General features: G+C 45.3%; 5 protein-coding genes and 3 long non-coding RNA genes across 11 annotated transcripts; 4 read left to right on the top strand and 4 right to left on the bottom strand.

Annotated features, from left to right (window-relative positions):
• The first annotated feature begins 53,749 nt into the window (after positions 1-53,749).
• Positions 53,750-55,648, top strand: LOC135973082 (mediator of RNA polymerase II transcription subunit 15-like). Its single transcript, XM_065554523.1, has 2 exons — positions 53,750-54,431; positions 55,027-55,648. The coding sequence occupies exons 1-2, from the start codon at positions 53,891-53,893 to the stop codon at positions 55,527-55,529; spliced, it is 1,044 nt and encodes a 347-aa protein (XP_065410595.1). The 5' UTR covers positions 53,750-53,890; the 3' UTR covers positions 55,530-55,648.
• Positions 55,649-63,031: 7,383 nt separating this feature from the next.
• Positions 63,032-315,170, top strand: XPR1 (xenotropic and polytropic retrovirus receptor 1). Of its 3 annotated transcripts, XM_005290759.5 has the most exons (15): positions 63,202-63,515; positions 73,587-73,638; positions 224,203-224,304; positions 251,629-251,852; positions 256,513-256,662; positions 257,018-257,101; positions 257,699-257,780; positions 272,144-272,331; positions 274,823-275,002; positions 281,019-281,184; positions 283,214-283,408; positions 302,238-302,404; positions 304,697-304,836; positions 305,798-306,019; positions 308,246-315,170. In XM_005290759.5, exons 1-15 carry the CDS (start codon positions 63,447-63,449, stop codon positions 308,304-308,306), a joined length of 2,082 nt encoding a protein of 693 aa, XP_005290816.1. In that variant the 5' UTR covers positions 63,202-63,446; the 3' UTR covers positions 308,307-315,170. The 3 variants fall into 3 exon arrangements, with proteins under 3 accessions (XP_065410591.1, XP_005290816.1, XP_065410592.1); XM_065554520.1 differs by lacking the exons at positions 63,202-63,515; positions 73,587-73,638 and adding an exon at positions 105,839-105,929; XM_065554519.1 differs by lacking the exons at positions 224,203-224,304; positions 251,629-251,852; positions 256,513-256,662; ... (8 more) ...; positions 305,798-306,019; positions 308,246-315,170 and adding an exon at positions 169,232-185,535 and having other exon boundaries at positions 63,032-63,515.
• Positions 83,960-85,076, bottom strand: LOC135973081 (uncharacterized). Its single transcript, XR_010589785.1, has 2 exons — positions 84,934-85,076; positions 83,960-84,281 (listed from the first exon to the last, which is right to left on the bottom strand). It is a non-coding gene; the product is annotated as an uncharacterized LOC135973081 (long non-coding RNA).
• Positions 186,050-188,555, bottom strand: LOC135973079 (uncharacterized). Its single transcript, XM_065554521.1, has 2 exons — positions 187,614-188,555; positions 186,050-186,619 (listed from the first exon to the last, which is right to left on the bottom strand). The coding sequence occupies exons 1-2, from the start codon at positions 188,188-188,190 to the stop codon at positions 186,144-186,146; spliced, it is 1,053 nt and encodes a 350-aa protein (XP_065410593.1). The 5' UTR covers positions 188,191-188,555; the 3' UTR covers positions 186,050-186,143.
• A 23,714-nt stretch (positions 315,171-338,884) lies between the features above and the next one.
• On the bottom strand, positions 338,885-347,465 carry LOC135973080 (uncharacterized). 2 transcript variants are annotated; one of them, XR_010589784.1, is made up of 4 exons: positions 347,326-347,465; positions 346,696-346,891; positions 341,212-345,680; positions 338,885-339,961 (listed from the first exon to the last, which is right to left on the bottom strand). It is a non-coding gene; the product is annotated as an uncharacterized LOC135973080 (long non-coding RNA). The 2 variants fall into 2 exon arrangements; XR_010589783.1 differs by having other exon boundaries at positions 341,212-346,891.
• Positions 347,466-348,227: 762 nt separating this feature from the next.
• Positions 348,228-382,520, top strand: KIAA1614 (KIAA1614 ortholog). Its single transcript, XM_024103807.3, is given in 11 exon segments — positions 348,228-348,263; positions 348,265-348,331; positions 352,513-353,532; positions 355,039-355,102; positions 364,419-364,562; positions 367,041-368,776; positions 369,577-369,745; positions 373,863-374,130; positions 376,381-376,505; positions 378,252-378,436; positions 381,250-382,520. Coding segments are annotated over 11 exon segments (4,008 nt in total). The 3' UTR covers positions 381,444-382,520.
• Positions 382,521-391,815: 9,295 nt separating this feature from the next.
• Positions 391,816-416,974, bottom strand: STX6 (syntaxin 6). The gene is made up of 8 exons (XM_008166583.4): positions 416,673-416,974; positions 412,351-412,520; positions 411,570-411,664; positions 408,299-408,361; positions 405,752-405,874; positions 403,081-403,187; positions 401,541-401,635; positions 391,816-398,814 (listed from the first exon to the last, which is right to left on the bottom strand). The coding sequence occupies exons 1-8, from the start codon at positions 416,705-416,707 to the stop codon at positions 398,738-398,740; spliced, it is 765 nt and encodes a 254-aa protein (XP_008164805.1). The 5' UTR covers positions 416,708-416,974; the 3' UTR covers positions 391,816-398,737.
• Positions 416,975-416,998: 24 nt separating this feature from the next.
• Positions 416,999-431,065, top strand: LOC101940904 (uncharacterized). The gene is made up of 3 exons (XR_255553.5): positions 416,999-417,320; positions 420,791-420,947; positions 424,559-431,065. It is a non-coding gene; the product is annotated as an uncharacterized LOC101940904 (long non-coding RNA).
• The last annotated feature ends 1,822 nt before the right edge of the window (positions 431,066-432,887 follow it).

Here is a 432,887-nt window from a genome sequence, read left to right as displayed (position 1 = left end):
ATCTCAAAGCGGTGCAAGGAGACGGACACGTCTCAAATCAAGCACACTAACAGAAACAGTTTTTCTTCTTTTATACATTTTGCAGTTAAACCTCATCCCGCCTTTCCCCCTCTAGCCCTCCCTTTCTCCCCCTCATTCCTCCCTCTACCCCTCCCGTCCCTGGTAATAGTTACTAAGCAAATAATGATTACATTTAAGCAGTTAAGTCATTCTTGGCAGCTATAAGCCTAGCTTGTTAGTAACTTCTTTAAACCGTTATCTTGTCCTTTTTCCCTTCAGCCAGAAACATGCAGGCCTCATTATTACCGCTTGATACCAGTGTGAGCAGGGGGTTGCACACAGATAACTGGTTGCTTACATATTCCAATTGCACCTGGCTTTTGAGGTCGATTAGAGTTTAAACATGGAAGGAGTTTGGTTCATTTAGGCCTAGTGCAGGAAGGCTTCATTGACACTTGTGATTTTCCACCCTCCCGAGTTACCTAGGGTGATGGTGATGCCTAGTGACGTCAACAGCGGGGTTCGTTGCCCGGTGTGCTTCGCGCCAGTGAACACACCAGGGTGGAGAAGCAGACAAAGTTTATTCAAGAGCTCTGAATAGGCACTAGGAGACCAGCATGATCTCAAATCAAGCGCGCTGATACAAGCAGTTTTTCCCTTTTTATTCTTTTCTTCCTTCCCTACCTCCCCCCCCCCCGCCCTTCCTCACCCTGTAGTAGTTACATTAAACGACCTTGGCTGTGTAGCTTGTTCGCAGTGTTCCCTTCTGCAAGTTATTTTGTCCTTCAGCTAGAAGCATGTAGGTTCCCCTTATCACTACCGCTTTCCAGCTGCTGGCCTGTGAGGTTAGTAAAGTTTAACATGGAGGGGCTTTGGTTCCCTTTGGCCTAGAGCGGGGGGGCTTCATCGACTGTCGTGGTCTTCCACCCCCTGAGTTACCTAGGGTGATGCCTAGTGACACCAACAAGAGCATGGATCAGAAATACAATTGTGAAATAAATTGGTGGCTTCCTAGTGCACATGTACCTACATAACCACAACCACCCATTAGCACAGCTGGTACTCTTGAGACTTCAATATCCTCTTGGCCCTTGAGGTGACACCTCCAGTACATGACTATTCACGAAGGTTTTTCTAGAACATTCCGTGCTAATTTTTCCATCACAAATACACGAAAAAGGAAGAATCTGCCAAAACATTCTAGTCAACTATTTCATGTGATACTGCAATCTAGAAATGCTATGTGATGCAATCTAGGGTGCACTGAGATTTTAGGGTGCACCAAGAGCCCAATTACTACTTAAGGACTGACTGTAAGAAGCCACTTTACACAAACAGGTGGCTTCTCACACAAAAGTGGTACTATTTCTAGAAATGCTGAGCTCGTCAATTTAAAGAAGATTTAGGGATTTATCATGAGATGCTTTTCCTTAAAAACCTAGATAAATAAATAGGGCTCTACATTGAGTTAATCTGACACTGTTGATAATATTTGACAAACACTCATGCATGTTTGAGTGGGACAAGAAGCAGTCCAGTGTATAATCTCTAGAGAGCCTTGAGGAGAGAGGATGTGATTATTAGTAATGCCAAACCCAAGCTTACACAGCTGCCATTTAAATATAAATCATAGATGCCTTTGAGTTCAACGCCCTCTGCAGTTTGGTATAGTTATGAATACAGTATGGTCTCATATTCTCACTATTAACACCGCATGGAAAGCCTTTAGTCCTGCATATGGTGCCAGACTTGTTTTGAAATTGGAAAAGAAAAACCTTCTTTATGGTTGTATATATCAAAAAAAGACACCCTCAAGCAGCTTCTCCTTTTCATTCAGGTTTTGTTTTGAGAACAATGTTTTACACAACTTAATACAAGTAGAAACATTTGCACAACATTTTTTAAATTTCATTACTTTTTTTTTAATTATCTTTTTTGTAATTTAAACTTTCCCCAGGAGCTCTAGTCATCTAGAATTGGAATGCAACAGCATCCTTCTAGGGCAGGAGAAGGAGAAACTGACCAAAAAAAGGTGAAACTTGCCAAGCTAGTTTCACTGTCCCCTTCAGGAGAGGCCAACATCCAGCTAGGGGCACACTGCTTGGGGAAGCTCTTCTGCTTCTCCCACAGGATAGCAAGTTTGCTCTTCTCAATGAGGAGGATGTTCAAGTTTTGGATCATGCTCCAGGATACAGCCCTTCCAGGTCCCATTGTTGTTGAGACTGATAACACCATTATCCTTCAAGCCAATTTGGCACCAGATAAGAAACTCCAGGAGATCTCCTCTGTCAGTTAACTCAACAGATGAGGAGAGACAGAAATGGGTCATGGTTCAGAACTATTCAAATGGCATCTGAGCTGGGTCCTGATTTCATCTGCATCTTTTTACTGTGCTTATTTAATGCAAAGTAACTAATGGTTAGAGCAGGGGATTAGGTCTCAAAGGATACCAGGTTCTAATCTGCTGCTGCTACAGACTTTGCTGTGAAACCTTGGGCAAGGCACTTCAGCTCATACTTTCAAACTTAGATCCATATTTAGGCCTCAAAATGGAAAAAGAAAGGGCCTGAAGTCAAGGGGAGCCACATGTGCCTCTGAAAATCAGGCCACTTCTCTTTAGGGGCCTAAATATGAATTTAGATGCTTAACACAGATACACCTATGTTTGAACATTTGGGGCAAAGACAGTGAGATACACAGGTCCATCCAAATGAATGCAAATTAACCTTTATTTTGTTCCACACCATTAAGGTTTCTGTAAACGCCACATATGTTTTTTTAAAAAGAATGTTGAAAATATTTTGAAGATGTTCTAAAAATTGTCATTGGGACTATATTTTGCATCCTTCCACCTGGAAAGCCATCTGCCTTATTTATCTTGGCCTCAACTGTGCAGAGCACAGAGGGAGAAAAAAATTATAACCAACATATTAAAAAATGACCTATATTGTAGAGCTGGTTAGAAAGCCAAAATTTGTCCCATGAGAAATTTTAAACAAAAAAAATGTGTTAGAAAATGTTTGGTCAAAAAATGCTGGTGGCCTCAGGGGAAGATTTGAACTGATTCAAAATAACAATTTTCATTTCAACTCGACATTTTGACTTAAAATCGGATTTTATTTTTTTTAAACTGAAAAAGTGAAAAAAAACAACATTTTAAATTAAAATGAAAATGGCAAAATAAGAAATGGAAATTTGAAAGGAAAATTTTTATTTTGAAATTTCCCACAGGAAAACTAAACTTTTTTGGCCAGATTGATATTTTCCCATGAAAATTTTTATTTTTGAGGAAAGTTTATTTTTTGGTGGGAAAACTTTCTACATGAAAATTTTCACCAGTTCTAATAACTAACACATATATATCTATCACGACTTTGTACTGATATGTTGGGACCTACTGGGACTAGACATGGGGTTCTCAAACTTTTGTATTGGTGACTCCTTTCACACAGCAAGCCTCTGAGTGCGACCCCCCCCTTATAAATTAAAAACACTTTTAAATAATATTTCACAGTATTGTAAATGCTGGAGTCTGGGGTGGAGGCTGACAGCTCGCGACCCCCCATGTAATAACCTCACGACCCCCAGTTTGAGAACCTCTGGGCTAGAAGGACATGCTGTGTGTTCCACTCGAACACCGGGGACCTCCCTTTTCCAATGCTCTACAGCTTCAGTTCTAATCTAAGCAGGGTGTGAGATATTAGACCTTAAACATCTCACTAGAGGAAGACTGAATATTGCCATTCCATGCCCAAGAAAATTCCACCTGTGGAGGAAAAGGAAATATTTTTGTGTCAGGTTGATTTTTAAAAGGTAGCCATTTGAAGCAGAACTAAGAGGTTTGAAATGTTAAAAGTAGTCCTACCAGAGACAGATCATCATACAAAGAGCATCTGAGGAGCATGATAACTATAATTGATTACAGGTCTCTGCAGTGTCACTTGCCCTCACCATCACATATGTAGTATAGCTATTGTTTCTCTTTATCCTTTACTACACTATTCTGTATGTAGAGCGAATAGCAAAACCTGTAATTAAGGTAACAACACTTTTTTTGGCAGGGGGAGTGGAGTTAGACTAGTAGGGGATGCTGTGGCAGGACTGGGTGACACTGGAATGGTTTTGTGTTTTAAATGAGGCATAACTGGAATATCAGGGGATCCTGCAGCTCTCATATGGGTTGAACCACTCATACCTTTCCCAAGACTTTCCTCAAACTGTCCCCTGACAAACTTCCAGCTCTGGGTGACCCTTAGCATCCAGAAACCCAACGAGGAGGAGAAAATCAGCAGGATTGGGGTAAATCCTCTCTCAGAGAGGCTGTCAGGCTTAGCTCAGGGCAGTGTAGTTAGTCCCTTGGATAGGTTGTCCCACTGTCCTGTTACCTGGTTGCCTGGGAAACCCTCAGCCCCTTTGTGATGCCAAGTGGTTAATGGTTCTGGAGCTGGGGCCAGCTGAGCCGGGGTAGGGGGAAAGAGGAGAGGAGGAAGGGCTGGGTACTGCCTGGCTCTTCCCACATTTTTAAAAATTAGGTGACACCACATTTAAAAATTGTTCTTTGTAGATCAGGGCACCGATCCCTGTGAAGTGGCCAGAAGAGAGTGACAGTAGCAGATGGAGAGAGGATGGACAGACGCATGAACAGGATACAAGGTAAGGGAGAGCTTTTTCAGCTCCAAGGCATGTTGAAGGGGAAATGAACAGATATTACCGATCAAATACTAAGAGCATTGGTACTCTGGAGGGAGTAGAAATAGGGATTGTTATTAGAAGAAATTCAGACAAGTGGGGAAGAGCAGGGAATGTAATTATGAGCAAAAATTTAAATATAAAAACATTGATGGTAATTGGGAAATTGAACTTTTGGAAAAAAACATTCTTAATAAAATAACATCGCAGTCATGAAAGAAGGCTTGTTTGGTTAATCAACCATCCTGCTTAAGAGGGTGGGTAAAAGCAGTAATAAAAAAATATAACTATAGTATATAACAAATGGAAAGATAGAGAAGCTTATAGAAATGAATACAAATTGGCAGTTCGGAAATGCAGACAATTGTTAAGGGAAGCTAAATGTATCAATGAAAAAAATTATGGCCTGTAGGATTAAGGACAACAAGAAGGAATTATTTAAATATATCAGGAACACACAAAACGGGAATCTAAGCAACAATATAGGTATGATAGTAGACAAGTTAATAAACATTTACATTATGGTAGCACCCTGTAGCGAGCGGGGCAGTTACCCCGCTCCTGGGAGAAAAGGTATAGAGGGTTGGGGGTTCCCCTGGGTGGGGAAACCCAAAGTGTAGGGTACAGCTGGGGCATAACCCGGAGGTAAAGGGCACTGGGGTCCGGGAGGGACACAGGGGCCTGAGGCAGGTGAGACACCGGCCAGCAGAGGGCGCTCCAGAGCTGGAATTGAGCTAATTCCCAAGGCAACCGGCAGGAGGCGTCGCACCGGGAGTGCTTGACTTGCTACATGTGGTGGAGAATGTGGGCATAGATGGTGACCCCTGATACAAGGGGCAGGGACAGGACTGGGACTATTGCTGGGCAGAGGGACAATGGATCCCGGCTACACTGGGGCTTTCTTTGCGGGTGAATGCTCGACTTGCTACACCCCCAAAGGCACACGGCCCTGTCAAGGCTGTATCCCCACTTTGAACTTTAGGGTACAAATGTGGGGGCCTGCATGAAGACTTCTAAGCTTAACTACCAGCTTAGTTCTGGTCCGCTGCCACCATTCTCAAAAACTAATTCCCTTCCCTGGGTAGCCTTGAGAAACCTTTCACCAATTCCCTGCTGAATGCAGATCCAAACCCCTTGGATCTTAAAACAAGGAGAAATTAACCATTCCCCTCCTTCCTCCCACCAGCTCCGGGTGAATACAGATCCAACCCCCTTGGATCTAAAAACAAGGAAAAATCAGGTTCTTAAAAAGAAGGCTTTTAATTAAAGAAAAAGGTAAAAATCATCTCTGTAAAATCAGTATGGAAATTAACCTTACAGGGTAATCAAACTTAAAGAGCTCAGAGGACTCCCCTCTAGTCTTAGGTTCAAAGTACAGCAAACAAAGATAAACACGCTAGTAAAAGGTACATTTACATGTTGAGAAAACAAAGTAAAACTAAGACGCCTTGCCTGGCTATTTACTTACAAGTTTGAAATAGGAGAGACTTGTTTAGAAAGATGTGGAGAACCTGGATTGATGTCTGGTCCCTCTCAGTCCCAAGAGCGAATGCACTCCCAAACAAAGAGCACAAACAAAAGCCTTCCCCCCCCCCCCAAGATTTGAAAGTATCTTGTCCCCTTATTGGTCCTTTGGGTTAGATGCAGACAGGTTACCTGAGCTTCTTAACCCTTTACAGGTAAAAGGATTTTGGAGTCTCTGGCCAGGAGGGATTTTATAGTACTGTACACAGGACAGCTGTTACCCTTCCCTTTATAGTTATGACAGGCCCCATTCTGCTGAGTGCTGTACAAAGAGGTATCTCCTCTCCCAGTCCCCATTTCACACTTCCCTGCAACAAGCAATAGTCACATGTAAAAACAACTGTAAAGGCGCTGTTAAGGAGAAAATCAAGTCATTTAATTCAATGTTGCAACTTGGTTATACCCTTGTCATGGAGTGTCCACCCCACACAAGGCCTGAAGGGGTAAATTAGGCCAGTTAGGCTTACGCTGCACTGGGTGGAAACCCAGGGAATGCTAGGGCCTAATTGCTGATGAAGTCCAGCTTGGGGAGGAGCTGTGCAGGATCTTTAGAGAGAGGAAGTTGGTAGGCTGCACGGGGGATGCCTTCAGTCAGTCATTCTCCCGGATGCTAGGGGGAAGATCAGGAAGCTGTAAGGACAGAGTAGGAAGCAGTCCAGGGAAAAAGCAGTGAGGGTTGGGAAAGTAAAAGCCCAGAGCTGCTAAGCTATGAAGAAGAAAACGCTGCAGTTCCCAGTGCATGAGGGGGGGCCCCCAGGCCATGGAGGGAGGGAGTGAGTGGAACGACACACTGAGTAACCACACGAAGAGGTGGCAGAGATAATTCCCCAGATAAGCCACAAGGAGGCACTGCTGAATGGTGAATAAAGTAAGCCATCTCACAATCCCCCCATTGTATATTTGCAGCAGAGCTGACTGGAAAATCTCTTATTCTTGAACAAAAAAGTTGCAGTAAAAACATTGACATTTTTCTTTAAAAGTCTTTTGGTTTTCATTAAAAACAAACAAAAAAAACCCAAAACGTTTTCAATTTCAAACTAGAACATTTCAGGAGGTTGTAGTTTTTTTACGAAGGACTAAAAAGCCATTTTTCACTGGAAAAAACATTTCAAATGAAAATCTCTAATCTGCATGGCTTGTTTCTTCTCCCTGAGCACAGGACTTCATATGATTATTTCTCCTCCTCTTGTTGCCTGCAGCTCCTAGTGCTGTATTCTTTCCAGGCCGCCTTGTTTGCTTGCTGCCCCTCCTGCTCTGGTGTCAAGTTTGACCACAGCTGAATTCATTTCAGAGAAGCAAAGGAACACAGAAGCAGAGTTCAGGGAGGAGGAGCTTGGGTTTTGAGATCAGTTGATCCAAAAAGCTTCTAGAACTCCAAAGAGTCTGGGACCAGGTGACAGCTTCCAAGCTAAGGTGCTTCATTGTTGTCAGAGCAACTGCTCCTGACACTGTCAGGTACAGCAGCTCAATGTACTCACCTGCACCAGCACACTGGCCTCAACTTCCTGTGCCTGTTCACTAGGACAGTCACTGAGTGCACTGCAGTCCATAGTCTGTATAGTGAAGTCACTGGCTGTACGTGTGGCATATTCCCGTGGCAGCACATATGTGTATAACCCATCTGTATGCCAGTGTCACAGCAGTGCCATAATGGAAAGCACAGTGTGAGGGAGAGGAATTGATCTCCAACCCATCCGTTCCACAAGAAGGAAACGTGGAACAAATTCCTCTCCAGTGGCCTGCGTACCCCCTTGGAACAGTGTTCTGCTGGTTCTCTTACAATCCCCTGAGAAGAGCTACCAGGCAGGAAAGTGGCTCCAGCCCGTGGTCATGTGGGTGATAACATTACACTTGTGTGAGACGCACAGATATGTACCTCTAACTGTCTATGAGGAAGTAAAGCTCCAGGGAACAACTGGCCTCTCCCACAGATCGCACAGCACCGAGCCTGCACCCAGTGGATCTCTCCAAAGGGTCCTGCTGGCTGATTCCCAACAGACAGCCCCTAAGGAAGCGCTGGACAGCTCCCCAGGGGCCATCACCAAGGAGCTAAAGGATTTTCCTTCCCACCCCCCCCCCCCAACATACTTCCAGATTGCCCAATGGGCTGTTCCCAACAGACTGAGGGAGGCAGCTTTTAATGAAATTTAAAAGCATTAAAAAAAACCTCTAGGCTTGGGGGTAGGGAGGCCTCTGCTCGGGCCTGAGGTATCTGGTCCTGGCCTGTGTGCCAGCTGAGAGCAGGAGACAGCACTCTACACGGTTCTCTGGGGCTAGAGGAGGCCAAGTGCAGAGTGAGAACAGAGCCGATGAATATATTATAGGGCCGCCGTGAGATGGCTGGTGCTTTATAATGTATTTATGAGGGTTCCCAGGCAGTCTCTTTCTGCAGGCATAAAGTGCCTTCGTTCCCTGGTTGATGATACAGAGGACAGCTCCTTGCATCCCCCAGGCAGTTCATTAGAGTACTTCCTAGTGATCAGAGGTGACAACTGGGATCCCTTATGAATACATAACAGAGGGTAGCAAATTACAATATTTTTCTTCTGTTACCTCTTCTGACTCCCCACTGCTGTCTGGGTCTGTGCTCCTTGGCTGAGCTTTCACTTTCCTTCTCCAGTGCTGATCCACTCTCCATCCCACCTCACTGCCAGCTTTGTATCCTTGCCTATTGCTTCCAGCCAGCTCAGCCAGCACTGGGGTCCAGTCATATTCATTGGTGGCAGCCTGCAACGGAGTTCAGTCATTGCTGGGGTGCCTCCTTGTGACTGTGGATTAGCTCCTTTCAGCTCAGATGCCCCCTTCCAATGGCTGCTCACATCGTAGTCCCTCCTCACTCTCCTCCCTCTCCGTGATTCAGCACTCTGGCCAGGTTACTATACAGTCCTCCTCTTCTGGGATTTAAAGTCACTCTGGATCAGCTGTCCACATGCTGTTCCAGATAGTCTTCCACTCCACGGCCAGGTCCTGTGCCACTTTCCCAGCAGATGGTAGGGAAACCCAGGCCTGCCCACTACTCTGGCTTCCAGCCCAGCAACCCTATATCTAGAAGCAACTACAGTTTGCTTGCCACCAGTCAGACCCTGTTGTTATTTCCCAGGACTCCTTCCTACTTCCCTTTTCTGTCTTCTTGCCCTCCCCCCAGGTTTAATGGCTCAAATCCCCTCCTCCCAGGGATAACTGTAGATATATCCACTCTGACTTCTTGCCAGGCTCTGTAGCCCCCCAAGAAACTTTCCTTCTCCCAGGGGGTGACTGCAGACTACTTCCCTTATAACCCCTGCTCCTCAGCTTCATCCCTTTATACAAGCCCAACCTGCTCTTTCCCAGCTGAACTTCATCTTCCATTAGGCTGTATTGGTCCCTGGCTCTCCTCCAGGTGCAGCATATAAGGTTGATTGACCTAATTTAACCTGCTCTGGCTTGTGTGGGGTGGATACCCCATCACACAGCCACAACGACTTATTTGACTATTTGCTTTTCAGGAGTTAAATTTGACCAAAGGGGCATATACCAGACAAGACATTTTTGTTGCAGAGGGCACTGATCCTCCTGCTGGTTTAGCTGTAATTGCAGAGCCTCCTTCCTAAAACAATCGTGTTGGTGGTTTGTAATATGCTAACCTGAAGGGATAAAATGAATCCAGCATTTTAACCAGTTGCTATTTTGTTTGTCAATAGAAAATGCAGCTTCCAAAGTATTATTCCACCAAAAGATAGTTGCACACCCTCATGAAATATGTGCCACTTTTGCTGCTTATTATAAGAACCTCTATATCTCAGATACTATAAGCTCTGAAGTTATTCAAAAATAAGTGAAGGGGCAGGGCTTGCCAAAGAACAACTTAGAAACTTCAGACAGAAAAACACAGAAGAAGAAATTTTAGTGGCAGTAGCAAGTATGAAAAGTTGTAAAACTCCAGGACCTCTTAGCTTTCCAGCGGAATGTTACAAGGTATTTAACAAGGGACTAGTGGGCCCATAGGGGAGGTACTAGCAATGCTATTCTATTGTGGGAGGAACTTCCACAACCTGTGAAAGCAGCTACTGTTGTTCTCCCAGAAGTTGGAAAAGACCTTAACTTATGCAGCTCTTATAGACCCGTGTCACTGCTGAACCATGACAAAGATTTTAGCAAAAATACTAGCTGGCTGGTTGCAGTCTGTGCTCTCATTTTCTACAAACCCAGATCAAACTGGATTCATTAAGGATAAACGAGTGTCAGACAATATTCAGAGAGTACTTGGAATCGCCCATAATATCAGATTTTTAAAAAATCTATTAATTTTGTTATCACTAGCTTCAGAGAAAGCCGCTGATAGAATAGAGTGGAACGTTCTGTTTTAAGCTCTGTCCCATATGAACATTGGCTCCTTGTTCCTTAAATGGATAACCGCTCTTTGCGCCAGTCCAAAAGCAGCCGTGCGAGTTAATGGGGTTAAATGGGCTCTTCAATCTGGTAGTGAAAGCTATAACAGGATCCAATGGCTGGAAGCTGAAGCTAGACAAATTCAGACTGGAAATAAGGCGTAAATTTTAAACTGTGAGTAATGAAGCATTGGAACAATTTACCCAGGGTCGTGGTGGATTCTCCATCACTAGCAATTTCTAAATCAAGATTGGATGTTTTTCTAAAAGAGATGGGGTAGGAATTACCTTGGGGTACTATGGCCCGTTTTATTTAGGAAGTCGGACTACATGATCACAATGGTTCCTTCTGGCCTTGGAATCAATGAATCTCCCCTGTAGAAGTACCCAGAAGGACTAGGCAGGCAGGAAAGTCCATTGTCTCCTTTCCTTTTTGCACTGGCCATGAATTCTTTTGCACAGAGGACAAGGAAAAATCGATCACAAGAATAAAGCTAGCAGGACCACATCAGAACCTAGCTTTATACGCAGACGATGTAACATTATTGTTATCTAAACCAAACATTTCCTAAAAATTAGTTTCTAAAAAAAATCCATAACTTTTGGAAAGCATCTTGATTTAAAGTCAATTATGTCAAATCCAAAATGTCCACTATAAATTTGTCAGACTCTGAGGAGTCACTCCTCCAGAAAATATTTGGGTGCAGATGGGCAACAAATTCTGTCACACACCTGGGAATTCAGATCTCAAACAACCTAGAAGAGCTCTATGATTTAAATATCAAGCCACTGCCTCAGTAAATGAAAAAAGATCGGGCGCTGGGGGAAGGATGTAATTTCTTGCGTGGGAAGAACAGCCTCAGTCACAATGAATGTTTTGCCAAGGAGATCTTTCCTGTTTCAAAACCTTTTTGTGATCATCCCAGATCAAACCCTAGCAGGAATACAGAGGACGTTGTTAGAATGTATATGGAATAAGAAAAGACCAAGAGTTAGTGCAGACTGATCCATTAAACAGGGTGGACTAGCTCAGCGTTTCTCAAATGCAGCCACCAGGGGCTTTTCTTGTGGTCACAGCCTCCTGGGCTGTTATGGGGGATGGGGGAGTAGAGGCCTCTCCCTGTTGCTCCTGGATGCACCGCCTTGGTGTTGGTTGCTGGGGCCGTCAGCAGTGGTTGGGCCCTGCTCCCCCGTGGCGACACCTGGGGCACAATGCTGGAGGACCAGGCAGCCGGTGAGTTCCCCACCTTCCCAGTGGTGATGGGGTTCAAGCTTTAGGCTTCAGCCCTGGGGTGGTGGGGCAGAGGGGCGGCAGGCTCTGGCCACAGGGCTTCGGGCTCCAGTCCCACCCACCCCCCTCCCCCCCTCCCCCCCTTTGCCCCTGTGTCTGCAAGAAAAGCCCCTGGTGGCCGTATTTGAGAAACAGTGACCTAGAGGCTCCAACTGAGATCAGGGCCCCATTGTGCCGAATGCTGTACAGACCGATGGTAAGAGACATTCCCTGCCCTGAAGAACTTACACTTTAATAGACGAGACAAACAAAAGTGAAACAGAGCCACAGAGATTCACCCAAGGGTGGGGCAGAGCCAGGAATTAGAACCCAGCTCTTCTCCCAGGTCCCAGTTCAGTGCTCTATGCACTAGGCCATGCTCCCTCTCTTTAATGATACAGATCATCAACATCAAGCACTGGTTGATTGAGCAGAAGCCACCTCAATGTTTCCTTAAGGACAGCTAGCATTCTATCATCCCTAAGGGAGGCACTGACAGGCTCAGTCTCTGACAATAGAGGCAACCCTTCCCCACTGGCCTTAACCAGCCAGGAAGGAAATGGGTCCACATCCTGAGTTCTCTCAACTCCTCTTGTGCCTCCCTGAGCAAAGCCAGCCAACACTCAACTAGAGAAGACTGGGCATTTGTTTCCTCAACCTATCGGTCTGTTCCAACAGACCCAGATAGCTCAGCATGAATCAGAGTAATTGCATCTGCTGAATGACAAGACATTTCCTCATAGCAGGAGGGACTCAGGTAAGCCACCAGGTGGCAGCAATGAGGCATAACCAAGCTATCTGCCACCAGGCCCCATCTCAGCTTTTGTGCAGGCTGCAGTGTAAGTAAGCAAAGGGATTTTTCTTTGCCTTCCACACAGTTCTGGCCCAAGAGCTTAAGGAATCTTTGTGTCACCCCAGTCACCTCTGGCATGAAACTTCTCGCACTGGCACTCAAGCTGTCCACCCTCCCGCTTCATTTGTTGCAAGCCTGGGTAGGTTGGCTGCAATGGGATTGCAATTAGGTGCCAGTACGGCCTGAGCAATAAGATCCCAGCTCTGTTAGCGCAAAGCCAGGAGCAGACACCCAACCCTGGGGGGTGCTGCCACACAAGCTCCTGGGATGAGCAAACAATCTTTCAGTATTTGACTTTCAATTCCAGACTTAAAATTCTTCACAGAGACAAGGTCAAGAACAAGGTGGGGGAGGTGATCTCTTTTATTGAGAGAGAAGCTTTTGCATTTACACAGGGCTCTTCTTTGGCAGGTAAAATGGTGCAAAGAAACCTGTGCAACCTGCAGCAGTCCTAGCTCTCTATGAACTGGGTCGTTGTATAATCGTGTAGCTTTCCTGAGCAGATTGCCACAGGATGGCAGCCTAAGTCTGACTGTCTCCTGTAGTCATTCAGATCCTTGTTACACGTCACTCCTACTATCTCAGCTTCTTTAAAAGTCCTGTCAAGGTGCAGGCTGTTGGCTCACCTTCCCTTTTACAGCTGTATGTTACGGTAAGAAATAGATTTCTTGTTCCTCTTTAGTGGGGCGTGTGCAACTTTTCAGTGATAGCTCACGTAATAAAGCTGAATCAATTAGAATTAACGAAAGTAAAAGAGAGAATATTAGGCATAGGTCATTGGGGTGATTTGCTAGCCACCCCTCAGAACACACGTTTTCAGAGAGGGGCTATTTCTTACAGTAATTACCAGTGCTGCCAACTCACTCACACAACATTATTGTAGGTCTTACAACAATTGATGTTTTTCGGCTCCTGGGAATGTGCTTCGGTGAGAATCTCAGCTTTCATTTTTTGAGAAAGGAAGTTTCTAGCCCACACTGTTGCTGAGAAAAACTTGAAAATATGAACCTCATTGCTTAGAAGCAAGAAGGCAAATGAAAATAACCCAGCATTTGTAATTTTTAAAATCTCCTTATTTTGAAGTTTATCTTCTGATCTTTGCGGCCTCACTCATGATTTCTGAATGCTTGAACTTGGCAATGCTGCGATTTTAAAAGCACGTTACGCTCAGGGACTGAACAACTTATGCAAAATTCTGCCATCAGTTACACTAGTGTAAACGCCTTGAAGCCAATGGAATTATTTCTCATTTACGTCAGCGTGAGAGCAGAAATAGGTCCCATGAATAATCCACTAATAGGAGACAGTCAAATGTAAATCATCCGTATTGGTATTCTCCTCTAATGTGTTACTAAGTACCAGTGAGAGCTTGGCTTTGCTATTATCTTGCTGGCCCGTCTCTCTGGCCCAGTTTCAAAGCTGGGCATGCTGACCTGTAATTTCTGGACAGGGTTTCCCTTCCAGAGCTGCATTTCCAGTCGCATTAAGTTGTAGAAAATAAGCAGCGATACAGGATTGCACAAGACCTCAAAACAGGGGACCACAGCAGACTGAGGAAGGAGGAAAAGAGCCCACAGGAGGAAGCTGGAGGGAGGGCGGGGTGGCTTTCTGGAATGAAAGCCAAATATCGGAAGTTGCCACAAATCTTTCCTGCTTCCCCCTAACCAGCCAATGATGCTTCGCTGGTGCTAGTTCCTTGTCTCCTTTGCCAAATGATTAAACTGACAGCACTGAGAGGGAGAGTGCAGACATTGTTCGCCCCCAGATAGCAGGAATGCTCACCGGAAGGTTCCCCCAGCTCCATCTCAAATTCTTAAGGGAGGTCCTAGCCAAATGTGGACCAAAAGTTGGTTTATATTTAGCATGGTATGTATTTAATATGGAACGCTTTCCCTCAGCACAGCTGTTGATTCAATCTCCCTCTCTACCCCCGACCCTCAGCAAATGGCAGAACACCTCCAGCTGCAATAGCTAAAGAGATCATGGCCGGCCCTTAGAATGAGTGTTTTAAATGCTCTAGGAGTCCCAGTAAAATTCCCTTTTCTTACTGTACCTCTCAGTAATAGTACTTAGCACTTACCTACTAGAACTTGGCAAACATTCCCACATGCAGCCTCACAACACCTCTAGGAACATGTAGCGTGATATTCCCATCTTACAGGTGAGGAATCTGAGGCACAGACTTTCAGTAACTTGCCCAAGACTGAGGGTTAGTCTACACAGGGATTTTTGTACTGGTGTAGCCATAGGACTTCAAACCAAGGCAAGCTGCACTGATGCAAGTGACTTTTTACACTACTGCAGCATGTCCATAACCCACTGGTTAGTGTGTGTTACAGGTTCCCACTGTGCTCGATCTGCTGATCATGGGTCTCTTACAGCTCTCAGCTGGAGAAGCTGGTTCTTTAGCACAAGCTGTAGACTTGTGCTTTTCACTCTTGAGGTCCCCAGTTCACTCCCTGGTGGTGGCCAAGATGATGGTGTGACATTGCAGTCTATATGGTTTTATAAAAATATGCTAATGAGTGAATATAATGTAACTGGAATATGCTTCATGCAAAAGGTCTCTTGTAAGGTATCATTACAAAGCTTATAGTCTACTGAGTGTGATCATCCTATTTGTATAAATGTACCACTCTTATAACTGAAACTAAAAATATGAAATATAACTCTGAGGGCCTATTGTAATTATGCAAAGTGTGGGCCATTAATGGTGGTTTGGAATCTTGATGACTCCCATTAACCAGGACCATTGTCTGCAGATGGCTGTGTTTTACCTGTAAGTCTTCCTGTATACCTGTGTGCTGGCAAGTGAGCAATGAAGTCTTGCAGTGACATGTGATCATGTCACCTGAACTGGAATCCATCTTTAACCTGGTGTCTTTCCATTGAGAAGGAGGGGGTGGGAACCCAGAGAGGGACAAAGGATTCCCGCCTTATGCAAAAGATATATAAAGGGGTGGAACAGAACAAAGGGGGAGGAGCCATCATGAAGAATCCCCTAACTACCACCTGAGCTGGAACAAGAGCTGTACCAGGGGAAAGAATTGTGCCCAGGCCTGGAAGGTGTCCAGTCTGAGGAAAAAACTTACTGAAGCATCTCTGAGGGTGAGATTACACTGGTCTACAATTGAGAAGTCGTCTGCTTCAGAGATAAAATGTGCTATTTATTATGTATTTTGATGTGCTGAATTCAAATATGACAATTAAAACAACTGATTGGCTACTGTTTCTAAGATAGTTAAGTTTTTACATTTTATGTCTCTGTATATTGTGTAGATAGTAGAGTTTTAATCATAAATTGTAAACCTAGGTCTTTTCATGTGTTTATGGTTGCTTTACATGATAATATTTCACCTGTCCTGTTTATGTAACACTTTAAAAATCAGCAAAAAGGTTATATAAATAAAATGTATTATGAAACAAAAGGCAAAAAACTATTATGTACATAGTTTAGTCCTATTCGGTGTCTACTCGGCGCTTCTTGGCTTGTCTCTTGTATTCATTAAATGGAGCATCTCTTGTCACTGTCCAGCAATAGTCTGCAAGCATTGATGGGCTCCATTTGCCCCGATAGCGTTTCTCCATTGTTGCAATGTCCTGGTGAAATCGCTCGCCGTGCTCGTCATTCACTGCTCCGCAGTTCGGTGGAAAAAAATCTAGATGAGAGTGCAAAAAATGTATCTTTAGTGACATGTTGCAACCAAGGCTTTTGTATGCCTTGAGGAGGTTTTCCACCAACAACCTGTAGTTGTCTGCCTTGTTGTTTTCGAGAAAATTTATTGCCACTAACTGGAAGGTTTTCCATGCCGTCTTTTCCTTGCCACGCAGTGCATGGTCAAATGCATCATCTCGAAGAAGTTCACGAATCTGAGGACCAACAAAGACACCTTCCTTTATCTTAGCTTCACTTAACCTTGGAAATTTTCCACGGAGGTACTTGAAAGCTGCTTGTGTTTTGTCAATGGCCTTGACTAAGTTCTTCATCAGACCCAGCTTGATGTGTAAGGGTGATAACAAAATCTTCCTTGATTCAACAAGTGGTGGATGCTGAACACTTTTCCTCCCAGGCTCCAATGACTGTTGGAGTGGCCAATCTTTCTTGATGTAGTGGGAATCTCTTGCACGACTATCCCATTCGCAGAGAAAACAGCAGTACTTTGTGTATCCAGTCTGCAAACCAAGCAAGAGAGCAACAACCTTCAAATCGCCACAAAGCTGCCACTGATTTTGGTCATAGTTTATGCACCTCAAAAGTTGTTTCATGTTGTCATAGGTTTCCTTCATATGGACTGCATGACCAACTGGAATTGATGGCAAAACATTGCCATTGTGCAGTAAAACAGCTTTAAGACTCGTCTTCGATGAATCAATGAACAGTCTCCACTCATCTGGATCGTGAACGATGTTGAGGGCTGCCATCACACCATCGATGTTGTTGCAGGCTACAAGATCACCTTCCATGAAGAAGAATGGGACAAGATCCTTTTGACGGTCACGGAACATGGAAACCCTAACATCACCTGCCAGGAGATTCCACTGCTGTAGTCTGGAGCCCAACAGCTCTGCCTTACTCTTGGGTAGTTCCAAATCCCTGACAAGGTCATTCAGTTCACCTTGTGTTATGAGGTGTGGTTCAGAGGAGGAGGATGGGAGAAAATGTGGGTCCTGTGACATTGATGGTTCAGGACCAGAAGTTTCATCCTCTTCCTCGTCTGACTCAAGTGAGAATGATTCCGGCAGTCCTCCGTGGGGTACTGGGCGTATAGCTGATGGAATGTTTGGATAATGCACAGTCCACTTTTTCTTCTTTGACACACCTTTCCCAACTGGAGGCACCATGCAGAAGTAACAATTGCTGGTATGATCTGTTGGCTCTCCAAATCATTGGCACTGCAAAAGGCATAGATTTCCTTTTCCTGTTCAACCACTGGCGAAGATTTGTTGCACAAGTGTTGCAGCATATGTGTGGGGCCCACCTCTTGTCCTGATCTCCAATTTTGCAGCCAAAATAAAGGGGATAGGCTTTCTTAACCAGAGTGGTTATACTGCGCTTTTGTGATGCAAAAGTCACTTCACCACAAACATAGCAGAAGTTATCTGCACTGTTCACACAAGTACGAGACATCTCTGCTCACTTTGGCTAAACAGAAATGTGTCCCTTTGCAAAATCAAACACTGACAAATAAGAGAGCACGACACTGTATGATTTCTAGAGCTGATATAGGGCACTTTGTTCAGCAGAGTGATGTAAGCTTCGTTATGATTGCATCATCCATGACTTCTAGGAATAACATGATGCAATTCATATAATGTATGATGCAATACCAGCTTCAGATTGCATCATTCATTGTTTTGCCTAAAAAGCAAGTACTGTCCAAACCCAGTCATAGATTTATTCATAGATCCAGTCAAAGATATATTTTAGTCATTTCTGGTTTAAATTGAGATCCCTTCCCTTTATAACTCACTTATCCTCCGCCATTCCCAAGTCAAGGGTCGTATATACTGACCCAATAGCATAGGGTTACCATTCGTCCGGATTCCCCCGGATATGTCCGGCTTTTTCGGGTTAAAAATAGCGTCCGGGGGGAATTTGTCAATGTCCGGACTTCCCCTCCTCCCCCCCCCCATGCAGAGCGTGCGCGCGGCTTACAAAGCAGCCGGGGCTCCGACAGCCAGAGCCAGAGCCCTTCCCTCACTTCCCCACTCCTCTCTCCTGAAACTTGACACCACTCCCCTCCTCTCCCTCCCTCCCCCTCCCTCCCTGCATTCACAGATCGCCGGCTGTTCGTCTGGAGCTCCGAGCCTGCTGCCCTCCCCCGCTGTCGAGCGCGCTGCTCTGCAGCACGGTACGGGGGCCGGGGGCCAGAGAAGCGGCAGGGAGGTTCGGGGGGGCGGGTAGTCAAGAGACAGGGAGCAGGGGGGAGGGTTGGATGGGTCAGGGAGTTTGGGGGGGGCTGTCTGGGGGTTGGGGGTGTAAGGTTTTGGGCAGTCAGGGTACAGGTGGGGGGGGTCTCAGGAGGGGGCAGTTAGGGGACAAGAAACAGGGAGGCTTAGGTAGGGGGTGGGGTTCTGGAGGGCAGTTAGGAGCAGGGGTCCCAGGAGGGGGCAGTCAGGGGACAAGGAGCGGGGTGGGGGGTCGGGAGTTCGGGGCGGGCTTTCTGGGGGAGGGTGGATAAGGTTTTGGGCAGTCAGGGTACAGGTAGGAGGTAGGGTCCTGGGGGGCAGTTGGGGGGGTCTTAGGAAGGGGCAGTTAGGGGATAAGGAACAGGGAGGCTTAGGTAGGGGGTGGGGTTCTGGAGGGCAGTTAGGAGCAGGGGTCCCAGGAGGGGGCAGTCAGGGGACAGGGAGCAGAGGGGTTTAGATGGGTCAGGAGTTCTGGGTGGGGCTGTCAGGGGGTGGGGGTGTGGATAAGGGTTGGGGCAGTCAGGGGACAGGTAGGGGGTAGGGTCCTAGGGGGCCAGTTAGGATGTGGGGAAGGTCTCAGGAGGAGGCAGTCAGGGGACAAGAGGCAGGGAGGCTTAGGGAGGGGGTGGAGTCCTGGGGGGCAGTCAGGGGACAAGGAGTGGGAGGGAGGGTTGGGGGTTCTGAGGGGGCAGGAAGTGGGAGGGAGTGGAAGGGGCAGGGGCGGGGCTAGGACGGGGCGGGGCTAGGACAGGGGCGGGGCTAGGGCGGGGCTCCTCCCGTCCTCTTTTTTGATTGTTGAAATATGGTAACCCTACAATAGCATATCTTGAAAACTAGAGCCAATCAACAATTTTAAGCATCATTTTCGTTCTCAGTGACCCAGAATTAGTAAAGTTTGACTACATTTATTTCAGAAGCATTTTGGCTGTAGAGCAGTGTTATCTGTATTCAGTTTGATTAGACATAGATTTGCGCATTTTATTTTATTTTGCATGGTGACTTACTTTATTCTGTCTGTTACTACTTGGAACCACTTAAATCCTACTTTCTGTATTTAATAAAATCATATTTTACTTATTAATTATTATTACTTATTAATCAGAGTATGTATTAATACCTGGGGGAGCAAACAACTGTGCATATCTCTTGATCAGTGTTATAGAGGGCAAGCAATTTATGAGTTTACCTTGGATAAGCTTTATACAGGGTAAAACAGATTTATTTGGGTTTAGACCCCATTGGGAGTTGGGCATCTGAGTGTTAAAGACAGGAACACTTCTGTTAGCTGCTTTCAGGTAAACCTGTGACTTTGGAGCAAGAAATTCAGACCCTGGGTCTTTGTTGGAGCAGATGGGAGTGTCTGGCTCAGCAAGACAGGGTGCTGGGGCCCCGAGCTGGCAGGGAAGGCAGGGGTAGAAGTAGTCTGGGCACATCAGGTGGCAGCTCCCAGGGGGTTTCTGTGATCCAACCTATCACAGATGGCTTGTCATATGTCTCATTGTTTCCTTGTACTCCCGTCAGTCTGTCTGTATCAAATTTGTCACTTGTCTTATACTTACATTGTAAGCTCCTTGGGACAGGGCCTGTCTTTTTGTTCTGTGTCTGTGCAGTGCCTGGCACGTTGGGGTCCTGGTCCATGACTGGGGCTCCTAGGCACTAAGGTAATACAAATAATAAAGAACACCACATCTACATTGAGGGTATGGAGCAGTGCAGCTTTGCTGCTGCAAAGCCCGGAGTATGCCAGTATAGTGTCAAAGCCAGGAACAGACTGGGGGCTCCTGGCTCTACATCTCATGCTCAGTTTAGTCAGCTCACACCCACCCACCATGCATGGGAAACATTCTATATGCAGGACAAAGCACAGGTGTAGAGTGCTTGCAAAGAATCCACCCCAATCAAAACATGACAGAGGGCTCGATGTCATCACCTGGTGCACAAGGAGAGGGAAGAGAGCCTGCTGAGAGTCTCCTAGCCATGCAAGCAGCAAGGGTTGATCCCTCCCTAGTGGGCCAGCCTTCCCACCACATCCCCAAGGGCACATGGACTAGGCAGTATGGCCCGACCCCAAATCAACTAGCACATATGCCGATCCAACGCCAAGTGCTGGCTGACAATGGCACACATTACTACTTCTAGGAGGAGTGACGCCGTGCATCCCATAGTGCTGTGCAAGGTAGTGCCTTGGTATTCTCCATGGGCAGCGGGTATAATAGGCCAGCAGAAGCTAAGCCTCCCCTAAGCCAAGCCCTGACCCCGTCCATGCTTTGTCCTCTCCCCCAAGCTGGTGGGACCTCAGCTCTGGCCAGAGGCCAATGGCCCAGCACTGGGGCCAATGCTGGGGGGTGACCGGCAGGCCGATGCTGGTGGGTGGCCGGCAGCCTGGTGCGAGTGCCAGCCAGCAGCCCGGGGCTCCTCCACTGGGGGGGAGGGGCTCTCAGGGCTCAGGTGGAAGGGGCGGGGCCATGTGGCTAGCCTCCCCAAAGGGGGGGTTCATGTGCCGCCCTGCTATTCTCCCTCATCAGGAAGGCAGAGGATATAAATTACTGTGTCTGCACTTTCCATTAGAGCTTTGAACACCATATAACCTATGTATTAAAATAGTAGTGGCTCCGGCTGTGCTTGAGAACTACCCACAGCATCAGCTCCCTAGATATGTGGGGGAAAGGGTTCCACCAGACATGGGGAGCAGAGAGGATGAAATAAAGAATACAGAGCATTATATCAGCTAGGTGTTTGGATGGAGGTGAGGATTGGGGATTGCTGGGATTGTCAGTGCCTGCCTGCCACTCTGAAATGCCTCTGTCACTTCAGGGCTGCATTCTCAAGGCCATAAGGTCAACCTGTCTGCACCACTCCTGTGCTGATTATAAACTTGTGCGAAAAGCACATGCTGCAGTGTAAGTACATAGTCTCCTTGCTTTCCTTTTAAATCCATTCCTATTCTGGCAGATGCAGTCAGTCGAAATTACACTGCAGATAGCTATGCAGATAGCTGCTTTGTTTTTAAACGCATGAAACAAATGTGGTTTGCAGGTACTGTGTATTTGCTGAAATGCTGAACTGGAAAGGGACTTGCCCATGTGTTTAATGACTAGTCACCAGGCCAATTCATGAGCCCCGGAGATGCTTGGAAACCCAGATTTTATATTGAGGTTGGGGCTGGGATAGAGTTACAGCCTGTATGGGAAGGGCAAATATGGAGAGAGCAGTTTCTGTCCTGCCCTAGGAGTGGAGGTGGAGGTAACTGGGTCTCTGACCTCAGTTGGGGGAGTGGGAAGGAGCAGAGGTTGTCTCTGCCCTATTTATGAAGTACATGAAGATGAAGCTCCTTTGGAGAGGCAGTGGAGGTCTGTGCTGAGCCATGAGGCGTGTTAAGTGCTCTGTCTCTCTCTAAGCAGGTTTCAGTTCTGTTTAACTGACTGACTGAGGCTCCCAGTCCTGTGGCAGGTCCTGCATCATCCTGTATCAGGAGAGCAGAGAATCGCTGGCTTATTGGGAAGGTGGGTGTGATTAGGTAGATCTCCGCCCCATATCACGAATGGTGGTGTCTAGCTCACATGGAGAATGGGGGAGGGATAGCTCAGTGGTTTGAGCATTGGCCTACTAAACCCAGGGTTGTGAATTTAATCCTTGAGGGGGTCACTTAGGGATCTGGGGGCAAAAATTAGTACTTGGTCCTGCTAGTGAAGGCAGGGGGCTGGACTCAATAACCTTTCAGGGTCCCTTCCAGTTCTATGAGATAGGTATATCTCCATATATTTATTATTTATAAGCTAGATAGGAGCAGGGAGCCTTTAGCCTATATTGGAAGGGAGGACGAGGCTAGGAGAGGTCTTTGTTCAGTACTGGGAGGGTGGGTGGGACAGGAGTGAAACAAATACAGGGGACAGAATGAAGGCTTGTGCTGGCACCTCTCCTGAGAATGCCCTGCCTGCACGCAGGTGTGTATGTTGTTATGTATTATAGCCACAAAGACTGAAAACATGGTGCCGACCCCATGCGATCCTGGAATAAAATCAGCCTGTCCACCCTCCCTGTTCAAAGGAGGAAGCCATTCTCGGACTCAGAATGGGGAAAAGCCTGCTTTGGCTCAGCCACTTACACACATAAAATAATAGCTCCTCCAAGTGCACGGTTAATACCCAACCCATAAACAGGCAGTAATGTGTACAGTGTTCCTGTGCTGAAACTCTATGAGAAATTCATTTACTCCCTCCAGCTGGCAGCGTCCACCCTTTGTCTCAGTGTTGCACTGAGGTCAGTGGAGCCCAATTCTGTGGGGTGCTGAGTTCCTTCCACTCCCACTGATCTCAGTAGAGAGATGAGTGCTCAGCAGGACCCTCACAGAATCAGGTTCTTAAGCGACACAGGTGGGACTTGCAGAAGCAGACAGCAACCCCCAACCCCCTCCTCCCACATTGACATTAATGGGAGCAGAATTAAACCAGTATTCAGCGCCTTTGAAAAATCACCCAGGAAGCCTTAGAAAAGCATCCTTCCTCCCCCCCGCGCCTCCCCCAGCAAACTCCCTGACAGTTAAAACTCCTGACTGGTCAGAGGAACTGCTCTTTGGGGTTGTGTGCAGAGGGAGTGCAGGATCAGATTCTCTGAACAGCTTGAAAACTGCTAGCAGCATATTAACTGAAGTGCGCAGCCTTTGCACAAGTGCTGTCTCATCTCCATGGTGAAAGCGCCTTTGTTTCCTATCTGTATTTCTTTGCTAAATCATTTATAGTTAACACCAGCTTTCTGTCTTCTTTAAAAAACTGTGCTAAAGGCCTGATCCTTTCTTCCACTGAAATCCGTGGGCGGGCGTCTTGCCGTGGATTGCAACAGGAGTGGGAGCAGATCCTATACAAGCTGACAGTGAAGTCTATGGGAGTTTTGCCTGAGTAAGGATGTCGATACCGGGCTTTGAAATAACTGTATACTGGTACACAGCTGCCTTGTAAAGAGAAGGGCAAAGGTACAGGATTAGTCCTGAACCTGCCCCGCCCTGCTGCCTCATATGCAGCCAGCCAGTGGCAGCTGTAAATCATAATAAAAGGCTTGATACAGCCTCTCTCTCTCTCAGAGAATCCTGTGCTGTACAGTTGAAAGCAATGCAGATTAAGAATCACATTCTGTTTTCAGTTTTGGTGGTATAAATCTGGATTAACTCCACTGACTTTAAGGAAAAAGCTATGTTAACATCAGGGTCAATGAGTGCAGAATTTGGCCCCAAGCTATAAAGTACGCAAGATTAGAGCAATTATGTATGAGCATTAAATAAAATCAATGTCTCTTGCCAAGAGGCACTCAGGAAGCTGTTTAATCCCGCTAATTCTGTGATTGCCCTCAAGGCAAAAGAGAGGGCACGGTCCAGCCCTGGGGCCCCAGAGGCAAAAATAGAGACATCACTCACCCATCCTGGTTCCCTCAATCCCCAGGTTCCAACAGCCTTGCACTTCAGACCTTAAAGGGCCAGATGCCCCATGATAGCTGTGATCCATTGAGTTGAGGCCTTAAAACAAGGGGGCAAAGCTCTCATTTGGGGGTTCTGAACGACTGGGTCTGGAAGAGGAAGAACTCTCCCATATGTCTCTCACCTCAGAAATCCTTCAGGTTAAAAATCTCTGCGATCGACTCTCCTATACTGCAAAATCAGGGCTAGCTAGTAGAAACCTTTTCAGGGAGAACTCCCACTGACCTCAATGCAAGTCTTGCCTGTGGGGTCAAGATTTCCAGCACTAGGATCTTATCAGGGCTACAAGGATGTGTGATGAGCAGAAAGGAACAAAGTACCTTGGTATAATTAAATGCCATAGTAGTCATCCTGGAGACCTATCATTGCCCATTTCCAAAAGGGAGTGGAGACCTTTTTCATCTGAAACCCAGGGCGGTCTGGAAGAAAAGCTGAAGGGGTTTCCAGGATCCAAACTATTATTATATTTTTTCCCCACAAACAAAAGAAGAGATTGGTAGGAGCTCAGGGTTGTTTTGTTTCAACCCCTGTTTGTTTTGCTGCGTGGGCTATGTCATATATGGAGAAACGTTGGTTCTGGAATTTGAAATTCATTCATGTTCACAAGTGCGAGTGTGGAGAGCAGGAGCCTGCGGGAAATAGCTCAAGCACAGGGAACAGAAATTCTTACACTTGCATTCACACTTATCAACCAGAGATTTTAACCAGGGTTAAAAAATATTGAAAAGTCCTTGACTCACCATCTGAAATTTGATTGCTTGTAGATTTGCTGCTCAGGTTTAGAAATGCCCTTCTACTGACTGCTCTATTATCCAGCAACCATTGTGGCTCCTATTCTCCGGCTATGCTATGATGTCTCTCTCTTGCTCTCCTTCCCTAATCTTCTTTCCCTTCCCTCTTTCTTGGCTCTCTAGTTCTTTCCCCTGCCTGTCTTGCTTGTCACTTATCTCTCCTGTCTCTTCCACATTGCCCTCTGCCTTTCCCTAAATTCCTCAAACGCTGGGGAAGTTTGGATGCAGATCGGAAATTCACAAGAACCCCACCGAGAGCTGTTGAATTCTGCAGGACGGGACTTGCAGTGGAACTGACTTCGTTGGAGTAGAATGGGCTGCTGCCAATCAGGGTAGTGCAGTCTCCACTGGACTGGCGCAGACAGGTGAAGGAGGGCTTCCCTCTGAAGCACCTGGCATTGGCTAATGTCGGAAGACAGGATACTGGGCTAGACGGACCTTTGGTCTGACCCAGTATGGTCGTTCTTATGTTCACATAACTGCCTGGGAGTTCATTGGAATTTCATTGTGAGGTTTTCGGGGTGTGGACTGGCCTGTGAATAAGAGGTCCAGGCGTCAACAAACCAGGCAATTACTATTCTTATCTATTATTCCCAGAATTCCAGAGTGCTTGAAAGTTGGGAAGAAATATCTGTGGCCCAGGGAGTTAAATCTTATGGGCGAAATCCGGGCCCCACTGAAGTCAATAATAAAGCTCTCATTGTCTTCAGTGGGGCCAGGATTTCACCCTGCATTTCTAAAAGCTGGGAGAGGAGGCGGCTTTAGGGTGGGAGTGTAAATCAGACACATTATTGAACTCAGCCCTGCTATTGATTGGCTTTAGGCTTTGTCACTCAGCAGCTCACAGGGCTCTACAGTAAAGTCAAAGACTTTATTGACAGCACACTGGCAAAAATATTGGCCTTGAAGGCCGTTTCTTGGCTAGCGATGAAAACGTACCAAGTTCCCTGTGAGAATTGCTTTTGACTTGTGGGCTCTCACCAGTTGGATATAATTACCCAGCTTGAATTCGAATGCTTGAGGGGTTAATTTAGGCATTGTCAAGTAGTTTAGATTTAAAAGTAACATGCATTAAAACTTCTACAATGTGCTGAAGAATGTAGTGTGGATTTTAAAGAAGGGCCCAATTTATAATCTCAGATCTGAATGCCCATGAACTGTGGGACTGGCGTAAATTGAACCTGCATCCCGATCACAGTTTTGCACATGGCCTTTTCTATAGAGTGGGGTAAACCAAAACCTCAGGTAAGAACACTCTGAACTATGAAGGGGGCAGGGGGCAGTTCAGCTCTGTTGAGTTCAAGGCCACTATTCTGAAATTCAAATTTTTTGAAAACCCTCATCTCTGAGTTTTATAATGGACAGAATGTTCCACGTCCATCTCGGAAGTCAGGTTAGCAAAAAGAGGAGTCTGCCCAATGGCCTCTGGGACCGAATGCACCCCTGTATTCACACCTTACACATCACTGTAATAATATCTGTACAAAATACGCTTTGTGAGGTATCATTTGAAAACAAGTAATTCATTGGTCAATAATATCATGCTGAAATGTGTGTAGCCATATTCTATGTAAAGTTATTAACATAAACTTAAGTTATGACTGAAATATGTTTATCAGACAAGCCTGGGAGTGGGTAAACCAGTTCCTTGAAGACAAAGGACAAGCTGATGCTACTAACCAGGTGGCATCAAAGTTTATTGACAATCATCGGTCAAGTGGCCATTCTTGCCGAAAATGGGGGCTGGAATAGATCAATTTTCATTGTAACAAACAATATGGAACCTCTTTCACTATGAGATCCCATATTTCCCTCCTCACAGCTGGAAGGAACTTTATCTAGGGGTAACACAGTGCTGTCTGCACTGGCGCTTAGGTCAGTAGAACTAGGGATGTGTATTTTTCCCACCCCTGAGTGACATAGTTATACCAAAGTAATTCTGTAGGCAGGGTAGATCTGCTCTTAGGAACCAGAGAGTGTGTCTACACTGCAATCAGGAGGTGTGATTGCATCATGGGTAGGCATACCTAAACTAACTTTGATCTAGTTAGATCAAAGCTAGCTCAAGTAACAATAGCAGTGAAGCTGCAACAGCATGGACTTCCTGTTGAAAGTAATGGGGGTGGGGTGGGGAGAGGAAGGTAGACTTCTGAGTGCCTAAGGCCGTGCCTGCACTACGAAATCATGTCAACCTAATTTACGTCAGCATAAAGCCACTGCAGCTATTAATTTGCTTGTGTGTGTGCACACTTGGCTCCTTGTGTCAGCGGAGTGCGTCCTCATCAGGAACACTTGTGTCGATTTTTTTGTCAGTGTGGAGCACTATGGACTGCTCTTGAAAGCCAGTAACAGTTGATGTAAGCAATGCAGTGTCTACACCAACACTGCATCGACCATGACTTTGGCTCAGCGGGAGCCAAATTTAAGCAAAAACACTTCCACAGGTAAGTAGATGCAAAGCAGCTTATGTTGACCTAACCCTGTAGCTGTTATGCTATACAAAGCACATGGGATCTTTTATAGGAGAAGGCAAAAACACTGCATTTATTGAAAATACAACAGTTAGCATATGCTTTTTAGTCACACACACACCCACACAGAGTCCTGCCAGTTGATGTTTATAGTTACCAGTCTGTTGTAGCTCGAGTCAATCTAATGGCCAGTTAGATTGAGCACGAGTGTGGAGCTGGGCTCTTGTCGGTCACGATCCGATGCTCCAAGGCTTTGCAGGACTGAACCTAGACTTCCATGGCAAAACACCCCAGCTTTATAGTTGTAAATTCACATTTGAGTCCATGCATTTTGCAATGTCATCCTGTAATCATTAGTCCTTAAGTGGTGTTATCATTTGATGGTTATTGTCGGGCTTCCCATCGTTATCTCCTATTTGTTGTCTCGCCTTCGGGGATGCCTGCCTCACCTTTGAGGTAGTCAATGCTGCTAACATATTTAGCATCAGATACAATGGATTTTTCTGATTGTCTCCTGGTCTTTCCAAGTCTCTCACTTTTTCTTGACCATCTGGACATTTGTGATGGCTTTCACACCTTATCTTTTCCTGATGCATGCATTCCTCATTCACACAAACAATTTCTTACAGAAACCTTCAAAGGTATACAGACAGCATTTTATATTCAGCAGAATACATTGTAAATCAAGCCTTGCTAAATCTTATAACTAAAATAATTCACATTGGGGCTTCAGGCCCTCAACGTTCCTCTAATCTCCTTAACATAGACACAATACAAGATCCTGTCTCTTACTTACTAAAACCTTAAAACAAAGAAATGTATATTTAACTAGAGTGCCTAATTTGTAATACATATAGGAAACCATAGTAGACATTATAATGTATCCTAAAACAAAAGGGTGACCATAATCAGTCATAAGGATTGTTCTGGTCTGTTATTCCTTTCTGCTATTCAAAAAGCGTGGCTGACAGGATGAAATCAAATCATACATTAATTCTCATAGGACATTATAAAATCCTGCTCCTACATAGCGCAGACCAGGCCTACATCCCTTTTTAAAATGTTATCCTGGATCTGAACTTCAGCTGGACCCATCTCAACAGTGTGCCAATTCACAAGCTGACATCCAAACACCCCCAAACCTTGGGAACGTTCAAATCTGAATCTGCTGCTTATCTCATTTCTGCAGTCAGCAGCCTACCCATCATTCCTTCACTTTACTACCAAATCCCTTTCGCTCTGAAAACTTGGGGGCATTGTGATGGTTAGTGCAAATGTGACAGGTGCCATCTTGGCCGTAAGCTGGGACTGAACCTTCAGAGCTAAAAGACAGAGCTTTTCCTTGTAGCCAAGAGCACACATGCCCTGGGGATCAGGCACAGAGAGAATGCATGACACACTTATTGGAGGGGATCTACAGAACTCTGCAGATCCTTTGGCTGGAGGAAGCTTTCTGCCACAAGATATCAGAATTGGGAAGTGATTAGTTATTCCTTTTCTCTCTTACAAAATGCTTTGTCGGCAGAATGAGCCTGAGAACCACGGCTCTTGCTGAACCACCATCAGCAAAACGGATGTGGGCCATTGATGTCGGGGAGGAGAGGGGGGCCTCTTGCTGACAGAATAGTTCTCACACTTCCATTCTGCAGCTGACTTACATATTTTTCCAGCAGTGGTGCAGATGCACCATTTCCACTAATGGTGGGAGCAGTAGTGAAGGTAGGGCCCAGACAGTTTTTAATCACAATGTCAGACATCTAGTCCTGCTCAGCACAGGATTTCTTTGCATGATGGTGAACTCCTGAGCCCTATCTCTACTGCAGCACCCCCACTGATAGCAATGGTATAGTTGCACCTTGCTGGAAAATGGGCACAAACTTTCCAAATGTCGACTAGGTCCTAGTTTATCTTACTGGCTTTGGCCTTCAACTAGGCACTGCAAAAGCAGAACTGTCTCCAGCAGGATTTATGAAACTGTGTGCAAAATTGTAGCTTAAACCCTATTCCAGCAGCTCACCTTCCTCCCAATCCAAACAATTAAGAGTGAAATCCTGTCCCCTGGGCTGAGCTCAAGTAACTGGGTTTGGTGCAGAGGGGTTCCATGGGGATAAGAGGGAAGGAATTCTCCTCCCAGATTGCAGAGTGCCAGCAGAGCTGCCCCGTTTCTGCTACAGCCTCTGCCACTCCTGGACCTGTGTACTGGATCTACTAGCACGCCTCCCTGCCCTTCCATCCAGCTTCTATTCCACACCCAAATCCATATGAATACACAGGGAGTCTCCAAGATTTTGGTTCTGTGGCACACAGAGGCCCAGACCTGCTGTGGGAAATCCCCAAATTCTGCCCACATGCAGCAGAGCTGCACTGATTCTGCTTTCGCCTGAGGCCTTCCACAGGGGCAGGCTTTGCCTTGAAAGAAATAAAGCCTACTAATCCAGCCTCCATAATACAGAGACTTCAGAGCAGCCCCTAGCTTAATCACACACAGCAGAGAATCAGAGAGCAAATAGGTAGCATTCTGCAGCAGCATCTAAGCCCTGTACTGGGACTGTGTATTTATGGCTGGTCGAGAGGTAAGAATGTCTGATAATCACACTACTGATACTTACGGGAATCACAATTCATAACAAGCTAAGCTATTGTTCGATTTAGAGTGCCACATTGATGCTGAAACACATGTAGCGAACAGATGCTCAGAAGCGACTGTCTATCACCACCAGGCTTGTTAGTCTAGGACAGGTCTGTGTGTGCTTGCCTCTCTCTGATTTGCATTTGGAATTTTGCTACGCATATAGTTGTGCCCATAAGTACTCCATCTCCCCGTGTCTGTCACAGCAGTACACATCTAATGCTTGCCATGTTGGCTTTGTAACAAAGGTGGGGGGGGGGGTTCTGAGTGGTTCCACTCTATTCTACGCATTCACAATTTTAGCGGAGAAAATAATGTGCACATTTTCCCTAAGTGTCTGGCATCCATTAGCATTGCAGACAAATGTACTTACTATCATCTGTTAAATATTCTGGAATAGGATCAATGCTTTAGCAGTTAAATGCCCTTGCTGCTGATCAGGAAATTTGTTTTCAATATCTGAGAGTGGATCTGGATAAACTGTGTTTTTTCCTGAGCAGTAGAGAATGTATCCACAACCTACCTTGCCCTGCAATCTCATATGTGACAAGGAAAATCATTTCCATGAATTATAATCAAGTCACATACGATGGAAAACGGCAGCTAGAAAAATCCAGTGTTGGCTGGAGAAAACCTAAACAAAACCACTGAAGAAGGTCAAAAACAGAGTCATCTGAAAAGTCCTGTAGCCAGGTGGGGTTGTTGTCCGCAGTCCTTTCCTGCAGCTGAAAATGGATTTCAAAGCTGCTTTTCCCTTTAGAGAATGGCAGGTTTTCAGAGAAGGTGTTCTCCCAAGGGGCAGCTGTAATGATTTTTGTGAATAGATTCCAGTTGGCTCTGTATTACATTTTTAGACCTGCATGGGAAAATGATTTGCTGTGGTTAATACGTACTGTGCACTTGGCTGTTTTAAAATGGCAAACATTTTTGTAACGGCTGTGCCTTGTAGTGCCTGAGTTCACTTTGTGCAGAGGAAAATCTGTGTGGGGGCAGGGAGGCGTCATGGGCCAGTGGAGACAGGCACTCCCCACTCTTCTTGTAGAAATTGGAGATCCTTGTACAGCAGGTCCCTCCATGCACAGCTTGATGTGGACCCATCAAGGCCCTGGCCAAGGAATGTGTCTTTATAAAGCTCTGTGTAAATTTACCATGCTATCAAAATATGTTGTAATAGCAATAACAGGCCAAATTCTGCCTGATTCTCAGGTGGCTGTGCATTGGGAGTGGAGGGGAATGCACAAAGAGCGTTCTTTGCCTGTGTGAGAGCCAGGCAGAACTGGAGTGCTACATACGTCCCAGAATAAGCACGGAGCCCCAGCAGTGGAATGACTCACCAAGCTGGGCCTCCGTGCCTATTCTGGGATGGCCATAGCGCTCCGGCTGAGGTCCAGAAAAAGCAGGGGAGACCTTTTCCTGGATATGCACAAACACATGAATAGGGACTCAGACCACGTGGACCAGCACAAAATGAGGGCTACTTCTAAAAGACGGGACTAGTCCGGGAGAACTGGCATCAGACTATTTCTGGAGTGAGTGGGAAATGAGACTGGTGGACAGAAAACTCCAGCCATTTTCAACCCATACACTGGGGTTTGGAAGACTGTTGCACAGGTGACAATATTCTTTGACTCCCTCACCTTCAACCCCTTTATTGGAGCAGAGCAAGGAAAACTGGAATCCCAAGGAGATGTACTGTATTACTCTGCAGGTGTATATGTCACCTGGGTTTGCTATCGCAGCTGAGCTGCATGTTTGTGTATAATAAAGTAGGACCCGGAAAAAAAGTGTATATTAGCACATCAATCATTTTTTTAAAATATCAACTCACTCCAACCATTAACTTCCTCACCACAATGAACACAAAGCACCATGATGCATCTGATGAAGTGGGTATTCACCCACGAAAGCTTATGGTCCAATACTTCTGTTAGTCTATAAGGTGCCACAGGACTCTTTGTCACTTTTTACAGATCCAGACTAACACAGCTACCCCTCTGATACTTGACAAAGCACCAGCCACACAGAAAGAGCAATGCAGAACCCATCCAAAGTATATAAATCCAATATCATTCAATCTCTCCTGAAATAACAATGGTAAAGCTCATCTCCCAGTTACCAAGTACCACCCTGAACGTGTGTGCACACAATATGTCTGACTTGGGCAGTAAGCCAACTCCAGGCGGGGCTAATGTAAGTAATAACCTCAGTTGCAACATCCTGTCTGTCCACCTGGGCAAAGATTGCCGCACATTCTGCTGCCTCCACGCTCCTCTAGGCAGGAAGAGCCTCCCGCTTGCTTTCATACATTTATGCAGCAGTAGGGTGACCAGACAGCAAGTGTAAAAAATTGGGACAGGGGTGGGAGGTAATAGGAGCCTATATAAGAAAAAAACCAAATATCAGGACTGTCCCTATAAAATCGGGACATCTGGTCACCCTATGCAGCAGACAGATACTAATAATGACTATGCTAGTCACTGCATTGTCATTGCAGGTCAACAGGCATCCCTCCTCTTGCTTTCAGTCTCCCCAAAGCACATTCCAACACCTCCGTGCACCTGCTGAGGTGCACCCGAATCGGTGTCGCTCTGGATTTGTGTTAGCTGGGAATGGTTTTAGGAGCCCTGGCAAAAGTCACACAGACACATGATTTCCATCAATAGCTCCTGAATCCCGCAATGACCTCTGACACATTGACCGCCTTGACCACACGTTTCTGCAACACACTGTGGATGGCCGAACACATCTCCACAATAGCACCCTAGGGACCTCTCAGCCCCAAATTAGTGCCTCACTGATAATCATCTGGGGTAGTCAGCTTTCACAGGACAATCACCGGTCATTTCCATGAAGAGCATCTCATCCTGATGGTCTGCTACTGCAATGCTTAGGCCAGCTCCCCACCAGAGTACAGGATAGTCAGTCTCCCCTCTCTTATTCTGAAGTTTTACAAGAACAGCTGTTCATCTAGGGTTACCATATTTTGTGCCTCCAAATGGAGGACACTCCCCGGGGGCCCGGCCCCGCCCCCAGCCCCGCCCACGCCCCCGCCCCAACTCCGCCCCCTCCCAAAGTCTCCGCCCCCTCCCCTGCTTCCCGCGAACATTTAATTCGCGGGAAGCCTGAAGCAGGTAAGGGGGGGGGGGAGGAGGCGCGGCCCAGGCTGGTCCCCCCACGGCTCCAGCCTGGGTCGGCTCGGGCCCTGGGGTGCCGGCCCCGACCGACCACCCCCCGGCTCCCAGCCCCGCGGGCCTGGCGCACCCCCTGGCTCCCCGACCCCGGCTCCCGGCCCGGCGCACCCCCCGGCTCCCCGACCCCGGCTCCCGGACCCCAGCGCACTCCCCAGCTCCCCGACCCTGGCGCACTCCCCGGCTCCCCGACCCTGGCGCACTCCCCGGCTCCCGGCCCCGGCTCCCCGACCCCGGCGCACTCCCCAGCTCCCCGACCCCGGCTCCCAGACCCTGGCGCACTCCCCGGCTCCCGGCCCCGGCTCCCCGACCCCGGCGCACTCCCCGGCTCCCCGACCCCGGCGCACTCCCCGGCTCCCCGACCCCGGCTCCCAGCCCGGCTCCCCGACCCCGGCTCCCCGACCCCGGCGCACTCCCCGGCTCCCGGCCCCGGCTCCCAGCCCGGCTCCCCGACCCCGGCGCACTCCCCGGCTCCCCGAGCCCGGCGCACTCCCCGGCTCCCCGACCCCGGCTCCCCGACCCCGGCGCACTCCCCGGCTCCCGGCCCTGGCTCCCCAACCCCAGCGCACGCCCCGGCTCCCCGACCCCGGCGCACGCCCCGGCTCCCCGACCCCGGCTCCCAGCCCGGCTCCCCGACCCCGGCTCCCAGCCCGGCTCCCCGACCCCGGCGCACTCCCCGGCTCCCCAACCCCGGCGCACTCCCCGGCTCCCCGACCCCGGCTCCCCGACCCGGGCTCCCGGCCCGGCGCACCCCCCGGCTCCCAGCCCCGCGGGCCCGGCGCACACCCCGACCCCGGCCCGGCTCCCGGCTCCGCGGGCCCGGCCCGGCTCCCCGACCCGGCTCCGCAGGCCCGGACCGGCACCGCGCCCCCCGGCTCCCGGCCCCGCGCCCAGCCCGGCCCCCTGCACCATGCCCCCGGCCCCGGACAAAGAGGCCCCGGCCGAGCCTCCCGATTTTCCCGGACATGCCCGGCTTTTGGGGATTTCCCCCCGGACGGGGATTTGAGCCCCCAAAAGCCGGACATGTCCGGAAAAATCTGGACGTATGGTAACCCTAGTTCATCCCATGTCTCAAGAAAAAGTCAGTCCAATGAATAAACATCCTCCTCAAGTACTGCATGTAGCCGGCTACTTCAGGTGTGCAGGTTCACAACCAACCATTCCTGGTTTCTTCTTCTCTCAAACGTGACTAGAGCAATTGAGCCTGACTTTGCCTTCCCCCTAGCAGGAGAAAAAGAAAACTAGTGATTATAATTGCAACTGTCTGCAGTAACAATTACATAGTTGCTGATATAAATTGCTCTCTCTTGAGTTTTACTTACAGAGGCAGAACAAGTTCAGCTGACAAAATACTGCAAGTCTAAAAAGAAGCATTCATCTTTCAACTCCATGGAAGAAGATTAGTAGAGTATGTGTCAGCATAACCCATGTTATGCTATATGCAGGGACATTATAGTGAACTATTCACACTTCTGTATTTCCTGGAACATCTAGGTACTGTTGGGGCAGGATGGCTCAGGAAATTGGTAATGGGATACTGAGCCTTTCATCTCCACATTACCGAGCAGGAATGGATTGGAACAAGTAATGAATGAGCGTCATTACCATCTGATGACTGTTCAGTGACCTATGTGAAATGAGCATCTGGTCTGAGTCTAATTCTGAGTGGACATGGATCCAGATCATATAAATCACCATGACAACTGGCACCCTTGATGCAACACTCAGCAAAGAGGCCGTGGCTTCTGACTGCTAGTGTTGATCCCTCCAGAACCTGCTATAATCAAGCCATTTTCAATCAATAATCTTTCCTCATGCATGTGATTTTCAGTGCGGAAAGTAGTTTTTATAGAGTAGGAATTTCATTTTGTAATGGGCAAGCTAAGAATCTCACATGGTTTTCTATATAATTGGATCAAAGTAAATGTAAACGCGGCTACACAGATATATTATGACTGTCACTTCCTATTAGGGTGGGTCTAGGAAATCCAGCTGGGAAGCAGTCTATTGATATCCCTGGGCCTAAGAGGATCTCAGCAAAAACACCTGTAGGGCTCTTAATTTGCTGTGCATCTTACTTTAAATGATTAGCTTAAACCTGCTGTACCTAGTCCACTCCCACCAAGATTTTCAAAAATAGAAGACTGACATTAGGCTCCTAAATCCATATGTAGGCACCTAAATAACACTCAATCCTGTTGCATGTGGTCAGATAATGGAGCCCACACATAGTGCCACTAAAGTCAATAAGAATCCATATGGGAATAGCAGTCTGAGAGCAGGAAGTTGGGCCTACATTTTTCAAAGAGTGCGGCCCAGCAGAAATCTTCAAACGAATTTGAAATGAATCAAAGGCCCCACTTCTGAAAACACTTAAGCACATGCTTAACTTTACACTCAAGTAGTTGCATTGATTTTAAGCATCAGGGAGCAGATGGTTGGCTTGAATGGAACTACATAAAGTTATAAACACGTCCATCAATGTTTGGAGCTCAAGTGACAAGGCCAGAGTGAATTCTTGCAGTACTTTTTTATTGTTTTGGCGTTCCTAACACAAACCTCAGAACATAAGACTATAAATGGCTTTTATGCCATCATTTGTGATGTGACTATCTTTATTGATCAGAATACATTAAAAATACAGGTTTCAGAGTAGCAGCCGTGTTAGTCTGTATCCGCAAAAAGAAGAACAGGAGTACTTGTGGCACCTTAGAGACTAACAAATTTATTAGAGCATAAGCTTTCGTGGACTACAGCCCACTTCTTCGGATGCATATAGAATAGAACATATATTGAGGAGATATATATACACACATACAGAGAGCATAAACAGGTGGGAGAACATGTAAAAATACAGAACATCCAAACTCAGATCTCTACTGCCTTGTCAAAGATATAGGGTGAGATTTACAAAGCTAACCAGGGGATTTGGCACCCAAATCCTTTAGGCAGCTTTGAAGATTTCAGCCATAATTACTAAAGACTTAGGGCTTGTCTACACTTAAAACACTACAGTAGCACAGCTGTGCCAGTGTAACACTTCAGTATAGACACTACCTATGCCAACGGGAGGAGTTCTCCTGTTGGCATAGGTAATCCACCGCCCCAAGAGGCAGTAACAAGGTCAATGGAAGAATTCTTCTGATGACCTAGCACTGTCTACACAGGGACTTAGGCTGGCTTAAGTATGCCACTCGGAGGGTAGGTTTTTCCATACCACTGACTGACATAGTTAAACCAACCTAATTTTCTAGTGTAGACCAGGTTTTAGGCCTAGTCTACATTTAAAAATTTTACCACTATATCAATGTCATTTAGGAGTGTGATATTTTACCAAAATAATTGTAACAGCACAACCCATAGCGTGGATGCAGTTATACTGGCATAAAGATGCTTCATACCAGGTTAGCTTATTCCCCTTCCCATACTGGAACAGCTATACCAAATAAAGCACCTTTATACTGGTATAACTGCACCCACACTATGGGGGGCTGTACTGCTATAACTAGAGCAGAATAGGTCTTCCCCTAAGTTCCACTGTGACATACCAGGGTACAATCCAGACTAATGGGAGACTGTTACCAATGTCCTGAAACTCAGGGTGCCCTTTACAATGCCTTGTTGCTGTAGCCACCAACCTGGACTGCTCACAAAGCCTCCAGCATGTAAGTCACTCCCAGCTATGTCTGCATGTGAGTTGTAGCCAATCAGCCACACCTTGGTTCTCACCAGCCTCAGTTATAGTGCAGGGTGACCCCCAACACATCCCCCATCCTGGATCTTCCCCCAGCAATGTATGTTCTGTACTGCCCAGCCTTTCCTGGCCAGTCCAAATATATGAAGTCCATTATTCCTTTTCGGGAATAATATGCCATTTTATTATTTTAAATTGTTATCCAGAAACTTCAACTTAAACACAGTGGATTAGCTAAAACAATAAAACAAGTTTATTAACTACAAATAAATAGATTTTAAGAGAGTATAAGTAAGGATGCATAAGGATCAGAAATGGTTACAAGAAAAATAAAGATAAAATGCTTACTAATGCCTAACTTAACAAACTTTATTAGATTCAAGCAAAGTTTTTCACCACATGCTTCAGCAGATTACTGACCAAACTCTAAGGTCAGGACCCTTCTGCCAAAGTCCAACAGCTACTTCCTTTGTCTTTTCACTTGGGGTGTCTACCCTTTCTTTTAATAGTCCTGCCCCCCCTTTGAAAAGTATTTCCAGCTGGGAGCAAGGCAAAAGCCAGTCTGTGTGGAAGGAACTTCATGCTGTTTCTTTGTCAAGATGTAGGATTTTGCCCCAACCCCCTTTCCTGCCAAAGAATGGCCACTTAGCAGGTAATGGTCGATTAGCCTTGTTTACACCTGGCTGAGGCATCAGCTTGCCCGTTGTCTCTGAGAAACTGGTTTGGCCACTCCCCAGATTTATCTAGAAAACTTGACCAGACACACCAAACAGGAGCTGGTTCCTCCCTGCTAGTTATAGCCACCTTGTACTTGTTACGACACTTAGTAGTTTACCTCTCTCTAAGCACTTTTCTTATCATTGTTCTTGGAAAATAAAGCTAAATGACATTTTTAGGACTAATGGCATTAGACTTTGCTATTTTAATTGTACCTATTGCTGCTTAATGACTGAAATATCTAAACCACTTTTGATAAACTGGGCTAGTTGTATTGATTTCTGTTGTTTTCTTAATGATCTGCAAAATGATTCACAGGTCATTTAAGCCCTGACAAAATGTGGGTTAGGTGTCCTAGCTCTGCAGGAGCTGGCTATGGAAGGTACAATTACATAGGTGCTTCCTCTGGTAGGTTCCATGAGCTCCCAGAACTCTGCACCTGTGCATCCTGACCTTCATTCAGAAGAGAAAATATATCCCCTTTCTAGATGCTGATTACCTGTGCTTCCACTTTACTCCTTCCTCTCTAAAATGCAGGGTGTGGACCCACCCTCTATGGAAGATGGCTAAATTAGGATGTCAATGAGGACTCCACTGAGCATGCCTAAAAAGTAAACTAAAAGATTTCAAAAGTAACTGATGAGGAGGGGAGTGGGGAAGTCCCTCAAAGCTGACTGGCACCAAGCCACCTGATAATCTGCAGAAAATGTATTAAAAGACAATAAGACAAATTGTGCCGATACGTTCACTGAAAGAAAGGAGAATCCAGCTGGGCTGGGAATTGCAGGATGAAACGCAAAAAACAGTTTGAATGGACAGACAGCAGTGACGGAACATTTAGCTGTTAGCTCCTAGTAAGTCATGTTGCGGCGGTGATGGCCAATTTAGGTGCTTCTTCCTCAGGCAGAAAGGCGGGAGGGTGAGAATGTAAGAAGCCTGTTTAGCATGAGGTTTTACCTTTGTCCACTCTCAGGGAGGTGGAGCTGCTCCTGGAACAAATTTAAATTGTTTTGTGACTCAGGGAAGGTGACAACGTGTTCCTGTTTCTTTGCTAACTTTAGAATTCTTTGCCTCTCTTTAGCTTTTAAAAGTGTGTTTTACCTTACTGAGTAATTTATATTCTTCTCACACAAGACAATTTTGCATTTTACTTTACATAGATTAAAAACAGGATTTTTTTTGTTTTTTAAATCCCATTCTTCACACTAGTGAAGAAAGGGCAAAACCAAGTTCAATACCTATTGTAAGAAACATGGTCAACCCCTGATACAGCCATGCTGTAATTCACCACCAGTACAGCTCAAAAAATAGTAGCAATGGTGGCAGGTGAGCTGTATTATACCCGGAGCTCAGGTAACTTGTCATTGTGTTGTCTAGTCCTGCTTGGAGCAAAGTTAGGTGACACAATTGTAATAACACCTGCACTTTTTACACTACAGCATCCATCATCGCTACTACTCTTAGTGAATTATGGGTCCTGATTTTCCTAGCATAGACAAGGCCCATAGAATTTGCCCATGCTTGGCTGCAACAGGTTTGAACTCAGTTGGCTCTGTCTTCAGCTGGATGACTTTTTCCAACACCATTTGGGTGGTGGTGAAGAAAACTGTGTCTGACACTTGATGTCAAACATGGCTCCATTTCCTAGACCAGGCCCTATAGGTTGGGGAAAAGGAAGTCAGTCACTTCATGTTATGAGATGGGGGTGGGTAGTGACACCTCTAGGAGCTCCAAATAGAGGGAAGGAGGGTCAGACCTGATGAATGATTGAACTAGGGGGATTATAGATTTATGGAAAGTCAGCTGAGGAGATGTGTGCAGAGAAGGAAAGAAACTTGTTCACGATAACTTACTTGCTGAAATGAGTGATCTGAGTGTCTTCAAGTACAACTTCCCTACTTTGTCAACTAACTTTTTCTGATCAATAATTGCTCCACAGTTGGATTTCCAGACAAAATGCCCATGTGACCTGAGACAGACATAGGGAAAGAATGTGAGTAATGAGGAGATGATGAGTGTTGTGACCTTGTGTCTGTGGCTGTGCATATGCTTGTCATGAGTCACCCCCTGCTAAAGACCAGCCTGTTCATTGTCATAATCTCAAGATTAGAGGCAGACACACTTTCCTAAAAGATAAACTGCAGGGGAACATTGCAAGGAATACTGGGGATGCTGTTATTTTTGGTCTACATGTACATGTCTGTCTTGAGTGTTGAATAATAATGCTTCGACATAGGGTGCGTGGCTTGTGTTTTGTGGGATACTTAATTGCCTGACCCTATAGCCCAGGGGTGCAGCTCTCCCTGCACCTCCCAACTGTTTGCTGTGGCCTCTCCCCACGGCTGGCTGTAGCTCCCAGCTTTCCAGCTCCAGCAGCTGCTGTGCAGGGAGGGGATCTTGCAGCACCATGTAACGGTGAAAGGCCTGCAAACTCTGGCCAAAATCCAGGGGGTGTGGGGCACGTGACTCTACATGCCCCCCACCCCCCACTTGTCACCTCTGGCTTCTGCCCAGCGGGGATGAGGGTCTCGAGGCTCCAGCCCCATGGGGTGCACCTGCCAGAGCTCAGGGTAATGGAGGAAGAGGAGAAGAGATGGTTCCCAGGGCATCTTCTGCTGCTAGAATCCTACAGGCCAGGAGGGTCTAGGGCTCTCCGCACAGGGCCACACTTCATGACTGCAGAAGGCACCCCCATGGAATGCATGGACTGCAGTACATGTATTAGCAAATATGGGGATGGAAATGCCTCAGACACTAGGCGATGCCCTTGAGGGCTGTAATGTGTGGGCCACAGTGATACCTAGTGCCTTTTCCTAATGCTGTGTTGAACACTAAGTAGAGGTTCTACCCCGCTACTTGTAGAAGGAGGAGGGCATGCCTTTGCTCTCTGTCGCACTAGTATACATGCCCAGCAGAGAGAAGTAAATATGTACTGAATACATATATCTCTGTATCTATTTGGGTTCACAAATTCATAGATTTTAAAGCCGGAAGGGACCATTATGCTTATCAAGTCCAATCTCCTGCATTAACACACGCCAGCCATTTTCACCCAGTGACTCCTACATTCCCATGTTCCTATACTGTGCCCATCACCGGGACATCTGAGCACACGTATGTACATAGATGGCACCTTGCACAGTGGTACTGTCAAGGCTGCTTCCCCACTTTGAACTTTAGGGTACAAATGTGGGGGCCTGCATGAAAACTTCTAAGCTTAACTACCAGCTTAGGTCTGGTCCGCTGCCACCATCCCAAAGCTAATTCCCTTCCCTGGGTAGCCTTGAGAGACCTTCACCAATTCCCTGGTGAATACAGATCCAAACCCCTTGGATCTTAAAACAAGGAGAAATTAACCATCCCCCCTCCTTCCTCCCAACAACTCCTGGTGGATCAAGATCCAAACCCCTTGGATCTTAAAACAAGGAGAAATTAATCAGGTTCTTAAAAAGAAGGCTTTTAATTAAAGAAAAAGGTAAAAATCATCTCTGTAAAATCAGGATGGAAAATAACTTTACAGGGTAATCAAACTTAAAGAGCTCAGAGGACCCCCCCTCTAGCCTTAGGTTCAAAGTACAGCAAACAGAGATAAACACTCTAGTAAAAGGTACATTTACAAGTTGAGAAAACAAAGATAAACTAACATGCCTTGCCTGGCTGTTTACTTACAAGTTTGAAATATGAGAGACTTGTTCAGAAAGATTTGGAGAACCTGGATTGATGTCTGGTCCCTCTCAGTCCCAAGAGCGAACGACTTCCCAAACAAAGAGCACAAACAAAAGCCTTCCCCCCAGCAAGATTTGAAAGTATCTTGTCCCCTTATTGATCCTTTGGGTCAGATGCCAGCCAGGTTACCTGAGCTTCTTAACCCTTTACAGGGAAAAGGATTTTGGAGTCTCTGGCCAGGAGGAATTTTATAGTACCGTACACAGGAGAGCTGTTACACCCTTCCCTTTACAGTTATGACAGGTACTGAGAAGTTACTTACGCAGCTGCAGCATCTGATTGCTACCTCTGCTGGTTACTTCTCAACGTGAAGTTGCTGGGACTCTACCTGTGCCTCACCTACATCTCCCCCAATGCCAGTCGTTCTGAGAGAGTGTGAGACTTGCCTCGGGGGCATTAGTTTCTTCTGACCCTCTTCCTGGCAAGGAGCTCCTACGCTCCCTCACAACCTCCTTCATGTTACTTCCATCCCTCAGTCCACCCACAGCTCTGCTCCGGCCCCGCCCCCAGCCTCGGCTGCAGCTCTGCATCTGACTGTGGTCCTGGATGCTGGTCCCCACTGCGGCCCGGCTCTGGCTCCACTCCCAGCCCCAGCCCCACCCCCAACCTTGGCCCTAGCTCTGCTCCCAGCTCCAGCTCCATTCCCAGCCCCAGACTGGCCCCCAGCTGCGGCCCCCTTACCCCTGCCTGCTTCTACCTCCCTCCCCCAGAGCCGCAGCCCCGGCTCTGGGGGAGGGGCGGTGCACAGACAGGGATAAGGGGGGCTGTGATTGTGAAAAGTTGGGGACCACTGCCCTAGAACATGCTTTCTCTCCCTCTCCATATACTGGTATTCTATAGATGACAGGTACATCTAGTTTCTAGTCCATGCAAGAAGTACCCTAGCCTTTGAGGGTGTCATATTAATGATCCAGAAAGCTAACATTCTCCACTTTTCTATACTAGGGGTTCTCAAATTGTGGGTTGCAACCCCATTTTAATGGGGTCACCAAGCCTGGTGTTAGACTTGCTGGGGCCTAGGGCCGAGGCTGAAGCCAAAGTTCAAGCCCCACCACCTAGGGCTGAAACCCCAGGACTTCAGCCCTCAAAAGGGGGCTAGGGTTACATGCTTTCTGCCCATGGCAGAAGCCCTTGGGCTTCAGCTTTGCCCCCCAGCCTGGGGAAGTGGGGCTGGGATGGGCTCGGGCTTCAGTCCCCCACTCCTGGGGTCATGTAGTAATTTTTGTTGTCAGAAGAGGGGTCATAGTACAATGAAGTTTGAGAACCGTTGTTCTATACTATCACTTATACTGTTATGAGCTTCATTATACTTTAGCTCTGCAGAAGTGTGGGGATTTAAAATGAGCGGTGCTGTCATTATCATAAGCCTGGGTGGCCAACCTGTGGCTCCGGAGACACATAAGGATCTTCAGAAGTTAATATGCGGCTCCTTGAATAGGCACCGACTCCAGGGCTGGAGCTACAGGCGCCAACTTTCCAATGTGCTGGGGGTGCTCACTGCTCAACCCCTGGCTCTGCCCCAGACCCCGCCCCCACTCCACCCCTTCCTGCCCCCTCCCCAGAGCCTGCCATGCCCTAGCTCCTCCCCTGCCTAGAGCCTCCTGCATGCCATGAAACAGCTGATCGGGAGGTGCGGGAAGGGAAAGGGAGGAGGAGGTGCTGATCGGCGGGGCTGCCGGTCGGTGGGAGGCACTGGGAGCTGCGGGGGGGGTGTGCTAATGGGGGGCTGCTGATGTATTACTGTGGCTCTTTGGAAATTTATATTGGTAAATTCTTGCTCCTTCTCAGGCTCAGGTTGGCTACCCCTGTCATAAGCCAAGACTTCTCATTATTACTTGTAGGCATTGCCAACCAAGTGGGTCTACACATGAGATCCTAGTGAAAATTCAAAGAGCAGATATGGGAACAGGGCTGCAAAGAAAGGATTTATTTCTCGGTCCTCCAGCCCTGCCTATGATGCTCCTTGCTACCTGCCAGTCATGGGAGTAGCCCCCAGGAGCTCTTGAGTTCTAAACCTGGCTCTGCAACTAGCTTGCTGCGTGACATAGTGCAAGGCACTCATACTCTGTTGGTCAAATGCCGACTTACACTAGATCAGAATTTGGCCCTCCGTGTCTGTTCCCCACCCCCCTCCACAAATGGAGATAATGACATTCACTTACCTAGCTCAGAGTAATACTGTGCAGTTTGTGACAGATACGGCAATTTCCTGCAATATCCTGGAGGTGGCCTGTCAGATATTCTCTATTCTTTGCTTTTGGGAATGGTTTTGAAAGCAGAAGGGATGAATCACACCCCTAGACTGTGTTAGCTAAAATGCAAATGAGGTAGCTAACAGGAAGGAGGGGGTGGAGCTCCCCTGCCAGTATCCAAGAGGAGTGAAGGAGTGGGGAATGACAAGGCCAACTGACTGAAGTGGAGTTCTCCCGAAGCCCAAATCAGGGAAATAAGTTCTCTGCTTACCTTTCCCAGGGACCCAGAGGCAGTTCAGAGCGTGGTGTTGGCAGTGTCTCCAGCCAAAAGAAGGGACACTGAGGCAGCTAGGATGCACTGCCAAATCTATATGACCCCCCCACCCCAGGGTGGAAAATGCTCAAATAAAGTGTGGGACAGCTGCTTGGGAGATGACAAAGGTAACTACAGTGAGGAAGGCATGGAGACTTCATCCCACAATCTGTGACAGCCTGAGGGTCTGTGAAAATGTAAAGGACCTTGAGCCCAGTGGGAGAGGGAATTCTCCTCATCTTGAGTCAGTGGGGTGGAGGATCAGTACTTCTCCCAGAGAAGTTGAGGTTAGGCTGCCCGAGTCCCTGGGGCCCTGACGTAAAGGTGGGGAAGAGAAAGGAATTTAGCTGTGTGGGAGATTTGAAGAATCTCCTTTGCCTAACCCCTCTGCTGTTAAAAGCAGTGAGAGGTTGAGAGTCACTTTACCAGGAGGTGGCCCTACGTTATTTCTCCCTTTGGTCCAAAGAATGGCTGCTTGTGATCACTTCAGGGAGTAGGAAACCTCAACTCATTGTTGGGGCAGCTAGCCCCTTGGGGGACAAAGGTACACCCTGCTCACTCCTTAGAAATTGGATCAGAGATGGGAGTTGGAGGACCAGGTCTGAAGTTTACACCCAAAGGTTTTGGGGTAACAAGGATAAGAAAGGGCATGTGAGGGCTCAGACCCAAAAGTTCTACAGGATGGTTGTCAAATGGCTGTATAGATTTTAGAAGGATGTATGCTGGCTTGCTAGCAGAATGTCTATTATATGCATAACTGAAATATGAAATTATGAAAGGTAATGGCAGAAACTCCATCCAGGGAATAAACCTGTCCAGGAAATAAATTAATGGTTATCCCTGTGGTGATGATTAAGCACCCTAATTATACACATTTGGCTGGGGGCATATGAGACACGTGGTAATTTCTCAGAAAAACCTCAGTGCAATTAAGTTATGTATTTTAGGAGTCCATTGTATTAAAAATGCAAATATTTATGTACCATTGTGGGATTGTATGTAATGTCTCTAGGGGAGAGACATAACTAATGTAAATCCTGGGAAGCGTTATGAGCACATTTGAAACAATGTGCTGGACAGGAATTAACTTTTCACATTATGGGTTTCCTAGGAAATCTCTAGGGAGAGGGGTATGCAAATGTACCCCCTCCAGTTGTGCAAGAACTCAGCCTTTTGAAGCTTCACCCTGAGGAGGAGACGACTTTTGTCTGATGATCCCGTTACATGCAGACAAGAGTAGAGGCCCAGATGGTACAAAGGAGTGACTTACAGATTCATGGGTGTGCTTGTTCTGATCCAAGGCAGTTATGAACTAGTAAGCACAGAAAAAAAGCTTGGTGGAGTTTGAAGGACTGACTCCTTGTTGGAATTGGGATGATATTTGGGAATCTTATTAGCATGCGTGTACTTTCTTTTATTGGTTTTAGTATTTTTTTTCTGTAATCCTTTCGCTTCAAGAATAAAGGTGCTTGCTTAGATATAGCTGCATTCTAACTTGCAACAATTGCACTTGTTTATACAGTAGTCTCTGAGGACTGCTTAGGTAATCTGACTTGCTGGGGAATTCACAGAGTAGAGGGGGACCGGTACAGTCTGGAAATACCCCACTCAAGAGAGGGAGAGACTCATGTCTCTACTCAGGAGAGGTGATGGCTGAGGAGCCAGAATCCTGAGTGGGCATCCTTGGTGGATCACACAGGGGAATAGAGGTACAGAAGCCCTGAACTGTGACATAGTCACTGTTTGCAAAGTGTTTTGAAGATATAGGACTCCTCTTGATGTCCATGGATGTTGGATCAGACCCATAAAGTGCATTATTATTTCCCAGTAGCCACTGCTATTGACTTACTCTGACCCAAACAGATGCTGTAGGGTAGCCTGCCTGAGCATATACACATCATAACAATTTCCAGATAATTGGGTTAGGACATTCCTGATCTGACATTGTGCGCTGCCTGTGTACTGGGGAATAAAAGGCCCTCCTGTTTATGATGTTCCCCATCACACCCTCAGCAGGTGCCCAAGGGGGAGGAGGAGTGCACATTAAATCAATAAGCTCCATTTCTCTCTGTCAGAGGATTTGTGCATTTTGTGCTGCTGGCCATAGGAAATCTAGTATATAGATCACATTTCTTCAGAATAATATCGACAAAGTGTATAATGGCTTGGCTAGCAGCTGACTGGGTAATGCCAGGAGTGTCCCTTATAGCAGTCTACATAGCCTCTGTAGTAGGAAGCCTAAAGCTGCTGTCATATTGATCATTGCAGGCAGGACAAAGCCTCATGTTATGATTTGCTAAATCCTCTTGTAATTCCTGGCCAAGATCAATAATGACCTGTTTTTATTATTATTTCCCCCCCTTCCAATGTGTATCTCTTGAACACCTGCTCCTTACTTCAAATGATTGTCTCAGCAGGTAAAGTCTTTCTGGGGATGTAGAGAATAGTTACTTCTCCTTCTCTGATCCCTCTATCACTTCCTCCAAAACGCCTCTGTATATCTTTCCAGGACCAAGAGCTACATGGGAGGCCGCACGCATGCAGCTTTATAAATTGGTGGGTAATTACTTAGGAATACCTTTCATTTGACTCAGGCTGTGGTTGTGCTGTCTCGACTCCTTCACTAGGAATAGCAGGTGTTCAAAATCTCTCCGGATCAGGCCTTTAAAAAAACCTTAATTAACCACTCATATTTTGTTGGGGGAGAAGAAGAGGTTGTACCCTAGGATTCTGACACATAGGAGAATTAAAAGGGTTTTTGAGGAATGGTCTGTATAGCTTTGATGTCTTCACTTCCTTGCACTCTGGTTGTGAGGCATGGGGATCAGGAGACAAGTATTTGTGCATCTAAAATTACCTGTCCTTTATATATCTAGGTGTCTTAGGCCAGGTCCATATGGCAGGGGTGCATTACCTATTTAATTAGAAGGCCCCAAAGATAGGTTTCTGTGGGTGTGTCCCATTGTTCCTCCCTTTTGAAAATCAGCCCCTTAATGGGTTTATGAATTCTGCAGAGGCAGGAAAGCAAACATTTCTCTTCAAAGATGTTTCTAAAACAGCTCTTTTGAAAAGTGTTTCCTCCTGAGCCATGCAGAATCTTTCCAAGTGTAATTATTTTAAAACCCCAGTCTATTTATAAATTATTCTATATGCTCTGGACAAAAGCAAGTGCCAGACTGCACTGGCAGAAAGCCTACGCCTGCCTTTTCCTTGTTCGGTTTTAAAACATATGATTTTTTTTTTTTAAATAGAGTATGACTGAAAATTACACTGGAAACCTTTTATTGGAAAAAGAAATGGAATAAGAAAAGTGCAAGGGCAAGATTCTACAGAGGCCCCTTCAAGCCACTCAGGCAAAATGAAAGGGGCTTCAAATGGACAGAAATGCCCCCTTGACAAAAATTTCCCCCTGGAGGGAGCCTTCCTGGCTGATGGGGGCATGATAGGAATGTACTGCACTATGGCTGGTAGGGGCTGGGCTCAGAGGGGACCATGGGATTCAGAGTATAGGTAACAATAGCCCCGAGGCTGCTCTAACTTACAAGAGGGGCTAGGCAGGCCCCTCTACAGCCACAGAATACAAAGAGCACAAAGGTAGTTTAAAGCTATTTTTGACCCACCTCCCAGCCTATCTGCACAAGTGCAAGAATGGAGTCACTGAGAATCAGGATCCTCCTGTATAAATACAGGAAACCTTGTGAGGTGGGCCAAGCTGCAATGTCTAGAATCAGATCTGAGCTTTCCCAAAGTTCAGAATGTTTGGGGCTCATTGCTTAATTTTATATATAGCATAAAATTAAACCATTTGACCCCAGTAACCTGCTAAGAAAACACAGGCCTGGAAACTGTAGGTACAGCTAAACTTTCCACTTCCCCTTTGTATTCCCCTACCATATTGGCCTGACAGGTCAGTCAGACCGCTACAGAGCTCCCCACACTCCAGAGAACCCACAAGGCCCATAAGATTTGGTTCTTAAACCTTCCTTTAATATTGCCCTCTCTTTCCCATATTCATTAGGGGTGTGGGATTGAGTGAAAATTGTGAAGTATTTTGTAGTGTGCTGCAAAGCCTCAGTATGGCTCAACGTTATTATTAAAGTCATGCCAGGGGAAAAATGGAATTGATGTGGGAGTCAGTTTTTTGGATGATTGGACATTTGTCCCCATGAGTTATTGCATATTTTAATAGTATAAGTAGTAAGAGTTCAATTCTATTGCATCTGGTGTAGTTATCTACACTATAAATGTGTATATCATAGCATTTGACACCCACATTGCACTCGAGTACATGGCTACACAAGGTTCAGGGCAATGGAAAATCAGGCCCTAATTATTTTCAGTACCATGAAATACACAAGATATGATGAGAAGTGACAAATTTATGAAAAGCATCAATTTACATGATAGATTTCATGTAATGCAGATAGCAAATTAGAAGAAATGATTTATCTCAAACAGATCATTATCTCTATGTTCAGTTGCACGTTGTTTCCAAGCTCCGTGTTGTAGCCAAAGGATTGAAACTGCAGCAGTGTATCACCAGGGCATGCTCCCATCCAACTCATTGCTGCTGACCTCCGTTGGAGCAGAATCAGGTCCTAGATTATTTTATCTGGTATAAGTTTATATTTGCAAAGGTAATATATTAAAACCCTGTGATCCATTAAATGTACGTCTAGCTGTGGTAAGTGTTTAGGTCTTTTTAAGGTCAGCGCTGCTTGGATTGTTGAGTCTGAAGTTCCTACTGAAGGGCACTAAATCTCTGTTCATTAAATGGTTTTCTCCCAAGATAATTAAGAGATGGTATCAGTGAGCTAGAATGTTGTCACCAAATGATCTGCTGTTGCTGCTGGGTAAGTCTCAATGCAGAGATGTATTTTCACAAGTCAGGACACTGATCCTGGGACAGCGTTCTGCTAAATCACATCAAATGAGTTCTGCCGATTTAAGCTCTGGTGTTGTTCACATTGAAATCAATAGGAATTTTGCTATTGACTTCAATGGGAGCAGGACTGGCCTCTAAATAAGTGTCCACCACAGTTTGGAATACAGCCACAGTTTAAATGGCCCCTGAGCCTCCAACCAACCCCTATAATTATCTCCTAACCACTGCAGCATTCCATTTATGATTTAATCCTGAATCTCACATTATTTGGCATTTTACTTAAAGCCTCAGTACCTGGAATCACATTACATGAGAATCTCAGCTTTCATTAAAAAGGACTGCAAGTTTCTAGCCCTCACAATTGCCAAGAATTTTTTTTGAGAACACAACCCAAGCATAGGTGCTGAAACTAGGGGTACTGAAATATCCCCTGGCTTGAAGTAGTAATTACAACTCAACTACATGGTTTCCATTGTCAGCAATCCCACTATAAAAATTGTTCCAGCACCACTGGACCCAAGGGCATCCTAAATGCTCAGTAGCCTGAAAGCAAAGCAAAATAATGTAAAGTTGTTCAAAACATCACAGGATTGTTAAACCAATCTCATGATTGGGGGGTGGGGCAGGCTTGGTTAGTGACTTTTGAATGCTTGGGGTTGGTAGTACTGCAAACGTACATCAGTATAACACTGGGGGAAAGGGGATGGTGAATTAAGGCAATCCAGGGCACTAAGTAAAGCATGACATGCGGCTCCATCCTTGTGGAACTGCCCCCTCCCTGCTTAGGACAAGGCCAGCTTCTCCTCCATTAGTAGTGGCAGTAGCATCTCCCACTCCCCCAGAACAGCAGGGATGGCAACAAGGTCCCCTTCCTCACCAGAAAGGGGCAGGGGTGGGGTAGGAGCAGGAGGGTCCCCTAATACTGACTCTCCAGCACTAAGGGTGTAAGCACACATCCTCACCTCTCAGGCCCCCATCAGGTCTCAGCACATCCTTGCAGGGGACTTGACCTATTGCACCCTCCTTAGTAGCCACTTCCTTGGCCCCACAATGGCCAGTCCTAGCTGGCATCTTCTCCCTCTCTGGGTTTTCTGTAGCTCATCCCTCCAGCCAAGTCCCAGAACAGTTCACTGCCCTTCTGGGGTAACTAACAGTCCAACTTAGAGTTCACAAACAGCATCCAGACTTATAATTCTTCTGTCCCTCTCAGGTTCAACTGAAATCCTCCACGTCCAGGCCCCTAGAGAGATCCCTTGAACTGCTTTTCTCCCACTGCTTCCCTTTGCGAGGAACGCCAGCAGTGTACCTCAGAGGATCTCCCAGCCCCCTGTAGGCCCTATCTCTGGGCTCCCCCACAAGAGCCTACTCTATTCCCTGTAGGCCTCTTTCTCCTGTTGTAGGCTCTAACTCAGGGGTTAGATTCTTCCTCACCCACCCCATGAGTTCCTCAGGCACCTCTCTCCAAACTAGTGCTTTCGCTATGTCACCACCACAGCTGGGAGCAGTCTGTCTAATTAAGCCCCATGACATCCAGCGGCAGTCACTCATTAGCCCTTACATCACCAGCTCATCAGTGAGGCTGAGGGATAGCTGCGGAGTCATGGGCAAGGCAGAACCAAGCTTGTCTCAAAGGGCCAGCCTGCCCATGACATAGGGTTTATCTGCAAGGGTTGGGCCAGGGTCCTCCTCTCCTATTACACAGAGAGTTCTCTCTGTGCTAGAGTGGTGTTGGCAAGGGGCCCCTAGAGCAGTGGGTCTTGGATTTAACACCCCACTGGTGCAGTTCACACCTTTCAGAGTTATTGTTTCAGGCTGTCTGCAGAGTCAGCCTGGTGGTCTCCATTGGATACACTCTGCTCACCTTGGCAATAAAGCTGGTGATAAAATGGTAAAAATCTTTGTGAAGGAACCTCCCCCCTCCCTTCATTCTACTGATTTCAAAAAGGAACATTTTTTTATCTGTTCAATTTTTTTCATATTTTTTATTAGAAATGTTTTCTCACCCTCCCTCCTCCTCCACCTGCACTTCTTTTTTCCCCTTTCCAAACCTTTTTCTATTTTGCCACTGGAAATGAGGGGGAAGGAAAGGAGAAAATGGAAACTGAACATTTTTTATTTTTGGGCTGTGTTGAAAAATGGGACATTTGAAAACACAAAATGTTTTCCCATCAACATTTTTATTTTTGAAAAAAGGCAAATTTTTCATATTTTTTTTTTTGACCAGCTCTAGTTTTCAAGCATTTCTGCACACCAGGGCTAGAAACTTTCTTCTTCATTTGTTTTAACAAAAACTACTCCTGGGCAGTGTTCCCTCTAATTTTTCCCCACACGTGGGTGGAATGAATTTTGTTATGTACACCAATATGGAGGTGATGTGTGACACATCACCTCCATATTGGTGTACATAACAAAATTCATGTGGGGTGGGGCTGCCACAAGGGTCATACGACCCTTCCCAGCAGTATGTTTCAGGTGCCCAGGGAAGCTGGCAGAGAGGGAAATCACTGTGGGGCAGGGAGCAAGATTGAGAAAGACCTGGCTGTGGCTCCTTCCCTACACTGGGCTCAGCTGCTAGACCCAACTGGGCTGGAGAGGACAGGACTTCCTCTTCCTCTGCATGGCATCTGGGGCTGGGTCAGACCCACCCCCAGATTTCTTCCCCAGCTGCAGGAAGCTCTGCAAACTGCCCCCCGTGCTTCCTGCACCCATCACTCCTCAACTGCAGAGGGAGGGACCACTGTACAGGGAGCTGCTCCCCCATCCGCCCAACCCCCATGCATCCAGACCCCTCATACCCAGACCCGCCTGCCGGGCCTCACCCCCCCCTTGCACCCAGAAACCTCCCCGACAAGCTCCAATAAGCCACCTGCACCTGGATCCCCACCCTACTGAGCCCCAACCAGCTGCACCTGGATCCCCACTCCTCTGAGCCCCACTCCCCCAGCATCTAGACCCCCCCCACTGAGCTCCCAACACCCAGATCCCCCCATTGAGCTCTATTCCCCCACACCCTACCCCCCCCCCGATGCTGAGGCCCAACCACCTTCACCTGGACCCCCCTGCAGAGTCCCATTACCATTGCACCAGAACCCCACAACAAGCCCCTGTGCATCTAGATCCCCCACTGAGCCACCTGCACCCAGATTGCCCCACACAGAACCCTCTCTACTCACACCTGGATCCCCCCACACTAAACCCCTCCACACTTGGATCCTGCCTTGCTGAACCTGCCTGCCCATACCTGGTGCACCTGGCACGGAGGAGCAGGGCCCTGGGGTGTTTGTGGGGCAGGCCTGGTCCTTACGCTGTGTTAGGGTTGGGTGCAACCTCACTGCAGAGTCCCCCCGGGAGGGGGGAGCTGCACAATGATCTCCCACCTCTGTGCAGCCAGGGCTTATTTAGCCCTTGGTACAACTTAGAGCAGCTTCAGAGCTGCTGTAAATTACACCAGCGATGACAGTCCCAATGACTGGTCCGCTGGCCCAAGAGAGCTGGTGCACCATACTCCAACCATATACCTCTCAATGCTTGGTCTGCCCCGATATGCACCCTCTGCTGAAGTTAGAGAGCGGGGAGCAGGTGGCACTGAGCTGCTACACTGGTATTATACCACCCAGGGATTCCCTTATGCAAGCAGCTCAGGCTAGTTACTCCACTTAGGGCTGTTTTCTGGCTGCTCTGTGCTACCTGAGCAGTGCAAAACGACTAGATGGGGAGGGTGGGACTGAGGGTCTGGACCTCAGTGTTTTAATGCATCCCTTACTCTGGGCTTCATAGTCTCTGAATATTTGTATTTTACAGGCCACCAGTGCCTTTGTACACATAAGGGTTGCTCTCGCTTGGACTTTGGGCCTTCCTTGTGATCTTCTCTTTGGTCAGGAGAGATCAAAAGGCTGTTTCCCATATCCTCTCCATTCTAAGAGCAGGACCGAGTTATTCTTTGACCGGCTGACAACACAGTGACACTTTTTCCCCTATAGGCCTTCCACTACCCTGACACACTTGATCCTGCCTGAATCAACTGCCATCCTGCTCCTCTCAAGTCCTAATAATTTTTCTCCAAATGCCAGATGGGCAGGCAGAAGCGGCCCAGACAGTGTCTTTGGCATGGTTGTCAAACAAGTAGCAGAATTCCCTTCAATTTACCAGAGCTCTTTGTGCACAATCTGTGTAATTACTATCACATTCCAGGGTGCAAGCCAGACCACTGAGGGGCTGTGTCGCTATCTGCCCTGTAACCTTGGGGGGGGGGAGGGGGCTCACAATGCTTTGCTGCTAGAGCTCCCAAACTGGGCTTCCCACAAACAGCTTGCAAGCATGCAAGTCACACCCTGAGTGTCTATGTATAGCTGCAGCCCTGGTCCAACAACTCTGACCCCATCAGCCTGTCAGCCACACACTAGCCCCACTCTGGCTTTGGCAGACTTGGTTACTACATGCAGGGAGACCCCAGCATATTCCCAGTCCCATTTTTTCCCCAAAACATGTGTGCTGTACTGTCCAGCCCTCTCCTGGACAGTTCAAATATTAGAGTCCATTGCCCCTGTAAGGGATCAGTGTACAACAGTTTGCTACTTTAATTGGAGTTACCAAACAATTCAGTGTAAACTCAGCACTGGATTTGATTAAAGAATAAAACAATTTTATTTAAGTTTTAAGTGAGTACAAGTATAAGGCATTAAAGTCAGAAATGAGTACAAGGGAAATAAAGATAAAAATAAGGTGAAATTCTTACTTCTTGTTTGGAGCAACAGGGCTGACCAAATTCTCAGGTCAGGACCCCTCCTGAAGTCCAAAGGCTGGTTCCTTTGTCTTCTGAGGCCTGGTCTACACTACGGGTTTAGGTCGACTTTAGCAGCGTTAAACCGAATTAAGCCTGGACACGTCCACACAACGAAGCCCTTTCTTTCGACTTAAAGGGTCCTTTAAACCGGTTTCTTTACACCACCTCTGACGAGGGGATTAGCGATAAAACCGGTCTTTGCGGGTCGGAATTGGGGTAGTGTGGACGGAATTCGACGTTATTGGCCTCCGGGAGCTATCCCACAGTGCTTCATTGTGACCGCTCTGGACAGCGCTCTCAACTCAGATGCACTGACCAGGTAGACAGGAAAAGACCCGCGAAGGTTTGAATTTCATTTCCTGTTTGCCCAGCGTGGAGAGCACAGGTGACCCCGCAGAGCTCATCAGCACAGGTAACCGTGATGGAGTCCTCCCAGGATCGCAAAAGAGCTCCAGCATGGACCGAACGGGAGGTACGAGATCTGCTCGCCATATGGGGAGATGAAGCAGTGATAGCTGAACTCCGTAGCAGTAAAAGAAATGGAAAAGTATTAGAAAAGATCTCCAAGGCCATGAAGGACCGAGGCCATAACAGGGACACACAGCAGTGCCGCGTGAAAATTAAGGAGCTACGGCAAGCTTACCACAAAGCCAGAGAAGCAAACGGAAGGTCCGGGGCAGAGCCGCAAACTTGCCGCTACTACGCGGAGCTGCATGCGATCCTAGGGGGTGCAGCCACCACTACCCCAACCGTGTGCTATGACTCTCTCACTGGAGAAACACACAGGGAAGACGGTTCGGGGAACGAGGAAGATGACGATGGAGGTACTGTAGGTAGCTCACAGCAGCAAGGAAGCGGAGAAACCGGTTTCCCCAACAGCCAGGATATGTTTGTGACCCTGGACCTGGAACCAGTAACCCCCGAACTCACCCAAGACCCTCAGGGCACACAGGAGACCTCTGGTGAGTGTAACTTTGTAACTATTTGTAAACATTACAAAAAAAAAGCAAGCGTGTTTAATGATTACTTTGCCCTGGCAATCGCGGCCAGTACATCTACTGGAAAAGTCTGTTAACGTGTATGGGGATGGAGCGGAAATCCTCCAGGGACATCTCCAGAAAGCTCTCCTGGTTGAAATGGGGTGATTTTATTAAGGGCACATTCAGAGGCGCCCGTTCCTGCTCTTCTGACCAGAAATGTTCCCCGCTGTTAACCACGCGGTGGGGGGAGGGGTGAAGTGATCATCCCAGAGAATCGTGTGTGTGTGTGTGTGGGGGGGTTTACTTGTGTTTGTGCCGCATGTTAACCGGGAAACCGCAGCCCCCTCCTTTTACATTGAAACCCCATTTTAAATGGACAACCCAATTCATCCTTGATATGGGAAATGCGCTGCTGTTTGCAACCTTTCCCGCATGTTAAGAAGGTTAAAAAAGCCAAAACACTGTGGCCTACGATGGCTGCCTGCAAGCCGAAATATGCGACCTTGTAATGAAAGAGTGTACCCATTGTTCTCTAAAATGTGTCTTTTTTAACCACCTCTCCCTTCTCCTCCACCAGTTGCAAATGTTTCTCCTTCGCAGAGGCTCGTGAACATTAGAAAGAGAAAACGTAGGACGAGGGACGAGATGTTCACGGAGCTGCAGATGTCCGCCCAGGCTGATAGAGCACAGCAGAATGCGTGGAGGCAGTCAATGTCGGAGATGAGAAAAGCCCAATATGAACGAGAGGAGAGGTGGCGGGCTGAATCGCGGGAAGAACAGAGCAAGTGGCGGGCTGAAGACGATAGGTGGCGTCAGCTTGCAGACAGACGGCAAGAGGCAATGCTCCGTCTGCTGGAGCATCAAACTGATATGCTCGAGCGTATGGTTGAGTTGCAGGAAAGGCAGCAGGAGCAGAGACCGCCGCTACAGCCCCTGTGTAACCAACAGCCCTCCTCCCCAAGTTCCATAGCCTCCTCACCAAGACGCCCAAGAACACGGTGGGGGGGCCTCCGTCCACCCAGTCACTCCACCCCAGATGATCGCCCAAGCATCAGAAGGCTGGCCTTCAATAAGAGTTAAAGTTTTAAAATGCAGTGTGTCCTTTTCCATCCCTCCTCCCCCACCCATCCCAGGCTACCTTGGCAATTATCCCCCTACCTCTGTAAGGAACTAATAAAGAATGCATGAATGTGAAAAAACAATGACTTTATTGCCTCTGCAAGCGGGAGGGAAGGGTGGGGTGGGGTGGTTGGTTTACAGGGAAGTAGAGTGAACCGGGTCGGGGTGGGGGGGTTCGAGGGTTCATCAAGGAGAAACAAACAGAAGTTTCACACAGTAGCCTGGCCAGTCACAAAACTCGTTTTCAAAGCTTCTCTGATGCGCACCGCGCCCTGCTGTGCTCCTCTAACCGCCCTGGTGTCTGGCTGCGCGTAATCAGCGGCCAGGCGAGTTGCCTCAACCTCCCACCCCGCCATAAATGTCTCCCCCTTACTCTCACAGATATTGTGGAGCGCACAGCAAGCAGCAATAACAATGGGGATATTCTTTTCGCTGAGGTCTGAGCGAGTCAGTAAGCTGCGCCAGCGCGCTTTTAAACGTCCAAATGCACATTCCACCACCATTCGGCACTTGCTCAGCCTGTAGTTGAACAGGTCCTGACTCCTGTCCAGGCTGCCTGTGTACGGCTTCATGAGCCATGGCATTAAGGGGTAGGCTGGGTCCCCAAGGATCACGATAGGCATTTCAACATCCCCAATGGTCACTTTCTGGTCCGGGAAGAAAGTCCCTTCCTCCAGCTTTCGAAACAGAGCAGAGTTCCTGAAGACGCGAGCATCATGTACCTTTCCCGGCCATCCCACGTTGATGTTGGTGAAACGTCCCTTGTGATCCACCAGGGCTTGCAGCAGCATTGAAAAGTACCCCTTGCGGTTTACGTAGTCGGTGGCTTGGTGCTCCGGTGACAAGATAGGGATATGGGTTCCGTCTATGGCCCCGCCACAGTTTGGGAATCCCATTTCAGCAAAACCACCCACTATTGACTGCACGTTTCCCAGAGTCACTACCCTTGCTATCACCAGGTCTTTCATTGCCCTGGCAAATTGGATCACAGCAGCCCCCACCGTAGATTTGCCCACTCCAAATTGATTCCCGACTGACCGGTAGCTGTCTGGCGTTGCAAGCTTCCACAGGGCTATCGCCACTCGCTTCTGAACTGTGAGGGCTGCTCTCATCTTGGTATCCTGGCGTTTCAGGGCAGGGGGAAGCAAGTCACAAAGTTCCATGAAAGTGGCCTTACTCATGCGAAAGTTTCGCAGCCACTGGGAATCGTCCCATACCTGCAGCACGATGCGATCCCACCAGTCTGTGCTTGTTTCCCGGGCCCAGAATCGGCGTTCCACGGCATCAACCTGCCCCAGTGACACCATGATTTCCACATTGCTGGGGCCTGTGCCTTGTGAGAGGTCTATGTCCATGTCAATTTCCTCATCACTCTCGTCGCCGCGCTGCAATCGCCTCCTCGCCTGGTCCGGGTTTCGCCTTGGCATGTTCTGGCTCTGCATATACTCCAGGACAATGCGCGTGGTGTTCATAGTGCTCATAATTGCCGCGGTGATCTGAGCGGGCTCCATGATCCCAGTGCTAGCTATGGCGCCTGGTCAGAAAAAAGGCGCGAAAGTAGTATCTGATGGACCAGGAGAAGGAGGGCGGGAAGGAGGGAGGGAGGGAGGGAGGGCCGAGTGACGACATGGTGTACAGGTACAGGAACAGGGAGAAACACAAACAACTGTCACACAGAATGGTCCCCCCAAAGATTAAACTGGAAACCCTGGGCTTAGCAGGCCGTTGATTTCACGGAGGAAGGGGAAGCAAATGAACACAGAACAAATCTATTTTTTACATCTTAAGGTGGCAGCCGACGGTGCAGCATGAGTGACAGCCATACCAGTATGACGATGATGGATACCAATCATAAAATACCATCATCTGCCAAAAGGCAAGGGGCTGCTGCTGTGTAGCAATGCAGCCCCACGTCTGCCAGCCCCACGTCCGCCAGCACCCAGCATCGCCCTCGGCCTCTTCTGGGTGCTTAGCAGACAATACTGGGCAATTGGCAGAAAATAGTATATTACGACTGGTAGCCATCATCATCGAAACAGTAGCATGTCTGCCCAGGTGGCCATGATTGACAGCCACACCAGTACGACGACGATGGGTACCAGTCATAATATACCATCGCCTGGCAAGGGGCTGGTGCAATGCAGCCCTACGGCTGCCAGCCCCACGACTATCACTCATGCTACACCGTCTACCGCCAAAAGGCAGTTAGCAGCTGCTGCTGTGTAGCAATGCAGTCCCACGTCTGCCGGCACCCAGAGGACATATGGTGACGGTGAGCTCAGCTGAGCTGAGCGGGCTCCATGCTTGCCGTGGTATGTTGTCTGCACAGGTAACCCAGGTAAAAAGGCGCGAATGTATTGTCTGCCGTTGCTGTGACGAGGGGGGAGGGGCCTGACGACATGTACCCAGAACCGCCCGCGACACTGTTTTGCATCATCCGGGCATTGAGATCTCAACCCAGAATTCAAAGAAAAGGCGCGAACCGCTTCTCGGCTCTCTGAGCTGTGGCGCAAACGTAGTATCTGACGGACTAGGGGAAGGAGGGAGGGCGGGCCGAGTGACGACATGGCGTACAGGCACAGGGAATTAAAATAAAGAACGGTGGCTGTGCATCAGGGAGAAACACAAACAACTGTCACACAGAATGGTCCCCACCAAAGATTAAACTGAAAACCCTGGGCTTAGCAGGCCGTTGATTTGACGGAGGGAGGGGGAAGCAAATGAATACAGAGCAAATCTATTTTTTACATCTTAAGACGACGGTGCAGCGTGACTGATAGCCCTCGGCATCTTTCTGGGTGCTTGGCAGCAAATACGGGGCGGCGTATGACGATGGTCTTCAGGCCTATTGCACAATCGGCTGCTCGGGGAAGACTCTGCTAACGTGCGATGACCCGACTTGTAATAGGACAGCTAATAGTCGTAATACACCATTTACTGCCGAAAGGCAAGCCCCACGGCTGCCAGCACCCAGATCGCCGATGAAGGCTACCAGTCTACTGCACCGTCTACCGCCAAAAGGCAGTTAGCAGCTACTGCTGTGTAGCAATGCAGTCCCACGTCTGCCGGCACCCAGAGGACATATGGTGACGGTGAGCTGAGCTGAGCGGGCTCCATGTTGTCTGCACAGGTAACCCAGGTAACCCAGGTAAAAAGGCGCGAATCTATTGTCTGCCGTTGCTGTGACGGGGGAGGGAGGGGCCTGACGACATGTACCCAGAACCGCCCGCGACACTGTTTTGCATCATCCGGGCATTGGGATCTCAACCCAGAATTCCAAGGGGCGGCAGAGACTGTGGGAACTGTGGGATAGCTGTGGGATAGCTACCCATAGTGCAATGCTCTGGAAGTCGACGCTAGCCTTGTACTGTGGACGCGGTCCGCTGACTAGAGCACCTAGAGCATTTTATTGTGTGGACACACACAATCGGCTGTATACAACCGATTTCAATAAAACCGGCTTCTATAAATTCGAACTAATTTCGTAGTGTAGACGTACCCTCAGGTGAAAGAGAGAGGAAGAGAAAGAAAGTGTGAATACCTAGGTTGTTCTTACCCCTCTCTTTTATAGTGCAGTCACCCTTTGAAATGCATTTTCCTGAGGGTTGCCCCTAGATAAAGTTTGCTCTCACTGTGAGGATAGAGACATGGAGTCTTGTGGTGAAAGAGGTTCCATGTTGTTGTTTATTAAAACGCAAATCAGTCTGTTCCTGCCTCCCTCCGTTGCCAAGGAATGGCCACTTGACGGGTGATAGCCGATCGGCTTTGATGACAACTGGCTAGAGGCATCAGTTTGTCCTTTGTCTCTGAGGAACAGATTTACCCCCCTCCCCAGACTTGTCTGGTAAACACATTTCAATCATAATTTCTTTTTATGTTCATAGCTTTACATTATAATGTTGTTACATACATGTCACCATATTATTGACCAGCGAGTTGTTAGTTTTCAAATGATATCGCACAAGGCATATTTTGTACAGAGATTATTACAATAGTGTGTTGCATGTGAATACAGCAGTACATTCGGTCACAATCACATACAAACAGCTTTGGTATATTGAAGGCAGTTGTGGTAGAAGTCTATGAGCTGCACAAGTATTAAGTATTTGTCTATTGTAATGCTTGGGTATTAAATATATTTAATTAACTCACTCTTTCCCTTGCTTTTCTTCCTCCTCCTTTACCATTTCTATTCCTTCACTCCAACTTTCCTTTTCCTCCATTTTTCTGCAGTCTTATCCCTCATTCTAATTTTCCTGCTCCACCATTCTCTTCTATCTTCCTCCTTCCTGCATATTCTTTCCATTCTTCCCATCTGTCGCCTCCCTTATTCTGAATCTGTTTCCTGCCCAAAATCCCCTATACTCCTTTCGCACACTCACACATTGTCCTCCCCATCTCACACACATGCGCTTTCCCTCTCATGCATGCACCCCACCCCTATTGACTCACATTAGTGCTGCATGGATTGGAGGATACCCAGGGAGGCTCTTCATCCCCCTCCCCAGGCTAGAAAGGGCCAGAAGGAAGGTCCTGACCTCACTCCTACAGGCTTTCTTTGATGCAACAGGGGTGGGTGGGAGAATTCACCTAGGGATGACCAGATTTTCAAATTAAAAAGCCAAGACACCTTTCAAATGGGGTAGGAATGATGATACATGGGGGGCAGCACTTTGGGGGGTTATGCCTGGGAGGGAGGGTGAGGGATAAAGGCATGTCTCCTCAGCCCAACAGCCTCTCCTTTCCTGTCACTCTGTGGATTTGTGTGAAGGAAGGCTGCTTCAGCAACTTGTGTGGAGGGGTGGGGAAGGGGGCATTGGAAGGTGAGTGGGGGAGGAGGTGTCAACATGCAACAGGCCTGGGAGGTAGGTTCTTGAAGCTTGTGTGCTCAGCCCACTCGTCATCAATTGCATGAACCCAGTTTACAGGGATCACAAAAACAGAGACAAAAGCTGGATTTTGTAAAAATAAGCAGGGCATTCCCAGCATTCAGAGATACATTGTCCCCCTTTGAACTCACCTCCCTGGACAGGTAGAACAAGGAACAGGAGCTCTGCCCTCACCCCACTTGGTCTCCCACTGTGAGACTGGAACTGGCAAAGTGAAGAGCATCTAGATCTAATCTGCTCAGCACTTGTAGCCTAGCCCTGGGTCCTGCTAAAGCCACCAAATGCTTGCCAAATGCTGGATGGCCTGGGACCCCAATCCATAGGGAGCTACTGCACTCAGAACTTAAGTTATAGCCATCCCAAAGCTGTTGTAACTAACTTTGGGGCTAGGCACACAGCTCCCTGTTCTAAGTGCCAAGCTCAGCTCAGATAGAATGGAGAGAGAGAGAGAGAGAGAGAGAGTGAGCAGCATCTTGCTGTAAAACATGAAAAGAAATCTGAAGATAAAGTACTTTTCTGCTTATCATCATATAAAATTCAGTAATGCTCCAGGATGTGGGTTTGTTACTGTAATATACAGATTACTCAGGTATGTTCAATAATATGCTTATAATTTCTGTATTTACATAGAACTTTTCACTCAAGGCTCTGAAGAACTTTACAGCCGTTAATTAAGTCTCGCAACACCCTATAAAGTTGGTAAGGAAAGGAAAGATTAAATGACTTGCTAGAGATTCCAGAGTGAGTCAGTGTCGAAGTGGAGGAAATAGGCCTAGGAGCAAAGATGGCCGTTAACTATTGCTATACCACAGAACAAACTGGCTCTCCGAAGTATACTGTATTTTTAAAGGAAAAGCTGTTTTATGACTGAAGGTTTCCATGTTAGCAGTGAACTATTAGCTGTTCAGTTAACCAGCAGAGACTATGCAAATATGACCTATACTGCTTCTTCTCTTGATGACAAAAAAGCTCATTAATCGCTGTGCATATAAACTTAGGAGGAGGAAATGTTTGTTTTTATAAACGATTGTAACAAGTTAATATTCTTCAGGTAAAAGAAAACAGCACTCGGATGCAGAAGGTTTGATTTGTCCTTTTTGTCACAGTTCAGGGCAACAGCACCTGTATTCCCCTTTTGTGGTCTCTCGAGGGCACCCATTCTAGGCTCCTCAGTTGCCACCTTTTTTGGTTAGAGACCTGCATCTCTCTCCCTTCTGACCAGGGTTCCCCCCCCAGACTGCACAGTTTCCTTCCTACACTGTGATATTCCCAGCAAGCCAGAACTGGTTAAACAAGTCAGGGTCTGCACTTTCCTTTCTCTTCAATGGCTATGAACAGCTGTAATTGCCAACAGTCACAAGTTACCACACACCTCTTTATAAGCAAGCACATTTATTTTTAAGGTGAAAGCATTACAGAGAAAACATATTAAAAATAAAAGAATGTACAGTCATGCCAATAAGCTTACCAGAGATTAGCCCTAAACTCCAGCAAGGGTTCTGATAGAAGTCACTCCTTCAAACCCCACCAAGGGATTTTTCTATGGTTACAAGTTCAGAATAGCGTAGCTCAGAACTAACAAACTCTGCATAGGTTAGTCTTTCCTTTATACAGCTTGGGCATTGCATCTTGAGACTGTGGGATCAGCTAATCAGCCCTCTTCAGGGCATAGCTTCAAAAGGCTGGGATTTTGCATAACTGAGGGGGTGAGGAATATGTATTTTCCTCCCCTTAGAGATTCCCCAGGCAAACCACTTGATACTAAGCAACAGAGGGTCCTGTGGCACCTTTGAGACTAACAGAAGTACTGGGAGCATAAGCTTTCGTGGGTAAGAACCTCACTTCTTCAGATGCAAGCCTCGCATCTGAAGAAGTGAGGTTCTTACCCACGAAAGCTTATGCTCCCAGTACTTCTGTTAGTCTCAAAGGTGCCACAGGACCCTCTGTTGCTTTTTACAGATTCAGACTAAAACGGCTACCCCTCTGACACTTGATACTGTATGTCCCAAAAGTCCATTCTTGTCTAGCACGTTGTTCAGCATAGTCCTAGGCATAATATACTGGTAGGGAGTTCCCACCTTCTCCATGCACAGACACTATGGCGTAGGTTGCCATCCGTACTATGATGCTGGCCCATCCCATTACCCAAGCCTGCCCTCCACACTGGCTAACAGGGTGATCTTTATTTGCCTCATATTCAGTCCACTATCCCCAGCCCACTCGCACTGGCCAACCCAGGCACTCCTTCTTACATGTAACCCAGTCTGGCGCTAGTTACTAGCCCACGCTGTCCAAAACAGTGCAATCCCTCCTTTCTCAACTGAAGCATCTCACCACCCTTATGTGCTGTGCAATGCCACCCACTGCACTCTTAGAGGAGCTGCCACGATTGGCCCGCAGCAGCATTCTCTGCTTTCTAGCGCCTGCCTGCCTGCCTGCCGTTAGCGTGCCCAGCTGTATGGCCCCGGCGTCCACAGCACCCTCTTGCTATATTACACTGGGGTGGTGCTGGAAAGTGGGCGGAGCGAAGGGAGAAAAGCCCCACCCCCAAAGGCCTCGCCGCACTCCCTGCTTTCAAGCCAAGTTTGTAAGGAAGGGGGCGGGGCTCGTCTCGGCTCCCTGTTACTCCTGCCGCGCCCCCTGGCTCTAGGTCCCGCCCCCGGCCGGTCTCCGCGCTGAGGTGGAGGAGGTGGGCGGCGGTTACCATGGCGATGACGTCCTACCGGCAGGGGGGGGGGCAGGGTGAGCGAAGAGAGAAAGATGGCGGCGGCTGCGGCGGGGCCGCAGTGGGCGGCAGGGCAGCGCTGAGGAGACCCGAGCTGGGCGGGGGGAGGGGACGCAGTGCGGGCGGCGGGAGCGAGGAGCGGGGCCCATGTGCGGCGGCGGGGGCAGCAGCACCGGCCCGCTAGCACCAGCCACCGCAGGGTCCCGAGGAGCCGGCTCCGGGGCAGCCGAGTGAGCGCGGCGGCGGCCGGGTAGGGGCGGCAGGATGAAGTTCGCCGAGCACCTCTCCGCGCACATCACGCCCGAGTGGCGGAAGCAGTACATCCAGTATGAGGTACGCGGGCCGGGCCGGCGCGCTCAGCCCCGAGGGGCGGGCGCCGCGTCCGGTGCGGGGCGCCGGGGACAGCGCTGCCGCGGGAGGGGGGTCTCCAGGCGCCCCGCGGCGGGGAGCCAGGGCCTCGCTGCCGAGCGAGCTGTGAGAAGGAGCTCGGCTCCTTCGGGGCTGGGCTTACCGGCACGGCCCCCAGCTGCGACCCGGCCCCCTCGGCTGCCTGCCTGCTGTGTGATCCCCGGCCGCTGGTGTGCCTGAGGGAGGGTCCCGGTCACCGGGGAGGTGACAGCCCCGGGTTCTCTCCGATCAGCAGCGGCTCCTTATCCCATAGCCTCCCCCCCCTCCCGGGAGCTTTCATCGGAGCAGCCCCCTATCGCCCCACTTCCCCATCCCTTAGGCTGCCGAGGCGTCTCTGTCACCCTGTGCCCTTCTGCCAGGGCTTTCGCAAAAGGAACCCCAAATCCAGCATTTCCTCCCTTTGCGCGGCTCTCCGCTACCATCCCATGTCACGCCCTCTGCTTCTGGGGTTCTCCCAGCCCAGAGGGCTCTCATTTCATCCTATCATCCCCTGTGCCCTGCTGGAAGTGTTTCCTGATCGGACTCCTATCAGTCACCCTGCCCGTGATCAGCCCGAATCTCTTTTTAGCATCTCTCAGGTCATCTCTCTTTCCATCACTCCTGTCCCTGTTCACCCCAGCCCTGATCAGTGAGGTAAATGTCTATCCAGGGGCTCTCTAACTGGATTGAAACTTGACATGAAGATAGCCTAGAAGCATGCTCTGAAAGACTTCTGTTTCCAAATTTATAAAGTAAAATGTTACAATTATACAAAATAATTAAAATGTTTTTACTGGTGTAGTTTTTGTCCATAATTCTGGAACTTGGACTGTAATTTTTTTTGCTTTTTGAGGCTTGGAAGAAACAAATAACTGGCGTGGCCATTTAAATAAATAAGCCATTATATGGCATCAATACTTTAAAAAATAAATATTGCTGTATATATTTTGGTTGCATATATTTAAATGAAAGACTGAAACCCGAAAAATACCCAATGAGCACTAAGGGTTGTATTAAATAAATAATGATAATTTGCCATATAAACACTTGGATCTGAGAGATTTTTGTGTTCAGCAACATTATCTAGCATCCAGCGGTTTCCGTTTATATGCTCATCAGGAACACAGTGCAAAGTCAATATGTTTATACACCTAAGTAGATTTTAAGGTGCTGGAGCTCATGTCATCCATAGAGCTTGGGCAAAAGCAACTTGAAGTAATAGCTGTAACATTAAGATTAACATTGGATTTTTGCATATAACCTCTCTGATAGCAGATGAGCTGGGTTTAGGAGCTTGAAGAATAAATAAATTATTTAAAAACATTTAGTGGGGATTATTAGGAGAAACCAGTGATAATATAAAATATGTGATTGATGGTATGCAAGAGGCTGAGAATTACTTCTCCTTTGTAGTATTTTCTTTTTATGGTAACTTTACATAAATTAGAAATATAGAGGCTGTGGAATTGTAGTATAGCGTTATGTGTAATGCTGTATTGTTTTATGTTCTTTCAGTTCTGGGACCCTGGCAAGAGCCCAGATTACAGTTCTTATTAATTTTGGTGGTGTTTTTACAGCTTCTTGTGAGCAAGTGATTTTCAGCACCACTGTCAGTTCTTCAAATGTGGAGGCTTGGAATATATGACCTCTGTGGCTCAGAGTTGCCTCTCAGTGAAGTATGGCTCCTAAAGATCAGAACTGAAGGGACAGCTATGGTGACTATAAACACCTACCTGAATGGCTGAGAACATTATGTTTTTTATAGCAACAGTTACTTATTTTTTTAAGGTTAGTGAGGCCTTCTGGGGAAATTTGCTTTGCATTTGTCTGCTTCATACCTGATTTTAGGATTAATCCACTTAAGTTGCAGACTCTTAATGTTCATGAACACAATTCACGCAAAATTCTGCTCTATTAATCATTGATTATTTGCAGAAAATAGCTTTTATTTTTTTCAGATTTTATTACATCAATTTATGGTGAGAGAATAAAAAACTTCAGAAGATAGCAATAAAATTATCCTTTGACTAATCCTAAATTGGGGTATAGAATGTTGTTATTTAAAAGAACAAATGGGAAAGTCAATACAGAAAGGTTCAGTATTTAACCTTTATTAAACCTTAAAGGTTTGAGAACATATGAAATAATGCTTTGCAGTATATATAAGTCCTCATGATTTCTTGAAATCTATTTTAACCAAGTAGCAAGAATCCCATAAAATTATTATCCAGCATATTTGCAAAAGAAACAAAAAAAATGGACTAAATTATTCCAGTGGACTTTGTGTGTACAAATACATCTATCAGTTGGATTTCTGCACAGATATTCATGGCAGTATTCGGCATGAAGTCTGAACGCTAACATCCTTTGTTACTCAAAGCTTTGCAGGAATAAATTATTAATGCTTCTGTGCTAATACTGACACTACTGGAAAATCTACTTTTGTTTTTCATATATATTTCAGGTAAGACTGGTAGGCAAGTTAGTGAAGTTACTCTTATGTGCATCTTCTCCAATTTTTGGTAAGACTCTAGAGAGTGAATAAATATTAATATCATAGTATGATATCTTTCCTCATTCAGATACTTGTGTTTTCACACTCAGTGATACTGTAGCCTATTTGCATTCTCATTTGTTAGTACCTTCGGTGATATTTGTTGTTGGAACTTGTATTTTTTTGTGTCAGCACAAACTTTGCATTTTCATTCATTCCAAGTTTAGGGAGGCTCTTTCTTTTACCATCTTCTAGTATTTCATTGTTTTCAAAACAGTTTTGTATTAGCTATCACAACTTTCAAAAGGTCTTCCTGATTAGTTGTTTTGAAATCTGGTTCATGGGATTTGTTGGAAGATTCCATTTTGACCTGATGGAGGTCAAGTCCGTTTTTTTTCAGCTGCATACATGGATAAAATTGGTTTTTAGAGACTTCAGTAACAGTTGCTGCTGCTCATGGTATGTCTGATTCCTCCGCAACTTGAAATATGTGAGAGACACCAGAGAGCTTTAGGAAACCCATGACCAGCAACAACTTCTTCAGAACTGGTAATGGCTCATTTAAAAAAAAAAAAATCTATTCTCTGCTACTTGAGCTTTTGTTTTTTTGTGGGGGACTTCACATCTTAATATTCACAGTAGAAATAAATTGATAAGAGAATTGTTGAAAGGAAAAGAGCTCTAAAATCATGTATTTTTCTTAGTTCGGCTCATAGAAGCTGAAACAACTTGAAGTGGGGTAGCAGAGTAATATTAATGTCTGCTGTTTTGACCAATCCTACCTCTTCTCTTCATTCCCCAGGTCCAAAGGAATTTGAATACCAGTTAACAATCATCTTACTAAAAATGGCTTAAGTTTAGTTTGATGAGAACAAAGTTGCCAGTTCACTGGGTAATTTAGAAAATTATGTAACCAAGTGGTGGCTAAAAATTTCAAGTGGATATTTGTTTTCTAAAAATATCAGTTAATGTTGTATCTTGCCTCTGATAGATATTTTCTAAAAGAGATACTGGAAACAGAAAACAAAAACATATCCTGAATGAGGTTTCCTAGAATCATAGCAATTTAGGGCTAGAAGGTTGCTCAAGGGACCTACTCCAGCCCCCTGCGCTGAGGCAGGACCAAGTAAACCTAGACTATTCCTGGCTGGTGCTTTTCTAACCTGTTCTTAAAAACCTCCAATGATAAGATTCCACAGCCTCCCTTGGAAGTCTATTCCAGTGCTTAAATACCCTTACAGGTAGAAAATTTTTCCTAATGTCTAACCTAAATCTCCCTTGCTGTAGATTAAGCCAATTACTTCTTGTCCTACCTTTTATTGGACATGGAAAACAGTTGATAACTGTCCTCTTTATAACAGTTGATATAACACACATAACATACCAGTGTAACATATTTGAAGACTATCTTTCCCTCCCCTCTCCCCCTCCACCCCCCCGTTGTCTTTTCTCAAGACTAAACGTGCCCAGTTTTTTTGGTCTTTCCTTGTAGGTGAGGTTTTCTACACCTTTTATAATTTTTGCTGCTCTCCTCTGGACGCTCTCCAGTTTGTCCACATCTTTCCTAAAGTGTGGCTCCTAGAACTAGACACAGTACTCTAGTTGGGGTCTCACCAGTTTCAAGTAGAGTGGGACAATAACCTCCCGTCTCTTACACATGACACTCCTGGGACCCCAGGAAGAATTAGCTTTTTCTGCAACCACGTTGTGTCTGACGAAGTGGGTATTCACCCACGAAAGCTTATGCTCCAATACGTCTGTTAGTCTACAAGGTGCCATCCGAAGAAGTGGGCTATAGTCCACGAAAGCTTATGCTCTAATAAATTTGTTAGTCTCTAAGGTGCCACAAGTCCTCCTGTTCTTCTTTTTGCGGATACAGACTAACACGGCTGCTACTCTGAAACAAGACTCTTTGTCACACATTACATTGTTGACTTATATTCAATTTGTGAGCATCTGTAACTCCTAGATTTTTTTTTCAGCTGTGCTATTGTATAACCACATATTCTCCATTTTGTAGTCATGCATTTGATTTTTTTCTTCCTAAGTGTAGTACTTTGCATTTGTCTTTATTGAATTTCATCATGTTGATTTCAGACCAGTTCTCCAATTTATCAAAATCATTTTCAATTTTAATCCTGTCCTTTTGACTGGTAGCAACCCCGCCCAATTTAATGTAATCTGCAAATGTTATAAACATACTCTCCACTACATTGTCCAAGTAATTAATGAAAATATTGAATAGTTCTGGATCAAGACAGACCCCTGGGGGACCCCACTGGACACATCCTCCCAGTTTGACAGTGAACCATTGATAGCTACTCTTTGAGTATGGTCTTTCAACTAGTTATGCTCCCACCTATTAATAATTTACTATAAACATCATTTCCCTAGTTTGCTTATGAGAATGTCAAGTGGGACTGTTGAAAGCCTTACTAAAATCAAGATGTATCGTATCTACTGTTTCCCCCTTATTCACTAGGCCAGTAACCCTGTCAAAGAAGGAAATTAGATTGGTTTGGCATAATTTGTTCATGACAAATCCATGCTGGCTATTACTTATTACCCTATTATCCTCTAGGAGCTTACAGATCTATTGTTTAATCAATTGTTCCAGTATCTTTCCAGATATTGAAGTTAGGCTGACTGATCTATATTTCTCTGGGTTTTCTTTGTTCCCCTTTTTAAAGATAGGTACCTTGTTTGCCTTTCTCTAGTCCTCTGGGACCTCACCAGCCCTCCATGTGTTCTCAAATATAATTGCTAATAGTTCTGAGATTGCTTCAGCTAGGTCCTTAAGTGCCCTTGGATGAATTTCATCAGGCCCACCCTGCTGACTTGGATACACCTAACTTATCTAACTATTATTTAGCCTGTTTTTTTCCTATTTTGGCTTGTGTTCCTTCCCTCTTGTTAATATTAATTGTGTTAATTTATCTGGTCACAGTTAATCTTTTTAATGAAGACAGAATAGGTGTTAAGCACCTTAGCCTTCTTGATATGTTGTTAGTGCTCTTTCCTCACTAAGTCATGGACCTGTACTTTCCTTTGTCTTTCTCTTGCTCCTAATGTATGTATTTATAGAACCTCTTCTTATTGTTGTTGATTCAAAAATTCAGTTTGTGCCTTAGCCTTTCTGATTTTGTCCCTACATGCCCGTGGTATTCTTCTGTACTCCTCCTATGCAGTTTGTCCATGCCTCTGCTTTTTATAGGATTCCTTATTGATTTTCAGGTCATTCAAGAGCTCCTGGTGAAACCATATTGGCCTCTTACTAGTCGTCTTATCTTTCCTTCACAATGGATAATTTGCTATTGTACCTTTCATATTGTTTCTTAGAAAAATTGCCAGCTTTCCTGAATTCCTTTTCCCATTAGATTTCTTCTAATGGAACCTTACTTACCAGTGCTGAATTTGTTAAAATCTGCTTTTTTTGAAGTCTGAATATCTGTCAGTTTTGGCTTTGTAGCCATATTTTTCCTATTTTGTAAAGGATTTTCTTTCCTCTTTGTGTGCGATCCAAATGGGGTAAGCTGACTGCAGATACAAATTACTGTCAGTAACACAAAGCAGGAAAAAAATCTTTGTTCTAATAATTTTAGGTTAGACGTAACAAGGATAAGTTTAAAAAAACACCCCTCAATTGATTAAAAAAAATCCTGTTGGTTGTAATCTTGGCATGGTGTGGCTCAGGTGATTAGTAAAGGTCTTTGAGCCTTTCACTTCTAGATCATCTGTTTAATTATATAGGTCAGGTGAACAGTGACTGAATCCGCTGCTGTGTAGCTTCCTGACTTTACGTATTTCAGTTCAGTTCAGGTGTCCACTGACAACTGGTACCCTCCAGTTTTCAAGGCTGATAATCTAGAATCTTTCACTAGCACTGCATATTTTCTAGAGGTTAATCTTGAAACTATGGATTTAGAAAATATGTACGTTACAGATTTTAAAATTCCTTTAGCACACCAACCTTATCTCACAGATTTTAAAGAAATTCTGCATTTTCCAGCCCCATGCTCTTTGGAGTTTTATAACAGGAGGAACTTGTCCAAGAATTTTGGGCTAAATTATTAATACAAAATCAATTTAACCTTTCACTTCCAAAAATCCCCCTCATACTTAGCAGTGTGAAAGCTAGTTGAGCCCAGATGGGATCCAAGCTAGCTCAAGAAAGGGATTTAGACTTCCTTGAACAAATAAGAATATAAGCACCCTTCATTCTTGGTTCCTCTTATGGACCCAAGGAGCATTTTATTTTTTCCCACTTCACATCTTCCCTTGTAAGGCTTTGCATCATGGACACATGTAGTATGCTAGACATGACTCCCTTTATTCTATTTCTAACAAATCCACTTGAAGTCCAACACTGTGGTTTAATCAACAAGTTTGAGTGACATGAGTTGCTTCCCCTCCAGGGTTACTTTTGATCTGTCAGTGCTTCTCAGCCTGCGGGCCACTTGTGGCCCAATCAGCACACAGCTGCGGACCATGTGACATCCTCAGGGCCATACAGGTAGTAAATATATTGTGTAGATGTGGCTCACATAAAGCTGCATATGTGGTCCATAATGGTAAATAGGTTGAGAACCACTGATTTATGTGAAACAGTACCCTGTAGACTAGGGGTTCTCAAACTGGGGGTCAGCACCCCTCAGGGGGTCACGAGGTTATTACATGGGGGGTTGCGAGCAGTCAGCCTCCACTCCAAACCCAGCTTTGCCTCCAGCATTTATAATGGTGTTAAATATATTAACAAGTGTTTTTAATTTATAATGGGGGGGGTCGCACTCAGAGGCTTGCTGTGTGAAAGGGGTCACCAGTACAATAGTTTGAGAACCATCGCTGTAGACAGAGCCATGCAGAGTAGCACTACAACTGAATAAAGTGAATAAGATTTCACCTTAAAGTGACTGTAAAAAGAATACCTCCTTTAGAGGTTAGTAGTTTTTGGTAGTCACCATCCTTTCCTATCCAACTTAATTTAAATTCTTATCCTGCCGGATCTGGCCAGCCTGGGACCTCAATTTGATATGCTCAAGAAGAAGAAAAGTAGAGATGTCTAGATTTCAGAGGGTTTGTGTCTTTTATTGCGTGAGCTTACATTGGTAAGGAATCAACTCAATCTAAATCGTAATAAGGCACTCAGACAGATTTGAATGTACACAAAACGGGCTTGCACTGGTTTAACTTTACGAACTTCTAAACTGTTTGAATTTTATTGCTACAAGTCTCTTGTGTAGCCAAGGCCTAAGAGAAAAAATACAGTAGGGGTTCTTTTTGTTAATCTGTAATGCTGACACCCCCATTCCCCAACCTGGATTATCAGAGAAGACTTAATATTGCTGTAGCAAGGTTTATTTCGTTTATATTTGTTTCATTACTCATAATCTGCATTGAGTCTCCCATTCATTGCGAATTAATGAGTTTACTGTATTAGTTTGCTTTGGACTGAAGTTGGAGAAGTTTTAAATTATGACTCGGCATGAATCTTTTTAAAAGCTGGTCCTCATTTTTTAGATATTATTTTCAGAGGAGGGAGGTTTATTATCTATTTAAATACTTACACGGCCCCCATTATGGTGATACCAGTGTATCATGTTTTGGAATGGTGGAGAATTTCCTTTCCCTTGACTGTTTATATGCTTCTGAGGAGATTTGGGAAGCAGCTTCCTTCTTATAGAAGGAGATTTCAACTAGCCTTTTTTCTTGTACTTTATATTTCTTAAGGGCTGTGTGAATGTTTTAGTGCATGGAAAAAGTTATAGCTAGGCAAAGATTAACAGGAGGAAAAACAAGAACACTTTTGCCACTTGATAGACTGTGGAACCCAGGTCATATGCAACTAACTAGCAAGTCATGTGGAGAAGCAGATTCAAATGCCAAGTATTTGCTGGAAATGTTTAAAAAAGAAAACAGTGAAGGGGGAAGGTTGACTGGCATGGAGAAGATGAGTAAACAATGTCTTAAGTAGGAAAACACAGTTATGCAAGTGACCCATGCCAAGACCTCTGTGTGGATTCAGGAATCAGACCTTTGGGAGATGGCTGTCTGTTTAACTTGCCATTTGTGGTATCCTGAAATAAAGATGTGTCCTTTAGACCTTGTATTTACTTTGCAAGATTGTGACCACCATGTTGCCACAGTTCTTCTGATTTTCTCTCTAATCAGTTGGCTTTTTTTTCTTTGAGTACTATTTGCTAATTATGCTGCAGTGCCTTGATCTTGGAGAATTGGAGTGGGGCTCAAGGATTGGGGTTTGCATCTTGTTGGTTGCAGGAAATAGGTTTGTAGAACATGTTCTCAGGTTGGATTAGGATAACAGCCAAAAAGGACAGGCTGGACACTTCATATATCCTAAAATGGAACCAGACAATGCAACTCTTGTTAAAACATGATGGTTTAGATGTTGATATGTTCACAAATCTGAACATTCAGTTATGGTTTGCACAGCAACTGTATCTCTACCACTTGCACATTCATCATGAACTCTATATAGTGGGTATTGATTGCCTTAACAATAACATATGCAATGTGGCTGTTTCTTCCGGGCTGTTTCTGGCTCCAGCATGAGAAGTCTAGGCTTTACCATTATATCTTTCAGCAACAGGCCACAATTCATCCTGTTTCTTTCTTATTTGCACTTGTGTAGTAACCAGGAGTGTAGAGTATAAGACCCACTCTTGAATTGTTGGTATTGCTTCAGTAACTAGCTGAAAATCATCATATAAAAAGGATTGCAACTGACACAGTGACTGTGGGCTTGGAACACATGAGTATTTTTGGGATGATTGAATACCACTCTTGAACCCAGGTTGTGCATGTAGCAGTTGAATGGTTTGCCCAAAGTATATCTTTAACTGTGTTACCTTTGCGGTTTGATTTGTGAAACTGCTTCCTGTACTAGAAAACTAGTGTCCTGGATTTCCTGAGCTATTTGATCCCTTGAGTTCTGGAGCGTGAGACACTATGGTTCCGGAGTTCTGGTTAACGAGCCTTATCTGGATTAATGTTTTCCTTTTTTAGTCTCTTCTTCAAAAGAAGACTAAAAGGGAAATGTGCTGATTTCTTTTGTCATGTGGTATTCACTTTTTAAAGAAAAGTGTATATTTTCCAGTACTTCACAATATCGATAAGCAGTCCCTGAGGCTCTTTCTTCCTTTGCCATGACAGATTCCTGTTATGTCACACCGAAGCTCTGGTATTGACAGCTTTCTCTCTAGTAAAATCCTATCCTACCTAATAGGAAATATTTTTCCAAAAGAGCATATTTACACATGCTGTCAGGGTAGTCTTTTAGACAGCAAGGCAACTGGTTTTAGACAAAGCTGTCAGTAAACATGTGGTTTGTGTGTTTCCTTTGTTGTCAGGAATAAGTATAATTCCAGTGTCTTCGCATTCCATAGCTTTATATATCAGTCTTGAGGAATTAAAAAGACTTCAATTGCTACTCATTTTCAAACAGGCTTATCAGAGTGACTTAAGTTTTTTGTGCTGACTGGTTGAATTTTTTCTGTTTCCTGCAGGCTTTCAAGGAGATGCTGTATGCAGCTCAGGACCAGGCCCCTTCTATAGAAGGTAAGCAAGCTGTGACCCTGAATCATACTTGCATTACTGGATGCTGAGTATTGAGCACAGCTTCTCCTTGCCTATTTGCTGAAACTGACAGGCTTAATAGGCCAAAGGGGAAGCAAGAACCTGGCTGCAGAAAATTCTGCTTTTCCAGATCTCTAAAGCCTTTTGTACTGAATCATTAAAACAGTAAAAGGATATTTCTATAGTCTGAGGCTTGTAACAGCTATTTTCTTTTTGTGTATATGGACACTCAATCATTCAGTGGTGGAAGTGACTCCTTCATGAGTTGAGAATAGTACTCTGTTCTGGTATGACAATTCCAATCCCCAAAAGTGGCTAATATGAAGTGCTGGACAGGAATGTATAAAATAGCCATAATGCATCTAATTTCTGCAATGTTGCACTTGGGGAAAATTATTTCCTGATCCCAGCTATTGGTCAGTTTATGCTCTGAAGCATAAGTGAGAGCCGCTAACATTTATCCTGTGTTCAACTGGGATGCCATTCTTATTTGTATAAATGTAGAATTATTTTAATATTTTTCTTACTAAGCCATTTGTATCTGTTCACTGGCATTAAGTTCCCTTGATAATGTTATGTAAAAAATTCTATCAGCTTTAAACTTGTTACATTATATGAGTAGGCTTTGTTAATTGAGTGCTTACCCATAAAACTAACTTTCTTGATAAAACTCATTACATTTATCTTTCCTCTTCTTTCTAAGAGAACTACAAAATAATCCTAATCTTTAAAATGCTCGCTCCAGCCTCTACTTTTGTTACCCTCCTCATAACTTTTTGCCTTTTCTGCAGTTAGGTGTCTAAAACTGAATGCAATATCGAAGGTGAGAATGTATCATTAACTATAGTGGCACTTCTATGTTAATCTCTATTTTAATACAGTTTGTGACTTTATTTACCTTTTTAGGTGTGTGTGTGTGTGTATATATATATATACACACGACAGGAAACACATGCTAACGTGGTCAGCTTTTTCCGGAGCGTCTGGCTGGAGAATCTTGCCCGCATGCTCGGGGTTCAGCTGATCGCCATATTTGGGGTCGGGAAGGAATTTTCCTCCAGGGTAGATTGGCAAAGGCCCTGGAGGTTTTTCGCCTTCCTCCGCAGCATGGGGCAGGGGTCGCTTGCTGGAGGATTCTCTGCGACTTGAAGTCTTTAAATCATGATTTGGGGACTTCAACAGCTGAGTCAAGGGAGAGAATTATTCCAGGAGTGGGTGGGTCAGCTTTTGTGGCCTGCATCATGCGGGAGGTCAGACTAGATGATCATAATGGTCCCTTCTGACCTTAGAGTCTATGAGCTGGTTAATCTTGGTCATGTTTTCTGTAATGGTGTCAAACAGTTCCGTCCCATCTATGCTTTTGGTTAAACTGTTATCGTTACCAGTTGAAAGAAGGGTGGGGCATTGCTAACAACTGGTTGGTCACTTTCCTAGAGTGCATTGGAACTTTAATCACTGCTATGCATTATTAATTATTCTAAGATTAATTTTTCCATTCTCTTCTCTTCCAGAAGACTAAGTATGAGATAAAAATCAGTTAATCTTTGCAGAAGGTCTTTGAATTTTCTGTTTTTCTCTAAAATCAGAGCTCCCAGGTATCTTTCTTATCATTCCACAGTACTAATTTACTTATTCACCTGTTGTGGAAAAGGCAACAATGAAAAATACAAGTGTCAAATGTATTTTTTTCATTTTTTCTCTCTCCACCAGTCTACTCCTACATTCCTGCCCATTAGCTCCATGTATTTCCTTGGTCTTTACCAGGTAGTACACTAAATAGCTGTGAATAGGGAGAGTTTCTAATTATGGGTTTAGTGTAAGTGATGGGGAATTTTAGTCACTTGATTCCTGCAGGTTAAACTAAACTTCCAAGATGTAAATGTACCCGTTCTTCGATTGGTGAGAATAATATTTAAAAGAAGAACATTATTAAATTATCTCTGTGTGTAGTGGGGACAAGTCTTTATTATACTTCTCAAAGGAATAATCAAAGCCAGTAGAAACCTCTGTGGAGTCTCCTGACTGGAGGGAAGTATCCTTGGAGCACTGCCCAGCCGGTATAATTCTTAGACTTACCTTGGCACCTGACTACTTATTTGACCCGGTCTACTAATTTTGTTAAAACAAACGTACTTTTTCTGTAAAGTGCCAGACCCCAGGACTGGACATCCACAGCCAGGTGGCTACAGTCCAGCCACCCAGGTGGAATATATGGATTATTTTGGAAACTGTGTAAATGATTTTACAAAGACATTGAAATTTCCACTCCGTGTCCTATTTTTTTCTAGTGTGCAAAACTGTTTAAAAATGGTCGAAAACACTTTGTAGACTACCTAATCTAGAAAACTGATCTGATGCTGGTTTGGAACAGTGTTGCGTAGTCCATACTGACTACGCACATTACCTTTAATCTGTGTTTTTAAAGATGGTTTCCTGACACTAGTGGAAGTCCAATGTAAGTGGAATGGATGGGGATTAGATGGCTCCTAGGGTTACCTATGACATATTATTTCCTTCCATCTCTAGGTCACTGGCTCACATCTATCCCATGTCCATACAAGCTTGCTATCTGATGGCTGTTCAGTGGCCTGTATTTCAGAGAGGCCAAGAATTGAGTGGTCAGGAAATGTCACCTAGTTTCTGAGACATAGTTCAAGCATATTGATGAGACAGTGTGAGAGAACTTACATTGCTGCTGCCTGTACTGTGTCCCTTTTCTGTGCATAAAGAAGGCTTTAGTTTGCATGGCTGTTAATCCAGCACCTTTCAAATTTATCACAAACTTAATTCTTTTTAAAAAAGTATGAATTGAGACAAGCCAGGTTTTTCCAAGTAAAGGCTGAAACTCCATCCTTAACTCACTCCATTCTGTCTTGGTATTATGTTGTTCTTCAAACGGTAGGTGACTTTATACATTGGTTGTGATACTGAATGAGAGCATAGACTCTCACTTCCTTGTTTTTGTTGTTCCTTAATAGTTTAAAATCTGATTTAAAAAATAACAAGGTAAGGTGTGCAGAGAATATGTCTCAGGAAGCTAGCTCTAATGTGATGATTAAACTTTGAGAGCTGTAACTTTTTTCTTTTGACACTTTTAGCATAGTATCTGGATGTGCTGTCTTTATTTATTTAAAGCACCAATGGAAAAGGAACTGTGTGTGTGTGTATGAGAGTAGATCATCAGATGGTATAATATTTGTATTGTCCCTCTAGTTAGGATATGGGAGAGCTTTAACTTGTGTTTTAGTCTCCTGTGATGTCCTCTAAAGAGCTTGTTAAAGTCCTTCAGTAAAAAGGGGTAAGTGACATCCTGGTATTATTAATGTGAAAAACCAAGCAGGAGAGTTTTTTTTAAATAAAACTGAACCTAATTTTGTATGGCATAAAATAATTTGCTTAGCAATCTATCTCCAGTTAGACAATAGCAACAGCAAATGCCTGCATGCAACCATTTAAGTTAGTGGTTCCACTCTTTTTGTTTTTCTTGTTGCTGAAGTAGTCCTTGTGATGGATTGGTGGGAAGATGTTCCCTTTTGTCCCTCTGCCCCAAGTATCAGCATGGTTGTCACCATATGACCATTCTTTTGCTCAACTCTCTCTCCCTTTTTATCTATTCCTTTTCCATTATCTTCTCCCCCCCTCCTTGTTGCTCTCACTTAAAATCTTTTACTATTCTTTATTTATTTTGCTTCCATGCTTCTGCTGACTTCCCTTTCACCAATATGCTGCTTGAGATGTGGAGGTGGGTGTCTGTGGTCTCATGGACTGCATGTGCTTTTGTGGTTGAGTTGAGTCCTACAGAAGAAGAGGATAAAGATGGGGGGTTATTGCTTGAACCTGCATTCATATACATGTGTGCTGCTTCCTTGGCCAGCTGGATTAGGAGCTGCTGAGACAACAGGGAAGGAAGGCAGGTGACAGTCAAGGAAATGCAGCTTTTGGAGTATGTTTTTAGTAGCAACAGGAGATTTAAGATCAGGTATCTCTCTCTGTGTCCATTGCTCTTATCCTCTTCCCTTATGCCCTCCTGCTATGGCAGTGCTCAAGGTTGAGAAGCGTTGACTTAATTACTAACATTATCTAAGACAGTGGTTCTCAAACTTTTGTACTGGTGACCCCTGTCAAATAGCAAGCCTCTGAGTGTGACCCCCACCCCCTTATAAATTAAAAACACTTTTTTATATATTTAACATCATTATAAATGCTGGATGCAAAGCGGGGTTTGGGGTGGAGGCTGACAGCTCATGACCCCCTATGTAGTAACCTCTCGGCCCCCAGTTTGAGAATGCCTGATCTAATATGTCCGTCTGACATGCTTGGTTGGAGATGAGGTATTTTAACAAACATTGAAAATGTTAGGTCAAATTCTGGAGCTGGGCAAAATAGCTCTTCAAAGGGATGCACATCCCACTGGGATCCAGGAAGTGGGCGGGCGGAAGCCCGCCCACTGCTAAAGGACCTCCCCCCAGCCTAGGGGGAGTATCCACACGTCCGGGATTCCAAGTAATTTCGGGGGACAACTAAAGATATAACAGGAACGGGAGTGAGGTCACAGGGCTAAACGAAGGGAACCGGGAGCGGGGGAGGGAGGATGCACATAGACCCTTCAAAAGCATTGTTATCTGCCTATACTCTTGTTACAAGAGCTCTACACAGCCTGCCCATAGATGCTATTGTCGAACCGGGGGATGGACTGTGGTTTACATGCACAATATGTTCAGAACACCTTTCCAGTTCCTATCATGGATGGTACTGCAACCTCCCCGGATTTTTAAGAGCCAGATCAGCAGTAGTCCATGACCAACTTCTTCTCCCAATAGTGGCTGTTTAATGTTGGTTTTCTGATAGTGCCTATATATGAGAGATGCTATACTTGCCAGAATTGTGCATATTTTCTTTTTCACTATTATTCAAACCTATGTCCAGGATGAACAGTCTACTGAAGGCCTGGTCTAAATGCAGATTGTACTGGTTTAATCAAAATCATTTTTCTGATTTATTTAGTTAAACTGGTGCAGACCTCTGCGTGGACATATCTAATTAGCTTTGATTTGACTTAATATGGAGTGCTAGTTTACTGGTCAAGGCTTTGTCATATCACTTGAGCTAGGAGGAGATTGATTCTGTTTGCTTCCTTAGAGCCTAGGAATTTTTCCTCTTAACTTCCAAGTTTCTCCTGCTCTGTTACAGGTGCAGTGAAGTATTAGCACAGACTCTTTCTTAAACTGCTACAGGCTGCTATATGTATCATTTGGCAAAGGATTGTGTGGTGTGATAGGTGCTTTGGGAGGGATAGCTCAGTGGTTTGAGCATTGGCCTGCTAAACCCAGGGTTGTGAGTTCAATCCTTGAGGGAGCCATTTAGGGATCTGGGGATTGGTCCTGCTTTGAGCAGGGGGTTGGACTAGATGAACTCCTGAGGTCCATTCCAACCCTGATATTCTATGAACCTTCTATGAACCTCCAAAACACTCCCAGTAAATAATAGAGGCAATGAAAAGTCTCAGAGATCTGCACAGGCTAAGCACAGATCAAAAATTAAAAAAAAAATCTAATATAAACTGTTTTCAACAGTCTTGTACTTGGGACTGTCTCTTTGCACAGTTCAGACATGGACAAACAATGTTAACTTCTAAACGGCACTTAAAGAATTTAAATGACTTGTAATCTTACTAGTTTCGAAAAAGTTAAAAAATGGTGGTGGGGAAAAGCCTGAGATCTGAGGAGTGATGGGCAGAGCCCAGGTCAAAGTGGAGATTTTCTACTCTGCTACCTTACTTAGGTGTATAGTGACACTAACTGGCTTTGTGCTCAGCTGACTTTTGCGAGGGTAAATCTGCGTTTCCATTTTAAAGCTATGAACACTGACAATTTGATTTTAAGTAACAAAGCAGGGATGTGGGTGACCAGAATAATGTATTGCAAAAATATGCAAAAACAAACCTCCCCATACCACTACCACACACCTCTGGGGAAAATTCATGCAACTTCCTGTAAATTTTAAGTTATTGCCACAATATTCTCTCGTCCTTGCTGATGTCTTTATAATTCCTTGATTCTTCCTGTATTGAATATTGCATCTGCTTATTTTGGATGGAGGCAATGAGAATGGAAGAAGCGAGGTCATTCAGTGCTTGAACACCCATGCCTTTTGTAGAAGCAGCAGAGTACCAGCATTATGCATTTCTGTACCCTGAATTCTGCATGAATTATACCAGGTGGCCTGCACACACTCTGCCAGAAGAGTTGCTCACGTATACATAGTTTAACTAACTTGTTCAAAGATCCTATTTCTTCCTGTGTCTCATTACTTTTTGTTCCTATAGTTTCCTTTAGGCTTGCATCAGTTCCCTGCATGTTCTTAATATCTTTCTTTGCGGACTTCCCCTTTATCAAAGCAATGCTGTTTATATACCTTCCTCTTATCCAAGCAACTTCTAGTAGTATCCATGTTTGACCATTCTTAAACCACACTTTTACATACAGGACATAAGCCAGTAAAAGCAGACAGATGATATGCAATTGGCTCCCAATCCTAAATGTTATGCAAAGGAAATTGCTTGAACTACCAGGGGATTCTTTGGCATACATATTTGCCTTATTAGTAGAAATTAGCATGTAATATTTTTACAATGAATGGTTCAGACTGGATGAATTGATGCTGTTGTAAAATTGTTCCTTCCTCTGCTTTTCACAGCTCTCAGCCTTGTGAGATTGCATAGTTTCTGGTGGAAAACCTGTACATGAGTGTAACAAGTCAGTAGAAATTGGCACCATGGCTTTGCTGTGAGAGGAAGCACTCAGGAAGCAGCCCCTGGTGGTTTGTGGTGAAAGTCAGGTATCATGTCTTGCTTTTTTTCAGAGGCAAAAAGCACACTATGACAAAGGCATGAAATACTGGCCTCATGTAGGGCAAGTAGTGCTCTGTCTTTCTCCTGTTGTCTCCTGTCAGCTTTGTCCCCTCAGCAAGACAGGTTGCCGGACTGTCGTGGCTTGGACTCCTACTGATTATTCCACTTGGTTAGCAGATGTGTCGGCATCTCCCTGAGCTTCTTAGAATGCAACTCTTCTCAGCAGTAGTGAAGATGAAAGTATGTCTGTAAATTATTCATTCTGATTATCTGCTTGAATGGACAGAGTCCACTCTGAATATTTTTCCCCAGGATCTTTGCTATTCTAAGGGATTTTGAAATTTAACCTGCTTCTAAAATTATTTTACATCTGTTGAAATGAGCTGTTCTTCCCACTTAGTCCATAAACCTATATCTCAGTAGGACATAATTTCATTTCTTTTGCCTTTCTGTGAACAAGGATTGCTACCCATAAGAAGGTTAAATTGTGTACAGGGTTTAGAAAATATTCTAATTTTGCTAGGGGGATGGTGAGTAGTAACACTTCAAAGCTTTTTATATACATATATATTTTACTTAAGATTAAAACTAATGGATGATGTTGCAGCAAAATGGGGCTGGAGGTAGAAAGAAGCAAATATAACAGGGTTTCTCTATAGTATCTTTTTAATATATACATATTTGCTTTGTATATGAAAAGTGACAGGAGTGGGGCTCAAACCATGTGAGAATACCAGTGCTTGAGGGCATGTTGGTTTGATTACGCACACTCATTCTCATATGAGAAGATTTTAATCTTCATTTTAAATATACTGTTGATTAATTTTGGGTTAATGTCGTCAAACCCCTTTGTAAACTGACTTGGATTAAAATAAATGAAGACCTTATAGTATTCCTTAGTCTACTCCATTGTGGTGATAAAAATATTCAGTGCTGAATGTGATAGGACACGGAGCAAATCTAATTCCCTTACCATGTCCCAGACAAATGGTTAAGAGGCTGCAGAAGTAGTGATTTCAATACCTAACCCCTGGGCTGCTCGTGAGGGATGGGTCCTGGGTATAGTCTTTGTGATAGTTTGCTGGTCAACAGGGTGTGATTTCTTAGAAGGCACTGAGGAGTTGGAAAGGTATGAAAGTTCAAAAGACCAAGGGTGTGAGGGTGTGAGGGTGTGAGTGTGTGGGTGCAGGGAATAAGGATTTGTCAGCAGTAAGAAGGAAAAACTATAATTTAGACCTTGTAATTTAGTGACAGAAATCATCCAGGTGGTTGACAAAACTATTTTGTAGGCATGCCCTTTAATAAGGCTTGGATGTTGCTGACTACTGAGACTTAAGTATGCAAAGTGGTACAAGCACAAAGCTCTAAGGCCTTGGCTACACTTCCAGAAGTACAGCGCTGTGAGTTAAACCTGACTTCGTGCAGCTGAGTAGGGAAAGCGCTGCAGTCTGTCCACACTGACAGCTGCCCAGCACACTGTCGTGGCCACGTTTGCGGCAATTGCAGCGCTATTGGGAGTGGTGCATTATGGGCAGCTATCCCACAGAGCACCTTTTCCCATTCTGGCGCCGTGGGTTGTGGGGGCGAGGGTGCGGGGCATTCTGGGTCTTGTCCCAATGCCCCGTGATGCATCGCTTCGCATCCCAGAAATTCCTTTGTTTCTGTTCACCTTTGGCACCATCTTTCAACGGTTTCTGTGCACCGCAATCTGTCTGTGGGAAATGGAGCCCGAACTGCTGAGGCGTGTGCTGACAAGTCTCGCCAGCACGTCACGTTTGGCTGTCGAACTATTCCTTAAGATCCAAAGTGACAGTGAGAGTGAGGGTGAGGAGTCCGACGATGCTATCGAGCTGCGTAACGCGTACGACACGAAATTGCTTGTGGCATTCACGGACATACTCAGCACCGTGGAACGCCGCTTTTGGGCTTGGGAAACAAGCACCGAGTGGTGGGATCACATCGTCATGGAAGTCTGGGATGACGAGCAGTGGCTGCAGAACTTTCGGACGAGAAAAGCCACTTCCATGGGACTGTGTGAGGAGCTCGCCCCCACCCTGCGGTGCAAGGACACAAGATTGAGAGCTGCCCTGCTGGTGGAGAAACGGGTGGCTATTGCGATCTGGAAGCTGGCAACTCCAGACAGCTACCGGTTGGTCGCAAACCAGTTTGGAGTGGGAAAGTCGACCATTGGAATCGTGTTGATGCAAGTTTGCAAGGCCATTAATTGCATCCTACTCAGAAGAACCGTGACTCTGGGTAACGTGCAGGAAATAGTGGATGGCTTTGCACAAATGGGGTTCCCTAACTGTGGAGGGGTGATAGATGGGACACACATTCCTATTCTGGCACCACCCCACCTAGGATCCGAGTACGTTAATCGGAAGGGGTATTTCTCTATGGTTCTCCAGGCGCTTGTGAATCACCGTGGGCGTTTCATTGACATTAACACAGGCTGGTCCGGAAAGGTGCGTGACGCACGCATCTTTCGGAACACTTGGCTGTTCAGGAAGATGCAGGCCGGGACTTTTTTCCCAGAGCGGAAGATCACGGTAGGGGAAGTTGAAATGCCCATTGTGATCCTTGGAGATCCCACTTACCCGTTAATGCCATGACTCATGAAACCTTGCACAGGGAGCCTTGACAGCAGCAAGGAACGGTTCAACTACAGGCTGAGCCGGTGCCAAATGACTGTGGAGTGTGCCTTTGGCCGTTTAAAGGGCTGCTGGCGATCTCTGTATGGGAAGCTGGACTTGGCCGAAAACAGCATCCCCATGGTTATATCCACGTGCTGTACCCTCCATAATATTTGTGAAGGGAAGGGTGAAAGCTTCACTCAGGCATGGACCTCCGAGGTACAACACCTGGAGGCTGAATTTGCACAGCCAGAGAGCAGGGCAGTTACAGGGGCCCAGCGCGGGGCTGCAAGGATTAGGGATGTCTTGAGGGAGCAATTTGAGACTGAAAACCAGCAGTGATATCTGGTGTCCTGCACGGGAGTGAAGTGCAGTAGTTCCGATCTTTAGGAATCAATGTCTGCTAAGCAGACAAAGCAGACTTGCAGTGCCTGTTTATTTCCTGGGCTAAGGAGTCTTTTACTTTATGCAATAATAAAGAATGTTTTCAAAGCCAAAGAATCCATTTATTGAAAAGAAAAAAAAATTATTTATTGAAAAGAAACAAGGGGGTGGAGTGGGGAACGGTACAATCACAGATTCGCGTATGTCCTGTCTGGTGTGATGTGCAGTGAGTGCTGCACTTGAGGATAGCTATACTGCATGGTGATGGGGTTGAGTGCAGAGGGTAAGAGTCGTGGTTTTCAGGGCTGGGTGGTGAAGATACTGGTGTTGGAGGCAGCGGGTGGTGTGAAGAACACGGAAGTTGGGGAAAGTGGGTTGGAGGTGACAGTGGGGCACAACAGAAAGAGTTTTGGGACAAGGGCTGTGGGGGGGGGGGTGGCGTTTGCGTTTGCGGTACTGCTCCTTTTTCTGCATGGCTACGAGCTCCTGGCTAGCGTCTGCTTGTCGCTCCAGGATGCTTATGAGCCGATCCGTGCTTTGCTGCCGGTGCTCTGTGCTTTGCCGCCGGTGTGCTGCGTTTTCCTGGCGGATCCTGCTTTCTCTCTCCCTCCAGTTCTGTGCTTTCTCATTCTCTGTAATAGATTGCCTCATCACTTCTTGCAGCATGTCTTCTTTGCTTTTTCGCGGTCTCTTCCTGAGTCTTTGCAGTCTCTGAGCAGGCGATAAGAGGGACGGCTGAGGTCTCAAGGTTGATGCTGCTGTATAGGCAAAATGCAACATTTAACAGAGGCAGCACTGTTTATACCAGACAGTAATGATTCCCCCCGCACTTAAGGAGTAGAAAACACACAGGGTCTACACAATAGCATAATTTTCCCGTCCGAAACAGAGCACACACATCCCACGGGAGCCTCAAAATGGTGAGTAAGGGGGACTGATTGTTTCAGGGCTGCACTGTCCTCTGGGTTTCTGTGCCTTGGGGAGAGCCAACAGCTTCAGGGGGCACCTACACTGAACACTGTCCCAACATTTTCCACAGGAGTTCGTCCTGGACGATATCTCGCTGCTGAGGGTGACCTGGGAAGCAAGGGAGGGTCTTCTACTGCAATATGGCTTTCGCCCTGGCCCATATGCAGCTTGCCTGTGTGCAGCAATGGTCCCCTCGCGGCACAGTGGCGCGAACACGTTAGCCTGGCTGGGACAAGGACCATGGTGGCTCTCCCGATAAACCTGCGCAAGCGCATTGCACACGTTCTGGATGAGACATTCGAGGAGATTACCGAGGTCGATTACTGCGATGTGATAAACCACATCAATGCACTATTCCGCATCTAGGCATGCATGTCTAACCCTTCTCTCCCAAAGAGCCCGCACCAAAAAAATTCCTTCCAGAAAAAAAAACCCGCTTACCAGGAACCTGCTCTTCTGTTTGTCCTCCACCAAGTACCAGCCGCTGCAACTGGCTACCTTCCTCCTGGCTCTAGAAGAGCTCCTGGATGCATGGCTGCAGGGATTCCGGGGTGTCTCCATCCGGCCCACCACCATCACTCCCGTTTTCCTCCTCGTTCTCCTCCCCCCTCCCCCCCCCCCGGCTCTGAAGTGTCCATGGTGGTGCTCGGAGTGGAGGTGGGGTTAACCCCAAGTATCGCATCCAGGTCTTTGTAGAATTGGCAGGTCGCGGGGGGAGCATCCGATCGGCCGTTTGTGTCGCGGGCTTTGCGGTAGGCAATCCGCAGCTCCTTCACTTTAATCCTGCACTGCAGGGCGTCCCGGTCATGGCCCCTTTCCATCATGTCCTTTGATACCTTCCCGAAGGTATCGTAATTCCTATGGCTGGAGCGCAGATGGGACTGGACAGCTTCCTCCTCCCAAACACTGATGAGGTCCAGCAACTCGCCATTGCTCCATGCTGGGGCTCGCTTGGCACGTGGAGGCATGGTCACCTGGAAAGATTCGCTGATAGCACGCCACGCCACGCCGGGCTGAGCAAACAGGAAGGGGATTTTTAAAATTCCCGGAGAATGTAAAGGGTGGGTCACATGGTTGGTTACCTGAGGCCAGGGCAGTAGAGTTTGAACTGATGACCAGAGTGGCTAGAACAGGCATTGTGGGATACTCCCGAATAATTCTGGAGGCCATTCACAGTGCATTGGGCGGCCACACTGGCGCTGCAGCGGCAGCGCAATACTCGCTATTCCTCTCGGGGAGGTGGAGAACATGCAGCGCTGCAACCACGGAGATACAGCGCTGCAAATGCCTTGCCAGTGTGGACAGGGAGTGAGTTACAGCGCTGGGGGCGGCTTTACAGCGCTGTAACTCGCAAGTGTAGCCAAGGCCTGAAATTGGGGAGGGAGCAGGTTATTGCTTTGGTATGATTCACTTACATCCATTTTCTTCAACTCTCTGGTGTTAATAAATAAGAGCTGTATTTAGTACAATAGGTGGTAGTGAAAGTTGGACATAATAAGATGGCCTGTCCCATTTGAAATGGCAACCAAGAAACTGTCCGCTGGGAGCAGTAGGTTTGAGCTGCTTGCTTATCAGTCCGGTTGCAGAAGTGGTATGGATTATTCATTAATGGTGCTAGATAATACATCAGAAACAGTAAACTGTGCTCTGTTTTTTCCTTCTTTTACCTCCTTGTGTTTTAAAAACAACAGAAAACAAAAGAAAAACAGCAAGGTGCTTCCTTTTCTCTGGTTAAGGGAATTAGTGAAGATTTATAATTTAACAGGTATATGTCAAATTTCATATTAGTGACCAGCATTGAGAATATTCATTTCCCAGTGTAGCTCATTTCACAAAGGTGGATAGTTGGTAACAGTGTTTTGATGAAGGAATGGCTGCCTAACAGGAGCAATTGTGTAAAAAAAAAAAAAAAAAAAAAAAAAAAAAAAAGAAAGAAAACCCAACCCTTTTAGTTTCAGCTATAAAGAAACCATACATGAACATTCACAAAACCAGGTTGGTTTTTGTACCATATGCAATAAAAATTGCATACAGTCACCTTTACCATGAGGTAGCCTCTGGGTTTCCAGTAATTCCTTATATAAAATGCGATGTTTGAACTATTATTATGCAATTAAGACTTAAGAGGAGATCAACTGTCCTCAGTGAATAATGCAATATGAATTGAACTTGATTGGTTTCTTTTGGTTTCAAAATGCATGCGGTGGGCAGGGAAGGAGCAGAATAATTGAAATGTCGTATTCTATCAGATAAGAATTGCTTGTAAGATGCCTTGGAAAAATGGCCAACTCACTTCACTAACACCCCAGGGAATCCTGATGTGTCTGCATAATACAGTGGAGGAACAAAGTATTTCCCCTATGATTATACCTCTGAGGCTGCCCTTTTCAGTTTTGTTACATTAATCTGCTTAAAGGTCACACCGTGTGTTGGTTGTTAACAAAAAGATTGTATGAGAGCATGAGGATGACTTTTTTTAAGATTAAATATTTTTAAAGCAAACAAGGGCAATGTGCAGAGTAAAAGTGAAATCACTTCCAATACTATTCCCTGTCTCCTATATGCTTAAGGATGAGGGATAAAAAGGAGGACCAGGTAATAGTGAATTTAGAATACATTTTAATTCATGTTGAAAACTGCCTTTTTTATTTAGAACATAAAGACTGAATAGAGTCAAAATTTGATTTTTTTTTACTTGAGGTGAATAAGAATTATTTTTAAATTAGGAATTTTATTTACATGTTGCTAGTTCTTTAACTTCTTCCCGTTTTACAATCTTAAATTTCTGAAGTGGCTGTTTTGTACTTTGCTTAATTTTGCACATGCCTAACTTTGAGCACCTTAGTAGTGTCATTGAAATTCATTGGACTTTTCATATAGGTAAAGTTACACATCTGTTTAAATGTTTTGCAGAATCAGGGCTTTCACTTGTAATATTTTGCTTTTTTGCCTATAACAATTTTTTAAAAGTCAAATAAGAGATCCTACCAGTAATAGCATTTTTTAAAAGCATTTATAATCTTAGTTTATTTTTAATCTAAAATTGCAGTAGCGCAGGTTATATTAGTTTTACAAAGCCTCAGTATGACTTCAATCAATTATTCTTTATTTAAAAAATCCAGTGATTTAATAATTGAAATCACCTTAATTTAAATTGCTCCACTATTACTGTTGGACGTGGTAGCCACTTTTATTATCTGGGTTAATATCTAATATGCTGTACAAATCACAGACACTGGAGTAATGGTATTTTGTTATCAGATTTACAAATGCAGCTGAAAAGATCTTTAATCTTAAAGAAATTCCATTGTAATATAACAGATTCTGTAATCATTACATACAGTTTCAAAGAAATAATGTAAAAGCTAGTGACTTGTCAGTCAGGAAAATGTTCCAAAATCCGTATCTGTAGCCAAAAGCCATAGGGTAGGCAGCTTATGTCAGAATGTATGAATTCACTTTGAGTGCAAAGCAGCTTCTGTATTATGGTCTATGATAACATGGCTGGCAAAGTGGTTCTTAAATTCTGCACTGTGATGGGCCATTAGACTTATTTAGAGAATCCTGTGAGCAGCAGCCAGCCATACAAGAATTGCGGGGGCAGGAGGTGGTATCAGTAGTATTGGGGCCCAGTGAGATCATGTGTTTAGTTTCTCATTTTCTCTTTTGTGAAGAGGGTGAAGCATAGTTTATCACCAAGGAGACTGAATGTCAATCTGTGGTTTCTGATGAGAAATTGACTAGCTATGTGACTTTAACAAGAGATGCAATCAGTGGATCGGGAAAAGGAAAATTGCATTTGTATTGGTGTATTATGGCATGCAATTGATTTTCCATGCATTATATAACCCCAGGCATACAGTTTTTTATTAGGGGCTGAATTTTCTGCATTCTAGACTGTAGCACTGTAAGTCCTAAGTAGCTAAATTTGATTTTAGGAGTATGCTGTTAAAGCAATTCTAGGAATAATTCAGAATGTATTTTATAAGTGCTTCCAACTTGTTTGTGGGATTTGAAGCAGGAAAGAGGCTCAATGGGGATGAGATGGTTGACCTTGAATCCATCCTGTCCCATAACTGCAAACTTGCTCTGAGGGCTGTAGCCAAAGCTCAAGACATCTTGAAAGATCACTCCCTGTGCTACTTCACCCATCCCTAAGGCAGCTGTCTAAGACAGCCATCTTATCTGTAGCCTAGCAGTCCAGGCTTCTCTCTTCTGCTGAAGTGGAGTGGATCCATGCCAGCTAGATTGTCCACCTGCCAATCCATTGCTAGGGGGCTTTAAGGAAAGATGGGTACCATTACCATAAAACTTGGAGTCTTCTGTTGCTTAATTAGGATAATCCTAGCAGGCTGCTCAGTGCGCAGACACACAAGAACCATTTGTACAGATATGAATGAAAATGCTTCACAGAATAAAATTTTATTCTGTAATTTTTATTCAGTGTTGTGTGAGGACAAACCATAGTTAGTGGGGCCCTTTTGTGTGATCATAGACCAGTAAACTCAGGTTTGGATTTAAAGTAACGCTAATTCTCTGACGAGTGGTGGTGTCTCCTTTCTATATCTGTGATGCAGTGAGGTGGCGTAGCAAGTAAGTGTTGACTGATGTTCCCTTGTGTAATTTGATTAATGGAATTCCACTAGTGTTTTAGTACCTCTAAAATTACTTTTAATCTTTCATGTTCAGAACTGGAAGTTGGGGAATGGAACTGATTAAATAAATGTGGGGCCTGATCTTGCATTCTTTGTACACCTAAAACTCCTATTGAAATCAACAGGAATTTTAGGTGCCCAAGGAACACAGTCGGGGCCACAGTTCAACTATTCTGTTGAACAATTAAAGTGCAACAAATGCCTTCAAAACGAGGGCAAGTCAGGATTTGGGTCTGCTTTACCTTGGCTAAGAGCAGCTACAGGAAAGAAACCATTTTTGGAAGTTAGCCTAATACTTTGAAAGGACACTACATACTTAAGCCTAAGAATGCGTTCTTAGGGATGATTAAAAACTATTAAAAGTTTGTGTGGTTGTGACTGGATGCCTGAATGGGCCACCCTGAGAATCCTTGCATGTTGCCCTGAGTAAGCAATAGGGCAGACAATCCCCAAAGGGGAAAATAATTAGATTCATTAAATCAGTAACAAGATAGCTTCTGTAATACCACAGTGGTTATCAAAAGTCATAGTTCCCTTTAAGCATTCCAGCTCTTGGCTGTCTAAATGGGGACCAAGTCTAATATAGTGAATGGTTACTGAAAGCCAGATTCACCACTTTAGGTCCACCAGTCCCAAAGGACCGGACACTTATCCTCAGGTTAATGTGAGACTCAGATCTTCCTGAATAATCATGCAGATACCAATCCTTTAGTGACTAAAGGTTTAATAATAAAAAGAAAAAAGAAGAGAGTTACAGTGGTTAAGAGATCAATATACATACAGATATATAAAAAGTCTTTTTCAGTTTCATAGCAGAGATGGTGAAGCTGCTGATTTGTAAACAAACTTTCTGGAATCAGTTCAAAAGGTTATAGTCCAATAAGCAATCCAGTTTATTCTCTTCCATGAGAATTCCAGGTTAAATCCAGAGTAAACCTGGAAACCTCAGTCTTGTGGCTTATACCTTCCCTGTCAAAGTTTAAGCAGACCTGAGATGACAGGATCAGGCCCAGGGCTTTTTCTTTATAGTCTTGTTGCAAGCTGACAAGCTTCGTGACAGCACTTGTCACATCAGGACCTTTCCCGGCTAAAGAATATGCAGTGTATATTGTTGCTTTGACGCTAATCTTCTATTTCCTATGCAGACACAGGTAAACTAGCTTCATCCATTTACATAAATCAGTTAGCCATTCAAATTATCAAGGCAGTTCATCATAGCATAGAAAATTAAGATGAAGACAATGTAAATAATATTATTAGTTTCTGTAGTATCTTACATCTTTGAGTCAATAAGCAGTAATGATTCATTATAAGACAGGAACAGGATTTTAGCATCTACCCGCTAATTAGATCACATTGTTAAACTTGTAACAAGATACAGGTAAACACAAATACACTTAGCATCTACTCTTGATTTCTATTACTACAAATAAATGTTTAATGATCGCTGGTCTAGGACATCTCTTTGAAACTCACATACAAGTAGATTGTCTTGATTACATTTCGGTATCTCTTGATAAGTTGCTATGGGTCACATACAATTTGACCTGTCTATCAATGTCAGTGGTCCTTGGTGATATTTAGATTGTTGTGGACTCAAACAATGTTTATAGTTTATACTGTGTGTGCACGTGGGTGGTCTTCTAGAGTTGCTGTATGAGATTGTGTTTGGGCACAAAAAATCCTTGAGTATCTCTTTTAACAAGCAGATTCTGTTGTAAACCAATGTGAGTTTGGTGAGTTGTGGATCTGGAAATTTCGTGCTTCAGAAGGTAAATTTAATTGTTACAAATACAGGTCTATAACTAAATCGCCTCTTTTGGAGTCCTATATACAGCATTGAAGGATTGACCATATGCTTCCATATGCTTTAGGGAAATGAGGGAGAGGTATGTTATGCCAGCCTCTGAAACCTCATGTGTAGGCTGTTAGAGGCAGGATACCAGATTTTGATGGACCAGTGGTCTGATCTGGTGTGGCAAATGCAAATTATGCTGGCTGTGTGACAATCACTATCACTGTTGAGCACCACTGACCTAGCATGTGTTGTTTATCTGGCATGAACACTAGATATTCATCAGCCATAGGGAGAGCTTGCCACTGTTCCAAAAAGATTTTTCTCAGCAAGTGTCCTTCATGATGATATCTTGGAAAGCCTAAAATCAGAGTGGGATAGTTAAGAGAAAAGGCGAACAAGTTCTTGTCTGCATGCAAATAAATTGTCTGCTAAGAGCTGGGATTATGGCTGAGCCCCACACTCTGGGATGAGTCTTACTACTGAATGGAACTTACTTGACTGGTTTCTATTTCTGGCTCATGTTTCGGAATTCATGTGTACACTGGTGTTCTTTCCCAGCTGGTGTCTTTGACTCTGTGCTCTTAAGATATACCCATCACTTTTTAAAATGGAAGATTTGGTTGCTACTGCAGATGGTAAATGAGTCTTTGGGGGTAGATTTTCAAAGTCACTTTTGGTGCCTAACTCCCAAGGAAAGCCATTTAAGCCTTTGAAAATGTACCACTTTCATTTTTGTAACTCAAACCTAGCCCAGTTAAAAGTGGGCCATAACAATTTCCCTTCCACCTGTGAATTCCTATAGCTCTCAGCCAACTACCAATTTAAATCCTGCTTTTGTGCTTAATTGCTTGAACCTAGGGTGGTGTGCATATATCTCAGTGAAGTGTTCTACTCTGAACAGTTGTGTATCTTCTGTCTGGCTAGCTCAAATGAAACTAAGCATCAGAAGATGTGTGATCTCTGTTCAAGCTTGCCAGAGCACAAATTCCATTAATGAATTAGTCAGACATGGAATTATTTCTCTGGGGCCACAAATGTTGAGATTGATACAACCCAGCTGTCAGTTAGGAGTTGCTGATGCAGGAAACTCTTTGCCAGCTGAGTTTTTCCTTATTTGTTAAAACTTATCTGTTAAGTTCTTCATTTTGGTGCTTCAGTGGTTGATGTAAAATCTTTTGAGTGCTTGAAAGTTCTGGCCTTTTTAGCGATCTTTTGCTAATAGTACGAATAGGTATCAATTCAAGAAGCCTATAGTGTTTAACTGCTATGGAAGGCTATAGGTCTCATTTAGGATATAACCTAGTCAAGGTGTGCCAAATGGGTTGGCTTTTCCACTCAAATTTCAGGATTGATTGACATGTCTATCAAGGCATGGGGTAAGAGATGCAGTAGCTTTATCACCCTTTAATTCTTGGCCACAATTTTCCTCGTCAAATCTTTCCTTTTCTCTACTGTGTTGTGCCATATGGCTCTGTGGTGGCTGGTCTCATTCAATGGTAATATGTTTGTAAACAATTAGGTGTACAGTGGTTGTACAGCACTAGCTTTCTTCACTCCCTCAAAAGGCTGAGAACATAGTCTTCATGTTTCCAGCCGCCACTGCCTTTAGAGCTTAAAATTGAGCTAATAGAGGAGAAATGGAGACATTGCCCTCTTTTACAGACCGGACGATTTCTTTCACCTAATTGGATTGATAGTTGCAGTCCTCAAATACAAGCACAGATGCAATCCTTTGCTGCTTGACGTGGGGAGAAGAGACTAATGTCCCGGGGTGGGCAAACTTTCTAGCCTGAGGCCTGCATCTTGGTATTGTATGGAGGGCCGGCTAGGGCAGGGGTTTGGGGCTCATGGGGGGGGGGGGGGGAGAAGACTGTTCTGGCTGGGGGTGCAGACTCTGGGGTGGGGCTGGGGATGAGGGGTTTGGGGTGAAGGAGGGTGCTCCGGGCTGTGTTTGAAGGGTGATCAGGGCTGCTGCAGAGGGTTGGGGCTCTGCGGGGGCTCAGGGTTGCAGAATCCGGGCAGCGCTTACCTGAAGCAGTTCCCAGCCAATGGGAGGTGCAGAGCCAGCCCTTGGGGCGGGGGCAGCCTGCGGCGCCCCCTGGCTGCATCCGCTTCCAGGAGCGGAGCAAGGCAAGCCCCCAACCCTGCTCCCTGGCTGGAGCTCGAGGGCTGGATTAAAAGGTCTGATGGGCCGGATGCGGGCCGTAGTTTGCCTACCCCAGTCCTATCCTATAAAACCCCCAGCAGCGGCAGCTTACACCTATGCTGATCCTACAGAGATCTTCCTCTGTGGACCCACAGGAGAACTAATGTGAAATTAGCCAAGCTGTCAGTTTAACTTGTCTGTTGCTGTCATTGCTGAGTGAGTACTGTGTGCAAAAGCAACCAAACAAAAGTGATTCTCCACTGTGGGGTGGGGATGTGGCATGAGACACTCAAGTTTCTGTGCAAAACTTAAACTCATGGGCCTTCTTTGTAAGAAACTAAGATTATTCAGATACTGAATGATGCCATGATTTCCCTATTTTAGCACTCAGCTTGGCTTAACTGTGTGGTTTTGTAGGCCAAACACTTGGTTTTATAGTACCTTTGTTTAACTTAATTTTCAAAGTTGTACATTTTTTTCCAGCTAACTTTGTCCTGAAATGTAGCAAGTGGCTAGGATTTATATAAAACTTTAGACTAGTTTTCTAAAGCTGCTTCAAGTATTTGTTCACCCCTCTGAATATATTGCAATTACATTAGTAAAGTTACAATGTACTTTGAAAACAAAGTTATCATGTTAGCATGGCTTCTAGAGCAAAAAGCAGCTGGAGAATTGAAGCAATTGCTTTCTGGTGCCACAATATTGCTGAAGAATCTTGTGTTATACTAAAGGGAAACCAACTTGTAATATAATAATTTTTGGGGAAAAAATAAGTTAAAAGGTGTTTCAGGTACCACACCTGTCCTGGGTCCCCTTGAAAATATTCTTATTTTATATTCACATTTCTCTGTGTTTTTTAAATGTTTCTCTTCCCTGTTGCTATGTGAGTGATCCAACAAACAGGGAAAATGGCCTATACAGGGGAAAAAGAGAAACTCCCTCGATGCAATGTTGTGAAATACACAAAGTAAATAGTACTTATTTTTTATCAGTTTAAGTAATCTTAATTGTTTCTTGTGACTGTTGTAGGTGAAATACCTCTCAAGAACATGCATGTGTGTGCACACAAATATTGAGGTGCCCTTTAAACAGAAGTATGTGAATATTTTGTATTTTCTGGCACTTAAAATGCTCATCAGTCACAACTGTGTGTGTGAAGTATACATTAAAGTACAAAATATAGCATGTTAGGAAGACTCCTGCAAATGTAAATATGTTGAAATAATTTTACTTAGTTTTGCTGATCTTTCACGTGGAGAATTGAAATTGGGATGAGGTGATGTATTTTAGAAAGTATGCAGGTGTACATTTGTCATTGTTATAACAGTTTGATTCCTGTTGTGGCTGCATGATTCTTTAATCACAAGTGGGTTGTACAATTCGAGTTCATGCACAGATTAGCAAAAGTGAGGAAACATTTGAAGCAATCTGCCAGTTATTAGCTTTGGCCTTCCATGGTTTTAGGTTATGTGGTTCAGCTTAAGTTCATATTACGGTTGTGTTGTATAAATAGAATATATGAAACTTACACTGCAGAGTATGACACATTGCAGCAGGATACTGCTTATTTGATTTAAATCCTGTATGAGTGAGTTCAGCTTTTTAAATTCACACTTATGCATGGGTTTGGTCTTGGTTTAATTAGTCTTTCAAGGTTTATATTGACTGACTGAGTTTCTCTATGCTAAATTCCGTTCCAGTTCTTGTTTAGAAATCCGTGACATTTTGGATGATATCTGAGAATTTGTATGCAGCTAGTTGGTACTCTCAGTGGTTTCTGGATTACTATAAAACAAACATCACTTGGTTCTTATAACACTTTGCCTATCTTGGGTTAAAAATTAATTTGTCTAAATATTCAGTTTGCCATATTGAAAGAGTGCAGGAGCATCATATTTGCATGACTATTCAAATTCTCTAATAAAGCTGGGAGAATGCCTTCATTGCAGTCCTATGTATTTATTCTTTATCCCTATCCTATTACCCCCTCAGAAGAGAGAGCTGCTGAGACAAAAGGGAAGGTTCATAGTTCAGGTATAAAAAGCTTTACTATTGCTGAGATGGTCAGCAGATAGAGGAAGCCCATGTTTTCTATCCAGTTATGTAAAATGATACTGAACACAGACCCATGATTTTCCTGGTCCTTGGAGCAGGTGCTTTTAAATATAAAGCACATATCTTTTATTTTTCTTATTTTAATTTTTGTTCTCATTTGGCAAATAATCTGTTTGGACTGTAGTCAAAAGTGGCCTATCTTGAAAAGTGTTCTCTACACACAGACTTAGTTTACAATGCTCTGTGGTTCACACGTTTCACAGAAATCAGCTCTCTTATGACTGCATTTAAAATCTTGCATCTTACCACTCACTTTTTTTCAGGCTTTTGGAAGATATAGACTTCTTTCATGATTTGAGTATTCTGTTGTGAGTCTGTCTGTTGAAACAAAACGTTTGTAGTTGATCAAAGACTGCGAGAATGATGATCCTGCCTTAGAGGTAAACTAGCAAAAAGAAATAAATTCCAGTTCTGAAGCAGGACTAACTGAACAGATATTCTTAAGGGCTGTTGACATGATGATGTGAGTAAAGGTTTTTTAGCAGAGGTATTTTCATTCTCTTGGAATAATATTTACCTTTCTGTGTTAACAGCCAAACTATATACCAAATGACATTTTAATGGAGGGTCATAATTTTAGTATGGATACTTGTGGAGTGGGAAGTTTTATCTCTTCACTTTTAACTGCTATTAAAAGATGTAGGGCATCAGTTATTAGGACACTTCTATATTTTTACAAAAACAATTATTTGTTTGCTTTGTCCACATGAATCAATATTCTGTTTGTGAATCCTGCAGAGATCAGGCTCTTTTGTAAAATGCAAGTGTATTTTTCTTGAAAAGGGTGAAAACCTAGCAATTAAATAGGGGATGAAAGTCTCCTCTTTTGTGCCAGACAGTCATACTGAGCTGTTTCTTTAGATTCAGGTTTTTTAATTACCAGATATTCTTTTCTAAAATCCATTCACCTAGGAAACTCTGTTCAGATGTGGCATTTTGCTTTCTCTAAAATGCTGCTCTTCATCTAACTTTCACCTGAAGCGCAGTAAATCAAATGATTTTCGTAGGGCCACACAGCAAGACTATGATTTAGCCTGATAGACCATTCATTCTGCAGCTGTCTTCTCATTCATAGCTCTAATTCTTAGATGACCCTCCTTATTGTGTAATATGATGTGTAACTATATTAGGTAATACTTTTCAGACGCTGGGAGCTGAGACACATAGCCGGACAAAGGTGCACAGTAATCCATCAGTGATGCGTTGGAACCTGAGCTAAAGACAACAAGCAAAATTCAGATTTAGTGTAAATGGGCATAACTCCATGGAAGTCAGAATTGCGTCTGCATACATAATGTCTGAGTTTAGGCCTGTGTGGTGGTCTCAAGCTAAAAACTATTAAGTCTTTGTACCTCCAAAGGCATTTTGGGGTTTGTAAGTGAGGGCAGGGAAGCTTTTAAAATGCTAAGCATAAAATATTTGACACTGAAATTTGGCATTAACCAAGTCCTCTGAAAAGTGACACCTGGTCCACCAGTAGAATTGGATGCCTATCAGATTACTTGATTTCTGTCTTCATGGGGATGGATTTCTTGCGCATCTGAATAGTAAGTAGCTGTTGCTGGCATGGGTAATTTTCCTAATTAAGAAATCAGCCTTTACAGTAGATGAGCATTGTCACAGTGAGGCATTGGGTCTAGTCCCATCTGTGGTTAATCAGCTGCTTCCCAGCTGAGGCTCAGAGGCCAGGGATCCGGTGATATCTTCAAGATAGATCACCCCCACCGTACCCTCATTTAAAAACCAGCAAGTAGCTCGGTTGAGGAGGAGACTGGGGAGTAGGTAAGCTCCTGCAGGAGACTTTAGGTCAAAGGAAAGAGCCCAGTGTATGGGTGACTGACTGGTTTTCATAGTGGTTTGCAGGCAGCATCTTAGGAAGGAGAAGAGCAGAGGCTCATCTTGACTCCCTGGCAGCTGTGGAGTCTAATCCTGTAGAGAGTAGACAGGCTCACTGCAAAAGACCCCACATCCAAGGGAAAGGACATGGTAGACGTATTGAACTTGCGTTAAATGATTTTACTCTGAAAAAATAAAACCGAGGCCTTAAGAAAAAGGACTGAAGTCCTGTGACTGGATAGAGGGCTTTCAGCCAGTAATAATCCATCAATTTACACATGTTCATTTTTTTTCTGGTTTTGATGATGGTAGAGGTCATTCATGGCAAACTAAGCTCTCTAGAAATTACACTACGTCAATAGTGATGATTGGCAATTGGAAGTGTAGACTGGCATTTAAATCTGGAAATGGTTAAAACTACACCTGCGATTTGTGTCACATGCAGAACAACTTCAGTTTTCAAATTCATTAAAGATGGTCTGAGAACTTTGTGTAACCTTAACGTTTGTCTTGGAGAAGATCCCAGCCTACTTTGTTAAATAGCTTCAGTTCAAAGGTCAAATTTCCTTTCAAAAGACCTGCATGTCTTTTAACATTGGTTTTTTGTTTTGTTTTTGGTATCTTGGAATTTTTTTCCTTTGGTAGGGTTAGAACAGACTGAGTATATGGCCAGTGTTGGTTGGAAAAGCAAATTGGTGATTGGATTATGCTGTTAACAGAGCTTCTTGGCTATTTAAAATACAGTAACTGTTTTCTACAATTTTCTTTCCATAGTGATGCAGCAAGCAACAAAGGAGAATAGAAATATGTGAGTATGCAGAGTTAATCCTGGCCTTCTTTTGGGGCTAACCAATAGGAAAGACCAGGCCAGCTATTCTTCCTTCACCCCACTTGGGTAGAGGGGAGGAATTCCAATTAGATATAATGTGCCATCCACGGTGTCATTAAAAAAAAAAAAAGTAGTATAGCAGTGACTGCCACTATTAAGGTTTCCATTTTAATGTTTTTACTGTCTGAATCAAGGTTAGAGGTATTAATCTGCATCTACACTAGGAAAAAGGTTGTGCTTAGGTCGCATGTTGTTAACCCTGACTTAATCTTGACCTCTTCTAATCTAAATAAAACCCTACCGAAAGTGGGGGGTGGGGGTGGGGGGAAGAGAAGGACCTGCTAAAAGGAGTGATCAGAAGTAGGAGGAGAGGACAAAGGGAACCATGGGAAGACATGATTGGTGCATGTGTTTATGTGAGAGTGACCATGTCAGATGCAGCTAGGAGGTCAAAAGATGAGGATAGAATACAGACCCCTATAATTTAGCATGGAAGAAGTCATTAAAGATCTTGGGGAGGCCAATTATGGAGTGGGTAGAGTTAAAGACAGACTGGCAGAAATCCAGGATGGTGGTGTAAGATGGGTATTTGAGAAAATGTCTTGCAGGCAAGTGGGATAAAATATTTCTTTTAGGTTGGAGAGACTACTAGAGTTTGCTTTTGTTTTGAAGGAAGCAGGCCAAAACAGTGAGAGGTTGGAAGGGGAGGTTAGATGAGTATGAAGAAGTAGAAGGAAGGAATGAGGTAGAGAGCGAGTGAGAGAACTCAGTATTCTATAACAGGAGCTTTGGTGGAGGTCAGAGAAGGATCTCTGACTTTCAGAGAACAGAGAAGGAGCAGTGTTTAGAGAAGGCTATAGTGAGTGTCTGCTTTGGTGAGAGGGAAAGTTAATCCAGGGCTTGAGATCAAACAAGGTGAGGGCAAAGAGGGAGGTGGTAAATGGGACAGATGGGATATTAATGTGGAATTTGAAGTCACCAGTAATGAAATGGGAGGGAGAGCCAGGTACCAGAGGAAGGTGGTTGGGATGAAGTTGGATGGAAATAGTGGCTGAAAGCTGCATAAAGTGGAAGGGAGACTAGAGTTGGATGGCAGATAGCTTGAAGGAGGAGTAGGAAATGGGAGAAGAGAAGGCTGTTTCGAAGTGACAGGAAAAGGAGATGAAAAGTCCAACATCTCTGCATTCCTTTGGGGACTCCTTGAAGCAGGGTGTGTGTAGGAGAATGGTTAGATGCAGTGTTTTAGCCATGTCGGTCCCAAGATATTAGAGACACAGATGGATGAGATAATATCTTTTATTGGACCGACTTCTCTCACCAACAGAACAGTTAGAGTAAGCTAGTGAAGGGATCCAGGTTTCCGTGAGTGCCAGGAGATGGAGGGGAAAGAAGTGAAAGGTTGTGAATGGCAATTAACTTTATAAAGAGATGTTTCTGAAGGAGTGGGGGTAGGGGGATGGGAGGGACGAGGCCTGAGTGGATGTGAAGTTTGAAGGAGAGAGTCCAGAGGGATAGAGGTGGGAATGCAAGGATGGTGAGGGTTGATGCAAGAAGGAAGAAGTGGTAATAAGGGAGAATGTGAAGGTGAGAAGGTACAGCTGTTGGGGAGCAGTAGAAAGGGAGAAAGTAAAAGGGGAGGAAAGAAAGGAGGAGACATAAGATAGTAACAGGAGAAGTATGATGAGTGTCTAGGTGGCAGATAATGACAATGGTTGGTAAAGAACAATCAATAGGTTTGTTGGGAGCAGACCATCAATTAATATAGACAAGAACAATCAAGCAAATTGGGCAAAGAAATCAATTTTGCTAAACAAATAACAATTACCAGAACAGTAGGAGCAAGCCACAGCATGAGCAGTTATCTTAGTTGTGCAGTGAAAAATTATGTACAGAACCTTAATTTTGCCCTCTTTTGAACATATAAATGATGCTATTTTTAAAATACAATAAAATATTACTTTTTCTACAATGTTAAATATGCATTTGTGGCTTGTCCCAGTACTGTGTTCTTTTCTGCATGTCACACAATCCATGAATCATTTTTATGAAAGTACACAGTAAGTAATTCTTTAACAGTACAATTGAAACTGTAAGTGAAAATGTGCTGATATATAGATCACCTAAATTTTCAGTTAACAGCCTCATCTTTTGATCTACATGTAAAGAATCCTATGCTGCTGGTTTGAAAAAAAATTATTGAAATACACAAGTGAAGCAAATGTATGTTAAAATATATCCGAGTAAGATAATGGACCCTTGTGACAAACATTTTACATGCTTGTAACTCAGAATTACAAGATTCCACATTTATCAGATTGCACCTTTTCATCTTGCACCATGGCCTGGTTACGTTTCAAAAGTTTTTGACATGGAGGTTGGCTTACGTAGTACACTTATTTTGAGTTGCCTGAAAGGTTGGTGGATCAGGTGCCTGCAGCGAGCATAGAATGTGATAGTCTGACTATTAGAGGATGGCAGTGGGAGATCTGTTCTCATGCTGCTTCACATTCTTCATTAACTGCCTGTGATGGTGTGGGGCTTTTTTAGTGTTGACATTTCAAGCTCTTTTAGCAAGCTGGGTGCAATGTAAAGTATCTTACCAAGGTTGGCATATCAGAAGTGTGGGGCTTTTGCTCTCAAGAAGTGGCAGAACTGGTAAGTAAATTTTTGCCTTTTGGACTCTGAAGCAGCCCAAAATCTCTTGAATACCCTATTCCTGTACATTCAAAATTCTGCAAGTTTTTGGGCTTTGTAGAAAGGTATTCAGATACTATTATTAAAAAATGATTTTAGAAAGGCATTGTAATAAATTTAAAATATTTGTCAACATCTGGACCTGTTAAAGGTTGTACTTTACACATGTAAAGCCTTAAATGTTGGACTCTGTCATGGCATTTGGTCAGTTGAGTTGAACAGTAGGCTTTATCCAGATGTGAACTTGAGGGAGGAAAGAAGATCTTCCAGGCCCAACCTCCTTTGGAATGCTTTCCTCCCTTCTGGTCACTTTGTGTACTAAAGTATGTTGGTAGCTTTTCCTGGTAATGTCTTCCTCCCCCCCCCCCTTTGAATGTGTATTTTTGTAAGTGATGTGACAAATACTTCAATTTCCTGCAATATCTTTGGGAGATCTTATTGAATTAATAACTTTGGTGTCCATTGTGTTATAAATGCAAAGTTTATGTATTATTGTGGGATTGTATGTAACTTCTCTGTGGGGAGATGTGGCCAGTGTAAACCCCAGGAAGTGTTATGAGCTTCAAAGGACTATCTTAAACAATGTGCCAGACAAGAGAACTTTCTGGGCAAGAAAGTTAAGTAGGTTTCCTAGGAAACACCTGCGGGGAGAGAAATGCAAATTCCCATCTCCGGTCCCAACCTTTTGAGGGTGTGCCCTGAGGAGAGAACTGCTGTTTGACTGATCAGCTGTTCGGGGTCTCTGAATATCAATGACCCAAGCTATATAAAGGAAAGGCTAACCTATGCATATGTGTGTTTGTTCTGAACTCATGTCTGCTATGAACTTATGAACCGAAAATTCCTTGGTTGGATTTGAAAGACTGGTCACCTATCAGAGCCCTTGAGTTGGGGGTGATCTCTGGTAAACTCATTAGCATGTGTGTAGCTTTTTATTGTTTTTAATGTTTTCTGTGTAATACTTTCACTTTAAGAATAAATGTGCTTGCTTAGGAGGGGCTGTGTGGTAACTTATAACTGTGGGCAGTTACACTGTTTATAGCATCTGAGGAGGATAAAATAAAGCAGGTCTACTTAGGCATAAGAACGGCCATACTGTGTCAGACCAAAGGTCCATCTAGCCCAGTATCCTGTCTTTCAACAGTGGCCAATGCCAGGTGCCCCAGGGGGAATGAACGGAGTAGGTAATCAAGTGATCCATCCAGTCACCCATTCCGAGCTTCTGGCAAACAGAAGCTAGGGACAACATCCCTGCCCATCCTGGCTAATAGCTATTGATGGACCTATCCTCCATGAACTTATCTAGTTCTTTTTTGAACCCTGTTATAGGCCTTGTCTACACTACTCCAGCTACGTTATTCATGTAGCTGGAGTTAACATAGCTTAGGTTGACTTACTGTGGTGTCCACACCATGCTGCATCGATGGGAGATGCTGTCCCATCGACTTACCTTAATCTTCTCATTCCGGTGGAGTACCGGAGTCGACCGGAGAGCACTCTGTGGTTGATTTAGCGGGTCTTCACTAGACCTGCTAAATCAGGCCCTGTTGCATTGATCGCAGCAGTGTCAATCCCTGGTAAGTGTAGACATGGCCATAGTCTTGACCTTCACTACATCGTCTGGCAAGGAGTTCATTTATGAATATGTTAAATATGACTGTTCCCAGTACAGACCCCTTGGGGACCCAACTATTTACCTCTGTCCATTCTGAAATCTGACCATTTATTCCTATCCTTTCTTCCCTATCTTTTAACCAGTTACCAATCCATGAGAGGACTTTCCCTCTTATCCCATGACAGCTTACTTGGCTTAAGAGCCTTTGGTGAGGGACCTTGTCAAAGGTCTTCTCAAAATCTAAAGTACACTATATCCACTGGATCCCCCTTGTCCACATGCTTGTTGACCCCTCAAAGAATTCTAGTGGATTGGTGAGGCGTGGTTTCCCTTTACAAAAAACATGTTGACTCTTCCCCAACAAATTATATTCATCTATGTGTCTCACAATTGATCTTTACTATAGTTTCAACCAGTTTGCCCGCTACTGAAGTCAGGTTTACCTGCCTGTAATTGCTGGAATCACCTCTGGAGCCCTTTTTAAAAATTGGTGTCACATTAGCTATCCTCCAGTCATTTGGTATAGAAGCTGATTTAAATGATAGGTTACAAACTACAGTTAGTAGTTATGCAATTTCACATTTGAGTCCCTTCAGAGCTCTTGGGTGAATACTGTCTGGTCCTGGTGATATATTACTATATAATTAATCAATTTGATCCAAAACCTCCTCTAATGGCACCTCAATCTGGGACAGTTCCTCAGATTTGTCACCTAAAAAGAATGGCTCAGGTTTGGGAATCTCCCTCACATCTTCAGCTGTGAAGACTGATGCAAAGAATTCATTTAGTTTCTCCACAATGGCCTTATCGTCCTTGAGTGTTCCTTTAGCATCGTGATTGTCCAGTGGCTCCACTGGTTGTTTAGCAGGCTTTCTGCATCTGATGTACTTAATAAGAAATTTCTATTACTGTTTCCGTGTTTGGCTAACTGTTGTTCAAATTCTTTTTTGGTCTTACTAATTATATTTTTACACTTCATTTGCCAGAGTTTATACTCCTTTCTATTTTCCTCACTAGGATTTAACTTCCACTTTTTAAAGGATGCATTTTTTCATCTCTCACTGCTTTTTACTTTATTTAGCCTCAGCAGCAGTTTTTTGGTTCTCTTACTGTATTTTTTAATTTGGGGTATACATTTAAGTTGAGCCTCTACTATGGTGTCTTTAAAAAGTTTCCATGCAGCTTGGAGGGATTTCACTTTTGGCATTCTAGCTTTTTAATTTCTGTTTAACTAACTTCCTCATTTTTGTGTAGTCCCCCTTTCTGAAATTAAATGCTAAAGTGTTGGGCCACTGTGTTGTTTTCCCTGCCATAGAGATTCTATAATACAGTTTGGTTCATTTAAGATTTTTACTTAATTTGATTCTACGCTTTCTTTCATGTATAGTGTCACTCCCCTCCCAGCACGACCTGTTCTGTCCTTCCGATATATTTTGTACCTTGGTATTACTGTATGCCAGTGATTAGCCTCATTCCACCAATAAATCTTCTGCTAAGGGATGTATCTGTCTGAACCATGTGTTCCTCCGCACCTGTCGGCTTTTCCCCAGCCCTTAGTTTAAAAACTGCTCTAGGACCTTTTTAATTTTAAATGCCAGCAATCTGGTTCCGTTTGGTTTAGGTGGAGCGCCCATCCTTGTTGTGTAGGCTCCCCCTTTCCCAAAAGTTTCCCCAACTCCTAATCCACACGTTGAGACCCTGCAGGCAGTCTGACTTGCTGAGGAACTCCATGTAGGTAGGGAACTGTGCCATCTGACAAAGGTCAGGAGGGTGAGAGATACAGGTTTTCAAGAGAGGTGATAGCTGTGTAGCCAGAAGCCTAAAAATGGCTGCCCTTGCTAGATCATCTATTGGTAAATATAGTTACAGTTGCCCTGAACTGTGACAATTGATTTATTTCATTGATTGATTTGGGGTAGGGATTTATTTTATTTTGGGCTAGAGTCCTGTAGCTTTTCCATGTTTTTTGTTGGTAAATTATGCTATCCAGTAGAAGGTCCAACACCCTTGTCAAGGCTTCCAGGTGAACTGATTTAGCCCCCTTTTAACTCAAGTGCACCCAGGGGTGAAAGTAACTCAAAGGACTTGCCGGTACTCCAGAGTCCCGAGGAGGGGCGTGGCCTCCACTGGAAGAGGCGTGGCCTCCACCGGAAGAGGCAGGGCCTTTAAATCCACAGGCCCTTTAAATCAGGATTTAAAGGGCCCGGGGCTAGGGCTGTGGTAGCAGCAGCTGGGAGCCCCAAGCTCTTTAAATCACCCCCTGAGCTCCCAGCTGCAGAGTGTGGCTGAGAGCCCTGGGGTTCGGGGGCAATTTAAAGGGCCTCTAGCTGCTGCTACCACAGTGGAGCCCCGGGCCCTTTAAATTGCTGACAGAGCCCCGGGGCTCCAGCAGCAGGGCCCGGGACTCCGGCTGCCGCTACCCTCCAGGGCCCTTTAAATGGTCTCTGGAGCCCTGGGGTAGCGTCGGGAGGTCTCCGGTGGCTATTTAAAGGGCCCGGGGTGGTAGAGGCAGCGGGAGCCCTGAACCCTTTCAGTAGCCACCAGAGCCCTGCCGCTGCTACCCCAGGGCTCCAGCAGGCTCCGGGGGCTATTTAAAGGGCCCGGGCTCCCACTGCCTCTACTGTCCCAGGCTCTTTAAATTGTCCCCGGAGCCCTGGGGGTAGCGGCAGTGGGGCTCCAGCGGCGATTTAAAGGGCCTGGGGCAGTAGCGGTGGCAGGAGCCCTGGGCCCTTTAAATCGCCACCCGAGCCCTGCCGCCGCTACCCCGGGGCTCTGGCGGCAATTTAAAGGGCCCTGGGCTCCAGCCCTTTAAATTGCTGCCTCAGGAAGCCGGTCCACCCCGATATGGCACACCAGCTCTTGCCTGCAGGGGCGGCAGGTTTGTAGAAATTTTGGTGGTGCCCAGAACCTGCCCCTACCCAAACTCTGCCTCCCTCAAACTCCACCCCCCACCTGCCCAAGGCTCTGGGAGGGAGTTTGGGTGGGGGGAGGAGGTCTGTGGTGCAGGCCCTGGGCTGGGGCAGGGGACTGGGGTGCAGGAGGGGTGCCCTGGGACTGGAGCCAGAGAGGAGGACTCTCCCCAGCCCTCTCCCTACAGGCAGCAGCGAGCTCTGGGGTAGGGGCCCCCTCCTCCCCCCCGGCAGCACACTCATCCCCCCCACTGCCACTGCATGTGCTCCTTGGGGCCCTCTCAGGTCCAGGAATCCCCCTCACCTCCCCTGTGGTGGGTGCCATGCTGGGGGGCTTGCTATCACATGTGCGCCTCCTCCCCTGCTGCTGCTCCTCACTGTAGCCTCACTGGAGGTGGGGGATGGGGCTGCCCCTTGCCCAGCGTGGGGCAAAAGCAGTGACTGCGGGCAGGGGGGCGGCTGTACTAGTGGAGAGTCCCACCGGAAAATGAAAGGGTCTGAGGGGGAAGGGCAGCCTTCCCTGGCAGTAGTGGAGGAGGGCACTAAGACCCTGCCACGACAGTTAATGCAGGCAGGCTGCATGGAGCTTCAGGGGAGAGACACAGGGAAGCTCTGCTCCAGCCGGATCCAGGGAGGTGCACGGATCCAGGGAGGTGCACGGGGGCAGCAAAGGGGGACCAGGGCACACGCAGGGGACGCGCCGGGGGGGGGGGGGGGCGGGGGCAGCAGGTGGGGCCAGGCGGGAGACCCGGCCCCGAACATTCATGAAGCCGGACCCTCAATATTGCTGGAGCCAGGAGGAGGAGTCAGAGAGGGAGAGAGTGCTCCATTTTCTTGCCGGTACGTTACTGCACCTTTTCTTACCGGTCCTCCCTATCGGCCCGTACCAGCTTACTTTCACCTCTGAGTGCACCCCTTAGATGACATATCTGCCTTCCTGGACTTCACTGTGGGTGAAAGCACATGGTTCAATCACTCTCAGACTGGATCTCTGGTCTCAAGACCCCTGCTCCCAACATGTTAAACACAGGTCCAGCTCTGTTTTGATACATGTAAAAGTTTCCCTTCAGGAGCCTCTGACAACATAAGTTTGTATTGAGAAGACAGAAATGGAGTCTTCAAAACAAAGCATTATGTATTCATTCCTCAAAGGTACAAAGCATGTAGGGCAGAGGGAATAAACAATAAAAGGCCTGCACACATTTCTTAAATCTTCATCCATTCACCTCAATCTAACTAATGCAATCTCTGGTGGGGAGAGAGAGTGAGGTGGAAACTGCAGAGCCTATGTGTTTTGTCTAGGGATGTAAAAGGTTAACTGATAAGCATTAGGCTTAACCTTAACGCTAAAGCCCCACAGCTAGCCATGCTGTGCTGGCCAGAGCACGCCAGGCTGGATCCCGGCCGCCCTGGGCTGGGCAGGCTGGAGTAACCCCGGCCCCAGCCGGCGGGATTCCGGCCCCTGCCACCCCGTGCCGGCTGCTGCTGGAATGACATTGGTTAACAGTTAATTATTAGTCAGTTAACTGGTTAACAGTTGATATTAATTAATCAGTTAACCGGTATATACCGGTATTAAGCGGTTAACCCAGGGGCAGCCCACCTGAGCCTGAGAAGGATCCAGAATTTACCAATGTACATTGCCAAAGAGCCACACTAATATGTCAGTAGCCCCCCCTTAGCTTCCCCACTCCAACCTGCAGCGCCTCCTGCCCGCCGGCAGCCCCACCAATCAGTGCCTCTCACTCCCTCCCCATGCCTCCTACCCGCTGCAATCAGCTGTTATGCAGTGCACAGGAGGCTCTGGTGGGGAGGGGGGAAGAGTGAGGGCATAAGGCTTGGGGGAAGGGGTGGAATGGGGGCAGGGCCTGGGGTGGGGCAGAGCAGGGGGTTTGAGCACTCCCTAGCACATTGGAAAGTTGGCATCTGTAGCTCCAGCCCTGGAGTCAGTGCCTATGCAAGGAGCTGCATATTAACCTATGAAGAGCCGCATGCAGCTCCAGAGCCACAGGTTGACCACCCCTGGATTAACCGGTTAACTTTTTTAACCAATATTTACATCCCTTGTTTTGTCAGCCTGTCAGCTTTTCACTCGCACAGTTGGGCAGCATCTCCCAGTTCACCAAATGCCTTCCCGTTTCTAGGGTCTTTGAGGTTTTTTCTTTTGGCTTAACCTCGGGCAGAGTAAACCATTCTAGAGTAAACTGATGGGGGTCAGTCAGGTAGCTTCTTCCCCACCAATGGCCTAAGTATTGTCTTTGTTGCTTGGAAGGTGTGTATCTGTGGCTGTCTTATCTTTGCTAGTGTTTTGTTTTCTGTATGTTTCCACAGTTACAAATTGTTTTGATTTAACACCATAGCAGGTAAACCCTCATAAACAAATACCATATTAATTAAAAATACTTTCCAATTCATCATAGCCCTTGAGGGCTTAGACTATTAGAAAAATTTCTCAAGGGAAACTCACTCAACACCTTCAAAAGGCAAACCGGGGAACTTAAATTCATAACTCTGGTAGACACCAAAAGCCATGGATTTAACAGGGACACTGGTTTTATGGCTCATTACAACAATTTGTACAACAACACTGCCTGCTACCCTTAATTGCCCATTTCTAATCCTTTGTGTAATAGTCTAACCCGCCAATTGCTTACTTCATTTCAAGTGATCGCCTCCCACATGATAACCCTTCTGTTTAACAATCTGTCCCAACTTGTGTTTAGCTCAGACACTCTGTTTCCTTCCCCAGACCTGAAGAGTTCAGTGTAACTCGAAAGCTTGCATCTTCCACCTACAGAAGTTGGTCCATTTAAAAGATATTACCTACCTATCTTGTGTCTCTCATATCCTGGAACCAACATGGTTACAACAATACTGCAAAGAAAATTTTTTAACTGTTAAATTTGCATACTTTCAAAAAATACATTTTTAAAAGAAAAATGCCAAACAAATGGTGTGCTGGCTTACATCCTTAGATGAGTCTCAACAGATTTTGTGACTACTGATGTTTTATCCTTTTTTGGCTGAAGACCTAATGACAAGATGCAGTATGTGATTACTCCAGGCTGTTCTCTGAATTCAGCCAGTTCTTGTTTGAAGTGCTAAAAGACTGGAGCCAAAACTTTCTCACTCTGGGTGGGTGTCTAAGCAAGTGGTCTGACTTGGAGAGGTGTTGAATCTCTCTTGCTCCTATTGAGATCAATAGCAACTGTGGACACCTGTGAAAATTTGGTCACTTATTTAGGCTTCTAATTTAAAATACAAGTCTGAAAAACTTGTCTAGAGCTACACAGGCCAAAGATCTTGTTAAATCTACTGATTCTGTGAAGGAAAAAGAAGTCAGCAGATGTGTTTCCATCTGATAAGACTGTTTGCGTGGGCTAATGTGAACTGCTTTTAAAATCATTGCTCCAGGCATCTTATTCTAAAACAGACTTCTGGACTATGATTCTGTTTAAATACAATAGACACATTTTGAGAAATTATAGCACGTTAATTTTAACCTCAAGGGTATGTGTTTTCAGTCAGGGAAATGAAAACTATTGCAGTATTTAGAAACTACTTCCAGGTTCTGGTGGCAAAGATGTTCCTGATTTTTGATAAAAGGAGCTTCCCTCTGTGTGGAATAGATCACTTTAGGAAATGTGCCAGTCTACTGTCTACATCAGTGGTTTGTAGATTAATTTGAATTTGCAGTTGTATTTGCATATTCTTTTGAAAATGTATTAAACATTTTTCTGCTACAAAAGAAATATGGTTGACCTATGCTATGCAACTCCAGCTACGTGAATAATGTAGCTGGAGTCAACGTACCTTAGGTCGAGTTGCCGCGGGGCCTACACCGTGGGGGGTTGCTCTCCCATCGACTTACCTTACTCTTCTTATCGGGGGTAGAGTACAGGGGTCAACTGGAGAGCTATCTGCTTTCGATTTTGGGTGGGCCTTCACTAGACCCGCTAAATCGACTGTTGGTGGATCGATCTCAGAGCATCGATCCTGGCTGTAGTGTAGCCTAAATGTTGACCTAATTTACATTGACGTACAGCCACCACAGTAATTGAAATGCTTTTGCATGTCCACGCTATGCTCCTTGTGTTGGTGATGCGCGTCCTCACCAAAAGCGAGTTTGCACCAATTTAAATGTCAGTGTGGGACGGCTTCTGAAAGGTAGCTACAGTTGATATAAGCAATGCAGTGTCTACACTGATAATGCATCGACCTAAGCGCTATGACTCTCACAGAGGTGGAGTTAAGTCAGTGTAGTGGGCGAGTTACATCGGTGGGAGCAACATTTTAGTGTAGATGCTTACAGAGTTAGGTTGATGTAAGCTGCTTTGCGTTAACCTAACTCTGTAGTGTAGACCAGGCCTAACTCCAGTCCTTTCCAGCTGAGCTTTTGTTTGCATTCAGGAGCAGTAAATAGATTGAACAAAGCTATTGCTTCACTGAGGGCTTGTCTGCACTTAAAATGCTATAGCAGCAGGAGATTTTCCAAATGCTAGTCTAAGGCCTCTACCCCCAAATGTTCAGTGGTGAGATCAAATAAAAAGGAAAAGGTGCTGCAAATAAACATTTGATCTTTATTTCAGTCATTTACTAGCATTTATGGGGAACACCTTAATTGTACCTTTTAAAAGTCAAAACATGCTGTGTAATCTAAAAGAAGAGTAAAGTACAAGGTTAGGGTGACTGAAGTGATTAAGATAACACAGATTCCTAGCCAGTACCTTCAGATATTGATGGAAAACTCTGCATGCTTTGCATTATGAAGCTACTTGAAGCTGGAATTTTATGTGGAACTTGGGAATGACAATATTTATACACTTTTACCGTATTCCCTTTGCTACAGTTCAGATATGTGCATCTTGCATATTGATATTTCCTTTTGAATCCTGCAGTGTATTCTTCATCCTGCACTTCAGTTTGTCCTGGAAATGAGTTAGAGGTTACGAATGTCATGATTTCCTTGCAGTTTTCACATTTTCATTACATGAATTGGCCAGGAGACAGTTTAACCATTCTTCTTTACCAGACAGTGTTGTGGGATCTCTTAATGCAACTGTTAAGAAGTTGTTCTATATCTCAGCCTTAGATTAAGGTGCATCACTTCTGTAGAGATCTGCGCACCTCCCACCCCCGCCCCCCCCCCCTTTTTAAATCCCATAGCACATGCAAACTATTTTTTTAAGCAAATGTAATTTAGGGCATAAGGTACTGGTTAAATTCTTCACTTGGAGTCTGTGACAACTCCTGAGTTTCAGTAAGACTATCAATAGCAAATTTGGAAATAGAATTGTACTTTGTGTATATGTGACTGACTGGGCCATACTGATGGGAACAGTGAGAATTGGTGCTGCTGTGCAAAGAAGTCTGACAGAAGCACATAGCATTCTGTTTTCTCTTTAAATCAATAAATAAAATATTCTTTAGGAGGCTTTCCCTCTGCCCCCTCTATTTGCATGCTTCCAGGAAGTTTTTCAAAACTTCTTCCTGAGCCTGGATCAGCTCAGATGGATATTGAATATTTGTTTATCCTCCAACACAAGCCAGCTGTTATCTATTTTGGCAGCCTCCAGTCAGCAGCGTTCAAAGAAGAAATGCTTCTGTCAGTGCTTCCTTTTTTGTGTCAAGATCTTCAAACAAGTTAATTTTGTAGAGTTCATCTACTTGCCCAAGTTGCTTATCTCTGTCTTCCAGGCTTGAGGATTTGCTTAATGATCTAACATTAGGGGATTCGGTGGGGAGAGATGAACAGGGAGGGAGTAAGTGGTCTCACAACTTTAATCTTAGTTGTTCAGTAAGTTTTCCATTCCTTATTTCAGACTTTGTTTATAGGATCAAACAGATGAAAAATACGCAAATTTTCCAATTTGCTGAACTGAGGAAATTGATTTTGTTGCCACACATTGACATTTAATGTTCCTTAACGTTGAAAGTTGGGATTTCTGACAATGAGGTATGATTTAAGTGGGCATGGTAGTTGCGTTCTTTGGACTCTTGCATCTCTGGTCAGGAATAAACTCAAAGGTCCCTTAATCACAATCACATGATTACTTGTGGCACTTAGAGCATAAGCTTTCGTGGACTACAGCCCACTTCTTCGGATGCATACAGAGTGGAATAAATATTGAGGAGATATATATACATGCTCTCTGTATGTGTGTATATATATCTCCTCAATATTTATTCCACTCTGTATGCATCCGAAGAAGTGGGCTGTAGTCCACGAAAGCTTATGCTCTAATAAATTTGTTACTCTAAGGTGCCACAAGTACTCCTGGTCTTTTTGCGGATACAGACTAACACCGCTGCTACTCTGAAACCAATCACATGATTGTACCTTGTTCTCTTTGTCATTCAGAGATTTTAAACTGGAAGTACTTTTCAGAGCCAATATGATGGTTTTGGTTTGAAAGCTGGATCATATTTATTTTAAAATATTTCGTGTGTTTTCCTGAAAGTTTGAGACTGATAGTTCTGTTCTTTAGCGATATGGCTTCATAGAAAGGGCAGCAAACAAGTTTATCTATTTTAGCTTCTTTAAACTGTATAAAGACCCTGATTTTTTTTCCAATTAGTAATAAAACTTTCTCTTACTTTAGGTGTGTTATATACTTTTATTCAAGGAAACCTCCCTTGGAAAACTCAAGGAAACTGATTGGGCACTTTCTTAGCCCTTAATTGAAAGGGCATAGCCGTTTAATACTTTTTTAAAAGTTTCCTTCCACTCATAAATCTATGTAAACAAAAATTTAACTTTGAATAAAAATCACTTGGTATCTGATTTCATAAACCCAATTTAAATCTGTAATACAAAAATAAAAAGGTAAATTTTTTTGAGGTGTGGGGGTGTATGTGTATTTTTCTTTATTCTGTAGAAGTATGAGAGCACAAATACATCTTTCTTTTGTACTTCACCTTTAAACCTGGCCCAGTTCAGAATTCCAGCAATGGTTCTCTGTGCTGATTTGCAGCACTTCCCCTACTCTATTCTGGGTTACCAGAACTTCTGTTGATGCAGAAACTTCACAACCTGCAGCAACTCTGGTCTTTACGCCAGGGTCCTTGTTGATTCTGCTGAAGGCAAATTTAGTGGCTTTGGCACTTAGGCAAATGTCAAAGCACTTGGTTGAGAGCACCAAATTCTTACATTTTTGAACTAAATCTATTGAAAATCTATTTTTCTGCACAGGTTAAATGCTTTCATTTCTACACCAAGAAAAAACTGTGTTCAATATAATAAATATAGCCCGATGAGAATTTCAACCTTGAGAGATGTTGTTGTCCAAATTTAAAAACAAACTTAAATCATGTAATCTTAAATTCTGTGGAGGCTTTTGTTTTTTATTTTGGCCATCTTAGTAAATTGCAGCATACTGCTCTGAACACTTCAGGTGCATCCATACTACAGCATTCTAACCAGATACTGTAGGATTACTAACTAGAGAGTGCTATCACAACAGGAGACTCTAATCCACAAATTTAATTTTGAGTGATCACACTTTTTATTGTAAAAGGGAATGAAAGTGTCTGGAGTAAACTTTTTGGGAGGGTTAATGGGAGGATGTGAGCAGATAAAAATTTTTGCTCATTTAGATGACATTGTCATTCCACAAAGATGGCTAGTGTCACAAATATAAACATGGCCAGTTCCTGGAAACCTTTGTCATAAAGAGCAGTGCTAGTGATATGTACTTGAAATGGTCTCTTTTGTGATTGTTATTCTCTCATTTTATAAGGATGAGTAATATATATTATATTTCTGGACATTATCTGTAGTTTGGTGGCTGTTGTACCCGATACTGAAAGATTGCACAAATAAAAATCCTTGGTCCTGCTAGTGAAGGTAGGGGGCTGGACTCGATCTTTCAGGGTCCCTTCCAGTTCTATGAGATAGGTATATATCCTTATAATAAAAAGACCTTGCAGCTTTAACTGTGCATTGGTTTAATGTGACCAGCTTGCTATTTTATTCTTGATTACTCTAAAATCATTTCATTTTTTAAAATTACTATTCATGTCTAGTAAAATAGCAATACAAATATTTATTTATAGACATTTTTAGGCATATATTGTCCCCTCCATTTATGCTAGTGGAGGAGATTAAAATTTGAGGAAAGTGCCCATTTGCAGGGAAATGTTGGCTTCTGCATTAGGCCCTGCATGGGTGCATTACAGGGTTTGGGTTTTGGGGACCAGGGTGGAGTTGGGAACTGGATTAACTCCTTATCATTGTCCTGGCTCACACTGTGGTTATTTGATAATTAATGCTGCTTCAAACAGCATTAATTCCTCTGAGATCCTCCGCAGCTGCTGTTGTGTGGACATAGAGATATAACCAATGGCACCATGCCTCTTTCTGGAAACAAGTTTTGCGGAGAGAGGGCAGTAGGCTGGTATCTCCTGCCTCTGTCTAGCTGGGAATTCTCTTTCTCACCCATCACCTGGCCATCCATGGCTTAAACTAGAGAATTTCTGGAAAATCGTAAGTTACACCTCATGGCATTTCTGCATCCTTCTGCCCAGTTCCTGTGGATGTCTCTGTGGAAGGACTGCTTTAGCACTTAACTTTCACTTGGTATTTTTTATTTCCACTTACTTTTAAATTACAAAGAGTTCTGTTCGCCTAGTTCTGTCCAGAAAAGCTGCAGGCCAAAAGGGAAGCACAGGCTGAAAGTTTTTCTCCCTATTATGCCCTGACCCCCAAACTGTGGGAAGCTTACTGTATATGCCCTGGAGGTGCTTAAATCCTGGATTGGCTGCCAAAAGATGAGTCTTCTGAAATGGGTTCATGGTCTTTCTTTCAATGCCTACACCCCCAAACCTAGAAATGAGCACTATGTAGACAAGTTTACAGATGTGGTCCTTATAAGAGTAATCTGGTGTGGAGTGCAAGAGAGCATGCTGTCCATAGGACAAATGGATAGAATAATTGTGCATGGTGGTCCTTTCATTGTGAGTGTTAAAGTGCACCTACTTTAAATTCCCATTGCTCATGTGCCAGAAAGTAAAAATATTGCAGTACTAACAAATGAAGTTGAATTAAATGGATCAAATTCAGACCTGATGTAAGCAGGTGCGACTCTAGTTAGTGGAGTGGCAGGTGCTTACACTGGATCTGAATTAGGCTAAATGTGTTTATTTCAGAAGTTGTCCCAGAGCAGGCCTTGAATGTGTATACCCGTTGAAGAACAGTGAAGATACTTGCTCTGTGGGTGGCTCGAACTTTTTGAATGCTGTTACTTTCTCAAATAAATGTATGTTCAAACCTTCTTTTCCTTAGATTATTTTGACTGCAGAACATGCTATTTTAAAATATGAGCTCACCAATAGATGGTGCTGTGGGGGAGGGCAAACATGTAAAATTAATGTGCTTGCTTTGCTAAAATAATTCTGAGTTAACTTTTATTTAATTTAGAACATTTTAAGGAAATTGATATACAATATTGTGAATTTTTAAAATATTTTGGCTTTCTACTAGGGTTTGTGCTACCTTGAGCAAAAGCCCTGGAAAGCGTGATCATAACTATAAACTACCTAAAGGAGAACTTAAATACAAGTATTCTATGTCAGGCCTTTGTAGGCAACAATGCATAAAATTTTTTTGGTATGTTTGGTAAATGTACTTTAAAATTACATTTTGTGGTATGGTTAAATTAGATTAAATTAAATATTTTAGTAGTAGTAAACGGGGTAGATTGATTTAAATTTTAATCACTATTTAAATCAGCAAGCAGGAAACTTTGATTTTAAATAAACTATTTGAATTGTTTTGCTTTTTTACTTTATTTTCCGAAAGCAAGGTTGATTCTTATTGGTTAGTAACAATTAAAACATGTTGATTTGCACCTACATAGAGCCTTGAAACTAAGCTTAGTGGTACATTTTTGACTAACCAGGAGGATACAATATATCTATATACATTTATTTAAGCAGTTGTATAGCTTAATTTGCATTTATTCAGATTCTTAATTTTTGCATTTTTATTATGTTAGAAAATGGTGAATAATGCATTTCTTATTTACCAGATTAATTTTTTTTACTTGGGATTTGTATCAACCTCTGCATGGATGGAAATTCAAATTCAATTAAAAATGCACAAAAACAGTATTTTAAATGAAACAAAACTACTTTAAATGTGCTGGATACATACACTTTTTTCTTATCAAAACATACTTCATGTTTTAAAACTGGCTTATTAAATAGTTTGTGTTTCTAAAGAGTTTATCTGCAGTTAATGAATTGAATTGGTTGTTTCTGGTCACCATGTCTTTTCAAGATTTCCAAACTTGTAGATCCCATATTTTCACACCTAGTTTTTATTCAAAGATTGGAGGAGGAAAACAAGCTTTCCTGCTTTTTCAGCTCCCAGTTGTTTTCTCAACTTTGAATAAACTAGTCATTGAACTGTACTAGTTGAATAAAATGAAATAAAGAAAATATTGTCTGCACCTTCAGAGGAGGCTACTGCTGTCAAAAACTGGTTTAGCACTTCACAGACTCTGGTTCCAGGTGTTTAGCCAGTGGCTTCCAGCAGTTCAGTGCTTTGACTTTCTTAGGGTTGCCATATTTAAAAAAACAAAACAAAAAGAAGACACTCTCCACGGGGCCCCAGCCCCACCCCAACTCCGTCCCTTCCCTGCCCCCAGCCCCATCCCAACTCCGCCCCTTTCCCAAAGTCCCTGACCCAACTTTGCCCCCTCCCCTGAACGCTCCGCCCCCCTGGTCCTCCCCCTCCCCTGCTTCCCACGAATCAAATGTTCGCAGGAAGCCTGAAACAGGCAGGCAGCAGGAAAGCTGGGGCTGAGGCGGTAGTGGTGGAGGACGTGCAGCCCAGTCCAGCCCCCCCGGCCGAGCGGCTCTGGCCCCGGCGTGTGTTCCCACCCGCCCAGCTCGGCTCGGGCCCTGGGGTGTCGGCCCCGGTTCTGGCCGAGCGCGCCGGCCCCGGCCGACCGGCTCCGGCCCACCCCGGCCCCGGCGGCTCCAGCTCGGCTTGGGCCCCGGAGCCCCGGCTGAGCGGCGCCAGCCAGCGGCCGAGCACCCCCAGCCCCGGTCCCAGTGGCTCCAGCCCGGCTCGGGCCCTGGTTCCAGCCGAGCGTCTCCAGCCCAGCCCCGGCCCTGGCCGAGTGGCGCTGGCCGAGCCCCAGCGGCTCCAGCCCGGATCCAAGCCCCCACGACTCCTCCCTATTTTCCCGGACACGTCCGGCTTTTTGGAATTTCCTCCCAGATGGAGATTTGAGGACCAAAAAGCCGGACATGTCCAGGAAAATCCAGACGTATGGTAACCCTAACTTTCTTTAAAACTTGGCAGCAGATATGTACTTCTTAATGTGTTTTGTATTTAATTTAAATTATTTTAATAATGTATAGTATGTTTACGTCTCAACATAAATTGTCCTAATTTCAAATTTAATTTTAAATATTAATTTAAAAAAAAACTATTTAAATAAAGAAAATCCACTTGAAATTAAAAAATCTTATTTTTTTTTTTAAAAATAGCTGTTTTTATCCATACTGGTAAACAATTTGACCATTCTTATAGTTCAGTTCGGTATATAAGTACATTAATAGTTTCTAGTAATTAGTCAATTACTGCATAAAAGCAATACTTAATAATTGGGATAAAATATATTTGAATTGCTAATGATATTACTACAAATGATTTACAGAAGAATCAAATTCTTTTACCATTCTTAATAAATTAAATTAGTCATTTAATTTCTTTGGGTGTGGCAGTATTGGGCTAGGATAGCAACAAAGTATGCTTGAACAAGCTAATTGTGCATTTACCCAGCTGAGTGTTTATATGCAGCACAATGGTTTGACTACTATGACAGGGTCCCTGGTGTGCAACCTGGACTGTGGGACTGCTGAGCCCTCCCAAACCCACCAATTTGGGTTGCCTCTCGCACTGCGGTGCTGATGTCAAGCTACAAACCTCTGATAGGCATTGCACTTACAGACATCCATAGTGACACATCCAACTGTGTTACATGAATGATCTCCCAGCCACTCATGAGCCATCAATAGACTCCAGCCTATTCCCCCCCCCATCTCCCCAGTTTTGCACCCTTGAACTGAACTGTCATGCACTGGTCAGAAGTCTGGCCAGTGTAAGTTCAGTACCTAGTTCTCCACTCCGACAAAAGAGTAATGGACGTTCAACAGCCCTTGTTAACCTGAGCTGAGATTTCCCTACACGTCAACCAAAACATACTGTTTTAGATAAAATATAAAACAGGTTTATTAACTATAGAAAGGCAGATTTTAAGTTGTAAGTAGCAGGTGTAGAGATCAAAATTGGTTACTTAAGAAATAAAAATAAATTTGCTGTCTAAGCTCTACAAACTAAACAGGATTGTTTAGCAAGCAGTGTCTCACCCTGACAGATGGTACAGGCAGGTTACAGTTGGTCAGTACACAGGCTGGGACTTTCTTCCAGCCTGGGACCCTTCTCCAGTTCTGAGTCTTTGTCTTCCAGACATTCTTCCAGGTGTTGAGTTGGGGGGAAAGGGGGGGGGGGGAAAGAGGCCAAGTGATGATGTCACTTCCCCTCGTTTGTATTTTTTTTCCAGCTTGCTGAAAAGATCTTTGCTGTGAAGTGGGGATCAGGCATTCCCCACTGGTCAAGCAGGCTTCATTGTATACAGTCTCTGGGATAGTGGATACTTTCCTTGATGGGTGGTGTTGAGCCATTAACATTGTCTGGCTATCCATGGCTACTCCATTGTTGTACCTGAAAAGCTGGTTGTGGGCATTCCCAACCTCATAACATATTTGAGGGCTTGGCTACACTTGCAGCTGTAGAGTGCTTTGGGTTAAACCAGCTTTCGGAGAGCGCACTAGGGAAAGCTCTCCAGTGTATCCACACTGACAGCTGCAAGTGCACTGGCGTGGCCACATTTGCAGCGACATTGGGAGCGATGGATTATGGACAGCTATCCCAGCGTTCAAGTGGCTGCAAGGTGCTTTTCAAATGACGGGAGTGGGGTTGAGTGTGTTGTTTGTATGTGGGGGGGAGAGTGGGTTTTTGGAGTGCTGAGAGTGTCTCAGCATGCTATCTTGTAAGTTCAGATCCCCCTAGCCCCACTGCCTCTCTCTCACTCACTCAGTAAACGTTTGCTTTGCCCCGTTGCAGATAAGCAGCCGCTGTCTGAAACTGAGCTCTGAAAAGGCACTTCCACATTCCTTAGCTGATTTCACAACAAAGAGAAGAGAGGCCACTTGACTTAAGGATTATGGAACATTTCCGGAGGTCAGTCAGAGCGCTGTAACGTAACGCCTCGTTCACACTGGCCCTGAGGCATCTCAGCCAATATGCAACAGCCGTTAATCCCTCTTGTGGAGGTGGAGTACCAGGAGCGCTCTAGCTAGGGAGTCAGAGCGCTCTACGTGCCTTGCCAGTGTGGACAGGGAGTAAGGTAGAGCGCTCTGGGAGGCTTTATTGCGGTATAAAGTGCCAGTGTAGCCAAGCCCTTAGTAACACATATAGCCATGATTCTCAACCTATTTACCATTGTGGGCCACATATGTAGCTTAGGGTGAGCAGGTGTCTGGTTTTCGACCGAAACACCCAGTTGAAAAGGGATCCTGGCAGCTCTAGTCAGCACCACCGACCAGGCCGTTAAAAGTCCGGTCGGCAGTGCTGCGGAGCTCAGGCAGGCTAGTCCCTACCTGTCTTGACTCTGCACTGTGCCCCAGAAGGGATCATCAGGTCCGGCTCCTAAGGTGGGGGGGGGGTTATGGGGGCGGTGCCTGTGGGCGAGAGCAGCATGCATAGAGCCTGCCTGCTGCACCTCCGCCTAGGAGCCGGACCTGATGGCCGCTTCCTGGGCACAGCACAGTCTGGGGTGGCAGGACAGGCAAGAAACCTGCCTTTAGCCCCCCTGCTGTGCTGCTGACTGGGAGCCACCGGAGGTAAGCCTGCACCGCAACCCTGTTCCCAGCCCTGAAGCCCTCCCAACCCGGAGCTCCCTCCTTCACCCCAAACCCCTCATCCCTGGCCCTACCCCAGAGCCTGCACCCCCAGATGGAGCCCTCACCCCCCGCATCCCTGCCCCAGCCCAGAGCCCCCTCTACACCTTTAACTCCTATGCCCCAACCCTCAGCCTGGAGCCCCCTCCTATACACCAACTCCCTCATCCCCAGCCCCATCCCAGAGCTCTCACCCCCAGCCAGATCCCTCACCCCCCCGCCCACTCCAACCCCCTACCCCAGCCCGGAGTCCCCTTCTGCACCCTGAAACCCTCATTTCTGGCCTCACCCCGGAACCCCCACCCCAGTTAGAGCCCTCATCCCCTCCTGCTCCTCAACGCCCTGCTCCAGCCTTGTGAAAGTGAGTGAGGGTGGGGGAGAGCAAGCCACCGAGGGAGGGGGAATGTAGTGAGCTTGGGGCAGGGCCTCAGGGAAGGGGAGGGGGCAAGGGGCGTGGCCCCAGAGAAGGGTCAGGGCTAGGGTGTTTGGGTTTGTGGGATTATAAAGTAGGCAATCCTAATGCAGCTGTCTGTGTTATGTGGGCTGCACCCACACAATACATATACTACCTGTATGGCCCTGAGAATGTCACATGGGCAGCAGCCAAGTGCTGATTGGGCCGTGGGTTGAGAACCACCGACACACAGCAATGCTTCATAACTTCACATACAGTGATAGCAGAATTCAAGACTTTTAAATGATACCTTGCAAGGTTTACTTTGTACAAAACATATAACCCTGGTGAATATGGGGGTTCCAGTGTGCAACTTTGAAGTACAGAGTGCCATAATAAATCCTGTGAAGATTGGCATAAAATCTAAACTTGAATTGTTTTTGCTCTAGTATTATTTGAAGAGTGACTATAAACTTTTAAATCTGGAAAAGTTGTTTTATCTTGTTTCTCTTTCCAAAATGCACAGTTGAAGGGACTTTGTCAGTCTCTATGGAAAAGTCAACTTTGGTCAGAGATTAAGTATAGAAATTTTCAGTTCAAAATGTGACTTTTCAGAAAGTTGATCATCTGAAAATCCTGATTATTAGGATAGAAGCATATTAATTAGCATTTGGGTCAGTTTCCACTTTCCTAATTACCGTATATACTTGTTCATTAGCCCGTTCGTTTATAAGTCTGCCCCCCAAGCTGAATAGGTAAAAATAGCAAAAACTGTATGACTCTTTCATAAGCTGACCCTATATTTCAGGGGTTGGCAAACTTTGGCTCCTGGCCTGTTAGGGTAAGCGGCTAGCGGGCCTGGATGTTTTGTTTACCTGGAGCATTCACAGGCATGGAGCCCCTCAGCTCCCTGTGGCCGCGGTTCACCGTTCCCAGCCAATGGGAGCTGCGAGAAGTGGCCAGGAGCCCCTCAGCTCCCTGTGGCCACGGTTTGCTGTTCCTAGCCAATGGGAGCTGTGGGGCTCCATGCCTGTGAATGCTCCAGGTAATCAAAACAACAATATATTAGATATTCAATTCAACGATTCCATAGAGTTTAAAATCATCAAATTTTGGTGTAGAGCCGTTTATAAGCTGACCCCTGCTCTTTGATGCATCACTTTTTTACCAAAAATATTAGGCGTATGAATGAGTATATATGGTAGATTATAAAGTGGAGGCACTAAAAGATGGATTTAAAAAAAAATGGAGCCTAGAAACAGATGAACTATTATTGAAACCTATGGGAGTGCTGCTTGTGACTTGGAAAGAAGTGTTATATATAATAGAGGAGGAGAATTTAAAAATATGGAAACGATACATTATGAAATAATCTAATAAAAATGTAGGAGAAATATATCCAAAGAAAACAGGAACAAATGCTTTAAAAATTCTCTCCATAGGACTAGATCAGTGGTGCCCAAACTTTTCCTCTTGCACCGCCCCCCCCCCCTCCCTGTAATAAAATGTATCTGCACCCCCTTCCCACCCTGGCCGGGGACTGGAGCTTGAGCTGCGCCACCAGGGCTGGGTGGCACTCCCTCCCTGTCCCCCAGTGGGGGCTAGTTCGGGCCCTGTTGCGTTCCCTGGACAGTATGGGGACCACTGGACTAGATGCTCTGAATGGTACCTTCTAGCCTTAAAATATTTGAAAAGTGAATGTGTTCTAGAGATGCTAGTCACAATTTCATAGTTCAGGTTGAAAGTTACTTAAGAATTGATCACATTACACACACAACTACATTAAAAGAACGTTAAGGTTGCGGAGTCAAACACTCACAATTTAGGAAATGCCAGAAATAAGGCTGTCTTTGCAACCTTAATTTTGCCCTCTTGTGCATATGCGTTATGATACATGGTCATGTAATTAAAGACTGCACAATTTTTTCTCACTTCACAGAATGGATGGTGCTCACTTAAATGAGCTGCCATTCAATGTTTTGTTTTCTCATAATTTGTTCATTGTGTTGGCTCTTTGCCTTATTTTACTACACACTATTCAAACACTACTCTGAAGATAAAACTACTAATTTTTTCATAGGCTTTTCTGTGGCACTCATCACCACAGTATGAGTGCTTCGTAAACATTAATGAATTTATTTTCACAACAGTCCTGGGAGCTGACTGGGTATTATACCCATTTTACAGATGGTGAAAGAGGAGACAGATTAATCTCAAGTGTCTACTAATTTTGGATGCCCAATTTGAGACAGCAAAGACCTGATTTTTTTACAGTATTTAACATTCTACAACACTTTATATGTTCATAGCCTCAACTTCAGTTGTACCTGTGAGTGCTCAACACTTCTGCAGATCAGACTCCAGTGTTGGGCACACAGAAAATGAGGAACACACAATTAGTGACCACCTGTGAAAAGTTGGGTTTAATTGACTTGCTTAGCGTTGCTTAAGAATTCTAGCAGGGTCAGGGATAAAGGTCAGTTCTCCAGGGTGATATTCAACTGCCTTAACCATGACACTGACCTTTCTTTCCCTGCAATCCCCTGCCTCAGGGCACATCTTCACTGGCAACATTAAAGTGCTGCCGCAGCAGCGCTTTAATGTGGTTTGTGTAGTCGCAGCACAGCGGTGGGAGAGAGCTCTCCCAACGCTCTAGAAAATCCACCTCCATGAGGGGCGAAGCTACCAGCGCTGGGGCACTGTCTATACTGGCACGTTACAGCACTGAAACTTGCAGCGCTCAGGCGTAAGCGTAGCTAGTGGGGTGCAGGGGAAGCAGCTGCTTCCCCTGATCACATTTTTCAAAAGTGGCGCCTGAGCAGGGTCGGCCACGCCTAAAAGGGCCCCGCAGCTGTCCACCCTTCCCCTAGCTCACTTCCCCCTCCTCTCCTCCCCTGAACGCTCTGCCCCCCTGCTCCTCCCCCTCCCCTGCTTCCTGTGAATCAGATGTTCACGGGAAATCTGAAAACAAGTAGGGGCAGGCCGGCAGCAGCAGGTAAGCTGTGTATGTGTGTGGGGGGGGACGCAAGGTGGAGGGCTCCGGGGAGGCGGCCCAGTCCGGCCCTGGCCGAGTGGATCCCTCCAGTCCCGGCCAAGTGGCTCCGGCCCCGGCTGGCCCCAGCGGCGCTGGCTAGGCTTGGGACCTGGGGCGCCGGCCCCGACCCCAACGGTTCTGGCCCGGTCCTGGCGGCTCGGGCCCCGGGGCGTCAGCGCCAGCCCCGGCCCCGGAGGCTTCGGCCGAGCGCATCGGCCCAATCCCGGCCCTGGCAGCGCCGGCCCCGGCCCCAGCAGCTCCAACCGAGCACGCCGGCCCAGTCCCGGCCCTAGCCAAGCGGCGCCAGCCGAGCACCTCCAGCCTGGCTCGGCTTGGGCCCCGGGGCGCCGGCCTGGTCCCGGCCCTGGCTGAGCGGTGCTGGCCGAGCAACCCCAGCTCCAGCCCGGCTCGGGCCCCGGTTCCCGGAATGTGGCCAGAGCCATGCGGCTCTCCCCCCACCTTTGCCATGAGAAGCACTCTGGCCTCCCTGAAGGCTGTGCCTGCTGCTCCGCCGGGGGGAGCCGCCAGCCCCAGCTAGCCCTCGCCACCAGCCCAGCCCCGGCCCCCTCCCCCCGGACTGAGCCCCTCCGAGGGGGGGGCACAGCATGGCCGCAGCGTGGCTGGAGGAGCCAAGGGTGGGGGGGCGCACCACGGCTGGAGGAGCCAGTTGGGGGGGGGCACGGAGGAGGAGCCAAGGGGGGCGTGGCCAGAGGAGCTAAGGGGGGGGCGCCTTTTTTAGGTTTGCTTTCCCTGCACTTAGGACCTGGCTACGCCACTGCGCTCGGGGGTGTTTTTTCACACACTCTGAGTGAGAAAGTTGCAGCGTTGTAAAGTGCCAGTGTAGACAAGCCCTCATTTGCTACACAGCTTCCAGCTACTGCAGCACACGAGGCAGGGGTCATATAGACAACAGCCTCCTTTAGTACTGAACCCTGAGCCATCCTCTAGCAGAATGGAAAAACAATGTAATCATTTAATTAGAGACTCAATGGACTGATGGGTGGGTTGATTTAAATCAAGGTGATTTAAATTACCAAGAAAGCCTTTATTTAAATCAATTTTAATAACTTTTCTATTTCTACTTCAGCTGTTTTGTAAAGAAAGGTGTATTTTCACTGATTGGTATAACTAAATAAAACAGGTTGATTTATAACTAAATAGAGCCTTTACACTAGATTTGGTACAGCTTTTTGCTACCTGGCAGGATACACTATAACTATATTTAATTATAGCTGATATTTTCAGATTCTTATTAATTGTACACCTCTAATATGTTAGAAAATGGTGAATGATATATTGCTTATTTTACTAAGTAATGAACTGTTCATGATTCTTGTCAAGCTGCGTTAGGATGGTAATTGGAATTTAATTAAATAGCATATTTTTATTTAAATATTTTAAGAGATTGTAATAAGTTTAGGTCTTAACCTATTTTGTATTAAATTCTTATTTCATTATAAAATCTTTATTTATAAAAAGAAAAACTTGATATAATTTAAATAACAAAATAAAAAAAATCCAATTTGAATTAAAAAAAAAATCAAATTTTCAAAAAAATCATCAGTTTTTATCCATGTAATGAATGTGCATGAGGGGCTGAATTAAAGTTGTGTTGGCATGAGGATGGAATCTTCTGAGATTTTGATCAGTTGAGCTCTTGCAAATCTCTACCAAGTATGCGCAAACTGTGTTTCCTACCCCTGCTCCCCTTCCCTGTTTACAGTTTGGCCAAATCTGGATGGATTTTCCCTGGGATGGCAAAAGGCACATCCCTAACCCAATAACTGCCCTTTGACAAATTTCAAATCCCTGCTCCAAAGCATTACCAAGAAGAGGTTGCTAGAATTTTTTAACATCGAAAAACCTATTTTTCCCCAGACTCGTTCTCAGAAATAGTTTAATTGTTTTGGCTGAAATGTTCCAAAGTATTCAGCCTGAAGAAGACACCCAACATGGAAAATTTCAGGCCCAACAGTTAGTTTGGTAAAGTCATAAGCAATGGAAAACAAGGCCATATAATGGGAAGTGTTGGGCAAACATAGTAATAAGCAGGATGCCAGCCCTGCCTACAATATGCATTTCTTGCTCTACTAAAATTAGCAAGAGGCTAATGCAACACCTGTGAACTGTACTAATGCCCTTGGGGTTATACTTCCAGCTCTGTCACTTTTAATGATCTGTTATACTTGGAGTAATGTGTGTCCTGGAAAAGACATTGCAGTAAGTTCTTATTCTGTAGTTTCTTGGTGGCTGTCGTTACTCAAAGAGCTTATTGGCTGTGTGATGATGCCAGAAGCTGAGCCTGTTGGAGGTTAATTATCCACACTAGGTGGATAATTCAAAGAATGGGTTCATTTCCAAGATGAATTTTGGTTGTTCAGTTCTGCCGACCATATGCCCAGAGAGGTGAATTCTTATCCTTGGCCAGGTGCATGAGAGCAGGCTCACAGGCTGTTTGTACCGGAGGGGTTTGTGATTGTGACTTTTCTTTATTTGGCCCTGATTCAAGCCCAAGAAGTGTGTCGGTCTCCTAACCCAAATTGGATTCTTAGGTAGGCATTTGTATCTAAGAAGTTAGAAGGCACTCATTATCCAACGTGCATCTTTTTTTAGATGCAGATTTCATGAGATCACTCGTCCCCCTTTCTTTGCTATAATGTGCATTCTACCATATCGTCATAATTAAGTACGAGCCACTTTCTTACTTAGCACATTGTTTTGATCATCTTTTCTTAAGTCATCTTATACTAAAGTAGTTTCATTTAACATGGCAAAGGTTAAATTATTTTTACTGAAAAAATAGAAAGCTTTCTATGTCTTGACCCAATATTTATTCCATTTTTATAGCTGGTAACTTATTTTAGATGGATGATACCTTTAAAGTCTGAAGATTTGGCAGAGCCATTTCTGTGTGAGTAAATCTTACTCTTAACATGACACTACTACTGAACTACTTTTTGATCACCACTTTGTCACTGAGAGTAGCTAGGCGTTAATAGGGATTAGGGAGGAAAGAAGACAATGAAAATTAGCTCAACTATTTATCTGAATAAGGTTAGATTTATTATTTGTATTGTGATAGAGCCTAGAAGCCATGGGCCCCACTGTACCAGATAATGTAAAAACATAAAGAAGATGGCCCCTACCCCCAAAGGTTTACAATTCAAACAGTTATCAGAAGTGAGCGAAGTTGCTATCTAGCTAGGGGCATATTGAGGTGAGTCCTCCCCCTTCTCAAGGAGGGATGTTTTCTGCATCCCTGTCTGGAACCTGTGGGTCTTCATTTCTACACTTTTTCCTTTCCATTCTGGTGACCATTGGTGTAGCCAGCCTTTGTCTGACTAACTAGGACTAGACAGGAATTTATTCAGAGCCTTTTGGTACCACTTGTGAACTCCAATCTTGTGAGGAATGCTTTTGATTCTTTTATCAGGGGTTCATCACAATACTGTAATTCCTACTAGTTTAGGAAGCAAGAGACTCAGGGCAGGAACTGAACCTAGGTCTTTTGCATTACACTGTGTTGGTCAGTGAAAACCCTTTTATCTGTTGACCAGGCTTTGGGTGACCAGATGTCCCGATTTTTTATAGGGACGGTCATAATATTCGGGGCTTTGTCTTATATAGGCGCCTATTACCCCCCCACCCTGTCCCGATTTTTCACACTTGCTGTCTGAGCCAGGCTATAAAAATTGCATTTTGGTGTTCCATTGGCTTATTTTGCTATGATCTGATATTTCTCCTTGCCTACCCTTGCTCATAGCCAAAGTCATGTTTAAATAACTCTGGATTTTAGAGATGAGCTCTATAAACTGACCAATGTTTGGCTCACCGAAAGGCACGGAAGTATGAGATTCTGAGCAAAGAATTTCATGTTTTAAATGACCCTGATAAATCTGTAGGAGACAGATGGCCCATTCTTTCACACCAGCCTTCTGTCAAAGGATCTTGTGTATTTAGGAGTTTTAGTTCACTAATTTTGTATTAGTAATTGCCATTGAGTCAGTGTGGTCCAACCTTTGAAGAATGAAAGCTTATCACTAAACTTTTCAGAGTCAGCATCTATTTCAGGGATTGGAACTCTACAGCTTTTTGCTTCTCTTTCAATTTCCATGAATTTAGTTATCTTGAAGTTTGCATGCCTGTATGTTTCAGTATATCTTATTTACTCATCTCTACACTGCCTCATTAGAACAGGAAAAACAGGAATTGAAACAGCTTGATTAGCAAGGAAACTGTGTTGAAATCACAACTCTTTGAAATGCTAAGTATTTGAACAGCACAGTATTAACAGCTGTTACGTTACTGTATGGGGAATCCAGATAATGAAATAAGATGATGCATTAGTTTGAAACATGCAGGGTGGTTATTACTAATGCACTTTAAAATGTGTTTCAGGTAATGAAATGTGAACATTTGAGACATTTCTACAGAAAACCTGTGTACCTGCATGTGATAGATATTTCAATATATCTGTGCATTTTGAAGCTTAACCATGTTCTTTTGTTTTCATTTATTCTAAATTGTAGTCTCCATTAGAGTTTGAATAACTAAATTTCATAATCAGACCACTCGCTTATTGTTTGAAGTGACAATTGTAGTCATTTCTGCAGTAATTATTGGCAGATGTCAGCCACAGAGCTGAGAAATTTTCAGGGATGCTAATTAGTGCTATCTAAATTTTTTTCACTGAGACTTCTTTATTCATAAAATCCATGGTTATAACCTTACAAGTGTCCTTGCAGTAGGGGAAACACCTTTTCATTATTACATAGGAATGCTTCAGACAAGGAGATGATGTAAAGGAGTGTCAAGCATCATTCTCCAACCCTCAGGTGTACATTGATGATTGGTCAGTATCTGGGTAGAGTAGGTGACTGCAGCACAACCTCCCTTATTATACTATCCATACAGCTGCCTCACTTGTGCTTTTTAAAATAGAAACAGTTGATACTGGGTGTGACATTAGACTCCATATTCTTTATGAAAATATGCTAATGATATGGATATGACATAACTGAGATGTACTTTAGGCAAGATGGCTCATGTAAGATAACATTGTAAGGTTATGATTTACTGAATGTGATTATGCAATGTGTATGCATGTATCATTTCTGTATCTAAAGTTAGGAATATGGACTATGTAACAATTACAACTGGGTGTGTATTGGGAAGGCACCCACCAGACGACAGGCCATCAGATTTGATGGGCCATTAGGAAGAAACAACAAGACTGTGAAAATACTAATCTCGCTCCCTCCTGGGAGGCGTCCTGGGACTTAACTGTGACACTACTAAGACAGGTTGTCTTGTCACCTGGTACTAAACATTATCTTGGACTTCTTGTAACTTTCCACTAACAGGGGAGGGGGATCAAGTATGGGAAACAAAGGATTCCTGCCTTATGTAAACTTTATTTAGGGGTGGGGAGGAAGGCAAACAGGACTCTTCTCCATAGCCTGTCTGCCCAAGAAGAAAGACTGTTCAAGATACCTGAAGAGAAGGCAATGGAAGAGTCCAGACTGAGACAGGTCCGGTTTGAAAAGAAATAGTGCTGGAACTCTAAGCTACAGAAACTTTGCAACCTGCCTAAGATAACATTTAGGGTAAGAAATTACATTTTGTTACCTGTTCCTTAAGTATGTTGAGCTTAGCTTGTGTATTTTGTTTTGTTTGCTTAGTAATCTGCTTTGTTCTGTCTATCTCTTTATATTCAGTTAAAATTCACCTTTTGTAGTTAATAAACTTATTTCTTGTTTATAATATAACTCAGTTTATGCAATTCATGGGGGGTGGGGACGGTGAGAAGAGGCTGTGCATACCTTCCTCCACATTGAGGGAGGAGGCAGATTTCATAATATACCTTTGGGTCTGCACTCCAAGGGAGGTGGACACCTGAGTGATGGGGTAAGGCCCTTAAGCTGAGTCTTCCCAGAGCTGATCAGTGTCTGTGTCTTTCTGCAGTTGGGTGTGGCCCTGCCTGTGTGTGTGCTGGAGGAGGCTTAATGGCCTGGTTCAACAAGACAGGTAAAAAGGATGCCCAGGCTGGCAGAACAGGTGGGCTCAGCAGATCATGTGGCATCTTGAAGGGGGGCAACCCGTTACACTGGGGTTATAGAGCTTTCTGTCCAAAGGTTAGCAAGGTGTTTGTGAGGAGAAATAAAGTTTGGAAAAGAGATTGCCGCCCTTTCTAAAGTACCCAATCTGGACACAGTAGCTCCACCGCTCTGGATTTTTGCAACAAACCCATTGTAAAGTGGAGGAAAAACTGTGTTGCAGTTCTATTTAAAAACAAATCATTAATATTTTTGGTCAGACTTTCCAGTCATATTCCCACTCCCCCCCAGGAATTGGCTTTTAATTCCATCATTACTCCTTAGTAAAGCAATCCATTTAAAGCAGTGGTTCCCAAACTTTAACAACCTGTGAACCCCTTTCACTAAAATGTTAAGTCTCACGAACCCCCTCCTAAAAATGTATGTTTCCAGGGATTTTCTCTTTTACCTGAGTATAAATTATAAAAGCAGTGATCTTGGAAATATAAAATTTGTTCTTATGAAATGCTTATTACAAACTATTTATTATTAATTATTACAGTATTTTTATTACATTATAAAAACATCAACACTCTTCCAAGATATCACTTTCATAGCTTGTAGCACTTTGAATAAACCTGTTATAAGACAAGGCTCCTATGTTTCATCAAGGAGTGTCAGATGTGAAACAGCATGAAGGTATTTAAGAAGCCAACTCAAAGAGTTCCTCCTACACAAGCATTCAGGTCTTGAGCAGTCTTGGCAAACAATACATGATACAACAAAGCTTAAACTTGTTCTTCAAAATAATTTTAAAAACAATACTAGCTGCCTATTTAATTTTGAAAACAGCAAAAAAATATCCACCCCCCTTTCCATTTCTTATAGGGAGTCTTGAAGTTTAAATCTCCTCAATGTGATAGATATGCTTGCTTGATCTGTTTAGCTCTTGGAAGTCCAGGGGCTCTGGGCTGCTGGCCCCGTGTTGCCCGGGGTTCCTAGAGACCGCTCTGTCCACCATTAGGGAATTTTTTCCCAAGAACATTTCCCTGTAACATTTTGTGAACCCCCAGTGGTTCACAACCCCCAGTTTGGGAACCACTGATTTAAGGCAAACATGTATTTGAGGCTAAAGCCTTCTCATTTAATTGGGATTTATGCAAAAAATGTAGATTAATGAAATCTGCCAGAATTGTTCAATAAGGGAAGTAGCTAGTGAGCATGGCACATAGGAAAATGCGTGGTTCATCCTGAACTGTACACAAAATGACAATCTAAGTCCTTAACATCATTGGCATGCAAATATAGTTAGTGATTTGTAATGTAAAATTATGTAGAGTGCTATGGTATAAGGATTGAGAAAATATGTAGCCTAGTTTTGTTTTGTTTTTAGAATAGTGGAGGTCTCAGCCAGCATAAAGTGTTGTCAGTGCAGCTGAACCTGCAGCAGACTGATTGTGGACAATAGTATGGGGCATGGATTAGGGAAGCAAGCTCAATATCAGAAAGTTGTCAAATGGGAACAATCATCAAGCAGTCACACACAAGTTACAGAATTTTAAAACTAAAGTTTAAAACTGTGTTTTGTTTTAAAAGTCTTTTTTGAGGTATCTTTTATTTTATGGTACTTTAGGAAAGGTGATTTAGCCCTTCTCTAATATTTCTGTCACTTTTTCGAAGCTGCAACTCTTTTTCAGGATGTAGCACTTCTCTGTGACCAGCACTATCTCCAATAGATACATTCTTTGTGTTTCCACGCCTGTTTTGTTTCTTTTCCTTGGTAGCTGCCCTCTCCAAATGCCTCTCTGCTGCTTTCCACTCTTCCCACAAACCATTTACCTTCAATTTCCACCATTGTAATCTTTCCCCTGTCCAAGTGTTTCTAGCATTTGTCCACTTGCAGCAACTCTTGTGTCTGATTATAGCTGAGCTCTTATAATTGGGCAGTTTGTATACCATCCCAGGATCTGAATTGTGCAAAGTTGGTCTGGACTTTGATCTGGGCATGCATTTCTCTGATAACCTGATGTGAACTGTAGGCCTAAAACTGCTCCACAGAGCATAGAGCACATGCATATGTTATGATTAAGGCTACGATTTTGTCACGGAAGTAGTAGAAGTCACGGAATCCATGACTTCCAAAGACCTCCTTGACTTCAACCCTGGTGTCTGGGAGCTGCAGGGTCCTGCCGCCTTCCACAGCAGCAGGGAACTTGGAGGTACCCCCACCACCTTAGGCATTGGGCCCCCAAGCTCCCATGATGACATGGATGGGAGTATCCCTGCAGCTCCCAGGCTGCTGTGGCAGGCTGCTGGGAGGACCCTGGAGCACTGAGCCCCCACAGCTGCCCAGCCCCTTACCATTTTATCATGGATATTTTTAGTAAAAGTCAGGGACAGTCATGTGAATTTTTCTTTATTGCCTGTGACCTGTCCGTGACTTTTACTAAAAATATCTGACAAAATCTTAGCCTTAGTTATGGTGACTCATTCTAAAAGATAGAAACACTTAAGCACAGGAGGTAACTTCATATAAGAATCAAAGTTCTGACTAACCAAACAGTCTGTCTTGAGGTTGTTTTCATGAATTTTCTTAGCCTGGATGGCAGCTATTCATTGTATAGGATAGTGAAATTGAGGTGCTAACATAATTGTATGAAATTCTTTTATTACTTTTCTTCCTCATGGCATCTGTGTGGCAGTTGTGATGGGTTGGATCACAGAAACCCCCTTGGGGCTGCCAACTGATGTGCCAAGACTACTTCTGCCCCTGCTTTCCCTGCCAGCTTGGGACTCCAGCACCCTGTCTTGTTGAGCCAGACATGCCAGTCCACTCCAACACAGACCCAGGGTCTGAACCACGTGCCCCAAAGCTGTAGACTTAACTGAAAGCAACTTACAGAAGTGTTCCTGTCCTTAACACTCAGATTACCCTGTATAAAGCTTATACAGGGTAAACTCATAAATTGTTCACCCTCTATAACACTGAAAGAGAGAGATGCACAGCTGTTTGCCCACCCAGGTACAACTCTGGGTTAATTAATAAGTAAAAAGTGATTTTATTAAATACAGAAAGTAGGATTTAAGTGGTTCCAAGTAATAGCAGACAGAACAAAGTGAATTACCAAGCAAAATAAAATAGAACACGCAAGTCTATATCTAAGAAAACTGAATACAGATAAAAACCTCACCCAGTAAGCTTCCTTTTGCAGACTAGTCTCCTTATTGTCTGGGTCCAGCAATCACTCACGCCTCCTGTAGTTACTGTCCTTTGTTCCAGTTTCTTTCAGGTATCCTTGGGGGTGGAGAGGCTATCTCTTGAGCCAGCTGAAGACCAAATGGAGGGGTCCCCCAGGGGTTTAAGTAGACTTTTTCTTGTGGGTGGAGACCCCCTCCTCTCTCCTATGCAACGTCCAGCTCCAAGATGGAGTTTTGGAGTCACATGGGCAAGTCACATGTCCATGCATGATTCAGTTTTTACAGGCAGCAGCCATTGCTTACCTGCTACCTTGAACGTCCTCATGAAGATTTCTTATGTGGATTGGAGCCTCCCAAGAGGCATTGTCCCTTAAGTGCTTCTTGACTGGGCACTTAATTTGCACATTCCTTTCTCAAGAAGCTGACCAAATGCTTTACAGAGGCTACATAAAAATCAAGCCAGTACACAGCCAATATTCATAACTTCGAATACAAAAATGATACATGCATACAAATAGGATGAATAGATTCAGTAGATTATAACCTTTATAGAATGTGTCTCGTGGCATATGTAGCATAAAACATATTCCAGTTATATCATATATATATTATGTCATCTATATATATATATATATATATATATATATAGATGATGCATTCTTAGGAGTGTGTGTGTGTGTGTGTGTGTGTGTGTGTGTGTGTACACACACACACACACACATTCCTAAGAATATTTCCATAAAGCCTTACGGGGTGCACCGTCACAGCAGTTTCTTGCGTGCCTTAAGTGATGGATTCTTGTATTTTTGTGTGTAGCTGGTTTAAGTCCACTATTGCAAATTAACATGTTCTTCTGCAAATACAAGGGAGAAAGTTGAGGGAGGCATTGTACAGATCATTGTGGAGCAAGGCTTACAGTGGAGAGTTACTAATCATAGTGTATAAAAACTACTGAGCCATCTGGCAGAAATGTATACAAGTAAGCCTATAGTTTTCTGTAGTGGCCGCTATTATCCTCAAAACAGATAGAAACCAAGTGTTTTTTTCCTTATAAATTATGAAACTGGTGTTTACTTTTCTCTCATGGACACTGGACATATCAGGATGGATAGAGAAACTAAATTTATAAATTTGATGGCTTCTTGGAAGACCAGTCTAAAGGCGGAAAGAGTAATCATTTAGAGTGAATCAGTCATTAATGCTATGTCTACACTAGAGAGCTTACAGCAGCGCAGCTGTACCAATGCAGCTGTGCCACTGTAAGATCTCTAGTGTAGCTGCTCTATCCCCGTGGGAGAGCTCTCCTGTCAACATAATTAATTCACCTCCTATGAGCGGCAGTAGCTATGTTGGTGGGAGAAGCTCTCCTGCCGACATGGCGCTGTCCACACCGGTACTTATGTCGGTGTAATTTATGTAGCTCCGAGGGGTGGCTTATTCACACCCCTGAATGACCTAAATTACACCGACATAAGTAGGGTTACCATATTTCAACAATCAAAAAGGAGGACACGGGGTGCTGCCCTAGCCCCACCCCAGCCCTGCCCCCTCCCACTTCCTGCCCCCCTCAGAATCCCTCTACCTGCCCCCAGGACCCCACCCCCTATCTAAGTCTCCCTGCTCCCTGTCCCTTGACTGCCCCAACCGCTCTCTACACCCCCCTCTCCTGACAGCCCCCCCAGAACCCCTGACCAATCTAACCCCCCCATTCCCTGTCCCTTGCCTGCCCCCCCCCCCCCCACCAGGCCAAGGGAGAGCTGCGGGCTCCACGTGCAGCCAAACAAATAAGGCGCTGCTCTGCGGGGGAGGAGGGAGCAGGGGAGGGGGAGGGACTCTGGCTGCTAGAGGCCCCGGTGGCTGTGAGTGGCTTTCAATCAGGCACAGCCGTCCAATCAGCCACACCACACTCTGCATGAGGGGAAGGAGGAAATCCCGGACATTTCTACCTTATTAGAAATCCCCCCTGGACGGCCGTTTAAAGCTAAAAAAGCTGGACATGTCCGGGGAAACCCGAACGGATGGTAACCCTAGACATAAGTGGTAGTGTAGACGTAAGCTTAGAGTTTGTCAGAGTGGCAGCATATAGTCTCTTGTCCTGAAAGTTAGTTAATTGCTTCCACTTTTTAAAGACATTTAGCAATCCCAAGTAGTTTTGGAAATACAGTTAAGATTTGCAAAAGTGTCCTAGTAAAATGCATAATAATTAGGTTTGTCAAGCGGTTTAAAAAAAATTAATCATGATTAATCACGCTGTTAAAAATAATAGTATACATTTATTTAAATATTTTTGGATGTTTTCTACATTTTCAAATATATTGATTTTAATTACAACACAGAATACAAAGTGTACAATGCTCACTTTATATTTATTTTTAATACAAATATTTGCACTGTAGAAAACAAAAGAAATAGTATTTTTCAATTCACCTAATACAAGTACTGTAGTGCAATCTCTTTATCATGAAAGTTGAACTTACAAATGTAGAATTATGTTTAAAAAAAAAACCCCGCATTCAAAAACAAAACAATGTAAAACTTTAGAGCCTACAAGTACAATCAGTCCTACTTCTTGTTCAGCCAATGGCTCAGACAAACAAGTTTGTTTACATTTGCAGAATATAATGCTGCCTGCTTCTGGTTTATGTCACCTGAAAGAGAGAACAGGTGTTCTCATGGCACTGTTGTAGCCGGTGTCGCAATATATTTACATGCCAGATGCGTTAAAAGATTCAAATGTCCCTTCATGCTTCAACCACCGTTCCAGAGGACATGCATCCATTCTGATGACTGGTTCTGCTAGATAATGATCTGAAGCAGTACGGACCGATACATGTTCCTTTTCATCATCTGAGTCAGATGCCACCAGCAGAAGGCTGATTTTCTTTTCTGGTGGTTTGGGTTCTGTAGTTTCCAAATCAGAGTGTTGCTCTTTTAAGACTTCTGAAAGCATACTCCCCACCTCCTTCCTCTCAGATTTTGGAAGGCACTTCAAATTTTTAAACCTTGGTCAAGTGCTGTAGCTATCTTTAGAAATTTCACATTGGTATCTTATTTGCATTTTGTTAAATTTGCAATGACAGTGTTCTTAAAACAAACAACATCTGAGACTGCTATAATATGAAATATATGGCAGAATGCAGGTAAAAGAGCAGGAGACATACAATTATCCCCCAAGGAGTTCAGTCACAAATTTAATTAACACAAGTTTTTTAACGAGCATCATCAATATGGAAGTGTCCTCTGGAACGATGGCCGAAACGTGAAGAAGCATATGAATCTTTATTTTTGCCCTAGATCCTTAAGTGGCCCCCTCAAGGATTGAACTCGCAATCCTGGGTTTAGCAGGCCAATGCTCAAACCACTGAGCTGGTGGGGAGGGATATGAATCTTTAGTGTATCTGGCATGTAAATATCTTGCAATGCTGGGTACAACAGTGCCATGCAAATGACTGTTCTGACTTTCAGGTGACATTGTAATTAAGAAGTGGGCAGCATTATCTCCTGTAAATGTAAACAGATTTGTTTTTCTTAGTGATTGGCTGAACAAAGAAGTAGGACTGAGGGACTTGTAAGCGCTAAAGTTTTACATTGTTTTGTTTTTGAGTGCAGTTATGTAACAAAAAACGACATTTGTAAATTGCACTTTCACGACAGATTGCACTCTAGTACTTGTATGTGGTGAATTGAAAAATACTATTTCTTTATAGTTTTTACAGTGCAAATATTTGTAATAAAAATAATATAAAGTGAGCACTGTACACTTTGTATTCTGTGTTGTAATTGATATATTTGAAAATGTAGAAAAAAATCCTAAATATTTAATAAATTTCAATTGGTATTCTATTTAACAGTCCAATTAATTTTTGTAATTGTGATTAATTTTTTTGAGTTAATCGCGTGAGTTAACTGCGATTAATCGACAGTCCTAATAACAGTTATGGATAGCTTTTAGAATTAGCTTGCATAGAATCATGAGTTACCTATAAAAACTTTGGGTGATAAAATTCAGTGATAATGCCATAATTGTTGTGGTGAATGTACTGGAAAATGGAAAAAGATTACTTCCAGTAACAGCATTGGTGTTTAACAGTACCCAGAATCCACAATTTGTTAATACTTTGCTCTCCAACTGAAACACACTGGTTTCATTGTGCTGACTTATTTCATACACCTATCCTATACTATGAGTGCTCTTTATAAAAGGAAAAGGCATACATAATATTAAAATTATATGTGTATTATGGGAGCACCAGTCATGGTTGCATAATTAGGGTTGAGTTGAATTTTGCGTTTAAAGCAGGGATTCAACCTCTTTGTTACATAAGAATGCTTTGTATCCTTCCCAAAATTATAGCATTTGCTTTTGGAGTATAGAATTTTTCAAGAATTTACAAGTAAATCGGTTAATTAATTTTAACTTTGAAAAAATAGGTCCTTTAAAAACTTAACACCCTGAGTCAGAGCACATTTTTTTGTTCCAAGTGGTCTTAAGGGAATAAGACTCTTCAAACTTCTATACAATTAAAAATGGCTGAAATTTCTTGCACTGGCTACATCTGAAATGTTTTTAATAGGATTAATGGCCTTAACTTCTCATTGTTCCCAATGGAAGCAAAGCCAACCTGCCTTCTGAAGATGGTTGCCCTTTTTGCATTGTGTGTACATGTACCATTTTTTTTCTATAAGCATTTCAGTAGGATGGTGTAAGGCCCCACAGGTCTAAAACCCAGGCCTGTAGAGCTAGCAGGCAGCTGACATCTCCAGGCTGCCACCCAGTGGCAGCTGTAACCAACTTGCGCTCCACTTCTCATGACCCATTGTGAACGCAGACCACCAGAAGTTCCATCTCAAGGGTTTGACAGACAGCAGCCCCATGGCTCCTGATTGGATCCCTGCCTTATATAAACCCAAAGGGTGTTCTAGGAAGTGTCCAAACAATAGCGTGGATCTTCTGCAACTGCCGTGACTGTTACTGCTCCTTGCTCTTCAATTCCTGGCTTGACCTCAGCTCAATTTGGACTTTTCCTGCTGACTCTGACTCTGAAACCTGACTTGACTCTGACCCTTGGTATCGACCCTGGCCTGGACTTGACTTCGTACTGCTCTGCTACTTTCTATATCTTAAATCATTTTTGTTGCTCTTCTCTGAACTTTCTCCAGTTTGTCCACATCTTTCCTGAAATGTGGTTATCTAATCTATTTATCTACACACACAGTATAAAGTTTAAACAAACAATTTAATACTGTACACTGCAATGATGATTGTGAAGCTTGGTTGAGGTGGTGGAGTCAGAGAGTGGGATATTTCCCAGGGAATGCCTCACTGCTAAATGATGAACTAGCACTCAGCTAAGCCCTCAAGGGTTAACACGTTGTTAATGTAGCCTCACACTCTACAAGACAGCACTAGTGGAGGGAGGGGACACAATAGATGCATGGCAGTGGCTGCAAACATTCCCTGCGGAAACTGAACATGATGATGAACCCACACTATCCCACTGGAGCGCACCACTCCCCCCACTTTCCAAAGTGCCGGGGAGGGGTGTGTATGTGTGACAGAGCGACGTGCATTGCCCCTTGAAGTATGCTGACCCCACTCTAAGTACACTGCCTTTTTAAATAGGTCAGCAAGCTCCCTCTGTCCTGAGCCCTGTCATGTCTCCACCTGCTTTGTGGAGATGGGGTACTGGAGTGGGGGGTGGAGGCACCCAGACATCAGCACCCTCCCTCCCCCCGCACAGCAAGCAGGAGGCTCCCAGGAGCAGCTCCAAGGCAGAGGGCAGGAGCAGCACACGGCAGTAGGGGCGGGGGGCGGGGAGGGACAACTGAACTGCCTGGCAATTGATAGTCTGCTGGGCGGCTGCTGCACAGGGAACTTAGGGGAACTGATAGGGGGGCTGCCGGCCCACCCTGGTTCCAAGCCCCCACCAGCTAGCTCCAATGGGCTGCTCTTCCTGCAAGCAGTTGACAAAGCAGGCAGCTGCCAAACAACGTTCTAAGGGAGCATTGTGCAACTTTAAATGAGCATGTTCTCTAATAGATCAACGAAACAACGTTAACCGGGATGATGTTAAGTATGAAGTCACTGTACTCCAGCTGACGCCTAATCAGTAAAGCGGAAGAATTACTTTCTCTTTTCTTGCTTACAACACTCCTGCTAATATATCCCAAAATGTTTGCGTTTTTTTGCAATGGTGTTACACTATTGACTCATCTTTAGCTTGTGATGCACTCTGACCCCCATATCTCTTTCTGCAGTACTCCATCCTAGGCAGTCATTTCCCATTTTGTATGTGTGCAGCTTATTGTTCCTTCCTAAGTGGAGTACTTTGTATTTGTCCTTATTGAATTTCATCCTATTTATTTAAGATCATTTCTCCAGTTTGTCCAGATCATTTTGATTTTAATCCTGTCCTCTAATGCATTTGCAACCCCTCCCAGCTTCGTATTGTCTACAGACTTTATAAGTGTACTCTATGCTGTTATCTAAATCATTGATGAAGCTATTGAACAGAACCAGATCCAGGACTGATCCCTGCCAGACCCCACTTGATATGCCCTTCCAGCTTGACTGTGAACCACTGACAACTACTCTGTGAGAATGGTTTTTCAACTAGTTATGCATCCACCTTATAGTAGCTCCATCTAGGTTGCATTTCCCTAGCTTGTTATGAGAAGATTATGCGAGATGGCATCAAAAGCCTTACTAAAGTAAAGATGTATCACATCTACCACTTCCCTCCTATCCACAAGGCTTGTTACCCTGTCAAAGAAAGCTGTTATGTTGCTTTGACATGATTTTGTTTTTGACAAAACCATGCTGTTACTTATCACCTTACTATCTTCTAGGTGTTTGTAAATTGATTGCTTAATTATTTGCTCCATTATCTTTCCAGGTACTGAAGTTAAGATGACTGGTCTATAATTCCCCAGATTGTTTTTATTTCTGTTTTTTTAATACATTGGCACTATATTTTCCCTTTTCTAGTTCTCTGGAATCTCTCCCGTCTTCTATGACTTTTCAAAGCTAATCACTAATATATGGAAATATACCTATCTCATAGGCCTGGAAGGGACCCCGAAAGGTCATCAAGTCCAGCCCCCTGCCTTCACTAGCAGGACCAAGTACTGATTTTGCCCCAGGTCCCTAAGTGGCCTCCTCAAGGATTGAACTCACAACCCTGGGTTTAGCAGGCCAATGCTCAAACCACTGGCTCCCTCCCCCCAATGTCTCAAATATTTCCTCAGTCAGTTCCTTGAATATTCTAGGATGTATTTCATCAGGCCCTGGTGACTAGGGATATAAATATCATTTAAAAAGTTAACTGTTTAAATGATTAATCGGTTAACTGATTAAACGATATAATTTTAAAGGGAAAGGGGCTGGAGTCGCTCCGGCAGGTCTGGGATTGGGATTGAGATTGGCTGGCGCACCTGGGGTCTCTCCAGCCGGCCGGTGCAAAAACACCTGTGATGGGTTGGATCACAGAAACCCCCCTGGGAGCTGCCAACTGATGTGCCAAGACTACCTCTGCTCCTGTTTTCCCTGCCAGCTCAGGACTTCAGCACCCTGCCTTGCTGAGCCAGACACTCCCGTCTGCTCCAACAAAGACCCATGGTCTGAATTACTTGCTCCAAAGATGAAGGTTTATCTGAAAACAGCTCACAGAAGTGTGCTTGTCTTTAGCACTCAAATGCCCAACTCCCAGTGGGGTCTAAACCCAAATAAATTCGTTTTACCCTGTATAAAGCTTATGCAGGGTGAACTCATAAATTGTTCGCCCTCTATAACACTGAGATATGCACAGTTGTTTGCTCCTCTAGGTATTAATACCTACTCTCAGTTAATTAATAAGTAAAATGTGATTTTATTAAATACAGAAAGTAGGATTTAAGTGGTTCCAAGTAGTAACAGACAGAACAAAGTAAGTCACCAAGCAAAATAAAATAAAATGCGCAAATCTATGTCTAATCAAACTGAATACAGATAATCTTACCCTCAGAGATGCTTCAGTAAGTTTTTTCCTCAGACTGGACACCTTCCAGGCCTGGGCACAATTCTTTCCCCTGGTACAGCTCTTGTTCCAGCTCAGGTGATAGCTAGGGGATTCTTCATGATGGCTCTCCTCTTTGTTCTGTTCCACCCCTTTATATATCTTTTGCATAAGGCGGGAATCCTTTGTCCCTCTCTGGGTTCCCACCCCCTCCTTCTCAATGGAAAGACACCAGGTTAAAGATGGATTCCAGTTCATGTCACATGATCACATGTCACTGTAAGACGCCAAGCCTTCATTCCTCCCAGCCTGACTCACAGAAAGGCTTGCTTGCAAACAGAACCCCAGTCAATTGTCCTGGTTGATGTGAGCCATTAAGATTTCAAACCACCATTAAGGGCTCACACTTTGCATAATTACAAAAGGCCCTCAGAGTTATATTTTATATTTCTAGTCCCAGATACAAGAGTGGTACATTTATACAAATAGGATGATCACACTTAGTAGATTATAAGCTTTGTAATGATATCTTACAAGAGATCTTTTGCATGAAGCATATTCCAGTTACATTATATTCACTCATTACCATATTTTTATAAAACCGTATAGACTGCACAACGTCACAACACCTTCATCTGGTTCTGAGAAATTCTAAACTAAGTTAGGCTAGGTCTACACTACGGGCGGGGGGGGGGGTCGACCTAAGATACGCAACTTCAGCTACGTGAATAGTGTAGCTAAAGTTACGTATTTTAGGTCGACTTACCTGGCTGTGAGGACGGCGGCGAGTTGACCGCTGCTGCCCCACCGTCGACTCCTCTTCCTCCTCTTGCCACGGTGGATTTCTGGAGTCGACAGCAGAGCGATCAGGGATCGATTTTATCATGTCTTCACTAGACGTGATAAGTCGATCCCCAATAGATCGATTGCTACCCGCCGATCCAGCCGGTAGTGAAGACGTGCCCTTAGTAAATGCATAGTATACATCTTTGCTGATTTTTACTGTATAGCTGGCTTTTTTCTGGGCTGGGATAGTCCTTAACTTTGCGTATATCACTTACTGCGTTTTGTGTTGTCATGTTCTTCCTGGTGCCAACTTTGAAACTTTAGCTGCCCAGTTTGTCTACCTAATTATCCAACTAGTAATTTTGATGCATTTAATTGTTAGAGCACAGTGATTCTTCTCTATAATTAACTCCTGTTTAATTACAGTAAATATTGTCAGAAATAAAATACTCTGATTACCATGTTATAGGGCTTATTGCAGCAGGCCTCATGTTCTTGCCATGGACAGAACTGTAATCGCTGTAGATATTCTTACTGTAAATGTGAGTGGCATTACGTTTTCGAAGTCCATGCCTCCTTAAATACTGAGATAATGGCCACAAGTTGGCAAAAATGCCTTGGAAATTGACAAATAAATAATCTCAGCGCTTTACCTATACAGTTCCACTGTGAATAGAAAATACAAGAAAAAGAAGATATTCAGGCGTCTAATTGAGCCAGCTCATGGTGGCTTAGAAATCCAATACTATGTTTTTGGCATCCATCTTAGCTAAATATACTTTCCACCAAGATTCTTACTCTTGGGTTTTAGGTTCTTAGGGGTACACCACAGGAATTCCCACAGCTCCCAGAGGATTTTGACACCAGACGGCTGCAGCAGCAGGGTAGAGCCTGAGCAAGGCCTTGGATATTGTGCACCATCATTTGTAAGGATATAAATGTTACCCTCCGATTGTCTTGGCTCCTTATTGTCTGTGGTCAGCAAAGGAGCAGTCAGTTTGTATTGTGTAGCATTTCAGGTCTTTCTATTCTGTATCCTGTTAATTGTCCTACCCTTTCAGTTGTTTCAGTAATGATTGTAAGATTTGTGATGTAGTTGCCACAGTGTTCTGACACATCTTTGGGGCCACTTGTTTTGGTGTTCTGACTTCTGCTTCAGTGTGGAACAGAACTACCAAGAAGGATACTAAATTTTTCAAATATATAATTCATGGAATTACACTTCTAAAATGCAATTGTGCAGGAATTCAAGTCTGTAGAAGTGGCAATGAATGTAGAATATTTAAGCATGGTTGTTGGGATCCACTAATTGTGAAGAGCCCCAAGCACACTACTACTTACAGCCTTCAATTTTGACACAGCTATTACTGTTATTGGCCTCTACCAATTATATAATATAATTTTGTAATAGAGCTGTGGCAGACGGGCTTACCCCCCCATAACCAAAATTAAGGTAAATTATCACTTTGAGATGTCATGATCACACTGTATTTTATTGTTGTAGCTTGTTCATACTTATCTTGTATAATCCAGGCATTGAATGGTATGCATGCTTACAATTTACATTACACTACTGAATGAAAAGGTGGGTGGAGGGACTTTTGGGGTGGTGATAGGTTGCAGCACTAATAAAACAAAACAAACAAAAAAACCCAAAATTCTCAGTTCACAGGAAAAGTCCACAGATCAATTACAATGGGTCTTACTCTTGTTTGCTGTTCCTCTGAGGGCTGGTCCACACTAACCCCCCAGTTCGAATTAAGATACGCAACTTCAGCTATGTGAATAACGTAGCTGAAGTCGAAGTATCTTAGTTCGAACTACAAGGTACTTACCACGGGTCCACACATGGCAGGCAGGCTCCCCCGTCGACTCCGTGTACTCCTCTCGCGGAGCAGGAGTACCGGTGTCGACGGCGAGCACTTCCGGGATCGATTTATCGCGTCTAGACAAGACGCGATAAATCGATCCTAGAAGATGGATTGCTTACCGTCGAACTCGGAGGAAAGTATAGACGTACCCTGAAGAGATGGCAGACCTGCCAATCACATCAGACTTGTTCAAAGCAACGAGAAAACGAGATCCTTTAAATTTTTAATATTTAACTTATTGGATTCTAAGGCCAGAGGCATCGAGAAGCTGGCAGGAAAGGAGACACACATGCCTGGGTTAACTGAACTATTTGTTGTATGGCCATGCCCTGCTTCTTTCTTGCTGTCCTTCAAAGAGCCATCCATACAGCTGATGAATACCAGTCTTTTTCTAAACAAAGAGATTATAGGCTGTAGCTATGGCTGTAGCTATGATCATTCACTTCTTCCTGTGGTCAAAGCATGGCTGTCTTTATGTTAACAGTGCTCTCCAGCACAATTTAAATAGAAAAAGCAGAAGTCACCCAGGTGGCCCCACGTTGTCCAAGGAAGTATTGGTTCTCATATCCAATTCAGGTAACAACCATTGCAATCATATCACCTCTACAAGAAGGATCTGTTCTCAAGGACCAAAATTCCACATACAGAATTAAAGAAATTAAATGTAGCTACATTATATTTGAGATGTATAATTTAAAATAGAATATTGTTTATAATACATTTTTAGTCTTGAAAAAGTATTCCACCAACGGGATCTTCAAGGGCTGGTAAGGCATGGTGCTTGGCTATTTAGCATGATGGAGCCAGTCAAGTCAGAGGCAAAACATTTTTTTTTTTTAAGGCTTTACAGAAAAGTCTTAGTATGGGCCTAGAAACTCAGCCTCTGAAATCCATATGGTAGACTTTCCAGCTCACTAGAGATAGCAAGCAGGTGCAGGATTGTCTTCTCTTCCACACCTAAGATTTTAGAGCTGCCTCGCTTCTCAAGTCTAGTCTAATGAGAACTCCCTCTTGGAACCTAAATCCTGTATCAAATTATCTAAATAAGAATGGTCTTGATCGCTTGTAAGGAATGCCCTTAGAGCTTCTCTTTAAAGGTTGCCATACTGGTTGCAATAATTTCTGCAAGGAGCTTTTTCAGAGGCTAAAGTTTTATCGAGAGAAAGCAGTACTGCATCAGTCATAAAGGCAAAGATGTCGTAAGAGTAAATGAAGCCTTTAAGCCAAAAATATAAGAAATTGTGCGAATGAGTTTTGCGAATAGGTAAGTCACTATTAAAAAGAAGTCTGGCATGCTTGATTTCAGGAGACTTCTACAAATCAACACTGAATGGAGTACCCACTTCAGAAAATCTGTCACTGATGATCTGTAACACCCATCACTAAAAGGGGGAAAAAACCCTGCCAGTGCTTCAGTTAATAGATGGTTAATTGATTAATTTCAGAAGCTTTCTGTCTCATAGAATCGGAAGGGACCTCAAGAGGTCCTCTAGTCCAGTTTTCTGCACTCATCACAGGACTAAGTATTATCTAGACCATCCCTGACAGATGTTTGTCCAACCTGTTCTTAAAAATCCCCAGTGATGGAGATTCCACAACCTCCCCAGGCAATTTATTCCAGTGCTTAACCACTCTGACAGTTAGGAAGTTTTTCCTAATGTCCAACCTAAACCGCCCTTGCTGCAATTTAAACCCATTGCTTCTTGTCCTATCATCAGAGGTTAGGAAGAACAATTTTTCTCCCTCCTCCTTTTAACAACCTTTTATGTACTTGAAAACTGTTATGTCCTCTCTGTCTTCTCTTCTCCAGACTAAACGGACCCAATTTTTTCAATCTCATGCTAATTTATTCAGCCATAGAAATCTCCTGGCTTAAAGGAACATATGTAACATACAAAAAGAGATATAGAGTGGCCACGTGGTCATATCTTCAGACCTTCACTTTACAGTTTAAACATGCAGGCTTCATCAGCCCCTGCCATTGGAGAGAACGTTCTGAATGCTATGTTTAACCAGTAAGTGATATATTGATATACACTGAATATAAAATAAGACCACTAGCTCATTCTTTTGTTTTCCCTCCTGATAGCATACTTACATTGACATTCCTTTATAACAGGGGTGGGCAAACTATGGCCTGCAGGATTGCCACCCCTGTGGCCCCTCCGGCCCCGCACTGCTCCCGGAAGCGGCTGGCACCACGTCCCTGCGGCCCGTGGAGGAAGGGGGCGGGCAGAGGGCTCTGCGCGCTGCCCTCACCTGTGGTTCCACACCTGAAGCTCCCATTGGCTAGGAATGGGGAACCACAGCTAATGGGAGCTTCGGGGGAGGTACCCGCAGGCGAGAGCAGCATGCAGAGCCCTCTGTCCCTCCCACCCCCAGGGGCCGCAGGGACGTGGTACCAGCCAGGGAGCCTGCCCTGGCCCTGGTGCGCGCCACTGCCACCCCGTAGCCACTCTAGGTAAGCAGCACAGGGCCGGAGCCCGCACTCCAACCCTCTGCCCTTAGTCCCCTCCTGCGCCCCACACCCTAACCCCCTGCCCTGAGCCCCCTCATGTACCACAACCCCTGCCCTGAGCCCCCAATCCCCTGCCCTGAGCCCCCTCCCACACTCCGCACCCCTCCTGCATCTCAACCCCTTGCCCTGAGCCCCCTGTTGTACCTTGGCCCCTCCTGCATCCCCAACCCCCTGCCCATAGCCCCTTCCTGCACTTCCTCCTGTACCCCAACCCCCTGAGCCCCCTTGTACACCTGCACCCTTCCTGCGCCCCAACCCCTTGCCCATAGCCCCTTTCTGCACACCTCACTTCCTCCCACACCCCGCACTCCCTCTTGCATCCCAACCCCCTGCCCCAGCCCTACATTCATGGCCATGCATGCAATTTCCCCACCCAGATGTGGCCCTTGGGCCAAAAGGTTTGCACCCCCCCCCCGCTTTATAATGGATCTTCAGATTTTTCCATACAAAGAAGAATAGAAAAATTTATCTGAACTTGCCCCAAAATTTCTTTTCCCACCCCCAGTGGCAAAGTCCTCAGATCCAACCCATGTGGCACAAGGATTATTGTTCTGTGGGAGGCTCTTAAACTGTGTCACCATGTTCTTGTGATATATATATATATATATATATACACACACACACACATCTGTGTGTGTAAATATGTACACACATGCACAATATATGTTCTCTGGTGGTTGAGGTAAAATTTGAATTTGCTCTTCAGTAGGTCTTATTAATTTCTTTTAATAACCTGTGAAATAAAGTTTAAAAGAATTAGGTCTACTGGCGAAAGCTTCAAGGATGCGGTTGCTCTGAGCTTCCTGTGATTGACAGATATCTGTTACCAAGGAGCTTTGAGCAGGAATAAAACCCATTGTAATGGATCTGTGGATTCTCCCACTAAAAGAAGAAAAAATTTTGTGCCAAGTTCAGATAGATTTTCCTATTTTTCTTACTTCTTTGGGTAACTTTGCCAGCACAGAGCAAGCACTGAACTGAGAATGGAAATTTCTGAGCTGAAGTACAAATTTAATTCATGGTTGCTTTGAAGAATGGGAGGGAAGATTTAAAAACAATGTGGCAGAAATATCATGTCCTCATGTTATAATTTTACTAAGGTATCTATAAAAGAAATACTACTTTACTGGTAAATATGATTTGCAAGCTGACAGTTCATCCTTTAAATTTGAGAGGCAAACTTGTTTTCATGTCCTTTAATAAGCATCCAAATTCTTGAACAACTTGTTCATTTTTATCTCACTTTTTAAAAGTTGATTTTGAGGGTAGCAATGCCAGAAGCATTAAAAATCCTCATCAATAAAAATGAAGTCTAGAGAGAATCTATTAATGTCTCTTGGAATTTGAGCCAGCTGAGATGGCGCACAGCCACATGGTCTTGTTTGCTTTGAAGAGTCATGTAGTGTGTCATTATTTCTTCTGTTAATGGTTTCAAACCAGCATGACTGTTTAACACCATTCCAGCAACTCTTTACAATGCAGTAGTTAACAGTTTAATGTAATAAAATGAGAATATTCTAGCTGTGCCTTCAAATCATGTACAGTACTGCAACTAATGAAAATTGTGTGGAAAGGGGAACAGGAAGAATAACTTTTTGTTGTGCAAATACTTAGACTTCTTGATTGATATATGCATGAGTATGTAATTATAGGTTATATCACAGGTCCTTTACCTAGGTATAGTACCAATGGATAGAGCAGCTCCATTATAACCCTATATATAAAAATTAAATGGGCTGATAGGATAGAGTGCTAAATTCATGGCTTATTATGTTGTCCTCCACAGTGATGATGAATTCAAGGAGAAAATCCCATGGCACTAAGAAATCCAAACTGTCTGAAGGATCTTAGCCATGCTTCCAGCAGAGGGCTAGCTGTGTTTTTCTCATAGCCAGTCAACACTGAATTGGCAGAAAAGTTTTTGTCATATGCTCTTCCCAAGGGCCTGTATGCCCCAGTTCCACAGCACTACTTGTTTGGGCGTAAAGAATAGAGTAAATGCCTCTGAGAAATGGTACAAAAGTATTGATCAGATAATTGTAGTTCACTCAGCAGAGTTGTATAAGAATAGTTTTTTATGGTATTATACATTGAATTCCACAAGGCTGAAGAATGTGGTAATGAGATTTGGGTAGATTGGAATGATAATTTTGTGCTTGCATTTTCTCTGTCCTTTAGCTATCTTGCTCTTATCTCCCTGGTGAATTATTGGAGGTAGAGCAGTAGATAAGAAATGGTGTAAGTTCTGTCACAGGAAGTGAAAAACTATTCAATTACAAAGACTGCTCATCCCTGGGGGGGGGCGGGGGGGGGGGGGGGAATGTCCAAGAAATACACTTATTTGCTCTAACCAGTCTCTTTCTAGCAAATATCTTAAGCCATCTGATAAAGAAATTCATTAGGAGAAATTTAAAATGTTTGCTATTGTATTAAGCCAGGGGTTCTCAAACTGGGGGTTGTGAGCTGTCAGCCTTCACCCCAAACCCCGCTTTGCCTCCAGCATTTATAATGGTGTTAAATATATAAACAAGTGTTTTTAATTTATTGGGGGGGGGTCACACTCAGAGGCTTGCTATGTGAAAGGGGTCACCAGTACAATAATAATTTGAGAACCACTGTATTAAGCTTGCAGAGGTTATCACACTGCAGTCTCTTAACTCCAGCCAAACAGTTAATTGATCACTGAATTCTACAGAGCTTCCAGTTTTGTTGAGCATGTGGCTTTTAATCAGCATCTTCCTGAAGTCCTCTTCTTTTCAATAACACCTGCTTCAACTGTTTTAGGTGAAGGATGTGTATGAAAAAAGAAGGCTTAACTGGAACAAGGCATGTGAACAATGTATTGTTTGCCCAGTGCAGGCATGAATGTCTTGTTACAACTGTAATTTTAATGACTTTGAACAGAGTTCTTTCAGGTGTAAGATTTGGAGTGGCTTCAGGAAAGGGTCCTGTTTGTCATTGGTTCACTGTTGTGGGGGAAAGAATGCAGCATTAGAAACCCCTTTTTCCTTTGATCTTCTAAAGATATTGAGGGTTCCAAATGGGTTCTGCATCAGCGCCTTTTTTTTACCTGGATTCATTTAGCTTGTATTACGACATAAATTATGTGACATAAATCGTTCAGCTGAATTTTAGAACCCATCTCGTCCTAGTGAAGGTAGCAATTTGATTGAAATATACTGGCATTTTTCTATGTCAGTACCACAGTTGGTACTGAAGTTACAACTGAGCTCAAGTAATCATCTAACAAATGTCTTGCACGTAGGCATGGCAATTTTGGTAGATCATATCAAAGGTCTCTGAGTGAGACCCTTACCAAGGAACATGTGGTTGCCCACAAAAGACACAGATGTGCAGTCAGAAAGCTAGCATGTATCAGTGTATTACATTAAACAACTTCTGACCCTGCCTGAGAATATTTTAGTACAATCTTATCTAAGGCAAAAACAAAACAGAATAGAGATTTCTGTTCCTTCTGGATAGATTTTCCTACCTATAACCAGGCCCCATGTAATCTGCTGCACAATGGGACCAAATTCCATAGCAAAATCTAAAATCCCTGGCACTATTAATTTATGACATGGAATACCCTTCATTCTCTTCCCTTACTTACACAATCACAATGGCTAATGTCTGAAAATACCCATTGATGTACATTTAATCACTTTTTAAGTTTTTGAGGATAGGATTTTTTACTCTGCTCTCCAAGTGGCTTGGCTGCTTGTGACATTGTCGAAAGTGACCTGGCACAAAGTACCCATGTGTGCCGAAGAAGGAGGGTGCTTCTAAGCCATAGCAGTTTGTTTTCCTGGGCCTTGACTGGTGTGCTGTTCCCTAGGTAGCCCAGTTCACCAATCTGCACGTCTGGCTCCCTGTACATCCTGACTGGAAGCTGGACACTGAGCTCTAGCTCTCTGATACCCTGCAGCTTGGCTTCATGGAACACTGCAGGGGAACATACACAGTAATCTAATTAATTCCCCCTGGTGGGAAAGCCTAGAGTGCAAAGCAGGCAGGTCCCAACAGGACAGAGAGACGGAAAACAAAATGTTCTGTGCCTAAATGATGAATTCTGCAGAGTCCACTAGGCCCTGACTGAGTGGAATGGTGTTTGGGTCATGTCTCTCAGGGACTGTTTCAGGCTCTTAAAAGACTCAGGCAGGCATCACAGAATCGATTAATACTTGGTTCATGTTTTGACGTTTATCTTCAGAACTAAAAGATCTAGAAACTTTTTTTTTTAAATAAAAGTTGACCCTAAATTCTAGAGTACAGTCCTTTGGCACATGCAACAGAACACACAAGGCTTTGCCTATAGCCTGTGTACAATACCTAAACAGCATGGTAATAAGCTTAGAAAATGCCTCAAGGTAAGAGTTGAAGTTTCTCTCAGCATCCAGTTTGTTGTTTTCATTTTTATTTATTTATTTATTTATAACACACACCTCTACCCTGATATAACGCAACCCGATATAACACAAATTCGGATATAACGCAGTAAAGCAGTGCTCCCGGGGGGGCGGGGCTGCGCACGTCGGTGGATCAAAACAAGTTCGATATAACGTGGTTTCACCTATAACATGGTAAGATTTTTTGGCTCCCGAGGACAGCGTTGTATCGAGGTAGAGGGGTGTGTGTGTATGTGTATGTATATATACATACCCATATGATTGAACATACTTCGTGGAGGTAAAACGATAAACTCCTGTGACTACTTGGCTCTTGATTGAACACATACTGTAAATCTCGGCCTGTTTTAGCAGTTTATCCTTAAGGAAATATCCTGTGACTCCACTCTGCTTTTAACTATCTTTGGGTTTTCTATAACATACATAACAGTATCTAATTGCTTCCCAAGTAAATTACCTCTGTTTTGTGATGTCGCTAGAGAACTTGTCTTTTGCCTTCCCTGGAAAGAAGGCTTTGCTTGGAATTTTAATCTTTCATGTTTACTCTCCGCCTTTAATCTTGCTAATTTGTCAAAGAGGAGGAGGGTTTTGAAGCATTCCTTGTAATTGGTTAGACTCTGGATTTAACTTTACCTCCTTTAATAGCGGGTTCCACAGCCAAACCTCTTCTACCAAGGATAGTTTGGTCAAGCTCTTGTCCATTTCATAATAGATGTTTTAGGCTGTACTGTACCGGAGGAACGTAGCTTTTTTGGTGAAACCTGGAGAGGGAGACAATTGCTGATGTAGCTGGGTCCTGATGAAGTTGTTGCCCTTGAAAGTTAGGACTAAGGCCTTGATTAAGCAATGAAAGCAGACTGGAGAACAGGCATTATATTCTCACAGTGGTCCATTCTACTGAGGAGTTGGGTTGCTGCAATATGCATGATCTGAGCCTTGTGTTGTTTTTACTTTGTTTCAGATAATGAGTTACAGTAAACCAGTCTGGGGTAATGAAAACTTGTCACTTTATCCAAGTCCTCATCTTGGTTGAAGGGGTGATGTGTCATAGTAAGTGGGAGGTGGAATAATGTACTCATTATCATGGATGCTGTCTTGTCTTCTAGGTTAAATGCAGAATTGAACAGCACCTGGTTCAGTTCAGTTCTGCTTCACACCATTTAGGTGACAGGAGCGACACCACCTTTGATGGAAGGAGGGGGCAGTGATTCTTCCCTCCATCCAGCAAGCATCTTATTGGTCTTCTCTTGATTGAGGCTGAGCATAGTCTTGTAGGAAACATTTGTGTTGCTGGAAAATTGATTTGGAGCAGGCATTGCACCAACAGTGTTTAGTCCTGGGGGAGGGATAGCTCAGTGGCTTGAGCATTGGCCTGTTAAACCCAGGGTTGTGACTTCAATCCTTGAGGGGGCCACTTAAGGATCTGGGGCAAAAATCAGTACTTGGTCCTGCTAGTGAAGGCAGGGGGCTGAACTCGATGATCTTTCGAGGTCCCTTCCAGTTCTATGAGAGAGGTATATCTCCATATATTATATTATTATATTAGTCCTGTCTTTTGGATACTCTATTCATGCTTCATTTTGTTTCATTTTCTGTATGTGTTGTAAACTTAGATGATTACTAATGCAGTCTCCAGGTGCTGTACGTTTCTTTAATTTGTTAATGCCATTCCCTTGCACATGCTTAAATCTCAGTGTTTTTTTTATACTTGGAAGTAGATGGGTTTAACTGAAGATTTGTTTCTTTAAAAGTCATGGAGTTTATGGGGGGATTACAAGAAATAACTCATCTAAACTGGAGGTGGCATATGTCTTGAATCAAATTGTATATCTTAGAATTCCAATATTTCCTATCACTCCTCTGGCGCTCAGTGCTGCCTCAGTGTGAGCTATATCCTCCCACAACAATGAGTCTTTGGAGCTCCCCAGAGCAGTGACTGTAAACTGAAGGTCTGTTTCAGTATTATAGCTAGACTACAAACTCATTTGGCTTCCATTTGAATTAGAGGACAAAAATATCTGCTTGCTTTCAAAAGACTTCTGTCCCTCTTTTCCCTTCACTCTGGAAACAATTTTGTCTCTCGCTGCTCAGTTGTCTTCAAGACTTATCACCCTTCTGACCAGGACTTAAAATATGTATACATCACCAGAAATAGATACAAATGGGGACATACCAACCAGTGAGATCCAGGGAAAATACCCTGTTGAGAAGCCCTGTTGCTGGAAGTGAGAATGTTCTGGGATTTCATTAAAATGTTAACCCTGGAACGTACTTTGTAGCATTATATTTCATATTAGCTTCTGGCTTAGGCAGCCTATGCCGAAGGCGGCATGCGAGCTGATTTTCAGTGGCACTCACACTGCCTGAGTCCTGGTCACCAGTCCGGGGGGCTCTGCATTTTAATTTAATTTTAAATGAAGCTTCTTAAACATTTTAAAAACCTTATTTACTTTACATACAATAATAGTTTAGTTATATATTATAGAGTTATAGAAAGAGACCTTCTAAAAACGTTAATGTATTACTGGCACGCAAAAATTTAAATTAGAGTGAATAAATGAAGACTCGGCACACCACTTCTGAAAGGTTGCTGACCCCCTGTTCTGGATAGTCCCGTGTCTCATAATCTTGAAATTCTATTTTCCCTTTAGTTGCTGGAAGGGAGGTGCTTTCTGTTTCTTTTGCCTTCTTCAAAGCATGAGTGAATAGGAGGAGCTTCTATCCCTCTTCAGCCTGTTTTTTGCATCGTTCTCTCTGAGTAACTTCATTGCCTGCCTTTTCAATTGACTTGTTAATTTTACAGTGCAGTTGCTTGGAAAAAGCAATGAGCAGCTGCAGAGGCCCTGGAGCTGTCTGCAGACTTGTGAAGATTATGCCAGAACATTCATGTTTGGAATGTCCTTCAAAATCATAAGAGCTAGAAATGAAACTTTAAAAAAATTTCTTAAGTTGTGTAGAAACTGATGGCAAAGGTCACTCAGCAGGTCAAGCTTCCTATTTTTCAGGGCCAAATCAATTTCTCATCCCGTGTTCCAAATTGAGGTCTTTTTTTGTTGTACTGCACAAACATATTTTCAGATGGGATTATGGGTTAACATTTCCTTAACCCTTGAGCTGGAAACTATTGCAAGCAAACAAGATGCTGCTATAGTATCCTTCACTAGCTTTAATCCATTTCTTTCTCCTCTGGAGACCTTGTTTAAAATCCTGCTTTATATTACAAGTGAACATGCATGTCATGTTGGTAGCGTCTGTTTGAGGTGCAACACTGGTGAAGGGTGCTGTAAATCTGTAGTTTAGTTTACACAGAACACATCATCCCTCACTTTCCTGATTACCCAATTCACACTTCGAGATCACAGCTACCCATTGTACTTGCTAACTTGTATCCTTGGTATGCAATACATTGTTTCTTACCCAGATTAAATATGTTTGTGTGTTTTCCATATTGAGTTGGACATTGGTTGTTTCTCTTTAACATGTGCATTTCATTACTTCCTTTTCCTTGTAAATACTATCTAGAGACCAAAGTTCCCTCTAAGGTGCATGCCTGCACGGCTGCACAGGAGGCCACCAAAGGCTAAGCACTTAACTCCCCTAACCCTAGGGTTGTGCTGCAGCAAGGAGACACGCCTTCCTCCTTGCCCCGGAGCTGCTGCAGCAGGGAGAGGCGCCTCTCCCCCAGCCCCAGCCCCAGAGCTGCAGCCGGGGGGGGGGGGGGGGGGGGGGGGAGTCCTCTCTCCCAGGGGCAGCCTGCACCCCAAACCTCTCAACCCTGGCCCCACCCCAGAGCCTGCAACACCCTTCCTCTCCGCCCCCCCCCCCCGAGCCCTCTGCCTCAGTCCTGAGCCCCCTCCCACCACACATCACCTCCATATTGGTGCACATAGCAAAATTAATTGCGCACATGGATGGGAAAAATTAGAGAGAACATTGCTAGAGACCAAATCCAACTATTTCAAAAAATAAATTTTAGTAGCAAGATTTGTAGAATGAATTATTAAAATGTTCCTGGTTCAAAGAAACAGAAGTCAATCATTTTATTACAGCAGCTGGTGAATGAGACACTTTCTACTGTTTCTAAAAGCACAACTCTCCCAACTGACTCCCTAAGCCCCTTCCCATACAAAGAATATTATAAAGGACCAGATTGTTAGTTGGCCACTGTTCCAGCATATTTATCTTACAGTGAGATGTCACTAATGCCTACTTCTGTGAAATAATCTTTGCCTGCCTTGTTTTGTTACTTAAAGGACACTATAAAAGCTGTCAATTAGTGGGTTCAGGAGATGAAAGCTGGAGTTATGTTTTTGGCTATGACTGCTCCAGAAATGCACATGTTTTGCTTCAAAAAGCTGTTTGAATTTGAGATCGATAATTACACATAAGCACAGATGCTCCTGATTGACCTAATCAGGCACCTGCTAAAGAGCTCACAGTAACTAGAGGAGCAGTGGCTGATTTCTGGTAACATTATCTTACTTAGCACTCAGTGATATGATAGGAAGTTATGATTCAGAGAAGCACACACAGATTAATGCAAGCTCATGTCCTCTGCTTAGCTCGTCACAAGCCAGTGTCATGTGTCATGTTGTAATTTGTCAAGATGGCCTCTGGGGAAATAATGCACCTGCTTATAAATTAGGTTGTGTTGTCTTAACTGTTTAAAAGCTCATTAAAGTAGCACTTCCCCCTCTGCAGTCTTTCCTCTCTCGCCTTTGCAAACCATCTAACTGGGCTTCTGTGAAGAGCACCATGAGTGATCATACCAATTAGCCAAGCCCTAGGGAGACTTGGGGATGTTTATTAATGTATGTTTTTACCATATACTACTAACTGGCTTATAGGTTACTGCCAGTGAATGATACTCACTTTCCTTGATGCATTGAGTCGCCTCCCCACTCCTTGAACAATTTGTTAGGCTCCCTTACTATTTAGGTAATGCAGAAGTTATGAAAGTAGTACACCAACTTAACTAAGAACTTGTTTACACTTAAAATATTAACATGGTGCCGCTGCTGCACTTCAGTGTAGACTCTACCTATGCTGATGGCAGGGGTTCCTCTATCCATGTAAGTAATCCTCCTCTCGGGGAGGTGGCAGCTAGGTCAATAGAAGAATTCTTCCATCAACCTTATGCTGTCTACATAGGACTTAGGTCATCTTAACAACGTTGCTCAGGGATATTAATTTTTCACACCCTTGTCTGATGTAGTTAAACCAACCTAATTTTCTAGTGTAGACCAGGCCTAAACAAACAAAGCCAGACAGTTGTGGATTTCATAGTGAGGCGATTGACCTGTTACTAAAAGTATTGCCGGACTGCTTGATTTTAATTCAATTGGATTTTTCCCCTATTCTAAGTGAAAAGTGAAGCAGTGAGTAAGTCCCTGAATGTGGTTTACCATGCTCCTAAAACCTGAATGGTCAAGTCAGTTCGTTGTGTTTTAAAGGAAATATTGTGACTACAGTTATAGCTTTCAGAGCACGATAAGAAAAAGAATTGGCAACAAGTGATAGGAATGGTCTCTGAAAATTACATCCTGATGCTCTAAAATCAGATTCTAAAGACCTTGTGGTATTGAGCCATTTCTCGCAGATATTTAATTCCTTTGTTTAAAACAAAGTTTTCATCAAATGCACTATTTCAGGAGTTGGCGAAAAGCCTGTGGGAGACGCTAATGACCTTGGTCCTTCAGGAGTTTTTATCGGTTATATTTATTTCCACAAATAACTTGTGTCAGAGTAAGCAGTGTATCACCTGGTGAAAATATTTTCTGACAGTGTTTCCTAGAGATCACATGGAAGCCAAAAGAAGCATTTGGTTTCATATTTGAAAATAAAAGCCTTATTCCTAACAGTTTTTTTTTCTGTTTTTGACTTGGCACAAACATTTAAGGTCTTAAGGAGGTGAAGGTCTTCAGTCACCAATAGATCTGTACAGAGGTGCTCTACTGCTTTGGTGTCTTTTAAATATGGTGCTGCTCTCACATGAGATTGGTGATAAAATGAGCAGTTCTTAAAATATGCAAAATGTTATGTCTGTTACTTTTAGCCTCCCACACCCATTTCTACACACTGTTAAGGATCTTCACTTGAAAAAACAGTATCTGAGCAGTCTAAAATAAGCCCTGGAACTTGACTAAAAGAAATTCTGTTCACCCGCAAAAGGAAATATTATTAGCCACTGTGACGTTGCACCCCATAATACTTTATAGAAATATGCTTATGAATGTAAATATGACACAACTGGAATATGTTTTATGCTAGATATACCATGTAACATATCTGTGCAAAGGTTATGTTCTTCTGCATGTATTCATCCTATTTGTATGAATGTATCATTCTTGTATCTGAAACTAGAAATATGAAATAGAACTCTGAGGTCCTGTTATAATTATGCAAAGTATGGGCCATTAATGGTGGTTTGGAATGTTGATGGCTCCCATTAACCAGGACAATTGACTGACTGTAGATTGTTGCTTTTTCCCTCCCCGTTGTCTCCTTTTCCAGATAACATAAAAAAGAGCCAACACAGAGATAACTTGCTGGAAAGTTGTATTCGATGAGAGTGCACAGTAGAGCTGATTGAAACTTGGAATTTCCATTTTGTGGATGTTTCAATATTTCAAAATTTTACTTTCTGAATTGGAATTAAATAATTTTTAAAACTTCCTGCAAAATAGAAATTTCCAACAAAAAAATAATAATTGAGGTCCGTTTTGAAAAAAAGTTGAAATTTCATTTCAAACAATTTTTTTGTTTTGAAATTTATTTGTTGTACATATTACATTTCATGACATGTCAGTGCTAGTGTATAATATGTTGTCATATTATGTAGTGTTATATAACATAGCTAAAATATTTTATTTTATATTTAAAAAACAGTAGGGGCAGCTGCTACTTCAGTACAGATCAAAACATTTTGAGCAGCTGCCCTTTTTTTAAATAAAAATATTTTGACTGTCGTAATCATAGAATCATAGAATATCAGGGTAGGAAGGGACCTCAGGAGGTCATCTAGTCCAATCTCCTGCTCAAAGCAGGACCAGTTCCCAACTAAATCATCCCAGCCAGGGCTTTGTCAAGCCTGACCTTAAAAACCTCTAAGGAAGGAGATTCCACCACCTCCCTAGGTAACCCATTCCAGTGCTTCACCACCCTCCTAGTGAAAAAGTTTTTCCTAATATCCAATCTAAACCTCCCCCACTGCAACTCGAGACCATTACTCCTTGTTCTCTCATCTGATACCACTGAGAACAGTCTAGATCCATCCTCTTTGGAACCCCCTTTCAGGTAGTTGAAAGCAGCTATCAAATCCCCCCTCATTCTTCTCTTCTGCAGACTAAACAATCCCAGTTCCCTCAGCCTCTCCTCATAAGTCACGTGCTCCAGCCTCCTAGTCATTTTTGTTGCCCTCCGCTGGACTCTTTCCAATTTTTCCACATCCTCCTTGTAGTGTGAGGCCCAAAACTGGACACAGTACTCCAGATGAGGCCTCACCAATGTCGAATAGAGGGGAATGATCACGTCCCTCGATCTGCTGGCAATGCCCCTACTTATACAGCCCAAAATGCCATTAGCCTTCTTGGCAACAAGGGCACACTGTTGACTCATATCCAGCTTCTCGTCCATTGTAACCCCTAGGTCCTTTTCTGCAGAACTGCTTCCTAGCCATTCGGTCCCTAGTCTGTAACAGTGAATGGGATTCTTCTGTCCTAAGTGCAGGACTCTGCACTTGTCCTTGTTGAACCTCATCAGATTTCTTTTGGCCCAATCCTCTAATTTGCCTAGGTCCTTCTGTATCCTATCCCTACCCTCCAGCGTATCTACCACTCCTCCCAGTTTAGTATCCTCTGCAAACTTGCTGAGAGTGCAGTCCACGCCATCCTCCAGATCATTAATGAAGATATTGAACAAAACCGTCCCCAGGACTGACCCTTGGGGCACTCCGCTTGAAACCGGCTGCCAACTAGACATGGATCCATTGATCACTACCCGTTGAGCCCGACAATCTAGCCAGCTTTCTATCCACCTTATAGTCCATTCATCCAGCGCATACTTCTTTAATTTGCTGGCAAGAATACTGTGGGAGACCGTATCAAAAGCTTTGCTAAAATCAAGGAATAACACATCCACTGCTTTCCCCTCATCCACAGAGCCAGTTATCTCCTCATAGAAGGCAATTAGGTTAGTCAGGCATGACTTGCCCTTGGTGAATTCATGCTGACTGTCCTGATCACTTTCCTCTCTTCGAAGTGCTTCAGAATTGATTCCTTGAGGACCTGCTCCATGATTTTTCCAGGGACTGAGATGAGGCTGACTGGCCTGTAGTTCCCCGGATCCTCCTTCTTTCCTTTTTTAAAGATAGGCACTACGTTAGCCTTTTTCCAGTCATCCGGGACCTCCCCCGATCGCCATGAGTTTTCAAAGATAATGGTCAACGGCTCTGCAATCACATCCGTCAACTCCTTTAGCACCCTCGGATGCAGCGCATCCAGCCCCATGAACTTGTGCTCGTCCAGTTTTTCTAAATAGTCCCGAACCACTTCTTTCTCCACAGAGGGCTGGTCATCTCCTCCCCATACTGTGCTGCCCAGTGCAGCAGCCTGGGAGCTGACCTTGTTTGTGAAGACAGAGGCAAAAAAAGCATTGAGTACATTAGCTTTTTCCACATAGTCTGTCACAAGGTTGCCTCCCTCATTCAGTAAGGGGCCCACACTTTCCTTGACTTTCTTCTTATTGCTAACATATCTGAAGAAACCTTTCTTGTTTCTCTTAACTTCCCTTGCTAGCTGCAACTCCAGTTGTGTTTTGGCCTTCCTGATTTCACTCCTGCATGCCTGAGCAATATTTTTATACTCATCCCTAGTTATTTGTTCAATCTTCCACTTCTTGTAAGCTTCTTTTTTGTGTTTAAGATCAGCAAGGATTTCACTGTTAAGCCAAGCTGGTCGCCTACCATATTTGCTATTCTTTCTACACATCGAGATGGTTTGTTCCTGCAACCTCAATAAGGATTCTTTCAAATACAGCCAGCTCTCCTGGACTCCTTTCCCCCACATGTTACTCTCCCAGGGGATCCTGCCCATCAGTTCCCTGAGGGAGTCAAGGTCTGCTTTTCTGAAGTCCAGGGTCTGTATTCTACTGCTCTCCTTTCTTCCTTGTTTCAGGATCCTGAACTCAACCATCTCATGGTCACTGCCTCCCAGGTTCCCATCCACTTTTGCTTCCCCTACTAATTCTTCCCGGTTTGTGAGCAGCAGGTCTAGAAGAGCTCTGCCCCTAGTTGGTTCCTCCAGCACCTGCACCAGGAAATTGTCCCTACACTTTCCAAAAACTTACTGGATTTTCTGTGCACCGCTGTATTGCTCTCCCAGCAGATATCAGGGTGATTAAAGTCTCCCATGAAAACCAGGGCCTGTGATCTAGTAACTTTTGCAAGTTGCCAGAAGAAAGCCTTGTCCACCTCATCCCCCTGGTCTGGCGGTCTATAGACAAGACTTGACATGGTGACTTGTCAATAGTAGTGCAGAATGACATGTAATAAAATATAAAAATAAACACAGATTTCAAAACAAAGGATTTTTCATTTTGAAACAATTTTAAACTTTTTCTATTATGGGGGAATTTTTATTTCAGGAAACATTATCAGAATTGTGATCTTGCAGAAAAATTCTGTTTGGTCAAAACAGTATTTTCTGTTGGAAAAATTTTAATTAAAAATTTCCAACCAGCTCTAGCACACAGCTTGATCTCATTGTGTTTTTATGTAACATTAATCTGCTGATCTCCCTGCTTTAGTGAGATGGTTTTGAATTTATATTTATATACTCAACAAATTTATTTATATATAAAAATAGGGCTGTCAAGCAATTAAAAAATTAATCGCACAATTAATTGCGCTGTTAAACAGTAATAGAATACAGTTTATTTAAATATTTTTGATGTTTTCTACATTTTCACATATATGGATTTCAATTATAACCTAGAATACAAAGCGTACAGGGCTCACTTCATATTTATTTTTGATTACAAGTATTTGCACTGTAAAAAAACAAATGAAATAGTATTTTTCAATTCACGTAATACAAGTACTGTAGTGCAATCTCTTTATCATGAAAGTTGAAATTACAAATGTAGAATTATGTACCAAAAACTGCATTCAAAAATAAAACAATGTAAAATTTTAGAGTCTGCAAGTCCACTCAGTCCTATTTCTTGTTCAGCCAATCACTCAGACAAACAAGTTTGTTTACATTTGAAGGAGATAATGCTGTCTGCTTCTTGTTTACATCACCTGAAAGAGAGAACAGGTGTTCTTATGGGACTGTTGTAGCCAACGTCACAAGATATTTATGTGCCAGATGTGCTAAAGATACATATATCCCTTCATGCTTCAACCACCATTCCAGAGGACGTAAGTCTATGCTGATAATGGGTTCTACGCGATAATAATCCAAAGCAGTGTGGACTGACTCATGTTCATTATTTGAGTCAGATGCCACCAGCAGAAGGTTGATTTTAATTTTTGGTGGTTCAGATTCTGTAGTTTCTGCATCAGAGTGATGCTTTTTTAAGACTTCTGAAAGAGTGCACCACACCTCGTCTCTCTCAGATTTTGGAAGGCACTTCAGATTCTTAAATCTTGGGTCGAGTGCTGTAGCTATTTTTAGAAATCTCACATTGGTACCTTCTTTGCATTATTTGAAATCTGCAGTGAAAGTATTCTTAAAATGAACATGTGTTGGGTCATCATCCAAGACTGCTATAACATGAAATATGTGGCAGAATGCAGAGCAGAGCAGGGGACATACAATTCTCCCCCAAGGAGTTCAGTCATTAATTTAATTAATGCATTATTTTTTTCTAATGAGCATCATCAGCATGGAAGCATGTCCTTTGGAATGGTGGCTGAAGCATGAAGGGGCATATGAATGTTTAGCATATCTGGTATGTAAATACCCTGCAGTGCTGGCTCCAAAAGTCCCATGCGAATGCCTGTTCTCACTTTCTGGTGCCATTGTAAATAAGAAGAGGCCAGCATTATCCCCTGTAAATGTAAACAAACTTTTGTCCAAGCAATTGGCTGAACAAGAAGTAGAACTGAGTGGACTTGTAGGCTCTGAAGCTTTTACATTGTTTTGTTTTTGAGTGCAGTTATTTAACAAACAAAATCTACATTTGTAAGTTACACTTTCACGATAGAGATTGCACTACAGTACTTGTATTACGTGAATTGAAAAATACTATTTTTTTACAGTAAAATATTTGTAATAAAAATAATATAAAATGAGCAGTGTACACTTTGTATTCTGTGTTGTAATTGAAATCAATATATTTGAAAATGTAGAAAAACATCCAAAATATTTAATAAATTTCAATTGGTATTCTATTGTTTAACAGTGCGATTAAAACTGCAATTAATCACGATTCATTTTTAAAATCGTGATTAATTTTTTTGAGTTAATCATGTGAGTTAACTGCGATTAATCGACAACTCTAATAAAAAATAAACTTGTGAAACAATAATATATAATCATCCTGTGAATGGGACGTTTCTGTTGAAACCCAAGGCAAGGAATGCAGCTTTCAATATTGTTTAATTTTTCTCTAAGGTTACTCTTAAGGAAGGTGGGGAGTGTTCAGATTTTTCAGGCTGTGTGTACTGATGTTAACCCTTAGCTACATAACTGGAGTTGGCACTTATCCTAGGGTTTGGCTACATGAACAGTTAGTTCGTGGCAAGCTGGGTGGGTGAAACTACCCCGCACTCACCTGCTGTGGACTAACTGTCCAACATATTAATTCAGGTTAACAGTTCAGTAATGCATTTTCATCTACTCCTGTTTGAAATGGGACTAATCAGAGCATGCTAATGAACTGTTAATTCATGTCAGCAGGGTCCTTACAAACAGTTAGTTCACAGTAGGCTAGCACGGGATAGATTAAATGTTCATGTAGACAAGCCTCTAGAGGGCTCTGTCAGCAAAATCTGGTTAAATTTTTTCCTAATTCTGCATCATAAAAGCACCAATCTGTGTGCTGGCATACTCCATATTCCTAAAGCGCATGTAGAACATCACAGAACTATTTTAGCTAGTTGCTTGATGAAATTTGTGTTTATTTATTTTGGTACTCTGCTGACTTTATAACCCTTCCTATATAGTAGTTAAACATTTACAAAACATTCTGTGTACCAGTCAGGAAACTGTGTTCTGTTCCCTCTCACAGGTCAATTTATAATAAACTCTGGGGTGGCCTCGTTACTCGACTACTTAATGCATTTTTTCAGTTTGTTTAATGTAGCAGTAGATATAAACAGTATCTCCACTAGTGGCATCACTTCTTTAGGCAGATGGCCCAATTTGCCTGACTTGACATTTCAAGTTCTCCACCCCCCCTCATCATCTACCCTCTGCTTCAACCAGATGCACAATTATTTCATGCAACACAGCAGACAAGTTGGACAGAAAGGACCCCCACTCCTGTTACCCAGTGGTGCTTTCTCTAGTGGGGCCATCCTAAGATAATGGAAGTCTGATCCCTCCCTTTGACATGTTGCAAAAAAGCCTCCTGCTCCCTTCTTAGTGCACACACTCAGTGCGCCTGCATTCCAGCTTTTCAAATGGAGATTAAAGAAACTCCAATGCCCAGCAAAATTGTCCCAGATGCTCTCTGAAGAACCTGGTGGTGTTGGTAATCTTTAGGCATTCCTCTAGCACACCACCTTTTGGCAGCACTTTGTCTACATGAAATAAGGCCTTTCTTTCCTCTCCCCTTACAGATCAGAAGGTGGTTTCTATTGTCTGGTGTTCTGTAGCCTCACCAGTTAGCAAGAACCTCTTTGTTATCCCTTCTTACTGCCAAGTGGGTAAATAGTTTCTGCTTTACAAGGCCAGAAGCACATCAAACACCACAATTCCTGCTCTGATTCTCCTTGGTCCGGTTCCTCAAGGAAATCGCTGTGGATGTACTTGTAAAGTAGGCCATCAGCAACTTCAGGTTTTTCCTCTCCCTCCCTTACAGCTGTGCTGCTGTAAGCTTGTAAGTGTAGACTTGGCCTTAGATGGATAGTTTGCATCATTGGCCCGGTCTGTTGCTACAGTTGGAGCCATGAAATTAACAAGAAAGCTGGGCAGCTAGAGCCTGGCTGCTCCCTGCTCCCAGCCGGGCTCCTGCCCGGAGACTCCTTGCTCAGGGAGCTGAGAAGTCCGGGTGGCCGGTTCCCACTCCCAGCCGTTAGTGGGGAGGCGAGAAGCCTGGAGAGGCAGCTGGCCTCCCCGGCGGGAAGCTGTGCAGAGCTGTGAGCCCTGGCTCTCAGTCCCCCATGCTGCCCCTCTTCAGTTGGTGGAAGCACTCCTAGTGAGGATGCACACCACTGACAGAAGGAGTGTAGCTTGGACATCAGCTGTAAGTTGACCTAAGGTTAGTCGATTTAAGTCTGTAGTGTAGACATGTCTGTTGTTTGAGGATACAAAGTTTCACTACAAAAGAATTTTGGAGTTTCTTAAACAGGATTGCAAGGCATTTTTCTCTGGTATAAGGGACAATTGGAAGTTATCAAAGCTTGCAAACAGATTCTGTCAGGGAAATGAAAGTGTCTGTTTTCCTTACTGGCTAGCTTAACTGGCAATCTGCTCTTGAGTTATGATGCAGAGGGCACTAGTAGATGTTTTTTTTTTTCTTGAGCATGTCAGACTCCAGTTCTTAGGATCACTACTGTGGGAAGCCTCCGTGTCTATGAACCATGGAGTTGAAGTGTGCAAATGCCTCTACTGGAACTGACTTAATCATGGATTTTTAAATAAAATCTGTAATTAGTTTGGAGTTGGCAATTTGCAAGCAAGTTACAGAAGAGTTGAATCAGATTTGAGGCCAAGAAGCATAGAAGTGATTACAGCAGTTTCTAAGCTCCAAGATCCTCTAGGTTTCACTGTTCCCATGGAGTAAAAGGCACAGGATTAGTCTGCAAGAAGCCAATTTGGCTAGCTTGCATTTCCTGGCATAGATTTTTTTCCCCCATAACTGAAGCCTTCATAGGCCATACAAAATCTATATTCCAAATAAGAAGGTAGTTTAGTAGCCCCTAAGATAGGTGGCAGTGACTTCCAGTGTAACAGACTTGTGAATAATGTGCAGCCTGTTCCATTTGGGTTGATACTTGCTGCAAAAATGCTGGTAACTTTATTATCTAGGGTTCTAATGTGCTTCATAATAGATCTTTATAATCCTGCCAAGAGCATTGAAATGCTCCCAAAACATGTTGGACTGCCAAAGGGGCTAATGACATCTTATGTAGATTACCTAAACCAATATACTGGTCCCATTTCTAGGAGGAGAAAGCAGTCTTCAGAGACCAAATACCCTCTTAGTAAAGGATAGTGTCAGTATCAGCAAGACACAGAAATTGAGCATAAACTGATATAAAGGAAAGTTTATCTGCAGTATAACTGGATAAAAGCATATAAAATTGACATTTACCTTATGAAACTGATTCTTTAATAGAATTGTTTTTATTATTATTTAGAATGAGGTTACACCACAATGGGTGTGTTGAGCTGGGTAAAGACCCCTCTCTGCATCAAAGAATTTATACCTACCCGGGGATTCAATTACATTCATAGCCAAACTTGAGCCATGTGAGTCAGCACCAAGCTGAGACAAGGAGATGATTTTAAGTTTTGAGATATGGACTTTGTCAGGTACGCCTTCCGTGCTCCGTAATGAAAGCTTAAGGCTTGGTTAGCAATGCCTTCCACAATATTGTTTACTTTTAATTTTATGATTTCCTTTTACTTCTGTAACTTGCAATAAGATCTGCTTGTAGCTTAGACAGCTGGACCTAGACCTGGCATATGATTGGGGACAGTCATTGATGCCTACTGCAGAGAGCTGGTTTTGACCTTGAGGGACACAGAATCAGAAGTGAGTAACAGCTGAAGTACAAGTTGATATTACAATCTCCATCACAATGCTGCAAATACACTAATGAAGGTGGTTCTGTGTATGGGGAGGTGAACAGTCCCAAAGTACTGCTTGTAGTTCTGCAGTTGCAGTAGATCACCTCTGACCCAGAAGTCCACTGGACATGGAAATTCAATCCTGACAGGGGCATTGAGACAGCTAGAAGAGGTATTGTAAATTAACTTTCATGCTTCCATTTTGGAATATGTTCTTTGTTTGACCCACAGGGACAGAATATTAAAACTTGCCCCAACAAGAAACTGTACTTTTGAGATTTTTTTGTTTTAATGGAGGATTTATCTCTTCTCTCTCTGCTCTCAAGTGGAAGAAAGAAACTGTTGGTGATAGCTTCAAGGGGAAGGACATCTCTTTTCTATTATTTATTTATATTTTAAAAATAAAGATTAGTGTATTGGTGGCAGAAACCCCAGCTCAGTGGCATAAGTGTGTATGACTTGGCAAAGCAAATACTCTAGGAGAAACCACATCTTGTTCGTTTTCAAGAGAAATGTACTTACCGGTACTGTTCAAGTTTCAAACACTTTCAAAAAGTCATTGGAATAAAAATATTGCATTTTATAAAGTAGCTATACAACAAACCATAAAACAGTCTTCCTCCCAAACTAATTGATTTTATAAAACTCTAGTGTGAAAATCTAGTATTTTAGAGAAGGAGAAAAATCCCCTCATCCAAAAAAAAAAAAAATGATTTATATTCTGGAATAAATGAATTAACAATTGAAAGTAAATCCTTATCTGAAACATCCAAATCCACCCCAAAAGAATTCCTGTTTTTTAAATTGGTCTGATATAGTTTTTGGTAATATCAGTCATAAAATGTTACAAAAGTTCTGCTGGAAGTAATACAAATACAAAACTGGTAAAGATGAAAAGTCCACCTTTAAAATCAAACTTCTTATGATGAGCTTAAGTAGCCACACTATCAGGAAATAACATTTTTCCTTATATTGCCAAATTACAGCTATAGCGCCCTCTGTCTTGAACTGAAGCAAATGTGATACTTACCCAAAGTGTGACAGAACAAGTGATGTCTACACTACGAAATTACTCCGATTTTACAGAAGTCTATTTTTGGGAACAGATTGTATAAAGTTGAGTGCATGCGTCCACACTAAGCACATTAATTCGGCGGTGTGTGTCCATAGTACTGTGGCAAGCGTTGACATTCCAAGTGGTGCACTGTGGTAGCTATCCCACAGTTCCCGCAGTCCCCGCTGCCCATTGGAATTCTGGGTTGAGCTCCCAATGCCTGATGGGGCCAAAAATTTGTTGTGGGTGGTTATGGGTAAATGTCATCAGTCAACCCTCCCTCCGTGAAAGCAATGGCAGACAATCATTTCACGCCCTTTTCCCTGGATTGCCCGAGCAGACGCCATAGCACGGCAAGCATGGAGCCCGTTCAGCTCACTGCAGCAGTTATGAGCATTGTAAAAACCTCACGCGTTATTATGCAGTTTATGCAGAACCAGAAGCTGAAAAATCAGGCGAGGAGGCGACAGCAGTGCAGTGATGAGGACATGGACACAGATTTCTCTCAAAGCGTGGGCCCCGGCAATGTGGACATCATGGTGTTAATGGAGCAGGTTCATGCCATGGAACACCGATTCTGGGACCAGGAAACAGGTCTGGGATGATTCCCAGTAGCTCCGAAACTTTCGCATGTGTAAGGGTACTTTCATGGAACTTTGTGACTTGCTTTCCCCTGCCCTGAACCACAAGAATACCAAGATGAGAACAGCCCTCACAGTTCACAAGCAAGTGGCAATAGCCCTCTGGAAGCTTGCAACGCCAGACAGCTACCGGTCAGTCAGGAATCAATTTGGAGTGGGCAAATCTACTGTGGGGGTTGCTGTCATGCAAGTAGCCAACGCAATCCCTATCTTGGGACCAGACCACCAAGGCAGCCAGTACACAAACCGCAAGGGGTACTTTTTAATGGTGCTGCAAGCACTGGTGGATCACAAGGGACGTTTCACCAACATCAACGTGGGATGGCCGGGAAAGGTTCATGACGCTCACGTCTTCAGGAACTCTGGTCTGTTTTAACAGCTGCAGGAAGAGATTTACTTCCCAGACCAGAAAATAACTGTTGGGGATGTTGAAATGCCTATAGTTATCCTTGGGGACCCAGCCTATCCCTTAATGCCCTGGCTCATGAAGCCGTACACAGGCACCCTGTGCATTTGGACGTTTGAAGGGTCGCTGGTGCAGTTTACTGACTCGCTCAGATCTCAGCGAAACCAATATCCCCATTGTTATTGCTGCTTGCTGTGTGCTCCACAATCTCTGTGAGAGTAAGGGGCATACGTTTATGGCGGGGTGGGAGGTTGAGGCAAATCGCCTGGCCGCTGATTACGCGCAGCCAGACACCAGGGCGATTAGAAGAGCACATCAGGAAGTGCTGCGCATCAGAGAAGCTTTGAAAACTAGTTTCATGACTGGCCAGGGTACCGTGTGACAGCTCTGTTTGTTTCTCCTTGATGATAACCCGCCCCCTTGGTTGACTCTAATTTCCTGTAAGCCAACCGTCCTCCCCCCTTCGATCACAGCTTGGAAATAAAGTCCCTATCGTTTAAAAACCATGTATTCTTTATTAATTGATTATAAAAAAAGGGAGATAACTCACAAGGTAACCCGGGTGGGGTGTGGGAGGAGGGAAGGAAAAGGCCACTTCAATACTTGTTGAATGATAGCCTTCTGTCCACTGAGGTGGAGTGGTTGGGTGCCTGGAGCCTCCCCTCCAACCTCCCCCCGCGTTCTTGGGCATCTGGGTGAGGAGGCGGCTATGGAACTTGGGGAGGAGGGAGGGCGATTAAACGGGCTGCAGCGGCAGTCTCTCCAGCTGATGTTCCCGAACCTCCACCAGACACCGGATCATGTCCGTTTGTTCCAACAGTGACCCCAGCGTTGCATCCTGCCTCCTCTGATCTTCCTGCCGCCACCTCTCCTCACGTTCACTGGCCGCTTTCCTGTCCTGTGCTATTGTGTCCCTCCATGCTTTCTGCTGAGCTCTTTCAGTGCGGGATGCCTGCATGAGCTCAGAGAACATTTCATCGCGTTTGGTTTGTTTGTTTTTTTCTTTTTTTCTGAGATAGCCTTTGGGACAGAGGAGGGAGGCTTGAAACATTCGCAGCTGCGGGAGAAAAAAAAGATCATAGCTGCAATCCTCTTTTTGAATGCTTTTTCCTGGTAAGCAGACAGTTTATCTGCAGACTCAGAGGATAAAAACAGAGGTGAAGAACCGGATAGGTTGATTGCTTCTGTACAATTTCCCTTTTACAGTCATTGGGGCAAATGCAAGTATGCACGGTTTGTCAATGCATTTTTGCAGATCTGAAGATTGAGCCTAAACTGTAATTTAGAAGTTGGTTTTCAGTTGCTGTGTTGAAATTTCTAAAACATATAATGGTAAACTGGATCAAAAGTGCAGCAAGGAGAAAGCATGTTTGCGGAATGAGTTTATTGGCCTCATTAAATTTTCTCCAGCCACCACATCTCCAGCTACTGGAAATGGGGGAGAGAGAATGAAATGGAATTCCTACTAGGGTGCCAAACTGTACCCTGCTCTGGGTTCAGTCTGTTGTACTTGCCCCTGGTTATTGGGTGCATAGTTTCAACGTCCCACTATCTCTGGTCACTGGAAAGAAAAAAGAGCTATTTCATCTTGCCAAAGTGTCGTGACTGGGAGGATTGGGGTTCGTGTCAGTTGCCTTTTTCAGCTATGACTCCTGGATGTGAAAGGGTGCACTCTCCTCTATTCTGCCTAATACTCAGGTTTTATGGGGTCATCCTCAGTTAATAATTCCAGTGTTTTCCTTAACTGCTGTTCATAGCTTTGTCAAGCAGAAGTAAGAAACTGACATGATTTTTGTCAACAGGTTTCTGAGTAGCTTCAGGAAACTCTCAAGAGCCCACCCCCCTTACAGTGCTAATTTTGGGGTTTGGGTAGTTCCCTCCCCTGTGTTACTCTCCACATTCTCCCATGTTCTGAAACCAAACTGTCTGTCATGTGTCTTGCTGATGCAGCCCATCCCTTCAATGATAGCAAATCTGACAAGATTTTATAGTGCTTAGCTGCAGGCTTATCAGTTTCCCCTAGGGATTTCCTTCCCGGAGCCCATGATATCATCATAGGTCAGAGCTGTCACTAGTTTGGCATTTCATTTCTAAAAATTTCCAGACAAGTATTTCAGACTTACTGATAGGATTGCAGTTTGTTAACATGCATGTGGTCTGTGGAAAATATAAGCGAAGAAAGTACATTAATGAGGTAAAGGATGACTTTGTACAACTAAGCTGATGTGCAAAGAAGTAGGAAAGCCTGGGAATTTTGGGTGTCCTTGCAGTCAGAAAATGCAAAGGCCTTTACTTTTTGAAGACTTTTCTTTGGAAAGACCGCTTTAAGTCATGTGAAGTTTTACCTCAGACTTTTTCAGAGGGTCTGTTTCCTTCCTCCCCACTTAATATTTCATTGTTAATCCAGTGAAGTGACAAACAGCTGGCATGTGCGTAGTACTCAAGTCTGTCTTGGACTTGATTAGAATACCATTGAGATTGGAATACTTAGCCTGTTGTGTAAGAAATTTAACGGGTCTTTATATAGTACACATCTGCTGCACTTTCAGTACAATACATATCTGCAACTTCATGTGCCATTTGCTTTCTCTTACTTACCCCTCCCTCAACTCTCATCTCAACTCCTAGCTGCTTTTCTTCTCCATGTATTGTATTCTGCGTATAGCAGGAGGTGAGGGATCAGACTTGTAGAGTGCTGAAAGTCTGAACTCATCTGTCGTATCCGACTCTGGTTGTCAGCTATCAGATAAATTTGAAGCCCATCCCAAGTCCCATTCTCGTTAAATAGCTCCAGCACCTGTTTCTCCTACTGCTTATTGCTTCCCCAATTGACATGATTCTCATGAGTTTTGCTCCTGCCCACAGATTTCTGAATAGCAGCACTGAAAACTGAGAGGGAAACCACAGAAGGAAAAGAAACCTTTGCAGCTTCAGAAAGCTATGAGCAGCTTCAGTGTCATTGAAGGTAGTTGTCTTAATATCTATGGGTATGTCTACACTGCACACCCCTGGCAGTAGTGTGTAAGGTACATGTAGCTACATGCTGCAGTGGAAAGCACCCTGACAGCAGGATTATCTGGCTATGTAGACTCTCTCCTCAGGCCCTACGCTACCAGGACTCCCAGTTATCTTCGAAACACCACTGACTTCCTGAGGAAACTACAATCCCTTGGTGATCTTCTGGAAAACGCCATCCTAGCCTCTATGGATGTAGAAGCCCTCTCCACCAACATTCCACACAAAGATGGACTACAAGCCATCAGGAATAGCATCCCCAATACCATCACGGCAAACCTGGTGGCTGAACTTTGTGACTTTGTCCTCACCCACAACTATTTCACATTTGGGGACAATTTATACCTTCAAGTCTGCGGGACTGCTGTGGGTACCCGCATGGCCCCTCAGTATGCCAATATTTTTATGGCTGACTTAGAACAATGCTTCCTCAGCTCTCGTCCTGTTATGCCCCTACTCTACTTGCGCTACACTGATGACATCTTCATCATCTGGACCCATGGGAAGGAGGCCTTGAGGAATTCCACCAAGATTTCAACGATTTCCACCCTACCATCAACCTCAGCCTGGACCAGTCCACACAAGAGATGCACTTCCTAGACACTACAGTGCTAATAAGTGATGGTCACATAAACACCACCCTATATTGGAAACCTACTAACTGCTATACTTACCTACATGCCTCCAGCTTTCATCCAGACCACATCACACGATCCATTGTCTACAGCCAAGCTCTAAGATACCTCATTTGCTCCGATCCTTCAGACAGAGACAAACACCTACAGAATCTCTATCAAGCGTTCTTAAACTACAATACCCACCTGGTGAAGTGAAGAAACAGATTGACAGAGCCAGAAGGGTCCCGAGAAATCACCTACTACAAGACAGGCCCAACAAAGAAAGTAACAGAACGCTACCAGCTGTCACCTACAGCCCCCAACTAAAACCTCTCTAGTGCATCATCAAGGATCTAAAACCTATCCTAAAGGACAATCCCTCACTCTCACAGACCTTGGGAGACAGGCCAGTCCTTGCCTACAGACAGCCCCCCGACCTGAAGCAAATACTCACCAGCAACTACACACCACACAACAAAAACACCAACCCAGGAACCAAACCCTGGTGCCAACTCTGTCCACATATCTATTCAAGGTACACCATCATAGGACCTAACCACATCAGCCACACCATCCGGGGCTCGTTCACCTGCACATCTACCAATGTGATATATGCCATCATGTGCCAGCAATGCCCCTCTGCCATGTACATTGGCCAAACCGGACAGTCTCTACGCAAAAGAATAAATGAACACAAATCTGATATCAGGAATCATAACATTCAAAAACCAGTAGGAGAACACTTCAGTCTCTCTGATCACTCAATAACAGACCTAAAAGTGGCAATTCTTCAACAAAAAATTTCAAAAACAGACTCCAACGTGAAGCTGCAGAACCGGAATTAATTTGCAAACTGGATATCATCAGATTAGGCCTGAATAAAGACTGGGAGTGGTTGGGTCATTACCAAACCTAAACTTAATTTCCCCAATACTAATTTCTCTCTACTGTTACTCACACCTTCTTGTTAACTGTCCGTAATGGGCCACTCTCTTACCACTTCAAAAGTTATTTTTCCTCCCTTAGTATCCTGCTGTTAATTGATTTATCTCGTTAGACTGACCTCACACTTGGTAAAGCAACCCCCATCCTTTCATGTATTTATACCTGCTCCTGTATTTTTCACTTCATGCATCTGATGAAGTGGGTTCTAGCCCACGAAAGCTTATGCCCAAATAAATTTGTTAGCCTCTAAGATGCCACAAGGACTCCTCGTTGTTTTTGCTGACACAGACTAACATGGCTACCACTCTGAAACCTGTCTCCTCCAAGTTGTGGGCCCTTTATATTTACGTTGTTTCTTTAACTTCTCTGGTGTCTGGAGTTACAGAAATTAAATTACCAGGTAGAATTCATTCAGTAAAGTAGTAGTTAGAAAACCATTTGTTCTCAAATGTCAATTAAAAATCACTTGGCAAATTCCTAGACTCTCCAGAATGTGTATTCGTTAAAAGGTTCATTCAGAAGAGTAACTTGCTGTTGAAACAATAAATACAGTTGCTTCTCTGTTAGCTCAACCCTGACCAATTGGACCAGTCTCCTTAATCTTGTTCTTAAAAAGAAACAGATTGATTTGATGACCCCTGACACTCCAAATCACTGACTTGTCAGTGATACTGTGAGTCTGTGTAGCTATATTTTTGTGCCTTATGGGTATTCTGATGTCCTTCAAAACAATATCCTGTAATCCCCGCTGATAAGTGGGTTTCTGCCTGTTGCTGAAACTCTGCCAACAGAGAATTTTATTCCCCTCCAAGTACTCATAGTCACAAAGCAGCATTAGAGAATCTGGTCTGAGAATCCCAATACTTGATTCCTCAGTGGTGCTAAATGAGACCTGAATTTGACAGGCTCTCTTCTGCAACGATCAGGGGTTAGCCGTGTTAGTCTGTATCCACAAAAACAACAAGGAGTCCGGTGGCACCTTAAAGACTAACAGATTTATTTGGGCATAAGCTTTTTTACTGAAGAAAGCTTATGCCCAAATAAATCTGTTAGTCTTGAAGGTGCCACCGGACTCCTGGTTATTTTTCTGCAAAGATGCAAATGATGTGAAAATCATTTATTGGGTGGGCTTTTTTGATAAATGTAAATTAAATATCCCCTTTAGAAACTTAAAAATATTTTGCCCAACTCTTACCTTTTTCTTTAATAAATTCACATTTACTTTTCCTGTCTTAAGTAGAGCACAGCCATTGTTGTCTAAGTTCCCTGTAAGCTGTGTGGCTGCATGGCAGCCTATTTAGCGCTGTGCAGGCACTCAGGGAAACTGCCGGGCCGGGGGAGGGGTGCCCTGAACCCAGCCCTGGCCCGGATCTGCTGCTGCCGGGGCACCTCTCCTCCGGCCCCAACTCAGTCTCGTACCTGCTGTGGCTGGGGGAGATGCGCCCCTCTCCTGGCCCGAAGCCAGCCCCAGCCCAGACCTGCTGCGGCCAGGGAAAGGGTGCCTCTCCCGCTCAGCCCAGGTGCTTCTGTGAGGGGAGAGAGCTGTGGGGAGTCCTCTCTCCCTGCCATAGCCCCGGAGCACCTTCCTGTACCCCAAACCCCTCATCCCCAGCCCTACCTCAGAGCCCATACCCTCTGCCAGAGCCCTCCCCCACACCCCATCCCTCTGCCACAGCCCTGAGTCCCTCATCCCCAGCCCCACCCCAGAGCCTGCACCCCAACCCTGAGCCCCTCACCTCCGGCTCCATCCCAGAGCCCGCACCTCCAGTTGGAGCCCTCACACCCCTGCACCCCAACCCTCTGCCCCAGCCCTGAGCCCCCTCCCACACTCCTAACCCCTGGGTCCCACCCCCACCACATGAATTTGGTTATGTGCATCAATATGAAGGTGACGTGTCACACATCACCTCCATATTGGTGTACATAACAAAATTCATTCTGTACGTGGGTGGAAAAAAATTAGAGGGAACACTGATTGTGGCCCTGTTTTGTTCACTTCCTTGTGTCAGTGCAGAGTTGGACTTGTGCCTTTACTTGTTCTTCTTCGAGTGATTGTTCACGTCCATTACACATTAGGTGTGCGCGCGCCGCATGCACGGACGTCGGAAACTTTTTCCCTTAGCGGCTCCCGTTGGGTCGGCAGGGTCCCCCCCTCCCGCCTGAGCGGCGCCCCGCTCTAGGATATATATATCCCTGCAGACCCGACCCCTTCAGTTCCTTCTTACCGTCCGTGGCGGCATTGGAACAACTCTGTCTCTCGTCTGAGAGTGTCCCTTAGCATAGTCATTAGTGTTATCTGCAACAGTTATCAGTTCTTTAGTTGTTAGTGTTAAGCTTAGTAGTTAACAGTTCTTTAGAAGTACTTGAAGTTCTTGTTCTAGGTGTTTGGTCAACCCCGGCACCGGCCTTGGGCGGCGGGGCATGCCGCATGCCCAAGGCTTCAAGGCTTGTGCTACGTGCCGTAAGCCTATGCCATTGAGCGACCCTCACGACTCATGTCTCCGTTGCCTGGGGGAAGCTCACCAGAAAGAGCACTGCAAGATCTGTAAGGCCTTTAAGCCCAGGACTAAGAAAGAAAGAGACTTTCGCCTCAAGCAGCTGCTCATGGAGACGGCGTTGCAGCCCTCCACTTCGATGGCACCGTCTGCCTCAGTGCGGAGCGCCCCGGCATCGGTCCGGGACCCGGCGCTGGCGGGTCACCCGAAGCCCACGGCACCGATCCAGCGGGGGCATTTATGGCACCGGTCGTCTTCGCCGGCAAAATCGAAGGGCCAACCCAAGGCCCGAGGACGCTCCCCGCATAAGAGGGCAGCGCCAGCGAAGACCTCGAGTGCGCCTAAGGCCGTTACGGCCCCGGCACAGGTCCCGGTGTCAGTGGCTCTGGCACCGAAAGGCCCGTCGAGCCCCGGGATAGGTGCGTCGAGTGAGGAAGAAGGGCTGGAGGACCTCTTGGAACAGCCCTCCACTCCGGACACTTTTGAGGCAGCAAAAGACCTCATTGAATTGTCCGTTGAGGGCCCTCCACAAACTAAGGATGCTCCGCCGAGACTGCCATCCAGAGGCAAGCCGGTGATGGTGCGCCCATCACGGTCGCCATCTCGGCACCGTTCACGGCACCGGTCCCGGTCCAGTTCCGCCTCGGTGGACTACCGGTTGCCCTCCGCGCAGAAAGCGCCACAGCCGTCGGGCCTCAATAAGCGATTGGCACCGACCCAGCAGCCATACTCGAGTCGTCACCGGGACGTGTCGGTTACAAGTTCCCCGAGACCGGCCACCCGTAGCCGTTCCCGGTCCCGTGGTCACCGGTACCGATCCAGGTCCAGATTGGCGAGATGCTACTCCAGGTCCTGGTCGCGGAGACACTACTCTCCAAACCCGGACTGGCACCGTTCCACGGCACCGCCATGGCCCTCAAGATCACCGTCCGTGGTGTCGGAGACTGACTCGGGCCGGTACGGCAGGTATGCCCACAGGGCACAGGGCAGTAGAGACTACGAAGCCTCTGGTCATCCTCAATGGGGCCAGCCAGGCCAATGGCCATTCTGGACACCCTGGGCCTACCACCAGCAAGGCCCCCCATCTAGGGCCTCGAGATCTGGGCCATCAGGGTACCGGTCCCGCTCTCCGCGGTACCGCCTGCCCTCTCACAAGGAGGCAACGATCTCTAGACCGCAGGAGCGGGAAGGAGTGGACTCGGCACTGAGCACGGTACCGTCTCAGTCCCATGCCATGGGACAGGCCCCAGAGGAGCAACCAATCGATGACGGGTTGCAGGAAGGCGAGGATGGGCGAAAGGCCCAGACCTCTTCCTCCTCGCCGGACGAGGCCATGACGGGCACAACAGTGTCTGGCCCTCCCCCGATTGATCATCGGGCGCATCAGGACCTGCTCCGCCGGGTAGCCCTCAATCTGGGCTTGCAGGCAGAGGAGACTGTAGAGCAGGAGGACCCCATGGTCAACATCCTGAGCCCGGAAGGCCCCTCCAGAATCGCTCTCCCGATTATACGGACGGTCCAGTCTAACTACAAGATGGTATGGCAAACGCCGTCCTCCAGTGCACCAACTGCAAGGGGCGTGGAGAGGAAATACTTCGCCCCATCTAGAGGCTTTGACTTCCTCTTTTTGCACCCGTCTCCTTGTTCGCTGGTAGTCTCTGCGGTCAACGAACGAGAGTGTCATGGCCAGCAAGCCCCTGCGCCCAAGGCCAAGGAGGCGAAACGCTTGGACTTATTCGGGAGGAAGGTCTACTCGTCTGGGGGCCTCCAGCTGAGGATCGCTAATCAGCAGGCGATTCTAAATAGACACAATTTTAATTCTTGGGCATCAGTCTCCAAGTTCAAAGAATCCCTGCCTCCGGACGCACATCCAGAGTTCACGGCCCTAGTGGACGAAGGGATGGCAGTGGCCAAAACTTCGTTGCAGGCCTCCCTTGACTCCGCTGACGCAGCGGTTAGGACAATCGCGTCGGGTAGTGATGAGGCGCTCGGCATGGTTACAGGCTTCAGGCCTTCCGCCAGAGGTGCAGACCACCCTGCAGGACCTTCCGTTTGAAGGGTCAGGCTTGTTTTCAGACCAAACGGACGCCAGGCTACATAGCCTCAAGGACTCGCGAGCGACCCTAAAGTCGTTGGGAATGCATGACATAGCGGAAGCCCTTTAAGCCCCACCCACCACAGAGGCAGTACCGCCCTCGGCACGAACCGTACCGCCGTCGTGGCAGGGATAACAGGCGGAGACGCAACAATACGCCTAACCAAGGCCAAGGTCATGGCCAGGGCAAGCCGCAGCCAGGAAATAAACCAGGCTTTTGAAGTTACGCTCGAGGACAGCGTACCACATCCCGTTCCGGATCCACCTCTATGTTTCAAGGACCGCCTGCCCCATTTCTACCGTGCATGGTCGCGCATAACATCGGACCGCTGGGTCCTGCGCAGTGAAGGCGGGCTATACCCTCCAGTTTTCCTCGCCCCCTCCCTTCCATTCCCCATCCCCGTCCCTCTTCAGGGACCCCTCTCACGAGCAACTTCTCATTCTAGTTTTTTGCTTCTGGAGAGCTTAATTCAAATCTCTTATGACATAAGCCAAGAAAAAAGTTTGGTCTTCTCGTAGAATTAGTTGAAGCCCCTGTACCTGCTCAGATTTGTCCGTTTAGAATAGTGGTTCCCTATTCTCAGGAGAGGCTCAGGACTGAAATAGCAGCAGGTGTTACAAGTCAGGATTTAGATTTATTTGCATAGAAGTTTCACGGTGTAGACATAGCAAGATGTGGTTTATAGTGCATTGGCATAACTGACTGCTAAAGCTTATGTGTACTGACCTGATTTATGTGGCTCTAAGCACCTACAGTAATTGTATCCAAATAAAAATGATTATGTGGTGTGGCAGCCATCAATGTTCTCTTCTCATCTGTCAAACAGGAAAGTGGCAACAAATGAGAGAGCACAGTTTTTTTGCTCCCAGTCACTTTTCTTTTCTAGGCTTCCCATGTTGCATGCCCCCATAAAAATCTGACACCTTGCTTAGGCACTGTTTTCCCCCCTCCCGTTATACACCATTCCTTGATTGAAGCTAAATCTCCTACTGAGAGGAAATAGAGGAATTGCCTAGAATGCAACAATATTTTTCAGTTTTCTGCTGTGGGATAGTTTGTCTTCAGTTGCTGAGTGCAAGGAGCTTTACACATTTTCCTCATGACCTCACCACAAAGATCTCTATTATCTGCTGATGAAATGATTGCAATGTACCATGCACCTGGAGATACCCTTGAAGCCACTCTGACAATATAAAAGCAGCTGCCCACCTGCTTGTTAGAGATTTCTCTGGCATGGAGCATATTACACCTGTGCCACATAGACAGCACTAGCTTCCAATTTTCCTGTATTCTGTTTGTGATATTGGCTTCAATATACAAAACCCTACATGGTTTGGATCCTGGCTTCATTATAGATTAATACCCTCTCCCCTCTCCTACTGCACTATCCTGACTGTCAAAATCTGCCAAGACCATCTTGCTTTGTTTGTATGTTTGATTTTCTCTTGTGCTAAGGTCCGGTCCATTGACCCTTTTCAATAAGCATTTCAGCTTGCTGCTTGGGGGCAGAACCAGACCTGTCAGGCACAGGCAGCAGGGGGATGCCTTGAGTCCTGAAGATCCCTCCAGTTTGTTCTGCCTTCCAAGGGGCCAGCAACTCAGCCAGACCGCCATGCTTCAGGGCTTTCCAGAGGAAAATTCCAAATTTTATTTCAAATGTGTAGACTAAGAATTCAGTTAAATAATTTCTCTCAAGTTCCCAGCCGTGTCCAGGGCTGCATTTGGTTTTTGGGTATAGCCCCCTCAGCTTTGCAACCTCCTTCTGAGACATTTGCAGCAGGTGGTGACATTGCAGGCTACAGGGAACAAGCTAGGCCTAGAAAAGCCAGAGCAAAAGGAAAGGTCTGTGTTTCCTGCTTCACCCCCTTATCGAGAGCTTGGCTGACTATACAGGTGAAGTACAGTTTCCTTCACTCTTGAGCCCCAGGTCAGTGCTTTCCTTAAGAGACCCAGAAGGGACTTTTGTGGGAGAAAAGACAACTAAGACCAGCTTCTTTGAGGACAGGGGGATCACTAGCCAATTGAACTATTTCCAGAGCAGTCTTTGAATCCAATGTTGTTCTGCAGCAGGCTTATGGGGACGAACTCCCAAAGGGGAAATGAATGAATAAAAAAGTCAATGCTGTTTCTTCAGCTCATCTTCATACTACTACAGCTTGGAGGATAATTGTCAATGCCAGGTTCTTCTGCTCACCCTCACAGCATGGCAGATCAGTGTAGAAAAGACGAGGCCAAAGACATGGGTTGATTCCTTTAGCTATGTACGCTCCCTCCCTGCACAAAGGAAATTCTTTTTTGTTAGAGGAGAAAGGCCAACTGTCCAATCAGCGTTAGAGAATCAAATAGTAAGTATATTTTAAAGGAGATTATCAGGCAAGTGTGTGTGGAATATTGTGAAACTCCACTTATGTGTCTGTAGCTGCCCAAGACAAGCTGTATATTACTCCTCATGCACCCTGGAAAGATCTAATAGAGATTTCCTAACACACCGAAAGTCTTGGGCTGTCATCCCCAGTTGCCATTGTGGGTCACCGTGCTGTAACTACTGGGCTGTCATTCCCAACTTCTGTTGCAGGTAGCCATGCTTGGCTACTACTTCCCTCAAGCAAATGGCTATGGAGTGATAAGAGGGACAATAGCCTAGGTGTGGGAAGAACCTGCAGGCAGTGAAGGGCCTTCTTGGCCTACCAATTCTTTGTTTCTACCCCAGCCTCCATTTTATAAGGCCAGAAGATTCCTCAGTATGCATCAGTCAAAATTTAACGATGTCACTGCTGAAGATAAACATGTCTGTTTTCCTCTGTGGTTAGGGACTCAGCATTTCCAAGTGGGTTGATTTTCACTTTACAGTGGCCTCACTATACAGGACTCTTGACAGTCAGCCAAGTCACAGCAGGCATCATCTCAGCCCCTTCCTTGGGGCATGAAAACTCTCGGAAGGCGTCAGGTCAACAAAATAAATGAATATGAACTGTTGCCTGGCACCCTTAGGGTCTCTGCATGTTTTCACAAGCAATGGGTGGATAGTATTGCAAGTATGGTCCCTCTCATCCTAAAGATTGCATGGCATAAAGAAAGGCTTCTGCCTGGAAAGAAAAATTAAGTGGGATTCAGATCTGTTCTGTGCAGGTATATGGGGCTTTGGTCTTTGGAATTTAATGCTCAGACAAATCAATTCCCAGCTACCTTAGTGATACCATGAGAACCTTTATGCAAAGCCATATAGATTCAACACACAAGTCAACTTACAATCCTGACTCCTGCCAGACACTGTATAAAGAAATATAGGAAAATAAACCAGTCTGTGCAGTACAAGAGAAAATACCTGTTTGCAAGTAGTAGTTAGAACAAGTGTAATGTCAGTATCTGTCTTGTATTGCCTCACAGCTACCTGCAGGTCTTTCAACCGCCCTTTCTGGACTTTGACCCCTGATTGATGCCAGGCCCTCTCGATTTGGGAACAAAAAAGCTACCTATAGCTTTGATCAAATGAAGTTAGAGTACATTGTCCAGAGAGGATAACCTGAAATTCTTGCATGGGTCCAGAAGAATAGGTTTGTCTCATTTCCAGTCTCTGCAACCAATGAAAAGGCCTGACATGAATTAAATCAGCCATCTTCTATTTCAGATCAGAGCATTGCAATCTGCTCCCCGTTCTTGGAGAATCGGGAGGAAGCAGACCAGGGTCCTGTCTGAAACATCTGAAGTTCCTGAGGAGGCTTGTCTTCAAAGCATTCCCATTTTATCATCCTTGGACAAATCTTAGATTTTGCACATGGGTGGTGTCTGTTTGGGCCTTCCCCAACCCCACCAACTTTGATCATTACTACAGTATTTGATCTTATGTGTGCTCACAGGGTTGATCTCCTGGATCATGGTAGCAATATTAGTTTTAGGGAAGAAGGAAACTTACTTATCCCTTCCTGGACAATTTATCTGATCATGGTTCTGTACAGAGACATGGCTTGGATTCAGGATAGACCAGTGGTTCCCAAACTTTAACAACCTGTGAACCCCTTTCACTAAAATGTCAAGTCTTGCGAAACCCCTTCTTAAAAATTAATATTTCCAGGGATTTTCTCCTTTACCTGAGTAGAAATTATAAAAGCAGTGATCTTGGAAATATAAAATTTGTTTTTGTGACATGCTTATTATACACTATTTATTATTAATTATTATTTATATTACAGTTTTTTTATTATGTTATGAAAACGGCAACACTCTTCCAAGATCTCACTTTCGTAGCTTGTCTCACTTTGAATAAGTCTGTTATAAGACAAGGCTCCTATGTTTCATCAAGGAGTATCAGATGTGAAACAGCATGAAGGTATTTAAGAAGCCAACTCAGAGTTCCTCCTACACAAGCATTCAGGTCTTGAGCAGTTTAGGCAAACAACTCACGTTACAACAAAGCTTAAACTTGTTCTTCATAATAATTTTAAAAACAATACTAGCTGCCTATTTAATTTTAAAAACAACAAAAAATATTCACCTCCCTTTCCATTTCTTATAAAGAGTCTTGAAGTTTAAATCTCCTCAGTGTGATAGATATGTTTGCTTTTATCTGCTTAGCACTTGGAAATCTAGGGGCTCCAGGCTGCTGGCCCTGTGTTGCCTGGGGTCCCTAGGGAGAGCTCTGTCCGCCATTAGGGAATTTTTTCCCAAGAACCCCCTGTAACATTTCACGAGCCCCAGTTTGGAACCACTGGGATAGACACATGCTGCTTGGGATAGCAGTCAGGCCTGGTCTGAGAATGAATACTATCAAGTACAAGGTCTCAGCTCAGAAGACAGTTAACAGAAGTGGAAGATGGCCATAATGGAACACAAGTGGTATCACAGAAAAATCCAACTCTTATTAGAGCCTGTTGGGAGTTCTGATCTTATAAACAGGCATGCTTCTATGATCCAGAGTTGATGTACCTATTCAGTAATTCTGGGTATCCCCTCCATATCTCTCCCTGTAAAAAGAAGAACAGGAGGACTTGTGGCACCTTAGAGACTAACAAATTTATTAGAGCATAAGCTTTCGTGGACTACAGCCCACTTCTTCGGATGCATATAGAATGGAACATATATTGAGGAGATATATATACACACAGACAGAGAGCATAAACAGGTGGGAGTTGTCTTACCATCTCTGAGAGGCCAATTAATTAAGAGAAAACAAGCTTTTGAAGTGATAATCAAGCTAGCTCAGTACAGACAGTTAGATAACAAGTGTGAGAATACTTACAAGGGGAGATAGATTCAATGTTTGTAATGGCTCAGCCATTCCCAGTCTTTATTCAAACCGGAGTTGATTGTGTCTAGTTTGCATATCAATTCTAGCTCAGCAGTTTCTCGTTGGAGTCTGTTTTTGAAGTTTTTCTGTTGTAATATAGCCACCCGCAGGTCTGTCACTGAATGACCAGACAGGTTAAAGTGTTCTCCCACTGGTTTTTGAGTATTTTGATTCCTGATGTCAGATTTGTGTCCATTAATTCTTTTGCGTAGAGACTGTCCGGTTTGGGTTTGTAACAAACCCCGATGCCAACTCTGTCCACATATCTATTCCAGTGACATCATCATAGGACCTAATCACATCAGCCATACCATCAGGGGCTCGTTCACCTGCACATCTACCAATGTGATATATGCCATCATGTGCCAGCAATGCCCCTCTGCCATGTACATTGGCCAAACCGGACAGTCTCTACGCAAAAGAATTAATGGACACAAATCTGACATCAGGAATCAAAATACTCAAAAACCAGTGGGAGAACACTTTAACCTGTCTGGTCATTCAGTGACAGACCTGCGGGTGGCTATATTACAACAGAAAAACTTCAAAAACAGACTCCAACGAGAAACTGCTGAGCTAGAATTGATATGCAAACTAGACACAATCAACTCCGGTTTGAATAAAGACTGGGAATGGCTGAGCCATTACAAACATTGAATCTATCTCCCCTTGTAAGTATTCTCACACTTGTTATCTAACTGTCTGTACTGAGCTAGCTTGATTATCACTTCAAAAGTTTGTTTTCTCTTAATTAATTGGCCTCTCAGAGGTGGTAAGACAACTCCCACCTGTTTATGCTCTCTGTCTGTGTGTATATATATCTCCTCAATATATGTTCCATTCTATATGCATCCGAAGAAGTGGGCTGTAGTCCACGAAAGCTTATGCTCTAATAAATTTGTTAGTCTCTAAGGTGCCACAAGTCCTCCTGTTCTTCTTTTTGCGGATACAGACTAACACGGCTGCTACTCTAAAAAATCTCTCCCTGTCTCATTCATTGGCAGAGATCTATCTCCAATTGTATATTCTCCACTCCTACAACTGGAAGATCAGATATTTTTGAAGGGGCATCCAACTTTAATTCAGGGAATGGTTTCCAGAAAAAGAGCGAGCTCGGCATCCACCAGCTGGAGCACAAAGCTTCAGGTGAGAGCTTGGAGCACTGCTCCTTCCATAGATGAGAGATTTGTTCTGGTCGCAGCACTCAACATGCCTGATAGGGTTTCATAATAACTGGGAAGAATATAATCAGCTCTACTCCAGAGAGCGTTTCCTGTCCTGCATAGAGCAAAGGGTCCTATCTCTGTGCACAGTGCCCATCAAAGAGATTAATACCAAGACTTGCATGGCAGAAAACAGATTAGCAGAGTGGCTCCTACACCCACAATCTCACTTATAGTAAATAAATTTGGTGGATCTTGTAGCCTGTCTGTGTCAGGCCCCAGGATTTGAGGTGGTGAATGACATCTTGCAAAACTGGGCAGGATTCGTGCTATGTCTTCTCACCTTTTCCACCACTCCCCCAGGAAAATACAAAAGTTAAGAATGGTAGTTGGGCAGCAATACTGTTAATGACTTTCTGGCTGAAGAGGCTATGTTTGTTAGGCTTGTTTACCTAGCTTTGGATCACTGGATGTGTCAATCTCACAGAAGGGGACTGCTATTGCAAGACCAGTCCTCCATCTGGGACCAGATAGGTTTAAAATGAATAGTTGGATGAAGTGATTCCTCTCATGGACCCCTGAAGAGAAGTTAACAAATAGAACTCATTCTTCTGGCTTGTGCAAAGTCCTTAGATAGCCTTGAATAGCTATAAGCATAGTAGGGCTTTATTATGGGTGCATGAGTGTTCAAGAAAAGGAACATATTGGGAACATAATTTTACAGACTTGACCTTTTTGGTGGAAGTTTTGTACACATCCTAATTTTAAATGCTTCCTTAGGGCTTCAGTCTTCCAACTTCTCAATGTCATAGACTATGACCTTGGAACCTCATTCTGTTCCTTACAGCACTACCCAGACTGAATCCCCGTAGAAGGTGTCGGTGTACTTCCTGTCATTTAGAGTAGGCCTCACGATGACTGCTGTTTCCAGCAGATGAATTTTTATTTGAAGTTGGGAGCTTTTTCTAATGAGACCTGGTATGGTACTAATAATTCATAGAGTCATAGACTTTAAGGTCAGAAGGGGCCATTATGATCGTCTAGTCTGACCTCCTGCACAATGCAGGCCACAGAATCTCACCCACCCGCTCCCGCAACAAACCCCTAACCTATATCTGAGCCATTGAAGTCCTCAAATCATGGTTTAAAGACTTCAGGGTGCAGAGAAGCCTCCAGCAAGTGACCCGTGCCCCACGCTGCAGAGAAAGGAGAAAAACCCCCAGGGCCTCTGCCAATCTGCCCTGAAGGAAAATTCCTTCCCAACCCCAAATATGGTGATCAGCTAAACCTTGAGCATGTGGGCAAGACTCACCAGCCAGACACCCAGAAAAGAATTCTCTGTAGTAACTTAGATCCTAGCCCATCTAACATCCCATTACAAGCTATTGGGCATATTTACCGCTAATAGTCAAAGATCAGTTAATTGCCAAAATTAGGCTATCCCATCATACCATCCCCTCCATAAACGTATCAAGCTTCGTCTTGAAGCCAGATATGGCTTTTGCCCCCACTGCTCCCCTTGGAAGGCTGTTCCAGAACTTCACTCCTCTGATGGTTAGAAACCTTAGTTTAATTTCAAGTCTAAACTTCCTGATGGCCAGTTTATATCCATTTGTTCTTGTGTCCACATTGGTACTGATCTTAAATAATTCCTCTCCCTCCCTGGTATTCATCCCTCTGATATATTTATAGAAAGCAAGCATATCTTCCCTCAGCCTTCTTTTGGTTAGGCTAAACAAGCCAAGCTCTTTGGCCTTGTCTACACTACGAGAGTAGTTCGATTTTACTTGCATCGAATTTTTGTAATCGATATTGCAAAGTCGAACGTGTGTGTCCACACTAAGGACAGTAATTCGACTTTGTGCGTCCACACTAACGGTGATAGCGTCGACATTCGAAGCGGTGCACTGTGGTCAGCTATCCCACAGTTCCCGCAGTCCCCTCTGCCCATTGGAATTCTGGGTGTAGCCGGCAATGCCTTCTGGGTAACAAAATGAGTCGAGGGTGCTTTTGGGAAACTGTCGTCATCCGTCCATCACTCCCGCCCTCCCTCCCTGAAAGCGCCGGCGGGAAAACAGTTCGCGCGCTTTTCCAGTCATTGACAGCGCGGACGCCACTGTACTCCGAGCATGGAGCCCGCTGCGACCATCGCTGCAGTTGTGGCCGCTCTCAACGTCTCGCAGCTTATCATAAAGGTTTCCCTGAGGCAGATGCAGAAAAGTCAGGCAAGGAGGCTACGGCACCGCGGTGATGTCCTGAAGTCTGAGAGTAGCACAGACCTGTCAGAAAGCAGGCGACCCAGCGCCGAGGACATCACAGTGGCAATGGGTCATGTTGATGCCGTGGAACGGCGATTCTGGGCACGGGAGACAAGCACTGAGTGGTGGGACCGCATAGTGCTGCAGGTCTGGGATGAATCCCAGTGGCTGCGAAACTTTCGCATGCGGAAGGGAACTTTCCTGGAACTTTGTGAGTTGCTGTCCCCTGCCCTGAAGCGCAGTGACACCCGGTTGCGAGCTGCACTGAGTGTACAGAAGCGAGTGGCCATAGCCCTGTGGAAGCTTGCAACGCCAGACAGCTACCGGTCAGTCGCGAACCAGTTTGGGGTGGGCAAATCTACCGTGGGGGTTGTTGTGATGCAAGTAGCGAAGGCAATCGTTGATGTACTGCTGCCAAAGGTAGTGACCCTGGGAAACGTGGAGGCGATCATAGATGGCTTCGCAGCGATGGGATTCCCAAACTGCGGTGGGGCCATAGATGGAACTCACATCCCTATCCTGGCACCGGACCACCAGGCCACCCAGTACATTAACCGAAAGGGATACTTTTCCATGGTGCTGCAAGCACTGGTGGACCACAGGGGACGTTTTACCAACATCTACGTGGGATGGCCGGGCAAGGTTCATGACGCTCGTGTTTTCAGGAACTCTGGTCTGTTTAGACGGCTGCAACAAGGTATTTACTTCCCGGACCACAAAATAACTGTTGGGGATGTGGAGATGCCTATAGTCATCCTCGGGGACCCAGCCTACCCGCTAATGCCCTGGCTCATGAAGCCCTATACTGGCGCCCTGGACACTGAAAAAGAACTCTTCAACTACCGGCTGAGCAAGTGCAGAATGGTGGTGGAGTGTGCTTTTGGCCGTCTCAAGGGGAGATGGAGAAGCTTACTGACTCGCTGTGATCTCAGCGAAACCAATATCCCCATTGTTATAGCAGCTTGCTGTGTGCTCCACAATCTCTGTGAGAGCAAGGGGGAGACCTTTATGGCGGGGTGGGAGGTTGAGGAAAATAGCCTGGCTGGTGATTACTCACAGCCAGACAGCCGGGCGATTAGAAGAGACCAGCGGGAAGCGCTGTGCATCCGGGAGGCTTTGAAAGCAAAGTTCCTGAGTGAGCAGGGTAACCTGTGATTTTATAGTTTGTGTACTGAGAAGCTAAACCTGCCCCCGTTTCTTTACCCAGGTAATGTTGACTATCCTATCCAGTTACATACCCCCTTCACCCCCCCTCCAACACACGTGTCGAAATAAAAATAGTTCTACTTTGTTAAAGCACACCGTTTTCTTTAATACTGTTTTAGCGGGAATTTTTTAAAACTGGGACGCAGACTGTGGTGCGGGGCGGGTCTAGTGTTGTGATGCGAATGCAGCTTCTAAACTCAAGGATTGACAGGCTCCGCTGCGGTGGGATGCTTGTTTCAACGGAGCCTGTCAACCCTCCTGATCGGGACTGTGTGTATGGGAGGTCTATTTGACTTTGTGGCAGGGGGAGGACGGTTACAGATCCCATGCTGTGTGGCTCTGTGATCCTGTCTAAGGACCGGCGCTTAAGATCTGTAACTGCCCTCCCCCGCCACAAAGTCACAGAGCAACCCACCCACCCCAACATTACATCAAAACAACCTCCCAGACTAACCGGGGCAACTAGTCACTGCATCACTGCACTGTGTATGTGCCCTGCTGCTGTGCCTGCCCCCGACTATGTACCCTGCCAAAGGAGACTGTCCTGTCCAATTTCCAACCCCCTTTCCCCTCCTCCTCCAAAAGAACATGATTGAAACAGTAGTTAACAGAAACGAATTTTTTATTATCAACTACACATGGCATTGGGAGGTGAAACTTGGACGTGGGCTTGTGTCAGGCGGGAAGGAAAGAACTTTTCAAATGTTGGGAAATGAGAGCCTTCTGCTACTAGAGCTCTCTGCAGGGGTGGAGTGAGAGTTAGCAGGGACTCTGCCGCCTCTCCTTCTTTGCACTTTGGGTGAGGTGGGTATGGGACTTGGTGGCGGGGGAGGGCGGTTAGAGATGGACTGCAGCGGGGCTCTGTCCTCCTGCCTCCGTTCCTGCAGAACATCCACAAGGCGCCGGAGCGTGTCCGTTTGCTCCCTCAGTAGTCCAAGCAGCGTTTGAGTCGCCTGCTGGTCTTCCTGCCGCCACCTCTCCTCCCGATCCATGTTGGCTTGGTGCATTCGGGTCAAGTTCTCCCGCCACTGGGTCTGCTGTGCTGCCTGGGCTTGGGAAGAGGCCATAAGCTCAGAGAACATGTCCTCCCGTGTCCTCTTCTTCCTACGCCTAATCCGCGCTAGCCTCTGGGAGTGTGATTCCAGGCTAGGTTGTGAGACAGTCGCAGACGGGGCTGTGGAAATGGGAAAAAGGGAGTGAATTCCTCTGAAAGATAAATGTAGTTGTGAACAAAGAACATAGTCTTTCTCTGTGAACAAGACCATGCACAGCACCTTTCACATGCGCACTCAGCACAAGGTCGAATTCTCGGCCTTCGCATTCAGTGCCTGGGGTCTTGAACAGCACATTTGAGAAGCGAGGCAGCACAACGGAATTTCTGTTGCAGGCAGACATGGTAAGCCGTACACTTGTGGCAGTTTAAAACTTTTATATTACCACTGGCCTCATTTCACATTTAAATCAATGTCAGTCCCTGCTGCCAGCAATCCGGCAAGCGGGAACTCTGCCCCTGTCCCACCCCCTCGCGGCTGTCCCCGGGAATGATCCCTTTCGGCTGCCCCTCTCCCGCCTCCACCGCGTGGCTGCAAACCAGCGGTGACAGTTCTGTAAAGGAACGGGAAAGCAGTCCCAACACTAACATTCCCCTACCTAATTAAAAGCAGGTCACCATGGCCGACATCACCCTGATGAGGATCTCCGAGAGCGACAAAGAGAGAATGCTCCGGGAAAGCCTCCAAAGACCAGGGCCGTATGCCGCCCTGCTGTGCAGAGCAATGATCCCCGAGTACCTGATAATCTCGTGGCGCGGCAACGTGTCGTACTTCGGAGGACCCAATAAGGCCGCTCTCCCCAAGAACCTCATGCAACGGCTTTCAAGTTACCTCCAGGAGAGCTTCATCGAGATGTCCCAGGAGGATTACTGCTCTATCCCCGCACATATAGACCGCATTTTACTGTAGCTGCAGTAGCAGGGAATACACAGTAGAGCGGCTTGTGCAGGACAATCACTGAAAACCGGACATTGCTAGATTTCTTTTCAAAACTTGCACTGCCCCTTACTAAACCGTTAAGCGCCTAGGGCACACTAATCATGAACAACCCATTCTTTTAATTGTTAATATTCCTGTTTTGTTAAAAATAAATGTTTAGATGTTTACAACACTTACTGGCTGATCCTTCACCAGATTCTGTGTCCGGGGTAATGGCTGGGGACGCTTCGTAGGGGATCTCTGTAAGGGTGATGAAGAGATCCTGGCTGTCGGGGAAATCAGCGTTGTGAGAGCTGCCAACTGCCTCGCCCTCCTCATCTCCTTCCTCATCTTCCCCGTCCCCTAACATGTCTGAGGAACCGGCCGTGGACAGTATCCCATCCTCAGAGTCCACGGTCACTGGTGGGGTAGTGGTGGCGGCAGCACCGAGGATGGAATGCAGTGCCTCGTAGAAACGGGATGTCTGGGGATGGGATCCGGAGCGTCCGTTTGCCTCTTTGGTCTTCTGGTAGCCTTGTCTCAGCTCCTTGATTTTCACGCGGCACTGCGTTGCATCCCGGCTGTATCCTCTCTCTGCCATGTCTTTAGAGATCTTCTCGTAGATCTTTGCATTCCTTCTTTTGGATCGCAGCTCGGAAAGCACGGACTCATCGCCCCACACAGCGATGAGATCCAAGACTTCACGATCAGTCCATGCTGGGGCTCTCTTTCTATTCCCAGACTGCACGGCCATCACTGCTGGAGAGCTCTGCATCGTTGCCAGTGCTGCTGTGCTCGCCACGATGTCCAGACAGGAAATGAGATTCAAACTGGCCAGACAGGAAAAGGAATTCAAATTCAAATTTTCCCGGGGCTTTTCCTGTGTGGCTGGTCAGAGCATCCGAGCTCGCACTGCTGTCCAGAGCGTCAACAGAGTGGTGCACTGTGGGATAGCTCCCGGAGCTATTAGCGTCGATTTCCATCCACACCTAGCCTAATTCGACATGGCCATGTCGAATTTAGCGCTACTCCCCTCGTCGGGGAGGAGTACAGAAGTCGAATTAAAGAGACCTCTATGTCAAACTAAATAGCATCGCAGTGTGGACGGGTGCAGGGTTAATTCGATTTAACGGCGCTAACTTCGACATAAACGCCTAGTGTAGACCAGGCCTTTGAGTCTCCTTTCATAAGACAGGTTTTCCATTCCTCGGATCATCCTAGTAGCCCTTCTCTGTACCTGTTCCAGTTTGAATTCATCCTTCTTAAACATGGGAGACCAGAACTGCACACGGTATTCCAGATGAGGTCTCACCATTGCCTTGTATAATGGCAATACTAGTGTATAACTAACACCTCCTTATCTCTACTGGAAATACCTCGCCTAATGCATCCCAAGACCGCATTAGCTTTTTTAACGGCCATATCACATTGGCGGCTCATAGACATCCTGTGATCAACCAATACTCCAAGGTCCTTCTCCTCCTCTGTTACTTCCAACTGATGAGTCCCCGGCTTATAACAAAAATTCTTATTAATCCCTAAATGCATGAACTTGCACTTTTCACTATTAAATTTCATCCTATTACTATTACTCCAGTTTACAAGGTCATCCAGATTTTCCTGTATGATATCCCGGTCCTTTTCTGTATTGGCAATACCTCCCAGCTTTCTGTCATTCACAACTCTATTAGCACACTCCTACTTTTTGTGCCGAGGTCAGTAATAAAAAGATTAAATAAGATTGGTCCCAAAACTGATCCCTGAGGAACTCCACTAGTAACCTTCCTCCAACCTGACAGATCACTTTTCAGTATGACCCGTTGTAGTCTCCCCTTTAACCAGTTCCTTAGCCACATTTCAATTTTCATATTGATCCCCATCTTTTCCAATTTAATAATTCCCCATGTGGAACCTTATCAAATGCCTTACTGAAATCGAGGTAGATTAGATCCACTGCGTTTCCTTTATCTAAAAAATCTGTTACCTTCTCAAAGAAGGAACTCAGGTTGGTTTGGCACGATCTACCTTTTGTGAAACCATGTTGTATTTTGTCCCAATTACCATTGACTTCAATGTCCTTAACTACTTTCTCCTTCAAAAATTTTTCCAAGACCTTGCATATTACAGATGTCAAACTGACAGACCTGTAGTTACCCGGATCACTTTTTTCCCTTTCTTAAAAATAGGAACTATGTTAGCAATTCTCCAGTCATATGGTACATATGGTACAACCCCTGAGTTTACAGAGTCATTAAAAATTCTTGCTAATGGGCTTGCAATTTCATCCTTTAATAATCTTGGATGAAGATTACCTGGGCCCCCCGATTTAGTCCCATTAAGCTGTTTGAGTTTGGCTTCTACCTCGGATGTGGTAATATCTACCTCCTCGTACCCATTTGTCATCCTGCCATTATCCCTAAGCTCCTCATTAAAGACTGAGGCAAAGTATTTGTTTAGATATTGGGCCATGCCTAGATTATCTTTAACCTCCACTCCATCCTCAGTGTTTAGCGGTCCCACTTCTTCTTTCTTTGTTTTCTTCTTATTTATATGGCTGTAGAACCTTTTACTATTGGTTTTAATTCCCTTTGCAAGGTCCAACTCTACATGGCTTTTGGCCTTTCTCACTTTATCCCTACATGTTCTGACCTCAATAAGGTAGCTTTCCTTGCTGATCACTCCCATCTTCCACTCCTTGTTGGCTTTCTGTTTTTTTCTTAATTACCTCTCTGAGATGCTTGCTTATCCAGCTTGGTCTACAACTCCTGCCTGTGAATTTTTTCCCCATTCTTGGGATGCAGGCTTCTGATAGTTTCTGCAACTTTGACTTGAAGTAATTCCAGGCCTCCTCCGCTTTTCGATCCACAAGTTCCTAATTTCCTAAATTTTTTAAAGTTAGCCCTTTTGAAATCAAAAACCCTAGTCACAGATGTATTTTTGTTTATCCTTCCATTTAGTTTAAACCGAATTAGCTCATGATCGCTCGAACCAAGGTTGTCCCCTACAACCATTTCTTCTATGAGGTCTTCACTACTCACCAAAACCAAATCTAAAATGGCATCCCCTCTTCTTCGTTCAGCAGCTACTTGGTGAAGGAATTCATCAGCTATTGCATCCAGGAAACTCTGAGCCCTATTATTATTACTAGCACTTGTCCTTCACTCTATATCTGGGAAGTTAGTCTCCCATGATCACACAATTCAGATAGATACTGTCAGAGCATTCATTTCCTGAGTAATTCAAGAAAGATTCCTCCTTCTGTTAAGCATCAAAGTTCAGTCCTTAGGAGCACTGACAGTTTCTCAGGGCAAAGTTAGTCATGTCTTCTGTTTTGAGATCTGCTAGATAGCCATCAGTTCACCAAATTCTGCACATTGGTCATCCAATCTTAGCCAATGTCATTTCCTTTCTTTTGGCAGAAGTCCTCTCCATGCCTTAGTGGCCGGGGGTAGATGGAAATATTTATAATTAACATTTTGTATGTTCATATTTTAAAGGATGATCCTGCTTGACACACTGCTGTGAAAATCCCATTATGATGAACTTATGGGTGTTAGCATAAAGAAGAATAGGAAAAATTTATCCATGCTTACTTGAACATTTCCTTTCTTAAAATAATAAAGTTAATGTATCTGTTCCACTCTGAAGACAAATGGATCATCCAGAACAGAGAAAGAAATTGACATCCAGGGCTTGGCATTCCCCAACAACCAGTCTGGTACTGTCCCCAAGGTGTAAACAAGCTGAAGTATGCATTGTAATGGATCTGTAGACCTCGTTACTCGAAGAAAGGAAAATTTCAGGTAAACATGGATAAATTTAATCTGTGCATGGAGCACTTTAATTTTTCTCTGTTAACCTCAAATCTTACCTTCAGAACAAGTTACGACACTTGTGCTTTCATTCTAGTGTTTTGCCAGAGGAGGGTAGTTTTGGTGTTGGCAGGCTTTGGAGAGTTTGACATAAGGTTAATTTAGTAGTTTGAATTCATGTAAATTTCTGAGATTCAGATTGCTAATTTTGAGACTGTTCGCTTCAGGAGGTTGAAGTCTATGAGCTTGGAGGTTTAACTTGTTTGACCTTGATTTTAATTTCAATTTCAGTAATTTCATCCTTTTCTGCACCCTTCCTTTCTCTTAAGTCTGTAATAAATTAATGATTTTATGTAAAACTGGTGTTTGATGGACTTGGAAGGTGCACCCTGGGATTAATTGATGCTACTGCACAGGAAGATCTGCTTCATGCTCTTTCTAAAACAGCAGTTATTTTTCTTTTTCCTTTTTTCCTCTTCCCCAATGTTTTCTAAAGCAGCCCTTTATTAGCATTTTAAACACATTTAGAATATTTTTGGGGGGTCAATGATTTCAGTCTTTTTCCTTCTCCTCCCCACTTACCAGTTTAAATAAGAAGAAAAAGCATCCTTTGAGCATTACACACCTGATTGCTATTCAGTTCCCCAGGGAGAGATGCTGAGAGCTGAAATGCATGGAGTGAGGGAGAAGGTTGAAGATCTTTCTGTTGAGATTCAGTGTATGGCACTAATTAGAGCAGAGTAGCTGTTTACATATTTATTCATGTTTTAGAACAGTCAGTGAGTCCAGACAAATGAATTAACTGAGTAGCTTCAGTAATTTATACTCATGTGCATAAATACGCTGCAGTGGGATTTAGACTTCTGTTGGGATTGGTTCTTTGGCGTACATAGAACTATTGCGGCAAAATAGTTAACCGTTTGACTTGTCTGTGGATTTTCTGTTTGGGATCTCCTGAATCTCCCCCACTTAACTTCAGAGGCCTCATACAGGCTGTCCTTGTAATGGAATAGGGCTGGTCCCTTCACCCAAAGATCTCTGAGCACAGGTTAGAAGAGGCTACTTATGTGATATGAGGTGATTCCTCTTTTCTTCCTACCTTCCCACTAAATGGCTAAGACCATTCCCACAGTATCTTCTACCCAGATAGCGGGGGAAAAAATGAACTTGAGACATTAACTCAACCCCCCTGCATAAGAGCATGTGTGCTGCTACATATGTAACACTTTTTGAGCTGAACCACACACAACCCTGACAGGCTGGGTGACCTGCTGAGGCGAGTCAAGGGGTGGAGGTGGTGGTGCCTTCTTGGACCTTGCTGTGCAGAGCTGGGCCAAGCCCTGCCAGCCCCTGCCACCCAAAATAGAAGTGAAACTATGCCTATGCCCGAGGGCCCAGCCCCAGCCTGAAGCTCTGAGTCCTTCCCTCCCCATCCCCTGCTGGGCCCTGGAGTTTTTAGAGCATGTTGAGGGGAGCCTCAGGGGGAGAAAAAAAAAAAAAAGGTTGAGAACTCCTGATCTAGCACTTACAAAGCTGATATTCCATGTTTCCAAAGTATCACATCTATTGCACTGTCTTTAGAAACTGGTTTAATCTGTTCTGGGACCATGAACACTAAAATGCTTTAATTATATGGTGGTTAAATGATATTACAGGATAGATTTGAAATTGAGTGCCCTTGTTATGCATTTCTATATCTTACCATGCTTAAAATTCTTAAGTTTTTAAACTTAACTCTGAATTTCTTGCATTTATAACACTTGGTTTGAGGGATAATTGGAACATTTTAGAATGTATTTTACCCTGAATCACTGATAAGTACTCTGAACTTTAACTCCATCTTAAAGTACTTGTATCTGGGAATGTATCATTTTACTTCCTTTTTGAATTGCTCAAATTTAGAGAGAGATTTTACAATTTGTCCCCATTTGAGTAGCCCCTTCGTGTGGGTAAGACCTCTGACTCTAGTTTTTTACAATTATCAACAATAAGATACAGAACTAATTGAGTATTTGGCTTTGACATTTCAGTGGTGCATGGATTTAGGAAGAGTGAAAATAAGAAATTGAGGTTACTTCAGGAAATGAGGCTACTTTTTCCAATAATGTTTTGTTTAGAATTTGTTTTGGGAAACAAAATGTACCTTTCTTGCTGGCAGGAATACACCATTCAGCTTATGTAGTCCCTTTCTATCAGACTTTTTGTTGTACAAGCAATGAAAATAACTGAATGGATTTCTTGCCTTGTTATTTATAAAGTGCCAGCAGAGTGCTAGGGACTGAGCCTTGCTGCAATGTGCAGTGGGAAAACATGACTCTACTTTAAATCTTTCTTTTCATTGGAGTATAAAGATCCTCTTCAAAGCAGTAATAATATTCAGGTTCCGATTCTGCACAGATGTTCCAGGGACGAGATACCAAACTTCTGTACTTCCTGATTTGGGAATTATGCTGGCTTGGAGAGTAGACCAACAGACAAGCTGAAGCCTCATTCCCACTTCATTTTAAGTTTAAAACTAAAATGACTTCTGTAACAAGGTTTGAACACAATAGCTCAGTTTAAAAGTTGTAGTGGACATAGGCTTTCATAAATCCATCCATTTGACAGGCCATCTCTTAAAGCAAGGACACTTAGACCACATCTTACTACTTCCACAAACTTGAATGACAGCAAAGATTTCACAAATTCAGAGACGAACAAGTAAAACTACTACTTGGGTTTCAAATTGGCCCTTTAGTTCTAGGACTGAAAATACAGTTCCTTGGGGAAATTTGGAAATTCTGTGACATCTCAGCATTAGAGAAGACTCTAACTACCTTGAATGTTTCAGAGTGGTATCTATGTTAGTCCGTATCAGCAAAAACAAGAGGAGTCCTTGTGGCAACTTAGAGACTAACAAATTTATTTGGGCATAAGCTTTTGTGTCACAGTACTGTCACACATACTTTGAGAACTTTCTTTGAAAGGTAGTAGGGTAGGGAAGAGTTCAGTTTTTGAAGACTGGAGAGAGGAAACATAATCTAGTGTAGACTTCGTAATTTTGTGAGGCACTCAAATACCTGGTGAAGGATGCTCTTTGAGATAATTCTCCTACTTAGGTTCTTAAACAGATAAGCAACAGTGGTAATGCTTGTCTGCTGATGTTTGAATTAGGCATGTATCATTTAAATGGAAAAAACTTTATCTTAAATGATGCAGAACAATTAGACAAACATTGTTGTAAATGCCAATGAGGGGTAAAAAGCTTCTACGTTCTCTGCTTGGTGAGAAGTCTAAAAGCTAAACCTGAACGTGATTTGACTGTAAAATTCCAATGAAGTCTTGCACAATGCCATTTGCGGGCTCTGTATTTCACTGTGCTACCTTGGAAACCTGTTTCCCGTCATCTGATAATTGCTTGCTTATTACCTTCTTGCTAACTGTTTTTTCTTAATAGCTGTTAAAATAAAAAAGGAAAAATGAATTTGAATAATGTTCACTCCCTAGAGGGAAATTAAGCCATCAATAACCTGTTTAAAATAGACTTGTCTTTGTACAGTGTGTTCGTTTTCATCCATAAGGGGAGACAATAGTTGGTTCTGCATCATCTATCTTGTCTTTCTGGTTGCCCTCGCTATTAATTGAAGTCTTTCCCAGGAGACAGTGTCTATTAACCTTCCTTTTCCCATCTCCCCTCCCCCCAACATACTTATGTCTGGAGGAGGAATTTTAAAAGCAATCTTTTGCATTGATGGACCTCTAATCAGTAATCTTTAGTTCCCTGGTAGTGATGTTTTCATTTCTGTGCCTTACCTTCAGAGTTGTATGTGCACTGTAATTTGGCAGAAGGCAAGATTGGAAAGATATCATTTCCCATAGCATGGAGCCTGGGTTTTTCAACAGCCTCAATTATTCCATCAGTTTCTTCAGTCAATCTGCCTTACTCCCCCTCACTCCCCTGGGGCATCCTATATGCTAGAGAATCTTTTTTTCCCCCTCTTAGAGAAAACAGTTGAATGCAGCCCCTCTCCAAGTGCTTTGCTACCTTAATTTTCCTCAAAACTTTTGTATAGAACTTAATAGGTTTTTTGAAAAAGTTCTGTTGCTCTTAGAAAGCCACTGAATTTTTTTAATGAAATATAATAAATTATATTTTAGACTTTAACTCAGGAATCTCCAGATCTCAGGTAATTATCCCAACTAAACATTTGCAAAATACCTGTAATTGGGAAAACAAGATAGCATTTGGAAAAATCTAAAGTAAACATATGGCAAAATAATCTAGCAGGCATTGACCCTTCAACTAGTTCAAACATAACCTCTACTTGTTGTGACTAGGAATACATATATAGACATTTTATAGTCCAAACACTAATTACATATCATCTTTCCCTTCCTAACTCTGCTGAGTTTCCAGTTGTCCAAAAGTGTATGCTTGTTAGGAGGTTGGGGGTGGGGAGACAGGCTAAAGAGTTAGTTTACACATCTGACAAACACATGCACAGCACATCCTTTTTGTGTACTTAATAAGTTTAGTCAGAATCTCTGTTGTGCCTGATCACTCACTACCTGACCTTCAAATGCTGATAACATGGCTGCCTGAAAAAAGTAATTTTCCCTGGAACAAAACCTTGTGCTGCTCCTTAGTATACTGCAAATTTTAAAATTCTGTCACCTTTGTGAGGCCTGAGCGAATCGTCACCTGAAACGGGAAGATGAGAAAATGGAACTTGATCCCTTTTGCCTCCTAGTCCTGAACACAGTTCCCTTAGAGAAAGCAGGTGTTTGGGTGGGTAAAGCTGGACAGCTTTTCTGAATATTTCAGAATGTTGTTAATTGAACACATGAGGTTATTTTGCAGACTTATCTACAGAGATTCTCAGGGACTGCCTCCCCTCTCATACACATCATGTTTTGTTATTTTTGAAGCTATGACAATTGCTTAATTAAAGTAATATTAAATATTTTCCTAAAATATAGCTAAAATTTATTAAGGCAGGCTAAAATCTGGATAAACACCAACACCATGCAACCAGCCAACTCTTCACACACCATCAATAAGTGGTCCTTGGAACACAGATGGAGAATTGTTGCAATAGTACTCTCACAACTTGAGTACTGTGGTCCCTTTTAGTTGCCTGATCTCAAAATAAATACAGCAGAGACTGAAAAGGTCTAAAGAAATGACAGATAGTTGGAAACATGGTAGAATTTACATACAAGAATTGGGATTACTTAGTTTGGAAAAGGAATTTATTGTGAAACAGACTAAATTTAACAAACAGAAGGAAATAATTTATGCAGCATATTGTTAGTCTGTAGAATGTAGTGCTGCAGGAAGCCAATGAGACACATTATAGTATTATGTTGTTTTTAAGAAGGACTGGATAATTTTGAGCTCTGTAAACATCTGTGATTATACAAATTTAATATAATCTAAGGGAAATGAAACCATGTGCCTCAGGTAGTAAGGGTTTTTTATTCCCACTCCCTTCATGTCATAACTCTGCACCTCTGATTAGGTGAATTATTTAGTAGTATTGGCCACTGCCGGAAACAGGATGCTTACCTAGATGGGCCAGTCGTTTAATTTGAAATGGCAGTTCCTAACTATGACTCTTCTACAAAGAAGAGAACCAGTGGCAATAACTCCATGAAATACCCCTGTGTTTTGGAGTAGTTTTGACTGCCTGAGATAACAAGCTGGGTGTATACTGCTACAGCTTGCCCACTTCAGGAAGGAGAAGGCATTTGAACTCCTTTGGTGATTTGGACAGAATCATGTTGAGAAATAAATAACGTATGGACAAAGAGGATCTGACCTAGAGGCTCTGCCTGCTTGTGGCAAACACCGTTTAACACACTTGTTTAAACACAATGACTTTGTCTACACTAGCAAAGTTTGTAGTCATAATTCACCATGAATACAGCTCCACTGATGATTACAATGGTGAAAGCTGTAGTATAGACTGGACTTATGCGTCTTTACTGTTGTCATTTAACCCTAGATGTCACAGCCTTAATTCTGACCTCATACGCTTACATGTAGAAATATAATGGATATAACTTGCCAATACATAATAAAGGTCTATGGCATCAATAGCTTTAAACTGAAATTGCTGAAATATTCCAGGCTCCCTCCCTGCCAAATGTGGCAGTACTTCTCCTCTGCCATGCCTTATTTAGTGTTCTCAATTTACAATTTTTTGTCTCAACTTTAGATTTAAACATCTGTCTTCAGTCTGTGAACTGAATTTAATAATTAGCATTTCACTTGTTCAAAGCATTATAAAGATATTAATGTAAACATGCTACAAGCTCATACAAGACACATTAATTTGCCTGTAAATTACATGTTATGGCACAGCCTAGACACACCCTTGAACTGGGTTAGCATAACTGGTTTGTGTGTCAGTATGGCCTTAGTAATACTGAATGTGCAATATCCCATGTCTTGCAGTCCAGTGAGAATTGTCTGCATATAGAGATAAACAGGATTTGTGTTGCTTTAGTTTTCTGAACTGAATTCAGCATCAGGTTGGAGAATTGGAGGGCAATAGTTGAAGCTCACATGTAAAGTGAGATTGAGGCTATAAAACGGGTTTGAAAATTTCTGCTATTGTATTGTTAGATTAAAAATGTATATGAGTTGAATTATAAATGCTGCTTTTTAAAGGCTATTGCTGGTTTGGTGGGGTATGTTTGAATTGTATGAAACTGCTATAGGTCCTGATTCTGCAAACATTGAAGCAGGCACGTAACTTTACTCACTTGAATAGGCCTGTTGATTTCAAAAGAAGGTAAGTTTGTGCATAAGTGTTCTCACCATCAGAAGCTAAAATTGTATTTTTATTAAACTTTTGTCTTCGGGGCATAAAATCTGTCATATTAAAACAAAACTGTGTTTTAGTTTTAACAATGAAAAGTTTTGTAGGCTTTCAATACATTATAAAACCGTTCATAATAACTTTGTTATACATGGGCCAAAATATCAAAAAACAAACAAACAAAAAAATCCCCACACAACAACCCATTCAAAAAAAATCCACAACAAAACCACACTAAAGTTAGGCACATTTAGGCACCTTGGAGGGGGGGTGCTATCTGGGGTATCTTGATTATCACTTCAAAAGGTTTTTTTTTTTTTCACTTACTTAATTGGCCTCTGAGTTGGTAAGACAACTCCCACCTGATCATGCTCTCTGTATGTGTGTGTATATATATCTCCTCGATATATGTTCCATTCTATATGCATCCGAAGAAGTGGGCTGTAGCCCACGAAAGCTTATGCTCTAATAAATTTGTTAGTCTCTAAGGTGCCACAAGTACTCCTGTTCTTTCTAAATGACTTAGGAACAGAAGTCCAATTGACTTCAAACCATGGTGAAATATAGCCTGAACAAAGTAGTCCAGCTTTCTTAACTTGAGGAAGCTCAATATATTGGAAGCGTGTTCGTTGCAAATATAGCACGGTGATTTATTTATCACCTTTTTGTATGAGTTTGTAGTGTTCTTGCAGCAAGGATATTAATGATGCCCTGGACTTGTTTGTTTCCGGATAGATGAGCATTAAGTGCAAAACTTCTTAGGTGAGTTCTCATGTTGTTGCTTGGACAATGTAGAGGCCAGTATAGAAGTGTGAAACTACTTAGAGGAAAAAAGAAATGTTAAAATCTGAGCTTTTTCCAACAATTAGGAAACTAATTAAACAAATACAGAACATCTACTTCAGTATTTGACTGTAAAATGGGAAGAAAGTAAAGAACTCGCAACATGTAAATAAAAATCTGATATGACCTAAAAATATTTTTTAAATCATGATTTTTATCCATTTATCTTCAGATAAATGGTGGGTGGAAGACTCTCTTAAAGATTTGTGCATTGCAGTTAATTCTTCTATGCTGCTCAATTCCTTTTTATGCATAATATTTGTGTACTTAAGGAATTTTTCCTTTAGAAAATGGAAATACTTTTTTACACAAATAAAATTACATTAATCTATCGGGAGAAAAAATATTGATTTCTGTTGCAATTGTTCGAGTCTGTTGGTGTCTGGACTAAGGATGAAATCATTTACAATATAGTAAGAAAGACTTAACATGGACTCAGCCACACAGGCAAATAGAGATGAAGGCACGTACCGTGCTGGAGTACTAAAAGAGAAGCTAGCAGCAGCTTGCTTAGACAGAGGATGAAAGATTGATGTTTTCATCTTGTTTAACCAATAATTAGATTGAGAACTTTAGAAGATACCTTCATGCTAATCATAGGACTGGAAGGGACCTCGAGAGGTCATCTAGTCCAGTCCCCTGCATTCATGGCAGGACTAAGTATTATCTATTCTAGACCATCCCCAATAAGTATTTATCTAACCTTCTCTTAAAAATTTCCAATGATGGAGATTCCACAATCTCCCTAGGCAATTTATTCCAGTGCTTAACCACCCTGACAGTTAAGAAATTTTTCCTAATGTCCAACCTAAATCTCCCTTGCTGCAATTTAAGTCCATTGCTTCTTGTCCTATCCTCAGAGGTTAAGAAGAACAGTTCTTCTCCCTCCTCCTTGTAACAACCTTTTATGAACTTGAAAACTGTTATGTCCCCTCTCAGTCTTCTCTTTTCCAGACTAAACCAACCCAATTTTTACAATCTTCTGCCATAGGTCATTTTCTAGACCCTTAATCATTTTTGTTGCTCTTTTCTGGACTTTCTCCAATTTGTCCAAATCTTTTCCAAAGTGTGGCACCCAGAACTGGACACAATACTCCAGTTGAGGCCTAATTGGTGCGGAGTAGAGCGGAATAATTACTTCTCGTGTCTTGCTTACAACACTCCTGCTAATACATACCAGAATGAACTTTTTTTTGTTTTTGTTTTTTGTTTTGCAACAGTGTTTCACTGTTGAATTGTATTTAGCTTGTGATTCACTGTGACCCCCAGATCCCTTTCCACAATACTCCTTCCTAGGCAGTCATTTCCCATTTTGTATGTGTGCAACTGATTGTTCCTTCCTAAGTGGAGTACTCTGCATTTGTCCTTATTGGAGTTCAGACCGTTTCTCCAGATCATTTTGAATTTTAATCCTATCCTCCAAAGCACCTGCAACCCCTCTCAGCTTAGTATTGTCCGCAAACTTTATATGTGTACTCTCTATGCCATTATCTAAATCACTGATGAAGATGTTAACCAGAACTGATCCCTGCAGGACCCCACTTGTTATACCCTTCCAGCATGACTCTGAACCACAGATAACTACTCTCTGGGAACGGTTTTCCAACTAGTTTTGCACCTGCCTTATAGTAGCTCCATCTATATTGCATTTCCCTAGTTTGGTTATGAGACGGTCATGTGAGACAGTATCAAAAGCTTTACTAAAGTCAAGATATACCACATCTACCACTCCCCCGATCCACCAGGCTTGTTACCCTGTCAAAGAAAGCTAACAGGTTGGTTTGATATGATTTGTTCTTGACAAATCCATGCTGACTGTTACTTATCACCTTATTATTTTCTAGATGTTTGCAAATTGATTGCTTAAATTATTTGCTCCATTATCTTTCCGGGTACTGAAGTTAAGCTGACTGGTCTGTAATTCCCTAGGTTGTCTTTATTTCCCTTTTTATAGATTGGCACTATATTTTCCCTTTTCCAGTCTTCTGGAATCTCTCCTGTCTTCCCTGACTTTTCAAAGATAATCAATAATGGCTCAGATGTCTCCTCAGTCAGCTCCTTGAGTACTCTAGGATGCATTTCATCAGGCCCTGGTGTCTTGAAGACATCTAATTTGTCTAAGTAATTTGTAACTTGTTCTTTTCCTGTTTTAGCCTCTGATTCTACCTCATTTTCACTGGAATTCATTATGTTAGACGTCCAATCACCACCAACCTGCCTGGTGAAAACCGAAACAAATAAGTCATTAAGCACCTCTGCCATTTCCACATTTTCTGTTATTATTTCCCCCCCTCATTGAGTAATGGGCCTACCCAGTCCGTGGTCTTCCTCTTGCTTCTAATGTATTTGCTTCTAATGCTTTAGTCTAGTCTAGTTTTGCTTAACTCTCTTCCCCCTCCCCTCCCCCCACTTATTCTGGGTCAAGTAACCCTTTTCAGGGTAACTTTGTAGTTTAGTCTTTAGCACTTTTGGGGGCCCTGGAAAGAAGAAAACTGACTTAAGACTCTAAAGGGGACACGCCAAGTGTAAGTGTGTGCTGCTTTATTCTGTATAATGAAGGCCTTAAAACCATTTTCTTCTATTTACCTTAAATGTCAGGAATGTAAAGTCTTCCCTGTTTTTGCCAGAGGACTTATTGGGGGATTTGAGTGTGGGTTATGAGCTTTCTCAGCCATTAATTGAAGGAGTGAGTGCTGTTGCTAAGGCCATGTCTACACTAGCACTTATGTCGGCAAAACTTTTGTCACTCAGGGTATGAAAAAACACTCCCCTGAGGGACATAAGTTTTTGCCGGCATAAGTGATCATGTGCACAGCGCTATGTTGGCGGGAGATGTTCTCCCACCAACATAGCTACCGCTGCTCATCGAACTGGTTTTATTATGCCAGTGGGAGAGCTCTCTCCCATCAGCATAACGTGGCTACACGAGCGCTTTTACAGCGGCACAGCTGTACCGATATAAGCTTGTAAGTGTAGATGTGGATCTTTATCAGAGACTTTGGTTCCTGAAACCATCTCAGGCAAACTGAGATAGACGGGCAACCCCATCACTAATTGGTGTACTCTTGATCAAGAGATCAAGCATCTCCACCAATCTTATAGTTTAGATCAGATAAAATAAACCCATTTTAAGACCTCTTCCACATCCTTGATTACTCAATGGCTCTTAGCCAGGATGGGCAGGGATGGTGTCCCTAGCCTCTGTTTGCCAGAAGCTGGGAATAGTTGACAGGGAACGGATCACTTGATGATTTCCTGTTCTCTTAATTCCCTCTGGAGCACCAGGCATTGACCACTGTTGGAAGACAGGATACTAGGCTAGATGGACCTTTGGTCTGACCCAGTATGGCCGTTCTTATGTTATGTTCCTAGGAGTCTTTCCTTAGGATCCTGTTGTCCCAGATCCTTGCTCCCTCTTGCGAGAACTATTACCTTCACCCTTTTATTCAGGTTTGTTTCTAATGAGCAGTAGCTAACTTGCTACTCCCAGGGAATAGCACCTGCTGACAGGATGGTGTGACAAGACAATCTTGGTAGAGTTCATCTGGGACCTCAAAGACCAGAGCTGGCCAAAACTCAACCACCAACAATTCGCTATATCCAGAAGGGGAAAAAAAACTATCCTCACTGAAGCAGCCAATTCAACCTAAATCCAACTGATTTATCTTCAGAGAAATAGTCAGATATTTCTTCCTGCAAGGAATCTGATTTTAGTCACTGGCACTTCAGGTACATTGACTTAGAACTGCTCTGTTGCATGAGATGTTGCCAATATAATAGTGGAAGGGAAAACATCTGTTTCCTCCACAACCATAATACAACACTTTAAAAATAAATAAATACTCTGTGTTAGGATATAGATATTCAGGCCTGTCTGTAAAGGCCTATACTTTAAGAATTTATGTGTATTCTTATCACTTAACTAGTTATAGAGGTATAAAAGAAAGAATCAAAATCACTGTCGGTCTGTGTAAGGGTCTTCTCGTACTGTGACAGTCTGAGGCTCTGTTCTTAGGCTAAGTAAGGCCTTTGGCTAAGCAACAGAGTTTAGCTGAGAAGTGAAGAGTCACATCCTCACATTCCAAACTAGTCACATTAAAATAAGGCAATCTGGGGCTGTTAGGGAGGTGATCCGATCTATCACCTCCAGATAAAGGGAAAGGCCTAGAACAGGGGTCGGCAACCTTTCAGAAGTGGTTTGCCAAGTCTCCATTTATTCACTCTAATTTAAGGTTTTGCATGCCAGTAATACATTTTAATGTTTTTAGAAGGTCTCTTTCTAGAAGTCTATAATATATAACTAAACTATTGTTGGATGTAAAGTAAATAAGGTTTTTAAAATGTTTAAGAAGCTTCATTTAAAATTAAATTAAAATGCAGAGCCCCTCGGACCGGTGACCAGGACCCGGGCAGTGTGAGTGCTACTGAAAATCAGCTCGTGTGCCGCCTTCGGCACAAGTGCCATAGGTTGCCTACCCCTGGCCTAGAACATGTAAAAGGAAATTTAGTTTGATAGTTTTCTGTCTGGTAAGAACTCACTTATCAATAGACACAGCTGGAAAACCCTTATGTCTGTATAGATGTAGTTGTGAAATCCTCATTTCTGTATTGTTTTGTATGTTTATTTGCATGGTCTCTGGTTCTGTAATTGTTTCTGTCTGTTGTATAATTAATTTTGCTGGGTGTAAACTAATTAAGGTGGTGGAATATAATTGGTTAAATAACCATGTTACAGTATGTTAGGATTGGTTAGTTAAATTTCAGTAAAATGATTGGTTAAGGTATAGCTAAGCGGAATTCAAGTTTTACTACATAGTCTGCAGTCAATCAGGAAGTAAGGGGGGGGGGAATTGGAATCATGTTTTGCTAAGGGGGGAATGGGAACAGGGAATGGGAACAGGGATGGCTCTGTGGTGTCAGAGCTGGGAAGGGGGACACTAAGGAAGGAAACTGGAATCATGCTTGCTGGAAATTCTCCCCAATAAACATCGAATTGTTTGCGCCTTTGGACTTCGGTATTGTTGCTCTCTGTTCATGCGAGAAGGACCAGGGAAGTGAGAGAGTGAAGGAATAAGCCCCCTAACACTCTGTTTACCACAATCCCTCTAGATCAAAATGTGATTACCTTTATTGGTTTTCTATCCTGTGTCTCATTTGAACATGCTAGAGATTCGCCGCTTCCGCTAGTAGGGAGCTCTTATTGCTGAATAATAAAACTCTGGAAATAAGATTTTTTTAAAAATGTAAGTCCTGACCAAAGGAGTACAAGTAACAGTTTATTATAAAGCTTAATCTCCTGTCAGAAATATGAAAATAAACTCTTGATTTTATAAAATTGAACCAAGGTTTCATATGCATATTTTGTCAGTATATGTGTATACACATACATACAACTCAAAGCTGCAGTAGGAAAATCATCACTTTGAAAAATTGTTTCTCTTATTTGATTGAATTGTTTCTTTGAAATGTAATCAGTATTAAATGTGCAGAGGTCATAATGCCATAGAGTAAAGCATTTGTTAAAATTCCCTAATAAATGTATGAGGGGTGGAAGAAGAGGGAAAGGAGGAGTACTGTTTGTGACTTTTAAAGTGAGTGACCTCTGTTATATTAAACATCGGAATATTTGAGTTTATTTTAATTATGTTTTGCTGCAGGAGTTCCCAGCATCTATGGTAATTTCTTCAGTCATTGATTAGAAAGACGATCCTAAGGGGATCAGCTACAAGATTGGAATGTCTTTTTTTTTCTTTTGGTTGGTTTTTTTTTTTTTTTTCATTTTTATGGAGCATATATTTACATTTATTTAAATATCACTCTGCTAAAAGGTCAGGAAGCATGGCACCTATTAGGTTATGGTAATTGACACATTATTGGCTTTTATCAAGAGAGGCTTCTGTTGGACTTGCATGCATTTTACCTGATTGAGGGAAAATGGGAGGTAGGGTGAATTTAATGAAGGGACACTTGCAATTTGAACTCTAGTTAGTTTTAAAAAATTGGGTACTATCCTGCCCCAGAGTTTCCCTGCCAATTTTTGTCTGTTTAGTAACACCATTTTCCTATTTTTTTAACGTGTTTTTTCTTTTCCTTGTTATTGTGAGGTTCAAGGGTCAAACAGGGGAGGGGTGGGGAAAGTGGTAGTACTTTTCAAAGCTCTACCTACAAAATCACTGACCATGTCAATTGCCAAAATGAAACACTGCTCAGAGTATGTTGTGTAGATGGTAAAGTATGATCATGCATTCTTACTTGGCTTCCTTTCACTGTGACTTGAATATGTACATTGGCTCTGCTAGGATCATGGGGCTTTGCTCTTTACTCCCCTCTCCCCTCCACCCCCCATTAAAAAGCTTTATCTCCCAAATGTCACTCTCCTGTGGTGCCAAAATGAGACGTCACTCTCAGTAAACTGCAGATCTGTGATCCTCCTCTTTTCTTCCTTAATAAAATGTCAGCACTGTTATTTTATTCCTTATCATCACTGGCCATCTGAATTGATACCTCACTGAAATGAATGGGGCAAGTCACACTTATCCTATCTGTTATTCCATGCTCACACAGCTATCTTTGCATTAGTTGCACTTAGTTCACTTTTTTGAGCTTTTCTTTGCACCTATATCAGCTAATGACTTTAAAAATGAAAGTTGAGGATCTGGTGAACAAGATAGCTTGAGACAGGTCCTGGAGTGCCACGTACCATCCCGTTCTGAGCCTCACAAAGTGGAGAAACTGTCCCCTGTGTTGTTGGTTATTCAATGAAATTAACAACACACAAAGGGTATGTCTATATACCAGAGCTTTTGGTCCTGTTTCAGTTAGAGTTAATTGATTTTTGTTTTAACTTGAGACAAACTCTACTCTAGAAAAACCTAAAGTGCTGACAATTGCACAAAGAAAAACTGAAAAAATAATTTTCTAATCTTTCATTTATGTAAATCATTCTAAGGTGTGTGTTTGTAGTAGCAAATATACAAATTTTTCAGCTGGTTTTCGTTGACTGTGTGTTGTTAACACTTAAAAATTTGATGTCACTAACATCTTCAGTTTAGGTGAGTAGAATGCCTTTAACAAGCGCATAAATCGCCACTTTGAAAAGATATGGAACTCAGAGGCTGGTTTGGGTACTGAAAAAATTTCACTGGGTGACATCATTATATATGTGTTTAGCAGTTTGAGTCCCTGATGCTATTTTAGCATTGCTTTTGATGGTCGTGTGCTGCAAACTTCCAGTACGTGCAACACAAATTCCTAACCATGTTACATTTCTTTCATCTATTTTTCTCCCCCATAAAGTTCCCAAATAATACCTAATAATTAAAATAGTTTTTTTTCTCAACTGTCCCTTGAGTCTTAAGCACCACATGGCCCTCAATTAGTGGCCTGACCAGGACTATTAATATAATAAATAATAATACTTGGAAGGCAATGTTGTGCAGATGTCAAGTATCACATCCGTATAATGGACAGGCACTGAGGATAGAAAATGGAAGTAGAACAATGAAGTTAAATTATAACTGACAATCTGCAGAATTCAAACAACAATTTAATGAAGTTAAAATAAAATGTCAAATCTGGGGCCAGTTAGTCTGGGAGCTGGGGAAGAAAACTCACAGAAGCTTAGAGATGTCGTATCTGCTCTGCAGCAATGGTCAGTCCAGCTATATTTTCACTTCTTTTCATATCTGTTTGATCAGGCAAAGGAGTAGTTTACATCCCCACTCTGCCTCTATTGGGATTGGCAGTGGGCACATTGTGGCTGTCCATTTTGTTCCCTTTTGAGTGCCTGCTTGAATGAGAGAACTGTTTTAATTGAAGATTTTTAATAGAGCCAGCACCAAAGCAACCCATTCTCCTACACACTAGTATGGTTCTTAATTCAGGCAACTGCAGCCAGCTAATACTAACTTTTTAAAGCAGCTTTCAGTGCTAAGCTAATAAGAATTACCTTTTGCTTTCCCTTTTTTAAGGAAGAATTTTAACATTATGAAGCCTGCCTGCTTTCCTTAATCTTTTCTATTTGTCTTTATATTGTAGCAAGTGTGTCAGATATAGCAATTTCCTGCAGTGGTCTTTGGGAGATCTTACTGTATAAAGTATCAGAGTGGTAGACGTGTTAGTCTGTATCCACAAAAACAACGAGGAGTCCGGTGGCACCTTAAAGACTAACATAAACTGGGTTTTTTACCCACGAAAGTTTATGCCCAAATAAATCTGTTGTCTTCAAGGTGCCACCGGACTCCTCGTTGTTTTTACTGTATAAAGTTTGTTTCATTGTGAGGAATTGTATGTTATTCCATGGGGGAAGGGGATCACAGTCCTCCAGGAATGTAGAATAGTTGAGGGATGATTAGGTAAATTCACTCTGGTTGTAACATCTGTTGAGAGGTACCACCCCAGGAAAGGCTTGCATATACTAGTTCAAACTGGAGTCTCTAATACAAGCAGGCAAAGAAAGGACATTAAGATAAATATCTGCTTTCTGACCCAGCAAACAGGACAGGACCTTCTGTCCAAGGGAGGCCCCAATCCTTCCTGGGAAGGGTTTGGAAGAACATGACCTATTCATGGGCATGCTTGTTCTGAGAGAAATGTGTTATCAACCTGTAGCCACAGAAAAAAACCCTGTGTAGAGGACTGAGCACATGCAGTTGCTCTGAATTGTGACACCCACTGTCGTGGTTTCTGAACATCGAGGTATCAGATTTCCCTTCTTATTTAGGACTCACTTTGTTGGTGGCTTCCAGTTATGCACATTTTTATTGTTTTATATTGGCTGTTGAAGAAAAAAATCCAGAATACTTAATGTTGTTTTAGTTAAATAAAACAATTTAAATGTCTGTCTGGTGATGTTCTCCTCCTAATACAGCCTGGCAAGAAAATCCTCCAAATATTAATGATTAACCTGTTGAATTGGAGACAGTTCACCTCCCTGTGACTTCATAAATATCTGCTTCTCTTACCTTTGGTAAATGAAATAACCAAACAATCATTCCTTTTCTGATATAGCTGTAAAACTAATATGAAAAGTTTTCAAAATAAATCACTATTTAAAATGTAGAGTGTGTACCTTCTAAAAATGAAACCTACATCTCTCTCTGAGTTGTGAAGAATATGTATTAAGGTTATAACAATCAACAAGAATGCACTTTTATGTAGAAAACCATGATTAAATCGAGTCTTCCTGACTAGTGATTTACTGTAAATCAAATTCACCCTGTTAGATGAGTGGGTGTTAGAGGAAGTAGTTGCTAACAGACATGATGGCCGGATACAGGAGACAAGTGCTTCACGTTACATTTTGTTTAACCATTACGGATATCCCTAGGTATCAATGGATGTAATAATAGTTACCTGATAATCAGGAAGCTGCCTTTCCCTTCTAGTGTATCTTTTGGGTTGTCTCTCCCATACAGTATGTAACAACAAATAGGTAAATCTATCTTCTAACTTGGAGAGTCAGTCATAACTTCCTAGGCCCTGTGTGACACTGCACCCCATATTCTTCATAGTGATATTATTACAATATGATTATAGCATAATTATGATGCATTTTATGCAAGACGGGTCATGTGAAGTGTCATTGGAAAAGTTATGAATTGCCGAATATGATCTGATTTGTATGCATGTATCATTTTTTAATTTAAAATTAGGAATATTGACTATGGATCTGTATTTCAATTGTGCTTACTCTGGGTGACACCCACAACTAGCCTTTCTGGTACATCTGTGAAGAAGCCAGGCAGTGCTGATGGCCCATCAGCAAAGACAAGGGACCCTGAAAGAACTTAACCTTCCTGTGAACGTTTCAGACAGCCCGTAAGTAATGGCTGCTATGACTCAGCAAGGTATGCAAGGGCATGTAACCAGGCCACATGACTCTGGACTCCATCTTGGGATGTCAGTGTTTTTTCCACAAACTGAATTTGGAACAAAAGGTTCCCGCCATATGCTAATGCTGTATAAGGCAGGAAGTGACATCTGTGATTTTTCACTCCCCCGCACAAGAAGACTCCTGAAAATACCTGAGGAACAAAGACTGAACTGGGGGGAAGTGCTGGACCCAGGCTAACAGAATTTCTACCCTGTGTATGAAAAACCTGGTGATTCCAAGCTGTAAAGCAAGTGCAACTTGTATCTTGAAAATCTGCCAGCCTGCTTGTATCATCAGCCAGCATGAGAATTTGCTAATTCATATGCTGTCTTTCTAGTACCTTAAGCTTAGTTTGCAGTTTTGTTTATTTACTAGGTAATCTGCTTTGATCTGTGTGCTATCACTTATAATCACTTAAACTCTATCTTTTGTAGTTAATAAACTTATTTTATGTTTTAATCTAACCCAGTAAATTTGGAGTGAAGTGCTTGGAAATCTCAGCTTGGTTTAATACAGGCTCGTTGCATTTCCTCCCCACGTTATGCGGGAGGCCAATTGGATAATAAATTCATTCTGGTTGAGGTTTGGACCAGTGCAGGACGTTACAACTCTGGGCTCCTAGGCTGGGAAGCTAGTGGTTATTTTGGCTGTAGCTTCTCTATTGTTGGTTTATGTGGTGGCTGGTAAGAGAGTCTACATGTAACTGCAGCTGGGTGTGTCCCTACCTATGTTAATGCTGGAAGAAGTGTAAAACCAGGAGCAGGTTTGCAGCTTGTCATAGCAGCACAGTGTGAGAGGGAGCCCAGGCTGGTGGGTCAGAGGGCTCAGTGGTACCCCAATTCCAGGTGGTACCCCGGGGGGAACCCATCACACCCTGTCAATACAGTTCCAAAAAATGACTGTTCAGGTTGATTCTTCTGGGGCCCTCTGGGGATAAAATGGCAAATAGCATTTTTGAAATTTGGCTTAAGTTAAATTGTTTTTAGGGTCTTTAAGAGGAGCTTTCTTGTGGTGGTCTGAAGGTATTCAGGGGAAAATAGACGAAGAAAGAACATACACTTGTGAGGTTCCAAACTCTGTCCTTTCCAGCATGTTACATATATAGTGCATTTGAATTTGTTAATGCTGAGACTAAATGAAAAGGTTTATACTGTTATAAATTCCTTGTGTCAACTTAGTGCTTGTGTTGCACCGAGCTAGAATATTTCTTCTGGAGCATGTCTATGCTTTACTTGTTTAGCTTTTCCTGTTTGTTTCTTGTACATTTTTAATATGGTTATCTGTGTGTATTAAAGTAGTGGGTAGAGCTGGCTTAAGTTGTGGACTAAGATGATCTGTGCTGCCCATCAGATTTCACTGCTTTCATCTGTGATCTGGAAAGGCATAGAAAATACCGATAGATACAGCTTTCAGAAAAAATTACCCAGTTTTTATGCTGTGATAGATTTTCATTATGCTTTGTCTTGAATTTGCTTTGTAAACCATATATCGAGAAGTAGCTGTCAGTTTGTGATCATATTGGGAATTAGTAGACCAGTGTTGAGGGATACGCTCTAATTTTTGCCTAAAATTTGAACTTAACTTTCCAGATATGATCTAACAATTTTAAGACCCGCAATCCAGAACTTTCCAGGATATTCTAGTGTTTTTATTCTGGGTTGATATGTACAAGAATGTCATCAAAAGTCTTCCCAAGAGCAGTACCCTCGTTTTTTGTATCCTTTTCAAAACTCATTGTTTTTTCTAACTCGCTATTCGGTTCCCACCTTAAGTGACCTTAATATTTTTCAGCTATTGCTATGATGTCTTGTAGTTACTTTCAGTTGGTATGAAGGGAAGGTTGGTGCATCTTAGTATGAAGGGAAGATGGTTTGATACCTGGTACATCTCTGATTTTGAAATATGGCTAACTGTACAGAGCAAGGCTGCTTCAAAGGCAGCAGCTTTGAGGCTCTCAGGCACTCTTCATTTTGTAGTGTGCTTGGACGTAGAGCTCTGTGTGGGCCTAGTGTACAACCCGGTCCTACTGCAGGGGTCCTGCAGGACCTGCTGCCATAATAGCGGAGTGAGTGGGAGCAGGATTTAAAATAGTCCCATGCAGGGCTCTACTTGGAAACTGAAAGTGCTCTAACACCCCACGCTCATTTGCTAACCAGCCAGTGGTTCTGCAGTGGTGATTAGCATGTTCAAGTCTCATGGTCCGGGCCAGCTCCAGGCACCAGTGCAGGAAGCAGGTGCTTGGGGCGGCCAATGGGAAGGGGCGGCACGTCCAGGTCTTCAGCGGCAATTCGGCAGCGGGTCCCTCAGTCCCTCTCAGGGAGGGAAGGACCAGCCGCCGAAGAATGAAGCAGCGCGGTAGAGCTGCCGCCGAAGTGCCACCAATCGCGGCTTTTTTTTTTTCTTTGCTGCTTGGGGTGGCGAAAAAGCTGGAGCTGGCCTTGCTCATGGTAACTGTGTGCATCATCCCTGTTGCTTTTTACGTTCATTTAAAAGGAAGAATGGGGGGAGATTCCAGTTTGAGTAATTAGCAACTTAAAATGAAAAACATTAATAAATTCTTATAGTAAACCAAAAATCATAAAGTGAAACAAGACTGTGTGGATTCTGCATATTTACTGAGGCAAGGTTGTTACAACATTTTTGCGTTTCAAGCATTAATTAGATGAGTTTTTGCCCTTTGCAACAGATTTGCAGGGCACCACTATTTGGTGTTAGGAGCTAGGGATGTGGGGATTAAAAAAAAAAGGCATTTCAAAACTAGGAGGAAAAAGGGGTTGCTTCTGGTTTGAGGAAGCATTTGTTCTACCCTAGAGACCATTCAGGTTGGGGAAGTGGAGAAAAGTATTCTTTTTTCAGTCTTTGGGACAAACTTTTCTTTGTTCCCTCAGCCATTATCTTTAATGTGTCATGTTATTTTTTTGCATAGATTGCTCTTTGGACCTAACCTGTGTAGAATAATATACAGGAAACTGAGCTTATTAGGCTATGCACATATCAATAGCTTCTGATGACATGGTAACCATAAGCAAAGTTTTAGTGGTTTGCGTCACTTGAATCTTAAGATGGTTATAGTTTTACTTAACATATTGGTGCTAAACAATAATCCTTTTAAGTTTAAAAATATTGCAGAGTGTAAAGTGTGTATCTAATAACCTGGACAAGCATTAAAAGCTTACAAAAATGACTCTTCTGCCCTTCTTTGTGTTGCAAACACCTATTAGAGAAGCAATAGAAATATAGAATACCTTGGAGATGTTTGTGTGTAGCATAGTCATTTTCTTATTGTGCATATACAAAATGTGACAAGTTAATAGGTGCTCTTTATAAATCCAAAAATTCAGAGAGAGTTCAGCCAATTGGGGTATAGCTGACTTGAGATTATCTGCCTCTTGCAATTCTGTTGGCTAAATTGTTCATTTTGCATGTTCTGTTCACTTCTGATGTAGTGTTTCATTGCTGATATTACAGCTGTGGAATGCAAGGTCACAGAACCAAGATATGTAAGTAACAAGACAGATGTGTACCAGGTACCTATATCTCTCAGGTACACTGAAGCTTAGAAATTTTACCTTCTGTCCATCCCAGCTAAATAAAACCAACTGGCTCTTCCACAAATTTGTGAGATTCTGTGTAAGTGGCGTTATACATTTCGGTGTGGGAGATGGAGACCTGTCAGGTAAATGGCTAGGTTTCTTCTGCCTGCAAGCCTCTTCTTTCTTTTTGTAATCTGAAAATATGGACAAAGTGCTATTATGAAACAGTTTATTGTTATTTCCATAGCCACCTGGAGCAGATTTTACTCATCCTGGATTATCTGTTGTGAGGACAGCAAAACGTTGATCAAGTAAAAAATTCACCAAAACATAGCATACTCTTTTGAAACTAATTGCAAAGCATAATACAGAGTATCATTAATGAATAGCTAAACCTCCTATTTGGACGAAAAGATCACTAGTGTTACAGTACGTACTTGTATTTCTGAATTTTGCTAACATCAAAGCATAGAATAATATCTCTGCTAGTGGGTTCCCCTCTTTCTTCCATCCGAAGTGTATAAAATAAATAAGTGTGTGTATGTGTCTTATATAGCTTCAGAATATTTGATTGCTTAAAGAAAAGGATAGATCAATGCTTGTTCAGGAGCCAAAATTAGTATAATGTAAGAGCAGAAAGATATTTGGCTTTTTAAGTTTGCTGTTTCTCTTAACATTTTCTCTCATATATGTTCTCAGGGGGATTGGGGAGTTCAGCAGCTACTTCCTACATTTTTTTCCTATGCAGACATTACCAGGCTCATTTTCCACTAATGCCTATCACCACTAAAGTCTCTTACTTCATTAAATCAAGTAATAATTTAATAGCCAGATGATAATACCTGAGTTGCACTAAAACATTTATTAGGGGTGAATTCAGTGAGGTCTGTCACTAAGACTCTAACCAGGTTCAACAAGGAAGATACGGCCACATGGATTTTTTTAATAATGCAAAGTGTGAAGTCTAATGTTGCTATTCTGTTGATGTTTATTTTGTCTTAGTTCAAGGGTCTTTTGTTTTTGTATGGTGCAGTAGATACCTAAATAGGATGATAATTCTTCATACTTAAACACAGGTACCACATGTGAATTTGAATTTTCCACTTCCAACATGGATTCACTTTGCATTTGGCCTGCTTGTCGAGATTGACCTCACTGACTGATGTTAAGTTGTAAAACAGGCCTGCACAACATGCGGCCCGTGGGGGCTCACTGTGCAGCCCGCGGGGGGATTCTAAACCCTATGCACACATCTGTCTTGCGTCCCAACCGCACATTGGTCGGGACGCCCTTTAACCGCTCGCTCACCATCACCGCCAAAGTCCCGAGGCTGGCGTGGCAGCGCTTCTTGGGGCAGCTCCCGGTGGCGTGCCCGCCCGCCGACAGGAGCCAGTAATGCAGGCGGCGGAGTCCAGTCCAATCAGAGATGCGGGGGCGGGGCTTTCAGGCGCCGCCCCCCCCCACCCGACGCCGGCGCAAGGATATTTTTGCGCCCTCGCGTGCCACCGCCCCCCCCCCCCCCCCCCCGCCCCAAGCGGGACACGGGCATGGAGCCCTCACGCGCTACCGGCGCGCCCCCCCCCCCCCCCAAGCAGGACACTGGCACGGAGTCCTCACGCGCTGCCGGCGCCCCCCCCCCCGCCCCCCACCCCAAGCGGGACACGGAGCGCGCACGCCCCCCAGGTCCCAAGCAGGACACGGAGCCCTCGCAAGCCGCTGCCCCTCCCCCCTGCCCCAAGCGGGACACGGGCATGGAGCCCTCGCGCACTGCCGGCGCGTCCCCCCTCCACCCCCCCCGCCCCAAGCGGGACACGGGCACAGCTCTCGTGCGCCGCTGCTGCCCCCTCCCCCCCCAGCGGGACACGGGCACAGAGCCCTCGCCCCCCCTCAGCAGGACACTGCTCCAGTCCTGAGCGCATTTTGGCCCACCCCCCCCGGGACTCCTGCCCCATCCAACCCCCCGCGTTCCTTGATGCCCCCCCGGGACTCCTGCCCCATCTACCCCCCTTCCCTGTCCCCTGACTGCCCCCCGCCGCCCCATCCAACCCTTCCTCTCATTCCTGATGGCCCCTGGGATCCCTGCCCCATCCAACCACCCCTTCTCCCTGTCCCCTGACCACCCTTGGAACCCCTGCCCCTGACTGCCTCCCACCGCCCCATCCAACCCCTGCTCCTTCCTGACTGCCTCCTGGGACCCTTGCCCCCATTCAATCCCCCTGTTCCCTGCCCTCTGACCGCCCCGACCCCTATCCACCCCCCCCACCCCTCTGAACTCCCCTGCCCTCTATCCAACACCCCCTCCCTTCTCCCTTACCGCGCTGCCTGGAGGTGGCTGGCTGTGTTACAGCCGCGCCGCTCGGCTGGAGCCGGGCCACGCCGCCACCGCACAGTGCCTGGAGCACCAGGTCAGGCTGAGCTTGCAGTCCCCCTGCTTTCCACAAATCAGCTGTTTGCGCAGGAAGCCTGGGAGGGCTGAGAAGCAAGCCGCAGCTTCGCGCTCAGGCCCAGGGAGGCGGAGCGGAGGTGAGCTGGGGCAGGGAGCAGTTCCCCTTTGCGCCCCTCCCCCGGGTTACCTGATGTGGCACGGGCGGCTCCCCTCCACCCCAGCTTACCTCCGCTCCGTCTCCACCTCCCTGGGCTTGAGCACGAAGCTGCCGCTTGCTTCTCTGCCCTCCCAGGCTTCCCGTGCGAACAGCTGATTTGCGGGAAGCGGGGGGAGGGGGGGAGAAGCGGGGGGGAGTGTTCAGAGGCGGAGCGGAGGTGAGCTGGGGTGGGGGGAGCCGCGGGGTGGTGCTGAGGAAGGAGGCGTTGTTTCTGCAGGGCCGGGCGGCGCTGGGGGGGGGGGGGGGTGTTTCCGCGGGGCCGGGGGGTTTCGGCCCTCAGCTGTTTTCTTTGGAGTAATATGGCCCTCGCCGCTTTACGAGTTGTGCAGGCCTGTTGTAAAACATAACTTGAGGAAAAGTAAGTATTTTTTATTTTCAAGATATCTGAAGTAGGAGCATTTCTCACGTTCTTTAAAAAAACAAAAAAAAAATGTGTCTTGCATTGATAAAAGTTGACTTCTCTCATCAAAAAAACCCAAACCGAATTTTAAAAAAACCTTTGCATTGGTGAGAAATGGCCCAGCGAAAAGTGTTTCCATACACATATTTTAAGCAGTTAAAAATGTGAATAGCTTAAACTGTTTCTCACCAAAGGCTGTGCAGCTAGCTAAAATATTCTCATGCTTTTGGGTTCCTGGTGTCTGGAAAATGATGGTACTTTTGTGTTCACCCCTTTATTGGTAACACAGCAAGATGTGGGCTGCGTATGTTATCAGTCATCTTAATATTAGTGAAGTCTTTTGATATGTTGGAGGATCTATAGGTTTTTTAACTTTGACTGTAGAATTACAAAAGGCCTTTGACAAAGTACTGCACAAGACACTACTAAAGAAACTAAGTAATCTTGGTATGAGAAGCCAAGTACAGTCATGGATCAGAAACTCACTAAGACAGAAAAGAGAGTAGAAATCAGTGGTCGGTTTTCAACATGGCAGAAGGTTAACAGTAGAGTGCCACAAGTTTCTGTTCTAAGATGAATGATGTTTAATACATTTTGTAATGATCTGGAAAAGGAGTGGGTAGTGAGGTGGCAATTTACAGATGACAGAACTGTAATTCTGTGCACAAAATGAGGCAGTGGTTTTGTAGGAAAAACTTTGTGATCATGTAATTGAAGGCTATCATAATGAATACACATGAGAACAAATCAAAGTTGTACAGATGACTTTAATTTGTACATTTTCTAATTGAGCGCTTGACTTTTTTTGAACATCTGTCCTGCACCAATGTTGGTGCGCAGGCCTGAAACCAGTCTTCCATTTCTCTCTGTCATTTGTTACTGTTTCCATTTGCTCTGTGGTACTGAGCTTGCCTCCTTGCCCTCCCGGCTAGAGTAGTTCTTAAAGTGTCTCATGGGCTTCTTTATTTCCACACAGCAGCTGGTTTTCACTTGACAACTTCATGTGGGAGTCTGTATGTTGGCACCTGAAGTACATACCCCAATCATGTGCAGCACTTTCCTCTTTCTGCTGGAAATGAGCTCTGGTGATTTCTCAGGTCTCTTCATTGTTGAGGAAATCGTTCCAACCAATGCCCTGAATTTTTCATAGGCACTATTATCAAAGGTGTCTAGTTTCTGTCTAGCATTTTAATAGATCTCCAGCTCTCACAGCTTGACTTTGCAATCTTAATACTCTTTTATTGATTTGTTTGTATATAATTTTAATAATACATTTTATCTAATCATTATTAAGTCCCTGAGAAGTACTTGCAGAAATTTTGTATTGATAAATCATAACTTCATTGTAGAACTGCCAGTGTGGAGTCTGGAGGCTTTGGCAGTTGGGTGGGGCAGTTAGTTTTTGTCACCTCAGGAGAGGATTTGAGACTGTGGAATAGCTAGATGTTTTCATTAAAATGAGCACCAGTTTAAAATTCTTAAATTATGGTGCCTATATTTGTTTGCTGTGTGGTTGTAGCTTTGTTGGTCCCAGGATATGAGACACAAGGTGGATGAGGTAATATCTTTAATTGGACCTGTTTCTGTTGGTGCACCTAAATTGGGTTGAATGGAACAGCATACACCTTTCAGAGCTATTGTAACAGCATTTTGTACCAGCTAATGGCGAAAACATGAAGCAGGTGTGATCTTCATAACCATGAAAACTGACTTTCTTTTTTAAATGGAAGTTTAAATTTTGGTGCACAATTCTGTGGTTAGTAAGCAGAATTTGCAGCAAATGATATGACCATGGAGAACATTGGACCCTGTATGTAATGAATCAGCAAGAGGCTAAGCCCAAGGTACCATTGTTCTTGAATATTTAGCACAACTGATGGAGAAGTGGTGATCTTTAAAGCTTGGCATCATCTGCTGCATTGAGATTTAAAGTGCTAATGTCTAAAGTATGCATGGACAGCGTGTTTGTTTGGACAAATATAGTGATGGTTTTCTGAATCAACTCTTAATTGCCTGAAGAATAATTTGATCTTGATACGGTGGTGAAGCCAAATTGCTCTAAATAGTTTGCCAGTAAGTGTTAGCCAGGTAGCGACTTAAAGGAGTTTTCTAATAGTTACATTTTATATCAAGACCACTGTTGTAGAATGAAGGAAAGCTACACTGTCTCCATTAACATCTCTGAAAGTGACCAAGCAGAGCTGTATGCTTCTCTCACAATTAGTTGCTACAGTGATTACAGTACAGCTGCCAGAACACAAGCCATTAAACTAATTGCTTACAAATGTACTGAAAATATTTTAACTCAGATACTAAATGTCTGTGAAGGGAATTTGTATACTAATATCCATCATGCTTTTTCCATCTCTCAGCTGGTGTCTGAGCTCAAAATGCAACAAACTGAAAAGCGTAGGTGTGTCAGAAGGTGCTTAGGGTTCTCTCTTACTTTTGGTTTTGCAAGTGAGAATGGCTTTTCCCCCTTACTTTCTCTGAATTGGAAACGTGGAAATCCGCACAATTTTTTGTAAAATTACTGTGCTTTGTCCACACCCCTGAAATAGAAAGCTGTGGGATACAATTGAGAGGTTATCACACTGATCAGAATTTCATCTTCAACCAGCTTCATGGCAGCACCATGGGGATGAGAACAAAAAACCCATTAGGGATCTAGAAAAAAGCATAAAGGAAAGTTGCTGCCAGCCTTTTTGGCAGCTATAGCTAGGTGCCTTGTAAAAGCAGCTTCTGTTGTCATGGTGCCTCTTAATCCAAGGTCAGCTTCTGGCATCATGGCTTTCACATGGCAGAAAACCTTGTCCTGTTCAACTTTGAAAAAAATAAATATGGAATAGCCTTGGGCAGAATTAGTCTATTATTGCAGCTAAATAACTGAGCTGCAGTGAGAAACTGAACTGAAAGGAAACCTTTTGTTACCAGAAAAAAAAATCTGATTTTTAAGACTCTGGTATCCACTCCAGTCAGAAGCCTGTAAACTGGAGTTTAAAGGAAGATGTTGAACAATTGGTAAATATTTTTGCAGCATTTGTATAGCTTTCCTTTCACTTGACACGACCATGTTTTGTGTCTAAGGCCTTGGCTACGCTTGCAGCTGTACAGCGCTGTGAGTTAAACCTGTCTTCGTGCAGCTGAGTAGGGAAAGCGCTGCAGTCTGTCCACACTGACAGCTGCCCAGCGCACTGTCGTGGCCACATTTGCTGCGCCATTGGGAGCGGTGCATTAGGGGCAGCTATCCCACAGAGCACCTCTTCCCATTCTGGTGCCGTAGGTTGTGGGAAGGGGGCGTTGGTCCGGAGCATTCTGGGTCCTGTCCCAACGCCCCGTGATGCATCGCTTAGCATCCCAGAAATCCCTTTGTTTCCGTCCACCTTTGGCGCCATCTTTCAACGGTTTCTGTGCAGCGCGATCTGTCTGCGGGAGATGGAGCCCGAACTGCTGAGGCGTATGCTGACGAGTCTCGCCAGCACGTCACGTTTGGCTATCGAACTATTCCTTAAGATCCAAAGTGAGAGTGAGGGTGAGGAGTCCGACGATGCTATTGAGCCGCGTAACGCATACGACACGAAATTGCTTGTGGCATTCATGGACATGCTCACCACCATGGAACGCCGCTTTTGGGCTCAGGAAACAAGCACCGAGTGGTGGGATCACATCATCATGGAAGTCTGGGATGATGAGCAGTGGCTGCAGAACTTTCGGATGAGAAAAGCCCCTTTCATGGGACTGTGTGAGGAGAGCGCCCCCACCCTGCGGCGCAAGGACACGAGATTGAGAGCTGCCCTGCCAGTGGAGAAGCGGGTGGCTATTGCAATCTGGAAGCTGGCAACTCCAGTCAGCTACCGGTCGGTCGCAAACCAGTTTGGAGTGGGAAAGTCAACCGTTGGAATCGTGTTGATGCAAGTTTGCAGGGCCATTAATCGCATGCTACTCAGAAGAACCGTGACTGTGGATAACGTGCAGGAAATAGTGGATGGCTTTGCACAAATGGGGTTCCCTAACTGTGGAGGGGCGATAGATGGGACGCACCTTACTATTCTGGCACCACCCCACCTAGGATCCGAGTACGTTAATCGGAAGGGGTATTTCTCTATGGTTCTCCAGGCGCTTGTGGATCACCGTGGGCGTTTCATTGACATTAACACAGGCTGGCCCGGAAAGGTGCGTGACGCACGCATCTTTCGGAACACTTGGCTGTTCAGGAAGATGCAGGCCGGGACTTTTTTCCCAGAGCAGAAGATCACGTAGGGGAAGTTGAAATGCCCATTGTGATCCTTGGAGATCCCGCTTACCCGTTAATGCTGTGACTCATGAAACCCTGCACAGGGAGCCTTGACAACAGCAAGGAATGGTTCAACCACAGGCTGAGCCGGTGCCGAATGACTGTGGAGTGTGCTTTTGGCCGTTTAAAGGCCCGCTGGCGATCTCTGTATGAGAAGCTGGACTTGGCCGAAAACAGCATCCCCATGGTTATATCCACGTGCTGTACCCTCCATAATATTTGTGAAGGGAAGGGTGAAAGCTTCACTCAGGCATGGACCTCTGAGGTACAACACCTGGAGGTTGAATTTGCACAGCCAGAGAGCAGGGCTGTTACAGGGGCCCAGCGCGGGGCTGCAAGGATTAGGGATGCCTTGAGGGAGCAATTTGAGGCTGAAAACCAGCAGTGATATCTGGTGTCCTGCACGGGAGTGAAGTGCAGTAGTTCCGATCTTTAGGAATCAGTGTTTGCTAAGCAGACAAAGCAGACTTGCAGTGCCTGTTTATTTCCTGGGCTAAGGAGTCTTTTACTTTATGCAATAATAAAGAATGTTTTCAAAGCCAAAGAATCCATTTATTGAAAAGGAAAATAAATTATTTATTGAAAAGAAACAAGGGGGTGGAGTGGGGAACGGTACAATCACAGATTCGCGTATGTCCTGTCTGGTGTGCTGTGCAGTGAGTGCTGCACTTGAGGATAGCTATACTGCATGGTGATGGGGGTTGAGTGCAGAGGGTAAGGGTCGTGGTTTTCAGGGCTTGGTAGTGAAGATACTGGTGTTGGAGGCAGCAGGTGGCGTGAAGAACACGGAAGTTGGGGAAAGTGGGTTGGAGGTGACAGTGGGGCACAACGGAAAGAGTTTTGGGACAAGGGCTGTAGGGGGGGGTGGCATTTGCGTTGCGGTACTGCTCCTCTTTCTGCATGGCTACGAGCTCCTGGATAGCGTCTGCTTGGCGCTCCAGGATGCTTATGAGACGATCTGTGCTTTGCTACCGGTGCGCTGCGTTTTCCCGGCGGATCCTGCTTTCTCTCTCCCTCCAGTTCTGTGCTTTGTCATTCTCTTTAATAGATTGCCACATCACTTCTTGCAGCATGTCTTCTTTGCTTTTTCGCGGTCTCTTCCTGAGTCTTTGCAGTCTCTGAGCAGGCGATAAGAGGGACGGCTGAGGTCTCAAGGTTGATGCAGCTGTATAGGCAAAATGCAACATTTAACAGAGGCAGCATTTTTTATACCAGACAGAGTAATGATTTCCCCCCACACCTAAGGAGTAGAAAACACACAGGGTCTACACAATAGCATAATTTTCCTGTCCGAAACAGAGCACACATATCCCACGGGAGCCTCAAAATGGTGAGTAAGGGGGACTGATTGTTTCAGGGTGCACTGTCCTCTGGGTTTCTGTGTCTTGGGGAGAGCCAACGGCTTCAGGGGGTACTTACACTGAACACTGTCCCAACATTTTCCACAGGAGTTTGTCCTGGACGATATCTCGCTGCTGAGGGTGACCTGGGAAGCAAGGGAGGGTCTTCTACTGCAATGCGGCTTCCGCCCTGGTCCAAATGCAGTTTGCCTGTGTGCAGCAATGGTCCCCCCGCCCCTCGTGGCACAGTGGCGCAGACACTTTAGCCTGGCTGGGACAAGGACCACGGTGGCTCTCCCGATAAACCTGCGCAAGCGCATTGCACACGTTCTGGATGAGACATTCGAGGAGATTACCGAGGCCGATTACCGCGATGTGCTAAACCACATCAATGCACTATTCTGCATCTAGGCATGCATGCCTAACCCTCCTCTCCCAAAGAGCCCGCACCGAAAAAATTCCTTCCCGAAAAAAAACTATCCCTTACCGGGAACCTGCTCTTCTGTTTGTCCTCCACCAAGTACCAGCCGCTGCGACTGGCTACCTTGCTCCTGACTCGAGAAGAGCTCCTGGCTGCATGGCTCCAGGGATTCTGGGGTGTCTCCATCCAGCCCACCACCCTCACTCCCGTTTTCCTCCTCCTCCTCCTCCCACACCAGCTCTGAAGTGTCCATGGTGGTGCTCGGGGTGGAGGTGGGGTTAACCCCAAGTATCGCATCCAGCTCTTTGTAGAATCGGCAGGTCGCGGGGGGAGCACCCGAGCAGCCATTTGCGTCGCGGGCTTTGCGGTAGGCACTCCGCAGCCCCTTCACTTTAATCCTGCACTGCAGGATGTCCTGGTCATGGCCCCTTTCCATCATGTCCTTTGATATCTTCCTGAAGGTATCGTAATTCCTACGGCTGGAGCACAGCTGGGACTGTACAGCTTCCTCCCCCCAAACATTGATGAGGTCCAGCAACTCGCCATTGCTCCATGCTGGGGCTCGCTTGGCACGTGGAGGCATGGTCACCTGGAAAGATTCACTGATAGCACTCCACGCTACGCCGGGCTGAGCAAACAGGAAGGGGATTTTTAAAATTCCCGGAGAATGTAAAGGGTGGGTCACATGGTTGGTTACCTGAGGCCAGGGCAGTGGAGTTTGAACTGATGACCAGAGTGGCTAGAACAGGCATTGTGGGATACTGCTGAATACTTCTGGAGGCCAGTCACAGCGCATTGGGTGGCCACACTGGCGCCGCAGCGCTGCAGCAGCAGCGCAATACACGCTATTCCTCTCAGAGACGTGGAGTACGTGCAGCGCTGCAACCACGGAGATACAGCGCTGCAAATGCCTTGTGGACGGGGAGTGAGTTACAGCACTGGGGGTGGCTTTACAGCACTGTAACTCACAAGTGTAGCCAAGGCCTAAATTCTGACCTGCCTTCATGATTATATGATTTTTAGAATCTCTTAGTACAGCTTTATTTTCAAGGTTTGTTTTCCTCTGCTAGTCCTTAGAAGACAGCAGAGAGACTGAGATGTGACAAAACTGTTCCTTTCTTATTGCTACATGTCAGTACAAAATGTAAAGAGGTTTTATAAACGAGGCCTTAAAATGTCTCCTTTGAAGTTATGCACTGTCGTTTCCATAGCATGGAACGCTTTACCTCAGATTCTGAAATATGAGGCTGGCCACAGTGAATTGTTTTGAAGGATACCACTGAGCTGCCACCTGAAAGTGGGATTGAAAGTGAAACTGAATCTTTGGTTTCAAAATGAAACATTGTGCAAGTTTCATTTGGAAGCCTACTGCTACAGCATAACAGAATGAACCAAAGAAAAAGATCTGGACAGGATGGGAAAAGTTGGGCAACATATTGAGGAGGGAAAATATGAACGGGGAGAGAAGTAGCAAAATACCAGTAGTGTAAAGAAGTGGTCTATGGAAGGCAGGGGGAAGATACAGTACTGCTTTTCCCTGCGTGACTGGAAAATATTTTTAGACAACAGAAGATTTCTGGGTGGTATGAAGGTGGAGGGGGGATTCTAACAGGTATGACGGGGGGGGAGAGGTGACTCTGTTAGAACCCATGAATTCTAACAGAAAATTTAATTTGGCCTTCTACGTAGGAGTCTGAGACTTCTGTTTTAAACACAAATTAGTGTTTTGCAGGCTCAGTATAAATGTAAATGCTCAATTGGGTAATTTATTTTTTTTAAATGGTAAAACCAGCATCTCTTCTGGGCTGAGAACTTGTATATTATTCCAACACAATGCAAATTGAAATTAGATCCCTCAAAAATGGAGGACTGTAATGATAAAACATGGACAGGAATATAGTACTTGAAGTATGAACCACAGAGCATTTATCATACTGCTTCTTTGATTGCTGCGCCTTGGCTTTCAGATGCACTAAACTTGGGAATAACCCCTGTATTCTATTAAACACTTTGGACAAGTTTGTATCAGAAGACTTGTGTCTTATGCAGTGACTGGGGAGCAAACATAGTTTTAGGAAAATATATGTAGGAGTGGAAGTAAAGTAAAATAGAACAGGAATTGTTTACACTAAGATTATTGGGCAATTGGCTCTTTTCTTCTTATCTGCTTGCAAAAGGTCCCATATTTTAGAGCCCCGTTTCTTACTTCACTGTTTATACCAAAGAAATCGGTAATACGTGTTTAAATTGAATTTGCTCCAAATAAAAATTATAAACCAGAATCTTACCAGTCTACCTCTAACTCACCCTTAAATTTATTTCCTCTATGGGCTGACACAAAGGCCAGCCTGAATTCCTAGAGTAAAAGAGCAGTCTTTTCATCTGATCTGTTGCTAGAGGTGCAGCTTCTGTACAGAAAGTTGGTTTAGGGACCAGGAATGAGAGTGCATGAGACCTACAGCAGTGTTTTGGCGGGAGAATGATTAACTAGATAGTGAAATTGAGGGGATATGTCTTTGTGCCCTCAGTAGCTGCACCTTGTGTGTCACTACTCATCTTGATTAATCTTCCTCCTTCCTCTCCCTGCTAGATTTTGGGCATTATTAAACTCCATTGCAGCAAAGATTTGGAATAAGAGAACAAAAAACGTTCCAGTCAAGTGAGGGTTATTTCCCCTCAAGGAGTCCTTTGATTTGATATTTCCTGACATTCTGCCAATTATTACAGGGGAAGATGGCTTGTTCTCTGGAGAAATACTTTCACATTTGCCACTGAGAGAGACCAAAATTAACACTGGCATGTAATTTCATGGCCCTCTTTCCTTATTCTCTTACTATAAAGTTTTTCTTCTTGTTTCACAGTCACAGACGAGGACACGGTGAAGAGGTATTTTGCCAAGTTTGAGGAGAAGTTCTTCCAAACCTGTGAGAAGGAACTTGCCAAAATCAACACTTTTTATTCAGGTAAGCTGCTTATCTACCTCTGATAGAATTAGTGGAAGGTATAGCACACAAAGACCTAAGACTTCCAAACCCACAGAATAACCATAACATTCCTGAAGGTCTACCATCAGATAATTATAGGGTGTGTCTATTTAAGAAAGCTACTTTAACTTAAGGTGTGAATTTAAAATGATATAACTAAATCTGTTCCAAAAAAGCTCTGTGTATGCTCCTGTTTGGTTTGAATGTCATATTTCAGTTTAGCTCTGTTAGAAACAGACTTAAGCCAAACCAGAATATGCCACACTTAAACAAAAATATGAGTGCGTCCAGCAGCCGTTTGTGCCAGTTTAACTATATAGGTTTAAAAAATAGTTTTTTTTAAACCAGTGCAACTTTCTGATGCACCCAACCCTATAGTCAATGGCAAGTAGCTGGCAAATACATTACACAGCAATGTTACCTGTGCTTAAATTTGAACAGAAACAGATTAGAGTTGATGGGACTGAAAAATGAAGAAACCTAGCAAAAACGTTATAATTGCTGTGTTTCTTCTGTGAAAGTTATTCCCATTTTTGTTAGTACAGCATTTTGAAATGTCCACTGGAGTGAAGTTTCTCACAATGTATAAATAAGTTAGAAATAAAGATTAAAACTGATTGATCTGAGTCTGTCATTTGTGTAATAATACTTCTAGAAAAGGCTTTGCAACAGTGGTATTATGTTGTCAGATTTTGGGCCAGTTTCCATCCTGTTTTGGAAATGGGTTTCATATGGGGGGGGAGGGGATTTATATATGAATATGATTTACTCACATTTGCCATAGTTTTTCTTAGCATTTTGTCAGTTACTAAAACTTTATATAACGAAGTTTATGGTGCCTCCTGATAGCCTGTCAGTTGCTCTGATTTAATCGGGAAGTGTATACATAATGTTGAATTTATGGCTCTAAAAATTGTGATAAGCACTTGGGATGACTTCATTGAGGGAAGCACCAGAGGCTGGTCTATGAGGGAAATAACAGTTAATAAAACTCAAATGTCAGTAATTGTTCACTGCTGCTGCCCTCTGCCCAGATTCCATGTAGGGAAGTAGTCTCTTCTTCTCTGTTGGCTCCATGGAGGAAATTCCCTGTCTCATACATAGCTGCTGCTTCTCTCAAGCCTCTCTATGAAGACTCCTTTCATCCTGCTACTGCCACCATCCACCCCCTTCAGACTAGCTCCCTAGCTGGACACTTAAATTGGGAAAGCAGATAACAAAGTGTGTCCCCAGAAAGTGACTGCCACCTTCACTCTCAATGAATCTTAAACATAGCCCTATGCTTCCAAAAAAAACTGCTCACTCACACCCTTCTTAGCCCACTAGGATTCTTGTGCCTGGAGTTACAAAAACTACCTTCATTGCATTGTCAAATTGCACTGCCTTGACTGGTGGAAAAGTCCTGGCTGGGAAGGAGTCAGGGTGGGTGCATACCCCCATTGATGTAAAAGTACCCGTTGGTGGGGTCATTCTGGTTAGAACCCTATTCCACAAGATCATCTATTCATACTAAAACAGCAGCTGTTGCTTTGTTTCCTGCAATGCCTAGGGAAAGACATGCAGTTGAGTTCTCTAGCCCTCAACTCTAGAATAGTGTGCATGAATGTTATATTTTCATGCTAGTGCATGAAAGAAAAGTGAAACTCATGTATCCAGGCACTGTTAAATGCAAAAAAGTAACACTGAAAAAACCTGAAATATTTTTCTTAATTTGTTTTATTTAGTCATCTAAAATGTTTAAAAGTAACAGCAGTAACCAAAACTCCTTCAGACACCATTTTAGACTTGTCACTTTAATTAGGGAATGTTTTATTATTAACCCTTTAATATCAAGTCCCAAAACTTAGCCTATCTCTTATTTTGTTTTAAAACCATGTCATTTCTCTCTACCCCTTCCCCAACAAGTATTTCATATACCGTTAAAATATAACAGCAGCTTAGAGCCTGACTCACTCTACAACCACCACCTATGTGCACAAAATAGAAGAAATAATTAATTGCAGGGTGAAATGTTTTATTCTTCTTAGAGTGCTTGCTCATATCGATTCCAATTAGGTGTGCACGCGCCGCGTGCACGATTGTCGGAGAATTTTCTACCCTAGCAACACCCGGTGGGTCGGCTGGGGAGCCCCCTGGAGTGGCGCCTTCATGGCGCTGGATATATACCCCAGCCGACCCAGCACCCCCTCAGCTCCTTCTTACTGCCCGTGACGGTCATTGGAACTGTGGAGCGCGGCATCGCTGTTCTCCACTCTCCCTAGCTTTACTTGTTAGTTCTTGTAGATAGTTGTTGGCTATATACTTATAGATTAGTAGTTTTGTTGTTAATAGTTTTATAGAGTAGTTATAAATAGTTAGCGAGGGTAAAGGGGGCTTTTATCCCCCCTTTTTTCCCCCAGCGCGCGGCCGGGCTCATGCCCAAGGCTCCTGGCTTTAAGCCGTGCACGACCTGTGCTAAGCCTATGCCAACGGGAGACCCTCACGACTCTTGTCTGAAGTGTCTAGGGGAGTCTCACCAGACGGACAAGTGTAAGATCTGCAAGGCTTTCAGGTCCAGGACCAAAAAGGAGCGGGACTTTAGATTTAAGCAGCTCCTTATGGAGGCGGCACTTAGCCCAGATCCTCCTCCGGCGCTCCAAGTTCCGGCACCGAGCGCCTTGGTGCGCAGCACCCCGGCAGCGCCCTCGGGTACTGCATCACGAAGAGACATGGATAAGGCCCCACGGCACCGTCCTCCGTCGGCACCGCGTCCGCCGCAAGCCCCTCGGCGTCGTTCCCCATCTCCGGACATAAAAGACCCCGTAAGACCCAGGACACTGCCGTACAACAGGCACCGGCTACCCCCGCACTGGTGGTGAAGTCGCATCCGGCTTCGGAGCGCCAGAAGGTGCAGGCATCGTCGATACCATTGGCTCCGGCACCGGTTGTAGGGCCGTCGAGTCCGGTGCGGACTGGCTCACCACCTCGTCCTGTGGTTGAGCCCTGTCTCCCCACCTCGTCCTGTGCAATCCAGGGCTCCGCACGGTGCAATCCAGGGGCAAGCCTGCCCTGATACGCCCTCCATCTCTGAGAGTGGACTCGCGGCACCGCTCCCAGTCTCGGAGCAGGTCCTGACGCCGCTCGCAGTCCCAGCACCTGTCTTCATCTCGGTGCCGGTCGTACTCGCGGCCCAGATCTTCCTCCCGGCACCGGTCCACTTCTCGGCAGCGACCCAAGCATCGGTACTGGTCAGAGTCCAGACGCAGTTCCCGGCACCAGTATGAGCGGCGCTCCCATTCACAAGGCCGCTCCCGGCACCAAGTCTACAGACTGTCTTCGTCTTCGCGATCCAGATCGGGATCCCGGTACCGGCATGGCCATCAGCACCGTTCTCGATCCTGGTTCCGCTCCCCGGCACCGCGCAGAGACTGCTCGCCTGTGGACCGGCAAGGTTCCGGGATGAGCCTCTGCAGTCATGCTCGGCATCACCCAGGCCCTCAAGATCGGCATCTCGTTCGTCAGAAGGGGCCTCCCAATCAGCATACCCTGCTCAGGGTCAGGTTGCGGACGACTTGGGCCATTGGCAGGAGGGGGCAGAGGACCCTAGACAGGACCCTGCACATTGGTCTTTCTGGACCCCATAGGCATATCACCAAGCTCAAGGGGCTCCACCAGCGGCCTCTCGCTCGGCACACTCTGAGCCCAGGGTACCTGAGGCCACCATCACCTGTGCTCCTCCAGGGGGCATGGAGGCTCCTGTGCCAACACTCACGCAGGTCCCAGACCCCGGTGCAGGGGATCCTGCACATCAGGGACCCTTGGAGCCGGACCTACCTCTGGATCCTTTACCCCCTGAGGCGGCGTCCTCATCTTCCCCAGATGAGGCAGTGGTGGGCACAACAACCTCAGGCCCACCTCCAATAGACCTTCGTGCCCACCAAGACCTGTTACGTAGGGTGGCACGGAACATGGACCTACAGGCAGAGGAGATAGTGGAGGTGGAGGACCTGGTGGTAAGCATCCTCTCAGCTGATGCCCCATCACGGGTAGCGTTGCCCATTATTCGCACGATCCAGGCTAACGCTAATGCCATATGGCAAACCCCAGCCTCCATCCCTCCCACTGCCAGAGGTGTAGAGAGGAAGTACTTTGTCCCCTCTAAAGACCATGAGTACCTCTACACACACCCTCTGCCGTGTTCACTAGTAGTCTCCTCAGTGAACGCAAGAGAGCGCCATGGTCAGCAGGCGGCAGCGCCAAAATCGAAGGACGCCAAACGCTTCGATTTGTTTGGACGTAAGGTTTACTCAGCGGGGGGTCTGCAGCTCAGAGCCGCAAACCAACAGGCGCTCTTGAGTCGGTACAATTACAACTCATGGAATTCCATGGGTAAATTTAAAGAGTTGGTCCCCCAGGACTCGAGAGAGGAGTTTGGGGCCCTAGTGGAGGAAGGTAAAAAGGTGGCTAGGACCTCCTTACAGGCCTCCCTGGACATAGCGGACTCTGCCGCCAGGACACTAGCGTCTGGGATAGCCATGAGACGCGTCTCCTGGCTTCAGGTATCGGGGTTACCGCCAGAACTGCAGCAGACCCTGCAAGATCTGCCATTCGAGGGCCAAGGGTTGTTCTCAGACAAGACGGACTCTTGGTTGCAGAGCCTCAAGGACTCCAGAACCATCATGTGCTCCCTGGGGATGCATGTCCCAGGACTCCAGCGCAGGCCCTTTAGGCCCCAGCCACAGAGGTTCTACCCTCCTCCTCCTCGTGCAAGACAGGACTTCCCCAGAAGGCAGGGGCGAGGTGGTAGATGAAGGTTGACTGGCCCCCAACCCGGTCAGAACCAAGGTCCTCCTAGACCACCTTCAGGGCCTAGGCAAAATTTTTGAAGGTGTGCTCGAGGACGGCGTACTAGCCACTACCCAGGATCCATTCCCTTTATTTCGGGATCGCCTCTCCTGTTTCCACCGTGCTTGGTCCCTTATAACCTCGGACTGTTGGGTCCTTCGCACGGTGGAAAGGGGATACGCTTTCCAGTTTTCTTTGTTCCCCTCCTCCCATCCCTCCTCCCCGTCCCTCTTTAGGGATCCTTCTCACGAGCATCTCCTTCCACAGGAGGTTTTTGGGCTCCTTTCTATGGGGGCCATAGAGGAGGTTCCATCAGAGTTAAGGGGCAGGGGATTTTACTCCCGCTACTTCCTGATCCCCAAGGCAAAAGGGGGTCTGCGACCCATTTTAGATTTATGCGGACTCAACAAATTCATAGTAAAGTTGAAGTTCCGCTTGGGGACCATCATCCCTTCCCTGGATCCTGGAGACTGGTACGCCGCCCTCGACATGAAGGACACATATTTTCATATAGCAATCTACCCTCCACACAGGCGCTTCCTTCAATTTGTAGTAAACAACGTGCACTACCAATTTGCCGTCCTTCCCTTCAGCTTGTCCATGGCTCCGAGAGTGTTCACCAAATGTCTGGCTGTCATGGCAGCATACCTTCGTCGACAAAGGATACAGGTGTTCCTGTATCTAGACAACTGGCTGGTGCGCGGCCACACTAGGGAGCAAGTTCAAGCCCATGTCCAGCTAACACTACAAACATTCCACGAGTTAGGCATCTTACTCAACAAAGAAAAATCCACTCTGGAGCCAACCCAGAGAATAGAGTTTATCGGGGCAGTCTTAGACTCCAGACTTGCCCGAGCTCTTCTGCCAAACACTCAGTTTCACACCATCACAAACGTCATCCACGGACTCCAGGTCTTCCCGATTACCACGATAAGGACGTGCCTCAGCCTGTTGGGACACATGGCCTCTTGCACTTACGTAACCAGGCATGCCAGACTTCGGCTTCGCCCACTTCAGGCCTGGGTGTCATCGGTGTACCGTCCTTATTAGGACAACCTGAACATGGTGGTCACGGTTCCGAACTCGGTCTTGACCTCTCTCACCTGTTGGCTGGACCACAAGGCGGTTTGCGCAGGAGTGCCGTTTCACGCCCCACAACCCTCCCTGTACCTGGTCACGGACGCTTCATCTATAGGTTGGGGCGCTCACCTCGGGGAGCACCATACCCAGGGCCTGTGGACCGCACCCCAACTAGCTCTGCACATCAACGTTCGAGAGCTGATGGCGGTGCGCCTAGCCTGTCAGGCATTTCTCGGTCTCCTACATGGCCGTTGCGTGTCAGTCCTCACAGACAACACCATGGCCATGTTCTACATCAACAAGCGAGGAGGAGCCCGGTCGTCTCTCCTATGCCAAAAGGCCATTCGCCTGTGGGAGTTCTGCATTGTCCTCTCGATACATCTCATGGCATCGTTCCTCCCTGGAGTCCAGAACACTCTAGCGGACCGTCTCAGCAGATCCTTCCAGACGCATGAGTGGTCGATTCGCCCGGATATCATCCATTCCTTCTTCAAGAGGTGGGGATTTCCCCAAATCGACCTGTTCACCTCACGCGCCAACAGGAAGTGCCACGTGTTCTGCTCCCTCCAAGGGCAATCTCCGGGCTCCCTGTCGGACGCTTTCCTGCTATCGTGGAAAGACCAGCTGTTCTACGCTTTCCCCCCATTTCCACTGGTCCATAGGGTACTGCTCAAGCTACGCAGAGACAAGGCACGTATGATTCTGGTCGCTCCAGCTTGGCCAGATCGCAATGGTATACCACGCTTCTGGAGCTATCGGTACAGACTCCAATCATGCTTCCATTGTGCCCGGACTTGATCTCTCAGGACCACGGCCAACTCTGTCACCCCGACCTGCAATCGCTCCACCTTACAGCGTGGATGCTCCATGGCTGAATCGGACAGAGCTACGATGCTCACATCCCGTGCAACAGATTCTGCTGGGAAGTAGGAAACCCTCTACACGGACCACTTACTTGGCCAAGTGGAAGTGTTTCTCCTGTTGGTACGAGCAGCGGGCCACGCCCCCCTTGCAGGCGTCAATTCTACTTATACTTGAATATCTCCTATCCCTAAAACAGCAGGGCTTGGCGATATCTTCGGTCAGGGTTCACCTGGCTGCTATATTGGCATTCCACCCAGGAGAACACGCTTCCTCGGTCTTCTCTAACCTGATGGTCATGAGATTCCTCAAGGGCTTAGACCACATGTGTCAAACTCAAGGCCCGCGGGCCACATCCGGCCCGCCATACAATTATATCCGGCCCGCGAAATCGTTTTATATATCTGTTTTTAATGGCCCTGTGATATGACGCCCCAATAACACACACTACAAATCCCATGATGCAGTGCAATTGCCGCCAACGGCAAGCCGCGGTTCAAGTTCGCGGTCTGTTGATGTATACAACGCTAATATCAAATCAAAGCTAGACCCCAACAATGGCCAAGAGAAAAATTGATTCTGAAAACCGAGGCTTTCAAAGCCGGTGGGAGAATGAGTATATGTTTACTGAAATTGCAGGTAAACCAGTGTGTCTCCTTTGCGGGAGTAATATCGCTGTAATGAAGGAGTATAACCTAAGACGGCACTACGAGACGAAACATGAGAACAAATTCAAAAACCTGAGCGCAGGACAGAAGCTACAAAAGGTAGAGGAGTTGAAGAAGAATTTGACATCCCAGCAGACGTTTTTCACCAAAGCAAAATCACAAAGTGAAGCTGCTGTGAAAGCAAGTTTCATTGTGGCCGAAGAGATCGCCAAATCAGGACGGCCGTTTACCGAGAGGGAATTCGTAAAGAATTGTATGATGAAAGTGTGCGACGTCCTTTGTCCAGATAAAACGCGAGCGTTTGCAAATGTAAGCCTCAGCAGAAACACTGTTGCTAATCGGGTTTGTGAGATGGCGACTGATTTGAAAACACAGTTGATTGAAAGAGCAAAAGATTTTGTTGCATACTTCCTTGCCGTGGATGAAACTACTGACGCGACTGACACTGCACAGCTGGCGATATTTATCCGTGGTGTGGATTCCAATTTGTGCGTAACAGAGGAAATACTGGACATTAAATCGATGCACGGGACAACGAAAGGAGAAGACATCTTTGGAAATGTATTTCAAAGTGTAACCGACATGAAACTGCCGTGGGAAAAACTCGTTGGACTTACAACAGATGGCGCACCTGCTATGTGTGGTGAAAAAAATGGACTGGTGGGAAGGATGCGCTCAAAGATGCGGGAGGAGAACTGTGCCGGTGAGTTGACAGTGTATCACTGCATCATACACCAGGAATCGCTGAGTGCTAAAGTCCTAAAAATGGATCATGTGATGAACACTGTAACACAAACCGTCAACTTTATCAGAGCCCACGGTTTAAATCACCGCCAATTCCAGTCTTTTCTGCGGGAAATAGATAGCGAGTTTGGCGATATGCCATATCATACGGAGGTCCGGTGGCTAAGTCGGGGAAAAGTTCTCAAAAGACACTTTGAGCTGCGAGAGGAAATCTGCCAGTTCATGGACAGTAAGGGGAAAGACTGCACAGTTCTGCGGGATGAAAAGTGGAAATGTGAGTTGGCGTTCCTGGCTGACATAACGTCGCATCTTAGCGCTTTAAACCTTCAACTCCAGGGACGGGAGCACATAATAACCGATATGCATGATGCAGTGAAGGCATTTCAAGTGAAGCTGCGCTTATGGGAGACACAAATGCACCAATGCAACTTGTCTCACTTTCCCTGTTGCCAAGTAATACGGAACCAAGAAAGTGCCACAGTTTTCCCAAATGCCACCTTTGCTGAAAAACTCAGCGCGCTGCGCACTGAGTTCGCACGGCGCTTCAGTGACTTTGAGGCACAGAAAAGTAACTTCGAGCTGCTTCGCAACCCATTTGCAGTCGATGTGGAAACCGCACCTGTAGAAATGCAGATGGAGCTGATAGAACTGCAATGTAACGGGACACTGAAGGCAAAGTACGACACTGCGGGGCCAGCACAGTTCACTCGCTTCATTCCTGAAGCGATGCCGCAGCTCCGCCAACATGCGGCTCGAATCCTGTCCATGTTTGGCAGCACATATCTGTGCGAGCAGCTGTTCTCTGTGATGAAAATTAACAAAACGTCACACAGGAGTCGCCTCACTGATGAACACCTGCAATCGATCCTGAGAATCTTCACAACACAGAACCTAACCCCAAACATAAACGAACTTGTTGCAAAGAAAAGACTCCAAGTATCAGGCTCTGACTAAATAGGACAAGAAAATGGAATGTTATGATTTGTTATGATTATACTTTTGCTTTAAATTCAATTTTTTATTTATATTTTCAGATTTTTTAATATTCCAGCATGTACAGATTTTGAATGTATTGTATTGACAGGATATTTTTTTATGAAGAGCAAAATATTTTAAGTTGAAATGTATTTATTTTGGAATGATATCCTGTATTTTGGTTCATATTAATGGTTAAAAAACATAAATATTTAGTCTGTTAAATAAATGGTTATACTGTTCGGCCCGCGAGTTTTGAGTTTTGGCCCCCTGTGCAATTGAGTTTGACACCCCTGGCTTAGACCGTCTGTACCCACAGCTACGTCAACCGGTTCCGGCGTGGGATCTTAACCTGGTTCTCTCCAAGCTCACGGGGCCCCCATTCAAGCCATTGGCTACCTGCTCACTCCTTTACCTATCTTGAAAGACAGCCTTCCTTGTAGCCATCACTTCAGCAAGGCGTGTTTCTGAAATCAGGGCACTCACGTCTGAGCCTCCATACACAATCTTCCGTAAAGACAAGGTGCAGCTTCGCCCCCACCCTGCCTTTCTTCCCAAGGTGGTATCAGCTTTTCATGTGAACCAGGATATATTTCTCCCGGTCTTCCGTCCTAAGCTGCACGCCACGCACCAAGACCAGCATATGCACTCCTTGGACGTACACAGGGCCCTTGCTTTCTATATTGAGCATACGAAGCTGTTTAGGAAGACGACGCAACTCTTCGTTGCAGTGGCCGACTGGATGAAAGGCTTACTGGTCTCCTCGCAACGTCTCTCCTCTTGGATCACATCCTGCATTCATGCTTGCTACGACCTGGCCGGTGCCCCGATGCCGCGCCTCACCGCCCACTCCATGAGGGCCCAAGCCACCTCGACTGCCTTCCTGGCTCACGTCCTGATCCAGGACATTTGTAGAGCGGCGGTTTGGTCAACGGTCCACACCTTCGCCGCTCACTATGCGCTTGTACAGCAGTCTAGAGATGATGCTGCATTTGGATCAGCGGTTCTGCATTCAGCGATGTCTCACTCCGACCCCACCACCTAGGTAAGGCTTGGTAGTCACCTAATTGGAATCGATATGAGCAAGCACTCGAAGAAAAAAACGGTTATTCACCTTTGTAACTGTTGTTCTTCGAGATGTGTTGCTCATATCCATTCCAAACCCGCCCCCCTTCCCTACTGTCGGAGTAGCCGGCAAGAAGGAACTGAGGGGGCACTGGGTCGGCTGGGGTATATATAAAGCGCCATGAAGGTGCCACTCCAGGGGGCTCCACAGCCAACCCACCGGGTGTTGCTAGGGTAGAAAATTCTCCGACGATCGTGCACGCAGCGCGCGCACACCTGATTGGAATGGATATGAGCAACACATCTCGAAGAACAGTTACAAAGGTGAGTAACCATTTTATATTTAAGGTATGTTGATGTGCTGTTAAAGTATTGAAACAGTAAACTTTTTTCTGATTACTGTAAATCTAATTACATTATACTCTTGATGTAAAAAAAAATCCTTTTTGTACTATATTCTTAATGCTTAAAGCTGAAAACTATTATTCAATTTCACTTGAAATTTGAAAGGTTATAACAAATGGGGACGATAGTTAAAATCTTGTCCTCCTTCGCAGAATCAGATTAAACACTTAACTATAAAATGATCAAGAAATCAATTTTCTGTTCGTATTCAACATCCTGGAATCAGCTCTGGATCTGACACTGCATTTCCATAATGAAGATCTGCAAACATCATTTTCCAGCAACTTTTTATTTTCAATGGAATTGCTAGTTAATACATGGTGAGTTTTTCACCTGTTTAAATTTTCAAAAAGATGTGTAGATCAGAATGATTATAATTTTCATTAGAGAAGATGACAATCAGTCTTGTAACAATAGACTTCCTTGTGCCTTAATTATGGAGTGACAATGTGACTTCCCATAATATAAAATCATTTCAAGAGTGCTCCTGTATTTCACCCCAGCAATGGATAACTGCCTGAGGAGCATCACTTGAATTGTTCATGCCAGACCTATGATCCTGTCATACTTCAGGCATGTGTTGATTTGGAGTGTGATCTGATACTTGCCAGTTATTCTAGTCATGTGCATGGTTGAGAGGCATTCTTAGTCTTAGGTGTAGACCACATCTTAACAGAAACTGTCTTATGTACATCTCCCATCCAGATCATCTGTTATCAGGGATCTGTTTTGAGACCGGCTCTGTTCAATATCTTCATTAACGACTTAGATATTGGCATAGAAAGTACGCTTATTAAGTTTGCAGATAATACCAAACTGGGAGGGATTGCAACCGCTTTGGAGGACAGGGTCATAATTCAACATGATCTGGACAAATTGGAGAAATGGTCTGAGGTAAACAGGATGAAGTTTAATAAAGACAAATGCAAAGTGCTACACTTAAGAAGGAAAAATCAGTTTCACACATACAGAATGGGAAGAGACTGTCTAGGAAGGAGTACGTCAGAAAGGGATCTAGGGGTTATAGTGGACCACAAGCTAAATATGAGTCAGCAGTGTGATGCTGTTGCAAAAAAAGCAAACGTGATTCTGGGATGTATTAACAGGTGTGTTGTGAGCAAGACATGAGAAGTCATTCTTCCGCTCTACTCTGCGCTGGTTAGGCCTCAACTGGAGTATTGTGTCCAGTTCTGGGCACCGCATTTCAAGAAAGATGTGGAGAAATTGGAGGGGGTCCAGAGAAGAGCAACAAGAATGATTAAAGGTCTTGAGAACATGACCTATGAAGGAAGGCTGAAAGAATTGGGTTTGTTTAGTTTGAAAAAGAGAAGACTGAGAGGGGACATGATAGCAGTTTTCAGGTATCTAAAAGGGTGTCATAAGGAGGAGGGAGAAAGCTTGTTCACCTTAGTCTCTAAGGATAGAACAAGAAGCAATAGGCTTAAAGTGCAGCAAGGGAGGTTTAGGTTGGACATTAGGAAAAAGTTCCTAACTGTCAGGGTGGTTAAACACTGGAATAAATTGCCTAGGGAGGTTGTGGAATCTCCATCTCTGGAGATATTTAAGAGTAGGTTAGATAAATGTCTATCAGAGATGGTCTAGACAGTATTTCGACCTGCCATGAGGGCAGGGGATTGGACTCGATGACCTCTCGAGGTCCCTTGCAGTCCTAGAATCTATGAATCTATGAAAAAAATCTCCCAGGCCACTTTCCTTCCTGTTGAAAATTGCATAACATCCTTGTAGATAACTACAGGAATTACAAAAAACAACAAGGAGTTTAGTGGCACCTTAAAAACTAACAGATTTATTTGGGTATACGCTTTCGTGGGTAAAAAACCCACTTCTTCAGATGCATACTTTGAGGAGTGTCTTCTCAAGGCACCATCTGGAACCGATGCCCTTAACGCCATACAAATGACAGTGGACTTTTTCTTGAGACTCGGCCTTCACCTAAACCTGGAAAAATCTACGCTAACACTGGGGCAACATCTAGAGTTTATCGGGGCACAGTTGGATGCCATACGAGCAATGTTCCCTCTAATTTTTTTCAGCCACGTGCGGAATGAATTTTATGTGCACCAATATTGAGGTACTGTGTAGATGTGAGCCACCAGTAGAAACAAAAAACCTAGATATAATACATATTTTTAAAAGTTACCAAATGTATGGAAGAAGACGACATCATAAGAGACAACCAAAAATGACGAATTCCAATACAAGTCCATGAGTTAATGGATAATGTGTTAGATATGGTGACAGAATTCTGAAGTTAATCCTAGCTGACAACTTTTTTTTTTTTAATGTTTGAGGTTTTTTGTTTTTAAATATGTCTAATCATTTGTTTCTTGGACCTGCACTTAAAAATCTTAACTGTTAGCAAATGAAGTTTCTTCAAGGACTTGCTCATGTCCATTCCACGTTAGGTGCAAATGCACCGCGTGCACCATTGTCAGAGGTTTTTCTCTCACTGGTATCCACTGGGCCAGCTCTAGTGCCCTCTGGTGCTGCATGCTTATGCGCTGATAAAAGGGGCACTGCCAGACCCGCACCCTCTGAGTTTCTTTTTGCCGTCCATGACGGTTGTTGGAACAACTCTTCTTGCTTTGGCAAGGCATTTTTCAGTGGTTTTCTTCTCTGTATCTTAGGGTATGTCTACACTACGAGAGTAGTTCGATTTTACTTAAATCGAATTAGTGGAACCGATACTACAAAGTCGAATGTGTGTATCCACACTAAGAACAGTAATTCGACTTTGTGAGTCCACACTAACGGGGCAAGCGTTGACACTGGAAGCGGTGCACTGTGGGCAGCTATTCCACAGTTCCCGCAGTCCCCACTGCCCATTGGAATTCTGGGTCGAGCCCCCAATGCCTGCTGGGGCAAAAAATGTGTCGAGGGTGGTTTTGGGTAACTGTCGTCATTCAACCGTCACTCCCGCCTTCCCTCCCTGAAAGCGCTGGCGGGCAATCAGTTTGCGCACTTTTCTGGTGAGTGACAGCGCAGACACCACAGCACTGTGAGCATGGAGCCTGCTGCGACCATCACTGCAGTTATGGCCGTTGTCAACACCTCGCACTTTATCATCCACCTTTTTCAGAGGCAGATGCTGAGAAATCGGGCGAGGAGGCTACGGCAGCACGGTGAGGACATTAAGTCTGAGAGTGGCACAGACCTCTCGCAAAGCACGGGACCCCGCGCCGTGGATATCATGGTGGCAATGGGTCATGTTGATGCTGTGGAACGGCGATTCTGGACCCGGGAAACAAGCACGGACTGATGGGACCGCATAGTGCTGCAGGTCTGGGATCAATCACAGTGGCTGCGAAACTTTCGCATGCGTAAGGGAACTTTCCTGGAACTTTGTGAGTTGCTGTCCCCTGCCCTGAAGTGCAAGGACACCCGGATGCGAGCAGCCCTGACTGTCCAGAAGCGAGTGGCCATAGCCCTCTGTAAGCTTGCAACGCCAGACAGCTACCGGTCAGTCGCGAACCACTTTGGCGTGGGTAAATCCACCATGGGGGTTGCTGTGATGCAAGTAGCCAACGCAATCGTTGAGCTACTGCTCTGAAAGGTAGTGACCCTGGGAAACGTGCAGGTCATCATAGATTGCTTCGCCGCGATGGGATTCCCAAACTGCGGTGGGGCTATAGATGGAACTCACATCCCTATCCTGGGACCAGAGCACCAGGCCAGCCAGTACATTAACAGAAAGGTCTACTTTTCAATGGTGCTGCAAGCACTGGTGGACCATAGGGGACGTTTTACCAACATCAACGTCAGATGGGCTGGCAAGGTTCATGACGCTCGTGTTTTCAGGAACTGTGGTCTGTTTAGACGGCTGCAGGAAGGTATTTACTTCCCGGTCCACAAAATAACTGTTGGGGATGTGGAGATGCCTAAAGTGATCCTCGGGGACCCAGCCTACCCGCTAATGCCCTGGCTCATGAAGCCCTATACAGGGGCCCTGGACAGTGAAAAAGAACTCTTCAACTATCGACTGAGCAAGTGCAGAATGGTGGTGGAGTGTGCTTTTGGACATCTGAAGGGGAGATGGAGAAGCTTACTGACTCGCTCTGATCTCAGCGAAACCAATATCCCCATTGTTATTGCAGCTTGCTGTGTGCTCCACAATCTCTGTGAGAGCAAGGGGGAGATGTTTATGGTGTGGTGGGAGGTTGAGGCAAATCGCCTGGCTACTGATTACGCCCAGCCAGACAGCCGGGCGATTAGAAGAGCCCAGCAGGACGCGCTGTGCATCCGGGAGGCTTTGAAAGCTAGGTTCCACAGTGAGCAGGGTAACCTGTGACTATTAAGTTTGTTTAAAGAGAAGCTGAACCTGCCCCCGTTTCTTTACCCACTTAATGTTCACTATCCTCTCCAGTTACATACCCCCTTCACCCCGTTGCCCCCCTTCCAACACACCTTTAAAAATAAAATTAATGGAACTTTGTTCATTAACACCGTTTTCTTTATTAAGGGTTTCATGGTAAATGGTTGAAACTGGGATGCAGACTGTGGTGGGGAGCGGGTGTAGTGTTGGAAAGGATGCTTCTAAACTCGAGAAATGACAGGCTCCTGCTCCTGGAGCGGTCCACAGTGGTGGACTGGTTGTTTCAACGGAGCCTGCCACCCCTCCTTTTCGGAACTCTATGTGTGGTGGCTCTGTGACTTTGTGGCGGGGGAGGACGGTTACAGATCCCCTGCTGCGTGGCTCTGTCATCCAGGCTAAGGACCGCTGCATAAGATCTGTAACCGCCCTCCCCCACCACAAACTCACATAGCCCCCTCACACACAGAACATGAAAACCACCTCCCAGACTGACCAGGGTGCCTAGTGACTGCAATGTGTGTGTGACCTGCTGCTGAACCTGCCCCCGTGTCTGTACCCAGGTAAAGGTGACTGTCCTCTCCAATTACCAACCCCATTTCCCCCCTTCAAACACACTCTCCTCTAAAAGAACCTGACGGAAATAGTAATGAACAGAAACGTATTTTTTATTAACTACACATGGGATGACACTGGGACGGGGGCTTGGGTGAGGTGCTTTTGGAGTGAAGGAAAGGACTTATCAAAACTTTGAGAATGAGAGCCGTCTGGTACTTGAGCAGTCTGCAGGGGTGGAGTGACTTTTCACGGCCCCTGCCGCCCCTCCTTCTTGGGACTTTGGGTGAGGGGGAGGATGGGACTTTGTGGCGGGGGAGGGCGGTTAGAGATAGACTGCAGCGGGGCTCTGTCCTCCTGCCTCCGGTCCTGCAGAACGTCTACAAGGCGCCAGAGCGTGTCCGTTTGCTCCCTCATTAGTCCAAGGAGCGTTTGAGTCGCCTGCTGGTCTTCCTGCCGCCACCTGTCCTCCCGTTCGCTGTGTGATCGCTGATATTGCGACATGGTCTCCCTCCACTGGGTCTGCTGTGCCACCTCGGCTCGGGAGCAGCCCATAAGTTCGGAGAACATCTCGTCCCGTGTCCTTCTCTTTTGGTGCCTAATCTGCGCCAGCCTCTGGGAGGGGGATGCCGGGGTAGGTTGGGAGACACTCGCAGCTGTGGGATGGGAAAAAGGGAGTGAATTCCTCACAAAGATACATTTTTGTGAACAATGAACATAGTCTTTCTCTGTGAACAAGACCATGCACAGCAGCTATCACATGCGCACTCAGGACAAGGTCGAATTTTCGGCCTTCGCATTCAGTGCCTGGGATCTTGGAGTACAAGTCACACAAACAGGGCAGGACAGCGGAATTCAGCTAGCAGGCGGACATGGTAAGCCGTAGACTTTTGGCTGCTGAAAGCTTAATTTATAGCAGTGCCCTCCTTTCACGTTCAAAGCAGTGCCCCTAGCGTTGGCCAGTTCCTGCTGCCAGCAATCCAGCCAGCATGAACTCTGCCCCTGTCCCACCCCCTCGCGGCTGTCCCGGGGAAAGATCTCTGTATGCTACCCTTGTCCCGCCTCCACCGCATGGCTGTAAACCGCCGGTTACAGTTATGTAAAGGAACAAGCAATCAGTCCCAATACTAACATTCCCCTAATTTAAAGCAGGTCACCATGAGTGATATCACTCTGATGAGGATCTTGGACACAGAGAAAGACCGCATGCTGCGTGAATGCCAGCAAAAACCAGGGCCGTATGCGGCAATGCTGTGCGAGGCACTGATCCCGGAGTACTTGCTGCTAGCCTGGCGCGGAAAAGTTTCCTACCATGGAGGACGCAATAAGGCCGCTCTCCCCAGGAACCTAATGCAAAGGCATAGCTCAATGGTTTGAGCATTGGCTTGCTAAACCCAGAGTTGTGAGTTCAATCCTTGAGGGGGCCACTTGGGGATCTGGGGCAAAATCAGTACTTGGTCCTGCTAGTGAAGGCAGGGGGCTGGACTCAATGACCTTTCAAGGTCCCTTCCAGTTCTAGGAGATGGGATATCTCCATTTAAAAAAAAAAAAAAATTACCTCCAGGAGAGCTTCGTGGAGATGTCCCAGGAGGATTTCTGCTCTATCCCCGGACATATTGACACAATTTTCCAGTAGCTGCACTGGCAAGGACTAAAAAGTAGAGCGCCTAGGGCAAAGTAATCATGAGAAACCCATTGTTAATATTCCATTCCTGTTCTGATCAAAATAAATGTTTACATGTTTAAAACACTTACCGACTGATCCTTCCCCTGATTCAGGGTCAGGGTTAACGCCTTGGGAGGGTTGGTAAGGGATCTCCGTGAGAGTGATGAAGAGATCCTGGCTGTCGGGGAAATCGGCGTTGTATGCGCTGTCGACTGCCTCGTCCTCCTCATCTCCTTCCTCATCTTCCCCGTCCGCGAACATCTCCGAGGAAGCGGCCGTTGACAATACCCCATCGTCAGAGCCCACTGTCATTGGCGGGGTAGTGGTGGCGGCCGCACCTAGAATGGAATGCAGTGCCTCGTAGAAACAGCATGTCTGGGGCTGGGATCCGGAGAGTCCGTTTGCCGCTTTGGTCTTCTGGTAGCCTTGTCTCAGGTCCTTGATTTTCACGCGGCACTGCATTGCATCCTGGCTGTATCCTCTCTCCGTCATGGCTTTGGAGATCTTCTCGTAGATCTTCGCATTCCATTTTTTCGATCGCAGCTCCGAAAGCACGGACTCATCGCCCCACACAGCGATCAGATCCAAGACTTCCCGATCAGTCCATGCTGGGGCCCTCTTTCTATTCAGTGATTGCATGGTCACCTCTGCTGGAGAGCTCTGCATCATTTCCAGTGCTGCTGAGCTCGCCACGATGTCCAAACAGGAAATGAGATTCAAACTGGCCAGACAGGAAAAGGAATTCAAATTTTCCCGGGGCTTTGCCTGTGTGGCTGGTCAGAGCATCCGAGCTCGGACTGCTGTCCAGAGCGTCAACAGAGTGGTGCACTGTGGGATAGCTCCCAGAGCTATTAGCGTCAAATTCCATCCACACCTACCCTAATTTGACATGGCCATGTCAATTTAGCGCTACTCCCCTCGTCGGGGAGGAGTACAGAAATCGATTTAAAGAGACCTCTATGTCGAACTAAATAGCTTCGTTGTGTGGATGGGTGCAGGGTTAATTCGATTTAATGCTGCTAAATTCGACATAACCTCCTAGTGTAGACCAGGCCTTAGTGTATTATTCTTAGTATAGTTGTAGTGTAAATATTGTGAATAGTACTAGTGTAGATAGTTAGATCCCTTCCTTTATCAGAGAGGGGTTCCCTTCTCCCCTGGTGCTGGGCATGGCCCAGGCTTCAAACCTTGTGCTTTCTGTGGCAAGCCTATGCCTGTGAGTGAACCTCACTCCAGTTGTCTGAAGTGTCTGGGAGAGGCTTACGTAAGACTTATGTCAGATTTGTTGGGACTTTAAGCCTCGTATGAAGAAAGACAAAGATGTTAGGCTGAGGGCTATCCTCATGGAAACTGCTTTTAGACAGGCGTCAGAGCCAAGCTGCTCAGATTCGGCACTGAGCACTTCAGCCTCGGTGCAAAGCGCCCCTTTGGCACTGTGCATTTCCTGGCACCATTCTCCATCTCTGGTGCCGAGGAAAAAACATAAAAAGCAATGCTCTGAGAGAGAGTGCTCTCTAATAGTAAAGAAAGGAAAACAAGCGGCAGGCAGTAGAGTGCAACCTGTGTTGGGCCACTCCTCAACCCCTAGTCCCATGGCGGCACCGTCAACTCTGCCCAGAGGGACGTTGAGTCCAGTGCGGGACCCCCTGCCTGCATCAGAATGTCATTGCAGCACCAGTGGAATCACGGTGCCTTCTACCCCAGAGGACTTTGCAGCAACCAGGGACTTAATACTGGTCCCAGTACCACCGACTCTGATGGGACAACCACCAGCTTCAAAGAGCACGAGCAGGAGAGAGCAAGGTGCTCAGAGTTCCTTCCCAGCACTGGGTCCTTCAGTACCTTGCAGGCATAAGCCGACCTTACTTTTATGAGATCATCCCTGTTCCGGCATCAATTCCAAGACCCTCGCCACCAAACAGCAGAAGTGAGGGGTACCGCTCCTATATGGTCACCTCGGGAGGACTCTTTGTCAGATTCTGAAGTGAAGACCTACACCCATCCCAAGGGCTGCCACCGATACCCATATTACATACTATCGGACCCCAGTGTGGGTCCACCTGCTGGTAACTGGCCAGATGGACAGCGGCCTATGCAATGGCCATTCTGGAACTCATGGAGGTTTCCCCTGGTACAGGGTCTGTCATCCCAACAGGCATACTCGGTTGTTTCCGAGAGGTGGGCTCCCGCACCACTTGGCACCGGACTCTGGTACTGATACACAGGATGTGAGCCCCATGGAGGTAACTGAGCCTGAAGAAGAGGAAGAAGCCCCTCCTCTGGTACAGGCTTCCTCCTCCCCGTTGTTTTTGGACTGACTTTCCTACTTCAGCCTGGTGTGATCCCTCATTACACTGGACAGCTGGTTGCTAAATATAATGGTCAATGGTTATACCCTTCAGTTTTCATCCATCTCTGCCTCCCATCTTCCATCCCCGTCCCTCTTCAGGGACCCTTTTCACGAGTAACTCCTAGCCCAGGAGATGCAAACCCTCAAATGGGTTGGGGCTGTGGAAGAGGTGCTTCAAAACTTGAGAGGGAAGGGGTTTTACTCCCTATATTTTCTAATCCCAAAGGCCAAAGGCGGTCTTCGCCTCATCCTGGACCTGCTTCGCCTCAACAGATATCTCAATAAACTGAGGTTCCACGTGGTCTCCCTGGCCTCCATTATCCCCTTCCTGGATCTAGGTGACTAGTACACTGCACTCAACTTGAAGGATGCTTACTTTCATATCTCCATCTTCCATGGCCACAGAAGATTCCTCAGGTTTATAGTAAACCAGACTCATTATCAATTCACCTTTCTCCCTTTTGGCCTGTCCGCAGCCCCCTGGGTTTTTACAAAATGTATGGCGGTGGTAGTGGTGTGCCTCAGAAGACAAGGCATTCAAGTCTACCCATACCTCAATGACTGACTGAGGGTCACTCAGAGGCTCTAGTAAAGAACATCATCACCCTGGTCCAAACCACCTTCCAAGCACTGGGCCTGTTGATAAACGCACAAATGTTTACTCTCATTCCAGTACGGAGAATACAGTTTATCAGGACAGTGCTAGACTCAACGTAGGCCAGAGTCTTTCTTCCAGAGGCTCGATTCCAGACAATGTCGGACCGGATATCCAGGGTCATGGCTCAGCCAATCACAAAAACCCGGATTTGCTGCAAGCTCCTGGGACACTTGGCCATGTGCACTTACATAGTACAGCAATGCAGGGCTGTGCCTCAGACTTGTGCAGACGTGGTTAGCTCACCGAACAGGCACCACTTGGACTTGGTTGCTTAGTGTTCCAGCCCTGGTCCTTGCCTCCCTCGACTGATGGAAGGACCTCCGGTCAGCAATGGGGGTGTCCCCTTTGTAGCCCGTCCCCCCCCCCCCCCCCGCCCAGCTGTCAGTGTCCCCAGTGTCAGACGCTTCAGACCTAGGTTGGGGTGGCCATCTTGATCTCTTCAGGACACGGGGCCTGTGGTCCCAGGAAGAGCTCCTCCTGTACATAAATGACAAGGTGCTCAGAGCGGTGCACTTAGTTTGCCAAAAGCAACAGAGAGTCCTGTGGCACCTTTAAGACTAACAGATGTATTGGAGCATAAGCTTTCGTGGGTGAATGCCCACTTCGTCGGATGCATCCACCCACGAAAAGCTTATGCTCCAGTGGCATTTACCCATGAAAGCCTATGCCCCAATACATGTTAGTCTTAAAGGTGCCACAGGACTCTCTGTTGCTTTTTACAGATCCAGACTAACACGGCTACCCCTCTGATACTTAGTTTGCCAAGTGTTTCTCCCCCAGATCACAGGCAAAGTAGTACAAGTACCGATGGACAACACCGCGGCCATATTCTACATCAGCAAGCAGGGAGGAGCATGCTCCTCTGCTCTGTGTCAGGAGGCCATCCGTCTGGGAATTCTGCATGCAGCACTTCATCCACCTTGAGGCTTCCCATCTTCCGGGAACCTGGAACGCCTTAGCCAATCACTCTGCAGATGTTTCTCCTCTTATTATGAGTGGTCCCTTCACCCAGAGATCACCAGGTTCATCTCCCAGGTAGACCTGTACGCAATCAAGCAGAACAGGAAATGCCATCAGTTTTGCTTGCTGCACTGGCACAGCCTGGATTCACTTTCAGCTGCCTTGCTGCTTCAGTGGACAGAGCTCCTATTCTACGCATTTCCTGCAGTTCTCCTCGTTCACAAGGTCCTTCTGAAAATCAAGTGGGACCAGGCGAGAATTATTCTTATGGCCCCAGCATGGCTGCCCCGGCACAGGTTTGGCACACTGTAGACTTATCAGTAGTACCTCTGCTACTGCTCCCACTCTGCCTGGACCTGATATCACAGGACCAGGGCTGTTTACTCCACCTGAACTTTGGGACCCTTCGCCTGACTGCATGGAAGCTGTCTTCAGAGAATGCTTCTTGATCACTCTCTAGAGGAGGATTTGTTGGCTTGCTCTTTACTGCAGACCTCTTGGCCTGGTTGCTGGCCCCTCTCCCCCCAACCTTCTGTTTGTATAGACTATCTAGTTGCATAGTCAGCGACACACATACAGATGGATAGCAGTCAACCTGTCTTTTTGAGAGCTCTTGTGCCAAGTCAGGAAGTAATGGGTGAGTCTAAGAATGTGATTGATGGAAACAGAATTTGGCAGTTGCCCCAGAAGGTATCACTTTTCTCTCCAACCTTTGCCACTGAGATTTCACTTTGGTTCTGCAGTCAGTGGACACCAGGGCATGTAGTGTGCAGTAAACTCCTGGAGGCTGTTTTCAGTTTCTAAATATGTGTTTTTTCTGACCTCCTGTGTAGCAAATTGTTTAGAAGTCACTAAAAGCAACAAAGTTGAAGTCATACTGTGTGTTGCAAAAAAGAATGCAGTTCCACCAAGGACTTCGGCAAGGCTTACTGCAGGTTAAAAATTGATTTCTTTTGTGCTTTGCATGTGCCTTTTGTGCTTTGCATTCTGATGATTTAAAGAGCAATAGCAACATAATATATTTTGCCTTATTTTCATTCTGTACATGTCAAAGTAATAAAATGGTATTTTAATAAGGTGTAAGATTCATTGCTGGGTTATTTAAATCCCTACAGCCTTTCATGGGCTCCCAGAATAAAAATGCAAAGAGGCTGGATATCATCTTCAATAAAGCAGAATTTTCCAAGCACTATTAAGTGACTTGCAAAGGATTTTTGAGAAATTGGGCTTGTGCTCTTTTTTGTTTCTTTATTACATATATAAAGAAAGAAGGCTTGTCATCTCAGCTCTTCAGGAGGGTTTCCTACTTCTTTTACCTTAAATAGTGTACAATTTGGGAGGACCACTGGGTGATCTAAGGGGTGTGTTAAATTAAGATGTTAGAGCTCATATTAAAAGGGTTTTTTTATATTTAATAAAGGCATTTTTATTCAAAATGGCATTTAGTCATTTAAGTGAAATAGGTGTTAACAAAAATAAACCGCTTTAATAAGAGTCTGACTAAAAATTCCTTCCTCCTAATAGCTCAGCTTTCGCTTTCTTGGCTCTTGTAATGTACCTCAGCTGTCATTGGACTTGTCTTCACTAGTTTTATTTTAACCTGGAGCAAGCATTTTAAGATGTGACATTTTAGATGACATTTAGCCTTTTACAAACTTATAACTACTTTGAGTTAATTGGCAAACAATTAGCTCATGGTAAGAGTGGACATCCAAGAGCTCTGGGAACAGCAGTTTTTTCAGAAAGATAATGCTCAAGTTTCTTTACCCTGACTTTAGCCTTTGCAAAGTCCTAATCACTTACACTGTTCCAAGAGACAGTTGGGTAGATCCAGGATGTCCCCCTTGTATGCTGAATAGAGATTTTTTCATTATATTTTTCATCACTAATAAGATTACTCAAATATGGACAGGGTTGGCGGTTTCTGTGATATGAGTATTTGTAGAGTAACAATCACAGTATTTAGGTGTGAAATACCTAGAATTCAAGGTTGTTATCCAAATTAGGAGTACTTTCTTTGCTCCTCCCTTGGTAAGGTGATATCCCATACCTCATCTTTAGAAAGGTTTATGTAGGGAGGGAAGAAAACTTGCCAGTAGACTGGTCACTGTTTCTGTTGAAGGGAAAGCCTTTCCAAAGAAGTGTCTTGTATTGCATCCTCAAATTGAAAAGACATTTAATTCATCCTGGTCTGCCGCTGTATGAAACAGTGCAAGAAGATGGGAATTTGGACTTCCAATGAAAATTCCTTGCTCCCAAGGGATTCTTCCTAGGTACTTGCAGCTACTGTGCCCTTTCTTGTAGTATTTATGTAGACAGAGATAGTCCAAAGGTATTTTGGACCAGGACTTGATATTAAATCCAGAATTGAATTTGAGGAATAAGTGCTATGTGCAAAAAAGCAGCGTGAAATGCTCTTTTTAAAGCGAGAACCTACTGCATGTTCAATGAGCTGTAATCTCCATTTACCTTCCATGGTCAGTCCTTGGGTTGAGGACATTACTGTAGTCCAGCCAACCAAGGCATGAATCACTGCATCTAAGGAGAGGGAGCTGTCTTCCTTCCCGATGGAGACTGATGTTTCTGACTAGTGTTGCAGTTGAGTATCTAGGCTGTTTACTAATTTTGGTACATTTCAAAGCAGTTTCCCCTTCCTACTAGCTTTGTGTCCATCTCATTGGTCTAAGTTGGAGCAAGGGATTATTGGACCACATGTTTGCTTTGTCTGGATGTTGGGGCAGCAGAGTCTCTGCACTCAATAGCAAAAGGCTGCTTATAGCTGTGACATCAGTACTTTAATAGTTGAGCCTACAGCATCTCATGATATCAGCCAATGATTTAACAGGACTGTAAAAGGAGAAAGGGAAGCATGAAGTCTTACGCATGTGGAAGGTTTTTGGTGAAATTTATAGGTGTTATAGTTCAGATAATGGTCAAAATACCAGTTGACAGACGCTATACAATCTTCCTAGACACCCATCAATTTGCTAATTATCATCTTGTGTCAATCGTCTCCTGCCACGTCATGCAGATGAGTTAACAGTTCCTGATGGCTATCAGACTGTGTTGAAAATAGGTGATACACTAGAATAAACATGGTGGTTGGTCTACTGTTTGTGGCCATAAGGAGAAATCCCACTAGTATGATCACTGATTTTTCCATGTAAGAGTCTAGAGTATTGCCTAAAATTAGATTCTGCTGAAGTACCTTTGTCACCGTCTTAGTAACTTTGCCTAGGAAGGAGACAATTGAGACAAGCTGATAATTAGCAAATTGATGGGCGTCTAGGAAGATTGTATAAGGTCTGTCGACTGGTATTTTGAGCATTATCTGAACTATAACATACTTATAGATTTCACTTGCTGAGGGCTGCATTCCCTCCCTGAGTAGTGGGTAAAGATGTTTCACATTTACCTTCCATAACAAAGGAGTAGTCAATAACATATGTGGCACAGACACCCTTTGTACTTTCAGAATGAGCTCTAATAGGAGACTGATGTAGAAGCTTCAGCCTCGTCTGGTATTGTTTCCTCTAATTTAACATGGTTGTCACAGGTTTTAGTGATCTTTTCAGAAAAGTGTTATGATTTTTCATGGCACATAATTCTGGGCTTTTCAATACTAGAAAGGTGTTTACAAAGGGGAGGCATTTCAAAGGAACTATAAAAGTGAGTGAGAGGGCTAGTGGGATTGAGTGAAGCAAGATTTAGAATAGCTACAATAACGAAACTGACTAAAGGCAGAAATAACACTCCAGAGATTTGAAGATTAATGCAGAGAGAAACTTTGCATGGTACAGGAGGGTATAACATTAATATTAAAGAGAAAATTTAGATTGAATATTAGAAAAAACAGACCGAGAGCTAATGGATTGCGGAATAGCCTCATAGCAGATGCCTAATTGTAAAATCACTAAAGGGCGCACAATTAACATGAAAATAATATTTCCATCTCAAATTTATGTACTTGCTGTTAGAAGTGACCTCTTATATTACTACAGTTGTAAGAGACTACAGGTGAAAATCGTGTTGAAGTTTACTTTGTGCATTTGTCTGCACTTTGTTTGTCATCGATTTCAGTGTTTTGTTGAGGGTACATACCAATCCCCTGGCTCTGCAGTGTTTACCAGCAACAGGTGCAGTAAAGTTGAAACTGAGTGAGTAAGGAAGTAAGTCATTGGTGAGTGGTTGCACAGAAAGGGGGGGAGGGGGAGGCAACTTTATTTAGTGGTGGTGCGTTGAGGCCTGCCAAAAGACTCTTCTAAAAATAGGCCTAGGAGCAGTTTCTACAAGGATTTTTTTTTAAAATTCAGGGCAAACTAAGTACAGGTTGTTTCTTTAGAAAATTAATTTATAAAAAGCGTATTTAAAAAAAATTCAAGTTGACTGTCCCTTTAAAGCTAAACTGGCAAAACACTGAGTAATGTGCTAAAGAGTGTGACCCTGAATTGCAGGGAAGGGAGAACTAGATGACCACATTACTGGGTCCAGTTTCTGATTCGTCCGGTTGTAGACTGTTGGTATTTTTAAACTGTTGCACGTGTTGGTATCATAGCCTCTCATCACAGTAGAAGCCACATTTGTCTGTTGCATGTAACTTGATGAAAGTAAAATTTATCTTCTGAGCGCTTTCATACATCAGATCAATTTAATCCCATTATTTTTTCTTTGATTTCTTTATGACCATGTGAAACATTATGTTTTCCTGTCCAGCAACAAGTGCAAAGAAACCGAAAGTGCCTTACCGACTGTCAGGTTTTATAATATTAGCTAACAAGCTTTTGTTCTTGTTATGAGTGTTGCTTAATGACTTCTTAGGATGTGAGAACCAATAAGCAAAAGCATCTTACTCTGCCACCCTAAGGATGTTTGATGTCACTCTCTTGACAAGAGAAAACCATTGGTATCTTATAAATCAGTTTGGTATTTTATGCGGTATCTTGCTTTTGTACGTTGGGCGTGGTGGCACGCTTCTGCCCAGCTCCTTGGGAGGCTGAGACTGGCAGATTGCTCAGGGGTTCTGGGCTGCAGTACACGGTCAGTTGGGGGTCTGGTGCCACTGACAGCCTAGCCAGTGGGTGGCTGAAGGACTGGCTAGAACAACACAAATGACATGTTGTGACCGGCACACTCTCTGTGTGGGCTGATGAACTGATTGATCAAGGTGATCTTGCTTTGCAGGAAGGATAGGAAGGCAGATTGCTGCCTGCCTCCAGCTACAATGCTGGAATAACACTATGCAGCGCTGACTCCAGGCACCAGCGCAGCAAGCAGGTGCTTGGGGCGGCCCATGGAAAGGGGCGGCACGTCTGGGTCTTCGGCGGCAATTCGGTGGCGGGTCCCTCAGTCCCTCTCGGAGGGAAGGACCGGCCGCCGAATTGCTGTCAAGAATAAAGCAGCACGGTAGAGCAGCCGCCGAAGTGCCGCCGATCGCGGCTTTTTTGGTTTTTTTTCCCTCTTCGCTGCTTGGGACTGCAAAAAAGCTGGAGCCGGCCCTGACACCATGTCAGGAGCTTTGACTGATAGGGGCTATAAATGCACACATTTATGGATAGAGGTCAGGATAGGCTATGCCAGCTAGGATTCCTTTTGTCAGTGGCAAATATTTGTGTTCCTGGAGGGAGCATTGTCTCGAAGTTAAAGCACAGGACCGGAAGTCAGGAGACCTGGGTACCCTTCCTAGTTCTGTTATTGCTGTGATGAATAATCAAGGGAAAGTCATTTAACTTCTCTGTTGGCCCACCTGTAAAAAGTGGATGATATTTTCCAGTTTCTTGGGATTTTTGAATTATAATTGGCTATAAAATACTTGTAAAATCATTGAAAAGAAATGCAACCTTATTTATTTCTATATTTATTGAATTTTAGGGATTAGTGGTGTAAGGGCTACTTCTACACAGCAAGTTACTGTACAACAAGCCAGCGTGTGACTCTACAGAGTGACAAGCCTAGTGCACTGTAGATTCACTCCCTGGCTTGCCATGCAGTAACTTCTCATGTACACAAGCCCTAAGTCACACAGTTAATGCTTCCATTCAGCAGCCTATCCCTACAGAAGCACTTGGCGATATACACAATGCTAGTAAGGTATTTCAGCCTTCATAGACAAGTTGCTACCCACTCCATTTGTGGTATTTGACAGTTCCTTTTCCTTGCTAACAGAAAAGCTTGCAGAAGCTCAGCGCAGGTCCGCTACCCTTCAGAATGAACTACAGTCATCTTTGGATGCACAGAAAGAAACTAATGGTCTTACCACAGTGCGGCAGCGCAGAAAGGCAGTCTTCCACCTGTCCCACGAGGAGCGTGTTCAGCATAGAAACATCAGAGACCTAAAACTGGCCTTCAGCGAGTTCTACCTCAGCCTCATCTTACTGCAGAACTATCAGGTACGAAGAAAAGAAGGGCACAGTTTTCCCATGGGCCGTAAGTGTTCATATCATTCTTGGTGATTGGATTGCTTCATCTCATTGCAATCAGAGGACAGAATGTTGAGACTGAGAATGGGAGAGTAAATAGATCACTACTATAACTTTGAGGCCATGTACTTGTTCATGTTCTGTTCAATGTAAAGCCAGATTTGAGAATCTGGAAAGAAACTGTTATACCTTAAAATTGGAAAGAAGCATGAGGCTGCTTATACATTGTTTCTTCTTTGTGTTACCACAGTAGTGTCATTCACCTCACTGTAGCTGACGCATCAACATTTTCTCTTTTAAAACTCACATTTTCAAGAGTTTCTAACTTTTCTGTTAAATTCTATGGGATGCAACTTGGCATAAAAATTGTTAGCCTGGAGGCAAGTATAAAAGAATTAAATCTTAGACATATTTAGATTTGTAGCACTGAAAAATGGGATTGTAATGGTTATAGAGACTGGTTTGTGTTCCAATAATTTAATTTAATTTAATTTAATTGGTGGGTTTTTTTACTTTACCACTTTACTTCTTAAAGTGTCATATTGTGTGTAATGTGTGTGACACTGAAAATTTCATAACCACTTTTTTTTAGCCTGTGAACTTAACTAGAATGTTCAAACTTGGGTTCCTAAAGGAAAGCACCTACATCCTTGTATAGTCACCTAAATACGGCAGACTTTATGCTAGGGAATTTTACCAAACAGAATCCCACCATTGGGACTTACTTTGTGAAGTTCCATAGTATAGACGAAGCTTTAGTAGTTTGATATTTTTCCTGAGGATTTGCAGCTCCCCTAGACTTAAGTGGGTTTGCTGGTACTCAGCATTTCCCAAAATTAGACAATGTATTTAGATCCCTAAACCTGGATTGAATTGCTTTACTTTAGGTTCCCAGGATGGAAAATCTTGGTCCAACTAGTGTTAAAGCAAGCTGCAGATTGGCCTATAAGCTGATACAGGCTTCTAGTACTACTGGAAGCACTCAGTTACTTACAGCAATAGCAGCTAGTTCACAACCCTGAAGTAGATAGAGTAACCTCAGATCTTTGTTCACTTCCTGGTGAAGCCATGTTGGCCACTTTTTCCTTTTATTTCTTTTTAAAAAAGAATACTAGGCTCTTGGACTTTATTATCAGGAATCACTTCTGTGGCCTGGTAAGATGAGGACAGTGCAAATGATTCCTTAGAAAGGCTTTAGGTACCAGTCATGAAGGAAGGAAGAAGTCACTGATAGTAGAAAGCAACTAGTAAGTGTGTCAAAGATAATTTTACATTCACTAAACATTGGTATAGACTCTGAGCCTGTTTGGATTTGGAAGTCTTCACTTACGCAGACCCATCTGCATCCAAAACTGGCAGGGCATCTTTGAGGGTTTTATACCAGGTTGGAAAGTGAGGGAAAAAAGATGAAATTGTTCTAAACCAAAGGACAAAGAGTACGTGTATGAAAAAGCATCTGAACACAAACGCAGGCAGTGTGGTAAGCACTAGGTGAGTTAATAAGTTATGGCAGTTATCTGCTTAGGCATAAATGAAAACATGTAGGAAGAATCTCATAATTGGAATGTTAACGTAGACTGTATTAATCTGCATAGAAGAAATAGAATGTGAGGTGAAGAAGGGTTGCATTATGTCAAATATATTTACAATTCTCTCTGTTTGTGTAGTGGTGAAGCTTTTTGAGTTGGGTTACAAAGAAGGAAAAAATAAGATGAAACAGTAGGTATCTTTTACAGACTGCAGTAGAACAACAACAACAAAATTCATGCACCAATTCTAACACTACTTAAAACTGCAGGATACATACCCATGGAGTAATTTTAACTGCCCAGTTATGTGTGGGCATCAGCCAAACATTTATCATTAAAGGTTCCTCAATTAAAAAACAAGGTCATGACCCAAATAGTAAAACTACCACTTAGATCTCACTAATAGAGGAATAGATATGAGAATGTGAACATAAAAGGGGAAAGCTTGAAATTAATAGCCACAAACTGTTTGAATTCATCATAGAAAGCAGTGGCTTTACACAGTGCAGCAGCACAAAGATAATGGGTTGCTGAAAAGAGCAAATTGAGAAAATAACCTAGTGAGCAAGATATAGGAGGGCGTATTAAAATCCACTGTTATGGTGGAAGAATGGCAAGGCTAAAAACGTCAATATATCCTAGTTAAACCTACATGTATTTGACCTGCATGTGATCCTGAATTTTCTAATTAACTGATATTTACATACAAGCAAGCACTTTCTCTCTGAGCCCGTTCCCTCATCCTCTGTTGATTTTGCATAATGTAAGTCGGCATTGTGGTTTTGTGGTATTAGTCATTTATATGTTAGCAAACTGATATAAAATTTAGGCTTATGGACTTCACTTTAGTATCTAGTAGTAATAGAAGCTGAGTTTGGAGGAGAGAGCTTCTATTCAAAAACAAGATTATCTTCAGTAGTAAGCAAAATACAGAATTTCAGGCTGAGTAAATTATTTCTCTGAGTTTTTGCTTTTGTATTTGTATCAACTGCAAAAGTCCTTCATAGAAACTACCATTTAGCAGTGTTTAACTTCTTTAGTGCACAGCTTTGGAATCATGGAACTTGTGCTGTCAGAAGAGGAAGCTCCCCTGCAAGAAGAACTCTAGGATACATGATGTAAAAATATTGGGCTGTTCTTCCTGAGATATGCTAATTACTCTCACCAACAAATAACATTAGTCAGTTCAGGGCAACAGTAAAATCTGTGACCAAAATTATCATTTTGTTACATTTTTCCATTTCAACTTTATGAAACAAGGCTCTGCTGTCCCGGGGTGAAACGCTGGATTTTTCCAATAGAAAGTAATTAAAGTCTCTCTTGTCTGCGGTAATGCAAATCATTAATGCATTGGCTTCCTATTCCCATCTCCGAGTCCCTTCCTTACCTACTGCACAATGGGGGTCTGATATTAAATCACTCCAGGCATAATTAGATTGAAAATCATTTCAGCAGATTAGTTGGAGCCGCTCCCAAAGGCATTGAATTCTGCCATTCTCTGTATTTTTCTTTCAAATCTAGTCCATGGGCTAGTTTTTATAAACAAAAAAATATAATTCCTTTCTTGTCTATCTGTATAGCTAATATTAGGCTGAATAAGCTGAGTAGAACATGAAGTGCTGTTGGTGATTTCTTTGCATAGTTAGATACCACAGTATTTCAAATATGCTTGATCATAGCAGTCTTCAGTCTACACCCAGTTGCTATAATGAGCTTTTCCATTACTATGTATTAAAAAATATATAAACTAATGAATCTGGGCTTACACCTATCTCTGTTAACCCTCTTTTTTTTCAACTAATTACTGTGGGCCTGATCTTGAAAAGATCCCGAATACTCTCAGCTCCCTTTGACTTCAAGCTCAGACTTGTTTTCTATTCACATAATGCAAAATCCTTTCTAGGAACACACTTGGCTGGATTTAATTGCCATGACATATAAAATGCTTTCTAATTTTTCTTGACAAGGATATATCTTATTGAGTGTGTTACACTGTACTGCTGTGTATTCTCTAGTATTAATGTGTTCAATCTTGGTTTTAAAATGAAGGAACTAGGAATCAGTAGCCTTCCCTATCCAAAAGAGAGAACAAAAAATCCCCAAAAGACAAGTAAGTGTGATGCCTGGGCAGTGGGTGCCTGGATAAGAGGATGAAGCTAAAAGCAACTTTGTTCTTACAAAATGACCCTCTTTCAACTTTCTGCACGTATAAATTTCGGTTAAGAGCTCATCATAACAACTGTCAGTATATAGACAAACTGTGATATGGTACACAGGACATACTTGAATGAGCTACTGTTACCTGAGACTGTACAAACAGATAATCAGAATCAAAATTACTGTAGGAAAAGTGCTCAGTATAGCCAAAGCTCAGCTATCTACATTGAATTTTCATCCAGAAGGTTGCCCGTTTGGTTAGGGAAGGAGAGGTGGCAGCAACTTCACTTTGCAGAGTAAAAAATTTGTGTTCCACAAGGTTCAGTGTGTTATGTTCATATTCTTCTGTGTCTAGTCCACTTTATGTCATGCTTTTTTTATTATAGTTAATTGTGATCACTTTTCTTCTACAGATTTTCTCTTAATTGTATTCTTGTTTTATATATAAACATCTGTTTCATTTTTAAGCAAAAACAAAGGTGTAATTCTGTGTTTGGGTTAGCACTCTCAGATTATCTACTGCTTTAGAACCTTTGAAACATCTGTGCGAATGAGTATATTGGATGGTATTGACACAACCCTTTTCTCTGAATATACATTGTCTTTTTGATTAACTCTATTTTAATAGCTGCTGGTATTGCATACATTACTATCATGAGACTGAATAAGTATTAGACTTTAGAAGTTCTCTACAAATAATTTCATGTTTTTCATGCCCTCCATCCCACAGTCTTACTATTATTTTTTGAATAAGTATTTTTATTCCTTTATTTAATAGCTCTGTAGACCAAACAACCCTCCTGAAATATTTATCCAAAAGATTCTCTAATTAACAAACCTTATTGGCTGTTCTTTCTCTGCTATCACTGGAATGTTACCAGATTTCAATGTTCTTCATTGTTAGCTGAGACTAAAAAATAATGTTTTATTTTTCTTGTCTCTAGAACCTGAACTTCACAGGATTCCGTAAGATCCTGAAGAAGCATGACAAGATCCTGGAGACACCCCGGGGTGCAGATTGGCGGGTGGCCCATGTGGAGGTGGCACCATTCTATACTTGCAAGAAAATCAACCAGCTCATCTCTGAAACAGAGGTAGAGAATGCTGAACTGTGTATTACTTCCATTTTATGTAGAGAAACAATGCTCTTCTCTCCCTTCACCAGTAATAACCCTGAGCTCCTGTACTGTGTTGTGAATAAATGCTTTAATTGCCAATGCAACTATTAATTGATTTGAAAGAACCACTAATTTCTGGCATTGGTCACTTGTAATTTGTGGGTTTGTGTGTACATTGGCTTCAGCTGTTAACTTTCACTATGTGAAATTACAGTGATGTTAAGAGTAATTCATAATAATGATGTAATTGATGTGTAATGTGTCATCACTCTGCCACTTTTTCTTTCACTGGGTAGACCCTGCATTAAATTCTTGTGATTTATGCCCATAGACAGTGGTGACCAATGAGTTAGAAGATGGAGACAGACAGAAGGCCATGAAGCGTTTACGTGTCCCACCCTTGGGAGCTGCTCAGGTGAGAATTTAAGTTCCATAATTCCTGTTTTCTTCTCAGATTAGCTGATGCATCAAATTACATTTCAACACCCCCCCCCCCCCCCAGCAGAATGTAAAAGTGCAAATATATTGAAATGGGTGTTTATACCTGTCATTAGAGATGACCAGCACCTTAAATTATTTGGTGCTTAGGAAAGGTAACCTGCTTTAGTCTCAGAAGATTTGGAAATGGCATTGCAAGTGCTAATGTATTAAGGCAAGGTAATGGTAGAGAGGTGAATAATATGGGGAAATAAATTTTAGCCTTTCAAACTTACTGTTAGTATAGATAGTTCTGGCCATGCTCTTCAGTGTCGGAATGCTGATGTAAAGACCTGGCAGATTTCTCAGAAGACATTAATACACTTGGGCTCTCTGTTCTGACGTTGCATAATGCTCTTGGCTGGTGCTATGTTGTACTTATAGGATTTAAGAAACTTCATCTTACAGGGGAAGGAGGTATTAGAATGTAAGTTAGAATGCTATATTAATTGGTTTGACATTTATTCTGAAAATTAATGTGCATTGGAGATAAATTAGTATTCTGCCGTTAAGCCAACTGTTGTTCTATTTACAGCCTGCACCAGCATGGACCACTTTCAGGGTTGGCTTGTTCTGTGGCATAGTCATTGTGCTGAACATCACTATCATACTTTCAGGTAGGTATCCTTATCTTGGATCCAAATGACACCCAGAGCCTGATTCTAGGTTTGCTTTTATTACCTTATAAGTGTTGAATGAGTAGTAGTAACAGGGTTGAATTTGTCAGAACATTGCTGGTAAGAAGGCTTGGTAGGTAATGCTTTTATAACATGCTGTAGTTATGATACTGGCTTCTTACATCTATTCTTGGTGGAATCTCATGCAAATTTTACCACTTCTGTGTCCTCTGGACCTTTTGTTGTTGACAGTTGCATCCACTTTATCTCTCCTGGGGTTCTCTTAGGATTCATATTTTGTATATTACTGACTCACTGGAAGAAGGAATTGATATTGCCTGCTGTAAAACTGCAGGTTCACAGACTGAGGGTCCAGTTTCAAGCAGCATTATGTCATGCAATTTCATCCTTTTAAAAAGTTTCTTACTGAAATTTCTGGGGTTTCAGTGCCGGGTCCCTATGGAGCTGACCTAGTGGTATATTGCCTTGTTGGTAAATTATGACAAGCACACAAAATGTCAATCAATCCTCACATCACCTGTGCTTTGTACAGGGGTTCTCAAACTAGGGGTTGGGACCCCTCGGGGGGTGACGAGGTTATTACATGAGGGGTCACGAGCTGTCAGCCTCCACCCCAAACCCCGCTTTGCATCCAGCATTTATAATGGTGTTAAATATATAAAAAAGTGTGTTTAATTTATAAGGGGTGTCGCACTCAGAGGCTTGCTATGTGAAAGGGGTTACCAGTACAAAAGTTTGAGAACTATTGGCTTTGTATTTATTTTGGTTTGCCTCCTCTCATCAAGGTAAAACCCCCTTACTTATTGTGGTACATTACACAGAACCATCAACAGTAGAAATCAAACCAATGTTACTGGTCCAGAGTGGGAATTCTGCTTTGTTGCAAGAAGCTTTTTCAGTTGCATACAAAAAGGCCTGATTTTTGTCTCCAGTGGAGTAGTAGTCTGTTTAAATAATGCAAAAGAAACAGCTAGCAAATCAGTCGATATCTCTTTGCACTAGGGAAAGCCCGTGTATTCAATTTAAAAGAATTTTTAATCAGGTATTTTAAAAATTGAATCCAGTCATCTTCAGGATAAAATGTTTGTTTTGGAAGCTGTTTGCTGAATTGCTTTCCTTATTTTTCTATGATAGATGCAATTTTTTTCTTTGAGTGATGGTCCCTGTATGTATTCCAGATGTGGGTGTGCATGCGCGCCATATGCTGGAAGGTTTTCTTCGCAGTGTCCTTTGTGCTTGCAGCTGAGGGTATAATAGGCTGTACGGGTCGACGCCTTTCCAGTTCCCTCTTACTGTCACTGGCCTGAGTCGGGACCCGCTGTTCCTTCGTGCTCTTAGTTTTTACTAAGAAAGTGATTTCATCTGTTTTTTCTGTACATAGTTATTCTGCTGTTAGATAGTTGTACACCTCTACCTCGATATAACGCTGTCCTCGGGAGCCAAAAAATCTTACCATTTTATAGGTGACGCCGCGTTGTATCGAACTTGCCTTGATCCACCGGCGTGCACAGCGCCCCCCCCGCCCCCGGAGCACTGCTTTACCGCATTATATCCGAATTCGTGTTATATCGGGTCGCGTTATATCGGGGTAGAGGTGTATATAGTAGTGTCAGAGTTAGTATTAGTCACCCGCATTTGGGGATTGTCTCCCCCTTCCCTGGGAACTGTGCCCCGCACCACGGGGGTTCAAGAAGGGTATATCCTGCCCATGCTCCTTCTCTGTGAGCAACAAGCACCAGAGGTGTCTCTTTTGCCTCCTGTTGCCTCATATCGCGGTGCATTGCTCTATCTGCAAGTCGTTCCTGCTTCAAACCCAGGAAGCTCAGGAGCTCTGCCTCCATAACTTTCTGGTGCAGGAGGCAATGTGGCCCCTGCTGGCACCACAGCGCAGCTCCCTGTTCTGCCAATCCCTCCACTGCTGGAACTGTCCTCTGAGTTGGAGGAGTTTTCTGAGCCAGAACCCTTCTTCTCCCTGATGTCTCATTGCAGCTCGGACTGTGCATCCGACTACCTTTCCCACTGGCATATGACCCAGTCGTGAGGGTCTGGTATTGGTACTTGTGGGACCCGCTGCAACCATAGGAACCTTCCCCTTGACCATACTGGGTGCCCTGAGCTCCCTACCTGCCAGTGCTAACCACCCTCCCAAGCGTCCTGTCACTCCACCCACGCTCCTCCACCAGCACCATCAGGCTCCAAGGAAGAGGCGGATGTCAAGCCAACTCCACTGGTCCCCACGGCCGCTTCATCTTCACCAGACAAGGCGCTGATTCCTCCTTCCCTGTCTCCGCTGGACGATCACTGGCAGTATCAAGACCTGCTACAGAGAATGGCAGCGGACCTGGGGATATATTAATAACGATGCACGGCTAGCAGAGTTCTGGGACAAACTGCCACCAGACAACAGCAGCAATTTCAGGTGCTGGTGGATGTGGGGATGCCTAGTTAGCAAGATGGGCCTCTAAGCAGTGGTTGATGTGGCACATCCTCTCATCCCTTGCGATAGGAATAGTCATGCACCGTGACTTGTGGCTACAGTCATCCGGCTTTCCTCAGGAGGTCAAAACTACTATCGAGGACCTCTCCTTTGAAGAGGACAAAATGTTCTATGCAAAGACGGACGAGTCCCTTCGCTCATTGAAGGACTTCAGGGCCATGTTGCAATCCAAAGAGATCTATACCCCAGCTCCATGGAGCAGTCAACAGCGCCAACAGTTCTGTCCCCGCCCACACGTGCCCTACCTGGCCTACTATCAACAATAACAGGATGCCCCATGAAGGCAGCAGGGTCCCAGTGGCAGTGTTTCTGAGTCTCAGCCACAGCCACCTCCTCGACTCTCTCCCACCAATAACCAAAATCCCAGATGTGACGCATTGGTCGAACTGTGAACCTTCCCCATTGCCACCCGTAGCGCCCCGTGTTGTCTTTCAGGGCTGTCTTGACCTGTTGGTCCACAATGGGGGCAAGATCACTGTGGACCATTGGATACTGGAGATCACCCATCATGGATACTCCATAGAACTTCTTGATTTCACCCTGCATCTCCCGGATCACCCCTCCCCCAGGACGCTTTCATGGGACTCTTCCCAACAATGCATTGTCCAACAAGAAGCAGATGCTCTTCTTGCAAAGGGCGCTATAGAGCACGTAGCACCTCCGTACCTGGGGAGAGGCTGGTTGTCCATAAAAAGGAGCTTCCCTCCCCCCTTTCATTTGTCACACACACCCCAAATCACAAATGGTGCTGGCAAGCCTCGTTTAGATTGGGTCCACACCAGCTGGGATTTCTTCCTGGAGGTTTAGGAAACAGGCCAATTTTCGATAGCATTTACTTTAGCCTGTAAGGGGTTGATAGTTCCTTGACCAACCTGGTGTCCAAGGTACGTTACCCTGTTTAGGCCTATTTGACATTTTTTGGCCTTAATGTTTAATCCTGCCTCCCTTATGCTCTGGAAGACAGCTTGGAGGAGTGCCAGGTGTTCTGCCCATGAATCTGAGAATATAGCCACATCGTCAAGGTAGGCGACTGCAAATTCCCCAAATCCAGCCAGAAGGTTATCTTCCAGTATCTGGAAGGTGACAGGTGCATTTCGAAGTCCAAAAGGGAGCACATTAAATTCGTACAGCCCTACATGGGTGATGAAGGCTGGTCTTTCTTTGGCTGGGTCATCTAGCGCACTTGCCAATACCCCTTAGTTTGGGCATGTCCCAGTTGTTCCAGTAGCTCATCTGTGCATGGCATTGGATAGTTCTCTGGGCGAGTTACAGCATTTAGCTTACAGTAGTGCATGCAAAAGCAGATTTCCCCATCTGGTTTGGGAACCAGAACTACTGGAGGGGCCCATGCACTCTCAGAGGGGCGGATTATACCCATCTGTAACATTTCCTTGATCTCTCTTTCTATTGCAGTTTTGGCTTGAGGAGCCATCCAGTAGGGTTGGGCTCTAATTGGGCAAGCATCACCTGTGTCAATGGAGTGGTATGCCCATTCTGTCCATCCTGGGGTGGCTGAAAACATTGGCATGAAGATGGTGCACAGCTCCTGGATTTGCTGTTGCTGCTTATGCCTAAGGGTTATGGAAATGCTTACCTCTTCTACGCCACCGTTGCTTTTCCCTTCATAGTAGACTCCTTCAGGCCACTCAGCGTTCTCTCTCTCCTGGGCTGTAAACTGGAGAACCTTGATTTCTCGGGAATAAAAGAGAATTAACATGGTATACTTTAGGTTTTAGGGTAGGGTCTGGGAATGCTATGAGGTAATTAACAACTCCCAGGCGCTCTCGAACCATAAATGGCCCCTCCCACAACGCTTCCATCTTATCGGCCTGGGGCGCTTTTAGGACCATGACTTGGTCACCTACTCTGAAGGAACACTCTCTGGCATGTTTATCATACCAGGCCTTTTGTTCTTGTTGAGCATCCTGTAGGTTTTCTCAAGCAAGGGCTCAAGAGTCTTTGAGGGTGTTTTGCAGGTTGGTTACAAAGTCCAAAATGTTAGTTCCTGGAGAAGATGTAACCCCCTCCCATTGGTGCTTCACCAGCTGTAATGGCCCCTTAACTTCATGGCCATAAACAAGTTCAAAGGGTGAAAATCCCAAACTGAGATGTGGTATAGCCCTGTAGGCAAAGAGTAACTGCTGCAACACTAGGTTCCAATCACTGGAGTGCTCATTCACGAATTTACATATCATGACCCCCAAAGTCCCATTAAACTTCTCCACTAGGCTCTTTGTTTGATGGTGGTAAGGGATGGCAACCAAGTGGTTCACTCCATGAGCTTCCCAAAGACGTTTCATGGTCCCTGCCAGGAAGTTAGTTCCCGAATCCATAAGGATGTCGGAGGGCCAACCTACCCTGGCAAAAATGTCTGCCAGTGCCTGGCTCACGCTTTTAGCCCTGGTTTTGCTTAGAGCTACTGCTTCCGGCCATCGGGTGGCAAAATCCATGAAGGTCAGTATGTACAGTTTTCCTCTGGGTGTCTTCCTAGGGAAAGGACCCAGAATATCCACAGCTACGCGCTGAAATGGAACCTCAATTAGGGGGAGTGGCTAGAGAGGGGCCTTGACCTGGTCTTGGGGCTTTCCCACCCTCTGGCACACCTCAGAAGACCGGACATAGGTAGAAACGTCCTTGCCCATTCCCTCCCAGTGAAATGACTTCCCCAAACAGTCTTTGGTCCTGTTCACCGCAGCATAGCCACTAGGGTGATCGTGGGCTAAGCTCAAGAGTTTTCCCTATACTTAGTTGGAACTACCAACTGTCTCTGAGGATGCCTTGTGCCCACCAGAAAGGGTTTCCTTGTATAAGAGTCTTCATCCTGCAACAAACCTGGACCTATTGGAAGAGCTGAGAGGCGGTGGGTCGCTCCGTGCCGCCATCCAAGCTCCCTTGAGGCTTTCATCCACTTCCTGCTCTGCCTGGAACTGCTCCATTGATGCTGGAGACATTAGTTCCTCGCTGGGTTGTGAACTTGGGCTTGGTCCCACTGGAAGCAATGCAGATGATATAGGGGTGTCTCCGTCAACTGTGAACTGCTCTCCGCTGGTGCACTAGGTTGTATTTCAGGCTCCAGTTGAGCTTCTTGTGCCGGTTTAGCTGCTGCTGCAGGTGCAGGCTCTGTGGTGCCCTTTGGTGCTGGCTCCCCTGACTCTGGTGGGGTTGCAAGCACAGGCTCTGGTGCTGACTGCTCCGCCAGTTCTAATCCTTGGGCTGGTTCTGGCTGGGTCCCAGGAACTGGATTTACAACTGCTGCCATAGACTCTGGTCTGGGGTCTGGTTTCACCACCTCTGGCTGGGTCCTCGGGCCTATGGTATCAGGGGACACAGACTGGGTTTCTGTAGGAGGTTCAGGAATGGGGTTAGGTGTGGAGGCCTGTTTAGCCTGGCTGTGGGTGACCATCCCCACCCTTTTTGTAGCCTCACATGGTTGGCTACGTCTTCTCCCAGCAGCATGGGAATGGGATAATCATCATAGACTGCAAAAGTCCATATTCCTGACCAGCCCTTGTACTGGACAGGCAACTTGGCTGTAGGCAAGTTAAAAGAGTTGGCCGTAAAGGGTTGCACCATCACTTGGGCCTCTGGGTCGATGAATTTGGGGTCCACCAGGGATTTGTAGATAGCGGACACCTGTGCTCCAGTGTCTGTCCACGCAGTAATCTTCCTCCCACCCACACTCAGTTTTGGGGGGAGGGATAGCTCAGTGGTTTGAGCATTGGGGTTGTGAGTTCAATCCTTGAGGGGGTCATTTAGGGAACTGGGGTAAAAATCTGTCTGGGGATTGGTCCTGCTTTGAGCAGGGGGTTGGACTAAATGACCTCCTGAGGTCCCTTCCAACCCTGATATTCTATGATTCCTTTGCTCTGGGGGTATTTGCAAGGCATCTGGGCCTGAAGGCTCTCGGTGGGGCCCCAGGGTGATGAGTTGCAGTTGTCTGGTGCTCTTGGGGCATTTGGCCTTCATATTCCCCAGCTCATTATATTTAAAGCATCACCCAGCAGACTGTGGGCTGGGGCGAGGTGGGTGGTTGGAGAGTAGGGTGGTAGGATGAGAGGGCATCTGGGGTTTCCCTGGATGTGTGGAGGGCTCCTCCTTGCAAGGTGGGGCCTTGGGCTGACTCCAATGGTGGGGTGTCGTCTCGGGTTGCCCCTTCTGGTATCTGCACCAACTGCTACTAGCTTTCTTCTTCTCCGCCACCTCCACCCATTTGGCTCCGATCTCCCCTGCCTCGGTTACAGTTTTGAGCTTCCCATCTAGGATGTACCTTTCTATTTCCTCAGGAACACCCTCTAAGAACTGCTCCATTTGTATTAGGAGAGACAAATCTTCCAGAGACTTAACATTTGCTCCTGATATCCAGGCATCCAATTTTTTACAATGTGGTAGGCGTGTTGGGAAAATTCCACGTCTGGTTTCCACCTTAGGGCTCTGAACCGCCGATGGGCATGCTCAGGTGTTAGCCCCATTCTAATTCTGGCCTTTTGTTAAAAAGTTCATTCTCATTCGTGTGTTATTTAGGCATTTCAGCTGCCACCTCTGCTAAGGGTCCACTGAGTTGTGGCCTCAGCTCCACCATATACTGGTCTGGAGGGATGCTGTATCCAAGACAGGCACTTTCAAAATTTTCTAAGAAGGCCTCTGTATCATCGCCTACCTTGTATGTGGGGAATTTCTTCGGAATGGGGTGCGGTACCTGGAGAAGGACTGTTAGGGCTACCTGGTTGATCCAGTTTAGCCTTTTCCAGATCTAAGCGCTTCAGCTCTATATCCACCTCCAAGCGCTTCGCCTTCGCTGCCAAGTGCTTTGCCTCTCTCCTTGCTTCCGCCTCCCAGCAGATCTGGGTGTGTCTTCTCCGTGGCGTGCCACTTTGGGAAGACTGGTTGCTCTAGGGTTTCGGTGCCCGACCGCAACCTCATGCACAGGGCTGCCCTACTCTAGCCTAGCTATTTTGTTGCCACACAAAAAAAAACAACAACCTGCTTGTTGGACTCCCTGGCTCGGCAGGCTGAACCCTTTTCGTGCCTGTTCCCCCTCAGGCAGCAAAGAAAAGAAAAAAAAGAAAACTCCCTGACTTTGCAAGCTGCCAAAAGGAAAAATGTGTCCTTTGAAAATCCTGAGGTCTGTGCTTCTGGTTAAAAATGATCCCACCGCTCTGCCACCATGTCAAGGCTAATTCCCCACTCTGGCACTTTGAGTGCAGAAGGTGGGGTCCTGCAAGGATTCTAAAAATTAATACTGGCCACTCCAAGCTTGTATTAAACTCCCAAGGTTACAGTTTTTTTTCTGACCTTGGATGGGTAGATAATGCTACCACCCAAGTGCAAAAACCTCTTTGAGAACCCAGGAAGGCGCACTTGGGAATTCCTTCCTATAGGGTACCCCTCAAGCCCTCTCTCTCTCTCTCTCTCTCTCACGCACAGAAAGAGGTGAGAAAGAAAACAAAGGAAATCAGCTGTTGCCACCAGCTTATTAAACAACATGTGCACAAACCTCTTAGGACACACAATCCAATCCTGTTCTTAAAAAAAGGAAATTTTATTAAAAACAAAGAAAGAAAATACATTTGAAAACTCAGGCTATTACTAGATTTAAAAAATCCACTTACAATAATTAAGCATCAAGAATAACCTTCTTGAGGTCCAGCTTTAAGATTACAAGCAAAACAAAAGCATTTGGGGTTAGCACAGAGGAGTCCACAAGCCATGAAGTAAACAGAAATAAACCTAATCACATCTTCCTAGACATTTCCTGATCTACTTGCATATCTGGGGTTTCAGATAAGTAGTTTATAGGTATGATTTGATGATTTTTCATACCTGGCCCAAGCTCTTACAGCATAGCTGCAGCCCTGTCTCTGCTTCTCCCAGAGAACAACAACAGAACAGAACAAAGGGGAAGTTTTTTCCCAATTTTAAAAAGTTCTAGCCTTCCCATTGGCTCTTTTGGTCAGGTGCCCACTCCCTTCCTTTTACCTACCTTTTAACCTTTTACAGGGAAAGCAAGTAGAGAACAACTCTAAGAGGCTGGGTGTCCATAAAAGGGAGCTCTCTCCCCCCCCCTCTTCATTTAGCATAGTTACTAAGAAATAAAAGGTCAAACACCACTAACACCTAACTTAACAAGCTAGTGAATTCAAGCTCCACGTGACATACCTCCTGGGCACCCAAAATTCCCTGTCCGACGTGCTCAGCAGGATTCTGTACCTCAACCACACGTGAGAATTGCACAGTGCCACGTTCTGAGCTCTCTTCCACAAATGGGGCAACCCACGCTTGGATCTCTTCTCCACCCCCGAGAACCGCAAATTGCCCCTTTATTGTTTCAGGGGAGCCATCAGAGGATTCATAGGGTGATGCTCTTTTCCCCTCCGCTATGCCTCCCCACCCCATTCCCCTCCTCCCACAAGTGCAATGCAAGATCCACCAGGACTGCGCCACCATAATATTCAGTCCCGTTCTGGCCCTGTCAGTTTTGGTTCATAGACCTTCTCAGACTCTCTACCCGCATGCCACTCCATCTTCGTCTCCAAATGGGTCTCTGGGTGCATCTATGAATGCTATCCAAAGTACTGTCGCCTGATGGTGTCACAGCACACTCGGTGCAAGCAGCCACATCAGTCTGCCTAACAGACATCTCTTGGCAAGACATCTGTTGTGCAGCAACATCGTGCTCCATACACACATTCACATCCCACTATGCCATCGCCCAAGGGGCAGCTGTGGATGCTGCAGTGGCCACACCATACTACAGACTGCACTTCCTCTCGCATCCTTGCACTTACCTCCACACTGATCATTGCTTGCTGCTCACCCACCTTTGGAATTCACATAGGGACCATCACTTGAAGAGGAGGAGGTTACTTACATTTGAAATGTGTGGCCCCCTATTTGTATTCCAATACCCATCATCCATCCCCTCTGCTGTGGACTGGACTACTCATTGGAAAGAGGGTCATTGGCGAAGCGTCGATCCACTCGGCCTATTGTACCCTCTCTGCAAGCACGAGGGGATGCACGATGTACATGTGGGTCACGGGATACTGCTAAGAAAATCTTCTGGCTCTGGCACATAGTGCGCATGCGCACTCACGTTTGGAATACAAATAGGGACCACACATTTCAAAGAACCTCCAGTTACAGGTAAGTAACCACCTCTTATTACCACCCTCCATGTGTGTCAGGGGGCCTCTTTTAATGTGTGTGTTTATGCAACTTCATACATTGTCTTCACATTTCTGTCTATAGCTTGCACGTTTGATCTCTGTGAGAGCTGTGAATACCATTAAAGCCAGCTGTCTGTCTGTCTGTATTTATCTCACAATGTGAAATTGGTGTATTTTCAATGTTCAGAATGAAAAAGCATCATAATGGTAGTAATGAATTCATGACCACAATCCTCATCTTCAAACAAATGCACCAATACTGATGTGAATTAGTATGCTTCCATCAGGAGACATGACCTGAAACCTGTAAGCTTCTACAAATATTGGGATAATAAAAGTTGTACTGGTACTTGCAGCTATAAAGTTAATTTAAAAAATTGCTACTTTGCTAACATATTAGTAACCTTTACCAAAGTGTTTTGAGAGTCTGCTTGGTACAAACGAGACGTCAAGGCTATAAATTTGTAATGCCTCAGGGCAGGCGTTAGAACTTGGAGGCTCAATTACAAAACACACCAACTGTACCTTCTGATTTTAAAAAAATTAACATCATCTGGAGATCTGTGTTTTTGAGTAATCTGGAGTCCACAATGGTTGCAGTTATCGCAGTTGGAACCAGAGAGAGCCCTTTTAATAGGGTAGACTGTCCTTCACTAAAGTCTATGGGGGCATGGCCCCTTTCCATGTCACATCTTATTTGCTGCAGTATCTAAATGTTTTATAGCTCCTGAGAGTCTAGATGGCTCTGAAAGTATATTGAAGCAGGGGTATGGTTTGTTACTTATTAACAAGTACAATTTTACACAATGCCTCGTGACTAGCAACTTTTCTCACAATAGCAAGGGTCATCTTCACTTGTAAAAATACAGAATTTGGTAATAGAACAGACTAATGTATTGGGATACCGTGAAATATCCATGTGGTGTTAGCTTTTCTATATTAGCATCTCTCATAAGATGTTAGTGAATATGGAATTGTTAATACATTAGTGAAGTGAAGCTACTAATTCAGAGTTTGTACCATTTTCATAGTACAGGGACAAAGCTAGAGCATTCAAATCATAGCAGGTTCTTGGGGAGGATAAAAACCCTGACTCTAATTACTTCAGTTTTGCAACATACACCTCTACCCCGATATAACGCAGTCCTTGGGAGCCAAAAAATCTTACCACATTATAGGTGAAACCACGTTATATCGAACTTGCTTTGATCCGCCGGAGTGCGCAGCTCTTCTCCCCCTCCCCCCCCCCCCCCCTCCCCCCCCCCCGAGCACTGCTTTACCGCATTATATCTGAATTCGTGTTATTGTTATATCGGGTCGCATTATATTTGGGTAGAGGTGTATTTGAACAGGATTTGTAAGAGAAATCAACATGTCATCCTGGATCTAAATGCAATATCAGAAACTGAATAGAACTGAAACAGGTTTTGACCCTCTTGGGAGCATCAGAACAGAGAAAACCTCTCATCTGTTAACACTCTGAATGCCTCTTGTACCAGAGCTTTAACTTGTCTATCAAGTGTGAGTTGGTGAAGGTGTAACAGCTAAATCCATGTTATTGTTGACTTTAGTAATTGGGCTGACCTGAGGTATTAGAGCTAGGTGAATAGCAGGTTAGTAAGGCAAGCCTTTCAACTCAGTCTTTGACCATAGAAAAATGGGGGTAACAAGTAAACTCTATCATGGTGCTCTTAGCTTAGTCTTCATTTACACACCCCACAAAAGTGCTACATCATCACCATCATGTTCACGTTACACCTCTGGCGTTTAGGGCAGCAACGAAGCTCTTCCACTCCTATCTGCTGTGCCCCAGGTTTTTCAGCTCAGCTTCCACAGCTCTTCTCCATGTTGTTTTTGCTGGCCTTCAGGTGTCCATCTTATTGCTACTCTGGTGATGGAATCAGTTTCTGTCCGAAGCACATGACCAATCCATCTCCAGTGCCTCCTGGCAATGATGGTGCTCAGATCCTCTTGGCTGCACTGCGTCAATAGATCTTGGTTTGAGATTGTTCTGGGCCAAAAAGATACTTTTGTGAGGCAGGTTGTATGGAATGAAGACAGTTTGGACATGTCATACTTTCTCATTCCCCAGCATTCTTCACTATAAAGTAATGTTGAAAGTACGCAGCTCTGATAAATCTTGAGTTTGGTTTTGGTGTTGTATTTTGATGATTTCCAGACTGTATTTAAGCTCTTGAAGGTGTTCCTGGCTTTATTGATTTTTTGTTCTGGAAATCCTGGCTTGTTCCACCATCCTGGCTGATGGTACTGCCCAAGTATATGAATGTTTCTACATTGGTGAGAACATAACCTCTATCTGTACTGGTGCTACATACTTTGCCATAAATGACAGTCTCTTCTCGAGAAGTCAGGACTGCAGTAACAATAGAGTTGCAGGTCAAGGTTAGAGTGCATTGACAGAGCAATATAGGGAAGATTTTACATGTTATCTGCCCACACTACTATCTAGTTCAGGCCAGTCCTAGTAGTGCTTCATTTTCATGAGCAGAATCACCCATAAAACTGGAAATAAAAGAAAATGAAATGGTTGAAAGTGGTTTTTGGTTGCACCTCCAATAAACTGTTCTTGATTGTTGTCAGACTTGTCGTTGTCTCTTCTTCAATACAGGCAGAGTCTGACTCTTAGGCCAACTGAAATTATCTAGAACATAATGGTGAAAACTGATGCATAATTATTTTCACTATTTATACAGTGTTGCAACTTTGCATGGCACTTAGATATTTTTTTTTTTTAAGACTTAACAAATAGACCCCTCAAACTCTCTCCCATCTGTAGTTGTCAGTTGTCTCTCCCACCTGTAGTTGTAGTCTGTCCGAGCTCTGGTACACCTAGTGGGGCAAGATCCCCACTGGTCCTTGCCTTTTACCAAGAATTTATAAGTGGGATTTATTCTCATGATGCTCCATCATCATTCTTCACAGTGTTTCCTGTTCAATACTTTTGGGTCTGCTTTGCCCAGAGTAAACAGGTTGATATCCACCTTCTTTCCCTTCCTATGTATAATTGTTTCCTCCCTTTATTTGCAAGCAGCCCCCTGATCTTGCATGCCCAGGCTCAAAATAAAGTTCAGATGTATATTTTCACTGTCCTATCGTAAACTAACTTAGCTGTCACCCTCTTCAAGACATTTTTGGTGAAATCCTTTTGAATGCTAATTAGACATCTGCTGATTTGGCTCAGTGTTACCTGAAACCTGTTAACATTATCACTCTTGGATATAAATTTAAAGGGACAGTATTTGAATAATTCCTTCTTATCCATAATTTCTTTCTCAGTAATTCCAAGCAATATAAACTATGAATGCCAGCCAGATGAGTGAAAATGATTAGAGACAGTTTCATATGGAGAGACTGAAAAGATTGGAGCTATTTAGTTGAAAGGAATTGAATAAGAGAGGGTGTGGTGGAGGAAAAATTAATTGACACAGAGAAGTTAAATTGGGTGGTCCTGTCCAGCCTTTCTATTTAAATAAATAAATAAATAAAAGATTGGGGGGGGGGGAAACAATTTAACTCACCCGTCAGTAAGAAACCTTGCCTTGGGCAATCAGGAGGGTAAAATTTTACAAGGCTGCCTGAGCTGGACAAAGATAAAGCTTCTAGTTTAAAGAGTTGATTGCCATTTGAGATGCAGTAAAAACACATGGGTCTCCAAAAGCTTGTAGGACTGAACAAAGGAAGCAATATACATTTCACCAACCTCACTACAGTATGTTGAATTTAGTGAATAGACAGATTTATCCCTAGTTTAAATAGTGTGTGTTGTATTTCATTGGCTTGGTCTGAAGCTAAAATATTTGTGCCTCCATTTGCAGAGAAAAAATGAGGCTTTGAGATTTTTTGGCTTAACCACAAACTTCGAAGACTGTTCAGCTTCTTCTAGTTACAATTCCTGCTGGTACCAATGCTCCAGTTTCACATTACTCCTACCAATAAGGGAGTAGGATGTTGCTGGTGGCCTGAGTGGGAGATGGAGGAGAGCTAGTAATCACTGGCATGTTCAGAAGTGGTCGGGGCAGAAGCAAATTGGGGTAAAAGGAGACTTAAAATATAGTGAGGACAGTTTACCAAGGATTGTGGTGGATTCTCCGTCACTGGAAACCTAAGATGGGATGTTTTTTTTTTTCTAAAAGATATGCTCTAGATCAAACAGGAATAAATTCATGGAAGTCCTATGGCCTGTGCTATTCAGTAGGAGTTACATTAGATGATCACAGTGATTTCTTCTGGTTTAATAATCTATGAATCCCTGATGTTTGACAATCTTAAATTTTACTTATGAGGTGAGGCTTGGAAAAACGGGTGTAATGCTTAATACCAAATAAAGTTTAACTTTGATCATTTGGCCAAAAAGAGGAAACTCTGACCACCACATGCAACTTCTCTTGTTTGGCTGAGGTCAAGTGACAGATCTTCTCCCATCCCCAAGAAAAAAGCGAGTCAGAACTTCAATCTGGATTTAGGGCGAAGAGTTCTGGTTCTCCACTGTGTTCTAATAGCTAGAATACGAGGCTCTGGATTAAGAGTACTACCCTTTTCTTGTGGGTATGTATATTAGCTGCTGTTTACCTTAGGATCAGCATAAAGAAGCAGAGAATTGTTTTGGCCTGCAACATGGCATGTATTATATCATTAAGCACTTATTTTCTCTCTGTCAGGTGTGTTTTTTATAAATGGACCAAATGTGTGGCCACTGGTGAGAATCTATCGAGGTGGCTTTCTCCTGATAGAATTCCTCTTCCTCCTGGGCATCAATACGTATGGCTGGAGGCATGCTGGAGTGAATCATGTCCTCATCTTTGAACTCAATCCCCGCAGCAATTTGTCCCATCAGCATCTCTTTGAGGTAAGCAGAACAAGCCTGTGGTATATGAAGAGGGGGAATAGCTCCCTTTGATGGACACCCAGCCAGCCAGTTAGCTGTAAAATCCATCTTGGTCTGTTCTCTGCTTGCTTTACCTGTAAAGGGTTAACAAGCCCACAGGTAAAAGAAAAGGAGTGGGCACTTGACCAAAGGAGCCAATAGGAAGGTAGAACTTCAACCAACCATTCATCGTAACCACAGATGCATCCGAGCATGGTCTGGGAGCAGTTTTAATGCAGGAAGGACCAGATCAACAATTCCATCCTGTTGTGTTTCTCAGCAAAAAACTTTGAGAGGGAAAGACACTGGTCAGTCTCAGAAAAAGAATGTTACGCCGTTGTGTATGCTCTGGAGAAGCTATTTGGGGATATATATATATATACATTTGGGGATGGCGGTTGCATCTCCAGACTGACCATGCTGCACTGAAGTGGCTTCACACAGTCAAAGAGACTAACAAAAAAACTTCTTCGCTGGAGTTTTGCTATTCAAGACTTTGATTTTGAAATACAACACATTTCAGGAGCCGCTAACAAAGTGGCTGATGCACTCTCCCGGGAAGGTTTCCCAGAATCAGCCGGGTAAAAATGTCTCTGCATTCTAAGTCATTGTAGTCCTTGAAATGTAAAAAGTACAATGTAAAAAGAACTGTTTTTAGTTCTTCGTGTAATTATTAGTAAAGTTAGAGGTGCATGTATCTTATTAACTCTGTTTCCTAAACCTCCAGGAAGAAATCCCAGTCGATGTGCACCCGACCTGAACCAGGCTGGCCAGCACCTTCTGTGATTTGAGGGGCATGTGATATATGAAGTGGGGGGGAGTAGCTTCCTTTGACGGACGCCCAACCAGCCAGTGAGCTGTAAAATCCATCTTGGTCTGTTCTCTGCTTGCTTTACCTGTAAAGGGTTAACAAGCCCACAGGTAAAAGGAAAGGAATGGGCACCTGACCAAAAGAGCCAATGGGAAAGTAGAACTTTTTAAAATTGGAAAAGAAACTTTCCTTTTGTCTGTTGTTCTCTGGGCTGCAGGTGATGGAGCAGCAATGCTATAAGCAGAAATGCTGTGTAAGGCTTGAACCAGGTATAAAAATTCATCTTCCATACCTAGAAGAAATTATTTGAATAGGGAATATTTAGTTAGACACAATCGGGTTTATTTCTTATTTTGGCTTGTGGATCTCCTCTGTGCTAACCCCTGATGCTTTTGTTTGCTTATAACCTTTAAGCTGAACCCCCAAGAAAGCTATTTTGGGTGATTGATTTTTGGAATTGCTCTTTTAAAATCTAGCAAAAGCCTAAGTTCCAGATGTATTGTTTTCCTTTTTGTTTTTAATAACAGGATTGGTTTGTGAATGTTGTTTCATTAGCTGGTAGCCACAGCTAATTTCCTTTGTTTTCTTTCTCAGCTCTTCCCGGGGGAAGGGTGAAAGGACTCAAGGGTATCCCGCAGGGAGGAATTCCCAAGTGCTCCTTCCTGGGTCCAAGGGTGTTTTTTTTTTTTTTGCATTTGGGTGGTGGCAGCATTTACCAAGCCAAGATCAGAGAAAAGCTGTAATCTTGGGAGTTTAATACAAGCCTGGAGAGTGGCAAGTATTAATTTTTAGAATCCTTGCGGGCCCCCACTTTCTGCACTCGGAGTGACAGAGTGGGGATTCAGCCTTGACAAAGCCACAGGAGCCACTGTGCATTTTAAGCGTCAGCAGAATAAATCGTCCTGTTTCCTTGGAATGAATTGTAACATAACTATTGAGAAAAGGTTCAGGAAAGGCCAACAAAAACTATTAGAGGTTTGGAGCAGCCTCCATATGAGGAGAGATCAATAAGACTGGGACTTTTCAGCTTGGAAAAGACCCAACTAAAGGGGGATATGAATGAGGTCTACAAAATCATGTCTGGTGTGGAGAAATTAAATAAGGAAGTGTTACTTACACCTTCTCATAACACAGGAACTGGAGTCACCAAATGAAATTAATAAGCAGCAGGTTTCAAACAAACAAAAGGAAGTGTTTCTTCACCCAACGCACAGTCAAGCTGTGGAATTTTTTTGCCAGAGAAGTTGTGAAGGCCAAGACTATAACAGGGTTCAAAAAAGAACTAGATAAATTCATGGAGGATAGGTCCATCAATGGCTATTAACCAGGATGGACAGGGATGATGTGCCTAGCCTCTGTTTGCCAGAAGCTGAAAATGGGCGACGGGATGGATCACTTGATGATTACCTGTTCTATTCATTCCCTCTGGAGCACCTGGCATTGGCCACTGTCAGAAGACAGGATACTGGTCTAGATGAACCTTTGGTCTGACCTTGTAGGCTGTTCTTATGTTCTTAAGTCAAGAAAAGGAGGTTACTTATGTGTTACTGATTTGATTATAGTGATGAAAGCAGCTGTTCCTTGGGTTCTATAGTATGGAATTCAGAATTGTCTTAAGTCATCAGGTGTATAACTTTGTTTCTCTCCTCCATCTTTTATTAGATTGCTGGATTCCTTGGGATGTTGTGGTGCCTGAGCCTGCTGGCATGTATATATGGCAAATTCACCCATGTCCCTATGCAGGTGAATCCACTCATCTTGTATGGATTCATGTTGCTTTTCCTCATCAACCCCACCAAAACCTTGTACTACAAGTCCCGGTTTTGGCTGCTTAAACTTTTGGTAAGTCTGGAACCTGGTACAAACTCAAGAAAAACTGGTGTGGGTAATTGAACTCAAGTAGTTGAAGTGTGTGCAAATACATCACTAATTTTCAGACTTGGGAGTGTATGCCACACAATTTTATGCATGCTTTGATTCATAATACTCAAGCAAGTCCATGCATAAAGAATTAGATGTGTGTATTTGTTGAGCATAGAAGTTACTTTCAGTCTTTGTACTATTTCATACCAAGGGTATGTACACACAAATGTTCACACATGCAAAAATAAGCATATGTGGTGTATGCATGCACATACAAATGCACCATATAGTTTTCCTCATGACTCAGCCATGCTCACTGTATCTCTTCTTTAGCAAAGCAGTTTGTGTAAGATTACAAAGGGCTACAAAGCAAAGCTGACAGAATGCTGTTTGCCCAAACTGAAAATGGGCCAATACTCAAATAGAGTATTCATGGGTAGCAGACTATAGCTGAGGTTACTTTCGTTTTAAAATACTAGTCGCCACTACTTCAACATTTCTTTTCTATACTTGTTCTGAATAAGAAAGATTAATATTTTAATCTTGGCTATTGTTTCCCTGGTAACAAAAGTCAGAAGAAATGAATGGAAACACATGCTAATGAAGTATTCAGATTATAAATGTAAACACCAAAGCAGTAGTTTTCAGCTGTCTTGACCCAGAGATATCTTACCAATTTTTCCCAAAATGCATACACCTGCCGCACCTCCATATGCCCATGCACCCTTTAATTTACATTAATTTTAATCAGATTGATTCCTTCACCTTTTCACTCTTACTGTTACTGCTGTGAAGGCTTGGATTCTGTCTGGGCTTCTTAGAACACCTGAAATTTTCTGGCTAAATAATTTTTTGCTCAATTTTCACTGTAAAAATACTGAGTGATTTGCAGGAGGGAGGATTAAGGCCTTGTAGGTGGGTCCTGGAGTATCCTCCTCTATGGAATTATTTTGCTAACACTTGCTAAATATTTTTTAATTGGTGCAATCTGGAACAATTCAAAGGTAAGACATAAAATTGGTCTTCAGCATGAACATGCATATACATATACAAGTATACATATAAGTGTACACACATTTTATTTATATAAATCTTATTTAATCTTTAAGGGTTCAACTTTCTAATAGTTTTAACATGCTGAGTCTCTGTTCCTTTTGTGTTCCCTTCTTTTCCTTTGCCCTTTCATCATTCAACAAATCACTATCTCTCCTACTCACGGGTGCTTTTTCAGATGCAGTCCTGCTCCTTTCTCCTCCCCTCCTTTCTTCAGCCCCTTGCCTGGCCACCCATATTATTACCACCTTGTCCTGAGGGAAGCCAGGCAAGTTCCCAGCCTCCCTCTACCACACCTCCATCCCATTGGAAACAAATTAGCAGGGAGTTATTGAAGTCCATCCTGGTTCAGTTTCTGCCTTCCATTGAGGAGCAGAAGACATCTCCCGCCTCCAGATGCTCTGCAACATAAACTACTTACATTTCACTCTGACACAAAGGTGGGGTTTTCCAGACCAATATTAATTCTTACGGGGAATACAACACTTTTTTCCTTAAAAGGAACTATAATCCGTTTCATTTCTGTGTGGAGTGATTGTGTGGGCACAATCTCACAATTATAGCATTATTGTGGCACCACTAGCACAGGCACAGCGAAACATATTGGCATGATAGAGCTAGAAAGGAAGCACTCAATGTCTTCACAACAGCAGCAGCTTTGGAAATTCTGCATTTTGCTGCTGGTTATTCATCAAAGTCAAAGGACCCCATACAGTTGTGTCCATAAGGTAGTAAATGAGACTCCCCTCCCCTTCCCCCCGTAGTAGTCCATCACTGAAATAACAAGCTCTGATTCATGCATGGCAGGTTACCTGCACAGCTTATTAGCAGACAGATTGCATATTGTGCTTGACATTAAGCATTACAACTGCTGTGTGTATGTTAATGAGCAAAGACTAGTTGATGGAATACATTGGGAGTGATGGTGGCAGGCAGAGGTAACACAATAATGAAATGAGTTGAGCTTGCAAAACCATTAAAATGTAAAAAAGCAACTTCTGCAATCATTACTGCAATAACTGGAGTTCACAGGTGCAATCTAGTTAATAGTTTTCTTTGTATGAAACCTCGGAGGTTGACACATCTACTTGAATCAGAAAAGCTTTCCCTTGTGAGTAATTTGAATCTGAAGGCCTGTTTCTTGGAAACTTTGGAGAGAAGCCACTTATACAAAAGGTTTTTCGTACACAAATCTCATTGCACTTTCACTACTCTGCCCATTTTGACACTAACAATAGACACGGTTCCCCATTTATTTATCTTGGGTACAAATTCAAAACTATGTATTTCATTAGGTTCATCGAGTATATTCTGTGCCTTTGGACTACTCTCTGGGCTGGTATACACAGCTTTTCTACCGCTTTCACTATATCCGTTTAGAAACAGATTGTGGTATAATCCACTCCTAGTGTGAACAGTGACATTAGTATGGCACTTATATCAGACTAGCTTACTTCTTTATTTCTGTCTAAATTTATAGAAATTAGAATCATAGCACTGGAAGGGACCTTGAGAGGTCATCTAGTCCAGTCCCCTGCACTCAAGGCAGGAATAAGTATTATCTAGACTATCCTTTACCGGTGTTTGTCCAATCTGCTCTTAAAATTCCCCAATGATGGAGATTCCACAACCTCCCTAGGCAATTTATTAGCTATATGTTATAAGCATCTTTATATGGCTATACCTGTATCTATGCTAGAGGTTGCAGTGATTTAATCATCTCTATGTCTAAACTGATATAGTGAAAGAACAAAAACTTTGTGTAGAATAGCATGTTGGCTTTGAACTCAGTAAGGCATAGTGAACTGACAACTGCAGGCTTGAGGTCTCTTAGGGAGAGATGACTCAACAAAATGCAAGGTGACCTTAATGGTGCAAAATAATACAGTACATTTAACTGTATTTAAGGCCAAAAAGCAGACAGACCACATAAAAGAATAGCTGTTAGGGGCAATCTGTGTCCACCCATTTATTATCAAAGTGGGTCTCTGACCCCATAAGAATATTTTATGAGTTATCCAGGAAAGATCCCCCCAGCCATATTAGGGTTCATTCTGCTAGGGCTCGAGCAGCTTACCTGAGATATGTACAGCAGCGATGTGGTGCTCAATCCACCCATTTACCAATCAGTATTCCCTAGCACAGGCCTCCAGATCAGATGCCAATTTTGGTAAGGCTGCTCTGCAGTTAACAGTCAAGAAGGACTCCTTGTACCCAACTCCATGCAAACAGACAGCTGCTTGTTAGTCACTAAGAATGAAATCAGTGTGGGCAATCACTTAAATTACGGTAACTGCGGTTCTTTGAGGTGAGTTGTTTCCACGGATTCCATGATCTGCCCTCCTTCCCTGCTAATGAAGAGTCCTATTCCTATGGGATTCTGTATTGACGAAGGAAGTGAGGAGCAATTAGGCCCACTCTGCTGTTTATGCGCTTGGGTAGGGGGCACAAGGACACTTATGGTGCAGGCGCAGCCCCAACAGAAGCTGCTTGCCAAAAAGAATCAATACTCAACCACAGTGGGGCATAGGTGCTCCAAAGGTAGATGTGTTGCACATGCATTCTTAAAGAATCACAATTACTGAAAGGTAAATAGTCTTTGCTGTTCAGTGCCATGCTGGATAAGCAAGCCCAGGGTGCACCTGGTTTTGCAATGTAGAAATCTAGCAGGAGTTTACAGGTGTATTAAACATCCACTGCTTCAGCACTTATTAAAACTACAGTTGTCAGCTCCAGAATGCCCATATTCACCCCAGTTGGGAAATGGTCCAGTCACAATGGTGACCAAATATTTGAAACTAAAATTCAGGTCTCATTCTTAATATTTTAAGCAAGAAAATATTTCTTAATGTTGTCAGAGACAGGTTTTGTTGGCTCTGGGGTCTGGCTTGGTAAATGTGGCAGAGTTTTGGCAGCTGCGAAGGTGGATTTGGTTGGTGGTACTTGTCACTGGGAACAGCCCACTTGTAACCACACTGTAAACTCTGACCTCTCCCTGTACCTCTGGCACCTTCTCCCAAACCTGATCGTGTACTTGGGACTCCGCTGCTTCCTTCTTAGGCTCCAGTGTGCTCTCTGCATGCCTCGCTATTGAACTGTGTAGGCATTGGTACAGTGGGGTCTGGGCTATTGCACATGAGCAGTATTCCAGACAGAACTGCATACCAAGGTGTGCACTGTTCAGTGGAGTAGCAAAAAGGAAACACATTGGGGTGTGGGAGTAGGATGTAAACAGCACGGAAGCAGTTGGGAACCACAAACAGTTGGGATTTGGCCATCCTCCTAAGGGTGGATTATATTGAAAGTGATGATTCAATTCCCGGTATACATGATTAGAGTACTAGTGCCCTCCTGTAGGTTTAAAATACGTGCCTGGTCACTCTGTCTGCTGTAAACTTTAGATGGAGTATTTTAGTCCATTGTTGTATCTACCTATCTTAGGTTTTTATACTGACATCCATCCCCATAGTATCTGAGCACCTTCCATGTAAAAGCAATAGCAAAGTTCCTAGTGGACTTCATAAAGTCTCTCTCTCTCTTCCCCCTCTTTGGGATAAAAACACTACTTGAGATAAGGGCTTTGATTTTGATTGTTTAGATGTTGTTTGGTTTTTAGGTTGACTTGTTTCAGCAATTTTTTGGTTGGGATTTGTTGTGTAGAAGGTGATGTCAGTGTTGAGTGTCATTTTTATGGTGGAAAGGTCTTTTTGAAGAGAGGTTTTGCAGTGTTCCTTAATTACTGTTAGACTTTAGATTTCCCTGATGTCCTTTGGAAGCTTGTTACATAGCTGAACCCCTCAACTGAGAACATTTTGTCCCTAACTCTCGTGTGCTTCATCTTGGGCTTTGTGATGTGCACTGTCGTAGAGGAACACAGCTGTGTCTCTACATTTCAGTGTGTGAACCAGTCTTTAATGTAGCTGTGGCTTGATCCATGAATTGCTTTTAAGATTAGGACCAAAGTCTTAAACTAGCATCAGAAACTAACTGGGAGCCAATGGAGAGACTTTAGCACAGCCTTGATGTGCTGTGTTCTTATAACTATTTTCTTCTAGTGTCTACCCTGCATATTAATAGTAGAAACCTTCTACTTCTCTACAGATTAGTTTTACCCAATGTTTCCTTAATAGAAAGCTTCATAAATGTCTGAACTGCAGGGCAATGCTGGTGTTATCTTTTAGTTACTATAACTAACCAGTCAGGGCCAGTTGTAATCAAAGGTAATGGAGCATGAACATTGCCTGCTTTGAAAGGAGTGTAACTGCTGTCAAGCCTTGGAGGGAAAGTGGGCTGGGATGGAGAGGGAGTCTGATTAATATTTGACAGTTAAAATTTCCTCTGCTTTTTTAATTTAACCCTTTAAACTCTTGAGGGATTTTGGGGCCCTACATTAAGGTTGAACATTGGAGACACATGGTCTTAGGGGTTGGTGTACAAATCTGAGTCAAGGTCAGATTAGAGGCCAAGATGGTGATCCAGGACCTAATGGGTGTCAGGTGTGGAATGGGGAAGAAGCATGCTAAGATGTGCACGTGGTTATGGTGGAAATGCTGGGGAGGAGAGGTCAGAAGCTATTGTCAATGTCCTAGATTGGGAAAGATTGGTTACATAGCACACTCTTAAGTGAGGATTGTGAGTTTCTTTGGAGAATTTTGGCTCTCGCTTTGAAGTGATTAAAAAACTCAGGCCAGCTAGAAGGGAAAGGCTGTGAATAACTGAACACAAGGGAAGAAATGGAAGTCTGAAAGAGGAAATGTGGTGCTCAGTTCTTGTGAGTGAAGGGGAAGTTCTACTGCCAGGAGGAGTAATGAAATGGCAGATCTTTGGGGGGAGCAGTGTGATATTTCATGTTAATTCAGCACAGTCTCATCTCCCGCCACTATACTGTCAGTCTGCTCTATTAATATCTTTCATGCTAACTCCATGCTGTTTTAATTCCCAGTTCCGGGTGTTCACAGCCCCCTTCCATAAGGTAGGCTTCGCAGATTTCTGGCTGGCCGATCAGCTCAACAGCTTGGCTGTGATACTTATGGACCTGGAATACATGATCTGTTTCTACAGCTTTGAGCTCCAGTGGGACAACAATAACGGACTGTTGGCAAAAACAGGTATAGTAGTGATGAAGATGAGATGGTAACAAATATGTATGAACACTTTGCCCAATAAGTCCAGGAACATTGATACAAACTGAAAATTTCAATAGGCATCTTACTGTCTTTTAGAAAGAATTCTCCCAATAACATAGGAAACTCATCCCATCATAATTGGTGTTCCTTCTAGGCACAGCCCTTGAGATTTTATTCTCCCATCCCTTACTGCCCTATTTACCAATCCATTCGTCTGGTATAACCTGCTGCTGTGACTGGCATGACCTGTGTATTTAAGAACTTGTTTGCCAAGATTTTGAGGTGTTCTTTGGCAGAGGAAAGATGCAGCAATTTTCCAGGCTTGGCTGGCAGTTTTTCAGACTCCTTTCCAACAATGCAATCACACTTAGCCTTTTGTTGCTGCTTAGTGTTAGTGATTCATAGAAGCAGTACAAAGCCGACTACCAAGAATTCAGAGCTTATGGGGAAATATTCTCATGAGGATTTTTTCCTCTAAGGGCTCTTCTCCTGAGGGTCTTCCATATTCCTAATACACTCATGTGGGTTCCTTCCTGTTTTATCTGTGCTTTCCAGGCTATTTCTTCCAGGTCCTATGTTTCAATGTTGTCTTTTCTTCTGGAGGGAATGGCAGGAACTTCCTCAGACCTCATTGGTGCCATTCATTATTCAATTACAGTTGACATTGAGAGAGACAAGTGCTATGCACACTGCCTCCACATCATTTCCAGCTTGGAGAGCAAGAGAGGATATCTGAATTTTAACTCTGGTCTTCCCCATGGCAAAACGTTATCTGATGCCTCAGGACCAGTCCACAGTCATTGTCTTTCCATTTTAACCAGCAACCACTGACAAATCATCTTGTCAATGAGCCTTTAACATGTATTGAGAGAACTTGAAACCTGCTTTCTATGTGCATCAGCATTACTTTCTATTCTTCCAGTCTTGCCTACCTCAGAACCTTCCACCCAGTTGTATTAAGGCTGCATTCTAAGGGTCTGTTCCCTGTAAGCATTAGTTGGAATTAAATTAAACTGTGTATACTAAAATTTTCTGCATCAAACCAAAAAGTAGAATAAGAACACAGTTCCCCTGGAATAAATATTAATTGATCTGAGGGAATGAACAAATTCTGTATATTGATGACCTGATGTTTTTCAGGTGTGCTGAGCACATTTTGGAAATCAAGCCATAAGGGACTAGATATGGACATGTGTAAGAATGTTACAGACTTTGGAATTTACACTAAACTCGTGGCTTTTCCTGCCTTTTCCCTATTACTTATTGGCATAAATCATTGCACCCATAAAAATGGGATTTTCTTATGCTAATTGGTAAGGTGACAATAATAGGAGACAAACTCAAATCGGTTGATGGTTATAATTAAAGGGACACATTCAACTTGAAATCTGGCCATTTAAAAACAAGAGTCAAGTTATTTCAGGTACTGTACATCCCCTTGAGTTCCCCTGCTGAGTTTGGTGGTTTTGTGGGAATGCCTTTCTGTATGTGTCTAAAATTCAGTGTAGCCTTTTTGTAATTTTTTCCTCTCTTTCATATGCTCCTGCATGGAGAGATCCACACAAACAGGAGAAACACTGAAATTGAGTATACACGGTGCTATCAAATGTACAAAGTAAATAAAATAAAACAATATTTTTCCCCCTATGCTTTCATTGATAGTAATCTTAGTTGCTATGTGTAACAATACTAGGTTTTTAAAATTTTCTGACTGGAGTGTGTTGTTTAAGCTGTGTCTCTTTAAAGCCTAGCAGTGATCGCTCCTGTTATTGAAGTAAAGGGGTTTGACTGACACACCTGGTCGTGGGATTGAAAACGTTGAGATGCTAAATATAGATGCAAATGCAAAGCAAATTGTACCATTGCTTAGGATATTACAGTTGCTGCTTCCAAAAGTTTAGTTTCACTCATCTCTTCAAGGAAGGTAGAGGAAGTGAGACATTTGGAAGGGAATGAGAGAAGAATTAAATATTTTGTTTCCATGTCCACTGAAACATCTCTTCTCTTGTAGGTGATCAGATTTGTTCCAGCTACTCCTACGGAGTGCGAGCAGTTGTCCAGTGCATCCCTGCTTGGTTGCGTTTTATCCAGTGCCTGCGCCGTTACCGTGACACCAAACGGGCCTTTCCTCATCTGGTTAATGCTGGCAAATACTCCACCACCTTCTTCATGGTGACATTTGCAGCCCTTTACAGCACTCACAAAGGTATTGGATTTAGTTATTTCACAAAGCTTTGCAGAACCCCCTGCTGTCTTTTGTCAGTCTCTGCTACTCAGTCATCTTTTCTCTCTGTGGACCTTTTAGGTGCTAACGTTTATAGAGAGAAAACAGAATTATGGATAGAGCCCTGCAAATCCGTGGGTATCTGCTTTATATCCATGGACTATTTTTTGCAGATAGCCGCTCAGATGCAGATACAAATTTTGTATCCACACAGGGCTCTGACCATAACAGATTCACCAGAATGGAGCAGCTGTGGCTGTCACCCAGCCCCCAGGCTCCAGCTCAGCTCTCTGAATTGCGCAGCAGCGGGTATAGCCCACTGGGCATTCTCAGAGTTGTAGTCCCCAGCTTGCTTTGACGGAGGAGATAAACTACAACTCCTAGAAGGGAGTGAGCCCAGCGCCATTTTAAAAGAAATAACCTAGCAGGTGGCAAGGGCACATGCTATGAGGGGGAGAGTAGTTATTGATGCTCTCTGTCTGGGCCTGGTCTGCATGTATTACTGCCCCCGCAGCTGCCTAGTGGTGTCTGAGCTTCCCCCCACACCCCCCGGAGGGTGGCGCAGCACACAAGAGTCCAGGAGTGTAGCCTTCCTACCCAGAATGGGGAATGAGGTATGGTGGAGACAGAGCAGGCGGTGGGGCAGGCGGTCTCTGGGAGAAGTGAGGGGTGGTTGGGGGCTTGGTAAAGCCCTACATCACTTCCAAGGGTGCCGGAGCCCTCCCAAAAGGGGGGGGGGGGAGGGCAAGGAGCCTGCCCTCCTGCCCAGTATGGGATGGGATCAAAAGCAGCCCCCTACCTGCCCCCCAGGTCTCCTGCCCAGGGCAGGTGGAGGGACCCAGGCTCCCCACAACTGCCCATGTGGCTCTCCTCGATCTGGCTCCGGCTGGCAGTGGGGGCTTCAGAGCCGCAGCCTGGCCATGATAAGAGCCGGGCGGGCAGCTGTAGGGAGCTGCGGCGGACCCTCCACCTGCCCTGGGTTGGGGGCCCAAGCAGCCCCCGGCTCGTGTCCCCACCCTGGGCAGGTAGAGGGGCTGCAACTCCACGCTGGCTCCGCACAGCTGCCCGCCTGGCTCTACCATCGCTGGGCTGCAGCTCCAAGGCTCCTCCACCCTGGCCGCAGCCGGGTCAAGGAGAGCCGCATGGGGAGCTGTTGCGGAGTTGCAGACCCTCTACCTGCCCATAGCCAGGTGGGGAATCTGGGGGTTGGGGTCCAGGCCGGGGGCTGCTCTCAGCGCCCCCAACCACTACCGCAGGCAGGTCGAGGGTCCATTGTGGCTCCCCACTGCTGCCCAGGTTCCCCAGCTGGGCTCACTCTCTTCTTGGGGGGAAGAAGTGAAGGGGACACGGTCCCTGCTCTGCAGATGCAGATACTGGCAGACAATTTCTGTGTATCATGTGCGGATACATATTTTTGTATCCGCGCAGGGCTATAATTACGGACAGTACAATTTACATTCTTACCTCACCTCTTATTAAAAGAGTGACAGCTATGAAAGGTAAGAGAATACAATAGAATTGAGGCACTATGGATTGAATTACAGCAAATAACATTGTTTTAAAAAATTAATTGATAACTTCGATATCAGTTCATCCCACTTTTGGCATTGATTGGATCTTCCACTGGAACTGCTGACTCCTCAGTGAAATGGGACCAGTCTGTAGCATTGATTCATGTATAGTCATGCAGGCTCAGATAAACTTTCATCAGTTCAGTACATTTTCCTCAATTTTCCTTCATAATAAAGTATAGTTATCTATTTTAAAGTAGTAGGATTTGTCCCCAAGAGTGGGAATTGAGAATTCAGTTTTCTGTTCAAATGAATATGAAATGTTTTCTTTTGGGTGGGGGAATGCAATTTTTTAATCAATAGCACTGTACAACATACTGTCTACGATCGAGAGAGGCATTTCAAAATTTCATTTGAAATTGTTGATCTATTCAGTGTAATTATAATGGGGCTTAAAGATAGTGGAGAATTTTAAGGGGAGGGTCGAAGGTTACTAGTGATAATGAGGCCTTCTCTTTCCCCTTCAGAAAGAAAATACTGAAACTCCTAAGAAATTTCCCATAATTTTTTTCTGTGAATAGAGACTAATTTTAGACTCTCTAGATGTGTAAGGAAATGGGCTGAGCTCCTACTTTACGTAGTAATTACCAGTCCCTTGGTATTCCAGGGCTACTATCAGAGAACAAACTGAACAGGGTTGGTCCATTATTTAGGAAGGTAGGGGAATGTATTGTGTGCTAGGAAAAAGCCCCCTCTGGGTTTCATGTATATTTTTATCCCTTTTCTTTCTCAAGCTGGTGGGGAGTTGTTTCCAACCCATTTAACTGCCGATTGAACTCTTTGATCCCTCAAGTTCCCTATCTCCGTGGCAACCGCAATTATTACTTGATTCTGCTCTTGTTGTGAAGGAAAAAGCTTTTAGCTCCTGCACTTCAGGCAGTCGCCCTGTCTTTCATTGTTCTTTCTCCTCCAAGTCCCATGTCAGTCAAAAGCTTTATTCTTTCCACTGAAATAGATGTCTGCTGTATCTACAGAAATTAGCAACAGTATACACTTGTGAGCCAGTTACTCATCTATGTGTATGGTCAAGGAGATTGATAGAGAAATCAGAAAAATATACAACGCTTCCTTCTAGCTGTCTTAGTAAGATGTTTCCTTCAGGTGGACACCAGGTTTATTAGAAAACCCTGCTGGTTCAAGAGTTGGTGCTAGTTGAAAATGGGTTGGCGTCTGGGAAGTAATACAAATAAAACACAAGCCTTGAGCAATGTAGATGACAGATAACAATGTATTAGTACAAGCTGTTTGAAGACTGAAAGTCAAACAATATTCATGAATGTATTTTGTATCTAAAGGTACATGCATGCTTCTCTACGAGGTGTTTAGTAGCAGACTTTGTCACGGCTGATAGCCCCCATGTTTGACTCCTCTGTCTGTCTCCCACTGTCACCTTCACAAAGACTATTCCCCTAATATTTAAGATATTCCCCTACTGGTTTTTTGTTTGTTTTTTTTGTTTTTTTTTTTTTTTTTACTGCTTTTCCCAGTCTGAGGCTGCAATCTAGTTAAAATCCCTTGCTCTTAAACTGGGCAATCAAACAACAAATCCAAGATGTAAGGCTTGCAATTAATGCTTCTGATGTGAACCTGCCATACCTTCATTCAGGAGGGCTGTTTAAGTTTTTCACCATCAAGGGCATTCCAAAATAGTCACTCTTATGAAGAGGGAGGAAATTGGTTGGGGTCAAGCTTGAAAATACGTGCTTGTAAAATGTGCCTGTTTAATATAAGTTTGACCTCTTCTGAGTCCCCTTGAATTTTGCACCTGTGCCAGTATCACTGACTGCAGGTTTCATTGCTACTGTGTATAACTTTTACATCTCTCTTCAAATCTGACACTTGGTCATAATGAAGTATTTACAAATCATAAAGACAGGGCCTGTTCAGATTGCTAGTTTAAACAAGGGCTACCCTACAACACATCATCTCATCCTAGGCAGAGGGGAGGTGAATTGACAAGGTAATACTGTAATCTTTAGGGTAATTTGATTTTTGAAATACAGAAATGGGCCACCTGTTCCCATGGACGTTACAGCAAGATTTGGACAGTTAAGGGTGGGCAGAAAATGTGCTCACTCCAATTTTCCAATCTCCCCCTCTCCAGCCACATTCCTTCCCTCTTGCCCTGAGGGCTCTTCTCTTCTATGCAACCTGGTGTTCCCCAACCCTTTATCAAAGGGCCTCAGGGCCCAACTGTCTCTGCAAGGCTCTGGTGAATATGCTACTATAGCTTCTGGCCACACCCTGTTAATACCAGACACTTCTGCAAGGAGTGTCCCTATCAGTGCTCTGTATCTGCACCCCTGTGCCTCTAAGCGGAGATTTTAGGTAGCAGTGTCCGTTCAGCCTGCATGTGCGCTCTCCCTCCCTCGTAGTCTACCTCAAGACTATCTAGCACTGGGCAGGCGACCCCCACTCAGTTCCTTCTCAATTGCTTTTGGCTCACAAGGGAGCAAGGAGCGAGCAGTTGTCCTTCCTTATCTGCATCATTAGCATATATAGTAGTTGTTTGTTTGTTTTTGTTCTCCTTAAAAGTTAGTGTTTTCTTTTTACCCGTTGAGATTAAAAAAAAAAAAGAAAGAAAGAAAAAGAAGAGAGAGAACTTTACGTTTCCCATCCTGTCTGGGGGGATTCCCCACCCTCTCCCAGGGGTGTTTAGAGGACACTAAAAGTTCTTTCAAGTTTAAAAAAAAAAAAAGTTTTAAAAATAAATAAATAAATAAATAAATAAAACAAGAAACTCAAAGCCCTACAAAAAGGGGAAACTAGATCAAATTGCTGAGTTGGCCAATCGCACTAAGGAAACTCTCTGGCTGACCAAAGACTCAGTTTGGAGGCTTGGAGCCCTTTTTCTCAAGCCTTTACAAGGGGAATATGCTAGTCTTTTTGGCAACTCTACCCCTTTTGAAGTTGAAGGCTCTGGGGATGATCCAAAGTCAGCACATGAGTACCCTGGAGGCTGAAGTGCCTTCTCCATAAGGGGGAGTTTTAACTTCAGCGCCTGGTTCTTGCGAGATCTCAGCTTTAGTGAGTGGCAGAGGGAGCACTTCTGAGGGATATCTGACTCTCCCAGGCATCAGACACAGTGAGAGTGTATGTCCGTTATAGGAATCGACTCCTTACAGGAGAGGCACTTCTTGAAACCAGGGGAGCTGGGCATGCCCCTCATGTGGGAAGGCTATCACCCTCTAGCAGAAAGGATTGCAAAAGAAAGTTCTTCTTTCCTCCTAGAAGCTGGAAGGGACCTTAGGAGGTCATCTAGTCCAGTCCCTGCACTCAAGGCAGGGCTAAGTATTACTAAACCATCCCTGACAGATGTTTGTCTAACTTGCTGTTTAAAATCTCCAGTGATGGAGATTCCACAACCTCCATAGGCTATTTATTCTAGTGTTTAACTACCCTGACAGGAAGTTTTTCCTAATATCCAACCTAAACCGCCCTTGCTGCAAGTTAAGCCCATTGTTTCTTGTCCTATCCTCAGCAGTTAAAGAGAACAAGCCGGTGCGCAGAATTGCCCTTGTCACCAGGCTGTGTATCACCAGTACCCCAGTTAGTGCAACCCTTACCCAGTGATGAGTCTGACAGTGACGAGGAGGATGTCATCTCCCTGGCCTCGCATAGTGGCTCGCCGTAACAAAACAAGGATCCTCCTCAATTCCATCAAACCGACCCACAGTCATGGGTACCAGCTCCTTTGGGCATCCCCTCTCCATACCCTCCCCCCACCCATGGCCGTATTGGGATCCTTGGGTGACATACACATCCCACGTTTTGCAGCCATCCAGTGTCTCTCAGAGAGAGTCTACCCGATGGTCTCCTACAGCCTCACTGTCCATAGCCCCTGAGCCAGGGGAGGAGGAAGCTTTTGCAGAACAGGAAGAAGGACTAGAAGGGGAGGCTACCCCTCCAGCAAACTTCCCCTCGTCTCCACCAGATGAGGCTGTAATGTTTCCCCACACACACACACCCATCACTAGCTGATGATTTTAAGAACTTTCAGGCTCTTACCAAGAGGGTGGTGGGTGATTTGCAGATTCCCCTATAGGAGGGGGCAGATACACATCACAAGCTGGTGGATATTCTGCACACCTCCTCCTTGTCCAGAATTGCCCTCCCAATTAATGAGGCGATTCTAGATCCTGCCTAAGTCATCTGGCAGACACCAGCCTCCATTGCACCAGCCCGCAACAGAGCCGACAAAAAATACTACATCCCTCCCAAAGAGGTAGACTTCCTGTTTCAACATCTGCAACCCAACTCCATCATCATAGTGGATGCGGTTAATGCACAAGGCAAGCAACATCACACCAAGTCAACCTCATATGATCAAGCTTGGAAAAAGCTAGATCTCTGGGAAGGAAGGCGTATTCATCAGTGACATTGCAGTTTAGAGTCATGAACTACCAAGCTATCATGGCCAAATATGATTTTATTAATTATGGGGAACTTAGTGCATTTCCGGAACATTTACCAGAGATGCAAAAGGAGCAGTTTCAGGCCATTGTCAGAGAGGGTCAGCTAATAGCCAGAACAGCACTACAGATGGCACAGATGCAGCTGATACAGCAGCCCATTCAGTCTCTACAGCAGTGGTAATGAGGTGGGCTTCCTGGCTACACTTTTCCAGGTTGCCCAAAGAGTGCAGGCGACAGTGGAAGATCTCCTGTTTGAAGGGCCCAAGCTCTTTGCAGAGAAAACAAACTCTTCTCTCCACACCTTGAAGGATTACCAGGCCACATTACGCTCCCTGGGAATCTCTGCTGCAGGACAGAAGAGAAGAGAGAGCCCTCAGCCACAGCACAGGTCACGACCTCCTTAATACCCCCTGTCTCAGCACTATTATGAGCTCCAGTGTAGGAGGCTGAGGTTCAAAAGCGGAAGCCGTCAGCATCCCAATCCACAACCTTTCAGACCGCCTCTTCTAAGCACTTTTGACTGGTTGGTCGAGGGCCTGAACAATTATACCTTGCAGCATCAGCTGCCCTCTACACACCTGTCACATCCCTTCGGAAGTTGCCTGGCCTTCTTTCACTGCAATTAGGAAAATATCATCTCTGACGTATGGGTCTTGGAGAGTATTTCGGAGGGTTACGCCATTCAGTTCATGTTTTCCCCCCATTCCCACCCTCCTTCCCCATCCCGCTTTAAGGACCTTTCTCACAAGAACCTACTTCATCAGGAAATAGATCATCTGTTATTCCTAGGGGTCATAGAACCAGTCCTGGTGCAACTCAGGGGCAAGGGGTTTTACTTCCATTATTTCCTGATCCCCCAGGCAAAGGGAGGTTGGAGGCCCGTTCTAGATCTAAGGGCATTAAACAAATACATACAGAACTCCACTGGCCATCACCTACAGTCCTCAGCTTAAACCTCTCCAACACATCATCAGTGATCTACAACCCATCCTGGACAATGATCCCTCACTTTCACAGACCTTGGGAGGCAGGCCAGTCCTCGCCCACAGACAACCCGCCAACCTTAAGCATATTCTCACCAGCAACCACGCACCGCACCATCACAACTCTAACTCAGGAACCAACCCATGCAACAAACCTCGATGCCAACTCTGCCCACATATCTACACCAGCAACACCATCACAGGACCTAATCAGATCAGCTATAACATCACCGGCTCATTCACCTGCACGTCCACCAATGTTATATATGCCATCATATGCCAGCAATGTCCCTCTGCTATGTACATTGGCCAAACTGGACAGTCACTATGCAAGAGGATAAATGGACACAAGTCAGATATCACGAATGGCAATATACAAAAACCTGTAGGAGAACACTTCAACCTCCCTGGCCATATAATAGCAGATGTAAAGGTAGCCATCTTACAGCAAAAAAACTTCAGGACCAGACTCCAAAGAGAAACTGCTGAGCTCCAGTTCATTTGCAAATTTGACACCATCAGATCAGGATTAAACAAAGACTGTGAATGGCTTTCCAACTACAGAAGCAGTTTCTCCTCCCTTGGTGTTCACACCTCAACTGCTAGCAGAGCATCTCATCCTCCCTGATTGAACTAACCTCGTTATCTCCATACTGATTTATACCTACCTCTGGAGATTTCCATTACTTGCATCTGAAGAAGTGAGGTTCTTACCCACGAAAGCTTATGCTCCCAATACTTCTGTTAGTCTTAAAGGTGCCACAGGACCCTCTGTTGCTTTTTACAGATTCAGACTAACACGGCTACTCCTCTGATACTTGAAACAAATACATGAAGATGCAGAAGTTCAAGATGGTCACACTAGTAGCCATTATTCCAGCTCTAGAGCAAGGAGATTGGTTTTCAGCCCTCGACCTACAAGATGCCTACTTCCACATCTCAATATGACCATCGCATAGGAGATTCCTATGGTTTACCTTTGGGCAGGACCATTATCAGTATAGGGTGCTCCCATTTGGCCTCTTGTCTGCACCAGGGTATTTTCCAAGGTTCTCTTCATCGTAGTGGTGCACCTACAAATATCGGGCATTATCTACCTAGACGACTGCCGCCTCAGGGCTTCCTCATTCAAGGATACCTTACGAGCCACCCAGATGACCATGCACACATTTGCGCAGCTGGGCCTACAGCTCAACTTAAAGAAATTGACACTGACCCCAGTACAGTGACCAAAGTTTATCGGTACCAGCCTTGACCCAGTTCTAGTGAGGGTGCTCCTCCCGCTACACAGACTCACCACCCTCACAAGTCTCAGAGACAGGACAGGACAGCCCCCAAACATTGGCCAGGGATTGCCTGCAGCTGCTAGCTTATATGGCAGCATGCACCTTTGTCACCCCAAATGCCTGGATGTTCGAGGTGTTTACAGATGTGGCTTAATTCTGTCTAGTCCCCCGAACAGGGACAGACTAACCAAACTGCTGTCACAGTTCTCTGCAGTAAAGCACTTCCTGGACTGGTGGAAAGACTCATCCAATGTCTGAGCAGGCGTTCCATTCATGCAACTGCCACCAACGCGGACTCTGATGATGGATGCCTCCCTAATAGGCTGGGAGCTCACCTACACGACCACAAAGTTCAGGGGTTGGAACAAACAAACAATCTGCACAGAGTAGAGAAAGTCCAGTTAAAACTGTAGAAAGTTCTGTGAATGTCTGAAGGTCCTTGCTTTGGCTGCTTCTGCATGCGATGGATTCTGAGGTATCCCAAATTGGCATTCTGTAGTTCACAGGAGGTTAGCAAGCCTAATTCAATAAATTTAATGATTGATATCATCGTATTTAATTCAGTCCCTATCCAGGCACAGCAGTATATGGTGGTAGTAGGTTGTGGGAGAAATAGAAGAGCCCATTCATAAGAACATCCATACTGTATCAGACCAGTGGTCCATAGAAGCCAGTATCCTGTCTTCTGACAGTGGCCAGTGGCACATGCTTCAGAGGAGTTATACTTTTCTCCTTTACAACATCCCAGGGCATCCACAGGTTGACTGTGTGTTGTCTGAAGTAGTACTTCCTTTTGTTTGTTTTAAAAGCTGCTGCCTATTAATTTCATTGGGTGACCCATAGTTCTTATGTTAATAACACTTCCCTATGCACTTTCTCCACACCATTCATGATTTTATAGCCCTCTTTTAGATCCCCCCTTAGTCATCTCTTTTTGAAGTTGAACAGTTCCAGTCTTTTTAATCTCTCCTCATATGGAAGCTGTTTCATACCCTTAATAATTTTAGTTGCCCTTCTCTGTAGCTTTTCCAATTCTAACACATCTCTTTTTTGAGATAGGGGCTTATCAGAACTGCACACACAATTCGAGGTGTGGGCGTACCATGGTTTTGTATAATGGCTTTGATATTTTCTGTATTAACTATACAGAGAACCGTTTCTAAAGAAAGCAAGGTGTTCCCCCACACTATAACCGACACCCCCAAACTGAGGATTATTTCATGTATATGTTGCGGGGCTGGGGAGAACTGGCAGGATGCCATTACTAAGAAAAGGATAAAATTATAGAAAATGTGATCTGAAGAGAATGCTTTCTATCCTAGACCATTTTTAATTAAAAAAAAAAACTAAAGTCAACAGCACTTGTGAGATCCTGTTCCTTGACTTGCTGTCCCCCTTAATCCTGTTTTGCAAGGCCTCCCATCTATCTGTCTTGTATCTTTCCCTTCTATTTAGAACTGTTAGTACTCCGATAAATCAGAGGTTGATTTATGTTATCGCTAGTGCCTGATGGAGAAGTTAGTGACCTCTTGGAGTGATAAGATTTACTAACTTCTTTTTTATACTTGTTCCTTTCATCTGGTTCATTGTAGTATAGCATACTTGCAACTCCACCTGGGGAACAAGGGAGGGATAATTTGGAGCCAAAATCCGTAATGTCTGTCACAATAATTGCTGTGAGCAAGGATGAATTTTGTCTGAAACCCAGTTCTCCCATGCCCAGGAGGGCTTAAGTAACGAGTTGTGTTCATTAGCTAGTCTTTCTGATCCTCTCACTCAGAGCAGTGTCAGTGTCATTAGTGGAGAATCTGAGGCATTGCCATAGGGAAATATTGCTGTTGCTAGGTCAAAAGCCATAACAGCTTTGACAATCCTGTCATCGCTAGGACTGTAGACTTGCTAGCATGGCTTCTGAAAACTAAATTGCTAGGTCTCTACCTGTTTGGTCACCATTTCTGGTGACATCCTGCTAAAGAGTCTTTAAGAGTAGATCTGGAGAGGATGAGCAACAAGGCAGCAGGATTTTGTTCAGGCTACTGCAGGATCTTCTAAGTGTTCACATCTGTTCAGGGAGCCTGCAGGTTTCACTTGTCCGCAACATGTACTGTTTAAATGGAAAAGGTGAGATGACTGAGGCTGCAGCATATACTTGGTGGAGAAAACCTCTGCCAGAGACATTCATAAGTAATGTTTCAGGAACTGCCACTGCATCCTGAATGACAGCACAACTTGGAGATGCAAAAAGAAATTTTCCCAAATTTCATTGGTCCTTCAGTGTGATCATATAGGACACTTGACAGTGACAGCACCCAGATGATGGAGAAGAAGATACCTTTGTATCCTCCTATCTGTATTGATTCTTGTTGGTCCTAAAGCTCACCCTCTTAAGGCAGATGAATTTTAATAGCTGTAATTTCAAGAGCAGCCAAATAATACTGTTTATATTGCTTAATGTAGTCTTAAGTTAATGGTGACTGGCTAAGTGAGAGTGTTAATGAAAAAGATGAGAGCAGAAAGGATGATCTGCTGATCTTTCATTTCATGAACAATTAGGGATGGAAAGGTCTAATTTTTATGGAACTCTTTAAGAAGAGCAATTTACTATATCACAAGTAAGCAGTTTTCCTTTCAAATACACAACTGCAGTCTTACATGGTGCTGCAACACTCTAAAAAAAATGCAATGCTGTATTTTAAATAATTTGTATTTGGTTAATTGGATTTGTGGTGTTATTTCTGTGGGACTCTTTATTTTGGGTTCTCAAAGCTCTTCCGAAACTCTGTGGAGTAATTAATTATTGCATCTGCCCACAGTCCTTAAATTTGCATTCCCAGTAGAGGTGGTGGTTCACCACAATGTTTACTTCTAATTAGTAGGACCTGATCATCATTCTGAAAAGTGGATAGACTGGTAAATACGTCCTCCCAAAGGAACAAGCTGAATACCAGTAGATCACACTTCATAGAGGTGCTTGAGAAAAGTCACCAGAAGAGAGATCAAATCAAGTGTGACAGATATTGCACCTTCTTATTCTCTCTTCACTGTAATTAACATAGTTGGAAGAAATGCTCTTTTATAGACATAAGTGGCAAAATAGTTGTGAAGGCTTAAAATAACCTGTCTACTGAAATAACCTACACAAATGTTTGTTCTACCCCACCAAAGATAACCCATACTTACATAGGACTTTTCATCCAAGCATAATAGTGCTTTACGAAGATAGGTTAGGATTATCCCCATTTTACAGAATCTGATGCACAAAGAAGCTAAATGAGTTTCCCAGAATCCTACAGAAAGCCTGTGAGAGAGTTAATAAGAATGATCTCCTGGCAATTGCAATGCATCTTGCTACATTGTAATAGATTGTGCCTTGGGACTGTAGAAAAAGGTTTGCAGGAACTTAGAGAAAATGTGTGCAATGTAAAATGCTTGTATTTTACAGAGCATACCAGTGGGATAAAAAGGAGTACTGCCTATAGGCTACATAGGGATGTTTAGTTTGTGTGCAAAAGCAGCAAAGTCCATTTTTGTGTGGAAGCACTGCCATTGGTCAATGTTGAACAGAGACCGGTATCCCCTCGTGCTGAGCTAGTCCTTTCCTGCCATTTCCTCACCAATATGCTTGCTTATTATGAGATCCATAGAACTGATCTCAGGTAGTTATAAGGATTGACAATAAATGCATTTGTGGGTTACATTAGCTGTCATTCTGACAGTGGTTCTCATGTAGATGAGTCATTTCCGCTTGTCACGTTCACCCCATTGCATTATGGAATAGATAGCTTAATGGAGGCATGTCATTCAGTGGCTAACTAGGCAGTAGTTAACTTAGGATGGATTTTGTATATCCAGTCCCTAGTATATTGCAAATGAGCTTTTTACTTTGGATTGTGACACTACAGTTCTGGTTCTACTCAAATTTACAGGGGAAATCCTAATGATCTACCCTTATGTTACCTGCACAAAATTCTCTGTTACTCACACTCTAGGGCACCCCCTTTACAAGTTCCTAGGGCTCAAGGCATAACCCTCTTAATTTAGGCACTCCCACCCTTTCCCAGTTCTTAAGGCTCCAGGCGAAAGACACCTAACTTTACTCCTGCGTGGGCTCCAGGCTCTTCTACTCTGTGGGCTCTGGGCAAACACCCTTTCCCTGTGGACTCGGGGCTTAATCTTTTGCAGGTTTACGGGGTCTTTTACCAGAGGAAGAGCCCTATACAGTAATATCCTACGTAATCTCTATTTATTAACAATCACCAAAACCAGAATGCACATGCTACATATACAATGCTCACCACTTCCAATAAGATAAATTAACTTTTCTTGATAGCCAGTCAGGATCAGGTCCATCTGGGGGACTCCAGTTTCTGCACGGTGTCATTGGCAGAGTGTTGAGGTGTGGCAGCTCTGTTCTTAGGGCTGTGTCCTGGAGCTGGTTCCCCCAAAGAACTTCCCTTTGGTCCCCAGTTTATATAGTGAAACTTGAGCCCGGCTTAGCTATACCTTAACAAATCATTATACTAAAAATTTTACTAACCAGTCCTGACATTGTAACAAAATTCTATAACCATTCCTACCCCACCACCTTAATTAATTTACACCTGGCAAAATTAATTATGTAACAGACAGAAACAATTAAAGAACCAGACAGAGATTATACAGACAAACAATAGGGAAGTGGGGTCCATAATGACAAAACAATGAAGAAATGAGGATTTCACAACCACAATTATTGATAAGCGATTTCTTGACACACACAATGCGATCAAACTAAGTTTTCTTTAACCACCTTAAGATCTGATTCTTTATCTGGTGATAGTGGTGCCATTAGGACGGGGTCTCCTTCTTAACAGCCTGATATTCCATTGTTCTAGTGTAATTTAGATGGAATGTGAGGATGTGACTTCCTGCTTCTCAGCTAATGGCTGCTGCTCTTTTAACCTAGAGTTACCATCCGTCCGGGTTTCCCTGGACATGTCCGGCTTTTTCAGCTTTAAATGGCCGTCCGGGGGGGATTTCTAATAAAATAGAAATGTCCGGGATTTCCCCCTTCCCCTCATGCAGAGTGCGGCACGGCTGATTGGGCGGCTGGGCCTGATTGAAAGCCGCTCGCAGCCACTGGGACCTCTAGCAGCCAGAGTCGTCCCCCCCCCCCCCTGCTCCCTCCTCCCCCGCAGAGCAGCGCCAGTGTTTGGCTGCACGTGGAGCCCGCAGCTCTCCCTCGGCCTGGGGGGGGGGGGGGCAGGCAAGGGACAGGGAACGGGGGTTAGATTGGTCGGGGGTTCTGGGGGGCTGTCAGGAGAAGGGGGTGTAGAGAACGGTTGGGGCAGTCAGGGGACAGGGAGCAGGGAGACTTAGATAGGGGGTGGGGTCCTGGGGGCAGTTAGGGTGGGGGGAGGTCTCAGGAGAGGGCAGTCAGGGGACAGGTAGGGGGTAGGGGAATTCTGAGGGGGGCGGGAAGTGGGAGGGAGCGGGGCTAGGGCGGCACCCTGTGTCCTCTTTTTTGATTGATGAAATATGGTAACCATATTTAACCTGGCTGCAGATGAAGGCCTTAGGCTTTAGGTTTTGCAATATGTCTACAGAAAAAGGCCTTATCCTTAAACTTTAGCCAGGTCAAGTTTGGCACCACTTGATGATTGAAGGCTTTTAATTCAAGCAAGTGGCAGAAGTCTTACACCTGTCAGTCTTATGCCATGCAGCAGTGCTTACCTTAGATTTAGAAGGTTTTCTGATAATCCCAGACTTCTTGTTGCTTTTATCATAGCTTTCACCATCAGCAGAAACCACACTAGCTGCAGCAGCGAACACACCAGGAATGCTTATCAAGGGCCATTGTACTCCGAGCCAGGTCTTCAATAACCCTTGGCATTGATTTTAGCTGCATTGAATAGAATATAGTTGTTTACATTCTGCAAGATAATTCAGGAGGGTAAACAGATAACATTCACTAAAGCAAAGTCAATATTAACTACATTCACTGTGATATTAATTGTGCGGCTCTGCTGTGGAAAATGGCCCTTTTTTGGGGGGGAGGGGGTCTGTGTTTAGAATGGGTTATAATTTGCAGATACTTTATTATTATCTCAAAATGCTAGTCAGATATTCTGTGTCCCCTGAGGTGCTTTTAGATTTCAGGATATTTTTTTTTTCTGATTTGTGTGTGTGTATTTTTTACATACATTTCCTTAACTTTCCACAACAAAAGGAGGCAGGTAACACAAGTGCTGCTACCCAGCACTGAGAGATTGGGCAACCCTTGGCCTTACAGAAGTTGCAGTTTTGCTAATGTGAAGATCCATAGAAATCAGCATTTCAGTGTTGCAGGCATTATGTGCCTACAGCTTTATATGCTGAAATGCTAAACCGTTTCCTGTGCCATTTTCCTATTCAAGCATGCATATTTGAGCAACATATTGTTGTCATGGGATGCTCTCTGTGTTGTTGCCCTCCAGAGCTTCTAATTCGAAGTATCTCCAGGCTGCCTGACTTTGCTTCTCCAGGTCTCACTTCCCATCTTTGAGCTCTCTTGAAGGTGGTTTCAGTATTTCTGTAGGTGATAAGCAGCAGAAGTTTTGATTTCTAGAAGAAATCATATACAGGGCCTCTCAATTGGTAAAAGCACACTATCCCCCTTTCACATTTAGAGACTGAAAGCCCTTTTGTCCACTCCATCGCAGAAACTTCAAATGCCCCTGTCCTGCAGAGTTCCTGAGATCTGCAGCAAAGGGGATAGGGAGAAGGTTCTGCTACTTCTCTCCAGTGGACCTTAGGGGCGATGCGCGAGCGGAGCTGCCTTTTTGTGTCCCATAGGAGCCAAATTGCACCCAAATTCTACCTGTGTTCCACCAAAAGATGATCACTCCTGGTCTTCGTTTTAAGCTTCCTGCATTAATTTTCTTCTTGCCCCTTGTTTTTAGTCTTTTCCCTACATTGTCTGTGTCCCGTGTTTGAGATATGGCAGATGGAAAGTTATGTCCCTTATGTGTTCCTACCTTGGGCTGATTGAAGGCTGAATCAGGCCAGAAAAGGTCTGCAGTCCCCTAATTATACAGGCAGTCCAAGGGAGATAATGGAATCCATCTTTTCCATACTGTCAGGAGAAGTGAGGAGATGAGAGAGCAGTTTCTAGGGACACTGTCTCTTCCTGAATCTCTGTCTTCCTAACAGCTTTCTGGCAGTTTCCCAGCACTTCATTATGTGAAGAAGTAGCACTGGGTGAAACTGTTTTTGTTTAAATAGACCCTGACATTACTATAAACATACCCAGCATGTATTATTTCTGCTGAAGTGGCAGGCATGTAGTAGATGGAAGCTCTGGGCGGAATATCAATGCCTTGATTTTTTCCAACCTTCCGTGCAGCATTGAGAGGGCCACTAGGACTAGCCAGTGGAGATTGAGATATAATTGCTTGCCTAGATCGGTAATATCTCTCGGTTACACCACCTGAATACCAATGAGAAAGAAGGAGGATGTCAAACAGATTTGTGGGGAAGAGGAAAAATAGGGGTGGAAAGAAAGACAAGTGATTAAGAGAAGAGACCAAAAGGCAGAGTGAGTACAATAGACTGTTTTTGTTTGAAGTCTGTTACTGGGGAATGATTTGTATTTGTAATGAAATTTTCAGGAGCAAAGCACATTACACAATCAATGATTTAGAAAGAAAATGGGGGAGGGGAAAGTATGCAGCTTGACCCAAAGTGCCAGTGAAAAGAATACTCCTAGGGGTGAGGAGAGAAAGGGAACAGAATCCAGGATGAGTAACTGGAAATTAGCACATCCCTTTTAGCTTGATGGATAATGCACCAAGAGTTTTTAATTGAATTCTCTCCTATACTGCCTTTCTCACAATAATTGACCTCAATAACTCTTCTTAAGGCAATTTAGCTTTAAGCAACGTTAAAACTTGACATCACTTTGCTGTGCAATCGGCTACTTAGGTGCAGTTTCATCAGCTCCAGCTTCACTGACTTGCTGCCATTCTATATGTTGTTTCTGAGAAATAGAAATCTACGGCCAGATCATTCCCCTCCATGAGCAGAGTGTTCCAAAGACAGTTTGGGAGTACAGAATATCTGAGGCATTGTCTTCCCTTCCTTGCATCTTATGGATGTAATCCTGCAAGTGCACTGCATGGCTCAAGCTCTGTATATGAAAAGAGGGCTTGTCTGAAGAATGTTTTCTCTATGGCATCTGTAGAATAAATATAAAATTAGAGAATTAAAAGTTAGCTTTAGTTTGGTTAAAGAAAGATGTATTATAAAGAAAGGCCCTAATTAGCAAGTAAAAGAAAGGCCTTGAAAGTAATGAGTTATAAGGCCAGAAGGAATAAAGTAGGGAGGATGTCTGGTTCAAAGAATAGCTAATGAAATAAAGGGAAGTTTCTAAAAAGAAGGCCTCTGACTGATAGGGGTGACTGCAGATGGTTTTAAACAAGACAAAGAGAATCTGTCTTAAAAAGAGCTAACATGGACCTTCCCAACCCACCTACCAATGTTATCTCAAAAATTAGGGTCTACGTGAACCCAGGTGCAACAGAAAAACTGTTGATCAATGAGAAGGAGGGAAAGAATAGAAAGGAAAGGCCTTGGGGAGAAAGGAGGTTATAAATCTTATCTGGATTAAGGCTGGAAATAAGGGTGAACTGTCTCAAATTGTTTTTTAGCTGAAGTCAGTAGTTGGCAGTGACATCACTTTCTTAAAGGGCTAAAAAACTAAACTTGTAAAGGGTTCATTGCTGATACCTGCCTGACCAAGTTGGAGCTGGTCAGTATAGGTCTAAGCATCCCTGAGTTTAGCCCATTTGTAAGTATTTTGATCTAATACTTATCAATGTTTTGTTATGGATGTAGTAAATAGCTTATTTAGGTTTTTAGGTATGTTTATAGCAATACCATTTGGCCTTTGGATTTAATAAAACAATTTATGGTTACATTGGTGACACGGTAAAAACCTGCATAAATAATCATCCCAACAGCATTACTACTTTCAACTCCCCAAAGCTGTGGGGAAGCCTTGCATAGGGCTGTCTCTTGGTATCCAGTTGGGGCGGGGGGACTAAACATAGCTGAGAAACGGTTTGAATGCACAATCTCAGCATATTTGGCCTTGGTCCCTACAGATCTTGGTGTTTTAAGTCACTCTGTCTCATTCTCGAATGATGCAATGGAAACTCCAAGGGGGAGCTTGCAGCCCTTCTGATGTGGACTGTTCCCATGTAAAGGTTGATCGGGGCTCTAGTTCATAACATTCAAAATCTGCACTATAAGCTCACCCATTTGCTGACTCTGAGGTGAATCAAACTTTGGAAGCATGGAGAGGGGAAGGCGGTATATAGCACTAAGATTAGTTGCACCATGGCACTACATCTGCTAGGCTGAGGAATTTTCTATGCATGCCTCCAAGTAGCGGAGCCTGTAGTACATTCTGAAGTGACCATGGTGGTGAGGTGGGGATGTTACCAAACCTGTCCCTTGGTCTCTCCTGGAAAGCCTTATTGGCGGAAGATGAAAAATGCTACACAAATGTTCCTTATTTTACACAAAAGTAAGAAAGCTAGTCTAAGCAAAAGACTGAAGAAAATCACTTTTGCGCTATTAATTTTAGTCTCCACTGCAGATAGGCTTTAATAGGTAAGTTGGGGGGGGAGTGTTGTAAAGAGGATGAGTGTGTATTTGACCTGTATCCTGCACATCATCTCCCAAAAGTCTGAAAGGCATAATGGAATGAATGTACTATTACACTATGCCTCTCATTTTCACCCTTATTAATTTTATGTGTTACCTCACATATATACACATTACATTTCTATCATAATTATTAAAATGAAAAGAAGAAAGAGGACAAATCGAGCTATTGCCATTTTTGTGATCAGGAGGCAGCTCTAGGAATTTTTATTGTTTTAAAGCCACATACCTGGAAAATGCACCACCACAGTTTTATATTATTGTAGAGTCGCTTTTGTATTGGGAAGATTTTTATTGGGTTTGTTAGTAAAGAATCAATTAATAAGCAATTGCAGTCACTGTGCAGAGTGACACCTGATAGCAAGATGAGGCAAAAGGCTCAGCTGTACAATCCAATATAACATGTTTTATTTTTATGAACTCTTTATGGGCCCAAATTTAGGTTCTAATTCAAAAAGAAAATAAACAGTACATTTTTTTTCTTCCCTAAGTATTAAGAGTGTGACAAATATAAAAGGTAAGAGAATACAGCAGGAAGCAATATAGTCAGTCCTATGCTGGAGTGAGAGAAATAACTTGTTTACAAAAATATGCCTACAAACTAGCAAGTTTCCCAAATAAGGCAAATTTAAACAATTATTTCCATATCAAGCACAACATATTGAAGTGAGCTTGAGGAGGAATTAAAACTGTAACTTAAAGGAATCTCTGATAAGACTTTCAGAGAGGTTATTTAGCCTGGTGGGACAGGGAGCTTGGTTAAAAGGGGAACTACCATCGGTCATGCGGCGTTTTGGTGGACAATTTTGGTGCTGCTATAAGAAATGTTTAAAATTATGCAGCGTCATGCTGTTGTTTCTCTCTTGCAGCTCAAAACCACAGTGACACCCAAGTGTTCTTCTACCTGTGGATTGTCTTCTATTTAATCAGCTCCTGCTACACCCTTATTTGGGACCTGAAGATGGACTGGGGTCTCTTTGACAAGAATGCTGGTGAAAATACCTTCCTTCGGGAAGAGATCGTCTACCCACAGAAAGTGAGTACACAGCCTTTTGTCATTTTGGGGAGGGTCTGCCAATGTTTTAACAAAACACTTTGGATTAAAGGTACATTCTGACTGGCACTGGACTGTCTTAAATTCAGTGTGTCAGAAGTTCTGATTGTATAATCTGTCCATTACCAAAGAGAAAGTCCCATCCTTATTATGATTATTGAAAGCCATAGGCGCTGACTCTCTGGGTGCCCCAGGACTGGAGCACTCATGGGGAAAAAAATTAACTGGTGTTTAGCACCCGTTGGCAGCCAGCTTCTCCACTCCCCTGCCCCCCCAGTGCCTCCCGCCCGCCAGCAGCCCCACCGATCAACTTCTCCCCCTTCCTCCCAGCACCTACCGCCCGCCGCAGTCAGCTGTTTCGCGGCATGTTGGAGGCGCCGGGGGGGCATGCTCAGGGGAGGGGGTGGAAATGGGCGGGAAGGGGCAGGGTGGGCACTTGGGAGAAGGAGTGGGGGGCGGGGTCTGGGGCGGAGCAGGGGTGGGAAGAGGTGGAACTGGGTGTGGACTTTGAGGAAGGAGGCAGTTGGGGGCAGGGCCCAGGCCCAGAGGAAGCCCGTGCCTATGTTGAAAGCTGTAAGAGGCGTATACTATATTTTAGTAATACAGATAGCAAAGTAATATCCATTGTGACGGGTTCAGTCAGAAAGACCCCCTTGGGACTGTCACCTGATGTGCTGAAATTACCTCTGAGCCCGTTTTCCCTGCCAGCTTGGGACTTCCAGAGCCCTGTCTTATTGAGGCAGACATGCTAGCCTGCTGCAACACAGACCTAGGGTCTGGTCCACACCCCCAAAGCTGCAGACTTAACTTGAAAACAGCTCAGCAGGTTACCTGTCCCCAGCACCCAGACACCCAGTTCCGAATGGGATCCAAACCCCAAACAAATCTGTTTTACTCTGTATAAAGCTTATACAGGGTAAATTCATAAATTATCCACCCTCAATAAGATAGAGGGCATGCTACACTTCCAGATGTAGAGTGCTGGGAGTTAAACCAGCCTTCGGAGACCGCAGCAGGGAAAACGCTGCCGAGTTTTTACACTGTCAGCTGCAAACGCATTGGCATGGCCACATTAGCAGCTCTTGCAACGCCACAAAGAGCTGTTGATCTTTCACCATGATTCCTGAATATTACAGGTGGTTAGAGCAAAGGGTGATATGCAGGTAATCCCACAAGTAGAATACAGCCGTTATATTAGATACTTGGGTACGTTGAGGATCAAGGCCTGTATGTAATTTGTCTTAAGAACATCTTAAAATATAAAGGAATAAAAGATTTGAAGTGGTTCAGAAAAATTTGTAAACTTCTAATAAAAAAAAAAAATTAAAGCCCTTTCCTTAAATTTTGAAATGAGCACTTTAGGAACTCCCAAAAATCTGTTTTTTAATCTGGTCTTTGTAGGTACTCATGCAGCTATTGCAACCTGATGTAAGAAATTCTGAGGTGTTATATTTGTAAGAAATCTTTTCAGTATTTCTCTGTTCCACTACCTGGTGAATCTGTGGTTGGAAACAGTTTTGTTTTAAATCAAAACAAGTAAAAGTACAATAAAACTAAAAACCTGGTGAAAAACACTCTTAAAAGTCTCTTACACGTAAATAAACAATTGCTATGCAAACGTTAGCTGCAGAAGGAGAACCAGGGTAAAAACAATAAATAACAAGAGAAATAAATATAGGTCTGGTTCTCATATGGGGAAGTTTGCCCTTGTCTAAATCGGTTTAGAAACTGATTTAGTCAAGTCAATGCAACACTTATGTGGATGCTTATTTCAGCTTAAGAATGCTGTAGATTGATTTAAGTTAAATCGGTCAGGAATTGGTGGATAATGTTTCCACACGAGGGCTGAACTGATTTAATTTAAATTAGTTTCAAAACAAATTTAGTTAAATCAGTATAAATCTCTTGTGTAGACAAGCCTTAGGTAACTGGGAGACTTAAATACTGACAGTCATATATATCATACTTAATATGGCCTGTGTCTAGCTCTGGTGATCATCTCTACCTTACTAGAAAAGCTTATTTTAGGGTCCCAGAGTCTTCTGTCTGGAGAAGGAAGATGGAAGAGAGGTTAAACTTGGCACTGTTATATTTTCCCTGCATAAAGCCCATAGCCATCCATGGTTGTATTGAATGGTATTGAAGAATTAATCCCAATAAATGTGAAAGTTAGTGATGGAATTGGCTCTGCTTCTCCTTGGTCATTTGGCAGGTATTCTTGCTCTGTGTTGAACATGTCAGCTGACCTGTCCTATTTTACTCCTTGCTCCTAAGGCCTATTACTATTGTGCCATTGTGGAGGATGTAATCCTGCGCTTTGCCTGGACCATCCAGATCTCCCTCACTTCCATGCAAGTCTTTCCTTATGCCGGGGACGTCATCTCTACTGTCTTTGCACCACTTGAGGTTTTCCGGTAAGGTGGCTCAGCTAAACAGTATTTCAAACTGCTTGTTTATTCCTTTTGTTTTACAAACAATAACACCAGAAAGGTGGGGAAGTCCCTGGCTTTCCATAGGCTCATGGAGCTGTTGTTTGAAAAGCCATAAAGTGATGAAAACACAGAGCGCCAAGACTCAGAATATGCACTAAATCTGAGCAAATTGCTGGCTGAAAGAGTGCTATGGAATCTTTCACTGACCTGTCTGGGATTCAGAGACCCCTGAAAACACACAGGCCTGAGACCTGGGTTCTACCTCACTCTGTTGTATTTGCTAGGGGCCAATGTCTTACCTGAGTTTGTTGGGGGAATTTAGCAAGCTCACATTTTAAGCATTTTCACTGGTAAAAATTATTGAAATGTCACTTCAAGGCTAAATTTACAAAATCTCTTCTGCTTTTGCAAATTGTTAAAAAATGGAATTCTCACTGTGATCAGGCACTTCCAGAGCATTAATGCTGTCTGCAGGTTAGTGTTACATCAGGAATCACATGTCTGCTTGAGATGAGCAAAACAGCTTGCTTTTGAATCTCACTGTGTGTGTGTGGGGGGGGGGAGTTATTTGTATTTATTCCTCCTAACTGATAATCCTTGGGCTACCTTGATACCAGCCATGCTGGGGTAATCCTCACTGTTAAAACTATGAATGATTCCACCAAAACTGTTTGCTTCCCTGGAGAAGTCCATCAATCTACTGCTGTGAAGCAATGTAGCAGGTTGCTCCTTGTTAGTCATTCACCTTCCCAACCATTTACTTCTCTCCAGCCTGTCAATTTACAGGGCCTTGCCCTCCTAGGGTCTGTGTGTAATCCCAGGGAAGTGTACGCAGTAGCATCTTTGGGACTGCATCACGGCTTTGCCAAAAATTGGGGACAGCTGTGAAAGTGGTACGTAGTTTTTATATTATTCCCTTTTCTCCTTCCCGCTCTCCTTCCAGGCGGTTTGTGTGGAATTTCTTCCGTCTGGAGAATGAGCATCTGAACAACTGTGGCGAGTTCCGTGCTGTCCGGGACATCTCAGTGGCACCAATGAATGCTGATGACCAGACACTACTAGAGCAGATGATGGACCAGGAAGATGGCGTCCGAAACCGCCAGAAGAACAGGGTGTGGAAGCGTAGCCTGAGCGTGTCCCTGCGCCGACCTAATCTTTCTTCACAGTATGTATTGCTTTGCCCTCTTGCACAATAAAATTTGAAGGGATTAATTTATTAATAAGTGTTTGAGGTGCCATATTGGAGACATAACTCTAAATAGTTTGAAAAGAGAGGACTGACCCAACTAGTAAATAAATACATTGGCATTTTTACCCTCTCACGCCAAGTCTCTGTAGCATTGATGCAGTGTGCTTTGTTCAGTAAGGTTGACTAACCAAGTGTACTTCCGTCAGGTACGGAGTTCTGTTTAAATAAACACATTTAAGGCACAGTTTATCCCTCAGACATGCAGAGAAGCAAGGTATGTCATGTATGTCATAAGATAAGCTCTGTGTGTGTGTGAAGCACAGTGTCAGATTGAACAAGAAATATGCACAGTAGTATATGTCCACCATCTGAGGGCAGGATTGATTCCCTAAGGCCTTGTCTACACTGCCACTTTACAGCACTGCAACTTTCTCGCTGAGTGCTGCAAGTTACAGCGCAGTAAAGTGGCAGTGTAGACAGTATACCAGTGCTTGGGAGCTACTCTCCTCATGGGAGTGTTTTTTTGGGGGGCGTTTTACAGCGCTGGGAAAGCTTTCTCCTCGCACTGGTGCCGCGACTACACAGCCACATTAAAGTGCTGCTGCAGCAGCGCTTTAACGTTGCTAGTGAAGACACACCCTAAGGAATGTAACTGTATGCAGTGTTTAGTGTGAGTATCTGTATACAATACCTGTAGGAATAGAATTCCTTGTGTAAATGTCATAGGCACTGACTCTGGGTGCTCCGGGGCTCAAGCACCAATGTAAAAAAAAATAGTGGGACTTGAGTGTGGAATGTGATGAGTTCTGTGCTGCTAACAACTTCTGCCCTTGGGGCAGGGAGTTTGTTTATAAACAGAGGCAGGGTGATTAAGATAACAAAAGGCTCATTAAATTAAATTAAGAATTATTAGATGATCCTGAAAGCATTACCAAGCACTCCAGTTAAAAGATAGGAAACAAAGGGTAGGAATCAGTGGTCCATTTTCAGAATGGAGAGAGGTAAATAGTGGTGTCCTGGAGGGGCTTGTCCTGGGACCAGTGCTTTTAAACATATTCATAAATGATATGCAAAAAGGGATAAACAGTGAGGTGGCAAAGTTTGCAGATGATACAAAATTACTCAAGATAGGTAAGTCCAAAGCTGACTGCAAAGAGTTGCAAAGGGATCTCTCAAAACTGGCAACAAAATGGCAGATGAAATTCCACGTTAAATGCAAAGTAATGCACATGGCAAAATATAATCCCAACTATAAATACAAAATGGTGCCTAAATTAGCAGTTACCCATCAAGAAAGAGATCTTGGAGTCATTTGCAGTGGTCTGGAAGCACTATGATTCCAGACTACTGCAAATTTATAAGAATCCTTCTCATTGTGCCTGTATTATCCTGAACTCATTCTCCAGCTTCAGAAGTCTTAAAAATTATCTCCAGTCATCAATGGGACAGACGCAACTAAATAATGTGGCTGTCCTTAATGTGTATCAACACAGTACCAGGCAACTAGATGTGAATAAGATTGCTGACAGTTTCATCCAGAAAGCTACAGTGAGACATAATGTCTTTAAATTGGGATGTTAGTGGAGACAGCTTGTAGGTGATTGCAATGATTTTAATATACTGTAATTCATGATAATGTAATTATGTAGTTCATAACAATTTAATCATTATTAAAGATACCAATGATAGACACATTCAGTAACTAGAATATGAAAAAACATGTATAAATATGCTGAAAATAGCCACCCCCCAAAACTGGCAGAGTGCCCTTCCTCAACACACATATCTCTTCAAAAGCACCCACCAGCAAAAAAACAAAAGTCAGTGCTTATGATAAAGGTTATTCTAGTTTCACTCCCAGCCTCAAAACATTTGTTTACATTTTGTGTCCCTTGTTTGCTGTATTGTAACTAACCAGTAGAGGGCGCTGTTAACCTCCAGAATTTAGCTGTATCAGAAAGATGAGCATTAGAGGCAGAAAGGTATTAGTCATCCCTCTGTATTTTTATAGGGTGATCTTCCCATCCTGGGGGGAGGGGAGAGTATGAATTACCACATGTCTATAGTAGTCTGCTGGCCTAGATATTACCTGTGTAGGGAATATGTTGGACAGAATGTGTTTATCTTATCTATATATTATAGGAATGTCTTCCTTCCCCTCAGTGAGTGAGTATTTTTGTTTGCTTGTTTGTTTTTTCCCAGATCCAAGGCTCGTGACACCAAGATATTGATAGAGGACACAGATGACGAAGCAAACACATGAAATGTCCACAGAGTCTATTTCCACATCCCTTGTTTCCTTGCTCTACTACCCTTTCCCCGACCAATCCAACCTCTGGTACAGTTCCAGCTGAAAACAGGAGAAAACACTGAACACATTTTCCGAGCTCTTCCGGACCGGATCCTATGGACTCCAACAAGCTCACTGTGTTTCTTTTCTTCTGGTTTAATTTTCATTTTCTACTTTTAAAATAAATATTTACTTCGTTTTGCCAATCAGAGGACAGTTAAAGAAAGAAGTATCTAAGAATTGTTTACAATCACAACAAGGACACAAAACCCTATCTGGATGAAGAACGAGCATCATAGGGACTCCCTGATGGGACAGCACCGAGAATACACTCGGCTTCTGCTTGGCCCAGTTTCGACTGGTTGAAACTGGACTTGGGTTTTTAAATTTGTGTTTCGTTTTTTTCTTTCCTTCATATCCAGCGCTGAGGCACTGGCTGCACTTGCAGGGAAAGTGCACTTAGAGCAGTACCTTCATTCACGAAGCTACTTTTTAATTTGATGTAACTTTTCTTATAATTTTTTTGGAAATACGATGTATTTGTTGCATACAGTTTTCACATTATTTATGAAACTTAACAACCATATGAGAATGATTTTTTGAGTCCTGTGCAATGAAGGCGATAACAGTAAAACAAGGCAGGGGGATGTAGATCTGGATCTCTTTTTTTGTGAGGGTTATGCCCTGCAAATACCTCTTTCATGAGATAATTTGCGCCAGTTTGACCCTTTTTCTCTTCAGTTTAGTTTTATTTATAAACCAAAGTTTTTCTTTCTGGTTTTAGTTGCTGCTGCTGTTGCTTCAGAAGCCTGAGCATGTTTCACGTACCAGTTCATGCTCATCTTTCCACGTGGCCGTGCAAAGATAGTGCAAATGATTCTGTTTTAAAGGAGAGTTGTAATAAATCTTGCCACAAGGCGAAACACCCAGGCAAAAAAAGGGGGGTTGGTGTTTAGGTTAAGAACTGTTTTTTCAAAGCCTTAATCTTCATGAGATAAGGTTAGAGTACTGTGCACCCCTGTTAAATAGGGAGCTTTTCCATTGTTCCGCTTCAGCTAACTACAGCAAAAATAAAAGTGGACAAGATGAGGACATGATCTTTTGCATGTGTGGGAGGGGGGTTTGTTACATGTTTTGGTTCATAGGTGGCTACGCTTCAGAGAATTGGCACACCTGACCCAGTTCGCTGTGGGGCAAGGAGGTGGTTGTGTGTTGTCCAGAGGGTAGGGAAGTTGGTAGTAAATTAGAAGTCTTTAATGACATTTTAGTTTATATGTTTTGCCAGGCTTTGGCAAAGCGTTCTCTACCAGTCACTTCCTGAGCACACCTTCAGGTTGCTTTGTTTGTTGCCTGTCTTTTACACCCTCTCCTCAGTGTAGTCTAAAACCAGTTAAGTGGTAGGTCAGCCTTGCACTGGAGTGTGAGTGATCATACTCAGCAGGCTAGGGTTTAAGGACATCGTACTGCTTAGCAATTTCAGTAGAAATGATAAGGCCAGCTTGATAAGCTTTGTATATTTTGATACCACCACCAACCTCTTAGAAGAGAGCAACATGAGTGTTTGAGGGCCATGCCCTACACCACTGCAGGCATTAATGCTTGCAGAAAGCTTCAGTGTTTAATATTAATAAAATCTTATTTGTCCTTGCTCTATTGCATGTAAGGTTAACACCAGGGACTGGGGGAAGCTGCTTCAATTCCCTTTAATCCTGTCCTTACCCCAAGGCTCAACTTTACAGCAGGGATTGTTGAAGACTCTGCATCCTTTTCAGATGGGGCATGGTCACTTTTTCTGCTGCTCTGCGTCCTTGTTTTTAACCACTCTTCCATGTATTCCAAGTACTCTCTTAGTTCTTTGGCAGTGCCAGTAGCTAGCCATATACAGTTATTGTTCAGACTCCAAGTGGCAGAGTCACACCTTCAACTAAGGAGGAGCCATTTTTGACTTCTGTCCCTTGTTTTGAATTTACATTTCTAGCAATCAGATGCTAGGAATCCCTGCTCAGCTGCTGTTAAATAATTTTTCTCTCTTTTGCCAATCATATGGCTTATTACATATGGCTGGTGCACTGCTTTTTCTTAGTTTGCCTATTGTGCCTCTTGCCCAGAGGAACTGAAGAAGGAAACTTAATTGTATTCATGTAGTTTAAATAGGGCAAAATAACTTTATCATACATTGGTAGTAGTGAACTGGTGCCCCTTGACAGAATGAGCATTATCTCAGTTATCAGCACTGTCATATTGCACCCTGAACTTATCAAGAAACTTTGATGACCTGCTAGGAAAGGCCTCAGCACTACCACTGATCTACTGAAGGTGATAGTGTCATTCAAGTGGAATAGATGATTTGTGTATTGTTATTCCTCCACCAATGCGACCAGGGCCAGCTGGTATTTCGGCACCAGCCCACTCTGGTGAGAGGAATCTGAACAATACAGACTAACCCAGAATTCTGTTGTTGCCCCTTTTGGTGCCCAGGAGTCTGATTCCCCTGATCTTGACTCACTGATGCTTCTTGTTCAGACAAGGACAGATGTACCTGTCCAGCAGGAAGTGGAGTTTGAGATGGAAAGCCCTCTAAAGTATTTCAGTCCACTATTTTGCATTTCAGTGATTTTTGCTGTGTTCACAATGTTTGATTTCACACAGAACAGAGAGCTCGTTCTCCTAGGAGGTAACTACAATACTCTGGCTAACAATTGGGATATCATTAGCAACTAAAACTGTCAGAGAATAGTGATGCCATATATGCCAGTGGGCAGTTTAAAAGGAGTAGCAGCCAAACCAAGGGGCACAACCTGAACTAATCGTGTCATTACTTAAGGAAGCATTGCTTTAAAAAGGGGAGGGTGGGGTCTTACTGATAGCACTCCCTTGTCAAAGGAATGGAAAGTATCATTGTGGCAATTAGGGCATCTGAAAAATTTTTACAACTTGGTACAGAGAGATCTTAAAGTATCACGGAACAAGTAGAAACAAATGAAACATTGTGAATGCGTTTCTGAGCTCAGCTAGGAGAATTGAACATGTTCTGGTTAGTCTGCCTCAGACATGAGTGGTACTGCATGAGCTGATTGGCTCAAACTTTAAACTTATGGAAGGATCAAATCAACAAGAACTGAGGTCTTGGTCAGTTTTTTCTGCAACGTATCAAAACTCTAGGGGAAGAGAGACAATTTTGTTCTGTGTTTGTCAATATACTGCTTCCACCTTCTTTCTCTTCCCACCCTGCAGAAGAGCACTGTGTTTCGGGCTATGTTTTCCCTGCCAAAAAAGTTGGGTTGGTTTTTTTTTTAGTGTGAGAGAACTAATTGCTGTTAGTAACTTGGTGTAAAAATGCATGTTTTATGACCATGAAGACAGCCTGTGTAATGAAGGTGTCCGTACACTTGGGTCAGGATGCCTGAGCTCCTAGCATCATGGTCCAAAAGAACCCAGCTTCCAGAATCACTGTACTCCCTGATGCCGCAAGGGCTTGTATTCCATGACTACACAGAGACATTTCTGAGCCATTCGGAATATAGCTCCTCTCAGGAGTTAGTTCTAAAAACCTGTCTGGTTCCATCTGTGAATATACAGTGATATCTAGCCAGTTAAATGAGATATAATCAAGCAGGGCAGCTAGTGAAAGAAATATAACCACCTCTCCTACTGAGTGGTCTGCAAAATGAGAAAGTGAGAAAAGATGTTTCCCCTCTGGTGGTCACACTTCATGAATGACCTTTGCAAATATAACGGAATGGGTGTTTGTGAAAATACTGCTGTAGAAGACTAGCATTACTAAATGCAGAATGCGCGGTGAAAGGAGAACAAGGAACTGGGTCTTTTATCCAGTGGTTTGCCTCAAACTCACAGATGGGATAGCAGGAGAGCCAGGAACCTGCTTCCAACTTCCTTAAGCAAAAGCTGGAAAATGCCCATCATCTTCCTATTTTATAGCACCTATGTTTGCCTTTCCTTTAGATCTCTCTGGGTTCTCTCCTTCCCATCTCTTAAAGGGTGCTCTTCTGCTGGAATTGAGACCTACCCAATGGTTCCGCTTTGTATTCACCTGAGCTTAGAGTGGATGGTATTAGTCTCACCACTGGATATTTTTTTTAAATGGAGATTTCCCCATACCCCTGTAGTTTAGAAGTTCAAGTTGGCCACATTCATTCCCTGTTCAGAGGGGTCTCCATCCCTCCCAGACATCTAAAGTTGCATGGGGATTGTCAGGCAATGTTAATCAGGCAGATCCATTTCCAGGCTGTTGAGATATTGACCACTGTGAATCCACACGGATCTCTAATTCCCTGGATCTTTCCTCCAGCTTCTGACTGTACTATATGAAAATGAGATTTTGATCACTGGCATGTGCTTATCACAAATCATAGATTTTTTTTTCTATACTTTGCTGATAGAAAGGCCGGAATCCCTTTGCTGTGTTCTCTGGGATGAAAGTCATCTATGGGAGGAAGGCAACTGGGTGGGGGGTTGGACAGTGGATTCTCTGCATAGAACTTCACAGAGCAAAGCTTAATGAACTAGGGCAGAAATCCTGGGGGAGAGTATGCCTGTCAGGCTCATTCTCTACTAACTTTACTGCTACCTTTCCCTTCATATTCTCCTGCTTTCTTATGGCTGTATCCTGAATGTCTCAATATATTCATACTTCTGAAATTCAGATACATTTTGGAGGCAAATTTGCTTGCCCTGCCCTCCCCTATCCTACTTCCTCTGTTTCTTCAGTATCACTGTTTATATCAGGGTAGTGTCATGAAGATCAATAGAGAGGAAGTGACAGAAGCTTTAAGCATAGAATTACAGGCAGAAGTTCCCGCTGTGGTGCAGTGAGACTGAGCCATCCTCTGAAAACGGAAGCTCTTCTTGCTACTGTTCTGTCACCTCCTGTTGGCTGCTCTGATTCTTCCAGGTACCCTTTGCTGCTGCTTCCTACGGGCCAAAATGAACAAATTTTTTCCTTCTCCTCCCCTCCATAAGTCTGCCAGCCTTGTCTCTAACAGATGATTCCTTGCATAAGCTGCCTCTAAATTTATCCTTCAGTCTTTGCCTCTGGGCAAAGGGGAGGGGAAGAATGCACTGGGCTTCGTAGTTTTCAGTATTGCCCATATGAGGCTTTTGTATCTAGGATCATACATCTTCACAGCAATGTGTCTGTAGAGGGGGATGGAGGATTCATTATTTTGGGCTGCTGCACTAGTTGTGCCTGTGTAATATCCTGGGGTATTTTTACCATGAATCCTCAAGGAGCGATGGGGATCAGGGCCAAAATTTTCAAACTTGAGTATCCCAAGTGAGGCATCTGAGTCCACGTTTGGGCACCTGAATAAAAGTAGCCTGATTTTCCAAGGTACTGAGCAATTACTGTTGGGTGCTCATTGTTTCTGCAAACCAGGTGACTCTCTTTTAAGTGCCTGATTTTAGGCACCCAAGTTTGAAAATGTCTCGCCCATTTTGGTGATTTAGCAAGGCCTACCTTGAAGAGTTTAGCTGACTTTAGCTATTCAGAGCACAAGATCAACTTGGCTAGGAAGTGGATTGAGTGTCTAACCATGCTGCTTAAGTCAGGGCTTCATGCCCCCCGTCCCCACACACACACACCTTTATCTCTTCCACAGTGGTTCTGAGTCACTCCAAGGGATAGAAAGCTGTTCTGCCTTAAGCATTATTTCTGGAAGGCTATTGATTTATTTTGCTCACTGGAAAAGAGGGGATCAGGACTCCTTGGGGAAGGGTGGAGAATCATTATACTAACTTTAGATGTAATCAGACTCTGAATTGTAGATCGTTAAATCAAATTCCGCCTCTGTAACATCATGACATCTGTGTGACTTGGGTCCTAAAAATGACTCTGCATACTTTGGGGCAAATATGTAGACCTGCCACAACATGGATTTAACCCAGTACTGGATCAAACTGCTACTCTAGTTTACCCATGGAATATCAGTCTCTACCACAACTTAATGGGAAAATCACCAGAGTGACAAAAGAAATGTGGATTTCTCAGGGGAAAGGGGCCTTTAATATTGGTAAATCCTGGGACCAATTCCCTTGTCACTGCAGCCCACACCAGTGTGAGGTTGCTCTGGTCTGTGTGTATCTCACAGCAGCATCAGTGTGTTGGTGGTCAGGGGAGTTATATCTCCAGGATTTCCAATAATAAGGCCATAAAATATAATTCCTTTTGAGTTCTTAAAACCAAATTGAATGAGCCCTTCAGTACAGACAATGAATCTCTTCAGCCTGTAACACTTTGTGGCTGTCAACTTCCTTACTATCTTGTCAATCCTTCTATCAAACAAACAGTATTTGGAAGGGACCTGGGATAGAAATGTATTTGCCGCTTCAGAAATTGTCCCTTGCCTCTCTGCCATCTTTCTGTACACCCCTTGCCCCTGCTGTGTTGATCTAAATGATTATTCTATGAAGCCCTGAGCTGTAGATGTCAAAAGTAACTATGGAATGTGATTAGTCCTCTGTGGGTGCTTTCTTTCTTTCCTCCTTTCTCTTTCGCTATCTCCTTCTCCACTCTTCTTTTGGCTAAGTGGAAAAGGTGAGGACAAAGAATTGCCGCTTGCTTGGACTCATGATGTATCTGTGACTGCGCTATTAGCTGTCTCCTTTTTCCTTCCCAAATGGATATAACATTTTTTAAGTGTGGAATACCCTTCTTGATAAGTAGGTTTTAAAAAAAATGCACAATGTGGTACTGTTTCATAGTTTCTAGGTGGTTGTATAAAACAAAGTCAACTGTGGTTATGTGTTTTTAAAAGGAAAAAAAGTGATTGGTTACTAAATCTGTCCTTTTTTCATTATTACAAGCTCTTTGTTTTCCAATGATTGGATGGCTCCTTTGTCACTGGTGTGTGGTGTGTGTGTGTGTCCTTTTTCCTCTCTGGGTTGATGACCTTTTCATTTCTGAACATTGACACTACCATTACTTGCTTAACTCACCTGTAGACTTTACAAGCCAAACTCTGATGGGGTTGGGTTTCCGGGAAGGATGGCTAGCTTATTTATTGGGGTCTCTTTAAAGAGAAAAGGAGATCTGAAGCTAAAGATTTGCAGGCTGCAAACGTTGGTCCTGGGCAGCTGTATGTTGGACTGTGAATAGCTTGTGACTTACAGAAAAAAAAATACCCTAACATTTACAACTCCAGTGCTTTACATTTTGAAGGCAACAGAAATGGCTAGAAATGTTTGAAAATAATCAGTTAAGATCACATCGACATCTAAAAGGTCCCACAAATCAGAAGGCCTGTGGCTACAAGCTTTGTGGGCGTGAAAGGCTGCCCCTGTGTGAGGGAGAAAGGGGCATCGCAAGTCATACGGATATAAAGGGCTAGTTCAATTTGAGCCTTACACCAATACAGAGCCTTATCTGCCCAGTGTCAAGAATCCTTTCCATAATACTTCTGAAATCAGCTACCCTGGTAGCCAGCTACAATTAAGCTGTTTTCTGCACCACTTCAAGGAGATCTATTGCTAACAACCATTGTCTGTAACAGGTCAGTTCCTACTAAAAAAGTGCCTGGCACTATCCTAGGATTCGGCAAAAAGTGCACCCTGAACAATAAATTGACATTGTGTAGGTGTCCTGTGCACCTGTCAGTAATTGTACACAGACCCCCCCACACACGCTCTTCCGTACAGAACCTGTGGCAGATTGTCACCTTCTGCGTTCTTAGGATCAGAAAACTATATATCACAGTGGTTCTGCCACTCTAGAGAAGGACACACAGTCAAACATCTTGTATCTTCCAACAGACATTAAAGTATGTGCAATCTATATTTTAATGGTCCAGCTAGTGACAATGCTTTTCGTCTCTCTTAAGGATAGAGTATAACAACAAACCAATGCCACCTGGCTTGTATCTTATCCAGAGCCCATTAGGTGATGTCTGTGTGTCAATGGAAACAGTGGTTCTTCTTCGAGAGATGTCCCTGTGGGTGCTCCACTCTAGGTTTGGTGTTGGTGCGTCCCTGCGCCTTCACTCGGAGACTTTTCGTAGCAGTACTCGTACTGGCCACACATGCGCAGAGGCTGCCCCCCGCAGTGAGTCTAGGATAATAGTGTGCATGCGTGGCCAATCTCCTCAGTTCCTTCTCTACCGTCCCCGGCCTGAGACGGACCTCAGCAGACTCGTTAGGAAATCCCTCACTTTGTTACTATTACCTATTCTAGTAGTTAGTTTGTTGTCAGTTCTTGTTAGTGTAGCTCATTAGTTCTTTTATCTGTTAAAAAAAAAAAAAATTTCTCTCAGCCGCAGCCGCTTCTACCATGCCTGGCTCCACAGGCTTTAAGCGCTGCTCTACGTGTAAGGATGCTATTCCGCTCTCTGATGGCCACTCTTATTGTATAAAATGCCTGGGGGAAACACACATTCCCCAAAAATGTGCCCACTGTACCAAACTCAGTTCCAGGGCACGAAAGGACAGGGAGCTTAAACTGAAACTGCTCCTCCTGCAGAAGTCTATCGGGTCAGTTTCAGACCCAGGAGCCGACTCCAGCTCTACTGCCCACCACAGCCCCCCTGCTTCAAAAAAACTGAAGAAAGCTACAAAAAAGGGGCAGCCCTCTCCAGCAAAGAAGTTGGTGAGGCACAAAAGTGCCTCAGGCAGGTCAACAGTTTCCCTGCCTGTGTTTCCTCGCCTCAGCACTTTTGAAGAGCCGGGCTCCTCAGGCACCGCACGAAAGCCGCCTCAGGCTGCGGCGGCGGCGCGAAGCTCCGGTGCCGAGGCTTCAGGCTTTCAGTTGCCTGCCTCGTTTATGGCACCGTTCGGCACCGAGACGAACACGGTGCCGACATTTCCAGCCTTGCATGACCCTGTGCGGGCTGATGTTGTCCCCCCGGCACCTACCACGGCACCGGCAATCGCAGCACAGGCTGACAGGGAGATCAAAGGAAAAACCCCTGCTCAGAGGAATGTTCCCTCAGGGCAACTTCCTCGTCCGCAGCTTTCACCTCATGCAGGAGCCTCACTTTTTCAATTCACTCAGACAGCAGATCTATTGGTCTCACCTATTCTGCAGTCTCCCCTGATAAATGCCTGTTTTTCTCCAATGCTGGATTCAGGATCAGAACAACCTTCCTCCAGTGAGGAGGAAACTGATCCACAGGCAGTTTTTTCTCCTTCTCAAGACTCCCAGACCCAGATCAACAGGGGTTACAAAAAAACTACCTCAGCCTGTCCTCAGTATCCTGCCCCATGGGGAGTGAACCCTTGGATGGCAACACCTATGCCCTACCCACCACCTTGGCAATGTTGGGCACCATGGGTATCGTACCCCCGAGAACACATGCGCTACGGCACTTTGACCAGGCGCAACACCGGTTTAGCACTGCCTCGTGACGGACCTGCCAGTGACATAAGATACCAGGCAGCACCGTCACACTCCCAGGAGCAACTGAGTCCTGCTCCTATTCCAGCAGAGTCCGACGTAACGCTTGAGGAAGCCTTACTTCCCCTTCCTCCAACCCCGTCGGATGACTATGCCAAATTCCAAGACCTCTTTAAAAGAGCTGCAGGTGACTTGAAAATTAACTTAGAGGAAGTCACTGAACAACGGCATGAACTAACAGACATTTTGCAGCCCTCTTCTTCCTCTAGAGTGGCATTACCAATCAACATAGCCCTTTTAGAACCCGCTAAATCCATCTGGCAGAATCCAGCCACTAGCCTACCTACCTGTAAACAAGCGGACAGGAAGTACTTCATTCCTTCAAAGGGCTCTGAATTCCTTTTTACCCATCCAGCGCCAAACTCATTGGTAGTGGACGCAGCAAACCAGAGGGCCAAACAACAGTACGCCCGCTCCACCCCAGCCAACAAGGACAGTAAACGCCTGGACCTCTTCGGCCGTAAAGTATATGCATCCTCGACGCTACAATTTCGCATAGCTAATTATATCGCAGTCCTTGCAAAATATGACCACAAAAACTATAATAAATTCATGGATTTTATTGATCACATCCCAGAACAGAAGAAACAACAATTCACAGCTCTGGTTTCCGAGGGACAAACCATATCACGCACCGCTCTCCAAGCGGCCCTCGATGTAGCTAACACTGCAGCAAGGTCGACCGCCACAGCAGTGGTCATGCGACGAGGTTCATGGCTCTCTTCCTCCTCCTTCCCTCGAGAGGTCCAGAGCAACATTGAAGATCTTCCCTTCGATGGGGAAAAACTTTTTGCCTCCTCCACAAACGACATGCTGCATTCGATGAAGGACGCAAGAGCAACCCTCCGGTCCCTAGGCCTCCAGCCACCTGCAACCAGAGGACGACAATATAGATATCAACCTTATCACCGACCACGCTACCCCACATTTTCACAACACTCCTATAGACCACAGGAACAACAACAGCAACAACGACGCCAAAGACCAAGATTCCAGCGTCGTCGTCCTAATTCTACAGGGGCGCTGCAACCCCCTCCAACTAATAGGCAGATTTGAAGCATTGGTCGAGGGTTTAGAAAACAGCGTTCCCACTTCAGCCGGCACACCTATCTTTGGACACGCCTACGACCATTCTCTCATCAATGGCAGAAAATTACATCCGACAAATGGGTCATAGAGGTAGTTACAATTGGATACGCCATCCCCTTCCTCTCCCTCCCTCCCACCCACCCACCCTCCCCGTCCCTCTTCAGGGACCCATCTCACGAGCAACTACTCTTCCAACAAGTGCAGCATCTCCTTCAACTGGGAGCAGTAGAAACTGTGCCAGAATGACACAGAGGGAAGGGTTTTTACTCCCATTATTTCTTAACAGAGAAGAAAAATGGGGGATGGCGACCAATCCTCGACCTCAGGCGGCTCAACAAATTTGTCAAAAAGCAAAAGTTCAAGATGGTCACTCTCACCACTATAATCCCAGCACTGGAGCAGGGCGACTGGTTTTCAGCCCTCGACCTACAGGATGCCTATTTTCATGTGACTATACACCCATCCCACAGACGATTCCTACGCTTTACTCTCGGCTCCACACATTTCCAATACAGGGTTCTCCCTTTCGGACTGTCCACGGCCCCCCGTGTTTTTTCCAAGATCCTAGCCGTAGTTACAGCCTACCTCAGAAAACAAGGGGTCGTAATATTTCCTTACCTAGACGATTGCCTCCTCAAAGCTTCAATGTTCGACGAAGCTCTCCGATCCATACGGCTTACCATCGATTGTTTCCTTTAGGCCTGCAAGTAAACAAAAACAAATCCACATTATACCCCACCCAACATCTGGAGTTCATAGGGGCATACCTCGACTCCCGGACGGGGTTGGCATCTCTCCCACCAGCTCGCTTCAATTCTATAAGTCAACTAGCCACAAGGATTCGCAACAGTCCCCAGGTGACTGTCCGGGACTGCCTACAAATACTAGGTCACATGGCCTCGTGCACCTCCGTCGTTCAAAATGCACGTCTATATATGAGGTGCTTCCAAGCGTGGTTGGCCACGGTGTACAGACCGAATGTGCACCCTCTAAAGAAGACTCTCTCCATACCTGCCCGAGTCAAAGATTCTCTACAGTGGTGGACAATTCACTCCAACCTCTGCTCTGGAGTCCCCTTTCTTCAGCAGGCTCCATCCCTCATACTGACGACCGATGCATCTCTGACAGGATGGGGTGCACACATGTCTCACCAAACAGCCCAGGGGCTTTGGTCTTCAACCGAGACCTCTCTCCATATAAATGTCCTAGAACTTCGAGCCATTCGCAATGCGTGCCGTCAATTCCTACCACTGATCAAGAACCAACACGTACGCATAATGACAGACAATATTGCATGCATGTTCTACGTGAACAGGCAGGGGGGAGCTCGATCCCAGTCCCTGTGCACAGAGGCTATGAAACTCTGGAACTGGTGCATTGCGAACAACATCCGGGTATCAGCGGCCTACCTTCCTGGAGTGATGAATACCACAGCGGACGAACTAAGCAGACGTTTCCCGTGGGATCACGAATGGGAATTAAACGAGCACATCATTCGAGACATATTCCGCATTTGCGGCTACCCAGTAATAGACCTCTTTGCAACTGCAAAAAACAAGAAATGTCCCAATTTTTGCTCCAGAGCAGGGCTAGGCAAACATTCCCTGGGAGACGCATTCATGATCCCATGGCACCAAAACTTACTGTATGCGTTTCCCCTGATACCGGTTCTGAACAGGGTCCTGATAAAAATACGAACAGATGGAGCCAAAGTGATCCTAATTGCCCCATCATGGCCCAGACAGCCCTGGTTTCCATTTCTCACCAAAATGTGCATTCGACCACCAATCCCCTTGCCTCTCATTCCGAACCTCCTATCACAACAACACGGCCGTTTTCTCCACCCCAACTTATCCATGCTCCACCTCAAAGCATGGTTCCTACATGGTTCTCCCAAAATGAACTAGATTGTTCTGAACAAGTTCAAAGAGTGCTCCTGCATAGCAGAACACAATCTACTCGCACCACCTATCTATGTCAGTGGAAACGATTCACACACTGGTGTTCAACTAAACAACTTAGTCCCACGTCAGCACCTCTTCCGCTCATACTTGACTACCTATTGGACCTTAAGCAATCCGGCCTTTCTTCCAGTTCCATCAGGGTCCATTTAGCTGCTATTACAACTTTTCATGACAAAATTGAGGGTACTTCCGTATTTGCTCATCCTATCACCAAGCGCTTCCTCAAGGGACTCCAAACCCTATACCCAGACATAAAACCACCCACCACCCCGTGGGACCTTCATCTAGTTCTCTCTTGCCTAACCCAACAACCATTTGAACCCCTAGCCACGTGTTCCCTTTTACACCTTTCGATGAAAACAGCATTTTTAGTGGCAATTACCTCCGCCAGGCGGGCAGGAGAAATAGCAGCTCTTATGGCAGACCCACCATATACGATATTTTTCAAAGACAAGGTTACCCTCAGGTTACACCCCAATTTTCTTCCTAAAGTACACTCCTCGTTCCACATTAATGAGCCGATTCACTTACCAACCTTTTTCCCGAAGCCACATGCGAACTCGTTCGAAGCCTCAATGCATACACTAGATGTACGCAGGGCCTTGCCTTCTATTTGGATAGAACCAAACCTTTTAGAAATTCTTCCAGACTTTTTGTTTCCATCGCGGAGCGTTCCAGAGGCACACCTATTTCTATCCAGAGACTTTCGAACTGGATTTCTCAGTGCATCCGGTTGTGCTATCAGATGAAGAAAGTTACACCTCCAGACGGCATCAGAACACACTCCACTAGATCTATGGCTGCCTCTGTAGCATTCTTACGCAAAGTTCCCCTGGCTGATATCTGTAAAGCAGCTACCTGGTCCTCTGAGCACACTTTTGTTAAACACTATGCCCTTACTCAAGGCCCTCTATCTGATATACGTTTGGGCAGGGCTGTACTATCAACGGCGTTCCTATCAGATCCAAAGTCCCTACCTCCTTAAGATACACGGCTTTTAAGTCACCTAGAGTGGAGCACCCACAGGGACATCTCTCGAAGAAGAAGAGGAGGTTACTCACCCTGTGCAGTAACTGACGTTCTTTGAGATGAGTGTCCCTGTGGGTGCTCCACTACCCACCCTCCTCCCCTCTACTTCGGAGTTGGGGTAGCCTCTGTTGTAGAGAAGGAACTGAGGAGATTGGCCACGCATGCGCACTATTATCCTAGACTCACTGCAGGGGGCAGCCTCTGCGCATGTGTGGCCAGTACGAGTACTGCTACGAAAAGTCTCCGAGTGAAGGCGCAGGGACGCACCAACACCAAACCTAGAGTGGAGCACCCACAGGGACACTCATCTCAAAGAACATCAGTTACTGCACAGGGTGAGTAACCTCCTCATTCTTGGATAATCATCAGAGTGAAAAGCCCCCAAGGATGTATGTAGGGAGAAACAACAAAATTATCATAAAATGGATGCAAGTTAGTAACAGTGGTTACATTTTAAGGGCCAGGTCATCTGGGGCTAGCCAACCTTGTTTAATCAGCCTCATAAAAGGGCTGAGAAACTCAGTTTTGAAGAGGAACCACAGGGAACAAGTTGGGCTTTTGTGGAAGGCCCTGAAGTAGGGTCTGGAAAGACTCCAGGGACGTAGCCTGGGAGTCAGTGCTCTATCCCAGAGCAGGGAAGATGGAAAGGTAGCCCAGAGGGGATAAGACTGTGACAGGGACTCTAAGGATGACGACAGCCCTGGAATAAAGGTCTCTCCCACAGCCAGAGAGACTTACTAGTAAGCCAGAAGGGACTGGGACCTCAGCCTGGGGAGTGGGCTGAAGCTGAAGAGAAGCCCAAGCAGGGCAGAAGAACATTTTGTTTGGGACTTTTCTTTGGAGTTTTGTTACCCTGGAAGGAGGGTGAACTTTGACCCAGCCAGAGGGCTGAGCCATGTGGATCCCTGGGACAGACAGGAAACCCTGGTGAGGGGAATAAATTGAGGTAGGGAATACCTGCAGCACTACACTTTGCCAGCAGGGGGTGTTACAAGGCAGTATGCCTTATAACAGTGGAATAAACTATATGAAGAAATGTACTTTTAATAGGGAAGGTGGAGAGAAATAATATGAAGATGGTCATCACAGTGCCCGGTTCGAACTAAGGATTAGATTTTTTTGCTAGGTTGGTTGATTAGGGATTAAGGTCTGAAATGTAGGAAGAATTTGAGCTTATTTTAGAAGAGGGGAGAAAAGTGATCAGTGTTAGTTACTGCAATAAAAAAGTATATACTCAATGATAAAGGGAAAGAGCATCTTTGCACGCTGACTCACTAGCCTAGCAGGAAAGGCTTTCAACTGGGTTCAAAGGGGACAGGTGACAGGGAAAAAAAGACCCAGGCAATGTCATGGTAGGGGTCTGCAGTAGACCATCGAATCAAGAAGAGGAGATGGATGAGGCATTTCTAGAACAAATAACAGAAATATCCAAAACACATGACATGGTAGTAATGGGGGACTTTAACTACCCAGATACCTGTTGTAAAAGTAGTAGGACAAAACACAAAATGTTCAATAAGTTCTTGGAATGTGTTCTTGGACCTGATTCTGACTAACAGGGAGGAATTGGTTGGAAATCTGAAGGTTGAAGGCAATTTGGGTGAAAGTAATCATGAAATGATAGATTTCATGATTCTAAGGAAAGAAAGGAGTAAGAACAGTAGAATAAGGACCATAAAAGCAGACTTTAACAAACTCCAAGAACTGATCGGTAAGGTCGCATGGGAAGATAATCTAAGGGAAAAAGGAGAACGGGCAGTTTCTCAAAGAGACTGTATTAAAAATGCAACAGTGAACTAGCCTGGTGCAAAGAAAAGATAGGAAGAAATGTAAGAAACTAATATGGTTCCATTAGGAGCTCTTCAATGACTTGTAAATCAAAAAGAATCCTACAAAGTGGAAACATCAAGAAATTGCTAGGGAAGAGTACAAAAGAATAGTACAAGCATGTAGGGACAAAATCAGAAAGTCTATGGCACAAAATGAGTTGCACCTAGCAAGGGACATAAAAAGCAACAAGAAGTTGTTCTATTAAGTACATTAGGTACAAGAGAAAGATAAAGGAAAGTGTGGGCCATCTACTTAGTGGAGAAGGAGAGAGAAAAATGGACAACATCAAGAAGGTTGAGGTGTTTAATGCCTACTTTGCTTCAGTCTTCACTAAAAAGGTAAACTGTGACCAGATACTTAAGACAATATTAACAACAGGGGGAAAGAACAGCTTAAAGAATATTTAGAGAAGTTACATATAATTAAGTCAGCAGGACCTGATGAAATTCACCCTAAGGTATGTTGGTAACTAGCTGAAGCAATCTCAGAATGGTTAGCAATTATATTTGAGAATTCATGGAGGATGAAGGTCCCAGAGGACTGGAGAAGGGCAAATGTGTAGTACCTATCTTTAAAAAGGAGAACAAAGAGAATCCAGGGAACTAGAGACCAGTCAGCCAGCCTAGCTTTGATACCTGGAAAGATACTGGGACAAATTAAGCAAGCAATTTGTGAGCACCTACAGTATAAAAGGGTTACAAGTAATAGCCAGCATCAGTTTGGCATGATATGCTCTTGACAAATCCATCTTAATTTCCTTCTTTGACAGGGTTACTAGCCTAATGGATGCGGGGAAGCTGTAGATGTGATATGTCTTGATTTTTAGTAAGGCTTCTGACAGTCCCACATGATATTCTCATAAGCAAACTAGGGAAATGTGGTTTAGCCTAAACTACTTTAAGGTGGGTGCAAAATTGCTTGAAAGACCATACTCAAAGAATAATTATCAATAGTTTGCTGTCAAACTGAGCGAACATGTCTAATAGAGACCCGCAGTGGTCTGTTCTGGGTCTGGTACTAGTCAATATTTTCATGAATGACTTGGATAATGGAGTGGAGAGAATGCTTATGGAATTTACAGATGACACCAAGCTGGGAGGGGCTGCTAGCACTTTGGAGGACAGGCTTAAAATTCAAAACAACCTTGATAAATTGGAGAGTTGGTCTGAAATCAACAAGATAAAATTCAATAAAGACCAGGAAAAATCACATGCACAGCTACAAAATGGGGAATAACTGGTTAGGTGGGAGTACTGCTGAAAAGGAGGGTGATTATGGTGGATCACAAATTGAATGAGTCAATGTGATGCAATTGAGAAAAAGGCGACTATCGTTCTGGGGTGTATTAACAGAAGTGTCGTATGTAAGACACAGGATGTAACTGACCTGCTCTACTCAGGCTGGTCAGGTCTCAGCTGGAGTCTTGCGTCCAGTTCTGGGTGCTACACTTTAAGAAAGATGTGACTAAATTAGAGACAGTCCAGAGGAGAACAACAAAATGATAAACAATGTAGAAAATCTGACCTATGGGGGGAAAGTTAAAAAACTGGGCATGTTTAGTTTTAAGAAAAGAAGTTTGAGAGGAACCTGATAATTCTTCAAATATGGTAAGGGCTGTTATAAGGAGGAGGATGGTTAATTGTTCTATGTGTCCACTGAAGATAGGGCAAAAAGTAATGGGCTTAATCTGCAGCAAAGGAGACTTTAGGTAGATATTAAGAAAAACTTTCTAACTATAAGGATCATGAAGAACTGGAATAGACTTCCAAGGGAGTTTGTGGAATCTTAGTCACTGAAGATTTTTAAGAACCGGTTAGGCAAATGCCACTCCAGGATGGTCTAGGTCAGTGGTTCTCAACCCTTTTTTTTTTTTTCACTGACCACTTGAAAATTGCTGAGGGTCTCGGCAGACCACTTAATGATCTTTCCAAATGTTGTTTGTATCATTAGCTGACTACTGTAAAGCACTTTGGATAAAGGCGCTACATAAAAAAACCTTAGTAATTAACGTTTTTTGGTTCTACAAGTAAAAGCACACAACTCATATTTTAACATCAGTAGTTTTACCTTTCTAATGCAATGGATGTGCCCTCTCTCCCCCCACCGCGGAAGCCACAGAGCTGAAGCTGGGAAGAAGGGCCATCTCTCCCTGGCAGCCACAGTCCTGGAGCTGGGGAAAGTCGCCTCTTTCTCTGGCCGCTGCAGCCTTGCACATCCCAAATTCCTCCCACCCCCTCTTCTCACCCCACTGCCCCCTCCCACCTACCCCCTATTCCCCCCAAGGCCACCACCTCACCTTACATGTGCGTCTTCTCCAGGGTCGCGGCACCTAATTAGTGGAGCCATGCCTGCGCCGCTCCACTAATTAGGTGGGTGGCCCTTCATTCTTTCATGTGAGGCCACCCAGGCACGCACCTTAGAGGGAACTATCCGTGGACCACCTGAATGGATCTCGCAGACCACTGGTGGTCTATGGACCACAGTTTGAGAACCTCTGATTTAGGTTTACTTGGTCTTGTCTCAGCAGCAGTGGCAGGACCAGATGCCCTCTCAAGGTCTTTTCCAGCTCTATATTTCTGTGTTCTATAAAAGGCCAGGATCTAGGTAATGAATTCTGCTTAAAAGAACTAGTGTAATAGTTGGAAGCTATAGAAGGGATGGTTTGGCCCAGATTTGGCCCAGGGAGGACTTCTCTCAGATTTCCTGGAATGTGTAACTGTCTGCCACATGTTGTAGGAGATTCATTTTAAAAAGAGAAAAGTTTGACCAAAATAGAATGAAAATATAGTTGGGTCTATTTGCTAAATATTCTCTTACTAGTTCTATGGGATGTGGTGTGCATAGTGCTTTTCAGACAGATGAGCCCTATACTGAGGAGCAGACAGTCTAAATTGGAAGCTGAGCAATAAGATGCATTTGTCATAAGAAGCAGAAGCAGCTTGTGGAAATCTTCCACTCATGATACACTGCTCTACAGCCAAAATGCTTCTGAAATAAATGTCGTCAAACTTTACTAATTCTGGGTCACTGAGAACGAAAATGATGCTTAAAATTGTTGATTGGCTCTAGTTTTCAAGATATGCTATTGGGTTAGTATATACGACCCGTGACTTGGGAATGGCGGAGGATAAGTGAGTTATAAAGGGAAGGGATCTCAATTTAAACCAGAAATGACTAAAATACATCTTTGACTGGATCTATGAATAAATCTATGACTGGGTTTGGACAGTACTTGCCTTTTAGGCAAAACAATGAATGATGCAATCTGAAGCTGGTATTGCGTCATACATGATATGAATTGCATCATGTTATTCCTAGAAGTCATGGATGATGCAATCATAACGAAGCTTACATCACTCTGCTGAACAAATTGCCCTATATCAGCTCTAGAAATCATACAGTGTCGTGCTCTCTTATTTGTCAGTGTTTGATTTTGCAAAGGGACACATTTCTGGTTAGCCAAAGTGAGCAGAGATGTCTCGTACTTGTGTGAACAGTGCAGATAACTTCTACTATGTTTGTGGTGAAGTGACTTTTACATCACAAAAGCGCAGTATAACCACTATGCTTAAGAAAGCCTATCCCCTTCATTTTGGCTGCAAAATTGGAGATCAGGACAAGAGGTGGGCCCCACACATATGCTGCAACACTTGTGCAACAAATCTTCGCCAGTGGTTGAACAGGAAAAGGAAATCTATGCCTTTTGCAGTGCCAATGATTTGGAGAGAGCCAACAGATCATACCAGCAATTGTTACTTCTGCATGGTGCCTCCAGTTGGGAAAGGTGTGTCAAAGAAGAAAAAGTGGACTGTGCATTATCCAAACATTCCATCAGCTATACGCCCAGTACCCCACGGAGAAGGACTGCCGGTTCCTGATGAACCAGAATCATTCTCACTTGAGTCAGACGAGGAAGAGGATGAAACTTCTGGTCCTGAACCATCAATGTCACAGGACTCACATATTCTCCCATCCTCCTCCTCTGAACCACACCTCATAACACAAGGTGAACTGAATGACCTTGTCAGGGATTTGGAACTACCCAAGAGTAAGGCAGAGCTGTTGGGCTCCAGACTACAGCAGTGGAATCTCCTGGCAGATGATGTTAGGGTTTCCATGTTCCGTGACCGTCAAAAGGATCTTGTCCCATTCTTCTTCATGGAAGGTGATCTTGTAGCCTGCAACAACATCGATGGTGTGATGGCAGCCCTCAACATCGTTCACGATCCAGATGAGTGGAGACTGTTCATTGATTCATCGAAGACGAGTCTTAAAGCTGTTTTACTGCATAATGGCAATGGTTTGCCATCAATTCCAGTTGGTCATGCAGTCCATATGAAGGAAACCTATGATAACATGAAACAACTTTTGGGGTGCATAAACTATGACCAACATCAGTGGCAGCTTTGTGGCGATTTGAAGGTTGTTGCTCTCTTGCTTGGTCTGCAGACTGGATACACAAAGTACTGCTGTTTTCTCTGCGAATGGGATAGTCGTGCAAGAGATTCCCACTACATCAAGAAAGATTGGCCATTCCAACAGTCATTGGAGCCTGGGAGGAAAAGTGTTCAGCATCCACCACTTGTTGAATCAAGCAAGATTTTGTTACCACCCTTACACATCAAGCTGGGTCTGATGAAGAACTTTGTCAGGGCCATTGACAAAACACAAGCAGCTTTCAAGTACCTCCGTGGAAAATTTCCAAGGTTAAGTGAAGCTAAGATAAAGGAAGGTGTCTTTGTTGGTCCTCAGATTCGTGAACTTCTTCGAGATGATGCATTTGACCACGCACTGCATGGCAAGGAAAAGATGGCATGGAAAGCCTTCCAGTTAGTGGCAATAAATTTTCTCAGAAACAACAAGGCAGACAACTACAGGTTGTTGGTGGAAAACCTCCTCAAGGCATACAAAAGCCTTGGTTGCAACATGTCACTAAAGATACATTTTTTGCACTCTCATCTAGATTTTTTTTCCACCGAACTGCGGAGCAGTGAGCGAGGAGCACGGCGAGCGATTTCACCAGGACATTGCAACAATGGAGAAACGCTATCAGGGCAAATGGAGCCCATCAATGCTTGCAGACTATTGCTGGACAGTGACAAGAGATGCTCCATTTAATGAATACAAGCCAAGAAGCACCTAGTAGACACCGAATAGGACTAAACTATGTACATAATAGTTTTTTGCCTTTTGTTTCATAATAAATTTAATTTATATAACCCTTCTGCTGATTTTTAAAGTGTTACATAAACAGGACAGGTGAAATATTATCATGTAAAGCAACCATAAACACATGAAAAGACCTAGGTTTACAATTTATGATTAAAACTCTACTATCTACACAATATACATAGACATAAAATGTAAAAACTTAAATATCTTAGAAACAGTAGCCAATCAGTTGTTTTAATTGTCATATTTGAATTCAGCACATCAAAATACATAATAAATAGCACATTTTATCTCTGAAGCAGACAACGTCTCAAAAATTGTAGACCAGTGATATTTGCTAAAAGTAAAAGGGACTTGGTCACTGGGATAGATGAACTGGTTCAAACTGAAACAAGAACTGAATAGGGCCTTTGTGCCCAAAAGCCTAACGGAACCCAAACCTGATGATCTGAAAGAATTGAAAGTTTGCTCCTTGTTCTAAATACTTGCCTACTTCTGCACTTTCTGGTTTCAGGCAGAAGAAATGAAGTACCATATCACTGGTATTGCAGGTTTCTTGTGGTATTTTTAGCCTAACTGAAACTGGGATGGAGAACCTCATGAGAACCACATCCCAATAGACTTCCAGACCAAAGACGGAAGCTTAAGCTTTTAGTGTCTATCTAAAATAAGTTTAGGAGGCTTGCCCATGACTAATCAGTCTCAGATCAGAGCCATAGAAACAAAAATAACAAGTCATTGAGTGGGTGGACAGGATAATATTAGACTGCAAGCCATTTTAAGAGAAAAAGGTCATCTGGTCCAATACTGGTTTATAATCCCCTCCTACCATATTCCTCAATCAATCAATCTTTTTTCCAGAAGCAAATCCAAGTGTCTTTCTTTAATTTAACCTAAGCTTATTTTGCTTCAGTAGCTTTCTCTGGTAGCTTCTTCTGCATGACCATTACTCTTTGCAAAAAATAGTTCTGTGACTGCGTTAACTTATTGACTTCTGTTCCCAGTGAAATCAATGGGAGTTTTGCCATTGACTTCAAAAGGGGCAGGACTTCATCACAGGTTTTGAATTTTTACCAAGATTAAATGTGTCCAAGATAAAGTATTTCATAGACTCAGAGTTCGACCAGAGGGGAACATTAGATCATCTAGTCTGACCTCCTGTATATTGCAGGCCATGACATGTCACCCAGTTACCCCTGTAGTCAAATACAATAATTTGTGGTTTGAGTAAAGCATAAACTCGCGTTGGGTTAAATCATGTCTTCCAGAAGTGCATCCAGTTCTGATCTGAAGACTCCAAGAAATGGAGAATATGCTATTTACCTTGGTAGTTGGTTCCAATGGTTAATCACCCTCACTGTTTACAAATTGGTGCCTTATTTCTCATTTGAATTTGTGTGGCTTCAGTTTCCAGTCCTTGGTTCTTGCTGTGCCTTTCTCAGTTAGATTAAAGGGCCCTTTGGTATCTGTTATGTTCCCTCCATGAAGGTGCTTAGACACTAATCAAGTCATCCTCACTGCTCCAGTCTATATATCGAAGGATCACATTAGCCCCTTTTGCCACAGCATCACACTAAGAGCTCATGTTGAGTTGCTTGTGCACTATGACCCCCAACTTCTTTTCAGTCATTGCTTCTAGGATACAGTCCCCCGTTCTGTAGGTGTAGCCTGTGTTCCTTGTTCCTAAATGTGCAACTTTGCATTTGGCCGTATTAAAATGCATTTTGTTTGAACAGACCCAGCTTACCCAAGCAATCCACATCATTCTATATGGCTACCCTGTCTTTTTCATCATTTACCACTCCACCAGTCGTTGTCATCCACAAATTTTATCTTCAGTGAGTGTTTACTTCAGGTCGCTGACGAGCATGTTGAATAGCATTGGGCCTAGTAGCAATTCCAGCAGTGACCCACTAGACTTTCCTAAAACTGGAGAAAAGCAAATAATGAGAACTCTTACATTGAAGGCACTTCCGGATAAGAGAGAGAATGAACAGAGGGCCTGGAACTGATCCTGTCGATAACCCACTCCTTTCCTCTTGGAAGATAGCTCTAATTTAAGCCAGTTTTCTATCTGCACCTCATTTTCATTATATTTTCATCTGTTCAGGATGTGGAATCTTGCCTATGCTTTGATGTTCTCAAGTCTCTGATTTGCCTTTGTATATTACATCAGCTTTCCAGATGGCTAATTAAACAACCTTCCCTGCCTGCATCCGTGCGGTTATTTAATCCTCCATGTCCTCTCCTTTAACATAACGTCCAAGCCTTTTCCGTACGAAGTGTAGTGAGCTGTAGCTCCCGGGGTTTGCCTCTGGAAATACAGTACTACAGAGTTGTCAACACTAAACATTTGTGCTATGGACAATTTTCCAAATCAGCCATGGGGCTGCGGTGGGGCCATGAAGCCTCCAGCTGCCAGGGGACTCCTGTACATCTGAGAAGGGTGAAATAGAGAGGAGCCCCGAAGCAAATGCAGACGGCACCACACTGTGCATGCCAGCCATTAGCACCTCCAGCCTGCTGGCTGGTTAGAAAAATTACACCTTTACTAACATGCTTCCCCTGACACAGCCTCGCCCCAATGGCTTCTCTGCCCCTTTCACCCTCCCGTCTCTTCATCCCCGTGGTTTTCTCCCTTGCCCCTGCTGCAGCCCTTCTTCTGCTGGCCTCCTTCCCCAGTGTTTCCCCACATCTTTGTGCTTCAGTCTTTCCTCCCCTCCTCACAGGCCGAGTAGCAAGGGAGCAGCTCCAGCTGCTCCAGGGAGTCTCTGTTGCTGTTGCGGGATAGTCCTTAAAGAGCTGTAACCCCTCTGCCTGCTGGTGCTGCCATTCCCTCCCCCGCGCCTCATGAGCCCACAGCCCCCAAAACTGGCTATGTGTGATTTCCCTCCCCCCCCCCCCCAACCTTCCTCTCTCTCCCCTCCCCCGCCACAAGTGTCATCCAATTGCCACCCTGCTTACTTTCCTCGGTGACCGTCTCTGCTAGTGCAGCCCTGACCCTGGCCAGGAAAGCCAACTGCCCCCTCCCAGTCCAGTGTGCTGACAAGCCTGCCTCACTGGTGAAAGGAGTTGGCAGGTGTCTCTGTCCTCATGCAATCCCTCAGTGGCTGAGCAGAAACAAATGCTGGGAACATCCTTCTGTATCTGTAGAGAGAATAACCAGATACCCACAGCCACCAAAGACAGCTCAACCTGCAGCTGCCCGTCAATCGCATCTGGGGCTAAGAGTGCATTTCCCCGCTATCCTAGTGCCTGACTGAAGCTCAGCAAGACAGAGGTCATGCTAGTAAGAAGAGGGAAACCCTGTCCCTGTGAAGACTCAGGCTGACACCATTTCATCATCTATCAAAGGCATCTGACGCCTTGGGGTCCGTGAGACTCTGGTGACACCAAGGACTCCCGAGAGCTGTTCTCCATCCCGTCTGCAGTTCTGCCAGTCCTCGTGATTCTTTTCTGTGGAGATTAATGGAAGAAGGAGGCACACACCAGGACCCTAGGGGGGCTCTGGGTGATCGCTACTTCCCACCATCCAACACAGATGTAATGAGGTTGAGTAGTGTTCGCAAAAGAGAAAAACTAAACAACTAATTATTCCATAAGAGAGGTTTTTAATGACTTACAACCATAAAGGCAACACAGACAGAATGTGCCTAGTGACTTTACATGTATTGTAACCATTCCCAGCCAACACAAATTTATATGCCATACTGATACATTAATTAACTATAGTTTACTAGGTTTACCCTTCCTATTAACTTGTTTAACAACTTACAAACTTTTACTGGCTTTTTTATGATAAACTGAATGACAACTTATACTGAAGGCAGCCACAGCGACATGCAAAGCAATTATTGTTTACAAACTACTAACTTTACCAGTGCTGTACCCGTTTTCAGCAAGGCACAAAAACATATACAGTTTCTATATATTAACTATTGAGTACTATCATCTCTAAACAACTTAAACAAATTACTAATATAATTAAACTCTAGTATTAATACAGACTTAAGATTAACTAGGTCGAGTACAACCAGATCTTTTCAGTCCAAAAATCTTACCCTGCATTCTTCCAAAGATACGTTGCCTTCAGTCGACCATTTTCCACATTGGCCAAGTACAGATGGTCGGTGAAGCGCAAGTCCCTTTGGTTCAGGGGGTGCATGTGAGCCTGACAAAGAGTGATCTCCTTTAGGTCAAAACAAACAAACAAACAAACAAAGACACACACACGTCTTTGCGCCTTTTTTATATGGTATTTGCTGGCCATGTTTCAAAACAGGTTGACCAATGAAGGTGGCCAAATGTTTCAGTTTGGTATTTGCGGTTGTCTTGATCTTATGAACTGTGCACCTGTGCTCATCTCATCTCTTCTCTATGCGGCTAATTGTGGTAAAAAATGCTTGAGTTAGCTTAAAGAGGTATTTGGTTGCAGAGCATAGTAACCACAAGTCTGTATCTATCTTTACAAAGTTTCCTTTTCAGTCTATGAAGCTTCCTAGATAGTTTATGCTTATGCTTGCAGGATTCAACTGTACCCGCTTCTTACAACTTCCGGAAGGTTGAGGCCTAACAGTACTTGACAAGACTAATGCACATTAATCACATTTTCCTGAGTGACGGGGTTTTGGCAGAGGCTGGAGCCGGCCCATCCATGACATGAGAAGCTCCAGCCCGCTAGCGAGTGTGAGTGAATGGGGCTGCCTGCCCCATTTTCTGCCTCCTAGGGCAGAATAGACAGAGTAGCTGCAGGCAGAGCTCTCTCCCCCTCCCCATGGCAACCCGAAGCCATTCTCACCAGACGGGAGGGGGAAGCTAAAGAGCCCAGCAGCTCAGGGCGCCCTGCTACCTCTCCCGCTCCTCTCCCATGAGCAACCAGGACTGGATGGGGCCTCTGAGGGGTTAGGGGCTGGAAGAGTAAACTGATGAAGGGTGGAGGCTGGGGGGGGGGGGTGCTGATCTGATAGGGGCAAGGTTAATTGCTGGGCAGGGGACAGACAAATGTAGGGTGAATGCTCCTGCAGCAGGGCCAAAATTGCCTTCCTTAATAGGTTTAGGAGAGTGGGCAACACTAAACAATGCACACACATACAATAGAACCCAGTTTAGCCGACCTTTCATTATCCAGCTTTCCGTATTAACCGAATAAACAGTGCACACAGGTCCAGAAGTGGGTGATCTCTCCTGTGGCCGCTAGACGGCGTGGCAGCTTCATACTTTCCCATTCTCCGAATTATCCAAATTTTTGATTATTTGATCTAGCCCAGTCCCAATTACATCAAATAAAGAGGGTTCTGCTGTTCACCCATACAAACGTGAACCCGCATGCACTGGGGATGGGCAGAGGGAGTTCAAAAGGCAACAGTCTAAAAATCACAATAGACTTTTTTTTTTTTTTTTAATCTCTTGATTTGGGGGGGTCTGAGTCAGGATTTTTTCATCTCTTTAGGCTGGCCATACTGTATTGGACAATGACTTACCCACTGGTCACTATGCCTCCTGCCCATGAGTAATGCATCATAATGCACAGAGATAGGTGAAGGGCTTTCATAGAATCATAGGGTTGGAAGGGACCTCAGGAGGTCATCTAGTCCAACCTGCTCAGAGCAGGACCAATCCCCAGACAGAATTTTACCCCAGTTCCCTAAATGGCCCCCTCAAGGATTGAACTCACAAGCCTGGGTTTAGCAGGCCAATGCTCAAACCACTGAGCTATCCCTCTCCCTGGCTTTGGAAATGGTCAGTGAGAAGATCTTTCCAGATACACTCTGAACAGAAATCAGGCCTTTTACATAAAGCATGTGATTGGGGGAGGAATCGCTTGGTCCCCCTTTTCCTCTTGCTGCAGAAAGGGAACCCAGATGTATATTCCCTTTGGTCTCAGCAACTGGTTCACAATGGTATTATGTGCTTTCAGGGCTATCTTTGCAAGGAAAAAGGCAAGAGACTTTGTGTTTTGTTTTGCTTTTAAAGTCAAAAGCCAAGGTTCTCTGTTCTGGGGACCAAGAGCCGGCTCTCTTAACAAAGAGCTTGTGCCAGCCCCATAAAGCTTAGTTCCATACTTAGATTTTAGAGCTCAAACGCAAGTCTGGCATGATTCAGCTCAGTTAGTTAGCACCAGGTCCCCTGTGGATAGAGTCAAGCGCTCTGCTCAGGAGAGGCAAAGGGCTGAGCTAGCTCAGGGAATAAATTCCCTAATGGGCGAGGACAAGGTTTTGTGCTGGAAACAGAATTACAGCTGGGAAACCCAAGACTAAGTGGGCACTGAACAAATTCCTCCTTGTTCCAGGACTCAGTGGTCCCTCTAGGTTCAGCGTGGTGATTAGGAGAAAGGGAATGTGAGGAAGTGTAGCTGGCCTATGGATAAGCCTGATTAAGAATCCCTAAATCCTTTCGGTCCAAAGGCTCAAGAACAATTCAAGCCTCTTGCATAATGAATGGAAGGAGAGATAACTGTGTTTATCTCCATCCAGCGCCCAGTGCAATCAGCACCTTCGCAAACTGCACTGATTTCTCCCTGCTGCTAACAGCATGCGGCACAGCAGGAAACTAAGCTAGGCTCTTGCCTCTCAAATACACCACTGGGCAAACTGTAGCTACAAGAGGCTTTCGCTGTTTGTCCTCGATTTGACTCGACTCTTGAGGCTGACTTCCGCTCTTTTCCAGCGGTGTGCGTCTGACTATGGTGCCAAGGAAGGCGTCCCCCTGTTGCCCAGTACTGCTTGGGGAGGAGTGTGTGAGGATGTCTCCTCTTTCTGTAGCTCCGGAGCAGGGAGCCATGCAGGAGAGGTTGGGGAAGGTTCTAGTGGAAGCTCTGCAGCTTTATAGATAATCAGCATTTTCCTTTATTCTTGTTCAGTGTGAGCAGGAAGTGACTCTTTGCCTCGTCCTCTATGGTGCCATGTTATGGGAATGGGAATCGCTCTCTCCTTTGCAGAAGGTTCTTATCACCTGGTACTGAAGCAGTGAACTAAGTTATGGCCAGCCTATATCCTCAGCTGTTGGAGCCAATGGTGAGTGCTAAGTGGTGTCTGATTATTGCTTTGGGTAAAGGCTTGACCTGTGACCCCAAGCGTGAAGTCTGGGAGGGCTGGGGGAGAGGCGCCTCAAGGGTGCAATGGGGGGCAGAAGTCAGGATTTGGGAGATGCCCGACCATTTGGTCGGCAGGTGGAGCATTGATGCAAGGTCAGTTGACGGTTTGCTGACAGCATCCCAGAGCAGCTCCCTGGCTGGGCCTCTGTCCTGGCCAGGAGGAGGCACTGGCCTTGCCCCAGCTGACTAGCTTTCTGAGAAGTGATAAAGGATAGACGGCATGCAGGTTTCTGCTGCAGCTGGATGGTGGGCATTTTCCTGGACCTGAAGTCAAAGGGAAAGTACAGGAATAAGACAATGCCAGTCTGCAAAGCAGCACAATATTGCGTAACTGTAAAGTGTTAACCAAAGGTTGGGGGCTAGATTATGAACTGCTTGCAAGGGACACCTTTACCCCAGGTGTTGTGGGTTAGATGCAAACTATGTTAGAACCAATATACAAAAGAGCTGAGACCCCACCTTTCAATATTGACCTGTCTGCATATACATAATAAGGTCTTCAAAACTACATACCTAGTCTATAGTTCAACACCTTCTCACACTGTCTGGAGTGGCTCACAACTAGGAGCGTCTATCTCAGGGCAGACTGTCAGAAAACAAGGACAGACACCCTAAACTGGTGGTATGTTCTGTAATTAGATTTCACCAAACCAGTAACAAATGTGAACCCCTGGATCACTATACCAGTCTTATCATGGAGTCACAGACAGTCCCCTTAGCGTCTCCAGTCTATCTTGCCACCCAGAAAAACTGAGCTTTGTGATAAAACGTTATTTAAACCTAACATAACATCACATCACATCATGTTACTCCTAGTCCCAAGAGACCAGTCACTCACCCAGATTAATTGGTACTCCAGACCTTACGCCAAAGACAACACTGGCAGCCAATTCTATAGTAAACTAACTATAGGTTTATTAGCTAAGAAAAAAGAATGAGTTATTGAAAGGTTAAAGCAGGTAAAATATATCTACAGATAAATCACAGTTTGTAACTCCAAATGGTGGCAGTGATGTAATGGACTGCCAGTTTCCCAAAAGTCTTTTCCAGGGCTGCCCAGAATAATTCTGTGGATCTCAGTCTACTCGTTCAGTTATTCTGCTCTGTTAGAATTCAAATAGTCCAGAGATAAAGGATCTTTCTTTGAATCCATATTTATATCTTCTTCTCCCAGAAGACAAGCTGACAGTCTTTCTACCCATGCTGGTTTTTCCTTTAATGACAGCAAGTGAGGAAGGTCCTTTTGACCTCCAGCCATATACATAGTGGCCACTTGCTGTGAAATCAGGGCCGGCTCTAGGTTTTTTGCCGCCCCAAGCAAAAAAAATGTTGGCTGCCCCCTGTCCCAGCCCTGGGCTCCTCGCCGGACTCCCCTGCTCCCCCAGCCCTGGGCTCTTCCCCCCCACCCACACCCTCTGCCACCCCAGCTTTGGGCTCCCTCATTCCCCCCCACCATTGCCCCACACACACACCTCCTGCCGCCCCAGCCCTGAGCTCTCTCCCACCCGACCTGCACCCTCCTTCTGCCGCAGCCCTGGGTCACTGGTAACTCGCTCCCATGGCAGGTCATTCAGCAGGAATTTTAGATGTGCACAGAACACAGACAGGATTGGTTCCCATATTGTTACAGAACTGCAGTAAAGTGGAACAATTTTCAGCTTGTGTGATTGGAGGATATCTGGATGCATATTATAAGACTGTCCTCCATAAATGAGGAAAAGTTGAGGTGCCTTTATTATTCTTTTGTTCCTCTCTTTCTTTCTATGGGGAATTTACCAATGCAATATCACTGTCTTCCTTTTAAACAAACAAACAAACAAACAAAAAAAGCAATGGCTGTTGAAAATAGCAATTCCAGTCCTAATAACCACTGGGAAGCATTTCTTGCTCAATTTTATCCTACTTTTTCTACAGCAAGTTACAGTGGATCAGTATATTTGATTTGGGAGAAATGAAGTAACAGCTGCCCAAACTGAGCTTGAGCACTCCTGAATGTTGAGGTGTTCAAATCTGGAAGGCAGGTGGTGGGGGGAGAGGGCTGTGGCTCTGCGGGGGAACACGGCAGCATATATGCAGCAGTGTGTCTGGCACTGCGTGGAGCCAGACATGCTGGTCTGAGTGGCACGGTAAGGGGGCAGGAGGGTTGGATGGGGCGGAGGTTCGGGGGGGGGGGGCAGTCAGGGGCAGGGAGAAGGGGGCGTTAGATGGGTCAGGGATTGAGGGGGCAGTCAGGGGACAGGCAGCAGTTGGATAGGCATGGGAGTCCCGGGAGTTTGTCAGGGGACAGGTAGGGGGTGGGGGTCCTGGGAGGAAGTTGGGGGGGGTCTCAGGACGGGGCAGTTGGGGACAAGGAGAAGGGAGGCTTAGATAGGGGGTGGGATCCTGGGGGGCAGTTAGGGGCAGGGGTCCCAGAAGGGGGTGATCAGGGGACAGGGAGCAGGAGGGGTTGGATGGGTTGGGGTTTCTGTGGGGGGCAGTTGGAGGGAGTAGATGGGGGGCAGGGTGGGGCTACCCTCCCTCCCGCCCCGTGGAGTGTCCTATTTTTTGAATGTTAAAATATGGTATCCCTACTCACAGTGCAGCTCTCCATTCACTGCAGCATGAGGTCTCAGCTACCTCACTCCCTCCCCCTCTTTCCTGTTGGTAGTGGCCAAGGGAATGCTGGGAAATGTAGTTCTTTCCCTGCTCCAGGGCTGGCTCTATAGGCAGCGAGCTAACCAAGGAACTACAGCTCCCAGAGCCCCCTGTTGGATCTCAGCTCTCATGCTGGATCTCTGCCGCCCCTGCAAATGGGCTGCCCCAAGCACGTGCTTGCTTTGCTGGTGCCTAGAGCCGCCCCTGTGTGAAATTAGCATTTTCTTCTTTGGCATTTCACAAGATTTCTTTGATGGGTAATTTAGTTGCAAGGGTATTTGCCATGTAAATGTTTGCTATTACATTATGACAGGAATAGATAAGTGAAAACAATATAAGTAACCTTCCATTAGTTTTATGAAGTTTAAATATCCCAAATACTTATACATTTACAGTCGCTTTGATCCAATACACAACTGAATTGACCTGAATACACACTAGCATGACCTGGTCAGCCAGCGTCACACGCCTCCTTCCCTCCAAAATGTAACCCCTTCCTATACTGCATTGCAAGTTTAGCCTGCCCTCTTGCTTAAATCCTTTCTGACTTTCTTGCTGTTTGGTCAGCTCTGTTATCAGAGGGGCAGAGAAATCCTGTTCTCTCATGTACTCGTGCACTAGAATGAGTTATTAAATGTTGCCAAATCATAGAAGGGACTATTGTGATCATCTGGTCTGACCTCCTGCATCACACAGGCCAGAGAACTTCCCCAGAAGAATTCCTGTCTGAACGAGGAACAAAGGCAACGTGATGAAGCGTCAGAAGGAGACACCAGGAGGGTGATGTGCAGATTGTAGAGTCCTGGTGGCCAGGCAAGGAGGATTTTGAGGATGTGATAGAAGAGCTACACTGAAGTTCACTCCTGTTCAGATCACTCTGCAAAATCCCTTTCTCCTCTTCGTAGCTACTGGTGATTGACCTCAAGGAGCCCAACGGGGTGTTTTGACTGGCTAACTCCATATGCGACATACAGCTTTCTGCGGGTCTTGGGACCAAGCATTCTGGTGAAGCTCCACTCCCAGCACCTGGGTGAAGGTGGCTCTTGTGCAGCTTGGCCGCAGTAGCAGCTGAGTGTCATTCGGGGTCTCTGGTGCTAGAATCCATGTTTCCATCCAAGGTGACTATTTCTCATGGCTCCTTCCTAGAAGGGAATGACTCCTGTGCAACAACCAACACAGGCCCGGGGTGTCAGACAGAACGTTAACCAGGCAGGCAGCGAGCGAGTGTGCAGGAAAACTGTTTCAGGTCCTGACCGACCGACACCAACTGCTGGCTGGGATGGATGGGAGTTCAGCCTCCATCACAACTGAACTTTGTCAACGTGGTGCTTTCCCACATTTCCCACGGTAACTAACCCTGGCGTGGGTTCGACAGCAGGAGCGGTGTCCTCAGCGGCGAGGGAAGCAGGAGGAGCTGTAAAAGAAGCATAGATTAGTTACATGTGAGGCTCTGCTCTTTGCCTCTCAGTAGCCAGCCCCCCCAACTTAAGTTCCTGAGCCTCTGGCCCCTCGCTAATCTAGGACCTTTCTGAAACCTGGGCCTTTTTCTCCAGTCCTACTTGTTATAGCGTAGAAGCAACACCAACAGTGTTGTCACCAATGTTGTCCAACTGGGCTCACTACAGCTTCAAACGACCCAGTGGTTAAGATGCCAGCAACCTTATGGCTGTTGCTCGCAATGGTGGGCAATGCTAAGGAGAAACGGCTCCTAAACAATGCGTTAGTGTCCAGTCAGTGCTGACCGAGACTCCATCATGGGGCGTTTACTTGGAGCGCAGTAATAATCCCTGTCGGCACCTATCAGTGTATTCTCAATCCAGAAGAGAGCGACTCCAGACTCCGCTGAGGAATCTAACCTGGGTCTTTTCTCCAGCGTGATGAGACTGGCAAATCAGGGTGAGCCGTGGAAATGGAAATGTTTCGCATCTGGGTTGCAGTGAGAGCTGGGAGCTGGCCCCTTCGCTGGCTCCCAGGGGCTGCTTGGAAGGAGCTGACAGCTAGAGCCGTTTTAAGGAGATAAAACTGATTTCTGCGACTTGCGCTGACGGCGGCAGCCATGTATGGGGCAGGGGGGGATTAAAACAATTCTGTAATCCTGGCCATTTCCTTTCGATTGGGATTATGAAACCAATCATGAATATCAAAAGCTGCAGCTTAAATCAGCAGCCTGAGAGCAGCTGCTCTGCAGAGACTGCAGCAGGAAAGGAGTGAGGCAGAACCAGGGCTGGCTTCCATTTCACTCAGAGAGGCCTGCCACCCCCCACCCCCACCCCCCGCTCTCCCCATTCATCCCCGAGCACAGTCAGTAAGGTGATAACTGGTTTGGACTGGGATGGCTGCCTAAGAGCATTCAGGTAAGAATCATACTTAATTAAAGCACGTTGACACTTTGAAACCTACTGGGGCTGCCCCAGGCCTGTTGGAGCTCTTCCCATTCTCTTCTGCCTCTGTTCTTAGGAGCCAAGTGCCATATGTTATAAAGGGGAGACTGATGAACTAAGGCACCTCAAGCCCAAGTGCCCTGCTGGTGTGATGTGCAATGGGACGAGAGTGTGACACGCCACTGCGACTGCCTGAAAAGGTAACACACGGCTGGGCTTGTGGGGGATGGGGAGGTGTCTCCGGGGTACGTACATCCTGCATGGATATAAGTGCCGGCTTTACCCCTCTGCTCTTGTTCTCAGCCACAGTCTCTCTAGTGCCACTGATCCATTCCACTGCACCAGACTCCTGTTCTCCAGGAAAGCAGCCATCTGTCTTCAGTCTGCTTCTGTAAGGCAGGGATAGGCCGTCTGGTGAGAGTGAGCTGGCCAGGCATTTCCTGACCTGGGGCCCTTTAGGAAGGGGGAGGAGCTTCAGCTAAACCTTGGTGCAAGTGAGCCAGGCACATCTGGATGTGGGGTCTCTTAGTAAGAAAGGGGAAGATGAATTTCAGTGCCCTGCTGACAGGTCTCTTTCTGTGCTGTAACTGTTAGCCACTGTTTTTTGGCTGTTTAATGTGATTGTCCTGACTGGGTTACCTTGTTCTTGCAAATTCCCTTTCCAGAAGTAGGGAGCAGTTAACTTTTTGGATGCTTGTTGCAAATTACCTTTGGTGCTCTGTAGTGCATGAGGCAGTTCTGCCCCTGTGCATCCTGGTGAGAGTGTGTCCTGCATCAAGCTTCCCAGAGAAACAAATTTCATTCCCTTAGTGGGAACCGCACTCCAGGAGCTGCACTTGAGGAGTGATGAAAGTAAATCCAAAGCTGTTTTACTAAGGGGTCACTCTTATTTCCCTGAAGAAATCAAGGCAGAATTCAGGTCTATCAACTCAAGTGTGAATTCTTCCTGATAGGCAGATGATCCACAGAATGAACACAAATACCAGGAAGCAAGACATTGTGGAGGAAAACAGCTGTTGCTGTGTATGTGCATGTCTGTGTGCCAGTATGGGTTGGAGCTCCTGTGTGACAACACCCCAGTAGGTTGGGATCTGGGTATGCCAGAATGGAGAAGGTGATCCTAAAACAGCTTCCATCCTGTCGGCATCAAGTACTGTAATTCCAGTTCTCTCTCCCCCTCAGTAAATCCTTTAAATGAAAGATCAGAACAAGGCTGATTCTTCATTGAACTCCATTCAGTTCTAGCACTGGCTGCTGCTGCGTCTGCTGAGAGATGGGTATGCTTGCATGCTGGCCTCATTCTGTTGGGGCCAGCTTGGAGAAGAGCCCAGTAACTTTTCCTCTTGCACAGTTTGCAGTTGCAGCATTGGCTCGGGAAGCCCATGTGCAAAGCTAAAGGCTATTCCCTGCAGAACGGTGCGGAGGACATGGATGGAAGGACGGTCTTTCCTCTCCCATCTCTTTGCTCATTAGCACATCAGTACCCTACAGAAAACTGAGACCATGCAAAATCAAACACCCAGTTTCTGAACCCAAGATGCCCCCAAACTCCCCTTGCTTTGGATTAGCTGGGTATTGCCAACTCGTATGATATTTGGTGTTTCCCTTAAAGCTGCAGCTCCTGGAATCCTATGATCTCATGACAATCTCAGCTTTTGTAATTTTTAATACAAGTAAGTTTCTAGCCCTCATGATTGCAGAGAAAAACTTGAAAACACGACTCCCAAAGTCTCAGAACAAACCCCAGATTTATTATTTCTTGGAATCTTTGGATCTGGGGAAGCCTGACTCCTGATGCTTGAACTTTCAGAGCTGGCAATACTGCTAGCCCACCTTCTACGCATTGCACTCTGAGGCATAGGAGCCTCTTGCTATAAACCACCTGGGGAATTTGCATTCCATGTGGCCAAGCTGTGAGCTGGGCTAAGGCTCCCTGAGGCTTTGCTAACAATATAACCTAGCTCTAGGGCAGGCTGGCTGCATCACTCCCCACCTCCTCCCACATATTGCCAATAACCAGAGTGACACTGGCCCTCTCAAGTGGGAAGAAGCCAATACACTTGTGACTAGTCAGTTGACCCCCAATTAGGCTTGAGAGAGGGCACCTGAGCCCTAGAGGAAGGACTAGGAGACTGGGACAGGTGAGTCAGTCTCTCAAAAGGTAAGAGTCGGACACAGGAAGGGCAGGTGAGAGCTGCTGCTGGAGGAGGGGGGAGAGGGAGGGAAGGGCAGGAGTTGCTTGGGAGATAGCTATGGGAGACTTGGGAGAGAGGTGAATTTGAATGGGAGCTGGGACAGGGCTGCTGGTGAGAATTGACCAAAGCTTAGGGACTCCTGCTGAGCAGAAGGCTCGGGAAGTGGCCCCAGCTAGGCCAGGGGAAGCTGTGCCTGGAAGCAAGAGAGGGTGGTTGTGGGAGGGTAGGTTCCCCTGAGCAGGGATAGGACTCACGGGCAGGGAGGCCTGGAGGAGTGGAAGGCTGCAGGAGGGGGAGCCCTCAGGGTGAAGACCTGAGTGAAGGGCAGTGGGAAGACAGGTCGCTCTCAGGCAGGGAGGTCTGGAGAGCAGGACCCTGGATCAGGGGCAAAAGGAACTGGGAACAAAGTGCTGCTATTGACTGTTGAGTGGGTGAGCAGGAGATGAGGTCCCTGGAGAGGGGGATGGAAGAACTGCTGTATCTTGTATGTTTACTTTGGGAACTGGAGGATTGTTTAATATTACAAGATTTTGGGGGAATTACTGTACTGGTGTATGTGAATAAATTGTGCCCAGAGGTGGACTTTGTATCAGACACTGAGAAACTACATGTGTTACTTTCATGAGTAGAAGAAAGGGGAAACTGAGGCTGGGCGCACTTGTGCTGGGGCCTGGTGCTGGAGGGCACTCAGAGGTGAAGGGCCATCGTGACACCATCCTTGCTTTGTTAGCTTTTCACACCTGGAGGAACAGAATGTGCTCCTGCTCTTTGCTTTGACTTGATTGGGTCACTTTTATATTGGTCTCCAGTCCTACTGAACAGCTTCCTGGGTGTGTAATTGCACGGCAACTCGGTGGTTCAGTCAGTAGGCAGTGTGTCCTTTTACTGACACTAGCGTTCCAGTGGGGAGAAGGGGTGGAGGGAGTGAAAAAGCCACCTGGGGAGTTAGCAGGACAATGTGGGAACATCTACACAGCAATAAAACACCCGCAGGGGGGGAGTCCCCGAGCCTAGACTCAGGCTGTGGGACTAAAAATGGCAGTGTAGACGTTGGGACTCGGGCTGGAGAAATCTCCTTGGGTGGGAGGGTCTCAGAGCCTGGGCTCCAGCCAAAGCCTTGACTACGCTGCTATTTTTAGCCCTGCAGCCCATGCCCAAGTCAGCTGACTCAGTGCCACAGGTCTTGCATTGCTATGTAGAGGTACCCTATGATGTAGAGATGGCATTTTCCCAGCTGCTAAAATGGCGCCCAAGAGAAGCTTGCTCCTTCTATTCAATAGGCGTGGGTGACTGCGCAAGATGGAACTGTAGCCAGGGTTATGCACACGCTCCTGCTAGTGGTCAGTCACTTTTGATGGGTGATTTCTTGGACCTGCAGGTAGTGATAATAGAGACCAGGTCACTGGGGCTAAAGAAAAGGAGGAGTATGGCTGTGGTGTGGGCGGGTGTTTTGTTTGTGAAGGGAGAAGGAAGTTGTAGATCTGAGCTACAAAGGGAGGTGTGACATACATACTGCAATGCCTTTGTTTTCCGTGTACTGCATCTTTAAATCTGCAAGGACACTGCTCTCTGCATTGTCAGCTGGCCACTTGGGAGGCTATGTGGCTGCAGCCTGCTGCAGAGAGGAGATAGATACCTTGCTGGCGTGCTCTCTCTCTCTTTCTCTCTCATGGAGACTCTCTGCTTTTGGTTGTGCTTGTTGTTCTCCTTAATCTGAAATAAGTCAGCCAGAGAGACCTTGTGGTAAGAGCTGTGCTGCTCCTGTGCAGGCCGGGCACCTCCCCAGCAGGGAATGACACCAGCTGCAACTGTACCTGAAACATGTCTGAAGCTTGAGCTGTTCCCAAACACGCCCAGGCCCTGGTTGGCTCATCCCTGAGAGACAGCAGGAGGTTGCTATAGAGTGTCATGGATCCACAGGCTTTGCCTGCCAGATCCCAACAGCTCCTACTCTTCCTTCAGGTAGTCGACACGCCCTCACTGTCTCCAGGACTGAGCCTCTGGGCTTCCGCACTCCTGCCTCACACCCTGAGCTCGGCCCAGCGAAGCCAACGGAGACAGACTCCTGGTTGGAGGTTTTGGCCATTCTTCAGGGACACAGGCACCTCAGTAGGTATTTGCAGGGACACCTGGCAGCCTTTCCAAACCAGAGCAGGGTTTATTAGTCAGCCGGGACACAGCACTGGAATTCCTTAGGACACATGGAGTAATAAAGGGTAAAGCATAGTCCATCTGGCCAAGCCAGAGCAATCCACCAGCCAAGCAGCTGGGGTCGGGGACCGTTCCAGGCTCTGTCTCTGTGCCTTTGTCTGACCCTGGTGAGAGCCATGTCTCTCCAGGGGGCTAACTCTGTTCTCCCCTTCCTGTCACTACTCAGTCCTCTGTTCTTGAGCTGGCCTCTGCTGAGAGGTGGGGGAGGGTGGAACCGCCTTCCTCTTGGCTGTTGATTGCTGGGTGTCAGTGTCCTGGTTAATGGGGTTTCTGTTGTCCACTTGGATTTTTCCATTGGTATGGTTTGGCCTTGGCCAGTCTTTTAATGAGCCATTCAGTCTGCCTCCTGCAACCAGATGACAGGCACACCTCATGTCTCCTGCACTGCCCCAAGAGCAGAATTAACCCATTTGCCCCCACTAGGTAGCAATGCAAAGTACAGAGGGAAACTGAGGCACACATAGGCATCATAAAATATTACAGAAAATTCCCACCTTGTCACATAGGGTCTGATGGTCCCATGGACATGTAGTGCTGGCTTTTACAGTGCACAGCACAAACCCACAGGCAAAATACAGCTAAGTAAGGCACCTGATATGAAGTGGGAATCATTTCCTTGCTAAGGGTATGTTCTGCCAGCCCTCGACAGCTTCCCAGTTATCACAAGTGATTTTGCTGTCAATATTTTACAGCAATGAACCATAAAAGCATCCTCAGATTTGTGCTGGGAAATCGGGTCTTGTGTGTTCGGGATGTCCCTTAGGACAAAGGGCCGGTGAGGGGTATGGTGTGCATTGATTCCCTGGGTTTTGCTCCTCAAATCTTGATGTATGAAAGAATAATATGTTTATAATAATACTATTTCTTTTCAGAAATAGCCTCTAGAGGCCAACATGAAGATCTGGGCCCCAGCTTGCTATGCCCTGTGCAGACTCGTGCTAATGACAGTTCATGCCCCGAAAAACTTAGTTTGTTGAGACCAGAAAGAGACAAGATGGGAGAGAGATGGTATTATTATCCCCCCATTACAGGTAGGAGGCTGAGAGACAGAGATTAAGACCCAAATGCTTAATCGTTTTTTGATTGTCTCAGTTTCTGGGTGCCCAACTTGAGATGCCTGGAAGGTGCCTGACTTTCAGAGCTGGGTGCTCTGGACCTGTCTGACAATCAGGCCCCTTTTAAGTTGTCTGAAGTTGGGGTACCCAAAATCACTGGACACTTCTGAAATTCTTGGCCTAAGTGACTTGCCAAAGGTCACATGTGGAGTCTATAGGCAGGAACTGAACCCAGCCCAATTCCTTCTCTACAAGGTTGGGCTTTCAAAACCCGTCCTTGCTTTCCAAGGCGTGTGAGTGACGTACATGGACCAAGTGAATACACATCTCACATGCCCTAGCTGTGCGCACAGCCAGGCTTGGGACTAGGAGGCTAGGGTGGAGCAAAGGTGGACGGTGAATTTCAGTCTGGTTCTCAGCAGAACGTGGCTTGCGTCTGGTCCATGGTTTGAAGAACATCCAGAATTGACTGGCCCTGGGGGCTGAGTCCCCAGCCTGGGGGCTGATAAAGCAACATGCAGTCAGAGCCTGCCCCTCCCCCCACCTTTGAAAAGCCCACATAACTCCCTCCGCTTGCCAGAGAGGCCGTGCCGCTCTCCTAGGGCCGCTTTACCCGCCCGTGGGTCTCAATTCTATCCAGCCGCCTCCAAAAATGGAGACTAAACAAGGGACATTCCTGACTAGCAGCCAAAGGCGGCCAAGCTTCCACCACCTCCCCTCCCCCTTCCTCCTTCCCGCCCTCCAGCCTCCCTCCAAGTTGGGACTGAGCAGCTCCCCACGGGGTGTAGAATTCCACCCTCCCACCTCAGCTAGCCGGGGCTGCGCAGCCAATGGGGTGGGTTTGTAGCCTCCCCCCCTCACATTCCCACCCCTCCCCTCTGGCCAAGCAAGTGGGTAGCCATGGTGACACTGTGAGCCCCTCCAAACATGTCTTACCTTTTATAGCCAGCGGTTCCTGTGGTTAGCATGTTTTTTTGCTTGGGTGCCCTGGTATGCGCGGGGCCGGCTCCCCAGGCTCTCTCCACTTGCACAGCTGGGTCACTGGAGGGAGTGGGGAGGGGAGAAGGGGGGCGGGGGCACCCCAGCTGCGGAGCGGAGTCACCCAGGCAGTGAACTCGGGCGCTGCTGGCAAAGGTTTTGGTTTGGTTTTTGTTTTCCTGCCTCTCAGTTTCCGGCCCTTGCTCTAGCTGGAGTGCTAGGAAAACTCCACCGCGTTTTAACTCATGGGAGTCGTGGCAGAGAGAGGCCTAGCCGGGGTCCTGCTGTGAGCCCTGTGCTGATTCCCCCCCCCGCCCTTGTCCCCTCCAGCTGGGGTCCTGCTGCGATCCCGTGTGCAGACTTGCCCCCTCACCCCTGCTGGGGTCCTGCTGCGTTTCCCTGCGCTGATTTCCCCCTCCCCCTTGGCTAGGGTCCTGCTGTGATCCCTGTGCTGACCTCCTGTCCCCAGCTGGGGTCCTGCTGTGATTGCCCCCAAAAGAGCTCTCAGGCTGCCTCCCTCATATTTGGTGTATGTCTCTCCTGAGTGTAGTTCTGCTCCCTCTCCGCTGCCTGGTGGTTGTAACGGTGTGGCTATAAAAGGTTAACATCTGGGGGTGGGAGGGGTGCTCTTTTTCCTGCCTCCCTCCCATGATCATCCCAGCAGTGCTGCATAGGAAAGAGAAATGAGTGAAGAGGGCCAGAGAGAGCGGACTAGCCTCTGCCTGGCCCTGCCTTGAGGAGTAGCTCCCGCCTTGCAGATGGGGCCTCCGGGATCCAGTCTCGGGGAGATGGAGCCCGGCCAGCACCGCTGGCAGCTGGTTCGCAGACACTTCTGTCCCGTGGTGTAATCTGGAGCCTGGATGGAGGTTGGGGAGGAGATTCTCCCCACCACTCAGTTGGGGGGAGAGCTCCTGCGTCCCACACAGAAGCAGCACACCGTTCCCAGCTGACTCAGGAAGGCTTGGTGAGTATGAAAGTGGAGAACTGAATAGGATGTGGGGAGGGAGATTCCTCTGTAGTTATCCCATGCCCTCTGTCTGGCTAGGATGGTTGAATCTCAGGCCTCAAAGGAGGTTATATGGGGCTGGGAGTGGGTGTTTGTGGTAGAGGATGCAAGCTGGGGGTGACTGTGATGCATCTCTGTGGAGCCCAGGCTCAGCTGGTGCGGCACATTAGGAGACCCCCAGTATTATCTGAGTGCTCCGCTAATACCCCCAGTGCCACAAGACAGGAAGGGTGCTCGTGGCTTAAGGCACTGAACTGGGACTCAGGAGATCTGGGTCCAGTTCCTGGTTCTGCTACATGCTGACTATGAGCAGATCACTGCATCTCTGCCTTAGTTCCCCCATTGCGAGATGCAGGTAGATAACCCTCCCTTTCCCCTTACTCTGTGTCTCATCTAGTTAGACTGTAAACTCTAGGGGCAGGGGCTGCCTCTCGCTGCGTTTGTACAGCGCCTAGCACAGCAGGGCATGACTGCATTATAAATAATTGATTCGCATCTCAGCTGCGAATGCCCTGACCTCCCTTTGACACCTCCATGTCACTGGACCACACAATACTGTCACAAGTGGACACAGAGCTATACTCACTTAGGCAAGCTGTGATTTTTAGCCTCTTGTCACCTATGGCTTCTGCATAAGATTCTTCCAGTCTGGTGTTTTTTTAAGATACATATTTCTGAATGAGTCACTGGGACTCCAAGGGCTTGTCTACATGGGGAAGTTTTACATTATACTGATATAGTTGTACCAGTACAACTCCCCCACCCACCATGTGAACATTTGGAAGAAGGCCTGTTTTCGGTTTAGTTTATGTTGCTTGGGAAGAGGGTTAAGCTAAATCACAAAAAACTCTTTTATACCAGTATAAGAGTATCTACATGGTGGTGAGAGGGTGACTATATTGGTTTAAATGTACATCTTAGTTTATACCATCTTTTCCCCCTGTAGACAAGCCCTAAGCAGTGAAATATCTGCTGAACTTGGAGGTGATAAACAAGTTTCATCTTCTTTTTTGCTCTTGGAAGATTCCCTGGCTAACATGTTGAAATGCGTCACATCCATTTTTCCCCATCCAGACATGTATAATCTCTTTAACTGCTCCACTGCTGCTTTGTGTGCGAAGTAGGCTGATCAAAGCACATGTGCAGAGCTGCTTGGATAGTCAGTGTAGCACAGCGTTACATTCCAGGCGGGTGTTGGCACATCAGTGGAATACCACAGCAACACACAGGCATTGGACTGCAGGACCATCAGCCTGCAGTGACCTGGGTGGAGGGTAATTCCTTGGCCTCCTGGGTTCTATTCCTGACTCTGCTACTGACTTGCTGTGTGACCTTGGGAAAGTCACTTAGGCCAAGGTTTTCAAAGATAACTAATGATTTTGGGTGCTTCCATTTTTGTTTGCTCACCTTGAGACACCTTAAAGGAACCTGATTTTCCACACTTTCTGAATATCAGAATCTTCACAATGCCTCAGGTTGGACACTCCCGTTACTAGTCATTCTTGAAAGTCTGGGCCTTAGCTTCTCTGACTTCATGGACCTCGTCTGTTAGATGGGGGTGAGAATACCTCCCCTGCCTTCGAGGGATGCCGTGAGGATGGGTTAAAGTATGCAAAGGGCTTTGAGATCCTTAGGTGGAAGGTGCTACAGAAGGGCAAAGTCGTTACCATTTTAAAATGGGATGTGGGGCAGCTCCCAAGTGTTCAGAGCCAGCTACTTGGGTTTAGGGAAGGCATTAAATATGCCTGTTCTCATGGCTCTGTGTAGCCGGGAGGGCTGGGGTTGGCCATTGCTCCTTGACAGCATCCAATCGCTACATCCCAGCCAAGGCCATGTGGAGAGCCATGTGGTAAGTGGAGATGGCAGCGGCACTGTCTCTTCTGAACAGTTTGCTGTGAGGCTCAGGTCTGGAAACAGCTCCAGGGGAAGTATAGTTCTTTTGATCCGGGTTTTCCCCTTCCCTCCCCATACCGCCCTTGTGTTTGAAGTCTCTCTCCCTGTGACTTTCTGGAAAGTCCAGGAGAATGTTTCATGTTACTTGCTGATTTCCCCTCCCACTCCCCAAAGCCAACTGGTCTCCTGGATGGGAAGAATTCTGCTCTGGCCCTCACCCTTGTGCCCACTCTTCTCATGTCCGTCTCAGCCTTAGGCGAATGCCTGAGCCTGCTCACTCTTATCCTCAACCTTGACTTGTGGTGAGGGGAGGGGCCACAGAGGGAGTTTGCCCACTGTCCTAGTGGGAAACCTAGGAGAACATTGGGTGTCAGGATCCATCTAGCCTGGGGTACATCTATGTATTTCTAAAATATCAGTCCCCACAATGCAGCAATACAAAGAGTCACACCTGGATTCACTTAAAAATAGTAATTAAACTTATTTTGTAGTGGAGGGACTCAGCTCTCTACACTGGAGTCCATCTGACCTCACCTGGGGCCCTGACCTTACCAGCTAGGAACTGCACACACAGTCAGCTTGTGATGCCTTGAACGAGGTCTTTGACTCTAGGGAATGATCACGCTGGTGCGGTTGGAATTAACATGGCCTGCTAAACCCAGGGTTGTGAGTTCAATCCTTGAGGGGGCCACTTAGGAATCTGGGGCAAAAAAAATCAGTACTTGGTCCTGCTAGTGAAGGCAGGGGGCTGAACTCGATGACCTTTCAGGGTCCCTTCCAGCTCTATGAGATAGGTATATCTCCAACATGCTCACCCAACCTCTGCTCCAAACCCATGCAGAACTGACCCATGCCTGTCTGGGAATATCTTCTCTTGCTCATTGATTTCCTGCCCTTCTGCCCGGCTCCACGGTTCTGGGAGAGGAGGTGCCAGAATGCCACAAGTAAGGTTCTTCCCCTGGCAGCCAACTGAAGGCAGGACATAACTGAAATCTTGGGAGATTACCAGCCCAGCCTAGCGAACTCAGCATTAGAAACCAGTCTTCTGGAGGCTGATCCACACCTTTAGAAAATCACCAATGTTCCCTCTGATGCTATAGACAGATTTAGGAGTGGAGGAGCCCTTGCTACGTGCCGACAACTAGCAGTAGCGTGAGGCTGGGTGAGCCAAGTTGGGGATGGGTCTTAAACTTCCCCCAAAACTTCATTCAGGCTGGTCACTTTCCTAACTCAGTAGTTCTGAGTCAATAGTGGCTCACTGCCTGAGGAGAGGCAGCATGACCAAGAGGCTAGGCTGGGGACTGCAAGTCAGGACACCAGAGTTCTATCTCAGTGTTGTCACTGATCTGCCTATGTCATGCACTTAGTTGCTCTGTGTCTCAGTTTCCCTATCTCTAAAATTGGGATGATAATACTCACCTGCTTTTACAAAAGCCTTCTGATGGAATGTACGAGATAAATGCAAATAGATATTTTATCTTATAACTGTCAGGAAATGCCCAGTCTGGAGGCCTTTGGTGCTATTCTAAACCATTTATACAGGGAGATGAGACAAAGCAGAGAGAGAATGACTTGTTTAATGTGTCTGAAGACAAGGAAAGTTGAAGTGCCCTTTATCATAGACAGAGTTCAGTTCACAGAACTTGTCATTTCCTCCCTGCTTCAGCCTAGTGCAGTAACCGATCCGAAAGCCGCGCTCCACTCTCACTACATAGAATTGCGATGGAAAGTATAAAATAGTGAAACGGCAATGCCAGGTGAATTCTGCCTGCAATGATGGTTGTACCCAAGAATTGCACACAACTGTGGGGAGGGCCTGTTGGCTAGTAGTGGGAGCAGGGGCCTCAGAGCTGGGATTCCTGACTTCTGGTCCCAGGAATGCTGTGAACTTGGGCAAGTTGCTTGGTCTCTCTCTCTTTGCCCTTCCTTGACACAGGGATAATCAATAAACATCTAAGTTTACTGGAGCAGGGACCATCTTTTTGTTCTGTCTGCACAGCACCTAGCCCAGTGGGGCCCTGGTCCATGACTGGAGCTCCTAGGGGCTGCTGCACTGTAAAGAATTGTATGCAAAGCTTAGAGACCTTTGGCAAGGGCTGTGCGGAGCTGGCCAATGTTAGCGGGGGCGATAGGAAAAGGAGTTCTCTGAGAGGAGGGCGTGTAGACCCATCCAGCTGTGGTGCTGCAGAGCGCTCCCTTTACAGTCCAGCTGAGTTCTGCCTTACTGCTGTTTGTTTTCTCTGAAGGGGCCCCCGGGAGGCAGAAGGCCGGCATGGAGGGGAACTCGCCTATGGAGAAGAGAAGAGCCGTAAAGGGCACGAAGCAGCACGGCAGGAACGCCAGTAGGAGCAACCTCCCTGCTGAGAGCGCCGAGCCCAGCACCGACCAGCCTGTCCGAGCGGCCTTGGAGCCAGCGCGGCTGCAAGGGGAACCGGGCAGGACCGCTCACTCTATTCTGGAGGGCAAGGTGAAGGCTCTGAAGGAGAAGAGGTCAACCATTAAGCAGGGAGGAGTGGTGTCCCAGGAACGGGCATCTCTGAAGAAGCCCAAAGTCAGGAAAGGGAAGCTCGCGCCAGGTCGGGCGGTGGTGGAGGGGGTCCCCCAGGATGCGGTGGTGGAGCCACGGGCTCAGATCCGCACCTACTTGACGGACGTGCTGCTAGACAGCCGTGATGATGTGGACTTTGGGCAGGGGGCCAGGGGGCCTGTGGCTGCAGACCTTTATGCCAACAACGTAGAAGCTCTGAAGGCGCATAGGACAGTGGGAGGAGGCAGTGCCTTGGGCTGCGGTTCAGCTGAGGAACTCTGGAGGCTTCCAAGCCCAGGAAGGAGCATACAGGAGAATGCTGACTACTGTTCAGAAAACAGGGCCCAAAGAGGTTCCCCAAATGGGCTTTGGGGCACCAGATCCACTAGGAATCCTCCCTCAAGCAGCCAGAAATCTTCCCTTGAAGACCATGGCAAACCAGCCCCCTTTGGAGAAGAGCTGGCTCAGGCTAGGGACTCGGAGAGCCTCCCCCTGGCTCAAAAGGACGATCTGTGCGGGGGGTTAGCCCCATCGGGGCGGCTGTGGAGGGCGGACAGCTGGGACAGCCTGGGCAGTGCTGCGAGTGCCGCCAGCGGCCTGTCTCTGGCTGAGCGGGTGGAGAGGAACCGGGCCGTGCTGCAGGAGATGCTGAGCCTGTCGAGGCAGAACCACTCTCCTCTGGAGCCTCATTGCTACGCGAAGGAAACACTCATGCTAGCGAAGGATGGAGCCGCTCAAGGTGGGAATTTGATGTGGGAGCATCTCAAGCGTGTGTGATGGGCAGGGGGAGTGTCACAGCCATTTTAACCCTGCTCTGCCATGCACCTCAGTCCTGCCTTGCAGTACCTACCCCTGCTGTTCACTCTGAATTACACAGTCTCACTCACCATTACTTACAGATGCCCTGCAAAGAAAGCACAACAAACTGGGGTTGTGACCGTTGCCCATTTTTGTTCCTTTATGGTAGGAAAAGAAGGCCTGAAATTTGGGTGGGGGAGGGGCGTTGAGGATTTTTGCATTTTTATTTTTAAATCACAGGCCCTTTCTCCACACACACACAAAAAGAGCTACCACTTCAATTAAATCAGTGCAGGTTCCTTGTGTAGTCACTTAAATTCAGGGCCTTATCAATGTAGCTTAAAAATGAGGAATGGCAAGCCTGGTTGGAGGCTTCGGATGTGGTTTGCAAGTGTTCCCAGCTCAAAATTGAATCTTTAACAAAGACAGCTTTTCTGTTAAGTGTTTCTCTGGTATTTGACTTACATATACATATAATTCCAAGATTTTATAGTGTGAATAAAAATCACCTCTCTCAATCAGGTTTCACTTGAAGAATTAGATCTGAGGTCATAATGCTGCCAGTTCTCCAGTCATCCATAGTGTCTTCCAGGTTAAACAGAAGAGCCAAGGCCTGAATTTCTAATATTTAAAATACAAGCAGAAAAAAAGCCTTTTTCAGGCCACTTTATCCATACAGAAAGTGGTAGAAGCTCAATTTTTCTTTTGGAGATCCACCCTTGAATTACTATGGACAGTAGATCAGCAAACTTGCTACTTGTTCATCTCCAGAAGTCTCTACCCCTACTAGTGCATCGTTAACTCGCTGACTCCCTGTCAGGGTAACCATTTCTTTCCCAAATACAGCCTAGTGCTGTGTGAGCTCTGTCCTTGCCATATTATAAGGGAAAGGCTGAGTGAGGAGAAACAAGACTGTGCTGTAGAAAACTGTAGCGCTAGGTACAGTTGCCCCAAAATCCCTTCTCTGTGGGAATGGGTAGTGCACCATCTGCAGGGGTTGCTGAGTAAGTAGTCAGCCTTCTTTGCGGAAACATGGCTAGGAAGGCAACCGTAACTCTCCTTATCATTATCTCATGAAAGCTGAGACCACCCAACTCAATGGAGTGATCTGAGTCCAAGTAGATTTGTTTTAGAACAAACCCAAGTGAAGTCCATGCCATGCTCTCTTGCCAGTGGTTCTGAGCGCTGTTCTGTACAAAGATATCTTGGTGTCAGACCAGAGGGTATCTCAAAAATCCTCATATTGCAGATTGGAAGCCTTTGAAATACACTGCATTATGGTTACATAATCTAGAAGGAAAGGATTGGCTTTGGAGGAGGAGCCCTGAGGTTGGTTTGCGGGTGAATGGGATCTGTAGTGAACAGAAGAGCAGGGTCCTTTCACACCCTCTGCTTTACCTGTTGCTGAGGTGTGCTACTCAATGTGCATCTCTGTTCTGGGTTGCAGAGCTGCTGGTGAATGACTTGGACTGGGACTCTGGGGTCTCGCTGCAGGACTCAGAAGGGTACAGGTAAGAGCTGAGAACACTGCGGGAAGGTGAAGATTGCCCCTTCTCCCTCCCCTCCCATCCACCCTCACCGCATGTATTTTTAAAACTAGTAGGCAGTCCCTGGTGGGTCTTCGTCTGGTTCCTGAACTTCCCCCTCCCCCTTAGAGGTGTCCTTTCCCCCTCACACACACAAGACCAGAACGAAGGTGCTCTCACAGGCCAGCCTGGGGGAAGCTGGCCCCGCTGCTGCTTGTGTTCAGCCCTCTCTGAGGTTCTATGGAGAGCTCCAGTCTGCAGGGCCATGAGTCAGGCAGCTGTCCCCAGCACCCAGTTCACTCGAAATAGCAATCGCTAAATGCGCAGCGTTCCCTGCCAGCACCCCCTGCCCATGGATGATTGGGAACCTGGCACCACTAAACCAAGGGTGGGAATTGCTTTTGCTGTGCTTTGTTTCCCGGCATACACAGGGAGAGGAGCAGATGGAAATGTACAGAACTCTTGCTGGAAGCTTTTAACATAACACAACTTTATTTCCAGACTTCAGAACAGTAACCCAAAAGCAGAGACAAAACAGGCTGCTCCCTAAGACAAAGAAGCATATTTCATCCCTTACTGCAGGGTGGCTGGCAGCTGATTTACTGCTGCTATGTCTAAATCACACACTTCCCTGTAGCGCCCCCCAGCCTTCAAGCAGGAGTAGGAAACCCCTACGATTTAAAGTGATAGTGTGTAATTGTAACAGTTTGCAATACACCACACACTTGAACAAGAAAAAATAACACACACATCTAAACAGAAGGCTAAAAGGAGTAAAGTCTGGGAGAGCAGTTAATTCTAGGCTCCCATCAGCGCCAGCTTGTATTAGTTCATTATAAGCCCTGGGGCTGTTGCATTATAGGACTTGTTCTTCCCAACTGGAGCCCAGAATAGCCCCAAATACTATATTGCTGCAGAGTCCCATGTGTGTTTTAGAAGGGTCGGGTCCAGCAGTTCATGGAGGACATGTGTTTCCTCTGAGGACAGGGAGCTCTCAGCAGAGCATGGCAGCGTGATCTGTGTGGGGCTGCCATTAAAACTAGCTTTACCTTACGCTGCTGGCTACCGCTCAGGGGGGTTTGCCAGGGAAACCTGACGAGGGGCCAGTGCTGCCCAATTCAGATCTGGATCTCTTTGAGTGACTTTGGCTCTGGATGGCAGCTTAGGCCCAGCTGTTGGGGGAACAATCATTGTCAGCAGGAAGGTTTTTGAGGTTAGGATGTGTGCATGCGCACAGGAGAGGGCGGAGGAGGAAGGGCCTGCTTCATGCCTTACCCATTCCCTTCCAGGGGGGTGTCTTCTGTGCTGCACTTGCTCCCCTCACCTTGTCTATTAGTCTGTGGCATGACTGGAATCCAAGGAAACTCTGCCCTGTGCTCCATCCCTGTTTGCTCAGAGTGCTCCCCTCACCAATTACCCCCTGCTGATGGCACCCACTAGGAAGTCAGGCTGCTACACTCTCAGCAGCTGCAAAGATGGAGTGGGGGGTGTCTCTTCCTACCCCACTGTGAGAGCAGGGCCAGCGATCTGGTCTGATTCCATTGTGGGGAGGAGTGGCAGGACTCCGGGGTGCACCATCTGCATGTCATAGAGCTGTGCTCACCGTATCCCAGCACCTGGAGCTCTTGGATGAGAGAGGAGCAGGGCATGACTGCAGGGATCCCTTGGCCTTCTCCCCCTTACCCACAAGCACAAGAGCCCTTGGGGTTACTGCATGCTTGAGGCTGCAGAGGTTCTGCTGTTGCCCTGTGGATTGGGTGGAAGTATTCCCCTTAACCCCTCCATAGTGAGTTACTCATCTCAACCTCTGCCAATTGCTGTTCTTTCTGGGAGATGCAGACTGGGAGGATGGGTGGACAAATGGATCATTTATTTGTTTCAACCTCCCCCTCCCCCAAATAACAAGTGACTTGCCCAAGGTCACCCAGCAGGCTAGAGGCAAAGCTGGGAACAGAATCCAGGTCTGCTGAGTCCCAGTCCAGTGACAATTAACTGTTTTTAGTGCCTAGCAGAGGTGTCAGACTGACTTCTCTGGAGCCCTCTATCTACGGAACAAGGGTAGCATGAGCTTCCACCAGCTATTGCCCTGCCTCTATGCATCAGCTACCTGGATCAGTTCCCTGGGTGTGAGATTGTCAGCTCAGTCTCCAGGCCCAGCGAGTGCTCGGCCTCTATTCAGTCTGCCAGTGGTGACGGTAGTTTTTGGCTCCTTACAGTTAGCTTAGGAGCCTTTAGGAGGCTTTAGAGTCAGGGTATTCATGGAGTAGATGCATCCTGTGGAATAGGGAGCAAGAGAGACACCTGGGAGCAGTTGTAGATGCTAGACAGAATCTTGCAAATCAGTGTAGATCTGGGTCATAGGGCAAAGCAAATAATGGGCTCTAAACTGTGGGCCTGGGATTTAAGGAGGAGTCAATAGTTCTAGTGTTCCCTGGGGGATTTGTTAGTCCCCTTTTAGACAGTGGGTCAAATATTCAATAAGGCCTCAAGCTGGTCTCTGTCAATCCATCCGTCCTGCTGGCCCTCGTTCCCCATAGTATCTGCACACCTCTCATAGCGCTTTGCAATGATGGAGACACGGGCGGGGCGGGGGGAGGAGAGACTTGCCCTAGGTCACTCAGCAATAGAACCCAGGTCTCTTGTCTCCCAGTGCTGTGCCTTACCCAGGACATTCTGCACCCATGTTCATCTGTGCACATGCAAATCACCGATTGGAGCAATTTTTAAGCACTATCCCTTAGGAGGTCACACTTGTAAGACACCAAGTGCTAGTGCTCAAAATTTGTGTGTACAGGCTTTAAAGTGCATCCGCAGAGGCCACACTTTGGAAATATGGCCCTCAGCTTGCCCAAGATCTGGGCCCAATTGTGGGCTTTGGTCACCAAAGGTGGGAGCTGGTGCGGGATCTGCTGACTGAGTTCGCGGTATGATCTGGGCCTCCAGCTGGTGGGGATGTCGTGGGTGATGAGAGACCTGACAGGTTTCATGGGGCGGGTGAGTGAGCTTGTGGAATGGCTGGCTCAGGGCAGCGTTGGAGGCATCTCGCAGATCAGTGTTGGGAGCAGGGAGGAGTTCGACAAGCACTTAACGAGAGAGAATGTCACATTAGTGGGTGTCTCTGCTAGCTAGGGAAATGGACAAGACCTGATGGTGTCCTGAATCACCCTTCATGCAAAACATTTTATGTAAGTCAAGGGATTCCGCTCTATTGCGTTCTCCAGTTTAACAAAGAATGGAGATAGCTCAGTATTATTCCCCACTTGTAATGGTCTCTCTGCACTCAGGGCAAAGGAGATTTGTTATCCCCCCTTTATGGACGGCAAACAAATGCACATAGCCATGAAGTGACTTGCCGAAAGGTGTCACAGCACATCAGTGACTGAGCTGGGAAGGGAACCTCACTTTTCTCATGATTCTGAAGCTAGTTCTGTAGCCACTGGATCACACAGCCTCCTTAATGGCCTCTGCCTGTTTGCTCTTGAGCTTGCCCTGGTAAGAGTCCTTGTTGTCACCCCTTAAAGACATCTGTCCAGCAATATCCACACACAGATCTTTATTCCGGTGGCTGGCCACAAAGACTTCCTGCACCTACGCTTCTCACTGGATGGCAATGAGATCTAGCATCTCAACATCGCTCCAAGCAGCTGCTCGAGGCATGTTGCAGGGTTTCTGGAGTAATACTGCAGCAAAGCTGATGTATTTGAATCCAGGAGCAAATGGGCAAATATCCTGGCCCTCTGCCAGTTTTTAACTGCAGGAGGGGGACTTCTGGTCAACTTCACACCACAGCAGTGGAGGGCACATGGATAAACAGAGAGGTCAGTAACTGTCCCCCACAAGGCTGCGTGGGATGGCAGTTGGAGGACTGCCATAGCAGCATCGCGTACACATGAACAGTAGATTGAACTAACTCAATTCACACTGAACGTAGCTCACTTTGAAAGAGGATTTCAGAGTTTGCAACAGATGTGCAGTTAGTGTATGCAAGTGTTTTCAAACCGGCTTAACTGGACTTCGTCCGGTTTAGCCCCCGTGTAGACAAGCCCTAATATACTAGGGTATACCAAGCTATAAAGGGCCTCATAAATCCAGTCAGTGCCTTGAATGGCACTGAGAAACAGTCTGGACTCCGCTGCAGAGGGGAGTACAATGTGCTCCCTGCATACGCTAGCTCCGGCTCTGGAGTGGTCTGTGTGGGTAGCCATCCCACTATGGAGGCTGCAAGTGACGGAAAGGAGCCACAGGCAGGATAAATGTACCCGTCAATCAGTAGGAAGCACGATGCGCCCACAGAATGCACGTCTTGCTCTGAAGTGAGTTTGGACACTGTTGTGTTTCACACGCCTGCCTTCCCCTAGAAAACCCTGGGCATGAAAGGGTTAATCTGAGACTCTCTGAAGTGACTGCCTGAGCTGATTACTGTAATCAGGGGGATTATAGCAGCAGCCAGTAGGGAAAGCCTGTGCTCTGGAATAGCCTGTGGATCACATGTGGGGCGGGACAGAGCAGGGGGCAGCTCAGAGACAATGTGAAGTGGAAGAATGGGGAGCGATTTTTCCCCAGGGCAGTGCAATGTACAGGGGAGCAGGGGAGTGGGTGGGGACAGGCATCCTGGGGATTGTCCTGAGCGCAGCAGTTTAACTAGGTAGCAGGAAGGAAAGCTTGGAGCTTACTGCCCCTGAGAGAATGGAATACCGTTCCTTTGGGGGTGAGATTTAACAGGCATATCCTAGTACAGCTGCTGTTGAGACAGTCTAGGGTTATTCCCCAGGGAGCTGGCTGCACTGGAGGGATTGTGTGGTTCCCTATGGGGGAGAAAGGGGAGCTACATTGCAGTGACACAGCCGTGTGGGGAGGGGGCGGCTGCAGACCCTCTTGCAGTGGAGAGGTTGCAGTGCAATCCCTGGCGGGCGGGGCTTCACTACAGATCCAGTAATACTCTGGTTGTGGTTTGAGTGCCCCGGGGACTGGAGCCTATAGCCCCGATTACAGTTGGGAAATTGTTTTCTGATTCCAAGTGGATGTAGGCTGCTGCTTCTAGGCAGAGTCTGCAATGTGACTGAGTGCATTATGTGTGGCTCTTGCTATGCTGGGTGTAGCTGGTGTTCGGGTGTCACTTTTCTTTTCTTCAAAGCTGGTTGATCCCTTTCCATGGTCATGGCCAGGATGTGAGAGAGGGGCCCTGAAGAATTCACCATGGGTCCTACATCCAATGCAGGGCCTTCTGGGAGAGTGTGAGCAGAGGATGCGGCTGGATGCATTCAACAAACCTGCTAGCTCTTGAACATAAAACTGAGTTTAGTGCATTCATTAAAGGCTCTTGCTAGCCTGGGACACAATGAGTGTCTGCTCAGCTAGTTAAAAGTGACATTTGGTGGGGCCCACACAGCTGCTTTTCTTCCATGCCAGCCATGGTTTTGTGCCCCGCTCTGCCTAACTGTATATGCTAGGAGTGTGTTCTGGGCAGCTATCCCAAGGACAATGGCTGTTTTTCAGAGCCCCTTCCGTTTTTGCCGAGGATTCTGGGAATTGTTACACTGTACCCACAGTCACCTCCTACAAGGACAGAGTGGCCATTTGGTGTCATGGGAACCTTCCTGGCATGGTAGGCGCCGGCTGTTGAGTGACAGCGTTTGAGGCAGAGCAGGGCAGAAATGGGAACAGCGCCCAGAGCACTCTCAGGTGTTCCCTGCTGTCCCTCTACACTGTTTTAGTGAACTGGGAGGAGGCAGCCTCTGGACGAGGCCAGTCTCTCCCGTTGGTGGGACAGTGTAATTCTGCTCTTTTAGCACATGGCACTAAGCAGCCTGACTCTGTCCTCCCTCCCTTTCATGCTGGTGTCTTCTCACCATGGCACTCCAGGCCATATTTGCCTGTAGGTCCGTGAGTTCTTGGCCTGGGGGCAGTGATTTTGGGGACACCATCTGAAGCCAAAAGCGAATGGAAGGAAACGTTAGCGGTGTCAGTCCCAGAGCACTAACTGGCTAGGTGAGCTGAGAACATCTCATGTCTGTACAGCACCTGGGTAATGACCATTCAACCCTAACTATGGGCCATCATTGCTAGCAGGCTAGTCTGCTACGTGTCTGGGTCCTGTAAGCAATTAGCCACATGGTTAATGGACTGTGTAGGAGGGTACTCACCGCTGATAAACCCTCCTTTCTCTTCCCCTCATTCTTTGCCACTGAACATCCCCCAGTGCCCTCTCCCACTTGTGGGGCTGCCTGCCCTTGGGAACACTTTCCCCCTGCCTGTAAGGGGCTCACTTAGTTCCATGCCCCAGACAGGTGCATGTCCCAAGAGACTGAATTCCCCTTTCGTGCTCTCAGATCAGGGGAAAAGCTGCTGTGAACCTGCCTGGGAAGATGTAGATGTGCTGGTACATCCCTCTCCCTGACCCCGTGACAGAGCCCAGGGGGAAGTCCCAGTCAGACCCCAGCATGTGTCTGGAGCAGCTGGATGCTGCATTAAAAGGAGGTGCTAATGACACTTGCCAGTGAGCTAGGAACCAAGCGTTCCCTCAATGTTTTGGTAGGCAAAGAACCTCTGTGGTTGAACAGCCTTTAGTGGGGCACAAGGCGTTGCTCTTCTCCCTTCCCTGAGACACATGGTCATTGGCTTAACCCCTTTCCTCTCCTCTGTGGGCTGATCAGCTGTCTAGAGCACCCATCACTAGAGCATCAAAGTGCTTCCTGGCTCAGTTAAATCTGCAAGCTGAGGCCCCTGGCAGGCTTTTTGGAGTGCCCTCCTGTTCTCGGGAACCTTAGCACCTGCCATTTCTCTGAGTGGAATGGGGCGGGAATGGCATCAGCAGATTAACTGGAGAGGTTAAGCAGCTGGGCTGAAGCTGGAGAGGGAGATGGGAGTCGAAGGGGAGGAAGGGGAGTCAGATGTGCACAGAGGAGGAAAGTGCCATGTATTGCTATGTACTGCATTGTTTTGCAAAGTAACTCCCCTGTGCACTGGCTCCACAGTACGTAGAGCCTACTAAAAACATAGGCACAATGGCCTCCCAGAAAACTGGACAATCCCCCCTGTTTGGGCCTCAGGGCAACAAACTTGAACCCTGTTAACCTAGCCAGGGAATGAATGCCAGAGCCCCTGGAGAATGCACCAGCCTCCTGGCTTAAACTTAGGGACTGTTTGTTCAAGAGCCTGAACTGCTGCGTGGCAGGCGGGGAGGGAGGCTGTCTCGGACTGCCAGGACCCAAACCACTAGGGCTCTGCAGATCAAGGCCAATCCCTGGACTGCACCTGGAAGTGGACAGGGAGCTAGTGAGACTCTTGGAGAATTGGGGTCAAGTATTCCCATTCGGTAACAGCACCTCCCAGGTGGACAGCTGCACTCTGCGCCTGCTGTGCTGGCCGCCAAGGGGCTTTCCCCAGTACAATGCGGGACCATTGGGGAGGTGGGGAGGAAGCTGTTGAAGGAAACAAATGGTCCGGGCTGAGATGCATTGGCAGAGTTGACTGGGATAGGAGGGGGTGCTACATGTGAGGACTAAGGTGCATGGGCAGATCTCGGTGGGCGAAAGGGGGTAGACTACTGCTTGCCCAATGTCATGGGGTGGCTGGCAGCTGACCTTTGAAGAGAAGAAGCCCATCTGTAATTTAACTCTCTAAGTGACTGACTGGCAGCAGCTAATTGGCCAATGAGCACCAGGATGAGATAAGGCTACCAGAGATCAGTGAGAGGAGGGAGCTCCCAGGGAACAGAGCAGCTGAACTCTGAGGGAAAGGAAGTTGGGGAGGGACTGCCGCTACATGGTCTCTGGTGCACAAGGCATTAACTTCAGCTCTCCTTCCCCTTCACTTTGCACAGGTGTTGCAGGAATAGGCTGTAAGCAGGGCTGCTGCAGAGAGACAAGGTGGGGAATGCTGGGTTGATCTCAGGCTGCGAACCTGCCTGTTGCTCTTTTTGCTTCTGCTACCTTTGTTTAGTTCCTATTAGAAAGAGTCCCTCCTGCTGCACAACCCTTACTCCCTGTTGCTTCATTTTGTTTCTGCTCAGCCAGTCATCCCTGTAGTTTACAGATTATTGCTATAGTGGCAGTGCGGTCCTGTGCAGAGGGGAATGGGACTCAGGAGACCCGCGTTCAACTCCCACCTCTGCTACTGACCTGGTTGGTGATCTTGGGCAAGTCACTTCAATTATCTGTGCCTCAGTTTTCCCGTCTGTAAAATGGGGGTGATATTCCCTTTGAGATCTACAAAGGGAAAGCAGAGAGAAGTATTATTTTCACTGTGACTTATAGCGCAGCATTCTGCTGTTCTTTGGGCAAATCTACCATGCAGCTGAAGCTGTGGAGTGTGATGGGTGTGCAAAACTGCAGAAATACCAGCAACTCTGTCCCTGGAGAGTTTCTACTTTGCTATTTCCAAATATTTAAGGTGACTTGCAAGAGATCCTTATGCAGGGTGCTGTGGTGCATTGAAAGCTGTGTAAAAATGACATGCTGTCCCTTTAAATTTCAGGGGGGTTGCTGCTCCTGCTTGCAGACTAGGGGGCTCTGTAGAATATGTGCTGCTAGGCCCAGATCCCCCTCAGCCAGCCAGCCTAGAGCAAGATGGGGGGAGTTGTGCCTCTGTTCTAGGGGGGCAGCCTGCTTTGTGTGTCTGCTTTTGTGTTCTTTTGTGTAATTGTTCTGAACTCTTAGAAACAGTCGTGTTGCATTGCAACCTTCCATTGCGAATATACTGTTTTAATGTAACTTCTCCTTATGTATGCTGGGAACTTAGCAGTCACAGCCCCGTACTGGCAGAGGGGATGGGTGGGAGGGGGCCTAGCAGGCCCTTTTCAGCTCTGGCCCATTGGTAAATAGCCACCAGAGGGACCAGCAAAAACCAGTCACCGAGTAGAAGTTTGTCTTTAAGTAAAGGTTAAACTGAGGGGGAGTGGAAACTGTGAGGGTGCATTTAATGTGGCTAGAGGTAGGCTCCTTGTCCAGGTTTTCAGGGTATTTGGCCTCAACTTGGCTTAGGCCCCTGAGAGCTGCTGCATCCACTTGTAAGGTTGTTTAGGGAATGCTCCCGTCCTTCCTTCCTTCTGTCTCTGGACAGGTCTATCACTGTGTCTTTGGAAACAGGTGCCCATGCCTGTCTTGTGAGAGCCCTGGCTTCCCCTGTTGGTGGCATAGGCTGCCCTCTAGTGCTGGCTTGCAGGCCTGCCGTGGGTTTGAGGATGCACCGTGGGTTGTTTTTCCAGGCAGAGCCGCGTCGTCCTCGTCACTGTTAAACCACCTCTAATCCTTGTTATTTTTTTCTAATCCCCCTGCCTTGCTCCCCACTGGCCTGGCTGCAGGGCCTTTGTTCCCACTCAGGAGCTTGAGCTGAGCCCCAGGCATGAGCAGGCCAAGCAGCTGCTGCAGCGAGCCCGCATGAAGGCCAGGACGAGCCCTCTCCGAGCCAGCCACGACATCCTTCCTGCTGTTCCCCAGGCCAGGCGGTGAGTGCAATGCCTCGCATGTCAGTCACAGCTCCAGGGAATGCCAGGGGGAGGGGGCGGGAGACCTGCTTCTCTTGCCAGTCTCCCTGTGGGATTCTTCTGCTTTCCTGCCTCTCTCGCACTCTTAAGCATGTATGGAAATAGAACCAGACCGTGATCCTCGCTCTCATGCACAGGTGCTGGAACTAGGGGAGCTGTGGGTGCAGCTGCATCCCTGGGCTTGAAGTGGTTTCCATCATATACAGGGCTTACAGTTTGGTTCAATGGCTCTCAGCACCCCCACTGTACAAATTGTTCCCGCACCCCTGCTTTCATTTAGATGCAGACACACTAGGCATTCTGTAGCCCAGTATTTCTCAACTACCAGTCCGTGGACCGGCCCCAGTCCCTGAGATCTTCCTGACACAGTTTAGGAAGGCAGCAAGCCGGTTCCTGGTATCACAAGGGTTCAGAGACACTGCTGTAGCCTACTACACCACATAAACAAATGTCACATGCACAGCAGAAGCCTGTTACACCTTCACCGTACACAGGCTCCATGCATACCGGATAGACACATACAATGGATCACACACTAGTGTTGACTCTAGAGGATTTGAATGGAGTGTCATTGTTTCATTTTATGATGACAGAGGCACCGACTGCAAGTTCTTGGCTCCCAGAGATCAGTTTATTTTGCCAACAATATAGAAAGGTCTCCCAGAGTAAAATAAGCTCAAGCGCTCCGGAGGATGACAGTTTTGGCTTGTGAGGTTTTAAAATTTGTTTGGTTTTGTTCCACATTAGAACAAAACCAAACCCTTTCACATGTTTTCACAAACAGAAAAGTCTGTTTTCTGACTGAAAAGTCAGGTCTTTGATTCGCTTCTCTCTTAAGGTGACCGCAGAGTCCACCCTGGACCTCCGAAACCCTACTACTGAAAACTTTGTTGAAATCAATACAGTGTATTTTGAGAGTTTTATCCAAAATGTTCTGACCAGCTCTAATAAATATGTAGCAACAGAGAGAGTCACCACTGCAACAAACCCACCTCAGATTATAGATAACGCATGTGTGTGTCTGTTAACAATCCTCACAAGTGATGTGGGCTTGGGAGATTCTGCTGGTCAGCTCCGTGCCTCTGCCTGAGAGAAAGTGATTGGGGTTAATTGAATTGCTTTAACTCTGAGGTGGAGTGTGGAAGATCCATCATGCTCGCTGAAGACTGTAGCATATAGGAATCAAGAATGAGCTAGTGAAGGGAGCTGGAAACGGAAAAGCAGGCTAACCAGGCGTGACATGTTCATACTCCATGCTGCAAGTGGAAGATCAACAATATTGCTTTAGAGTAGCAGCCGTGTTAGTCTGTATCCGCAAAAAGAACAGGAGTACTTGTGGCACCTTAGAGACTAAAGCTCTAATTATGCTCTAATAAATTTGTTAGTCTCTAAGGTGCCACAAGTACTCTTGTTCTTAATATTGCTTTAGAGTTCAGGCTGGCATCTGTGAATTGATAAGTGTGGCTCTGTTCTTATATACACACTTGGTTTGGGTGAAATCCCCCCCCACCCCAGCTGCTGCAGATTCTGTTACTCTGCCCAAAGTCAGCTCTGGGGGCAGTTAACCCCCCATTATGGTAACAGCTTAGCACTAAGGAAATCTCGATTCCTGACACACAAGGCAGCTCAGCGTCTCTCCCCCACCTTCTGCTCTCAGGGGTGGTGGTGGGAGTGTTTGTTTGAAATGGCCCAGGCCAGATCTGCACTGAAGACCCTCCCACTTTCCTCCTTTATAATCTTGATCCTTCAAGGCCTGTTGTCCCAGTCACCTCTGAGGGAGCCTGGCCACACCACTCCCTTCTCTGTTGAAGAGGTCAGTGTTGAGCCGTGTGTCAGGACTGCCTTTCCTGAGGGGCCCAGTGTGCTGCCCTGCCCTTCCCTAGGCCAGCAGAGTCTAGATCCAGGCATGAAAACAAACACGTCTCCTGCACATTACTGCCTAGCCCGGCCCCTAGGGCACCCACATCTACCCTATCTGTTCATATTGTGCTGGTGCTGCTGCTCTCCTCTGCACTTCTCACAGATTGATTTACTGATCTGAACAGCAGCTGGACTGAGTTTGCATCCCGTTGACCTTTAGCCCTTAACCCACTGGTCCCTTAAGATTTTCTGTCATGGTTTCAGTGGGATTTTCACCATGGGCACTGGACTTATCCCCCTGACTCTTGGTAGCAAAGGAGGGGAACTTGTTCCAAAAGGGGGTGATTTAAGGTGGATGCAGTTGCCTCCTGGGGAAAGGGAGGTGGGCTGGGTGAGGCGTGAGTCCTGACCCTGGGACCCTGGAATCACTCAGATGGACAAGGGTCCATTCCGCAGGGCGGAGCCATTTGCCCAGAGTATGTTAGAGTGGCAGGACTCCCCTGAGGGGAATAAAAAGGGAGGGGGGACTGGCTGGTGACTCCATAACAGGTCCTCTCTGTCCTTGTGTTGCTGCATTAGGGATGCCGGTGGAAGCACCGCTCCAGATCTGAAGAAGAGCTATGCTCTGAGGGATGGGGAGGCTCACGCCAGTGGGAACCTGAGTGACTCCTGCAGTGGGGAATCCAGCTGCGGGCAGCCCAGGAAGCGAGGGCCGTCCCCATCCCGTGTGCGCTTTGAGGACGAGTCTCTCCGGGATGCTGAAGTTCGCTATTTGGAGAGGTTGCAACTGCGCCAGAAGCGGGTCTTGGACTCAGTCCTCTTGACTCTGGGCCAGAGCCCGCTGGTCTCCAAGCCAGACCTTTCAGATTACATCAACGGGGACTTCCACCGCAAGGAGAGTGGGGTCAGTAAAGCCTGCAAGGAGCAGCAGAACCGTGGGCAGGCTGCAGGGACATCCGCGCACCTGGCCAGCAGGGGGCGCTCTGTGAAGGCTGGGCCCACTGCGCTGAGTGCAGAGGGGAAGTGCAGCGCCTGTGGCTCCTACCTCAGGGGCTCAGCAGCTAATCAGAACATGGACCTCAGGGCTGATCAGACTGTTAAGCCCCTATCAGAGGGCCACAGCGTAACTCAGGAAAACAAAATAATCAGCACCGAGGCTGAAATTGGGGAGCCAAGCGCTTCCCAGCAGGAGATGAGAGGAAGGACTTTGGGCCCGAAGGGGTCTCCCCTCTGGATTCTTCCCTCCCGGCAGCGCGTTCACACGGAGCGGATCAGGGAGACGTACATCGGGGATGTCACGTATATAGACGATGTGGACTCAGCTCTAGACAGCACTGACACGTCTGACAGCTGCAGGACTGACAGCGAAGAGGCTGGGACAGGGAGCTCCCACCCCCAGGGTTACCAGGATGCCAGAGGCCGCTGGCCTGGCAGGCACCAAGCTCCTAGGGGAACTCGTGCTCCGGAGAAGGACCCGAGGGGCAGGAAGGCGGGGCAGGAGGAGTGCAGGGTGAAAGGTGGCAGTGGAGGGACCAGGGTCTCTGACAACGTGCTTGGTACTGGCAAGGCTGTCATTGGTGAGAACGTCAGTGAGGAAAGAAACTCCAGCTTGAAGGACACCCTAGTGCTAAAAGAGGGTCAGGTGACCACACCAACAGCCAGTGGGGTAGAAGCCCTTTCCAAAGGTGACCAACTCCCAGCTGCACCTCGGCTGGCTGGGAAGAACAGTGGCCGGTGTGATGCAGCGTTCGGCCCTGTCCAGCAGGGGCATGCCCACCCTCCGCCCCCTGCCCAGGGTCAGCCGTCAGCACAGTCAATCCCAGGCAACAGAGGCACACTGGAAAGCTCTGCCCCTGCCCCTCAGCCAGCCAACAACTTCAGCCAACCCAGACCAGCAACAGGCATCTCCCAACAACAAGCAAAGCAGGAGGCACCATGCTACAACTTGCTGGCTCGGGTCCCTGCCCCACCGCTGACTGGGAAAGCTTCCTCCCCTGTGCCTTACAGGAAGGCTGTCCTGACGGGTAGCTACAGGCTGACAGGCCACGAAACTGGGCGCCTGGACCAGACCAGTGACCTGGTGACTCGGCCCACTTCTCCTCCCGGCAAGTGTGGGTCTGTGCTGGAGGAGCAGAACAGCCAGCACAGCCCGAAAGTGCTTTCCAAGGGCCGACTCCTGGCCTTGTCCACCAATAACTGCAACAACACACGGGCCAAGCGCCAGCATGATGGCCAGGCTGCTAGCGCGTCTCTGAGCCATGGAGAGCGGGCCATGAGTGTCCAGAAACTGCCTGTTTCCTTGGGAGAGAATAAAGGTAAGATGGGCTTATTGCTGCTGGCCCCTTAGTGACATGGCTGTGTTATGCCTGTCCACTGTGCTTTGAGCTGGCTTCCCACTGGGCTCTCATAAGCACTGTCTGATTGGCTCTGGCCACTTCCCCTGCCTGCTCTCGGGACAGGTGAGCGAGCTCCAGTGCTCCTGTGGACAGTCTCGAGATATGAACTCCACAGCAAGGGAAGTAGTGGGCTCTTGGAGCAGAGATTCTTCACTGGTAAAACCTGTCCTCCCTCTGGCAGCTCACCAATGCCTGAACATGCTGGTCATCAGGCTGCGGTGCCAGGATCACACATTTACTGTGCTTGGGGATAAGACCCAGGGGTGGGGGGGAGGGTTCCGCCAGCTGAGTGAGGCTGGCTAATATGGGAATGGTGCTGGTTAGTCCCCAGTCCAGGACAGGCGTTCAAGAACTGGAGGAGGTAGAGAGGGGTTACTGTCATCCATGGGTGAAGGGAGAGTCCCAGGTGCATGGCATGAGTCCGCTCAGCCAGCTGAGATGGGAGCCACCCACTGCGGGACAGGAGAGGCTTGGGGGATGGGTATCTGGGGAGAGACTAGACCCTCTAAATGAAAAGGCGGTACTGGCAGCTCCCTTTCAATGGGGATCTAGGAAGAGTAGTGAAAACTATCCCTGTTCCTGCAGTACAGCGGGTCCGGCTGAGTGAGGTCTCTGCTGACTCCACTAACTGGGTCGGACTCGCCTTCCTGTTGTGGAAGCAGAGCCTGTTTCTGAACCAGCCAATAGGTGCTTGTCTGACTTTGTTGCTGTCATGATAGGTCCATCCTCAGCAGCAGCTCCCTCTGCTGCTCCCAGCGCCGTCAGCTCAGTGGGCATCACCCTCTCCCTGGCAGCTGAGGAGACCGAGCCCACCCAGGCTGGTCAATTACCCAGTGGGGAAGCGCCAGTGTCTGGGTCACAGCAAGCAAAGATGTTCTTGGAAGGGAGGTGAGTAAATATACAGCAAGCTCCCCACTCTGTAACCACATCAGTGGAAGGGCTCTGAGCTGTGGAGGGGAGCGGCTGGGCATTGGGCTGATTCCTGCTTCTGTAAACTGCACAGCTCCTTCTGTGGCTGCAGAAGTTAGCGAGTAACGACCCTCGGGCTCTATGGACGGGCTTGTTTTGTGCCTGGTATACAGAGCGATGCTTGTGACCACGGAGGAGCCACCACCTCAGGGGAAGTCACTGTGTGAGGCACGTGTTCAGCACCTCTGAAAACCTGGCTTTTCTCTCCTCCAGTAGCATGGGGATCATTCTGATCTACCTGTGGCTGGGCAAAGAGCCAAGAGGGGAAACACTGGGACAAGGAGCTGCAGAGGGGTCGGGCTTGGGGAGACTGAGTTTGGATGAGGAGCCTGGGAGGAAGACTGGAACCCAGTGCAAGGGACAGTCGGGGTGGGGGATGACTGGAGGCCAAATGGGTTGGGGAGAAACAGATAAGAGGAGGAGCTGGGAGTGGGAAACTGAGACAGGCTGTGCAAGGAGACTGGGACGTGGATGAGAAGCCTGAGGAATGGAGATTGGGACTGACTATGTGAGGAGAATGGGACTGGGACAAGGAGCTGGGGTGGGGAACAGAACACAGACAGGCTGGAAGGGATGGGGCAGAAGGGGTTAAGCGTGGGGGGTCAAACAGAAGGGTCTGACCAATAGAGCACCCTCCCATCCACAGCCCGGACTGGAATTTGCTCTGATGTCTGCAAATATCTGCGTGTCCTTCGCCTCTAGTTCGCAGAGAGGATGACAACCTACTACTGCTATCAGTTACTCTGTTCCCTTAAATAGCAGAGAGCTGTGATGTGAATCTAAAGGTTCCAACCCTGCTGATGAACTGTGCAGGTTCTATGTGACTCTACTTGATAGAATTTGTTTTTTTTGGTTTGTTTTCTAGTAACCTAGGAAATTACACACACAAACTATGTTAAAAGAACATTATTCAAGTTGTAAAGTCAAGGACTCAAAAGTTAGAAATTCCAGAATTAAGACAACATTAATGTGGCCCCCTTCTGCACATGCATTATGTTAGTCTTTAATTACATGATTACATGCTACTGTTTCCACAGGACCCTTGACTCGTTTATTGCACAGGATCAACCTGCTTCTAGGGGTGAATCCCAACTGTGTAGTGAATGAGGAAGAGAGAGGATGGTCTCATGGTTAAAACAGTTGGATAATGTCCTGGAGAATTGGGTTCTAGCCCTGCCTCTGCCAAAGAGTTCCTATGTGATGCTAGGCAAGTCAATTCAGTGTTTCTCAACAATGGGTCTAAGTTCCCTCTAAACTGTGGGCCACACAGCTGCCTATTAAGCCCCGCGCAGGCGCTTAAGGCTGAAATGGGGAGAAGCGCCCCTCCCCACCCGCCCTAGTACAGACCTGCCTCCGTCGGGGAAGAGGAGCCCCTCCCTCGGCCCGGCCCGGCCCAGCCCAGCCCCGCCAGCGCTGCCGTGGCCGGGGAGAGGTGCCTCTTCCTGCCGGCCCCAGCGCAGACCTGCTTTGGCAGGGGAGAGGAGCCCCTCCCCCAGTCCAGCTCCAGCACCAGCACGGACCTGCCTCGGCTGGGGAAGAGGAGCCCCTCCCTCAGCCCGACCCCAGCGTGGACCTGCCTCGGCCGGGGGAGAGGAGCCCCTCCTTCGGCCCGGCCCCAGCATGGACCTGCCTCGGCCGGGGGAGGAGCCCCTTATTCGGCCCGGCCCAGGCCCGCCGGAGCTGCTGTGGCTGGGGAGAGGCACCTCTCCTCCAGCCTTCTGCTGTGGCAAGAAAGGGCTGGGGGGAGTCATCTCTTCCCACTGCAGCCCCAGGGCAGCCTGCACCCCAAACCTCTCATCTGTGCCCCCCACCCCAATCCTGTGCTGCAGCCCTGAGCCCCTTCCTGCACCCCAAACCCCTCATCCCCAGTCCCATCCCAGAGCCCTGAGCCCCCTCCCACACTCCGAACCCCTTGGCTCCACCCCCACCACATGAATTTTGTTATGTGCACCAATATGGAGGTGACGTATCACATATCACCTCCATATTGGTGCACATAACAAAATTCATTCCGCACATGGACGTAAAAAATTAGAGGGAACACTGGCCACAGCCCCCAGGAGAGTGGGAAGGGTCCCGAAAGGCAATCAGGGGTGGGGGTGGGGAGGTGTGGCATTGACTATTTTATTACAGTCTAAAGCAGACAATCTCGCTTCCCACACACTCTTACCCTTCAAGGTCAAGCTCTCTACCTCTCAAAACTCAGAGATAAATTATATAGGCTGATCCTTGCTGTCACTGCTATATTTTTACTCTGATAAAAGGAGGAGGGTTGTGAAAATATCTGACTTTGAACAAGGGGTTGCCAACTTGAAAAGGTGGAGAAACACTGACTTAAACCGAGCTTTTCACAGGTGGTCACTGATTGTGTGTTCCTCGTTTTCTGGGTGCCCGACTTGAGACCCTTGGGGCTGATTTGCAGAAGGGCTGAGTACTCATAGCTGCAGCTGGAGTCAACAGGAGCTGTGTTTTGAACATACAAAGTGCCATAGAACACCAAGTCCTCTGAAAAATCAGGTCCTAGGGGTCTCAAATTTGGCACCCAAAATTAGTGGACATCTTTGACCTTAATCTCTCTGCCTCATTTCCCTCTCTGTGTCTGTCCCCTATCTGTAAAATGGGAATAATACCACCTCATCTCACAGAGGTGTTGTGAAAAAAAATCAGTTGATGTCTGTAAAGCACTCAGATAGTGTAGTGATGAGTACCATAGAGAGCCTGTGAGGAACTACTAATTCTGTCTTCAGAGCAGGGTTTGAACAGTGTGGAGTAAATAAGGCCTGGGGACACTCGCTGAACAGTGAGGCTAAAACAAAATATTGAATAGATGCTAGTTAAGTGAACACCACCCATCCTGTGTGCTGAATGAGGCAGGGGCCCCATGAAAAAATAGTATGTGACCAAGTAATTAAGTATGCACCAGGGAGCCGAATCAAGGTTGCCCAGGCAACATTCATTCTGGCATTTCCTAATTTTTTAGTGTTTTACTTCAACCTTAATATAATGTTATTTTAATGCAGATTATTTGTATGTAATTTATTCTTACATTGTACAATATTCTCCATTATTCCTTGTGATCTTTCTTACGAGGGGAGTCTGGCTGTTTTACTCATGGCAGGTTAACAGTCTAGTTTGTAACGTTTACCTTGAAATACATTTGCCTTTTAAAAAAAACCTGTGTTTTTCTCTGGGTTTCCCAGAGCTGATTCTCATATAAGTTAACCTCCCCCCAACCTCCGGCCCCTGCCGGCTTTTAGGAACTGAATAGTTTATAGGGCTTAAAAGCCAGAGAAAGCATTGACACAAACCTCAAGGATTTCTTTTCACTATCAATTTTGTGTGTGCGCGCTCCATTTCTGTTCCCCAAGCTGTAGGTTTGAGGCTGAAGAATCTGGTGGTTTCTGGTTTCTGCCCATTCATGTATCTGTTTTTAATTTTGATCATGCATAATTCTCACCCCTGTGTAGACACCCAGCAGAAACCAGGTGTTGACATTATTTTCATAGCTAGAGTCTGTGCACCAAAGCCACGCTAAGTGATTTTTCCATTCACTGTCATGCAGGGGAGCCACTTTATTTCCTTTTTATTCTGTATTTTTTACAACACTGGCAACATCCACAGCTGCTCTTCTTGGGTTTTAGCGAATGTAGTGCTGGTGAAAGTCCTTCCCTGTCAGAACACAGGGACAGTGGCTGTGTAGGCTTTCTCTGTGCTGCTGTGCCCTGCTGGCACTGCCACATGAGACGGGAGTTCTGCCTCTCTGCTGAGATGGCCAGGAACGTGGCTTTGGGGATATGAACACCAGCTTATTAAGAACTGGACCCGTCAAGTCATTTCACACAAGCCACCAAATACATCCACTGGGCCCTGTGTGCGTGTGTCTTTGCTGCAGGATTCTGCCGTGCCACTTGAAATTGTTCATGTGTTGATGCTCTTAGTAAAACAAACCCCTCACCTGCTGTTCTGTCTTAGTGGAATCTAATCCTGGCTGTAAACTCTGACATCTCTATTGAAATGGAAACCACTTGTCTTTTAGCAAACCGCTGGATGCCCACCCAGAGCCAAAGAAGCCGTCGGCCTCTGCAGCAAGCAGGAAAGGAGGGGGCTCTTCTGCATCGGGGCTGAAAAAGTTCTTCTGCACCCTCAGCCAGAGCACCAAGCAGAAACTGGGCAGGTTCCGGTGCTACAGCATGGATCAGATTCCCGCCGAGGCGCCAAGCCTGGCTCCACCCCCAGAAGCCCAGGCAGATGCCACTGATTGCTCTAATTTGAAGAAAGCACCTTCCCTGCAGTCACTGCGCCTGGTGAGTCCCAAGCGCGACTCTGTACATGCTGCAGGTCTGGCAGTTGTGAGATCCTTTACAGTGGAGGCAGAACACAGGGTCTGTGCGTGGCTTAGATTGGATATAGCGTAGTAGGGAACAATCCTGTGCTGGGTGTGATTCCCAGCCCTGTGACCACGGGGCATGTCACTTTACCTTTCTGTGCCTCAGTATTCCCTTATGTAAAATGGGAGTTAGGACGCTTACCCTCCTTCCTAGAGGAAGTGCATTGAGATCTGCGGAAGAACAACGCTATATCATCATAATCCCTAGGTTTTACAGCAATCTTCACTACTGGATCCCAAAGCACTTTACAAAGGAGTACAGTATCATTATCCTCATGTTAAAGGTGGGGAAACTGAGGCACAGAGGGGGAAGGGACTTAACCAAGATCACCCAGCAGCAGAGCCAGGATTAGAATCCAGGTCTCCTGAGTACCCACTAGACCACACTGCAGAGATGCACCATTTACATCTGACCTACTCTGTTCTTTCCTTTGAAGAGTATGCAGGCTGCTGCAGCTTGAACTGACTTTGAGAGAGCTTTGCACTACCAGCCTTAAGTGCACCCCTGTCCGGTCACATCCTGCCAGTCTGCCCCACTGTGTTGTGCACACAGACTGTGGAGTGAAGCTTACAAGAAAATTGGTCAGCACAGCTGAACCTGTGCCACAGGCATAGCAGAGGGGAAGAGAAGAGCTGGGGAAGTGTAACAGAATAAGGTAGAAAGAAGAAGATGGAAGAGTGTAGTGGGGGTGGGGAACGGACAACTGAGTGTGCTCATACGTGTGTGTGCACGCGTGCATAGATCACTCAGGCTGGGTTCAGTCACACTTTCTGCATAGTCCTAGCTGATTGGGCCTTTTCGGGGTCAGACATACCCAGGCCTAGGAGGGCACTGGAGCCGGGAGGATGGTCTATAACCTAATCTGTTCGCAGCCTTTAATTATATGGAGTTTAGATACTGATCCGAAAATGAAGTCTCCTTGCTAATGTAATTGGCCCAAAGCCCCTCCGGTCCCACTGGGGCCCTATGTAACATTGCTCCCAACAAGCGCTGAGCAGTCCAGGATGGCTGAGGGAATTTTATGAAAGCAAGCCTTATCAGACTCCTTCAGGGGTGCACAGTTTCTGAGCTAACCTGGAAGGGTGTGTGAGCTGTCTTCAAACACCATTAAATCTGTGTTTGCTTGTGATTATAAAAGAAGACAGCCCAGTGCTTCTTTGGAAGGCATTGATCATAGAGTCATAGAAATGTAGGGTGGGAAGGGACCTCGAGAGGTCCTCTAGTCCAGCCCCTGCACTGAGGCAGGGCCAAATAAACCTGGACCATCCCTGACAGGTGTTTGTCTAGCCTGTTCTTATAAACCTCCAATGATGGGATTCTACGGTCTCCCTTGGAAGCCTATTCCAGAGCTTCACTGTCCTTATAGTTAGAAAGTTTTCCTAATATCTAACCTAAATCTCCCTCGCTGCAGATTAAGCCCATTACACCTCTACCTCGATATAACGTGACCTGATATAACACGAATTCGGATATAATGCGGTAAAGCAGTGCTCCGGGGGGGGGCTGCGCACTCCGGTGGATCAAAGCAAGTTCAATATAATGCAGTTTCACCTATAACGCAGTAAGATTTTTTGGCTCCCGAGGACAGCATTATATCGAGGTAGAAGTGTACTTCTTGTCTTACCTTCAGTGGACATGGAGAACAATTAATCACAGTCCTCTGTACAACAGACCATAATATATACATGAAGACTGTTATCAGGTCACCTCCCCCTCACCCATCGTCTTTTCTCAGGACCAAATATGTCCAGTTTTTTAACCTTTCCCCACAGGTCGGGTTTTCTAAATCTTTATCATTTTTGTTGCTCTCCTCTGGATTCTCTCCAGTTTATCCCCATCTTTCCTGAAGTGTGGTGCCTAGAATTGGACACACTACTCCAACTGAGTAGAGCAGGACAAGTACCTCCCAGGTCTTACATCTGACACTCCTGTTAGTACATTCGTTAATACAGCAATGCTGGAGAGATGGAAGAAACCGGGATTGTTTTTCTTCCTCTGTTGATTTTTATAGTTTTCAGAGGGTTCAAAAGGGATCAAGAGGATTTGGGGTTTCAAATGCTGGTCACTTGGGAGCTCCCTGAGCGTCCCCTTCTGGCAAAAGACACTTTTGCTTGGATTTTCTTCCAGAACTACTTCTGGTTTTCAGTACTCTCATTCTCCCACTAGGTGTCGCCCTTCTGCCAACTGAGGAAAGCCTCTTCGGCACAGAACCTGCATTCTCTCCTGGGCAAGGCTGACCGTTCCAGCTTTTATCTGGAGAGCAAGCCAGGAGAAAGCAAAGCAGCTGACAGGTAGGAATGTGGGAGGGCCAGGGGCGCTCCCAGTTCACCCCACTCCAGATCTCTGCTGATGTTTAATTGTTCTGAGAACGCTGACGGTACCGATCTGCGATGGAGGTTGCAGCTGGCGCTGGGTGATAGTGTTCTACGTTAGTCTGTAATACAAGTTTATTCCACTAGTGGTGATGCCAATGCAGTAGTAAATAATTGATTATTGAGCTCTGTCTGTGTGCTTGGTGCTGCACAAATTCTGGCACAAGATATGGTCCTTGCACACTGAGCAGTTCTGTTGCAAACCAGTGTGGACATCACTTTATTTCAGGTACGCTGGGTTGTGTGCAGTTCTTCTTGGGGAGGTTCTGGTAAGGAGCCAAGCTTGGTCCTGTCTGTAGGGGGTTTGAATGTGTTGACGGAGGAGTTCCCAGTGCATGGGGCAGCTTGGAAGAAGGTGCCAGTGTAATAAGGGTGATGCACAGGAGTGCTGGGAGGAGTCTCTATTGGTTGGCCCATGGCACATGACCTGGGTCAAGATTCCAAAGAAATGCCCCAGTCACATGCCAGGGCTCCGTCTCCAGTGGGTACTATTACACCCGGGGAAAGAGCAAGAGGGGCCAAGAAGCCCTTTAGGAGATTGGCTAGGGAGGGGGACAAACAGGGAGAAATAAGAGCGGAAATGCAGGTGGGGCAGAACTGTGCAGGGCATCAAAGGGGAGACCAGGAAGACACTGTTATTGTGATGCCAAAGGGCTGGCAGGGGAAGCCAGCAAAGGGAGCTGAAGAGGGATAGGATACTCTGAGTGGGAGGAGAGGAAGATGCAACGCTTGCTCCCCAAGGCACATTAAATGCCATAGAAATTACTTCACCGCCGCGGTGTAGTCACCTCCGGGCTGGATGCTGGCGGACAGCACAGTACTGAGGGCCTGGGGGATGTTTGAGCCAGGCACAGCGAGGGAGACTCTTATGCTTGCAAAATGTGCTGCTGGATTTTTAACGTCTGGGCAGAACAGACAGGACCCTAGTTCCAGACAGTCTGAAAGACCTCGCACCTGCTTGGAATTCTGCCTAGCTGCCTCCAAAGGGTGAGCTACCCCTGAGGAGCTGGCTCCAGGAAGGCCTTGCAAACTTCATGCCTAGATTGCTAAAACCTCCATTCTGGGTGCATTGGAGAGCGGCAGACACAGAACTCGTGAGCGCTGATTGGATTGGTCCGCTGTGGTTAGGAGGGTCTAATGAAGAGAGATGGGATGAAATGAAGGAAAGGAAAATCCAGGTGAATATCAGGAAAAACTTTGTATGTGTGTGACCCGTTAGCCTATGGGGAAGTGAAGGGAGCACCATTGCTGGAGCCAATTGAAACAGGGTTGAACAAAGACCTGGAGACAGTGGGCGGAGAGTGAGACAACCCTGCCTGGGCTCCTGAGGGATGGTCTTAGAGGGTCTAATGCTGCAGGTCTCTTCCATTTCTAATTTCCAGGAGTCTCCCCTTGGTAAGATCAGAGTCTCCTCTGCCTTGAAACAGGAGAACCAAGGGGAAGTCCTTATTAGGTAGGAACAATTCAAGCACTTGCCTCAGGCTCCTTAGAGTGCAGGTTGGACTTGAACCTGTGACCCTGAGATGAAGGATCTGTTTGAAGCTTTAGGCCTCAGCCCTTTACTCCCAGTAGCTGAGATATTACACTTCCTTGCTCCAAGGGTGGTGGGTTCTTTGCTCCACACAGCAGTAACATTCCCTCTGGCTCGGTCCCTTCTCCCCCCAGGAAAGCAGGTGCCCCGCCCCGGCGTTCCCTCAGCGTGGATGACATTGGCGCCCCTGACTTGGTGCGAACAGTCGGGCGGGTGGTAGAAGTCTTCCCGGATGGAACCAGCCAGCTGGAGCTGCAGCGCCCCCCACAGGGCACTTTTGGGTTCCGTGTCTCCTCAGGGAATGGTCGACCTGACACAGGTACCTGCAGTGAATAGTCACATGGGGCTTTATAGCAGCACCATCAAGTAGCTTTTATGGTTTGTTTCAGCTTCTTGAGACCTTAAAAATACACCCCCTCTCAGCACCTGCTTAGTGCTGTTAGTCCCAGCCTGCCTGGTGTGTGTGCCCGGCTGAAAACCCTGGCTTGTCTCCCCTTTGGGGCTGCGGCACTGCTATGAGAATGGCATGTGTTAATACACTACTGCTGGAAGGGAGCTGGGCCTTTCCTGTGGTGTGTTACCCGGCTTGGACTGGGAGCAATTGACATTCCTGGGGTGGGGAGCAATGACACCGTGACCCCCCTGCAGCTTTATGGGACAAGAGGTGGAGAGAAGCCAGTCAATCTGCTCAATGCTCAGGGTCGCTGGCCCTGGCTGGGGGAGCCTGGACAAAGACGGCAGTGTGACCTACGGGCAGCCAGTCTCAGGCTTAGGAATGTTTTGGGTGGGAGCAAATTCCACAAGTGGGGCCTCTGTAGCAGCGCCCTACTTCTGGCGTCCCCTGAGTATCACTCCTGGGACATGGCAGCCCAGGGCAGTAGAGGTGGCTGCCTTAGCCTGCTGCAAGGGGTCTTGCACCTTCCTGTAAAGCAGCTGTTGCTGGCCCGTGTGGAACACTGGGCACGCACTGGATGGTCCCCTGGGCTGACTCAGCCTGGCAGTTCCTGGGCTGTTAGCTTGTCAGCAGAGTAGTGGAGCTCCCAAAACACCCCATCTAGACCTCTCATCCTTAACCTCCTCTGCTGGGATGGGGGAAAGTGCCTGTGTCCGGGGCCAGCTGTCTCTATAAATCCCCATGGAGCCCTGGAGTGCCACCCTGGAAAGCAGCCCTCAGGCAGTAGCGGGCTCTGGGACCTCCACCAGTCTCAGGCTAGCCCTTTGCTATTGGAGTCCCCCTGCTAAATCTCTTCCCCATTCCAAATAGAGAAGAGCTCCCTGAAATGGGGAAGGCTCAGGGCCTGACTGAGTCCAGACATTCCAGGGTTCTTCCCGGCCGGGCTCCTGGCAGTGTTGTAGTGCATCTGGCTCCTGGCATCAGGTAGGTGGGCTCCAGGAGGAGGCCGACATTTGATTTAACCAGCCTTGACTTTGGATACTATATTCCAGTAAGATGTTTAGTGAATTTATTGCCATGACAGTTCTGTAGCCCCGACTCCTCAGTTTATCCACAGAGTGGGTCCGGCGAGCAGCCCTGCCGGGTGCCTCAAACTCAACCATCCTGGGCTCTGGGGGTAGCTCCTTCTGCACCGCTGCAGTCCTTGGCCTTTCAGCTGAGACTCAGAACAAGGATAGCCATTCAGAGCCCCCCGGGGGAAGAGAAGGAAAGATGGCTATTAAGGACTTGCATACACCCAATGTCTGAAGAGCTCTTTAAAGAGGGCCAGTGAGTCTCAGCCTGTTCTGCACCAGGACCCCTCTCCCATTGGGCAGGGTGGTCATGACCCCTGGGCTCAGACCCCCTGACTATGGCGGAGTTCCCCTTACAGACTGGCGTGGGGCTGGGGCTGTGCGGATGTGAGTGCTGTGGGTGAATGCACTGCAGCTCTTGGCAGGCGCGGCGAGGATGTTTTCATGTTTCTCTTTTCCCATCTGTTGTGTGTGCGCTTTGCTGCTTGCTTCCCCCATCGTGTTGCACGTTTGATGTTTATTTGCACAGGGGAGATGCCACACCCCCATACAGACAGTTAGGGACTCGGATTGGACAGTTGGGGACTCAGATCGGCACTTGCTGCAGTGTAGCAGCAAGGAATGGCCAACAGGTGGCCTGCAGGCAGGGATGGATGGCCAGTGATGGTCCTGCGGTCTGTGGCCTAAGCCCCTCTCAGCATCCCTGTCCTACCTTAAGAAATTAACATGAGGGCTTGCCTGGTGCTGGTAATGAGCGGTGGAGGTCTGTACCTTTGTCGCTGCTTCCAAATTCAGCCCAAATTACAGACATGGGGTGATTTGGCGGCCGATGTGCAGTGAGTGGTGGCTGTGGTCCCATTACTAGTAGACGTGTGTGATTTCAGAGATTTCAATGCCCCAACAGGCACCCTTATTGGCAGTGTTGCTTCAGAGGCCATCAATTGAGCGAGCATGAAAACTGAACCCCTCTCTGACTGCGAGTGCTCACCGTTGGAACAGTGTGGGCCAAAGGTTTTTAGTGAACTTGCAGCTTATCCAGATCCCTCTGTGGCTTGGTGCACCATGGGGTCTTGGATCGCTCCAGATCCTGGCCTCGCAATCTGGCATGCTGTGAAATTTGGAGTGAACAGGAAGGTCAGAAATTCGAAGCAGCGGTCGCATGTGCAGGGAATGTGTGCTCTGAGCAGATTGTTTATTTTTATTGTTGTGCTGGCCAAAGGTCCAAGTTGGGCCCCATTGTGCTGGCCCTAAATGTCGTACAAGCAGAAGAATATCCCTGTGTGCGCTGATTTGGTTTTCCACCTTAGTGAAATGCCACAGTGAGAATTTCCATTCTTCTAACTGGTCCGATCGCAGAGCTTTCCCAATCTGTCTTCCAGCATAACTCTAGATTTGCCTTAGTCCCCTGCTCTCTGAAGAGCTGGCCTGAAAACACCTGCCTGGTTCTGACTAGATGGAGACCAGAGAGTTGTACCCAATACTCACAAAGGAAGAGCAGATAGGCCAAAGTGACCTAAGCAATGGTCTGTTTGCAGTGTGCAACATTAGCAACAGCAGGAGCTGAGCGGAAGGGTAGGAGTTGGTGCAGGGGTCCTAGTCCTAGGAAGCTGCACCTTACTCTCTGCATAACTGGGGCACTGAGTGGGCTCTCTCTTTGCCTTGCAGGCATCTATGTCCAGGAGATGGCAGACACCAGCACAGCCAAGCTGTACGCAGGACTCCTTGGAGTGGGGGATGAGATCCTGGAGGTGAACGGTGCCAAGGTCACCGGGCTTGGCCTGGCCCACATCAGTGAATTGCTGTTATGGGCCGACACCCTGTCCATCCGAGTGCTCAAGCAGAGACCCACCAAGCGGTAGCATGGAGGAGGCCAGGGTCCTGCCTGGTTGCACCCAGGAAGCACGATGCTACGCAGTGTTCAGTGGCCTCGCTGAACAAGGATTGACCTGCGTGTGGGTGAAGCCCCTGCTGCCTCATGGGGCGCTGCAGGGACACAGTCCTTGGCACGGAGCCCAACTCCCGCTGCTAGGAGATGCCTTTATGACTGGAAAGATACCTGATGCCACAGGCAGCGCTGTGTCTCCGTGTCGGGGACCTTTCTGTGCTAACTAGTGAGCATGTGCAAAGTTGTGACGGACAACGCGGATCCCTGTCTGTGGCCAAGGGACTGTCAGGGCGATGTCTGCTTCACAGCCTCTGTCTCTGTTGGCGGGCTGGTGCACCAAGCAGCTCATGCACGCTAGTCAGGGAGAAATAATGGGTGCGGCTGCTCGGCTCCCCCGCGGTGAGTGTTAATGGCCGGCGGTCTGCACCCAGACATGCTGAGTAGCATTCAGGGGCCAGACTTTCTGTGCAATATTTTGTTCCCCAACATTTGCCAGCTTGGGGCAGACGGGGGTCTTATTTTCTGCCCTCATCCACCACACAGTGACTACCTGCAATGCGGGAAGGATCCGTGACCTGCCAACTAGGTCCCTGCTGTTCCCAGTGACCAAACAGCAGGGGGCGCTGCCTGATCAGCGTATCCATCAGAGGCTTCCATGGTGGGGGCCTGGCAGCACCAGTGTCTTCAGCTCTGAGCGCCAGCCTGGCAGCTGTGCAGCAAGAGCCCATGGCTGCCGTGCAGCGCCGCCCTCTCGTCAGGTCTGCCTTTGTGCCCTGCATGCAGTCAGTTCCTCTCCGGTTGCCTCATGTCACCGAGCCAAGAGCTTTCCCACTGGCTCCTTGGTGCCAGCCTGAGATGAAGGCCAATGTCATTCTTGGGCTAACTCATGCTGGTGAAATAAAGGGCGGGACATAGAGCCCAGAGACCTGCTGGATGTGCTGATGGGACCTGTTTGGCCTGGCGAGGGGCTCATTTAACCAGTGTTGGAAACCTCTGTATGTTCATCATTGTGTTTCTCTTAACTTATTAAAAATCTCTGATGGAAACTCTCCACACCCTGTACCTGAGTTATTGGAGCAGGTGTGAGAGTGGGGAACAGGGAACGGGCCTGTTAATGTTTGCGGGCAGTGCTCTGAGGGTGGCCGGGTCAGGTCCATGCTTGCTGATGGGGTGCGGTGCTGCAAGGGGTGTGGTGCCCTAAGAGGGGCATGTAGATAAATTGCGGGGGGAAGGTAGCTGGTGTTGGTCGAGATACGCAGTGCTGGGAGGGATAAGGAGATGGACAGGAGGGAGGAGCAGCCAGTCTCAGCATCTGTCAAAGAAAGCCATCCCACAGCTGGGGAGGGTCCCCGGTTCACAGGGTGGATGGGAGGCTGGGAGCCATAGATCTGGGGGAAGGGGAGCAGGACGGCTGAGTCTGGATGCGAGGGCTGCAGTCCGGTTATGGGGCTGGAGCAGCAGGAAGGTTCAGTCACTTAAAGGGAGACGAGGTTGTGGGGTTAGTCTGTTTAGGAACAAGCAGACTTGCCTGCAATGCCTCAGTGCTGCGCAGTAAGCTCCCTGTCAGAGGTTAGTCTGGCAATGTGACACGGTTAATGGTTAGAAACCAGAGTCCTACCGGAAGTGGGGCTGAGTTGGTGCAAGTCCCAGAGAAAGGCCGGGTGACAGGCAGCTGGTCTGGCAGCTCAATGTGCTGTGTGGGGGGCAATGCAAGCTGGGGGCTTGGAGACCTCCCAGCCTGCTGAGCTCAAATGGGGGACACACATCCTGCAAGGACCTTACCGGTGTTGTTAGTCATGTGTGGATGTGACGGTTCTGCTTGGGACACTAGAACCAACAAAATCTGGTCCCTGGGACTGCATGGGATGAGCCATGGAAAGGCAGCCAGAGTGAAGAAAGGGCTCCGGTATACTATGAACTAATCTAATGGGATGCTGCTTAAAAGCAGGGCCAGAGGGATGGAGGAGCCAGCCCAGGAGAGGGAGCTGGTAGTGGAAAGCAAGGAAAGAAGAGGTTTGTAAGAGGATGCACAGGGAGGGACTTTTGCTGGTGAAGTGGAGGACTTGGGAAAAGGGGAAGTTATAAGCAAATTGCTCAGTTCAACCTTATCTCTGCCTCCCTCCCGCCCCTGCCTCCAGCACCCTCTGCACAGGGAGCATGATCTGTCTGATATACACACTCACGCTCTGGCTGTCTTAGGACTTCCTCGGCCTTCACTCTCCTCATCACGTCTGGGGCCTTTGCTCTCCCAGGAGGTCACTTTTGCCCCTCCTCACTGCCAGTGGTTTTAACTAACCTTGTTATTGGGGAGCAGGCAACACTGCCAGACTGAACAGCTGGGTCCAGCCCTCCCCACCCCCCTCTCAGCACCTGCTTAGTGCTGTTAGTCCCAGCCTGCCTGGTGTGTGTGCCCGGCTGAAAACCCTGGCTTGTCTCCCCTTTGGGGCTGCGGCACAGCTTTGAGAATGGCATGTGTTAATACACTACTGCTGGAAGGGAGCTGGGCCTTTCCTGTGGTGTGTCATACACACCGACAATGTTCGGTGCCTGTGTATGTTACCCAGCTTGGACTGGGAGCAATTGAGATTCCTGGGGTGGGGAGCAAAGACACCGTGACCCCCTGCAGCTTTATGGGACAAGAGGTGGAGAGAAGCCAGTCAGTCTGTCCACGTTCCAGTTGCCAGGTAACACCTTTCCCTGTGGCAGAGGGGAGGGGACATGATGCTTTTGCTTAAGGAGGGCAGTTCACCCCGGGCCCAGATTGATAATGGCTGAAACATGTTACCACGGGCTGGCTGGTTTGTGGGCTCGGCCAGTTCATACTGCACAAGCTTCCCCATCACACCTCCATTGCCACAACTCGTCCCAGGGAGAAAGGTCAACAATGGGCTGAGCCTGAGTGCTGCACTCCCCTCTTCACCATGGATGTTGCCTGTCTGGGTCAGGGCTGAAGCCCCGGGTGAGGAGGGCTTGTGCTGCTCTGTAGTTGAGTGCAGGGCCCAGCTGATCTGTCACCTTTGCTGAATGTATGTATTAAATAACTAATAAAACCAATGGCAAAACAGTGCCCGAAGCTCCCCTCTGCTCCCACCACATAGGAGGCAGTAAGAGCCATTCATCTCTGCCCTCCAAAAAATTATGATTAGCACAAGGGAGGCGGCCATCAGAGGTCACAGCCGGATGTCGGTGGGTGGCAGATGGATAGCCCCGGGCTCCAGGTGCTGCCTCTTGAAAGGAAACACTATGTGGCTCTTTATCTATGGAGGGCCGCCTGATTTAACCCTAACGCTCCCTCCACTGGTGAGCTGAGCTGAGTGGTTTATGCAGGCAGCCATTCTGGCTTCTGTGTGGTAACAGCTGCTCGGCCATGAACCGTGTCCTCACAGCTGTGCTTTCCCAGCCTGGTCAATTGGTTTTAGGTGACCTGCAAAGGGAAATATTTTAAAATGGGTTTTGTGCCTCTTTCATTGCATCTAGATTTCCGCCCCTCAGGAACAACAGGGAGGCAGTGTCTGGATTTTTTGCTGGAGGTCCAGTATTGGGAGAGCTGGGTAGAGGGGATGAATTGCTAACAGTGATGTCCTTTTCCTAGAGGCTGGACGCCCCTCTCAATTGCTCAGCTTTCGTCTGTGCTGACGTTGTGAACCCCACTGAGACTCTAGCCCTTCGCACCATTCCAGGGATGGAAAGCCCTGACTTTCTGATGTCACCAACCCCTCTTTTAGGGAGGAAAAACCCTTTCATGCTTGCTTTATCCCTCGCAAAGAAGGGCACGATGAGCCCATTTCTTTTTCCATTGCAGGTCACCTTTCCAGGGGCTGCCAGTCTCACCTGTGAGAGGAGGGCGGGAACCCAGGTGCAGAGTCACTGGAATGGCAGGCAAGCTAAGGTCTCATTCTGAGGAGTGCTGAGCTACATGTAGGGGGCACCAGGGTGCCCTGCTTCAGCACAGCAGAGCCTCAGCTTCGCTGACATGTCAATAGGCACTTGGGGGTAAAACATGCAGCCTGCCTCAAGTGCTTATAACTGAGGAGTGGAACATCCTTCACTAGCCACTGGCACGGGCTAGTTGAGATTGGTTAATGCCGGGTTTATTTTGGCACAGGCTGATCGCCACTCTAGTGAATATACGTCGGAGAGAGAGCTGGCTGCGATGTGTCCCAGAAGTAAACCCTGCGGGTGCTCTCATACATGTGAAGGCAACCCGCGCTCTGATGGGAAAGCTAGTCAAAGCCAGCCGGAGCGCAGTTCTGGATTTGTTCCAGCCTGCAGACATCCCAGACAGCCCCGCGGGGGGAGAGCATGGGAAGAACAGGAACAACATCTCCCCTGTTCTCTTCCCTTATGGCAAGGAGAAGCAGCCTGGGTGGTTGTGTGTGAGCAGCAGCTACCCAGGTCTGTCCTACACACACAAAGGAAGCTACGTTGGGCCAAAGGGCCAGTGCTGACCGCCCCCTGCAAAAATACTGTTACCTAGCACTTAAGTCAAACTTTATGCTTTCAAAGTGCTGCCCAGACATCCCTGGGAGGTGGTGTAAGTATGGCTGCTTGTAACGAGCAGATGAGGAAAGTGGGACACTGAGGCGAAGCGATTTGCCTGGGACTATCCAGGATGGCAGTGGCAGAGTGAAGATTAGAAGTCAGCTGTTCCTGGTTCCCAGCCCTGTGCTCAGTGCACCGGGCCATGCTGCCCCTCCACTGTCTCAGTGCACTTTGGAAGTGCCAGTGACCCCATTAGAGACTCATCCTGGAGCCCAATGCAGCAGGGCTGGATGCCAAGCCCCACTTAGCAGCTGGGGCCGAAAGGAGCCTCAAGTGGGAGTACGCAGGGTCCTCCCTGAGCAGGCCGGCTAATCCCGTGGGAAGCAGAGGAGTCCGAGGCTTCTGGGGCGGGGGGTGCAATGATCTGGACACCGTGCTGTGCCGATGGTGCATGGGTACCATGGGGACAAGCGCAGTACAACCAGAGAGGTGTGTGTGGGGAAGGCTCAGCCCGGGCACAGACAAAGTGACTGGCCGGAGGCTGCTGTCTCTCCCAGCAGCAGATGGGGCATCAGCCCCCTCCCCGCTGAGTGTGACCGCTCCCCTCTGCCAGCCCTCTTATGATTGGAGCTCTTCTTGCGGTGCTCTAGAAAACAGGCCCCTGTAGCCTCTGCTCTGTGCCAGCTTTCCATGCAGCCCCAAGCAGCCTGGGCACAGCTGGCATCTTCCTGCCTCCATGGCAGCTGGAGAGAACCAGTTCAGTTCAAGCACCCCCCCCACACCGCCTCTGTTGCTCCGGAGGCAGGAGGGCCCCCTGCGGCAGCAGCAAGCCTCTGTGCCCCACTCACACCCACTGCAGGCCCCAAACGGCTCTGGGCTAGCAGCCAAGGAACGAAGACACCTGCCCAGCTACAGCTCTTCCAGCCGCCTTCCTTTCGCCCAGCGCCGCCCCCGCTCCTTGGATGAGTAATTCGGCTTTTGTTCTCCATCCCCCAGAGAGTTTATATTTCAATGCTAATGATCCCAGGGTGTCTGGACAGATTGCCTGGCTGTTCTTCACCCGGGGGGAGGGATCTTGGCTGCTTGCAGAGCTTTTCTTCTAAAGAAAGCGCCTGTGAAGTATAACAAATAACCTCCACCTCTCTCTCAAGCAGCATCATGCTGCTACAAAATCCCCAGCCAGAGGGGGCCACCCCCTTCAAATGCCACCTCTGGGGCGAATCTGAAACTTGTCTTTAGAAAAGAAAGCAACCGAAAGAAAAACAAAATACTAGCAAGCAAATCAGATTAGCTGCAGTTTAAAAATACTAACCCAAATAAAGGCCCTGTGAGTGGCAGGCTGGATCCATTCTCTGTATGGGAGAGATCACAGCAGTTCTGGAAAACGGTTTCTTCAAGCCTGTACTGTGTCCCCCTCCTTCGCCATTCCTCCTTGTAGAACGCAGCATCGGGCCAGAGATCATTTGCACGGTAGAGACGAGATTCGGATCACTACATCTAATTACACAGCAAAGCAAATTATTGAAAGTGCTGGTGTCTTGATGGCACCAATATTGCCAACCCCAGATGTTTAGAAATCATTGGATTTTTTTTTTTAAAGTTCTGCGTTGTTTTGATTTGCCTTCTATATTTTGAACCTTTCGATTTCATGACGTCAAGCTTTTGTCTTCAACTGCGACGGCCAGAAAAATCCTTATGCTGAGATTCTCCTGTCATAACTAATGCCAAGAGCTGGGGCTTTAAGAGCACCACCAAAAAGCGTGAGACTGGTGCTAAAATTAAGAGTTGGCAACACTGATAATAAACAGGAACCTGCGTCTTGATGCAAAGTAAGACTGAGAATGCGGACTTCCCCTTAGAAAGCACTGGGCAGTGTAAGTTCCATTGTTCTGAAAAACAAAACCACTGTTGCCTCCCAGGGACACGATCAGCCTAAACGTGCCCCAAAATATAGGCCTGAGGAAGGGCTAGCGGCAGCTTTTATTCAAAACACGTTAATGCCATGGGAATTCTTTTAAAATTATCCTCAGCAGAGTTTGCACCCCAGACGTTACAGCATGGGGCCAGCGCATGTAAATTGGTGACCAGTGTGACCTCACTTGCTAAGCTGGACCCCAAAAAGCAAAGGGCATTAAACACTGAAAAGTAAATTAGAATGTAAAGAATCTCACTCTTGGTTTGGGGGTGTGAACTGACTTGTCACCATTTCGGGCACTGGGTGCTAGACTGGGGCCCAAACCCCTAGATACAAACACCTTTCCCCCCTTTACTGAACGTTCAGGTCTGGATCTGGATCCTGGCTTAGCCTCAGGCCCATCTCTAGCAAACTCTCTAGTTGCTGGGTGAGAATCTCCAGCTCCTGCTGCTGGTGGACAGAGGGCAGCTCTCCAGCCCGTTCCCTGATGTGATTCCTCACTATGTTCACCAGCTCACCTGGAAGTGGTGTGGCTTGGCTCTGCTCTGGGTTCCATGCTCCGCAGTTGGGAGCCGGTCATGCTGTTGGAATCAAGGTAATCAAAGTAAAAGTTGAGAGCATTTTTAAGGCTGTCACAGTGAATGTGAACAGGGCCCTATATGGTAAAGTGGGAGACACGCAAAAAGAGAAATTCACTAACATGATCTCTTCTGCCTCTCGTCAGGACCGACAGCTTATAACCATACTGTGATTGTGCAGTGCGCTCAGTGATCTATGTAGTCCTCCACCTTCACTACTCCTGTGTAAAATGCCCACCCCATCCCTGTGTCGGAGCGAGCCACAAGCAGGCATCTGTCTCTGTGTTAGTTTCACTGGAGTTTCTTTCATCAGGCTTCCCTTCATCAGGTGGGAAGTGAAGAGGAAGACGCATAAGTTTGTGGTGCGATGGCTGACTCGGCAGGAAGATACGTCACCTACTATTGGATAGGCTGGACAAGGTGAGATCGGTTCCGTGACCATGGGTTGGAGAGGCTGGTGGGGACAAGTGGCCCTAATTCCAACAGAAGGCCACATGAACCAGGTAATGTGAGAGCCAAATGCTGGGCCATCCCCCCCCACTACACCAAATTCTGCCCTCAGATAGCTGTTGTCCTTTCATCCACTGTAATAGGGACCATGGCTGTGTCAGAGGGTGGAAGAAAAACATCTGCTTCTGGCACAAAGCAGCATGCACATCACTGCACCTTTGCGCTCACCCCAGAAAGCCTATGATTGCTCCAGCTAGCTCCTGGGGTGCTTGTGCTCTGGACGTTAAAGCGAAAAATGGAAAGACCCAGACATAACCTACTTTCTTCACCTTAATTCTTTGTGTCTCCCTACTGTGGGAGGAAGCCAGCAGTGACAGCATTAGGGACCCTACAGTGACAAACTAGCATACGTGCTCAGTGAGGAAATGCTTCAGTTTTGAATTTCTAAGCTAGACTATGGCTGCTGCTAAGGGATCAATGCACTGCCCCCTCTCTACTTAGTGGTCACAACCAGACTTGTGGGTTTTTCAGGGGAGAGGGCTGTGATGGCATAATCCCTTCTTCTGCCTTTTGCCCTCCACCGGAGCTCTGTCTTTGAGGGGAGGCTGCTAGCTACTTCCCGAGCAGCAGAACCTTTGACAGGAGTTGCTGACACCTCTCATCTCCCCTCAGCAGTGTTTTCCATAGGAGGCCTGGCACTATGCTCCCCCGCCCCCATCCCAGCATACTAGCACCTGCTCACAGATTGCCGGTTTGGCAATACCCCACTTGGCAAAGACCTCGCTGCAATTTTGGAAAAGGTCAACTGGCTCCAATGGGCAGGAAATAACTTCCCCACTATTTCAGTTTCAGGCTGTTTGGCAATTGGTCACTTGGATTGCGATGCTGCCAATGGGACTGTAAGATCCCCAGGGCAAAGTGTGTACCAGGCCCATACGTGGAGACACCATCATCTCCATGGACTCGAGCAAGGAAAGTGGAGGTAAAATTAACTATGGCTGGGCCAGGCCATTTGCAGCAACCACTTAGCACAAACTCTGCAGGCAGAATCTCTCCATCCAGTGGGCTTTGGGGAAGTGTTCAACTTCTTTAAATGACCAACTGTTTTGACAGAGGGAAATGAGAGGATTCAGGGGATTAGTAATGGGAATGGAGCATTTCTCCTGGGAGGTGGCTTGCTGAAATACAAACTAGTTTAGTAGCTGCCCAAAGCTGGTGCCATCCATTGACATTGTGACGACCGACGTGAGGTGAATGGGAGGGCTTACTGCCAGCGTTAGCCAGATCTCCACATCGGTATTAGCTCCTTTGGTAGCACTCCCAGACCAAGCCACAGGCTTTTGGGCCCGGAGATTGCACTGTTCCATCAGACCTAGAGGTGGGCGCTCCATGTCAGAGCGGAGGCCCTGTATAGGAAGGCTTCTCTCCATTTATTCATGTGCTTGTATGGTCCCCTTGACTATAGGTCCTGAGCCTGCATTGCTCCTGCCAGTGCTGCATCTGTTGTGTGAATGGAGGATTCCAGTTGTCAGGGAGAGCAAGGTGGCACTTTTCACGGGCAATTAATTCACTTGTTTAAAAAACTAGCTGCTACTTGACACTGTCAAAATTGAGCCCGTTGGCTGCACTTGCTGTGACAGGGCCATTTTATCCAAGCTCCTGCCTACTTGATCCAAATAATCAGTGGAAACAGCTTGCCCAGCAAACAGGGACTGGCACAAGTATCCTCAGACAGGGAAAGTGTGGTGCCAGCTCTCGCATTCACTAGCTGGAAATCCTAGGCCTACAGGGATCTCAGGGAACTACATTCCATCCTCAGTACCCATGTAAAGGAAGCAAGAGATGCCTTCATTTTGCTGGTTACTCCAGTGTCTGGCTATGGCAGTCCCCACTCTTCACTGCTGATGTAGCTACAATGGCAGACGGGAGCACTGCTCAAGCACTAGGGATCTGGAAGGCGAAGGAGACCAGCCCCAGGAATGGCGCTCCTACAGCCTTGGCGTGTGTGTGTGTGGAATTAGGTGGCAAAAGGGCATTTGCCAAATGTAGGGCTGAGGTAGACGGGTTATGTCTACACTGTATTAAAACACCCATGGCTGGCCCATGTCAGCTGACTCAGGCTGGAACCTGGGCTCTGGGACCCCAGGAGAGTCCTATAGCCATGACTCCAGCCCAGATGTCTACGCTGCAATTTCACAGCCCTGCAGTCTGAGCCGGAGTCAGTGTTTTTAGTGCAGTGTAGACATACCCTTGGTTTCTGTCCTTGCAGTTTGGCAGTAGTACAGGGAAAGGGCAAGCAGTGCCCCTGCCTTTGGCTCCTGCTGCTTAATTCATGGCCACTCACTAAGAAGAACATGGCTGAGGCACCTGATCTTGCATCTATTAGCAGGACCTTGCTGGCTGACTCAGCTGGCCAGGCCTGTGTAGGCTCAGTTTGTCTAATTGCTTATTTGGGCTGATTAGCTGCCATTGAGAGGTATTCTGATGATTGGTAAAATAGATGCCCTGTTTTCAGGTGTCTAGCTTTTGTGAAGTAAGGCTGGTGGTGGACACTGGTGAAGAGCAGAGAGGCTGTCTTGTGGAAAGTTCTCAGTATGAGGGCAGACATCCTATTGCTGGTGATCATATACTTCAATGTCTGTGCTCAGCCAATTCTTCATCTATTGTGAATTATAGGGGTGGTGTTGGCTTCTTAAACTTATCATTGCAGGTTGTGTCAATTAGTCAGGGATTTCAATGCTCCCTACCCAGAAAGGGCACAGATGAAAGCAACTCCTGTGCTCTACAGGGTCATGGTAATATACCAACAATGCTGTATGTGCTTGAAAATCATTTCCTCTTTGGGGATGGTTTGTGGGGTGGCCTACGCTGCCAAACCATTCACCCAAACAAATGGGGGGAAAAAATCGATGAGACAGGTGTTCAGCGAATCTCCACTTTAATACTGTAGAAGGATGAAGGATTCTTTGCATAACTAACATGATTCCAACAGCAGAAGTCAACAGTTGTTGATATTTTAGAGTAACACCATTTCCTTAGACGGCTTCTGCAGCTCATTATTTAAAACGTTTCTCACAGGCTTTACACTATTGCCCAGTGTCCTTACTCTCCAACAGCTACTACTTAGCTGTGACTTATCACATTTTGTTTCGTGGGAACAGTTGCCGTGGTGTAATCACATTGTACTCCACAGGAATGAACTGCTGTCAATCCTCACCGAATATTTCAGGGGAAAACAGACAGCAGGATCTCCACCCAGGCATAGACCAGCTGCTTTCCTGTGCTGCAGCAACACAGCATATGGATCATGAGTGCTAAACCATGTATACACATGGGTAAAGAATCATCAGAAGAGACAACTGTAAGTTTTCCAGGACTAGCTTTGCCTCCCACTCCACTGCTGTCCCCTTGAGTCTTGACCCTTATGTTCCTTAGTGGCAACTGGCTTCTGGAACATAAGGGGAAACTGCTTTTTCCCTGACTGTATCTATTTAAATAACTTTTCTACATAATTAATTACCAAACTTACTCCCCATTAAAGATGAGTTCATAACTTCACACTAAAACAGATTTGATTTTTTGCATAGTCAAATCCTTATATCTCCCCTTCCCCCAGCTAACAGTCAGCACACCAGAGTTTACAACACAATCACTTCAACACCAAGCAAATATTCCAGAGCTGTTTTTTCCACTCATGCCTGTGTTGCTCCCAGATCAGAGTAGCAGTTCTACTGTCATCTAAAACACTCAATGGAATAGCAGCAGAGGTTTGGTAATCGGTTACTGCAATCTTTGCTCCCCCACTGAGGAGAGTAAGATGGAAAGAGTAAAGGAAAGTTACTTCTGCATTCTGGTAAGTCAGAGCTTTTTACAGAATCCCCCCAGATGCATTGTCCTGATGAGCATCACCATGGAGAGCAGCCAGTGCATCCAAACGGAACAAGCAGCTGCTGCACTCGGGCAGCACTAGCACAGGACAGTGCTGTGAGAGCTCCCTGCTGCATTTACATACGGAAACAATGGAAGAGTGTTTTGGATGAATGACTGTCAGTCAGCTGCCCATCCATTGCTTGTTTTTTCTGTTTGTTGTCATGTGCACTGCTTTGCACTGCACCGGCTGTATCTGAGCCTGGGAGGGGAAGTGAAGCAGTAAGAAGGGATTCCCAAACCTTAGTCCACGAAGCATGTTACATGGGTGGACTTGCTTGTGCTAAGGCGGGGTACTGTGGGAGATGAGTTCATTTTCTGGATATAAAGCTCTGAGTTTTTCCATAGTGCTGTGAAATAATCCAAAGATTTGGTCCTGCAGCATCAGGTTTGGTATACCTAGCCCCCCTGAACTGTACTTGCCAGGCCTGCTTACTGTACACCGTGGGTTTTTACTATACCATGATTCCAGGGTAATCATGGGGATGAAGGAGAGGATAGGTTTTGCCTCCTCTTGGAGGGGAAAGAGAAAGCTGATGGTAATCTCAACCTCCTCTACATGACAGGTGGTTTGTTGTCTATCAATATTTTGAGGTCACTCAACTACTTTGGCTCAAGGACTCTTCTGGGGCTAGCACTAGTACTAACCATATTGGTAGCACTAGGCCCTTGACTGCTGTGGTCAAGCCTCCATCAGACTATTCCTACTTAACACACACAAGACTGTAGGGGCTGAATCAATGTTTTACTATACACTTTAATTTGGCATAAGACCTAGCAGAGTTGTGGTAGAAGCCTTTGAGTTACAACAGTCTTCAATCCAAATCAACACTTTTAGCAAAACAACTTTCTAGGGCTGAAATAATTCATCACCCCCATGTTCCTAGACTAGGGTTTCTTCACCGATGGAAAAGTGTTTGTGCTCTTCTATTGCTCCTTTGGAATGAATCAGAAAGACAGCTACAAAGTGCCACCTTCCCCAAACCATTTTTTGCTTTTCCATCAGAAAAATCAAGGCTTGCCTTCCCTCTTTTTGCTGGAAACTGTTAGTGAGACATGCTTGAACCCAGAACTGTAGTGAGAGACCGTTTAAGACATCTCACCACCCCTTTTTTTAACCTGAAGGGTGCAGCTAAAGTTTCAGCTTTGTGCAAAGATCTTTCTATAGTAAACAGGGAAGATCTGCTAATCCTGAAGTAAAGATGAGCAGAGTTCCTTTAAAGTTAGGTGGCTGTACGCTGCAACAGGCCCCACCTTTATAAAACAAGCTGCAACACAGCCACAGTAAACTAGTGCATTAAGGCAGCAGTTCTCAAAGCATGTCTGCTATGCAGAGCTTTTTAATGCAAGCTAAAGTTTAGATAATAGCATAAATATCTAATACTGCTGGCCAGGCAATGGACTGTGGTTCTCTTGGTACTTGTGAGATTGCTCTCTCAATAATGAATGACAGGGCAGAAGCTGCCAGGGAACAAGATTACAAGGAACTGAAGTATGGTCATGGAAGGGAAAAAAATAGGGAAAGGGAGACTCATCCACCATCTCATTACCAACCACCTGCAACACCACTCACTGGGCTTCTAGACAATTCACATGTGTACATTGCAAGTACTGTGCTGTACACCTCCCAAGCCCACTTCGTGTGGGATGCACATAGAGTACAAATCTGCATTTAACTCATTGCACTTATGGACTACTAGGTCTCAGATGATCGAGTAGTTCCTTTAAAAACCTGTATGGAAGGAGGAACAGGAGGGGCTAGTAGGGTCATGGGAAGTACAATCTATCCTCCCCTGCCCATAAGAGAATGCAATAAGTGGCTCCCCTTATAAACAGCATTACTAAAATGCAATTTTTGGCAGCCTGCCACTAACCTGAAGAAAGGAAAATAGCAGATGGACTCTGAGCACAGTACCCAACTCTCTTACAATGTGGAGCACAACATAATGAAATGTCACTGTCCCAAAGTTAAAACAAATATAAAATTGGAGATGACTGTCTAGTTCCTCTTTGAGGAAAGTTCAATTACAACACAACCAGCAGTTTTAACAGCTCTTCTGAATGAAGGAAGAACAGCAACATTTACAGTATGAAAATAAGCCACAGCTAGCCATTTTAGATTCCGCCATGATCAAGTATAACAGATCTTTCACAGTGCTCAACCATAAGGGATGGTCAGAAAAGCTTCCTCAGAGGCCACCTACCTCCACTACAGCATTAAGACGTCAAACTCTACAGATGTCTATCTGCAACCTCTTCATTACAGCTTAGTGTGGACCGTATAAATGTTCCAACTGCCCAGGCTTGCCACACCAAGATGAAAATGTCACACTGTTAATTTGATCCAGATTCTGTACAAGGATCTTTCTCAGAGTTCAAAGAGTGCTATATTTTGATTAACACTGTGTACCAGTCTGGAATATGTTCACAGAAGCTGTCTCTAGCTTCTCCAAGCTTTAGAGACCGTCTGAACTTTCAAATGTAATATTGTACCAGACTCACTCTCTCTATATTTACACTTCTAACAAAGGATTATCAAAAAACCCACCATTTAACTATTTCCAGTAGCTGGATTCATTTGGTGATGCCACAGTCCATTATTTATGACATAATTAAATGAAAAGGCAACAGGAGCAAGCAGATTTACAAGGAGAATAGGACTAAAGACACTGAATTTGCTAGCTCGCAGCACCATCTAGACAGACGTACTTAAGCACAGCAGTTTAATAGGCTTCTGGTAACATGTTATAGTCTAAAATTTCCTTAAGTGGAGGAGCAGTTCTGTACAACTCATTTAATTAAGAATTCTTGGAGAGAACACAACACAGCATATTGTAATGTAAGTGGGGAACTGCGTGTGCAACTACCAGTGAAAAGATGTCTGTTCCCACATTCTACAATGAACAACTAGCACTGAGCCCTATACTGAAATTACAGTATCAGGCAGTTAAATAGAATTAGAAGTGGGAAATCTTCCTTCCTCTACTGAAAATGGCTCTCCTGGTTTTTATATAGGCTCAAGTTTTCTGACGTGTCTAAAGTTAGTCATTTCACAGGATGCTGTTCCAAATATAAAACAAACAGGTTAGTATATTCTCCAGTGACAAGACACAGCAGCAGTGGGTGCACATACCCAAATCCGCTTTGTAACAGCAACACTGAAGTGCCAAGCATTGAAAGGTACAGTGTCAGGTCCACACAGATTCCTATTAAATCTAATGGGAGTTACATAGTTAGCTTCCTGGATCTCCCACTGAAAAGTTACTCTTGAAGAGATATTAAATGCAAGTGTGATTATAATGGACCAAGTCTACTTAGCTTCCAATATGCACAGCAAGAGTATAACAGATCCTAGAGGAAGCAAAGCATGTATTTAACACACCAGTGATAAATTTAACTTATTTCTGACAAACTAAATCAAGGAATATTTCAGGGCTTGTCTACAGTTTCCAAGTGGGTTAAGCTAAACAGCAACAAGGCATTCTTGTTCCAGAATAAGGGCTGATCCACCAAGTTATTCAGAAACAGCTACTGTGCTTTAAATTTGCAATCTACCTTAATCTGTATTAACTTTCTAGTATAGACAAACTCTCAGTTAAAGGTGATCTGCAATTTTTTTTTTTTTTTAAATATAGAAGGCCTGTATGGGAAATGCTACCCAAAATAGAGATAAGGGCACATTAAACAAACGAATGTCCCATTTAAGAGTGAAGGGCAGTTATCCCTAATCCTGCAGGAGCGAGAAGGCATATAGTACAGGCTTACTTTCCATGTTACAACGTAAGTGTTCTGTGTACAATTCAATTTATTTTTACATAGGCAGGTTATTGTAATTTAGTCTGAGAGCCACAATACTGCCATGCAGAAGCAAGTTTAGTTAGGATTAAAGTCTATTTCAGTGTTTAACAAAGAAATATCTCATTAAAGCTGAAATCTCACTTTCAAGGGTATCCTGAGGAAGGAACCCACTGAATGGGCTTATATTTGAGCAGCATGCAGTTTTAGCTATCAAGATTTGCTATGTATGGGCACTAACTAACTCCCACTTTTTGGCCTGGAAAGGGCAATTCTTTTTTTAAAAGAAAAGCGTGGTTGCCTTAAACTTTTCTAAATTAATCTGAGTCAGAAGGCCAGGAGCAGCAATTTAAAGAAAAGGGGGGGGGGGGGGGCTTTTAAATCAGTTTTGCAGTATAAAACAGCTGTTTGGATTTATTTGTCCCCACACCTATGCTGCCAGGTTACCTTCTACACCAAAGTTTTGGTACTGACAGCTTTTAGCAACACTTAAATAAAACAGTGACTCATTAAGTCTAATTTCCAATTCACTGTGACAAAACTAGACTTAAATAACAATGTTGTGAAACAAAACTGAAGTGCCAGGCAATTCAAAGGTAACGTAAGGATTGGGGAAATAATGATGAACTGGAGTCTCTCCCTTAACTTTGCATGTTCTGGCTTTTTGTTTGTCACAACAGTGCTTAACATTTCTAAAAAAATACTGGGTCAGGAAAAATTAAGACATCCTAGTTTTGTGTGTGTTAGTATACATTTAGGGTGCAAGCTCTGGGCCATATTCTACCCTGTGCATGTATAAATTAGTCAATGGATGTGACATATCCAAGGAGAGGATATGGGCCATATCATTAATATTAAATACCTTTGAAGTTTATTTATCAAAATATTGTATGTTATTTTAAAACTTGACAAATCACTTGCCAAACGGTAACAGCAGTTTAACAGAGGCAGTCATTCAGTTACACAACAGCGAAAAGCACACTCAGTGGGCTTGAGGCTTGTATAATCAAGATTTAAAGAGTTTTAGAAAACGTTTACCCTCAGCCTAGAGTTTATCAACTTTTGGCTTACAGTGCAGTAAACAAGTTAAAGCGCTGCCGTTAACTGCAGCTGCCTCAGCTAGGGCAGCACAGTCTTTTTGTAGTTCACAAATACACAGTATGTAAGATTCTGCTGAGATGTCCTGCAAGTTTGTTTTGCTCATGATTCTAACACGTCCAAGCTACTTACTGAACTGTGTAAGGTCAAATCAATACTGCTGTTATGAGACCAGTCTAGCACAGTGCCAGTAGCCTGTTAGATACAGACTCAAGTTCACATTAGATTTCATGCCAGCAGTTATGAGCCATATCTCCCCTTTTATTAATCCCATAGGGTCCAAGACCTTGCTGCTCCTACCACTTAGTATTTTCAAAAGCAGAATTTGTCTGCACCCTTAAAAGCAATCTCTCTCCGCACATGTCTCTTATAGCTTTGCACTGGAGTGAAGATAGCCAGAGTATAAATTAATGCATTTACTGACATCAACGCTACTCCTCTGGTGCCTTCTTTCCTTCCTAGTGAGCAACTTTTATTAGCTTGGAAGTGCTGCACTGTTGGCTGGTGATCAGCTTCCAGTAGTCAATGAAATACTGTCCCAAGGAACCATTAGTCTATGTCTAAAGCTGACAAGAGTGGCATTTGACAAGGGAAAGGGGAATATGTGGCAGCTTAGGATGTTTCCAGGCTTCATATGGGTCACACCTGTAATGGATGAAAATATTAACAGTGGTAAACTCCTTCTGAATTGCCTTTTCCATTCTAGGTCTAAATCTAAGCCACTCCACATAGGACGGTGAGAGAGAAGAGGGCCGGTTGTCCACACATCAGTATGTCCCAGGTACAGAAGAATTTGGGATCACATCCGTCCTTCATTTTCCCCTCAGGCAAGTTGATGAGGCTTAGAATCAGATGAAGAAGTTGCAAGAGTCATGCCATAGGTGTTAGTCCACAACAGAGAACAGTAAGGTCCAGATGTAAGTTTTCATGACAGGAATCTCAGAGTGGAGGGAAATGATAACCAAGTTTCATTTCCCCATTTTTTTTTGAGGCGGGGGCACAAGTCCAAGGGAGGTTAGTCCATCACAGCACAAAAAACAGGATAAGCACCACCAGTAAGATAACAAAGAGAATGATGATTGCACACCACTGCCGTCGATCTGGAAGAAAAAGGAAACATCAGTTTTCTACTTCCATGGGGAGGGGAAGAGGAAGAAAGCTTCCTCCATTGCGCTACGAAGGACCTAATTTAAGCCAGAAAGAAAGGAAAGTCTGATGGAAGCCTTTTAAACTAGAGATACATAAGGAACAATTCAGCCAGACTCTCCTTAGGAGAATCCCAGGAGCCAGATTTTGCCTCAGCAGTATTACTACGACTGGAAGCAAAGGTGCACCAGCCATATGTAACTCAGCCCAGCTCCCACCCTTTGAGAACTTTGCACCATTATATATACACACACACACACACACACACACGTTATGCCTTATATTGCTTCTTGAAGATTTTGCACAAGAGCTCTCCTCACCTCCACCTTAGGGCTTTTGGGACACTGGAAATTTCAGCAAGAGGAACGGCCACCAGTAGGAAGGTGAGACTAACCTTTAAAGTAACGCTCCATAGCAAAGAATTAGTTAAACCTCCTTTAAAAGTTGTCAAGACTACCTTGATTTCCTCTTCTATTTTCACCTACCCCTGACCTTAAAAACATCTGGTCCTAACTTCTTTCTTTGTTGGGGGCTACAGCAAGATCCTGAGGGGATCTGGATGGTGACCACACAGTTCGACACTAGAGCTGCAACTTAATGGAGGGAGAAAAATAGAGTTTTAGAAGCAGAATTTGTCAAAGCACTGGAAAGAAGTCTGGAGGTTCTCTAGCCATCATCAGACCAGGTCCTGGAAAAACTCTGTGTTATGCAATGCACTTTTAAAGGATGAAGGAAAGACTCATCTCCCTGCTGGTACTCCCCACAGGCTATAACTGCATTGGCAAAGCTAGGCCCATACTTCACCACTAGCGCAGTTCCACAAGTGGTGGAAGCTGTAGACAGAGCTGTTTGTATCACTCATCTAACCATGCTCACACCATAACTTCCATTATTGCTACAGTTAGCAAAACTGCACTAAAGGAGACCCACAGGTCTCAACTTTTCTAGTGCTGAATCCTTAGTTTAGGATGCAGGTACTAATAGAAACCAAAAGCCATCATTTCTAAAAACGTCAGTCTTTCACAACAATTGAAGGAAATTGAAGTTTATTTTCTGATCATTAAACCGTGTCTGGGGGAGAAAACACCGAAGTGAGTTGTTTGCCAGCTGTCTGTACTGCTAAGTGACATGTCACTTCAATTGAATGTTCACCAGCAGGACTGACCCAAATGCTGCATTAATCCAACAGTTTGATTTCAGATGCAGTTTGTATATGGCAGAAAGCACTTCTCACCATGATTCTGTGATGCTTACTGCCTGTGGACAGTGACCCACAGAACATCAGTTCTGAAAGGCAACTGACGCTGACAGGCTGATAGTACCTTTCTTCTATCTGATTCCTGTAATATACCCACTGCTTCCAGAGATACATGAAGCAACCATGAAAGAGAAGATAATACATTTAGGTAGACTATTACAAAGCACACACACACTGTTTATAAATGAAAACAACTCTGGGGAGTGACACTTCCTGGAAGTCAGCCTACACAATCAATCATACTTCCTGTTTTTATTATCCTTAGCATCCTGTCAGCTCTGGGACCCCCTTTCAGGGTTCAAGTAGTGCCTTTCCCCCCCACCCCCTTGGAGGCTACACCTGCCCAGACACCATCTTTCCTCCTAATGAGGGCAAGGAGCTTTTCATCTGACACTGTTCCAGTGTAAAGCTAAGACTTAAACTAAGCCTGTTCTTGGAGTCTTTATTCTGAACACTGAGGTACAGGGAAAGACCTGGAGCATGAATTGCACAACATGATTAATTTAGAGCATTTCTCATTCATTTCCTGTTGCATTTTAGAAAAACTAACCTGATGTCTTTCAGTTTTCATGTGAGAATCTTACCAGCTGGATGCATGAGCTCACCATTGGCTTCAAGCTTCAAGACACAGATGAATGCTGAGGAGGCATTGCTAGATTTGAGGTGTTTTTTTGGCAACCAATCCAATGAGATACTAGAAGCCTTCAATAATCTCTCCCTCCTCTCACACGCTCTACAATTAAGCTATTTGCTTTGGCACCTTTGAGATTTACTATCCACAGCCTTTGGACGGTGGCAGATGCTAGCATTCCTGTGGCTGGGTGTAGTTTCCACGCCTGGAGTGAAGATTCAGGATGGGTTTTGTTTCAGTCACAAAAAGAACTCCATAAAACCAAACTCCATGCCAGGAGTACACTGTGGGCAGCTACTGCTTGGACTTTACAGCAAGGAAAAGCCACCTGCTCACGTGGGGTTTAACTAAAGTTCTCTAGCTTGCTTCATGCTTAAGCATCCTCCAAGCTTGTAGGAACCTACAGTAAAACTTGAAAGTGGAATGATGCAAAAGCTATTACAATTGTAGTCCCAAGGTACATTCTCTCACCATGTAGGTTGCATAAATGATAGAAAAAAAATCTGCAGGTGAAAAAAGGCTGAGGAACAGGCTAAAAAAAAAAGGACAGTCCCAGCATGAACTATAAATTGCCAGGCTCTACACTCAAGTAGAGTAAGATTATCTTTCCCTGGCTATGTATACACTGAACTGCTTCCTGTCTTGCCATGCTCTCAAAAAACATACTACTTAAGAGAAACTACTAGACGCTAGTCCCAGCTCCAGGAGACAACACAGCACATTCCAGACCTCAGACTAATGTAGCTTTCATTCCCTGGTTTAGAAGTCAGAACCCATTTTCCACCACCTACCACTGGTCATGTGGGACACTTTTGCAAGCTTCTTCATAACATTATCAAGACGTGACTGAGTGTTGTCTAACTCATGAGAGAAGTCATCCAACATCCTGGGGACAAAGAAGAGGGGAGCTGTGTCAGGTAAACAACCTAAGCAACTTGTACTGATTAGTTAGCGATGTATCTCAAGACTTCACTACACACACAAGACTGTCACACACCTACAAAAAATAACCCAATCCCCAGGCAAAGTACAAAAACACATTTTAGGCTCTTATTTGATAGTGTCAAAACAAAAATTTGCTCAACCAGCAGTTTTACTCTGGTGGTAAATAAGAACTCATTTGGACTAATTTTCTAAGTTCTTTCCCTGATGTGTGAAGTCAGTACATAAGCCGGCTCTGGTGATCTCTGCAAGGTGAGCAGTAGATAAACATTTGATCCAAAATTAGCGAAACATGTTTAGGCTTTAACCTAACCATTTAAGGTCCAAAATGTCATACTGTTAAAAGCTTTGTCACTTACACGGAGCGCTTAATTATGTATCATAAGGGAATGTGATTTGGAATTGCTGTTAAGTATCCTACCATTCTGGTTTTAAATGCTGTAGGAAAGTTACTAAAACCTGTGTGGAGCTGTTTGATCACTGTCAAGAATCCATTTTGAGAGAGAAGTACATCCAGGATAAACTTATCACTTATTCTTGAACAGGTAAGATTTTAAAGCTTCCTTGACCAGTTGCTTTGCTTTTAAAAGGATTAAGTTTCTTCCCTCCCTGTCTCCCACCATTTTCCATTGTTTGTGGTCTCTTCCCATTCCATTTGTTCTGTTCTTTGCTCCCCCGCTCCCCTTTTTAAGAGAGCACAAGCCAACAGGGGATGGATCACTCAATGATTGCCTGTTCTGTTCATTCTCTCTAGGGCACCTGGCATTGGCCACTGTCGGAAAATAGGATATTGGGCTAGATGGACCTTTGGTCTGACCCAGTATGGCCACTCTTATGTTCTTATTGCTTTGCCTTGTTTACTAGTATGTAGTTACCTATGACGTTATCACTATAGTTCTTGAACCATTGTGTTAATTTGTGCTCTGGGAGCACAAAAGGACACTGCAGAGTTACACAAAAGATGTGTTTAAAGTTTCTCAGTAACAGTTAAACATAGGTATGAACCACTAGTCTTATTGAAAGTGAAACTGCTATCCGGTGTCACTGGAAACTCCAGATATACTATTTGATTAGAGAATACATACTTGGAAAGAAGACATCTAATTTATATATAAATGTATGGATGAAAACTGCTGCTGTGAGCTACCCTTTAATCCTTTGTGTGGGCAGAATTTTTTAGCTATGATTGAATAGCATTTGGGATCTCCTGTGTGTCACTAACCAGGCTGACAATATTATTCCAAAGCCACAGTCAGCCAATGATATACAGCTCTTGTCTTTTCTGGGGACAGGAGCACCAATAGTTACATTTTAGTGTTATCACCAGCCCTTCCCGATGTCTTATTCTTGAGAACTCCTACAGTCTGGGGTTTGTTTCTCAGCACTCACACTGCTTGTTCTTCCAGCTCCCCACCAATGCGCTGGGACATGTTCTTCAGCACCCCAATGCTGCCAGAGACCAGTTCCAATTGCTCATCTTGCTGCTCCACAATCAACTGGTGCCAGAGAGAAGGGAAACAAGCAATTAAAATCCAACATATAGTTGCAACTGGTTCAGAGCCCAATGCTCTGGCACATGCCTGTCCAAACTGGCAAGGCAGCAAGCAGAGTTTAGAAGTAGGCTTGAACTTCTAGTGACTAGTCCTGTAATTTAGAGGAATACTTAGTGTTGGTCAATCCTGAAGAATGACTGTCAAAGCAGCATGATTGGGTTCCACATTTGTCCCAGTAACTCCTTATCAAGTGTTCATTTGACAAGTAAAATGGAATTGTTCCCTATCAGCCTTGCACATTCAATGCGGGCTTAGAATCAAGATGGGTTCTTGCCAGCTTGCATATCACCAGTAGGACAGTTCTGTAGGCTACTGCAAGCCTGATGTCATATTTGTGCAATCCCATTACCTTTAATGGGTGGAAGAGACTGGATCTTAGTAGCAATTCTGATGATGCATATGATGGAACAGAATCCAGATCGCATTGCAGAGTCAGCATAGCTAAGAGTTAACATAAGTACAAAACTAGTCACTAAAATGATCGGATATGACTGAATCAGGGATGGCAAGGTATTTACCAAAGGTGTGTTTTACTGTACCGGGCAACATTAGTTAGTCCCACTTTAAAGCATTTTCTATTTAAAAAAATTTCATTAAGGCACATGTTACACTTCATTTTAGTTACATATTCAAGTTGTGGTTACTTAAGGCAGATTTAGGGCTTAACAAATAAATAAAATTGCTGTGATTAATGTAATTAGGCTACTGAAGACTGGAATGTCTGTATACATTTTGATTGGATATTTTCTCAAGGAAGATATGTAATATTGAAAACATTCAATGACAAGAATGCAGAGGGGCAGGCTTGAGGCACTGAGCAGTCAGAAGTGATAGAGCGGCAGACTGCCAGTCCAGGGCCATTAAGGCATGCAGCATTCTGTAGTAGCAGACCAACTTTGATGTTGTGGATATTCCTGTTCTGAATGGACGTATCCCCAGTTTGAAAAGATTTGCTCTATGGTTGCTGAACTTCCTGGACCCTGTCCTAAACCAATTTCTCCTAGGGAACTGCCAACTCTGCTCTGAATACACTAACTAAATAGTTGTTAGATAAGACTATACCATTTGACTTTGGTGCACAAACAAATTTTAAAGATCTATCAGCTGCCCTTTACAAGGTCAGAACGTAGCTGGGATTATTCAATCACTTAAAGAGCTGAAAAGTTTGTTTGGAGATGCTTGTTACCAATACCTCACTTCATTCCTTCCAAGAACCTATGCTTGGGTGGACAGTTACATATAAACTTGGGCACTGTCCAGACAATTCTTCAAATGAGCTTGCAGCAGTCAAAGTAAGCTACGCTACAATGGTTCCTAGCAGCTTTAATGATTGATTTTCTATTAAATCATAAATGTATTGTCAAAAGCACAAAGAAGTAGACATTACCGTATAGAGCTATCTTATAGTTTTATTTTACTTAGCTGTAACTGTTACATCCATCTTGATTAGCCTATCTTAAGCAGGCAGAGCCCATAATACTAGTGGTTTGTATCCCACACTGGCTCCTCAGCTAATTCAAGGTTCTGGTCCTAATCTTTAATGCACTAAATCAGAGTGCTCAGATAAGGTGATGAACATAGTACAAATAGTACATAGTACAAATACTTAAGGGGGAGGTTCAAGCCTCACTAACGCAAAGAACATTTCAGTTCAGTGGCACCTGCTCTCAGGGGAGAAGCTGAAATTGTCCATGCCCATGTGTGAATTCTCAGCATCTATAGCCAGTCTCAGTGGAAGGTCTCTGACATGGTCTTCTTACTACAGGTGATCAGAATGAACCTAAGCCAAGCTGACTTTAGGGGAAAATGGAAAATCCATCTCCTCCTCCCCTCCCCCGCCCCCAAAAATAAAATAATAAAGTCCTAGTGCAATAGAAGCTAAAAGCACACATCAAAGGACAAGAGAGGCTAAGATCGGGGTTCATTACAGATCAATTTAATACACACAAATTTTACAGTGAAGGGTCCTCTTAGGGGTGGAATAAATGCATCCGTTTTTTCTTTGAGAGATGAAGAAAAGTCAATGCAGCAGTATCAAGGGGTATTTAATGCATCAGCCCTAAATGAACCTTTATTCAAGATATATGTAAAAGCAGAGTCTTTTTTGAACTGGAATGGAGGAATCTGGCAGAATCAGGTATTCTCCCCACTCCCTTACGTTTCTATGCTTTACAAAGGATTTCATCAGCATGTGGCAGCTTCCAGATGGGTTATATCTTTTAGTTGCCTTCCACACACACCTATACATCCAAGCCCTAAACTTTAAGTTTGTGAGCCAAAACGTACACACCAAAACCACCTTAAGCACAACAGTCAATATTTAGGTGCCTATAACAGGTATGTAGGCAACAACATTGAAAACAAATGGGCTCTCATTGTATTGAGCACAGAAGATGGCTCATGGCTGGATGTTTCGAGACTTTTGGCTATTACTGCCAGTACCACCATCTCCTTACACGGCCATTAGCAAGGGATCCATGTGCACGATCATGCAGGAAATACTATACCTGCTGCTGAGCCTGTTGCTCCTCAATGAAGTGTGAATTGGCTAACTGTAGCTCGCGATCCAAACCGCCATATTTATCTGATCCAGAGCTCCAACTCTGACCTCCACTTTCTCCCAGCAGTGCCTGTATACATACACACAGGAGAATTTAATCAGTAAGACACTCCAATATATGGTCATGTCACCTCACCTAAAACCAAGTTCCAAGTGGAAGCAGGAAAGACGATTAAGTAATACCCCACGTTACCCAACTCAGTATATACAACAAGTCACTTTCGTTCCATCTCTATTCCTATTCCAGCAGCAGATTGCTGTAGTTGCTGGCCCTTAAACAGGAGAATGGATGGAATGTTGGGGGGGTCATACGGTTCTGTGACTGCTGCAATTGGGCAGCTGGAGAGAAGGAACAAATATGAAGAAAAGTGCATTGAGAGCAGCTAGACCCACTTGGTGAGGAGAGAGAAGAGGACCAGGCACTGAAAGAAGGTTAACAGGTGCCAGATAAAGTGAGAGCATGGAACAGAAGGTCAGGGAAGGGGAAAAACAGAAGACACGCAGTAAGCCAACAAAGAATAAACATTGTCCCCAAAAAGGTTGAGTACATTGCTGGTTCTCTCCAGTGACTAAGAAATTAGTTCTGGCTAGGACTTCCTGGTTCAGGGGTGGCAATCCTAGTGTTATTTAACCTGGTATGAGAGTTAAGTCAACTTGCAACCTTATACCTATATTCCAGATTGTCAATGAACTTTTTCTAATAAGGCAGCATTCAAGAGAACTCACTTACACCATGATGCTAATATCTCAGTGGTGACTTGCTACTGGTCACTGCTGTCATAACTTCCTTCAGACTGAAAAGGGGTTGGGGGAAGAAAGGAACTCCAAAAAAACTGCAGAATCCAGTAGCTTCCTTCAGGAGTTATCAATGCTAGGATTGGGTCATACTGTTCTATCTCAGCTGCATTCTTACTCCTGGCAACATACAGATACTGGGAAAGTAGGGAAATAAAGCTTTAAGGGCGGGCATAAGTGAGTCATGACTATACTTTAAATGTTGAGCAAGAAGTTGCATTAACCATATAATGATCAGGCCTGTCTTCTCCTCACCCGCCTGTCTGGAAATTTGACACTGATGAATCTACTTAAAAGTCCGAAATGTATCTTCTGTATTAAGTGATTTATGCATGCAGACACTTCAGTAGAGGCTGCTCTGGAGGTCACTCTGCAATTACTTGTAACTCTCTCCTGCTAGTGGAGGGGCAGGCAAACTTTTTGGCCTGAGGGCCACATTGGGTTTCCAAAATTGTATGGAGGGCCAGTTAGGGAAGGCTGTGCCTCCCCAAACAGCCAGGCATGGCCCAGCCCCCACCCCCTATCCAACCCCCTCTGCTTCCCCCCTCCCCCCCCGGACTCCTGCCCCACCCAACTCTCCCTGTCCCCTGACCTTCCACACCTGACTGCCCCTGGGGACCCTTGCCCCCATTAACCCCCCCTCCTTCCTGACTGCTCCCCTGGTATCCCTGCCCCCATTAACCCCCCCTCCATTCCCCACCCTCTGACCGCCCTAACCCCTATCCACACCACCCTGAACTCCCCTGCCCTCTATCCAACCCCCCATGCTCCCTGCCCTTTTACTGCACTGCCTGGAGCGCCAGCGGCTGGCGGTGCGACAAGCTGCTGTGCCGCCCAGCTGGAGCCAGCCACGCCACTGCACAGCACAGAGCACCGGGTTAGGCAGCGGCTCTGCAGCTGCGCTGCCCGGCAAGAGCTTGCAGTCCTGCCACCCAGAGCATTGCACCAGCCGTGCAGCGAGCTGAGGCTGCAGGGGAGGGGCCAGACAGGAGGGTCCTGCGGTCCGGATGTGACCCGCGGGCCGTAGTTTGCCCACCTCTGTGCTAGTGTAAGTCATGTCTACTTACATTACAAGCAGACAAGTTGATGACCACGTCCTTTACACCAACTCTTTCCTGACTCCTCTTATAATGAGGCTTTGCTATGTTTACATAGTCAAATAGATATTGCTAAACATAGGATTAGAAGCCTCTCTGGCTTCAGATTCTCCTCTGAAAAATGGGGATTTTTTTCCCTCCGAGGAGCAATGCAAGACTGTATGGTTTATAAGCAGTTTGAGGCAAAAATCACTGAGTAGTAACTTATTACCTTGTGTGAAAGGTTTGGAAAGCAACCAGAGCAAACTGTGCCCGCAAGAATAAGTGTTTTCACTGATTACTAGCCACAAAAAGATCACATGCCAGCAAAATGGATGCTTTTCCAGTTTAAGATAGATATTTGTTTTTTTGTAAACAAAGCTTCTGGTGGAAACAGGGTAACAAGATGCATGCTGGCAGTTAGGTGTTTAAACTGGCATTTATTTTGTTTAATACCAATGTACTCTACCTTAAGGTACATGAGCCCCTTAGCCAAGTCAGTGTACTTTCATCTAACATGTAGCTTAAGTTAGCAGCTACTATACTTGAACTATAAGGAGTTATCAACCATCTCGAAGGATTCTTGTGTCCACTTTAGCCAGCAGTCTGCTATTGGTTCTCACCTTCCTGTTTTTTCTTTCAGACAGTGCCTGAACAGATGAGTTTGACATCTGATCCTTCATTTCCTGTTTATTCAAGAAAAAGGTATATGATCAAATTTTAAATGGATTGCCAATTTGCTAAAATAATGGCTTAAACAAACATACATAGCAAGTTTTATGGAGGACTAAAGAGCCCTTTACTTACAAGCATGTGCTTTAAGAAATCCTGGAAGACTAAAGTAATATTACAATTCACAGTTGCCCTAATGCTAAGGAAAATGTTAATGAAGCCTAGAACCCTTGTGGCAGAATATTTTGAAAAGGTTAGTGATTTACTACTGGTTTTGCTCCTCCCCATTCTCCACTGCTGTAACAATGCTTGATTTGTGTAGCTGATTGAAAAAATATTTTCTTAAGTGGTACGTATGAAGGACTGTGTTCTAGCTGTTGGAAGTTAGATCTCCTGCATTTCCCCCCCCCCCCCCCCCCCCCCCCCCCCCCGTGTGCCACTTTGGACAAGCCACGTTTTGTGCTTGAATTTCTCCTCTATAAAATGGGTATCATTCTTTCTTAAGTCACTATACAAGTGCATGGAAGTCTTCTTTGACCAATGAGCACTTTGAGCTCCTTAGATGAAAGCCACTATGATAGCAGATGACTTTGAAGTCTAGAAGTTGCATTCAGAACAGTCTATACTGAAAGTGAGACCCCCTGCTACCACGGATATATAAAAGTGAAGTAATGGCCAAATATGATAACTAAAGTGGATGATAATCTCAAGGCTGGCACAAATGTCGGATATCACCAGAATATCTGGTGCGTTCTTGCTCCAGACAGCGACTGATAAAAGCCACATAAGATACCCCAAATATACTGGGACCTCCCCAAAGAATTACTTTTCACAAGACAGCACTCTAGTAAATCTGTTAGAAATGCTAATTAAAGCTGTAGAGTCAACTATGTAAATTAAAATGTCTAAGAATTAAAAATAAAAAGCATTGCTCAAAAATAAGACCATGCTAGTGATTTATGTCTAGAGGTGTTCTTGAGCTGGGTTATTTTCACATTAGTCAGACTGCAGCCTGGACAAGAGGGGACAGTGTGAATTTACCTGATTTACTCAAGATAAAAAAACAGACTATATAAAGGCAGCCACATAAGCATGGATCCACTACCTTTGTCTGACAGTTTCAGGATTAGTTCCCTAGAAAGCAGGCTTCTACTTCAGGAAGAATTGTAGTTAGATAACAATACTGCAAATAGGGTAAGAACTCAGTTCCCCATAAGAACACAATTTGGTGGCTTGCTATGAATATCAACTAAGAATCTTGTCAGAACCAGCAGAAATTAAGGTTTGTGTTAAAATATTAAACAATGGGGGGGGGGGGAAATCTTAAATCCAATTGAGAGAGAAATTCTTAACTAGCATTTACTTATCAGATGTTAACACTCTCTCAAACACTAAAGTTTCCCTTCTCCTTCAATTACTTTCTGGTTGTTAAAATCCCTCCCAACCAAATATGAATCTATCCTACTCTTTCAGGCCCAACTTAAACCCAGCTGACCTTTTCTCCATACTTATAGTAGTAACTGCTGCTCCCATTATAGTTGAACTGCATTTCCATTCTAACTTTGTTTTCAGTTACAGTAACTCCTCACTTAAAGTTGTCCCGGTTAACATTGTTTCGTTGCTGATCAATTAGAGGACATGTTTGTTTAAAGTTGCGCAATGCTTCCTTATAATGTTATTTGGCAGCCCCCTGCTTTGTCCACTGCTTGCAGAAAGAGCAGCCTGTTGGAGCTAGCTGGTGGGGGCTTGGAACCAGGGTGGACTGGCAGCCCCCCTAAGTTCCCTGTGCGGCAGTCCCCCAGCAGGCTATCAATTGCTGGGCAGTTGAGCTGTCCCTCCCTTCATTGCAATGTGCTGCTCCTGCGAGCCTCCTGCTTGCTGTGCAAGGGGGGTTGGGGTGTGTGCTAATGTCAGAGTGTCCTCCTCTTCCCCCCACTCCTTTACCCCATCTCCACAGAGCAGGAGGGACACATGACAGGGCTTCGGACAGAGGGAGCTTGCTGGCAGCAGCTGCTGTCTCAAGTTGCTGATCTACTTAAAAGGCAGTGTACTTAGAGGGGGGTCAGCATGTGTGTCACTCACTCTCTCTCACACACACAGTCTCTCTGCTATGCTGTCTCCCCTCCCTCCATTCGAGCTGCCTTGTAGAACGTGAGGCTACATTAACAATGTGTTAACCCTTGAGGGGCTCAGCCGAGTGCTAGTTCATCATTTAGCAGTAAGGCATTTCCTGGGAAATATCCCACCCTCTGATTTCACCACCTCAGCCAAGCTTAACAATCATCATTGCTGCGTACAGTATTAAATGTGTGTGTGTATATACATACATACACACACACTTTTTTTTTTTTTTTTTTTTTTTTTTTTTTTAAGAGACTGACTTTTGTCTGGCGAAAAAAGTTTCCCTGGAACTAACCCCCACCCCCCATTTACATTAATTATTATGCGGAAACTGGATTCACTTAACATTGTTTCGCTTAAAGTAGCATTTTTCAGGAACATAACTACAACGTTAAACGAGGAGTTACTGTATTTAAAGCTTTGTGAAAGTGATCTTTTAGGTCAAAATTTTCCAGATGCGTGTCTGCCCAAAGGTGAGCTTTTTAAAATCTAAGCAAGAACTAAGTCATTGGTGAATAAAAACCTCCAATTCTCCCTTAGTAAACTAAACACTAGTAACCTTTAACGGATATAATGCCAGAACAGCTGAGGGTAGGAAATTGATGTCTGGTATGTAAATAGCATGACATGTCTTTGCACAGTTCAGTGAAAGTTGATTTTGATTTGAATCTTTGAAAGTTTGCACTTCAAATATGCACAGCACAATTAAAACAACATTCAAAGCTAGACTCATTTCCTCTCCGCCTCTTGCTGTAGTAGAGGCAGTTATGTTGATTCTTCATTTCCAGCTGCTTCTATAGGTCCAGATTGTTCATTGCAAAGAGGAACCTGGACACTTGTAGAAGCAGCTGGAAGTGAGGAGAGCCAGTAGTAGAAGCCAACCACCTCTTTGCAGACAACAAGCAAGTGCTTCACTGACCACGGCTTGGGAACCCTTATCAGAGAGATTATGCTGAAAATGAGGGTGGTGAGAAATCAGGTAACAGTTTGATATTAGACTGACACTGGAAACTAATTTCCAGTACTTTGAAGTGGCCATGGGCTTTTACCCACCATCACTGAAAATCCCCTCCACAAACAATAAGCAGCCAAGCACCTTACCCTGACCACCTGCCGTGTGCTTGTGATGAAGGCTTTTCTTACACCCAGCTCAGTTGCATCAAGGTTGAATTTCCGAGGATTTGCTTCAACAATGCGTAAATAAGTCAAGGAAATAATTTAACTGGTATTCAGCATTTATGAAGATCTAGCTATCCTGGCTGCCTGGAAAGGGCTCCCCAACTCCTATAATTCATAAGTGTAATTGTACCTTTCCAAAACTTTGGTTAGTAAAGTACTAGATAAATTATGTTCCTATCACAACCACTTAAAAGAAAAAAGTGTGGAAGGAATGCATTCTACAGGACATGTATCAGCATGCAGAGTCTCCTTCTCCCGCTTGAATATTTGGGTTCTCTGATCTGTACTGTGTAGCACTTTCAGAAGTTTAAACTTAAAATGAAGGAAAAAGACAAGCATCCTCCCAAAATCATCTAATATAAGCTTGATTGCATGAAATAAATTTATCCAACAGAAGGTGCTTAAGTGAACAGAACATTTCATTTTAGATTGCATCTTATTGGGGAGGAAAACATAAGGAACACTTTTGCCTGAAAGTACTTTATTGTTTGAAATTTGGGATCTAACTGACTGTTGTCTAAACTAAACTGTACATAGTGCAATTTAATGCAAACAGTAACTCCAATGAGAAATTTATATAGAGTGTGATGCATATTTGAGACTGAACTAATCCTTAAGAGCCATAATGATCTCTTGGCTAGCTATTATGTAGGTCCATATATGATTTATCCAACTGACTGCAGTGGCCCCATAGAAAGGATATTAATAGTTTCATCCAAGTCTTCCAGGTCCCACTCAATGCTCCGCAGGTTATTCCTGAGCTCATTGGTGGTCCAGTCAACTTCTTCTCTTGTAGCTGTGGAGGGATCTTGCAGGAGCTCTGTCCATCTCTGGAACAGCCCCTGCGCAGTGTTCACTGCTTTTTGTACCTCCCTGCAATTGAAAAGAGGGGAAGGTAAAGGATGATTAGCATGTATTCTCTGTATTGACAAGACTAAGGGCTTGTCCAGATGGAGAAATTGACTAATCTATTAGTTATACCAGTCTTTTCTCTATGTAGATAAACCCTGAGCAGGGAACTGTTGTCACTAATTTTCACTGTAAACCTTCCTGCATCAATAATCCCCAGAACTTCTTCCTCCGAACGCTCTTTTCTTTTGAAAATGAAAGATTCTTCACATACAGTGGATGCGAAACAGTCAACATCTTGTCTCCTCCCATAGTGTGGTAGAAATTACCACATTATGAAATTCTGTCACAGCAAACCCAGTTATTGAAGGGACCCAAGCCTTTAGCCAATTGCTGCCAAATAACAGAATCTTCACACATTTCCCTAGTAGTTACATTGGTACATCAATACTCTTCTCTGGATGGAGGAACCAGCCTACACTTTGCATTTCTATTGCATCTTTCATCTCAGGACTGAGAAGAACCGAGGTAACACTGTAGCATCAAGTGCACATTATTCTAGTAGGGACAACATAGTTTCACCTCACATCAAAGGCAATAAGAATTGCAGCAACTGTCCCCCTAGAGTTTTTACATGGATTGTATTCAGTGTGGCCCTGGTGATTTTAATATTACCATTCAGATATGGTAGTTTATTAAACTGAACTGCCTTTGCTGTTGCTGCAAGCTCCATGGAAAAGTGCATTCAATTTATTTCATGGAGATGCACACTTTGCTGATAGCACTGTGACTATCACTTAACAAGTAGCAAATATCTACCAGCAAATACTGCTAGCCTTATTCCTGTGGAATATCCGTTCAAATTAATGGGAAGTCAGGACATGACAAGCATGACCAGTCGTAAGAGCAAACTACAGCGGGCAAACTACAGCCCGCGTCCTCCTCGTCAGACCTTTTAATCCATCCCTTGCCCCCCTCCATGCATGCCATGGCTCTGAGTGGTTCCCGGAAGCAGCAACATGTTCCCCCTCTGGTTCCTACACGTAGGGGCAGCCAGGGGGCTCTGCACACTGCCCCAGTCCCAAGTGCCAGCTCTGCAGCTCCCATTGGCCGGGAACCGCAGAGCTGTCAGCGCCTCGCCTCCATGTAGGCACTGGAGGGGGCACATGCCGCTGCTTCTGGGAACTGCTTGAAATAAGCACCACCCGGCGCCTGCACCCCGACCTCCTCCCACGCCCCAACCCCGTCTCAGCCTGGAGTCCCCTCCCATACTCCAAACTCCTCTGCTCCATCCCCAGCCCCCAATTTCGTGAGCATTCATGGCCCGCCATACAATTTCTATACCCAGATGTGGCCCTCAGGCGAAAAAGTTTCCCCACCCCTCCGTAAGAGGCACATCCCTTCTCCTCCTCCCCTTATTTGTCGCCTATCAAATGGCCTAGCATATTTTGGGGCACTAAACATAATAGCTTTGACTAAGGATACAGTACAACTTATTTGCTTTCCTAAGTCACAAGTAAACTTTGTTAATGGAAGTTTGGGTTTCTTTATTTTGTACCCAAACATATTTGGAAAGTACCAACAAGTGGAAATTTCAAGTAAGGTTGGATGTTCATAGATGAGAAGTTACACAAAAGAAAAATCTACTTAAATAAGATGAGCTAAAAAGCTATCCTCAGAGCTAAATTTGAAGAGGACAAAAGCAGAATTAGTGTCATCTGAGGGGACAGCATGAGAGAAGCTACATCTCCTTTCACACACCATGAGCAAGTCTCCACACTTCTAGACAAACTCTCTAAAGTTTGCCTGGACATAGCCCAGTTCCCAACCCAGAGCATTTTGTTTTCTCTCTCATAACACCATTTCATCCTTGAAGCAAGTTTCACTTTCACCCTCCACGTTGGTGAACTCTTACCCACCTCTTACCATGTTCACAACTGCTTTTTCCTTCTTTTGCTTCCCTCTGTATCTCTCAACAATCCCTGAACTCTGTTCAGCTTGTCATGATTTCATCAGGACTTGAAATTAAGATAATTGTTCCAGTGCAAGTTTTCAGTTTATTTAACCCCTTCTAGCCCAAACTCTTTGCAACCACATACAAGTCATGCCACATCAATGGCTCTTAGACAATATTGCCCTATGCCAGCAGCTCTCCCTAAATATTGATCTCCCTCATTCCAATTTTTTGTACCTTATCCCCAATTTGAGATCTTTGGCCCTCAGCATTCATGAAGCCAGTGAGCCACTGACTCACCAGACGAGCATCATACTAATTATATACCTCCAACATCTCCTGAACTCAGAGCCTGTTCCTTCCACCTGCCTACTTAGGATAGACCAGTGGCTCTCAACCTCTCCAGACTACTGTAATCCTTTCAGGAGTCTGATTTATCTTGTGTACCTCAGGTTTCACCTCACTTGAAAACTATTTCCTTACAAAAATCAGACACAAAAATACAAGTGTCACAGTACATTACTACTGAAAAATTCTTATTACCACCAGAGTGCACAGCCCCCCCCCCCCCCCCGCTCCCTGAGCGCTGCTTTACCGCGTTATATCCGAATTCATGTTATATCGGGTCATATATATATATACACACACACACACATACACACACTTCAGTGTATAGTATATGCAGAAGTATCAACAAGTCATATGAAACTTTAGTTTGTACTGATTTTATTCATGCTTTTTATGTAGTCTGTTGTAAAACTAGGCAAATATCTAACTGAACTGATGTACCCCTGGAAGACCTCTGTGTACCCTCAGAGGTATGCATACCCCTGGTTGAGAACCACTGGGATAGAGGATTTCCCCCCCCCCCAGCCCGTCTCCACTTATCTCAAATAAAATATTCTCTCTATGCAAGGCCAGCCATATGTACAATAAATGCATGCAAACCCTTCAATGCCACACTTGTGGGAACACTATATACCTACAATGAACTGGCAACTCATGAGCCAGTCCACTCTCTCTCAGTGGTAGGCTGGGTTCCAAAATTTGTAAAGCTGTTTTCCCCTCAAAATGCCTGCCTAGGTTCACAGGACTGTAGAGTTTTGCTGCTCTAACTAGAGCTAGGCTAACTCAAGTGGTCACACCCAAATAATGATCACCTGAGTTAACTCTGCAATGAAGAAATACTCTCTCCCCCCCCCCCCATCCCATTCTCTAACCACTATTGTTTGTGTATGTAGGAGATTTTTTTGTTTACCCTGAGTTTAACTGATTGCCTATTAACTCAAGATAGGTAACAGGTTTATAAAGGCTAGTCTGGATAGTCCCCACACATTTGCTCTAAGTTAAACATTTCTGGTATACTCTATTGCTCAGCCTAGACTGAAAGACATCACAAACACTTGTCTCCTGGAAAAAATGTTTGTGAAAAACTAGTCTATGTTTCACAAATATTAGCTATCCCCATTTTAATTGGCAATTTTATTCAAGTACATACAACCCCTAGTGGACTATGGCATAGTCCATTCTACCTAAATGGGAGCAGATCAGGTGCTGGAAATGTGGTCACCCATCCCACATACACCCTTGGAGCAGAGCATGAGGCAGGTGGGGCCAGAAGCACTTACAAGGAAGTTCGTTTCTCTTTGGATAGAAAGACTGAGTAGTGGGGGATTCCATGGGAGTGGGGGAAAAAAAGGGAATTCCTCTGCCCCAGAGATTCTCACATGTCATAAAACGTATAACCCCCACCCCTTCCCATTCACCTCCATTGATCTCTCCCATCTTCTCTACTAACCTGCCACTAGCCCCCCCCACACCACCCCTGACAGTCACCCCCCTCATTAACTCTACCTCTACCAGTTACCCCACCTCACCCCATTAACCCTGCCCCCCACTTCCACTCACCCCCCCCAACATTAACTCTTCCCCTGTCAGTTACCCTCACCTTCATTAACCCTGCCCCCACCTCCTCACCCCCTCATTAACCCTCCTCTCACCCCCTCATTAACCCTGCCCCCGTCAATTACCCTCACCTTCATTAACCCTCCCCCCACCTCCCCTCATTAACCCTCCCCCCGTCAATTACCCTCACCTTCATTAACCCTCCCCCCACCCCCTCATTAACCCTACCCCCCACCTCCACTCCCGCTCCCTCATTAACCCTGCCCCCGCCAGTTACCCTCACCCCCCCTCATTTACCCTGCCCCTCCCCCACTCACCCTTTCACCACAAAGAAGGGGTCCTCCATGGACATGGCCAGCTGCACCAGCGCCGCCCGGGCCCCTCCCTGAAGCCCGGGGGGGAGGGAGACGCTTCAGTGTCCCTGCCGCGACGGCGCAAGCTCTGGCCTTCCTCTCCCGCACCACCAGGCGCCCCGTGTGAAAAGATTAGGAGAACGAGGCGAGCCCAGAGAGCCCCAATCTCCTCCCCCCCGCCGGGGGGCCGCCCGCTCCGCCGTCACGTGACGGAGGGTAGCGCCCAAGTGGCCTTGTCGCCGTTTCCGCGAGGAGGGGCTTCCGCTGTCACGTGACAGGCGAGAGCGGTCTCCAATGGGAAATGGGCGCGAGGGGCGGTGCTCTGTCACGTGACACTGGAGAGCGCATCGCCTCCCCCCTGAGAATGGGGTACGTGCGTCACGCGAGGCGTGCGTCCTCCCGCCCTGTATCACGGGAGGGGGCTACCGCCTCGCGCTCTCAGGCTGAGGGGAGGCGTAAGTGTCCTTTGAAGCCCCGTCCCAGGGCCTTGAGGGCTAGGCCCTCAGCTCCTGGAGTCCCCTGGTGAGGGCAGAGGTGCTGTTTCCCAGCCCCCAATTATAGCTGGCAACAAGGCCTGAGTCTGCAGCGAGCCTGGTGCGGTACCTGAGAGAGGTGACCAACCCTGTGCGTCTGAATGGTGTGGTGACTCCATGCCCCACTGCTGGGGACAGAGGGGCTCCTGTAAACACCCTGTCCGGGGGCTTTGTGTGGCAGGAGACAAGTGCAACAGGCCCCAGACCACCCATAGGCCAGTTTGAAGCCAGAGAAGCCTTTTTTGGGGTGGTTTGTCCAGTACTGAGGCAAAACCGAGCATGGTTTTGTGTAGTACAGTGTTGCCCAAACTTGTTTCGCCGCTTGTGCAGGGAAAGCCCCTGGCGGGGTGGGCCGGTTTGTTTACCTGCCCCGTCCGCAGGTCTTGTTGATCGCAGCTCCCACTGGCTGCAGTTCGCTGCTCCAGGCCAATGGGAGCTGCTGGAAGCGGCACTTCCAGCAGCTCCCATTGGCCTGGAGCAGTGAACCGCGGCCAGTGGGAGCCGCGATTGACCGGACCTGCTGGAAGCATCACTGCTGGGAAGCACTGATCTAGTAGCATGCACAGAGGGCACCATTTTAAAGAATGTGCCAGTGCCACCGATATGACCTTGCATGCACTGTGCATCTCAGATCGTACCGGTGGGAGCAGAGTGATGCGCTCTTCAATATGGCATAGTCTGTGAGGCATGAGCTTGCACACATGTCACACTGGCAGGGGCAGGCCCATGGTGTTTCTGGAGGTACCAGAATGTCCAGAATTCTGGGTCTCCTTCAGTGCCCACTCTATGCACCCACCTAAGCAGATACTTCCTGGCCTTTGGATTTACAGGGAACCCCTGCTTTTCTTAAGGAGGGGAATCTGCTACCACTCTTGGAGTTACAGAAGGGGGCCTCATCTCACTGCTTTTGCCTCAGTGGGAAGAGAGTACCCCTGCCACCACAACTCCAAGTGGAAGGTGGGACCACAGTAAGGGAGAACCATGTTATGGTGTCTAGGGCCCTGGATGGCCTTAATCTGGCCCTATCCACCCTCTTTGTTTCCTTCACATGTCCCCTTACAGGTGGAGCTGGCAGCAATGCCTACATTTAAGACTGCATAATATTTCCCATTATAATACTCTGTTTTCAGTTGATTAAACTTTGCCACAGTTTAACCATCTGGGTTGAGATTTTCCATGCCAGATGTCTGCCTCAGGCTGAATTTGGTTGGGAGTTTTAGCAAAAACAGTATAGCCATTTCCAAGGATGAGGTTGTTTTGACAATGTTTAAAAAGAAAAACAAAAAAACCCCTTACAGCCATATATTTAAAAAGTTCTAGTGCCTTCATGTTTTGGAGTAGGGACTTGAAATGGGTGAAGAGAGAGCCCTGGGTTCAGGGAGATTTCTTTTACTGTCCCTGTGAAAATCCACCCAAATTTGGCCAGTTATAAATGTTTGAAAACGGCCAATAGTACATGGCTCAGTAGCGTTTAAGAGATGAAAATCTCCTTATATTCCAGCCCCACAGTGTTCTCTAGGCAGATCTCTCAACAATACTGCATTGAATAAGTACATCCTGTGTTGGGCTGGCTCAGCTTCTTTGCCCTGCCTCACTGCATTCCCAACTGGTCTTCTACAGAACAGAGTTTGCCTGCACTTTTGGAACCCTGCTCCTCAGCCCCTCTCTCAGGAGCAAAGACAGGCCTGGGCCAAAAGGAGGGGAGCTGCCCGAGAGCCAGAAAGGGTTTTATTTATTTTGTTTTTAGTTTTGGGGTGGGGGAGGCAGGCAAGAGAGGAAGTTCTGAGCTGACATGTTAGTTCCAAAACAGGAAGGGGAAGACTGAGTGGAGCTGGATTTGTTGGGCTCTTCCTGCTTACCTTTACCTCCTTGTGGAAAAAATGGTTCCACTCCATACCCATTCCTACCTTAAATCTCTTGTTGGCTCCTACACAGTTTCTCTCACAGGTCTCTCTCTGCTCCTTGGACAAGAGCGAGGTAGAGGAGCAAGAGGCCCAGAGCAGTAGGAGCTGCTGGGAGTCCCTGGGCCCTAGGAGGACAATAGAGAAGCAGTAGTAAGGTAGAGAAGGTGCAGCTGGCAGTAATTGGACAGAAGAAGATGTGTTCACTGTGTGCATGGTCAGGGAGGGTGCCCTTGAGAGGGGACGGGTATGTACCTGTTTATGGATATATATGTGGAGCTGCATTCATTAAATTCGGGGAGATCATAGATGGGGGTCACCACCACACCCGTCCCCATTACCAAAATGTGCAACCCCTATGTTATTTCTGTGTTGTGCCATAAATGGCAGATAATACTGTTTTTAAGGATGCTTCCGCAATGTGTGAACTAAATAAACTAATTTTGCAATCTGTATCGTTTTAATCATGTGGTTTATTTAATTTACACAGTGAGGAAATATCCTTAAACACATTTAATATTTTAAAAACATAGATTATGTTTTTGTGGTGTAACATGCAATTACATAGGAATGATACCTTTTGGTCATTTGTTACACTATTCTATGGATTCATGTCAGCTGTACTGAATTTGCTCTGTCCAGGGCTCTCAGCTGTTGCAAGGCATTGTGGGGAAGAATTTAAATACAGAAGTCATCTGTTAAGAGGAAAGTTGCCTGAAGTAATGTAGTCCAATGTAACATTGATAAATATACTCATATTAGTCTTTTGTTCCTACAAATTTGCTGTGAACCCGCCAGTTAGGTCCAATTATGCCATTGCATTCAAACCTTTGACCTGAAAAACATATAGTATATATTAATTGCCAAATGCCACATTCATTTTTAAAAGCATCCTTATTTTCAGAATGTTCAAAAGAATTTTTTAACAGCTCAGTTGAGAGCCTTAAAACTTACACACTCAGTATTTTGATGCTAAACACAATATCAAAATGGTGAACCAGTATCAAAAGGTTACACTTTCTCTTCAAGTAACACTAGTCTCTTATTTTTAATATAGTGTTTAATTCTTTACCTCCTGCTCAACCCTATTAAATATAAGCAAAAAGAATGAGGAGTACTTAAAGACCAACAAATTTATTTGAGCATAAGCTTTTGTGAGCTAAAACCCACTTCATCGGATGCATGCAGTGGAAAATACAGCAGGAAGATCTATATATACACAGAGGACATGAAAAAGTGGGTGTTGCCATACTAACTATAGCGAGAGTAATCAGTTAAGGTGGGCTATTATCATCAGGAGAAAAAAAATTTTGTAGTGATAATCAGGATGGCCCATTTCCAACAGTTGACAAGAAGGTGTGAGTAACAGTAGGGGGAAAAATTAGCATGTGGAAATAGGTTTTACTTTGTGTAATGACCCATCCACTCAGTCTTTATTCAAGCCTAATTGAATGGTGTCCAGTTTGTAAATTAATTCCAATTCTGCAGTTTCTCGGTGGAGTCTGTTTCTGAAGTTTTTTTGTTGGAGTATAGCGACTTTGAGGTCTGTAATCGAGTGACCAGGGAGGTTGAAGTATTCCCCGACTGGTTTTGTGTTTGTGTTATAATTCTTGACGTCTGATTTGTGTCCACTTATTCTTTTGCGTAGAGACTGTCCAGTTTGGCCAATGTATATGGCAGAAGGACAACTATGATGAGTTTTCCTGGGGTGCAACCTGGAACTGGGGTACCACTGAGCCCTCTGGCTTACCAACCTGGGCTCCCTCTCACTCTGTGATGATGTGACAAGCTGAAAACCTCTCCAGGTACTGCATTTACACAAACATCCATAGACAGCAACACACCCAGCCATAGGCGCCGACTCTGTGGGTGCTTCGGGACTGGAATACCCACGGGGAAAAAATAGTGGGTGCTCAGCATCCACCAGTGGCCCCACTGATCAGCTTCTCCCCCTCCCTCCCAGTGCCTCCTGCCTGCCTCAGTCAGCTGTTCAGCAGCATGCAGGAGGCGCTGGAGGGAGGAGGCAGAGCGAGGAGGCAGGGTGGGTGCATGGCCTGAGGGAGAGCGGGGGTCGAGCACCCCCAGGAAATGACAAAGTGGGCACCTGTGCACCCAGTAACGTTACATGAATGCTTCTCCCAGCTACTCATGAACCAACAACAGAGAGGCTCCAACCAATTCCCCACAGCTCCCCAGCCTAGGACTCCAGAGCTGTACCGCCTAGCCCGGGTCAGAAGCCTGACCAGTGTAAGTTTATTATCCAGTCCGCCCCTCCCTCAGTGTGGAGAGGACATGCACCAGCTTTTGTACACTGAGCAGAGATTTCCCCAGCACTTCAAGCAAAGTACACTGGTTTAGGTAAAATATAAAACAGATTTATGTCATGAATACTCAATGAGCCTCATGAGGGGCACGCAAAGTTGACCAGAGAGAGCTGGGGGGAGCCCTCTCTCCCTGCCGTAGTCCCGGAGCACCCTCCTGCATCCCAAACCCGTCGTTCCTGCACGCCCAGCCGGAGCCCTAACCCCCTGAACCCCAGCCCTGAGCCCCCTCATCCCCAGCCCCATCCTGGAGCCTGCACCCCCAGCTAGAGCCCTCATACCCCAGCACCTCAACCCTCTGCCGCAACCCTGAGTCCCTTCCTATACTCTGAACCTCTTGGCCCCACCCCCACCACATGAATATTGTTATGTGCACCAATATGAAAGGAATGTGTCACATATCACGTTTCCCTGGGAGACTCCTGATTTTGTGTACCCTCTCCCTGTCTCCTAAGCAACTGCCTGAAAATCCCATTTTTATTAGAGCAAATAGTCATGGAGTCAGTTCATAAAATGAGGAAACTACAGAGCAAAGGATGGTGATAGAGCAGCCAAAGGGAGGGCTTCACAATAGGGGAAGGATGGTCCAGTGGGTAGGGCCCTGTCCAGGTGGTGTGAGACCAAGGTTCAATTTCTTGCTCTGGTATGGACATTCTGTGTGACCTGGGGCAAGTCATGTGGCCTCTCTGTGCCTCTGTAAAATGGGGATGATAATGCTTCCCTACCTCATGGGTGTTGGGAGGCTAAATACATTGTGAAGCCTTCTGAGATCTACTGATGAAAAGTGCTATATAATAAATAGACATTATTATTTATATTCATTATTAATTATCAGAATGGGGCCATAGACTTGGAATGAACAGGGAGAGCAAACCCTGATGCTTGGTGTGGATTAGGGCAGCTCATCAAGTACATGCTGGCACCTAGGGTACTGAGCCAGTGGACGGATTAATGAGGAAAGGGGGCTGTTATTTGCCCTGGAGGTGGAGGCATGGTGCCACGAGAGAGAGTGGGGAGGAAGGCCATTATCACTGAGGACATAAGGGGAATTTTACTGGGACTAGAATTACTCAAACTGGGATTTGGCTAGGACACCTGAGTTCACACCCTGATCCTTGAGCAGAGAGGGTCAAAAGTTCCATAGGATCTTTACCCCCCCCCCCCCCCGCACGTGCCACATAATTTTGCATCTCATTATACAGCACAGAGTGTTTATTTTACTATAGGCTTCTGCTCCTTAAAGAGGATTATGGTATGACCTCATGCTCTGCTCTGCCCATTGTGCTCTTCTGGGTGTAGTTGATATACTGAGACCTATCTGTGGGCTTTCCTCCAGACTTACTTTGGAGCTTGCTTTGGTATCAATGATTCTTAACAAGAACCATAAACCAAACAAAAATATCTTGTGATATTTATTGTTGCACAGTCCTTCCAATTCTTCTGTCAACCTAGCTGTGATTACTGTGGGGGGTTAGGTCGACCTAACTACGGTGCACTCTCTGTGACATTTTTTACAGCCCTGAGCAATATAGCTACTGCCTCTCTAGGATGTGGGTTAACTACAGCAACAGAAAATCCACTTCTGTTACTATAGTTTCTAATTTACGGTACTACAGCAGCATAGCTGCAGTTGTATTGCTATAGCACTTGTTGCGTAGACATAACCCGAAGGAAGGACAACTCAATTGGGATCTGAATGTCAAGCTGTAACAAAGATCCTTTTTCCTAGATACACAGGACATAACTGGGATAGAGAGAGAAAACCTGTTCAAATTATGCATGCTTCCGAAACTTCTTTGGTACTACCACAGAACCATTTCAAGTATATCAGTTGAAAGAACACAGAAAAATGACTCTTAATAAGAACTATAAAACAAAAATACCCTTAGATTTATTGTTGCACAGTCCTTATTGGGAGTTAGATGCCTGGCACTTTTGACAATCATACTAAGTGATTATCTGCATTTTTAGGTGCCTCAATACTTTTTGAAATCTGGTGTTTAACAGATTGCTGTAATAAGATCCTTTTCTGGGTTTTCCTCCCCAGATATATTAACACTAGATTGTATTCAGAAGCTGAGCCAGTAACTTCCTAATCTTTTGGTGCAGGTTTTTATTTATGTATTTGTAATTCTAGTTTAAATCTGTACCAGTTTAGTAAATCTGTGTAGATGTTGTAGTTGAAAATCATTCTAGACTCTGTTAAGCAGCAGTCCCTTTTTGTTTCCTTTTTAGAAGGGTCTGAGTCATTCTAACCTTGCATTTAAAAATAAATAAAGCATGTGCAAAATGGATAGGAGCTTTGAAGCATCGTTTATCAGGACAGGACTGCTTAGGGTGACCAGACAGCAAATGTGAAAAATCGGGACGGGGTGGGGGGGTAATAGGAGCCTATATTAGAAAAATTGGGACTGTCCCTATAAAATCAGGACATCTGGTCACCCTAGGACTGCTGCAGTTTGAGATGAGAGAGACCTGTTAGGTCATCATGCCCACCTCCCTGTAATATTGGGATATAGTCCCCAGAGAGAGGATGTGTAGGTTGGTACACTTAAACTGAGCCAAAGGATCAAAAAGAACCAATGCTTCTATTCATCTTGATTGTATTAATGTATGTGTGGCCCTATCTACCTGGTATGGGAATTTTCTTACACTTCATAGTTGCTAACAGCACAGGTTCAGCTTCCCGGGTGTTAAAAACACTGGGCATCCTAGTGTAGATTGGTCACTGGTTGCCATGGGCATTTGCATATCTAATTGAGGCTACGTTAAAAATACCTGCAGCCCATGTATGCTAGAGCATCCTAATGCTGGTTGAGAGAAAGTGGTATTAGCAAGGGGGCTCTCTGTTTGTGTTTGTGTGTGCGAGAAAGTAGGAAGGACCTGGTTTGATGGTGTGTTTTCCAGCCAAGAGGTGATGTCATGAATACTCAATGAGCCTCATGAGGGGCATGCTAAAGTCTCCTTCACTGGATGATGAACACAAATTTAAACAACAAAAAAACAGTGAAGTGCGTAGCCCTCTTTAGTTGTTATTTGCATCACAAGCTGTGTCCTGTCCAGTTTCTTTTATCTTGTATTGTTTTTCCTTCCAGGTGGGGTTGTGGCGCTCTGCTGATTTAATCTTTCAGGTTTCCTTTCTCCATCATCTCCTGCTGCAATGATTTCGATGTCCCTTGCAAAAAGGCCACCTTTGTCTGAGAGCCCTTCCCCCTCCCCCTGTTGAGGAGCTATTTTGGGAAACAGCAGCTGAGCTGGAGGATTGTTAATTGTTTGTCAAACCCTTCCAAACCTGTTAGATCCCATGCAGAGATTAGAGTGCATAGTCACATCCTTTCCTCTGCCTCCTTTTTCATCCCCCTGTGATCTGGGAGGAAATGGGGAATGCCCCTTTTCCAGGCAGGGAGAGAGAGAGACGGAACATCACACATTGACACACAGTCACAAACAACAGACATACTCTATAGTCAACCACAGCTGCGAGGACAACACTGAGACATTCACAACAGAGGTGCACGCTATTTAACCAGTCCAAGTTCAAAGAAAGACCCTGACACACATCCAGAAACACAGCACATGCTAAACCAATCGTGGCACAGGCTATGAAGCACCGAAACACTCTAAAACCAATCACAGCCCAGAGAGAAACACACACACACATACATATTCCCATTAATCAAAGCAGAGAGAGACTTCTCACACACATACAACCACAACCCCAGAGACAGGCAGACAGACAACAAAGCCACACAGGGCTCTGACCTCAAAAGCCACCATGTGCTTCTGTCTGAAACTTACTGCATTACATCAGCCTGGGAATGAAAGAAAAGCACTGGGACCAAAATATTGGCCTTCTTAAAAGGGCAATCGCATCCATAGTTTTAAGGAGGACTGGACTGTTTCCTTGAGTGCTATTCCCTTCTGCCTTCTTGCCTGGCTTGCAGATGTCATAGAGTTGTGGGAAGGGCATGTTTATAGTAAACCCCTTTTATTTTGTGAAGTCTTAAAGTGCAGGACCCATTTACGATCATGACATATGCTGAGGTAGAATTGGGAGAGCCTTTGTGTAGGCTCGAAACAGGGTTTGGCCAAGCACGGGGCAGCTGAGATTTAATTCTATGGAGATAGGTGACACTGGAAATATAAAGGTATTAGTTAATGCCTGTTAAATTTAAGGCTATATGATAGTTGACACTTACATAGCACTTTCCATGCAAGGATCTCACAGCACTTTATGAGCAGTGATGAATTTTGCCTCTCGCTTCTATGTGACTGGTGATGTTATGGCCATTTTAGAAATGGAAATGCAGGCACAGAAGTTAAGACCAACATTTTCAAAAGTGGCCGCTGACTTAGGATACCTTAATTTTTGAGTGTCCAACTTGACACACAAAATCAGTGCCCACTTTTGAAAATATAGTTGTTAGCCCAAGGTCACGAAACAAATCTGTGGTAAAACCGAGAATCTCTGTATCCCCTGCTCTGAAGCAATAGATGGTGCTTTCTCTCCAAATACCTGTCAGCTTTTCCCAGGAGGGCAGGATCACTGCTTACTAGCTTCCTCCACTTTTCTGTTGCCCTGCACATGGCTTGTTGGGCCATCAGAGGCAAGTTGCTCCTTGTGCTCCTTCCCTTTTTCTTCTTTTCTCTCTTCTCTCCAGTGAGGAAGCCGATAACATCTGGTGTCAAATGAAATGAGTCAGTAAAGTCAGTGGTATAAATAAATCTCTGGTGTAACTTCTCTGAAGCCAGTCAAATTAAACCAGGGATGAAAATGGCCCTATACACTAACTGAAATCATGTGCTTACCTTGTATGTGTCCAGGCAAATCAGCAGCTGCCTTCCATAGGTGTCAATGACTAACAAAGCTGCAAGGCAGAGGAGACTTGGGCCCAGAAACTTAATGTATAGTGGAAACATGAATAGAGAGAGTCCCAAGCTGCAAAGTTCAGGTACACTGATGATCAAGAGGGAGCTTATGCCAAGCCCCTTATTAATAGAGTTGAACTTTGGTCCTGGTAAAGGATCTCATTTTACTATTTGTTTCGTAAAAGGAAGGCTTGAGCTCTTTTTCTTGGGAAGTAAAATGTGTACCCACACAAACTGATTGCTAAGGCTGAAAGGAACGTGCAGCTGGGCTCCACTTCTGTAGCAAGATTTCTCCCCATGTGCACACACCACATACAGTTTTTATAGGAGATGAGTCAGTTCAGTTTGGCAGGTATCCCACACAATCATCTCACTAACCTTCTCCAAAATCTTGCTTTGTACTTAGCCATGTGATAGTTGTAGACATTTAAATTTACATGTGACCAAAAATTTATTGATGGAGTTGCATGAAGGGGAGGGCTCTTTATGCAGGGATTACCACTTTCATTGCTCACTGAGACAGGAAGTATCTGTAGGAGCTGCTTCTTAAAATGTTGGCAGCTTATCACTGTTGGATATGGCTCCAGCTTCAAGGGTTGGGGAAATTTTATATCGAAGCCTTGGCCCTTCTCTAATCTTGACTCATCTTAGGGTATGTCTGCACTGCAATTAGACACCCACGGCTGGCCCATGTCAGCTGGCTCGGGCTAAGGGGCTGTTTAATTGTTTTGTAGACTTCAGGTTTGCACTGGAGCCTGGGCTGTGAGACCCTGCAGCCCAGCCCCAAATGTCTGCAATTAAAAAGCCTCTTAGCCCGAGCCCCGCAAGTCCAGTCACCTGGCCTGGGCCAGATATGGCAGGTGTCTAATTGCAGTGTAGACATACCCTTAAGGTCTTTTGAGGAATCACTTGGTGACAAATGAAATGAGTCAGTAAATACAGTAACTCCTCGATTAATGTTGTAGTTATGTTCTTGAAAAATGCGACTTTAAGCAAAATGATGTTAAGCGAATTCAATTTCCTCAGAAGAATTAATGTAAATAGAGGGGGTTAGGTTCCAGGGAATTTTTTTTCACCAGACAAAAAACTATATATTATATAGATATACACACAGTATACATTTTAAACAAACAATTTAATACTGTTCACAGCTATGATGATTGTGAAGCTTGGTTGAGCTGGTGAAGTTAGAGGGTGGAAGAGGGAGGGATATTTCTCAGGGAATGCCTTGCTGCTAAATGATGAACTAGCACTTGGCTGAGCCCTCAAGGGTTAACACATTGTTGTTAACGTAGCCTCTCACACAAGGCAGCATGAACACAAGGGAGGGGAGACAGCATAGCAGACAGAGACAGACACACACCTTGTGTGTGGGAGAGAAAGAAAGATGCACACTGCCCCCTTAAGTAAGCTGACCCATTCTTAAGTGCATTGTCTTTTTAAGTGGATCAGGAAGTTGAGACAGCAGCTGCTGCCCCAAGTTCTCTCTGTCTCTCTTCGTCCGTGTCCCCTCCCTTCTCTATATGGAGAAGGGGTAAGCAGGGTGCAGGAGCAGGGGGGAGGGGGACACCCTGTCATTAGCCCCCCCCTCTTTCGCCCCTGCACAGCAAGCAGGAGTCTCTGGGAGCAGCTCCAAGGCAGAGGACAGGAGCAGCACATAGCAGTGGGGGGAGGGACAGCTGAACTGCCGATTGATAGCCTGCTGGGCACCTGCAGCACAAGGAATTTAGGGGAGCAGGGAGCTGATAGGGGGGCTGCCGGTCCACCCTGGTTACAAGCCCCCACCAGCTAGCTGCAACGGGCTGCTTTTCCTGCAAGCAGTGGACAAAGCAGGTGGCTGCCAAACGATGTTAGAAGGGAGCATTGCACAAATTTAAATGAGCATGTTACCTAATTGATCAGCAACATAACAACGAAACAACATTAACTGGGACGACTTTAAAAGTGAGGAGGTACTGTAATAAGGGCTGGATCCAGGGGCCTTCACCCAGGTGAAGGTGCCACTGAAAGTCTTTTCCAGCCATCTTAGGGATTCTGGGGTAAAAGAATCACATTCCTACCAACACTAATTGCTTCATATGTCAGGTATATGGCATCAGGAAATCCACAGAAATTTTACCTGAATAAAGACTATAAAATCAAGTCTAATTATTCTAACTGGAATCATCTCTTTGAATGACATCACAGCCCCAGATCCTGCAAGCTCCAGAATCTGAATGTGACTCGTGGTGTCACTAAAAAAAATGTAAATTAGCTTGTGACCGCATAGCATGATGTCACATCATGGACTTATTTCCATGTGTCACAGACAGACAAATAGCAGCAATGCAAACCCCAAACATCCAGGCCTAGAATCAGCTTTGCTAATTAAATCCTGACTTAAGTATTTACACCATAGAACTGTAGCCTTTCCATGGCAGGGGATCAGTGTCTGTGGGTCTGGGAATTTGAGCCAATTCTTTTCCATTAAACTATCATTTTTCTCTACTATTATTCTGATTTCTTCTCCCTCCCAGTTTGCCAGAGACCACATGTGGGACACAGAACTCATGTGACAGTGAGCTTCTCCATAACTCAAGAAGGGCTGGAGGCACAAAAGAGATGGAAATAATTTCCAAGTCACAAAAGAGTTTGTGTAGCATTGTAGATGTCACAAATTGCCTATTTTGAGACTATGTTGTTATAATAATGGGGAGGGGCAATTGTGGCAGGCTTGTGGAAGAGGGGAAAATTTGATGCCAAACCATGAACTGTTCTTTGTTTAGGAGACAGTTGCATTGTTTTCAGGAGGACAATCTCATAGAGCAGTATTTTGGACTTTAAATATAGAGTTGATGAGCTAGAGGAGAACATGAAGTTGAGGGTCTTTTGTTAACTCCTTAGTGTAAGATGCTTTCTGATGTATTTGTGGCTTGTTCCTCCCTTGGTTTTTGTTACTGTCAGAATCAACTGCACGTTCAGGAAGCCAGAATTTGGTGAAGTTCCTATTGCCAATGAACATCAGCTCTCAGGACAGGAGTCACTGGCACGTGAAAGCTGACATTTTGAGTGTTGGAAGTGTGGGAACACAACCAAAGGAATGGAAATGAATTCAGTAAATAATGGGGAGTTCACATATGGGACTCTGTTATCGTGGAGAAATTCCACCACCGTGACATCTGCCTATGTAGGAAGGACAAATCCCTCATTTTCAGCCGAATAATTACAATCATTCTCCACTCTGTTCCTCTGAAAAGCTTTCCCTGTCCACTGCATTTCAGTCCACAGATGTTCCTATTCCCACCCCCAGATGACTCCATTTATAGCCTTCATATGTTGGTGAGGGTGGCACTCAAGGGTGGGAAAAAATGCTTAGGAATCCAGGGACACATCTGAAAAGCCTCAGAAAACTGCAGTTCCCCTTCTGTCTGACTCTGGGCTTGTCTACACTGGCAGTTTACAGCGCTGCAACTTTCTCGCTCAGGGGTGTGAAAATACCCCCCCCCCCCCCGAGCACAGCAATTTTCAATGCTATAAAGCGCCAATATAGACAGTGCCCCTCGTGGAGGTGGTTTTTTTAGAGTGCTGGGAGAGCTCTCTCCCAGTGCTCTCCTGCGACCACACAAGCCACGTTAAAGCACTGCCGCGGCAGTGCTTTAGTGTTGCCAGTGTAGACTAGCCTGCTAACTAGCATGAGAAATCAGAGTCATTTGTAAAACCCCAGGAGTGGGACAAGTAGTGCTGATTAAGCATGATTTGTCACAACTAGCAGGCAAGAGAGTTAGGATGGAATGTGAAAAGAGCAGAACTCTGTAAAAAAGAGAAGAGATTGTGTCTCTAATAAGTATCTAGGAGAGAGATGTATTATATATCATGCAATAATAGACAATGGACTATAAATCCATTGGGTAGCACATAATGCAAGATGACAATCAGCTGACATATGACACATCCAGTGTTGGGTCGACGGACACTGAAAAATATCCCACATCTTTGATCTCAACTACAATGGCTGATAGCGTCTTCTTTGCCAGCAGTGCAATGATTTCCTCACAAATAGTCTTTGATAGATATTATATATGGCCTTTTCTATTGACATGCTGAGCTAAGAAAGGGTTGAACTTAGCAATTAGCTCTAGAACGCCAAGGTAATTGCCATTGTGTTTCGACCCAACAGTCTCATCTGAGCCATGTAATGACAGACCACGCTCAGCAAGAAAAACTATGGTTTCAACTACGCGTCTGAGAATGTTCTTCCAATAAACACGAGCTTCCAAAAACTGGTTTCCATTTGGTTATCAATTCTGCCACTAACTTTCTTTCGGGCATTGTAGCTGCTAACTGACAATGTATGCTGCTCACTCATTGCATGATTAGTAATGTATGCAGTATTCTTCCAATCATTGAAACCTTCGCAAAACATTCCCCACTTTTTGGTATCAGAAAACAGGAAGTAGTAAAAACCATACACTTTCTGCTTATAAGTCGAATTAGATGAGCCATTTTCGCTTGCCAATCTGTTTGTTAGGCTTCACATATTCAAACATTGATATGGTCAGATAATGATTCTGATTGGTGTACTCTCGCTTTGTCAATGAAAAGTCAGCATTTAGAGTCTGGAATTTCTGTGGGCCCTTCTCAGTCTAATATGCAATGAGCTCTTGAGAAGTCATGTCCCACTCGCCTGGATCGTTGGAGAAGGATATTTTTGTATTACTATCACTGGGAAAGTCTTCAGAGGAGTGGGGTGAGACTGCAGCTAGAGAAGTCACAGGAGGCTACTCCTTTTCATCAGGCGCAGGCGCAGCGGGTTCACTTGGGCTGGTATTCGCCTCGACTTCCTCACCACCGGACTTAGTAGGAGGAAAAAACTTTAGGAGAGGAGTACCTTTCAGCACTACATCTTGTCTTTGCCATCTTTCTTTGGCCTCCTTCAATTTCTGCCATCCTCCTTTCTTCGACATGGTTTCTATTGTCCAGTTTAAGCCTACTGTGTACAAAGTTCAATATTGCTTGGGCCCACAAACACTTACTTAGCCCACAAAGACATTGAATTCATAGTCTTGCTGGATTGATTTGTATAAAGCAATATCTAACGAGACAAAAAATTTCCGATTACTGTCGCTCAGCTGTTCCTTCAATACGGAATGAAGGGCCTACAGTAGGGCCTAAAAATAGGAGGGCCTTAAGAGTATAGCCTTATTAGCCTATGGGTTAATCTGGCCCTGGTGGCAGCATGGGCTAGCAATGTGAGTATGTACTCAGAGTTCTGAGCTGTCTTTTACAGCCTGTGTTGAAACCTGTGTTGCTGCATCTTCACTGCTATTTTTAGCTGCACTAGCTAGACTAAAGCCAGCATAGGTATGTCTTATCATTGGTGGTTCCTCTATTCGAGGACGATCTCTGCCATGGATTTACATATGGATGCCTGAGATAATTCAGGAGTCTGATTCTGGAACCACAGATCCACCTGCAATAGGTACAGACATTTCCTGGTGGGTCAGCTGTCTGGTGGGAGAAACTTCTTTCTTTTTTCTTCCTTCTCTCTCTTTTCAGCTTTGAGGGCAAGGCACGTCTTCTCGAAGCAGGCCACTGCCTGATGGAGGATGTGATACCAGTGAGGTCAGTTTGTGGCTTGCTCCTCCCAGTTTGTGATGTCCACATTGTGCCTTTGTAGTATTTCGTCTGACCACCACAAGATATGTGACCATAGGTGAGCGGAGAGTAGAGGGTTTGTTTTGGGAGATGAGAAAATGGCAGTTTTGATGATGAAATGGTCCGTCTCAAAGCCATTACAGAGAACAGTGGCAGTCATCTGATTGTGAAGAAGCCTTAGGACCTTAATACATTTTGGAGGGCAGCCAAATCTGGCCACCACCTTCCACAGGGCTTCACAATTGATGGAGTTGAAGGCCTTTGTCAAATCAATGAAAGCTATGTGCAGGTCCTGATTTTGCTCTTGAGACTTTTCATGGATTTGGTGGGCAACGAAGATCATGTTGGTTGTCCTGTGGGATGGTCTGAAACCACACTAAGATTCCAGCGATATTTCCTCAGCAAGGGGAAGTGATCGGTTTAAGAGGATACTACAGGTGAGAATTTCCCCAGCTGTAGATAGCAAGGCAATGCCTTGATAATTTCCACACTCCAACTTGTCTCCTTTCTTAAAGATTGTAACAATGTAGGCATTTCTCAAGTCTTCCAGAATCTTCTCATTATACCAAATTTGAAGAAAAAGTTTATGGAGTTTCTTTACCAGTTCTTCACCTCCAAACTTGTAGAGTTCAGCTGGTATGTCGCCTGGTCCTGCTGCCTTGTTGTTCTTAGTTTGCATGATGGCTTGTGTTACTTCTTCAAGGGCGGGGGGGATCAGCAAGAGATTCTCGTTCATGTTGTTGAGGTATGGATTCGATAGTAGTATCAGAGACAGTTGACTCATGGTTCAGGAGTGACTCAAAATCCTCCTTCCATCTGGCTTTGATGGCTTCACTGTCCTTAAGGTACATTGACCCGTCTTGGGCTCAGAGTGGTGTGACACCATGGGAGCATGGACCATAAATGGCCCTTTTGAAAAAA

Source organism: Chrysemys picta, chromosome 8 (genome assembly GCF_011386835.1).
Source record: "Chrysemys picta bellii isolate R12L10 chromosome 8, ASM1138683v2, whole genome shotgun sequence".
In the NCBI taxonomy this organism is placed as follows: Eukaryota; Metazoa; Chordata; order Testudines; family Emydidae; genus Chrysemys; species Chrysemys picta.
Note: the sequence above shows the minus strand (reverse complement) of the source record. Positions and strands in the feature narration are given on the sequence as shown.

What these genes read in the sequence shown, in the direction of transcription:
- XPR1 (XM_065554519.1), top strand. Translation starts at nt 173,365, where the DNA reads ATGCCGCATGCCCAAGGCTTCAAGGCTTGTGCTACGTGCCGTAAGCCT.
- STX6 (XM_008166583.4), bottom strand. Translation starts at nt 416,707, where the DNA reads ATGTCCATGGAGGACCCCTTCTTTGTGGTGAAAGG. An exon ending in GCACACGGCAGGTGGTCAGG is followed by an intron (nt 408,362 to 411,569) that starts GTAAGGTGCTTG and finishes TTGAATAAACAG; the next exon opens with GAAATGAAGGATCAGATGTC. An exon ending in CTGAAAGAAAAAACAGGAAG is followed by an intron (nt 405,875 to 408,298) that starts GTGAGAACCAAT and finishes GTATGTATACAG; the next exon opens with GCACTGCTGGGAGAAAGTGG.
- LOC135973079 (XM_065554521.1), bottom strand. Translation starts at nt 188,190, where the DNA reads ATGCAGAGCTCTCCAGCAGTGATGGCCGTGCAGTCTGGGAATAGAAAG. An exon ending in ATCTGGTGAAGGATCAGCCA is followed by an intron (nt 186,620 to 187,613) that starts GTAAGTGTTGTA and finishes CCATTTCCACAG; the next exon opens with CCCCGTCTGCGACTGTCTCA.
- LOC135973082 (XM_065554523.1), top strand. Translation starts at nt 53,891, where the DNA reads ATGGAGTCCTCCCAGGATCGCAAAAGAGCTCCAGCATGGACCGAACGG. An exon ending in GGGCACACAGGAGACCTCTG is followed by an intron (nt 54,432 to 55,026) that starts GTGAGTGTAACT and finishes CTCCTCCACCAG; the next exon opens with TTGCAAATGTTTCTCCTTCG.